General features: G+C 44.5%; 1 protein-coding gene and 1 long non-coding RNA gene across 2 annotated transcripts; one reads left to right on the forward strand and one right to left on the reverse strand.

Moving 5' to 3' along the window:
- The first annotated feature begins 11,029 nt into the window (after positions 1-11,029).
- LIX1 (limb and CNS expressed 1) lies at positions 11,030-315,195 on the forward strand. Its single transcript, XM_088444625.1, has 6 exons — positions 11,030-11,303; positions 86,819-86,982; positions 137,595-137,735; positions 200,955-201,050; positions 270,985-271,062; positions 314,292-315,195. Exons 1-6 carry the CDS (start codon positions 11,222-11,224, stop codon positions 314,574-314,576), a joined length of 846 nt encoding a protein of 281 aa, XP_088300751.1. The 5' UTR covers positions 11,030-11,221; the 3' UTR covers positions 314,577-315,195.
- A 135,267-nt stretch (positions 315,196-450,462) lies between these two features.
- LOC148508354 (uncharacterized) lies at positions 450,463-456,234 on the reverse strand. The gene is made up of 3 exons (XR_015869592.1): positions 455,489-456,234; positions 451,730-451,778; positions 450,463-450,685 (listed from the first exon to the last, which is right to left on the reverse strand). It is a non-coding gene; the product is annotated as an uncharacterized LOC148508354 (long non-coding RNA).
- Between the last annotated feature and the right edge of the window lie 57,332 nt (positions 456,235-513,566).

A 513,566-nucleotide genomic window follows, 5' to 3' on the forward strand; every position in this document is an offset into this window, starting at 1 on the left:
CTGCAATCTCGGATGAGTAATCTCCTGCAAAACGAGATATCTCATTCTGCTTCACCATCGGCAAACTCGTTTAGCCTCAAATCGCCTGTTGGTAAATTTTGTAAAAACAAAAGGAATTAAATCACCCGAGTTTTGGCGAGTTCCAGTGAGATAAATCACTTTGCAAATCGGGACCATCTCGAATCTTAGTAAATTCACCCCAAGCCTCTCTAAAAATAGGAGAACTTCTGGAAAATGCTATTACACCTGTGAGTCCATGCAAATCACTAGGCCTTGTCTATAGCACTACTCAGCCTTCTGCTGACACAGAAGATCCACCTGGAGATTTGGCCTGCTGCAAGTCCCCCAGTGCTAGGCAAACTTTGACAAGTGTTATACTTTTCATAATATGAGGAAGTCAGATAAATGTTTGTAAGTTTAAAATGGGGAACGAATGAGTTGAAAATAATGCCTAAAATAACTCCTTGAAACAATGTTAAATTTAAGGGGTCTATTTATTAAGCCTGTGACATGGAAATTAGGAGCTGATTGGCTTGTACCTTATCACCGTTCACTTTATCTCCTAACAAAGCTTAGTAAATAGACCCCTAAGAGAAGAAGCAGCTTGTCCCACTGCATCCAAACAATGCAGGAGATCTGGAGAGGAGATTGAGTAGCATAAGCATTATACAATGTATAAACGGGATGTAGTCGGCATCCTGTCGTGCAGGATGTCGACGGTCTAAATACCTTCACCAAAATCCTAACATGTTGGGGTCCCGGCACCAGTGTCCGACCACCGGCATCCTGAAGGTAAGCATCGGGGTGTTAGGGTTAGGCATTAGGAGGAGGGTTAGTGTTAGGCACCGAGGAGGGAGTGTTAGGATTAGGGGAGGTTAGGTTTAGGCACTGGGGGGGGAAGGTTAGGGTAGGGGGACGGGAAAATACTTACCATGCTTTCCTATGGGTGTCGCGATTCTGGCTGTCGGGATGCCGCTGACGGTATTTGACCAGCGGCATCCCGACAGCTGGGATTTCATACCCAACCAGTATGAATAGTATAGGCCAGTGGTTCCCAAACTGGGTGCCTCAGGTTGATGTTCCAGTAACAAATAAAATGATTTTTAGTCAGTGTGATAAGCAAAACCTGTGCTGGTGGCTGCCAATCAAAAAATATGTGGACAAAAAGAAGCACAGCCCTGTCAACCACCACGTAACTGAACCTAAGGGTGATATATGATATAAGTACTATTTAGTTCATTTAACTTTTGTTGAATTTATCAATAAGAAAAATTTGGCCCAGGGGTGCTGTAGAAAAAATGCTGATACTCTAGGGTGCCGTGATTCAAAAAAGTTTGGGAACCACTGGTATAGGCAATTGTGAAAAACAGCCTAATGGCATGTCCATAGGAGGAGGATAAAGTGAGGATGGATAGCTAACATGCTGACGTTCTGGCTGCCCCCTCAGTGATGACAGTGATGGGGGTGTGATGGGCAATTTGCAAAATCGCGCCACCACTATACAAGATTTCCAACATTGTAAAGCAGGGGGCGGGGCTAAGATGACGTGATTCAGTGCAAATCGCATCATTGGCCGGCCCCGTCCAGACTGCCCATTTTCGCCAGATAAGTGGGGGAAGTGGGGGTGGCAGTCAGTACAGGAGACTGGCCCTCTTGCAGGCGGCTAGGAGCACCACCCGATTTTTGGGAGCCTCCCGGCCATTGCAGTCGGCAAGTATGGGTCTAGTACAAAAGATAATGAAGTCCCCACAAATCAAAGATTAGACAGTTGGAAGAAGCAAATAAAATGTGTAAAAAGCTGCATATAAGTATAATAAAGTATTGGCATTATTGAGTAGTGACACCGGGGCAGATGTATTATAGCGGCACGCATCGGCCCAGTATAATTCTTCCTGCTTCGCCTCTTTACCGAGGCAAAGCAGGAAGTACTACCGATGAGATGGATCTGGCAGAGTGGGGGAGTAAAAAGTCCCCCTCCAGCGATCCCTTCCTGAGCACACAGGGCATCACCCTAGTTCTGATGTGCTGTGTCTCTCTTCCCACCCAGCTCCAATGGGCACCCTGCTGTGGTGATAAAGCAACGACAGCTGCAGTCAGTGCCACTGACCATTCATACATTACCGAGCATATCAGCGCTGCTCTCTTGTATATAGTAGCCGTGATAATGACAGAGGGAGCATAGCGCCCCTGTCATTTAACATCGAACCTCACTTTAATACATGGGGGAGAAGTGGTATCAGCGCACATAACCACTCCTCCTCCGTATCGCCGGGTAATACATTTACACACTTAGCAATAAGTAGCTCATGCAATGCTTTAGTGGGTAATGTTTCTGTAGAGTTATTAGGGGAAGCCAAACTGTAATGGGACAGAGAATCCAAGGAGAGATAATTGACCTTTCTGTGCAACATGATGCTAAATAAATATTTGCACCGGGATTGTGTTTTCAGGGCCCTATTTACTACAATACACATTTTGAATGCGGTTGTAGTTGATATTTTTGCTTTGCGAATTTAGGAAATATCACAGGAATTTATAAGAAATCCCTTGCAGGGACAGAGCTTGTGATAAAGCTCTGTCCCTGCGAATCCCATTCACACACTTCTCCCTGTATTTTTCAGAAAAAATACAGTGAGAATGTGTCTGCGCATGCATGCCGACAGCTACCCCCTCTCGCGAGCACCCCCCACACCCGCGAACCCCTTCACCCTTAGTTTGCACTTACCTCCTGTCAGAGCCGTAACTAGACTTTTTGGTGCCCTGTGCCAGAAAGAGCTTTGGCGCCCCCCATTTTTCATATAGGGACATAACACACCCAAAAAAGGGCCATGGCTTCATGGGGAAGGGCCGGGCAAGAGATAGGGGAGGCCAGGAGATGCTGAGGATGAAATAAGAGGAAGATACAATTGAGAATGATAATAAACAGAAAATTGACAGGCCCGAACAGCGCCCCCTGCCCAGCAGTGCCCTGTGCCATGGCACAGGCTGCACTATCCTAGTTACGGCCCTGTCTCCTGTGATTGGTGCTCCAGTGATGTCCTCTGGGGCTCCGTCAGCTGGTCTCCCGGTTCTTGCACTGTGACCCTGGTCAGCCATTCTATGTAGCAGCTGACCAGGGTCACAGGTGCTCCAGTGATGTCCTCTGGGGCTCCGGTCAGCTGGTCTCCCGGTTCTTGCACTGTGACCCTGGTCAGCCGTTCTATGTAGCAGCTGACCAGGGTCACAGGAGCCCGGACACCAGCTGACCAGAGCCCCAGAGGACATCACTAGAGCACCAATCACCAGTCCAGCGGCGTATCTATAATGGGTGCAGGGTATGCGGGGCACACGGGCCCCTGGGTCCAGGGGGGCCCCGCACCACACACCCTGCACCCATAGCATTAATTACCTCTCAGGAGTCCCACATCGGAGAGGGGGTCCGGCGCTCTAAAAACAACTAGAAAATGGCCGCCATTTTCCCGTTGTTTACGCATGCTCCAGTACAGGGAAAATGGCCGCCGCAGCCATTTTCCCGGTGATCTGTGCATACTCTATAGACTCTGGGCGCACTCTAGTGCCCAGAGTCTATAACTCCGGCGCTGGCCGCGCACAGCTCAGTGCGCTGCCGGCTGCCGGACAGAGTGGAGGGGGCCCGTGTCGGAGACTGCACACGGGGCCCCTCCTCTCTAGAAACGCCTCTGCACCGGTCCCTGGAATCGGTAAGTGCTTTTTGAAACCACCCTATTGCACTTTATTTTAGTAAAAATTATATTAATAAAACGGCCCCTTATTGACTCTGCTTTGCGTGGAGAGCCTGGCCAGGCCCTGGTTTGTCCACATATTTACAATACATTGACCATAAATAATTTGATTTGGTGCTGGACCACCAACCTGAGACACCCCTGCAAGTGTCCCAAGGCACCCCAGGGTGCCACGGCACACAGTTTGGGAACCACTGCACTATACAATTATCTGTCAGATATCTGTCCAATCTGGCAGAGCGCTCGCAAGTGGTTCGATGGTTCCCTACTGCGCACACGCCATAGCTGGCGTGCACATGCGCGAGCCCCACTGAGTGACTTCGCTTCAGTTGCTTCGGGGCTCGCTACAAAATGGGGCGGCTGTCGATGGTGAGTGATAGCTCGCCCAGTTTTGTAGGCGGGTGGTTACACAAACACAGGTGTTCCCTTAGGAATGCCTGGCGTCTGTGGGAGGACCTACTGACATCACTAGATCAGAGAGTCCACTCAGGCTTGCGGCAGCCGAGACCCTACCCCAGGGTCTCGTCGCAAGCTTGATGGTCGCGATAATCGCAACGGTCTCCAGCCTGCTCGCACAAGCTGTGGGTGGACACCTACAGCTTTGCGAGCGGCCTGGTGGAAAAAAAAAACGCCCATGGACCCTGCGAGCTGCCTGTGGCAGCGAGCTGGTCTGAGGGCCTGATTCAGAGCCGGACGCTCTGACCAGAGCGCTCGCTCTGAATCAGGGCCCTCCTCCATTTAAATGGAGCCTCCTCCTGGATGCTCGTATAGCTGTGGGTCACCAACCACAGCATATACGAGCGTCCAAAAAGATGGTCGCGATGGTCTTGACCATCGCGACCATCGGACTTGCGACGGAGACCCTGTGGTAGGGTCTCCCTGCCACAAGCCCTGGAGTGATTTTGGCTCTATCAGAGCCAAAATCACTCCCACTGACCATGGGAACGCCTCCGTCTGGCAGGCACGCCCACCAAAGGGGGCGTGCTGTCAATCAACATCGACAGCACGCCCCCTTTGGTGCGAGACCCGGAGCGACAGCTTGGCTGTCGCAGTCCGGGTCTCGCGCATGCGCACGACGGAGCTCCCTCCGTCGTGCGCATGCGCAGTGGGGAACATCGACCCACTTGCGAGCGTACTGCCGCTTGCGAGTGGGTCTGAATGACCCCCTGAATCAGGGCCTATATTTATCTGTCAGATATCTGTCCAATCTGGCTGGTTGGAATGAAAACCTGGTAATGTATGGGAGCAAATGACAATCGACCATTTGCTCACAAACACTGGAAAACAGCCAAAAATTGTTGTTCAAACAAATTGGTTAAAACACACGAAATTAACCAATATGAACAATTTTTTTTTGTCCGTTTTACAGTGTTTAAGACCATATGATCGACTGTCATTTGCTCCCATACATTACCAGGTTTTCATTCCAACCAGCCAGATTGGACAGATATCTGACAGATAATTGTATAGTGCAGTGGTTCCCAAGCTGTGCGCCGTGGCACCCTGGGGAGCCTTGGGACACTTGCAGGGGTGTCTCAGATTGGTGGTCCAGCACCAAATCAAATTATTTATGGTTAATGTATTGTAAATATGTGGACAAACAGAAGTGCAAACCTGTCACCGCCACATAACTGAACCTAAGGATAACAGGTAAGCACAATGTACTTCACTTTACTATATTACTACATGTTTTCCTGAATTTCTCAATAACAAACTTAAACTTAGGGGTGCCGTGAAAACAACGCTGATACTCTAGGGCGCCATGATTCAAAAAAGTTTGGGAACCACTTGTATAGTGTATGCCCAGCATTAGATGTGGGAGGGGGTGTCCAAACACAAATCTAAATTGCAGTGTAAACTAAAGTTGTCCAGCATTTGGTGGCTACATACACCAGCAGCCAGTATTTACCCCACATGCAAAAACAATAAATGTATTTGCACCCCTTTGCATTGCATCATGGTTTGTTCCACAGTTACTTGCTCTTTTTTGCTTTAGTCTCTACTCAGAATCAGGCCCCTATATAAAGTGCTGTAACTTTCCACTTAAACAAAGTATTTTCATTATTGCCTCTTATTTTCAAATAGGGAAAACTTTTTTAAAATGTGCTTACTCATTGAAGGATCGGCAATATCAGACATTCCATCTATTGTTATACTAAATCTCCCAGGATGAGGTGATGAGTATCATTGGTAATACATCTGGCCCACCAAACGTACATCCCAGTGCTGAAAAACTAGTGATTCGCTGGATGAGATTGTGCTCAGCCAGTAATACATGCTGTAATGATAACTTCAGATTCCAGATGACACATGCTGGGAAATAATAAAGCAGGGTCAAAGTGTTGAGCAGAAACATCTAGTGTTGTAATGAGAGAAGTTGATGAATTATTAAAACAGTCTGAGACTTGTCAATAAGTTTCATTTCTGGGAATACTTAATGTTAAAATGAATTACAAAGCTAAAAAGTAGTTTGTTAGAACTGGATACAATTTCGCCCTAATGGAGTAACCTGCTTTGATGTAGAAGAAGATTATCTGAAAAGGAAATTTTAGTTTGTGCAATTAAATATACATTATAAATTAAGTAGATTGTGAGATGATTAGCTGTTGTTAGAGTGGTTAGGTTTCATTTCAAAAGCCATACAGTGAGCCGTTAATAAACATGGGTTGGGAATAAGGAATGGTCACTGAGACTGCAGCGGAACAGTCAATGAAGAATTAGCGCTGCTGGGAGGAAATGCTTATGGTAAAACGTGTTCTTTGATGGTTCAGTGAAGCAATTTAACAGATTAAATAAGAACTGTTCCATGATGGGGGGTTTTGAGCTCTAGAAAGTGCTGCACAGACCCTGGGACATAACTGCTCATGTTCCCCTTTCCAGTACTCATTTTAGCCTTAAGCATAACCGCATTTCCTGTGTCCATTGACTCAAGAAATTCACTTGTATCCATTTACGCTACATATACACGACTTGTGTACGGGACAAACGATTCAAAGATAGACTGACAGCTTGCTCCTCTGTCTATGAGCGTAACTCCTGGCGGAGCTGTACTACTGCAGCTTAAAAATACTGTAGTGACTTTATATTTATACATGTCTGTTTTACTGGCTGTCCTGATCAGCTAGCTGGGCCTAATACAGCTCAATCTGATCACTGTACATGTCTATTTCTATACTTGTTATATAGCCTTGTATCTATTATTCTGTGCCAGGGACTTGTTCTCCTGAGTTCCACTACCTTTTGTTTAGACTATGTGCACCTGTTTATGGCCCTGGTTTCTCTACTACATCTGAGGCTATGTATGGTATGCTGTGTTCACGTGTTATAGATAAAATTAAACAAAATATATAAAAATAGAACAAGAAATCAAAGTGTAGACCAACATGAACTTACTGGGTGTGACTTACATGCATTTGATAAATTAAGCGCACCCTGTGGCCGTCATCATCATCATCAACTCTCGACTTGCACCCAGGTTTGAGTACCCGCAAGTCATGTCCCCTCAAACAGACGCATATGTGTGTATTCATCGGTCATCTTAGCCGCTATTTGCGTCACCACTCCCACAACACAGCCTTCCTGTACTTTGGCCGTGTCTACATGCCCCCTCCAACCCCCAAACCAGCACCCTTTTTGTAGGACACCGCAGGAACAAGTTACCTGGGGAAAAAATGCATCACAAAAAGCCGTCATGCGAACAACAAAAACCCATCATGTTATCGCCAAATAGAAACGCAACTTGTGTTCACGTTCGACTGTGAATGAGGCCCATTATGTCCCAGAGACACACTAGACTTCTAATAGAGTACACATATGTGATATCTTTATAAATGTTAAAGGTCACAGAATGAAAATAAGTGTATATTTCATTATTTCAGTTAATATAATGAAAGGGCATGCGCCACAATGCCGACCGCGGCATTCCCGACACCTGTCAGAATCCCGACGCCGGCATCACGACCGCCAGAATCCCAAAGGTAAGTAGCGGGGTTAGGAGGAGAGTTAGGCACTAGGGGGAGGGTTAGGATTAAGCAGTAAGGGGGGAGAGTTATATTTAGTGTTTGGGGAGGGAGAGGTTAGGTTTAGAACCCTCTTATTTTTTAGGGGGTGTGGCCACACCTCTCTGGGATTTGGCCATGCCCCCTCAGTACCCGGGCCCATGGCAGCTCTCGTCGCCTCCAATGCTAATGCAACAATTCATATGGCTTCAAGTGGGACTGTAGTTATTACTGTAATTATTACTATTGCCGAAGCTGGATTATTGGCTTAGACAAGATCAGTTTAAAATTGAATCGCAGCGACGCCATCTTGCGACTGGCCGCAAGATGCCATCTTGGAAATGAAATCGCAAGACGCCATTTTGCGAATGGCCGCCCAAGCTGCATTTTAGATAAACTCACACTTTAGTACATGTGGCGATATTACTATTAGCATCATGCGATTGCATCTTACACCATTTCTCATACACACATTAATACGCACAATTGCGCAGTTAACTAGTCGCATATTAGCGAATACATAAGATCCTGTATGAAAATGCCGAATATTAGCTTCATGCACACGCATCTGCCCCAAGTTAACTAGCGTCTTTACATCAAACCCCACATACTCATACATTACATATTCACATACAAGGTTCCATAAGCTTTAAGGTATAAGATTCAAGTATGCACATTTACTATAATTGCTATGAAATAAAGATTATTTTGTAACTAAGGTTTTATACGTGATAAGTAAGCCATGTTTGCTATTGTACTGATGCGTACTCTCTCAACAGTATTCCGGTAACATCGATGTAGAGATCGCAACATGCATTCTCAACTTATGGACTGCAGAGACTTCAAGCAACAAAATGTACTTTATATGACCAACTGTTAGGATTTGCATGAGGCGGGAAACCAGAGACCACCAGTTGTTAGAGGCTGGACTGTGTCTATTTGAACCAACCTGTTAGATGCCTTGTAACATATGCCCTCTCCTTTAGTACCAATGGTATTAGCAACAAACTTCTCTATTGTGTTGTCTATTTCTGGGGGGTATAAATATGTGTGCTCTGACCCTGGATTTCTAGTCTTCGTGCTGAATGCTGACTGACGGGGGTTTCTTGCTGATGCCTACATCTGGTCCAGAGAGCGCTGCGTATGTATAACTGTACTTGGGTCTGTATAATTCCTTTGCGCTAAAATTGTATTTAAGATCATAGCGTGGAATTGACTGTACTTTTACTTGAATAATACTTTGTGCTTTGGAACCACAGGTTCTAGGTCTGGAGTCTTTATTTACTGTATGACTGCGTACGCAAAATAGCGTCTTCCTTAGAGGTTTATAGGCAGGATATCAGAAAGTATAGGCAGGGGTGTATAGAGGTTCAAAGGCCGTATCGTTACTATCAACATTTGCACCTGACCAATCCTGAGTACAAACATCTATGTGAAACAGGCTTCTATTCATGGTAATCACACCTCAGAATGTCACCAAATAGCTACACCCCCAACTCACTCCCATGACACTCCCACATGTCCTGCGTGCAACCGCAACATTACCACCCAGCTGCTGATTTCAGGCAAAGAGAGTTTTGGCCAAGATCCGTCTGATTCAGATTTGGCCAGAGGCGCACTAAGATGCATAAACTCACTTCTGCACATGCACAGTATGCTGGAATTAGCTAATTGTAGCCGTATAAGGAGCTGAGTCCTAGTCAGGATCAGGCCCATGATCTAATCTGTACAAGGAAAAAAACATTTGTCTCTTTTAATAAAGACCGTTACAATGGGTGTAGTATGAAAAGCTGACAGTCATAATGTCGATACCAGAATGTCGGCAGGCTCTGAATGTCGTCAGACAGAATGTCAGCATGGGCAATAGGTCAATAACCAATATGTCGCCATACAGTTAGGTCAACATGAGTAAAATATCAAAACGCACAGACTGTCAACATTTAATATGTTGACGTATTTTTTTCTTATTTTAGCCTAAACCTTACCCTAAAATCAACAAAAATATATATGTTGACATTCCAAATGTTGACATTTTAACCATGTCAAGCTAATTGTATGTCAACATATTGGTTGTCTACCTACTGTCCATGTGGAGTGCAATGTATTGTGATAAAAATTAAAATAAATAAATAAATAAGGTGTCAAATATTAACCCTGCGTCAGGCGCAGCTGGCCTGACAGGCGCCACAAAGTTGTTCTCGCTCACCTCTCTGCCGCAAGTGGGCGCAGAGGCCGTCCCCTCCTAGTACCTTTCTATCTCTAGGTGCTGTTTGAAACCCCCCTAGTCAGTTGTCCCGCCGCCTGTGTGGAGTGCGGTAGTGACCTTCCTGGCCTCTCAGGCTCATTGCGCCCGAACTAGTCTGACTTTTGAAGGTATGTATTTCTTTTTCTTTTCTCACAATTATGTGTATTTTGCTCATTTTATGAATGAAAATTACAAAGGTATTTTACGGAAATATGTAGGTCTGTCCAAGGTGGCCTCTTAGACCCACTGCGCCTCTTAAAATGTAGTATTTTTTGTATTACTTGCTTTAAGGTTAATAAATGTGGTTTTGTGAATCAGATTTCCATACATTCTCTCTTTGTACATCGTAATGAAGGTCACTGATCACTTTAAGAGCTTTAGAATTTAGTTAATTAAGTGCTAATGACGATTTTATAACAGGCGCCTATCAGGCGCACTGCGCCCGGACCTGGGAGTCCCAGAGATGCGCCTGACGCAGGGTTAAGTAGTACGTGCATAGAAATGAAATGTTGTGCAAAATTTTCTGCTTTTAAGATCAACTAAAAAACTCAGAATGATTGTCTATATCAGATGCACAACTTGCATAAGCACAGTAATTACTCTGCATAGGCATGTACTTATATACAGACTGTGACAGTACTATAGGTGAATACTGTATAGTATAGATGCACTGCGCCATGGAAGTGGACAACATAAGAATCTCCGTTATATTAGTACACTTCAGTATGTCATTACCATCGGTATGTAAACTATTTTAACTTAATTTTTATATTTTTATTAACAAGTAACTCATTTTATAGACAAATTGCAAATTTCAACACAGTATAATTTTTACCTTGTTGCTATTTAAAATACAAGATCATATAATCATGCTTCTGTGTTTCCATCTGAGTTTCCCAAAGTAGTGAAAGTGCTGAGAAGGGAAGAAAGCCTTTCCTGTGGCTGCTTGCACTCTCTGGCCTGTAGGTGGGTGTGTTTCCCAGGGAAAAGCCTTGGAATAGATCTGTCAGCCAGTCATACAGCTAATTAGCTCAGCCTACAACAAAGATAAGCAAGCCAGGGAGGAGGACCCCCGAGGGTCTTTAGATTCTGGCCTTTGCCTGATTGGCAGATGTTAAAAGAGATTTCTCTATAATCCACTGCATCAATGAACTACACACATTCAGCAGCAGAGGAATGGGATAATCCAGGCATGAGGATAGTTGTGCTGCATGCAGCTGTAAGGGGACACAACTAACATGGACAGGACACTGGACTCTCTGCAACTTCTAGTCACCCAGGTGCTGCCTCAGAGTGACCCCAGCATGGTGTTCAGAGACCGTAAGTATGGAAACAGAGATCTCTTTCATCCAAACCTCAGTAACTGGCTGGGAGGTGGAATGTGTGTCATGTTTTTCTGTTTGTAGCATTGTTACTTACTATAGTTATAGTTCCTTTTATGAAACCACATGCACAATATAGTAGAATGTAATGAAGTATATACATAGACAGTGCTGCGTATGTTACTTATTTCCTTATACATAACAAGTCACTTGCTAACTCCAGTTTGTATTTTGTTTTGCTTGTTTTGATACAATCTGTTGCACAATTGAATCATTTTGGAAGTTGTATTTTATTTGGATTCCTTTTGGTTACCCAGCAGTAATTCCAGCTTCATAACATTGTAGGCTCAAGCAACCTGTAGCTCCCCAGCTGTTGTGTAACTACAAGTGTCAGCATGTCCTGTCAGTCAAGACTTGCAGTAGTCCTCAGGAAACCAAAATGTGTAATCCAGTGAATGGTGTGTATATATAACCAATGGATTACTCGCTGTGTTATATTTATATAACAATTCAGTCACTTACTATAAGTGCGGTTTGTGGTACAGTATTTTGTTATGCTTGTTTTGTTTCACTCTGTCACATTAAGTAATCATTGTGGACACTGGGTAATTTGTGGATTGTATGCTTAAAAATGCTATAATGTGCCTGAGAGTTTGATTGAATTTGATGGTCCACTTGTGGCTCTCCAACCACCAACCGGGTATGCTGGTTCTTGTAGTTCCACAGCAGCTTCAGTACTGCTTAAAGTTAAATATTCTTTATTCATATCTTGTATGTGTGAGTATATGTGTGTGTGTGTGTGTGTGTGTATATATATATATATATATATATATATATATATATATATATATATATATATAATATTTGCACATGGAGATCCCCAACATTATGTTCCCCTGCAGTTCAGATATATATAATTTCACTTGTCTATGATTCAGATTTTTGTTACCAAATATCTGTGTTTACTGCCGTTAAGAAAATTGAAAAGTAAGACCCTAATAACAGTATGTTCAGTGAGTAATCATTCTCTTATTGTGCTTATTAAGTACTAATATCCTTATGCCCCCGAGCTCAGAGTGGGAGACTCTTCTCTGCTCAGTAAAAAGTGCATTAGAGTTAATGAGACCAATGTACTTCTCATGAGACTCTCCCAGGATGTGTGCGCTAGTACAGAGCTACACAAGGAAATCCTGGAGGCTTAGTTTTTGTTGGATATGTATTTCATTAATATGCTTAAAGCAAGAAGTGTTTGACAGCAACAGCAATGGTCCGGGAACTTGTGAATGTAAGTGGTGCAGACATTGTGCAACAGGGGAGACTGAGCCCAGTAATAATATATGTACTGCCAGCAGTGGGGACATGTGACTGTAGTTACCAGCATCATGCTTATGTGAAAGTGGCTTGTACAGTACGATGTAAAGCACATGACATACATAGTATATAATAGTAATGTTACACCAACATTTTTCTTATTAGGTGTTTACTGCAGCAATAACGGTCATACAGCAGCATTTTAGGCTTCCGTTTCATATGGTGGAGATGTAAATGCAGCAGATCCCTGGTTCTCTAGGGTACTAGCCAAGCACGATTTTCAGCATTTGGTTGTGTTCTGTGCCCAGATATAACTTCCCTTGCTCTGTATAAGCATCATCTGTATACACACAGAACAGGCATAGGACACACCTGCACAGCACATTCTTCTCCTTCCTTTTATAGTGTAGAATTATTGTAATCTGAGTGATGAATGAGAACGTTGCAGCAGAGGTCCACCTGTTATGTTTTTTTTAAGAATTTACAAGAGCATCAAGGATTGAAATAAATATATTACTTAAGCTGGGTACACACTATGAGATATATTCTTCATACAGCCAACAAACTATACAGTCAGGTGCATAAATATTGGGACATTGACAGAATTTTCAGATTTTGGCCTCTATTCACCACCACAGTGGCTTTGAAATGAAACAAACAAGATGTGCTTTAACTGCAGACTTTCAGATTTAATTTGAGGGTAATTACATCCAAATCAGGTAACTGGTGTAGGAATTACAACTGTTTCTATATGTGCCTCCCACTTTTTAAGGGGCCAAAAGTAATGGGACTATCAACTGAAAAGCTATTTCATGGACAGGTGTGGGCTATTCCCTCATTATTTCATTATCAATTAAGCAGGTAAAAGGTCTGGAGTTGATTCTAGGTGTGACATTTGCATTTGCAATCAGTTGCTGTCAACTCTCAATATGAGATCCAAAGAGCTGTCACTATCAGTGAAGCAAGCCATCATTAGGCTGAAAAATCAAAACAAACCCATCAGAGAGATAGCAAAAACATTAGGTGTGGCCAAATCAACTGTTTGGAACATTCTTAAAAAGAAAGAACGCACCGGAAAGCTCAGCAACACCAAAACACCCGTAAGACCACGGAAAACAACTGTGGTGGATGACAGAAGAATTATTTCACTGGTGAAGAATAACCCCTTCACAACAGTTGGCCAAATCAAGAATACTCTCCAGGAGGTAGGTGTATATGTGTCAAAGTCAACAATCAAGAGAAGACTTCACAAGAGTGAATATAGAGGGTTCGCCACAAGATGTAAACCATTGGTGAGCCACAAAAACAGGAAGACCAGATTAGAGTTTGCCAAACAACATCTAAAAAAGCCATTACAGTTCTGGAACAACATCATATGGACAGATGAGACAAAGATCAACTTGTGATGGGAAGAGAAGAGTATGGAGAAGGAAAGGAAATGCTCATGATCCAAAACATACCACCTCATCAGTGAAGCATGGTGGTGGTAGTGTCATGGCATGGGCATGTTTGGCTGCCAATGGAACTGGTTCCCTTGTATTCATTGATGATGTGATTGCTGACAAAAGCAGCAGAATGAATTCTGAAGTATTTCGGGCAATATTATATGCTCATATTCAGTCAAATGCTTCAGAACTCATTGGACGGTGCTTCACAGTGCAGATGACAATGACCCGAAGCATACTGCAAAAGCAACCAAAGAGTTTTTTAAGGCTTAAAAGTGGAATGTTGTGCAATGGCCAAGTCAATCCCCTGACCCGAATCCGATTGAGCATGCATTTCACTTGATGAAGACAAAACTGAAGGGAAAATACCCCAAGAACAAGCAGGAACTGAAGACATTTGCAGTAGAGGCCTGGCAGAGCATCACCAGGGATGAAACCCAGCGTCTGGTGATGTCTATGCATTCCAGACTTCAGGCTGTAATTGCCTGCAAAGGATTTGCAACAAAGTATTAAAAAGTGAAAGTTAGATTTAGGATTGTTTAGTTTCTCCCATTACTTTTGGCCCCTTTAAAAAGTGGGAGGCACATATAGAAACCGTTGTAATTCCTACACCGTTCACCTGATGTGGATGTTATTACCCTCAAATTAAATCTGAAAGTCTGCAGTTAAAGCACATCTTGTTTGTTTAATTTCAAAGCCATTGTGGTGCTGAATAGAGGCCAAAATATGAAAATTCTGTCAATGTCCCAATATTTATGCACCTGACTGTGTGTATATTATATATATATATATATTTTATTTTATTTATTTATTATTATTATTATTATTATTATTTATTTTTTTTTTTTTATTAGGCACCCATACAATGTGCAATTCAAAGTTGGTAAGATGTGTTGTACGATTGCCCCTGAAATTCTTCCCTTTAAATTCTTCATAAGATGTGGTCAAATGGTGTACGATTGATCGTTACGATCATAGGATAAGATGCATAGAAGTGTATCACATTGTACTCAAAAGATCGTAGATCTCTCTGCAAAACCATCTGATCTGCGATCCAACTAGAGGACGGCGGGGACGCGCATCGGGGTCGCAGAACACACAACAAAAATACCTATTTTCGTACGATTGGTCTGTACAACCCATCAAAACTGTTCATATTAGGTAAAAAAAATTCGTACCATTTAAGGGCACCATAACCATCAGCCGGTGTGTGTAGCCGATATGTCTGTGAACATCGTTCACAGACATCTCAGGTCGGCCCTGCAGCAAGGTATATCAACGTCTACTCTAAGGAATTACACTTGCACACAAGACTGAGTGTGCTCAAATTCAAGGAAAGTATATTGTTTATTATATTATTAGACACTAGCGCACTCTGAATTATCACCATCTTGCATATCTGTAATTTTAAGTCTGCTGCTATTTAGTGTGAGCTGCGCCCCAGGGTGACTGCAACATCTTTCTATAACGTATAAAATATGTCTAATTGGGGAGCATGTGGGTGTGCAGGTGGAGGGAGCATGTGGGTGTGTAGGAAGGGGGCATGTTGGTGTGCAGGAGGTGGGCATGTTGGTGTGCATGAGAGGGGCACATTGGTGTGCAGAAGAGGGTCATGTTGGTGTGCTGGAGGTTGGCACACAATTGCGCAGGAGGTGGCATGTTGGTGTGCAGGAGGGGTGGCATGTTATTGTGCAGGAGAGGGCATGTAAGTATGCAAGGCGGACATGTTCATGTGCAGTGGGAATGTTGGTGTACTGGGGGGATTGTGTGTGTGCAAGAGGGAGAAATGTGAGTGTGCAGGAAGGGAAATGTTGGTGTGCAGGTAAGGGGCATGTGGATGTGCAGGAGGGGGTTTGTTGGTGTGCACACGGAGGTCATGTTGGTGTCCAGGAGGGTAGTTGACAATGTTTGATAAAAGCTGATACTATTAAGAGTCACTATTATCACCTGGATCTGCTGTTACTATCACTGCATCTAGACATACTCCTATATTAAGCACCAGTTATGATGATAGTGAGCATAACATTCACAATGCTGTATTCTGGAACCAATAAATCAGTACCCAGTATTCTAGCACTTACAGACACAGAACTGAGATTCTGAGAACTCTATTCATTGCAGGAGGACAGGATGGAGCACAGATAGGTGACTGCTCTAGTTGCCAGGTCACATTTTCTAGTCCACCAATGATATGAACAGAATTGGAATATGGTAAAAGGAAAAGTTGGAAACTCCTGTGCTTGCTCAAGCAGTGTACAGTAAACGAGTAATATCGCTGTGCTATGCAATATTTATTTAGTATAAGAAGAATAATATACATTACCACTGTAAGACTCCTTTTTAATTCTCTTTTTATTTATAAATCCCATAATCATTTTAGCTCATTAAAAGATACAATGGATTAGATGGAGCCACAGGGAGTATTTCAGGGATGTAATCTTGCTGGAGTCAGAAGCCACAAATCTGCTTCTGACCCTGTGAAATAGAGATCTCTGGTAACCATAACTTATACTGTACTTGCAGTATTTACTCACAAATACAATGCTTGCATGTTTGCAGTGATTAGTAGACAATAAAAGGGGTAGAGAGTACTTACAGAACAGGTGCAAGCTTTGAAAAGTGTAGTCTGAATGGGAACCAAGGGCCCGATTCAGACCTGCTCGCTAGGAAGTGTTTGCCCGCAGCCAGACGATTTTCGCTTTGTGCGTACGTATCGCAGTGCGAGAGATTGGGCAGCGTTTACTCGCTGCACATTGACTGCCCAGCAGAGTGAGTGACAGGAGAAGCCGTTTGTGGGTGGTGACAGGAGCTGGCTGCTAGAAACAGGGGAGTGGAGATGCGAACGCAGGCGTGCCCGAGCGTCTCAACGCCGTTTCAGAGGTGTTCATAAATTAGAGGCAGCGTCATAGTACACGCACCTGGCTGGTTTTTACACTGCAGTGCTTGTGGTAGGGTATAGTCGACCTCAAGAGCTACAATCGCATACGATGGTTGCATACACTTCCTGGAGATGACGTCCGCAAGTGGGCATCTTTAGACTGGCTGGTGGGCGTCTGCATACACAAAACGATCGCACGCCAAGGCATAGTGGGCGTGCTAATGCCTTACCGTGTGTTCTCCTGCCCTTCTGAATTTGCATACGCATTGGCCGAGCATCTGAATCAGGTCCTAAGTACACTTTACAATAACAACATTCCCATTGGTACTTTATATTTTATGCACTTATTTATTTTACTTTAAGAGATTGAACACATGATGATCAAGCTAGAAAAAAATTTTTTTTCATGTTAAGCAGAGCTAGCAGCCATCGCCCATGTTTAATAAAAGTGGAAAATTAATGCAATTAAAATAAAGCTTGCTAATGCTACACACTAGTAGCAATGCTTACTACTAATCTCTATGAGTGAACTTTCCATGTCTGTTCTTTAAATGAATTAGTACTTTACTGCACCTATCAAATTACAAAATGGAAACAATTGTTTTGCTTCTCTTTTACCCTCCATCTGTAACTTACCTGCCCAGTTCTGTAACTGCACACAGTTTATCATGTGTTTATCCACTAGGAGGCGCCAAAGGTTTTCACACAGTCCAATAATATACATTATTTGATAACTTATTCCTGCAAAACTGACCTTTATATGTGGAAGTCATATGTTATTATCACTGCCTTAACCAGAAAATATATGTACAGTATGTACTGATGCACTAAGCAGAGAGCAGTATTATTGTTATACACTACAAGTCCTGTTAGCAAGAGCTTGGAGTGAAGGGATGAAGGTAATTAACTATGATAAATGGATGTAAGACAGTGGGAGTGAACTTTTAAATCACAACTAAACCTACAATGATGACTTTGACAAAAACATCTTGTAACATACACAAATATAAATTTAAAACTCCCCATTTTGATATCTGTGTCAAGTTAAAGGTATATTTACTAAACAGTGGGTTGTTAAAGCCACATATCATCGAAGGCTTTGATGGCTTGGTTTAAAACGGTAGTAGCAATAAGTGTAAAGAAAGTCTGATTTGCCATTTATTACTATTGCCTCTGCTGTCAGTGATTTCAGTCAGACAGACTACAATTAGCATACAGTATATATTGGTTCATGTAATTAGTGTCTTTTCTTTTTGTCATTAAATCTACTCCTTATTGAAATTTTTTTCAGGTAATGTTAACAACAAAAAAATCAATAAATATAACAGGTGTATTCATATAGAAACGGGAATAAATGATTGTACACAATGCTGAGCGAAGATTCCTTCTGATTAGTACCAAAGGAGTAGTTGTGGCTGACTGGAATAATTTCAGTAGATATATAAGCAGCCCTGTGGGTTGATGTAGAGTGGGATATAAGAGCTGGGATCTTTTGCACAATTTGTGTTTGTTTGTACTGTGCATGCATAGTGGGCATACCCATCTGGAAAATAAACCAATGAAAACTATACCGCAGAGGATGGGGGCATTCTTCTCCCTAAAAAGCTGGCCCAGACCCAGTGGCATTGCTTCGGGGGGTGCAGGCCCTACCGGGTGTCACCCTCGGAGGGGGTGACACCAAAATGCCGGCTCCTGCTCAATGACAGGAACCAGGTGCTGCACTGTAACATTCTCCTGCAGCACTCGGCTACTGTCCCAAAGGAGGAGCCGACGTTGCAGGAACAACTAGCCTCTGTCGGCAGCCCAGCATCACCGGGGATGCTGGGCACGGCCCTGTAGAGATTTCCGCTAGGCCATACCCCTATATGGTAGGCTACATCCCCTTTTCATACCCGCGGCTCTTCTGACCGAAGGGCATATGAAGTGCACACCGGATGTCAGCACACCCTGTGACCCCTCTGCCCAGATCCCTGCTAAAAACCTTGGTCCTGAAATTTAGTACCCACCCTCTAGGCGCCTCTTCCCTCAATCACCATGTAATTTCCCACCTAATTCCTGAGGTGTGGAGGGCTCCTCTGTGGACCATCAGACACAGAGGCATAAAGCTTAGGGTTGATGGCGCCCAGGGTAAATAAAATTCTGCCTGAAATATTTTTATTGTACTGTAATAAACAATGAAAACACAAACTAGGGAAACACAAGAGCAAGGCGGAACATCAAAATGACAATGAAGAACACCAATGTGGACGCACACAAACTCTCTGTGAAATTTGAAGTGAATGGCAGAGGCCTGGTGGCCACCTAGGACCCAGAAGCTTTAAGGATTTTGCAAAATTATAACACTCATCTTAAACAAATTCTAACACCAATGTCACCAGCTGAGGCCTCTCCTGCATGTGCTGTGAGCTGCCCATATTGTACTTTGGGGGGGGGGGGGGGGGGGTGTTTGCACTGTTAAAAAAAAAACAAAAGGAAAGCAGCAAGATCACAATGCAGTATATACATTTGTTAAAAAATAGAAAACCAACTAATAAGCGCTAGTGTTCACTAATAATCCTCATGTGATATAATCTCTATAAAGTTTTTATTGTAGGCACACTGGTCTGCAGCTGCTAAAATGTGAGGTGTGGAGCCTCACAAAAAACATACACAGTACTAGAGAAAAAGAACAGCGCTGATCTCAGAGAGCCTATATAAACATAATTTAATTTGACATAAAATCTAAATTAAAAATAAAACTATATCATAAAAGCGATAGATATAACTGAATGAATATATAAAAAATACTGTGAAAACAAAGCTCAAAATAGTAAAAAACAGCACCAGTGATAATGTTAATGCATGGCTGAGACCAATACAATAACCATATACATTCTTCACAATAGTGAAATATACCGCTGATTAAATACACAGTCCAGCAACCACCTAAAGTCCGCCTTATATTCAGGTGGATATAATTGTGTCACCAAGAAGCCTTAACACAGCAGAGTATTTTTTTTTTTTTTAAACGTCATAAGTAGAGATTCAGAAACGTGACCTCATAAATCACAATACACCCAATTCTGTTGGTTTTAGACCAAATGGTAAAGTCACTTGCCCATATGCCTGACGGTCATATAGTCTTCCAGGGCCAGTATTGCCTCTATGTTGATAATATATAGTCTCTGGCCGTGCACGGCACTATCGACTAATATTGTGAGTACTCACGTGCTTCACCATTTAGCTAACGATAGGGAAAGCTGTCCGATCCTACTTCCAGGTTGTTTGCGACACTCTCCCGGCTCTGTGTATCTAAGTGCCCAGCCGCTGTGAATCCATAAAGTGCCTGATGTCACGCTGGCCTGGTGAGTATAATTGCGCTGCAGCGTGGGGCCGGCTGCACAGGCTTAGTGTCCGGACACGTGACTGCACACGTGGCTGCACGTCACTTCGGGATCCCGGAAATCCTAATGACGGGGCTGTGTAATATAAGCAGGGAATCCTGACACTCCGTCACTGGTGCTTGTGAAAAAGGGGGTGTGCTTGACGCGTTTCTCAGCCACATAGGATAGGCTGTTTCTTCAGAAGTAATACACCCTCATATGAACCATCCTTTTATACTTAGTTAATTATAGCCCAATTAATTCCACTCTTGGTATATTAACGAACCAGGGTTACTATTAACCCATTGTTGTATCTTTCCTGGTCAATGGTCATCTTAAAAAAACATATTATTTTCTACTGCTTCAAACACATGAGGTAAGTAAAATCACCATAGCAAAACATGTTTAAATCAACACATTAATAAAAACAATCAATAATCTATACTGTATATTGTTAGAGTCACCAAATAAATTTTCACTCAGTAATGTAATTGTCCAACGGATTTTAATCAAGATTTCATTTATCTCTAACTAACTAAAAACATCTACGCTGGTACTGACTAGTAGCACCAGAGAAGATCCGACAAATTTCAAAAGGACAGAGAGGAAAAAAAAGGGAACAGAAAAACTATGGAGAACAGGCAACATCATATAAAACCAATGGTTACTACCCACTAATTGACAGGTATTACATATGGCAGTGTATCCCTAATTCTCCTATCAATTGAACATAAGGGATATTTTTATATCAATCATACTCTAGACCCTTATGTGGAGAAAAAAGGACCCCACCTATCTATTTCTAGCATCACTCATGTTGTACTTCTTAACACATCCTAACATATCAGAAAACTTAAATATCTGATATGTTTGAACCAGGACAAACAAGGATACGGAAGGGAGAATAAATCAATTTGAGCCAAGAAGCGGCGAGGAGGAAGTGAACTGGAGTTAGCGCATAGATCCTAGAACTCTAATGGGCCTACAGGGGTCTATATGCTGGAATACAGTGTCCGGGTGGCAACATAAAAACCACTAATGAACCTACAGGGACCTGGAGTGTCCATGTCAGTAGCCCCGATGTCTCCCCAAACCTGCAAATACCTCCCAAATCTCAATGACTCATGTTAAATGCCATTCAATTCAATATTGTCATTCAATCCCACGGGCACCAAGGTGTCAAAACTGTGGATCCAAAAAGCTTCTTTCCTACAAAGGGCCCAATATTTGTCCCCTCCTCTGACCATAGGTCTAATATGTTCAATAGCTTTTATCTTCATATTATTAATATTCCCAGGGGGGCATGTCAGATTGTGGTTGGGAAGACTATGTGTTTTTGTATTCTTCAGAACATTTCTTCTATGTTCTAAAAATCTAGTATTCAGGCTCCTAATAGTGCGGCCCACATATTGCATCCCACAGCCACGTGATAACATAAATCACATAACTTGACTGACAGTTCATAAAGGAGTTGATCTGATTAATTTATCCATAAATGATACTACAGTATCACTTTTGTGGCCCGCATATGGACATGTCAGACAGCTGTTGCATCTACATTTATAGAAACCCTTGGGTTTCGGAGCCAACCACATTAGGCTAGATACCCCTCTGGGAGCATTCACCTGTTTTTTCAGTAGGCTGGGTGCTAACTTGGTCTTCAGACTATCTGCCTTCCTGAAAACCACTTTGCTACCCCCCTCGAGTTCCTTAGCTAAAAGTTTATCCCTTTTCAGCAGGGAGGAATTTTTAGTGATGATTTTTCTGATTTCTGGGGCAGACTCATTATACTTTGTAATAAAGGCCATGGACTTATTTTCTACATCTAAGGTCTCATGGTTCTTTATATCATTGATCTTATCCCTCAAAAGTTCAGATCTATCTGTTTCAATTGCTCCTTCCAATGCTCCATCTAACAATTTTTTAGGATATACTTGTTCTAAGAATGTTTTATAAAGAACCTTCGATTGTTCCAAGAACCTCTCAAAGTTTGAACAATTTCTGCGAAGACGCAAAAACAGTCCCTTAGGGATATTTTGTTTTCCAACATTTGTTGTGGCAACTTTTATAGTTCAAGTATTTATTACAATCTACATCTTTAGTGAATGTGGAAGTGCATATTTTCTGATCTTCTATTAAAATAGTGATATCAAGGTAACTGTTATATCGCTCCAAGTGCTCGTGAATTTCAAACCAAAATCATTAGTGTTCAAGTGATTGATGAAATGTGATATCGAAAGTGCGTCACCGTCCCAAATAAAAAATAAATCATCTATATACCTCCCATAGAGAACCAGGGTTGCCCCAAAATCGCCCCCCCAAATGTAATGCTCCTCGAAGCGTCCCATGTATAGGTTGGCGAAGCTCGGGGCGAACCTGGTTCCCATTGCTGTGCCATGTGTCTGTAAATAAAACCATGAATCAAACCGAAAATAATTGTGTTGCAAAATAAACCTAATTGCCAACAAAATAAATTCACATAATGGATCAGAAATTGACAGGTCCTGTCGTATTAAAAATTCCACAGCCGATAAACCCCTGATTGTGTGGGATATTCATATAGAGGGATTCTACACTACAGGTTATCAATTTGTACGAATCTTTCCACTCTATATCTGTCATCTTATGTAAAAAATGCATAGTATCACTTATATACGATCGTAATTTACCTACAGAATCTTGTAGATATGAATCTACAAAGTATGATAAATTGGTCGCCATTGACCCTATCCCCGAAATAATCGGTTGACCTGGAGGTGTGGACATGCATTTGTGGATCTTTGGCAGGTGGTAATATATTGGAATAACCGGGTGCGTGACCCATAAAAATTGCCACGTCTCTTTTAATATCACTCCTTGTTCTAGAGCCGAATCCAAAAGATCCCTTAATTCTTTTTGAAAGTTAAAGGTTGGGTCACTTGATAGATTCTTATAAAATAATTTGTTATTGAGCTGTCTATTCGCTTCATTGATATAATCTTGCCTGTTCTGCAATACAATCCCCCCCCCCTTATCTGCCTGCTTTATAGTTAGATCATTCTCCAAAATTAATTTCTTAAGAGCCACTCTCTCTCTCCTCGACAAATTATCCCTCATTTTATTCTCCCTTTTCTTCCGTTCATTTTTTTTGCACAGATTCTTGAAATCTTCCATCGTAGAGGCGTAAAAACTCTCTACAAACGGCCCCTGATATTGCAGAGGGTAGAATTCTGAGGGATTTTTAAATAATTTGCCCCTTCTCTTCACATCAAAAATCAGCTAATTTTTCTCAGGACTCTCTCCATTTTCTCTTCTTAATGACTCTAGAATATCAAGAGGTACCTGATTGGTGGAGTCCAAAACAATCGGAGAACCACATGTTCCTATTTTCTGTATATTTTTTAGAGCAAAATATCTTTTGCGGCTCAGAGTCCTGACATATTTATTAAGATCCACAAAGAGATCAAATAAATTTGGTTGAACCGAAGGGGCAAATTTTAAAACCTTTGTCAAGGAGAGACAGCTCATCCCTAGAAAGAACCCTATTCGTCACTTCCATTTTAGATTTTTGTTGGGATTAATCAGCGGTATATTTCACTATTGTGAAGAATGTATATGGTTATTGTATTGGTCTCAGCCATGCATTAACATTATCACTGGTGCTGTTTTTTACTATTTTGAGCTGTGTTTTCACAGTATTTTTTTTTTATATTCATTCAGTTATATCTATCGCTTTTATGATATACATTTGTTTCCTGCTTCCTTCTCAACATCATTAATATCAGCTCTGGAAACCTGCTGACCCCTTGCTCACCTGGAGAAAATGTATTTTGAAACTAGCCCTGGAGGATGTAGACTCTGTAATGCACTTTTACTTTTGCATCCTGTATAGCACGATGGCGAAATGTAATGTGTATGAGGGGGAAAGTGAATGCAGTTGCGCTTACTGTTCGCTCTAGGATTTTATGCTGGTCTTGTGCTAGTTTCTGTAGAGAGCAAGTTTTTGAATGTATTGCATCACTAAAACTGAAATACTAGTCCTGGAGGATGTAGACCAGGGGTCTTCAAACTTGGCCCTCCAGCTGCTGTGGAACTACACATCCCAGCATGCACTGCCACCTTTTTGATATAACAGCATGCTAAAACTATGTGCAGTGCATGCTGGGATGTGTAGTTCCACAGCATCTGGAGGGCCAAGTTTGAAGACCCCTGATGTAGACTGTGTAATGCACTTTTTACTTTCGCATCCTGTATAGCACGATGGCGAAATGTAATGTGTATGAGGGGGAAGGTGAATGCAATTGCACTTAATGTTCGCTCTAGGTCTGGATTTTATGGTGGTCTCTGTGGAAGGCAAGATTTTGGATGTATTGTGTCACTAAAACTGAAATATACAGTTATTGGTGATCCCCACCAGAGGGCACTGTCAGAAATAATATGGAACGACAGCAGATGATTGTACTTCATCCTGGTTTCCCAGCACCCTGGTGGCTATCAATGTTAAGCACCCTGTTTATCAGTTCCATAACTCCCCTCCCCCGGCACACATCCCTCTTCTTTTAATGGATTGAACTGATCACTGCCATTGCTCACCTCCTGGCTGGCGGTGTGCTGGTTAAGTTCTGCCACCTGCACTTTATCTTGCTGAGGCCACATCTTCATCAGATTGGAGTTTTTGGTTAATGTGTCCAGATTATGAGCAGCGTTACACATAGGGTCGAGTCATTGTCTATCAGAAGCATCTTCTTGGTGCCCCTTCCATCTAGCTCACCAGCTTGTCAATGGTAAGTAGTGAAAAAGGACAAGCAGCAGATATTCAGCTTTGTCAGCAAAACACATTTATGAAACATTTTCAGTATTAGGCAAATTGTGACAAAATAAATGCATAAATTGCTTAAAGAGAAGAAATTTTTGCTATTTGTTTTTATCCTCCTGCCCAAAACAACTTCTTTTACAAACAAAAAAGTAAATGCCGTTCAACCCTGGCAACTTCCGCTGATTGCTGTGCACAGTCCTGGCTGCAACATTTTATGATCCTATATAAAATATAAATAGAAGATAATTTCAGCCTGGGTGCCATGTTATTGAACTCCAAAAGTATCCTAAATTTATCGAATCGGCTATATGTCAATGTTTTGTTCCTCTAAAAATGGTCCGAAACATGTAACCTAACAAACAAGGCTGTAAGTAGTCGGAGAATATTAAATTGTCATTATTTCCTGTACAAATAAATCCTAAGTACCTGCTCACCATCTGCTTGGTGTGCTTGATAAATTCTGCCACCAACAACAATCTTGCTGCAGCCGATTCTATCAAAATCCTATTTTTCTTTTTCCCCCTTCTATCCAGACCACCATCTTATCAACAGTCAGTGTCCAACACCAAGGGCTCATGGCTGCCATGGTAGCACCCACAGACACGAGGCAGATGTGTCAGGGGAACTCAAGACACCTCAGTCCCAGCTCAGCAGATGATTGAGTCCCAGTGGAGGCAGACATCCCAGGTCAAGGCACACCAGTTAGGTTCAGGGAAGCTGGCAATTGCAGCAAGGAACACTGCTTATTGGCCAGAACCTCCAGAATTGGTCAGTGCCAGGGCAAATTTTTACATAAACCAGGAGGGCATGATGCCCTGTTAAAAAAAAATAATATATATATATATATCCTGGCGAGATCACTAGCACCACTGATACTTGCAAGTGGGGGTAGAGTGGGTGATCGCCGACACACTGCTAGGGTCTGCTATTCAAAATCCATGCCAACACACAAGTGCTTCCCTGTGACAACATCCACCCTGCCATGGTACCCAGTGCACCTGCCTCACCCTAGTTATGTCACTGAGATGCCATAGGTTAAAAATAAAATAAAAACATCCTGGTACAATCAGGGCCGGATTAAGGGCCACATGGGCCTGGGGCTGAAAAGTTTTATGGGCCTATACTGAGAAGGGGAGGAGCTGTAACCAGTGCTGTGTGGGTGGGACCATAGCCAAGTGCATGGATAAACCCCATACACTGCCCCACGGTCTCAATAAATACATTAAAAAAAATTATATATTTGTGCGAGAACTAGGAAAACAATTTAATACTTATGATTTATGGTTGTCTGTGTGACCAGCTAGGCGGCCAGTCACCATCATGCTTATAATGGGCCTATTTTTGTGTCGAGGCCTAGAGCCGTCGTTCCACATGCCCCAACTTAACATGCCACTCCTCCTTGCCTCCTGCTGCTCTGCCTCGCCTCCTCTGCCCGGCCCCAGCCTCACATGCCGCTCCTCCCCTCCATCCTGCCGCTCTGTCCGGCCTCACATGTCACTCTGCTCTGCATTAGTTAGAGTTATTGACACGTGTAACATGGGAAGAAAGGTAACTCTAACATGGCAAAGTGGCCAACTGTGTAACATGGGAAGGGGAATTACTGTTTAACATAGCAATGGGTTTAACTATGACATGAGAAGGGGTTAATAGTGTAACATGGGAAAGGGGATAACTGTAACCTGGTAATATGGATAAATGTAACATGGGAATGGGGGAGTAACTCAGGGTTGCCGGCATTCTGGCTGGGAGGGAGCAACCAGATCAGCATAGCAGGGGGGTGTGACTGGCATTTGTGGACAGAGCATGGGCAATAGCCATGTGATGGCATCATTTTGGCCCTGCCCCTGCTACACAGTGCTGAGATTACCAGCATTGTGAAGCAAGGTGCGGGTCCAAAATGACTCAACTCAGCGTAAATCGCGTCATCTGCCTCCCCCGTTGCGGGGATTAGTCTTATAACCACGGGGGTGGCCGGAGGGGCCAGCAGCTGCCAGGGGGCTTGCCTGCCTTTCCAGGGGGCAGCGAATGGCACCCAATTTTCTGGAGGCTACTGGCCGAATCGGCAGGGTATACAAGTATGGGGTAACTGTAACATGGGATGGGGTTAACTGTCTAAAATGGTAACTGTGTAACATGGGAAAGGGGACAATTGTGTAACTCTCTAAGGGCTCTATTTATTAACATTATTTTTACTAAAATAAAGTGAAAAAGGGTGTTTTCACACCCTTTTCACATTATTTCAGTTTCACCTGTAGTTATTACAGGGCAATTGGAGTAGAATTAGTAAAATTCTACTCCAACCCCTAGTATCAATTATTTTTAGTAAAGCAGATCGCATTTCCCATAATTGTAATGGGAAATGTGATCCGACCAGAGTTACTAAAAATAAATTGTAAAAAAATACCAGGGGAAGCCCTGTGATAATAACGCCTGGAGGTGGCATTATCCAGGGTCTCCCCCGGTTACCGGGCTTTCACTCTGCTCTAACTGGGAGAGCAGAGGCGGGAGCCGGTACCAGTAATCAGCTATGTGGAAAAATATTTTTTTTTTACTTACCTGAATCCAGGGACCGGTGATCGGGCCTCCGGTGATGGCTCCTCTCCGGTCAGCTGGTCTCCCATAGTGCACTGCGGCCCGGTCATCAGGAGATCACGTGATCGGGAAGCCCGGAGAAGATCACCGGAGGCCAGGAGGATGCAGGTAAGTGTAATGAAGGGAGGGGGGGTCGCGGGGGTCTGCTATCACGGGGGGCGGGGCTGAGCGTCGGTGGGGGGTAGCAGCGACGGTGGGTCGGCGCATGCGCGGGCTCTTAGTCGCGGTATTTTTTCCGAAAATACCGCGACTAGAGTGCGGATGGGATCCGCAGGGACAGAGCTTTATCACAAGCTCTGTCCCTGCAAGGGATTTATAGTAAATCCCTGTGATATTGCCTGAATTCACAATGCGAATTCACTCTGTAATATCACACTACAATCCGCATTCAATATGCGGATTGTAGTAAATAGAGCCCTAAGACAGAGGTGGGGAACCATTTTTCTGCCGAGGGCCATTTTGGTATATATAACACTATTCGCGGGCCTGGTAGCCCGCCATGACCCTCCGTGTGACATCACATGGGGGCAGGGCCACAATCGCTGGTGATTACAGCAATGCCTGGAGCATCCTGAGGATGCTCTGGAGAGCTGTAAGGGCAGCGGTGTGACTGTCTGAAGCGTCCTAAGGACGCTCCTGGCGGCACTGCTGCATAGATTCTAGCTGCAGGATGCCATTCTAGGCAACCTGCTGTAAATATATAGGGCCAAATGTAATAGGGTGCGAGTTTAGAAAATGTGAGAGTTTAGCAGTAACTTCTCAAACTTTTTAACCTCGGCCAATGTAATAGAGTCCGAGAAAATGGAAACTCTGTTGTTTTTAGACTAAAAAAACTCTCAAGATTTAAACTCTCATCCAGATGTTTTCCCGTTTTGAAGATCAAACTCGACCAATGTGAGCGTATAGCACTCTCTCACAGTTTAAACTCTCACATTTTCTAAACTCTCGTCCTTTTACATTTGGCTAATAGTTATTGTGTGTATTATGTTATAATTGCAGTAATTGTTAACAGCGGGATATAGACGGCATGCCGACGGACTATATCCCGGCGCCGGAATCCCAACAGCAGTCTGGAACCTGGCTCTAGAATACCATCTGCCGGCATGTCGAAGGTAAGTATCAGGAGGATAGGGTTAGGTCTAGTGGTTAGGCACTGGGGAGGAGGAGGTTAGGTTCAGGCAATAGGGGGGGGAGGTTAGGATTAGGCACCAAAGATGGTGGGCTAGGTTTAGGGTAGGGAGAGCGTGAGAGTTAGCATACCGAGCAACCAGTGTCGGTATGTTAACCTGTCGGGATCCCGGCGTCGGGATTCTAACTACTGGGATTCCGACTGTCTGCATTACATACCCAACCCGTTAATAGGATTCTCTGAGTATGGAAATATTGAGGTATAGATGGCGGTGTTTTCTCTATTGCTGTCCAATGTGACTTTTAATTTAATGAGCCCAATGTCCTCACTACCAGCAAAATGTATAAAATCTCAATATGCTGAAAGTGCTTGTTTTCTACACAATGTGTACTATGTCCATATATTATTTATAGCCATCAAAGCAAAAATAAACACTACTTATAAACAGATTATTACTTTAATGAACCACAATTGGATCAGCTGTAGTGGAACATCTATGAAGCTGTACCGCAAACATTTTTCATGATGACTCAGGAAATATTTCAGCTGTGGTCTACAGAACTTCTTCCCAGTATCTTGCAGTGAGGGAATATGACATGTAATTATTATTGTATGATGTGTAAATGCACGAGCAATGATCATGAACTATAATTGTTCTTTTAAAGCGGCCAGAACATCATCATTAAATACAATACATTCACTGAGTACATCAAAGTCTGGACAATAAGAAACACTGGTACAATAAATTTAATTGAAAGCATCTTTCATATAAAACCCCCCAAATAGTCTTCAAAGGTTTATACTCCATTGTACTCTTATAAACCGAGATACGAATAGCCCATCTGCTATTGATTTTCAGTAGAAAGTTGCATAAATGCAGAGAAGTATAAATGCATTCAGCTATGCACTGTTTAGATTAAACTACCTGTTAAGCAGACGTTTTTTGGGGGGATTCTAAAATGAGTCACTTATTACATGTGATGTGTATTTGTTATATAGGGGAATATTTATCACAATCAGCATTTTTAATATTTTCTGTGTAAATTCCCAACATGAAAATGAATATTTTCACGAGTATTTACGATTTGGCTCTTGCCAGGAGACCGCTCCAATAAGAGCCCGTCTTGTCTGGAAGCAGTGTGATGGCATAATGCTATTACACTGGTTCCTGGTCCAGGACAGGGGATGTAGTTATGATCCCGGCTGTTGGGATTGTTACCCAGTTAGGATGCCCGTGTTGGGATTCTGAGCACCTGGATCCTGAGCACAAGCATCCCATACCCAACCCCAAGGACCCCCGCAGTCAATGCAGATGCATTGGCAGCCGCGTGCTTTACCCTGAGCCAAAGGAAAGGAATCTGGAGGATCTCTCTGTGTGTAGAATTTGCAAAATAGTAGCTCATAGGCTGCTATAGGATGACGCCTTCTGGAGATCACCTATCGGGGCCAAGCTTGGTAAATCCTGCAGCACAGCAGTCCACATAGAAATTGGGGCTGCATTTGTGGACAGAAATGAAGGGACCGTGGCAGATATTGGAGATATCGGCTGCAATCACTCCATAGTACATCTGGCGGATTTTTAATATTTGTGGTGTTTCTTCTTTGAGTTCCATAATCTACCGTTGGGGGTATCTAGTTGGATCGCATCCAGTGCACCAAACAGCAAAGCTTTGGAGCTCCCAGCATACACTGGTCCTCCTCCCTATATACCCCGCCCCCAGCCACAGGCATTCAGTTTTTTTTGTTTGGTGCGCGGCAAGATGCACCTGTTATAACAGCTGGACTGTTAGGCTTTTTTCTTTTTATGTTTTACCTCAAGTTTTTCGAAACTTCAGGAGTTTAGCGATACCAGACACCGTGAAAGACAATGCCGAAACACCAGCAATGCTATATGCTCTGAGGTTCTCGGCAGACCGCAGCGTGGCTTAGTTAGCGGCTTTCACTGAGGTCCGGGATGGCAGTCTGATCACGGAGATGGCAGGTAAGCGATTCCTCTTGGGGAATCATGTGCGAAGTAGTCCCCCGCCTCCGGTGTTGAGACTCATGGAAGGCGTCTGCGCGTGAGGGACTCTAACGTGTGCTCACTAAGGCGGCCAGGGCCAAACCGTCTGTCGCCGGGGACGGGTGGTAAGACGCACTAGAACGCACTAGTCAATGTCTTGCTACTATGAGGTCAGTGTACCTGGCCATCAAAATTGCAGCCTAGGGGAGATAGGCGCTCCAACGGCTGCTCCTCCCCCCAGACGCAAACTTCCGGGTACGGATTCCCGTGTCTGGTTTGCTATAAATGACCACCTCGTGTGTGAGTTGCGCGCAGTTTAGCATTTGTCCGTGCTGGAGCGATTGGTCTCAGAGGTTTGGTCTGTCTCTCTGTATATCTCTCCCTTGGGTTTGGCATATAGCGCACTCTATATCCTACCATTACTCTTCCGTGGCTGGTTAGTTGATTGAGAGTCCATATTGCTTTAGCAAATATGCGTATTTATGCATTGTATGTGACTGTATGCTAGCTGCTGTGTGTACACTGCCTATTTTTTTCAAAACTGTCAAGTACATCGATCACTATGTTTCTCCTCATCCCTCCTGAAGATGTGTGGGATGTTTCATTGATACAAAAGTCACATTGCATTGATACTGTATACCTTATACCATTTATACATTTTGTCATGTCTGAAGGTAAAGGTGAGGATGGGAGCCCTTCAGTGCTTATATCCTGTAAGTCCTGTTCTGCAGGTCTGTCTGACTAGGATGTTAACTGGAATGGGTTCTGTAATAACTGTTGCAAACAGCTATCGAATATATCTGGTACACCTACACCAGCATCAGAGTCATCTGGGATGGCCATCACACCTGAGGTTTTGACCCATCTAATAGGCAAAGCCACGGAGGAATGGGCTCCAGCTGCTCATCTCATGTGTTTACCCCCCATGAATCCCTGTTGGGGTAATTCAGCTGCTCACTTTATTCAGAGTATACTACTGTCTTCAGCCTCTCCGCAGGTGGATAGACCAGTGGTAGTAAAAAAGCAGGGGTATAAAAGAGGTTCTCGTCATGTATTGCCTCAGGAGTCTGACTCGACCTCCTTATCAGACTCTGATACTCAGAGTTCTGGGTCTGTCTCAGTGAAAGAGGACCATCAGTCCCTGGTGGATGTTCCCTCTCTAGTAAGAGCGGTCAGATCTGTCCTCAGTATGGAGCAAGAGGAGGTTTCGTTGGAATCTAAAGAGCCAATCTTCAGACGTCAGGCGATGACTAAGGATTGTTTCCCTCAGTCTGGGCAGCTGTTGAATCTCATGTCTGAAGCATGGGATACACTTCTAGTAAGCATTTTCATGCCACAAGGAATATAACCTCTCGGTACCCATTTGCACCAGGAGTGTGTAATAAATGGGAAGTTTCCCCAACAATAGATGCTCATGTGACACGATTAATCAGGAGCGCTATGTTGCCCATTCCTGCAGCATCCTCTTTAAAAGTGGTTAGAGATAGAAAAGTGGATAATCACTTGAAATCAATGTTTTCACTATCTGGAGCTATTACTAGTCCAGCTACGACTGTAGCTTGGGTGGCCAAAGCTATGGAGGAGTGGATAAAATCTCTGGAGGATACTATAGTTGATCCAACCAGAGAGCAGCAGTCTCTTCTCGGCCAGATGCGGGAAGCAGCTACTGTATGTATATGGGGGAAGCGGGAATTGACGAAGGTACTGTATTCTTTCTTCTAGGGTCTCGCTAGCTCGATTACAGCCTGAAGGACCCTTTGGCTAAAGACCTGAAAAGCAAACCCAAGGTCTAAAAAGGCTCTGGAACCTTTTGCCTTTTGCAGGTAAGGTACTGTTTGGGCCAGGATTGAATTACTTCATTGACAACACTAAAGTCTGCTGAATTGCCATCTACATCTACCTCTAGGAGGCAGTCGTAACCTCATTCCTTTCGTCTACAGGGTAGGCCAAAGAAACAGTCCTCGCCCAGACAGAGTCAGTCCTACAGGAAAACGCAGCCCGAGAAATCTTGGTCTATTAGACGTCCGGCTTCCAAGCCAGATGGTAAGCCTACTGTCCAATGGGGCGGGCCTCCCCCTGAGAATGTCAGAGTTGGAGGCCGACTTCTACAGTTATCCCAGGCCTGGCTGCAGACAACTACAGATGCCTGGGTGCAAGAGCTGATTTCTCAGGGTTATGCCATCACATTCCTGAGGCATCCCCGTCAGAGGTTTGTGGCTACAAACCTTCCAGCAGACCCGGTCAGAGCTTCGGCCTACCAGGAGTCTATTGGGGCACTACTGAGATCAGGAGTCATAGTGCCCGTTCCTGACGCAACAGGGAAGGGGTTATTATTAAAATTTATTTTTGATTCAAAACCCAATGGGTCACACCGCTCTATCCTGAATCTGAAGTCTCTCAACAGATTCATAAAGGTGCCCAAATTCCGTATAGAAACTCTACGGTCAATTATGCTGGCGATGGAGCCTGGAGACTTTATGGTCTCACTGAACATACAGGATGCATATCTGCATGTCCCGATTGCAGGATCCCACCAGGCCTTTCTCAGGTTTGCAGTAGATCAGCAATTTTACTAATTTCAGGGTCTACCCTTCAGTCTGGCCACAGCCCCTCGGGTATTTACCAAGATAATGGCAGTCATGATGGCTTGTCTCAAAAAACAAGGAGTCCGGATACTGCCATATCTAGATTACCTCCTGATATTGGCACAATATCAGGAGATGTTACAATGTCATCTATGGTTGACCATTGTCTGCCTACAGGAGCACGTCTGGGAAATCAATTGGAGAAAGAATTTTCTTTCTCCAATTCAGCAGATGGGTGCACTTGGGGCACTGCTAGACTCTCTGGGGCAGAGGATTCTTCTACCAGAGGACAAGATTGTAGCACTACAGTCTCTGATCCACAATCTACTTTGCAAGCAAACCGTGTCAGTTCACTTGGCTATGCAGATACTGGGCTCCATGGTAACCACATTCGACATGGTGGCTTATGCCCAGTTTCACTCCAGGTCCCTACAGCTGTGGATCCTGGCCTAGTGGGATGGTCAGTATCATTTAGATAAAGCATCAGATGATTCACATCTCACCAGAGGTTCGGCTCTCCCTTGCTTGGTGGCTGGAGACTATCTATTTAGACAAGGGTCGTCCGTTATGGAGCCCGGAATGGGTACTCATCACCATGGACACAAGTTTGCGATGATGGGGAGCAGTGACAGGGCAGCACACCTTTTCAGGGAAAGTGGACAGATCAGGAAAGTCATCTACCAATAAATATATTGGAGCTTCGAGCAGTGCACAAAGCACTCAATCTGGCACAGAACGTTCTTCAGGGCAGGCCTGTCCAGGTTCAGCCTGACAATGCGACAGCAGTGGCCTACATAAATCATCAAGGAGGGAGGTGGCAAAGATTCTGCCGTGGGCAGAGGACCATCTTCCAGTGAGCTCGGCAATATTTATCCCAGGTGTTCTCAACTGGGGGGCAGACTTCCTAAGTCACCAGGACATACACGCCGGAGAATTGGCTCTTCATCCGGAAGTGTTTCAACTCATGGTGGACAGGTGGGGATTACCGGACGTAGATCTCATGGCATCACGTCACACCCACAAGGTCCCTAGGTATGGGTCCAGAACAAGGGACCCCTCAGCCACCTTTATGGATGCTCTGGTGGGGAGATGGAACTTAAAGTTGGCATACCTGTTTCCTCCAATCTCCCTCCTCTCAAGAGTCATCAAAAAGTTCAAGCAGGAGGGGGGCAGGATGATACTAATAGCCCCTGCCTGGCCCAGGAGGCATTGGTTCTCTGATCTGACAAGTCTATCTGTAGACAGTCCACTTCCACTGCCTCTAAGACAGGACTTGCTAGTGCTGGGTCCCTGCCTTTACCAGGATTTACCTTGGCTGGCTTTGACGGCATGGCTCTTGAGTCCTCCGTCTTAAAGGCCAGGGGTTTCACTGCTACTGTGATTCAGATGATGTTGAGAGCAAGGAAACCTGCTTCTGCTCACATCTATCACAGAATTTGGCGTTCATTTTTTTTCTCTGGTGTTCCCACAAAAACTATGACCCTAACATTTTCAAGGTAACGAGAATCCTGTTTTTTGTTTCAGGCTGGATTAGATTTAGGTCTTCGCTGGCTACCTTGTTAGTCCAAATTTCGGCTATGACAGTTTGGTTCCAGCGCAAGATTGATCCTCTGCCTGATGTTAGAACATTTTTACAGGGGGTTTTGCGGCTGCAACCTGCATTTCTCCCACCGGTGGCACAGTGGGATTTGTCGTTGGATTTCAAGGCACTGCAGTCGCATCCCTTTGATCCCTTGGATAAGGTGGCCTTGAGATGGCTGACTGCAAAGGCTCTTTTTCTTCTCGCCATCTCTTCAGTCCACAGAGTTTCTGACTTGGCAGCATTGTCATGTCGTTATCCATATTTGATCTTTCATCCAAATAGAGCGGTCTTCCATACCAAGGTGGTCTCCTATTTCCATATAAATGATGAAATTGTAGTCCCGGCCTTCAAGTCTTCAGACCTGTCTACAGGTGAAGCTTCCTTGGATGTGGTTTGAGCGCTTCAGATTTATGTAGATCGGATCAGTTCCATCAGGAAATCAGATTCTCTTTTTATGCTATATGGTTTTCACATGCAGCTACTTGGTCTTCCGTTAATACGTTTATCAAATTCTATGCTTTTGATATGTATGCCTCCCAGGATGCTTCCGCAGGAGCGTCCCCACCTGTAAGAGAACTGCTTTAGGATGTCCCCAAGGTAGATCCTGTGCACCCTATGGAACCCAAAGAAGAAATACAGAATTATGGTACAACATACCTTGGATAATTATTTTTCTGCAAGGTCCATAGGGTCCACAGGGCACCCACCCTGACGCACCTAACCTCAGTTGGGATCTGTTCTGCAGCCTTTTTTCAAAGATTCTCTCTTCATATGCTGAGTGTTTCTTGTGCAATTTTTCTCCCTTCTCCACTGTCCATCTCTTGCCGTTAGGCTTGGTTACAACTGAATGCCTGTGGATGGGGGCGGGGTATATAGGGAGGAGGACCAGTGCATGCTGGGAGCTCCAACGCTTTGCTGTTTGGTGCATTGGATCCAACTACATACGCCCCCCCCCAAGGTAGATCCTGTGGACCTCGAAGAAAAATAATTATCCAACGTATTTTATACCATAATTCTGTATTTTTGAGGAATATCTTACAAATATTTAATGATAAATAGGCCCCATTATTATTGTGTGAAGTAAATGATGACTGCACAGTGTCCAAGGGTCTGTGTTTTGTCTGTGCTAGATATACTTCACTGTGTACTAGGAAAGAGTAGAATTATGACAAAATGTAAGAATTAATACAGTTTTGCCACATAACACGCAGCTTCTCAATGGTGTAATACAGCGTTTTAGTACTGATTTTGCATCGCCATTCTGCACTGTACTTCTAATTGCATTTTGCTAAATTTACAGACTGATCATATTGGTCAATTCATTCTGCTGCGCAGCGTGGTTGGGTTTCTGCTGGCAAAACATGCAAAATTATGTTGCTGATATGACTAATAAGACAAATATTTTGCAGAACAGGTTTGAAAATGTTGCTCCTTTCTTCTTGAATATGCAAAAATGAAATCTGTTTTCTAGGTGAATAACACATTGTCGCATTGTACTGGTCAGGGAACATTCCCATAAATATGGTTTCTTCACCCATTGTCTCTCTTCTAAATATTTTGGGCTACAGAATAAAATCTAACTTTTGCATGTGGGTTCAATAACAGACGCAATAAAAGAACACGTAATCCATCAGACGATGCTCCTGTGTTTAATCCGATTACTCTAGCTTCTAGAGTTCTAAGTAAGCGTTCAGATAAACTGATCTACACCTGGATGTATAGCTTGCATGAGGAATGAATGTCTAAGGAAATATACCTGTTAACAGTTCATAAAATGTAGAAAAAGGGAAATACTATACACCACTGTACATAATGGGGTGGGAGCAACCACTCAGCAGACAGCAACCCTAGTAAGAGCTACTCTTTCCTTCCAAATAACTGGAAACCAGATGGATAGGTCACATTTCCCCCCACCTGCGGGATTACATGATGCCTAACACTTCTCCTCAACCATGATATTGTTGACAGCTTTTTCTACTTTGAGGGCTAACGCCTTCATCCCAGTGCACTGTATGAACGGTTTAACTCCTCTGGCTCAGAGGCATCCTTGATTTTGACCAGAGGAGCCCAGACACCAACCCATCTCTTCATAAAAACAAGAAGGGAATTCACCAGCATGACATATCAAGAAATAGACACCTGTTGTGGTGTTGAAATCAATGTAAATGAGTACTGCCTTTCAGATGTAAAACATAGTACTATACTCAGGTAGGTTACTTAAGTGACAGATCATGTGCCTGTGGTAGAATTTTTCTCAGCCACACCTCATGTGAGGCCCCGAGTAATAATAATAACTTCCTAATCTTTTGAGAGATCTACCCAGCACCACCTGATGAGGTGTTGGGCCAGGGATCAATAAATTACACAGTCTTGTAGGGGTTGAGTGCGGGATGCCAGCACTCGGGACGTTGGCATCCCGACAGGGTTAGGATACCGACACCTGTCGATCGATATCCTAATGTTCCCCCTCTCCCTACCCTAACCCTCCCTTCTCAGTACCTAAACCTAACCTTCCCTTCTCCGCACCCTAAACACAACCCTCCCCCCTTTAGTGCCTATCCCTAACCTTCCCCCTAACCCTGCTACATACCTTCGGAATTCCGGCAGTTGGGATGCCGGAGCCGGGATTCTAAGTGCCGAAATCTCCCCGGTCTGGGTTATAACCGCACCCCCTTTGTAAATAAATTTTGGTGTGGGGTGGGTGAACCCTGCTTCTCAATGGGCGATAGTGCAATCGAACAGCCACCAGGTTAAATCTTTGGTGGAAGTTGGCGTTTATAGGTTATGTGGAGATGCTTTATGTAGTTAAGCGTGCAATATGTACAAATACAATACATTTGTTTTTTACAAAGGAGACAACTTTTTAAACTGATTGGAAGTGCTGAAGACCCCACCACCCATATGACTAAAACAGCACTCATTGGGCTGGCTTCTATGGTTCTTTAAGCAATATTAAATTTAGAGGGCCCTGTGTCCATTATTACTGGTGTCTGACGACTATTGGTCCCTCAATAACGTGTGCCAGGGCTGTGAATGTTTTTTTTATATTAGTACTTCTGTGCTGCAATACATTAAAAAACATTGTTAGATGTATGGAGAAAGTGCTGACAATACAAGTCTACATTTTTTACTGATACAGTAAATGCATTTTGTTTTATAAAACACCATACAGAAACTGGGATCACAGCCAATAGTGGATTATAATGATAGTTGTCTACTCTCCAGGAATGTCCATAAGAATCCTGAATTAGGACTCCCAAAAGAGACGTTACTTCTTCCACAAGAGTGTTTGCCTGCTTGTAAGATGGGCCACCTTACAAGCAGGCAAACACTCCTGTGGAGGTGGGTGCGGATGTGCTGTGATGTCATAGCTTCTGCGGTATCCATCTCAGCAAACACTGAATGGGCAGTGGCATGATGATATAATACGTGTAATTATACACATTGCTACGCTCACTGAGGTGAATGGCATCATTGAGTCTCGTTCAACTCTAATTTTTCATACCTGACCTCTATATCTCAGTGAAGAGAGAGATATTTTAAGTAGGTAAAGTTATAATAAGATCATCCAGAGGTGTAGCCCCAGGATAGTTAGGGGGTCCCTGGCCTTCCACATGCAAACTCATCGGTGCAATTATGATCTCTATAAGAGTTAAAGTGAGCTTGGGGTGACTGAATTGCTGTACAGCCCATGTCAGCCCTATTTGGGGATAATGTTCTTTCTATTTATTGCACATTCTTGTCAATTTTAACAAATTAATTACATGGACATTGTGCAAACACCTAGGTGCCACCCAAAGAGTGTATCTCCCCCCATGGGCGTAACTCAGAGGCTTGTCCAGAACACACGGGCTTGTGGAATAATAATATTTGCGCCATATTACGTGTCAGATAAATAGTAAGTTGTGTATTTCCAGGTGCTGATAAGAGCAATGTGTTTCTACAGCATGTTGCGAGCACCATTATATTAGTGATATTAATTAAATGCATACTTGCCTACTCTCCCAGAACCTGCGGGAGGTGCTCAATTTTTTGGGTAACCCCTGGAAGAGTATGCACTCCTCTCATATCCTGCCCACTTCCTAGTGAAGTGGGCAGAATAGGGGGAATTTTAGTAGGAGGCGGGGTCTAATGAAGAGATTATATGCAAATGAGCGTTATTTGGCCTCACCCTCTAATTAAATATGTGGGATTAGCTGCCTTTTCCTGTGAGGGGTGGGGCTTAATGAAGCGGGTAGTTTGCACCCGCCCTCATCGCCACCCACCTGCATCTTCTCTCCGGGAATCTCCTGGAGAGGAAAATCTTTATAAAACATCATTATCTCCGTCATGCTTCATTAACGTTAAACATTTGATAATATTTAGTGATATTAGATTAGCGTATAGGATGGAACTGGGGTCTCAACAAAGCTGTCAAACATATACGGCCTGATTCTGAGCTGGACAAAATGTTGATGTCGGGCGCAGTTGAGCGATTTTCTTTTTTCTACTGTGTATGCGTCTAAGTGACTGGGAGGTGAGAGGGAGGTGACTAAGCAGACGCACGGAGATGGTGCATCTTATGGGCATGTTATGGCAGTATGTCGCTGAAAGTGGGTGTCTCAGTCCTTGCACAGTCAGATACATGGCTGTACACCAGGGAAGGGCTTGTAGCAGGTTTAGCATAAAGTCGCAGAAGCACCAGGCGCACACACTGGTGCTGCAGCGTCCGACTCACCAACAGGCCAAATGTGTTTCCCCTCTGAGAGACCTCTGGAGAACATTCAGGTGTGGGGTCTGAGAATGCTGAATTAAGCTCCACCCACTGCTGTGCAGTGCCATGAATTAGACATTAAGAGGCGAAACCTTGTGACTTAATTGACTACAAGATACGTTGCCAATGCCCCAGGGGAGCTGAGAGGGGCGGGTACTATTTACCCGGCCTATGGTTGTTGGATGTGTTGGAGATGGGGGTACAAGTGCACTAATCATTGAATCCGCTCCTGGCAAAGATGCGTGAGGTACTCCCTCTGGAGCGTGTGACAAAGCGTAAAGTATTTTTTTTTAGCCCCAATTTGGTCACGCCCCTACCTGTACCTGGGCCCATTCCCACACTCGACGGCCCTACAAAGACCTGAGGAAGTACGTGGAATCCAGGAGGTTAGTCTACTTATTTACTCATTAGGATTGCCCAAGAATAATCCAAAATCGATGAATAGGCAAGTATCCTTATACTGTAGTGTCTACTTTGTTTGCGTAGAACGTATGCTTTAAAAATTGCTGCCATTATCACACACAAGGGCCTGTTCAGCAACAGTGACGATGTTGCCCAGAATATTATCGGCAACATCGTCGCGAGTTTTTATAAACTATGATTTATTGCTGCTATTCAGCATTATTTTGTGCAGGGACAGCGGTTGCAGTAACACGCTGTCCCTGCGATGTCACAGAAAGCATTGTTATTGGGATTCCGAAAACAATCCCTTCCGTTGTTCCTCTGCTCATGCTCAGTCATGCGCTCGGGAACAGTCTTCGTCCCTGCTTGCGGTGACCGCCGACGGGTAAGTACAGCTCCAGCCTGTCCCAACTGATTGACGTGTATACAGGCTTTATACAGCCTATATACGTGTATATTTATGTGCTTTTATAGTTAACATTTTATAAATAAATGTTAAATATAATCGCACATTAATATACATGTATAAAGCCTGTATACAGCATGTCAATCACTTTCGTCAGGTTTAACATGCTCTAATTGGACTTACCTGTCGGCGATCAACGGTAACCAGGCACGAAGACTGGGTGGAGTTACAAAATGCTGCAGGGACTTATGTGAACATTTCCCTCTGTCCCTGCAGCTTTCGGGAAATTTAAGTATTTTTCTCATATAACGCCATTCTGAGATGGCGTTATATAAAGGAAATATGAGTGATTTAACGCTTTTTGCTTTGCTGAATAGCAAGAAGTGTTAAAGCACTGTAGAGATCAATGGCTGATCCTTACAGTGCATTACTCTGTGAGATGGGAATTAATGGAGAAGATAATTGTGTTATCTTCATTATCCCATTGCTGAATAGGGGATTTACATAAAAAATACGGAAATCATAGTTTCCGTATTATTTATGTACAAAAATCAATGCTGACTAGACCCCACAGTATATCTGTCATATCATACTTATATATTATTTAAATTACTCTCCGTTCTATCACTGTTAGTTATAGGAAAATCAAGCTTTACATACATTTTATACATCTAAAAAAATCAACCTTAGTGTTTGGAATAGAAACATAATATTAAAAACCTCCTGCGGAAAGCTGTGGCTAGCCCTTTGCTCTAACAGTGCTCTCATCTACGCTCTCCTGCAATACGTTTTCTAGACCAAAGTCAACTTTTAACAACTTCATAGGATCTTGCTTCAAGTTACAACTTGTAATGGGATACAGCTGCAGCAGGGTGCATGTATGATTTTTATGTATAAATTATATGGTTTTAGTGATTATGTGCCATAGATTGATTTAAGAAATGTAATCTAGCCTTAGGAGCCCTTTCACAAAAGAATTTCTTTATGTAATAGATTTCATATTGGATTTTCAGCCTCAGATACTTCACTTGTGGTCTTTCCTTTATCACTCTGGTCTCCATTGTACTGTTTTTGGTTGTGGCTTCTTGGAGAGTGACATAAATAATTCTGCTTTCTATGAAGGATAGAATGAGCCAGGTGTTTTATTATGCTAACACTTAATGCATATGAAACCTCTGTGTCATTGATAAGTGTCCACTAGTACATCTCTGACAGTAGAGGATAATGCCTGTCAGTCCAGCTCAGCAAGTTCCTGAGTTCATGTCGACAATTTGGGCCTGATTTAGAGGTGGACGCAAATAAAACATCGGATGTAAGCACCTGATGTTTTACTTATGCGCATTCATCCAAGATACACTATGTATTAGTCCCGATATTAGCCGCTATGGCAGCAGATTGGAACTGCATGGAGAACCTTCATGGGCGGTGACGTTGGTAGCTTGAGTAGGCGGACATGTCGGGGACAGCGTCAACAGATGCAGCTCCACTGACATCAACAGCCAAATACTGTCATTAATTCTGAGATGTTGGAAATAAGTCTGTACAGGTGCAGTGGTATGGCAGAGTTGTGTACACACCAGCAGATGCCTTATCACTACAGACAGCCCAGTTGCTTTACCGGTGGAATTATTTATTTGAGGATATATGATGTACATCTGTACTCACTGGTTGTAGATTGAGAGGAGCGGAGTGTGATACAGCTGACCAGCCAGTAAGTGTAAACTGCAAGCAGGTAGCAGTGCAGGGTGCTGGGACAGTGGTAATAGCAGGTATCATGTTCGCTCTCTCTAGAGCTAAGTGGGAGACGTCCATGGCACTCTTACACAAGATGTGACAAGATGGGACCACGCAGGTGCAGTACTTACCTTGGCTTGGCGGCATTCTTAGAACAGGGTATGAAGCCTCCCTGGAGGTAGAAAATTGAGTCTGCGCAGTAGCGCACTCCACTATCAATACCCTCCTTGCTGCATTCCTTTCCATGTTACACTAACTTTCAATCTCAGCTTCTCTATAGCACTCTGAAACAGGGTGAAACACAAAAAAAAAAATCAACATATTACGTGACTTTTAGTCTGGACCTTCCACTTGTTTTTTTTTTTAACCAGGCTTCAATAAGTGTTATGTTTTTAAGGCAACTGTAGGAGAATGATGTTTGAGATCCACTGCTGTGGTCACAGCTTTCACCCAAAACTGTTTGTCTAGGCCTGCATCCTCCAACATGTATCTTGCTTTTCCACTAGTGTACGGTTTGCTCGTTAACTTACACCATTTTGCTCAGAAGTATAGGCAATGGCCAATTGATGTTCTATTCCATATTTTATAGAGGGTACACACTGGCCGAAGTGTGGACGATGTGTCAGCACAATCCGCCGGATCGGGAGACAATTTGTCTAGTGTGTACCCAGGTTTAAACTCAGGGCTGATTCATCTTTGACATTGATTTTTTTTTCTTGCTTTGTGACCTATCTTGTGACAATTGCTTTTCACTTTTTGTGTGTAATGCAGCAGTCTTAGCACTCAATTCACGTCACTCATTCTTGTGTAACACCTTTAATTAATATAAGATAGGAATGTAGCCTATATAAAGTAAAATGCAAGTGTGTGTGTGTGTGTGTGTGTGTGTGTATATATATATGGGTATATATTGGGTTTCTATTAGAATTAGATTAGAGTATTGATTTAAGTGATTATAAGTGTCAGGGATTTGTTTAACATATATATTTATATTATAAGCTGTGTCAAAAGGTGAAACATGCCCCATTGAAGGTGATGATTAAACACACTTTACACATACACAAAACGGGAGATGGTTCTAGAAAGGGCGGGTGGGACAAGAAGGAAGGTAGCCGCATGGACCTGTGGTGAGGGTATAAGTATCCCTGGAGCCGCAGTGACAGTTGATCTCCCTCGTGAGCTAACTGACGTGGTCACTCGGCTGCTGTCCGGTTGGCAGGCTACAGAGGAGATTAGCGGCGGTGAAGTGACGGGGATAGTTATGCCAGTGTGGGCTTAGCGGAAGGCAGACTCCCCCTGGACATCGCCTGAGTAACAGTGTGAGAAGTCCCGGCCTCAGGTGATGCAAGTGACCCATAATGCCTATTGAGGGGCGGCGCCAGGGGCGTATCTATAATGGGTGCAGGGTGTGTGGGGAACACGGGTCCCTGGGTCCAGGGGGGCCCTGCACCGCACACCCTGCACCCATAATATTACGTCTCTGAAGTCCCACGTCGGCACAGGGGTCCGGCGCTGTAAAACAACTGGACCGCGGTGGCCATTTTCCCATCGTTTGTGCATGCACAGTACAGGGAAAATGGCCACCATGGGAGCTGATTGGCTGGAGCACCATTTATCATACACAGTGAAATTTATCACTCAGTTTGGTGATAAAACTCGTTAGTAAATGGGGGCCAGAGTCAGCCGCCTTCCAATATAATTGCCCATTCAGGGCACTATATATTATATAGACTACATCTAAATACAAATGTTATTAAGGCAGTGGAAGGAGTAGAAACAAAGCGAAGCTCTCATGGGGAAGATGATTATTTGAACTTTATTTGCAATTTGTATAGTGCTCTGCCAACTGTGTTACATACAAAGTACTTGCAGGAAGTAAGGTTAGGGAAGGAATGAGATCTGACTTATACCCCTTTCAGACATCTCGAGATTCCCGGGAATTTGGCCTGCCTCAGCCAAATTCCCGGGAAGCCAAGTCTGTCTGAAAGGTACCTACCCGGGAACACGTTCCCGGGTAGCCGCCCCTGCAATCGACCAGGGTTTTTCCCGGGAAATTACCCTGCCTCTGTCTGAATGGTGCTACCCGGGAATTTACTACTCCCGGGCAGCACCAAGCAGCTTTTACATGGAGTTGGCAGCGCAGAGCGTCCTATAGGACGCTCAGCGCTGCTGCTTTGAGCTGACAGCGCAGAGCGTCCTATAGGACGCTCAGCGCTGCTGCTCACCACCCGTCCACACTCCCGCTGGACCACCACTACTGCCCCTATTGCGAGGGGCAATGCGAGGGGCAGGATGCTAGAAGAGGCGGCTCCGGGTCACTGGGGCGGGGGTTTCCCGGGTAGACTATGTAGTGTGAAAGGGGGGTCTCCACCAAATACCTGGGATTTTACACAGGGAAAATTCCTGGGTCTGAGCAGGAAATTTCCCGGGTCGTATGTCTGAAAGGAGTATAAGGGGCCTATTCATCATACCTTAAAACTCTCTGGAGGTAATTAGGTTTAGAACTCGCATGGAGTTCTACCTAATTACCGGAGGAATTCATCATGCCTCCTCCCCATAACTATCTATTTGAAAAGCTATCATTTTTGCGATGAAAGCTTTTCGGGAAATAGATAGTTATCTCTATTTACACTAACTTACAGCAGCTGGAATCCGTTCTGCGTATGCTCTGTTACATTCGTAAAGCCAGCGCATGCGCAGCACTGCCTACATCGCCGGTAAGTGTGTGCCCCCCCAACCCCCTCCCCACCCTGCTCACCTTCCCCCCGTCCCCACACTTACCTGCCCGCTGCAGCGCCCCATGGCTCCGGTGGCTGTGCTGTCACGTGTTCTCCCAGCAGCCCACAGTACAGTTTAGAAAAAAAATAATTTATTTTTTTTTCTAAATTTGTGTTCTGCTGGGAAAACACGTGACAGCACAGCCCCAGGAGCCAGAGGATGGACCAGAGTGCCAGAGGAAGACGCCGGGGGACCTCACCAGCTGGAAGCAGGTAAGTGTCACCTGCTATTAGCCACCTCACAGTGGCGAATAGTAACTCCATCAAATTCCGAAAATACATAATTTTCGGAATTTGATGAATACCATAATTTCCATATCCCCATACTAATGTATGGGGAGTGTGGAAATTAACGCAGGGGGACTTAGCAAGGAGATATCAGTGATATCTCCTGTGCTAAGTGTGTTCATGAATACTAAAATAACGTTAATTAAGGAAAATGTCCTTTAAAAACGTTATTTTAGTGTTGATGAATAGGCCCCTAAAGCTGCAGAGGATTCCAAGGGCTCTATTTATTAACATTATTTTTACTAAAATAAAGTGAAAAAGGGTGTTTTCACACCATTTTCACATTATTTTAGTTTCACCTAAAGTTACTACAGGGCAATTGGAGTAGAATTCGTAAAATTCTACTCCAACCCCTAATTATCAATTATTTTTAGTAATCAGATCGCATTTCCCATAATTGTAATGGGAAATGTGATCCGACCAAAGTTACTAAAAATAAATTGTAAAAAAATACCGAAGAAAGCCCTGTTATAATAACTACACCTGGAGGTGGCGTTATCCAGGGTCTCCCCCGGTTACCGGACTCCTGCCCTGCTCTAACGGGGAGAGCAGAGCCCGGAGCTGGCCCCAGTAATCAGCTGTGTGGTCTAAACAGACCACACGCTGATACAGTGTAAAAAAAAAAATTAACTTACCTGACTCCAGGGACCGGAGGTCAGGGCTCCGGTGATGCCTCCCCTCCAGTCAACTGGTCTCCCATGCTGCACTGTGGTCCAGTCATCAGGTGATCGGGTCCCAGTTCTGCATGGGATATCACCGGAGCCCGGATTATGCAGGTAAGTGTAATTAAGGGAGTGGAGGGGTCGCGGGGGGGTCTGCGATCGCGGGTGCGGGGCTTAATTATGGGGGGGGCTTAGCGCCCGGGGGTAGCAGCGCCGGCCGGTCGGCGCATGCGCGGGGCACTAGTCACAGTATTTTTTGACGAAAATACCGCAAGCTCTGTCCCTGCAATGGATTTGTAGTGAATCTCTGTGATATTGCCTGAATTCGCAGTGCGAATTCAGTCGGTAATATCACACAACAATCTGCATTACAAATGCGGATTGTAGTAAATAGAGCCCCAAGTGAGAATCATATTGATTCTAGGTCAAGTTTTTCACTTATTATACCTACAAACCTTAGGGAAAATATGTAAATATGTTGCTAACAGTATAGTGGAAAGGGACTATATCTGCCATCAGTGACTGTATTAGTTTACTATTAGGGCACCAATAGATTTATTATGGTACACCAATTCAGATATTGAGCAACAGCATCATTTATTACTGTTGCCTTAAAGCTGTCTCTAATTTATGTGTTACATGTGTGTCTGTCTTTTTGGATCTTGCTCATTGGTTTTTGCTGAATTTTAAGATAATTCAATAAAGTATTTTGAATTTTATGTATCCGATTTCTATATATACCTTACCTTTCTTCTTTGATGTCCGGGATGTGACTCGATAAAGGAGTTCCCTTTCTCTTTACTCTCTTTAACTTTGCGGTGATTGCCTCCAACGCTACAACTAGGAAGTCAAACTTTGATGTTCTATAGCATTGCTGTAGTAACTATTCATCATCTACTTGTACTCCAACAGACGTTAATTGCTGAGAAACAGACATCATTCTGTTACTGTAATCACTCATACTGCTACATTTACATAACTTGGTGTTGTTCAAGACACGTCTTAAATTAATTATTGTCATGACACCTCCATCTTGATACGCTGCCTGTAGTGCTGTCCACTTGGCTTCCCATGTATAATAGAGTGGCTTAATCGCGCTTTTCACAGTGGATCTCAGTGTCATGGCCCCACCTGACTACTGCACATTGCTGCACTGCACAGTGGGGGGCATGAGGACATGAATAGCGACACAATCTTACACCATACTTGCCTACTTTTGAAAAAACTATTCAGAGAGATTGTGAAAGCAACACACAAGTAGACGTGTACTGCTACATCTGAGAAGTGTCATAAAACTTATTTAAATCCACATATAAATGAGCCCCAAAGCTGTTAGGAAGATCTTTTTGTTGATGAAAACACACTGATACTTTTCAGAAAATACATGTAGCCATAGGGATCATTATGCCTTATAACCAATGCAGAGAAATTATACTAATGATTCCTTTTGAATGTACATATCTATGTTTTTTCATTTATATAACAGCTACATAATATGGGTAAGGTACAATCAGGGAGATTGCTACTATTTCAGGGAGTCTCCCTGACAATCAGGGATAGTTGGCAAGTATGCCCTACACTTGTCTCTTGTACCTTTCCAAGGTCTCCTGGAGGTGAGTTTAAAATTGTCAGCAAAGTATAGATGTGTCCTCATACACTATTTCTGCAGTCACACTAAACAGCCCCTCTCGGCACGCCAGGTCCCGTGCGACTCTGCTAGCGCCAGGTGTCTTTTTTGCCCGATCATTTGTTCCCAAACACTGGAAAAAGACAAAAATCATTTAAATCAGACGAATTTGCTTAAATCTGTTTGATTCAACCAATATGTCCGAACGATCGTTAGTGGTGGTTTTCGGGCGTTTGGGAGCAAATGTTTGATTGTCATTTGCTCCCATACATTACTAGATTTTCATTCCAACCAGCCAGATTGGCCAGATAATCTTGCAGTGTGTACCTAACTTTACTTACTCCCGATATGACATTTGCCTGAACCCTGAGTAAAAGCCTCCAATATTCCCATACGTCTTACTGCCCTCATTGACAGGGACATTTCAAGGGAGGAGGGGACCCTTGTGCAGTCTCTGTCCGGGGCCTCCTCCTCTCTCTTCGGCGGCTGGCTGCGCACTGAGCGCAGCGCCGTGACGGTAAGCTCTGGGCACTGGGCATGCACAGGTCACCGGGAAAATGGCGCTGCAGCCTTTTTCGCGGTGTTTTCCCTACTACACATGTGCAAAACACTCGGAAAATTACCATGGCGGCCATTTTCAAGGTGATTTTGACAGCGCTGATACCGGTGCCGACGTGGGACTCCAGCGGCGGAATGGTAAGTATTAAAAATATAGGTACAGGATGAGCGGTGTGGGCAGTGTCGAACTGGGCAATGAGGGGCCCACCGGGGGAATCAGTGGTAAGGGTATGGTCATCCACCAGAGGGGGTGTGGTCAGCCACTACAGACGCCTGGCTAACCATTAGGCAACTCTTGGAGGAATCAAGCCCCCATGTTGATCAGTGGTCCTTCTCTACCAGGTAACTGACTGTCTAATATAGTAACAACCTATAATTTGAGGTCTAAAACCTGCCACCTAGAGGAGGGAGGTGGGCTCACAGGCAGTGGGGCCCACCGGGGATTTCCCCTGTACCCCTGTGGGCCGGTCCAACCCTGGGTGTGGGCCCTCCTGGACCCAGTGGCCCGTGTGCCCTGCACCCATTATAGAAGCGCCCCTGATCATTAACCTGATTGAAATAAACAGCAGTGTTTTTTAATGACTCTTCCCCCAATGGCGTACCTAGAATGGGTGCAGGATGTGCTGTGCACACGGTTCCTTGGGTCTAGGGGGCCCATACCGCACACCCTGCACTCATATATTGTTATACTTACCTCTCTGAAGGCTCCAGAGTGCTGCCCTGCAGCATCAGGCTAGCGCTGCAGAGCAGCAAAATCACTGGTAAAATGGTGGTGGACATTTTCCAAGAGACTTGCATATGCGCAGTAGCGATGTCCCCAGGAATAAGGTGCAGACACCATTTTCTCGGAGACCTGCGCATGCGCAGTAGTTTCTGGCACCAAGCCAGAATCTGCTACGCTGTCAGCAAGGATGGGGCCCATTCTGCAGACAGCTCTTCCCACTATAATTCCAATTTGTATACTCTGCTAGGACAAGCATTGATGACTGGTATTATGGACACTCAGACAGCAGCCCAAATCATAGATGGCTTGGAAAAGACAATCTATAGAGAAAGCACAAGCCTGTATTAATATAATGCAATTAAAGGTGTTTACTCACTAGTTCCCAAATTTGGTCCTCAAGGCATCCTAACAGTCCAGGTTTTAAGAGTATCCATGCTTCACCACAGGTAACTTAGGGCCTGATTCAGCAAGGATCACAACTGCAATTCTGCACGCAATCAGCTGATGCGTATTGCGCATGCATCGCAGTGCACGAACACTCCACTGCGATCACAGACCCATCGCAGAGTGATTGACAGGAAGTACCGTTTGGGGGTTGGTCGACGAAACGCAGGCGTGCCAGTGCATTTGAACGCTGTTAAATGGGCGTGCATAAAGTATCCACTGCCATGGCATATGCAGCTTGTGCACTCACTGAGTGCGATGAGGTTAGTAATTCCTGAGTAAGATCAGAGCTTGTGCAAGTGTGCGTGAGGCTGCGATGGCACTTGATGATACCGATGGTTTCGCAGTCTTGCTAAGTATTACAGATGTGTGTAAGTGTTGCGATCCGTACTGAATCAGGCCCTAAATTGGTACCAAAGTCAATTTGATTTAACCACCTGTTTTCCACCATAGATATCTAAAAAACCTGAACTATGGGGTGCCTTGAGGACCGCGTTTGGAAACCTGTGCACTAGTAGGTTAAACACTAACTCGTAGGCGAGTCAGGAGAGGATGTGTGGTTGTTTATGCACTTGTATCTTTGTGGTAATATTTTACAACTGAAATATACACAAGTGCAGAATGAGTGTCTCAGTAGTCCTATAAAGAAATGTGGCATCCCACACTAGCTATGATAGTACAGTCACAATGCCATACTGGTAAGGTAGTCACGCAGTACGTCTTTGTGCTAAACCAGACACCTACTGTATGCTACACACACAGATGCTGCCACATCTGGAAATGTGCACATCTCTGCATATGGGGGATATACTCATTTTTTCTGTGCACGCTTTTGAGCAATTTACATCAGTCAGGTCCTTCATATAGTGATAAGACGAACTTTTCATGATTAACATGTGTCAAGTGAAGAAGTCATTGAAGGACACTGAGAATGCTCTGCTTTCCTCTTATTCAGTATGGACGTCAGCAGCTGTAACCAGTTATTCTTGGACAGAGCTACAGAAATACACTGATATGACAAATTCTGCATAAACTGTATTTTGTTCATCTATCTCATTATGGAACTTTGTGAGGACAATCTCTCAGTTAGTAATATAGAGAATACTCCCTCGTATACCGTCTTAAAATGTAGCCAATACAAATATATGTATAAAAATGACGTGCCTTCTCATATGCACTACCCTTCTCCGGAGAGGCAAAAGGCAATGGTCTGTGCATGTAACTTTGAATTAACATCTCGCATCTATCAATCCTCTTTGAAAATGATAAATTATATTCCTGATACTGCACTATAGTCTTTTTATGCTGCATAAATAATGAGTAAGAATATTTCATGGTGGAGAACCACACAGCCTGCTTGGCAAAAACATCAAAGCATTGCATTTGTAACATACAGTATATTTACATGTTATAGAGTGGAATCCATACGTTAAACGTTGGGAAGAAAAAAGCAAAAATGTCTGTGGCCAAAACTTGACTACTTAAGAGTTTATCTTTAAGTCAAATATTTTGATTGTTATTGCAAGAAGACATAACATACAACCTAATAAACTGGACTAAAACTGTTTTGGAAGCCAGGTGTCTAAAATGACTGAAGTGTCTCCGATTTGCATAGTCTGATTTTAATAAATTTTTTTAAATGCAGTTCTTTCTGCAAAGTCTTAAAAGTGTAGTCTATTTACAGTATCTTTTTACCTTAAGTAGACTTAAGAGCATTGTAAAATATATATATTTTTTTTTATGTGCACATTTATGGGTTTATTTATCAATGTCTGCCCAATGTTTGCAGTAACAACTATATTTTATTGTTTCTTTTTTTCGGATTTCCCTGCAATTTATCAATGGTAATTTCACAGAGCAACTCCAATGAAATTGTCTGTGCCTTATCATCGTGGTGAAAGATAACTCTTCCAGGGCTGTAATCTATTGACATAACGGAGCTTGCAAGGCAAAGACGGTTATGAATGCTCAGTTGCCTTTTCTCTCCATAGTAAGCTCCTTCTCCCCAAACAGCACAAAATAGATATTATTATTATTATTATTATTATTATATAAGTTTTACCTGAGAGGCAGACGGGCAGCCCTCGCTGCCACCCGCAAACTGATATGCTGTGGCTTTGGTGGCACTGCGAGTAAACTTGCAGCTGGAGGCCTGAACCTGCGCAGTACACATCCTGTGCATGCCCAGTCCTCCCACCATTGGGTTTGCCTACATCTCTGAATAAGGTCCATTGTTGGATTGAGGATATCTTCCAGTGCATGCGCATGGCAAGCAAAATGGCACCTTTGTATGAAGCCTCTCCACTTCTAGGGCCTGATTCAGAACCCGCACACAATGCCGTTGTAATCGTAATTGAGTGATTATTTACAAGTGCGCATACACGAGAACCCCTATGACACATGCGTTACACAGAGTGTAGACACAAAGGCGTTGTTGCAATTGATTCAGACGGTATCAGATGGGTAGAGGAAAACTGATGGGCATTTCTGGGCAGTGACTGAGAGGTGGTTACTAGCAGGGGTTAAAGTAGGGCAGAACTGCGTTCCGTCAGTTCTATTTAGAGGCGTAACTAGTTCCGTCTCCTCCAGCCACCTTACCCGTCCAGTCGCGCAGGGAGGTTCCGGGCGTCCGCTAAGATTTTGTTACCAGCAGGCACTCTGCTCCTTCCCTGGAGACAGAGGCTGGAGCTCACTCCTGAGCTCCGCCTTCCGGCTCCCACATTGGTTGAAGGGAGAGACGTCATGATGTCTCTCCCATAATTCCGAGGAGCACTTGTGCAGTCGGACGGCAGCAGATGCAGGACTTAAGGTAAGTATTGTGTTTTTTTTGTGTAAGGGGCACTACTACTGGGGGCATTGCTACTAGGGGCATTGCATAGGGGGCACCACTCCTGGGGCCACTGCATAAGGGGCACCACTACTGTGGCCTCGGTATTAGGTGCACTACATTAGGAGCACTACTAATGGGGCACTGTATAAAGCGGCACCACTACTGGGGGCACTGCATAAGGTGCACTACTGCTGTGGGCATTATGTGTATTAGGGGCACTACTACTGTGGGTATGGACCTCATTCAGAGTGAATGAGGTTACCACCCACAGCTTTAGCGAGTGACTAGGTGATGGTCGAGACCATTGGGGCTTTCGACGAGACCCTTGGGGTAGGGTCTCGTCTACCGCAAGCCCCAGGTAGCTTCCTGCTCTAACCAAGTAGGAAGCTCCCTACTGACATCACTCGTGATGTCAGTAGGGCCGCCTACAAACTGCAGGCGTTCGTTCAGGAACGCCTCCGTTTGTCCAGCCACCCCCCCCACCCCGCCTACAAAACGGGGCGAGCTGTCAATCAACATCGACAGCCGCCCCTTTTGTAGCGAGCCCCGGAGCGAGTGCAGGCCCTCACCATCGACCAGCTTGAATGAGGTCCCATGTGTATTAGGGGCACTATTGTGTGTCATAACATGAATAAGTCACTACTGTGTGTCATAACATGAATAAGGGACACTACTATGTGGTGTAATGTGAATAAGATTGTGCTTCTTTCACCCCTTTCTTTTGAGACCACGCCCCTTTTTGCGAAGTGCGCTGTCCCTTTATTGAAAAAAACGGGGGGAGAATGCACAAATGTATATATTTTTAATCTGGAGGGGGGTGTATTCCATCACTTCTCTAGGACCATTTTAACCACTGGCTACTAGTGCACACAAAAATGATCCGTACAGGGGGCCTCTTTCAGACTCGCTCACAAGCGGGTCAATGGTGGGGCACTGCGCACGTGCGGTGTGCACGAGCCCCGGAGCGAGTGAGAAATTCACTCCCTCCGGGGCTCTCTACAAACGGGGTGGCTGTCGATGTTGATCGACAGCTCGCCCTGTTTTGTAGGTGGGGAGTAGGGGGGTGGCTGGTCAAAACGCCTGAACGCCTGCTGTTTGAGGGCGGCCCTACTGACATCACTCGTGATGTCAGTAGTGAGATTTCTGCTCTATTAGAGCAGGAAGCTCACTGGGCTTGCGGGAACGAGACCCTACCGCAAGGGTCTCTTCGCAAGCCCGATGGTCGTGACCATCACCTGGCCGCTCGCAAAAGCTGTGGGTGGTCACCCACAGCTTAGCGAGTGGCCAGGAGGCCGGGTCAAAAAAAAGGCCTCTGAATCAGGCCCAGTGGACGTTAAATGGGAGTGGCGCGGGTGTGTCAATGCAAGCGGCTGCATTTTCAGCTGCAAGCATTAGAGGCAATGGTCAGATGGAGAACCTACACCTGCCATAGGGATGGTGCGAGCGATTGTGGCATATAAAGACTCACTAATGGGTATTACAGCGTTTGTGGACGTTAAAAGTGGGCATCTCCGTTTTTGCACATTCGGCCGCGCAGATGTACGCAAGGGAAGGAGTTTGTAGCGGTATTTACATAAACTCACTGCTATATGCGATTCAGTCCCTTAATGTATGTAAATTATTCCTTTTGAAAATGTTATTGAATGTTTCATAGTAATTCTAAAATATATATGGATTCAATTGCAAGATTGTGCAGCAGAAGTGCACAACCTGAGTCAGTACACCAACTGTAGTCTCAGAACAATGGGGTTTTGTGCAGCCTGCTGGTGGTCAAATATGCAGTACACCTCATTGGGAATTACCTTTTGGGGGATTCTAGAATAGTAGCACACTGGCACCTGCAATCCCGGAACAATGGCACACTGGCACCTGCAATCCCGGAACAATGGCACACTGGCACCTGCAATCCCAGAACAATGGCACCATTAATCTCGAAACAATGGCACACTGGCACATGCAATCTCAGAACAATGGCACATTGGCACCTGCAGTCTTAGAACAATGGGACACTGGCACATGCAGTCTCAGAACAATGGCACACTGGCACCTGCAATCCCAGAACAATGGCACACTGGCACCTGCAATTCCAGAACAATTGCACGCTGGCACCTGCAATCCCAGAACAATTGCACGCTGGCACCTGCAATCCCAGAACAATGGCACACTGGCACCTGCAATCCCAGAACAATGGCACACTGGCACCTGCAATCCCAGAACAATGGCACGCTGGCACCTGCAATCCCAGAACAATGGCACACTGGCACCTGCAATCCCAGAACAATGGCACACTGGCACCTGCAATCCCAGAACAATGGCACACTGGCACCTGCAATCCCAGAACAATTGCACGCTGGCACTTGGGGCTCTTTTAATCACAAATCTCTGTTTCACTGCAGCACGTAGCATTCTGTTTCTCTGAATACCACAGATATATAGAATGTAGTATTGCTGCAATGTATCAAACTCAACCATCCTTGCGATTCTGCTTGAAACACAACCTTCATCAGCAGTGTAATACTCTAGTGAAAGACTTCTTTGTTTTTCGTAACATGAATAGAGCATTAAGGCCGTGTATACCAGTAAATGTTCACACAATTAGCCCTTACTGAGCATGTACGAAATGTGTGTTCACACATGAGCAGTATTCTTCAGAGAACTGCGGACTTTGGTGGCCACCTATGTAAGTATATCATCACCTCAAACCTGAGCTTATCTATGCAATTTGGTAAATTGCATAGAGTGTCTGATTCAGATTTGTACTGAAATGCAGATGTTTACGCAGATTGAGTGATTGTTAGCCATTGCGCATGAGCGAAAGCCGCACTGCGCGCACACTGCGATTTATTTGGAATTACATTTGCTAAGTGAGTAACAGGTAGTCAGCGTTTGGGGGGAAGTAACATGGGTTGCTAGGCAAACTGTGTTTCATGAGTTTGCAGAAATTAGCTATTGCAATCTCCTTTGCAACATGAGAGCCCTCAGCCTATCAGGAGAGCCGCAGTGTTTGAGAGAGATCAGACTGACTCGGAAGCGCGTGGCTGCCAGATCTGCGTCGACGTTAGCGATGGTCATGCTATTGCACGTCATGGGATATAGGAAGGCAGCAATGGGCGTCCATATGATCCTGTAAGCTTTGGACACATTAGCATATTTTTGCTATTGCGATCCGTGAGAGATCGCAGCTGCGATCGCATTTCAGTACAATTCTGAATCAGGCACAGAGATTGCAGTCCCCGTAACAGACTATGGGGACACAGTACATTGGAAATTTTAAAGGCCCTGCAAGAGAAATCATTAATTCCTCCGTGATAACATTGGCCCTGATTCAGACCCACTCGCGAGCGGCTGTCCGCTCGCAAGTGGGTCGATGTTCTGCACTGAGCATGCGCACGACGGAGGGAGCTCCGTCGTGCGCATGCGCCAGATGCGACGAGCGAAGGAAAGTCCTTCGCTCGTTGTGTCTGATCAAAGGGGGCGTGCTGTTGATGTTGATTGACAGCACACCCCCTTTGGTGGGCGTGCCGGGGGCGTGCCTCCCTGACGGGGGCGTTCCCACGGGAACGCCTCCCGTCAGAAGCCGGCCCACTGACATCACTAGTGATGTCAGTGGGAGTGATTTTGGCTCTGATAGAGCCAAAATCACTCCGGAGCTTGCGGTTGAAAACCTCAACCGCAGGCTCCGGCTCGCAGTTGCGATGGTCACGACCATCGCGGCCATCAAACTGCACGCTCGTATAGGCTGTGGGTGGTGACCCACAGCTATACGAGCGTCCAGGAGGACGCTCCATTTTTATGGAGGGCGGCCCTAATTCAGAGCGTGCGCTCTGCTCAGAGCGTACGGCTCTGAATGAGGGCCATTGTTCAGAAATTGCAGGAAGCTGTTAAAGCCTCTTTTGTGTAGCAAAAAATGTCAGAGAAAAAGGTTTTCACCTCTTGATAAATAGACCCTTTAGCCATCAGAAGAATAAAAATGATTGTGCACCACTACTGTACAGGATACAGTTTTACACATAGAAACGGTTACAGTCACTCAATTATCTGATAATGATTTTCATTCACTTATTAATAAAATAAGAAAAGTCATATTTTATTCGGAAAGCAATACACATTTTCTTTCTTTTTTGTTACCTTTGGAAATGTCCCAGCTAAGGGGCCATATTAATCAAAAAAGGAAAACTGGGTCAGCTCTGGGGCAAATGGTTCATGTATTTTTTATCACACTGGAAATGTATTTTCTTTCTTCAAATATATTAATCTCTCATTTTGTCCCCGTTTGGCCTTGATAAATACGTCCATGTGTTATTTGGTCCTCGTCTTTCACTGGGCTGTAATGTTAGGTATGTAAATAGTTATGACATTTGGAGATAACAGAACGTAAGGCATGATCTAAGTTACAGACACTGGGGAACATTATGTAAAAAAGGAAAAAAAACATTAACAATGAAAAATTACAAATATGTTTCAGCTGGAAATGAATGGTCAAAAATACTCTGCTATAAAATGGCACTGACAGTTTACATACTGTAAATATCAGCATCTTGCATTTGTTCTTTGCCAGTTTGACCTGTCATTGGAGAAGCCCCATATTAGTGTTACCAGAAGTGCCACATACCTGATACACCACCCCTTTCCCACTAAACAAACAACATTCAGAAGTTCTCACAAATAAATATATAATTATTAGCTACTGTAACACATTTTCTTACTATATAACTACAGTGACGTCTAACCATGGGCCTGATTCATTACGGATCGCAACTGTGATTGCAATAGCGATTATGCACGCAGTCTCACTGATAGTATGCTAATCCTCTGCAATCACTATGCCGTCGCAGCACACCATAAGGACGCCCACTTTACCTTATACACATCCGTAATCCTTAGCAAGACTGCAAACCCATCGGTAACATCGAGTACCATCGCAGCCTCACGCACACTTGCACAAGGCCTGACGTTACTCAGAAATTGCTAACACCATTGCACGCAGAGTACACAAGCTGCGTAGGGCATTGCAGTGGATAATTTATGCACGCCCCTGCAGCAGCGTTAAACACACTGGCACGCCTGCATTTCTCCAACCACCCCCCCGGCACCTCCCACAAACGGCACTTCCTGTCAATCAGTCTGCGATGGGTCTGCATAGTCACTGTGATCGCCGTCCCGATCACAGTGGCTGGTTCGTGCATGTGCACTGCGCTGCCTACGCAGTACACAACAATCTGCGTATTAGCAGTTGCGATCCTTGCTGAACCAGGCGCCATGTTATTTGATGTTATTATGAGTGGATAATTACAATCTACTCTTTTATTAAATTCTTTATATTGCTTGATGTAATATATTATCATTGACTTTTGTATGTAGAAATGCATACCCTCCAACTGCACTGATTTAGATTGGATAGACTCACTGTACTGATTACTACCAGGACATTGTCCCAATTTGGGTGCAGTTGAAAGGTCAAAATCAGGGGTGGGGAACCTTTTTTCTGCCGAGGGCCATTTTGATACATATAACATTATACGAGGGCCCTTGTGCAGGCCATGACCCTCCATGTGACATCACACGGGGCGGGGCCACAATCGCCGGTGACTACAGCGATGCCTAAGGGCGCTCCAGGTGGCACTGCTGCATATATTCTGGCTGTATAAGGCTCCATTCTAGGCACCCTGCTAGCCAGATGAAGCTAGCAGAAAAAAAAGCTCAGAGGGCCAGACCAAATGATTCCAGGGGCCTTATACGGCCCCAGGGCCTGAGGTTTCCCATCCCTGGTCTAAATAATCAATGAAGGTATGTCAGCACTACAGGTTCAAAATATAAAGTACAGCTGGTGATAATAAAAGTAATTATTAAATATGGGAAGCAGTTGGGAAGCCGGCGGTCGCAATACTTACCGCTGGCTTCCCAACTGTCTAATCCCGGCAAGGTACAAATGACAGGCATCGAAATCCCGACGCCTGTCATTAGACCTACGCTGGGAGCCCGACACCCGGCTTACCGATCGAAGGTTATGGACTCCCGGGGGGATTTAGGGTTAGGCATCCCCCGGGAGGTTAGGGTTAGGCTAGGGGAAGGGGGGGTAGGTTTAGGCACTTGGGGCGGAGGTTAGGGTTAAGCACCCCTAAGGGAGGGTTAGGGGGAGGGGGATTAGGTTAGTTATACTCGCCTTAATAGACAATCGGGATTTCCTCCTCTGTCGGGCTGCCGCAGTCAGGAATCATACTGATTCCTTAAATATTCTATATAAAAAATATTGATAAATATAAATAATCAACAGCAATACAAATAAGCATAAAACACATGCATGATTACTTAGGCACTCTGGATATATTACCCCAAATCTTCTTAGTGCTTTAAATATTCAAGCAATTGTCCAAATAAATGTCTCACTGGGAAGCACAAGTGTCATCCAAGCATATTACCAGTCCAAGATCTAGGGGGTAAATTTACTAAGATGAGAGTTTTTAGAAGTGGAGATGTTGCTCATAGCAACCAATCAGATTCTAGCTATTGCCTTCTAGAAGGTGCTAGTTAAATGTTAAGCAGAATCTGATTGGTTGCTATGGGCAAATTTACCCCTAGTTGTGCAGTCTTGTTTAGCAAGGGATCCTCTCAGAAGTAATGGCTGCAGGTGGTCTTTTCACTGGCTGGAATCAATCTGTGATTTGCTTATCCCAGGATAGAAGAGAGTGATGGTTAGGGGCAGTAGTGTCACAACCCCTCCAAGGTGTGACACCAAGGTGCAGACTCACCCTCAGTGACAGGAGCCGGGTGGTGTACTGTATAATTAATAGCAGCACTCTGCTTCTCACACTGTGTGGGAGCTGGCCGGAACTGCACGCACCCCCCCTGCCTCCAGGCTCCCAGTGATAATGGGACCACAGGGGTTCGGCCTTGAGGCCACGCCCCTTCCCATGAGGCCACGCCTAATTTGCAACACAACGTCCCTCCCCACGGTGTCACCTGGTGCGTCCCTCCCCGCACCGGGTGACACCGTGGGGAGGGACGCCACTGGTTAGGGGTATCCAGTAGTCCATTAGTCCAAAGGAGATTCCAATAAAGGGCTTAACACATTTTTCTGAGGTATTATTCTTCAGTTTCCACCTGCTTCCATTACTTCTGTGAGGATCCCTTGCTAAACAAGACTGCACAACTAGGGGTATATTTATTATTTACTAAACTGCTGGTCTTTAGAAGTGGAGATGTTGCCCATAGCAACCAATCAGATTCTAGCTATTATCTTCTAGAATCTGCAAGATAAATATTAAGTAGATTCTGATTGGTTGCTATGGTTGCCACTGTTGGGACTGTATTTTAGGGTACAGAAGGGGCTTGGGGCCAGCCTAGTACTTTGGAGGTGCTATGCATGTACCTAGGGGATGTAGTCATGCACAATGTGATATGAATGTCCCCATATTTGGATGTCCCAACTTTCTAAAAACAATTCGATGTTTGGAGGTATGATAATGTCACAATATATCATATAGTTATCAAATATTACCTTGCATACAGATGTTTTATTTTCATAATATATTACAGCAGCCAAACTTAAAGCAAAAATATGTTAAATATTAAGGCCTCCACACACGTTGCGATGTCACTGTGTGAGGCGACAGGGGATCCTCCATCCCACATAAAGGGCGGTCCGCCCACACGGTGCGATCGGATGGGCGACCGCCCGATATGTCGGCTCCCCCCTCCCTCACCCGCATAGCAATCAATGGGATCGCACATCGCATCCCCTGATCAATTGATCCTGTAGAAGGATCAGGGGGTGCGATGTACGACCCCCTGGGAGCGAGCTCAGCCCGACATCCGGGCCATACACGGTGCGATATAGCAGGCAAATCGCACCAATCAGTCGGATTACCTGCTTTATTGCTCCGTATATGGGGGCCTTTAACATAGCACAGAGCAATGTTGCTACATTGTATTTTTTCTCCAGGCAGCTTTTAATGATTAGAATTCTGTACACTGTCATGGATCAGCATGATCACCATAAAAAAACAGAGGCATGAAATTTCTGACAGCTGTGAGCCTGTGTGTGTAAGTGGCAGACATAGTTTTTGCAACCTCCACAGATGTTTTGAAAAAGAGATAATTATTTGTAGGACAACTGTATACTATGATGCATATTTAAAAGCAACTTGCTATTTACAGATGCATCCAGTTACATTGTGCCTGTTTGCGCCACAAATGTGACCGTGCATCATGCCATGTGACTCCATATGCTATGGTGCATACTGCAATAGCACCATTCATTCCGATGGAGGCGCGTACGCAGTGCGCTTACCCGTTCGCGGGGGTGCGGCTCGCGCTATGCGAAACGCGATTTGCCGCACCATCGGCAACACTATTGCTGGGCATATCTGTACATTTCATAGTCTGATATGTTGCTTTAATGCTTAATTTATATAAGTATACAGCATTTTTTTAAGTTGATATAAAACAAACACAAACTCATAGAGGAAATTCTAAAGCAATAATTTTTTTTTAGGGGTAATTTGAAAGTCAAAGATGTATGAAGGGGTTAACTGTTAGTATACCACTGAAATGACTGGCTATTTAAGTGACAATAGGACCCTCAACACTGCCAGTCAGTGTCGCCGAGCAGCTGATAATTATTTCCTAGTAAACAGTTGTTATGACTCATTTTCTACTGCTGAAAATAGCAGACTTTTATATAACCACAGATTACTAAATAGACCCCTAAATGAATGTTCTTTTAAAGTATCCGTCACTGTTAACTAATTTGTAATTAACACAGGTGCTTAAGTGACTCTGAAGGGTTTGCGCACAAACCCAGCTATATAAGGATTTTTGCATTCCTCAGATTGATCCAGATAGCTTCAGAACTGAAGCGCAGTAACTTGGAATTAAATTACATTCGTAAAATCATTGACAAGACCACCCAGTATAAATACAGTTTCTGTGCGCTACTCAGTTTTTTTTTTATTTAAAAAAAAAGCCATTGTAGTCTCTAAGCCAAAGTACATTCAACCATAAATAAACAATTATCCTTAAATACAGTCCATTCAATCACATATATTATATAGTAGATTTTGCATATGAAATGTCTACAAAACCCATTTTATGAGAGAACATTTTTGTATCTTATTGTTATAGTAGGTCGTCCAGTTTCTCAACTTGTGTAGGATGTTCCTCAAGTACTTCATCAAATACAATCCAGGGGGACTTCAGAAACGTCACATCTGTACTGAAAATGGAGGATTCTGCAGTAAGAAAGAATCAAATATATGCAAAAATAATATGCAGTTATAAGGACTCCACGACCAAGGGAAAATCGGATAAAATGTTTGGATTCATATGAGCACCTAAAAAAGAGCAAGTTGTAGGGATAAAAGATGTAACTTGCATCTACATCCAACTCTGCACAAGCCCATAATGTTTAAGGCACTACAATGTTCAAGTTCTGCTTTTGCTTTGCTATTTCAATTTGTATTTGTTTATTCACATTTCATATAATATATATTAATGGAATACAGCTGTAAAGATAATGATAACTCAATAATAACTCAATTAATTCTGCTGTGTGGCTTGTTCAGGAGGGATGTAGTTATGAGAATGGCGGATGCGATGCCACCGGTCTCAATACCTACATCCAAATCCCGACGAGGGATTTAAGATAGGCATCGAAATACCGACGCCTATCTTAATCACGATGCCGGAATGCAGAAGGATGCCAGCCCAAACGAGGTGTCCAGGACGCCCTTAGCGTTAGAAATGGGGGGGAGGGTTAGGTTTAGAGAGTGTAGCGGGGTTAGGTTTCGTGGGGGTTAAGGTTAGGCACCCCTAGGGGGAGGGGCCCCCTATAGACATGCCCCCTGTAGTAATGCCTTCTGTAGTAATGCCCCTTATAGACATGCCCCCAGTAGTAATGCCCCCTTATAGATATGCCCAAGTAGTAATGCCCCTTATAGACATGCTCCCAGTAGTAATGACCCTTATAGACATGTCCCCAGTAGTAATGCCCCCTTATAGACATGCCCCCAGTAGTAATGCCCCCTTATAGACATGCCCCTAGTAGTAATGCCCCCCTTCTGAAAAATAAAAAATACAAACACAATACTTACCTTAGGCCCCGCTCCTGCATCCTCTGCCGTCCGGGCCGACCACGGCTCCACCACGGATCTATGAGAGAGACGTCATGACATCCCTCCCATAGTGCTCTATGCGGGAGCCGGAGCTCTGGAGTGAGCTTCGGCTGCCTTTGCAGGGAGGAAGCCGGGTGCCTGCTGATGATAAATATCAGCGGGCGGGGGGGACCGGCGCTGTTTTTTTTTTTTTTATGGGATTTTAAAATTTTTTTACCCTCTGGGGACTCAGTGGCGCCCTCTAGGGGCCGTCGCCCTGTTAGCCCACCCCTAGAACCGCCATTGCCCCCAGTAGTAGTATACCCCCCATTAGCAGGCCCCCAGTAGTAATATGCCCCCCACTAGGAGGCCCCCAGTAGTAGTATACCCCCCATTAATGCCCCCTTACACACACGCATAAAAAAAAACTTACCTGAATCCCCGCTCCCGCCGCCGTCCGCTCTGCTCTGCTGTCACGCGCTGATGAGGGAGCCGGAAGACGGAGCTCATGAGTGAGCTCCAACCGGCTCCCTCCGTACAGCAGCCAATGAGAGTCTGCCTGACTCTCATTGGCTGCTATTACAAACATGCAGCTGCCGCTGACGGCTGTGTGTTTGATTTGTGTATGGCAGCGGTCTGCCCTAAACTAGAGGAGCCCTGACATCAGATTCTCTTGTGAGAATCCGACATCAGGGAGCTGCGGCCCGTCCCGGCCGAGTCAGGCGGGAACACCCGAACAGCGTTCGGGTGGACTCTGATCCCCAGTGTTCGGAGCGGTTTGGATTCCACAGAATCCGAATCGCTCATCTCTAGTTTCAGTAGCAGCAGGTCTGAGAAGTTATGTTAACAACGCCACTGCCGCCTTCTCAGATTCGCTGCATGTTTCCTAAGATGCAGCTTAGGATCACCAACGCGATCATCGCCTGGGTCATCGGATATCTGCCAAACCCTCGGGTTGCTCAGATTGTCCAGCTGCTGAGGGCAGGGAAGCTGTATCCGACGACGCAGTCGCTGGATTGCGCATGCCCCAGAAGCAGAAGCGACATGCCTCTGTTTTCTGAAACATGCGTCCTTCCCGCCTCCAAACACCTGCAGCCTGTCAATCAGGCTGCTGCTTGCCCCACACTGCATGCGCATTGCGCAGTACAACAACCATTGGACGACAGCGGCTGAAACGGTCCAGCATCCGAGGTTAATTCAGGCCCTCTGTCAAAATACTATTTTAATCACAACACACATTCACTCATATGTTGAAAACATTTTTAATGCTTAATAATGGATCATTGATGGTTTTTGTAAAGTTTTTATTTTTTTTTATTTTTTATCTAAGTACCCAAAACCATGTAATTGAATTTAATGCCAGGAGCATGTTTTGTATTTTTTACCTTTGTACATGTAATATAATTAATTGTTACTCTAGACCCGAGCCTTTGGCTGCTGCTTCACCTGTAGAATATATATGAGCACAGCCATAGTTTAAAATGTGTTTTAGTGCACAGGGAATATGTTTCCGATCTTGCTTTCCTGTCTAGCGAACTGTTTAAACCTTCATAGAGACTTTTAAGATTCATTTGCCTAGGAGCAGATCCTATGAAGAGAGCATTTTACACTGGGCTTTCAGGCTTTTTGTAGTTAGTGTACCGGAAAATTTAGATCAGCCGTAAAGATCATTTACTAGCGAAAGTTCTGCACCAGCTGTTATGAAATCAAACAATTGCTTTTTTTACGCTCAGGTCTACTATCATTTTGCTGCACATAGATCAAGAAGGCATCTTAGGCACATTTTTCATTTCTTTTGATTCTCTTAGGCAGTCCCTAAGACATTGGTACAGTGACACATTACTGCTGGCTATATTACATATAGGGCAATTTGATGAGAGTTGCAGCCCCATAGAGTAGCCCAGGGAGGTTGATAGCCTTTGCATTAAAAATTCTAATACTTATTATACTGTATATACATGATAGATGACAGTGGTTCAATTGAGTATTTTATTAATGACCTAATAGCAGCTTTATAAAGATACAGGAAATGTAGGAGCCTTTCCCTCCAGAGTACAGTGAGCTAGTCCACAAGAAAGCTAAATAACGAGAATGAATAAAGGCAAATATGGATTTGTCAAGTAAAAATACATAAGTTTGTTTTTCAGTGTTCAGATCAGGGATCTAATGGTGTTTAGCCCTTCTCTTGCCCAAATGTTTAAAGGGTAGGTGACTTGTGCTTTAGATTGTCTACAGGTATCTTTAGTAATAAATGTATCAACCTTCTAAAGAGAGGAGAAGTTACCCATGACAGTAGCATGCTGTACAGTATGTGTTTTTGGTTTTTTTGCCTCTGCTCGCACAGTATGGAGGGTTCACCAGAACTACGTGTGACTGCTGCTAAGTGAATGAGCCTTCAATTTGGAAACCATTGATTTCAGCCAGAGGCATATCATATGGGAGTCGGGACTATAGTTCTTAAATCAACAGCCGTAATGTACTAATATATATATTGTGATAGGATCACTGGTAAAGTGGTCTGTGGCAGGTACATTTGTCCCAGATTCCTGTCTTTTGTGTTTTAAACCCCCAGGAGAAAGTCTGCAGTGTAGCAGGCTTGAGTTTCGGTTTTTTGAAAAGCCGGTTTGGGACCTGGGGGTTGTGGGTGAGAGGAGAGGGAGGGCTCCACCCACGGCCACTCCAGGTTTTGGTTCTCGCAGCCTGGTAACAGGCTTGTTAGTTTTCCACCTGAGAGTTGCCAATATAAGCCTAGTGTATTTAGGGCTGAGTGTCTCACCTGGGAGAGCAGGCAGGGAGTTTGCTCAGAGACACTTGAAAAACCTATCTGTGAGTACTGTGCTGTGCTTTGTTGCTGGCGAGGGCATTAGGCCCTGCCAGGTTCTGGTAGTGAGGGAACTACCTGTGAAGTTAGTGCCCCGACAGGGCTAGGATTTATATTTATGTTTTCTTTATATTTCTGTCATTGTACAATAAAGACTGGCGCCGACCAGCTTGTACTTGCTTCCAGACTGGTGTGCTGCTTCCCTGCTGCTGTGTGTGTGTGTAAGGAAGGAGTCCTCTACCCAGGAGAGGGACCCCCTAACCTAACTGTGTCACAATATGGTGGAGAATGCGGGCACCCACACACACTGAAGTTGCAGCAAGAGGAAAACTTTCCGTTTAAAAATTAAAGGGACAGACACCCAATTTGTGAGTGTGGAAATAACGCTGTGTCCTTGGAGTCCCATAGAGGAGGCGTCAGCCCATGCTCAGAGAGGCAAGGTTCAGCTTCCAACCTACACCCCAGGACAAAATGGAGGACATTATTAAAGCCCTGCTCCAAGCTACAGCAGCTCAGCAGGAATCTACCAGAGCTCAGCAGGAATCCACCAGGGTGCAACTGTCGCCTTGGAGACAGCCCAGGGGCAACAACAGGTTGCCATCGAGGAAACCCGCCGGGCCTTAGCGGAAAACAGCCAGGCCATAAAAGAGGTGTTACAGCACCTGATCGCCCGGCCCAGAGATGTTGGTACTGGTCCTCCCACCACCACTCACTCCGTACGAGCCAGTCACTTCCTCCAGAAGATGACTTCGGGCGATGATGTGGAGGCCTATCTCACCGCATTTGAAAGAACGGCCGAAAGGGAGAGTTGGCCCAAGGAGCAGTGGGCAAGTCTGGTGGCACCTTTTTTGTCTGGGGAGCCACAAAAGGCCTATTTTGACTTATGCCTGGCTGATGCCAAGGACTATAAAAAACTAAAACAGGAGATCCTAACTCGCTTGGGAGTCACCACCTTTGTTCGTGCCCAACGGGTCCACCGCTGGGAGTTCCATATGGACAAGCCTCCACGTTCACAGATGCATGACCTCGTCCATCTGTCCTCAAAATGGCTACAGCCCGAGACGCTGACGGGACCACAGATCATGGAAAGGGTCGTGATGGACCGGTACCTACGATCGTTACCTGCGACTCTGCGCAAGTGGGTGAGCCATGCAGACCCTAAGTCCGCGGACCAGTTGGTCGAGCTGGTGGAGAGGTACGTGGCGGCTGAGGAGCTGATGAGTATGCCCCACCGAGCCCCGATGGCGCACCGGCGAACTCCCACAGACACTGATAAGACTGTTCCAGGGGAGAAGGGTGCTGGGCGGTGGAATGTACCTAAGACTGAGGGTGTAGAACCTGGAGACAGGCCTGCCAGGCCGGGAAGGTTCTTGCCCTGTAAACGACTAGACATTAATATGACTCAGTGTTTCCGATGTGGTGGCTTCAGCCATTTTGCCGCTAATTGTGCACTTACAACTGAACCTATGCAATGTGATACTGCTCATGTCTACCGCAGGGGGTCTTTCTTTGCACAGATAGCCTGTACGGCTGACCAGCAGGCTGTGACTGATCAGCACATGTGTGTACTCACTGTAGATGGCAACCGAGTAGAGGCACTGTTAGACTCTGGTAGCTTGGTGACACTTATAAAAGCTGAGCTGGTGAACCCCTTGCGGCGTGAGGGGAAAACTGTTGGTGTGACCTGCATACATGGGGATACTCGATATTATGTTACTGCCGAGGTGAACATCGAGACACCATGTGGTTCTGCTATAGTTTCTGTAGGTTTGGTACATGGTCTGATGTACGATGCAATATTGGGGAGAGACTTTGCTCACTTCTGGAAGTTGTGGGAAAGCCGTTTTGTTCCAGAAGTGAACAACACCGATCCATTTCAGAAGGTTGTCGATGTAGTGGAGGAGGGAGTTTCTTCTGAGTCAGAGTTATTCCCTTTTTCTACTATGATTGGCGAACTAGAGAATGCGGAGCGTGATGGTGGCCCGCCAACTGATGTGCCTCCCATTGAGGTGGGAAGTGTTGTTGGGCCAGGTGATCATCTGCCTGATTTAGAGGTCAGAAGAGAGGTCTTTGCCGTGGAGCAGTTGAATGACCCTACTTTGGTAAAAGCCAGGGAGAATGTAAAAGTAGTTGATGGTAAACCCGTAGACCCTGATAGTCCTTTGTCCTATCCCCACATGGCAATGTGTCAGGATTGGTTATATCAGGTGACTAAGAAGGGGGAAGATGTTGTGGAACAACTAATAGTTCCCAAAGCCTATAGAAGAACAGTGTTGGATCTGGCCCATGGTCATATAACGGCAGGCCATCTAGGGGTAGAGAAAACCACTGAGCGAATAATGCAGAGGTTTTTCTAGCCCGGGCTTCATAAAGAGGTATCTGACTTTTGCGCATCCTGCCCTGAGTGTCAGTATCATGCTCCCAGGCCACATTTTAAGGGTCCACTAGTTCCATTGCCTATCATAGAGGTGCCGTTTGAAAGAATAGCGGTATTTAACCACTCTTGACCTAACCAAAGGGTATTGGCAAGTACCGTTAACCGAGAGCGCCAAACAAAAGACAGCTTTTTCAGCGCCAGAGGGCTTGTTTCAGTACAAGATGTTGCCCTTCGGGCTACATGGGGCACCTGCTACCTTCCAAAGAATGATGGACAGGATTCTAAGGCCCCATAGACGGTATGCGGCTGCTTATCTGGATGACGTGGTCGTTCATAGTCCTGATTGGCAGTCTCACTTACCCAGGGTACAAGCAGTGTTGGACTCCATCTATAAGGCAGGTTTGACAGCCAACCCAAAAAAGTGTTGTCTAGGCATGGAGGAAGATACACCATTGGCAGAGGCCTGATAAAGCCTCAGCTCAATAAAGCTAATGCCATAGAAAACTGGCCACGGCCTCTGAATAAGAAGCAGGTGAGAGCCTTCTTGGGAATTACGGGGTACTACAGGAGGTTTATACCCAACTTTGCCACCATGGCAGTCCCACTGACTGACCTGACCAAAGGCAAACAAAAAGTCATGGTAGAATGGAGTCCTGAGGCAGAGAAAGCTTTTCAGGAGTTGAAAGTAGCGTTGTGTTCCCAATCAGTCCTGATGACTCCTAATTTTGAAAGGGAATTCATAGTACAAACCGATGCATCAGAAGTAGGTATAGGAGCGGTCCTGTCCCAGAACAAGGAGGGTGAGCTCACCCTATTTTCTATCTTAGCAGAAAGTTGAATGTACATGAGAGAAACTATGCCACAGTGGAGAAGGAGGCGTTGGCCATAAAGTGGGCGTTAGAGGCTCTCAGGTACTACTTGGTCGGAAGAAAGTTCAAATTGATCACTGACCATGCCCCTCTGAAGTGAATGTCTGAAAATAAGGACAGTAATGCGAGAATTACAAGATGGTTCTTGGCAGTACAAACTTTAAAATTTTCAGTGGAACACAGGCCAGGAAGCCAGCTGGCCAATGCTGACGCGTTGTCACGCGTTCATTGTTTGGAGGCTTCAGTTGTTCCGCCCCACAGGTCGAAACAAAGGGGGGGATATGTGATAGGATCACTGGTAAAGTGGTCTGTGGCAGGTACATTTGTCCCAGATTCCTGTCTTTTGTGTTTTAAACCCCCAGGAGAAAGTCTGCAGTGTAGCAGGCTTGAGTTTCGGTTTTTTGAAAAGCCGGTTTGGGACCTGGGGGTTGTGGGTGAGAGGAGAGGGAGGGCTCCACCCACGGCCACTCCAGGTTTTGGTTCTCGCAGCCTGGTAACAGGCTTGTTAGTTTTCCACCTGAGAGTGGCCAATATAAGCCTAGTGTGTTTAGGGCTGAGTGTCTCACCTGGGAGAGCAGGCAGGGAGTTTGCTCAGAGACACTTGAAAAACCTATCTGTGAGTACTGTGCTGTGCTTTGTTGCTGGCGAGGGCATTAGGCCCTGCCAGGTTCTGGTAGTGAGGGAACTACCTGTGAAGTTCGTGCCCCGACAGGGCTAGGATTTATATTTATGTTTTCTTTATATTTCTGTCATTGTACAATAAAGACTGGCGCCGACCAGCTTGTACTTGCTTCCAGACTGGTGTGCTGCTTCCCTGCTGCTGTGTGTGTGTGTAAGGAAGGAGTCCTCTACCCAGGAGAGGGACCCCCTAACCTAACTGTGTCACAAAATATATATATATATATATATATATATATATTATATATATATATATTATAATATACTGTGTATATAACAACTAGCAAAACCAAACTAGTGGCACCCGTTGGTCTTTCATTGGAAAGAAAATTTATTACTCGGTGCGAACCATCAAGTTACAGGACCATATCCTTAGATTGTCAATGTTTCATTTTTATTTAAAAATTTTCGTCAGGACAAAGTCAATAAAAATTACACACTGACTATCAAAGGATATGTTCCTGTAACTTCATGGTTTGCATAGAGTAATAAAAATGTTATTGCAATGCAAGACCAACGAGCACCACTAGTCTTTGCTGGTTGTATGTATGTATGTATGTATGTATGTATATATATATATAAATATATATGTATATATGTGTGTATGTGTGTGTGTGTGTGTGTGTGTATATATATATATATATATATATATATATATATATGTATATATATATTAGGGGTGTGCACCGGCCACTTTTCGTGTTTTGTGTTTTGGTTTTGGATCTGGATCTTTCTTCGTGTTTTGGATCTGGATTGGTTTTGCCAAAACCACCCTTCCGTGTTTTGGGTTCTGGGTTTTGTGTTTTGGATCTGTATTTTTTTGAAAAAAAGCATAAAAACAGCTAAAATCACAGAATTTGTAGGTTTTTCTGCTCCTATGCTATTATTAACCTCAATAACCTTAATTTCCACTCATTTCCAGTCTATTCTGAATACCTCACACCTCACAATAGTGTTTTTATGTCCAAAAGGTTGCACCGAGGTAGCTGGATGACTATGCTAAGCGACACGAGTGGGCGGCACAAACACGTGACCCATCTAGGCGTGAAACTGCAGTGGCAGACAGGATGGCATTGAAAAACTAGGCCCCAAACTGTACATAATGCAAAGAAAAAAAAGAGGTGCAAGATGGAATTGTCCTTGGGCCCTCCCACCCACCCTTATGTTGTATAAACAGGACATGCACACTTTAACAAACCAATCATTTCAGCGCCAGGGTCTGCCACACAACTGTGGCTGAAATGATTGGTTCGTTTGGGCCCCCACAAAACAAGCTGGCAATTAATCTGTCCCTGCACAAACTGGCTCTACGGAGGCAAGAAGTCGTCCTCATCCTCCTCATCCACAGATTCCTCACCCTCTTCAGTGTTATGTACATCCTCATCCTCACAGAGTATTAATTCGTCCCTGCTGGAACCACAGGTCCCTCTGTACGTTCTGGAGGCTGGTCTCCCTGGAAGAGTTGATCATTCATTTTATGAACATCATCTTCTCCACATTTTGTGGAAGCAACCTCCTACGCCTTTCGCTAACAAGGTTCCCGGCTGCACTAAACACTCTTTCGGAGTACACACTGGAGGGGGGGCAACTCAGGTAAAATAGAGCCAGTTTGTACAGGGACCTCCAAATTGCTTCTTTTTCCTGCCAGTACAGGTACGGACTGTCTGACATGCCTACTTGGATGCTGTCACCGATGTAATCCTTTAACAGACAGACGCACGCTTGTCGCTGCTGCTTTGAGGATTCAAGTGCGGCTACAGCCCACACAATTCACAAAGACAGAAAAAAAAAAGAATATTTTTATTGTTTGTGGAGCACACTTTGAGGGTTACACCACCCTCTAACAGACAGACGCACGCTTGTCGCTGCTGCTTTGAGGATGCAAGTGCGGCTACAGCCCACACAATTCACAAAGACAGAAAAAAGAAGAAGAATATTTTTATTCTTTGTGTAGCACACTTTGAGGGTGTCACCACCCTTTAACAGACAGACGCACGCTTGTCGCTGCTGCTTTAAGGATGCAGGTGCGGCTACAGCCCACACATTTCACAAAGACCGAAAAAAAAAGAACAATATTTTAATTGTTTGTGTAGCACACTTTGAGGGTGTCACCACCCTTTAACAGACAGACGCACGCTTGTCGCTGCTGCTTTAAGGATGCAGGTGCGGCTACAGCCCACACAATTCACAAAGACAGAAAAAAGAAGAATATTTTTATTGTTTGTGTAGCACACTTTGAGGGTGTCACCACCCTTTAATAGACAGATGCACGCTTGTCGCTGCTGCTTTGAGGATGCAAGTGCGGCTACATCGCACACAAGTCACAAACACATAAAAAAAATAGTTTTTTATTTTTTGGAGCACTTTGAGAGTTACACCACCCTTTAACAGACAGACGCACGCTTGTCGCTGCTGCTTTAAGGATGCAGGTGCGGCTACAGCCCACACATTTCACAAAGACCGAAAAAAAAGAACAATATTTTAATTGTTTGTGTAGAACACTTTGAGGGTGTCACCACCCTTTAACAGACAGACGCACGCTTGTCGCTGCTGCTTTAAGGATGCAGGTGCGGCTACAGCCCACACAATTCACATAGACAGATAAAAGAAGAAGAATATTTTTATTGTTTGTGTAGCACACTTTGAGGGTGTCACCACCCTTTAACAGACAGACGCACGCTTGTCGCTGCTGCTTTAAGGATGCAGGTGCGGCTACAGCCCACACATTTCACAAAGACCGAAAAAAAAAGAACAATATTTTAATTGTTTGTGTAGCACACTTTGAGGGTGTCACCACCCTTTAACAGACAGACGCACGCTTGTCGCAGCTGCTTTAAGGATGCAGGTGCGGCTACAGCCCACACAATTCACAAAGACAGAAAAAAGAACAATATTTTAATTGTTTGTGTAGCACACTTTGAGGGTGTCACCACCCTTTAACAGACAGACGCACGCTTGTCGCTGCTGCTTTAAGGATGCAGGTGCGGCTACAGCCCACACAATTCACAAAGACAGAAAAAAGAAGAATATTTTTATTGTTTGTGTAGCACACTTTGAGGGTGTCACCACCCTTTAACAGACAGACGCACGCTTGTCGCTGCTGCTTTGAGGATGCAAGTGCGGCTACATCGCACACAAGTCACAAACACATTAAAAAAATAGTTTTTTATTTTTTGGAGCACTTCGTGAGTTACACCACCCTTTAACAGACAGACGCACGCTTGTCGCTGCTGCTTTAAGGATGCAGGTGCGGCTACAGCCCACACAATTCACAAAGACAGAAAAAAGAAGAAGAATATTTTTATTGTTTGTGTAGCACACTTTGAGGGTGTCACCACCCTTTAACAGACAGACGCACGCTTGTCACTGCTGCTTTGAGGATGCAAGTGTGGCTACATCGCACACAAGTCACAAACACATTAAAAAAAATTTTTTGATTTTTTGGAGCACTTTGAGAGTTACAACACCCTTTAACAGACAGACGCACGCTTGTCGCTGCTGCTTTAAGGATGCAGGTGCGGCTACAGCCCACACATTTCACAAAGACCGAAAAAAAAGAACAATATTTTAATTGTTTGTGTAGAACACTTTGAGGGTGTCACCACCCTTTAACAGACAGACGCACGCTTGTCGCTGCTGCTTTAAGGATGCAGGTGCGGCTACAGCCCACACAATTCACATAGACAGATAAAAGAAGAAGAATATTTTTATTGTTTGTGTAGCACACTTTGAGGGTGTCACCACCCTTTAACAGACAGACGCACGCTTGTCGCTGCTGCTTTAAGGATGCAGGTGCGGCTACAGCCCACACATTTCACAAAGACCGAAAAAAAAGAACAATATTTTAATTGTTTGTGTAGCACACTTTGAGGGTGTCACCACCCTTTAACAGACAGACGCACGCTTGTCGCAGCTGCTTTAAGGATGCAGGTGCGGCTACAGCCACACAATTCACAAAGACAGAAAAAAGAACAATATTTTAATTGTTTGTGTAGCACACTTTGAGGGTGTCACCACCCTTTAACAGACAGACGCACGCTTGTCGCTGCTGCTTTAAGGATGCAGGTGCGGCTACAGCCCACACAATTCACAAAGACAGAAAAAAAATAGTTTTTTATTTTTTGGAGCACTTCGTGAGTTACACCACCCTTTAACAGACAGACGCACGCTTGTCGCTGCTGCTTTAAGGATGCAGGTGCGGCTACAGCCCACACATTTCACAAAGACCGAAAAAAAAGAACAATATTTTAATTGTTTGTGTAGAACACTTTGAGGGTGTCACCACCCTTTAACAGACAGATGCACGCTTGTCGCTGCTGCTTTAAGGATGCAGGTGCGGCTACAGCCCACACAATTCACATAGACAGATAAAAGAAGAAGAATATTTTTATTGTTTGTGTAGCACACTTTGAGGGTGTCACCACCCTTTAACAGACAGACGCACGCTTGTCGCTGCTGCTTTAAGGATGCAGGTGCGGCTACAGCCCACACATTTCACAAAGACCGAAAAAAAGAACAATATTTTAATTGTTTGTGTAGCACACTTTGAGGGTGTCACCACCCTTTAACAGACAGACGCACGCTTGTCGCAGCTGCTTTAAGGATGCAGGTGCGGCTACAGCCCACACAATTCACAAAGACAGAAAAAAGAACAATATTTTAATTGTTTGTGTAGCACACTTTGAGGGTGTCACCACCCTTTAACAGACAGACGCACGCTTGTCGCTGCTGCTTTAAGGATGCAGGTGCGGCTACAGCCCACACAATTCACAAAGACAGAAAAAAGAAGAATATTTTTATTGTTTGTGTAGCACACTTTGAGGATGTCACCACCCTTTAACAGACAGACGCACGCTTGTCGCTGCTGCTTTGAGGATGCAGGTGGAATCTAGACGGGATTTGGAACCGAGGACACACTACCTCCATCAATTGTCTAAATCCCACTGCACTAATGTCGGATACCGGACGCACGTCTAACACCAACATAGCAGTCAAGGCCTCAGTTATACGTTTTGCTTCAGGATGACTGCTGTCTTACTTCATCCTCATCGCTAGGGACTGTTGGAGGGTCAATTGTTTAGTAAAAGTAGTGATGTTCCTACTTCCTCTCTGGGATGATGAACAACTCCCAGCAGCAGCAACAGCACTAGTAGGAAGTGGTTCTTGATCTTTCCCTATTTTATTTTTATCAGAGAAAGTTTGGTCCTCCATTTATGTTATATTGATATATATACGTGCGGCTAAAGCGCACACAAACACAGAAAATATTTTTTTATTTTTGCTGGAGAGTAGTGCACTTTGTGGGTTACACCACCCTTTAAGAAATGAGCCAGCCGGCTCTTTACTTATGGGACACAGGCGCACGCTTGGCGCTGCTCCTTTGTTGATGCACGTGCAGCCACAGTGCACACAAGTCACAAACACAGAAAATATATATTTTTTTGGTTTGGAGTGTACTTTGGGGGTTACAGAACCCTTTAACGGTCAAGCCAGCCGGCCCTTTACTTATGACACAGGCGCACGCTTGGCACTACTTTGTTGATGCACGTGCGGCTACTGCGCACACAATTCACAAACACAGAAAATAATTTTTTTTTTGGTTTGGACTGGAGTGTACTTTCGGGGGTTACAGCACCCTTTAACGGTCAAGCCAGCTGGCCCTTTACTTATGACACAGGCGCACGCTTGGCACTACTTTGTTGATGCACATGCGGCTACTGCGCACACAATTCACAAACACAGAAAATAATTTTTTTTTTGGTTTGGACTGGAGTGTACTTTGGGGGGTTACAGCACCCTTTAACGGTCAAGCCAGCCGGCCCTTTACTTATGACACAGGCGCACACTTGGCACTACTTTGTTGATGCACGTGCGGCTACTGCGCACACAATTCACAAACACAGAAAATAATTTTTTTTCGGTTTGGACTGGAGTGTACTTTGGGGGTTACAGCACCCTTTAACGGTCAAGCCAGCCGGCCCTTTACTTATGACACAGGCGCACGCTTGGCACTACTTTGTTGATGCACGTGCGGCTACTGCGCACACAATTCACAAACACAGAAAATAAATTTTTTTTTGGTTTGGACTGGAGTGTACTTTGGGGGTTACAGCACCCTTTAACGGTCAAGCCAGCTGGCCCTTTACTTATGACACAGGCGCACGCTTGGCACTACTTTGTTGATGCACATGCGGCTACTGCGCACACAATTCACAAACACAGAAAATAATTTTTTTTTTGGTTTGGACTGGAGTGTACTTTGGGGGTTACAGCACCCTTTAACGGTCAAGCCAGCCGGCCCTTTACTTATGACACAGGCGCACGCTTGGCACTACTTTGTTGATGCACGTGCGGCTACTGCGCACACAATTCACAAACACAGAAAATAATTTTTTTTGTGGTTTGGACTGGAGTGTACTTTCGGGGGTTACAGCACCCTTAACGGTCAAGCCAGCCGGCCCTTTACTTATGACACAGGCGCACGCTTGGCACTACTTTGTTGATGCACGTGCGGCTACTGCGCACACAATTCACAAACACAGAAAATAATTTTTTTTTTGGTTTGGACTGGAGTGTACTTTCGGGGGTTACAGCACCCTTAACGGTCAAGCCAGCCGGCCCTTTACTTATGACACAGGCGCACGCTTGGCACTACTTTGTTGATGCACGTGCGGCTACTGCGCACACAATTCACAAACACAGAAAATAATTTTTTTTTGGTTTGGACTGGAGTGTACTTTCGGGGGTTACAGCACCCTTTAACGGTCAAGCCAGCCGGCCCTTTACTTATGACACAGGCGCACGCTTGGCACTACTTTGTTGATGCACGTGCGGCTACTGCGCACACAATTCACAAACACAGAAAATATATTATTTTTTTAGCACTTGGGGGGAGCACCCCTGATGGACAGAGCACCCCCTGGACAACACTACAGCACCTCTTTAGGACTGGGACACTGCACAGGACTTTGGAGTGGACACAGCCCCTATGGAGAACTGACTGCACAACACAGTCCAGCCAGCCCCTATGGACTTTGAAGTAGTGGACACAGCCCCTATTAACAACAGCAGCACAGCACAACACAGCCAGCCCCTATGGACTTTGAAGTAGTGGACAACAGCAGCACTACACTACACTACACTACACAGCCCTAACTCCCACCCTCCCTCTTCACTGTCCACAGCCGAGTGAGAAAATGGCGCCGACGTGGGTACCTTATATAGAATCCAAAACCCGCGAGACTCGGAAGGCGGGATGATGACGTTTTGCCTCGATTTCAGATCCGAGTCAGGCGGGAAAAGTCGAGCCTGATTCGGATCGGACTCGGATCAGGGGGGCTCGGATTTCAGAAATCCGAACCCGCTCACCCCTAATATATATATATATATATAGTCCCAATATGACTGTGGCACTGGAGGTCTTTAATCAATAGAAAAACTTTATTCAGCCAACGTTTCAGGACCCGTAGGCCCTTTTGTCAAGGTATCAAACAAAAAACATTCACAACCTTACCTTTAATACACCCGAGTGCAACTGATCCACTCCCCGAGCCGCCCGCGTCTGCACGCTGCAGGGCGCATCTCACTCTGATGACGTGTCCTCAGCCATGTGACTGCTGTTCCCATGGTAACGAGACACAGTCCAGGCTGCTGCACGTCACTAGAACAGGAGTAACAAGACATACACTAAGTGCTCGCTGCCACCACCAATGTATATACACTAAAAAAGCTTAAAATATCGGCTGCATGAATGTGCTCTTTCCTCTTTCCAATGACCAAAACGGTCTAATTCCATATGTATCCATACATAGGTAAACTAATATCGCATAGTTATTAACACTAACCAGTGTATCTGAGCCACATGCAGCAGTAAATATTACAATCAAACATTAAAACCAACTCGAATCTCATATTGACTGTTAGGTAAAACTCTCTATACTATATCAGAGGTTCGACATGATATCAATATTTACAGACACCCCACATTTGTACCCAACATAGCTACATAATACCCAGGGTGTTACTCCTAGTTGAATTGTACTTGTCATTAAGTCCTTTGGGATTAATGGTGTTAAGTTTCATAATCCATTTAGCTTCAAGTCTTAACAACTGTCCAGCTCTGTCCCCTCTCCTCATCATTTGCGGAATGTGGTCAATGATCTTGTGTTGGAATTGAGCAAGACTATGATGTCTCTCTGCATAGTGTCTTGCTACTGGTTGGTCCCTCATGCCTGCCAATGCTGATCTAATGGCCGACCTATGGAGGGCCATCCTTTCCCGCATCGTCCTCACGGTCTTACCTACATAATAGTAGCCACAAGGGCAAATAATTATGTATATAATAAAGGTAGACATGCATGTTAGTACATGATTAATTCTGTATACTTCTCCACTGTGAGGATTTTTGAAAGTCATCCCTGTTAGCATATTGCGGCAGGTAGTACATTTAAGGCATTTGTAACAGCCTGGGGATTTCTGGAGGAAACTTGTTCTCTCTTGTTTGTTTTTATTCATTCCCGTAATGTCCGTTCTGACAATTAAGTCCTTAATGCTGCGACCTCTCAGATAACAAGCCATCGGCCGCTGTCCCTTGAAACACGTTAACTCTTTATCAGATGCAATTGTTGGCCACAATGCTTTACTGGCATGTTGTCCCACTGGGCTAGATGTTGAAAACTTGTTTTTCCAGGGTATCACTGCATCTCTCCTTTTTGGTGTAGTTTGTAACAAAGACGATCTAGACAGTGCCAAGACCTCCTCCTTCTGTTGCTTCAACAACTTCAAACTGTAGCCTCTCTCTCCAAATTTATTGGCTATCTGATCAATAGCTTTTTCTACCGTAGGGTCACTGGTTATTCTAGCCACCCGTAACATCTGTGATTTGGGAAGACCACGTTTTAAGGAAGGTGGATGATGGCTTGTAGCATGTAGAAGATTGTTTTTATCTGTTGGTTTTGAATACACACTGGTAGTGATCTTTCCATCCTGTAGAGTAATCCTCACATCTAAGTAATTCAGAGAGTCTGGACTATATTGGAATGTTAGTCTAATTGGTGATATACGCGTATTGATAGATGACATCAACTCTACAAAAGTCTGCTCACCTCCTGTCCAGAGCATAAACAAATAGTCAATGTAATGACAAAAAAACATTATAACACCATTAATCCCAAAGGACTTAATGACAAGATATGTTGGAACACCTTATGATTGATCTATTTGAGATGACAGTACAATTCAACTTGGAGTAACACCCTGGGTATTATGTAGCTATGTTGGGTACAAATGTGGGGTGTCTGTAAACATTGATATCATGTCGAACCTCTGATATAGTATAGAGAGTTTTACCTAACAGTCAATATGAGATTCGAGTTGGTTTTAATGTTTGATTGTAATATTTACTGCTGCATGTGGCTCAGATACACTGGTTAGTGTTAATAACTATGCGATATTAGTTTACCTATGTATGGATACATATGGAATTAGACCGTTTTGGTCATTGGAAAGAGGAAAGAGCACATTCATGCAGCCGATATTTTAAGCTTTTTTAGTGTATATATATTGGTGGTGGCAGCGAGCACTTAGTGTATGTCTTGTTACTCCTGTTCTAGTGACGTGCAGCAGCCTGGACTGTGTCTCGTTACCATGGGAACAGCAGTCAGATGGCTGAGGACACGTCATCAGAGTGAGATGCGCCCTGCAGCGTGCAGACGCGGGCGGCTCGGGGAGTGGATCAGTTGCACTCGGGTGTATTAAAGGTAAGGTTGTGAATGTTTTTTGTTTGATATCCCGACAAAAGGGCCTACGGGTCCTGAAACGTTGGCTGAATAAAGTTTTTCTATTGATTAAAGACCTCCAGTGCCGCAGTCATATTGGGACTATCTTACATTCTTTCTGAGGGCACGGAGACAGCATCGTTTAACTACTGGTGTAGTGCCGGGCCATTTGGACTCTTTTTATATATATATATATATATTAGTGTGTGTGTGTGTGTGTGTATTATATTTTATTCTATTATACAGTGCACATTAATGTTCTGTCTCTGGCATCTGTGATATACTTTTTATCAGACATATAATAGTCTTCATTTTATGATCACATTGTATGAATTTTGATTACAATGTCATTGTTATACCAATAAGTTCCCTCGTCTATAAACTTTTATATTTCATGTGTTGTATTTAATTAGCAAGCTTTTACTTTTTCATGTTTTGTAGGGTATCATTCTGATGCAATGTACTGTCTTATGTTCTGCTGTTTAGGTGTATAGTATCAGAGGGGCCTGATTCAGACTGGGATGGGATGCAAACCGGAAGTTTTGCAATCTGCGCTGTGCCCACTGAAAATGCGTGCGTCTGACCTATTTTCAAGGCGTGTCGGGGCCAGGGTCTGCATCTTCCATCATATATTTACTGGTCTCTGCAGTATGATTACACCGGACATCCTGAGTAAACTGAAGGATACTCAGATGTCCGATGGTCACGCAGGTCACGATGGCAACAGCGGATCACATAAGCCAGCAGGAGGCGTCTATTTACACAAGACGTTTCGTGTGACTTTTGCATATTGTAGCACAGCCGCTACATACAAAGACACAGTGGCTGTGCTACAGCATACAACCCTGAATCGGGCACAGAGGGAGGTGGCTATTTCTCTTGACTGACAGCTGCTTTGCAATGATTATTTCAATAAAATTATTTTTTATTTAACTAGAATTATTTAGAGTTTTATACACAATTGAAATACAATTGAATAGACCCCTCTCTTCCATGTACTTTGTTGTTTGGACTGGTGGTTCTCAACTCCAATCCTCAAGAACCACCAACAGGTAATTTTTTCTGGATTTCTTTAATCATGCACAGGTTAGTTCATCTATTTTTCAATAGAAAAGACTGAACCCCAAGAACTCACATTTTAGCATCAGATTGAGCAGCGACATAAAATATTTTTTTACAGGCCCATTTGATAAATAGGACTCTCTATAGTTTATACATGAGCAGAGAAACAACGATAGCTGACACTAATCTCCACAGGCTCCAGATGGTGCTTATTTGACATTTTTAACAGATTAACATTTTGATGTTACAGGCGATTAAAAGGCTTTTAAAAAAGGGGTGATTATGTACTGTTCAGGTTCCTTAAGAGATGCTTTATTTATTACACATTTCTTGCTCTACTCCACTGGCTCTAGAACAGCCAAGCCAGAATTATTCCAGCAGGAATTCTGTAAGCTTTTGTTGATATTCTCAATTTAATGTTTCTGTTCGTCATTCATTCCTCTTACATGTCCAAACCAAAACCGTTACACTGTTTATTTGATATCATCAATATGAGATGTTAAATTGCTGTTTTGATATTCCCCTGTCAGCTAATTTCATCATAGAAATATAAACCATTCAGTAAGGCCAGAGGTGAACATGAGGAGACTGGAGAAATCAAGATGTATTAACTTGTCAGGTAAAATAACTATATAGTTAGACAGTGATCTGACCATTTGAATTTTAAAGGACCAAATATACTGTAGCAACTAGTTACCTTTTAGAGATGCCTGGTTCAGATTTTAGGAAATCCAAACCCGCCCGAAAGAGGATCTGAGCTGCTCTGCGTCTTGGCTCTGATCTTCCTGCCAGACTCTGATGCCGGGATCTCTGAGTTTTGGCTCGTTTTTGAATCAGATCTCTGTGTTTTGGTTCGGAAAGCTTCCTCTGTGCTGTCACTGCCCCCCACCTACTGGCCCCGACATCCATTCCGGGCTGCACCCCAGGGGAGAAGGGTGCGAGCGCCGGCCAGGATGTGCGTCCGCCCGAGGACAGCCTGCCAGAGCTGAGCGAGCAGGGGGCGGATTGACAGAAGATATCGGGGATCCTGGCATCAGGGTGGTTCTGTCTCCCCCCAGCCTGAGCCCCTCTCCCCCATCATGTGCCACCTGAGCATCCCCCCCCCTTACCCTGTGTCGTCCTGAGCTCCCCTTCCCCATTCTGTGCACTTTGAGCATCCCCCCCATAACCTGTGCCCCCTTGAGCGTCCGCCCCAACTTTGTGCCCCCTCGAACATCCCCCAACCCTGTGCCTCCTGACTTTCCTCATTCACCCTGAGCTCCCACCCCCATCCCCCCAGCTTTCTACTCCCCTGAGCGCTCCCTTCCCCCCTATAGAGCCCCTGGTGTCAGAGATCCCCTGCTGTGCCCATCTGATTGCTATGTTCTGTGATGACTACTATATAACCCTGTGTGTGTGTGTGTGTGCGCGCGCGCTGGTGCAGAGCGGGGAAGGGAAGGTGGAATGATAATGAGGAGGAGGATGGTGATCTACAATGGTATAATGTGTATGATGGGTTATTCGATGGTGTAATATGTATAAGCGGCTCTACTGTATTGTAGCATGTATAAGGGGTACTACTGTGTGACATAACGTGTATAATGGGCTCTTCTGTGGTGTAATGTGTATAAGCAGCTCTGCTGTAGTGTAACATGTATAAGGGGTACTACTCTGCAGTGTAATGTGAATAATGGACACTATTGTGCGGTGTAATGTGCGGTATATTTGTGCCACTGCTCTGTCACTTAGTTTAACCAGCTGCAGCCTTTGGCCAATATTGGTGAAAAGTTGAAAACAATATTGAGAGCTGCGAGGTGGTCATATTGACTGGAAATGATTGTAAATGGATGTTATTGAGGTTAATAAATACTGTATGAACTAAAATAGGCCCAAAATTATGTGATTTATTTATTTTTTTTAGCTTTTTTTTGTCAATTAAAAAAAAAAAAAAAAAATACAAAACCAAAACCAGTCACTGAATTTTGGCAAAACCAAAACTGGACGACTAATTAGATCCAAAACAGCAAAAATGGTCCAGCGCACATCTCTAGTTACCTTAACTTGGAGTTGAGTAGCAGTTCACAAACTATATGGAGACCACATTGGGAAATTATAATCACTTGAAGGGGCCTCCATAAAACTTTACTTGCGTAAAAGTGTGAAATATGTACTACAGGTAATGGGGAAGCTATTTGCAGACATGTCGTGCTTATTAACATTGTTGAAAAATACCATACAAGGATAAGTTGGAGTATGTCACTGGTTACCGTACTGACGATAGCTATGTTACATAGGGCATGTCATGTTACCCCAGTAAGACCTTTCACCACCCTCACCGGCTCTGTAACAATTATCTGGCATCTCTCTGCTGTAACACAATCCTCTTCCTCCCCATAGTAACACAATTCTTGCCTAACCTGCCCTATAGCACATTCCCCAACATTAACACATCTCTTCCCTATCACTGCAAGGGCAAGATTAAGGGGTCTATTTATCAAGCAGTGAAAAGTGTGGAGAAGTGGAGAATTTGCTCATAACAACCAATCGGCTTTGAAGTAGCATTTATCAAGTACAGTCTATAAAATAGGTAGGAGCTGATTGGTTGCTTGCTATGGGCAACATCTCCACACTTTTCACTGCTTGATAAATAGACCCGTAAGGACCTTTATGGGCTTGGGGCTGAAACTGTTCAAGGGCCTTTAATGGGAAGCATAGGAGCTGTGACCAGTGCTGTGTGGGTGTGACCAGTGCCATGTGGGCGTATACACCCCTGAAGCTATCAGCCCCAATGTCTCCTTAAATATGTATAAATAAATATTGCATCATTTTGTGAGGAAAATAGAAATACAATTTTAATACTTATGAATTGTGGATGACTGTGTGGTTAGCTGGTGGCTGGTCATCATCATGCTGTCATGATTATGGGCCTATATTTCTGTGGAGTCTTGGAGCTGAAGCTTCATCTGCCCCATTGTTAATCTGACCCTGATTACTGCCCTCTGGCACTTTCTCCCCCATAATAACTAATTTAGGGGGTCATTCAGACCCACTCGCGAGCGGCAGTTCGCTCGCAAGTGGGTCGATGTTCCCCACTGCGCATACGCACGACGGAGGGAGTTCCGTCGTGCGCATGCGCGAGACCCGGCGAGCGAAGGACTTTCCATCGCTCCGAGTCTCGCACCAATTAATCAATCAACATCGACAGCACGCCCCCTTTGGTGGGCGTGCCGGGGGCGTGGCAGCCAGACGGAGGCGTTCTCATGGGAACGCCTACCGTCTGAAGCCGGCCCCACTGACATCACTAGTGATGTCAGTGGGAGTGATTTTGGCTCTGATAGAGCCAAAATCACTCCAGGGCTTGTGGTTGAGAAACCCGACCACAGGGTTTCACTCGCAAGTGCGATGGTCAAGACCATCGCGACCATCTTGTTGGACGCTCGTATATGCTGTGGGTGGTGACCCACAGCTATACGAGCGTCCAGGAGGACGCTCTATTTTAATGGAGGAGGGCCCTGATTCAGAGCGAGCGCTCTGGTCAGAGCGTCCGGCTCTGAATCAGGGCCTTAATTCCCATCAATGCCCTGTGGCATAATCCCCTATATAGTAGCATATTTCTTCACTATCGCTGCTGTGTTGCATATTTCCCTCCCCATACTAACACACTTCTTCCCTATAGTGCCCTGTGACACATTCTCCCCAATTGTAACGCACTTCTTCCCTATAGTGCCCTGTGACACATTCTCCCCCATTGTAACACTATTCTTCCCTATAGTGCCCTGTGACACATTCTCCCCCATTGTAACATACTTCTTCCCTATAGTGCCCTGTGACACATTCTCCCCAATTGTAACACACTTCTTCCCTATAGTGCCCTGTGACACATTCTCCCCCATTGTAACACACTTCTTCCCTATAGTGCCCTGTGACACATTCTCCCCAATTGTAACACACTTCTTCCCTATAGTGCCCTGTGACACATTCTCCCCCATTGTAACACACTTCTTCCCTATAGTGCCGTGTGACACATTCTCCCCAATTGTAACACACTTCTTCCCTATAGTGCCCTGTGACACATTCTCCCCCATTGTAACATACTTCTTCCCTATAGTGCCCTGTGACACATTCTCCCCAATTGTAACACACTTCTTCCCTATAGTGCCTTGTGACACATTCTCCCCAATTGTAACACACTTCTTCACTATAGTGCCCTGTGACACATTCTCCCCAATTGTAACACACTTCTTCCCTATAGTGCCCTGTGACACATTCTCCCCCATTGTAACATACTTCTTCCCTATAGTGCCCTGTGACACATTCTCCCCCATTGTAACACTATTCTTCCCTATAGTGCCCTGTGACACATTCTCCCCCATTGTAACACTATTCTTCCCTATAGTGCCCTGTGGCGCATTCTCCCCAATTGTAACACTATTCTTCCCTATAGTGCCCTGTGACACATTCTCCCCCATTGTAACACTATTCTTCCCTATAGTGCCCTGTGACACATTCTCCCCCATTGTAACACTATTCTTCCCTATAGTGCCCTGTGACGCATTCTCCCCCATTGTAACACACTTCTTCCCTATAGTGCTCTGTGGCGCATTCTCCCCCATTGTAACACACTTCTTCCCTATAGTGCCCTGTGACGCATTCTCCCCAATTGTAACACACTTCTTCCCTATAGTGCCCTGTGACACATTCTCCCCAATTGTAACACACTTCTTCCCTATAGTGCCCTGTGACACATTCTCCCCCATTGTAACACACTTCTTCCCTATAGTGCCCTGTGACACATTCTCCCCCATTGTAACACTATTCTTCCCTATAGTGCCCTGTGACACATTCTCCCCCATTGTAACACTATTCTTCCCTATAGTGCCCTGTGGCGCATTCTCCCCAATTGTAACACTATTCTTCCCTATAGTGCCCTGTGACACATTCTCCCCCATTGTAACACTATTCTTCCCTATAGTGCCCTGTGACACATTCTCCCCCATTGTAACACTATTCTTCCCTATAGTGCCCTGTGACACATTCTCCCCCATTGTAACACACTTCTTCCCTATAGTGCCCTGTGACACATTCTCCCCCATTGTAACACTATTCTTCCCTATAGTGCCCTGTGACACATTCTACCCCATTGTAACACTATTCTTCCCTATTGCTGTTCTGTAGCACATTATCTCGCAACAATAGTAAAATAATTCTTCCCTATCGCTGCCCTGTGGTGCATTCCTCCCATAGTAACACATTTCATCCGTATCACTGTACTGTGGCACATCCCTCCCCTCCCCTCCTTCCCATAGTAACACACTTCTTCCCTATGGTTGCTTACTTACGTTTTGTTGTGGTGAGGGGGCTTCCAGACAGCAAAACTTAAGGTGCCCACACACACAGCGACATTTTACACGATTTGGCCGATTTCGACGAATCGTGACGACGAATCGGGTAAAAAAAGTACAAATCGTGAGTTTATACTCACGAGCACGATGCCGATGCGCGTCCCCGCTCGTCGTATATCGCATCTTCTGATCTGCCGTGCTGCAGGGCAGATTAGCCAATCTGGGATACAATGCATTGGCTGCAAGATAGATCTTTAGTCAGATTGGACATTTTTAACTCCAAATCGTGATCACGACGGCAAGGGAGCTCCCGTGAAAGTTCATGAGGAAATTGGCCATAAAATCGTATCGTGAGGACATCGGTATATGTGTGTGGGCACCTTACGTGTCGAGATGAGACTTTGGTTATATCTCTCTCTGAGTCTAAAATCCCCACTAGAACAGTTACAATATGGCAGCGAATAAGAGTGCAGCTTACTCATCTGATTCACTGCCAGATCTCCCTTATGAATGGCCATGCCTAACTCCCAAGGGCAAATGTATCAAACCTACGAGCGATAAAGTGAAGTTGACCAAACCAACCAATTGGCTTCTACCTAAAATATATCTAGCACAGTCTATATAATGACAGTTAAAGCTAATTGGTTACTATGTTCAACCTCTTCAATGTATAACTGGGTACACACTATGCAATATGTCATTTGTACAGCCAATGAACAACATATCGCTAACTACATCTGTCAGTGTGTACAGATGATATGTCTGTGAATGACGTCATTCACAGACATCTCAGGTTGGCCCTGCAGCACTGCCAATGCTTGTGTGTGTGTGTGTGTGTGTACATATATGCATGTGTGTGTGCATTTATGTGTATATATATGTGTGTGTGTGTGTGTGTGTGTGTGTGTGTATATATATATATATATATATATATATATATATATATATATATATATATATATATATAGAACTGGCGGCACTCAGGAGACTTTTGTAGAAATAGTGCAAAACTTTGTGCTTTTAATCGATTAAAAGCACAAAGTTTTGCACTATTTCTACAAAAGTCTCCTGAGTGCCGCCAGTTCTTTATTTCTATATTGTGGGGGATTAGTACCCCAGTGGAGGGCACCAGGAGCAAGCTGTCTGCGGATATTGGAGGGGAGTGCCGGGCTGAATTTGGATATATATATATATTGCCTGTGCATACGGGCGACCTACCGACTGACCCATACTTTGGCTGCAAGACCAGATAACAACATTGACTTTACAACTGGGCAGGCACATTTAAATGCCCGTCCAGTTGTGAGGTCTGTCCAGTCATATCAATCAGACGATTGGTGAGTGTATATAGCTTCCCAAATCGGATGGTTGGCCACTGGGTCGGCAAAGTGTGTACCCAGTATATCTCTCAAATTATGATACATCTGCCCCTTAGTGTCAATTGAATAGCATGATTGAGTACAAGATAAATTTAAGGGGATTCTGGGATCTGTAGCGTCTCCATACTGTTTGCCTAGATTTGCCCGTATCTGTCCTACTTTTTCATTTACTAAATAAAACAATTTAATAAATCGTGACTTACATCATTTTGTTACTATATAACACCTGCCTTACCTTATGTCGTTCATCCAGTGAATGTAGTTGCCTTACTTCAAGAATTTTGGGAGAAAAAAGAGAAGAGAAAGGCGATCTTCCCAAGTGAAAGCTTGGTGGCTTATGAGTCAGTACCGTCCCCTGATCCACCATTTGTCTGCTACGTCACCTTACCTGGAGGAAGTTGTTTTGGAAACTTTCAGGTGAGATGAATTGTTTTGTATCACTGTGATATATCAGTACTTACTTTCTCTATGGGAAGGGTATCAGATATGTACTTCATTTGGTTATAATAATTGTAATGTCCCATTTTTACTAGGGACCAGGTACAAATATATCAGAGAGGCAAGCAATGTAAAATATGTGTTTCCCTTTTTAACAGACACAATGACAGAAACATATTTATAAGGGTACAGCGCAATTTTATTATGCGAGAAAACAATTGACACATAACAACTCTACGTCTAGTACATTGCGACACAATAACCATTTCTTAAAACAACTAGTTTCAGCAAAGATACTACACTTCTGGTAATATCAAATACCATGTAGCATTACAGAAAAAAAATAGGGATTTGCAAACACTTTTGCGGCTTTAGCTTTATCAAACACAGTCCAGCATTAGAGAGAGAATAGGGATTAGCATACACTTTTTAGCTTTACGCAAACACAGCCCAGCATTAGTAAGAAAATAGGGATTTGCATACACCTTTGCGGCTTTAAGCAAACAGTCCAGCATTAGAGAGAAAATAGGAATTGCATTATAACACAATTTTCCTTTTTTGCACTTTTAGCACCTTTATTGTTTGTTTATTATATATGTAATATTTTCACACCTCTATTTTTCACCGTTCTTCTAATATATGCAGCAGCTGCTCCTATCTATCTAACACTCTTTACACTTCACCTTTCTCATTAGGGCGATGCCCTGGGGTGGCTCAGCTGGGCTGGTTTTTGGGGTGTCCTGCACTCTGGATTTTAACTGCAGTATGTTAGGGACCTACTCTTAGAGGTTACCTGGACAAATTGGGTAGGCCCATATGCTAAAACCTCTATTTATTTATTCATTTATTGCAAAATGTTATTGAGATATATATATATAATATTTAGTAATGTTGGAGTTGTGCACTTGTAATTTTTCTTTTTGTGTCTGCAATAATAGTCTCAACAGGTAGCACCTCCCGTTATATATATTTAGGGTGTGCAGTCTAGGGCCCTTTTTCATAGAAAATAGGGATTAGCATACACTTTTGCGGCTTTAAGCATACACACTTCAGCATTAGTGAGAAAATAGGGATTAACATACACTTTTGCGGATTTATGCAAATACACTCCAGCATTAGTGAGAAAATAGGGATTAGCATACACTTTTGTGCATTACCCATTAGCCTAAACTTGCATTTACAATAATTATTCACTTGAAACCATTACAATGAATCTCAGCATAACACAAAAAGTTAAGCATTTAAATATAAAACCTTTACTGAAGTAGTTAGCTCTGCTTTAAAACATGACATGAAGATTCAATGGAAAACACATATGCAGTTTTACAAGTCTAGGTTATGAAGATACAGTAAGTCTCAGGGAAGTTAAATCAAAAGCTGTCAGCACAAAAATGGAGGAGATCCAAGTAAACAGCACTGGGACACAAAATATTATCCTGTACAGCTCTACTGCCTCAAATTAAGTTACATCACTAAATACCACCTGCAGCCCAACCTAAAATAATGATGTAACCGCTATCAATACCCACTAGGCCCAAGGGCAGGGCTAGAGTGAGACTCCTGCTGCGGCCTAATATCTACAAGTTCCGCCCTCACCATAAATCACTGGGCAGACATAAATCTCTTACAGCCACCAATACCACCCCACACTGACCTGGTAACTTGACTGATCACACTAAGTGGAAAACCTCTAATGGGGTCCTTCAACTCTGACCCTGCCACACAACAAGCACTAAGAGGGTTTACCTTCCCTTCCTTCCCCAAGTCTGCTAGCCAACCCCTCCACCAGCTACAAAGAGGTAGTAATAATCATGGTGTCTCGCCATCACCGGCTGGACCAGGAGTCCTCTTTCTTCAGGCCAGACAGCTGGTTCAGAGTTAACACACTGGGGTCAGTATTTGGGGGTTCCCACAAGCTGCCTGCGCTGCTCCTGGATCTTCTGTGGGGGTTTTCTCTTCAGGTCCACTGGCCACCTCTGCATCCTCTGTGCAGGAGTCCACTTCTCCCAGCGCCCACAGCGGGTCCATCCTGATGACGACGTCCTCTGCGGTGCAGCAAGCTTCCTGTTAACCTGGCTCTAGTGACAGTGGCAATATCCAGGTAGTCCGGGTCCTCAGCGCGGGGTCCTCTTGCAGCAGGGGTTATCTCTAGGGGTTGCTGGCCGGAGGGTATAATGTCAGAGAGGGTTCTTAAGAAAATTGGTTCAAATCATTACCATCCCAAAATCATTATACATATCCTCATTCAATGTGGTCACCAAACATCATTTGCCCCTTTCAGCACACGTGTTGAAGAGTTTATACTGTACCAATTCAAATGCTGAAAATTGTGGGGAAAAAAAGGAATTCCCTCCCGCAACCCTGTATTTCCTTTCCTCAGTACACTTGAATTATAGATGCAGGACATAAACATTTTGACCAAGTGTTGATTACAAAGCAGTACATCGCAGTTAGTTTGGATTGTACACTTACATGTGTGAGAATAGAGAGTCCATTGAGAGCTTATCCATAGTCACCAGATTTCTTCGTAATGAATCATGCAGTTACTGTATGACTGTAAAACGTTCATGCTCCAGTTTTTATTGGCAAAAACTATCCACTGCACCAGTAGCGTCTTCATGTATGGGCACACTGGGCACCTGCCCAGGGCCTGGCGATTCTAGGGGCCTTCGAGCAAAGGCAGGCTGGGCCCTCTGCGAAGCATTTTTCTCTGCCTGCCACTCAGCCAGCAGCCCTATACACATAGCGAGTGGCCATCCTACTAAACTTATCTTAGCTACCAAACTGGAGCATCATCAGCTATAAAGATCCTGCTGCAGACTTCTGGGACCCTACATGTGCAGCAGCGATAATCTATGGTATCACAGTGATGGTTTATTTATATGATTGTCACCCAGCATAATCTATTATTAGAAAAGTTTAAATTAAGATTACTAGTACCAGTTTAATGTGAGGGGAAAAGGTTGGAATAGTGGAAATAAAGGAGTGAAGGTCACCTTGTTACATACTGAGTTTAGATATTGAATTATATATGTAACTACTGGCTAGAGTTATAAGAGGTTAGTTGAAGTTCTAATAATTCAATAGAATTGATGACTTTCAAACTGTTCTTAGATTTTCTGGCAAGGCAATTTTCAATTTTCACACAATGAGTTAAGCTAGTACTAAGGATTTTATCCTTATTTAAAAATGTATTTTATTGAAGTCATATGGGACCTATTTACTACAATCCGCATTTAGAATGCAGATTGTATTGTGATATTTCCGACTGAATTTGCATTTCTTGCGATAAACCTCTGTCCCTGCGAATCCCCTCTGCAGCCTTATCACTGTATTTTTTGGAAAAAATATGGTAACAAGGTGCCGCGCATGCGCCTACCGGCCGCAGCTACACCCCGCCCCCTTAATTTCACTCACCTCCGGTCATCGCTGCTATGGTGATTTCCTCTCTCCAGGTTTCCGCTCAGCTGGTCTCCCATCCTGCTCTGTGACCCGGTCAGCTGTTCTATGCAGAAGCTGACCAGCAGTGCAGGACCCGGGAGACCAGCAGACCGGAGCACAGGAGGACATCACCAGAACACCAATCACCAGCCCTGGACTCAGTTAAGTTTTTTTTTTTTTTTAATTCCCTGTTTTTTTTTCCCTTTATTTAGTTTTTTTTAGCAGTGATCAGCTTGTGGTCTATTTAGACCATACAGCTGAACACTGGAGCTCGGCTCCCGGCTCTGCTCTGCCTGTAGATCAGAGCAGGAGTCGGGGAACTGGGGGAGACCCTGGATAACTCCATCTCCAGGTGGCGTTATTATCACAGGGCTTCCCTCGGTAATTTTTCACATTTTATTTTTAGTAAATGTCAGGCAGATCGCATTTCCTATTACAATTATGGGAAATGTGATCTGCTTACTAAAAAATGTGATAATTAGGGCTTGGAGTAGAATTTTACAAATGCTACTCCAATTGCCCTTTAGGTTAAACTAAAATAATGTGAAAAGGATGTGAACACACCCTTTGTGACTTTATTTTAGTAAAAATAATGTTAATAAATAGAGTCCATAGGGAGAAGGTTAACTACTAAAGTGTAAAGGAGTAATTAGTGTATTTGTCATATAACAAATTGTAATAACAAATGTGGACTTTTAATGGATACTTTTAATAGTGTTCAATGTACTATGATACAGCTTATTGTTACTACTAAAACTTACCTTTGAAAGAAGTGTTTGTGGAGATCCGAAGAAAAGGGTATCTGAAAATTAAAAAGTTTTTTTTTATTTACAACTTGTTTCAGTTAATATAGATGATATATATTGTAATAATGTTTTATTTTAGTGCATATCAGTTACCACTAGGGAAAATTACTGTGATAATTAGGGTTTACCCAAGCAAGCCCTAGGTATCTATTAAGGGAGGTATAGCTTGGGTGAAGGCACTGCTGAGATTGAGATAGCAAAATAATACTCAGGGTGAAACTCCTACAGGAGTAGGAATGGAAAATATCACCAATAAAGATCTATTTCTGTCGTGTCAGCAGAGAGGAAAGACTCCCATACATATAGAGGTCAATCCTATAAGGTGTGAATTGCGAGGTGCTATTTTCACTTCGAATTTGCATAGCGAATTAATTTTACAATCCAATTGGCAACTCGCACTGAACGAGTCGGATTGAATTAGCAACTCTCCACTCGCACCTCCCTGAGGGTGAGAGATGGAAAGGAAAATCTTTATTTTAAGGTTAAAATGTCGGGACACTGTGCTGAACCACTTGAACCCCCCTGTAATGACTAATTAGGCATTTGGAAGTTTCCAATTAGCTTAGCCACTTGCCTGGCACGGTCGTATCAGATACGACCACACCAGGCTGGGCTTTCACTGACATGGTCGTATCTGATACGACCAGTCAGAAATGCCCACTAGGCGGCTGTGGGAAGCTAATCTTCCCGCAGCCGCCTACATCCGAGGGTCCTCTTCCGCATTTCCTGATCACTGCTGGCCACAGTGATCGGGCACTGTCGGCAACCCCCTCCCAGCACACTGCCATTGCAGCAGCCACGGCTCGTGTAGCCGCAGCTGTTGCTGTGACCTGATCACTATCTCCAGCAGTGATCAGGCAGCTGGCCCCAGCAGCCGCGGCTCTGGCAGCCGCCGCTGCTGCTCTGTATCCTGGACGCCAGCGGGAGACCCTCCCACTGCGGCTCCGGCACTACAGTGCTGTTTGGTGGAGGAGCAGTAGCAGCGACTCTGGTAGCCGCCGCTGCTGCTATGGATCCGGGCCACTAGCGGGACACCCTCCCACTGTGGCTCTGGAACTACAATGTACAGGAAGCAGCAGCCACGACTCTGGCTGCTGCTTCTTCTATGTACCCAGGCAGCCCAGCAGCGCCCCACACATTCCCTCCTTGGCCTCAGCTCCTCCTCCTCCCCCATGATGCCCGTTATGATAAGGGTCACAATAGATATGTATAATGTCTATATATATATATATATATATATATATATATACATATATATATAATATATATATGTGTGTATATGTATATATATATATATAATATATGTGTGTGTGTATGTATATATATATATATATATGTGTATGTATATATATATATATATATATATATAATGTATGTGTATATATATATATGCGTGTGTGTGTGTATGTATATGTGTATATATATATATATATATATATATATCTATATATATATATATATACATACATACATATGTGTATGTATGTATGTATGTATGTATATATATATCTATATCGCAGAGCCTCTGATTAGGGATGGCAACCGACCAACGATGGTTTGCAAACCATCGATGGTCTAACTGAAAACAAGTGGTTTACCATTGCTGGTGGCCATCAATGTTGCACCATCGATGGCAACCCTCAATCGATGTTTAGGAAACATCGGCAGTTGTGGTCTACACAGATCTCGACCAATCGCTAAACAATTGATGGCTTCTAATGATGGTTGAACCTTCGATGGTTCAGCTGTCAATGGCCATCACTACAGTATAGCATAAAAATTGCTATTTTTATGGTATACTGTGTTTAAAAAAAAAAAAAAAAAAATTTAAAATAAAATAGTGATGGATAAGTTTAAAATTATGTTCTTGACCTAATTCAATAATAAATTAAACTGACAATTTTGAAGCGGTTTTTGGAAAAAGAATTCTTCAGTTAATTGGTTAATTAGTCCAATAATTACATGTCATGTTTGGGGTTAAAAAAAAATGTCCTCAAATTACAGCCGCTGAACGACATCGCTAAGCGCATCTGTCCATATGTATAGACCATATGTCTGTGAACACTGTTATTTGCAGAAATATCAGTTTGGCCCTGTAGCACATCCGATGCTGATATATCTTGCAGATAGATCAGTTCATCTTCCTGTGTGTACAAGCAACCTGTCGACTGACCCATACACTGGCCACAGGAACTGCAGACACTGGGATCACAACTAGGTGGCCTGCCCAGTTGTGATGTGTGGCCTGAAATATCAAGCGGCTAATTGTTAAGTATGTGTGTACAGGTCACCAAATTGATAGCTCAGTCGGGACGGTCAGCCCCGACTGTCAGTCACAGCTTAAGAGTGCTCGTTTCAACCTCCCGTTCAGTCTTCAGTGTGTGCAACCGACTTTCCTCTGACATCTTTCCCAGAAAAGTGTGGATATGTGGAGGATAGTAATTTGTGAGATCCAGCTCTCTGGAGGAATGTTTTGTGGGAGCATTCATGAACACTGGCACTAAAAGCACCAGTAACTTAGTGGCATGTCATAGTTACAGATATTAAATAGATATTGAATTAGGGGCCCCATACTTTTTGTTGAAAGTGCTTGGAGTACAATTTAAGAAGCAGGGTCAGAATTTCAGCTCATATCTTTATATACAGACATTCCTTACTTAACGACCGAGTTACGTTCCTACGACTTGGTCGTTAAACGAATCGGTCATTAAGCGAGGAAGTACAGTGGCCGGGAAGCGGCGGGACCCAGGCTGAGGGTGACATGTGCCTGTGTGTACTCCACCTCCTCAAAGAGCGCGCCACATCCCGTCCATCCATTCCCTCATGGGAGGCAAGGTGTCTTGTGTGTTCCGTGCCACAGCCAGGGCCCCCTCTCGCGGCTGAGTCTGTCTTTTTATTTGTTTTTTATCACTTAAAGTCACAGTTAGCTGGTCGGACCGCCGGTCGTAAGTCCGAACAGTCGCTAAACAAGTAGGTCGCTAAGTTAGGAATGTCTGTAATTTATTAGCAGACAGTAGAATTCTGGAGGCAATGGGTCTTAGCCTTGTATGGGTGCTACTGTAAGTAATTTCTCAAATATGGTGGTAAAAAAAAATAAATCTTAATGCACTTGTTCAAAGGATTGATACAATTTAGGTATAAAGGAGGAGTGTTGCTTTTTGAGCAAAAGTATTGGATTGTCATCTAGGCAGGATGTCCTGTTATTTGGAAACAAGGAAATGGCTAATTCTTTCTCTTCCATAGAGATAGACAGGTGTAACTTCCCTGGCCTTAAAAGAGAACAGGTGGACTGAAGTTGTCCAAAAGGCTCTAATAGGGTGTAGAGGGTGCAACAGACAGGTACAGCTTTTGGTAATAGTTTTGTAGGACAGTGGCAGTTTCTCTCCTCTGCATATTAGATAGGGCACCAGGCTTGGCTTAGCAACACAGAAAACTCCCGATACCTGTATGGTACAGTGCAGGAAAACCTGTCATTTGCTTTAATTTGCCTGATCCAGACAGTTTGCTGTGTTGCTGACTAAACTGTTTTTGAAAGAACTTTTACTGTGTTGAATTCAACAGTTTGATCTTTTTGACTCTTATGTATGTACATAAACACAAGTCTTCCATTCACTGTAAAAGTGCCAAATCTAAATCCTAAAATATTTGCTAAACAGCGGTTATTGCATTCCAGAGCTACTCCATTTTTTTAAACCAGAGATATAAAACAAAAATCATTGTTTTGTTTTAATATTATTTCCGTTTACAATTTCTGGCTTAAACATGCTGAGAAGCAAACTCTCACTAGATGTTTCATTTCATTGCGGAGTTCAACAATATTATTCTTATAATAATAATAATAATAATAATATTATTATTATTATTATTATTATTATTATTATTATTATTATTATTATTATTATTACTGTTTGTGTATTCCATTCTGATTTGTGTGCCATTTCTTTTTTTATCTATGCATTCTTGTATTGTCTTTTTTAATCTATGCATTCTTGCATTGTCCTATAATAATACACTTTGTTAATTAAGAGTGAGAGCTGTAACGGTCCATTGTGTAACCTCATTCTACATTATGTGCAAGCAAAACACCCAGTTCTAAGCAATAACTTAACATTTGGAAAACAAAAATAATTTATATGATTGGTTGCTATGAAGTATCTTATTAGTAAAATGACAATTATAATCTGATTAGTTTATATTGGTTATATGTTGACATTTGATTGTAACATTTGTGCCCACAATGGAATTATGATTTCTAATTAGAAATTATATATTGCTGCAGAGTTGGAGAACACTTTAAAATAACCAGCTGTGTAATTTCAAATTTGACGAGTTTATTCATTCAAGGGCTGTGGTAACACTGCAGTGTTTGAGGGTAACTAATAACCATTCCTGGATCAAGAAATTACATGGTTTCCAGTGTACTCAAGTCCAATGGTATAAGAAAACAATCTGTAGTGTTGTCTGTGATACATCTGCTACCGAGGAGACTTCTTTATTGACCCAAGAAGCACTAGCTGAGCATCTTAGTAGATTTAGTTTTGGAAAAAGTGTAATGCTGTAACATAATGGTTTTCATCTGCCTGGTGTGTGTTCCATCTTTATAGTTGTAGATGGAGGAGGGAGGGATAGTGGCTACAGAGATAGCTTGGAAGGGCACATACAGGTTTCCTCACCTAACACAAGATGAGGCTCTATTGAGGGGGTGGGGTTCAGTGTCAGACTGAGGGCCTGATTCAGAGCCGCTCGTAAGCGGCCGCTCGTTCGCTCCGAGCGATGTTCGCACAACTGCGCATGCGTATGGGTTGTAATACGCATGCGCGAACCAGTCATTGCGGTCGGAAATTGTGTGCTCGCAAAATAGTGAATGCCTGCTAATTTGAGTGACAGAATGAGGCGTTTGTGGGTGGTAACAGGGGAAGGTGCTTGAAAACGGGGAGTGGAGATCCGAACGCAGGCGCGCCAAAAGGTCAAAACGGGCGTTTTAAGGGTGTGCATAATTAACAAAACAGCGTCATTGACCACGTCACTTGGTTGTTTCTTAGCCTGAACTGTTCGCATGATTGCGGTCGGAAAATCCAACCACAAGCACTGCGAGCAGTTCAGACGCCTTTCGATGTACTCGATTAATCTAATAAATAGCGGAGATTACGTAGGATGCGAGCGACCAGGGGGCGTTTTAACAAAAATAGCGAGCGCATGTTTCGTTCGCTCGTTCAGACATAGAGGCGTCAACAGACCGCAAAGAGCGAGCGCTCTATTTAAATAGCCGGTCCCTTTTTCTGAACGAGCGAGCGCAAATAGCGTCCGGCTCTGAATCAGGCCCAGAGGGCCCACCGGGAGATGCAGCGGCCTATGCTTAAAGGGTGTGGTCATCCACCAGAGGGGGTGTGGCCAGACACCACAGTTGCCTTGCTAACCATTAGGCAAATGTTGGTGTAGTTTCTATAGAAGCAAACCAAGAAACAATGTTTATCAGTGGTCCTGCTCCACAAAGTAACTGACCCTCTAATAGAATAACAATGTACAATTCAGTGTACAGTTTGGAACTTTATACGAACATCATTAGGATGCATGATGGGAAGAAAAAAAAAACACATTGACCCCAATAGGAAAAGGCATACATTGGCCCTGGACAGGAAAAAGCAAAACACAAAGGAAAAAACAAACACACATATTGGCTCCTACAAAGGAAAAAACACAGTAGCCCCTACAGAAAAAAGCCCCCAAAAAACAATTACATTGGCCCTCGCAGGAAAAAGAATATGTGGCAATTGGACAGTGGGTTGTGGGAGCAGATGGGAGAAAAAGAAGGGGAACATATAGGATGGGGAGACATTCACACAAAGGGGGGACGCAGAGAAGCTCACATGTGGGACCAGAGAGACAGGTACACATTACATACAGGTTGGTGACAGAAAGACTAACATAATAATGTGACCGGCACATAGGGAGAGCATGATGACTGAGGTTGCCACACATTTCTGGTAGTGCTCATATCCAGGAGGTGACAATCTCCTCCCCCCTACACACACACACACACACACACACACACACACACACACACACACACACACACACACACACACTCTCATAGTAGTGTCCATCTTCTGCATAACCCCTCCCCTCCACAACCTTCACACTCACACACCTTGGTTGCAGTGATTTGTGAAGTTAATGGCTGGAGAGGTACACATATATAAAACACAATTTTTATAGCAAAAATCTGGAGAATGACAGGAGAGGCTATGATGGGGGAGGGAGTATAACAGGAGAGGCTCTGCCTCCCCTGTCTACCCTGACTGCATGTCCCTGCTTGGTAGTGACAATATTCCGCATACCATCTCCCATCCAACACCTTCACACTCGCCTTGGTAGTGACCATGTTTTGCATACCCTGTCTCGTCCAAACCTTCACGCACACTCCTACTGACCTGTTAGCACGATATCACTCATCCACTCATCTGGCAGAGTCCTGTTCTGATCTTGTTACTGCTGCTACACAGTTTAATGCTCCTGCTTTGATACTGCTACCAGGAACCTCTGCAGCAGTTAAATAAAAAGTTTGTCCACCTGCCTAGCCATGCCCCCGCACCAGCGTGCCGGAACCGATGACAACTTAGTTTGTGTTCCACAGTGGAACGCAAATCCTGGACGCACGGCAGCCAGCACTGGCGAAATTATAAATCGGCCCGGCCGACAGCCAGTGTCAGCCAGCCCAGCAGAGGGGAGCATGGAACTGGCCCAGAGGAAACTTTTCCGGTGGCCCAAACTGCTCCTGAGTATATATCTAAATAATAAGCAAGAAAGCGTGTCAGTCTTTGTTTGTCCTTTATGCACGACCAGAGTTTTGGACCTAGCTCCACCAAATTTGGCATGGTGGTGTAGTGTGACCAGGATTAGGCTTTTGCCTAGGTTTGAACTTTGTCAGGGCCACACACTGTCACACAATCCCTAAAAATGGGGACACACTTAAATTACACAGGTTCCAGGGTTGGCTTAAGTGGAAATTGGCAGTCTGTCAAAAACCTGTGTGAAGGCTACAAAAGTATTTGTTTAACCTCAGTCTGAGCAAGTGTCAAACTGTATGACTCATGCAAGTTCATATTAAATCCAGAGTTAGCCCTTTTTAAAGTGAACATATATATTACTCAATCCTCTGTGTTTGCATGCAAGGGCGTAACTAGAACTCTGTGGGCAACATAGCAAGATCTTAAAAGGTAAAAAACACTTTCATTTGCTCCCACACAGAGTCCATTCAGGCTATGTCACACAGTAGTACCCCTTATACCACGCAGTAGTAGTGTCCCTTACACATTATACCACACAGTAATGCTCTTTACAGATTATGTCACATAGTAGTAGTGCCCCATATAACACATTATTCCACACAATAGTAGTGACCTTTACACATTATGCCCCCCCAGCAACTCACCTCCCCGTGTCTCTGCAGCAGCCTCTTGCCTCCCCCTGTGTGCCATCAGCAGCCAGTAGGTGTGTATTTGGTGCCAGGCTGCCAGCTAATCACAGCTGGTGCTATGGCAAACGACAGACCGCGCTGGTGCAATTTTAATCTGGGGTCAATTGGAGTTTGCGGACTGGCAGCCAATCAGAAAATGCCGCTGCTGATACTGCATTAATTGCCTCGCGCCACTGGTCACTGTCTCTCCATATCTGCTTGCCAGTGTGCCAGCTGTAATCAGCTGGTGGGCCGGCAACAAATCAACTCCACTGACACTTGGCCCCCCCTCGGCGGCCCTGACTGGATTTTCCCACCTTGAGTGCATGACTGGTGGCAGGCAGAGCGACGGGCCACAGGGGCAGCTCAGGCACCATAGCAGCCACACCCCTTGCACCCATGATAGTTACACCACTGTTTGAATGCATGTTAGCAAACAGTGGGTCCTTTTCAGGATCAATGGAATGGGGTTATAGGCAAGGACAATGTAAATTAATAAGGCTGCAGGTGTACTTCAGGGTCCAGTCTTCAACACGTGCAATGCCAGGTACCCCAGCTAGTATGAAATGTATGCAGTTAAGTGGAATCTCTTATACAGAAATGTAAAAGTTACACATACAGAGCCTCGTACAGTGTTAGGTTCATTTTACATAAAAAACAGTCACCATGCGGGGCATGAAGTGGTCCTAGAGAGGTGGTGGAACTCCTCTTGAGAGATGTTGACCCATGCCGCCTGGATAGCTTCCTACAGCTACCTGATATTTGTAGGTGCAGGATCTTGGGAGCAAATGGACCTCTACACCATGTCCCATGAATGCTTGATTGGGTTCATGTTGGGTGAACATGGTGGCCACACCATTTGTGAGAACTCTCCAAAATACTACTTGAACCAATTCTGGACAACTTGGGACCGATGAGACGGCGCTTCAATCTGCTGGAATATTCCATTGTTGTGGGGGTACATGGTCCAAGAAGGGTTGCAAATGGTCATCAAGAAATGCAATGAAGCAGTTACCGGTCAATGAAATATTCAGACAGACCAGCGTACCCAACCCATGCCACGTGAATAGACCCCACACCATTATGGAACCCCCACCAGCCTGCATGGTGCCTTGTTAACAATTGGGGTCCATGGTCTCATAGGATCTGCTCCACAGCCGAACCCATCAACCCTAAACAACTGGAACCATGACTCTTTGGACAACGCAAGCCAGTCCTCCAGGGTCTAAGTGACGTCACAAGCCCAGGTGAGACGAAGTGTCCATTGTCATAGAGCTAACAGGGGCACTCCGGTGGGTCATCTGCTCCCATTGAAGCTAAAGAATGCTGCACTGACCTGCTGGATATGTGTCTGGTACCTCCTGCATTGAATGTGAATGTGTTCTGCGCTAGTGTCGCTTGTCTGTTACCACAGACAATTCTGGCCAGCCACTGCTGATCATGTCGTTGTCGACCACTGCACTGTCCAAGGAGGGTGGTAATGCCTACCATGAGTTATTACCGGTACACACGTTACACTGTAGATCGAGGAATGTTGAATGTTTGCTATGAGCAGCCTAGTCGGTGTTCAAACTGACTCACGAGATGTCAGATTACAACTGCTACAGGTCTGGACATATTCAAGATGTCACAGTACAGTGACGCCACCTACCATTACCTTTACAAACTGCTATCCCATGAATTTTTTTACTTCAGTGTATGTCATCTTCATACAACAGAGGTTCAACCAGTTAATACATAGTGATAGAAGTTTTGTGGCAGGGCAAAATGTGAACAATCCTGATCAAACATCTTGGAGAAACACCATCCACCCATATCTTTCCAGCACCAACCACCTGCAACTCTGCAGCGTTATTCCCCTACATCTCTACAGCACCAAAACCCCTGGGTGTCTACAGCATCACTCCCCCTACATCTCTACAGTGCAATACAGCCTGTGTCTGTATAGAACTCCCTGCATTTCTCCAGCACCATCCTCCCTGCATCTCTACGTAATGCGTCCTACATCTCTACATCGTCAACCCCCTGCGTCTCTACAGCACCATTCCCTTTGCGTCTGACTCGCACTATCCCCCCTGCATCTCACCAGAGCCATCCCCCTGTGTTTTTCAGCACTATCCTCCTTGCTTCTATCCAGCACCATCCCTCCCTGCATCTCTCCAGCACCATCGTCCTGCATGTCTTAAGCACCTTCCTGTTGCATTTGCCTAACATTGTCTGCCTGTGTCTCTCCAGTGGCACTCCCCCCTGTGTCTCTTCAGCCCACCCACTGTCCACTGGTTCACCCGCCTCTGTTGCCCCAACTCAGCCCCCTGTGTCCCTGTCTGTTCACCTCATGCCCTCTGTTCCTGTCCAGAGCCAACCCCCCTTGACGTCTCTCCAGCCCCCTCTTATCTTCTTGTCTCCTGCACTGTGCCTGTCAACTGCTCCTGGTTGTGGCAGCAGTGAGACCTCAATACATCATGTACATTATGTATGCCGACAGAAATTAGTGCTGTCCGCATCATCTATTGATGCGGATGGAGGGGCGGCTCTCTGTGGGAATTCTCTGAGAAGAGGTGTCCCTTGCTTAGTGCAGGTACTTACTGTAAAGGGCAATTGCGAAGGCACCTACCAATACAGGTAATGGAAAACTGTTCTGCCCTGTTCAGGCCCCCTTTAATCTCTTGCGCTATCCATATTTCACCAGTCATAACTGTCTGCTGTGTTTAGTTACATACAGTCAGGTCCATAAATATTGGGACATTGACAGAATTTTCAGATTTTGGCCTCTATTCACCACCACAATGGTTTTGAAATGAAACAAACAAGATGTGCTTTAACTGCAGACTTTCAGATTTAATTTGAGGGTAATTACATCCAAATCGGGTGAACGGTGTAGGAATTACAACAGTTTCAATATGTGCCTCCCACTTTTTAAGGGACCAAAAGTAATGGGACTATCAACTCAAAAGCTATTTCATGGACAGGTGTGAGCTATTCCCTCGTTATTTCATTATCAATTAAGCAGGTAAAAGGTCTGGAGTTGATTCTAGGTGTGACATTTGCATTTGGAATCAGTTGCTATCAACTCTCAATATGAGATCCAAAGAGCTGTAACTACCAGTGAAGCAAGCCATCATTAGGCTGAAAAATCAAAACAAACCCATCAGAGAGATAGCAAAAACATTAGGTGTGGCCAAATCAACTGTTTGGAACATTCTTAAAAAGAAAGAACGCACCAGAGAGCTCAGCAACACCAAAAGACCCGGAAGACCACGGAAAACAACTGTGGTGGATGACAGAAGAATTATTTCCCTGGTGAAGAAAAACCCCTTCACAACCGTTGGCCAAATCAAGAACACTCTCCAGGAGGTAGATGTATATGTGTCAAAGTCAACAATCAAGAGAAGACTTCACAAGAGTGAATATAGAGGGTTCACCACAAGATGCAAACCATTGGTGAGCCACAAAAACAGGAAGACCAGATTAGAGTTTGCCAAACAACATCTAAAAAAGCCATTACAATTCTGGAACAACATCCTATGGACAGATGAGACAAAGATCAACTTGTACCAGAGTGATGGGAAGAGAAGAGAAGGAGAGGAACTGCTCATGATCCAAAACATACCACCTCATCAGTGAAGCATGGTGGTGGTAGTGTCATGGCGTGGGCATGTATGGCTGCCAATGGAACTGGTTCCCTTGTATTTATTGATGATGTGACTGCTGACAAAAGCAGCAGAATTAATTCTGAAGTGTTTCGGGCAATATTATATGCTCATATTCAGTCAAATACTTCAGAACTCATTGGACGGCGCTTCACAGTGCAGATGGACAATGACCCGAAGCATACTGCATAAGCAACCAAGGAGTTTTTTAAGGCTAAAAAGTGTAATGTTATGCAATGGCCAAGTCAATCCCCTGACCTGAATCCGATTGAGCATGCATTTCACTTGATGAAGACAAAACTGAAGGGAAAATGCCCCAAGAACAAGCAGGAACTGAAGACATTTGCAGTAGAGGCCTGGCAGAGCATCACCAGGGATGAAACCCAGCGTCTGGTGATGTCTATGCGTTCCAGACTTCAGGCTGTAATTGCCTGCAAAGAATTTGCAACAAAGTATTAAAAAGTGAAAGTTAGATTTAGGATTGTTTAGTTTGTCCCATTACTTTTGACCCCTTAAAAAGTGGGAGGCACATATAGAAACCGTTGTAATTTCTACACCGTTCACCTGATTTGGATGTAATTACCCTCAAATTAAGTCTGCAGTTAAAGCACATCTTGTCTGTTTCATTTCAAAGTCATTGTGGTGGTGAATAGAGGCCAAAATATGAAAATTCTGTCAATGTCCCAATATTTATGGACCTGACTGTGTTTCATTCCTATGCACAAAATGGTAAAATGTGGATGCTGGAGAGACTGGCGGAACTATCACTGTGGCATATATAGGAGGATTTCTGTCTGGCACTATATGGTTTACTGGCTGTGCAGGTCGAGGTTACTCTCAGGAGGAGATGTATCAAACCTTCTAAAGAGGGCAAGTTGAGAAGTTACCCTTAGCAACTAATCCGCTTCTACCTATCATTTCAAGAATGTACAGTACTAGGTAAATGACAGCTAGAAGCTAGTTTCTATGGACAACTTCTCAACTTGCTCTCTTTAGAAGGTTTGATACATCAGTCTGATGAGGCTGGTCAATTGTTTTTGGTGTAAAATCCCTGAATATTGAGAACAGCATAATCTTTATAATAGGATATTACATTGTAATAAAACCATACATAAACCCTTTTCTTCTGCAGTAGCTTCTCTAGTAGCCCTAAGCTGTGTATAAATATATTCAAAATACTCAGCACTGGCTGTATATAAAAGGCTTGATCCCAGTGTTACAATGTGTTGATGTGAAAGGACAAATAAACTAAATATTTATTGTTGGATTATATATGTATAAGCTGTCTTCTTTATGCACTAATACATTAGACATTACCAGAAATTTTCCCATATCATTAGTTATTTTAGCTAGTTAAATTGTTTGTTAAAATGTAAATATATATAGAATTTTTTTTGTTGTTTGTATTACTATGAAATTACTGCAAGCAGTTTTCTTGGAGATGTATATGGTAATTATAGATGAGCAGAGATGAAGTGATATTTCACGTGACCGGAATTTCGCGGCAGAACAGGGCGCATTTTACAGGTCTTACATTTTACATGATATAATCTTTGACATTAAGTTTTCGCTACCCCATTTAACAGGATTTCTGTTTCACGCTATGGGCCTGGTGCAGGGTTGGTTGGAAATCAGGTGAATGTGCTCCTACACTGCATGCATGAAAATAAGCGCGTATATCCACCTGTATGCGGAGTGGTACGCATCTTGCGATGTGCCTGACCCCTTTGTGTACGCAATGCATAGTTCCATTATGGCATACATTGCACCCTTTTATATGAGTGTAGCTAGCAGGATTTAAATGTGAACATCATTGCAACAGATTGCCCACCTGCATCAGCTTTTGTCTTCAGCAAAATAAATATGTTGCTACTATTTAAGTTTACTTAAAATATATATAAAGAAGGGGACAGATATAGATAGCTAAATAATTGTGACTAGTTTTTCAAATGTGTTATGTCTTTTGTTTTTCATTCTAATCTAGACATAATGCTAGTATTCATAGCCACTATTTTTTGAGACAAATCTTTATATTTAATCACAATCCTCCATCGTCAGATGTCACTGCTGAGAGAATAATAAAGACACACTTTTCTTTTCGATAATTTTATAAACAAAGTAACCAATAAATTCTGTAGTGAGTAACGAAACCTTAAACACAGATTTTTTTTTTTAGAACTGCTACATATCTCCTCGAAGGCATTGCAACTTGTAAGTCAGTAAAATATATTCTCATTAAAAATATATTTCCATAATCCTGTAAACCATATATTTTATGGCAAATTTATTAAAGACGGCTTCACTGTAATCATGGTTAAGACATTTTTGCTATTTTTCCTCCTGACCATGTATTGTCTTGGATCCTGGGAAAGTTATGGAAGTACTATGTTGCATTTCAGATAAACTTGATAGGCCTGAAATATATTATATTTAAGAAACTCCCTAGGGTTTTTTTTTCCTCCAGGATAGATGGCGTTTTTGCTGATAATTTTTTTTATGTACATCCTCAAATGAGTTATTAACATACTTGACCGGCATCAAGATATTACTGAAATAGAACTTTTTTTTTTTTTGCAAAACAGATCACTAAACTCTCCACTATAAAGTGTGGGAGCAATAAAAAAACAATATAAACCAAAAGTAGAGCCGTATAAAGGAAATGACCATTATCACAAGATACAGTTTCACTGCTTATAACAAAGCTTGTCTTTCACAACATACAATATGAACTTAGTGTAAAACCTTCAACTACAGTACAAAACATATAAAACTGCACAATTATTACACATGGTGTCTGATAATGAACACTATTGTCACAAATGTATGTAAATAATTATATTTTGTACAGTCAAGATTTAAAGAAATGTAAAATGTGGACCCTGCTCAAATATATGGTATTGTTTTTTTTTTCTTCTTCTATATAGCTAGTTTACTTTTATGTTGCTGAACAAAAAGTGCTTTTATGTTATAGGGTTTGCCTATTTTTTTTTCTTGAGATTGTAGCTTGGTGTTATATGAATATAAAATACTTTAATTGTGGTTAGATTGTGTTGGGTGGGTGTCTTATCCAGTAATCCTTCCATCTTCTACTGACAGCATATATTATATGTCTGTGCTTTTAAAAATAGTTTTGTGCCATTTTTGGCTGTCTAGTAAATCCTCAAAACCACATGGTATGGTCATGAAACTGTACAGCAATTTCCATTTCCCACAGTAAGACCTACGCTAGCCCCAACTGATCTGACATTTGGCTCCCCTCTTTCTGAACCCAGCCACTCAGTGCTTTATGGTTTCAACAGATGTTTTTACTTTTAATAACATTGGGGACTTTCTTTTTTTTCTTTTTGTTAGATTTGTTTTGTATATTTGGGATGATCGCTTGACCTATATTTTATCAGGTTTAGGTCTCTTTAAAAGTGTCGTAAATATTATCCTGCTTTCTTTATTACGAGAAGTAAATGTCTGCAGGATTCTGTTGCATACTGGAGCTGTATATTTTGTAAGGCAATAAAACAATTGACAAATCAAATTATAGTTACACTTACGTAAATGTATTCGCTTTAGGCAGTCTGTGGCTCCAGAGCCTCGCAGCTCTTGCTGGAACCTGTAGACTAACAACAATTGGAGAGCCAGTGGTTCCCTACACCTGCTGTAATGGTTATCCATGGAATATCTGTAGTGCTAAATTTTATAACCTAAAATAACAAGATGAAAAAAATTATTATTAGATTTAAAGGAGGTTTTATATTCATTATTTTTTAATACATTTGCTCCAATAGATAATGATAGATGGACGATTTGTAAATATTTATATACACTTTTCTGCTCACTTATGACTCATAGGGCGGAATTCAATTCTTTCCAACCCCTATCGCGCCCGACGGAGCTATTCTATTCTTGCTCCTGTCGGGCGCGATCAGCTGCCGAGCGCTACATTTCAGCTCGCAGCCCCTGGGGGATGAGAGCTGAAATGTGCGAAAAGTGACATGTTTGGGCGCTCAAACATCACTTTTCGCGATCGCGCCCAGCACTTTGGTCGGGTTTAGCTGCTTTACGCGGCTAAACCTGACCTCTATGGGCGCGATCAGCGTGAAAAGCTGGCACAATTGAATAGCGGCCCGCGATCTCCTGTCACTTTAGACGGGAGATGCGGGTCGCGAAATCAATTGAATTCCGCCCATATGGTGGTTTACTTTACATGTCAATTGTGCATTATAAGGCCAGCTGTACACTGGCGGTAAAAAACAATGCTTTTACTATAGTTTTTTAAACAAGCAAAAGCCAATAATTTTGTATGGAGATGGCAGTGGCATAACTATAAATTTTGCTCCCCCCCTGCCAAAAAAGTTTCAGACACCCCACCTTCCCCGCCCATAAAACAAAAACACCCAAAGATGACGTTTAAGGTGTGTGGTCTCATGCTACAGGAATGTCCCTTACACATTATGACACACTCAGGGGCGTAGGGAGGGTGGTTCCACTGGAGCGTGAGCTCCAGACGCCTTCGTTACCAGAGGGTGCCCTGCAGTCGGCCTCCAGAGCAGCTGTCAAGTAGCTGACAGCCTGTGCCGGGTCTGCAGCAGCAACAGCAGCTCCTGTCCTGCCTTCCTGCTCTAGTGAGAAACTACTGGTCACTAGAAGAGCTAAGCCCTAATTGGTGGAGCTCAGCACATGTTCATCTGACCCTAGCAGGGGGCGGAGCTACAGCAGCATATCGAGGAAGAAGCTGCAGGCTCCACATTAAGGTAAGAGAGGTTATACCCCAGTAGTTATGTCTATCACCCTCCCTGCCTGTATGTATGTATGTATGTATGTATGTATGTATGTATTTGTGACCCTTCCTGCCTGTATGTATTGTATGTGTGACCCTTCCTGCCTGTATGTACGTGTGACCCTTCCTGCCTGTATGTGTGTGTGTGTGTGTGTATGTATGTGACCCTACCTGTATGTGTGTGTATGTATGTATGTATGTATGTATGTATGTGACCCTGCCTGCATGTGTGTATGTATGAATGTGTGACTCTGCCTGCATATGTATGTATGTATGTGACCCTGCCTGTATGTGTGTGACTATGTAAGTATGAATGTGTGACCCAGCTTGCATGTGTATGTATGTATGAATGTGACCCTGCCTGCCTGCATGTGTGTGTATGTATGTATGTATGAATGTGACCCTGCCTGCATGTGTAGGTATGTCTGTGTGTATGTATGTATGTATGTATGTATGTGACCCTGTCTGGACACACTAAGTAATTCCCATTATAACACATAATGCCACACAGTAATGCCCTTTATAACACATTATGCCACACTAAGTAATACCAATACCACTAATAGCACATTGTGCCAGACAGTAATGCCCCTTACGCATTATGCCAGACAGTAATGCCCATTACATTCCACCCTGAAAGATCTATTTCACTAACCCTCCTCTCCGCTCCTGCCAGTCTGTCACCTCAGCTCAAGACAGGTTGCACAGTTTCTATGTCTGTGTAGAACCAGATTATTGGGAACATAGTTTATAACATGTAAACTGTGTGTATCAAGTTAGTGCCCCCTGTAGCAGTGTCCCTTATGCAATGCCCCCTGTAGCAGTGCCCCTTATGTAATGCTCCCTTTAGCAGTACCCCTTATGTAGGGCCTTTGTAGCAGTGCCCCTTATGCAATGCCCCCTGTAGTAGTGCCTCTTATGCAATGCCCCCTGTAGTTGTGCACATATGCAGTGCCCCATGTAGTTGTGCCCATATGCTGTGCCCCCCCAGTACTTACTTGACTACACGTGGCCGTCATCCGGGCTAACTTGATCCAGCAAGCACGGCCGCACAGGTTCCCCACGTCATGATGTCGTGGGTGATGTCCTGACGTCTGCAGGATTCTGTTGCATACTTCCCCGTGCACTGCATCACTGGGAACGCTGGCCTCGTAAGCGATCAGAGGCTTCAGCGTTCACAGTTGCAGTGGGGAAGCAATGACCCCCAAGCCACTGCGAGAGCTGCGGGGGCTGGTGTTACGCCATAAGGAGATGGAACCTGATGAATCCCATATCTACTTTTGCTTGAACTTGTGGTTGGGAGCGGCAGCAAAGCAGCATTTTTTAGGCACTTCCTATTCACTGACCATAAATGCAAAAGCTGGTTGCCCATGGGATGCGGTCAATATCAGTATGTGAAGGCAACTTGCAGTGTCACTGGTATTTTCTCAATGCCAGTGAGTAGCTCCATTAAGGGATTTCTATGGAGAGCTTATTAAGGGACTGACTTAGGGATGGTCACAATTTACAGATGTGTCCTCAGATGCCAAGCGGCCTTCGCAACTGAGACGCTCCCAGAGGTGTAGCCATACATGCCTACCCTCCCGGTTTTCGCGGGAGGCTCCCGATTTTTCGGGTAACCCCCCGCACCCCCGGAAGGGTAGGCATTTCTCCCGCATTCTGCCCACTTCCTAGTGAATTGGGCAGAATTAGGAGAATACCCGCGGCGATCGTGGGTCTCCGTGGAGGGGGCGGGGCTTAAAAGTGATTTGGCGTGAATCACAGCAATTGGCCCCGCCCCCTATGTAAATTGTACCCAAATCGCGACAATTTTACCACGAGGGGGCGGGGCTTAATGACGCGAATTGTCAAGCCCCGCCCCCGTCGGCCCCCTGCTGCATCTCTTACCCGGGCATCTCCCGGGAAGAGAATGTTAAAGGTAGGCAACCCTGGGTGTAGCATTCCGACTATATATATATATATATATATATATATATATATATTTTAGCATCTTATACTGTACGTATCACAGATGCAACGAAAAGCCACTCCATGTACTAGAAACGACCGGTTGCGACGTTAACCGCAATGGAATTGGTTTTACACATTTGCAAAGTCTCATTTGAGGCACAATGTAACTTGATGTGAGAAAAATCTGCTGCCGCTCATATGTGAGCCCTTTTTATACAGATTCAAACTCCGTCACACACAGATGTACAAATGTCCTACATCAGATAGATCAGTGTAATCCAGCCATGTAGTTTTCTCGCCCCCAGGGCATTGTATACAATGTCAATATTTATGTAGTCGAACGATTATCGGTAAACTGCGCTTGCATCCAAGTCGCACTGAGCATACGTGAATGTACATTACTGTAGTCACAGCGACTTTTTACTGGCAGTGTGATTGACAGCCAGGGAGCATTTGTGGGAGGTGACTGGGATTGGCAGCAAAAAACGCAGGCGCGTTGCAGCCGTGTTCGGGGCGTGTCACTGCCTGCATTTGCGATCCCATACACAATAAAAATGTCTCAGTTCCCCCGCGGCCAATCTGAGTATCCATAGGGTTTCTCAGAACTGCAATAATCAAATGATGTGCGACCGATGCTGCGTATTTGTACACAGATGCTTGGATTTGCAGAGCCACAGATGGGCGTCTCAGGACAATCCTTGGCATCTGTGACGTTGGCATATTTTCACACAGCAGCCGTCTTTTGGTCGGCCCTACATGCTGCTCAGTCTGAGGATCTCGTTAACGATTTTTACCACATTGTGCAGTGTGTATGCTCTACCAAACGCCAGGCGATATGATTACTTTATATAGTTAACGATCTAACCATGAAACAATGCAAGATATATCGTCCCATCGTTTGTTAGATTGCACAGTGCGTATGCACTATATCGTTTGTCCGGGAGTTCAAGAGAACTCATTGACGATATTGCATAGTTTGCACATCGTCTAATGTGTACCCAGCTTAAGATGCACATTTTGAGTGAGACAGACGTTCGGTGGCGTCAAGTCACCTGGGACCCGGCGATTAGTTTAGGCTGTTACAGTAATTTACAGAAAATACACAAACAATACACTTTTTTTTTTTTTTTTTTCAGGACACCATTTTAAATCTGCATTTTAGACCTACAGACATGTCCTTATACACTGAGGCTTCAGTCGCACCAGATAGCCCCTATTTAGCGGGACTGAAATCACTGTGTATAAGGACACCTCCATATGTCTAAAATGAAGGGGTAAATTGTGCCCTGAGAAAGCTATACAATGTGTGTATTTTGTAACTTACACTAATAGAAAAGATACTCTGCTAGCATTTCATATGCTAAAAGCATATCACTATCTTTGTATAACAGCAGGATTTCTCATGATCTGACAGTGCTTCTACCTCATGTTACGGCTCCGTAGGGAGCAAATTCTCATCAGGATGGAAATAGCAGAGAACCCTTACAGAAAAAGCCAGACATACTCCTAGTGTAGGGGGAGCCTGAGGGCAGCTGAGCATCTCAGAGAGTACTAGGCACGCCCCCACAATGATGTGAATGGGGTGCTGCAAGCCTCCACCCCCTTTTGAAGAGGCTCCGCCCCTTCTGCACGCACAATGTACCACTTCCAGCAACAGGTAAGTTGGGAGGTACGCTACCGGGAGGAAACCAGCAGTGTAAACTTTTTCCGCAACTACTTAGTGGCCAACGTGTTGATGTTAGGAATCACAGGACAGCTGCATTTCGTAGTAGCTGCTCCAACATCAGAGCACTACTGAATTGCTCCAGTAGATATGGATCTGCTGCCTGAAATCACGACATGTCAGATCCATAATTTTGCACTTGGCCATTGTGTTTATTTCTGAACTTGGCCACTCAGAGAACAGAATGAAAACTAAAATTGTGTTGTGTGAGAATACCTGTTTTACGAAATCATCCCATATTTCATAGTGACTTTTGCCTTTGCACTGTAAACTGTCTCCGGATGTACCTGTTGGATGAAATTCTCGATGCTAAAATATTGTACGTAGCTATTTTGTCCCCTAGGGAGAAATTTTGTTTTGGCTGTTCATTCATTCAAGCTCACTGAATTTCTTATATAGTACATATTTCCTGACCAATAAATCTTTCTAAATGTATCAACAGCTAAACTTTGGGAAACTAATAGTTATAAACCAAGAAACTGTAGTAAATGGGAATATAGATGGCAGTACTTGTGCCATAGAACAATCTATTATATAATTGCCTAACAAATAGAATAGTGCTGTATAAACATCAACACAAACCTTATTGGAAACTTTCATTCCGATTGCTTAGTTGATGTTTATAATAGAGAACAATGGCTGTCTAACTTGGAGACCCTTTCCTGATTATAGAGAATTTTCCCTAATATTAATACAAAGCTTTTATTACAGTCTAGTAAGAATACATGGAGTGCAAACAATATTAATGGCTATATTTACTAAAGGTCGATTTTAAACAATTTAAAATCATGTTTCTGGGGCTAAATCACACATTTCACATTTCCTAACAGTCAATTTTTAATTTCAGTTTTTAAGTGTTAGTAAATGTGTGATTTTAAATAGATTAAAATTGGCCATTAGTAAATATACCCGTAAGTGTAAGTTGAGTAATAGGTCATTCTAGCAGCTGCAAAATGTACTATAATATGAATTGTTTAAATTATTTTAGATGTTTTTTATTTTCCGTTTACAACTAAAAAGACAAATGTTTTGAACCATATGGTCTCATAAGCTTCAAATCCCATCTGTATGTTGAGATTCCTTAGCTCGCTCTTCTTTGTACTGTAGAATTGCCAGACATTGTTCCCTGGTGCTTTCTCTGATCCCCAACTTCACAGAATGCAATGTATCCCATGGCTAGCAAGGAAAAAAACAACCAGTGGTTGTAAACTAAGGGGCCCACATAAATGACCCAGGGTCCGTTGCAATATCGTTCAGGCTGTGGACTGGCAGGTAAATACCATTGGCTGATGGAATCCCTATCTCCAGGTAGGATAACTTTTTTTTATTTTTTATTTTTTTTTGCCACAGCGGTCTGAAAGCTTGTGTGTTGTTGCCACCAAATTTTACTGAGATGTTCCCACTAGCCACCAGATTTGCTCAGTTTAGCAAATTAGTCACCAGATTGGAGTAGTCCGTGCATATTATTCAACAGGTTGGGTTCTAATTGGCAGATTGTATCATGCAATAATGTGTGGAATATAAATATATATATATATATATATATATATAGCTCTCAAGGAAAAGCTGCCAAATCTTACATAGCTTACATTTTCAATACTAAATAACTATTAGACCACATAGCTACAAAGCGACAAATCTTGTATATAGAATGAATTGGTTTGTTTGTTTGTCCGGTTATGCATTCGGACACTCCTCCACCGGTTGTGATGAAACTAACATGAGGTGTTCCATTTGAAACCTGGCCAGGTTATAGGGGACATACTAGAGGGTTGAGGTCCTGGTCAGACCTCCAGTTGGTGTATGCTGGGCAGAACTTTGACCTGAGGAGCCTGTTCTTGGCCTTTCACTGGGTAGATTTGAATGAAAACTTCACAGATGAGTAGCAATTGGTCTAGGATGCCTAATGGAGTGGTTGGGGTCCTGGCCGGACCTCACGGCGGAGTGCACCAGGCAGAACTTTGGCCCAGGGATCCTGTTCTGGGCCTTCCACTGGATGGATTTGGATGACATCACATAATAAAACTTAATAAATTGAAGATTTAAATCTGGGCAACGCTGGGTAATTCAGCTCTCCTTTTATACAAACCATCAGAATAGAATCTGGATTGTTTTCTAACCACCAGAACAAATCTAACAAAGCTCAGATACTGCAGTGTAATAAATAGAGCATTTAGCACTTGATAAAAAAGTTTATTGGGCCAAAATATTTTTTTGGGGGTAATGCTAACTAAACTTTATCTACATAGAACAGTTGTGCTGATGATCTCTATCAAATTATTTTCCCTTCAGGGATTTCAGTAATCTGTTACAAAGAGAGAGGGTAATACTCTAGACATTTCCGGGGGATTTTCGGCACATGAAGCTCTGCTAGAGTTTATGCCACTGGTGATTAATGTACAATGCAGTGTTTATTTTTTCTAGTGGCTAGAATACAATACAGACCCACTGATGTACTCATGTAGGGGACGTGCTTGGAAATGCCAGTAGACCACTCCTAGCTCGAGGAAACTACATTTACTTATGAAGTCTACTCTATAAGTAACCCAGTCATAGAATAAACAAATTAATTTATAGTACTACCAACCCTTGGAAATATTTTTTAAACTGTTTTACTAATAGACAACATTGTCCCTGACAGCGGCATCCTCGTGGTCGGAAGTGACACTCTGTGCAGCTTGCGTTCACTTCCGGCGCAGCGAGTCCTCACCATACAGTTCACACCACCGGAAGTGACCAAAACACTGCCTACCTCGGGCGCAGCGTGTGTGCGCGCGAGTCGGTCAATGTGCCATTTAGATGTGAGTAAAAATATCACCATATATCCTTTTTTACTTACATCTACTGATTGGTTTATTCCTTCCTTCTTTTGAGGAACGAAGGAAGGCGGTTTTCACTAAGAAGAGGCCTTCTATGGATACATTTTAGAAGGTTGCCTATGGACCTTTTCATATGAAGAATTACATTGACTTTTATAATAATGTCACTGATAACTGTTGTGATCAGAAAGGCTCAGCTGCTCACATAGGAGGCCATACTCGGACGGAGATGGTGCGACTGGCCCGTCTAAAGACGCACCAATCAGTATTTCAGCATCAATGGATGCTGACAGTGGGTGTCTCAGTCCTTGCACTTTCGTATGCACGTATATATACAATGGAAAGACTTTGTAACGGCATTTGCATAAAGTCACAGACCTTTACCTGTATTTGTTTTATCAGATGAACCGATGATTATTTGATACTTTTTTAATTATGGTATGTAATATACAGTAGCCTAATTGTATGTTTTACTTAATAGTAAGTTGCTGCTACATTTCCCATGTATAAGCTTCTGTGCTGCCTGGCAGAGTGATGATGAATAGTGTCAGTATGTTACAAAGCAGCACAGCAGGCCTAGCATGGAGAAAGAGGCATGGGGTGATTTAGACCAAAAGCTCTATACAGCTGGAATCCCAGGACATCCTGACACTGCTTGTTCCACCCTGCAGAATGGCTGGGAAACCAAACAACTGTCTCTCAAAGCTACAGTGCAAGACAGGGCTGTTTATGGGAGAAGGAGCCTATTTGTGGTTTTTAAATTGAACTGTAGAAAAAATGTGTTAAAACTGACTTTATAATAAGATAATAAGTTCTTTGTACAGATTCATTCTGTTTATGATGTTGCCAACAATTTCGTCTCAGTCAAATATTATAGCATCTCACACTGACGGACTGCCGGGGGGGGGGGGGTTATTTTAAAAGCGAGTTTCTTTGAATAATTTAAAGTCTCCAAGTTCAGTGAATAAATGCAGACACTATACATGTGTGTGTGTGTGTGTGTGTGTGTACTGTGAGAGGCTTCAGCTGGTACTATAGATCATAAGGATCCTTTACTAACTGCAGAATATGCAGATTCAGACTATTTAATAATGCACCAATGGGCCTATTTGTCTGCCTATAACGCTCTGCATGACCTCTTGCTGATTCTGGATATGATGGAAAAACTGAAAACTTCATTTCAAACCCCTGCCTAAGATTAATTTAGTACCACTCTCTTAATGTATTATTATTATTAATATATTATTATTACTACTGTCATTGGTTTATAAGGTGCCACAGTACCTTTTTAATTCCAGACAGGAAAGCAAGCAAAAAAAGAGAGAAAATTAAATACAGATGTAAGGCTACTGGAATTTCCTCCTTCTTCTAAGATACTATTCATACAAGCCCATTGGTGTGCTAAATAAGACATACGCGTAAGGGGGACATCAGGATGATCTTTGTTACATGTCACTTTAGTATATTTTTATGCTTTTTTATTACATAGATATTTGTGTGTTAAATATGTACTTTACGTTATACAGTGCTGCTGATAGGTGCTCAATGTAGACCAAGACTTCATCTCTGCCTTCTCTTAGCATATGCAAAAATAACGGCATTTTGCCTGGTGAAAGAGAGTTGCACTCGCACTAAAGTGAAAACAACCAATAAGTCATACTTGCCAACTCTCCCTGGAATAGTAGCAATCTCCCCGACTCCCTGAAGAGTCTAGCAATCTCCCTGATTGCATCTTACCACAGGCTGGCTGGCAACATTCTGCCTGGGGGACAAACACAAGCAAGTGGCCTCAGCGCATTGCAATTGAAAAGTGGAAGTGGTTAAAAAAAAAAATACCCTGTAGCTGTGGTTTATATAATGCCAGTGTGGCTTAAATAGGCACTGACATATAAGAAAAACTTATGTCTAACAGCTATAAACAAATAGTGATCAATTTACTTTTACACATCAATGGGACAAGCTCCTACTGAGCCCCTGTCTCTGTGTATGAATATTAATACATTATACTTCATTTATTATTACTGCAATAAGAAATGATAATTATTGGGACCAAGTTCTAATACATAATATACCCTTGAATGTATATATGTACCCCCGTACCCACCCAGATTTGTTGCACCAGTTACACATATCTAACTTGTGCTGGTCATGTTTCACACTCATTGACTTTGGCTGGAAACACATCAATCACCCTCAGTGTGCACATGCATACACCGGCAGAATCAACAGGCAACATTTAAACAAACACATATACACTAAGTGATGAGATCCAGGGCCTGTCAGCGCTGCGCGCCAGGGAGGGGGCGCTGTGAGCCCGGCGCAAAGCCAGGGGAGGCGCGATCAGTGTGATCGCCCCCGCCCTCAGGCATAGGAAGTTGCTGATGGCTAAGTGGCTAAGAGGCAGACAGAGGACCCTGCCTGGCCAGGTAGCATAACTAGAACTTTGTGGGCCCCTTAGCAAATATTTGAAAGGGCTCCTATAGCTTCTAGAGGGGCATCTCTTTCCGCAACGCTCTACCAGAGTGGGTATGCCTAGTGCCAGGTATAAAGTTAGTATATCTTTCGCCCAGGACAAAGTCTCAGCTCAGCCTCTCCTCCCCAAGTAGATAATAGTCATCCTTTGCTTGAATACAGACATCAACATTGTGAAGACTGTTATGTTTGTAAAATTAGAGCACACCCATTACATTAAGGAGCCAGTGCTTGCTAAATTTATTTTGTGGTTCTGGGCTGTCTTCACTTTTAAGTGGTAAGTATCACTACTTGTACTACACTACCTCACCCACCACAGAGTCAAATAATCAGAGATCATTACAGTAACTGCCGTATAATATAGAGAGCATCAATGACCACCAAATAATACAGAAAACATTATGGTGACTGCCATAAAATACAGGGAACATTACCATGACCAACACATGGTGTTGAAGTGGAGAGGGTTGGTGGTTTTAAGTTTCTTGGTATTAATTTTTCGGAGGACTTGTCATGGTCGTCGCATATCTCTTCAGTGGTGTGCAGGCTCAGCAACGCCTGTATTTTCTTAGAAAATTGAAAGCAAGTGGGTTATCTAGGCCATTGTTGGTAAATTTTATTGTGGTATAATTGAGAGCCTTTTGACTTTTTCTATCACTGTTTGGTATGGAAATTCCAATTATTGGTCAGTCTCTACCTAGGTTAGAAGACATTTATACTAAAAGCAGGGTTGCCTACCCTCCCGATTCGGGCGGGAGTCTCCTGATAAACGGGTGCAGCTCCCGCCCCCCCGGAAAGGCAGGCAAGCCTCCCGCCTGCCGCTGATCCCCCGACCCCCCCTCCCCATTACCTGATAAACCCCCGCAGCGGGGGGGGCGCTGACGCGATTCGCGTCATTTTGGCTCCGCCCCCTGCTTCGCAATGCCTTTTTTTCTGCATTGTGTGGCGGGGGCGGGGCTAAAATGACGCGATCGCATGGCCCGCAAATTGACCTCTGCTCGTTTGGACCCGCCCCCTTTTGCCGGCCACGCCCCCTGTTCTGCCGATCTGGCTGCTCCCTCCCGGAAGGAGCAGCCAGATTGTCGGCAAGTATGACTAAAAGGTGTACTTTGAAAGCAAACAAGATTATAGTCGATTATAGTCACCCTTGTCATTCTTTGTTCTTTCTTTTGTCTTCTGGTAAGCGTTTTAGATGTCTTAGGTGTCGCACTAGCAGGATGAGGAATAGTTTCTTCCCTGCTGCAATTATTAGTTTAAAGTTTTAAAATTGTTTTATGTAATTCATTGACTGTGAGTATCTTGCCTTACTTTTTCTCTGACGCATTTTATGTGGATGTGGCAATAAATTGATTTGAATTTGATTTGATATAGTACAAAGAGCATCAATGACCACCGCATACTGTAATGTTGACTGCATCAATGGCCACCTTTATAATACAGAATTAGTGACCACCATATAATACAGAGAGCAAAAGTGTCCACAATATAATGCAGAGAGGATCAATAACCACCATATAATACAGATAGAATCAATAACGACCACATAACACAGACCGCATCAGTTAAAAAAAAAAAAAAAAAAGAAAGAATGAAACCAGTGCAGTGCTGGGTGAAAATAATCCAGGGCCGTATGGGTTTTTTTTTCTATTGCAGCTGCACAGTAGTAGTTTCACTATCAGCCAGCCAACACTGTGGCTGTGTGGTTCACTCAATCACTCTGGGGCTATATACTAAGCCTTGGATGGAGATTTAGTGAACGGAGATAAAATCCCAACCAATCAGCTCCTAACTGCCATGTCACAGGCTGTGTTTGAAAAATGACAGTTAGGAGCTGATTGGTTGGAACGTTATCTCTGTTCAATTTATCTCAATCCAAGGCTTAGTAAATAGACCCCTCTGTGAGCCAGCAACCAGCCCAGCAGCTTGAGTTAAAAGTCTCTGCTGCACTGCTCTGCCACAGTACCAGCCCTCTACTAGTGAATGACAGGCCAGCTCAGCCCAGGCTAGTGTTTCTGTACATAGTTGTGGATCTGCTCATGTCTCGCTCTGATTCCATGGGCATGCACTCCAGTCTGGCATCAGTGGTCTGTGCCAGTGGTGCAGTCTATGATTTGCACATATGCAAAAGAGAGCTCCCCTGGCCCCCCAGTTGACCAGTCCAACACTGCCCATCCTACCAGGCTCCTCTGCTGGTGCACCCTCTATCTATTACCCATGGTACATGCTCCACCTGTCCCCTCTCAAGCTGTGCCCCTGCTTTGTGCTGTCCAGTGCTTGTGCTTACTTCTAGTCGATCTGGTCAGTTTTCATATATATATTATTTAAAAAATGGTTTATTATGCTGTCCATGTAAAAGCAGTCTTTTAAGGGAATCTGCATGAATCACCACCAGACCTAAGCCCAGCGGATGAAATACAGACGCCGGAAGGGCAGGCAGCTGAAGATCCCATCAGGGGAGGTAAGTAGGCTATCCCTACCCCTCTCTACTCGTAACCCTAACCCTCCCTTAGGGGTGCCAACCCTAACCTCTCCCCTAGTCATAGTTGCCGACTTTCTGGCTGCTCCTTCAGGGAGGGAGCAGCCAGATCGGCAGGGCAGCGGTGGGCGTGTCCGGAAAAGAGGGCATGTCTGGACGGTTGCCTGATGTTTGTAGGCATCACGGGGGCGGGGTCATGCGATCGCATAATTTTGGCCCCGCCCCCGCTTCACAATGCCAATAATACAGGCATTGTGAGGCAGGGGGCGGGGCCAAAATGACGTGATTCAGCGCGAATTACGTCACTGGACGCCCTCGCAGCGGGGGGTTACCAGTAAATTGCAGGGGGGGGTTCGGGGGGACCGGCTTGCCTGCCTTTCCGGGGGACTGGGAGCTGCACCCGATTATCGGGAGGCTCCCGGACAAATCGGGAGGGTAGGCATCCCTGCCCCTGGTTCCTAACCCGAACCTCCCCCCAGGGGTGCCTAAACCTTACCATCCCGGGGGGGGGGGCGCCTAAACCCAACCTCCACCCGGTGGTGCCTGACCCTAACCCCCCTTCCCCTAGCCTAAACCTAACTCTTCTTTGTTCAATTATCATTGCATGCACTTGTGCTTAGAAGACTGCTTTTCCTTGGACAGCATAGGAGACGCATTTTCATTCATAATATATGGGAAAATTGTTAAACTGCCCACCTAGTCCCCAGCCTGTGGTGAGGGTGGGATTCGTGGGCATCACACCCAGACTCAGTGTATTGTGTTTATCTGTTAGCTGCAGGTCCAGGCTAGCATGAAACAATGATTTCTGGCTGTGCTGCATTCTGTCACTGCATTGCACCACTCACCTCTACAGCAGCTGGCGCTGTGGGATCATCGGCTTCACTTTAGTTCTGACATGCACTCTTCTAATTTGTCCCATCCAACACAACGACCTGCTCTGGCTCCCCCTGATGCTCTTCCTCTTCTTTGATGCTGGGAGGAATTGGATGTCCGTCCAATCCAGCAGGACAGGTAGCAGGTCTGTCATTCGGCAGTATGACTGGGTGCAGGGCTGGTGTCGGGCCTCTGAGGCCATCTCTGTAGCAACCACACCCTTGGCCTTGGTAAGTAGTCACTGTATATTCATGTTGGGAGGGCTGGCGGCCCCACATTTGTAGAATTGTACCGGCCCGGGGGGTAAATGGCACCCTGCCCCCCAGCCCAGTCTGTCCCTGCATCTTACCTCAATAATGAAGCTGTTATATATTTAAAAAAAACATATATACATTAAAATGGGATCATTAATATAATTTCTCTGCATTGGTTATAAGACACAATGATCCCTATGGCTGCATACATTTTCTGAAAACCTATCAGTATATTTCATCAACATGTAGATCTTACTAACTGCTTTGGGGCTTGTTTACATTTGGATGTAAATCAATTTTATGACACGCTTCTCCAATGTATCAATACACGCCCACTTTAACGCACTCTTATAGGTGTTGCTTTCACCATCTCCCTAAAAATTCTTGTGACACTAAGTGGTAGCGCAGTGTAATATTAAACTTTTCACCTCTTTCCTCAATTATGAATAAATGATTAGTCTACACGCCAACTACAAGACCACAACTAAGTGCTAAATAACATGCGTTATATATAAAACCTAATGACATCACTGTAAGTGGCAGCGCAGTGTTACTCTTTTCTTCATAAAAAAATCTTGTGACACTAAGTGGTAGCGCAGTGTGTTATTCTTTGCTTCATAATAAATCTTGTGACTCTGTAGGTCATTGATACCGCAATGTAATATTTAAAATTGGTACAAATTGATGGGAGTGCTGTACCCCACTATGTTCGTGTTTGTTGATATGGAGAATGATCAGTTGAGAGGAGAGCAGGAACCACATACTAGTGCTGGAGCTGCTGCCAGTGCCACCAGTCATGACGATACTAGTTCATCTACATCATCTACTAATGCCGATACCCAAGGGCATACAGGGCTTAAGTCAGGGCATCTAAAATCAAGAACCAATCTTTTATGTGGTAAAGACAAAAACATCAAAGGGAAAGTTAGCTGCAGAAAGTCATAAAATTGGCAATATGCATTTCACTACATGAGGTGGCAAGAAAGGCCTTTATTTATGACTGGTGGATCTGCCTCTTATGATGATGTAAGCACAAGTGAACATGCTGACATAGAAATCGAGGCTGCTTCTGTGGAAGTGCACCAGGATATGAAGGATATTTGTGTATCTAATAAGGATGATGGGGATGTTGTTTGTGTAAATCAGGCACCTGTGGAAGAAATAGCTGTTGCCTATGATAAGGAAAAGTCCATTGTCATACGTGGGCACAAAACAAAAAAAATCCACTTATGTTTGGAATTATTTCTACCCAAATCCAGACAACAATTGTCAAGCCATCTGTACCCTTTGTAAAGCCAGAGTAAGTAGAGGTAAGAACCTTAACCATCTAGGAATCTCCTCCCTGTTACATCATCTGCAGCACATCCATCCAAAAAGTTTTTTCAAAATTCAGAAACTTTGGCTAAAAAAGTACCAACAAGCAGTCCAGCGTTAGCTTGCTCCCTTCTCTCTGCTAGACCCAAGCACCTGCCATCTTCACCACCAACACCTTCATCAACAATATCAATCATGAAGCGATTGGTTTGTTTGGTTTCAAATCAAGCTACCAATTGGCAGCTGACATTACTGGCAATGATCTCTACATGCACAAACTGTACAGAAGCAAGATGTTGTAACCATCATCATCCAATTCCTCACCCTAATCAGTGTGTACATCATCTTCACACAATATTAATTTGTTCTTGCTGGAATCCACCATTACAGGTGCCTCTGTAATTTTTTGATGTAATTTGCATTGAATTTGTAGTTAATTTTGATGGACATCATCTTCTCCACACTTTGGGGAAGTAGCCTCCTATGCCGATCACTGACAAGGTTCCTGGCTGTGCTGAAAACGTTTTCTGAGTACACACTGGAGGGTGGGCAACTCAAGTAATGCAAAGCCAGTTTGTGCAAGGGCCTCCAAATTACCTTTTTTTTTTTTCCTGCCAGTAGTCAAACGGACTGTCTGACATGTCTTTTTGCCATTGGACGCTATCATTAAAAAATTTGAAATAGTCCTCAACCATGACTGTATCAGATGGAGTCATGGTAGAGGTCTCAGTAATTGTAGGCAATTCCTTTAGACCCGACCAGATGTTAAAACTTGGTTGTGTTGACTCATTTGCATCACCAGTGGGTTTTTGGGAAAGTTTTTAGTTTTTTTTCTTGGGAGATGCACTTCCTGGATCACGTGCCACTTGAGCTGACAATTTGCTTACCAACAGCTCTTTGCATCTCTTCAGATCTGTATCTGTTGGGAAGAAAGACATGTATGACTTAAACCTTGAATCTTAAATCTTGAGTTTGCTCTGTTCAGCTTGTCCACATATCTGTGGTTAAGTGGACAGTGGATACAACGGCATTTTGGAGGCCACTAATTAAGTTTTTTAATGTCCCTGTACAGGTTGGGAATTGATTTTTTAGTGAAGTGGAATCTTGATGGGATTTGGTAGCAGGGACACAGGACCTCAATTAACTATATAATACCCACTGCATTATTGGCAGATATTGGATGCACATCTAATACCAGCATAGATGTTATGGCGTCAGTGATCCGCTATGCAACTGAGTGACTTCTGTCTTACTTGCTCCCCCTTGCAAAGGATTGTTTACCAGTCAGTTTTTTTTTTTAAGTACTACTAGTAGTCTTCCTGGTCCCCTTCTGGGATGAAAATCCACTCCCAGCAGCAGCAGCTGCAGGCATAGCGCTCAAGGATTCTTTTGGGGCAAGGACTGATATTGAATGGTGTTAAATTTACTACTAATCAAATCTTCCTTTCCCTGCCTTCAACTACATACATACTCCAACTCCCACAGGCCTCTTGAATAATAAAAACATTTGTTTCCTGAAGTGCCATGTTGAAAGTTGAACTGCTGCTGCAATCTTTGACATGCGGTTGCTGAATGCCAAAAAGGTCCAGAAATGTTTATGGCCACAGACCACATCTCCTGCATACCCCTTTAATTAAAAAAAATATTCTGAACCACCAAGTTGATTTTGTGGGCAAAGCATAGGACATGGGACATGCTCTCCCCTCCTCCCTCATAAATTTGCTTTGGAATAAAAAAAATTAATTACATTTACTACCAATCAACCCTTCCTGTCCCCTGCCTTCAACTATATACATACTCCAACTCCCTCAGGCCTCATGATTAATGAAAACATATGTTTCCTTATGTGCCATGTTGGAAGTTGAACTGCCACGTGTTTGTGCTGCCCACTGCTGCCGCTTAGCTTAGTCAGCCAGCTAGCTTGGTGCAAATTTTGGGCCTAAACCGGATGAAAAACTTTTTGTGAGGTGGTCAAACTTGACTGGAAGTGAGTGTAAATGAATGTTATTGAGGTTAATAATACTGTAGGAACAAAAAAAAATTGTGATTTTAGCAGTTTTTATAAAAAAATTTAAAAATTGTAATAAAAATACAGATCCAAAACACACAAGGGCGGTTTTGGCAAAGCCAATCCAGTTGCAAGAGATGAAGGAGATACAGATCCAAAAACATAACACAGGGGTCAGCGCACATCCCTACTTAATACATATGTTATATTAGATATATCTGCTTTTTTCACTTACCACTGTTAATAATAATGTTAAATAATGGTAAATAATATGGTTAATAATTTAATATGTCTTAAGAGAACTATGTAAATATGGGTTCATTGTGATCAGAAGCCATGCTTTGATAAAGCATAATTCCAGGTGCAAAACATCTTCTATACTTTCTAATTTTGAATGAATGTCCATGGAACAAATGGATAAAACATACAAGGGCGTATGTTTTATCCATTTGTTAGCCCCATAACTTTTGCACTGAGAACTATTGAACTTTTGTGTTTCCGCAGCGGATTTTTTTTTGTTTGTTTGAAGTATTTGAATAAATACCATCTTATGTAGTCTTACATAGCAGGGGAGCATAGAATCCAGTATTTTATTATTTTTGCAATGCCAAATCCTTTAAGAAAAAAAAAAAATCTCGAATACCAAAACCAAAGTTATTCTAAACCCTAATTAGCATATTAAAATGAAGGGTAATCTTACGCTCTTTGATTCTTTTGTTTTTTGCATGGTTATTTTAAATTCATGATTCATATTTGTTTATTGTATTTGTGCATGACATATTGTACAATGTATCATTCTTTGTGTACATGTGTTTATACTTATTATTGAAAATCTCAATAAAATAATAAAAAAAAAAATTAAGGATATGCAATAGTCATGTCACCAGAAGTTCGACATTGATGATATAAACATGGTTAAAATGTCAGCATCATTAATGTTGACACCCAGGGCTGTTGAGAGATCAATGGGGCCTGGGTACTGGGGTGTGGTGAAATCTTGTAGGGATAGTCAAGACCCCTAAAAAAAAAAAAAAACAATGTACGGGGCACTGCAAAAAAGGAGACTAGTTCCCCTCAGCAGCTGGCCCAGGCCCTCATTGCACCCACCTTCTCCCTCGGCACCACTGTTGACACTTGCAAAAAATGTTGACATTGACAGAATGTCAACACTGGCAATTTCGACATTGCCCTACTGTCGACGTTTCCATTAGGATAAGAGTTAAGTTTAGAGATAGAATAAAAAGGCATTACATCATCTTGACATGCTGAATGTCAACATGGATAATGGTATGAATAAAAACATTAACAGGTTACAGATGAGTTCCAATTTAAAAAAAACACAAAAAAAAAACACACCCTATTCTGTGCTGGCGGCATAGTGGAAATTGATGGTGCAGTTTATCATTTAAATTGATCCCCAAAAGTCTGACACAGAGCTCCTTGCCTCTATACCTTTTATCGGCTGTCCCTCCACCCCATACAAAATGTCGTGATTTATGGTGCATACACACGGTCAGATTTTTCTTCAGATCTGAACGATAACATTAAAAAATCGTTTAATCGTTCATATCTGAAAGAAAAATCTGATGTGGGCAACAATGAACGATGAGCGTTCCCGTTTGTCGGATAACGATATCTGACATCTGATGTGCTTGCAGTCAGTTTTGGACGATTTCCATTCATTTTAATACAGTAAAAAATCGTTCAATCGTTTGCAAATCGTTTAATTGTTCATGTGATGGGATTGCAATTGGAATCACTTGCATATTTCACAGTGGATTTGCGTGTGATTACAGAGCTGCAATAGCGATCCTTACTGAATCAGGCCCAGAGTCCATCCCAGAATTGCCAACGTAACTTTTAAATAATGTACAAATAAACATACATAATGTTTCCTGTGTAATAACTCCATAAAATATGGTATGTTCACCCTTATTTTTATGTTCCATTCCAATTTCCATTATTTAAGCTATATAATCTGTTTGTTTACCCATGCTGTCAGGTTAATTGGTTTACCTGGTCTCCGATTAGAAGAGGTGTAACTTTTAAGGATCACCTCTGGGAGTCCTGAGTGATTGTAACTTCCTTTTTATCTATGTAGACAGAATTATAACACAACCTCGAAAGGACATAGCTAAATCTGCCTTACACTGAATGATTTTGTTAACATCAAAATAGAACATAACTTATCTCAATATACCTACAGTACATTTTTACAAACATGTATACAAAAAACTCAGAAGTTAATATATGACAGAAATTTGAAATAATAAATACGCAATAATACTTATGTCAAAACTGATAGTGTTATGATCGCTAGATTTTGTTATTGACTGACAAGAAATCTTGTTAATCATGGACTGTAAACTTTGTCAGTATTGGCAACCATACTCACTAGCCCTATTGCATATACATAGCATTGCACTGTTCAGGGGCAGCCTCACAACTAATACCCCTTTCACATCGCCAAAATAACCCGGGTTATTCCCGGGTTGCTGCCGGGTCGACCCGGGTCGACATGATTTTAAAATGCACCAAAATGAATAACCCGGGTCGACCGACCCGGTATTTCAACCTGGGTTAAAAGAAGAGTTAAACATGGGTCGGACCCGGGTTATTTGGCTTTTAAATGGTACAGACCCGGGATATTCGACCCGGGTCTGAGAAAAGAGTGCTGATTGCCTTTTTCCAGTCAGCTAACCAGCCTGCACACAGAGCACATGTCTCTGTATTTACATTACTGTCCTGCACTGCACACTTTGGGCCTGATTCAGACCCGGTCGCAAGCGCTGAGCGCTCGCAACCGGGTCGATGTTTGCCCACTGGGCATGCGCACAATGGAGCCGGCTCCATCGTGCACATGCGCGAGACCCGGCTAGCGACGGGCGATCCGTCGCTCCGGGTCTCGCACCAAAGGTGGCGAGCTGTCGATGATGATTGACAGCTCGCCCCGTTTGGTAGGTGAGCTGGGGGTGTGGCTGGCCAAACGGAGGCGTTGCCGAAGGAACGCCTGCCATTTGGGGGCGCCCCCACTGCCGGCTTGCCTACCCTCCCGATTTGGTCGGGAGCCTCCCGAATATCGGGTGCCGCTCCCGACCCCCCGGAAAGGCAGGCAAGCCTCCCGGCTGCCGCCTACCCCCCCCCCCCAGACTACTAGTAAAAAACCTCACTGCCGGGGGGCCCGATGACGCGATTCGCGTCATCGTGGCTCCGCCCCCTGCTTTACAATGCCTTTTTTCCGGCATTGTGAAGAGGGGGCGGGGCCATAATGACGCGATCGGGTGGTCACGCCCCCGGCCCGCCCCCAAAACGGCATCATAGCACGGCCACGCCCCCCACAGAATGCAGGCATTCAGCTCCCTCCCGGAAGGAGGGAGCTGAATGTCGGCAAGTATGCCCCACTGACATCACTAGTGATGTCAGTGGTGAGCTTCCGGCTCTATTTAGAGCCGGAAGCTCACTGGGGCTTGCGGACAACGAGACCCTACCGCAAGGGTCTCGTCGCAAGCCCAATGGTTGCGATGGTCAAGACCATCAACCTGGCCGCTCACAATAGCTATGGGTGGTCACCCACAGCTATGCGAGTGGCCAGGAGGCTGAACAAAAAAAAAACGCCCTGATTCAGAGCGAGCGCTCGTTCAGAGCGTCCGTCTCTGAATCAGGCCCTTTACACACTTTGCATCTGTGACATGTGCTCTGTCGGCCATGATTGCTGCACTGCAAGCATTCCCCAGCCCCTTCTTTTTCTTTACTGAAAACGTCATCATAATTGTGAGCCAATAAAATCCTTTAAAAATTACATCGCACTGTTTTAACATGGGCAACCCGGGTTGAGTTAAAAGGCACCAAATCTGCAATAACTCGGGAATAACCCGGGTTATTATGGCTATGTGAAAGGCCTTGACCCGGGTTGGACCTGGGTTCAAAACCCGGGTCCGACCCGAGTTTGCGATGTGAAAGGGGTATTAAATGGCTGTGCTTGCCGGAATGTCTTTATTTAAATACATCATTTGGAACATGGGAGTTATCCAGGAAATTCCTGATCCCTTTAGCATACATGAATGACATTATAATTTTATGGAGTACTAATTTAAAAACGGGACATCAAAAATGGATAACCAATATCATTGCTCTGTCCCAATATGTCATTTGTAATTAGATTGTCAGTCTTATGATGGGAGATTGAACTGGGTTTTTATGTACATGTGCAGATTTTATTTTTCTTTATACATAGGCCCTCTGGCAATGTCTTCCAGCTAGTATCAAATTACTAACTGACCCCCTAAGACTGTTTGGCTTGGACAAAACTTAGAGAATGGTTTTCATTACAGTAATCTGCGTTGCATCATAAACCAGAATCAATATGTATCAAATAAATCCATCAACATGACACGTTCTACTCAACAAAAGAATCGAAAAATCATAGTTTAGCACCAGATCAAAGAAAAAAAGAGATAACCAAAAAATCTGTCCAGAATTAGGAAATCTACATGCTGACTATAGGTCTTGGGTCAAGTTATTGTATAAAGTGATTAGTATCATGTGTCAGCAGATGGAAAAACTACAGATCTCTTAAGAATATCCTAAGAAATATCTGGAATGTGTCTGTTATGCTGATTTGAAGTGGAATCAGGGAAACAATCTGTGGCATAAAGGTGGAACAGAGAGGGAGGAAATAGGATTGTGCTGTGTGAAGTTCAAAGCTAGGGAGAGGAAACCGAGGTGGGAAAGGGGCTGGTTTAATGGTATAACGCATGTGGCACATATGTTCCTACTCCACATGCCAAAAAGTGCTAATTCCAAACACTTTCCTGTTTGTTTCTCCAATCAAGTAGTGATCTCATGTTATTCTTCTTTTGATCCACATTGGCTCGTTCTATAATGTTAATGTACTGAAGGTTATATTTACAATTGGGAAGATAGACAGGAACCTATGACCAGATGCAAGACAAATTAATTTAGGCTATAAATGAGAGAAACAGTATTGCTGGAGAATTTTTTACCATTGGTCGAGGAATCATTGCTCCCATTTTCTGGCACTCCTTGTGTTGCTAATATAACATCACTATGCAATTTCTTTTTCATATTTTAGTGAGCAGCAACCAACATAAATCAATATAATTTTTGTGTGTGGGGTTGTGTGACACAGTTACAGTTTTTGAATGGGATAGAACCTGTCAATTGCGAGTTCTGCGTCAGATCTTTCTGACTCAAGAAGCAACAACCCCAATCCCAAAAAAGTATAGAACAAGATCTAATTACTCTGCTGTCCTTCTGTGCCTCCCTACTCCTATCCTGTTTACACCACCCATACATCTGATAAACGCAGGCAGTAGCGGCTCCAGAGGAGGCACAGTCCAAAATTCAAATAGGGGAGCCTCACCAACTGCCAGTGAGTCCCAGTCGGTGATGTTTGGCAACATTTGGAGTGGCAGTTGGTGTGGCTCCCCTATTTGAATTTTGCAGCCCCACCTCTGGAGCCATTACTGAACTCTTATTACTACTACTGCCTGCAGTAATAACGTCCCCTTTCTGTAGTCATCTTCTTCCTGGAGTGCTTGTATTTAGCATAACCCAGAGGTGGTGTTGCCATTTGAATTCTCTAGTGCATAAATCAGTGATTCAAAAATAGAGGCAACAGTTTAATAAAATAATTTAAATAAATGAGAAATGCATACTTTGCAGATTTCCTATTTTACTGACCCAGGGCATAGATGCCTCTTTTGTACCCACAGTTACAGCATTCTACAAGTTTGTATGCACTGTGATGTCAGGAATGTTATAAGCATATATTTGTAGAGTTGTGCAGGCAATAACAATTATTACTGTATGTCATAGCAGATAAGATCCTTTCATGTTTTTTTTTCTAATTCTTTAGTTTGAATTTTATTTTGAAAACATAAAATTAAAATACATTTGAAAAGATATTCAGAACATTAATACTTAGTGAAGTTATAACTTTATAACAGATGAAACAAATTACTATTTCAAATTTTAGAAATGAAACTGCTACTGTGTACATGAAATATAAAAATAGATGTGGCAAATGAGTTTGCATTTAGCTTCTATAAAAGCATCTATATGTATGTTGTGCAATTAGAATTGAGAGATAAAGGGGAGATAGATGAAGTACCAACCACTCAGTTCTTAACTGTCATTATTCAAACACATTTGAATTGGGGGCAGGCTTGCCGACATTTAGCTCCCTCCTTCCGGGAGGGAGCTGTCGGGCTTACAGGGCTGGGGCACGTGACTCGGCGTTGGGGGCGGAGCAAAGGCTGCCGGGGTTTTTACTTAACGCGCGGGGGGGGAGGTGCGGACACATCGCCGGGGCCGGGAGGATTGCCTGCCTTCCTGGGAGGTCGGGAGCGGCACCCGATTTTCGGGAGGCTCCCGCCCAAATCGGGAGGGTAGGCAAGTATGATTGGGGGCTAAGGGGTTTTAGGAGACACCTCTGCACTAGGCTTAGTTCTAGGAAGATTATTATATACAATGGCCCCAATTAGACAAACTATAACAAGTATGTTATCTGTGGGGGTGCTACCAAGGACAATAAATAGATATATGCAAAAACAGAAGATCTTCTCTTTTGCATTATTCAAACACCTCCTGTAAAATGACAATTAAATGCTGATTGGTTGGTACTATACTTCTCCCCAATATCACAACACTAGAATCACAGGCTCTAAGAGGTAGATTTACTAAAGCTTCTAAAAATGAAAAGTGATGGTATTGCCCATAGCAACCAGTCAGATTCTGTCATTTTCTAGGATGCAATAGTGAAATGATAGGTAGAATCTTGTTACTATGGGCAACACCACCACTTTTCATTTTTAGAAGCTTTAGTAAATCTACCCCTAAGAGCCATTGGAATAGGTAATGCTGAGAGTCGACTGTACTTCATCTCCAAAGAGGTCTGAGAACAAGGATGTATTATTTGTATATATATATATATATATATATATATATATATATATATATATATATATATATATATATATATATATATTAGGGGTGAGCGGGTTCGGATTTCTGAAATCCGAACCCCCCCGAGCCCCCCCGATCCGAGTCCGATCCGAGTCAGGCTCGACTTTTCCCGCCTGACTCGGATCTGAAATCGAGGCAAAACGTCATCTTCCCGCCTTCCGAGTCTCGCGGGTTTTGGATCCTATATAAGGTACACACGTCGGCGCCATTTTCTCACTCGGCTGTGGACAGTGAAGAGGGAGGGTGGGAGTTAGGGCTGTGTAGTGTAGTGTAGTGTAGTGCTGCTGTTGTCCACTACTTCAAAGTCCATAGGGGCTGGCTGTGTTGTGCTGTGCTGCTGTTGTTAATAGGGGCTGTGTCCACTACTTCAAAGTCCATAGGGGCTGGCTGGACTGTGTTGTGCAGTCAGTTCTCCATAGGGGCTGTGTCCACTCCAAAGTCCTGTGCAGTGTCCCAGTCCTAAAGGAGTGCTGTAGTGTTGTCCAGGGGGTGCTCTGTCCATCAGGGGTGCTCCCCCCAAGTGCTAAAAAAATAATATATTTTCTGTGTTTGTGAATTGTGTGCGCAGTAGCCGCACGTGCATCAACAAAGTAGTGCCAAGCGTGCGCCTGTGTCATAAGTAAAGGGCCGGCTGGCTTGACCGTTAAGGGTGCTGTAACCCCCGAAAGTACACTCCAGTCCAAACCAAAAAAAAAATTATTTTCTGTGTTTGTGAATTGTGTGCGCAGTAGCCGCACGTGCATCAACAAAGTAGTGCCAAGCGTGCGCCTGTGTCATAAGTAAAGGGCCGGCTGGCTTGACCGTTAAGGGTGCTGTAACCCCCGAAAGTACACTCCAGTCCAAACCAAAAAAAAAATTATTTTCTGTGTTTGTGAATTGTGTGCGCAGTAGCCGCACGTGCATCAACAAAGTAGTGCCAAGCGTGCGCCTGTGTCATAAGTAAAGGGCCGGCTGGCTTGACCGTTAAGGGTGCTGTAACCCCCGAAAGTACACTCCAGTCCAAACCAAAAAAAATATTATTTTCTGTGTTTGTGAATTGTGTGCGCAGTAGTCGCACGTGCATCAACAAAGTAGTGCCAAGCGTGCGCCTGTGTCATAAGTAAAGGGCCGGCTGGCTTGACCGTTAAGGGTGCTGTAACCCCCGAAAGTACACTCCAGTCCAAACCAAAAAAAAAATTATTTTCTGTGTTTGTGAATTGTGTGCGCAGTAGCCGCACGTGCATCAACAAAGTAGTGCCAAGCGTGCGCCTGTGTCATAAGTAAAGGGCCGGCTGGCTTGACCGTTAAGGGTGCTGTAACCCCCGAAAGTACACTCCAGTCCAAACCAAAAAAAATATTATTTTCTGTGTTTGTGAATTGTGTGCGCAGTAGTCGCACGTGCATCAACAAAGTAGTGCCAAGCGTGCGCCTGTGTCATAAGTAAAGGGCCGGCTGGCTTGACCGTTAAAGGGTGCTGTAACCCCCAAGTACACTCCAGTCCAAACCAAAAAAAAAATTATTTTCTGTGTTTGTGAATTGTGTGCGCAGTAGCCGCACGTGCATCAACAAAGTAGTGCCAAGCGTGCGCCTGTGTCATAAGTAAAGGGCCGGCTGGCTTGACCGTTAAGGGTGCTGTAACCCCCGAAAGTACACTCCAGTCCAAACCAAAAAAAAATTTATTTTCTGTGTTTGTGAATTGTGTGCGCAGTAGCCGCACGTGCATCAACAAAGTAGTGCCAAGCGTGCGCCTGTGTCATAAGTAAAGGGCCGGCTGGCTTGACCGTTAAAGGGTGCTGTAACCCCCGAAAGTACACTCCAGTCCTAACCAAAAAAAAATTATTTTCTGTGTTTGTGAATTGTGTGCGCAGTAGCCGCACGTGCATCAACAAAGTAGTGCCAAGAGTGCGCCTGTGTCATAAGTAAAGGGCCGGCTGGCTTGACCGTTAAGGGTGCTGTAACCCCCGAAAGTACACTCCAGTCCAAACCAAAAAAAAAATTATTTTCTGTGTTTGTGAATTGTGTGCGCAGTAGCCGCACGTGCATCAACAAAGTAGTGCCAAGCGTGCGCCTGTGTCATAAGTAAAGGGCCGGCTGGCTTGACCGTTAAAGGGTGCTGTAACCCCCGAAAGTACACTCCAGTCCTAACCAAAAAAAAATTATTTTCTGTGTTTGTGAATTGTGTGCGCAGTAGCCGCACGTGCATCAACAAAGTAGTGCCAAGAGTGCGCCTGTGTCATAAGTAAAGGGCCGGCTGGCTTGACCGTTAAGGGTGCTGTAACCCCCGAAAGTACACTCCAGTCCAAACCAAAAAAAAAATTATTTTCTGTGTTTGTGAATTGTGTGCGCAGTAGCCGCACGTGCATCAACAAAGTAGTGCCAAGCGTGCGCCTGTGTCATAAGTAAAGGGCCGGCTGGCTTGACCGTTAAGGGTGCTGTAACCCCCGAAAGTACACTCCAGTCCAAACCAAAAAAAAATTATTTTCTGTGTTTGTGAATTGTGTGCGCAGTAGCCGCACGTGCATCAACAAAGTAGTGCCAAGCGTGCGCCTGTGTCATAAGTAAAGGGCCGGCTGGCTTGACCGTTAAGGGTGCTGTAACCCCCGAAAGTACACTCCAGTCCAAACCAAAAAAAATATTATTTTCTGTGTTTGTGAATTGTGTGCGCAGTAGTCGCACGTGCATCAACAAAGTAGTGCCAAGCGTGCGCCTGTGTCATAAGTAAAGGGCCGGCTGGCTTGACCGTTAAAGGGTGCTGTAACCCCCAAGTACACTCCAGTCCAAACCAAAAAAAAAATTATTTTCTGTGTTTGTGAATTGTGTGCGCAGTAGCCGCACGTGCATCAACAAAGTAGTGCCAAGCGTGCGCCTGTGTCATAAGTAAAGGGCCGGCTGGCTTGACCGTTAAGGGTGCTGTAACCCCCGAAAGTACACTCCAGTCCAAACCAAAAAAAAAATTATTTTCTGTGTTTGTGAATTGTGTGCGCAGTAGCCGCACGTGCATCAACAAAGTAGTGCCAAGCGTGCGCCTGTGTCATAAGTAAAGGGCCGGCTGGCTTGACCGTTAAAGGGTGCTGTAACCCCCGAAAGTACACTCCAGTCCTAACCAAAAAAAAATTATTTTCTGTGTTTGTGAATTGTGTGCGCAGTAGCCGCACGTGCATCAACAAAGTAGTGCCAAGAGTGCGCCTGTGTCATAAGTAAAGGGCCGGCTGGCTTGACCGTTAAGGGTGCTGTAACCCCCGAAAGTACACTCCAGTCCAAACCAAAAAAAAAATTATTTTCTGTGTTTGTGAATTGTGTGCGCAGTAGCCACACGTGCATCAACAAAGTAGTGCCAAGCGTGCGCCTGTGTCATAAGTAAAGGGCCGGCTGGCTTGACCGTTAAGGGTGCTGTAACCCCCGAAAGTACACTCCAGTCCAAACCAAAAAAAAAATTATTTTCTGTGTTTGTGAATTGTGTGCGCAGTAGCCACACGTGCATCAACAAAGTAGTGCCAAGCGTGCGCCTGTGTCATAAGTAAAGGGCCGGCTGGCTTGACCGTTAAGGGTGCTGTAACCCCCGAAAGTACACTCCAGTCCAAACCAAAAAAAAATTATTTTCTGTGTTTGTGAATTGTGTGCGCAGTAGCCGCACGTGCATCAACAAAGTAGTGCCAAGAGTGCGCCTGTGTCATAAGTAAAGGGCCGGCTGGCTTGACCGTTAAAGGGTGCTGTAACCCACAAAGTACACTCCAGTCCAAACCAAAAAAAAAATTATTTTCTGTGTTTAGCCGCACGTATATATCAAATCGATATAACATAAATGGAGGACCAAACTTTCTCCGATAAAAATAAAATAGAGAAAGATCAAGAACCACTTCCTCCTAGTGCTGAAGCTGCTGCCACTAGTCATGACATAGACGATAACATGCCATCAACGTCGTCTGCCAAGGCCGATGCCCAATGTCATAGTAGAGGGCACATACAATCCCAAATGGCAAAGTTCAGGAAAATGACCTTGAAAAAGACATTTAAATCAGCTGAAGAGAAACGTAAACTTGCCAATATGCCATTTACGACACGGAGTGGCAAGGAACGGCTAAGGTCGATCCCTAGTATGTTCATGACTAGTGGTTCAGCTTCACATGACGATGGAAGCCCTCCTCCCACTAAAAAAATCAAAAGAGTTAAGCTGGCAAAAGCACAGCGAAGAACTGTGCTTTCTAAGAAGATATCACAAATCCCCAAGGAGAGTCCAAGTGTGGTGGTGGTTGCGATGCCTGACCTTCCCAGCACTGGACGGGAAGAGGTGGCTCTTTCCACCATTTGCATGCCCCCTGCAAGTGCTGAAAGGAGCACCCACAGTCCACTTGCTGATATGCAAATTGAAGATGTCACTGTTGAAGTACAACAGGATGAGGATACTGGTGTAGCTGGCGCTGAGGAGGAAGTTGGCGAGGAGGATTCTGATGGTGATGTGGTTTGTTTAAATCAGGCTCCGGGGGAGACAGTTGTTGTCCGTGGGATGAAAAAGCCCATCACGGTCATGCCTGGGCAGAAGACCAAACATTCCACCTCTTTGGTCTGGCAATATTTCTATCCAAATCCGGACAACAACTGTCTTGCCATATGTACCATATGTAAAGGTGAAATAAGTAGGGGTAGGGACGTCAACCACCTAGGAACATCCTCCCTTATACGGCACCTGCAGCGCGTTCATAAAAAGTTACTGTCAAGTTCAGAAACTTTGGCTAAGACCGTAAGCAGTCCAGGGACACCTAAATCCCGTTGTCCTGTTGTATCCAAGCGCCTGCAAACCACACCGTCAACTCCCTCCTCGTCAATTTCCTCCTTAGTCAGGATCGGAAGTAGTCCTGCAGGCCATGTCACTGGCATGACTGACTCTCCTATCCGGGATTCCTCTGGAGGATCCTGCATTGCTACGCCTACTGCTGCCGCTGCTGCTGTTGCTGCTGCTGGGAGTCGTTCATCATCCCAGAGAGGAAGTAGGAACACCACTACTTTTACTAAACAATTGACCCTCCAACAGTCCTTAGCGAGGAGGATGAAGTACGACAGCAGTCATCCTGAAGCAAAACGTATAACTGAGGCCTTGACTGCTATGTTGGTGTTAGACGTGCGTCCGGTATCCGCCATTAGTGCAGTGGGATTTAGACAATTGATGGAGGTAGTGTGTCCCCGGTTCCAAATACCGTCTAGATTCCACTTCACTAGGCAGGCGATACCGAGACTGTACAGAAACGTCAGAAAAAGTGTCCTCAGTGTCCTGAAAAATGCCGTTGTACACAATGTCCACTTAACCACGGACATGTGGACAAGTGGAACAGGGCAGACTAAGGACTATATGACTGTGACAGCCCACTGGGTAGATGTATCACCTTACGCAGCAACAGCAGCAGCGTCACCAGTAGCAGCATCTCAGAAACGCCAGCTCGTTACAAGGCAGGCTACGCTGTGTATCACCGGTTTCAGTAAGAGGCACACCGCCGACAACCTCTTAGAGAAACTGAGGGAAATCATCGCCCAGTGGCTTACCCCACTTAGACTCTCCTGGGGATTTGTGATATCTGACAACGCCACCAATATTGTGCGGGCATTACATCTGGGCAAATTCCAGCACGTCCCATGTTTTGCTCACACAATAAACTTGGTGGTGCAGAATTTTCTGAAAAGCGACAGGGGCGTGCAGGAGACGCTTTGGGTGGCCCGAAAAATTTCTGGCCACTTTCGCCATTCAGCGACTGCGTGCCGAAGACTGGAGCGCCAGCAAACACTCTTGAACCTGCCCCGCCATCACCTGAAGCAAGAGGTTGTGACACGGTGGAACTCAACCCTCTATATGCTTCAGAGGATGGAGGAGCAGCAAAAGGCCATACAAGCCTATACATCCACCTATGACATAGGCAAAGGAGGGGGTATGCACCTGACTCAAGCGCAGTGGAGAATGATTTCCGTGTTGTGCAAGGTTCTCCAGCCCTTCGAACTTGCCACACGTGAAGTCAGTTCAGACACTGCCAGCTTGAGTCAGGTCATTCCCCTCATCAGGCTTTTGCAGAAGCAGCTGGAGAAAGTGAAGGAGGAGCTAAGACGGAGCGATTCCGCTCGGCATGTGGGACTTGTGGATGAAGCCCTTCATTCGCTTTGCCAGGATTCCAGGGTGGTCAATCTGTTGAAATCAGACCACTACATTTTGGCCACCGTGCTCGATCCTAGGTTTAAAGCCTATGTGGTGTCTCTCTTTCCGGCCGACACAAGCCTGCAGAGGTGCAAAGACCTGCTGGTGAACACACTGTCAGCTGAAGCGGAACGTGACACGTCAACGGCTCCTTCTTCATTTTCTCCCGCAACTGGGGCTGCCAGGAAAAAACTTAGGTATCCTAAGCAACCCGCTGGCGGTGATGCAGGGCAGGCAGGACCAAGTTTGGACATCTGGTCCGGACTGAAGGACCTGGCAACAATTTCTGACATGTCTACTGTCACTGCATATGATACTGTCACCATTGACAGAATGGTGGAGGATTACATCGGTGACAGCATCCAAGTAGGCATGTCAGACAGTCCATACCTGTACTGGCAGGAAAAAGAGGCAATTTGGAGGCCCCTGTACAAACTGGCTCTATTTTACCTGAGTTGCCCCCCCTCCAGTGTGTACTCCGAAAGAGTGTTTAGTGCAGCCGGGAACCTTGTCAGCGAAAGGCGTAGGAGGTTGCTTCCACAGAATGTGGAGAAGATGATGTTCATCAAAATGAATTATCAGCTCTTCCAGGGAGACCAGCCTCCAGAAGGTACAGAGGGACCTGTGGTGGTGGATTCAAGTGGGGACGAGTTAATACTTTGTGAGGATGAGGATGTACACACTGAAGAGGGTGAGGAATCGGTGGATGAGGAGGATGAGGATGACATCTTGCCTCCGTAGAGCCAGTTTGTGCAGGGACACATTAATTGCCAGCTTGTTTTGTGGGGGCCCAAACGAACCAATCATTTCAGCCACAGTTGTGTGGCAGACCCTGGCGCTGAAATGATTGATTTGTTAAAGTGTGCATGTCCTGTTTATACAACATAAGGGTGGGTGGGAGGGCCCAAGGACAATTCCATCTTGCACCTCTTTTTTTCTTTGCATTATGTACAGTTTGGGGCCTAGTTTTTCTAACTGCCATCCTGTCTGCCACTGCAGTGTCACTCCTAGATGGGTCACGTGTTTGTGCCGCCCACTCGTGTCGCTTAGCATAGTCATCCAGCTACCTCGGTGCAACCTTTTGGACATAAAAACACTATTGTGAGGTGTGAGGTGTTCAGAATAGACTGGAAATGAGTGGAAATTAAGGTTATTGAGGTTAATAATAGCATAGGAGCAGAAAAACCTACAAATTCTGTGATTTTAGCTGTTTTTATGCTTTTTTTTCAAAAAAATACAGATCCAAAACACAAAACCCAGAACCCAAAACACGGAAGGGTGGTTTTGGCAAAACCAATCCAGATCCAAAACACGAAGAAAGATCCAGATCCAAAACCAAAACACAAAACACGAAAAGTGGCCGGTGCACACCCCTAATATATATATATATATATATTGCTGTCATTTTCACCTCTGATAACTGTATTGTTCCCTCAGTGTTGCACAAGCAGAGCAGAAGCCCGAAGAGATGCAGCTAAAGTCGCTTTAATCAACTCCCTCTTCAATGAATTACCCACCCGGAGGATCACACCGGACTTCATCATGAAAAGTGTTCAAGAAGCTGTTGCCTCCACCAGTGTAAGTCTGATGTCAGCTGGTCGTTTGTTCATAAAACAATATAAAATTGCAGTAATGAAAGTAACTGCAGTAATAAAATTGCAGTAATTAAAGTGTGTAGTTATGACCATTTAAATCTTCACTCTATTGAAATACAAAGTACATTTACAAGTCTATTTACTAAGCAGTGTTAGGAGACAGAGTGAAAAGTGATAAGGTGCCAGCCAATCCGCTCCCAACTGTCATTTTTCAACACCTGTGACATGACAGTTGGGAGCTGATTGGCTGGCACCTTATCACTTTCTTATCACTTTTCACTCTGTCTCCTAACGTTGCTTAGTAAATAGACCACTTAGTTAATGTCAAAGTTTACTCAAACTCTGATGAAAGATGATATCCTCTCTATCAATCCCGACTCCCAAACTACCTGTCTCCAACTCTCCAAAATGTAAACAAAGTAAAGCACTGTCTGTAAAAGAGAGAGGCAACATACAGATATGTCCTCACACATCATTGCTGCAGTCGCGCCAAACAGCCCCTCTCGTTGATCCAGGTCCAGGGTGACTCTGCTAGCACTGTGGGCGTCTCTTTCTGCTGAAAATGCGTCTTAGTCGCAATGTGATGTAACTCGGATGCACAAGGAGACTGTGCTGATTAATTTGATATGTGACAATTGTATATGGGCCTGATACAGCTTGGATCGCAGTTGCTTATACGCATGCAATCGGCTGATTGTTGCGTTCTGCACTTGTGTATGCATTGTGCGAACCAGTCATTGCGATCGGGACTGCAATGGCAGTGACCAAGCAGACCAATCGCACAGTGATTGAGAGGAAGTGCCGTTTGTGGGTGGTGACGGGAGGGCGGTCGGCCAAATGTAGCCGTGCCAGTGTGTTTCAACACCGTTGCATGAGCGTGCATAAATTATCCACTGCGATACCATACGCAGACTGAGGCCTCATAGCATGCGCTGAAGTCAGCAATTCCTGAGTGAGTTTTCAAACAATGGACCATGAAACCTGCGCTCCTTCCGTCACAAGAGTCCGAACTCAGGTTCACCACACCATATGATATCCAATACAAAAAATGAGTAAGGCCACCAAGCGCTGGATTCTATTTATGTACTCAAGAAAAGAAAAAAGTTCTTGGTTGATAAATGCTGATTAAAAAAATGCTTCAAAGTCTTTTAGACCTCTAATATGGTTCTCACCTTAAATAGGTGAAAGACGTCCCTTGAAAGTTATCTTTATCGACATATCCTCAATCCTGATTTTATAATAATGGATGGCAGATCCCAATATTCACATGCATAAAAAAGGGAAATCTCTCATAGTGTTTAAAAGTTTAAACAAACAATATTTATTAACATTTAACATGAATACACAAGACAAGATTGCTTCGTACCATATAAAGCCTTCCGAGAAAGGCACACATGTAAAGAGTTTGTGGTGACTGAAAAGCACCCGGGTTTACCACTCATCTCCTCTACGTGAACCTTCACAGGAACTTCTATGGTCTCAAACTGAGCGCACACTTCCTCCACCAACGCGTTTCGGACCCAAGTCCTTTGTCAAGGTGTGTAGGAAGTGTGTGCTGGTAGCCATATTTAAACCTCTGCGAGTTCATGTGACTATCCAATTAGATCAACTCGTTTATTGTTCTCAAGTCCTAAATAATACCCAAAATCACAATCTAACATAAATATTCCAGTTTGTCCTTAATCCCTGTATCTCTCCTCTATTATTCCCGTATTTCATACTTATTTAAAATATTGTATATCCTTAATAGGTCCCTTAATAGAAAACATATGTGTACCTAAAAAAACCCGGACAAATGAGCCGGTAATCATACAAAAACATCTATATTAAACTGCAAGTTATACTTCTAATCCATAACGGGGTTTGTGCTCAACAATAGCTGCGTCTTCATCTCTTAATCCAAGACGAGGTTTGAAACGCTGAAATTATATTCATCCTTTCCGGCTACCTGACAACCGGAAGTTGAGAAGTGCGTCATCTCCTCCTTATTCAGAACGAGGCTTGAAACGCTACAACGGTGTATGGAAGTTCCGGTCCGGATGTTTTACCAGGAACTTCCCGAGCGGTCAATAGAACAGCTTTGATTTGTTCAGTCTGAACCACAGAAACCCCGGAAGTCCGCCATCTTTAATTCGGGAATTTCTTCCATCTATTTGTGGTTTTCGTTTTAACCCCATCCGAGATGCATAAAAAATAAATAAATCAATATATAAAAAATTAGTAACAAATATATTGTAAAACCATTGGTATTGTTATTTGTTACTAATTTTTTATATATTGATTTATTTATTTTTTCTGCATCTCGGATGGGGTTAAAACGAAAACCATAATACATATATATGGAAGAAATTCCCGAATTAAAGATGGCGGACTTCCGGGGTTTCTGCGGTTCAGACTGAACAAATCAACGATGTTCTATTGACCGCTCGGGAAGTTCCTGGTAAAACATCCGGACCGGAACTTCCATAAACCATTGTAGCGTTTCAAGCCTCGTTCTGAATAAGGAGGAGATGACGCACTTCTCAACTTCCAGTTGTCAGGTAGCCGGAAAGGATGAATATAATTTCAGCGTTTCAAACCTCGTCTTGGATTAAGAGATGAAGACGCAGCTATTGTTGAGCACAAACCCCGTTATGGATTAGAAGTATAACTTGCAGTTTAATATAGATGTTTTTGTATGATTACCGGCTCATTTGTCCGGGTTTTTTTTAGGTACACATATGTTTTCTATTAAGGGACCTATTAAGGAATACAATATTTTAAATAAGTATGAAATACGGGAATAATAGAGGAGAGATACAGGGATGAAGGACAAACTGGAATATTTATGTTAGATTGTGATTTTGGGTATTATTAAGGACTTGAGAATAATAAACGAGTTGATCTAATTGGATAGTCACATGATCTCGCAGGGGTTTAAATATGGCTACCAGCACACTCTTCCTACACACCTTGACAAAGGACTTGGGTCTGAAACGCGTTGGTGGAGGAAGTGTGCACTCAGTTTGAGACCATAGAAGTTCCTGTGAAGGTTCACGTGGAGGAGATGAGTGGTAAACCCGGGTGCTTTTCAGTCACCACAAACTCTTTACATGTGTGCCTTTCTCGGAAGGCTTTATATGGTACGAAGCAATCTTGTCTTGTGTATTCATGTTAAATGTTAATAAATATTGTTTGTTTAAACTTTTAAAGACTATGAGAGATTTCCCTTTTTTATGCATGTGAATATTGGGATCTGCCATCCATTATTATAAAATCAGGATTGAGGATATATGTCGATAAAGATAACTTCCAAGGGACGTCTTTCACCTATTTAAGGTGAGAATCATATTAGAGGTCTAAAAGACTTTGAAGCATTTTTTTAATAAGCATTTATCAACCAAGAACTTTTTTCTTTTCTTGAGTACATAAATAGAATCCAGCGCTTGGTGGCCTTACTCATTTTTTGTATTGAATTCCTGAGTGAGGTCTGACCTGCCTTAACTGTGCGTATGGGTCTGATGGTACTCGATTGTACCAATGTTATTGCAGTCTTGCTAACCATTACGAATGTGCGTGTAGGTAAAGTGGGCGTCCTTATGTAGTGGTGGTGCGGAGTCATTGCTATCGCTATGGATTAGCATACTATCACAGTTGCACTGTGTGCGTACGCTATATTGCGATCCATAGTGAATCAGGCCCTATGATAATGATACTGTGAATGCTACTGTTATAAGAAAGCTCCAATATCCTTAAATATGATGTAGAGTTCTAGACTGTATCTAACCCACTATGGTGCTAATAATTTGTGGGAAATATATAATGTGAGGTATGCCACTCTAGGGTGTGGGGTTGCGCTCTGACATAGGCACGCCTTGGTGTGCATTGTGACGCACGAGGCCGAAGGCATGTGACCGCCCAACCAAGAGTGGTATATCTATCTTATAAAATGGCCTCTGTTGTGACAAAATAGTTGATAATGTAGGGTGAAACAGATACAGAATTAGAGTTAAAACAGTACAGATTAGGCTATTAAATTTGAATTATATTTAATGAATAAACATTGAACTAGAGAACAGTGTAAGTGAATAAAACAGATGAATGTTCAGAATAGGCTATTGAAGTGACAGTTATCATTAATGTCAACTGTTTAAAGAGTTGTTCATTTTGGAAAGAAAACATGTTGAACAGTGAATTGTACCGGCAGAAAGTGCTTAATGCTTCTTCAGGGTGAAGGCTGGCATATCTACTCACTGTTTGCTGTGCAAGATTCTTAAGTGGCTGCTCAGGAAAATTCTGTTCAAGTTCTTTGAATAGATCACCATTGTACCAGTCCTCCTTGGTGAGGATTGATGTTAGGACCTTTGAGTTACAGTATGTACTAGTAAATATGAAATTTCTTTACATTTTTCTGTCAGAAATGTGTATTTCTGTTAGTGAGGCAGTGGTGTGATGCTTTTCTGTGAGAGATGTTCTTGTTTACACTTGTGGAGTGATACAGCTGTGGCTTTCTGATAAGATTTTGCTGATTTTGGGAAGCAGATCAGGTGTGTGGTTTTTGGTAAATACTGCATGGTCATGTGATAAAGTGCGTCCAAACATGTTGGTGAGATTACTCTCAGTATACCACGACCGTACATAAATAAATATATATTTATATAGATATATACATATATAGGCACCCATATACAGTATATGGGGTGCCTAATAATAAAAAAAAAATATATATATATATATATATTATACACACAGTCAGGTGCATAAATATTGGGACATTGACAGAATTTTCAAAATTTGGCCTCTATTCACCACCACAATGGCTTTGAAATGGAACAAACAAGATGTGCTTTAACTGCAGACTTTCAGATTTAATTTAAGGGTAATTACATCCAAATCAGGTGAACGGTGTAGGAATTACAATGGTTTCTATATGTGCCTCCCACTTTTTAAGGGGCCAAAAGTAATGGGACAAACTAAACAATCCTAAATCTAACTTTCACTTTTTAATACTTTGTTGCAAATCCTTTGCAGGCAATTACAGCCTGAAGTCTGGAACGCATAGACATCACCAGACGCTGGGTTTCATCCCTGGTGATGCTCTGCCAGGCCTCTACTGCAAATGTCTTCAGTTCCTGCTTGTTCTTGTGGCATTTTCCCTTCAGTTTTGTCTTTATCAAGTGAAATGCATGCTCAATCGGATTCAGGTCAGGGGTTTGACTTGGCCATTGCATAACATTACACTTTTTAGCCTTAAAAAACTCTTTGGTTGCTTTTGCAGTATGCTTCGGGTCATTGTCCATCTGCATTGTGAAGCGCCATCCAATGAGTTCTGAAGCATTTGACTGAATATGAGCATATAATATTGCCCGAAACACTTCAGAATTCATTCTGCTGCTTTAGTCAGCAGTCACATCATCAATAAATACAAGGGAACCAGTTCCATTGGCAGCCATACATGCCCACGCCATGACACTACCACCACCATGCTTCACTGATGAGGTGGTATGTTTTGGATCATGAGCAGTTCCTTTCCTTCTCCATACTCTTCTCTTCCCATCACTCTGGTACAAGTTGATCTTTGTCTCATCTGTCCATAGGATGCTGTTCCAGAACTGTAATGGCTTTTTCAGATGTTGTTTGGCAAACTCTAATCTGGTCTTCCTGTTTTTGTGGCTCACCAATGGTTTACATCTTGTGGTGAACCCTCTATATTCACTCTTGTGAAGTCTCCTCTTGATTGTTGACTTTGACACATATACACCTACCTCCTGGAGAGTATTCTTGATTTGGTCAACTGTTGTGAAGGGGTTTTTCTTCACCAGGGAAATAATTCTTCTGTCATTCAGCACAGTTGTTTTCTGTGGTCTTCCGGGTCTTTTGGTGTTGCTGAGCTCTTCGGTGCGTTTTCTTTTTAAGAATGTTCCAAACAGTTGATTTGGCCACACCTAATGTTTTTGCTATCTCTCTGATGGGTTTGTTTTGATTTTTCAGCCTAATGATGGCTTGCTTCACTGATAGTGACAGCTCTTTGGATCTCATATTGAGAGTCAACAGCAACTGATTCCAAATGCAAATGTCACACCTAGAATCAACTCCAGACCTTTTACCTGCTTAATTGATAATGAAATAACGAGGGAATAGCCCACACCTGTCCATGAAATAGCTTTTGAGTTGATAGTCCCATTACTTTTGGCCCCTTAAAAAGTGGGAGGCACATATAGAAACCGTTGTAATTCCTACACCGTTCACCTGATTTGGATGTAATTACCCTCAAATTAAATCTGAAAGTCTGCAGTTAAAGCACATCTTGTTTGTTTCATTTCAAAGCCATTGTGGTGGTGAATAGAGGCCAAAATATGAAAATTCTGTCAATGTCCCAATATTTCTGCACCTGACTGTATGTATATATCTATATCTCTATCTCTATAGGGACGTGCAGGCCCGGATAGGTTAGAAATTTCCCGCCAAGTTTGGATTTTTCCCGCCAAAAATCAGGTCTCAGAAAGAGGCAAAACGTCATCTTTCATGGACAAACATTATCATTCCTGGACAAAAGTCTATGGAAGATTATGTTTGTCCATGAAAGATAACGTTTTGCCTCTTTCTGAGACCCGACTTTTGACGGGAAAAATTCGAACCTATCCGAGCCTGCACATCCCTTATAAATATATATATATATTAGTGTGATGTGGTTTGAGGAAATTGACAAAGAGTTCAAGGTGGCTTCCAAATTCCCCAGATCCCAATCCGATGGAGCATCTGTGGGATGTGCTGGAAAAAAACAATTCCAAGCTATAGAGGCCCCACCTCTCAACTTACAGGACCTAAAGGATCTTCTGCTAATGTCTTGAGTCCATGCCTCGATCGTTCAAACTCTCTTAGCTATCCCGGTTTCTCCATGAAATATTCAACAAGATAATTGTGTACTTACAAATGCAGAAATTGTGGAAAAAAACTCCATAAATACCAGACTGTAACATCTAAAAAAAATTATGTAACCATTAATTTTCTTCGTAGCTAGTATGTGGCAATTCTATAATAATGTTGATATTGGAGTAGTAAAAATTACTTAAAGTTTAATTAGTTGAAATCAGTCTATAAAAAGTTACACAATTTTATTCTCATATCAACAACAGTACGGTTGAAATTTATGCAAATTAGATACATGGGTTATATTAACACATAATGAATATAATTGACAGAAATTTTAAGTTTACAAAAATATGAACTATGCCAAAAACAATACCCCATAATTAAATGTAATTCACAGTTGAAAATGTTAAGAAAATATTGTACTGACAAAGAAGAAAATGTGAAGTCTTTTGTATTTACCTATATTTTGTCCGATGATTTATGTTTAAAATATATAGTAAACTCTTTGAAAACCATTTTTTTTCAATACAAAAACTATATTGTGTATATAACTAATCTACATTTTTTTTTTTAGTTTACTAAATTCTAAATCCATGACGATTGTTATTCTTTTGTTTTCTTGATTTTATCAAACACTAAACTTAACATTAATGAGACATATACTTAATTTTGCAAAATATATTTTTAATAAAAAATTACATAATTTTTACTACATTTTTGCTCACTAAGTTAATTTTGGGATAAATCGGAGGAAGATAAATTTTGCGTTGGTGTACTTTTTTACTCCATATATGACTTTTTTTCTTTGTCCTTATATTAATGTATGAAGAGTGAGCATTAAGTTAGTACCACTTAAAAGTAAAAATTATATAATGATTAATAATTTGATTAATGAAAAACTGTTATGTATTAAACTAGAATATTATTTGTGAATGTATTACTCGTTTGCCAATTTCTTAGGTGTTCGTCCACCTGTATTTAAATGGCTGTCATGAGATGCCAGATAATGGCAACCTGATCTATGCAGTACATGAACAATGACAATGATAGGCAAATACTGCATATGGTTATACTCATGTGCACATTACCCATTTTATGTTAAGCTGCCTTCCTGGATGCTATCTATTCTGTTCTTAGTACACATACCATTTTTAACTTTAATTGTACTCTGCCTGCCCTTACCTTTGCCCTATTCCTGATATTGCCTGTACCATCTGATTTTCTTCTGCCACTGCTGGACTGCTTTCTGAATTCAGTTTTTATGTAACTTTGTTTTATTTGTGGTTCTCTAACTTCTTTATACCTGGGTTATAAACACAAATAATTCCTTACAGAAGTCCTGGGTACAATAGAGTAATAGTGAAAATATGTGCTGTAAAGAATAAGAGGCTGCTAGACGTGAATAGCACGAGTGGCCTGGATTAATGGCGTAATGAAAGGCTTTGAGGGCTTGATATTAAATTATTAACTGGTTCAGTCTGAAGACTAAAGGGGATGACTATTAGAACATCTGTTTTCCCAAGGAAACACTACAAAAAAAATCATTTTTTAAAGAAATAAAATAGAATTCTTTTTACATAAGATTTTGCACTAAACTTGTACAATTGTCCTATCATAGAGATTTTAAAGAACTAATATATATCTATATAAATCTCTATATATAATGTATTGTGTGTGTATATGTATATATTAGCACCCTAAGGATTTAATTATGATTTGTACATGTATTTACTAACCCAACAAATTGTATTTCTTTTTATATCTGCTGATAGTTCTAGAGTTGAGACAGCTCATACCAATTGGGTATATGTTAAACAATATTGGTTTTGTTCTGCTGTAGCTTGCATGAAAAACAAACATCACATATATGCATTCTTGTGGTTGCTAAGAACTTCTAATTTGGTCATCAGAGAACTGTGAAAATACATTCAGAGATCTTTCCAAGCTTCCCATGCTTGCCAGGACTAACAGCCTCAAGTAACATTATTTGATGTGTTCAGTTGTAGAGGTATATGACATTTAGCAGTTTATTTCTAGGGGTACAGGACAATTTTTGGCTTAAGCTGGAATATAAGTCTTTCAGATCTTGCTGGTTTCTCTCACATATTATTCATCAGAAGGCAACTTTACTCAGTGTCTTATAAACACTTATGTTTTTATACAAACTGAAGACAGAATTATGGCACTAAATAATTTAATTTCTACTCCAACACATAAATTTTTTTACTTTAACTGTACTCTGCCTGCCTAACTTTGTCTGTCAAAAGATCTTGTGAAATTTTAAGTGATTAAAGTCAGTAATTTAATTTTTTCCTGTTGAATACATAAGAATTTTGATAAAGGTACATTATGTCACTGTATGTCCCCCTGAAACATGCTTGCACATTACCCACTTAATTAATTTATCTCTCTCATTTGGCTCCATCCCATCAAGCATGGCCTGGTATCGCGCATCCTTAAGAAGACATCTCTTGACCTCTCCTCCCTCTCTGACTACCGTGCCATCTCTCTTCTCCCCTTTGCCTCCAACTTCCTTGAGTATATAGTTTGTAACTCCCTCCTCGCCTCCTACTTGTCCGAGTTCTTCTTCTCTGTATCTACAGACAATTCCAATTACCCTCCACTTCGCCTTCCCCTTCAAGTTTCTGTCCTTGGCCCCCTCTGTTCTCTCCTATGTCATTTCCTCTCTGTCAACCATCTCATCATGGATGGCACAACACTTCTGAACTGTTCATCTTGCCCTCAATCAAAGCTCTCTCTGCTCCCACCCTCTCCATTTCTGTAGACAAAGTCTGATGTTCTCCCCTTCCCCAAGTCCAATGTCTAGGTGTCGCTCCTGACTGTTTCTCCCCCGCCTTCAATCCCTTTCACAATTCTGGCGTTTCCATCTCCACTAAAACTCTTATTTATGCCCTCATCATTTCTCGCTTTGATTACTGTAATCTGCTCCTCTCTGGCCTTCCTAACTCTCGCTTCGCCTCTTTCCAGTCTCTCCTTAAATCTGCTGCCCACCTAATTTTCCTCTCACCTTTCTTCCTCTGCTGCCCCTCTCTGCCAGTGACTCCACTGACTCCTTATACAATGCAGCATTAAAATCAAACTCCTCTCTCATCTACAAAACTCTCAACCTTACTGTTTCTCCCTAAATCTGTAGCCTCATTCCCTCACACCCTTTAAGTTTCTATAGGGAACTCTCCAAAAGGGTGTGCTGATGTGCAGTTTTAGCTGGTGAAGGGCACTGTGGGAAGGCACAGTAGCAGATAGGAATATTAGCAGTGATATTCTGCAGGAGTGCTGATACCTGCTGTAGTAACTGAGGAGTGCGCACAGTAGATGGAGTGCTGTTATTCACACAGTAGAGATGGTGATATTGATGAGACCGCACAATAGGTGAGATACTGGCGCTTGCTGGATGCAGCACAGAAGCACTGGTGTTCTTTAGAGAAAGCACACAATAGAAGAGATGCAGATGCTTGCTGATTGCTGCACAGGTGTTTTCTGGAGGGAGCGCACAGCAGATCAGATGCTGGCACTTGCTGGATGTAGCTCAGCATTCGTGAATTAGAGAGAGCGCACAATTGATGAGCTGCTGTGGCTTGTTCATTAGAGAAAGCACACAATAGATGAGATACTTGGTGCTTGCACAAGTATTTTCTGAAGAGAGTATACAGCAGGTGGAATGCTAATGATTGCCGAACAATAGCACTGTAGCAAGGTATTCTTCAGTCACAAGTGCAGCTGTTCTGGCCACGTACTGCTGCACCAGAGGAGTTTAATTAGGGCACCCAGAATCCTTATTGACTGCTCAAGTTAGGTGGATGAAAATCAGCCTCTGGTTGGAGAATCTGGAGTCAGCTGACTGTAACCAATATGGCAGCGCCCATGCGGTGTTGGGTCCAGGAAAGTTCAGGAAAGTTTCTAACCTTAGAAAAGATAAGTAAAATACAAGTGTCATGGACCATTGCAGTGATCCATATAGGATACAAATATATTAATCTTTTTGCATTTAAGTTAAATATACTGTATTGAAGCTGTTAGTCATTCAGTGCTTACATTTGATTATCTGTCACTGATTGCAGAACAATCAGTATGGAGGAAGTATTATTCAATACCTTTTCATTTTCCAACAGTTTTCATAAATGTCCTTTCACAGGTTGGGTAACCAAACCAAAAATCCTAAACTGCTTTTTTGCTACTTCATGGCAGCTTCAAAGAACTGCTGAGTAGGAATACTATGCAATTATCACTTTATATTCTTTGTTCAGATAGTCAAATAGGGATGTGATTGATATACCGACGGCCGGGAAGCCATCTGTCTAAATGCTGGTAATCACGACATGGGACTAAAGAGAGGCATCAAAACACCCGTCTAGATCCCGACGCAGGAATCTCCACAGACTGCTTCCTGAATGAAGGTAAGTCGGCCTGTCTTAGCTTTTAGCTTCGGGGACCCCTGGGGGGAATTAGGGCTAGGCACCCTCCTGGGGAGGGTTAGGCTGCAAGGAGGGGGGTTTAGGGTTAGGCACCTCCGGGGGGAGGTTAGAGTTAGGCATCCCCCGGGGAGGGTTAGTATTAGGGTGCGGGGAGAGGGGGTTAGGGTAAGGCACCTCCGGGGGGATGGATAGGGTTAGGCACCCCCAGGGGAGGTTAGGGTTAGGCACCACTAAGAGAGGCTTAGGGGGGGAGAGGAATAGGGTTAATGTACTTACCTGCACCTATTGAGATCTCTTAGCATCGGGTTTCTGGCGTAGATATTTCACTATGTGGCTACTCAGCCTTTGTGATATCATACCCAATCCACCAAATATAATTGTGCAAGTATTTGGAAAACCAAGGAATTTCACAATACATCTGTTGCTCATTTGTAGCTGAAGAGGATCCAACATTTTAGCTGGTTACCAGGCATGTGGGCTGTGTCTTCTGCCTACTTCATGTACCGGTCTTTGCTGCCAGCCTAAATTACTAGGCAGGTGGGCAGTGTCTTCTGTCTACTCCTTGTCTCGCCCCTTGCTGCCAGCCTAAATGACTAAGTACATGGGCTACATCTTCTGTCTACTCTGTGTCCCAGCCCTTGCTTCCAGCCTTAATGACTAGACACATGGGAGGCGGCTCTACGCCAGCCTAAACCTATGCTGCAAAATTATCAAACTAATCTTCTATTTTTAGGATTGACTTACAAAACTGAACAGAACTATTTGTGTACGACTCCATACTTGGAGTTGCACACAGAAATGTAGGTTGGCCTGGTTAAATGGTCGACACACTAAAATGGTTGACATTTAACATGTCTGCACAAAAATGTGGACCTTTTTATTATTTAGGCCTAACCTTACCCCTACCACCTAATGCTAACCCTAAACCAAACCTAAAAATCCTCAAAAAAACATATGTTGAGATTTTTGTATTACCATTGTGAATGCCAACCTTTTGAATGTGTCAACCATTAAACCATGACAACCTAAATACATGTCTACATATTGGTGCGACCTAATTACCATGTCGATCTTCTGACTATCAACATTCAGAATGTGTCGACCTTCTGAATGCCAACCTTCTTAATGTCAACATGTCGACTGGATATTATGTAAACCATATGATGAAAACATAGGGAAAGGGGAGTAAGGGGCATATTTATTATTAATTCCTTATAGCCATAATTTGTGACAATAAGGAATCTTTATTAGTCTGAATGTACCATAGGTAGGTGAGAAGTGATCACATTACTTCCTGCTTTGCTCCCTCAGCTGCACTGCTCTATTTATTATCATTAATTTGACTAAAATAAAGTGAAAAAGGGTGTTTTTTTACACCCTTTTCACATTATTTTAGTATCACCTATAGTTATTACAGGGCAGTTGGAGTAGAATTCATAAAAGTCTACCCAACCCCTAATTATCACTTATTTTTAGTAATCAGATCGAATTTCCCATAATTGTAATGGGAAATGTGATCTGCCTGGTAGTTACTAAAAATAAATAGTGAAAAAAATACCTAGGGAGGCCCTGCGATAATAACGCCACCTGGAGGTGGCGTTATCCAGAGTCTCCCCCGGTTACCGGACTCCTACTCTGCTGTAACAGGGAGAGCAGAGCCCGGAGCCGGTCCCAGTGATCAGCTGTGTGGTCTAAACAAAATTTACTTGCCTGACTCCAGGGACCGGTGATCGGGGCTCCGGTGATGTTCTCCCTCCGGTCAGCTGGTCTCCCATAGTGCACTGCAGCCCAGTCATCAGGTGACCGTGTCCCAGTGCAGTATGGGATGTCAGCTGACCGGTGGCATGGAAGACATCACCAGAGCACCGATGACTGCAGGTAAGTGCTATTGAGGGAGGGGGGGTCGCAGGGGGTACACAATTGTGGGGGCGGGGCTTAGCGCTGGGGGGTTAGCAGCGACGGTTGATTGGCACATGCGTCGGCACTTTGTCATGGTATTTTTTGCGAAAATACCGTGACTAGTGTGCGGAGGGGATTCGCAGGGACAGAGCTATATTGCAAGCTCTGTCCCTGCAAGGGATTTGTAGTAAATCCCTGTGATATTGCCTGAATTCGCAATGCGAATTCAGTCAATAATATCACACTACAATCTGCATTACAAATGCGGATTGTAGTAAATAGAGCCCTAATGCTGGCCATACACGCTACAATTATCGGGACGATCCGCCCGATATCGGCAGATCGCCGCGATAATTGTAGCGTGTGGGGGGGCGACCGAGGGTTAAATATTGCTCGGTCGGGCATGCTGGATCGTCCAGCATGCCCGTCCGATGTGATATTTAGCGGGTAAACTGTCGGCCGCATCGGGCAGTGTATGCCCAGCGCAGCCGACAGACAGACATTTCCTGTGTTCCTTCCTACGGAAGGAACACAGGAAATGTCTCCGCCCCTGGGGGCGGAGCACGGATGTCGGGCTTTACACTGTGAGATTTCTCTCACAGTGTATGCCTGCGACTTCTGCGGCTGGCAGGCTGCCAGATAAAATGTCTGTCAGTCTGACAGACATTTTATCTGGTAGTGTATGCCCAGCATTAGTGAGAACTTTCTGTTCCTCTAGAGCAAGGTCTCTCCATTCCAATCCTTAAGTCCTAAAAGTAATGTTTTCAGGATTTCTGTGGAAACAGGTGGGATAATTACTAACCCAGCAAAATAGATGAATTTACCTGTGCATGATTAAAGAATTTCTGAAATCTGACCTGTTGATGGCACATGGGAAATGCTGTGTGCATTACTGTAAGGTGCACACATTGGGGTGGACATCAGAAACTGACGGTTGGTTCCTATCAATGTTCTTGACTCAATGGAAATGTCTTTTTTTTCTATTCAATACAGAGATTGCAATGGTTGCTATCATTGCGTGCTTTGTTTCTGATGGCCATCTGATGTGTAATGTCATCAGTTCAGACACCTGGAAGCAGTTTCCGCAGCACAGCACCTTGCGCAAGCAGCCAAGGCATGTTACAATGGTGGCATCTCCGACACTATTCGATGGCCATCTTGTGATGGCTATCCGTAGTGCATATAGCTCCCCCTTCACAGTCGGACAGTGCCCCACCTGTACTCTCAAACCAATTCTTGCAGCCTTGACTACCTTCTGCAGCTCATGTCCCAAGCCCTAAGGTTAATATGCAAACAGAGGAAATGTATCCCAATAACGACTACATTTCACAGGATTCAGGGAGAATAAACCAGTAAGTGGAAACAATGTTCCCAGTCATGGTCAAATTTCAAAATGGTGTAAGGAAGCGTACCTGGGAAGGGAGCGTGTGCAAGAGAGGTGGTCAAGGCAAAAATAACAAGGTGAGAAACATTTTATAATGTCCGAAGAATCTCATGCAGTTCAAAAAGAATGGGCAGCACAGACGGTGTAATGGTTAGCATTACTGCCTTACAGCACTAAGGTCGTGGGTTCGATTCTCACCACGGCTCTAACTGTGTGGAGTTTGTATATTCTCCCAGTGCTTGCGTGGGTTTCCTCCGGGTGCTCCGGTTTCCTCCCACATTCCAAAGATATACTGGTAGGTTAATTGGCTCCCTACAAAATTAACCCTAGTGTGTATGTGTGTGTGCATGTGATAGGGACAGTGGCGTATCTATAATGGGTGCAATGTGCCCATTTTTTTTTTAAACTTACCTGTCCATGGTCCCGCGTCTGGTCTCAGCGCTGCTCAGAACACCGGAAAATGGCCGTCGCAGCCATTTTCCCGGTGTTCTGCACATGCGCAGTAGACTCCGGGCACACTCTAGTGCCCGGTTTCTACTAAGCTCCAGTTGCTGGCCAGCCGCATCAGTCAGCTGCCAGCCACCAGGGAGAGAGTAGGGGGCCCCGCACAGTGAGTGCACACGGGCCCCCTCCTCTCTTAAGACTCCCCTGGATAAGGAATATAGATTGTAAGCTCTTCTGGGGCAGGGACTCATGTGAATGGTCAAATATTCTCTGTAAAGCGCTGTGGAATATGTGTGCGCTATTTAAATAACTGGTAATAAATTAAAAAAAGAATGAAAAGTCATAATGTTGTTGTGACATCACTCTCCCTGCCCCTATGAATGAACCAATCAGACATTGTTTCTCTGTATAGTAATGCTGCCAAACTGTCAGTCAATGTGTGTCTGCTACATTAGAGAAGCACCTCCCTCCTAATATGACAGCCTGCTGCAGAAGACTGAGAGCGTGATAGATATGTATTTAAGGAATCATAAACACTCTAGCTATGTCATATATATTTTTCAGCTGAGTAAAGGTCAGCTTTTGATACATGGTAATTTGAAATTGTGGCTTTGCTTAATAATTCATAGGAAATCTATAATTTCATATAAGAAGGTTGTAAGGAATTGAACTGGTTCATATAGGCATTTAAAGCAAATGCAGATCATGCATAGATGATTATTTCTGTATTTCCCAAATGCTTACAGTTCAGGTACAGTTTTCTCTAATAGGTTGCTTCGGACTTAGGGCTTTATTTTGAATGGCACAACATTACTCAAAAAGCTGGCATGATTTACTTTCTGTACGGTGGTGGCAAACAGCCATACAGACTTTCCTGATAGAAAACATTTCTGAGACAGTCATACAATTTAAAACACCAGTCATTGGAATACCATGGTTTATAATCTAATTCTGGGTTGTTGATGGACAGGATGATAAAAGAAACAGCTTTGTTCTTTACGAACAAAAGTTAGAATGAGCTTAATGTGACACAGGTTTATTTTGCTACTTAAAAGGTTTCACAGGCTCATCAATATCATTGTTTATTTGTAAGGCGCAGCACTTGGTATAACAAATCATACAAAAAGCCAATTATTCATGTGCCTGTGAGGCATACTTGCCATCTCTCCCTCTTTGTCAGGAAGACTCCCTCAAGTAGTAGCAACATACATGCTTACCCTCCCAGAAGTAGTGAGAGGCGCATAATTTGGCCCCGCCTTTTAATTAAATATGCACCGTTCGCAAATTGTCACAAATTGTCACGAGGGGGCGGGGCTTAATGATGCAATACAACGGTCCCGCCCCCTACACCTCCCAAATGCTTCTCCTCCCCGGCAGCTATGAGTACATCAGTGTACTATATACATTCAAATGGAATAATTAGTATAATTTCCCTGCATTGGTTATAAGGCACAGTGATCCCTATGGCTACATGCATTTTCTGAAAAGTATCAGTGTTTTTTCATCAACAAGTAAATCTTACTAACTGCTTTTGGGCTCATTTACATTTGGATGCAAGTCAGTTTTATGACACGCCTCTCAGATGTATCAGTACACGGCAATGCAGTCAAAAATCGTTCAATCGTTCAAAACTTTGGTAAAATCGTTCAAATCATTCAAATCGTTCATCTGACAAATCTGACCGTGTGTATGCTCCATATCTTTGGACTTGAGAATGTTTTCTATCAACTAGACTGGTAAGCTTATTCAGCATTAACAATTGAGGCTGAGAAATTTGTTTTATAGTTTTTCCTTATGTTATTATTTACTGGCTCTGTGCTGTTTTTCTATACTATAATTTTTAGTGAATTGTACACTGCTGGCACCATACATAGCTTTTCTGTTTGATCGAAGCAGCTTATTACTTTTAGACAAACACTCCAATTGTTCAAATCTGCCAATAAGCACATTTTCAGAATGCCTCTGTGCAAATATGCTCAACCAGTTAAAGTAGCACAAATGCCATAAAAGTATTTCTAATAATTACACATTGTGAAGGCCATTAATCAATTCACAATTCACTATCAATTCCAAGGAAATAGTGACTTATTTCAGTTACTCATCATTAGCGAAGAGCAAATAGCAGTTGCATTTCACACAAACCAAATTGCAGGATATATGGTCTATAAATAGATCTGGGGTGATGATGGTATCAGTTTATTCTGTTTGCATCATGAGCAGAACTAAAACGATGAATTCCTCACAAAGCACTTAGGTGGAGATGTATCAAACCTTAGAGAGACATAAATGAAGAAGTTGCCCATAGCATCCAATCAGCTTGTAACTGTCATTTTTTAAAATGCTATAGAAATGCTAACTAGAAGCTAATTGGTTGCTATAGGCAACTTGTCATCTTTATCTCTCTTGACGGTTTGATGCATGCCAAAATCTGCCAGATAACTATGTAAAATTACACACATATACTGTAAATATGGGATAGGGTGAACATTCCATGGAATAGTTTAGAAATCTCTCATATTTCTCTACTCAGCTTGTGTAAAAATCCAGGAAAGCCTCCATAGACTTCCTGTCAGCTGTTGTCGGCATACATTTCTATACCAGGTGCATAGAGAAAAACATATCTACAATAAAGACATGGAGACATATTGTCAAAGAAAAGGGTAAGCTTAATTTAATTATTTTTCTACTTCAGGGTCCATAGGGTATCCACAGGATACCTTGGGGTATAGGTATGACGTCAGTCGCAGGGCACCAAAGAGTTAAGCTTTCAGCCTCCCAGGATGCACTAGGTCCCCCTCCTATACCCCGCCCCCGAGCCAAGGCACCTCAGTTTAGTTTGGTGCCCGGCCGGAGTCGGGTGCACCTGTTGGAGTGGGGGCTAGAAGAGCCCCTGAAGCTTATTCTTCATGCAGCTGTGGCTGCACAACTGGATGAACAGCATGGACAGTCAGTCCTGACGTCCATGCTGTCTTCCCTACACCCCGCCGGTACCAGAACGCCGGTACTGATCCGGGGATGCTGGTGGGCGTCTGGGGTCACAGCTAGCGGTGACCCCAGATGCTCCGGACCATGGCCGGATTCAAGGGGGACAGAGGTAAGCAGCGGGGTCCCGCGGTGGGTCCCCGCTGATCACATGGTCCTAAGTCCCCAGGCAGGGGGCTCCCTGGGGACTGGCTGCAGCGTGGAGCCAGGCGACCAACCTGCGCTTCCACTACCCCCTGGGACAGCGGACCGCAGCAGAGCGGTAGCGCTGCGGCGTCCCAGGGGTTAAATGCATGCCAGGGGAGCGCGCCTTCCCTGTCTCACAGCCGGCGCCTCCCCCGCTGCACACAGCCCTCTCTGCATGCTGCCGACTGGTCCTGTGGCAGCGCTCCTCCCCCAGGCCAGCCTCCTCTCTGCTCCTCGGCGGCCATCTTCTCCAGAACGCATGGTGAACGCTGCTGGAAGCGCTGGAAGGAAGCATCGTGGTCTGGGTCCCCCCGCATACCTCTCCTCCGCTGTGGTCAGGTCTGTGTATGCAGCGCTGTGTCCTACCAGGCCCTGTGTCTGTGTAGTTGAGTGATCAGCGCTGTTAGTGCAGGAATTGTTATTTTTCTGCATTGTATGTGACTGTGCTAGCGCTGCTGCCTGTAATCTTTTCTTCTCTAAACTGTCAGCTTTATTACTGTCCCTGTTCTTTCTGCTAAAGCCCTTGCGGTGCGGTGCTGCAGGGTGGTCTCTCGCCTATTTAATACTTAATTGGTGAGAGAGGTCACATACGTGGTGCCATCATGTCTGAAAGTGATTTTCCCCTCCGGCTACAGTGTACCACGTGCAAAGTACCGTTAGCGGAGGGGGAGGGTAGCGCGGAGGGCATTTGCCGGCAGTGTTTGTCCATGGCGCGGCCTATTACGGTTACAGCACCGGTACAGGAGCCGCCCTGGGCTTGTTTCGCTCAGGCGTTAACAGCTTTAGTGGGCCAGTTAGCTCCGCAGCCCGCGTTTACTCCGATGGGTTTGTCCCAGCAGTCTGTGGTGTCGTCACCCATGCAGGGGTTCCCACGACAATTGGTGGTACCCCACAGTCTCCCTATTTCCCCGCTCCCGGGTTCTCAGGAGCCAGCGTGGGTTAACTCCCTGACGAGTTCTGTACAGCACTTGTCGGATGTGTTGCAAGGGGAGTCTGTGATGCGGCCTCATAAAAGGCCGGTGGCGTCTCTGTCCGCTCCTTATGAGGATGACGAAGGGACGTCTGATGATGGGGAGATTCTAGATCCTTACGATCAGGAACCTCTCCATACTAAGGACGCTGATGCTAAGTCCAAAGTATATATTCCTGGACTTATTCGGGCGGTCCGCACAGCCTTGGTGATTGAGGACGAAGTTCCCCCAGCGGCTAAATCTAAGTATGCCTTTTTCAAAGATGTGAAGGGCGATGCCACAGTCTTTCCTCTTTCGGGTCAGTTGGTGGACCATTTAGAGGAGGCGTGGAAACAACCTGGCAAAAGATACCAGCCGCAGAGACGCCTGGCGGTGGCTTATCCGTTCGCGGATAATTATTTTGCGAAGTGGGAATCCCCTCCACAGGTGGATTCTCACGTGACCCGTCTTGTCCGTAGTGCCACATTGCCGATGCCATCCATGTCCTCCCTTAAGGATGCTACGGACCGCAAGGTAGAAATCTGCCTGAAGTCCGCTTATTCCCTTGCAGGGGGGGCAGCACGGCCGGCTATGGCCATTTGCTGGGTTGCCAGAGCGATGGAGCGCTGGGCGGATTCATTAGAGGCTTCTTTTGAATCCGATTGTCCGGCCGATCAGGCGGAGTTGATTGGCAATCTCCGTGATTCGGCCACCTACATCAACGAGGCGGCTCTAGACATTAGTACTCTGGTGTCTAGAATTTCTTCAGCAGCGGTAGCTGCTCGTCGCACCTTGTGGCTGCGATCCTGGAAGGCGGACGCAGATTCCAAGAAAGGTCTGGAAGCGTTGCCGTTTACCGGAGAGGTTCTCTTCGGTCCGGATCTGGATAAGATTGTGGCCACGCTGGCGGCAGCCAAATCTGCCTGTCTCCCGTCGGCCGCTGCTCCTTCTGGTTCGGGACCATCGTCCTTTCGGTCATCTAGGGCCCAGGGCAGGCCCAAACCACAGTCGTTTCCTCGACAGGCTGGCCCTAAGAAATCGGTCAAGCCCCGGAAGCAGGCATGGAGTACCAGACGTCCGGCCCCCAAGCCAGATGACAAGCCTGCGGCCTGACGGTCCGGGCCTCCCTTTGGGGGATCCCAGGGTGGGAGGCCGCCTGCTACAGTTCGCCCAGTGTTGGTCGACCACTACGACAGACACTTGGGTTCTGGAGGTGGTTTCCCACGGATACGCCCTCTCCTTCCGGCACAGACCCCCGGCTCGCTTCTTCACCACGGGTCTCCCATCAGACCGGAACAAGGCTACGGAGCTGCGGAAGGTATTGCACACTATGCTCCAGGCTGGAGTTATAGTGGCGGTTCCATTCTCCCAGAGGGGCCAGGGTTTCTATTCAAATCTATTTTTGGTACAGAAACCCAATGGGTCATATCGTCCGATTCTCAACCTCAAAGCACTCAACAAGTCTTTGCGGGTCCCGAAGTTTCGGATGGAGACCCTACGGTCCATCATTCTGGCGCTGGAACCTGGGGACTACTTGGTGTCATTGGACATACAGGACGCTTACCTGCATGTCCCTATTCTTTGGCGCCATCAACAGTTCCTCAGGTTTGCAATCAGCAGCGACCACTTCCAGTTTCGGGCGTTACCTTTTGGCCTGGCAACAGCACCACGTGTTTTCACCAAGGTGATGGCGGTCATGGCGGCTTCTCTGCGGCTGCAGGGAGTCCGCATGTTGCCGTATTTGGACGACCTGTTATTGGTGGCAGGATCTCCAGAGCTCCTGTTACGCCACTTGGACCTGACCATTGCACTGCTGCAACGGCACGGCTGGCTAATCAACTGGCAGAAGTCCACTCTAATCCCGTCTCGGAGGATTCTGCATCTTGGAGCCTTATTGGACTCGGGACAGCAAAGGATCTTCGTGACGGAGGACAAGATCTCTGCTTTACAGTCAAGGGTGCGCAGTTGTCTGCACAGCCGCCGGGTGTCCTTACACTCGGCGATGAGGTTACTGGGCTCCATGGTGGTGTTCGACATGGTGGAATACGCCCAGTTTCACTCCAGACCTCTGCAGCACCTGATCCTGTCCAAGTGGAACGGGCTGACTCAGTCTCTGAAGTCCCAGACGATTGTGCTCACCCAGGAGGTTCGCCTGTCCCTTACGTGGTGGTTACAGACGACCCACCTCAACAAGGGACGTCCGTTCTGGGTTCCAAATTGGGTCCTGTTGACAACGGACGCCAGTCTTCGGGGCTGGGGAGCAGTTTCGGGTCCACACTTGTTCCAGGGCAGGTGGACGCCGACAGAAGCGGAGCTTCCAATAAATATCTTGGAACTCCGTGCGGTCTTCAATGCTCTCCAGCAGGCACAGCGGTTTCTCCAGGGTCGCCCGGTGCAGGTCCAGTCGGACAACGCTACCACCGTGGCCTACATAAACAGGCAAGGAGGAACTCGCAGTCGGGCGGCTCTCGTAGAGGTCTCTCGGATCCTGGTTTGGGCGGAGCGCAATCTTCCGGCCATATCAGCGGTCTTCATCCCGGGAGTGCTCAATTGGGAGGCGGACTTTCTAAGTCGCCAGGACGTTCATCCGCGGGAATGGTCCCTGCACCCGGACGTTTTTCAACTACTGGTGGACAGGTGGGGTCTTCCAGAAATCGACCTCATGGCGTCCCGGCACAACAACAAGTTGCCGGTGTACGGGTCTCGCACAAGAGACGAAGGGGCGTCTCTGGTGGATGCTCTGTCCGTCCGGTGGACGTTCCGGTTCGCATACCTGTTCCCTCCGGTCTCCCTTCTTCCACGGGTAATCCGGAAATTCAAACAGGAAGGAGGGACGCTCCTGTTGATAGCTCCCGCGTGGCCCAGACGGCACTGGTTCTCAGACCTTCAGGGTCTGTCCGTGGACATTCCTCTGCGGTTGCCGCTACGACCGGACCTTCTGTCTCAGGGTCCTTGCCTTCACCCGGACCTGACTCGGCTGTCTTTGACGGCGTGGCTGTTGAGACGGCCATGCTGAGGTCCCGGGGGTTTTCCAGCTCTGTGGTGCGGACCATGTTACGAGCTCGGAAACCGTCTTCCGCGAGGATATACCATCGCGTGTGGCATACGTTCTTCCAGTGGTGTCGACCGAGAGGTTATGCACCGCGGGAGTTTCGTCTGTCTCGGATTCTCGCCTTCCTGCAAGCGGGACTAGATCATGGGCTTCGCCTTGCTTCTTTGAAGGTACAGGTTTCGGCCCTATCTGTCTGGTTTCACCGTAGGATTGCTACAATCCCGGATGTGCGCACCTTTATGCAGGGTGTTCTCCGCATTCAGCCGCCCTTTGTTCCACCTGTGGCGCCTTGGGATTTGGCTGTGGTCCTGAGGGCTCTCCAAGGACCGCCGTTTGAACCACTGGGCTCAGTGGATCTTAAATGGCTAACAGCTAAGACTGTTTTCCTTCTGGCCATTGCTTCGGCCAGACGTGTTTCTGAGTTAGGGGCTCTTTCTTGTAGACCCCCTTTCTTGGTTTTTTATGGGAACAGGGCAGTGCTCCGCACTCGGCCCGAGTTTCTTCCCAAAGTTGTTTCCCAGTTTCATATTAACGAGGAAATAGTTGTTCCGGCCTTTAACTCACCGGGTCTTTCCGTGGGTGAGGCCTCTTTGGATGTTGTGCGGGCCTTAAGGACTTATGTTGACCGCACTTCTTCGTTTAGGAAGTCGGACGCTTTGTTTGTCCTCTTTGGCTTCCGTAAAAAGGGTTGGCCTGCTTCAAAGCAAACTTTGGCAGCCTGGATCCGTATGGCTATTTCTGAAGCTTATCTTCATGAAGGCCTACCGGTCCCTCCTTCTCTGAAGGCTCATTCCACTAGGTCTGTGGGTCCTTCGTGGGCAGCTCGACGTGGTGCCTCGGCAGTTCAGATCTGCAAGGCTGCTACGTGGTCTTCTGTCCATACCTTCGTGAGGTATTACAGGTTTGACACCTTCGCCTCTCAGGATGCTTCCTTCGGGCGGCGGATTCTCCTTTCTGCACAGGAGCGTCCCCACCCTTAAAGGATACTGCTTTGGGACATCCCCAAGGTATCCTGTGGATACCCTATGGACCCTGAAGTAGAAAATATGAGATATGGTAAGAACTTACCCTTGTTATCTCTATTTCTACGAAGTCCATAGGGTTCCACAGGACTCCCGCCCTGTCGCACCTGTGCTGCAGATGGGCTTTGCTCTGGTCACCGGTTTTCCGTCTCCCTCTGGTGAGAATGTGATTCTTGTATGTGTCCAGATCTTTGTTCTCTCTCTTCCTTCTCCTCCTCCGGCCTATGGCTTGGTAACTAACTGAGGTGCCTTGGCTCGGGGGCGGGGTATAGGAGGGGGACCTAGTGCATCCTGGGAGGCTGAAAGCTTAACTCTTTGGTGCCCTGCGACTGACGTCATACCTATACCCCAAGGTATCCTGTGGAACCCTATGGACTTCGTAGAAATAGAGATAACAAGGGTAAGTTCTTACCATATCTCATATTATTGAAAGGGAAAACATATGGTGGTGAAGAAAGATGGCCCTACACACAGTATCGGCATCTTGCATAAATAATCCAATAAAAGGTGTAGGTGGGACCAACTGCCATTCCATCACCAACAACTCATGGCTTTGATATGGCCCAACTGCCAGCCCATCGGCAATAACTCATGGCTTAAATGAGGGCAAACTGCCAGCCGACCACCAGCAACTCAAGGCTTAGATGGCTGCCAACTGCCAGTCCATCACCAACAACTAAAGTCTTATATATGGGCCAACTGCCAGCCCATTGCCAATAACTCATGACTTAAATGGTGGCAAACTGCCAGCCCATCGCAACAATTCAAGGCATTAGATGGCAGCCAACTGCCAGCCCATCACCATCAAGTCAAGATTAAGATGGTGGTCAACTGCCAGCCCATTGCTAACCACTCTAGGCTTAGATGTAGGCCAACTGTCATTCCATCGCTAACAAATCAAGGTTTAGATGGGGGTCAACTACCAGCCATTCGCCAACAATTTTAAGGTATCCAAACTCCCCTGCCAATGACATACAAACAGACCCACTGGGACGGTAATGTCACTGACCCCAGTAGGGTAGAATCAGCCTAAACCTGTGTAGAGATCACAAGTCCTACAGCAAGACAACCACTGTTCCTGTTCTTTCCTGAAAATAAAACAATAAAGCCGACAATCACAATAAGCGAGTGGGGGTGGGTGAGAACTTCCAAAGAGGGAAGAGACCTCCCAACCAGGAAATCTTTTTTTTAAACTAGCAACTCAATCCCAAACCTCAACCCCTTAACTGTAACAGTACTACACAAATCAGTCTGTAAAAAGGGACACTCCTTTTAAAGTTTTAAGTCTTAAGGGGCCTATCCAGTACACGACCTTGTGAACAATCTGACCAAAACCAGGAGGTTTTGGTCGCATTATTCGCAAAGTCGTGTAATGGATAGCCGGCTATCAGGTTCGGCATGTTCAGAGATAGGAGGTCGGACTCCTGCACTGAATGACGTTCAGTGTGGGTACCGCACCTCGGCGACCTGAAGGTCTGAACGCTAGACATACAGCTTTCAGGTTGCCTAGTGTATAGGCCCCTTTACTCCTAAATGTATTCTCTGATACATGCTGGTAGTTTAAATTCCAAAAGGCATATTAGATACATTCTGTCTTCCTTATGTAAATGGTTGTTTCACATCGTAAAGGGACATAGGTATGTAACATTGTATGAACAGTAAATCCACATCTACAGTATTACGTACTAATATATCATGGGCCCTATGTCTAGGACCCTTCTTTTCAACAGATACTAACACCCCTGGTGTCTAGATATAGAAATTTTTCTCCTGTGCCATTGGCTGCATAATACATCTGACACTCCTGTGTCTATGGCAGCTAATGTAATGTATCCCAAAGCCTTCCTGCCAAATGCTAACATTGTAAGAACAGTTGAAATTGACAATTCTCATGTTAGCACTACGATGAATGGACTGTTACTTAGGGGGATGTGTCTATTCTATTCCAAACAGCAATATCCATTAGATATTGTTCCAGGTTGGAGAGAGAAGCATATGATTAACTGTGAACATTATCTGCCATAGGATTGGTGGCCATGGCTTGCAACATACCACCCACTCTGACTTGGAATGTTACCGTGTCTTTCAGAAAGCTTCATGACGTTTGGATTTTATTTTTTCCTTGTATTAATATCAACAATCAGCTATAAACATCTTGTGAATAGTGTATTTTCCATTAAAAGTGAACCTGGCAAAAATATTTATTTGCAGCTTTAAAATATGGTAAGGATTTGTCTGGATTGATGAATTAGATGTCATTTACTATACTAATAAGTGTGTCATAACCCATAGCAACCAATCAGCAACTGAAATTTATAGTTATTGTTACTTTACACCTAGTATTGAAAACAAACACATACCTTCTAACTGTTCTGATCTAAGTGGGATAGTCACAATTTTGTTGTGGCTGTCACATCGACCTAGAAGCCAGGACGCTTGTCACAAGTTGCTGAGACTTTTGGGAGGCATGTCATATTGTAGTAACCTACATTATTCGACAGTCCGTAAGACTCATGAATTTCGGGAAGCTCTTCACCCTCCTGCATCTTGGCCATTTAGTGAAATGTGCGAGGACATAGCCGTGATGAAATTAATCAGCCCACTGCTCCCATCCCCCTTTTCCTGCACTCGAAAGCTGGACCTCCCATGCAGGGTCTCCTGAAGGCAAGGTACAGGCACCAATTTTGTGGTATCGCCATGGAAGAGGAAGAGTGTTGACCTTGTGCATCTGAAGTGTTAGCTACCCTCATCTGGAATGGTCATGTCTCCAATGTCACATTCAGTGCCTCCGTTTTTTGGAGGGCTGTGACCTGTAACAATTTTATAAACTCAAATAACGTGATATATTCATACATATGACCTGATAATGATTCTTTTCCATTTACCCTAGGTAAAACTAGTCATTGAGTACAGCAATAAAGCTCAGTTTATCATAAACTGTTAGTAGTGATGGGATGACTGACAGTAAATAGGCACTAACTACAAACAAGCATTGTAATTATGGTGAAAACTGAAAGTGTAATTATCTTGCAGATCTCATTAAAATGTGAGGGATTAATGTGGGATCATGGTCAAGTACCTAAGGAAAACAATGCACATTAAACAGATCTATTAGTGAGTTATAGTTTGGCAGCGATTTGTTTGCAGAAATTGCATATAGCAGGCAATGAAAAACAAATAGAATTTATAAAGGGATCATAAATAGAAGTACAAGCTACATTTGTAAACAACTTGCAGATTTTCTTCAATTAAAGTAATATTACATTACAAGCTCAAAGAAGAACTTGCAATACCATGTGGAATCATTTATTCATGTATCAGATAAATGTATTTAACTACTAGGGATAAATTTACTAAGATGGGAGTTCTATTAAGAAGTGGTGTTGCAACTAGAGATGTGCGCCGACCCCCGTGTTTTGGTTTTGGATCTGGATCACCCCTGGTTTTGGATCTGGATTGGTTTTGCCAAAACCTCACCTCCGTGTTTTGTTTTGGTTTTGGATCTGGATTTTTTCTTAAAAATAAATAGCTAAAATCACATAAAATAGGCCTTTTTTTTGTTCCTACAGTATTAATAACCTCAATAACATTTATTTCCACTCGTTTCCAGTAAATTTTGACCACCTCACAGCTCACAATATTGATTTTTCATCTAGATTGGCCAAAAGGTTGCATCCAGCTTGCTGGCTCAAAACTGATTGATATAAATATTAATAGAGTTGAGGACTGTGCAAAAATGATGGTTGGGATACCCTTGAGGATTGAAGAATTGATAGTTGGTGCAGTCCCTGGCTGTAAAATGGATAATAAATTAATTAGAAAACAATTCATTGGTGCAGCCCCGAGCTGAATAATTAATAATTTAATTAAAAAAGTAAAAAACAATTAATTGGGTGCAGCCCCTGGCTGAATAATTAATAAAAACAAATTCATTAGTGCAGCCCCGGCTGTAAAATTGATAATAAATGAATTAAAAACAATTCATTGGATGCAGCCCCTGGCTGAATAATTAATAATAATTTAATTAAAAAAGTAAAAAACAATTAATTGGGTGCAGCCCCTGGCTGAATAATTAATAAAAACAAATTCATTAGTGCAGCCCCGGCTGTAAAATTGATAATAAATGAATTAAAAACAATTCATTGGATGCAGCCCCTGGCTGAATAATTAATAATAATTTAATTAAAAAAGTAAAAAACAATTAATTGGGTGCAGCCCCTGGCTGAATAATTAATAAAAACAAATTCATTAGTGCAGCCCCGGCTGTAAAATTGATAATAAATGAATTAAAAACAATTCATTGGATGCAGCCCCTGGCTGAATAATTAATAAAAAGAAATTAATTGAATAGATAATAAATTAATAAAAAAACAATTCATTGGTGCAGCCCCGGGCTGAATAATTAATAATAATTTAATTAAAAAAGTAAAAACAATTCATTGGGTGCAGCCCCTGGCTGAATAATTAATAATAAAAAGAAATTCATTGGTGCAGCCCCTGGCTGTAAAATTGATAATACAATAACTTAAAAACAAATCATTGGTTTCTAAACCAACCATAACATTAATTTAAAATGTCAGGCAGCAATGCCCCAACCAGCACATAATGGAAAGGAAAAAGGTGCAAGATGGAATAGTCCTTGGGCCCTCCCACCCACCCTTATATTGTATACGAAACAGGACATTCACAGTTTAACAAACCAATCATTTCAGCGACAAGGACTGCCAATTGTGGCTGAAATTATTTGTTTGGACCCCCATAAAACAAGCTGCCAATGTGCATTGGACATGGAAATGAAAATGATCCCATACACAAACTGACTTTACATTACAAGTTGTCATCGTCCTCATCCTCGTCATCCCCATCAGTGTGTACATCCTCTTCTTCACACAATATTAATTTGTCCCCGCTGGAATCCACCATAGGCGCCTCTGTCATTTTTTATGTAATTGTTGGTAGAGGTCTTCCTCGTGGAATTTGTAATTCATTTTAATGAACATCTTTTCCACATTTTGAGGAAGTAACGATCACTGACAAGGTTGCCAGCTGCACTGAAAACTCTTTCGGATTACACACAGGAGGGTGGGCAACTTAAGTAATGCAAGGCCAGTTTGTGTATGGGACTCCAAATTGCCTCTTTTTCCTGCCAGTACTGAAAAGGACTGTCTGACATGCCTATTAGGATGTTATCTCTGAAATAGTCCTCCACCATTCTGTGAATGGAGACCGTATCACACATAGTCACGGTAGAAGACATGACACTAGTAGGCAGTTCTCTCAGGCCCGACCATATGTATTTTTTTAGTGAACGATCTGCATGACCAGCAGGCATTCTGTAAGGAAAACTTAGTTTTTTCCTGGCAGCTGCAGAAACTGAAGGAGGAGATGATGGCGTTTCACGTGCGGCTGCAGCTGACAATTTTTTTACCAACAGCTCTTTGCACAGTTTTAGATTTCGCTCTATTGGAAAAAAACTCACAAGGTAGGACTTAAACCTAGGATCCAGAATGGTCGCCAAAATATATTTTCAGATTTCAATAGATTGACGACTCTTGGATCCTGGTTAAGAGAATCAAGGGCTTGATCCACCAGTCCGACATACTTTGCGCAATCGCTCCGTTTCACCTCCTCCTTCAGTTTCTCCAGCTGTTTTTGCAAATGTTTGATGAGGGGAATGACCTGACTCAAGCTGGCAGTGTCTGAATTAACTTCACGTGTGGCAAGTTCAAAGGGTTTGAGAACCTTGCACAACATGGAAATTATTCTCCACTGCGCTTGAGTAAGGTGCATTCCCCCTCCACGGCCTATGTCATAGGCCGTTGTATAGGGCTGGATGGTCTTTTGCTGTTCCTCCATCCGCTGAAGCATATAGAGGGTAGAATTCCACCGAGTTACTACCTCTTGCTTCAGCTGATGACAGGGCAAATTTAACAGTACCTGCTGGTCATGCAATCTTCGACAAGCAGCCGCCGAATGTCTAAAATGTCTGGCTATTTTGCGCGACCGAGAGCATCTCCTGCACGACCCTGTAATTTTTTTTTTAAATGTTGCACTACCAAATTAATTGTGTGAGCAATACATGGGACATGTTGGAATTCGCCCACATGTAATGCTCTCACAATATTGGTGGCATTGTCCGAAATCACAGATCCCGAGGAGAGTCCAAGTGGGGTAAGCCATTTAGCAATGATTTCCCTGAGTTTTTCTAAGAGGTTCTTAGCAGTATGCCTCTTAGTGAAACCAGTTATACAAAGAGTAGCCTGCCTCTGTATCAGCTGTCTTTTGGTAGATGTTGCTGCTGCTGTTGCTGTTGTAGGCAATGCACCTACTCAGTGGGCTGTCACAGTCATGTAATCCTTAGTTTGCCCTGTCCCACTTGTACACATATCAGTGGTCAAGTGGACAGTGGGTACAACGGCATTTCTGAGGACATTAATAAGGTTTTTTTAATGTCCTTGTACAGACTTGGAATTGCTGTTCTAGCGAAGTGGAATCTAGAAGGGATCTGGTAGCGAGGTTACAGGACCTGAATTAACTATTGAAAATCCACTGCAGTAATGGCAGATACTGGATGCACATCTAATACCAGCATAGCTGTTATGGCGTCAGTAATCCGCTGTGCAAATGGGTGATTGTTGTCATACTTGTTTGCCCTTGCAAATGATTGTTTGACAGTTAATTGGTTTTTGGAGGATATGCTACAAGTAGTATTCATCCTGGTCCACATCTGGGATGAAGGTCCACTCACAGCAACAGCAGTAGTCATCAAGGATCCTTCTGAGGAATCACAGATAGGAGAGGAGTCAATCATGCTTTGAATAACAACATTGGATGCAGCAGGACTACTCCCGATGACGAATGAGGATGTTAATGATTCAGGTGTTGGTGTTGGAGATCGAAGGTGCTTGGATCCCACAGAGAGGGAGCAGGTAGGTGACACTGGACTTGTTACGTTTTGAGATTTGGAACTTGGCGACATACACTTTGATATTTGATGAATGTGCTCCAAGTGACGTAACAAGGAGGAGCTTTCTAAGTAGTTTAGGTCCCTCCCTCTACTCACTCTTGCTTGGCAACGTTTACATATGGCTTGACAACTGTTGTCCGGATTGGGGTGGAAATAATTCCACACGTGAGAAGTGGATTTTTTTGTCTCTTGCCCCAGCATGTCAACAATGGGCTTTGACTTTTTCAATACATGGGCAACAGCTGTTGCCTTACTTACACAAAGGACATCCTCTGCATCAACAGTCTCATCACCAACTTCTTCATCATCAACATCCTCATCATCCTTAGCGCCTTCAACTACCAAAATATCCTTCTCCTCCATGTGCAATTCCACAGAAGCATCCTCAATGACTACGTGTGCAAGATGTTGACTGCCCTTCCCCACATTTTCAGAGGGCACACAAATGTTGGAACTTGAAGGATCCTCCAGTACACTAGTATTTAGGTCTTGCTCACACATGGCAACCGTGGACACACTTGCGCTCTCCTCGGGGATTTGTGATTTCGATTTCTCAGGGCACACAGTTGGTTTTTTCGGAGCTGTCTTACTCATCTTAACTTTCACATTTTTAATGGTACCACCACCACTACTACTACTATTATTATTATTACCCAGTTATTTATATAGCGCACACATATTCCGCAGCACTTTACAGAGAATATCTGGCCATTCACATCAGTCCCTGCCCCAGTGGAGCTTACAATATATATATTCCCTAACAGACGCTCACACACATACGCACTAGGGTTAATTTTTGCTGGGAGCCAATTAACCTACCAGTATATTTTTTGGAGTGTGGGAGGAAACCGGAGTACCCGGAGGAAACCCACGCAAGCACAGGGAGAATATACAAACTCCGCACAGTTAGGGTCATGGTGGGAATTGAACCCACGACCTCAGTGCTGTGAGACAGTAACGCTAACCATTACACCATCTGTGCTGCAGAACGGCTATCAGAATCAGCAGTCTTCATAAAGAAAGGCCAAGGCCTTATCCTTTCCTTGCCACTTTGTGTAGCGAATGGCATATTGCCAATTTTTTGTTTATCTAAAGGCAAATTTGCTTTCAATTTTTTTTCTTTACTTCAGTAAAAGTTGCTTTACCATATCGATGGCGTGACTTAAGCCCTGGGGCATGGGCCTTCATAGAGGATGAGGAAGTTGACGGCCTTGCACTGCTGGCGACAGCTACAACATGTGGTTCTTGGACTTGCTCTCCTGTCATATGACAGCCCTCCATATTTTCTGCGGTCTTGAAGCAGTGTCACAAGCACCAATAGTGTAGCCAAGGTGTGGTTACAAAATTCACACACGTGCAGTCGTAAGCACACAGACAAATATTAGACAAAAAAAGACAATTTATTTTTATTTTTTTTTCAGGTCCAGTTACAACTTGGTCCCAGAGCACAGATTGATGACGACTGGAGTCGGGCAGCACTAGGTTGCGTTGCTGACTTGCTGTATCTTGTGCGGTTAAGTCTAACACGCACACACACACACACAGAAAATAAATTGACTATATATATATATATATATATATATATATATATATATAATTTTTTGGGGGTCCAGAGCTTGGACCCAGATGGATGCAGCAGACAGCACAGCACCAGCCCAAATGGATCAGCACCAGCCCAGAAGGACACAGCACAGCACCAGCCCAGATGGATCTTTAACAGCCCAGATGGACCTAGCAGACAGCACAGCACCAGCCCTGATGGATCAGCCACAGCCCAGATGGACACAGCAGACAGCACAGCACCAGCCCAGAATGGATCAGCACCAGCCCAGGACACCGCACCAGCACCTCTCCCAGCCATAGACTACCCACCCTCCTTGTTCAGTCTCCACATCCGGAGTGAAATGGCGTCCGCCGCCTGGTCCCTATATACTGCATAGATCATAGAGAGGAAAGCTTGATTTCCGTCTCTATGGTTTTGCCTCGGCCTGAGATCCGGTGCCGGCGGAGGAACCGAACGCACGTTCGGTTCTCGCCCCGGATCTCAAAATTCAGGTGGTTTCGGATCTCTGAGATCCGAACCCGCTCATCTCTAATAGCAGCCAATCAGATTCTGCTTATCATTTATCTAGCACCTTCTAGACGATAGTACCTGGAATCTGATTGGTTGCTATGGGCAACATCACTTCTTAATAGAACTCCCATCTTAGTAAATTTGCCCCTAGTGTCTCAATAGTTCAGACATGCTTTCTGACTGGGAACTTCTACAACTCTAGTACTGTTTAGTAGAATGGGGTGGGGTATGTTAAGTTGACAATTCTCATGTTGTCCTGCTTCAAGTCAACGTGGTCAAAACATTGACATGCTTAGCATGTCGTCAGTGACCATGTTGACATTCATTCATACGGATGACATGTTTACATGATAGAATGTTGACCTAATGTCCCTGGTGGCCCAGGGGTCACTTGCCTGTCTCGGCGGTAACAACCTCTCCAGCGTAGTCTTCCAGGGAAGCAGTCGGGAAGCCGGCGGTCACAATGCCGGCAGTCACAAACCCGGGGTTAGGTTTAGGCACTTAGATGGGGGCTTAGGGTTAGGCACTTGGGGGGAGGTTAGGGTTAGGTACCCCTAAGGGAGGGTTAGGGGGGAGAATTAGGCTAGTTTATACTTGCCTTAAGGACGATCAGGATTTCTGCCTCTGTCAGGATTAGAACCGCTGGCCATGAGGCCAGCGGTAAATCATACTGATTCCGTCTTCTAGGTCCCAGCTGCCATGTGATCAGGACTTCCAGTGGAACCGTTTAACATTTTATCCCTATTCCTAATTCCTAACCCTCCCCATAGTGCCTAACGCTAATTCCCCCCTTCCTGCGGCCTAACCCTAACCTCTCCCCACAGCCTAACCCAACCCTCCTTGTGGCATCTAACCCTAACATCAGCATTCTGAGAACTTGACATTTCAGAAGTCGATATTGTGAATGTGGCAACATTCTGAGGACATGTTGAACAGTGTCGGCATTATACAAATTATATGTGACCAGACCCACTGGAGCAAGGGGCATTCGTTCCGATAACGAATACCCTTGAGCAGGGATTGCCATGAACACACTAGAATGAGTTAATGAAAGACGGAACAATCATTGTTACATTTTTCATTAGCATTCTACAGGTCACTAGCGTTATCGCTAGGTTTGATGTGCAGCAAGAGTGCGCATTCACCCGTACACACTGAGCGATGTAGGCGATTTGACGTTACGCAACTGTAAATCGGCACAACATTTCTCCAATGTGTACCAAGCTTTAGTGTCCTCAGATGGCCTTCAACTGGGTACAGTCTCTGAAAGCTTCATTAAGGGGCCTATTCATCATCAGTTAATTTTGACAAAAGCAGGTGAAAAAGCACATTTTCACGTGCAATTGATAAAATTAAGTATTCGGGCCATTCATTAAGAAGGTGAAGCAGGAGATATCACAAATATCTCCTACTTACCTACTGTTTTGGAATGGCCCGCTGTATGGGGACAGAATTCATCAAGCTCCGAAAATATTATATTTTCGGAGCTTGACTGCGGGGGCATTCTCCATCTTCAGATGGCAAATACCCCTGCTTGTTCTTCGCCGCCTGCTCTTCCTTATGGGAAGAGGGTCCGGCTTGCGAGAAGGGATCCTTTCGGATCTCTCCGCCCCTGCCCGGCTCCTTCCGCCGGACGTCGGAGCTCTTGTGCGCATGTGTGACCTGTAGGTCGCGCATGCGCACCACCGTCACTGCTCCGACAGGAGCAGTGAAAAGATTCACTGCTCCGATAAGGAGCAGTGAAGCCGCTCGCGGAGGCAGCTGATTTCACATCAGCTGCCACCGCGCCGGAGCAATGATGAATTGCTCCGGTGAATTAGGTTGTTAATTATCGGGGTCCGTTCGGACCCCGATAATTAACATCATGAATAGGCCCCTAAGGGTGAGATAAAGTATTTTCTAGATAATGTGTACAAATCCCTTGGTTCCAATAGAGCAGGGGTAGCCAACGTCTACTAACAATTCACGTTTTCCAGACCACCTAGCAGCTGCACAGGTGTATTCATTACTCACTAACACATTTAAAAAGATCCACGGGTGGAGCTAATTATTAAACTTGTGTTTCTGTGAGGAGACCTGGAAAACATGCACTGTTGGTAGCTCTCGAGGACCAGGGTTGGCTACCACTGCTATAGAGACACAGCAAGGTGTATGTTAGGTTCACTAACATTTTTGCCATTTATTTGGGAATTCTTGGAACTGTAGTAAAAGCACTGACCAAGAGTACGTCAGATAACCGTTCTACATATATTTGTGGACTTATTGTTGCATGGTAATTAATAATGGTTTCAAGTACAACACATTTACTTGACCTCTCTAAACGATGCTTGTAGGTATCATTAAACCCTAATGAGAAGTAGTGAGCAACAGATTGTGATGTGTACATAAATAGGATGTAGTAGTCATTTTGTCGACAATTGCAATGTCGACAATGAAAAGGTTGACACCATAATGTTGAATGTCATAATTTCGACATGGTTAAAATGTTAACGTTTGCAGAATGACAATACAGTCAAAGTTTTTGAACCATTCGAGTGCAAATTTTGCTTGTGTCTTTGCTCGCTCCCATTTTTCATGCAATACAATTCCAAAAGTCGCAATGTGGCATTCGCGCAAATATTCTTCCTGGTTTTACTTGCTATAAGTAAAGGTGAAAATGGGGAAATCTGCCTGTAACCCAAAAAAAGCCGAAAGTGTATTAGTAGCCCTAAAAAAAAGTTTGGGGTTCTTAAATTGTGTCAAATGGCTGTTTTATGCATATTTCTAAAAAGGCCAAATATTGAGAGAAAGCAGGTGTTTGTTTGCTAATGGGGGTGCATAAAAATGCCTGTAAGTATATATTTGTATCATTTATAGACACTTGTAAAAAAAAACCCCTTCAAAATAAACCTCTTATACCCACCTGCAATCTTAAAAGCACATGTCCCACTCATATAGCCCCCCATATACCTGTCTCACATTAATGAAACCATTTTTTTACACTTTGCACTTTTTCATCACAAAAATGACATGTCATTATTGGCCAAATTAAGCGAATTCAAAAATGATTTTGCCCCTTTAGTCATTAAGGAGGGTGTCCCAGTGGTTCTGAACCAAGGGCCTGATTCAGAGCCGCTCGTAAGCGGCCGCTCGTTCGTTCCGAGCGATGTTCGCACAACTGCGCATGCATACGGCTCGTAATACGCATGCGTGAACCAGTCAGTGCGGTCGAAATTCATGTGCTCGAAAAATAGCGAGTGCCTGCTAATTTGAGTGACACAATGAGGCGTTTGTGGGTGGTAACAGGGGAAGGTGCTTGAAAACGGGGAGTGGAGATCAGAACGCAGGCATGCCAAAAGGTCAAAACGGGCGTTTTAAGGGTGTGCATAATTAACAAAGCAGCGTCATTGACCACGTCACTTGATTGTTTCTTAGCCTGAACTGCTCGCATGATTGCGGTAGAAAAATCCAACCACAAGCACTGCGAGCAGTTCAGACGCCTTTCGATGTACCCGATTAATCAAATAAATAGCGGAGATGACGTAGGATGCGAGCGGCCAGGGGGCGTTTTTATCAAAATAGTGGCCGCAGGTTTTGTTCGCTCGTTCAGACTTAGAGGCGTCAACAGACTGCAAAGAGCGAGCACTTCATTTAAATAGCCAGCCCCTTTTTCAGAACGACCGTCCGCAAATAGCGTACGGCTCTGAATCAGGCCCCAAGTTTCAACATTTTTACCTTTAAAATAGGGAATTTCCCCAACTTTCCACCTACTCCGGAGTCACTGTTTGTGACTTTATGCTATGGACAATTTGCACCTGCGAAAACTGCGGCTAATAGGATTGTGCGATAAGCATTTAGTATAAGTATTTAGTGGGATGCGGTCAATATCACGACAGCGGGGATTCTGGCTGTCAGAATGCAGGTGCTGGAATCCCGTACCTGTCAGACTCTGACACCGGCATCCCAACCGCCGGGATCCCAAAGGTAAGTAGCGGGGTTAGGGGGAAGGTTAGGGTTAAGCACTAGGGGGAGGGTTAGGGTTAGGCGCTGAGGATGGGGAGATTAGGTTAGGGTTCGGGGAGGGAGAAGTTAGGTTTAGGCACTAGGGGGGAGGATAGGTTCAAGCACTGGAAAGGGAGGAGTAGGGTTAGGGTAGGGAGAGGAGGAGGGTTAGGACCCTGTTGGGATCCCGGAGCCGGATTCCCGTACCCATCCCGTATTTAGTCGTGGTATAAGTTTTTTTTTTTTGTGCAACTAATTTCATTCTCCCCTTAGGCTTAAAATTGGGTGTCAGCGTTATGTACCTGTCAACATTTTATCAGCCTCAACACTTTACAAGTCGACGTGTTTGTCAATATTCTGAACAGGTCAACATTTTGTCTTTCATTATAATGACATTGTGATTGCTCACAAAACATACCAAATCCACTTAAACAAGTAGAATGACTGAAATACCAAATATAGGGCCTGATTCAGCAAGGATCGCAATTGCAAAGCTGCTATTATGCAAATGCAGCAGGTGGTGTATGGCACCTTCTGCTGCATTTGCGATCCCAGCACTGCAACGGAGGTTGCAGGCTGGGATCACCATCGTGACCATCAGTGGTTGATGGTCGCGATGGTGGATGGCGCCGGGCCTCCGGCCAGCTGAGTAATACTCAGACTGGCCGGCTTACATGACCAGGACAACGCAGATCCTGCGCTGGACACTCCCAGAAAACGGAGCACACACGCTCCCGTTTACAGGAATGCCACCCGCCCCTGCATTGCCTTTTAAATGCCTCTGCCTGTCAGACAGGCAGAGGCAATCAAGGGTCTGCGTGCAACTACGGAGGACCCATTCTGCACACTCACAGATTCCCGATTATCGGGAATCTGCGATCAGCAGTGCTCTTGCGTGCACTGCTGAATCAGTCCCATAGCCTGCTCACAAGTAATAACACTTACACTGTATAACTAGAGATGAGCGAGTCCGGTTCTCCGAGAACCGGACCCACCCGGAAATTGCAATTCCAAGTCACATCCAAGACCGGTTCAGGTTTTCCTGCGTGACTCTGATCTCAAAACGAGATAAAACGTCATCCTCCCGCTGTCGGATTCTCTCGGTTTTGGATTATATAAAGGTCCCCGCAATCGGCGCCATTTTCACTCTGGCTGTGGAGAGAGAAGCTAGCAGACGTGTAGTCACTGTCAGTCACTCAGTATGTGTGTGTCCAGTCGGGATCTTGGGCTGAAGGCTGCTGCTGTGTTGTCCATAAAGGGGCTTATGCTGCAGTATATAAAGGGGGGCTTCCTTCAGTGGGTGCTGCAGCTGCTGTGTCACTTGTCCTGTCAGTTAACTGTGGCTGCTGCTATGTTGGCTTGTACATCAGGCTAGTGCTGCAGTCCATAAAGGGGAGCTGTGTTGTTCAGGGGGGGTGCTCCAGTCAATTAAGGGTGCTCTTCCCCAATAAGAAAAAAATAAAAGTGCTTTTTTTCTCTTTTTTTTGTGTGTGTGCATTAGCAACTTAGCTGCACTATTATTGTTTGTTGACAATTCCGGCCAGACCGCAGTTTATCATTCACTTATTTGTGACTCTGCAGGTGGTCTGTCCGCACACGACAGGGTTGCTTTGTTGCCCATAGAGAAGGGGTGCTGTCTGTGTTGTTCATCAAGGGGCTGCTGCCTCATTCAGGGGTGCTCTTCCCAGTGTAAAAATATATTGTTCGGTGACACTGCCGGTTAGACCACAGTGTAAGTTTGTTGATATGGAGGACGATCAAATGAGAGGAGAGCAGGAACCACATACCAGTCTTGCAGCTGCTGCCAGCAGTCATGATGATGATACAAGGCCATCAACGTTATCTACGAAGGCCGATGCCCAAGGGCTTAAGTCAGGGCATTTAAAATCAAACTAGCAATGTTTTACAGTGTTAAAGAAAAAATAAATAAAAACTAAGTTAGCTGCAGAGAAACAAAAAATTGGCAATATGCCATTTACTACATGAAGTGATAAGGAAAGGATAAGGCCTTGGCCTTCATTTATGACTGGTGGTTCTGCATCTTATGATGATGTAAGCCCTTCTCTCTGTAGAAGTGTCAAAAAAATTTAAATCGCTAAGGCACATGAACCAACTGTGTGCTCAGAAAAGTCACAGATCCCCAAGGAGAGTGTCCGCGGTTGCCATGTGTGAGCCTGACCTTTCTAATACTGTACTTGAAGAGGATCCTCCTTCTGCCATTTGTGTGCCCTCAGCAAATGTGGGGATGAGCAGCACAGGTCAACATGCTGACTTAGAAATCGAGGATGCTTCTGTGGAATTGCACCAGGAGGATGAGGATATTTCTGTAGTTGGCACTAACAAGGATGATGAGGATGTTGATGCCAAGGATGATGATTGTGTAAATCAGGTAACAGTTGTTGCTCATGGTATGAAAAAGCCCTTTGTCATGCCGGGACAAAAGACAAAAAAAATCAACTTTTCATTTGTGGAATTATTTCCACTCAAATCCGGACAACAGTTGTCAAGCCATCTGTAACGTTTGCCAAGCAAGAGTGAGTAGAGGTAAGGACCTTAACCATCTAGGAACCTCCTCCCTGTTATGTCACTTTCAGCACATTCATCAAATTCCAAAGTGTTTGTAAAATTTAGAAACTTTGGCTAAAAATATAATAATCAGCCCAGTGTCACCTAGCTGCTCCCTTCTCTCTGTTAGATCCAAGCGCCTGCAATCTCCACCACCAACACCTGCATCATCAACATTTTCAATTGTGATCTGAAGTAGTCCTGCTGCATCCAATTTCATAAGCATGACTGACCCGTCTCCTATCCGTGATTCCTAGAAGGATCCTTGAGTGCTATGCCTGCTGCTGGGGGTGGATGTTCATCCCAGAACTGGACAAATAAGACTACTACTAGTAGTCATTAAAAAAAACAATTGACTATGAAACAATCCTTTGGTAGAGGAAGTAAGTATAACAGCTGTCACCCAGTTGCACAGCGGATCACTGACGCCATGACGGCTGTGCTAGTATTAGATGGTGAAATAATAGAAAGTGAGGATGATAATGTGGAGGAAGTGCAAAAGGAGCATGAGGGGAAAATTTGTATCCTATCTGACTCTAATGAGGATGTTGATGATGAAGATGTTGCTTGCGTAAATCAGCCACCAGTGGCAGCAGTTTTTGCTTGTGATAAAAAGAAAGCCAGAAAATCCACGTCTTGGGTGTGGAATTATTTTAATCTAAATTCTGACAACAGTTCTGAAAGCATCTGTACCATTTGTAAAGCTGAAGTTAGCAGAGGAAGGAACGTTAACCATCTAGGCACCTCCTCCCTGTTACATCATTTGCACCGAGTTCATGCAATTTGTTTAACAAAATTATAATAATTTGTAAATTAATAACAAGCAGTCCAGTATCGGCTACCAGCAGTTTGGACCACCAACACCCTCATCATCAACCTTCTTCTTAATGATTAGAGGTAGTCATTCCAAAATATTATTTTGTGAGGGCCCAAACAAACCAAGGACTTCAGCCACAAAAGTGTCAGTCCTTGTCGTTAAAGTGCTTGGTTTGTTAAACTGTGCATGTCCTTTTTAATATCCCACATAAGAGTGTGTGGGAGGGCCAAGGACAATTCCATCTTGCACCTCTTTTCTTTACATTTTGCACAATTTGGGGCATTGCCGACTGACATTATTATAGTTTATTCAACTGCCATCCTGTCTGTTTCATAGATGTCCTTCATCCTCCTCGCAAAGGACTGTTACACGGTCAATTGCTTAGTAAAAGAAGTAGTGGTGTTCCAATTTCCTCTCTGGGATGATGAACGACTCCCAGCAACAACAGCAGCAGTAGGCGTATCAATGCAGGATCCTCCAGAGGAATCCTGTATAGGAGAGTAGTCAGTCATGCCAGTGACAGGACAGGCCTGCTTCCGATCCTGATTGAGGAAGAAATTGATGAGGAGGGAGTTGCTGGTGTGATTTGCAGGCGCTTGGATACAACAGGACAAAGGGATTTAGGTGTCCCTGGACTGCTTACGGTCTTAGCCACAGTTTCTGAACTTGAGTTACTTTTTATGAACGCGCTGCAGGTGACGTATAAGGGAGAATGCTCCTAGGTGGTTAAAGTCCTACCCCTACTTATTACACCTTTACATAAGCTACATATGGCAAGACAGTAGTTGTCCAGATTTGGATACAAATACTTCCAGACCGAAGAGGTGGATTTTTTGGTCTTCTGCCCAGGCATGACTATGGGCTGTCTCCCCCGATGCCTGATTTAAACAAACCACATCACCATCAGAATCCTCCTCGTCAACTTCCTCCTCAGCGCCAGCTACACCAATATTTTCATCCTGTTATACTTCAACAGTGACATCTTCAATTTTAATATCAGCAACTGGACTGTGGGTGCTCCTTCCAACACTTGCAGAGGGCGTACAAATGGTGGAAGGAGCCACCTCTTCCCGTCCAGTGCTGGGAAGGTCAGGCATTACAACAGCAGACACACTTGGACTCTCCTTTGGGATTTGTGATATCTTCTTAGAACGCACAGTTATTTGCTGTGCTTTTGCCAGCTTAACTCTTTTCATTTTTCTAGCGTGAGGAAGAGGGCTTCCATCGTCATGTGAAGCTGAACCACTAGTCATGAACATAGGCCAGGGCCTTAGCCATTCCTTGCTACTCCGTGTCGTCAATGGCATATTGGCAAGTTTACGTTTCTCCTCAGACAATTTAAATTTATTTTTTGGGGTCATTTTACTGAACTTTGGATTTTACATGCCCTCTACTATGACATTGGGCATCGGCCTTGGCAGACAACGTGGATGGCATTTCATCGTCTATTACATGACTAGTGGCAGCAGCTTCTTGATCTTTCCCTATTTTATCCACCAAATTTTTGTCTTTGGATGAATTAAATCACCCCTTTTTTATTTTATTTTTATTTGGAGTGAATATACACAGGGCACAGGGCAGTGTACCCCTACACCACACAGGACAGCCCCTGTAAAAATTATTTGGATGAATTAAATCACCCCTTTTTATTTGGAGTGAATATACACAATTTGGAGTGAATATACACAGGGCCCCTGCACCAGGGCACAGGGCCCCAGTGTACCCCTGCACCACACAGGGCAGCCCCTGTAAAAATTAGTTGGACTGATTTAAATTGCCCCCTTTTTTTTTGGAGTGAATATACACAGGGCACAGGGCAACGTACCCCTACACCACACAGAGCAGCCCCTGTAAAAAATTATTTGGACTGAATATACAGCACAAGACAGCACCACTGGACTGGACTGATACAGGAGAGCAGGTCACCCCCAGACTGATACAGTAGCACTGCACCACTGGACTGGACTGATACAGCAGAGAAGGTCACACCCAGACTGATGCAGCAGTAGCAAAGCACGACTGGACTGGACTGATACAGCAGAGCAGGTCACCCCCAGACTGATACAGCAGCACAGCACCACTGGGCTGGACTGATACAGCAGAGCAGGCACCCCCAGACTGATACAGCAAAGCAGGTTGCCACTCCACGCCACTTTCTCACAGACATGTCCTCTCACTACCCTCTCCAGGACTGTAGTGAAGATGGCAGGGCAGGAGGCGCGAAATGTGCAAAGTCCGGGCCTCGCGAGAATCCGACCCTTGCCTCGTTCCGGGAACCTATTCTGGCGGGAAAACCCGAGCCGGACTCTGGGCCTGATTCAGAGCCGGACACTCTGAAAGAGCGCTCGCTCTGAATCTGGGCGTTTTTTTTTTTTATGTGCGGCCTCCTGGCCGCTTGCATAGCTGTGGGTGACCACCGTCAGCTATTGTGAGTGGCCAGGTGATTGTCGCGATGGTCTCGACCATCGGGGCTTGCGACGAGACCCTTGCGGTAGGGTCTCGACCCCGCAAGCCTTAGTGAGCTTCTGGCTCTTAATAGAGCCGGAAGCTCACCACTGACATCACTAGTAATGTCAGTGGGACCGCCATGGCGATTACAAAAGATAGATTCTAGCATTCTGTTTTCGCTGACTGCCATTAACACATGTGGTGATCTTTGACAGAAAGAACAAAGCCATATTTCTGTCAAAAACACCAGCTTTCGACAGATTGTCTTTTCACACTTTAATAAATAGGCCCTAAATGAGGCTCCATATCTCTTAATTGAGTCTAAGGGGTGTATTTATCATTTGTGGCCCTCCCCATAGCGATAGAGCAGCTAACACCATCTAAAGATGGCAATAGCTAATAGGGCAAAGCTACTATTGTTTCTTAGCTGAACACAGGAGATATCTCCTCCATTCAGCCTTTGGTACATTGCAAGGATACTTACACCATGCGGAAATTGCTGTTTCCACATGGTTTTACCCTGACTAAATAGACCTTTAAGTATGATAATGTCGGAAATAATGAAAAGTGTTGTGGTTTTGAAAGAAACATTCACTACTCCAATGCTATGTTTTCTTTAATTTAACATATTAAATGAAAATCTCTTAGAGTCTTAAGTTATTCACATTCACGCTATCACTGTATCATAATGATCAATATGGTGAGACCGTGAGAGGAGCCATTTTAATAGGTCTCGTTAAACTACTTCCTCTGAGGTTAGAAGCTCATTGAAGACATTGGCAGTGATTTATCTTCCTGCTTCACTGAAGTAATTTGACCTTGCAGTAATAACTATTGGATGCTGAACGGATTGCAGGATTGTATTTAACTTCTGGGTGGCAGGTAAACAACTTTTAGCCACGAGTCTGACTTAAAAATTTGGAGGTTGCACAGAGCTGTTTTGTTCCGGAGATAGTGTTCCTCTGATATGTTAGCACAGTAATTCTTCAAGTATCAAGTACGCTTGCAACACCTTATTAATACATGAGCAATCTAGAAATTTAATGGTTTGACTAACAGGATGCTGCCGTTTAGTAGGCATGATATCCCACTATTACTTAACTTTAACCAATTTAATTTGTGCCACAAACTGTTTTTATTTTCAGTTTCAGACTTCTACCTTTGTGAACAGTGGGACATTCTGAATGTATTCCTATATTTCTATCAGGTTGTTGTGTAGTCACTCCAATATATCTAACAGGTTGTTGTGTAGCCAGGGTCGCCAAGTGCCGCGCCGGGCCCGGGTGACGGGGCGTGGCCTAATCGCGGGAGATGTGGCCACGCCCCCTTAGGAAAAAAAAACACCAGAAAAACCCAACATTTTTAGCAGCCCCGCTTTGGGAGGGGGGCGCTGTGAGCCCCTCATCCCGGCGCACAGCCAACGGGGGGCGTGATCAGCGTGATTGCTCCTCCCATAGGCGTAGGAGACTGCACTGGCTCCCAGCGTGTGCTGGGCTGCTGTGATGTAGGAGGGAGGGGGGTCAGTGCCAGACCTGGGCCCCTAACGGGTCCCTCCAGCAAGCCCGGGCCCGGGTAATTTGTACCTGCTTCCCCTCCCTCTCGGCGCCCCTGTGTGTAGCTAGCCACTCCTATATATCTAACAGGTTGTTGTGTAGCCACTCCGGTATGTCTATGAGGTTGATATATAGCCAATACTGTGTTTCTTTCTGTTAGGTTGTTGTGTAGATACTCATACATACATAGTAGCCCCGGTATTTCTTTGTTGAATAACAAAGCTGAAAAGCTGCTTAAGAAAGGTCCCAAGAATGTGAGTGCATCATTTTTTTTTATTCAAAACTGCCACATAAACACCAGATGCAAATAACATTTTTGGTGGAGAATCTGTTTAATAACCTATGACATTTTAATCTACAAGTATAGCATTTATTTAAGTTTGTGCATTTTTAAACAGATCCGTGAAACTGTGAAATATCAGTTACAGAGGATTGCTGGTACACTTCTATAGTATTAGTGCCTATCTGGAGAATTTCCCTCAACCAGGATTCCTGGTCAGTGGCTTGTGAGATGACTGCCAAATGCAGGAAGCTGCTGCAGCCAATCAGTAAACTCTGATATCCTTCTCTTGGCTATGGTGTGAGAATGAAATGAAGCCAGACATCAGATGAGTGGTTTAAAATCCTCAAATGTTGGAAGTTGCAGGAATGCTACTTGGTGAAGTGCTGGCCTGGCAGACGATTTGTACTTTGGCCACTCTGGAGCTACTGTACCTTTGTTACTACAATTAGTAGACTAAGCAATGCCCATTCATAATATAAGAGTAGTGTGGTTGTCACTAGGTCTCATTGGTCCATATTAGAAATCACTAGTACAGTTTACACACAAGATAACGTAGATGATGGCTACTGTCACAACATATCGTGTTGTTACCTCTACTGTATATTATTCATATACAGACATAGCTACTTACTGTCACAACTGTTAGAAAACAGTGAGCACCTGCACTGTCTCCTCACTGTGTATACATGCTGGGCACAAGGACCCAGAGTCTGCAGGAAGGTCCGACCTTCAACCTCATGTGCTACTGCACATATGACTGCAACAATCTTAGTACTGTCTGTAGAATTGCATGGTGGGAGACAAATCTCCTGCTTAGCTCCATGTGGAGAGACTCAAGTGTATACCTGCATAAAGCTGTTACAGCATCCTGCACCACTACCTACATGCTGCATACACTGGCCGGCTAGTGAGCTGTATAGGACCCCGTTCCACTAAATCTTCGCTCCATTACCAGTGTACATGTAACAGTGAGTACGGCTGTATCTGTTATCTGTCAATAAACTAGAAGTACTGGTTAAGTAACTGGACTGTGATAGTTTGTGTCAACCGCTGGTGTGTGCCTATATAACTCTGCAGCATCAACACCTGCACACACATCATTGCCAACAACAACACTAAGAGGATAGCAATTCAGGTTATGACCCCTTTGGCTAGCATTGGTGACCGAAGTGTTAGTGAAGCTGGATGGCCGAATAATACTACTCATCATGCAGACTAAAGTCTGTACCAGCTTTAAGCAACCAGATACATCCTAGGCTATGCCAGTATGCCACTGTCAGTAGTTTGCACTACGTATATATGTTCTTACTCTGCTGGCTGCAGCTTGATTCATTTCCTAACTGCAGTTTGTTCATAGTATTTCTCTAGCAACATAATCTCATGTATATTATCTGTAGGCCAAATAGGCCAATCTCCAGACTGTACCACAGTGCTAGTATATGTGGTGGCTTCTTATTTGCAGCCTGTGTCTTCAGCGTCTGTTCCTGTTCCTTGCTCCTGTGACTGTCTATGGCTTAGAGGGAGATGAGCTTCTAAAGAGTGGAGAAATGGACAAATGGTGAAGATACCCATAGTAACCAATCAACTTCTCACTAGCTTTTTCTAGAATGTACTTCATAAATACTCGCTAGAAGCTGCTTGGTTGCTATAGGTAACTCCTCCACTTGTCCACTCATTCGAAGCTATGTTACATCTCTAAAATGTTATACTGTAAATATTGTGTTGCAGCTAATACTCGATGATAAAACTCTGTCTGGCTTCTCTATCCATGGCGTTTCTTCTATTCAGTATCAGACCTCTCCCCCGCATATTGAGGCCACTGTTGAGTTGAACGAAGTCACTTTTTCGGAGTGTATCCGGCGTGTGTTTGCGCCGAGCATGTACAGCGCCAAAACACGCAGGATACGCACCGAAAAACAGGCGAAGCAGAGTTGTATGCAACTCACTGTTATCTCTGCTTGGCTAAAGGGGAGTAACAGCGTGGTGATTGGGCATTTGCACATAGGCTAAGTTTATAGATGGTGAGTTATTGGAATTGTGCGCTATGCAGAGTTATGCACATGGGTAAATACACCTGTCCTCAGGCAAATAATTTTCTCCAGGGATAATGTTTGTAAAAGTTCACAGATGATGATGATGTATCAGATTTGGCCACACACATAGTGACTATATTGCACATATCTAATTCAGTGGTGAGCCAAACACACAATTTACAGGAGCACAATATTTCGTTTGGTCCCACACTATACAGATGAGGGTACAAACTCCCTCCCACCCCCCACACATGCACATACACACACACTCTAAGGGGGAGATGTATCATTGGCGACATCGCTGATGCGGTACACCCCCCACCCCGACTTCGCGTACATACCGTGGCTAATTACCGCGGTATGTACCAAGAATATCGCAAAGAACAGCTTTCTCGATGAGAGCTGTCCTTTGCGATGCTGCCAGGCAGAGGGACTTCCGGGTGTAACACCCAGAAGTCCTTCTGCGCATGCGCAGAAGGCCGTGGACCGCGGGGGCTCATGGGAGGGATCCGTCTGGATCCCTCCCAGCCCCGAGCGTTGCGCTAAGAAGCCCATAGGCTTCTATTGGGTAACGCCACCTGAAGGTGGCGTTACCTAGCAACGCGAAGCAGCAGAATGCAGCACATTCTGCTGCTTAATACATACGGGAATGCGGTAAAACCCCAGACAACTGTATTTTCGGGGGTTTTACCGCATTTTTGCCGTTAATACATCTCCCCCCAAATCTAATGCATCTCCCCTTATACTTGCAAAGTCAGTTCATGTTTCCAGAAGCAAAACTGCTGTATAATGTGTGACCATGTAATTTACAATCAGCAACACAACTAAGCTGTAGGTTACAATGTACAGTGACACAGCAGCACCTTGGTGAAAAGTTCCCTTACAAATGATCATGTTATGGAATATACACCCAACAGTTGCAGATATTGTTAGGTCATGCACAGAGTTGCCAGTATTTTCTTAACTCTAAATGCATCGAAAAATTTATAGCATCGCAATCCAGAAACATTAACACGGTGCCGATGAAATATTTATGCTGGCTTTTAGATATCCCAGAGGAAAGTCGCGCCCAGAAGTCTACTCCTTTTTAACCAAAGAAATCTTCATAAAAATGATTAATTACTTGAAATCACCATCCAATATCAAGGAAGAATAAATCAATGGTTAAAGAAACTGTCACTCTGGTGCTGTGATTTAATAGGTAATGTGATGATTTGAAAATATATATATGCTGCAAACAACATTAAATGATGTATAAATGAGTGAGAATAATTGTACCTAAATATAAAATGACTCTATGAAAGAGAACATTATTGCATTCAGAAATTGGTGTTGACTATTATTTATATAGAGCCAGCATATTTCCCAGCTCCATAGAGAGTTCCTTACTAAGTGCTTATTTCTTCAGTACCATTTATAATACAATTTCACCACCACAGTTACACACAAAGGGACTTAAATAAAGCTGGACACATATGCGATCCAATCTTATGTAGGGAAAAGACATATGTAAAGATTATTATTATGCTGAGTCAGAAACATCTTTAGATGCAATCAGCTCAAAAACATAAGCCAGGCATACAAGAGTGTGTACCGTACTTACGCCCCATTATAGAGTAGATGTATACAGATGTGTCCGGCTACATCTTTGCTCATATCGCGCCGAACAGGCTTCTAAGTCGCGGCTTGAGCATGGTGCAGTAAGGCGCAGTGAGACTTAACATCCACAGCTTCACCACTGGGTGGCCAGTGCTTCACTGATTAAAACTACAGTGGCGAATAATACTGTACAGCAGTGGATGGATACAGTATGGCACAACAGAATACAGTACAGTAGAACAGTAAGCCCTGACAGGGGGGCCAATCACATACGGTGACAGTGCCGACAGTGCAGCATAAAACACAGTCAGTTTGAAATCCAGAGACCACTCTTTCACTATGATCCCACTACTAGTTTCTAAGACATGAAATCACTACAGTATGTGAGCGCCACACACCACTTTCTGCAATGCCACAGCGACCGGCACTTACGGCTATGTGTCGAGTAGCGACACAGTAGTGCTGACATTGCCGCAATTGTGCTGCATAAAACGCACAGTCAGTTTGTAATTTAATGATACCTCTTTCTGAGCTGAAACTTGTTGTTCAGTGATGGTTTTATACAGTGCCCTTCAAAACCAACTGTTCATTTCTAAGTCATGTTATCACTATGAGTACCGCACATCCCTGCAAAACAATGTAGCACATCGCATGGACTGGCACTAACTTTTCTAAAATGAGGTGTGTGTGTATCTAGCACTGTAATAATAATGACAGAACATATGTATAAATTGTTTTTCAAAAGTGTAGTCAGGACTCATGCACCAAATTATTTAATCCTTTATTACACACTCAAATACAGCTCTCGATCATTGACCACTACAGCGCACCGAATGACCGGTTCAGTCAGCCAGTGAGCGGGCAGTAATACATATGCGCAGTGCAGTTTAGGAAAAGCGACATCTGGTGGACAGAAACTTGTACTACACTCTCCAGCTTTTCCAGCGCTTCATTACCTTATGATACTCCACAGCATAGCGCAACTAGCAAATGGAGCAAAGATGTAGCAGGACACATCTGTAGCAAAGAAATGGGGCTTGATAGCTTTAGTAGTAAATACTAAAGTTGCATTACCCTATTTGTACACAATATTATAATGTAGTTAAAGTTCATATACACAAGATAGAATATTGTCCTGATAGTTATTAATAGATGCAAAAGTCACTTTTTTGTAATACAAAATGTAATTAAATAAACCCCAAATACAAAATACAAATGAATTGTAATGAAATTAAATTAAATACAAGCATCTAATTTCCCCTTTAAGAAAATCATCTTTCCCGCAGTAGTCCAAATGGAAATATAAAAACAAATCTGTAGACAGACTGCCACAATCACATAATATTTCCGCAATGAATTAAGTTTGATCAAATGGAGGGGTCAACATGCAGGTTGCCAATCGGAAATGTAATTAGATATTGCTGCTGATATTCATCATCATTGGGTATCATTGCACCTGCCTGCCCTCCAACACCTCCTGAAAGGTGTATCTGCAGTTACATCCTCATAGCTTGTGTTGTCATTATGTAAGCACATGGCAACGGTGCTCAACATATGCTTGCCCAACCCACTTCTCCAAATGCAAGGAAATATGGAAATAATACATAAAATACTACATAGGATGTATTTTGACATGTTTTTCATGCACATTACAGAAAATAATTTACATACATCCAACTCTAAATAAGATACAATATTCAGGATATTCCCTTTCTGCTGCAGTAGAGCTTACTATCTAAATTATCTTTTCAAAACAAAACTGGACATTACCAAACACACAAAGAGGTAAGAGGACACTGTTTGCAGACTTACAATTTATAGAAGATTTGCACAGATCTCTGTGTTAGGCCATTAGCACTTTTACTCATGGTGGTGGGGTTTTTTGTCTGTAGCAGTGCTAACAAAGGGACCTAGTGTACCTCTATCACACATGATGGACATATATGGGGAAAAAAATCCCTGGAATAAACATTGCAATGATTTTATCATGTATTTACAACATCTTTAAGTAGACTTTATCCTATGTACTGAGAAAGGAAAAAAGGGCTGTAACATCTCCTAGGAGGAGGTGACAAGGCAATAGACTAGATGTATAGAGTGATGGCAAGAGCGGAGTTGAGGGTGATAGCAAGGCAGCAGGCCTGGGGAACAGGTGGGAGTGCGATGTGATCATCCAGGAGGGATAGTAGAGAATGTTTAATAACACTAGGAGACAATGCTCTATTTTGGAAATGTACAACCAAGATTATGAACTTTACTGTGAATATGTCAGGACTATTCTGGCACAGAGATAACTGGATACACAAGAGAAGCAGGAAGCAGAGAGGAATTTGGTAGATTTAGGTGTCATCAGTATAGAGGTGGCACCGGAGATCAAAATAGTTGATTTGTTCGCCAAAGGAGGGGGTATAAAATAGGAAGAGGGTAAAGATGGATCCTTATGGGACCACCATGGGTAGAGGGAGGGGTAAAAGTAGAAACTGAGAGGGAACAGTTGGAAATATTGGTAGTGAATCAGGAGATGATGAAGCTGCAAATGCCAGTGGAGGGTGTGCAGGGGGAAACGGTGGTCCACACTTTTAATAGCGGCAGAGTGGTCGAGATGAATGAGCAGGGAGAATTGACCCTTAGGGCTAATTTAATCTGCTGGATTTAAAGGGGAAATTATTATTTTCACAGATATCTCAATATCTGCCATGATCCTTCCATTTCCAACAGCAGCCGTTGTCCACCATGCAGCCCCCATATAAACCTATCAAATTTACCAAGCTCTGCAATGCAATGCCGCTGTCGCCTATAGACTATATTATGCAAAAATTACTGGGAGAAGGTACCTCAGGAACCCTTCCTGGCAATGGCCACCAAACATACTGATGCGGGCACTTCACTCCGAACACATAGCAAGGACCAACTCCTCTTTGCTTTTTTGGAGCCCCTGTCCCTGCATGAGCATTTGGACACATCTAGGGGAAACTTAATTTTTTATTGCCGTAAATAGCGGTGATAAGAAATATCAGATTTTAGATATGATAATTAAGTATGCACAAAAGTGAGAGGAGAGGAAGCTTGTGAGCTACTTATATACAAGGCTCTCAAGTAATTTGATGAAAAGGAGGAGAGACTGGGCGGTAATTAGAAAGGGTCAAGAGAAGGTTTATTTGAGGATGTGTGAGACAATGTTGAACTGTATTTAAATACTGTATTCTGCAGAATAGAGAAAATAGTACACAGTAAAATCCATAGGAAAAAACTCTGTGGTTAACTTGAGTTACAAACATGAGTTTTCAAATAATCAGTAGGATATATATATATATATATATATATATATATGAGTCAGGTGCATACATATTGGGACATTGACAGAATTTTCATATTTTGGCCTCTATTCACCACCACAATGGCTTTGAAATGAAACAAACAAGATGTGCTTTAACTGCAGACTTTCAGATTTAATTAGAGGGTAATTACATCCAAATCAGGTGAACGGTGTAGGAATTACAACAGTTTCTATATGTGCCTCGACGGTGTCAGTTTTTATTGTGCAATTTCAACAATCAAATAAACAAAACATAAAATAAACCCTAGCCCGGCTGGGCACTAACTAGACAGCAAGTTCCCTATCTACCAGAACACTAAACAAAATCCCCATCCTCAGAACCTTCTGGTTTACAGCCAACAGTCTCAGAGCAAGCTAACCTGCGGCCTGCTCTCCCATGTATGAGACACTCAGCTACAACTGCACACATCTTAAATCAGCCAGTTCCAGGTGTAAGCCCCAATGAGCCTGCTACCAGGCTGAAAGGCCCAAAATCTGGAGTGGCCTGTGGATGGAGCCCTCCCTCTCCTCACATCCACACCCCCAGGACCCAAAACGGTTTTTCCAAAAAGCCGATACTCTGGTCTATTTACAAAACAGACTTCTCTTGGGGTTTTTTAGAACACATAGGCCAAAAACCTAGGACAAATGTACCTGCCATTGACCACTTTACCAGTGCTTCTATCACATGCCCCCCCTTTGTTTTGACCTGTGGGGCGGAACAACTGCAGCCCCCAAACAATGGACACGTGACAAAGCATCTGCATTGGCCAGCTGGCTTCCTGGCCTGTGTTCTACCATAAATTTAAAGGTTTGTAGTGCCAAGAACCATTTCGTTATTCTCGCATTACTGTCCTTGTTTTCTGACATCAACTTCAGAGGGGCATGGTCAGTGATCAATCTGAACTTCCTTCCCACCAAGTAGTACCTGAGAGTCTCTAACGCCCACTTTATGGCCAATGCTTCTTTCTCAACTGTAGCATTGTTGTACATTTAATTTCCGGCTTAAGAAGAAACTCAGGTGTTCTTCACCCTCTTTGCTTTTGGACAGGACAGCTCCGATGCCTAAATCTGACGCATCGGTTTGTACAACAAACTCTCTCTGTCAAAATCAGGGGTCATCAGAACTGGTTGGGTACATAACGCTAATTTTAACTACTGGAAAGCCTTCTCTGCTTCAGGACCTCATTCCATCATGACTTTCTGTTTGCTTTGGTAAGGTCAGTCAGTGGGACTACAATGGTGGCAGAATTGGGTATAAACCTCCTATAATACCCAGTGATCCCTTAGAAGGCTCTCACCTGCTTCTTATTCAGGTTTTGTATTGCCTCGATCTTATTGAGCTGTGGCTTTATCAAACCTCTGCCAATGGTGTACCTAAGATATTTTACTTCTTCCATCCCCAGACAACACTTTTTTGGGTTGGCTGTCAAACCTGCATTATAGATGGAGTCCAACACTGCTTGTACTCTGGGCAAGTGAGACTGCCAATCAGGACTATGAATGACCACATCATCCAGATAAGCAGCAGCATACTGTCTATGGGGCCTTAGAATCCTATCCATCATTCTTTGAAAGGTAGCAGGTGCCCCATGCTGATAGCCCGGGACTATCCCCGGCACCCCTGGGCGGTGGGTGCCGGGTTGATTCTGTAAACTGTGGTGCAAGTAAAGTTAAATTATTGGCCTTTGCTGTGGGACTACAGTTCCCAGCAAGCCTCCCCCACATGCTGGTACTTAGAGATTCACAAGTATCAGCATGTGGGGCATTACAGGCCTGCTGGTACCTGTAGTTCCACAGCAAAAGCAATATTAAAAAAAACACAGAACACACACACCGTAGAAAAGTATAATTATATTAAAACATACTGTACATGCGCACACACACATGTACTCACACATGCACACACTATCTCACATACTCACCTAGTATCCCTGTAGCCAATCTGTCCTCTTCTCCAAGTAGATAATCCTATGGAGTACCTGTAATAAAAATGTTCTCACCTCCTCCTATGCATGGATCTGTCCTCTTCAGACAATCCAGGGTCTTGGAAAAAAAAACAACAGAAATACGCGGACCCTCGTACATTAGTAGTGCCCTCTAAAGACACTACTACCCGAATGACAACTCCACCCGGGATTTCAGTTCCCTAATCCAGCTGCAGAGCGCTCATTGGCTGAGAGATGCAAGCCTTCCGCCTCTCAGCCAATGAGTTGTTCTCACCATTGACTTCAATGGTGAGAACTGAGTGTGCCCTTTTCAAAAATGGCCGCCGCGAGCCATTCATGGCTCACAATGTCATTGCCCCGCCCCCTCGGCTGGCTTATATACAGCCAGCGCGAGGCGCCGTGCAGTCAGTCGTCGGCCGGGGAGCTGGAGAGAAAACCAGCTGAAGCAAGAAGACGCAGCAGAAGCCCTGGATGGGCGGCGACCATGGAAAAGAGCTTAAAGGCCGCTGTCCTCAGGTGAAGACGCCGTAGAAGTCTTGGGGTAAGCGGCAGCCATGTAAAAGAGCTTAAAGGCTGCTGCCCCCCAGGTGAATGTGTGGCTAAATAAAATACTTTCAAATTTGTCTTTTTTTTTTATTGTAATATTTCTTTTGCAGAGGTACTATAGGTACCAGCAGGCCCTTAATACCCCGCCTGCTGGTACTTGTGGTTCTCCAAGTGCCAGTATGCGGTGATGCCTGCTGGGACCTGTAGTACTACTGCAAAAAACAATATTTATATTTTCATATTCACCACACAACACAATCAACCGAGCAGCCACCGCCCAGAGGTGCTGGGGATAGCCCTGGGCTATCAGCCTGGGCTTCCCTGGAGAGGCAGACCCCTTTAATGGGGGGGTCCCAGCTCCCCAGGGGATGCTTCAGCTGGGGGGCCCGGTGAAAGGGCTCCCTGGCTGTGGCATCACCTCCCTAGAAAGAGTCTGGTGCTGGTTCTGGTAAATGCAGGGGGACCCTATACATTTTTCCCCCTGTATTTCCAGAACCAGGGCCGGCTCACAGCCCAGTGCTGGTTGCGCTGAATATGGGGGACCCCTACATCATTTGTCCACCGTATTTTGGAAAAAAGGACTGGTTCTGAAAAGCCTGGTGCTGGTTGTGCTTCATACGGAGAGGGACCCCTATACCATTTGTCCCCTGTATTTAGCACAACCAGTACTGGCTTTCCAAAGCCCGGTGCTGGTTGTTTTTTTGGGGAGGGGTCCACAACAGTTTTTTTTTTATTAAACAGAAGCACAGACGGGTCTCACTGACATGTCCCTGCTTCTATGTTTATTTAAATACAGGTATCACGGATCATTCAGATCCGAACCTGCATCAGTCTGCTGCTACCTCCCCTGGGTCCTGCCGCCTGCACCACCACCGTCGCTAACACCCATGGGTCCCAGCCGCAGCTAATGCCTGCTATCCCCCAGGTCCGGTCACAGCTTACGGCTGCTTCCTTCCCCCGAGCACACCGCCACTACCACCCACACTGACCTGCCATCTTGGTGCACCCAAGTAAAGCCACAGTGAGTACACCTGATGGAGGCTCCTACTGAGGCTGCACATCAAGTTGAAACTTCCTATTTCTATAATGGTGGATTTGTGAGGTAATAGTTTTAAAACTATAACTTTCACAATTACCTACACCCCAAAAGCACCTACCCTGGAACAATAGCTACCTAATAAAACAAACCCAAAGTGTAATTTTGCCCCCTACCCTGAGTTATGCCTTCCCAAAAATCCCCCTTAGAGAACATTACAAAAGTGGAAATTTAAATTACTCCCAAGTCCTCATTTTTATGCTTTTGCCCTGAAATTTGTCATGCAGCACCGAGCGACAGTTCAACCAGCCCCGTACCTCCAATAGCTTTTGAGGTGTAGCCCCTTAAACACCATGCCCCCTTGGGATTTCTCTATGGAAATTTTTTGAGAGGACCCCTATGTCGCTCATCCCCTGTATTTTTGCAACAAAGACTGGCTCTGATTAGCCTGGTGGTGGTTGTGCTTAATACAGGGAGCCCCTACGTCGTTTGTCCCCTGTGTTTAGCACAACCAGCACTGGGGCTTCAAAGCCCGATGCTGGTAATGCTGTTGAGGCACATAATTTTTTTTTATATTACACATTCATTTTTTAAAACAATACATGGATGGATCTCACTGATACATCCATGCATCTGTGTCTTATTGATTTGATTTTCTCAGGTGCATGCCCAGCACCAGTGAGTCCCTCTGTCGCCCGCTGATGCTTCTGTGCACGCCCGTTGCTGCCACTGCTCCGCACCTCCACTGCTGCCACTGCCCCAAACACCTGCAGCCTGCCCCTGCAGCTCTCTCCCTCTGCACCCTTAAAACACCTCCTGTGTGCTGTCTGCTCCTCCACCCGTGTTAGTGTACCTATTTGTTATCCTTCTGCCCTGCAGGTGGCCCGGTTTTCTTGTGAGAAACCTGATGGTTAATAAATTATAAAAATGCAATGAAATTCCATAGACAAAAACCTTACGGTTTTACATGTCCCATTAAGGCTTCTTAGACATGATCTGAAATTTCACAAAACCTACTGAATTTGTGCCACTCAAACTAAAAAATGCAATGAAATTACGATCATTAAGGCTGATGCCTTAATGGACGTGTTCCTTGCGCAATACAGATATGGTATGCCATCACACCCTGTGGTTAACTGCAAATTCAGCACTCTCACAGAATGAGATTGCTGTCACTCACAAAATGGTGGAGCTGCTAATTCACAGAATTGTGTGCTCATTGGAATACACACATGCAGTTTAAGCAACAGATCTAAGCAGAAAATAGAGCTGTGCAGATGGGATAAAAGTGGTGTGGATTGGGGGCGGAGACAGAGCAGCGTGGATAGGTGAGACAAAAAGGTGTGTAGAAGAGGGAAGATTAAGCAGTACAGATGGGGGGGTTTGCCAAAGTGATGCAGATGGGTGAAAAACAGTGGTGCGGATAGGGTGGAGGAACAAAGTAATGCAGATGGGTGGAAAACAGTGGTGCGGATGGGGGGGAACACATGGGGGACAGCGACGTGGATGGGGTAGAGAGTTGCATGAACATGGGAAGACAGAGCAGTGCAGATGGGTAAAGACAGATTGGTGCGGATAAGGGAATTCAGACTAACACAAATGGGAGAACACATCAGTAGGGATTGGGGAATATAGATTGGTGTGGATGGGTAGGAAGATATAGTAGTGTGGGTGCGGGGAGGAGACAGAGTTGCACAGTTGGGGGGGACAGAGTGGTGCAGATGGAGGACGAAAGAGTGCCACAGAGGAAAGGAAGACAGAGCGGCGTGGCTTAGGGGAAGGCAGTAGTGCAGAAGGAAACAGAGTGGCACGGATGCAGGGCAGTGCAGATGGAGAAAGACAGATTGGCATGGATGAGAGAACACAGACTTGTACAGTTCGGAGACCACATAGCAGTAGGGATTGGGGAAGGCAGATTGGTGTGGATAGGGAGGAAGACAGACTGGTGACGAAGGGGGGGGGGAGACATAGTAGTGTGGGTGGGGGGAGGAGGCAGAGTTGCACAGTTGGGAGGAACAGTGTAGTGCAGATGGACGAAGAAAGAGTGCCACAGATAAGAAAAAGACAGCAACTTGGCTGTGGAGAAAGCACGGATGCAGGGCAGTGCGGCTGGGGAAAAATAGATTGGTGCTGTTGAGGGAATACAGTTGGGAGACCACACAGCAGTAGGGATTGGGGAATATATAGCAGCATGGAGACATATAGGGGAAGAAAGTGTACATTCATAGACAGAGTATGATAGTTTTAAAAATAAGGGAGCTGAACGTGTATTCTAAATGAGATAAATGTATGGAGTGAGAAGGATATTTGAAGCCAGTGAGATTGTTGTGGTGATCGAATGGGAAGATTGTGTGCAATTAGTGGGATGTGGGAGCCACATAACTGCTCAAACCTCAGTTGCATAGACTGCATGTGTGTATTCCAATGAGCACACAATTCTGTGAATTAGCAGCTCCACCATTTTGTGAGTGACAGCAATCTCATTCTGTGAGAGTGTTGAATCTACAGTTAACCACAGGGTGTCATGGCATACCATATCTGTATTGTGCAAGGAACACATCCATTAAGGCGTCAGCCTTAATGATTGTAATTTCATTGCTTTTTTTAGTTTGAGTGGCACAAATTCAGTAGGTTTTGTGAAATTTCAGATCATGTCTAAGAAGCCTTAAAGGAACATGTAAAACCATAAGTTTTTTTCCCTATGGAATATATATATATATATGTATGTGTATATATATATATATATATATATTATACATACATACATACATACAGCGGGTGAAATAAGTATTGAACACATCAACATTTTTCTCAGTAAATGTATTTGTAATGGGGCAATTGTAATGAAATTTTCACCAAATGTTAGCAAAAACCCATGCAATCCACACATGCAAAGAACTCAAACCATAAATGTCCATAAATTAAGTTATGTGTAATAATGTGAAATGACACAGGGAAAAAGTATTGAACACGCTTACTGAAATTTATTTAATACTTCGTACAAAAGCCTTTGTTGGTAATGACTGCTTCAAGACGCCTCCTGTATGGAGAAACTAGTCGCATGCTTTGCTCAGGTGTGATTTTTGGCTCATTCTTCCACACAAACAGTCTTCAAATCTTGAAGGTTCCGTGGGCCTCTTCTATGAACTCTGACCTTTAATTCTTTATTTCCATAGATTTTCAATTGGTTTCAAGGCAGGTGATTGGCTGGGCCATTCTAGCAGTTATACAGTCAGGTGCATAAATATTGGGACATTGACAGAATGTTCATATTTTGGCCTCTATTCACCACCACAATGGCTTTGAAATGAAACAAACAAGATGTGCTTTAACTGCAGACTTTCAGATTTAATTTGAGGGTAATTACATCCAAATCAGGTGAACGGTGTGGGAATTACAACGGTTTCTATATGTGCCTCCCACTTTTTAAGGGGCCAAAAGTAATGGGACTATCAACTCAAAGGCTATTTCATGGACAGGTGTGGGCTATTCCCTCGTTATTTCATTATCAATTAAGCAGGTAAAAGGTCTGGAGTTGATTCTAGGTGTGACATTTGCATTTGGAATCAGTTGCTGTCGACTCTCAATATGAGATCCAAAGAGCTGTCACTATCAGTGAAGCAAGCCATCATTAGGCTGAAAAATCAAAACAAACCCATCAGAGAGATAGCAAAAACATTAGGTGTGGCCAAATCAACTGTTTGGAACATTCTTAAAAAGAAAGAGCGCATCGGAGAGCTCAGCAACACCAAAGGACCCGGAAGACCAGGGAAAACAACTGTGGTGGATGACAGAAGAATTATTTCCCTGGTGAAGAAAAACCCCTTCACAACAAATGGCCAAATCAAGAACACTCTCCAGGAGGTAGGTGTATATGTGTCAAATTCAACAATCAAGAGAAGACTTCACAAGAGTGAATATAGAGGGTTCACCACAAGATGTAAACCATTGGTGAGCCACAAAAACAGGAAGACCAGATTAGAGTTTGCCAAACAACATCTAAAAAAGCCATTACAGTTCTGGAACAACATCCTATGGACAGATGAGACAAAGATCAACTTGTACCAGAAGAGAAGAGAAGAGTATGGAGAAGGAAAGGAACTGCTCATGATCCAAAACATACCACCTCATCAGTGAAGCATGGTGGTGGTAGTGTTATGGCATGGGCATGTATGGCTACCAATGGAACTGGTTCCCTTGTATTTATTAATGATGTGACTGCTGACAAAAGCAGTAGAATGAATTCTGAAGTGTTTTGGGCAATATTATATGCTCATATTCAGTCAAATGCTTCAGAACTCATTGGATGGCGCTTCACAGTGCAGATGAACAATGACCCGAAGCATACTGCTAAAGTAACCAGAGTTTTTTTTAAGGATAAAAAGTGGAATGTTATGCAATGGCCAAGTCAATCCCCTGACCTGAATCCGATTGAGCATGCATTTCACTTGATGAAGACAAAACTGAAGGGAAAATTCCCCAAGAACAAGCAGGAACTGAAGACATTTACAGTAGAGGCCTGGCAGAGCATCACCAGGGATGAAACCCAGCGTCTGGTGATGTCTATGCGTTCCAGACTTCAGGCTGTAATTGCCTGCAAAGGATTTGCAACAAAGTATTAAAAAGTGAAAGTTAGATTTAGGATTGTTTCGTTTGTCCCATTACTTTTGGCCCCTTAAAAAGTGGGAGGCACATATAGAAACCGTTGTAATTCCTACACCGTTCACCTGATTTGGATGTAATTACCCTCAAATTAAATCTGAAAGTCTGCAGTTAAAGCACATCTTGTTTGTTTAATTTCAAAGCCATTGTGGTGGTGAATAGAGGCCAAAATATGAAAATTCTGTCAATGTCCCAATATTTATGCACCTGACTGTATGTTATTTCTCTGAAACCAATTGAGAGTGTCCTTGGCTGTGTGTTTGGGATCATAGTCTTGCTGAAATGCCCACCCTTGTTTCATATTCAGCATCCTGGTAGATGGCAGCAGATTTTTATCAATAATGTCTCGGTACATTTTCCATTCATCCTTCCTTTAATCATATGAAGTATGCCAGTATCATAAGTTACAAAAACAGCCCCACCCAATGATGTTCCCACCTTCAAAGTTCACTGTTGGTATGGTGTTTTTGGGGTATTGTGCAGTGCCATTTCTCTTCCAAACATGGTGTGTATTATGGCATTCAAAGAGATCAATTTTGGTCTCATCTGACCATACTATATTCTCCCAGTATTTCACAGGCTTGTCCAAATGTTGTGCAGCAAACTTTAAACAAGCTTCAGCATGCTTTTTCTTCAGCAATGGAGTCTTGCGTGGTGAGCGTGCATACAGGCCATGACAGTTGAGTACATTACTTATTGTTTTCTTTGAAACAATTGTACCTGCTAATTCTAGGTCTTTCTGAAGTTCTCTACAAGTGGTCCTTGGCTCTTGGACAACTCTTCTGATCATTCTTTTCACTCCTCTGCCAGAAATCTTGCGAGGAGCACCTGGTCATGGCCGGTTTATGGTGAAATTATTTTCTTTCAACTTTTGGATTATGGCCCCAACAGTGCTCACTGGAATATTCAGAAGTTTATAAATCCTTCTGTAACCAACGCCATCAGTATATTTTGCAACAATAAGGTTGTGAAGGACTTGAGAGAGTTCTTTGCTTTTAACCATCATGAGATGTTTCTTGTGTGACACCTTGGTAATGAGACACCTTTTTATTGGCCATCAGTTGTGACTGAACCAATTTATAATAATTTGCACTGACAAGGGAGGGGCAGGATTGCTTTCTAATTACTGATAGATTTCAGCTGGTGTCTTGGCTTTCCATACCATTTTGCACCTCCCTTTCTTAATGTGTTCGATACTTTTTCCCTGTTTCATTTCACATTATTACACATAACTTAATTTATGGACGATCTATGGTTTAATTTCATTGCATGTGTGGATTGCATGGGTTGTTGCTGACATTTGGTGAAAATTTAATTACAATAGCCCCATTACAAATATATTTACTAAGAAATATGTTTGTGTGTTCAATACTTATTTTACCTGCTGTGTGCGGAGAGAGAGAGAGAGAGAGGGGCCCTGATTCAGAGCCGCTCGTAAGCGGCCGCTCGTTCGTTCTGACCGATGTTCGCACATCTGGGCATGCGTACGGATTTTAATACACATGCGCGAACCAGTCAGTGCGGCCGAAAATCGTTTGTTCGCTATATAGCTAATGCCTGCTATTTTGAGTGACAGAAGGAGGCGTATGTGGGTGGTAACAGGGGAAGGTGCTTGAAAACGGGGGTGAGGAATTCGAATGCAGGCGTGCTTAAAGGTCAAAACGGGCGTTTTAAGGGAGTGCATAATTAATACAGCAGCGTCATTGACCACGTCACTTGGTTTTTGTTTTACTCAGAACTGCTCGCAAAATAGCGGTTGAAAAAACCAGCCACAAGAATAGTGAGCAGTTCATATGCTGTTCGATGTACTCGATTAATCTAATAAATAGTGGACATGACGTATGGTGCAAGCGGCAAGGGGGCGTATTTTTCAAAATTGCAACCGCAAGTTTTGCTCGCTCGTTCAGACTTAGAGGCGTGAACAGACCGCAATTAGCGAACGGTTCATTTGAATAGCCACCCCTTGTTTTAGAACGAACGACCGCAAATAGCGAGTGGCTCTGAATGAGGGAGAGGGAGGGGGAGAGGGAGAGGCAGAGAGAAAGAGAGAAATCGGGCATGATACAGTGTAACAGTTTATAAATATAGGCAGTCAACAACATGAGTCCATATAAATGTATCCAAGTAATGGCAGTTTGTATTTTGTTTCCATTTCAATGTAAAATAAAGTATTTTTATAAACAGAGTGTGTTTAACTCTGTCCCAAAAACATTCCTATGAAATCCCATTTGTTGTTTTAGTCATTGGCACTCTTTCTGAAGTATCGAGTCAATACTGGATGACTATGAGAGGCATTATAAAATAATCATGCTGGAACAGTTAGAACTTGAAGCCTCTGTCTCCATATTTTGTATAGTTTAAATTTTATATTGTTCCAAGTTGATTTTATTTCCTCCCTTCACTGCTGCCTAGTTGCTTCAAAGTTTGGCTGATGTTTTATGTAACCTGGCAGAAATAATATTTCTAAATAGGAACATTTAGAGGCCTAAAACCACTGTAACACCAATATTTTTCTGTACAGGTTGAGTCTCCCATATCCAAAATGCTTGGGGCCAGGGGTATTTAGGATATCGGAATATTCCGTATTTTGGAATAATTGCATATTATAATGAAATGTCTTGGAAATGGGACCCAAATATACACACAGAATGCATTTATGTGTTATATACACCTTATACACACAGCCTGCAGGTCATTTTAGACAATATTTTTTATAATTTTGTGCATCAAAAAAAGTTTGTGTACATACATGAAATTCATTTATTTTTCATATACACCTTATACACACAGCCTGAAGGTTATTTTATACAATCTTTTTAATAATTTGTGCCTTAGACAAAGTTTATGTACATTAAACCATCAAAAATCAAAGGTTTCATTATCTCAGTCATGTTGAAAATATTCTGTATTTCGGAATATTCCGTATTTCGGAATATTTGGATATGGGAGACTCAACCTGTATATGTAATTCATAATACTGGACTAAATACAATTTGTGTCGTCATACTGTGTGATTTTCTTTAAACATTACTTGCCATTTTATCAACTTTACAACATCTCGGACAATAAATTTGTCCATAAATTGTTGACTCCATCCTCTCAACCTGATTTTAGTGCCTGGGGTTGGTTGGATTAAGACTGCACACATGGTCTGAATTTTCCCAGCAATCCTGATTGACATCTAGAAATCATAGCTGGCTCTCGGTCAGGATCTGATCTATTTGATCTTATACCCAATGTGACTTAATTTGCCAAAAATAAATGGTCTTTTATTCCATGTGATTTCCTTGGTTTGAAACTCTTGTTTCGCCAAGGTACAATACTTCTAATATTACTCGTTATTGAGGGTGGTTACCTCCTGTACCTGTAGCCGCTCCCATTACAAGAGTGATAGGCCTTTTGAGCACCTGAACACACACAAAAACACTTCATCTATTTGAAACTCTTGTGGAAATTAAAGATAAGCAAATATCGTTTGAAATTGGGGATAAGAAAGCAATGTGTAGTGTACGTGCCATTTTATTTTTTTACATATTTTATTGATTTTTTTTTTTTTTTTTAAATACATTTTTGTACCGATTTCCAGTTGTAGTTCATTCACAAAATGTTTTGCTGCCCAGAAATCATAGAAATTTTAAATGTGTCTAAATATTTCACTCATCTCTAGTTTAATATATCAGTGAAGACCAAATAGTTTTTGTAGATGTCCTGGTGTATCAGTGATGTGTCCATATGTTCAAAGGCATTTAACTCCTAAATGTTACTAAGAGGCCAGAGTGAAATATTTCATACATTTTTTTAAACAAATTAAAGATAAAGGACAGTGTAATCTACAGTAAATCTAAAAGTCACTTATTAGTACTGTATATTATTGGGCTAACAATAATAATTACAGAAATTACAGGTTTAATGTGTGGTCATAAGTAATAAGAAGTTTGATTATGTAACTCTATCTATAGTACAGTATTTCATCATTGGCATTTGTCTTGCATCTTATGAACATACTTAATCATAGTGTTGCATGACCAAGTAGGTATATTTTACACAATCTGCATTATCTGTTAAGAAATCTGTATTAACAATGTTTTATTTTATTTTTATCATTCTCTGCGTAACTTTAAATCATTACAGTTATGTAAACCTAAAAACATATTTTTTTATTTTTGTAGGGGAATGTAAATGATGCAGATGACCCCAGTACAAGTATTGGTGCCTACCATTATATGCTGGAGACAAATATTGGCAAAACAATGCTAGAATTCCAGGTTTGTACCAAGAGTAAAATAATTTGCACTCAGTTCTGGACTCAGCTAATACTTGTAAGGACCAGCTACTAAAGAATAACTGATATAATTGAACAGGTACAATATAGTTGATAACTGGTATAATGTGTGCATGTTTCAGGAACTTTTTGTAACTAAATAGGTTTCAGATAAGGTTTTGATTAAGGGGAAACAGTTTTTACATATATTTGGGATTTTAGTAAAGGGAAAGAAGCTCATCAATATTAATAGTATGATCAATATTCTACACAGAAGACAAACATTTGCCAATATAACACAAGGATTTACTGATTGGATCATGAACATTTAATATTAAAGTTATGAAAAATTATTTATTGAAAATTTCACTTTGAATTTTTTGTTTGTCAGTTGACATAGGGCCTGATTCAGAGCCGCTCGTAGGCGGCCGCTCGTTCGTTCGGAGCGATGTTTTCCCAACTGCGCATGCGTACGGATCGTAATACGCATGCGCGAACCAGTCATTGCGGACGAAAATTGTTTGTTCGCTAAATAGCGAATGCCTGCTAATATGAGTGACAGGAGGAGGCGTATGTGGGTGGTAACAGGGGAAGGTGCTTGAAAACAGGGGAGTGGAGATCCGAACGCAGGCGTGCTTAAAGGTCAAAACGGGCGTTTTATGGGTGTGCATAATTAATACAGCAGCGTCATTGACCACGTCACTGGGTTATTTTATAGTCAGAACTGCTCGCAAAATTGTGGTATGAAAAACCAACCACAAGAATAGCGAGCAGTTCATAGGCTGGTCGATGTACTCGATTAATCTAAGAAATAGCGAACATGACGTAGGATGCGAGCGGCCAGGGGGCGTAGTTATCGAAAAAACGACCGCAAGTTTTGTACGGTCGTTCAGACATAGAGGCGTGAACAGACCGCAAAGAGCGAACGGTTCATTTGAATAGCCACCCCCTTTTCCTGAACGACCGTCCGCAAATTGCGTCCGGCTCTGAATCAGGCCCATAGTTTTTTTGCACTTTTTGCATCTGTCAGCACATGTATCTGATAATGCTATACATTGCATTTTCATATTTAACCCACTTTTATTTTGTGATCAATAGCCACACAATCCTTTCATAGAACTTTTAAACAATAGATTTTGACCAATTTGCTTACATTGTGTTTATTGCAAAATTGCACTAAAACAAAAAACAATCACTCATCAGTTAGCTTTCATCCTATTGATAAATTCTAAAGACAAATATATGATTGGTTGTTATGTTTTCAGCCTTAAATCAGAATATTCTGTTAAATACCAATACTACCAGTATACATCCTTGTAAGAGTTACCTCAGTGTATATACTGACAGTCAGTAAACATTTTATATTTATACTTTTCAGTTTTGAATATACAGTATGTAGCTGTAGTGTTACAGACCATTAACCAGGTTGGATGTATATAATGGTACCTAGCTGTTTTTCAGCCATTGGTTTCAAACTCAGACTGGACTAAAAAAAAATATTATCTCTCAGTGATTGCTTTTCTATGCTGACATAGTCCATATTTTAAGATTGTAGAAGAGGGGTGTCCAACTTGTAGAAAAAGTGACATGCCTACTGCATTACTGGACTCTCAGGAAAGTATTAAAAAAAAAAGGTACAAACATAAACACTGCTTAACTTAGCTGGTGCTGAGACACAGGGCCAGCTCGAGGCATGTTCGACCAGTGTGGTTGAACAGGGGCACAACCCCATAGAGGGCTCACCCCTCCCAGTCATTCCCGATTTCAGTGGGACAGTCCCGTTTTTCGGATACTGCCCCGCTGTTCCACCTGAGGAAGTGCAGGAAGAGGGTTGGGGCAGCCCAGCTACTGACGTAGTACTGGGCTTACCTCCAACCTAATGTTAAGGGGAGGCATGCCATACGGGCACTCCCCCAATTAACGTCATTTAGGGGGCGTGGCCTATAATAATTAGGTCACACCCCCATTTTCGATCGCACGCATCCTCGCCATGCGCAGGTAACGGGCGCATAAATCCCATCCTGCACAGAGCGCGGCTCTCCCTGGAGCCAGCCCTGCAGAGGCAGAAGATAAGAACAACATGCTTGTATGTGGAATTCTAAATGACACTATCTCACACTTTTAAACGAAAAGGGACAGACACACTAGATAATTGGCCCGATTTCGACACATTGGAACGAAAAATCGTGTAAAATTTGTCCAAAACGTGAGTGTCCACTCATGATGCCGATGCGCGTACCCGCGGGTCGTGCATCGCATCTTCAGATCTTGCCTACAGCAGGCAAGATCTGCCAATCTCGTACACGATGCACTGGAAATCGTTAAGGATGCACAATAGATCGTTGGTCAGATTGGACACTTTTTAGCACCAGATCATGTCCTGGAGTGCCGGGAAGAGCTCAAGGGAAATCGCTCACGATATCGCATCGTGAGCAGATCGTCTAGTGCAGTGGTTCTCAAACTCGGTCCTCAGGACCCCACACAGTTCACGTTTTCCAGGTCTCCCAGCAGGTGCACAGGTGTATTCATTACTCACTGACACATTATAAAAGATCTACAGGTGGAGCTAATTATTTCACTTGTGATTCTGTGAGGAGACCTGGAAAATATGCACTGTTTGGGGTGCTGAGGACCGAGTTTGAGAACCTGTGGTCTAGTGTGTATGCACCTTTACACTGGAAACCGCCATTAATACATTCATGCGCAACAAACAATCAAAATGGATCACACAAGAATTGAAGAAAGAGGTGGAAATGTACTCCATGTCATACACCCCATTTCAACACATACAGGGGGGAATTATAAAAAAACTTGTTGTACGTTAAGTTATCACAACCATTGCATGATAATTTCTCTTATCGCACCTATGCACAATCCCGTTTTTCATGCAATTCAACCGCAAAAGCTGCATTGCGGTATTCACGCGATAATTCTTGCTGCTTTTACCCGCAATAAGTTTAGGTGAAAATGGGGAAAGCTGCCAGTACCACAAAAAAAGGCAAAGTGATATAGGATAACAGTATAGAAATGTACTAGTGGCCCTAAAAAAAATTGTTTTGGTTTTTTGTACAGTAAATTGTGTCAGATGGCTGTTATATGAATTTTTCTAAAACCGTCAAATAATGAGAGAAAGCAAGTTTTTTGGGGGATAAAATAAATGTTCTACTTAAATTGTGGGTGCATACAAGTACCTATAAAAATATATTTGTGTCATTTAAATACCCTTTTAAAAAACCTTCAAAATATGCCTCTAACACCCACCTGCAATCTTAAAAACACATGTCCCATTCATACATCACCCCTATATACATGTCCCACATCAATCAACCCATTTTCCTGCACTTTGCACATTTGTACCCCAAAAATGATGTCCTTATTGGCCAAATTAAGCTAATTGAAAAAATATTATTGCCTAATTAGTCATTAAGAAGGGTGTCCCAGTGGTTCTGAACCAAATCCCAACATCTTTAACTGAAAATAATGATTTTCCCCAATTTGTCACCTGCTCAGGGGGTGGTGATAACGAATTGACGTTAAATGCTATGGAGAATTTGCGCCCGTGAAAACCATGGCTAATAGGATTGCACGATAAGTATTTATTCACACGATAAGCCGTTGTTTCCGAGATAAAGTGGCTTATCACGGCTAATTGAATTCCCCTCATAGTGTCCATACTGAAATGTCTTAACTATATAAATGTTCTTTCTTCTGTAAGTGCTACATGCCTGTCCAATTCATGCAGAAAGTGCAACCCTTGTGCTAATTGCTGTAGCTTAAGGCATATCATGGCAAGCATGCTACCTCAAGTATCAGCAATGATCACACCAAAAAACAAACACAGACAAAATTAGGCAACTTTAAACTGAATAAGATCTTACAATACCACCCATACTGTGAAAGTATAGATTTAAACTCAGAAAGTTGAGAAATCTTCACACAACCTTGCCAACCATAACAACAGCAGTCTTATAATAACAATAGAGACTTTTGCAAACTCTTGCTCCATAAATTTGACCGCATACACACATTGAAACAAAGACCCAGGTAACCTTGTGAATATATGGTAGTCAAGTACTGTAATCAAAACAATGGACACGACCAATGTTGCATTCACTTGTGCAAACCTACAATTGCACTCTTAGTCTGGGAGATTAGACAACTGCTAGGTTTCCCTAATGGCATCAGGTCAGACTGGAAGAGGCTGTGGACAGTGGAGAGGGCAGGTGGGAGTTAGGGCTGGCTGGGCTGTGTTGTGCTGTGCTGCTGTTGTCCATAGGGGCTGGCTGGGCTGTGTTGTGCTGCTGTTGTCCATAGGTGCTGGCTGGGCTGTGTTGTGCAGTCAGTTGTCCACTTCAAATTCTATAGGGGCTAGCTGGGCTGTGTTGTGCAGTGTCCCATAAAGGCTGTAGTCCTATAGGGGTACTGTAGTGTTGTCCATGGGGTGATCTGTCCATCAGGGGTGCTCCCCCCAAGTGCAAAAAAAACAATAATTTTTTCTGTGTTTGTGAATTGTGTGCACTGTAGTCACACGTGCTTCAACAAAGTAGCGCCAAGCGTGCGCCTGTGTCATAAATCAAGGGCCAGCTGGCTCATCTGTTAAAGGTTGGTGTAACCCTCAAAGTGCACTCCAAAAAAAATAAAAATATATTTTTTTTCTGTGTTTGAATTGTGTGCGATGTAGCCGCACATGCATCAACAAAGTAGCAGCGCCAAGCGTGCACCTGTGTCATAAATCAAGGGCCGGCTGGCTCATCTGTTAAAGGGTGGTGTAACAAATTCTGTGACTTTAGCTGTTTTTATGCTTTTTTCCAAAAAAATACAGATCCAAAACGCAAAACCCAGAACCCAAAACACGGAAGGGTGGTTTTGGAAAAACCAATCCAGATCCAAAACGCGAAGAAAGATATAGATCCAAAACCAAAACACAAAACACGAAAAGTGACCGGTGCACACCCCTAAATTATAGTAGAAATGTGCGCCGGCCCCCTTTTTTTTTAATTTTTGTTTTGGATCTGTATCTCCCCTGGTTTTGGATCTGGGTTGGTTTTGCCAAAACCTCCCTTCCGTGTTTTTGTTTTTTATGGTTTTGGATCTGGATTTTTCTACAGTATTTTTAACCTCAATAACATTTATTTCCACTCGCTTCCAGACAATTTTGACCACTTCACAGCTCACTATATTGTGTTCATCCAGTTTAGGCCCAAAATTTGTACCAAGCTAGCTGGCTGACTAAGCTAAGCTGCAGCAGTGGGCAGCACAAACACGGGGCAGTTCAACTTCCAACATGGAACATCAGGAAACAAATGTTTTTATTATTAAAGAAAGGGAGTTAGAGTGTGTATGTAGTTGAAGGCAGGTACAAGAAGGGTTGATTGGTGGTAAATTTAATTTAATTTTTTGCTTCCGAAGTAAATTTATGAGGGAGATGAGGAGGGGAGGCATTTACAAAAATATATTTTTCTCATTCACATCAGTCCTTGCCCCAAAAGAATCCTTGAGCGCCATGCCTGCTGCAGCTTGCTGTTGGGAGTGGATTTTCTCATCTCAGAAGGGGACCAGGAAGACTTCTAGTAGTGCTTTCCAAAACAATTGACTGTTAAATAATCCTTTGCAAAGCTTCCACATAAAAAAAACATAGTTGGTTAGTGGCCTCCAAACTGCCACTTAACCAGCACAGATATGTGGACAAGTGCAAGATTTAAGATTAAGCCGGGGTAAATTTAATTTACTAAAGTGAGAGTTTATACAAGTGAGTTTTAAAAGTGACGTTGCCCATAGCGACCAATCAGATTCTACTTAACATTTACCTAGCACTTTCTAGAAGATAGTAGATAGAATCTGATTGGTTGCTATGGGCAAGCAACATCGCTTCTAAAACTCACTTCTAAAAACTCTCACTTTAGTAAATTAAATTTACCCCTTAAGGTCTTACGTTGTGTCTTTCTTGAGAATGGTGCACCTGCTTCTGCTGCTAGGGGTGTATTTTCATCCCAGAAGGGGTCCAGGAAAAGTTCTACTGCTTTCCAAAACAATTGACTGTTAAATAATCCTTTGCAAAGCTTCAACATGAAAAGCATTCCCCAACCTGTACAGGGACATAAAGAAATCCATAGTTATTTATTATTTATTATCAGTTATTTATAAAGCACACACATATTCCGCAGGGCTTTATTTATCCATTCACATCACTCCCTGCCCCAGTGGAGCTTACAATCTATATTCCTTACCACATGCTCACATTTAGTGGCCTTCAAACTGCCGTTGTACCCACTGTCCACTTAACCAGAGCAGATATGTTAACAATCGGAACAGAGCAGCAAATGTAACATTTCAGATTTAAGGTTTTAGTCTTACATTGTGTCTTTCTTGAGAATTCTTGAGCACCATGCCTGCTGCTGGGAGTGGGTTTTCATCCCAAAAGGGAAGGGGCATTTCAAGAGAGGAGGGGGCCCATGTGCAGTCTCCAACATGGGCCCCCTCCTTTCTGTCTGGCGGCCGGCAGCGCACTGAGCTGTGCATGGCTAGCGCCCGGAGTTATAGACTCTGTGCACTTGAGTATGCACTGGTCACGGGGAAAATGGCCACAGCGGCCAAGTTTTCAGTCGTTTTTACAGCGCTGGACCCCCGCATCGAAGAGGTTAAGTATAGTATGGGTGCAGGGTGTGCAGTGCGGAGCCCCCCAGGACCCAGGGGCCCGTGTGCCCTGCACACCCTGCACCCATTATAGATACGCCCCTGCAGAAGGGATGAAGACATTGTTTTGGACAATGGACACAATGGACACAGATCTGCAGAGATGTAAAGAAGGAAAAAAAGGCAATTTGTAGGCCCTTACACAAACTGCCTTTGTTTTACTTGAGCTGCTCAACTTCCAGTATCTACTCAGAAAGAGTTTTCAGCACAGCCGGAAACCTTGTCAGTGATCGAATTGAGACTACTTCCCCAAAATGTGGAAAAGATGATGTCCATCAAAATAAACTACAAATTATACGAGAAAGACCTTTACCGTCAATTACGTGCAAAAATTACAGAGGCACCTGTAATGGTTGATTCCAGTGGGGACAAATTAATACTGTGTGAAGAAGATGATGTATACATCACCCCAGATTATACCATTACCCAAGCCTATATCGTCATCAAATCCTGTGTTGTATATAAATTACAGCTGCGCTCCCTGTTAGATTTGGGATTCATTGTCCACTTTAGTGGATGTGAGCTCCAATTTAGTCTATATCACCACACCCCCTACACATCTTCTGACCTGGGCTACAGGAGGAGCAGCTGCACTCTGGAATACGGTTGCATGGAGTTGCCCCTTTAACTCGCTGAAATTCAGGTAGAGGGGCCATGGGTAGGGAATAGGGACACTATAATCAGAGAACGCAGTTTTAGCTGCTTTATTCAATTTTTTAAGCCATATGCTCTATTTTCACCTTTTAAAAATGTTTATGCAAAGCTCAGCTGAGGAGTTTGTGATGTCATGGCTACCGCGCGCACACACACACAGAAAAAAAACCACATTGATTTAATTTTTGGGGGGAGCACCCTGAGCGAGGCAGCCGCCCCTTGATAAACGACACAGGCAGCACCCCTGTGCAGCTACGTTGCTGGTGAAAAGTGGGGCTAATGTGTGCGCACACAGAAAAAAAACAGATTGATTAATTGATTGGATTTTTTTTTGCAGGGAGGGAGAGCACCCCTGAACGAGGCAGCAGCCCCTTGATAAATGACACAGCAGCACACCTGCGCAGCTATGTTGCTGATAAGTGGGGCTAACGTGCACACACACACAATTCATTAAATATTTTTTTCACACTGGGGGGTGGAGAGCACCCTTGATGGACAGAGCACCCCCTCGACAACACAGCCAGCCAGCTCCTATGGACAGGACAACAGCCAGCCAGCCCCTATGGACAACAGCCAGCTAGCCCCTATGGATATTAAGCAGCCAGCCCCTGACAAATGACAACAGTAGCCAGCCCCTATACACAACAACCACAGCCCCCTCCTTCCTCTTCACTCTCCACAGCAGGAATGAAAATAGCGATCGCGGGACCTTTTATACAATCCAAAACTGCGATAATACGACAATGGGATCATGACGTTTTGAGATTTGTGTCAGGAGGAAAATCCAGAGCCGACTCGGATCTTGGCTCTGATTGCTAAATTTGGGTGGGTTCGGATCTCTGAGATCCGAACCCGTTCATCTCTAATTTATAGATGTAATATTTACATCCTTACATTAGTGCCTTCAATCCCAATGTCAAAGTAACAGTTTCATTGCATTCATGAAACTCAAGACATCAAATTAGAAACTGCCAACAATAGTTACAAATGTGCTGTACATTTGGGGAATATAAGGAAGCAAAAGAATAGCCATGTAGTTAGTATAACAAATTTAATTCAACACAAGTATTTTGCTGTGCACTTTGTCCCAATACTAAACATTTCACCACACACCACATAAAAGAGAAATAAATTGTGCCAACAAAAAGCACAGGCACCAGATGATTGTAAATGAGAACAAAGTTTAATCCAAAAATGCATGGGCCAATTATCAGAGCAGCTTAAGTAAACATTTCCAATGCTCAGGTTCTGATTATTTAGGGTGTGATGAGTGTGTCCCGATAGGGCTTGTTAATGCAAGTAATTTATGCTCGGAGATCTCATGCCCATAAATAAAACATACCACAAAGAAATATAAAATGCCCTCTAAGGTAAACTAACATACCATGTTTTCTTTTTCCCCCAGCAGGAAATTAGTTGTTTCCTCGCCTCCAAACATTAATAGGTGAGACCAGCGAGTGGCCAAAAAATATCATTTGAAAAACGTTACTTAGGGAATAGTTGAAATGAAACTGGGCAGGGGGCATAGTTTGCCCACACCTGTAGTCTATAAAAATATAGTGTATGGATTTTGTGTAGCAGGTTTATAATTTTAGGCATGTATTACTCTACGGAATACTTATCCCTATTCAATATTAAATCAAATTATGTTTGTCAGAATAAACTTATATATTAAGGACTCTTAATATGTTTAAATTGATTTTAATGATATCCTTATAATATTATTGATGTGCCATGTTGATATATTGTGAGTTGGGGATAACCCTGCCTCCTTATTTTGTAGTTCCGCTGTGAGGTCACTGGCCTACCCAGTGACCTTCCGTTGTGTGCACATGCCATGGTGTTTGCGGCATTCAAATGGTGCTTTGGTGAAAGGGGAATAGAACAGGGAGCAGTCTAGTGCGCCAGAAGTTCCAGACACGCACCTGTGATATGTAACTATGCCCCATTCATGTGCAATTGTTAAGATTCCGCGAGCTACAACATTGGGATGTACAAAATAAGGGACGTAGTTAAGAAGTCGGCGGTCGAAATGCCAACCACCGGTTTCCCGACTGTCAAATCCCGGCAGGGGACTAATGATCGAAATCCCGACGCCTATCATTATCCCTACGACGGTATCCCAACGCCCGGCCTACCAAACGAAGGTAAGCCGGGTGGCGGGAGCGGACAGCTGTGGGGGGGAGGGTTAGGTTAGGGGCTCCCGGGGGGGACATAGGGTTAGGCATCCCCCCGGGAAGGTTAGGGTCAGGCTAGGGGAAGGGGGAGTTAGGGTTAGGCACCCCCCCGGGAGGGTTAGGTTTAGGCACTTATGGGGGAGGTTAGGGTTAGGCACTTGGGGGGGGGTTAGGGTTACGCACCCCTAAAGGAGGGTTAGGATTAGGGGGGGGGAGAGGGTTAGGTATAGTCAAAAATACATACCTATCGGGATCTTGTCATGCCGATTTTCCGGCGTCGGGATTCGAACCGCACCGATTCCCAAAATAGTATGCACGACAATATACAAACAGGCCTGATTCTGAGTTGCTTGTAAGTCAGATGTACAGTAGATGCAGCTGCATTGCTGTCATGGAAATAACTGTGTATATTCACCTGTATCGATACAGCTATCAATCCGCTTGTGGAAGTAGCCCTCATCGCTTGCACCCACCTATACTTGGTTCAAGAGACCCATCTGAAATCTCTGCATACCATGTCGGGGATAATAATGTGGCACCTTAAGCAAATATCCTGTCAATTATTACACCGATCAACACTTGTTTTATTGGCAATCATTTTACAGCGATTTTGGGGTAACTTTGTGATGCTGATTGCGAATAGGACATCGGGTTTGCTAGGTTGGCTCCAATTCTTGAGATACTCGGACGGGAAAGAAAAACACAACTGACAACTGAGTGCTGGTTGGGTGGCCAATAACTTATATACTGTATGTAATATATAAAATATATGAGATATTCTAGAATGACTTTCACTGCCCCACTACGACAGACGAAACGCATACTTGCCTACCCTCCCGATTCGTCCTGGAGCCTCCCGAAATTCGGGTTCCACTCCCGGCCCCTGGAAAGGCAGGCAAGCCCTCAGGCGGCCGCCGACCCCTCAGGCCCCCCCGCCTGCAGTTTTCCCCGCAGCGGCGTGGTGGGGGAGCAGTGACGCGATTCACGCTGAATCGCTTCATTTTGGCCCCGTCCCGTTTCACAATGCTGGCATTCTCCTCATTGTGTAGCGGGGATGGAGCCAAAAAGATACAATTGCGTGGCCATTCCAACCCCACTCTGTCCCTCAATGCTGCCCACGCCCACCTGCGATGCTGATCTGGCTGCCCCCTCCCGGAAGGGGCAGCCAGAAAGTCGGCAACCCTGACGAAACATTCGTAAATTTCTTTAGTAGTGCTTCCTGCTTTGCCTCCGTAAAGAGGCAAAGCAGGAAGAGCTCTAGCGGCACGATCTATGCTGCTAAAATATATCTACCCCACATTCTGTGTGATAAAGTACTGTGTTGAGACATGTAGTTTCACAACAGCTGGAGAGCCACAGCCCTTTTAGTGCAAATAACATATTATAGTGCTGATCTGCATAGCAGAAAAATGGGATATGAAGGCTTATCTTTAGCTCCATGATGATCCCTCCAGAGAACTTCTTCTCAGCCCAGCTCATATAATAATAGCCATAGAGATGGCATACATAGTGTAGTATGTTTTATAAAAAGGTTTTAAAGGCACAAAAAGACTAAATATTGCCACCCCCGCCTATTGCTGGCAGCGCCATCTTCCATGTGATATATTCAGAACATGGGTTATGCACAGATGATTGAAAAGGCTCTGGCACAGTGTCAGTGTCTTTACTATCACCTGCACAGGTGCCATGCTCCCGAATATATCACCTCATACTTGCCGACATTCCAAATCCCCTCCCCGGGAGAAGCCCAGGAGAGGAGATTCTGTGGGACGGAGCCATACTGTATACGTCATTAGGCCCCGCCTCACCGCCGGTAAAAGGCCGCAATTTGCGGGGCCACTACCAGGGGGTGGGGCTAAATGACGAGATGCACATCATTTTAGCCCCGCCCCCTACTCGCGGACCTCAAAATTCCCTGTAAAATCTCCTCATCCTGCCCACTTCATTAGGAAGTGGACGGGATGCGGGGAAATATGCCTACTCTTCCGGGGGTGCAGGGGGGTTACCTGAAGACTCGTGAGCCTCCTGCGAGTTTCGGGAGAGTAGGCTTGAATGCATCACATAACAGATGAAGATGACTGCAAAAGGCGGGGTGGACACCCTCTGCAGGCATACTGTTCTGGGTGCAGTGGGGAATGGTGCATTCATTATAGGCACGACAGTGTGTCACACGCAGAGCTATTTTTCAGCAGGAACTCAGGGCCTGATTCAGACCCAGTCACAAGGCTGCGTTCGCACTCAGCTGTCAGCAGCCAAAGTATGCAAATCTTGTGATAGCTAGCAAGACATTAGCACGCCCACTATGTCTTGCCGTGCGATCGTGGTATGAAATTAGATGCCCACCAGCCTGACACAGACTCCCACTTTCCCTTAGTAACATACGTCATCTCCAGGAAGTGTATTAAACAATCGGTAGCATCAGCTGACATCGGACCCATACGCAGCACTTGTGGTTGACCATAACCTACCGCAAGCACTGCGAGTTCTGCTGCGTGTAATTCAGCCATGTGACATGTATGCTGACGATGCGTCTTAATTATGCACACCCCTGAAATGGCGTGTAGATTCACAGACATGCCTGCGTTCGCACTACCACACCCCCATTACCATCGACCACCCCCCTTTCATCACCCACAAATGACACGTCCTGTCACTCATTCTTGCGGACCGTCTGTGTACTGGGTGCGATCGCTTCCCGATCGCATGGACTGGTTCGCGCACGCACACTGCGTCTTGTACGCATGCGCAGATTGCAAATATCGGCAGGCAGCATGCGAATGCAGCCTTGCGACCGGGTCTGAATCAGGCCCTCAGTTCCTGAACCTCTCATTAACAATGACGTAATATCCTGGGCCAAAATGTATTTTTCACAAGATAAGTTTTATTTTAAAGTCCCATTTGAGTGCCTTCTTTTCTAACTACTATGGGCAGGATGTACTAAGGATAAAAATGCAGTAAAACACTCGAAAATGCAGTTTTCGGGGATTTTACTGCATTCTCCGAATGTACTAAGCACCAGAATGCATTGCATTCTGGTGCTTTGCCAAGGAGGCGTTACCCAATAGAAGCCTATGGGCTTCTTATTGGGACGTTCCTGGCTGGGAGGGATCGATCAGATCCCTCCCATGAGCCCCCGCGGCCTTCTGTGCATGCGCAGAATGACTTCTGGGTGTTAAACCCGGAAGTCCCTCTACCTGGCAGCATGGCAAAGGACGGCTCTTCCTTAGTACATACCTCTGTCATTTTTACATAAAAATACCCCTGGTCACACGTATTAGAGTCACCAAAACTATATTGTCTACTTACTAAACTTTGGATGGAGATAAAGTGAACGGATATAATGTACCAGCCTATCAGCTCCTAATTGCCATGTCACAGGTTGTGTTTGAAAAATTACAGTTAGGAGCTGGTTGGCTGGTACTTTCTCCATTCGCTTTATCTCCATCCAAGGCTTATGCTGATTACACCCTAGACAATGTGTACCCAGGGACCCGGCATCGGCAAGTGCATACACACTTGCTGATGTGGGCAGTGACATAGCGACAGCCGGGGCCATTCGGCAGCATAGCCCTCGTTAACAGCATCCTCCAAGGGCCGTGCATGGCAATGCAGAGAAAAACTCATTGGCTAATTCAGCGTGCACTGCAATTATCGGGAATCTGCGCATGCGTAGGACCCATTCTGCGAGTGTGCAGAATGGGTCCGGTCCTGCTAACACACACGCTAGTCCTTGAATGCCTCTGCCTGATTGACAGGCAGAGGCATTTAAGGGGCGGGAATGGGCACCGTTCCCAAAAACGCCCTGTTTTCCTGGGGTGGCAAGCCCAGGATCTGCGTTGATCAACGCAGTATCCTGGGCTCGCAAACCAGCCAGGCTAAGTACGCTGAGGCTTACTCAGCTGGCCGGCCAGCCGCCCAACGCCGTCCACCATCGTGTCCATCGAACACTGATGATCACGATGGTGATCCCAGCACTGCGACCTCCATTGAGGTGCTGGGATCGCAAATCACGCAATCCCCATATGCACAAAACTTTTTCCGGAGCTTGGACCCTATAGGCTTCTTATCAGAGACTTACAAGAGAGAGTTCCCCGCGGCTCTGCATCTGCTTACCGACGGTCACGCATGCGCAGAAGGACTCCCGGGTCATAAACCCAGAAGTCACCACACGGCAAAGGACCTCTCTTATCAGGAGAGCTGTCCTTTGCTTAAATGTACAGGCATACAGCATTACTAAACACTGCTATGCATGCAATCAGTGGCAGGATGCATCACATCCAAAATGCGATGCTTGTTGCATCCTGCCCATTGACTAACTGTAGTCCCACCAATGGTTATACAAGGTAGCAATCTGCAGGTTTACAGTACAAAATGCAGGATAAGGTTGAGGTAGGTGTATATACAAATAAAGGTGAATAGTCTATGAAAAATGAATTATTTATAGTGTATTGTTTCAAATGCCAGTAGTGGCTGCTGCTGTCCCGTGAAGCATGATTGTATTAGAAATGGAAGTGTAGCAGAGCTTTCTGAAAGGCTCTGGATTAAGTGCAGTGGTTAAAATATTTATGTGGTCTCTCCTGATTGGATGTCTGTTGGCATCCGTCCAATCAGGAGCAGTGTGTTACATCAACAGCTATGTCAGACCCAATACAAGTAACTTTAGTTGGAAAAACCTTTTATGGTAAATCTCCCCTCCAATCCTGTATTTGGTTTATAAAAGAAGATCTACATGGCCATTATTCAGCATGAGTTATACGAGCCTGTAAGCTGCACTCCCAGTTTGGAAAAAGGGAGCAGATAAGACCTACCACTTTTGTGCTAGCAATAAAAGAATCATTTTGCAATGTGTTTGTGCTCTCAGCTATAAACTTGTCACTTCCTTCCCCATTTGCAGACCACCCATGATTCCAATAACTTATTTTTATATTCTTTAAACCACAATTGAAGAATGGTAGCTGAGCACATCTGCGAATGGCAGTATTAAACGATCTGCTTTGCATTCCAATATCTAGCATTTGTTACATGTCATTTCAGGATTGTTTACTAGGGGCAAAACAGCATTATTTAAATACCACCATCTGCGCCGAATGTTCTTTAATCGCAAAGTCAGAGATTCACTGCTATCTGAAAGCTGTTGATTATACACTGAGATGGCTGCATGGGCGCTATGTATTATTCATGTTATACAATCCTCACTGGCACTAGTGCTGACAATCTTAAAGAAAACACAATTAGAATAGAAAGAATAACAGACCACCATCTCATCACACAGAAATTCACCATTTGGGCCAACTAAGAGTATTGTTTTCAGGAAAGGCTGTGGTAGGTTTCAGAACCAGAGTTCTGCGGCTAGAATGATTTTATAATGAAATAAGAGAAAAAAAAAAACATTTTCTTTTGAAGAAAATACATACTGAAAAGCATTGGCATTTTATGTTTCTTTTATTGTTATCCAGTATATTAACTGTAATTTGCCATTTTCTCTTTTGCATTTTGTAAAGAAGTAATTAGGCTATCATGAATCCTAGCATTCTTAGAGGACATACTTATGCTGGGAATATTGTATACATATTAAACAACAAGTATATTCATTTTATAGTATGATGAAAAAGTGGTGTATAATTTAAGGAGCCAAAATAAGTGGTGTCCGCTATATTGTTCAATAGTCCAGGATTTATGAGACCACAATGTTTAATAGGTTTTGGTAATGTCCAGGATTGGCAGCATTTTTTTGTGCAGTAGAATGTGGGGTTTATATACTAGGCCTTGGACGGAGATAAGGTACCATCAGGGCCTGCCCTAGCCCAAATTGTTTGGTAAGCGAGTATTTTTTGGTGCCCCCCTATGCAGTGCCCCCGGTAGTGGTCCCCCCTGTGCAGTGCCCCTTGTGCCCCCAGTAGTAGTCCCCCTATGCAGTGCCCCCCAGTAGTGGTACCCCCTATGCAGTGCCCCTTATATAGTGCCCCATATGCAGTGCCCCTTATATAGTGCCCCCAGTAGTAGTGTCCCCCCCATACAGTGCCCAAAAAGTGGTAGCCCTTATGCAGTACCCGTTCTACAGTGGCCCCAATTGTAGTTCCCCCCCCCCCTATGCAGCACCCCCAGTATTGCCCTTTATGTAGTGCCCCCTAGTAGTCCCCCCCCCTTGTAGTGCCCCCACTAGTAATCCCCCCTTGTAGTGCCCCCAGTAGTAATCCCCCCTTGTAGTGCCCCCAGTAGTAATCCCCCTTGTAGTGCCCCCAGTAGTAATCCCCCTTGTAGTGCCCCCAGTAGTAATCCTCCTTCGTAGTTCCCCCAGTAGTAGCCCCCCTTGTAGTGCCCCCAGTAGTAGCCCCCCTTGTAGTGCCCCCAGTAGTAGCCCCCCCTTGTAGTGCCCCCAGTAGTAGCGCCCCTTGTAGTGCCCCCCGTAGTAGCCCCCCTTGTAGTGCCCCCAGTAGTAGTTTCCCTCCCCCCCAGTAGAGACACGTAATAAAAATAAAAAAAACCCACTTACCTGAAACCCCGCTCCCGGTCCCGCCGCCGCTATCAGCTCCTCTGTCCGTCCTCCTGGGCCGCTTTGCATTATGGGAGAGACGTCATGACGTCTCTCCCATTACCAAATGTGGGAGACGGAAGATGGCTCTGGCAGTGGGCGCAGCAGCCGATGAGAGTCTGACAGACTCTCATTGTTTGTTAATTACAACAAACACACAGCTGCCGGCGGCAGCGGCGGCTGTGTGTTTGGCACTGTGTAGTGCTGACCGAACTCTGTCCGGTCAGCGCTACACACGCGGTGCAGCTGTGTCACAGAGACACAGACTCCCCTCGGCCCGCATGGTCACAACTGAGGCGCCCTCCACTATGTGGCGCCCTACTCAGCTGCATACCATGCGTAATGGTAGAACCGGCCCTGGGTACCACCCAATCAGCTCCTAACTGTCATTTTTCAAATACATGGCGGTTAGGAGCTGATTGGTTGGGACTTTATCTTCATTCACTTGATCTCCATCCAAGGCTTAGTAATACCCTTAGTGGTGTAGGCTACCCATTTCAGAAATCATTTATCATATTACGGTAACCTTTTCACTGTGAGCCTTTTTAGGTGGGATTCTGATTTAGCTGGTCTTCTGATCATGCACAGAGCCAATTTGCAGATTTGACACTAAGCAAACTGCCAAATATCTAAGTCAACATCAGTTACAGTGGAATTATATAACATATTTAAAAGTACCAAACAAACAAAAATGGCAGCTGCTCAATCAATATAGCAGTACTAATCAGGTGCATGAAAGGGAGGGGTAATACTAAGTAGAAAAAGGAGGGGGATTTAACCCTCTATTGTTCCTCAGCACACTGAATAGTACTTGCAACAATATATGAAGACTATATGGTCATAGAAATTCAGAGATATTAGTTGCATTTATTTGCAAATACATGGAAAGCTGCTAGACCTCGTCACGGCTTCTCTGTCACTAGCAGTCCCTAACATTAGGAGGTTCACGTCCAGGCCGCAGTGCACCCCAAAAAACGTACAGCCCAGGACCCCCCCAGGGCATCACACGAAAAATGGAAAAAGAGTGACAGTGCAGTGTAAAGTATAGATGTGTAAGACTAATGAGTGTTGAAAAAAGGGGTTAAAATATATGTGAAATATTACATGAAAAAAAATACAAACATAATATGTGATTTAAAAGCAACTATGTGTATTAAGTGGTGATGCCATGAGGGTGCCCAGCCAGACCAGCCCCGGGGGCCCTACGTCCAAACACTCACCCCAAATGTAAAATATACCAATCATAAGGCCTCATGATAAAGGGACTGCTAGTGACAGAGAAGCCGTGACGAGGCCTAGCAGCTTTCCATGTATTTGCAAATGCATGCAACTAATATCTCTGAATTTCTATGACCATATAGTCTTCATATATTGTTGCAAGTACTATTCAGTGTGCTGAGGAACAATAGGGGGTTAAATCCCCCTCCTTTTTCTATATTTAAAAGTACGTGCGTTATTTTAACAAGTCTTGGTAGAAGGTAAGGTCCACACCACTCTGGTTAACAGAGATAATCTAATTCATCTTGCTGCCACTGTGAGTTGTAGGGTGAATCCAGATACCCTTGGGGGTAACAATTTAAAGAAGGAATTAACTCTTGGTTGCATGTTGGCTAGATTAATCCTATGTTAGGACCCAGTGGCGTCACAAAGGGAGTGAGGGCCGCACCCGGGTGTCACCCGCCGAGGGGTGACACGAAGTTCCGACGACTCCTCAGTGACAGGAGCCAGGTGCTGCTGTAGGGGTTTGCAGGGCCAGATTAACAATGGGGCAGATGGAGCTTACAGCTCCAGGCCTCCACATAAAATTAGGCCCATTGTCATGACAACATTATGTTGACTGACCATCTGCTCTCCACAAGCTCAGCCATAGATCATAAGTAGTAAAATTGTATTTCTATTTACCTCACAAAATTAAGCATTTTTTTCTTTTACATATTTAGGGAGACATTGGGGCTGAGAGTATAGGGGTGTACACGCTCACATGGCACTGGCCACACCCACACAGCACTGGCCAGACCTCCTCTGCTCCTCATAATAGGCCCTTGTTAATTTTCAGCTCCAGGCCCATGTGGCCCTCAATCCGGCCCGGGGGTTTGGGATTTGAGGCCTCTCATAGGCTTGTCACTTTCAGTTTTCAAAGTACAGAAACATGCTGATTATAAAAGTGACAGAGCTTGTTTGGTGTCAGAATTAGGTAGACTGCAGTTTTCTTTTTGTTGCAGTGACACAGCATGTGTCCTCTTTGCTCGCAGTCATGCATGTTGGATGAGAAGTTTTCCTGCGCTGCCTCCATCCTCAGTGCAATAGGTTACTTAGCCGGCGGTCTCTAGGACCTGTCAGAGCTCAGCAGGAGGCCTGACCTCCGACAAGCACTACTGCGCAGTCACTCCTTGTTCACGCGTGTTTCCTCCCAGGGTGGGATACTGAGTACCTAGAAACCCCCCTGCACCGATCCATTGCCGCAGCTGCACCGATTTAGTATTATATATTTGTTTTGTCGGTGAGATGGAGAGCTTTGCCTCCATCTCATCAGGCTGCCTTCAGAGCTCCGAATAGGCTCGGCATGCACGACAGCACCTCGTAGCCACACCATGGAGATGAGATGGGCGAGTCTAGGGAACCTGCTGCTACACACAGCTGACTACTCCCAGACAACTAGTTCTCTGCCCAGCCTGAGTGCAGGTGAGCTGGATTCCTCTCCTACTGGCCACGTACCAGCCTCTGCCACCTGCAGGGCCTGTGCTGGCACCAGTGTGCATGGAGCCAGGAGGTGGCACTCACCCCCGGGCACAGCACTGACCTCTCCCCCTAGTGTTTGGGGGCATTGGGTGAGCTGAAGACAATTCAGGACCCCAGGCTGCATGCACAATGTTCCAGCCAGCAGTAAAGCACAGCTTCACCACTGAGTGTGGTCAAGCACAACCAACCTGCCCTCAACTCCACAGCTGCAGCAGCCTTTGCCAATCGGTTCTCCAGCACGGCCGGGAGGTCCCTGTACAATAATCTGGAGCTAGTCTTCCCGGAGGCAGTCAGCCACCCCTCCCTGACTGTGCACCCTCACCAGCTGGAGGCACTCCACCTCCATCACAGTGATCCCCTCATCTTCTACCCATGAATTCTTCAGAACTAGTTCTTCAGCAAAAATTGAGGTACCCAGGGAGGAGGTCATTGTGTGTGGCACTAGTGGCTCTCTGTCCTGTGTGCTTTACCTGTCTCACTCTGACACAATAACATGCTACACAGGGCCGAATTAAGGTCTGTGGGAGCCCCTGGGCAACAAACTTGTGGGGGACCCTATATACCACCGTTTCTTGTCACCCTAGGAATTTTTTTTCCCCTTTTTTTTCACCTTAATGTCCCCAGTAGTAATGCCCCTCTTGCAATGTCCACTGTAGTAATGCCCCTTATGCAATGCCCCAGTAGTGGTCCCCCTATGCAGTGCCCCTTATATAATGCCCCAGTAGTAGTCCCCCTATACAGTGCCCCCATTAGTGGTCCTCTTATATAATGCCCCAGTAGTGATCCCCCTATACAGTGTCCCCAGTAGTGCCCCCAGACCCAGTAGTGGTCCCCCCCTATGCAGTGCCCCTTATATAGTACCCCCAGTAGTTCCCCCCCTTATGCATTGCCCCCAGAAGTAGCCGCCCCTATACACTACCCCCAGTAGTAGTCCACCCCTATTCAGTGCCCCCAGTAGTTGTCCTATGCAATGCCCCCATGAAGCGCCCCCCCTATACAGTGACCCCTGAAGCGCCCCCCCCCCCTATGCAGTGCCCCTCACACACACACACACACACAAAAAACGCAACTTACCTGAATCCCCGCTCCTGACGCGATCACCGCTGTCCTGCTCCGGCTCTTCTCCTGCAGTATGGGAGAGACGTCAGCATCATGACGTCACTCGCATCATCACCCGGGGGGAGCCGGAAGATGGAGCTCATGATTGGGCTCCAGCCGGCTCCCTCCGTTGAAGCAGCCAATGAGAGTCTGTCTGACTCTCATCGGCTGCTGTAACAAACACACAGCTGCCGCCAGCGGCTGTGTGTTTGTTACAGCAGCGGCTGTGTGTTTGTAGCTGTGTAGTGTGGACCATGCTTACTGCGGTCTACACTACACTAGCTGCGGGGACACTAGCGGCGGGTGAAGCCACCAGCTGCACCGCTACTAGTGGGGGCCCCTCCGTGTGTGGGGGCCCAGGGACGACCGCCCCTTTCGCCTCCCCCTTAATCCGGTCCTGGCTACACATATGCACTGACATTCTCAGAATGTGTAGCAGCAGAAAATCAATCACTATATAAACGAAGGATATGGTCAAACAGATAGATAGACAGAAAGACAGACAGATCTATGTCATTTAGATATACATGCCGGGCTTAGAATGAGTACTATGCCTGTAAAATGCTGCATTTGATGCTATTACGGATTACTATGGCTGCTTATGTGTTTCCAATACGCTGGATTTAATGTTTTAAAGGTGATGTGCTGGTCTCCTTGCTCTTTAAAAGACTACAGCACTAACCAATTTGATGCCTTAGGCCAAATTTTGGCTGGTGCTCCCCATCATCGTTGCTACTTCTGCCTCTGCCTCAGCACCCCTCTCCCAGCACAGCATTCATCACCCAGCAGCCAGCAACACCCATCATTCCTCACCCATTGCAATTCACATCCACAGAGCTGTAATTATACTGCTGGCCCTGCAAAGGCCCATGGGAGGAGGAGTTGCTGCGGCTGGCATGCCCAGTAGCCCACCTCCAGCGTATTTGTTACTGCCCGCTGCCCCCACTGTCTGTCTCCTGCTCCCGTTGCTGACAGGTGTATGTGCTGCTGCCACCAGCGCCATCCACCAGTCCCGCCACTGCTCGCTGTCCAGCTGAGCTGGCCTTGGGTTTAGAATGCATGCCCCTAGGCATTTGCCTAGCTTGCCTATGCCTAGGGCCATCTCTGGACAGTTATCATTTTGGAAATGTGTGTGGTTTTGTTTTGGTTTTTTTTATATATATATATATATATATATATATATATAATATACGTCCTGATTTTCCATGTTTGTTTTGGGTTGGTATGTTAAAGTGTAACGTATTAACACCCTACTCCATTGCAGACGGCTGAAGTTCCTCACATGTATTTAGCACAGTGTTTCACTGATATATACAGTATATTTATTAATTAAATTAATGTTTGAAGTACGGGCAGCAGCACGGTGGTCATGGGTTGGATTACAGCCGGAACCTTACCTGTGTAAAGTTTGCATGTTCTCCTTGTGTTTGCGTAGGGTTCCTACAGATGCTCTGGTTTTCTTCTACAATCCAAAAACATCATGGTAGGTTAATTGGCTTCTAACTAGTGATGAGTGGGTTTGGATTTATGGAATCCGAGCCCCCCCCCCCCCGATCCAAGTCGGATGCGAGTCAGGCTCGAGTTTTCCCGCCTGAGTCGGATCTGAAATCGAGGCAAAATTTCATCATCCCGCTGTCGGATCTCGCGGGTTTTGGATTCTATAAAAGATCCCCGCGTCGGCGCCATTTTTCACTCTGGCTGTGGACAGTGAAGAGGGAGGGTGGGAGTTAGGGCTGGCTGGGCTGTGTTGTGCTGCTGTTGTCCATAGGGGCTGGCTGGGCTGTGTTGTGCTGCTGTTATCCATAGGGGCTGGCTGGGCTGTGTTGTGCTGCTGTTGTCCATAGGGGCTGTGTTGTGCTGCTGTTGTCCATAGGGGCTGGCTGGGCTGTGTTGTGCTGCTGTTGTCCATAGGGGCTGGCTGGGCTGTGTTGTGCTGCTGTTGTCCATAGGGGCTGTGTTATGCTGCTGTTGTCCATAGGGGCTGGCTGGGCTGTATTGTGCAGTCAGTTGTCCACTCCAAAGTCTATAGGGGCTGGCTGTGCTGTGTTGTGCAGTGTCCTATAAAGGCTGTAGTCCTAAAGGGGTGCTGTAGTGTTGTCCAGGTGGTGATCTGTCCATCAGGGGTTCTCCCCCCCAAGTGTGCGCCTGTGTCATAAATCAAGGCCGTCTGGCTCGTCTGTTAAAGGGTGGTGTAACCCCCAAAGTGCACTCCAAAAAAAATAAAAGGTAATTTTTTTTCTGTGTTTGTGAATTCTGTGCGCTGTAGCTGCACGTGCATCAACAAAGTAGCAGTGCCAAGCGTGCGCCTGTGGCATAAATCAAGGACCGACTGTCTCGTCTGTTAAAGGGTGGTGTAACCCCCAAAGTGCACTCCATCCAAAAAAAATAATACTCTTTTTCTGTGTTTGTGTGCGCCTTAGCGCACGTATATAGCAATATCACATAAATAGAGGACAGAAATTTGTCCAATAAATATAAAATAGGGAAAAATCAAGAACCACTTCTTCCTAGTGCTGAAGCTGCTGCCACTAGTCATGACATAGACGATAAAATGCCATCAACGTCTGCCAAGGCCGATGCCCAATGTCATAGTAGAGGGCATATAAAATCCCAAATGACAAAGTTCAGGAAAATGACCTTAAAAAATACATTTAAATCGTCTGAGGAGAAACGAAAACTTGCCAATATGCCATTTCTGACACGGAGTGGCAAGGACGGCTAAGGTCTTTCCCTATGTTCATGACTAGTGGTTCAGCTTCACATGACCATGGAAGCCCTCTTCCCATTACAAAAATCAAACGAGTTAAGATGGCAAAAGCACAGCAAAGAACTGTGCGTTCTAAGAAGATATCACAAATCCCCAAGGAGAGTCCAAGTGTGGTGGCAGTTGCTACGCCTGACCTTCCCAACACTGGACGGGAAGAGGTGGCTCTTTCCACCATTTGCATGCTCTCTGCAAGTGCTGGAAGGAGCATCCACAGTCCAGTTGCTGATATTCAAATTAAAGATGTCACTGTTGAAGTACAACAGGATCAGGATATTGGTGTAGCTGGCGCTGAGGAGGAAGTTGACGAGGATTCTGATGGTGATGTGGTTTGTTTAAATCAGGCACCGGGGGAGACAGTTGTTGTCCATGGGATGAAAAAGCCCATCAAGGTCATGCCTGGGCAGAAGACCAAACATTCCACCTCTTTGGTCTGGCAATATTTCTATCCAAATCTGGACAACAACTGTCTTGCCATATGTACCATATGTAAAGGTGGAATAAGTAGGGGTAGGGACGTTAACCACCTAGGAACATCCTCCCTTATACATCACCTGCAGCGCGTTCATAAAAAGTTACTGTCAAGTTCAGAAACTTTGGCTAAGACCGTAAGCAGTCCAGGGACATCTAAATCCCTTTGTCCTGTTCTATCCAAGCGCCTGCAAACCACACCGTCAGCTCCCTCCTCGAAAATTTCCTCCTTAGTCGGCATCGGAAGTAGTCCTGCAGGCCATGTCACTGGCATGACTGACTTCTTTCCTATCTTGGATTCCTGCGGAGGATCCTGCATTGCTACTCCTATTGCTGCCGCTGCTGGGAGTCGTTCATCATCCCAGAGAGGAAGTAGGAACACCACTACTTCTTTTACTAAGCAATTGACCCTCCAACAGTCCTTAGCGAGTAGGATGAAGTACGACAGCAGTCATCCTGAAGCAAAGCAGATAACTGAGGCCTTGACTGCTATGTTGGTGTTAGATGTGCGTCCGGTATCCGCCATTAGTGCAGTGGGATTTAGACAATTGATGGAGGTAGTGTGTCCCCGGTACCAAATCCCGTCTAGATTCCACTTCACTAGGCAGGCGATATCGAGAATGTACAGAGACATCAGAAAAAGTGTCCTTAAAAATGCGGTTGTACCCAATGTCCACTTAACCACGAATATGTGGACAAGTGGAACAGAGCAGACTAAGGACTAAATTACTGTGACAGCCCACTGGGTAGATGTATCGCCTTATGCAGCAACAACAGCAGCGTCACCAGTAGCAGCATTTCAGAAACGCCAGCTCGTTCCAAGGCAGGCTATGCTATGTATCACCACCGACAACCTCTTAGAGGAACTGAGGGAAATCTTCGCCCTGTGGTTTACCCCACTTAGACTCTCCTGGGGATTTGTGATATCTGACAACGCCACCAATATTGTGCGGGCATTACACCTGAGCAAATTCCAGCACTTCCCATGTTTTGCTCACACAATAAATTTGGTGGTGCAGAATTTTCTGAAACACAACAAGGACATGCAGGAGACGCTTTGGGTGGCCCAAAAAATTTCTGGCCACTTTCGCCATTCAGTGACTGCGTGCCGAAGACTGGAGCGTGAGCAAACAGTCTTGAACCTGCCCTGCCATCACCTGAAGCAAGAGGTTGTGACGCGGTGGAACTCAACCCTCTATATGGTTCAGAGGATGGAGGAGCAGCAAAAGGCCATACAAGCCTATACATCCACCTATGACATAGGCAAAGAAGGGGGTATGCACCTGACTCAAGCGCAGTGGAGAATGATTTCTGTGTCGTGCAAGGTTCTCCAGCCCTTTGAACTTGCCACACGTGACGTCAGTTCAGATACTGCCAGCTTGAGTCAGGTCATTCTCCTCCATCATTCTTTTGCAGAAGCAGATGGAGAAAGTGAAGGAGGAGCTAAGACAGAGCGATTCCGCTCGGCATGTGAGACTTGTGGATGAAGCCCTTCATTCGCTTTGCCAGGATTCGAGGGTGGTCAATCTGTTGAAATCAGACCACTACATTTTGACCACCGTGCTCGATCCTAGGTTTAAAGCCTACATGGTGTCTCTCTTTCCGGCCGACACAAGCCTGCAGAGGTGCAAAGACCTGCTGGTGAAAACACTGTCAGCTGATGGGGAACTTGACACGTCAACAGCTCCTTCTTCATTTTCTCCCGCAACTGGGGCTGCCAGGAAACAAGTTGGGTATCCTAAGCAACGCGCTGGCGGTGATGCAGGGCAGGCAGGACCAAGTTTGGACATCTGGTCCGGACTGAAGGACCTGGCAACAATTTCTGACATGTCTACTGTCACTGCATATGATACTGTCACCACTGACAGAATGGTGGAGAATTACTTCCGTGACAGCATCCAAGTAGGCATGTCAAACAGTCCGTACCTGTACTGGCAGGAAAAAGAGGCAATTTGGAGGCCCCTGTACAAACTGGCTCTATTTTACCTGAGTTATCCCCCCCCTCCAGTGTGTACTCCGAAAGAGTGTTTAGTGCAGCCGGGAACCTTGTCAGCGAAAGGCGTAGGAGGTTGCTTCCACAAAATGTGGAGATGATGTTCATAAAAATTAATTATCAATTCTTCCAGGGAGACCAGCCTCCAGAATGTATAGAGGGACATGTGGCGTCGGATTCCAGCGGGGATGAATTAATACTCTGTGAAGATGAGGATGTACACAACACTGAAGAGGGTGAGGAATCGGTGGATGAGGACGACATCTTGCCTCCGTAGAGCCAGTTTGTGCAGGGACAGATTAATTGCAAGCTTGTTTTGTGGGGGCCCAAACGAACCAATCATTTCAGCCACAGTCGTGTGGCAGACCCTGGCGCTGAAGTGATTGGTTTGTTAAAGTGTGCATGTCCTGTTTATACAACATAAGGGTGTGTGGGAGGGCCCAAGGACAATTCCATCTTGCATCTCTTTTTTTTTCTTTGCATTATGTACTATTTGGGGCCTATTTCAAACTGATATCCTGTCTGTCACTGCAGTGTCACTCCTAGATGGGCCACATGTTTGTGCCACCAACTTGTGTTGCTTAGCATAGTCATCCAGCTACCTTGGTGCAACCTTTTGACCTAAAAACAATATTGTGAGGTGTTCAGAATAGACTGGAAATTAGTGGAAATTAATGTTATTGAGGTTAATAATAGCTTAGGAACAGAAAAACCCACAAATTCTGTAATTTTAGCAGTTTTTATGCTTTTTTCCAAAAAATTACAGATCCAAAACACAAAACCCAGAACCCAAAACACGGAAGGGTGGTTTTGGCAAAACCAATCCAGATCCAAAACACGAAGAAACATCCAGATCCAAAACACGAATAGTGGCCGGTGCACACCCCTACTTCTAACACAAATTGACTCTAGTGCGTTGTGTGTGTCCATGTGGTAAGGAATATAGGGCCTGATTCCAATGTGGGCAAGTTTGCACAGCCACAAAGAAGCAGCTGTGCAAATGTAAATGCAGCAGGAGGTGTATGTGGAAAATAGACACCGCCTGCATGCACCTGCAATCTGAGTGCAGCAGCCGTAGACGCTGCTTGGATCACCATTGCGACAATGGTCGCTACCCCTGGCTAGTCTGCGTGAGCCGAAGCTTAGCCTGGCCATGAGAATCCCTCTGCCAGGTAAAGGAAGTCTGCGTCCCATGACTTGTACCCTGACTATGAATTTTATTTAACTGGAACACTGTGTCACGGTACTTTGGTGAATAAAAGGTCAGTTATGCAAATCAACTTACAGCATTGAAATTACTGTTGGCTATAACTGCATTTCAGAGTAAAACAAAGGGCCTGATACAGACCCGCTCGCAAGCGGGTCGATGGTGCCCTAGGGCGCATTCGCACGACGGAGGGGGCTCCGTCGTGCGCATGCACGAGACCCGCATAGCGACTGCCAGCCGTCGTTATGGGTCTCGCACCAAAGGGGGCGTGCTGTCGATGGTGAGTGACAGCACGTCCCCTTTGGTGGGCGTGCTGGGGGCGTTGCTACCCAGACTGGGTCCGGCCCCACTGACATCACTAGTGATGTCAGTGGGAGTGCTTTTGGCTCTGATAGAGCCAAAAGCACTCCTGGGCTTGCGGCAGCGAGACCCTACCGCAGGGTCTCGTCGCAAGCCTGATGGTCTTGACCATCGCGACCATCATTTTGGCCTCTCGCATAAGCTGTGGGTGGTCACCCACAGCTATGCGAGCGGCCAGGAGGCCGCTCCAATTTTAGGTAGGAGGGCCCTGATTCAGAGCGAGCGCTCTGGTCAGCGCGTCAGGCTCTGAATCAGGCCCAGAATTCACAAATGCAACTACAATCTCAGGATCACATTACATGCATTACATTTTCAGATAGCCCTTCAAGACAGTACTCTTAGCCAGGGCTGCCATCAGAAATTGTGGGGCCCGGGACTGGCAATATAGGCAGGGCCCCCCCATGTTTCTGCAACTCCTACCATACAGTGTCTTTCCAGTTTCAGTGAGCCACTCTTCTGTCTCCCCAGCTGCCCCCCCTTCTGTATCTCTCCAGCCAGCCCCCCTTCTCTGTCTCCATCCTGGCCCCCTTTTGCTGTCTCTCCAGCCCCTTGGTCTTGTTGCTCTAAGACCTACTCCTCATGCGACGCGCTCCTCCCTTTCAGAGGCGCGGTGTGATGGGTGGGGATGTGGACAGGTGGCAAAGTGGGCGGGCAGTGGGATTGCAGGGGCAAATGCATGATTTGCAAGAGGGGGTTTCCTATTTATATATATTTATTTTATTTATATATGCGTATATATAAGCAATAACTTGGCTGTATATATATATATATATATGTGTGTGTGCATATATATAATATATATATATAGTATTGGACGGCATCACTCATGGGTACTTTCAGGCAAGACTTCAAACTACAAACAGTGTCTTTGTCCAAAGTTTCATTCCATCTGGACTTTTAGCAACAATGGGCCTGATTCAGAGCCACTCGTAAGCGGCAGTACGCTCGTTCCGAGCGATGTTGGCACTTCTGCGCATGCGTACGGTTTATAATACGCATGCGCGAACCAGTCAGTGCGGCTGAAAAACGTTTGTTCGCTATATAGCGAATGCCTGCTACTTTGAGTGACAGGATGAGGCGCATGTGGGTGGTAACAGGGGAAGGTGCTTGAAAACGGGGAGTGGAGATCAGAACGCAGGCGTGCTTAAAGGTCAAAATGGGCGTTTTATGGGTGTGCATAATTAAAACAGCAGCGTCATTGACCACGTCACCTGGTTGTTTTATAGTCAAAACTGCTCGCAATATAGTGGTAGGAAAAACCAACCACAAGAATAGCGAGCAGTTCATACGCTGATCGATGTACTCGATTAATCTAATAATTAGCGGACATGACGTAGGATGCGAGCGGCCAGGGGGCGTATTTTTCAAATAAACGTCCGCATGTTTTGTTCGCTCGTTCAGACATGGAGGCGTGAACAGACCGCAAAGAGCGAACAGTTCATTTGAATAGCCACCCCCTTTTTCTGAACGAGCGAGCGCTAATTGCGTCCGGCTCTGAATCAGGCCCAATGTTCTTAATGAAAATCTGGATGGACTGAAATGGTGATTGTACCTGTGAATGATGCCGTAGAGATATACTGTATGTATATATATATATATATAATGTGCATCTACAGTATATATATATTTATACATACTGCCCAGATATTGTCATATATATATATATATATATTAGGGATGTGCAGGCTCGGATAGGTTCGAGTTTGCACGTGGAGTTCGGATTTTTCCCTCCAAAAAACGGAACTCAGAAAGAGGCGAAACGTCATCTTGCATGGACGAACATCATCATTCCTGGACAAAAGTCCAGGAATGATGTTCGTCCGTGCAAGATGACGTTTCGCCTCTTTCTGAGTTCCGTTTTTTGGAGGGAAAAATCCGAACTCCACGTGCAAACTCGAACCTATCCGAGCCTGCACATCCCTAATATATATATATATACACACACACACATACTGCCAAGTTATTGCTTACAGATATACACTGTGTGCGTGTATATATTATATACACACTATAGTGTCTCACACACTATAATATAAATATATATATACAGTGTGTGTGTAATATATATATAAATATATATATATATACACATACACATGCTGCCCAGTTATGGTTTCTGAAGATTTCCCCCAACATGTGACAACACACAGCCCAATCTCCCACTGGAAGGTGTAGCAGGTGCCCTACCTGCAGCTGGAGTACAGTAACCACCGATGAAATGACCGCGCGAGTTGCCTAGGAGGAGGCATCGGCTTCCCGCACTCTTGCAATATCATCTAAGTGCGGCTACAAGGAGCTACCGCGCATGCGCGGTAGCTCCCTTCACTGAGAAGCAGCCTGTTCGGAACGCCAGTGAGACGGAGACAAGGTTCTCCGTCTCACAGAAAAAAAACCCCACTCGTTTAGCAGCGCATCGGCAATGGATTGGCAGGCGGAGGCGGGGGGGACACTGGCATTGCGGGCGGGCCCCCTCTCTGTCCGGGCCCGGTACTCTAGTCCCGGCAGTCCCCCCCTGATGGCGGCCCTGCTCTTAGCTAACTGTGAAACAGATATAGCAGTCCTCCCTGCTAGTATTGATAGCAAACAACACAGTTCTCAAAGTATGTGGTAGCAATTATTGCTGTTTTCCCTGTAGCATTAGGATAGCAAGTTATGCAAATCTCCCTGTAGAATTAGTGCAGCAGGTTACACAGATTTCCTTGCAGCATTAGAGTAGTGAGTATGAGTTCAGTTTTCACTTGCTTACAATGGGTAGGGCTGAATACTGCAGCTAGCTTATACTGGCTACCTAGTTACTGAAAGTCCTTTTCCTTGGGTGCAGGGTTGGCTGGATCACTCCTCAGTGAGGAACAAACTAGTGGGCCGACAATTGGGGATGAACACTGAGGGCTCTTGACCTGTCCATTTGTGCTACCTCTGTTTTATCTGGCCACCCCCTTCAGCTGGTCTCCCCTGTGGCTTACATCCAGCTGTCTTGGATGTATGCAGCTCCTGGTTAAAACTGGTGTCCTGGCCACTGCCGTCAGTCCCAGACCCGTGGCAGTATCACAGGCGCGGCTCCTGCCCGTCGTGTGTTCGTTCGCTGCACGCTCCCCTTATCTGAGCGACTGACACCTGCAGCGTGGCTCTCACTCAGCAGCCCCTTCAGCCTCCGCTCTTCGCTGATTCTTGCAGCTCACACTGGATCCGGACAGTCAGCCCAGCTCTCCTCACAGCTCTGTTTTCCCCCCTAACAGGCTCCGCCTCCTCAGTTCACAGGTCAGGCTGCTCTTTTCTCTCAGGACTCTTCCTGCTCCTCACTCACTCTGTTTGAGTCCCCTGGGTCCTAAAGCCCTCCTGCTACCCACTGATGTCACAATGTGAGGGGAATGATTGACCCCCTCAATGCCAGTATTCTTTCACATAAACAAGACCTTCCATTAGGGCCAGACAGTCTATAATGGGGCATCACATTAGCACACTACCAGAGATTAGTAGTACATGCGTTCTCTCCATTATAAGACTACTGATAGCAAACTACAAACCACAACGGCCTGTCTGGCTTACCATGTGGCCACACAAACCTATTTGTTACACTCTATACCCTTACCACAATATTAGGGCCAGCATCCGCATTATGTAACACTCTCATTTGTACAAATGATCATTTGGAAGTTTTATGTATATTAACTGGTGGAGGTGTATGACACATTAACATCACATATCATCATACCTCCCAACATTTGCTGCTCCAGAGTCGGGACCTCCGCGCGTCCGAAAAAGGGGATGGCCTGGCTATAAAGGGGGCGTGGTCCAATGGCACACCGGTTTACATCACTAATGTCTCCAAGATGCTGGGCTGCCCCCGTGTTTCCTCCTGTACTGTGAATAGATGCTGTGCGCATGTGCACAGCATCTATTCTCACTATGCATACCCGCTGCTCTGCTATGCTTGTGGTGGATGCTTCCCCCAACTGCCCCCCTCACTGCGGGACACTGCCGCCCACGGGCGGGACAGTCCCAGAAAAACAGGACTGTCCCGCTGGAAGCGGGACAGTTGGGAGGTATGTATCATCCTGAATTGGGAGCTCTATAAATACCTTCCTCATATCACACCTTCATTGTGGGAAATTGGAACCACCTAAAACACAGGTGTCTGTGACACCTCGTGGTTCTCATTTTTTTTCTCTGTTATTATAAACCATTTTGGGGAACTTGAACTAATTACGACACAGCTTATTCAATGAGCTGACATTAAGACAGTGATTCACAAACTTTCTTGTATCACAGCTCTCTAGAGCATCAGCATTTTTTCACTACCATAAGTCCCAGCATATAAAGAGGGGCCTTGTATTCACACCTTTTTTTTCAGTATCCTCACAGCTTGCTATTACTAAAGGACAAGACAGTGTTTTTGAAATTTGGCAAGTGCCAAATTTTATTACTTTTTCAAGCAATGTAGCAACATTTTTTACCAGCTGGGATCTTCTGCTGCTGAGCGGCTTCGCTCTTCTGCTGCTGAGCGGCTTCGCTCTTCTGCTGCTGAGCGGCTTCGCTCTTCTGCTGCTGAGCGGCTTCGCTGGTCTGCGGCTGAGCGGCTTCGCTGGTCTGCGGCTGAGCGGCTTCGCTGGTCTGCGGCTGAGCGTCTTCGCTGGTCTGCGGCTGAGCGTCTTCGCTGGTCTGCGGCTGAGCGTCTTCGCTGGTCTGCGGCTGAGCGTCTTCGCTCTTCTGCGGATGAGCGGCTCCGCTCTTCTGCGGATGAGCGGCTCCGCTCGTCTGCGGCTTGGCCTCCGGGCCTCTCTGCGGCTTGGCCTCCGGGCCTCTCTGCGGCTTGGCCTCCGGGCCTCTCTGCGGCTTGGCCTCCGGGCCTCTCTGCGGCAGGGCCTCCGGGCCTCTCTGCGGCAGGGCCTCCGGACCTCTCTGTGGCAGGGCCTCCGGGCCTCTCTGCGGCAAGGCCTCCGGGCCTCTCTTTTGCCGGGCCTTCGGACCTCTCTTTTGCCGGGCCTTCGGGTCTCTCTTTTGCCGGGCCTCCGTCCCTCTCTTTGGCCGGGCCTCCGTCCCTCTCTTTGGCCGGGCCTCCGGGCCTCTCTTTGGCCGGGCCTCCGGGCCTCTCTTTGGCCGGGCCTCCGGGCTTCTCTGTGGCTGAGCGTACGGGCTTCTTTGTGGCTGAGCGAATGGGCCTCTCTGCGGCTGAGCCGGCGGGCCCTTCTGCGTCAGAGCCGGCGGGCCCTTCTGCGTCAGAGCCGGCGGGCCCTTCTGCGTCAGAGCCGGCGGGCCCTTCTGCGTCAGCGCCGGCGAGCCCTTCTGCGTCAGCGCCGGCGAGCCCTTCTGCGTCAGCGCCGGCGAGCCCTTCTGCGTCAGCGCCGGCGGGCCCTTCTGCGTCAGTGCCGGCGGGCCTTTCTGCGTCAGCGCCGGCAGGCCTCTCTGCCGCTGAGCCGACGGGCTTCTCTGCCGCTGAACCGACGGGCTTCTCTGCCGCTGAACCCACGGGCTTCTCTGCCGCTGAACCGACGGGCCTCTCTGCCGCTCAGCCGACGGGCTTCTCTGCCGCTCAGCCGACGGGCCTCTCTGCGGCATAGCCAACGGGCCTCTCTGTGGCATTGCCGACGGGCCTCTCTGCGGCATCGCCGCAGGGCTTCTCTGTCGCCGCGGTACTGGGCTTCTCTGCCGCCGCGCTTCTACAACTCTCTGCGGCTGTGCTGCCAGAATGCTCTGCGGCTGTGCTGCCAGAATGCTCTGCGGCAGTGCTGCAGGAACTCTCTTCAGCCGTGCGACTTGGCCTGTCTGCAGCCAAGCTGCTGGGTCTGGCACACGCCTGTAAGGTGGCCAGTGTGGAGGGACCACTGCCACTTTTCTAATTCGTTCCATTTGTTTTTCTTTTTCTTTTCATGGCAGTGGAGATATGGCAGTAAACTGCCTGGAGGTGAGATTATATTGGAATAGTGTCCAGAGGCCCATTGTGATGTCACAGGAGCCAGCTGGCATCACAATGGGGTAGAGATGACCAGTACTTACACAGGTTGACCAGGCCTGGTTTTATGGGTAGATTTACACAATGCCGAGATTTACGACATTGTGGAGCAGGAGGCGTGGTCATGATGACGCGATTCAGCAAGAATCGCGTCATCAGCCCCCCCTTCCCCCCCGCTGCGAGTGTTTGGGTAGGTTTTGCGGGGGGGACTGGAGGGGCCGGGAGTACTTTTCCTGGGAAGCCGGGAGCAGCAACCGATTTTCGGAAGGTTCCCGACCAAATCTTGAGAGTAGGCATGTATGATGTAATGTAAGGTGTCCAAAATTTCTCCCACAGGGTGCTAGTAGACCTAGTGCCCACCCTGACCTGCCATTTATCCAAGCACCCTGCTGGATTTATTTGGTAACAGCACATTGTTATTTGATTTTTGTTCACAGTGTCCCTTATGTACATTGGAGCTACAGTGTTTATATACCACCACATTTGTATTACTTTTTATTGATATTGGTTCTTATGTGAACTTTATATTAAACCTGTATGATATTAACTCCACTCTCGTTGTTTAGAAATGTAATATATGTTTGGGTGGTCTCTAGGCATTGCATTTGTCTATATTGCATCAAAACAAAGTCTGTGTCATTGGAAGCCTTACTACAGCTCAAAGTTGTCTCATCACTCCTGAGGTGTCAGTAACCCATGTGGGCTGAGTGTCACAGAATTCATATAGCTTTTTTATTTTCAGTCAGATACTGTTTTGTAAATTATTAAAATGACTGGACCCTCTTATGATATTTTCCTCTCAGCTCACTTTAAAAATGTAAAGGAGAAAATTGGATAAAGCAATTATAGAGTAAGACCATATTCCTCATTCTGTAAGCTGCAGAACTATTTATGCAGTGGGTAGCCTGTTAGTCGCTTTTTATTTTACCCTTGTATGTTTTATTTTCATGTATTGCTAATCGCACATTGTAACCTATGACATACTTGCCTACCCACCCGGGACTTGTGGGAGGCTCCTGATTTTTCAGATAACCCCCAAAAGAGTAGGCACTTCTCCCGCATTCTACCCACTTCCTAGAGAAGTGGGTGTAATGGGGAGAATTTTCTCGGGATCGGTGGTCCATGAGTAGGGGGAGGGGACTAATGACGCAATAATATGAGAACGGCATCATGATGGGTGGGGCTTCCTGGCACTGATAGTCTTGCCTAGCCCCCATCGCCGCCCACCTGCATCTCCTCTCTGGGAGACTCCCGGAGAAGAAAATCTAAATGTCGGTAAGTATGACCTATGGGGTGCACCCAGGATGGCTGCCTTGCCTGGTACTTTCTTGTGTAGAATAAACAATGCATGGTTCTGATGATTTAGCAAGGATCTCTCCTAGTACAGTGTTTTTTATCTGTAGTGCACCTAAAATGGCTGCCTCACCTGGATCCTTTGTGGATAGGATAAATAATCCTAGGAATTGATAACCCAAAATGGCTGCTCTTTGTATTTTAGTCATGGTTTCTGTATTTTATGAAAATATAAACCTCTGTTTCATGTTTATAGTATATGTGAAGCACTTTGAGTCCTACTGGAGAAAAGTTCTTTATAAATGTAATATTATTATTATTATTTTGTATTTTATAATTATTATTATTACTACTTATCAGGAGTTTATTGCCCGTATATGATATTATTGACTTGCATTAGTCTCTTATATACAAATATAATGTTTCCCTAACAATTCCTGATCACATATTACTCAGAGGTATCAATCCATTCTAATAATTTCTCCATAAACCCCTTTCGTATGTATTGTCACCTCAGTCTTTAGGTTCTAAGCCTGCAGATCTCACATGTTTACCTATACTTTATCTACGATGAACTTATATCCTGTTAGCCTCTCCACCATCGTATTACTTTCCATTACCAAATCTGCTCTCATTTACCTCGACAGGCCTCACTTCAGCCTCTTCACCTTTTGAGAACATTTATTAATAAAAATAAAGACAACTTCAAGCAAAATATATTTGAAACAATAATTTAAGCTTTTATTTCAAGTAAAAGGTAAACTTTTTTTTTTTTAATATATATATTTACTATGCATTATAAAATAGAGAATTCTGGACCAAGATTGATCCAGAATTCTTACACTCACGAAGAATAATCCTTCAGTACTCAGGAGAGGAAAAACCCCCTGTGGAGGAAAACTCTGGGGACCCATGGCTGAAGGACCGCCCATCCCTCTAGGCATTATGAGGCTATGCAGAGTTTGCCTAAATCACCCACCCACCACTAACCTTGCATAACCCGGCCATCCCTTCTGTCACCTCAAATTTGCTATTTTGACCTATTACCTGGCTGGTGAAATACGCATCTGTATGTTGATGATGAGCGCTTGTCCACGCTGAGAGAGACAGAAAGAGAGTGGCAGATAAGGGAAGTGGGCATGGGAGGGGGAGAGACAAGACAGAGAGGGGAAGAGGGGGTTGGGAAGAAAAAAACCTAGCACCCCCTTAGTATTTAGAGCTCCATTTAAGAATGAGTCATAACCCCTTTAGTACTCATTTCTGGTGCTAATAGGGGTGATGACTGCAATGCTATATTTAGCAAACCGCTCTAACGCTGTTTCTGAAGTTTGAGCTCTTTGCGATGTATGTGCATTAGTCAGTGACCCATCGCCGGCAACACAGCAGAGAATACCGCAGAGAAGGGGGACACCGCTGAACCTCGCTGGACAGGTGAGTGATGGTAAATACCAGTGGCATTTTCATATGCATCACAGTGGGGCTTATTAATCATACAATAAATGGCCTGGTAACCATGCAGAAACGCTAGTTTCCACATATTTTGGTTACCGGGCCATTCATCATCAGGAGACCCAAATGGACCACCTGATGTTCAGCAAACTCCGAAAACTGGTAGAGCATAAAGGATTTAGGGCCTGATTCAGAGCCGGACGCTATTTGCGGATGGTCGTTCCAAAAAAGGGGCCAGCTATTTAAATGGAGCGCTCGCTCATTGCGGTTTGTTGACGCCTCTATGTCTGAGCGAGCGAACGAAAAATGCGCTCGCAATTTTGTAAAGACGCCCCTTTGCCGTTCGCATCACACGTCATCTCCGGTATTTATTTGATTAATCGGGTACATCTGAACTGCTCGCAGTGCTTGTGGTAGGTTTTTCCTACCGCAATCACTGCGAGCAGTTCAGGCTAAAAGACAACCAAGTGACGTGGTCGATGATGCTCCTTTACTAATTATGCACTCCCATTAAACGCCCTTTTTAACGTTAGGCACGCCTGTGTTCAGATCTCCATTCCCCCGGTTTCAAGCACCTTCCCCTGTTACCACCCACAAACGGTACATTCTGTCAATCAAATTAGCAGCCCTTCGCTGTTTTGCGAGTGCTCGATTTTCGACCGCAATGACTGGTATGCGCATGCGCATTAAGACCCATACGCATGCGCATTAAGACCCATACGCATGCGCATTAAGACCCATACGCATGCGCAGTTGTGCGAACATCGCTCATAGCGAACAAGCAGCCGCTTACGAGCGGCTCTGAATCAGGCCCTTAGTTAGGAACAGTATAGTCCCATTCAACACCCACTTCCCAGCTAGAGCACTGTGTAAAGGAATTAATTAGGAATAGTACAGTCCCATCCAGACAGTGCCCACCTAACAAAAATAAGCGATGTCCCAGATGCAGCCGCTTTGAGCTGTAATGACACTGTCCCACTAGGTGTGAGATTCTGTTTTTATCCAATACTGCCCTGTCCCCAAGGTCATAAGTCATATTATAGTAGTCACACTGTCTGCCGACGCATGGAACTAAGCCACCCTTATCTTTGTCCAGTCACTAACCTTATGCGAGTATCTCCTGCTGGTGTGTGGTGCAGTGTCAGTTAACTGGTAGTGTATGAGAGAGGAGGCAACAGCAAAGAGCCCTGATACAGGCAGTTACCATTATGACATCACAGCATGACCTCACACACACCACCAGACAGGCCAATACTGGTTATTTCTGGTTTGAGGCCCCTGGTGTCTTTTGTATGACGTAAGGGAAATGTGATGTCACTCCTTATTTACACCTATTACATACACATCAGAATATTATTATTTTTATGGCAGGGTTTCCCTATTAATCTTTAGCTATATAGGGCTTTCTATGAACACAATTTCAATGTGGTTACGTTGTTTTTTAATGTTACAGTGTATCAGTGACCACATCAATTAAGGATTAAACACCATTTATGGCAATGGCCTCCCTCAGAAGTATTGTGATATTTTTAATTAAACATCATATTGGCCATAAAACTCAATTCCCCATCCTCTGGCTTCCACATTAAGATCTGCAGAGCAACTATGGAAAGGGTTGTAGAACGTTATTTAAAAAAATAAAATATTGTTATAATTAATAACAGTTGTCAAAAGGTTAATTGGCTTCCAAAAAAAAACTAACCCTAGTGTGTATGTGTGTGAGCATGTGGCAGGGAATATACACTATGTAGACAAAAGTGATTGGACAGTGACAGTAAATAGATCATTATTGACATCAGTACTTTGTAGGTCCACCATGTGCAGTGATTAGTGCAGACACCCTTCTTGACAAACTGTCCACAAGTTCCTGGACAACAGCAGGCGGTATGTTTTGCCATTCCGCCTTAAGTACAGTGACCAACTGTCACACTGAAGAAGACCTGGCACAATGTAGGAGCACCGAGTTATTGAGAACATCTCTATACTTCTCAGAGTTAATGTGACCATGCATTACACCTAGTGGACCCATGCCAAACCAGCTGAAGCAACCCCACGGCATAACGCCACTACCTCCATGCTTTACTGTAGGTGCTGTACACTCTGGCATCAGACGTTCTCCTAGCAATAGCCAAACACGTCCATCTGATTGCATGGGGATGTCCTATCACTTTTGTCTGCATACTACAGTGTAGGTTGTAAACTCTACTGGGGCAGGGACTGATGTAAATGACTGATATATTCTCTGTAAAGCGCGGCATGATATGTGTGCACTATATAAATTACTGTTGCAAAGAAATATAATACTATAAGGGGGTATATTTACTAAAGGACAATTTGAATCAATTTATAATCGATAAAAAAACGATCAACATCGATGTTGTGTTTCTCTGGCTAAATCCCACATTTACTACTATATAAAAAAAAAATAATAAATTGTGTTAGAAAATGTGCGATTTAGTCCCAGAAACACAACATCGAACTTGATCTATTTTCATCAAAATCAATTAAAATTGAACTTCAATAAATTGACCCCTAAGGGGTCTATTTACTAAGCTTTGTTAGGAGATAAAGTGAACGGTGATAAGGTACCAGCCAATCGGCTCCTAACTGCCATTTTTCAAAAACAGCCTGAAACATGGCAGTTAGAAGCTGATTGGCTGGTACTTTATCTCCTTTCACTTTATCTCCTAACACAGCTTAGTAAATAGACCCCTAAGAGAGAGTCTCAAAAATATATATATTTTAAAAAATGTCAGTGTTGGCATTGTGAGTGTACACAACCCTAATTTTCTCAGGCCAGGGGGTAAATGTAATAGGCTGCGACTTTGGGACATCTGCGACTCCTGTGCGAGACTGCCCAATGTTTTGCCTATTAAAAGACCGCTACTTTAAAATGTAGGCAGTCTCGCACTGGTCTCACTGATGTTTCAAAGCTGCAGCCTATTACATTTACTACCAGGACTGGGGTTTTCTAAAAAAACAAACAGCCCATTTCCTATAGAACACAACCAAACCTAATTTGGTGTAACATTTCAAGGTCACAAACTCATTTCCAAAAGTATAAAATGTTCAAAAACTTTGTGTTTAATATTCGATGTTTTAAGATTGTTCACAGCAAATTTCAAGTTGGGATCACAATGGGATCTTGTATTCTTTGAAATGTTTGTTTTTTTATTAACTTGTGAAAATTTTTGATTTTGCAGTTTGCGTATATTGCAGTCAAATATAAAAAAAAAATAATGTATTGCAATGCGACTTTTGCCCGATGGTCATTATCAGGCTATTCAATGAGAGCCAGTTTTTCTTTCGAGAAAAATTACCCGTTTTCGTCCAAAAATACACAGCGTCTGTGAATCCTGTGTGTTTTCACAACAGCTGCAAAAAAAACTGGGCTGATTTCGGGAAGTTGGTTTCACCTGCATGAGGCAGGTGAAACACAACCCCCGATAAGTGCCAGCTTTCGGGGCTAATTGGATAACCCCTACCAGATCAATTAGCCACGGCAAATACCCGGCTGGCAGTGTTATGTTCATATATTGATTTCTTTGACCACCTTATATAGTAACTTTAAGATGTAACATTGAAGGGTGCATTGTATGATTAGTTACACTTTTTACATGTAAATTATTTGGGTAATATTACAAATCAAGGGTCGAATTAACAATGGGGTGGGTGGAGCTACAGCTCCAGGCCTCTCATGAAAATAGGCCCACCGGATCCCCTGCAGTGTATGCTTTGTTGACAGGAAAAAAAAAGCTTTTTTCCTGTCACCAAAACCAGTCCAGCACATTATCGTCCCGGCCACATTGCCCACTCGGCACCCCCTTCCCCCGGACGCTGACCATGAAAACCGCACCCGAGGCCATCAGAAGCTCCGCCCCTACTCATTCAAAACTCCACCCCCTGCCATCAGAAGCTGTCACCAGTGTGGGAGCCCTCTGTTTGCAATAAACACCGCCCCCTGCAGCGATAATTGCAGCTTCTGCCTTTCCAAAGCTGTGTCCCAAGTGTGGGAGCCTCCTCGTTATACTAAGCTCCGCCCCCGGCTATCCTACAGTGTGGAAGCCCCCTGGTCTAGTTAAGCTCCGGCCCCGATCGCACTAAATCGCCCCTGGTCACCTGAAAATGTGCCAAGAGTGTGGGAGCCCCTGGTCACGCTAAGCTTTATCCCTCCCCCCGGGCATCTGAAGCACCAATGGTTTGGTGACGGGTCTACACCAGGACCCACAACATAGGTGCAGGCAGCTCTTTTTTTTTTACTGGCAAAAACCCTCCTAATACCCATCTGATAGACATCTCTGGGCCTGATTCAGCAAGGGACGCAAGTGAGAGAACGCACACACTCGGCCGCTGAGAGAATATGCTAATGAATTCATATATGCACAGCAACCGCAGCATAGAATGCAGACACCCAGCACTAAATAATGTTGCCCACTCCGTATACTCAAAGGCTGAGTAGTCCGCAATACGGCAGACCACCCCCCCGTCATTACCCACAAGCGGCACTTCCTGTAAGTCAACATTGGAGGGTCTCCATGCACACTACTTATGCCGTGCGAACCCTAACCTGGCCACAGTTACTGGTTCGCGCATTGCGTCTTATACGCATGCGCAGAACAAAAACATCGGCCAAGTGCGTGCGTTCTATCACTTGTGTCCTTTGCTATATCAGGCCCTCAGTACCTGGATACACAGGAGCCTGGACCAAGTGCAGCATTGGAACTCTGCAAACCACAAGGTGAGAGTGGAATAACTGATTTTTCCCTACTTTGTTGTTTTCCTTGTAACTGACTGCAATACAGGCAACATATGGTGATTTAAGAATATCAGGGCCTGATCCTGAGATGCATGTAAATCCAGGGGCGTATATCTATAATGGGTCCAGGAGGAGCCCGCACCGCACAGAACATAATACAGAAATTAAATCATTGAATAGATACAATTTTCTGGACAAATTTGAAATGGCTACACACTTGCAAATGTGGGATTTGACTTGTGCCATCACCAAATGTCCTTCCTTCACCTCCTACAAATCATAAATCACCAATCTCCAAATATGTCTGGCACATATGATGGCAAGATAAAAGGTCAAAACATTGCTTGTATGGTTTCCAGGAACACTAACCAGATCTAATTTTTGGGCACTTCCATAAAGTTTGTGGAGAAATCTGGGGGGAAATAATCCAAGATCTTCAATCTCAGGGCCGGCGCTACCGGTAGGCAAATTTAGGCATTTGCCTAAGAGCGCCGGCCACTGCAGGGCGGTAGCGTGGATGGCATATAAGTGCCGTCCACACTACACTATTAGTATCACAAAAACGCCGGCGCTGGCAGCTGTGAGTTTGTTTTAGCAACCGATGAGAGTCAGATAGACTCTCATCGGCTGCTGCGCCCACTGCCGGAGCCATCTTCCGACTACTGCAGTGGGTAATGGGAGAGACGTCAAGACTTCTCTCCCATAATGCAGAGCAGGCCCGCCCGGGGGACAGAGGAGCGGACGCCGGAGCGGGGATTAAGGTAAGAGGAGTTTTTTTTTTTACGTGTGTGATTGGCTGGGATTACTGCTGGGGGGTGACGATTACTGGGAACACTGCACGACTACTACTGGGGGCACTGCTGGCAGGAGGCTACTACTGGGGGGAGGCTACTACTTGGGACACCGCACGACTACTACTGGGGGCACTGCTGGGGTGGGGGGATCACTGCAGGGGTGAGGGGATCACTACTGGGGGCACGATTATTATGGGGGCATTGCTGGGGGGAGGCTACTACTGTGGGCACGACTACTGCTGGGGGGAGGCTATTACTGGGGGCATTGAAGGGGGGGCTACTATTGAGGGCACTATTAATGGGTGCATTGCTGGGTTAGAGGCTACTACTGGGGGCATGACTACTACTGGGGGCACTGCATGGGGGGGACTAGTACTGGGGGCACTATATAAGGGGCACTCCACAGGGGAGGGGCTACTACTACTGGGGGGTATTATATAAAGGGCACCAAATAAGGGGGACCACTACCTGGGGCAATGCGTAGGTGGGACTTCTACTGGGGGCATTATATAAGTGGCACTGCATAGGGGGACCACTACTGGGGGCACTGTATAAGGGTTTGTGTAGCTATCCAAGGGTGGGGGGCGCAAGGCTGAAGAAATGCCTAGGGTGCCAAGAAACCTTCCACCGACCCTGATCAATCTTTGCGCTTACGCTTTGCAGCCGACTCTGGTGCTTTCATTTTACGGATCCGGATGGACAGTCTTGTACCCTGCTTGGAGCTCGTTCCAGCCACAGCAGGGCACTAGTCCATCTCACCTGGTCTTGGGCCAGTGAGTTATTTCATCTCCCTGACATCTTGGCTAATTATCCTTAGAATAGAGGTTTGCTCCACTATGCTGGCCTGGACTGCCTCTATGGCTGCAGATTGGCGTTCCACTGCCACTCTAAGGCCATTGATGACTTCGCCAAGGGTGGCAGTGCTGGATGGGGGAGGCACAGTTGATGGAGGTTGTGCCCTCACCCCATCTGACTGTAGCCTTTGATCCATGACAGGTCCTTTAAAAAATTAAGTAAAAATTAGTATTTGTACCTTACACATAAATAGACAGATACAGCTGTATGCAAATATTTACCAGACATAGCATGTTGGGCATCTTGTCGAGGCACCAGATGGAGTAAATTGGCCTCCATTCTAAGGACCCCAACATGTGTTGTTCTCTTTGGGTCAAAGCCAAGCTGTCAAGGAGGGGACCCCCTGGCCCATTTGGATGTTGGATCCGTAAATTGATCTTTCTCCGGAGTCTGCTGCAAAGGTCAGTCCATCTTAATTATTTTTGTTTAAAAAATATCTTGCTGTCACAAATTATATATTGAACATTAGGATTACAACATTGGGATTACAAAATAGACTTCATTTGTCTTATTTTTCATGAAACAAATTTCAGATACTATTTTGATTGTTATTCAAATTTTTAAAATACATACCTTCTAAGGTAATACACATCATAATGAGTGGAGTGCTTAAGATTGATGATCTTGGTTATTTCCACCCAGATCTCTCCACGAGCTTCAAAAGGAATGTCATGCCCAAGATATAATCTGGTTAGTGCCTCTTGGAGGAGGGTATCCGTAACCAAACAAGAAATAATTTGACCTTGTATCCTGCCATCTGAAGGGACAGACACATTTTAAGGTGATGTGTTTGTAGGAGGTGGAGGAGGAACAGGTGGAGGTGTTGGCACAGGCATACTTTAAACACCCACATCTGCAAGTGTGTCCTCATCTAGATTTTCAAATGATAGCCCCATTCCAAATTCTTCCAGAAAATCGTGTATCTCCTGCATGCAGTCAGACAAAGCAATACAGAATAAGTGAACTCAATTTCAATCACTTAAGGGTGCGCTTAGTAAAATCATACATTTATTAAAAAGAAAAAAACAAAGCATAACATTAGACATAAAACAGATACAATAATTATTGCAATCCTCATATAATGAAGCATAAATGTTTAAAAAAACTACCCAATCACTGGTAATAAAAATTACACTTCCACTGGTTCTAGATGATTGTGTCTACTTTTAAATTCAAACAGGATAAGAGCTGCAGTTAATGTCCTCAGCCGCATTAGGCCATGCATAAGACTTCTTTTGTGAAGAATTATAGCAATATTGCATATGGCTTATAGCAACAATAAACATTAAACAGTGTTCTTATGAACAATTGTAGCAATGGTACGTAAAGCCTGTATCAGCAATAGGGTTAAAACTTGATACAGTGTCTCTGTAGTCCGAAAGCAGCCATGGCAAAAAGCTTGTTTGTGATTAGCTTATAACAGCAGGATCAAGGAGTGGCAAGATAGGCTAATAAAACATGCCAGTGTTTATATGGAGATCATAGTCCCGGTATAATTGCCCAGCTCACAATTCCCACACAAAACCTGGGGGTTAAGACTGGTCCGGTAACAGCCGTCCGCTGTGTAGCGTCTCCTAACCAGGCGAAAATCAGCAATCCCGCTCCTGGTCCAGCTGCAGATATGAATCATAGGAGCCAGAAAGGATAGTGCCACACACCTTGTAGTGAGGTCGGCTGTGCTGTGATATTCAAAGCAGGAACACAATCCCTCCAGATGGAAACAGTGTTGTGGACAAGCAGTAGATAGGTAATAGTAAAAAGTCCCTGACAAGTTTCTCCGTCATGTGACCATTTTTCAAACGGTTAGTATACCAGAGTCTCAAACAGAGGTGTCTTCAATACCCCTCCTTGCTCCAAGAACCAATCCAAATCTTCATTTTATTTGAATGTGAATTAAATAATCAATCTCACATGATTCTTATGGTTCACCTGAACCAGCAATTAGAGTTGTAGATATGTATCCAATCATAAATGTATTATTAAAATGCACATATAATAATCATATAATAGTTAAAACTTTGTGGACAACTTGAATACAATTATGACAAAGAATGTGTCATTAGAAAACAAAAAAATAAATAAATCCATGGGTTTATTTAATATTAGAAAAGGCATCGCTCACAGATTACTAGGAGATAACCACTACATCTAAATCTCTTATTTGAATCCTAGAGCCTCAATGGCTCAACGAAACAAAGAGCTGCACACAGATCCCTGAGACCCGGGTTCAACTCCCAATATAGACAGCAATATACAATTTTCTTATAAAACCAAACATGACATAAAAATAGTAGAATAGTAAACACCATATTCAAAGGAAATAGATTTGTCTAGAGCTCTTAGTTGGAACAATAGTTGCATTATCTATATATATATATATATATATATATATATTAGATCATTTAAAGGAAATGATTTTGAAATATACTCACAGATAGGGATGAGCGGGTTTGGTTCCCTGAGAACCGAACCCACCCGAACTTCGGGGATCCGCGACGATCTGAGGCGCCCCTCGGATCTCTCCTCCTGCCACGGATCCCTAATCGAGGCAAAACCTCTCGATCCTCTATGTCGGATCTCAAGGTTTTGCCCCGAGCAGCCATTTTTAAAACTGCCTTTGCCTTCAATGGGCAAAGCGCTGATTGGTTGACATAGCCTTCTGTCATGGCTCTCAGCCAAACAGCGTTATGGTGCTCATTTGCATGTAGCACAGACCCGGGAGATCCGTGTTACATGCATCTGTGTGATTGACACAGAGCACGGATGGGTCAGTGAGACCCGTCTGTGCTGCTGTGTATTTCAATGACACAGATGCACGTACGGACTGTGCCACTTGCATCTGTATCATTGACACAGAGCACTGATGGGTCCGTGAGACCTGTCTGTGCTGCCGTGGTAAAAAAAAAAACCTGTGTAAAAAGATGATGTGCCCCCCCCTCCAAAAAAAAAAGAGTAACCAGCCCCGGGCATTAATGACCCAGTGCTGGATGTGCTTAAATACAGGGGACAAACGAAGTAGTGGTTCCCCGGTACTTAAGCACAACCAGCAACGGGCTACTCTGAACCAGCCCTGGTTGCCAAAATACGGGGGACAAACGATGTAGGGGTCCCCTGTATTCTGCGCAACCAGCACTGGGCTCTGATCCAGTCCTGGTTCTGGATATACAGGGGAAAAAATAAGTAGGGTTCCCCTGTATCTTCCAGAACCAGCACCAAACGTTTTCTAGCGGGGGGCTGATGCCATAGTCAGAGGTGCCCTTTCACCGGGCCCCCCCTGCTGGCGGTGGGTGGCGGATTGATTGTGTGGTGTGGTGTAAATAAATAATAGCAAACATTGTCTTTACAAGTAGAACTGCAAGTCCCAGCAAGCCTGCCCCGCATGCTGGTACTTGGAGAACCACAAGTACCAGCATGCAAGGCATTAAGGGCCCACTAGTACCTGTAGTTCACCTGTGAAAAAATGTTTAAAAAAAACACAGGACACACACACCGTGACAGTATAAGTTTATTAAACATGCATGCACTCACACATGTACACACACACACACACATGTACACATACTCACCTATGTATCCCTGTAGCTATCGGTCCATTTTTCCAGTAGAGTATCCATAGGGGACCTGGGAAAAAAACTATACTCACCATCTCCTATGCGAGGGTCTGTCCTCTTCGTTCCAAAGTAGGCATCTCACGGACTTGGCAAAAAAAACCTGAAAATCGTGATCCACGAACTTGTACAATTCTATAGAACAGTACTTTCCCGAATGACAGCTTAGTGACGGAATTTCACCATGGAAACCCCGCCGCTAAACGTTCATTGGCTGAGAGAGGTCATCCCCCATCTCTCAATGAACGGCTCCCTCCATTGTAGTCAATGGTGGGAACCGCAGGGTAAACTTTAATAACCCAGCGGCTCTCCATTGTGAGTGCTTGGGATGCATTTTTGATCCTCTGGACTTGATAAAGGGCCTGGGGCCCGAAACGTTGACCTATTTGTACATACAAATATGTGAGTAATTAAACTCTTATTTTTGGCATTAAAAGAAGACTGGTGAGTGCTGTCTCTACAATTGGATATATATATATATATATATATATATATATATATATACACGCAAGGGTGGTTTTGTAAAACCAAATCCAGATCCAAAACCTTGAAAGAGATAAAAATCCAAGACCAATTTGCACATATATATATATACATATATATATATATATATATATATATATATATATACCTTTCATGTTTTGGTTTTGGATCTGTATATATTTCCAAAAAATGATATAGACCGCTAAAACCACAGAATTTGGACCTGTTTTTGTTCCTACAGTATTATCAACCTTAATATAGTTTCAGGCTTTTCCAGGCATTTTTAACCACCTCACAGCTCACAATATTGATTTCACTATTTTTCACCAGTATAGGCCAAAGGCTACAGCGAGCTGGCTGGCTAAAGTAAGTGGCGGAGCAGCGGCACAAACTCACGGCAGGACATCTATGAAACATTGTATTGTCACACAGCAGTGGCAGACAGAATGGCAGTTTAATAAACTAATAATGTCAGTTGGCAATGGCTCAAATTGTGCAAAATGTAAAGAAAAGAGGTGCAAGGTGGAATAGTCCTCAGGCCCTCCCACACTCTTATGTGGTATATTAAAAAGGACATGCACAGTTTAACAAACCAAGCACTTTAGTGACAAGGACTGAAACTTTTGTGGCTGAAGTCCTTGGTTTGTTTGGGCCCTCAAAAAACATTTTTTGGAAGGACTACCTCCAATCATTAAGAAGAAGGTTGATGATGAGGGTGTTGGTGGTGGAGATTGCATGTGCTGGTCCAAACTGCTAGTAGCTGATACTGGACTGCTTGTTGTTTACAAATTATTATAATTTTGTTAAATTGCATGAACTCGCTCGAAATTACGTAATAGGGAGGAGGTGCCTAGATGAGTAACGTCCCTTCCTCTGGTAACTTTGGCTTTACAAATGGTACAGATGCCTTCACAACTGTTGTCAGAATTTCGATTAAAATAATTCCACAACCAAGACTTGGATTTTCTGGCTTTCTTTTTATCACAAGCAAGAACTGCTGCCACTGGTGGCTGATTTACGCAAACAACATCCTCATTAGCATCAGATAGGACACAAATTTTCCCTCATCCTCCTTTTGCACTTCCTCCACACTATCATCCTCACTTTCTATTATTTCACCATCTAATACTAACACAGCCATCCTGGCATCTTTGATCTGCTGTGCAACTGGGTGACAGCTGTTATACTTACTTCCTCTATCAAAGGATTGTTTAGTAGTCAATTGTTTTTTAAATTACTCATAGTAGTAGTCTTCTTGGGCCCTTTCTGGGATGAAGATCCACCTCCAGCAGCAGCAACAGGCGTAGCACTCAAGGATCCTTCTGAGGAATCACGGATAGTAGAGGAGTCAGTCATGCTTATGAAATTTGATTCAACAGGACTACTTCTGATCACGATTGAGTATGTTGATGATGCAGGTGTTGGTGGTGGAGAGTGCAGGTGCTTGGATCTAACATAGATAAGGGAGCAGCTAAGTGACACTGGACTGATTGTTAAGTTTTTAGCCAAAGTTTCTGAATTTTGCAAACACTTTGGAATTTGATGAATGCACTGCAAGTGACATAACAGGGAGGAGGTTCCTAGATAGTTAAGGTCCTTACCTCTACTCACTTTTGCTTGGAAAACGTTACAGATGGCTTGACAACGGATTTGGGTGGAAATAATTCCACACATAAGAAGTGGATTTTTTTTGTCTTTTGCCCCAGCATGACAAAGGGCTTTTTCATACCATGGACAACTAATGTTACCTGATTTACACAAACAACATCCTCATCATCCTTGTTAGCGCCAATTACAGAAATATCCTCCTCATTCTCCTGGTGCAATTTTACAGGAGAATTCTTGATTTCTACATCAGCATGTTGACTTGTGCTGCTCATCCCCACATTTGCAGAGGGTACACAAATGGTGGAAGGAGGATCCTCTTCAAGTACAGTATTAGAAAGGTCAGGCTCGCACATGGCAACCAAGGACACACTTGGACTCTCCTCGGCGATCTTTGACTTTTCTGCGCACACAGTTGGTTCATGTGCCTTAGTGATTTTAATTTTTTTACACTTCTAAAGGGAGAACTTCTTACACTATCATAAGATGATGTTAATAGATAATTAGGGGTGTGGGTGTATGATGATCAGCACTTTTATTTTTTTTTATTGTGGAAGAGCACCCCTAGTTGACAGAGCACCTCCCCTTGACAACACAGCTCCCCTTTATGGACTGCAGCCCTAGCCTGATGGACAAGCCAACAACACAGCAGCAGCCACAGTTAATTGACAGGACAAGCACCCACTGAAGGAAGCCCCCCTTTATATCCTGCAGCTTAAGACCCTTTATGGACAACACAGCAGCAGCCTTCAGTCCAAAACCGCGACTGGACACACACACTGAGTGACTGACAGTGACTACACATTTGCTAGCTTTTCTTTCTACAGCTGGAGTGAAAATGGCGCAGATCACGGGAACTTTTATATAATCCAAAATCTGTGAGAATTCGACAGTGGGAGGATGACTTTTTACCTCGTTTTGAGATCCGAGTCAGATGGGAAAACCCGAGCTGGTCTTGGATCCGACTTGGAATTGCAATGTTCGGGTGGGTCCGGTTCTCGGAGAACCGGACCCACTCATCTCTAATCTGAATCAGGCCCGTAGACTGTAAGCGCCACTGCAGCCAGGACTGATGTGAATGACTAAATATTCTCTGTAAACTGCTGCATAATATGTTTGCACTATATAAATAACTGATAATAAATGAATAGTACAGTATATTAGCAAAGATGCCGTCACTCATTGTAGTCGCCAGTAAGATGACAATTATAGTAGCAAAAGTAAGATGCCATTGCCAGCAGTAATATTAATGTCAATGAATAGGCCACCAGTATGAGTAGTGCCCTGCCTTATACTAGAATCTACTGCTGCAACCGCCGTCCACCACGACAGTGGAAACGCTAGAGAGAGGAGGGGGCCTGCACTGTCTGCACACGGGGCCCCTCCTCTCTTAATATGCCCCTGCCTGGAGGGGCTTTTTCAAGCCACTGAGGAGAGCAGGACCGGCAACAGAAATCTTGGCGAATGACACACTCTTTTTGGAGTAATCCATCCCTCTGCACTAGGTACAGGCCATTCATTTTGAAAGTCTTTTTTCTTACCTATATGGTGGTTTCTCTGCAATGGGGAACCTCTGAAGAATTTGAGCCTCACTGGGCAGTATCTTCAGCCGGTATTCACTATTCAAGTAGGAGATCTCATTGTCTGGAAGATGCTTGTTAACCTAGAAATATAACCAATGTCATCGCATACTTGCCTACCTTTGTTGTCTCTTCCCCGGGAGATGCCCGGGGAGGAGAGGCAGGTTGTTTGCGATGGGGGTGGGACCTGATGGGTTGCGTCATTAAGCCCCGCCCCCTTTATGGTAAATTACTGTGATTGGCGCTAATTTAAACAGGGGGAATGGCTAAATGACGTGATTCATGGAGAATCATGTCATTAAGCCCCGCCCCCTACACAGGGACCCGCGATCGCCGCGGAAATTCTCCACATTCTGCCCACTTCACTAGGAAGTGGGCAGAATGCGGAAGAAGTGCCTACCCGTGCGGGAGGTTACCCAAAAAATCGTGAGCCTCCCACGAATTCCAGGGGGGCAGGCAAGCATGTGTCATCATCATCACCAGATAATATATAGTAACATATAGTAACATCCTGAATCATTGCAGGGAGCCTTCCTCCAGCAATTGGTGAGGGAGCCCACTCGGAAAGACGCAATATTAGACTTGATACTTACAAATGGAGACAGAATATCTGATGTAAAAGTTAGTGAAAACCTGGGATCCAGTGATCATCAAGCAGTATGGTTCAGAATAAAGGGCCTGATTCAGACCCGGTTGCAAGCACTGAGCGCCCACTGGGCATGCGCACAACGGAGCCGGCTCCGTTGTGCGCATGCGCGAGACTCGGCTAGCGACGGGTGCTGTGTCACTCCGGGTCTCGCACCAAAGGGGGCGAGCTGTCGATGGTGATTGACAGCTCGCCCCGTTTGGTAGGCGTGGCCGGGGGGTGGCTACACAAACGGAGGCGTTCCCAAGCGAACGCTTGCCGTTTGTGGGCGGCCCCACTGACTTCACCAGTGATGTCAGTGGGAGAGCTTCCGGCTCTAATAGAGCCAGAAGCTCTCTGGGGCTTGCGGCCACTAGACCCTACCACAAGGGTCTCGTCGCAAGCCCGATGGTCGCGATTGTCTTGACCATCACGACCATCAACCTGGCCGCTCGCTATAGCTGTGGGTGGTCACCCACAGCCTAGCGAGCGGCCAGGAGGCCATTCCAAAAATAAAAAAAAAACACCCTGATTCAGAGCGAGCACTCTTTCAGCGCGTCCGTCTCTGAATCAGGCCCAAAGTCAGATACTGACTCACCCCATACAAAAACAAAGGTGTTAGATTTTAGGAAGGCTGATTTTGCAGGGATGGCAAGATGTGTAAGCGAATCTTTGGCAGAATGGAGGACTGCAGTAGAGGTGGGAAAATTTAAAAAGTGTAATATTAAAGGCAACAGACCTTTTGTATCAAAAGGGTTAGGAAAACCACAAGGAAAAGGAAGCCAGTGTGGTTTGGGAAAGAGGTAGCAAGGAAATACAAGCAGATGCAAAATAATGAGGACAAAGAGGTGTATCTTGTAAAACAGAGGGAGGCTAAGAAAGTAATCAGATGTGCAAAGGCAAAAGCTGAGGAGAAAATGGCACAGTCAGTGGGTAAAAGGGGCAAAACTTTTTTTTAAGTATATAAGCGAAAGGAGAAAAACAAAAGGTGGAATAAAAAGACTAAAGACAGAAAGAGGGAGTCTTGTTGAGGGAGACAATGTAATAGCTTATCATTGTTCAGTATTCACTACTGAGAGAGAGGTCAAGGAGCCACAGTTAAGTTGCAGGTGTAATAAGGAAAATGAGGTAGGAACAAGCACATTTACAGTGGAGAGGATCCTAACAGAACTCTCAAAAGTGAAAGTGGATAAATCAATGGGGCCAGATGGGATACATCCAAGGATACTAAAAGAGCTTAAAGGGGTGCTGGTAAACAGAATTATTCAACCAGTCACTAGCTACTGGAGTAATTCCAGTACACAAAAGTGAAAGCAAGGAAGAGTCAAGCAGCTACCGACCAGCAGGGCCCGCCCTAGCCCAAATTTTTTGGTAAGCAAGTATATTTTTTGGCGCCCCCCTATGCAGTGCCCCTTTTACAGTGCCCCCTGTTGTAAGCCCCTTATATAGTGCCCCCAGTAGTAGTCCCCCTATGCAATGCCCCCAGTAGTGGTACCCCCTATGCAGTGCTCCTTATATAGTGCCCCTAGTAGTGGTCCCCCCGGTGCAGTGCCCCTTTTACCCCCAGTAGTAAGTCCCTTATATAGTGCCCCCAGTAGTAGTCCCCCCATGCAGTGCCCCCACTAGTGGCACCCCGTATGCAGTGCCCTTTAAACAGTTGCCCCAGTTGTAGTCATCCCCCCTATGCAGTACCCCCAGTATTGCCCTTTATATAGTGCCCCCAGTAGTGGTCCCTCGATGCAGTGCCCCCAGTGGTAACTTGTAGTGCCCCCAGTGGAAGTACCCCCCTTGTAGTGCCCCTAGTAGTAGTCCCCCCTTGTTGTGCCCCCAGTGGAGGTTCCCCCCCTATGCAGTGCCCCAGTATTGTCCTTTATATAGTGCCCCCAGTGGTAGTCCCCTCCTTGTAGTGCCCCCAGTGGTAGCCCCCACCCTTGTAGTGGTCCCCCCTTGTAGTGCCCCTAGTAGTAGCCCCCCCTTGTAGTGGTCCTCCCCTTGTTTTGCCCCCCAGTGGAGGTTTCCCCCCCCTATGCAGTGTCCCAGTAGTAATCCCCCCCCCCAAGTAGACACACATGTAATAAAAATAAAAACACTTACCTGAATCCCCGCTCCGGCCGCCGTCATCCGTTGCTCAGTCCATCCTCCCGGGCTGGGCCGCTCTGCATTATGGGAGAGACGTCATGGCATCTCTCCAATTACCCACTGCAGCAGCCGGAAAGCTCCAGCCCGGCTCCGGCAGTGGGCGCAGCAATAGTCAATGAGAGTCTGACAGACTCTCATTGGCTGCTAATTAAAACAAACACACAGCTGCCGGCGCCGTCGGCTGTGTGTTTGTCACTGTGTAGTGCTGACCGAACTCCGTCCGGTCAGCGCTACACGTGCGGTGCAGCTGTGTCACAGAGACACAGTCTATCCGCGACCCACATGGTCGCAGCTGAGGCGCCCTCAACTATGTGGCACCCTACTCAGCTGCGTACCATGCGTAATGGTAGAACTGGCCCTGGTGGTACCTGGGTATGTAGAGGAGCCTGCTGCCTCAGTGGTAAGGTCTACCTTTGTTATGTTACCCAGTGATAATTGCTACAGGTGTATAAGGATGCCTCTCAGTGGTAAGGGGTACCTGCCTGGGTATGTTGCTGAGCCTGCCTCCATTAGCGAGTGGCACCTGGGTATGTGGATGAGAGGCACACTGGGGTATGTTACAGAGCCTGTTTGCCTCTAATGGGTATGTTGCAGAGCCTGTTGCCCCCATTGTTAAGAGCTATAGGGGTTATGCTGCAGAGCTTGCTGCTCCAGTGGTAAGAGCTATAGAATTATGTTGCTGAGCCTGCTGTCTCAGTGGTAAGGAATACCTGGATATGTTGCGGAGTCTGCCTCCACAAGCAAATGGTACCTGTGTATGTGGAGGAGCCTGCTTCTCATGAGAAGGGGTTTTGTGCGCTGTGGAGCTTGTTGCCAGCAGTGGTACTTGCCTTGATGCCCTCCAGCTGGGGCAGGCAGGTGTAGGGTCTGGCGGCGTCATCATGCCTGAGCCGCGGTCTGTGCTGCAGGGCCGGTGTGGTGGCGGGCCACCAGGGCTGTCAGCCTCGGGCTGGCTGCTGTTAGTGTAGTAGACGTAGAGCAACAGCAAAACCCAAACACCATCACCACCTCCACGAAGCACGCTGTTCCCCTTCTGTATTCCGGCCAGCCTGTCCCGGACCGGCGGGGGCTCCTCCTGGAGTGGCGGGGTGACACTTACATACAGTCCTCTGTACTTACTTACATATAGTCCTCCTTACATACATACAGTCCTCCTATTGAAACCCCTTAATCGCTATACCTAAATGTCGCTATTTAGCACTACGAGTCGCATAAGAAATAATTGCTTTCCAATCCAATTGTGGTACCACAGCACAAAAAGTTATATCATTCAATGAAAAGTATAACGCGCTGTGATCTAGACAATTAGTGCAAAAAGCAAGTAAATACAAAGGTACAAGCCGATAAATACGTGTGCGCACTGGTCCCAGTAACCAGTCATCAATCCAGAAGCCTGTGGTCATCCAAAGAGAATGGCTGCATACTATAATCAGTACTCAGGTTATATACCTTACAGAGTTCAGCTCTAACAAAGAAACTAGTTGACATATTTCCATTGGTTCTTGCTCCTGGACATTCTGGTACGATGCAGGTCATAGGTCAGTTCATACATTGTCACTAGGGGAATGTCCCAGCTCCTCAGATGTTTCTTTGTGTGGTTTTCCTGCCGAAGAACTGTTTTAAACTAGCCTAAAGACTCTACATACAGAGATATACATTCTAATCACTAATTCCCTATAATTCATAACTTGCGGACGCATGATGCGATCTCCTTGCCGATAGAAAACCGGAGATCTGCGAATAAACAGGGATTTAGAATGGTACCAAACATGAGTTGTCTACTAGTTTCTGCACCTTAAATATCATATACATTACATTTCACAACATAAGCATTTGCTAATAAAACCTCTAATATTAAGCTTAATATGAAGGAACCTTTTTATAAGTGCGTGCATGTGTGAGTGTGAGAATATTGTGTATTTTCGCTAGTATGCATTGTGCGTCTTGTATATTTTATATGTATTATCTAATGTGCGTATAGGTTTTGATTGGACTTTCAACAATATGCAGTAGTTAAGCAGACACACGATGCTAATAACCAAGTATAGCGTCCTACCCGATGGTATTGTGCTGACGATGCAAAATGGCGTAGTCAGAGGTGACGCAAAATAGCGTCGACAGCTGTTAATTTAAAAGATTTGGTCTCAGCCAATCATCCGGCTTCGACACTCCTTACATACATACAGTCCTCCTTACATACATACATACATACATACATACATACGGTCCTCCTTACTTACATAAGTCATACATACATACGGTCCTACTTACTTACATAAGTCATACATACATACATACGGTCCTCCTTACTTACATAAGTCATACATACACACGGTCCTCCTTACTTACATAAGTCATACATACATACATACAGTCCTCCTTACTTATATAAGTCATACATACAGTCCTCCTTACATACATACAGTCCTCCTTACATACATACGGTCCTCCTTACTTACATAAGTCATACATACTTACAGTCCTCCTTACCTCTGCCCGTCACTGGCGGTCCGGACGGGCGGTCTCAGCCTGCAGTAGGAATGAGATCCTTCTCAAAGGCGGGCTACAGCTCTCACTCTCCTCCTGCCAGCCCTGTTAGCGCCTGTGGCCTGCGAGCAGAGACTACTAAATGTCGGAGTAGTGTCAGCTGGCAATAGTGTATCCAATGATGAATAGGTCCCGTCTAACGCGTTTCGTCACAGATCATGTGACTTTTTCAAAGGTAATGATGTAAAACACTAGAGACCTAGCTATACCTAGCACCACAGGTGTTTTTTAGAAAGTGAATCCAAAGAACCAATCAGTACTTGATTAGATATCCATTTGATGCATATAAATACCATCCAGGTTACACAAAAAATATATATTCTCTTATCATTTAAAAAATCAGCTCAGATAACACAAAACAAAAAATAAAAATAAAGAATCTATATATATAAAAAGTGTGTATATAAAAAGTACATATAATTAAATGATACATATGAAATTAAAACTCCATGATACATATATTATTAATCACAAAAAAATCTATAGAAAAATGTATACATCTGCTCACCAGTATACAATACCCAAATTAACAGATAATATATATAAATATGTTAATGTACATACAATATACACATAATAATTGCACAAGTTGACCTATATCAACATGGAACAGAATCAGTCACCATAGCTATGACAATATGTGTATAAACAATAATTTCCAATATTTATAACTATATTAATAGTATCTAATAAAATGAACCAAAAAATAGCTAGTAAAATATCAAAGAAATAAAACACTTTAAAAAGATCAAAAAAGATCCCATAACATAGATACTAAGAAGCTATATGTTATAACCATGATATAGAAATATGATCTATATCAGTGAGTAAATAATTAGTATAATGAACATGCATAGAGACAGAAGTGGACCTCAGATCCCTCTGGGCCGGGGGTCCCCGACGTCGAATCCCACCCCTACCCATATTCAAATACAGATGGCAAGTTATAATGCTCTGAAATCATACAGTTCATTTTACAAGTCAACTTCAATCTTTTCATTGAAGCCATCAGGAGACAAATGTGCCCATTTTATGTATCCAGAAGTTCTCACGCAGGCATAATTTAGAATACCTGTCCCCTCCCCTCACTGTCAGTGGGATATGCTCAATACCTACAACCTTGATGTCTCTAGGGTTAGACCGATGGATACATGTAAAATGTCTTGGGACACTATGGCTTCAATGAAAAGATTGAAGTTGACTTGTAAAATGAACTGTATGATTTCAGAGCATTATAACTTGCCATCTGTACTTGAATATGGGTAGGGGTGGGATTCGACGTCGGAGACCCCCGACCCAGAGGGATCTGAGGTCCACTTCCATCTCTATGCATGTTCATTATACTAATTATTTACTCACTGATATAGATCATATTTCTATATCATGGTTACAACATATAGCTTCTTAGTATCTATGTTATGGGATCTTTTTTGATCTTTTTAAAGTGTTTTATTTCTTTGATATTTTACTAGCTATTTTTTGGTTCATTTTATTAGATACTATCAATATAGTTATAAATATGGGAAAATATTGTTTATACACATATTGTCATAGCTATGGTGACTGATTAGTCGCCTGACCATATTCTTATGTAGGTCAACTGTTCTGTTCCATGTTGATATAGGTCAACTTGTGCAATTATTATGTGTATATTGTATGTACATTAACATATTTATATATATTATCTGTTAATTTGGGTATTGTATACTGGTGAGCAGATGTATAGATTTTTCTATAATTTTTTTATGATTAATAATATATGTATCATGGAGTTTTAATTTCATATGTATCATTTAATTATATGTACTTTTTATATACACACTTTTTTATATATATTGATTCTTTATTTTTATTTTTTGTTTTGTATTATCTGAGCAGATTTTTTACATGATAAGAGAATATATATTTTTTGTGTAACCTGGATGGTATTTATATGCATCAAATGGATATCTAGTCAAGTACTGATTGGTTCTTTGGATTCACTTTCTAAAAAACACCTGTGGTGCTAGGTATATCTAGGTCTCTAGTGTTTTACATCTTTACCTTTGAAAAAGTCACATGATCTGTGACGAAACGCGTTAGCGTGGACCTATTCATCATTGGATACACTATTGCCAGCTGACACTACTCCGACATTTGGTAGTCTCTGCTCGGGACCCTGTTAGCGCACCAGCAGGATCCGGCTGGACTGAGCGCATTGCCCGTATATACACAGAGGTACGCCTCAGCATCGTTACACACTGCATCGGAAGCTTTCAACTCGGCCATCAGGAATAACGGACGGCGTCGGGAACCAGAGGACAGAACTGCAAAAGGGGGCCCCCACACTATTCGGTTCATTGGTCCGTGAGTACTCCCAGCGGTGCTGTGATTGTGCAGTACAGCTGATCTGGATCCTTTCACTTTGACCGTCCATGTATGTTAGCAGTTCAGCGGTAATTTATGTGTTTTTAACACAGTAAGATTTGGCTCTCTAATAACATTTGGGTCATCTTGGGCTTATACAATATCTCCTATATATATATATATATATATATATATATATATATATATAAGTCCTTTATCAGAGCTACAATTTACGTCGGAATATTGCATGAGCCTTACAGCTAAACGTGATAAACCTCTTAATTGCTGTTATTCTAAGGAACTGTGACATTATTTCCACTATACCAAATACGCATTCGCTGTATCCACGGGAGATCAACATCAACTGCAATTTTTTATATGCTATAAGTTATACTGACAGTAACAATAATCTTTCTGTGGAAACATTGTAACTCGGTACGACAAGATCGCTTTACAGTACCAGACTTCATCAGTGACATCATTTTCCTTAGTCAGACTGAAAGGGTGTTTAATCACAGTTACTGGCAACAACTTTTACTGTTTATTATTTGATTGGTGACATTTTTCACACAATCCCCTTTTTTATTTTTATTCTTATTTATACTGATATTGTTATGTATGTTAATATGTATTAAATTTATTATCGATTTATGCTCGTACTCACCATCTGCTTGTGTTTTAATTCACTAACTAGTAAATCATTATATATGTTATATAAAGACAGCGCAGATTCCCCATTTTCTTTTTAATATCTTTATTTGTGACATTGCAAATGGTATTGAAGGGAAACTATGTCTTTTTGCGGATGACACAAAGGTATGCCACAGGGTAGACACACCAGGAGGGTAAAACAAATGACTGATGATCTAGGTAGACTAGAGGAATGGTCAAGAACGTGGCAACTACAGTTTAATGCCAAAAAATGTAAGATCATGCACTTGGGTCTCAAAACTCCAAAGGCTAAATATAGTATTAATGGCACTATACTGGAAACTACTGAGAGGAAAAGGATTTAGGAGTCACTATTTCAGGTGACTTAAAGGCAGGGTTGGACTGGCCATCTGGCAGTTCTGGCACATGCCAGAAGGGCCGATGACCAGATGGGCCGGTCCGGCCGTTGAGAAGCCCAGCTGAGCAGATAACGGGCAAAATTTACTAAGCGGTGGTTTGACGGCGGTTTCTATTCTATTCTAAACCCCGGCGGTTTCTATTCTATTCTAAGCCCCGCGGGTTTGGTGGCGGTTTCTATTCTTTTCTAAATCCCGGGGGTTTGGTTTTGCAGCACTTTCTAAATGACAGCCCTGTTCTTTTCTATTCTAAACTGTGTTTTGACTTTGGTTTGGCGGCGGTTTTGCTATCTGCAGATTTACTAAGGTCAAAACCGCTGCAAAACTGCCATCAAAACACATTTTAGAATAGAATAGAACAGGGCTGTCATTTAGAAACTGCTACAAAATCAAACCCTCGGGGTTTAGAATAGAATAGAAACCCCCACCAAACCACTGGGGTTTAGAATAGAATAGAAACCACCGTCAAACTGCCGCTTAGTAAATTTTGCCCAACATGTCTCTCAGAGCTCTGCGTCTGCTCAGCGGCAGGGGCACAGTCAGTCACACAGTGGTTTGCAGTCACTCCCATTGTGTTTATAACACAATCAGAGTGGCTAGTCCTGGCCGTCAGACAGCTCCATGCAGCTTCACTGTTGGCCAAGTTTAATCTTTCGAATCGCCCATTGTAGGCGGAGTCATATAGCACAAGTTCTCCGGCAGGGAAGCAAGCAGAAGCCCTCTCGCCAGAGCAGTAACAGTAAACCCCCCTGCGACCCGATATACCCCTGGCTGGGTCTGTTGGGGCTCCTGTCAACTGTCCTGCCTCTTCACAAATTACCGCAAATCACGGCAATTTGCTGCGAGGGGGCGGGGCCTAATGGTGCGAGGTGCCCGCCCCCATCAGCAACATTCAGCATATACTACAACAAAAAGTGAGTGTGTGAATCTATGCATACTGTGCTAGGGTGTATGTGTGTGCTAGTGTTTGTATGATGTATGCATGTGTTAGTGTAATCAACAGAGTATATAATGTTAGGGTATATACATACATACACACTATATATTTATATATATTTAAATATATATATATACACACACACACAGTGTGTATATATATATATATATATATATATAATATTATAGACACACAGGGGTGGATTGGCCGTTTAATCCATCCTGAGTGGACTGTGGCCAACTTGTTGTATGTGGCCCCCCACCTCAAGTAGTGCATTGCCCTTGTATGACAGGCAGCTCACTGGCTGACAGCGGCCCACCCTTGGAGGAACTGAAATCGCAAGAGAGGAAACCACTGTTCTCTGGCGAGACCGAGGCACCCCGTCCCCACTCCGCCCACAAAGTACTATGTCAGCAACAGTCAGTGCAACACAGTGCAGTTTGGCACAGGGAGAGCAGTCAGCATCTGGCTGCCTGGATAAGTAACAACTTGGTGTGGAGGCCGGCCTGCAGTGGTAAGCGAGGTATGCATTGCAGGACAGTGTTGGGCTGGAGAAGTGACGTCCCCACGCTCTGCTGCGCCAGCCTGATTCTGCCATTAAGTTATGCCCAGCTTTGGCTGTCCCTGGCTCGGCTCTGAGAAGTCTTGCCTGTTTAAACTGCAAAGTGAGCCACAGTCAGGCACAGATTAGCGGTAGACTCCACTGTTGTTTGGGCAGGTGAAATAATTTTTTTGTGTATTTTTTTTTCAATTTAAATATTCTTAAAATTCGTGCCATGGACAGCGCAGATCAGGAGCCAGCCTGGCCTCATCACATGTTTACTAGAGACGGAGCAGGAGAGAGGCCCGCCTCATTTCCTCACAGCTCAGCCTCTTATTGACAGCCATAGACTGACTCCTGGGCTAGCCACAAAACTAGTCTCTTCTCCTTCCACCTACCCGGACCGCACCGCCAGGGAAAGACACACAGTGGGATCTATTTACTAAGCAGTGTTAGGGACAGACTGAAAAGTGATAAGGTGCCAGCCAATCAGCTCCCAACTGTCATCTCACAGGCTGTATTTGAAAAATGACAGTTGGGAGCTGAGTGGCTGGCACCTTATCACTTTTCACTCTGTCTCCTAACACTGCTTAGTAAATAGACCCCGCAATGAGATCCAGTCTCCCAGATCTCAGCAGCAGTCAGAGTTAGGAGAGATCCTCAGGAGGCTGCTGTGTGAGCATGCAGTGCTGCATTGAGTGTGCAGAAATTGTATAGCAGCAGGTCAGTGCTGCCATCCCAGTGTCTACTCCTTCTCCAGCCCAGTGTCCTGTACCATTACTGAACCCCTCATCCTAGTGTCTCCCATGCTGCCTGCCCAGTGTCTCCCCCATCCCTCCCAAACCAGCCCACTGCTCCTCACTGCCCCCACCTAGAACTCCGAGCCAGTCCAGTCATAGAGATCACCCTCATTCATCCCAGTGTTCCCCCCTCCCACCCCTATCTCACTGTCTCCTTCCCATCCTGCCCACTACCACCCATTCACATGATGTCACCCCTATGCAGCCCAGTGTCCCCCACCATCTCACTGACTCCCGATCGCGGTACCTTCCCTCACCAATCAGCCCACTGCTCTTATCTAACTGCCCCCAGCCAGCCACTAGTCCCAGTGTCCTCCCCTCATTCAGCCCAGTGTACCCCCTTCTCTAGCCTAGTGTTCCTCCCTCCCACCCCTTTCTCACTGCCCCACTTCCAATCCAGCCCAGGACCTCCCCATCCGCAATGCCTCCCATCCAGCCCAGTATCCCCACCATCTCACTGATCCCCCATCCCATTGTCTCCCCCCTTTACCTCCCCGTACAGACCACTACCCCATCTAACTGCCCATCAGCAAGAACCCCCAGCCAATTCAATTACAGTGTCCCCCTACATTCTCCCCAGTGCACCCACTGCCTCTCACGGTCACTCTCTCCCGGTCACCCACTGCCTGGGGTCACCCACTGCCTCTCCCCATCACTCTCTCCCTGTCACTTACTGGCTCTCCTGTCACCTTCTCCCTGCCACCTCCTGTCTTTCCCCGGCATCACCATCTCTCCCCTACCACCCTCTCTCTCCTGTTATACTCTGCCTCTCCCAGACATCACCCTCTGCCTATGTTTAGGCCATTTACGTATAGGAATTGTGTGTTTAAGTTTTTCATTTAAGTGTTACTTTTCTTTTTGTTTTAAGAGACTTTGTGAATTAGGGGTCTATTTACTAAGCAGTGTTAGGAGAGAGGGAAAAGTGATAAGGTGCCAGCCAATCAGCTCCTAACTGTCATTTTTCAAACACAGTCTGTGACATGGAAGTTGGGAGCTGATTGGCTGGCACCTTATCACTTTTCCCTCTGTCTCCTAACACTGCTTTGTAACTAGACCCCATAGAGTTGACTACTGAGGAACTGAGTTAAATCCATAAACATAGATCCAAAGAACACCATACCAATAATTTTCTTACAAAAGGACAAAACAGTACGATAAGCTGGGCAACTATTTTTTAACATCTGTTTAGGACATTTTTTATTGGGACGAGATGCCGGAACTCGGGATTCCAGCTGTTAGAATCCCGACACCGGCATCTCGAAAGGGTTAACATACTGTACCGACGCTTGGTCAGTATGCTAACCCTCCCCCTCTCCCTACCCTAACCCCCCCTCTTTAGTGCCTAACCCTAACCTCCCCCTCTACTGCCTGGCCCTAACCCTCCCCCTAGTGCCTAACCCCACACCCTAAACTTAACACCCTGATACTTACCTTTGGCATCCCGATGGGAAAATGAAAGGATTTTTAAGGACAGGACGTCCAGGGACCAAAAATGTCTAGTTAGGGTTCTTTATATGGCAGCTCAACAATGACAAGACGAAGGGCATAACCCATGCTTACCTACTTTTTAATTCTTCTGTCTCAGCGGGTGGAGTTTCTGTACCAAACAGAATCAATCAAATACCAAATGTCTGACTATGGCACATGTATGAATCCCCTGCAGGATGAGCCCTGTTGTGTGTATTTTAATACAGGGAATGATGTACACTTGTATGTTGCTCTAATATAAATTATATTTGTAATAGCATAGACTAAGAAGTGGGAGGAGTCAGGATAGTAAGGGGAGGAGCCTCTGCCAGGAGCCAGGTGGTGACGCGAGGTGGGCCTGTGTGCTTTAAATGCCAGGGCCTATTTTTAGGCCCAGTCCGGCCCTGCTTAAAGCCAGGCCCGGCGACTAAGGGGACATCAGTCCCGGGATCCTCAGGGCCAGGGGGGCCCTGAGGATTCAGGGAAAGAAAAAGCAGTCCAGCAGAAGCTCCCCCACCTTCCCTCCAGCTGCACACTTCCCTCCCTCCCTCCGGCTGCACACTTCCTCACATACCCGGTGGTCAGGAGACAGCCGGGCAGCATCTTCTTCCTCCCGGCAGGCGGCGCATCAGTGACATGGCCTGCCTCCCCCTCCTATGGCAGGCCGGGAATGAGACGCAGTGATGTCATGAGGGGATGTCTAGTCTGTCTCGTTCCCGCGGCGTGCTGAGGTGAGGAGCAGGGCAGAGGCAGAACCACCATTGGCTGACACTGCGCTGGAACACAGACATGAGTGTTCACCTTCCCTGTCGGCTCCTGCTCTCATATACGCTGCAGGACCTGCTCACTGTGTTCTGGGAGGTGGTGGGGCACACAGCAGCCCACATGCGTCCCTAATCCTTATCATCCACAGTAAGTGAAGACACTGGAGGGGGAAGGGGGGTGTATAACTGTTTTATCTGTTTCAGTTTGGTACCTGAGGTTAAGGAGCTGGGGGGGTTGGAAGACAGTGAGGGGTGGGTGAGCTGCTGGGATGTTATTAGATAATTAGGGGTGTGGGTGTAAGTGCTATAGGGGTTGTAGCATTGATAAAAGAATTGATCAAGTTAATAAAAAAAAAAAAAAAACAATGGTGGGATGTGGTGTGTTTGGTCAGGTCAGGGATCACTGGAGCTGGGGCCACTCGGCTGTCAAATTAAAAATAATGCATATAAAGTGGGGGTCAGCAGTGTTTGGGGCAAAAAGTGAGGATCAGTCTGTTCTAGAACCGAACAATCCTAAATCTAACTTTCACTTTTTAATACTTTGTTGCAAATCCTTTGCAAGCAATTACAGCCTGAAGTCTGGAATGCATAGACATCACCAGACGCTGGGTTTCATCCCTAGTGATGCTCTGCCAGGCCTCTACTGCAAATGTCTTCAGTTCCTGCTTGTTCTTGGGGCGTTTTCCCTTCAGTTTTGTCTTCATCAAGTGAAATGCATGCTCAATCGGATTCAGGTCATCTGATTGACTTGGCCATTGCATAACATTCCACTTTTTAGCCTTAAAAAACTCTTTGGTTGCTTTTGCAGTATGCTTCGGGTCATTGTCCATCTGCACTGTGAAGCACCGTCCAATGAGTTCTGAAGCATTTGACTGAATATGAGCATATAATATTGCCCGAAACACTTCAGAATTCATTCTGCTGCTTTTGTCGGCAGTCACATCATCAATAAATACAAGGGAACCAGTTCCATTGGCAGCCATACATGCCCACGACATGACACTACCACCACCATGCTTCACTGATGAGGTGCTATGTTTTGGATCATGAGCAGTTCCTTTCCTTCTCCATAGTCTTCTCTTCCCATCACTCTGGTACAAGTTGATCTTTGTCTTATCTGTCCATAGGATGTTGTTCCAGAACTGTAATGGCTTTTTTAGATGTTGTTTGGCAAACTCTAATCTGGTCTTCCTGTTTTTGAGACTCACCAATGGTTTACATTTTGTGGTGAACCCTCTATATTCACTCTTCTGAAGTCTTCTCTTGATTGTTGACTTTGACACATATACACCTACCTCCTGGAGAGTGTTCTTGATTTGGCCAACTGTTGTGAAGGGGTTTTTCTTCACTAGGGAAATAATTCTTCTGTCATCCACCACAGTTGTTTTCCGTGGTCTTCCGGTTCTTTTGGTGTTGCTGAGCTCTCCGGTGCGTTCTTTCTTTTTAAGAATATTCCAAACAGTTGATTTGGCCACACCTAATGTTTTTGCTATCTCTCCGATGGGTTTGTTTTGATTTTTCAGCCTAATGATAGCTTGCTTCACTGATAGTGACAGCTCTGAGAATCGACAGCAACTGATTCCAAATGCAAATGTCACACCTAGAACAACTCCAGACCTTTTACCTGCTTAATTAATAATGAAATAACGAGGGAATAGCCCATACCTGTCCATGAAATAGCTTTTGAGTTGATAGTCCCATTACTGTTGTAATTCCTACACCGTTCACCTGATTTGGATTTAATTACCCTCAAATTAAATCTGAAAGTCTGCAGTTAAAGCACATCTTGTTTGTTCCATTTCAAAGCCATTGTGGTGGTGAATAGAGGCCAAAATATGAAAATTCTGTCAATGTCCCAATATTTATGCCCCTGACTATATATATATATATATGTTTAAGGGGGTCTGTATGCGGCAGTTTTTCCATGTATATTACTGTATGTATATATGTACCTATGTAATAAGGATGTACAGTATAAATAAACAGGTTGCATATTTCCCACTAGGTATGTATACCTGTGTATGAGTCTGTACATGCTTATCTATATGAGTATATGTAACTATGTATATGTACTGTATTTAAAGACACCCCTAGTCACTGCCCAAGAATACCTATCGGAATTGCATAGATCTCCACACAATTCTGATCCCCCCACATTAACCATCAGGACGCATGCACAGATTTAACGCATCTGGTGCTTGCGCCCAATGTTCTAAATGCGTTCCCCTCTGGATCAGGCCCAGAGTTTTCCACGTATGTAACTTACAGCACTTGCATATGAGTGTTTTATTGCATTAGTGATACCTATGGGAATAATGCACTATTGTGCGTCTCAATTTTTGCTTCCATTTAATGATTTTATACGGAGGACAGTGTGTTAGCATCTATTGATGTGCAGAAGGGGTATGTGGAAAATACCGTTTTATTTTGCCGGGGAGGAGGGGGGATAAAGGGTGCGTGATTACAACACATGCACTGGGGTAAATGGGGGCAGTACAGTGAGGTTTTGCCTAGGGCGCCTAAAAGCCTAGCACCAGCCCTGGTTAGAGGTAGGGAGAAGGGGGAGGGTTAGGATACCGACCAACGCTATCCTAACCCTGTAAGGTTGCAGGTGTCGGGATTCTGACTGCCAGGTTCAGAGGGGTGTGGGTGGGGTTGTGGGCCCCAGAGATATCAGTGTATCGGGCCCCAAGTTTTCTGTTGCCGGCCCTGCTTAAAGGCAAGGAAACATTGTAACAAAGCAATGAGGAAGGCAAGTCAGATTCTTGGTTGCATAGGGAAAGGAATCGGTAGCAGAAAGAAAGAAGTGATAATACCACTGTATAGGTAATTGGTACGTCCTCATCTCGAATACTGTGTTCAGTTCTGGAGGCCATATCTCCAGAAGGATATTAATACATTAGAGACTGTACAAAGAAGGGCAACTAAAATGGTGCAAGGTCTACACAAAACGTTCCAGGAAAGACTAAAAGTTCTTAATATGTATAGTTTGGAGCAGAGAAGGGAAAGGGGGGACATGATAGAAACGTTCAAATATATAAAGAGTTTTAACAAGGTAAAGGAAGGAGACATTCTTCAAAGAAAGAAAAGTATTAGAACAAGAGGACATGTTCTGAAACTGGAGGGTGGTAGGTTCAGGGGAAATTTGAGGAAAAATGTCTTCACAGAAAGGGTAGTGGACAAGTGGAATAGCCTCCCATCAGAGGTGGTAGAGGCTAAGAAAGTAGAGCAATTTAAACATGCATGGGATAGACATAAGGATATCCTTCAGAAGAAGTAAGGATCAATAAGGGTTAAGGTGACAATACATTTAAAAATGGGGCTGACTAGATGGGCCAAGTGGTTCTTATCTGCTGTCAAATTCTATGTTTCTAACAGATGTTTTTGTGCAGGGCAAAATGTGAATTTCCCTTATCAAACAATTTCTGTGTCTCTCCAGGCCCCCTGTGTTACTCCAAGCGATCCGCGGATTTCCAGGCTCCCTGTGTGTCTTCATCTCCAGGACTACATGTTTCTTCATCTCCAGGCCCCCTCTGCCTCTCCCTAGGCCCCCCTGCCTCTCTCTAGGCCCTCTTGTCTCTCTCCAGGACCCCCTGTGTCTCTCTATCCACAGGCCCACCTGTGGCTCTCAGCCTATTTCCCCACAGACCCAGTATATCTCTCAGTCCCATTTCCCCAGACCCAGTGTGTGTCTCTTAACCCCATTCCCCCAACCCCAGTGAGTGTCTCAGCCCCAATGTGTGCCTTAGTCACATGCACCCCAGCCCTGTGTCGTCAGCTCCAACCTCCCCCCAGCCCTGTGTCATCAGCTCCAACCTCCCCCCAGCCCTGTGTCAATAGCTCCAACCTCTCCCCAGCCCTGTGTCATCAGCTCCAACCTCCCCCCTGAGCCCTGTGTCATCAGCTCCAACCCCCCTCAGCCCTGTGTCATCAGCTCCAACCTCCCCCCAGCCCTGTGTCATCAGCTCCAACCTCCCCCCAGCCCTGTGTCATCAGCTCCAACCTCCCCCCAGCCCTGTGTCATCAGCTCCAACCTCCCCCCTGAGCCCTGTATCAGCTCCAACCTCCCCCCAGCCCTGTGTCATCAGCTCCAACCTCCCCCCCAGCCCTGTGTCATCAGCTCCAACCTCCCCCCAGCCCTGTGTCATCAGCTACAACCTCCCCCCCAGCCCTGTGTTATCAGCTCCAACCTCCCCCCCCAGCCCTGTGCCATCAGCTCCAACCTCCCCCCCCAGCCCTGTCATCAGCTCCAACCCCCCCAGCCCTATGTCATCAGCTCACTCCCCCCCAGCCCTGTGTCATCAGCTCCAACCTCCCCCCCAGTCCTGTGTCATCAGCTCCAACCTCCCCCCCAGGTCTGTGTCATCAGCTCCAACCTCCCCCCCAGCCCTGTGTCATCAGCTCCAACCTCCCCCCCAGCCCTGTGTCATCAGCTCCAACCTCCCCCCCAGCCCTGTGTCATCAGCTCCAACCTCCCCCCCCAGCCCTGTGTCATCAGCTCCAACCTCTCCCCCAGCCCTGTGTCATCAGCTCACTCCCCCCCAGCCCTATGTCATCAGCTCCAACCTCCCCCACCCCCAGCCATGTGTTGTCAGCTCCAACCCCCCCAGCCCTGTGTTGTCAGCTCTAACACTCCTCCCATTGTTTTGTCGTCAACTCCAACCTTACAACCCCCTCCCCACTTGCTGCAGCCACCGCCAACAACACTTACTGCTACTCCTCTGTTTGGCTGCCTGCTGCTTGTCTGTGGCTGGCGTCACCGTGCAGACTACTTGTTGTTGCAGCATGCATGGACATTGTCCTGGAGGTGTAGCCTTCAGTTCTGACTGACAGGCTCTGCAAAGGCTTGCCCAACAGCTCCCCCATCGGACATGTTTTTTTACCATTAGTAAGCTTCTGTGCACGCTGATCAGGCAGCGAGTGTGGGTGAGTGGAGGGCGGCCGCCGGTCACTATAGGGACCGGCCCAGCAGAAACCGGGCCGGTGTCCCGGCAGCCATCTCCGCCCCTGGCTGTGTTTACCAATAGGCTAGACACGATGATCTAGAAGTGCTGGTTTAGCAAAAAAAAGTTTGCAGGACTGAACTGAAACAAGATTAGTTGAAGCTTTGTACTCCTTTTTAGAGATGTGCCCAGACCCCCGTGTTTTGGTTTTGGATCTGGATTTATCTTCATGTTTTGGTTTTGCAATATTACTTTCAAGTTTTTGGGATTTGGATAAAAAGCGATAAAAATTTATTAAAAATCAATAAAAACAGCTAAAATGTCCGAATCCAAAGCCTGAGTTTGGTTTTTAAATCCTAATTCCGAACCGGCAAAAGATCCGAACCAGGAGTCGGTTCGAACAGGGTCACAAAGTGAATCTGAACCTTGACCTGGTTCTACTCTGAACCCTTAAATTCGAGTGTGTTCGGATTTCAGAAATCCGGACATGCACATCTCTACTTTTAAAACAATTTAAATTTTAATGGCATTTTTATAAAGTAGTGATGGGTTTTAAAATCTGCACGACCACACAATCAAAGTAGAAGAGTTGAATGAATGAAATGATCATAACAGGCTTTTCTCTATCTTTTCTTGGGCCACGAGTCTCGCAATCTAGACCACTCTAGAGTACATATTATCTTTGCTCTATCTTGACAATGCAACTGCTGTTAACTACAGCTTCCCATTGGAATACTGGTTTTACTGCTGCTACCCCTCAAATCTAAGCGTCATGCTCTCTGTATTTTGTTCATCATATTTAAGGTTGCGTTCCCTTCTCACATAGACTTCCACACCCTGTACCCTGCTAACATTTCTATAATAATCACATTTTATTCCAAAACCATAATCCATCTACCTCCACTATATTCACCCTAGTAACAGCTTTCCATTACAACCCTTAATGGGGTGCATACAGTATCCAGCCTGCTTGTTCTCAGTAAAAGTTCTGTGTCCTCAATAAACCCCATTCTGCTCATTTAGGTGCAGTCTGTTTTGAATTTTTTTTATATGTGGTTTTTAGCTGTGCTGCATGCCAAAAACTCAAATACAATTGCAGACCAGCTAATTTACCCATTCACCTGGTGTATTTTTTTTTGCATAATGATGTCACGCATTTCCACACCTTTGTACATCATAAATGACCTGCAGTAATGAGTCGTGTGAAAAATAGAATACTTTTAAATCTGTGCTTTTCAATATCAAGCTTGATTGATCAACTCTTATAGAAAGTGAGTAAGTCTCCCTCACCTTATATTTGAATCAATCATCTTTTATTAATGTTTGATGGCTTTGTTTATGCATAACTCACTTATGGTTCCACCACAATGTCTCAATGGGGTTATGGTCTAGACATGTCACATAACAATAATTAATAATAGGAAGTTAACGATTATATTGGTGTTATTTATATTGAATGGATTGTTAAAATTATGCTGATGGTATCTCAAAAATACTGTATTATGGTGGTCACTGGGATGCTCTGCGCATTGTATGATGGTCACTTGGATGCTGTGCATTTTGTATAGCAAGCACTGAGATGCACTGCATATAGTAAAGCAGGCTCTGGGATGATCTGAGTAATGAATGATGGTTACTACCATGCTCTACATATTGTATGATGGTCACTGGGATGCTTTGTGTATTGTATAGTGGTCACTGGCATGCTGTGCATATTGTATGGATGTCACTGGCATGTTATGTATTGTATGCAGGTCATTGGGATGCTCAGTATATTGTATGTGGTCACTGGAATACTCAGTGTATTGTATGTTAGTCACTAGGATACTCTGTGTTTTGTATGGTGGACCCTGGGATGCTCTGTGTTTTGTATTGTGGTCACTAGAATGCTCTGTGCTCGGGCCCCCCAAGTCGTAATTCAGCTCTGCTCTCATCCTACGTTATCCCTGTCTTTAGTGCGCCCACTTCAGTCTGCCACTCTAATCCCTTTTGTGCTCCCTTCCCAGGGTCATTAAGTGCTACTTTTAATAACTGTTACTCACTTGGCTGTCTTTATATGTCACTGTTTGATTTTTTATTTTCCCCCTTGAACTGTCTCTTTAATTTTTTTTATGTTATATTGATTTTGTGTACTTTTGTGGTTTTCCAAGTGCGGACACTTGGTGGCAGGGGTATTTCTATAATGGGTTCAGGGTGTGCGGGGCACATGGGTCCAGGGGGCCCACACCACACACCCTGCACCCATATTTTTAATACTTACCACTCTGCCACCGGAGTCCCACATTGGTGCCGGTACCAGCGCTGTCAGAATCACCTGGAAAATGGCCACCGCGGCCATTTTCTCTGCGTTTTGCGCATGCGCAGTAGGGAGAACAGCGGGAAAAGTCTGCGGCGCCATTCTAGTGCTCAGAGTCTACCAATGCGGCACTGCGCTCAGTGTGCATCTGGCCGCCGGACAGAGACTGCATACAGGCCCCCTCCTCTCTTGAAACGCCCCTGTTTGGTGGTCACATATAATTAAAATGTAATAATAATAAGGAATAAGGGTTTTCTGTACAGGCTAACCTACTTATATTTATTTTACAGGACCTTTATCCTAATATAAATAGAGAACACAATCCTACTTATATATAAGCTATATGCTTGCATAGACCATATCAAAAAGTCTTGGTAACTCTTGGCATTATATTCTGCCCCACAGGAACTCATGATAGTCTTTCAACTCCTGCACTGGAACGGAAGTCTTAAAGCTCTCAGAGACACCAAGTGCTCTCGTCAGGTAAGAACTTTCTAAAGCATTATCCAATACACACGTTTAGCCCTAAAGCACTTACCCAGAATGCCTTTATTTATTGATCTGGAATCTTAATAGTTTAATAAGAAACATCTGTGGTTTTTACATTTAGAGTTCTCTCAGATGCCAATTCCTATTTAAAATGATGTCATCAACAATAAGTAAACTGTTGGGCGTATCTTTCAATACAACACTGCATAAAAAAAGTAATGATTCTAAAGAGCTTCAACTAACTCATTTACGTTTTAAATAAATATTATCGGTCATAGTAAGAAACTTTGTCGGGGTTATACAGTATACTGAGGGCCTGATTCACTACCAATCGCAATTGCAATAGCGATTACGCACGCAGTCTCTCTGTGATAGTATGCTAATCCACTTAGATCGCTATGCCATCGCAGCATTACATAAGGACGCCCACCTTACCATACACACACAACCGTAATGTTTAGCAAGACTGCGAAACCATCGGTAACATCGCAACCTCATGCACACTTGCACAAGCTCTGACCATACTCAGAAATTGCTAACGTCATCGCACGCTGTGAGTCCTCAGGCTGCATAGGGCATTGCAGTGGCTAATGCAAGCCCCTGCAATGGCGTTTAAATGCACTGGTTCGCCGACCACCCCCCACAAATGGCACTTCCTGTCAATTACTCTGCGATGGGTCTGCGTAGTCCCATTCGCAGTGACCAGTACGTGCACTGGCAGTACAATAACTCACAGAAACTGATACATGCTTTAGTAATTCTACTGACTTAGGGGTTTATGTATCAAGCAGTGAAAAGTGTGGAGAAATGGACCAGTGGAGAAGTTGCCCATAACAACCAATCAGCTTTGAAGTAGCATTTATCAAGTACAATCTATAAAATAATAGGTAGGAGCTGATAGGTTGTAATGGGCAATTACTCCTATAGCTCCTACCTATTATTTTATAGATTGTACATGATAAATGCTACTTCAAAGTTGATTGATTGTGGGCAACTTCTCCACTGGTCCACTTCTCCACGCTTTTCACTGCTTGATACATAAACATGTAATTTATTATTACAACTGGCCAAACAAAAGATAATTATTGGTTGGTTGATATGCATACCCTCCAATATGCCATACGTCATGAACAAAAAGGGCAACCCCAGAATCTGGAGGTGAAGTCTTCCTTTTGAGCTGCTTTTGCTGGATTGGATGGTGTCTGGATGAATTGGGGACAGGGAATATAAATGACCCAGTGGGGAGATATATTGTTATGGGTTACTGTAAAGAGCTAGGCTCTGCTTTTGTGATTTTTCAATGTATATGTAGTTAATAAACTAATGAATCTAGAAATATTTGACTTAATATGTGCTCAGATTTGCAGAATGCAATGACCCATAAAAACTAGAGATGTGCGCCTACCCCTGTGTTTTGGTTTTGGTTTTAGATCTGGATCTCCCCTGGTTTTGGATCTGGATTAGTTTTGCCAAAACCTCACCTCCATGTTTTGTTTTCGTGTTTTGGTTTTGGATCTGGATTTTTTCTTTAAAAATAAAAAAAAACAGCTAAAATCACATGTAATGGGCCTTTTTTTGTTCCTACATTATTAATAACCTCAATAACATTTATTTCCACTCGTTTCCAGTCAATTTTGACCACCTCACAGCTCACAATATGATTTGTTCATCTTGTTTAGGCCCACAATTTGCACCAAGATAGCTGGCTGACTAAGCTAAGCTGCAGCAGTGGGCGGCACAAACACATAGCAGTTCAACTTCAAACTTGGCACATCAGGAAACACTTTTATTATTCAAGAAAAGCCTGAGGGAGTTGGAGTAAGTATATAGTTGAAGGTATGGCAGGGACAGGAAGGATTGATTGGTAGTAAATTTAATCTTGTTTTTGATTCAAAAGAAAATTTATGAGGGCGAAGGGCAGGGGGTGAGACATTTACAAAAAATGTGGTACAGTACATTTACATCAGTCCTTGCCGCAGAAGAATCCTTGAGCATGGCTGCTGCTGCTGGGAGTTGATTTTCTCATCCCAGAAGGCGACCAGGAAGAGTGCGTTCCAAAAAAATAAACAATTGACTTAAATAATGCTTTGCAAACCTTCTATAAAGGCATTTCCCAACCTGTACAGGGACATAAAAAAAACATACTGGCCTCAAAGTGCCACTTAACCAGCACAGATATGTGGACAAGTGTAAGATCTATGATTTAAGGGCAGGGGTAGCCAACCCTGGTCCTCGAGAGCTTACCAACAGTGCATGTTTTCCAGGTCTCCTCACAGAATAGAATAAAACTGTAATAATTAACTCCACCTGTGGATCTTTCTAAATGTTTTGGTGAGTAATGAATACACCTGTGCACCAGCTAGATCGTCTGGAAACCGTGAGCTCTCGAGGACCGAGGTTGGCTATCCCTATTTTAAGGCCTTACATTGTGTCTTTCTTCAGAATCCTGTGCCTGCTTCTGCGGTTAGGAGTGGATTTTCATCCCAGGAGGGGACAATGAAGAGTGCTTCCAAAAACAATTAACTTAAATAATCCTTTGCAAACCTTCTGTAAAGGCATTTTCCAACCTGTACAGGGACATTGAAAAAAATAGATTTAGTTAGTGGCCTTCAAACTGCCATTGTTCCCACTGTCCACTTAACCATATGAGATATGTGAACAAGCGGAACAGAGCATTAAATGCAACATTTCAGATTCAAGGTATAAGTCTTACGTTGTGTCTTTCTTGGGAATTCTTTCTTAAGCACCATGACTGCTTGCTGGGAGTGGATTTTTTTCATCCCAGAAGGGGACCAGGAAGCGTGCTTTCCAAAAATAAATAAACAATTGACTTAAATAATCCTTTGCAAACCTTCTGTTCTGTGAAGGAATTTCCCAACCTGTACAGGGACGTTAAAAAAAACAGAGTTAGTTAGTGGCCTTCAAATTGCTATTGTTCCCACTGTCCACTTCTTAGATATGTGAATATGATGTTCAAATGTAGAAGGCCAAAAATTGGGTGGACCACACATGGCTTATTGATTAACCATGGCGATTGGATTAGTGTCATAAGGAAGAGGAGGCTGCAAACTGGGTGACATGTTATGAGTTGGCCATATGGGGTATGATGCTGTTAAGGGATCAGGCTGGTTTTCATTAAAATTTATTAGTGGACACATTATTATTATTATTATAGTTGTTGTTATTTTGGGTTGCCATCTCCTGAAGGGTGTTTACCAACAGACAGAGACTATATACCTATCAGCTCAGGCATAGACACTTACTGAGGAACAGAGCTCTGTTCTCTGGAGGAAAGCCAAGTAGGTGGGAGCCTCTGTTCCAACATCTGAAGCTCTTATTTTTTTTCCATCTATAATAGATGATGTGGAGAGATGTCATCGGGGACATCTAGCTCCTCTTTCTGTACCCTGCTCACCCTTTTTAGACAGGAAGTCCAGGAACGATGGTTTGGAAGAAGAAGGCCTAGCAACAGATGGAGATGGTCATTATCAAGACCTGGTCCCCCCAGTGGGTGTAGTCTGGGAGGTATTGGTTGGCATGCAGGCAGCAGAATATTCCATATTGTCTGTGCTTACTATTCCATATTTCAGTTTGTGATTCAGGTAGGAATAAAGTCGGCTACAGAACACAGTGACAGAATCACTGGATGTCTTAGTGCATTCAGGCCAAATACGATCCATGAATTCCCAGACAGATTCCAGACAGATGAATCCTTTGCTTGTAATAATCTTTGGTAATTCCTGGCAAAGGTGGGTGTTATAGCCAGACACTTTGAAGGCTGTAACTTTGAACTGCTTTATAGAAAACATGTGAATGAAACCTTTCCACACTGCAGAACATGATGGAGAAATCCCTTGAAGTTCAGCACCTAGAGCATCTTTTTTCATGTTCTCTGAGGCCTCTCCTGACTATGAAGAAAGATTTTCCACACTGTAGTCTTCCATTGTGACTTTTTAATGGTGATTTCAATGTTGTCCACTGGCTGAGATCCATCTCATCTGAGGGTTGGGTTCTCCCCATGCAAATGAGACAATTCACATCCAGAAGGTGACTCTTATGTTTAGCCATGGTGTCAGTCTTTCTTTTGGCAGAATTTGCACAATCTTGGTCTTGGGGGCACCATGATGAATCAGACAGATCGTCCAGGGTAAACATCTGATCTGGTGTTGTATCTATTTCTATTAAACCTTTTGTGTGTGAGATTAGTCATCTGCCGCTTGTGGTGGAGCTCTTTTTCTGCTTTCTAAATGATCTCCAGACACAACGTAAAACTTAAACCTTGTTGCATTTAATGCTCTGTTACGCTTGTTCTAATAACACACTATAACACAGTAGACTTATAATCTTTGCTTTTGTTTACGTTTTTGAATAGAACAGTTTTAGAATTTAGGATGTCTACTCTATATACAGTAGGTTTGTAAATAAATATAGGCTTTAGTTTTTTAGAGCATATATCTTTATAAGCTGTTAGGATAACATTTCTGCTATGTTTAAGATTTAAAAAAAAACTTTTTGTAACCCAATAACTTAAAAAAAAAAAAAGTTTTAATTGCAATATTCATGCAGCCCCTTGACAGACAGCAGCACAGCACCCCTGCGCAGCTACGCTGATGACAGGTGTGGCTAACATGCCCACAATAAAAATTGTTTATTATTTTGGGCAGCAGCATCTTGACAGACAGGAGCACAGCACCCCTGCGCACCTACGCTGATGACAGTGACAGCCAGGTGTGGCTGACACGCACACAAAAAAAATGTAACAAAAAAAAGACAATATAATTTTATTTTTTTTCAGCTCCAGAACTTGGGCCCAGACCACAGATTGATCACGACTGGAGTCGGGCAGCACTAGGTTGCAACTTGCATTGCTGGCTGGTTCCTGTGCAGTTAAGCCTAACACACGCGCGCACACAGACCGTAAAAGATCAAAAAAAGACAATTGATTTTAATCTATCTTATGCTCAAGAACCTGGGCCCAGAGCAGTGATTGATCACAACTGGAGTGGGGCAGCACTAGGTTGCAACTTGCATTGCTAGCTGGCTACACACACACACACACACACAGTTAAAGTTAAAAATAAAAAAATGCAATTTATTTTTATTTTTTTATGCTCCAGAACCTGGGCCCAGAGCACCGATTGATCACGACTGGAGTCGGGCAGCACTAGGTTGCAACTTGCATTGCTCGCTGGATCTTGTGTAGTTAAGCCTAGCACGCACACACACACACAGAGAAAAATATTACACTAAAAGACCCTTTTATTTTTATTTTTTTTACAATATATATATTTTTTGGGGGGAGTCCAGAACTTGGGCCCAGATGGACGCAGCACCAGCCCAGTTGTATTCTGCACCAGCACAGATGGACACAGCAGACAGCAGAGCGCCAGCCCAGAATGATTCAGCACTGCAGCACCAGCCCAGGACACAGCAGACAGCAGAGCACCAGCCCAGAATGGACCAGCAGTGCACCAACCCAGGACACAGTAGACAGCACCACTCTCCCAGCCCTACACTACCCACCCTCCCTGTTCAGTCTCCACAGCCGGAGTGAAATGGCGTCTGCTGCGTGGTCCCTATATACTACATTGATCATAGAGACGTAAGCTTGCGAACTACGAGATTTCTGACTCGGTTTCGAGATCCGAGTCAGGTGGGAAACTCCGAGCCTGCTTGGATCCGACTCAGAGCTGCAAAATTCTGGTGGGTTCGGTTCTCTGAGAACCGAACCCGTTCATCCCTAATAAAAATCACTGACACACTTCGTTGTATTAGACTACCCAACAATAAACCGTTGAAAGCTAACTGCTTATTGATTGGTATGGGTTAATGCAGTGTGCAAGTTTTGCCCTACAGAATGTTGGAAACTATCCCGTATGGCTACATGCACTGGGAGGTTTTACAGTCTTGTCTCTTTAACACATGTGGCACTTTTACTCTCAGACTAGTATTTCCTAATTGCAAAGTATTTGGTCACTGGCATGGCACGGCCTCTCTTGTGTCCAAGCTGCTGTTTTTCAACATAGACAAAGCTAGAACATATGCTCTTAAGGGAATAATATATGAAATCTGTTCTCAAAACATATGCTAAATTTAAGAACACAAATCATAATAAAAAAAATACAGTTACTGGCACAGTCCGTCAATAAACCTAAACATTTGGCCTAGATCTTACTGAAGCAGATAATGGAAAAAAGTCATCATGTATTATACAATACACTGAGGCACAGCTTTTAGACAATTTAGGGCAAAAAAACCATTTTAACTGCATCCTGTGAAAAGTCAAAACAGTGTAATTCTATATTTTTCTGGGTTCTACAAATAATATTGAAGAGTTTGAAAACAGTGTGTGTGTTTCAGGGTGTTGTTTTTGAACCAGGTTTTAGTTCCTTATGTGGTCTATGTATTAAGGCAATTATGGAGGAAAGAATGGTGCATGTCCACTCTTTCCTCCATGTTTGCTCCCCTTGCCCGCAGTCATACACTGGGGCAAGCCTGGAAGAATAGTTGGGGTGGAGTTGCGGTGCGCATGTATGTAAGAGGCATACTTGCCAACTCTCCCTCATTATCAGGGAGACTCCCTGAAATAGTAGCAATCTCCCTGACTCCCTGAAGAGTCTAGCAATCTCCCTGATTGCACCTTGGCCCCATTATGAAGCTGTTATATAAACAAAAAGACAGAGATATGTACATTAAAATTGGATCATTAGTATAATTTCCCTGCATTGGGTATAAGGCACAATGATCCCTATGGCTACATGAATTTTCTGAAATGCATTTGTGTGGTTTCATCAACAAACAGATCTTGCTAACTGGTTTGGGGCTCATTTACATTTGGATGTAAGTCAGATTTATGACACGCCCCTCAGATGTAGCCGTACACGCCCACTTTACCGCCACACTTAGAGGTTAATCATTATTTTGTTGCATATCAAGCTGCTCTATCTCCTCCTGTATGTGCCAAACTCTTCTGTCACCTCTGAGGGGGCGAAGGCCAGCATTGGGTCTTTGTATACATGGTACATAGAGTCCTCACTTTTTGTTTCTTTGGCGGTTCACTATGTACAGTATTGGGTTTATTTATTAACACACTGCAAGCCAAACAACATAGTAACAGATCTAATCATGGGCTGTTTTCATTGGGACAAGGACTTGTTTTTGCATTACCTTATGCACTAGGGTTGATGACGCTAGCAAGCATCAAAGCTTCCAACCTCGCATGACGTGGCCAGAAAAGAAGCATTGATAAAAATATTTATTATTTTATAAAAATAAGCATTTTATTTATTCTAGTTCGGTTTAAATAATGTTTCAGCTATACAAATTAAATGTAATTATACAGATGACATTGTAACTCGCCAGTGTCTTCCACTTGACCCACTGCTTCAAATCTCCAATGAGTGACATTTTCTCCTCATGCTCTGTGCTTGTGGGCTCCAAGAGGCTCCTCAGCATATGACAGTTCTGGCACCAGAGTGGTCAGGACATATTTATGAAGCTGAGTAATGCTGAATTGTGTGTAGACCACTACATCCATATCGTACCACTCCTCAATCCTCCTTCATCTATTTCCTCGCTGTTACATCATACTTGCCTACTTATGAAAAAGCATTTCAGGGGGATTGTGAAGGCAAAACCTATGAGCGTGGCAATAAAGTGGGCGTGTACTGCTACATCTGAGGGGTGTGTCATAAACCTGACTTACATCCAAATGTAAACAAGCCCCAAAGCAGTTAGTAAGAACTACCTGTTGATGAAAACACACTGATATTTTTACAAACTGTTCCATATAAGTGGCAAAGAGAAACCTTATATGTTAGTGATCATAGGGGGCGATTCAGCAAAGGATGCAGGAACAATCTTAGCAGCTGCGATAGCTGTAATATGGTAATGCAGCAGGACACATCACGCCTCCTGCATGCATTACTGATCCGAGCTGCATCCAAGAACGCAGCATTGGATCATCTGCGATCCCATCGGCCAGCTGAGGGACCATGGGGTCACGCAAGCCGGCCGTCGCAGATGCTCAAAAGAGGTGAGGATATCTCTGTCAGCCAATGGATATCCTGGCTTCTCCACTCTACCCCAAAGGCGGCGTCACGTCTCCATTTTGAGAAACGAAGGCCTTCGATGCCCCCACCCCTCCCAGAAATGGCAGCAGACTGTCAGTCGCTGACAGTCTGCTGCCGAACTCCGTGCGTGATCACAGACCCATTCTGCACATGCACAGAACGGGTCCTGTACAGATTCGCGATCATCTGGAATCTGTGATCAGCAGCTGAATCAGGCCCATTGTCAGTGGCATCACTCACCCTGGTGACACCCGGTGCAGGCCCCGGAGAGGATAGTAGTGTAAGCACTGGTAAACAAAAGGGGCGTGGCCTCACGCATAGGGGCATGGTCTCACGACCCGAACCCTCATTTTAATCACTCCGAGGGTCCAGAGACGCGGACTGCCCCAGGTACCAGCCTGTCTGCAGTACAGGGTTCCTAACTGTGTCAGGAGCCGAGTACTGCATGTAATGCTACAGTGCAGCACCAGGCTCCTGTCACTGAGAGGTGACACACGGGTACGGCCCGCGCCCCCCTTGTGACGCCACCTCCCATTGTGCCTTATAAGCAATGCACGGAAATGGCACTGATTATACCATTTGAATGTATATATCTCTAATTCTTTTTTCCCCAAGTATATAACAACTATATAATAGCGTTAAGATGCAATCAGGTAGATTGCTACACTCTTCAGGGAGTCAGGGAGATTGCTACTATTTCGGGGAGTCTCCCTGACAATCAGGGAGAGTTGGAAAGTATGTCTTTATCTTCAGACTTGCTTCCACCTTTGACACTATTTTCATTAAAACTAATGGTGCGTACACACAGTAATATTAAAATGCACGATATGAATGATATTGATCATATCGTTATCGTTCATAGCGTGCATTTTTCGGTGCCTCCAACTCACCAACGACCTGCGATGCAAGGACACGCATGGCCAATAACTATATCGTCCATCGAAGGTGCATGCAGGCCAACCTGGTCGATATCAAACAGGTTACTATAGGGACCCATGATCGCTGATCACGGGTCGTTGGCCACCGTCAGTGGGTAGGTGGTGTGCTGGATGATCGATATCAATCACGGGTCGTTGGCCACCGTCAGTGGGTAGGTGGTGTGCTGGATGATCGATATCAATCATCCAGCACACCCGGGAGATCGTTCAACGATATAGTTATCGTTGACGATCGTCCCGTGTGTATACATCATTACCTTTTAATCCACATAACTAACCCTATATTATGATCAGTAACCCCCTCCTCAATCAATTCCCTCATCCTAAGTTACTAACCTCCTCACATTCTCATCCTCCTCATAAAAACTTCTTCATCAGCATTAGCCTCCCCATCATCAGTTAACCACCAGCATTATAATTAACCCTATTATCATTAACGCCTACATCATGGCTCACAAAATGAATTTGCCCTTCCTCATAATCATGAAGGGGGAGATGTATCAAAGCTTTAAGAGAGATAAAGTGGAGAGATACTGGACCTCATTCAGAGTCGGTCGTTGCGGCCGCACGGTCGTACGCCACCGATGTTCGCTAAACTGCGCATGCGTAAAATTCGCAATGCGCGTGCGCAAACTAGCTGTTACGATCGGAAATATCTCTCTCCTTGAACTTGGCCAGGTCGTTAGTTTGAGTGACAGGATGAGGCGTTTGTGGGTGGTAACAGGGGAAGGTGCTTGTGAACAGGGGAGTGGAGATCCGAACGCAGGCGTGCCTGACTATGCAAACGGCGTTTTATGGGAGTGCATAATTAACAAAGTAGTGTCATAGCACACGTGACATGGGAGGTTTTTACACTGACTTGATCGTAGAGCTTAAGAGAGGGTATGGTCAACCTTAAGCTCTACGACCAGTTCCGAGGGTTCCCGATGGTCTCGATTAATCCTTATATGCCCGGAGATGACGTGTAATGCGTACGAGAAGGGGGCATATTTTTTGTCTTAAAGCCGCATCCTCCCCTTGGTCGGCCAGCTAACGATCCGATCTTAAGGACGCAACTTGCGAGTGCATCATTTGCATATCCGGCCCCTTTTCCCTTACGACCGTGCAGCTGCAACGACCGACTCTGAATGAGGTCCACAGTACTAAAAATTCAGCTTCTGTCATTTTACAGGCTGTGCTTGAAAAATGACAGGAGCTGATTGGTTGGTACTTTATCTCTCTCCAAGGCTTGATACATTTCTCCCATGCTTTATAAGTAAAGAAGAGCAGTTTATCCTGGATGCCTGTGGGATAGGTAACTGGGGAAGAAGGTTACAGAGGGGGGAGACAAAAGCTGTGCAGCAATACGGGAAAATGAGACTGGCTATTCCCCTGTCTAGTAAAAAGAAGACAAAGGGGAAGGATTGGAATTGTGGTGGTGCTTTTGTTTTCTCTAGGTGGCTGCAGGCCGTGCAGTCTACATATATACCTGGTTCCAGCCCAGGGCATTCAGTATGGGACCAACCAGAGTGGCAGGTGCCCCCCTGCCTGGCACACACCAGGATCTAATGCAAATTATACATTGAAAACAAATGCCTGGTTGGTTGCAATAACCTTTTGTACATTTGTACTTTTTAGTAAATACAGTAGCTCCCGCTGAGTAAGTGTTGTGCTCCCTGAAGACAATGGGCCTGACGCAAATCCAAAACCGGATACTTCTCGCGATTATCAAAAGATTACGCATACGCTGGAAGAAGCAATCGCAGGCTGCGCATTCTCTGTACCATGCATACTCACCTTCACGGCATATAAGAGAGCGGACCATACTCTCCTTGCGTATCCTGATTGTTCTTTCCGTGAAATGGGCGTTTCTGCGTCCGACTCAAGTGCTGACAAAATAGGTGACTGGTTCATCACTTAATGCCGTCAGTTCATCAAAATGATGATTGTTTCTAAAATATTATCAATATAGTCTGAGTATTACTTGAAAATAAAAAAATGTCAGGATTTCTGTGCTGAAAATCTCCTTCCTGTACCACAGTTAGGCGGCCATTTAGATATAACAATGAACAGTGTTTCTTAGCCATACTGAGATTTTTGGGATATTCCAGCACTGACCGCAACATCTAAAACCCTGGGGGCGTATGGCTTCCTGGCGGACAGCACTATTCTATTCATTGTTATCTGTAAATGAGTTTCCTATGGAGGATTTGTTTAAGTGGTGGTGAATCATTTTTAATATAGCACTGTTTATGCTTAGATACTGTTACATGGAAATGCAGCAGCATTACCAGTCTGTCTTACTGTGTAACCCCCTAAACCACTGTCTTTCTGACTACAAAACAGACAAAACCAGTAAGTCTGGTGTGATATTTGGTTCCTGACTCTGAATTGCAGGCAAAAGTGAACGCACCAGCGTCTATTGGTGGTCACTCATCTGAGAACTTATACAAATGGCCTGAAAACTGCTTCCCTTATGCAGGGTTGCTGAGCCTCCCGATAAACAGGTACAGCTCCTGGCCCCCCGAAAAGGCAGGCAAGCCTCCCGACTGCTGCTGATTCCCCCCGCAAATACCTGTTAAACCCCCGCAGTGGGGGGCGGTGACGCTGAATCGTGTTCTTTTGCCCCCCCCCGCTTCACAATGCCTGTTTTATTGGCTTTGTGTAGCGAGGGCAGGGCCAAAATTACGCGATCGTGTGGCCCCTTCCCGTCATGCCCGCAAATGACATCTGCCCGTCCGGCCATGCCCCCTTTTGCCGGCCATGCCCCCTGCCCTGCCAATCTGGCTGCTCCCTCCCGGAAGGAGCAGCCAGACAGTCGGCAAGTATGCCCTTATGTACGAATGTGCAAGGACTGAGGCGACTACTTTTAGCATCCATGCACACTGTAATATCCATTGGTGCCTCCTTATACACCACCATCGGTCGTCCCAGCGAATATTGCACTAACCCTATGGCAGGTGCAGCGTCTTCATCTGACCACGTCCTCCTATGTCTGCAGCAGTGAGTCTGAGAATGCAGCCATTTGCATTGACACACCCACAACACTTCCATAACACATCCAATGATCGGTCCATTTTTTGAGTGCATTATTAGCCACCGCCCAGGTAAGCCCATCACTTTTCCATAACATTTCTAATACTGTCTGTCCGGAACGCAACAGCACCTTTGTGTGTACACTCTGTGTAATGCATCGTAGGGGCTTTCACAACTTTTTGAATTCTGGGCATTGTTAATATGATATACACTTCCAACATACTGTACATGTACATGTTTGTGTTAGAGCAGCAAGATAATGATCCTAGATAATTAATGGAAGAATATTACCTTTCATTGATAACCATGTAACACTGAATGAGTTATTTAATCTAATAATATATTTTATATGGGTTGGGTTTGAAATACCGACGATTTACAAGCCGCCGGTTCAAATCCCGATGAGAGAAGCCCAACAGATGAACATCCCAATGCTGGCTCGTAAGTATCTTTAACCCCCCCCCTAACTCTCCCTTGGGGGTGCCTAACCCTGAGACTCGGGGGGTGGTTCCTAACCCTAAGTCCCCCCTGTGGTACCTAACCCACCCCTCCCCGCACCTGAAACCTAGCCTCCCCCCGGTGGTGCCTAACTCTACCAGGGGGGTTCCTAGCTCTTAGTCCCCCCGGGAGTGCCTAAACCTAATCCCTCCCCCCCGCTCCTAACAAGTCTCGATGCCCGGCTAAACTACATTCGGGATGCCGGGCGTCAGGATTTTGACGTGGGGCTAATGATAGGCATCGGTATTTAGACGCCTATCTTTAGTCCCATGACTGGCTTTCAGTGTCGGGATTCTGGTGGTTGACATTTTGACCGCCGGCATCCTCACTGCGTCCCTTTTATACTTATAGAAAGGTTTGTGTATATTACTGTATATTCTCATTACAAAAATGGACTCTAGTCCATAGTTGCTGCCCAGGAGATCCTGGAGGTGGAAGGCCCAAGTTGCACATCTGTGATTGTGAGGCCACAATGACGCTGGATTGTTACATTACGGCCCTGTCCACCTCAGAAGTGGACAGCATGTAGGAGGTGATCTACTCACAAAAAATGCTGTAGCCTCCTGAACATTCAGTATGAGTTGGGACGTATGCTCTGCAGTCACTCTGTGGTATATTATTGGGATTGAGATTCTATCATACACAAAGGGTCACTGCTAGGTTTAGTGCTTTGTTAATATGTAAATCTGAGTTTCCCAACTCCAGTCCTCAGGGAACTTGAACAGTTTCTTTTCCATCCTCCTTACTGAAGCACAGGTGTAATACCCACAGGTGGCACTAATTATTTAACTGGTGATTCTGTGTGCATAACATGCACTGTTAAGACACACATCCACTTAAAGAAATGAAAACGACTGCACGATTACGACATTGTAATCGTGCAGTTATTTGTCAGTCTGTGATGTGCCTACACTGAATGAGCAGTCGTTCAGTGCAGGCACATCAATCATCCCCTACCATGCTGAACCTGATGTTATCATACCTCCCAACATGACCCTCTCCAGGAGGGACACAATGCTCTGGTCCTGGACTTCCCTGGTAAGAGGTGGGGCTGCAGCGCAGTTCAAAATTCAAATAAGGGAGCCACACCAACTGTCATTTCACACGCTGCCAAACATCACTGGCTGGGACTCACTGGCAGTTGGTGTGACTCCACTATTTGAATGTTGGACTGTACTGCAGCCACACCCCTGGAGCCGCCACCAATCATAAATTACCAGGGAAGTCCAGGACCAGAGCATTGTGTCCCTCCTGGAGAGGGTCATGTTGGGAGGTATGTGTTATCGTCAGGTTATACAACATATTTGCCCGATGATAGATGTCTAAACGACCAGAGGGAGTGCGCATCGCTGGTTGTTTTAGACATTTTTTTTAATGATGTGCAAATTATTTGAAAACTATTATTAAACAATAACGATATTGTTAATGCTTTCTTCACCTTGGATGCCAGTTCTGCCACTGTATGTTCTGTTTGTCTCTCTAACTACACAATGAAGCTGAATATGTTGGTCATAGGCGAGCACATGGAGTCTGCAGGGTGTGTGCCCGCACACCCCTTAGGCAGCCCCAACCTCATCTCATACTATAATGATAGATGTAACTATAGTAACTGTGGGTAGCACAGACGTCTGTGTATATATTTACTGCAACAACTAAGTGTCGGCGGGATCGGCGGACCCTGATCTCAGCAGTGTACCTGGGTGATTATTTGGGCGTCATTATTTGAAGCATAATGATTAATTTAAAGTTGCCATTAGACCAGACACATACTTTCCCTGGCTTTCTAACGCTGAAGAAAATATTTTTCAGTTTTCTCACGGAGTGCACTGATTAATGTCTGACAGACAGTAAAAAGGTCAATAATGTTATAAATTTATTAAATCCTTTCCCTCCTGCTAATTGATAGATGTGACAGTTACTGGGTGGCGTCAGAAGAAGTCTATAGCGTTGCTTCCTTCTCAGTGCTGATGAGCAAAGGCTACTCAGGATGGTGTTAATTGCTTGGGGTCACCATAGAGATTAATAAGAATAAAGTTATTCTCTGAAGAGTGTTGTCATCAGGAAATATTTCACTATAGCATAAAATAATACAGAAGTTGCAAACAATATAATTTATACAGTACATGAGCTAATCCTTATTCCAAATATAAAGATCTCTAATTTTTTTTCTTAAGCATTTTTTTAATGGCCTAAGTAATAGGCATCTGTACCCGTTTTCTCTACCATGTGTACTTAGGCCCTGATTCAGAGCCGGACGCTCTGACCATGAATCAGGGCCCACCTCCATTAATATGGAGCGTCCTCCTGGACGCTCGTATAGCTGTGGGTCACAGAACAGAAGCCTGCGGTTGAGTTTCTCAACCGCAAGGCCAGGAGTGATTTTGGCTCTATCGGAGCCAAAATCACTCCCACTGACATCAATGTCAGTGGGGCCGGCTTCAGACGGTAGGCGTTCCCTTGGGAACGCCTCCGTCTGTCAGGCACGCCCCCGGCACGCCCACCAAAGGGGGCGTACTGTCAGTCAACATCGACAGCACGCCCCCTTTGATGAGACACTACGAGCAAAGGAAAGTCCTTCGCTCGTCGCGTCTCGCGCATGCGCATGACGGAGCTCCCTCCGTCGTGTGCATGCGCAGTGCAGACCATCGACCCACTTGCAAGCGGACAGCCGCTCGCGAGTGGGTCTGAATGAGGGCCTTAGCTTCTTTGTTGTCTGTTAACCAAAGTCTTGGGACTAGCTGGTTACACACTATATGATATTGAACTGTCGAGGATCGGTATAGTGTAGTTCACCATGATTGTTCATCGCCCCATCTGCTGTTCTGCACGCCAAATGGGACGATATAATGAATGTTGCGGTGCTGTTATATGTAGCATGTAACTATATCTGAGGGCTTGTGGGGGTCTAAGGATATGAGTGGTCATTTTTGAACTTTGGAGCATGTGGGAGGTCTGAGTGTCATTGTGGAGGAATTTGGGAGCAAGAAGAGTTTGTGTTTTTAGTTTGGGGTATTTTTTATCCTTTAAAGGAAAATTCTCCCCCACATTAGTAGAACAGCATAGGCAGGATTGCCAAAACCTACAAGATTTGTGATATAATTATAACCACCAGCACCAATTGTTTTAACAGGTACAGGGGCCTGTAGAAGCACACAGTACAGTAGCTAAATTAAACTGTTCTTGATGCAGCTAATTGTCAAGCATAAGCATTGGTAACAATTGCTTCTCCTGGTATAAGGGCCTGTATTTAATAATAATATATACACAATACAAGTAGCTGAATTAAACGGTTCAATGGTAATGGGGATGTTGACTTCAGAACAGTGTAATGGGAGCTGCTTGCAATGGAGATGTCTACTGAATGAAACGGTTGTTGATGCAGTTGACTGGACAAGCATCAGTAAGAGCCAGTAGTAGATTATGATTAGCTATGGTCATGGGCAGTAATCAAGACTTTGGCCCCCTCAGTTTTTTCTACTGAACCTCTTCTCTGTAAGTATAAGTGGGAATACACCACCAAATATGAAGATTCGCAAGTGCATAATAAAAAAAACCACACAAATGATTATTAAACCTCAAAATACTGTAAATTAATATGAAGTAGCAAATATTAACAATTTGTCAATATTAATAAAAAACTTCTAAATTGTTAATTGTACCCCTCAAAACATATGAAGGCTACCTAAATGTATATTTTTTTTTAGTTTAAAGTTATTCTAGTAATGCTATCTTTCTTTACTCCCTCACAGTAACATTAAACACTCTAGTCTACAAAGTATTACTATAGGATCTCCAGACGTCGCTTTCACAACGTCATTCACATGTTGGGCCCTATTTATCAAAATCCACAATTTAATTTTGGTTACCCAATGATGATAATGATTATTATCGCATTGTGATAAAGAAAGTTATCACACCGATGTATCAACATTCGCACGCTGAGACATATGTAGCTTGCGGATCCTCACCGCAGACTTCTCAGAGTGACATATCTCTGCGTATGCGCCCGCTGGCTAGCGCACTTACCTGCCCATTGAGCTCTCTCCTCCAGTCAGCCGTCTCCGGGCTCCTGCACTGCACTGCGACACCGGGCAGCTGATGCAGTAAACTGATATGCCGGTTTACAGCACAGCTGGCTGGGGTCGCAGTGCAGGCAGTGTCGGACTGGGGCATTAAGGGCCCACCAGGGGATTGTAAAACACTAAGCAATCAAATGATCTCGGCGCTTATCAAAAATGTACCAATTAATTCTCTATGTACCAATATGTAAAAAAAAAAATAAGACATTTTTTTGTTAGATTATAGCAGCAAGTCCTTTGACATGGGATTAGTGAATACCCATAGAACAAATTAAATAGAAATATACTTCAGACTGCGCTAATAAATATCTCTTGACTGTGAGATTGCAGAAAACACATGTACATATACTGCAGTCAAGGCTCCGTTAAATATACAGAATATTATCTTTAATCATGAATCAGATCTTATGCATAAAAATATATTCAATAAAAGGCATGAAAAATAATCCAACAATAAGGCATAAAAAATGCTAATTAAAAGTCTTGTTTGTGCACACATCACTTAATTTGAATAATGGATTGAATATATATTTTTTGGCTCCAAATAGCGTTGTGATTGGTCCAATTTAAAGTTCCATATTTATATCCATAGAAATCATTAATAGTGGACAAGCTGAGTGGTTGCAAATGAAATGAGCACAAAGTACCTGCGTTTCAATACAATTGTGTTGCACTTGTATTTTTAGTTCAATATGGGACCAGTTCAGTATCTTTACCAAGTTCCTGCAACTAATAGCTGTTAATATGAAGTGATCTCTAATAATAGGCTGGTTTAGTTATTCAAAAAGAGCTGATTCATGATTAAAGATAATATTCTGTATATTTAACTGAGCCTTGACTGCAGTATATGTACGTGTGTTTTCTGCCATCTCGCAGTCAAGAGATTTTTATTAGCGCAGTCTGAAGTATATTCTCACCAGGGGAATGCAAACACTGAGGCCCACTAAGGGGCGCAACCGGTAGCTGGAAGCTTGTGACCATCTGACCAGCGAGTAGTGGCCAACCTATATAGGAGCGCCATAGTAATGTGCTAGTTCGTTTTAGGAAAATAGTGGTGCTCCTCCTCTCCCCTATCACCCTGCTCCGTCCCTCAAACTCCAGCCTTTTCTTTCCTCCATCACCCTGCTCTGTCCCTCACACTCCGGCCTTTTCTCTCCCCCATCACATTGCTCAGTCCCTCAATCTGCAGCCTTTTATTTCCCCCATCACCGTGCTCTGTCCCTCACACTCTGGCCTTTTCTCTCCCCCATCACCCTGCTCAGTCCCTCACACGCCGGCCTTTTCTCTGCCCCATCACCCTGCTCCATCCCTCACACTCCGGCCTTTTCTCTCCCCCATCACCCTGCTCCGTCCCTCACACTCCGGCCTTTTCTCTCCCCCATCACCCTGCTCCGTCCCTCACACTCTGGCCTTTTCTCTCCTTCATCACCCTGCTCTGTCCCTCACACTCCGGCCTTTTCTCTCCCCCATCACCCTGCTCTGTCCCTCACACGCCGGCCTTTTCTCTCCCCCATCACCCTGCTCCGTCCCTCACACTCTGGCCTTTTCTCTCCTTCATCACCCTGCTCTGTCCCTCACACTGCGGCCTTTTCTCTCCCCCATCACCCTGCTCTGTCCCTCACACGCCGGCCTTTTCTCTGCCCCATCACCCTGCTCCGTCCCTCACACTCCGGCCTTTTCTCTCCTTCATCACCCTGCTCTGTCCCTCACACTCTGGCCTTTTCTCTCCCCCATCACCCTGCTCTGTCCCTCACACTCCGGCCTTTTCTCTCTCCCATCACCCTGCTCCGTCCCTCACACTCCGGCCTATTCTCTCCCCCATCACCCTGCTCCGTCCCTCACACTCCGGCCTATTCTCTCCCCCATCACCCTGCTCAGTCCCTCACACTCCGGCCTTTTCTCTCCCCGTCACCCTGCTCCGTCCCTCACACTCCGGCCTTTTCTCTCCCCCATCACCCTGCTCAATCCCTCACACTCCGGCCTTTTCTCTCCTTCATCACCCTGCTCTGTCCCTCAATCTGCAGCCTTTTATTTCCCCCATCACCCTGCTCCATCTGTTACAAGTCACGGTCATGACTAGTATCCTTCAAGCAGTTTACCCGGTCAGGACGGGGTTACTCCAGTTTCTCCTGTCACTAGGCGATCAGCACGCTTCATGGTGTCGTGTCGTCCACAGTGCTGCATGATTGGTGCTGCCTCCTATTTGTATTCATTGGACTTTTGCTGCCTCGCCGACTATAGCGTATCTGTGAGTCCCATCAGCTTGGCTGCATGTTCAGCATTCTGGTCCTCTTCGTGTCACAGAATTGGATTTCCCCGCAGTGGCTTCCATGCTACCTCTGGCTCTTTAGCTTCTTCTACGGCTTCCAAGCCGCACCGACACCACCATGCTGTCATCTGCTCTCCAAGCCACAGCACCAACCACTCACTCCTCCACCATCGGTTCTTGCCGCACCTCCGACACATTTGCCGCATCTATAGCATCCGAGCTGTCACCGGCTTACCAGCTTCTTCTACGGCTCCCCAGCTGCATCTATATGTCCGTGCTGCCATCGGCTCTTTAAGCCGCAGCATTCACTTTAAACTACCTGTCTATCTACTAACGGCTATTGCTGCACCATCGGCACAGAAGCCGCATCATCGGCACATTTGCCGCATCATCGGCTCTCAAAGCCACAACATACTACCTATCAATCTACTAATGGCTATTGTCGCACCATCGGCACACTAGCCACATCATCGGCACATTTGCCGCACCATCACCTCTCAAAGCTACAATATACTACCCATTAATATACTGACGGCTATTGCTGTACCATCAGCACACAAGCTGCACCATCTGCATGTTTGCCACACCATCCGCTCTCAAAGCCACAAAATATCATCTGACTATCTACTAATGGCTATTACCGCACCATCGGCACACAAGCCGCACCACCAGCACGTTTGCTGTATAACACGGCACATTTGCCGTACCATCGACTCACCACATTATCGGTTTCCAAAGCCGCATCTCTCCTACTATACTAAACTACTTCTTCTCACCTCAGGATTCCAGTTGACACCCCTGTAAGCTGCTACTACTCCGAGCAGTAAGTCCAAGCGGACACCTAAGTACCGGTGGGTTTATTATCTCTAAGGGAACAATGGGCAGTTGTTATTGGTGGAAGACCTCGTTGCCTGAAGTTCTAGTTGGCTTACTAGGGGTGGTCACTAACAATCATAACGAGTAGTCTGCCCAAAAACATAGTGAAGAAAAAGTTGTATCGTACTGCTAGCCTCCGCAAAAATGGAACAGGGGCAGAATGCTGCTCAGGTGCATGCAGCTCAAATTTAAGCTCTTGCCCAGAAGGTCCAGGAACTCTTATTGCGTGTGGAAGAGACCCATCCACCAGTGTATCCAGTTCCTTTCCAGGAACCTAAGATGAATTTGCCAGATCGGTTTTCTGGGGATCGCCGACCGTTAAACTTCTGCGAGAGTTGCAAGCTGTACTTCAGACTACGTCTAGTCTCTTCAGGGATGCAGTTACAATGAGTGGGACTGGTAATCTCTCTCCTTCAGGGGGATCCACAGACTTGGGCCTTCGGATTGCTGTCAACTCATGCTGCATTTCAGACCGATGCCTTCTTTACGGCCTTGGGCCTATTATATGATGACCCGGATCGGACTGCTCTGGCAGAATCTAAGCTACATTCTCTCAGACAAGGTCAGAGGGTGGCAGAGGACTACTCAGAGTTCCGCAGATGGGCAACCGACTCGGGTTGGAACACTCCGGCTCTACGTAGCCAATACCATCTCGGTCTTTCTGAGGCGATCAAGGACATCCTTGTCCAACATTCAACTTCTGAGTCCTTGGATGATCTGATGCAACAGGCCATTAGGATTGACTGGTGTCTATGAGAATGAAAACGAGAGCAGAACCTTCCCACCAGGTCGCCTCGTTCTCTCGCGTGGGTTCCACCGGCGGACGCAGAGGAGCTATTGGAGATTGGGGCATCTCACCTATCACCGGAAGAGAGAAACAGAAGATGGTCTCTAGGCCTCTGTATGTATTGCGGTGACAAGTGGCATACCAAATGGTTGGATATGTTTAGGGATACACAGCTGCGCTGCACTAACGTATGGAAAGCAGCCTATGAGAACGTTCTAGGTCTACCCTGGACCTTAGTGATAAAGCATATAACTTGTAGGGTGAATGTGGTCACTGGGCACTACCTTAGAAACTGATGAACCAATCTTGAAAATAAATCACTTAAAAGTACATATATACCACTCCTATATAGTTATATTAGCATGTAAATGAACCGACCATTAAGTAAGATGTCCTAAAAGTTAAAACAGTCCCCTTTGACCTCCTGGTTACCAGCCACATTTCAGTATAGGACCTCCATGCCTTGAAAAAGGGACAAGGGAGTCCCGAAATGTGTTGGTAACCAGGAGGTCAAAGGGGACAGGCAACTTCATGGATTTTCTCTTCCATACTTTGGCTGTACCAGCTGTCCCTTTGGATCAAAAGATCCCAATCTGTGGTCTGGATAGAGGATTGATTTCTTCAGGTCATATTAAGTTTAGGATGCCTCCTCTCCATTTATCTGTTGGAATATTGCACTCTGAGACTTTTTCCTATTATCTCCTCCATTGTCCCTTGGCTCCAGTCGTTCTTGGTCTTCCGTGACTTAGGGATCATAATCCCGTGATAGATTGGCAGTCTGGAGAGATAGTCAAATGGAGTCATGCCTGTCAAACTCGTTGCTTGGCCGTTCCTGTTCAGTCAGTTCTACTTGTGGTTGCCGAGGTTCCTCCAGCCATGCCACCTCAGTACCGAGATTACGCCGATGTTTTTTCTAAAAACTTGCGGATGTCCTTCCGCCACATAGGCCCTATGACTGTGCCATTAATCTTATCCCAGGTGCCAAATTACCCAAAGGTCAGTTGTATTCCCTTTCTGTACAGCAATGAGAGAATACATCGAGGATGCTTTGGATAAAGGGTTCATCCGTCCCTCTAAGTCAGGGAGCTGTTTTTTTCTTTGTGGGAAAGAAGGATGGATCTCTTCATTCCTGCATAGACTATCGATGGCTTAATAGCATCACAGTCAAAAATTCATACCCCTTACCTCTCATTCCGGTACTATTCGATCAGCTGAAGAAAAGGCTAACATCTTCTCTAAGTCTGACCTCCAATTCGCTTACAACCTGATTCGAATCAGAAGTGGGGATGAGTGGAAGACGGCCTTCAGTACTCACTCAGGGCATTATGAGTATCTGGTCATGCCATTCGACTTATCCAATGCCGGCAGCTTTTCAGGACATGATCAATGACGTCCTTCGAAAGTTTTTGGTGATATTCGTCGTCGTATATATCTGGATGACATTCTCATCTTTTCTCAATCTCTGGATCAACACCATCAGCATGTACGTCAGGTTCTTCAGGAATTACGGGAGAACTACCTGTACGCCAAGTTGGAGATATGTGATTTCCATGTCACTCAGGTTTCTCTTCTGGGATATGCCATCTCATCTCAGGGATTTTTGATGGATCCGGGTAAGGTTGAAGCTATATTAAACTGGGTCCAACCAACTTCCCTTAAGGCTATTCAGTGTTTCCTCTGCTTTTCAAATTATTATCGCTGTTTCATTAAATCTTTCTCCAGCATTGTGGCACTTATTGTGAACCTGACCAAGAAAGGAGCGGGTAAACCAAATTGGTCAGTTGAGGCTATTCAGTCTTTTGAAGCTCTCAAGACTGCATTTACCCAGGCATCGGTTCTCCGACATCCTGATCCTGACCTTCCATTTGTCCTGGAGGTGAATGCCTCTGAAGTAGGAGCAGGAGCCATCTGGTCACAGTTAATATATAGCGTCCCCGGTGGCCCAGCAGTGACTTACTTGCTCCCGATGGCAGCTGCGTCTTCATCTGCATCTTCCAAGTCCCGGCGGTCATGTGACTGTGAGTTGCGAAAGAGCAGTGTTCTGGTGAGTATACCTGCCCTATCCTTAATCCTTACCCTCCCTCTAGTGCCCCCCACCCCCTATGTAGCCAAACCCTAACCTCTCCCTAGTGCCTCCCGTCCCGCAACCTTACCATAATGTCGACATTCTGACAATGTCGACATTTTAACAATGATCAACATCATAACTGTAGACATTATGGTGTTGACATTATGAATGTCAAAATTGTTATTGTCGACCTAATGACTATTTCCCCTCAGGAGAATTTTACATTGACAACAAGGTCATTTTGTAGGGTTATCACACTGCACCAACCTGTCTGCAGCACTCTTTGGAGCTGATTCCACGAAAGTTGGGCTACCGATGTTCAGTTACATTCATTGAACCGCAAGAGGAGAAACAGCTCAGATACGTTTGGCTGATAGGACTATGACGCCTGTTACATGTAAGACCCTGCTATCAGGCTCACAGCTGAACTATTTTATGAGCAGAAAAGGAATAGGAAACACCAAGAACAATACTGATTATATTGCTCACTGAAGGATTTGTACTGGCATTAGCCTCATTCAGTAACTTTTCCATGCCAATAATTCATGTGTCACATTGACAATGCTCCCTGTAGCAGTGCTACTATGTGAAATCACAAACTGGGGCGTCTTATGCTACACAATCACTGAATATATTGGGAATTGTGATAAAGTGGAGATAATTATCAAGCCCTAAGTGCAAAAGCAACTTTGCACGCACTGGACATGGGCCCTGATTCAGACCCACTCGCAAGCGGCTGTCCGCTCGCAAGTGGGTCGATGGTCTGCACTGAGCATGCGCACGACGGAGGGAGCTCCGTCGTGCGCATGCGCCAGACGCGACGAGCGAAGGAAAGTCCTTCGCTCGTTGTGTCTGATCAAAGGGGGCGTGCTGTCGATGTTGATTGACAGCACGCTCCCTTTGGTGGGCGTGCCTCCCTGACGGGGGCGTTCCCAAGGGAACGCCTCCCGTCAGAAGCCGGCCCACTGACATCACTAGTGATGTCAGTGGGAGTGATTTTGGCTCTGATAGAGCCAAAATCACTCCGGGCCTTGCGGTTGAAAACCTCAACCGCAGGCTCCGGCTCGCAGTTTCGATGGTCGCGATGGTCACGACCATCGCGGCCATCAAACTGCACGCTCGTATAGGCTGTGGGTGGTGACCCACAGCTATACGAGCGTCCAGGAGGACGCTCCATTTTTATGGAGGGCGGGCCTCATTCAGAGCGTGCGCTCTGCTCAGAGCGTACGGCTCTGAATGAGGGCCATGGTTCTATGTTCTACACAAAACCAACTGTGGCTGCATCTCATGTTTTTTTCGTTTGTTTTTTAGCAAACTGCGCGTACATTGCTGTCTAAACAACCAGGGCTGCAGCACAGTTCAAAATTCAAATAGGGGAGTCACATCAACTGCCAGTGAGTCCCATCAGTGATGTTTGGCTTTGTTTGAAATGACAGTTGGTGTGACTCCCCTATTTGAATTTTGAACTGCGCTGCAGCCCCACCTCTGGAGCCGCCACTGTACACAACTTATAGCAAAATTACTGGGGTTCCCTGCGCACTGGGATAGTCTAATGGTGCTGCTGATAGTAGAGGTAGCCCATCCTCAATATGGAATGATAGTTAGGTTTTTCTATCACACTTACTGTTGTGGTGTGTCCGCAGCATAGATCACACCACAGCATACAGTAGGGGCTGAGCGCAATATGAAAACCTGCCTATCTATACACAACTTATAGCATCCATGTGCAATTCAGAGTCAATCGCATCTTAGCTGCTTTTCCCAATGGCTGAATGGGCGTTTCTGGGTGGCAACTGGGTGTCAACGGGACATTGCCACGTAAGAGAAGCACTCCATGAGCATGTAGCCTGAGCTATTGCGTATTCTGTGTTGAGTCAATGGAGAGTGCTCTGCTCATCATTTTCAGTGGAATCTTTGGCACCAAGCAGGGGCTAGGTGCAAATGCAGAGGATAGCGGTGCGGGCGTCTCTCGTGGCTGATGATTACAGGTTGATGGAAGTGGAACAACATTAAGAACGTAACAGCAGTTTGCACAGGCAGAGTCCAGGCTGTTTGTTAGGAAGGATAGGGATGACAGGAGCTTGCAGGAGATTGTGATAGGCTTAGTGCTGTTACTGAAGCTGGGTTTGATGCATGCGTAGAGTGATTAGATTATCAACTATGTTATGTTCATATTTAATTGGATTTATTTGGATCTGAGAAGAAAGCTAGGGAAAATTGGAAAGTGATTAAACAGCATATGGCAATGATTATATTTGTTAGAGATCTGCTTTGTAGTTTAAATATTATAAATCCAATTAGTTAGTATTTGGAAGTTAAGACAGTAGAATGTCAAAAACTGTAAAAGTCGAATTTCCAAAGAATTAATGCAACTCCTAATATCACAGCTATAATTTCCTGAAAGACCATGAAATGGGGATTTCGACAAGCGGCTTTGTTAGAACCTTCAAAGAATTATACAACATTTATAATAATTTTAGACACAACATTGATGAACTCATAATTACATAAATGAAATACATTCACCCTTGCAAGTTTGGAATGTATGAGAATGTCTTACCATTAAATGAATAAAGTGTGATGAAGAAACAGCATAAGTTTTGTTACAAATATGCTTATAGCAACATGTTCTGTAGCTCTCCCCAGTACACCACCTTCCAGTCATCAGTAGCGGCATGCAATCTCCTAGATGTGGGATTCCTGTAGAAGTGGTTCCAATATGCAATGGATGAATTGTTACACTGGTTTTTCATTCACTGTTAATTTACTTCTACCGAGATGAACCTGCCTGCTGAATCTGTGATAGTAGGAATTTGAAGGGTTTAGGGGCATATTTATCTCAATCCGCATCAGATGTGGATTGGCTGTGATAAATTAGCCCAATATCGCAATCCAATATTTGAATACATCACAAGGATGTATTAAATACCACATGCAAGGACAAAGCTTGCAAAATATACAGTGAGTATGTGTCCAGGCATGTGCCGCCACCAGGTGCCCCCCCTGCGTAATCTCAGGGCCCGATTCAGACCCGCTCTCTAGATGCGTTCGCACGCAGCCAAAATATGCAAATCCCACGATCGCACAGCAAGGCAGTAGCACGACACTATGGCTTGGCTTGCGATCGCAGGGTGTATTTAGACACACACTAGTCTGTATTAAGACACCCACTTATGCACATAATCTCCAGGAAGTGTATGCAACAATCGGTAACATTGAGTACCATCGGATCGCAGCACTTGTGGTTGCTCATACCCTACCGCAAGCACTGCGAGTGCTTCAGTGTGAAATTCAGCCATGTGACGTGTATTATGATGATGCATCTTAATTATGCATGCCTCTAAAACGGCGTTAAGACACTCAGACACGTCTGTGTTCGCACCACCACATCTCAGTTTTCATCGACCATCCTGTCACCTCCCATAAACTTCTTGTCCTGTCACTCATTCTAGCTAGCTGAGCATGCGCACATTGCGAACCATCAGCAACTACGAGCGAACGCAGCCTAGCAAATGAGTCTGAATCGGGCCTTCAGTTCCCACGCCCATTCTGCCTGACCATTGAGTTATTCAGGACTGCTAACGCCGAATGATCTGTGTGACCGATGCTGTGTACGCAGATGCTTGGATTTGCAAAGATGTCATTGGGTGTCTCAATACATATCCCGAAGGCTACGACATTTGCATACGGGATCACAGCTGCGATGGCGTTATCGTACAATTCTGAACCAGGTCCTTGGACGCTATTATTCTGGGAGAATGCTGGCAAACTCAGTGCCTGATCGTAACCATCGGTCTGAGAGTTGCAGCTGATATACCTCTTAATAATGCTAACAATTACACTAAGGTCAAGAAAAAAACTTTCACTGCATACAGGGGTGTTTTAAGAGAGGAGAGGGCCATGTGCAGGCCCCCTCCTCTCTGGCAGCGCAATAGACTATGCACATGCACAGGTCTTCGGGAACATGGCATCAGTGCTACGTTTCTGGAGACCTCTCTAGTGTACTTGTACAAATCACCGGGAAAATGGTTGCGGCTCCAGTTTTCCGATGATTTCAGTCTGCAGAGCCGGCCGATGCAGTACTCCGGAGAGGTAAGTGTAATAATTGTATGCACCGCACACCCTGCACCCATTGTAGATACGCCAATGACTGTTTACCAACTTTTTATTGTGGTGCTTATTTGGCATGATAGCTGTAGCACTGTATCACTGAGCAGTTTGGCTGGCTACACATAGACAGCTGTTCTAGTAATGTACATTGGACAGCATAGCGGTACAATTGTTAGCTTTGCTGCCTCTCAAGAATTTGCTATACATCCTGTAGCTTTCCTGGTCCTGTCACATAGCAGATAAACTCATATCAGTTTGCTAATCACAGAAATTGATATCTTGTTCTGCTCATACCTCCCAACTGTTGATTTTGATAGGACAATCTTGGATCATAGAATTCAAAAAGAGGTGGGGTACTCAGAAGTAGGCCAAGTTTTTTTTTTTTTTTTTTTTTAGCTGAGCAGGGGAGTGTATAGGTGGCTTGGGGAGGGGTTTATTTTGTCCCAAATTATCGTTTCTAAATGAGGTACAGTATGTGTGCTGACTGTGCAGGGACAGAACTTCCTCTCAGACCTGCTGTAAATATGTCCCTGGCCTTATTATAACATCATTCATGGACAGTGATTGATATACAGTATATCAGACATGCTTTGACTATCATTTGCTCATGTAGAATGATATGAATACTTTATAATCTGCACACAGAACACTCTAACTGATTTCTGAGAATATCTGATATAGAGGAGTAAATACATCTTCAAAGGGCAACTTTGCACCTTGGCAAGGCTCGATGGAATCCAGTTTTCCAGTTTTAAATGCATAAAAATGTTTACAGTTGAGATGGGCAAAACGTACCTGAACTGTAAGGGCCTGATGCAGAGTTGGATGTAACTTGGGCTCCCGTCTGCCTGCATAGAACAAATGGGTACTATATACTTATACACCCATATGCATAGTTGTATGTTTTGTGGTGTGCCAGCTGGCCCTATACTAGGTGCAAATGATGTCTTCACAGAACGTTGCCTACATGTCACTCACCGGGTCCAGCAGCACTGGCCGGCTGGACAGCGGGTAGGGAGACCACGGCCGCTGGCCGCCGCTGTAATCCTTGGCTTCCCCCTCCATCTGGTTATGGTGTACAGGCTGCCACGGATTCCCAACGGGCAGGCACGCCGACCTGTATGAAGATTTAAAGGGACAGACGCACCTAACATGATGTCATGTTCGGTGCAAGGAATTGAACTTGTCCCTATAAAAGTGAGTCTCTGACCACTAGACAGTGCCAGACTATAGGCTCACACCTACTCCAGCATTCCGAGTAAACTAGTATTTACAGGTGATTTTCTGCTCCTTGTTCCTGACTTAGGCTTGCACCTGACCTGATTCTGTCTCCCCACTGGTACTGCACTTAGTGATTCTGGATTGACCTTGGCTATTCTCAGCGACCTGTTTTCGTCTGATCCCTGGTACCATATCGTCTGTTTGATTCTGACCCAGCTTGTCGAGTACGCTTTGTGCGCCTTCAAACATATTTCCCACCACACTCCAGTGTACACCAGCACCTGTATTAGGGAACCAAGTCAGAGGGACGTGACCTGCATGTCGACGCAGCTAAGTCCGTCCCTGGTGAATACTGCCGGCATGTTAGACTCCGCGCCTCTATACTGGGTCTATTCAATCCCGAAGTAGAGAAGCAAGAGTGTGATCAAGCCCAGATCATGCAGTGCTTACAGACCCTCCTGCTGCAAGTTGGCACCAACCAGTCACCTCCAGTACAGCCAGCGCGAACTGCCACAGTGTCCTTTCCAACCGCTGGAGCTTCTGTGCCAGATCATGAACACCTCAAAGTTTGATGGGGATACCAACAGTTGTCGGGGATTTATGAAGCAATGCTTGAACCAGTTTGAGGTTCAGGCTGCAAATTTTTCTTTTGAGAAAACCAAGGTAGCTTACGTCATCTTCCTGCTATCCGGACAGGCTCTAGCATGGGCATACCCATTGTGGGAGAGAAGGGATCTGCTGGTCAACGATAGTGCAAAATTCCAAAGGTTTCCGACAACCCAGCCTCAAATATCCTGCAATTGAAACTGGTTGGGTACGGGATCCCGGCGGTTGGGATGTCAGTGATGAGAATACCAACAGCGGCATCCATACAGTCAGAATCCCGGCGCCTGTAGGTAAGTATCCTAGTCCCTAACCCACCTCTCCCGCAGCCTAACCCTCCCCTGCTGCAGCCTAACCATAACCCCCCCCCCCCGCTGCCTAACCCTCCCCCTAGGGCCTAACCCCAAGCCTAATACCATCAGGATGTCAGCAGTCAGGATTCTGGAGCTGGGATTCCGACTGCTGTTAGGATTCCGGCACTGGGATTATGATCACTGGCATCCCGGTCACTGGGATGCCAACTACATCCCATTGAAGCAAGGCAATCATTCTGCTGGCCAGTATACGAAGCAATTCAGAACCCTTGCCTCTGAGTTGGAATGGAATAATGAAGCTCTGATAGCTGCATTTATGCAAGGACTTTTGGAGCAAAGTAAAGATGTACAGTATTAGCGTCCAGAGACTTGCAAACGTCTTTGAACTACCTAATATCTTTATGTATCCGGGTAGACCTTTGCCATTGAGTAAGAACATGGGAGAAGGAACAGTCCCAGCGCTACAGTTTCAAGCTTGCTCCTCGTTTCATGGCTCCTGTTGATCCTCCTGAAGAGCCCATGCAGACTGGGAAGACAAGTCTTCCTTCCGCAGAAAGGGAAAGGAGGTTCAAAATCAAGCTGTGCCTGTACTGTGGTAAACCAGGTTACCTTCTTACCCGCTGTCCTAAATGCCCGGGAAACAAGAGGGCATAACTGATCGAGGGGTTGTTAGATTATGTGCATTTCAGCACACCCCAAGAGAAAATATTTCTAACCAGTTCTCGATCAATGTGACTCTGCTACTCAAAGTCCCTGGAAACCCTCAAGGCCTTTTTGGATTCTGGAGCCGACGGCAACTTCATCATGGCCCAGAGGGTCCAAGAGACATGCTAAACATGTCAACTTGCTACATGTTGACAGTTCAACCATGTCGACCTGATAACTATCGACCATTCATACCACACCTTAACAAAAGCACTTTTTGCAACCAGTGATGTGTTGTGAAGTCAATGGCTGGGGAGGCACACATGTATAAAAACAGTTTTTATATCAAAACTCTGGAGCATGACAAGGTGTATGATAGGGGAGGGAGTATGACAGGGGAGGCTGCTCCACTGCCTACCCTGACTGCTCGTCCCTGGTTGTAACATATAAAAGCAAGCAGTACATTGTAAGACTGCACCCTTTAGCTGGGTATTCTCATCATTCTAAATGACGCCCCTAGCAGGGGCGTTTCTAGAGAGGAGGGGGCCCGTGTGCAGTCTCCAACACGGGCCCCCTGCTCTCCGCCCGGCAGCGCACTGAGCTGTGCGCGGCCACTGCCGAAGTTATAGACTCTGGGTACTAGAGTGTGCCCAGAGTCTATAGTGTATGCACTGGTCACTGGGAAAATGGCAGCGGCGGCCATTTTCCCTGTACTGTGCATGCGCAAACGACGGAAAAATGGCCGCCGCAGCCATTTTCCAGTCGTTTTACAGAATCGGACGCCCACGCCAACGTGGGACTCCGGAGAGGTAAGTATTATTATGGGTGCATGGTGTGTGGTGCGGGGCCCCCTGGACCCAGGGGTCCGTGCTCCCCGCACACCCTGCACTTATTATAGATACGCCCCTGGCCCCTAGGTAATAGCCATAGAATGATGCTTGATCCCTGTTTTGCACCCTGCAGTGGTTAATGTACACAAATTAATTTATTCCTTACTAGCATTGGGACTTGGTATGTGGTTCAGGTTTGTCAATGACATTTCGGCGTCCATTTAGTGGTTACTAGGGCTTTTTACATAGCAAAACAATATATCTGTCCAGACTCCATGTATTTGTTTGACTGAGCCCAATTTCTTCTGAGAATGTCTTTACATTACCATTTTAGAACAGTAGCAGAAATGGTTCATTCTTTCACATCTAGGGTGGGCTCTTTGATTAAAGAGAATTTATAGTCCCTTTCCTTAATAGCCAATTGCTGCTTCTGACAGCGTTGCCCTGTGAGAAGTTGGAAAAGGAGTTGCCTTCTGTTGCTGCATTGATTTACATGACAATATTTTCCCTGTAGACATAGATATTGTCAGGTCTGGGAGATGAGAATGTTCTGCATTATATTCAATGTCTATACATGACAGCCTACAATTTTATGTCCATTTCACCGCAAATGGCCGTATAAAGTTTTATAAATTATCACAAGAATCCTAATGTTATTTAGGCTGCAACTAACAAATTACACCTTATAAATAGACCCTTTAATTAGAACAGCTCCATATACAAAATAGTCTTATTTTCTAATGTTACATTAGTGAATACTAAAGCATATTAACCAACCAGAAATTAACTTTTATCTGCCTAGTGCAACTTAGACAAGGCAATGAAAGCAAGTGTCTGATACTTCATGTGAGTTTAGTGCTAAGGTGACAGCGAATCTTACAGGGCCTATCCATTACCCGACTTTGTGAACAATCTGACCAAAACCAGGAGGTTTTGGTTGCATTGTTCACAAAGTCGGGTAATGGATAGCTGGCAAGGACCAGCGATGTGCGTGCACGCTGGGTCCTTGCCATCCCCGACTATCTACTGAACATGCCCGTCAACCTGACGACGCTCGTCAGGTTCGGCATTATAGGAGATAGGAGGTCGGGCTCCTTCACAGATTGACGCTCAGTGAACGCCGATCAGTGCGGGCACGCACCTCGGCGACTTGAAGGTCTGAACGCTAGACGTTCAGACTTTCAAGTCTGCTAATGGATAGGCCCCTTTTAGTTTGCTGTGAATAAAGTTTATTTAGAAAAGTGTAGGCCTATTTTATTACCTATTTTGGGTAAATGTATTGACTTGCAAAGCATGCGCACATCTGGGATGTTATTTTCATAGTATGGATGAGGTCACTGAGCCTACTTCTGTATCTCATGCACAAACGAAAATTCATCTTGTGGGAGATCATTAAATGATGTGGTGGAAGTGATGCATTTAGGGCAGGGGGGTGGGGAACCTTTTTTTCTTTTTTCTGATATAATTATTATATATAAATAAATAACACATTTCACAGGCTTGGTGCCGGCCACGCCTCCTCCGTGTGACGTCACTATTACTGGTGATTACAGCAATGCCCGGAGCATCCTGAGGATGTTCGGGGAGCTGTAAGGGCAGTGGTGTGACAGTTTGAAGCGTCCTAAGGATGCTCCAGATGGCACTGCTGTATAGATTCTGGCTGCAGGGTGCCAATTTAGGCACCCTGCTAGCAGTGGCATAAGTTCATCCCAGATGCCTGGAGGCAGGTTAAATTTGGTGCTCCCCCATCACAGCCGCTGACATTGTAATGTAGCATTTTGCATTCAGATACACACGCAGTCACACACAGAATATAGGCATGCAGCATATCATTTTAATCAGCATAAGCTGCTTGTGCATCCTATTTGCATCGCACCGAGTCACTCTGCGCTGACACATTATAGTAGCGCACGGAGAATAGATGTATGGGTACACATCTGCATGCATTAGTCACAGATAAGATAGTGACCTGTATGGTGCAATTAGGATGAGGCTCAGAGTCCTCCTGGCAAAAGCTACCTGATGTGGGGTGGGGAGCCCTCCTGATACCCCTGATTGAGGGGAAAACCACCTGATGTGGGGTAGGGAGCCCTCCTGATACCCCTGATTGAGGGGAAAACCACCTGATGTGGTAGCTTTGAGGACTGAGTTTAAGTCAAGATACTGTAAGACTACCACTGTGGTGGGACTACAAATCACAAAATGCCAAGTCTATTGCCGATTGCATCACATGCCGGGAAGTTGTCCCCCAGACTCAGTTGCTGGTGCCCCAGGCCCCCGCCTCCCATGCCCTCTTACCCGCAGCTCCATCTGATGCATCCTTGTTGACATCCAGCTCCTGGAAGAAGATCTGCAGCTGCACTTATGCTCGGGCCAGCCACTCAGGACTCTGCTGCACAGCTCCGCGGTTAGAGCTGCAGCCAGGGAGGAGTGGAACTCCGGGAGTTGTGGGTGAGGGGGGGCACCGTGACTATTGCATGGGTCCACGGCTAGGGCTGTTGCTAGGGAGGAGTGGGATGAGGATTTGTGGGTGAGGGGATGCACTGGGACTGCTGCACGGATCTTAGGCTAATGCTGTTGCCAGGGAGGAGTGGGATAGGGAGTTGTGAGTGAGCGGGTGTGCTGCGACTGCTGCACGTGTCTGAGCCTAGGGCTGCCGCCAGGGAGGAGTTAGATGGAGAGTTGTGGGTGAGGGGGCACCGGATGTGTCACACTGACATAAGAAGCTGCTGAGGAGCAGCGACACCAAGGACAGGCTACAGATAGACGGAGACGGCAGCTGATGGTTTGACACAGAGCTTTCCACTAGTGTATGGTGGCTTCTCAGGTGCCAGGAAGAGGTGCCATGTATTGGGCGGCTGTGACAGTACACTGTTAGGTACTGTCATTTTTCTAACAGTTGACAGTTGGGAGCTGATTGGCTGGAGCACCATTTATCACACACAATGAAATTGATCACTCGTTTTGGTGACAAAACTCGTTAGTAAATGAGGTCCATAGTTACAGCCCTAAGTGGGATGAATACAGTATATTGTGGGCAATGGAGGAGGTGCCCCTTCAGTGCTGGCGGTAGGCGCCTCCATTGACTCCCATGGTTCTGTCCTTGCCTGCTAGCCAGATGAGACTAGCAGAAAAAAGCACAGAGGGCCAGACCAAATTATTCCGCTGGTCTTATACGGCCCCCAGGCCTGAGGTTCCCCATTCCTGATTTAGGGCAATGCATTGGGGCACATTATAGCTTTCTTTTTGCTAGCAAACAGACTTGATTTTTCAACCACCCCTGATGTGATGAAGATCAGGGGGAATATTTACTAGTGCAGGTTTTTAGAAATGGAGATGTTGCCCATAGCAACTAATAAGATTCTAGCTATTATCTTCTAGAAGGAAGCCAGATAACTGTTAAGTAGAATCTGATTGGTTGCTATGGGCACAAAACATAAATTTACATATCTGCACAAGTACCTTATATTAGTGGTCGTCCTTTCTCTATGATATCAATATTGTGTGTATATATATTTATATTTGTAACACAAGAAGGTGCACCCAGGAATAAAAATGAAGACATACTGTATACAAATACAGAAAAAGTATTCCAAAGCGGGGCACTCTTGGACTGACCTAAATGGCTTTTAAATAATTAGAGAAAACTTATTGTAATGTGATTCAAATTAATAATTATAGAAAACTCTTATTGTAATGTAATTCAAATTAATAATTAGAGAAAACTCTTATTGTAATGTAATTGAAGGTTCCAAGTATATCAACCGTCTATATCTATGTGCATCATAGGGGATGTAGTCATGTGACCGGCGGCCGCAAGACAGTGGAATGCCGGCTAGGGATTTATGATAGGCGTCGAAATACCAACGCCTATCACAATCCCGACACCGGAACACCGAGGATGAGGTCTGGGGCGCCCTTAGCGTAAGCCGTGGGGGGGGGGGGGGGTAGGGTTAGGATTAGGGAGTCTAGCGGGGTTAGGTTTGGAGGGGGGGATTAGGGTTAGGCACGGGTTATGCACCACTTAAGCTGGCCACACACTAGACCAACTTGCATCCAACCAGCCAACTAGATGACTAGAATGAAAATCTGGTAAGGAATACAATCAGCAATTTGCTCATAACGGACCAAAACTGTTGCTTGAACAAATAGTTTAGATCAAACATTTAACAAATTTGTCTGAACGACCATTTACATCTGTTTTCTGACATTTAGGAGCAAATTGCAGATCATCATTTACTCCCATACGTTACCAGATTTTCATTCCAACCAATCAACAAGTTGGCTGGTTGGATGTAAGTTGGTCTAGTGTGTGGCCAGCTTAAGGGTGGGTTAGGATTAGGGGGGGGCAGTGGAGGTTAGGGTACTTACCTGCCTCTGTTGGGATCTTGATCCTGTCAGGCATCTGCTGTCAGGATTTAAAACGCCGTCAGCATTTCAATCCCATTCCGCATCATAGTATCAATAATATAGCAACACTGTTAACACATTTCTAGGCCCCATTTTGACCATTTAATAAACATTCAAACCCTTAGGACTGATACAGGCAAGAAGTCTCCTCACTGCGATTAATGTAAGGCATATCCAATCATTATTTTGGGGGAAAAAATGGAAATATTTTAATTACTGAAGAAGATGGTCCTGCAGTGGTATTAGGTTGCAATTCTGACTGGGTCCATGCGCAGTTACACGGATACACTTGATGGACAAACAGACGTACGCCTCCCTTGGATAAAACAGCTGTGGTCGGCATCTTGTGCGATTAGTATATGAGCCTTACTGTGCCTCATTACCCTTTATTACATTTCTCATCCATATAAATAATATTACTTTTCCAACTTCTCAGAACATTATTCAATTATTTATAACTAAATAGAAATATGTTAGTGCTCATAATTTCTTAGTGTCTAGGCTTAGCTGCACTCTGTGCCATTACCTACATGACCTAATAGCTGAAAGACCATTATTTGTACTAACTTTGTTGAAGGGGATTGACATGTTTAAATGCATTGTACAGTATATGAGGTGACTGGCAGAAAACACTCTGTTATATACTAAATCTATTCTTTCTAAATGCATCATGTAAATTATCAGACTCTCGTGAGCCAATTTTTGTATTTAAAAATGAATCTAAGAGTGTTTATTCATTACCTGCTATTTTCTTAAAATATCATAAACACCAAATAATAATAATAATAATTTCTCAATTTACAATGAAAGGAATGAAAGGCTACATTGACTTATTTATTCTAGACTGTTGTTTTGACATCTGCTCTGTGAATCACAGTACAGTATATTACACCGTGCATGTGTGTGTTGTGCTGTTGGCTCCACAACCTTACAACCAATTTTAAACCGAGAAGTAGCCAAACATGCATTCTTAATTAATTACCAAATCCTCAGCATGCCGTTTTATTCTCATCCTGGATTTATAAAAGAAACCCTTTGCAGCATATCCTGTGTTTCAATCACTGAATCACCATTGTTTTGAGTCTATTTGAAAATCTGAAATAAATTCCATGTGTTATGCGGAAGAATGCCCTATACAGAAACCATGTGTTTGAGAAGGTCCGGTCTCAATTTGCTTCAGTTACATCTGTAGCTAAAAATATATTCACTGTTCACTTTGTTTATTATTCAAACATAAAAGGATAAATGAAGATTTCAGATATATCGGAAGCAAATTCATTTTTTTTTATTACTGGTTGTAGCTTTGCAGATTTTAACTAGATAGTTTTCATTTATATGTGTTAACTAGTAATTTATTATTCACCAATCACAGGCAATGGTTGTAAATAATTTTTTATATAAGTTGCTATATAGTACACATGTGATATCATATACCATCTTTAGTTCTTTTATTAATGCATATGAAAAAAAAACACTATTTTATGGGTTAGCTCAACTGCAGATCATGTTTCATGAAAAGTTTTCATGGCAGGGGATTTTGTGTCATTCGCAAATAAAATTGAAATTTGGCATACATTAAAGGAACAGAAAATAAATGTTATTCTTCCAAGCTGGTAATTTTGCGGTCTATTCACTAAGCCTTTGAGGGAGAGAAAGTCATGGGCGTAACTACCATAGGTGCAAGGGGTACAGCTGCTATGGGGCCCAGAGCTGAGGGGGGAAGGGGGGGGCATCTTTCTTGTCAAAGTTACATGTTTTATAAACATTTTTCACCATTGGGTGGTACATAGGGGTCCTTACTAACTTTTGCTATGGGGCCTTCACATACCTAGTTACGCCCCTGAAAAGCGGAGAAGGAAAAATAACCAACGAATCAGCTCCTGCCACTTTTCAAACACAGCCTGTAGAGTTACAGTTAGGAGCTGATTGGTTGGTCCTTTATTTATTTTATTTATTACCAGTTATTCATATAGCGCACACATATTCCACAGTGCTTTACAGAGAATATCTTACCATTCGTATCTGTCCCTGCCCCAGTGGAGCTTACAATCTATATTCCCTATGATATGCACATACACACTATGGTCAATTTTTTTTTTTTTTGCTGGGAGCCAATTAACCTACCTGTATATTTTTTGGAGTGTGGGAGGAAACCGGGGTACCCGGAGGAAACCCACGCAAGCACAGGGAGAATATACAAACTCCGCACAGTTGGGGCCATGGCGGGAATCGAACCCATGACCTCATTACTGTGAGGCAGTAACGCTAACCATTACACCGTCTGTTCATTTTTTCACTCTCCATGGCTTAGTGAATAAGCCCCTTATATTAAAGGTGATCAAGAAGTAAAACATTTAATTGCAAATAACACCTTTATCTTAATGCACCAAACATCTATAATACAGCACTCAGGGCCTGATACAGAGATGTACACTAATGCCACCGCTGTACAATTGTTACAGCCGCCTGGATTTGTATAGAGACGCCCACAGGTGGCTTCGCAAGTCCAAGTGACTGCGTACAAGGACTCAGTATCGGTTTCAGATTAGTAACACTGTGTGCGTGCAGCATGGCCGCCGGAACTGAGACGCAGACTGAGACACTCCCCGAAAACGGTTGCGACATGCCTGCTTTTGAATACCCACCGCGCCCACAAAGGATCCCTGCCTGTCAGTCACTTTGCAAATAAATCCTTACTGCGAGATACAATGGTAATGGAACTTAATCCACAATGCGCCTCATACGCATGCACAGATCACCGCTAATCGTTCAACTGCGCAAACATTGACATTGCGACCATCTGTGAATCAGGCCCTCACTACCTGTCACCTCCCAGGAAGACTACAGTCTACAATTAAAAAAGTGGACATTCACAGCAAAAATGTAAATGAAAGGAAATTGATCAGATGTTTTAGTGACACTTACTGTAGGTCCTTATGTAATAACCTGCGAGTTGCCGGAACCGGCGTGATTCCAGCGATTTAGCCTGTAGATTTAAAGCTCCAATAATTTAAAAAGCAAAACCAGATTGGTTTTAACTTTTAAATTATTGATACTTTAAATCTACAGCTAAATTGCCAGAATTGTGCCAGTTCCTGCAGCTCGCAGGCTATTATATACAGTAGGGACCTTATTGTTGATAGGGAAGTAGATTATGATTGTCGGCATACAAGGCCGCATTCTCACAGGGAATTAGAGCGGGGCACAGAGCTGAGGGTCACAGGTAGTGTCTTGTAGGGCTGTCTGTTGCCCACCACTGGTCTAGATGAATTGGTTCAAAACCAAGGTATATTGGCTGACTGGGGAGCTGCGGAGCCCGTCAGTCACCACTGACAGCTCCGCCTCCAGGCCCGTTCACCCCTGCCTCCAGGACCTCCAAACCCTGCCTCCAGGACCTCCAGCCATCTCCGCCTGCAGTGCACTGTGACTGTATTGCACTCTGCACCAACAAGCAGCCTGCGCAGCAGGCTAGACAGGAGGACAGAAGGTAGGACACTACTGTATAATATACTGGGAGATGTATATATACAATTTACGCCAGTGTGGTAGATTATCTGTGACTGTGACATACAGTAAACACCTTTATGAAAACAAACAAACAAAACCCTGAGTTTCACAAATTCCTCCAGCACTGAATGGGTTAATATCTTTCCTGCTCTCTACCCCTCACAGCTCCAAACACTTCCCACACCCTATCCCTGCCCCCTCCCCCCCAAACAGGTCCCCTTTCCAGCTCTCTCCTCACAGCTCCAAACAGTCCCACCTATATATATATACTGTGTGTGTGTATGTATGTATATATATATATATATAGATAGATAGATAGATAGATAGATAGATACAGACCCTCCAACATGACATGCTCCACCTGGTATAATCATAGATTGGGTGGGAAGTCCAGGAGCAGAGCAATTTGTACCAGGTGGAATGAGACATGTTGTAGGTAGGGAATCTAGGGATATATAATATATTATTGTATATCGCCCTCCACAGACCCCGCCCCCTCAACAGACCCACCCCATTAGGACTACTATCAGAAATTTTCCAGGCTAATTTTCCATCCCATCCGACCCTGGCGCCAGCTGCAGCAGGTCCTGGTTGCAAGCCAACGTCTCCTATTCCCGATCCACGACCCCACTGTGCCTTTCTTCATACACTGTATAGGCTGCCTGTGACTGAGACTCGGTGACAGGCAGCCCAGGCAGTGTGTGACAGTGAGAGCTCTGCTGTGATACCAATGCAACGCCCATTCCCAGCATTCCTCCCCTGCTCTCTCCTCCCCCCGTCTAGGAGCCAGATGCCAGGCTGTCAGCTTACAATGTGAGTGTGGCATGTACAGCACAGTTATGCAAATTTGTAACTATATATGAACATATATGTATCTATGGATAATATGAGTCTATGTGTGCATATGGGGCATTACAGTGTGGCATAATGCATAAGGGGCATTACTGCATGTGACATATTAAGTGTTATATAGGGCATTACTGCGTGTCGTATAATGTGTTATAAAGGGGCATTACTGTGTGTGGCATAATGTGTTATACAGGGCATTACTGCGTGTGGTATAATGTATTATACAGGGCATTACTGCATGTCATATAATGTGTTATACAGGGCATTACTGCATGTCATATAATGTGTTATACAGGGCATTACTGTGTAAGACATATTGTGTAAGGCGCATTACTGCGCACAGCAATTACTCACCTTGAGGGGAGAGCTTGGGGGAAGCCCAGCACCTCTGTAAGTGCTGGGTATGCCCGAAAGTGTGATGAATTGGGGTGTTCTGCAAGGACACGCCCCCTCCCCGATTAGTCATGCCACCTTTCTGGAGAAGTGTGTGCACCGAAGGTGCACGCAGACAAATGCCCTCTATTAAAACTTTTTTTTTTCCGTGTGGGTTGTGCAACTGGGAACTTTCGCCCTGAGCTCCAAAATGTCTAGAACCGGCCTTGCCAGTGAGGCTAACCCATGGATTTTCCTAGGTGGTGACTTGGAGGAGCCCTGAGTGTGCGCGTAAAAAGACTGTCTCATGGGCGTGTAATGGGAGTGTCACGAGCATGTAATGGGAGTGTCATGGACGTGTAATGGGAGTGTCACGTGTGTGTAAAGGGAGTGTCATGGGTGTGTAATGGGAGTGTCACGAGCATGTAATGGGAGTGTCACGGGCGTGTCAGTTAGGATAATTAATAAACACTGGAAACTGTTTTAGAAACCTAGGTTGCAGAGATGCTTGAACATTTTATCTGGCTTGATATTCAATTGAATTTCACTTGTTCAATGGCCAGGAGAATGTTGATGGCAAATCATTAATAGACTGATTCATATTTATGGTTCCAAATTTGAGATTCGTGTACAACATTCACTAACCGGTTCAAAGTTTGCAATAAACTTAGTGTGTATGTATGTATGTATGTATGTATGTATGTATGTGTGTATATATATATATATATATATATATATGTGTGTGTGTTTATTTGTGTGTACAGTATACATTTGTGTGTGTGTGTATATATATATATGTGTGTATATATATTTGTGTGTATGTATAATATTGTGTGTGTATGTATATGTAATATAGATAGATGTAATGTATGTCATTTTTTTATTTAATTTTTTGAAACGCAGCCAAATAAAATTAAATTTAGCTTGGATGCGCTTAAGACTTGATCTTTTGAACCGATTTGACAATGAATATGCAGCCAGTGTGAGCATTAACATTGGATATGCAGCCGGTTTGTGCATTGATAATGAACATGCCGCCAGTTTGAGCATTGACAATGGACATGCAGCCAGTGTGAGCATTGACAATGAATATGCAGCTGGTCCATAAATATTGGAACATTGACAGAATTTTCATATTTTGTCCTCTATTCACCACCACAATGGCTTTGAAATGAAACAAATTAGATGTGATTTAACTGCAGACTTTCAGATTTAATTTGAGGGTAATTACATCCAAATCAGGTGAACGGTGTAGGAATTACAACGGTTTCTATATGTGCCTCCCACTTTTTAAGAGGCCAAAAGTAATGGGACAAACTAAACAATCCTAAATCTAACTTTCACTTTTTAATACTTTGTTGCAAATCCTTTGCAGACAATTACAGCCTGAAGTCTGGAACGCATAGACATTACCAGACGCTAGGTTTCATCCCTGGTGATGCTCTGCCAGGCCTCTACTGCAAATGTCTTCAGTTCCTGCTTGTTCTTGGGGCATTTTCCCTTCAGTTTTGTCTTCATCAAGTGAAATGCATGCTCAATCGGATTCAGGTCAGGGGATTGACTTGGCCATTGCATAACATTCCACTTTTTAGCCTTACAAAACTCTTTGGTTGCTTTTGCAGTATGCTTCGGGTCATTGTCCATCTGCACTGTGAAGCACTGTCCAATGAGTTCTGAAGCATTTGACTGAATATGAGCATATAATATTGCCCGAAACACTTCAGAATTCATTCTGCTGCTTTTGTCAGCAGTCACATCATCAATAAATACAAGGGAACCAGTTCCATTGGCAGCCATACATGCCCACGCCATGACACTACCACCACCATGCTTCACTGATGAGGTGCTATGTTTTGGATCATGAGCAGTTCCTTTCCTTCTCTTCTCTTCCCATCACTCTGGTACAAGCTGATCTTTGTCTCATCTGTCAATAGGATGTTGTTCCAGAACTGTAATGGCTTTTTTAGATGTTGTTTGGCAAACTCTAATCTGGTCTTCCTGTTTTTGTGGCTCACCAATGGTTTGCATCTTGTGGTGAACCCTCTATATTCACTCTTGTGAAGTCTTCTCTTGATTGTTGACTTTGACACATATACATCTACCTCCTGGAGAGTGTCCTTGATTTGGCCAACTGTTGTGAAGGGGTTGTTCTTCACCAGGGAAATAATTCTTTTGTCATCCACCACAGTTGTTTTCCGTGGTCTTCCGGGTCTTTTGGTGTCGCTGAGCTCTCCGGTGCGTTCTTTCTTTTTAAGAATGTTCCAAACAGTTGATTTGGCCATACCTAATGTTTTTGCTATCTCTCTGATGGGTTTGTTTTGATTTTTAAGCCTAATGATGGCTTGCTTCACTGATAGTGTCAGCTCTTTGGATTTCATATTGAGAGTTGACAGCAACTGATTCCAAATGCAAATGTCACACCTAGAATCAACTCCAGACCTTTTACCTGCTTAATTGATAATGAAATAATGAGGGAATAGCCCACACCTGTCCATGAAATAGCTTTTGAGTTGATAGTCCCATTACTTTTGGCCCCTTAAAAAGTGGGTGGCACATATTGCAACTGTTGTAATTCCTACACCATTCACCTGATTTGGATGTAATTACCCTCAAATTAAATCTGATAGTCTGCAGTTAAAGCCCATCTTGTTTGTTTAATTTCAAAACCATTGTGGTGGTGAATAGAGGCCAAAATCTGAAAATTCTGTCAATGTCCCAATATTTATGGACCTGACTGTATATGCAGCCAGTATTAGCATTGACAATGGACATGCAGCCAGTGTGAGCATTAACATTGGATATGCAGCCGGTTTGTGCATTGATAATGAACATGCAGCCAGTGTGAGCATTGACAATGGACATGCGGCCAGTGTGAGCATTGACAATGAATATGCAGCTGGTTTGTGCATTGATGATGGATATGCAGCCGGTTTGGGCATTGGCGATGAATATGGACCCAGTTTGGGCATTGGCAACATATATGGAGCGGGTTTGGGCATTGACCATGAATATGGAACCGGCTTGGGCATTGACGATGGATATGCAGCGGTTTGGGCATTGACTATGGATATGCAGCAGTTTGGGCATTGGCGAAGGATATGGAGCCGGTTTGGGCATTGACGAAGAATATGGAACCGGTTTGGGCATTGACAATGGATATGCGGCTGGTTTGTGCATTGATAGTTGAATCAACTGCATATCCATTATCGAAGGATTATGATATTTACACCCTCATTTATTTCATACATGCACTGAAAAAAATATGTATTTTGAAAACAATTCAGATATAGGGGCCGATATGATATCAACCATGAATGTGATTGGTAAGCCTTCATATCGAGTATTTGTTTTGCTTTTATGATCATTGTAGTGTTTTAATTCATGCTCTTTTGTGAAATGCAGGTAGGGGCTTCAAAGGTTTGTCTTGTTTCAACAATTTAAATGCCTGTAATGAGTGTTATGAGTGTTAAGTTTCTATTTTTATGGACAATTCTAAATGGGAATATCTTTCCTCTACTTTACGAGTTGAGTGCAGACAGCGTGTTATCCTTATGGACGTAAACAAAATACAATGATACAAACAGAAGGACAGCTTGTGCATATTTCTTCATGTGTCTACATTATTATGTTATTATATTACTAGATGTCTCTTCCTGTTTCCTCTTTTTTTTACGTCTTTATGAGACATTGTTTTTATTAGACTCCACTGGTTACATGGTTACATACTTCACAGAATAACCAATTTCTATCTCTAAAACAGGAGGTGATCGCCTACTACTCCCAGTACTCCTTAGATGAGCGAATGAGAAGCCACATGGCATTGGACTGGATCATGAAGGAAGAAGAGACACCAGGAATCATATCTCAGGAGCTGCAACTTGCCCTGCGAGAACTAGAGGAGTCCAGAAAAGCTGGGAGGGAACTGCGGTTCTACAAAGAAAAAAAGGAAATTCTGAGCTTGGCTCTGAGTCACATCTACAATGCCTGCATTACTTCCCCTACACATGCTGATCATCTGAACCTTACTTTAAACGGTTATCACTAGCAAATAGGTTGCTTTCATGTGATGTTAGGAGAACAGTGAATGGGAACATGGGCTATAAATTCGTGTGCATAAGACCACCCAGGTTAACACCAAGGAATCTTTTATAGATGTTTTTTTCTTAGAGGTATGCATTTCAAAGTGTTTTGCAAGAGTGTGTCTTTATATATATACTTTAGACTTAATACACATTTTTTGATAGAAAAAAATTGCAGTTGCACTTTTATTGTAAAATGTAACTGCTGGCTAATGTGATGCATGCTTCATTTTATAGCATATTCCAATACAGTCTACAGGCTCTTGGGATTAAAGAGTTCTCCAGCTTTAAACGGCTTTAATTTATTAACCCATACATTCCATTCTGCAACTTTTTTTTTTTTACTATATATATATATACAGCTTTATTATTTTGTATTTATATCGGCAAACTGCGTTATTTCTCTTTGTTGCCCTGGCATATGACATATCTCTACTGTGTCCTCTGTATTAGATACAATTGTATCCTGAGCAGTTTTGTGTTAGGTCACCAAAATAATCAAATCTTCCTGATTATATAAAAACATGTATGAAGATCACAGACAATCTAGAAAGAAAAAGCAATGGCATTACATGCTAAAGTAATCTGAGAGTGAAAGATCCCTTTAGGTGTGTTTTGGTTATACAGCATTAACCATACAGAAAGTTTTTACATTTATAAATAACATAAAAAATAAGTAGCCTTTGGATTCTTTTTCATTTAATTCTTGTATCAATGAACTCTTTAATATATAGGACAGTTGTTAATGGATAATGGTACACACACACAAAGCGATAAGCCAGCGATACAATATCCACTAGTGCACGCAGGGGTGCTTCTGAGTACCCAGAAACCCCCCCTGACCAAACCATTTTTTTTTCAGAGACAGAGACAGCCTTGTCTCTGTCTCTGCACTATCAGTGGGCCACACTTGGAGCTGCCCAGCCGCTGCCTGTTCAGCTGTCAGCGCTTCTGAATCAGGTGGCTTTCATAGTACCTGATGCAGAAGCGCTGACAGCTGAACCAGCAGTTGCCGGGCAGCGCGCAGCGATCAGCAGGGCCTGGACGTAGGCCATCAGGAACTGACTGGAGGCCCGCAAGGAGAGGGGGCCCACTCGCTCCGGCGCTGCCGATCCCCGCGCCCGCTATGCTGCAATGCAAAGCACAAGCATCAGTTAAGTGTGGGGTTTGGGCTGTCTGGGGTAGGCTGGCTATCGGGCTTGGGCTGGCTGTGTTGGGCAGGGGATGGATAGCTGTGTAAGGCTGAGGCATACTGGCTGGGGTGGCTACTGTATCTGGTGTAGGGGCTGCCTGGCTGGGGCAGGGGCTGTCTGGCTGGGGACAGCTGCCTGGGGCAGGCTGGCTGGCTGGGGTGGTTATCTGGTGCAGGGTACTGTCTGGCTGGAACAGGGGCTCTCTGGGACTGGTTGTTTGGGGCTGGGGCTATATATATAGAAACACCCCCCCCCTAAAAATCCTGCATTCGCCCCTGATATCCCTGGCTGATCGTCCTGCACCCTCCCTGCCTGGTGTGCTGGATGATTGATATCGATCATCCACGACACCACCAAGTAACCGACGACTATAGCGACCCGCGATCAATGATCAAGTCGACCTGCATGCACGGCTGATGGACGATATTGCTATCGTCCATACGTGGCCGCGCATCGCTGGCCGATGGTGAGTTGGTAGGGACCTAAAAATTAATGATTTTAATGATGACTGTAACGATATCATTATCGTTCAAATCGCTAATTTATATCGCTACGTGTGTACGCACCATAACGGTCACCTGGAAGGATAACTGTCACCTGGAAGTAGTTCATAGGGAATTCATAGGCTGGAAAATAACTGCTACCAATGTGTTGAGGAGACAGATACACTTTGTGTTAAACACAGTAATGAACAGAAAATAAATCCATCACCGAAAAAAATATTTCGTTACAGTTACCTAAGGGTAGGTTTTACAATCCTCAAAATTCAGTCAAACGATTGGCTGAGCAGTTTATTAAAGAAAATAAATAGGTATATGAAATGGCAGGCACTGTCTACATGTTACCTTACAGTGGGCTGTATCACTGTACTGCTATATAACATAAGGTATATGAAATGGCTGTGTGTTGCCTTACAGTAGGCTATATAACACTACTGCCACATTAGATAGTCCTATACGAAATGGCAGGCACCAGCTGCATGTTCCCTTACAGTGGGCCATATCACAGTACTACCATATAAGGTATATGAAATGGCAGCCACCAGCTACGTCTTGCCTTACAGTGGACCACATCACACTAATGCCACATCAGATATATGAAATGGCAGGCACCGGCTGTGTGTTACCTTACTGTGGGCTATATCACAGTACTGTCATGTCAGGTATATGAAATGGCAGCCACAAGCTACGTCTTGCCTTACAGTGGCTATCTCACAGTACTGCCACATCAGATATATGAAATCACAGGCACCGGCTGCATGTGGCTATCTCACAGTACTGCCACATCCGGTAGTCCTATATGAAATCACAGGCACCAGCTGCATGTTACCTTACAGTGGGCTATATCACACTACTGCCACATCATTATAATAATATAGAATTTTCAGATTTTGACAATTGTAGCGAAGAATAATTAAAATAAGTCAATCAAAAGGATATCTATAAATAACGTTTGAGATGTTGTCACTGGTTACAGTTGTCTATTTCAGGCAAATGTTTTCAAACTTTTGAGATGTATCAAGTCAAATAGCGTTTACGTGGCGATTTATCAAATCTTGGAGAAGGATGAAGTGGAGAGAGAGAAAGTACCAACCAATCAGTTCTTATCTGCTATTTTACAGGCTGTGCTAGATAAATGACAGAAGCTGAGTTTCATTGCTTAAAATGATGCAGTACAGTATGTAACTTCAACATTACTCATGTGACGAACATTCTAATTGATGTCATTACCAATTCCGATGTATGGTTTAAAGTAGCCCTAATGTAAATGATAAGGTTATTAAAAGTCGCTAATGGGGTTTGGTGACCATCTGATCAAATACAGTAGGGGGTGTATTATTTATTTATACATAGATTTTCCAAATGAAAACTTACCTGATGACACAGAGCTTGCTGTTTATATAAATATTATACACAGCCGATTAGACATATATACTGTAATTGTCTCACTTGTGCATTATGTTTTAATAAATAAGCTGAATGTATCAGGAGCACCCAGCATATTTCCAGTACATGTCTGATGCAGTGCGTCTCGATCACAGCTACGCCTCTGGGTGTACACACCGCGGGACGCATGCACTGTGCGACTTATTAGCTACTTAGATGCATATATAGTTGTAAAACATCGACCATCTGCGCGAATGTCGCCATTGTGTGACACTGCGAATCTGGCCATTGTACTTCAGCAATTTTACTGCAAAAGCTGGAGCGCCTGCACATGTGTAGTTTAGAATAGGAGACACATGGTCATTATAGACTTAAAATGATTATAATAGGATCCCTTGTATTCTGCACATAATCTAGTTTGGGGGCTGTGTTGATTTAAATTATAAGGATTGAATTTCATATGGAATTGAGTATCAATGGCAGATTTACTTCCTTCAGTGTTGGCCTTAGTTATGAAGACATGTGTGGATACATCTCACTCTTTATCTAATTTCTCTGTGTTTTTGCACTTAGTATATTGCACTCTTTCCGCCTGATTCAGCAAGGATCGCACTCACTGAGATGATATGCTAATCCTCTGTGATCGCTATACCATCACAGCACATCATAAGGCTGTCCACCTTACCTTACATACAGCCGTAAAACTGTGCAAGTCTGCAAAACCATCGGTAACATCGAGTACTATCGGAGCCTCACGCACACTTGCACAAGGTCTGACCTTACTTAGGAATTGCTTCTCTCATCACACGCAGTGACAGCCCAAGCAGCGTATGGCATCGCAATGGCTAATTTATGCACGCCCCTGTAACGGCTTTCAAAAGCACTGACACGTCTGTGTTTCACCAACCACCCCCCGTTACCACCCCGAACGGTACTTCCTGTCACTCGCTCTGCGATGGGTCTGCGTAGTCACTGCGATCACAGTGGAGTGTCTCGCACACTGTGATGCATGTGCAGAAAGCAACAATCGGCCGATTGCGTGCGTAATTGTAGTTGCGATCCTTGCTGGATCAGGCCCTTTATCCTTAGAGAAGTGAACCTTTAAACTTCACCTTTTTAAAAAAAACAAAAATGTAGAATGTGCTTCTTAAACACCTGCGGTTCTTAATTGAACTCTTTCTCTGCAAATAATTTATTACAGGAACTCTACTTCCCTTTTACTGGTGCCACTAAAGCCAACATACATAAACACATCTTGAATCTGTTTTAACAGAAAAGCTGCCTGCTTGCTGGGCTTCCATTAAACCTAAAAAGTAAAATATGTATTTGCACAATCGGATGGAGTAGTCCTGTAGTGTGATCAGCTGCAGTATAGCATATGATCCTCCAGCAGTATAGCATATGGGACCTCGTTCAGAGTCGGTCGTAAGCACCGACTCGATGGTTAGTCCTGCGCACGCGCAGCGGCCGCACTGCGCGTGCGCAAGCCCCGGAGCGCCAGAGAGCTCGCTACCAAAGGGGCGGCTGTCGATGTTGATCGACAGCTGGCCCCGTTTGGTAGGCGGGCCGGGGGGGGTGGTTTCCAAAACCAAGAAGTACGAGTATTACAGTCTCCGCACTGCTGTATACGGAAAGACCTAGTCAGACAAATACATTTAGGCAAGGCGTAGTGTATACTGTAAATCCTTTATGATAACGTCATGTGCCTCAGTTTGTACTACCGTAGTGTACCTAGGTTACCAGTACAGTGTGTGGTGCAAGATATTAGCATTTCCTAAGCAACTGATGGGACAGAAGCGCTGAGCGGAAGCACCACAGTTCCCAGTTTTGCAAAATAGTCCTTTGATTCTGTTTAGCAAGTTTATAAAATTATAAAGGGTTATAGAGGGAGCATTTCTCTGGCCGCTTGTCACAAACCACCTCACTTGTTACATTAACAGAACCAACCTCCATGAGTTCTTCAACTATAGCAACCCCTGTTGAGCAATATGGTCACCAGTGCCTGGTTGTCCCCAGGACTTAATCTCAGGGCGATGATAATATAACAGGTGATAGTTGGCAGGATAGAATACTAGTATAAATGACAGATTTTCCTCGCTGTACCATGACAGCAAGGAGAGATGCTGCAGCAGCAGGAGACCAATGATTGCTGATAGCCTGGACACAGAAGGAGAGACTTTGAGTATGCAGGATATAGTATCTGCAGATGACTGTAGGCAGGTACACACGAGACTATGTCTAGTATGTACCGACCTCGTAAGCGACTGGACCCAGCATGGTGCCAGCATCGGCAAAGAGACGGCGGGGGCCATGCTGCATTCGACAGCTTGACCCTCTCTAACTATGTCGCCCATCGGACCTGTACTCGCGGAAGAGTGCATCTTCGGCAACATAGTGGGTACACACTAGACGATGTGCCCGATATCTCGTCTGATCTGGCCGGATCGGACGAGATAATGTCTAGTGTGTACTGGCCTTAAAAGATTGCACAGCATATAGAAGAAGCAAACTAGAAGTAATAGGAAAAGCAGTACAGCAGACGCAGAAGTAAGCTATTCAGCATGGTTGTAGGCACAGTAGTGGATGAGCAGCAGTCTGTAATAGAAGAATACAGAATAATGTATAGTACGAATAGGTAAATGGTTCAAGTGCCGCAAAGTAGAGGTCAAAGGCAACAAACAGAATCCAATTTGCAGGCAAAAGGTACTGTCCTGGCAGCAATAAAGCCAAGTTAGGATCACACACAAAGGTGCAGTCCTGGAGGCAGTAAGGTAAAGGCAGGCTCAGGCAGCAATCAGGAACCAGGTTACAGATGAGCATAAGGACAGGAGCACAAAAACACTAGCATGTACAATATATAACCAGCAAGATACAGTATTACAGTATGTCTGTAGTAGGTGGCTATTTGAGTCAGCACCAATGAGAATCTGACAGTGGACCCAACCCAGATGACATAAGTAACATGAGACTGCAATACAGCCCTCAGATTAAAACTGCAGCAATATCGGCAACACCAGCAACCAAGATGGGCACCTGAACAGCTACAGTACACAGATAAGAAGTTACCTGCTGTACCTAACACCATTCATTTCTTTACAGTTACAGTTTACATACACAACCATTTTTACGCTGAAAAAACAATTACATTTTGCACCAGCTCTAAACTTTTGGATATTGGGCTTCTTCCTATACTTTTAATGGGGCACATTTTGCACTTTGATAATTTCTAGGCCTACTTTGCCCCTTGTTAAAAGAAACTTCAAACATATAAAAAATGAAAACATGGGATAAATGCAGTCTTGATGTCCTCTTTGTCTCTTCATTAATACTTAAATAAGGCTAAACTTACATTGCCACCATGCAAGCCTAGTGGAGTGGAGAGTAAGCATTGAACCATGAAGTGCCCTGGGTAGACCATTTAGATGCACTGAGGCAAAACCAAGCCAATCTACAGTACGCTTTGTAAATGAGGTCCACAGATAACAATTGTTATCTGGAGGTTAGAGAAGACGGTGCTACTAATTCACATTGCAGCATTCTTTGAATATCTCCAGGTCAGGCATTTTATCAAATCACTCCCAATTTCCAAAACTATATGACACTTGACTCAATTTTACATGTTATCACACATCTTTTTCCAAAAGTATGAGTTCCAAAATGTATAGTCTAATCCTCATAGACAAGCAATTCACTATACTGCAATATGAGAAAAATTGGGAAGCAGATCGGGAGAAGCCATTGGAGAAAGTACCTGGATGAGCAGAAGAATTAAAAAATATCAATCTCCATGCACATAAATAAAACTCATTTAAGGTTGACTACAGGTGATACCTGGTACTACTAATCTAAATCACACTACTCATTATGCTGTTGAGGATGTAGTGGAACACTTGTCTTCCACTGTATATGGTGTACCAAAAAACTCCGAAACGTCTACATTTACTGTACCAGGTGTGTGATTAGACAAACCTTTGGGCAATTTAACTATCCAAATACTAGCTAGAGCCAAATGCCTAATTATCAGTCAATGTAAGTGCCCTGAGGGGCTTCATCTTGGTCCTCAGGACCCCACACAGGTCACATTTTCCAGGTCTCCTGGTAGGTGCACAGGTGTATTCGTTACTCATTGGCACATTTTAAAAGATCCACAGATGGAGCTAATTATTTCACTTCTGATTCTGTGAGACCTGGAAAACATGCCCTGTTTGGGGTCCTGAGGACCGAGTTTGAGAACCTGTGATCTACTGGATTGTACTGTAAAATATGGAACCTAGTGGCCTACTCAAATAATAAGTAAGCTAAGGATGTTGTAAAGATCAGTCCAGTAATGGTACCAAAGTAGCTTCTGACGCGTTTTGTTGTGAAAGTTGTTGGTTATATGACAATGATACGCGTTAACTACACTACTTTGGAAGTATCAATGGATCCATTTATACAATATCCTCAGCTTAATAGTAAGTCATACAAATCTAACCACAAATGTACTGACACTGAGAAATATTATAACAAATATAATTACATTTTGCACCAAGTGCTAACAATATACTGTAACTGCAAAGTTCAAATATATTTACAGTTACAGAACATATATAAAAGTCAAGTATATATAAAATGTCAGTTTGAGTTCTTACAGACCTGTTTTTAATAAAGCAACCAGTTACAGCAAAACAATAACACAGATATGCCATTATGCCATCACAATTCCAGAACTCGGTTTTCATGCCGTAAATACAATTTAATCTGAGTATTTTCTTTTATAGTGCTAAGGCCCGTATTCAGTTTGAAGCGTTAAGTCCGGATCCGCGTTAATTTACCTCCGATGACGTAATTATCGCCTGTTTTGGTTTTGAAGGACTTTCCGCCTAGGTGGAAAGTCAATGCAATGTAATAGAAGGTAAAGTATCGCCTATGAATGGCAGGCAGAAAAAAGTGCAGAATTGGGGTTTTGGGGTGCAACATTTCATTTCAGCCTTCAGACAGTCCCCCAAAGGTAATCTGTCAAAAAAAAAAAAAACTTAAGGACACCCCAAAGATAGACTTAGAAAAAGGGGGGGGAAAAAAATGTTGGGGTACAAACTTAAAAACTAGCGAACTTGACTCTGGGGGGGTCCCCAAGTATGCCCTTGGTGTTTTTTTGATTGCAGGTTTTTGCGGCAGGTTGATTTTTCACGATTTTTTCAAATTCACTTTTTCAACTTTAAATATGCTGACCCCCATTTTCAAGTACCCCAAATTTGCTAGGATAACTTATTTTCTGGAAAAAATACTCCTAAATACTATTCTGCATCAGGTATAGAAAAAAAACGCTATTTAGCAGCTATTGAGCCCATTTAAAAACACCAAATACCTTCAGCGAGCCAAATCGGGGGGTTCCATAGTGAACCCCCATGTAGAGCATAATTTGGGGGGTGACAGGCTGATTTCCCCAAAAATGACAGTACTTTTTGCTAGTTACAGTATCGCCGGGTGCCGTTTACGCGTACTTTGAAATTGAATACGGGGTAAAGCGTGCATGGGCGTGATACTTTAACGCCTACAAAACAGGCGATGTTGGCGTTAAGTCCGGGCCGCGTTAACTTAACGCGGCTTGGCTCAAATTGAATACGGCTCTATGTCTTTTAACAACTGACAAATTTGGTTTTCAGTTGTGTCTTAAGCTGGGTATACACTATAAGACCTATCGTCCAAAATATTGTTCCGACATGGATCGGAATGATATATTTTACAAATCGTATAGTCGGTGTATGTCCATTCCGCCATTCCGGGCCGTCGTTCATTGCATCGTAACTTCTGCTGTGCTACCCATCAGATGGTGCGATGTACCAAGTACAGTAGGACATTTTGTGTAGTGTGTACACACGACCACACAATATATTGGACAATCGTACCTTTAAAGTTTGGCACTATTCTACATGATGATTGCATTAATTAATTAATCCCTGTATCTAATATATCATGCCGTCACTTGGAAGATTGTATTGTGTGTTTTGGGATTTTGTAAAATTGGAATGACTATTGCATAGTTTGTGACATTGTATAGTCTGTACCCATCTTTACACTTGAGACTGTCTGCTATGGTGTAATGTGTGACATTTAAATTGCAAATGCTTCAGAGCAGAGAGGGCCTGATTCAGCATGGATCGCTATTGTGATCGCATCTGTGATTGCGCACGCAGGTCTGCTGTTAATATATGCTAATGTTTGCAACCGCTCAGCCAGCATAGAGACGCCCACCACAGCTTCCTCACATCCGTAATACCTCTCAATCCTACGTATACATCGTTAACATCGGACCCTCACGCAGAATTACAGCAGGTCTGACCTGTCTCAGAAATTGCAACTCTCGTCGCACGCAGTGAGTACACAAGCTGCGTATGCCAGTGCAGTGGCTAATTAATGCACGCCAAAGTAACGGCGTTCAAACGGACAGGCACGCCTGCGTTTCTACAACCACTCCCCCGTCACCACCCCCAAACACTGACGTCACATCACTCGCTCTGCTATGACTTTCTATCTGCGTGCATGATCATAGTCCAATAGCAATGCTGTCCTGCACATGCGCACTGCGGTGCATATGCAGTGCGCACCATCGGCCGATCTGTGTACACGGTTGCCAGTGCGAACTATCTGAATCAGGCCCAGAGTTAATTCTGAATGTTTGGTATCATACTTGGTATTCCCATGAGTCTTGTCTCTTTCTATAGCACTATGCTCACTGTGTGGCAACATATAAAGGTATATATACTTGTTGTAAATCCGCAAATCTTTTATTACTAATTCAAACAAAACAGTAATTTCAAAACTTTTTTTTTTGAGGTTATACAAGTTGTTTATAATGATGAATTAAAGAAAAGATTGCATAATTATAATTACCAATATCCATGTGGTCATTACAGTCTTTTCTTTTTCTTTCTTTTGTTTTTCTTTTTTAAATTGGGAAACACATTAGTTCCCTAATTAGGAGCAGCAGACTATAGGCCCCCTTACACGGTGTGATATAGCAGCCGATCCGACGGATTGGTACGATATCGCTGCTATATCGTACCTTGTGTGAGCATGATATTGGCCAGGGTGCGCTCCTGTGGGATCGTATAGCGCTCCTCCAGATCTTACATGCTGCACATAAGATCTGGTGATGCGATGTACGATCTCATGCAGCGCTATGCAGGGGGGGAGGGGGTGTTTGGCATATCGGACGGGCAGCGGATCGCTCCGTGTGTAGGGACCGCCAAATATGTCGCCCATCGGATTGTCTGTAGCATCGCAAGGTACATATCGCACCGCGTAATGAGGACCTTAAGTCTATTGAGGTGTTTTATATACAGCAGTGTATGCCTGGAATTTTGTGTGTTTGTTTATAAAGTGTATTTGTTAATTTTTTAAAACATGTCAAAACACATTTTCGCTATTACCTCTAAGATCTTTGTTGTGTCTTAGAAAGTTTCAGTGAGTGGGGGTATAATAACCATTAGCTACTGTAGTAAGGTAAGAGCAGCATCACAGCACAGATTATTTCAGGAGATGAGTGTACTGGTCATGTGGGACACAGTGACCATCCAGTTAAGATTGATAACTTAAGTGTGTCTGGACAGGGCTGCATGTGACCGGAGAAATATCATATTAGTAAGTATGGGAAAGTAGGCAAACAGGAAGCAACAGACTGCAGATGTACTAAGCTCTGAAAAGTGATAAAGTGGAGAGTGATAAACCATCAGCCAATCAGCTCCCAACTGTCATTTTTCAAACACAGCCTGTAACATGACAGTTAGGAGCTGATTGGCTGACCAGTTATCACCCTCCACTTTATCACTTTTCAGAGCTTAGTACATCTCCCCCTGAGAGTTATAAAGTAAATTGAGATGGATCCTCTAACTGCAAATAGTAGTGAAGTAAGCCTAAAGTGGGAAATTTCCCCGAGTGTTAAGCGTTTTTTTTACTCGTTATGTGTGTTCATTTTGATTTTACTATTTATCATGTGAGTTTTTTTAACAGCGCTGCCAGCATGATTAGCACTGTCGCTCGCCGACAGGCTGGCCAATGGTAAATTAAGTAAAAATGCCGCTAGACTCTGCGGTAATTATTACTCAATGGTAATAATCAGTAGATATTAGACTCCTTGATAAATGGGCCCCTAGGTTTTTAAATGGAACTTGTTTATATAATTTGTTGTTCAATAACAGCCATTTACATTTTGTCCTGGGCCCCAACATTTTCTTCAGCGCAATATTTGCTCATTTTTTTGGACGATGAAAGACTGTAAAAATGTAAAAAAAAAACAACATGTGAAATATTATTAGGCATGTACAGTAAGTGTAGTATATTTCTAGATAGATATCAACCGGACCTATTCCCCTGGTTGATATTTATCTACTTCCTAATGTAGCGCATACTTTTCTCCTGAATTAACCTGATCTTAATTAATTATTTTCATGTAAAAGTCTTGCACTTAATTGGTTTCAAATATTATAATAATGTGTGATTGTTTTTGTTGTGCAGATTAGAACATATCAAACTGTCAAACACGATATCAGGGCATTTTCATTTAAATATGCTGCATTAAAATGAACTTTTCCTAACTGGTTTATAAGTAACTAAGCTCAGATGTGTGGTATCAGGGTTGTGGTAACTGGTTAATAAGTAACTAATCTCAGATGTGTGGTATCAGGGTTGTGGTAACTGGTTAATAAGTAACTAATCTCAGATGTGTGGTATCAGGGTTGTGGTAACTGGTTAATAAGTAACTAATCTCAGATGTGTGGTATCAGGGTTGTGGTAACTGGTTAATAAGTAACTAATCTCAGATGTGTGGTATCAGGGTTGTGGATGCATGAAAGACCTAGTTATAGAACTGTAAAGAAACTGAAGCATCCAGATCCTAAACTATGTCAGAGAGAAGCATGGCTCAGTGAGCAAGGGAATGATGCAGGGGAAAAATGCTTCAGTTTTATTTTTAAGGACTAATGGTCTACTGCCGATATATAAGGATCAAGATAGTCACCATTGGACTCAGAGGGCCTGGTGCTGAGATGGACATAAGTTGGTCGTACATTTCTTATAACAAGCATGCACATATATTTGCCTATCTGCAGAGCTGTACGCATCTCCAGTCTGTGTCTGTAACATATGCCCCTGGTTTACTACTAGCTATCATCATCATCATTATCAGAGTGCACTTAAAGATACACCTTTAAAAAGGCATAGATTTGCTTATGTCCTGGTCTACATAGTCCCACTGATCTTACATTGGATCTCCCCATCACAATGAAGTTGGTCATAAGTGTAGATGTGAAATGCGTGTAATTCTGCATCACCAATACTGCAGAGCACGTACAGCACATTGTGGGTTCATCCAAGATACGCTCTGCAAATGAGCTTACATACAACTCTGCATCAGCCCCAGAATGTTTATAAAGGGATTCTAGGCTACTCAAAACCCTCATCCAACACATAAAACACTTTATTAAATTAGTTTGATTTTCTTTAATTGTCTAAGTTTGTATGTATTATGAGCAGTACAGGTTGAGTCTCCCATATCCAAATATTCTGAAATACTGAATTTTTTGAGCGTGACTGATATAGTGACACCTTTGCTTTCTGATGGTTCAATGTACACAAACTTTGTTTTATGCACAAAATGATAAAAAATATTGTATAACACCATCTTCAGGCTGTTTGTATAAGGTGTATATGAAACAAAAAAAGCATTCTGTGTTTAGATCTGGGTCCTCAGGATATCTCATTATGATACGCAAATATTCCAAAATATGGAAAAATACAATATCCAAAATGCTTATGTTCCCAAGAATTCTGGATATAGGAGATTCTTCCTGTAATATAATATATTGTCAAAAAGCAACATGGACAGATTTTGTTTGCTTAAATGCACTAATGTCAAGTCTGTTACTTAAAGGGTTATGGTGCGTACACACGGTCAGATTTTTCTTCAGATCTGAACGATAACGATTTAAAAAATTGCTCAATCGTTCATATCTGAAGGAAAATCTGACATATCTGACATGTCTGAACGATGAACGATGCGTGTTCCCGATGGTCAGATAACGATATCTGACATCTGATGTGATTGCAGTCAGATTTGGACGATTCCATTCATTTTAATGCAGTCAAAAATCGTTCATAGTTCAAATCGTTCAAATCGTTGGTCAAATCGTTCATCAAATTGTTCAGATCATTCAAATCGTTCAATCGTTCATCTGACACATCCGACACATCCGACAAATCTGACCGTGTGTATGCTCCATTATACAATGATATCAATGACAGTAGAACTTGTTAGTATATATAGTAATTTTGTAAACTGAAAATATGCTGTTTTTAATTTCTCTATTTTTTTTAAATGATGCATTAATATAGTATAATGTTTTGTATTGGTCTGAATTTGTATTTTTTTACCAGGACAAAATTAATTGATGTCTAAATAAAGATGTATAGTTTTCAAAACCCTAACATGTTTTCTCATCTTATTTTGACTATCAGTTACTTAAAAAATATATACTTACAATGCACCTGTAGCCTACACAGAGAATACAACTCATACATCACCTTTCTGTCCCAGTGGTGTCTCTGCTCTGTATGTTCTGGAATGTTTTAGAGTGTTATTTGGTAACATACAACTAAAAAGTAGAGAATCAGGGGGAGTTTGGAGACATTTCCGCCCATGTCATAAAATCAGACTATTGCCGAGTACAATACAAACTAAAATTAGTGCGCTATGAATTAGCCCCTAAATTACTGTTTTGATCTGCTGCTCTCAAAGTGGATTCTGCTGTCCACTAAAACAGCCAAATACAAATAAAAAATGAGAGCACTTGATCAAATGCAGGTGATGAACCAACAATTTATTCACAATATATTCACAATAGAAATGTATATAATAAACCTATAAGGCATAAAATATACAGTTGGCAATCATCAGATAAAATCCTCCAATACACACACTAAACTTTTAAAGGTAAAGAGTAATAACTTTTCAGACAAGTTTAAATAACCACTTTTTGCAACACTGTTGCCTTGTGTGTTTAAAATAGACACATTGGGCAAAATTTACTAAGCGTCGGTTTCTATTCTATTCTAAACCCCGGCAGTTTGGTGGCGGTTTCTATTCTATTCTAAACCCCAGGGGTTTGGTTGCGGTTTTGCAGTGGTTTCTAAATGACAGCCCTGTTCTATTCTATTCTAAAATGTGTTTTGATAGCAGTTTTGCAGCGGTTTTGGCCTTAGTAAATCTGCAGAAAGCAAAACTGCCGCCAAACCACAGTCAAAACACATTTTAGAATAGAATAGAACAGGGCTGTCATTTAGAAACTGCTGCAAAACTGTCATTTAAAAACTGCAAAACCGCCACCAAAACCCCGGGGTTTAGAATAGAATAGAAACCGCCACCAAACCGCCGGGGTTTAGAATAGAATAGAAACCGCAGTCAAACCGCCACTTAGTAAATTTTGCCCATTATATCATCCGAACGTGCAAAGTGTGTGTAGCCAGTCCGCGGATGAAGTCTCTTAGCACACGCGGTCAAAAATGAATAATCGGGTATATAGAACCAAGTCCAGAAAGAGTCACATAGATGTCACCATAAATCCAAAAGATAATTATAGCTGGCAGAACCGTGGTGCCGATGGTAAATATTGCACCAACTACAGCAAAGATAACCTTCCAATTGGACCTTGGAATTAAAGGTTTTTACGTAACCTGTGAGCAAACTGGGATATACTCACAGGTAAACCAAGAGAGCCCCAAATTGTCCTGTTGATAACACCCGTTGGTGAGCAAGAGGGCTGGATCCACGTACCTCTGTGTTGCGTCGGCTGGGATCTCCCAAGAGACCCGCTGGTGTTGCTGATTAAGGGTATGAATGTCCACTCCTTATACAGCAATTAGCAGGATATCGGGCTTGTAATATTCAGGTTTGGAGCCAGCTAATGACAGCATAGATTGAAGGTAACAGGCTGTAAGATCTATACCACAGGTTCTCAAACTCGGTCCTCAGGACCCCAAACAGTGCATGTTTTCCATGTCTCCTCACAGAATCACAGGTGAAATAATTAGCTCCATCTGTGGATCTTTTAAAATGTGTCAGTGAGTAATGAATACATCTGTGCACCTGCTCGGTGACCTGCAAAACGTGACCTGTGTGGGGTCCTGAGGACCGAGTTTGAGAACCTCTGATCTATACCATACCGTGGTTAGTATAAGATTCTGGCAGCTTGGAGGTTTTAAAGAAGAAGCCAAACAAAAGTCCAGCTCCAGCGGTTGCATGCGACGTCATCATGGTTTGATGTGCTGCACAAACCTGCCAATATCACATGCGGCGCCATGCATGCTAATGAAGGACGGAACAAGTGATCGTTCCGTCCTTCATTAATCACTGCAGTGTGTACCAGCAATCATACTGGTGGTACAAGTGTGTACCCACCTTATGACATCTCTGAAACCCGCAAAAATCCATATGGCCAGGAAGATATTTGCATGCGCCATCCTTTTTCTTAAGCAGCAGGCAGTTCATGATATCCAAGGGAACTTTGCAATGATATATTGTTATTTGTCCATTAACATTGTCACTCAGTGCCCTGCTACCTTCATCATTAGTTTTGCTAAACTTGCTTAACTCCAGTACTGGCTTCTGGTAGCTGTACGTGAATAGGTTCAGCATGTTGTGTCCTGGGTGAGCTTGCTGTTTGCATCTTTACTGTTTGACCATGACTGCCTTCAGCTCCTTGAACTGTATTAGGACAAATCACTAATAACTGTGAAATGCCTGTGATCAGTGTTGGACTGGGGCATGAAGGGCCCACGGGGGAATGCAGTGGTAGGGGCCCATGCTTTATGGGCATGGTCAGCCACCACAGAGGCTTGGCTAATCATTAGAGAGTGAATGGTCTGGGCCTCTTTCTACATATATAGTATATACTGAAGGCAGGGGCGTCTTAAGAGAGGAGGGGGCCCGTGTGCACGCCCTGTGCGGGAGCCCACACCTCTCTCCCCGGTGGCTGGCAGCCGACTGATGTGGCTAGCCAGCCACCGGAGCCTTAGTAAACTCCGGGCACTAGAGTGTGCCCGGAGTCTACTGCGTATGCGCAGAACGCCGTAAAATGGGCGCGGCGGCCATATTCTGATGTTCTGAGCAGCGCAGACACACCGTGGGACCACGGACAGGTAAGTCTAAAATAATATGGGTGCTGTGTGTGCAGTACGGGGCCCCCCTGGACCTGGGGGGCCCGTGTGCCACACACACACTGCACCCATTATAGATACGCCACTGACTGAAGGGGTATGCATGAAAATGTACCAAACTGATAACATAAATGCACTGTAGTGAGTACACCATAGTCCTGGGAATGCAGTGTAAAATAACACATGTATAATAATTAAGCACAATAGAGTAAACATTTATATTTTGTGTACAGTCTGAATCCTGACTTAGAGGAAGGGGTGGGGCCCACCGGGGATTTCCCCTGTACCCCTGTGGGCCAGTCCAACCCTGCTTGTGAGCATTTTATCCTTAGATGCTAAGTAGGTTTTTGGTAGAATATAATATAAAATGAATTTTCCATATATTAAAGGTCCTTAGGACTAAAGACATATTACTAACTGGAGTTACAGCTCTTGATATCTCACCCATAGCTAAAGTAATAGTCTATGACACACCATTCAATCCCAATATCTAATGGGCCTGTCCTCTGTCACATCTGGATTTCACCCTGGCAATAGAACCTCTTGCAGCATTGGTCAGAGGCTCATGTGAATTTTTCCAGATTGATGCTATGGTGAATTACATTATCTCGTGTCTGGGGAGGATAATTGGGATAAAAATAAATATATGAAAACTGTTCCAAATGCATTTTTTAATTGTCTACTTACCTTAGATTCATTTGAATGATAAACACAACACAACCTCTCTATGATTAAAAATAAACAAGGACCATGGGAGGAAGAGTCAAGTTGCTGCAATATTTGTTTCACATATAGTTGTTGTTAGTTTTCATATTAAAATGTAACTTTCTCAAGTAAACTTACTTGCATACGGTATATGTGGGGACTGTCCAAAAATATTGTGTCTTCCCAACTTAACGGTATCTCCTCCCTCAAATTTTGTTGTCACCTGGAATATCCTCTATAATGTCAACCATCAAACCGATTTGGAACAACCAAGATATTATCCCTCTGAGATTTTACACACCTCATTTCAAACAATAGATGCAAGCTGTGGTACGTCTACTTCGTCACCTTAATATTCAAATCAAATGGGCATCTTAACATAACATACAGCAGACATTTTCTTCCTTCAGACCTTTGTTCTTTGAGTTCTCCCAAGTAAAGCTGGGTACACACTTGCTGATGTGTGTACCCTGCAATGCGATGCCTAACCGCGCAATATATCGGGCGATCGTTATACACTGCATGATGCGGTGACCACCCGCCAGATATGTCGTGCACTGGCTACATCCACTATGCCGACGTCGGCATCTGGGTCGTCCATCGGCCCTACATGCAGGCTGATGGAATGACCCCGATGGATGACCCACGGGAGCACGCATAGCAGGTACACACTGGCCGTTGTGGATGATATGTCCGTCGGATCGGGTGACCTATCGTCTAGTGTGTACCCAACTTGAGACACTGGCCCTCATTCAGAGCCGCTCGCAAAAAGCGAGCATTTGCTCTGAATGAGGACGGCCCCTTTTTTTTTAAAGCCGGCCTCCTGGCCGCTCGCTAAGCTGTGGGTGACCACCCACAGCTTTTTCGAGCGGCCAGGTGGTAGGGTCTCGTCTGCTGCAAGCCCCAGTGAGGACCCCGGACCGAGGAGCATGCCGGAGTGGGGATTAATGTAAGTGGAGTTTTTTTTCCTCTTCGTGCGTGCTTGTGTGTGTCTGGCTGGGGGGGTATGGGGGCTACTAATACGACTACTAAGGACACTGCTGGTGGGGGGGACTACTACTACTAAGGGCACTGCTGGGGGAGGACTACTACTACTAAGGGCACTGCTTGGGGGGGACTACTACTACTAATGTTGGCTGTATTTCCCCTTCGTGCTAGGGACCTGGAAGTGACGTGAGTGAGGGCGGAAGTGTAACTCCTGCCCATGACAGCCAGCTAAATAAGTACTTTGGACCTCATTCAGAGGCGGTCGTTAGATGCAAGCGGTCGCACAGAATCAGGGCGGCCACTTGCATCCAGAACGGCCACCTAATTGTCGATCGTTAAGCTGTGGGTTACCACCCACAGCTTAACGACCGACCAGGCTGATGGTCGCGATGGTGGTCACCATCGCGACCATCGGGGCTTACGACCAGATCCTAGGCTAGGGTCTGGGCACTCGTAAGCCCCAGGGGTTTTCTGCTCTGATGGAGCAGGAAGCTCCCCACTGACATCACTGATGATGTCAGTGCGGCCGCCCACAAAACGCCTCCGTTTTGGAAACCACACCCCCGGCCTGCCTACCAAACGGGGGCAGCTGTCGATCAACATCGACAGCCGCCCCTTTGGTAACGAGCTCCGGAGCGACAGAGTTTTTTTGTCGCTCCGGGGCTTGCGCACGCATAGTGTTGTCGCTGCGCTTGCACAGGCCAAACCATCGAATCGGTTACAAGCGCATTGGCGCTCGCGACCGACTCTGAATGAGGTCCTTTGTCCCCACTTAAACAAGTTTGTTGTCCCCTCGCGGGCTCGCTGTTCTCGCCACGCTTCGGGCACAGTGGCACGCTATGCTCGCAACATGGTTATATTCCCTCTCTATGTCCACTTGGATGGCAGGGAATGACGCTGGACACTGGCTGATGAAGTCAGGGTCCTCTCCATGATGGGGCTTTAGACATTACCCTACTACCAAGGGACTGCTGGGTGGCGGACTACTACCACTACTAAGGGCACTGCTGGGGGGGACTACTACTAAGGGCACTGCTGGGGGGGACTACTACTAAAGGCACTGTTGGGGGGTACTACTACTAAGGGCACTACTGGGGGCTCTGCTGGTGGGGCCACTACTGGGGGACACTGCATAGAGGGATTACTACTAGGGGTACTGCTGGGGGCACTGCTACTGGGGGCACTGCTGGGGGTCTACTACTGGGGGCACTTCATGGGGGGATTACTGCTGGGGGGGCTACTACTAGGGGCACTGCTGGGGGGTACTGCTGCTGGGGGCACTGCTGGGGGGACTACTACTACTGGGGGCACTGCACTGGTGGGACCACTACTGGGGGCACTGCATAGGGAGGGATTACTGCTGGGGGGACTACTACTAGAGGCACTGCTGGGGGAGGGCTGCTACTGGGGGGATTACTAATGGGGGCACTGCGGTGGGGAGACTACTACTAGGAGCACTGTATCGGGGGGACCACTACTGGGAGCACTGCAAAGGGATGGTTACTACTGGGGCACTATATAAAGGGCACTGCATAGGTGGGGGACTACTGGCATAGGCAAACGCAGGGGGGGTTTCCGTCTGCCTGGAAACCCCCCTCCTAGGCTCACACCATGACCACAATATAAATAGTAATGTAATAGAATTTTACTAGTGCTGCATGTTCTTCACAGTATCACAAATGAAATAAAAAGCACCACCTGTGAAACTTTTAACATGTATCAGTCAGTAATAAATAACCTGTGCACCAACTAGGAGATCTGGAAAACATTCACTGTTAGGGATGTGCTGCTATAGAGCCCAATATGTACATATATGTCCAGGGCAGTGCTAGGTTATCCTGCTGCTCCCCCAGACTCCCGGACTTGCTCTAATACTCTGGAATTGTGCCCACATCTAAAATAAAAACATTCAGCTCAGGCAGGATGGCCCTGCTGCCGCATTTAATGGGTTACTGTGATTGCTGGTCCTCTATATGCTGAAATTATTACACACAATACACTTTGTATGATGCATATTAAAGCTGGTTAAGTGCTAATTCTACCCTCTTCATGGACTTGCCACACTCACTCTAAAATCAAGCGTTTTGAAACCCCCCTCTAGAAATCCTGCGTTTGCCACTGACTGGGGGCACTATATTGGGGGCACTGCATGAGGGGGACCACTACTGCCGGCACTACTGGGGCACTGTGTAAGGGCTTGTGTAGCTATCGAGGGTGGGAGGGAGGGGGGCGTACGGCTGAAGAAATGCTTAGGGTGCCAAGAAACCTTGCACCGGCCCTGCCTCTGGGGCTCCGGTCAGCTGGTTTCCTGGTTCCTGTACTGTGACCCCAGTCAGCTGCTGCATAAAACACAGTGCAGACCAGCTGACCGGAGCCCCAGAGGACATCACCGGAGCACCGATCACGGGATGTAAGTGTAAGCCAAGTGAAGGGAAGATTGGGGGGGTCACAAAGGGGAGGGGGTAGCGGTAGGTGGTGTTGCAAGTGCAGATACATGGGATTTCGGCATGGGGGTGGTTGCGAGGGAGGGAGGGGGTAGCGATAGGCAGTGGCGCAAGTACAGATACATTATCCTTCTATTTTTTCCTAAATAAAATATTTGGATAAGTGTGCGGATGGGATTCGCAATGCGAATTTACTTGGAAATATCACACTACAACCACATTTTAATTGTGGATTGTAGTAAATAGGGCCCTTAGAGAGAGAGAGAAAGTGGAGAAGTTGCTCAAAGCAACCAATCAGCATCTAACTGTCAATTATCTAGCACAGTCTTTTAAATGACAGAAGCTGATCTTTATCTCTCTCTAAAGTTTGATACATCTCACCCTGTATCTGACATATTGTCTGCATGTAGTATATCACATACTAATTACATAACAATCAATCTAAATTTGATGCCATATGGGCACCCTAGTATTTTAGAGAGAGACAAAGGGGTCAATCCTATTGTCTCGATGATTTGCATCCGCGTATAATTGGATTGAGCCTATTGACTTCTGCTTTCAAGGCTGGTGCACCCTGAACTATGAACCGGAAAACTACTCATTGGACATACTTGTTGCTTTTTGGGTCCAATGTTAATCTCACCAGGTTCTGAAGTTATGGGATCTTCTTTCTCTGTTAGAACTAGTGTTATCCGTTCTACTGATATTTGAATCTGTCTATTGTTAGAATGGATTTTGGAATGTTCTTTTGTTCGATACCTGTAACCCTGCCCCTCCACAACAATCTCTATTTAGGAAGAATAATACAAAAACAATGTAACTGCTTTATTGCACATATCTATACATAGTCCAAAAAACTATTACAAGGTATAAACTATACTTTTGTTTAAGCTTAAATCTAATATTGATGATAATGTCCCTTTAAGTAATATAAATCGTGTGTAGCGAGCATGCAGAAAACTTGCACATGCTACCATAACTGTTATCAAACTTCATTTACAGATATTTAATACAGAACAAAGTAAGCAGGGCTCAGGTTGCCTGCCTCCTCCTCTTAACAAAATTTTTGCAATATGATTTATTGTTGAATTTGATCACATAAAAGAACCTTGTTTTGCGCAGACAGAGACATCAAAATAATTACTTGACAGCTGACATGTTGTTTTCTAGAAATCAAATGTTGGGCAGCAGCCTAAGAAAATAGAAGCTATGGGAAGTAAAACCCACAGACCAGAAAAGAAAAATAAAATAAAGATCTTTTTACTTTTTTAAAAGTAACTGAAACATAAAACATAGCATTACCCTTGGAAGATTGAGCCGATGGGAAAAAATGATTAATAAATTATTAACAATGAAATAAACATACTTTGCACTATTAATATGCAATGAAAATAATTATGTACTGTATCATTCTGTAAAACCTCACTGTGCAAACTAGCAATATTAATGTGACAGTCAGAAAACTGTAACATAATAAAGCAGTGTTTTGTTTTAAGGCACTGAATAAAGTATAATATCCAAAGTGTATAAAAACAAAACATAAATTGTTATATATATATATATAAAATTAATTGGTCTGGTTTTTTTTTTCTTTGTTTGTCCGGTTACCCTTGCACCGATTAGGATAAAACCAACGCGGGGTGGTCCAGTTGGATCCTGGCCAGGTTATAGGGGGTTGGGGTCCCGGTCGGACCTCCCGTGTACGCTGGGTAGAACTTTGACCCAGGAGCCTGTTCTGAGCCTTTTACTGGATGGATTTGGACAAAAACTTCATAGAGTGGTAATATTGGATCCCAGAAGACATACTAGGGGGTTGAAGTCCCGGTCGGACCTCCCGTTGGTGTACGCTGGGCAGAACTGTAACCCGGGGAGGCTGGTCTGGGCCTTTCACTGGAAGGATTTGGATGAAAACGTCACAGAGGGGTGGCAATTGGTCTGGGATGCCTAATAGAGTGGTTGGGGTCCCAGTTGAACCTCATGGTGGAGTGTGCCAGGCCTGAGAGCCTGTTCTGGGCCTTCAACTGGATGGATTTATACGATATCACATAATAAAACTTTATAACTTGAAGATTTAAACCCAGGCAACGCCGGGTACTTCAGATAGTGTATATATAATATATTTGCAAGCAATACATTTCAAACAGTAAAAAAAAACTTTTAGATATATTTTACCTTTATTTATTGTCAGTAAGCTTGCAACGGTTTTACACTTTGTGTTTGCCCAGAATCATAACAAAATCTGCCATCTTCAATTTGTTTACGAGTGACTGGTATTCTAATCAAATTGAAGGAAAATATCTTTGTACTGTAGATCACAATTTTCACTTTATTGGCTTTATTAATACAATTTCTAGTTGCAGATGTGATACTGTAAAGGTGGGTACACACCAGTGATGTGAGGTGAGGTGAGGTGAGCCAGAGCCTTTCCTGTCAAACTTAGCTATACTCCAGAGTTTTGACTATAAAAATTATAAGAAAAATGTAAAGAAAATATTATAAATATCTTTTTTGTATTAATCTAATCATTTTTAGACAGGGGAGGCACTGCCTCCCCTGTCTACCTTTTCCGCACATCCCTGATCAAAACACACCAAATTTCTATATACTGCTGCACCTTTGTACAATGCCCACATGAGTCCTCGGGTTCATATATGTATGTATGTGTAAATCTGGTTCTGATACTGGCCAGTGCCTCCCCAGCCATTTACCTCACGGCACATCACTGGTACACACTAGACGATTTTTTGAACGACAGCAAATCGTGCAGTGTGTACGCTCTACCTAACGACCAGGCGATATGTTTAACATTATATAGTTAGCGATGAAATGATGGAACGGCACACAATATATCGTTTGGTAGATTGCACAGTGTGTATGCACTATATCGTTTGTCCGGGAGTTCGAATGAAATGAAACGACCATTGTGTCATTTGTAAGTCGTCTAGTGTGTACGCACCTTAAATAACATGAAATGTTATCTGGCAAGATGCGGTGTGACCGAAGCAGAGGTGCCTTTGGATCATTTTGCATTGCCAAATATGTGTTATTTTAATCAAACTCTTACAATTTTAATTTCAATCGTGACTAGAAATAACACAATTTTAAAAATGCTCGGAATAAGCGGAAAGCTGTACTGAATCTGGCCCAGAAACTTCAGGGGAACATGACCATCATACAAGTGGCCTGGCTGTCATTTTAGAGAGTGCTAGGCCACTCTCTAAGGGGGATATTTATCAAATCTTGGAGAGAGATAAAACACCAACCAAACAACTTCTAACTGTCAAACACAGTCTGTAAAATGGCAGTTAGGAGCTGATTGGTTGGTACTTTATGTCCGTTCACTCTAACTCCATCCAAGGCTTAGTAAGTAGATTCCTTACATCTCTCACCATTTTATTTCTCATCCAAGATTTGATAAATCTCCCACAAAGTCTTTTATATCACCGTGAAATACACAGTCAGTGCTGTATGCACTAGTGTTAGTTGAACACAGCGCTACTTTCATGAGGAGAGCAGTATGTAGCAGACATACCTGGACCCACAGGAAATATTACCCCCCTTCCTGTGGGTCAGGGGGGACTGATGATCAGCACATAAAGAGAAAAGCATAAAAGTGTACGGGGGGTGGAATATGTAATATTCCCCTCCTCGCACTTTTGGTTTTCGGTGCTCTGAGGAGCGATTTCAGGAGTGATGTCAGCAGTCACAGAACACGACATCACTACCAGGGGCCGGAGGAGGAAGAGGAAATACGTTCTGCACATATGCAGAATATATTTTCTCAGTAACAGACGGGGGAAGCCGTGCGACAGCAAGGTCGCATGGGTTGCGACCGTGTCAGCAAAAGACCAGCTGGCTGTGGTCACATCCAATGCGACCATGCCAAATAAAAGGGTAAACTACACGTTAAACCACATTATTATTTTTATTATTATTATTAGATTTTATTTATAAACCACTCACATATTATGCTCTGCAGTACATTGACATATTGACAACAGCATTAAATGACCTGAAGAGAAGGTAAAGATGGCAGTACCCAGATAAGCATACAATCTAAGAGATGTGAGGAACACATGATACAATAACAAAAAAACATTGTTAGGCAGCAGCATTATCTGCCAGCGATAATAAAGCAGCCGCTGGCGATGGGCATTTCTGTGAAGATCCCGGTGGTTTGTAGTATGTTTAGACTGTGGAGAGACATCTAAATGAGAAATGAAACCAGCCACTGTAAAAATCTTAAAACAATCAGCTGATATAAAACATACATGTCCATCACCATTAGTCATACGTGAGTGTCCTTCCCTGCTGGTGTGTTTTATCTTGTTCTGCACAAGCAGTGCTGTGGATATCTGAATAAACATGAAAGTATATGAATGATAATAAATTAAATTTGAGGTCAAACTACAATTAGACAAGTTCAAAACGTAAAATATACAACAGTTGTATTTTGCAAAACCGTAAGTAAAACTACACGAAAAATTCTAATATTTTATACTTGATTCTAATACGCAATGTAGCTGAAGTCACGTGGCTTAAAGACCGCCACTCGTGTGTTTAAAGTGCCACCACCCTTATATGGGCAAGGAACCTCACAACAACTTTCATTTATTCTTACATCTCATAGTAAGGGTTGCATCATCCAATTTATAATATTTCACATTGAAAATGGTATAAACTATATCTTATAGCTTAAATGAAACTCAAGAATTAAATGGTTGATAGTCTAAAATTTGTGTTGACCATTATATTTTAAAATAGAACTAGAAACAAAAATCATTTTAGGGATTCCAGAAAACATCTCGAGAATTAAGACCGTAATCCATTCAGCACAATATTTATAAACTGTTCAAAATGCATTATTAATCATAAATCATTAAGAAGAGTATTAGAACAGTATTTCTTTATGTTCAAATGAAACAGTCATCTCTTTCATGTTACATTTAAAAAGACTGTGCCAAATTGTCAATGCCACAAGTTGGCAAATTCTTTTAATGGCAAGCATCCAGGCGTACAGGCCAACATGCCTCAAGTCTGAATGTCACTGCATTCAAAGTCATCTGCCGCCTATAAGCCTGTTTTCTATATAGAGACACATATTTACATTTTAACTGCATTAACTAAACAGCATTCAATTCCAAACCTGATTTTAGGATAAAATATCGGTTTCAGCAAATTATGAATTTAGTTTTCACAATGTGGAATTGTTTTGTAGACTTTGATACTGTGCCAGACATACTTTACACCATCTACTGTACTTGCACATACACAGAGGGCAATATTATGTACTAGTTCCATGGGACAATCCAGCCATTATCGCTGACTCCACCTCTCTACTATTGCATTTGGCTTCCACTTGTGTCTTCCCTTTAATTATTGGGTTATACTAATACTAAAGGGTAAAAACATGTACACATATCGTTCACAAGTATATCACATACTTTCCCATAATATCATACAATGCTGTATGTATTACAGATAGCACTGTGTAGAAGACATGTTGTAGATCTTACAGAATTACTTTGTAGCAGATGTTAATATAAGTTGTGTCAGATATTCATAACACCGCTAGTTGTTCATTTCTATAAAGTGTATTTATTTGATTTATGTATAACTTGGATAAATATGAAGCCCACCCATACAGCCTCAGGTGTAGAATTGTGTGAAAGCATTACTCAGGGCTGTGGGAAGGTCTCAATGACGTTAACTTTCACAGTAGGAAATTCTGTCAGGGCTTTTAACATGAGCATAGACCCAAAGTCACTCCATAAGTAAGGGCATTACACACTTCCTGATAAAGTAATTTAGGGGCCTATTCATCATCGATAAATGGTCTATTAACCATACTCATCCTCATACTCATACTCAGGGGTTCAAAATGGACCACCTGATATTCAGCGTACTCCGAAAACTGAAAGTTTTCAGAGTTTGCTTGCGAGAACAAGCGCCATCTTCAGATGTTTACGTGCAGGTTTGCAATTCCGTCCAGTGCTGAATCATCTCCAGTGTACGTTAGCTAGTAGTTTTGTCGCTTCTGGTTGTTTTAGCAGTGCAAATTTGAGTGACTTGGACGTTCTGCACGGCTGAGTCACGCGGACCTGGCACGCTGAGAGGGTTTTTTTAGCGCGACTTGAGACAATGGATTAAATTTAAGATTCAATTCGGTCCTGATTTGTCCCGTTTTTCAACTCGCATAGGATTGATTAAAAACGGCCGTTTTTTTTACTTAAAAAATCTGGAATTTACCAAGGTCCCGGTTTTGATTGATGGTGTATTTGGTCGATCCTGTCCATTTTGAAGCCCCGATTTAACTGGTCGAATTTATCTCCTGAACAAACAGGCTGCACATATCAGTGAAATATGTGCAGGCTGCTTTTTTTTTTAATTTTAAATCATAGTGGTTATTTTTTTTAAATAAATTGATGTGGGGTCCCCCCCTAAAACAGAACCAGCCCCGGACTTTTTATAGCCAGTTTTGGTTGTCTAAGTACAGGGAAAAAAATGCGTAGGGTTCCACTGTACTTAGCACAACCAGTACTGGGCTCTGGGAATCAGTCCTGGTTCTGGAATTACAAGTGAAAAAAATGTGTAGGGTCCCCCTGTAATTCCCAGAACCAACACTGGACCCTTTCTAGGGGGGGTTGATGCCACAGCCAGGGGAGCCTTTCACCGGGCCCCCCAGCCGCAGCATCAGCCCTGACTGCTAGTCAGTCCAGGCCAGGTATCCCTGGGGAGTTGGGGACCCCCCCAATAAAGGGGTCCCCCTCTCCAGGGCACCCCTGGCTTAGGCTGATAGCCCGGGGCTATCCCCGCCACCCCTGGGCGGTGGGTGGCGGGTTGATAGTGTAGGTGTAGTGTAATAATAGTGAAGTTTTCACATTGTCTGTACAGTAGAACTGCAGGTCCCAACAAGCCTCCCCCGCATGCTGGTACTTGGAAAACCACAAGTACCAACATGCGGGACATTAAGTGCCCGCTGGTACCTGTAGTTCACCTGTAAAGAAATGTCTAAAAAAACACAAGACACACACACCGTGAAAGAAAAGTTTTAATACATACATACACACATACTCATTTACATAACCAGGACTGGTCTCCATGCCCAAAGTAGGGCATCCAAGGTCTTCTTAAAACAAAAAAAATTAAATCCCGTTCCACGCAGCAGGTAACAGGCATGAAAGAGTGAAAAGTACTTCTGAATAGAGCCGATGGTGATATCATTTCTATTGCAAAAAACGTCCGAATTAGCAGCATTAAACCACCCGATTTGAAACTCAAAACTAATACAAAACACCCGACTTTAATGATAGTAAATTCTCGGTTTGCAAAAAAGTAATATTTTCACCCAAGAATGCAAATCGGGACCAAAACTAATCTTAGTAAATTTACCCAAATATATGAGAACACATCTGTAGTACAACCTGACAACTTAAGACAAGACTGCACAACACACATACCTATTACAGCTGTAGGAAGCATCCATAAGTTATGTACAAGACTATAATCATGCGTCTAGGCATTTGGCGGTGATTCTATGAGACATTGCAGCAGATAAAATATATATGTTGAATCTTGTGAATTTGGGGCAAGCAGTGATTTTTTTGTAGCGGTACATAGGGGTCTGTACTAAGCCTCGGAGAGAGATAAAGTGGACGGAGTTAAAGAACCAACCAATAAGCTCCTGTTGCTTTACAGGCTGCTTTTGAAAAATGACAATTAGGAGCTGATTGGTTGGTACTTTATCTCCGTGCCCTTTATCACTCTCCAAGGCTTAGTACATAGACGCCTAAGTACCAGCAGGCTGGAAACAGGAAGTAGTTCTTCTGCCATTGCTATCATATTTTAACACTGTATTACCAGACTATAAAAGACAATTTGGGCGCATAAAGTGATCAGATGAACCACTAGTATAAAATAAGTACTGATGCTGCTTCTAATGCAAGGTCAATCTGAATAACCCGCAAAATGAAATATACTTACGTATATTGTCTTTATTCACCACCAAGGAGCACAATAATTTGCTTAAGAAATTACATTTCAAGTGTAAAAAATAAAATTTATTTTACACAATAAAAAATATATCATTACCGCTCACACACAATAAAAAAAAGACAACAGTAATAAAACTAGCTTCATTAAACTATCAGAGTCTAGATTGGCTGGACATGGAACATTTCTGTAAACATTTAATGACCTCTGCAGTAGGTTTTAGTTATATTTTGTATTGCTTCATATGGCAGGTAATAAAGATGAAGTGAATGTTATTCCCACAGTCAGTCCCTGAATAAAATGCCTGGGAATAGATTCCAGTGGTAGGAGGCTGATAGCCTGGTATAATTCAGTGCGACTGTTAAACTACTCATCAGTGTTAATAAAGGGGAATCTTTCAGATTTATAAGCAGATCGCTACAAGTAAAAAAGAGAACAGCGCTTGAGGGAATGAAGTCCCAATTTTCTCAAAAACTTAATAATTAAACATTTACATATATCCAGTAGATTAAAAAAAACAGTATGTAATAATAAATATTAAAATATTTTAAATATCCAGAAACAGTAAGAAGTAAAAAGAAATTAATTCATGCACTCAAAGTATTTCAAATTAAACCAGTTGCAATCATTAATATGGTCACTGTGGACGTATTATGATAAGTAAAATAGAGTCCAAATAATTATCATATAATCTGGACTGTAAAGTCCATAGGTATATAGCTCAGTTAATAGGCACAAATGAAGATGATAATAGGGTGCATTTGAATATAAACAATTCCGTTATAATGTCCAGCCAGTGGATAAATATAGAGCCCTTCTGCTCCACGGGAGGTTTCTGTCCTCCCTTAGCTCGCCTTAGAGTTTATTGCAAACCTCAATAAGCAAAGAGTCCTCGCAGAAGGTAATCGATTAATGGTGAAAATTGGTTATGATAACATCCAACAGGTACTGCTGCTCAGGATTCAGGCAGAGATTTCCCCAAGAGGTACAATAAAATGTTCAACCTGTTCCTGGGTGGAAGAGACCCACACCTTTCTCAGGAGCATGGGAGTATGTTATAAGCAGACTACAGCTTACCATTGCAGTGGACGTCCATCAGCCTCCAGATGTCCCACATATTGACAGTGTTGGAAGCAATATATGTATCTCATGGACCAGGGTCATCAGTGAAGCTTTAGGTGTTTCAACTGCTGGTCTCCAAAACAATGTGAGATCTCTCAAGAGTCAGGTGAAACTTGGCATGTTCTCTACCTTACACGTTTCTGCGCTACCTGAATTGCAGAATTGTCAGAGGAGCTCTTGTACTACCAGACTAGTACATTCCAGATACGTGATAGACAGTGGAGATACTAACCTGGCCATAGGAACTCCAGCACTTCTGGTCAGTACCTTTTTTACATAGTACCAGCATCTTTTTTTCATAGAAAAAATGCATAGGGGTACGTACCTTGGGCAATGTGGGCATCAGCCAGTAAAATGTCAAGCACAAAGCTTGGGGAGAGCTAAAGTACCAACCAGTCAGCACCTAAGCGGCTTTTTAAACACAGCTTGTAAAATGACAAGAGCTGATTGGTTGCAGTTTATCTCCATCCACTTTATCTCTCTCCAAGCTTTGATACATCTCCCCCATAGTCATGAAAAGGATGTCAGTCGGTTAGACTTAATTTGTGAGAAAGTAAATAACATTAGTGGTATGGTGAATATCCATAACATAAACAGCTAGCATGTATAATGTGGTGAAAAATGATATATAGTCTGGGCCCATTGTATGAACTCCATTGCCAATTTACAGTCAAATGGTCACCACAATAAGTTCCACTGCCTGCCATATACATACTATGCCCACCCTCTGCAGTACTGACTCATGCCCAGTACAGTGCTGTCATGTGTCCAAAATACGCAGCAGCCTAGTAGCCTGCACAGCTTCACCCACTTTGCCCCCAACCACCATTTACCCTGTCATCTTCCTACATCAGACCTGGTTGCTAATTAAGTGCAGAGAGAATGACAGTACAGCCATAATGTTTTATACTGGTGCCATGTGGCTTCCACAGAAACATCATTTTCAGCTGATGTAAGTGGTCATTACTGTATTAGGGGAGAATGGAAGGGTCAGTGAGACTGATCGGCTTTATAGTAGGCAGCTGAACTGTGCACAGGAGCTGACCTCACTGGCTGCTTGTGGCCCAGGGTCATCAAGTGGACAACAACAATATAGGGCAGTATTCAATTTGGCTGCGAAAAGCCATTATCGGCGATAATTCATCTGCTATTCTTCACCCCTTCTTCAATGCCACATTTATGCACCTGCCGCGGCTATTACAAGCCCGACTTCCTTCAGCAGGCAAAAATGGGGGTATCCATAGTGTTCCCCCATGTCTATACATCTTCAGGGGGGTTCCAGGAACAATTCCCAAAAATTCACGATTTTTGGCGATACTTACCTTTCCGCCGGCTCCCGTTTTTGCTGATTCCTAATTGAATACGGGGATAAAGCGTGCACGCACCCAATACTTTATCCCCGTTAAACCTCCGATGTGGAGCGAAAAGTCCAGCATGGACTTTTCGCTCCAAAATGAATACCCCCCATAGATGGAAGTTGAGGCAGTGCAGTTATATTGTTATGTGTACATCACATGCATTTCAATATCCTATTTTTAAACAGCAGGACATTGCAGGTTGTGTTTAGTTAGATTGTTATATGCTCATTACATTACTGTTGGGAATACTATTTTTGGATCCCAGCTGGTCCTTATGAACATCTTCATCGCACCATGTCAGCTGCTTTGTATGATTAGATAAACTGCATGTACAATAAACAGACATCCATCATTTACATAACTAGGCACTGACCATATGTAGTTTACATTAATCCACACTATCCCCATTAACAATGTACCTCACACTCATTGTAATAACATGTCTCAAACTTGTCAACATGTTATTTATTATCATGTAGAAAATAGGAAAACGTGTTTGTGTCTATGGCTGTGCCACTAAGAAAACTCACATGACGGACGGCTGCTCTCTTTTTCTTTTCTTTTGGGAAAGAGTCTACTGTGGTTACTTTTTCGGCAGAGATTGTCCCTGAGAATGTACAGGTCGGTGTTCTCTGCATCAACTTAATATTGTAAAATAACTTGTGTAATTCAGAGTTTTATTTTCTTATTGTGACGTTCTAAACGCCAACTAAGACTCAAAGCATAAATGTACAATATTAATAATCATAACTTACTGGAGTTAGTTATCTTTTGCCAAATATTACTTTGGGATTTTTGTTCAGTATGTTCTATGTTTATCTTCATTTAACCACTCTTAAGGGGCCTATCCATTAGCAGATAAATTTGAACGATGAACGATTTATCGTTCAGTCGTTCAATTTATCTGCTAATGGATAGGCTCTGAACGATAAAAATGCGCACTCCCGCGGCCGACAAATTGGGTCTTTTGTCTCTCTGTCACGCTGGGAGGCGGGTCTTTGAAAGCTGAGGCCTGAGGCTGTGGGATGAAACGAAGGTGAGGGGCCTGGATGTACGATCTCCGCCTCCACGGGTCTTGGTCGTTGGCGAGACCTAGTCAAAGGTGCGGAATCTAACCCACGAGGTGGTGTTCGCCAGTGACCCCTCCAATCGGGATGTGGGCTTGAGCTGTACCCCGTGAGCAGGTTGCGGTTCTTTGACTAGGTGACCAAAGCCCGCGGGAAAAGGAGAGACGAACACTCGTGGCCCAATGCGTCGGTGCCAGTAAGAGGCACGTAGGGACTGGGGTGGAACCCCGAGTTCGGGATACTGTACTTGAGGTACAAGAAAATATGCACTGCGGACACACTCTACCAGGTTGCCGGTCAGAAGGAGTGCACCACGGTGTAGTACTGTAAAACGTAGGTAGTAACCACGGAGTCCAGTAACGAGGTGGGTAGTGGTATTGGGCCCGGCCAGAGATGATAACACTGGAGAGGTGGATACGTTTAAGTACTTAGGCTGTGATGGTAAAGCACTGGTGAAATAGATAGTATACTGCACACAGGCGAGGGTGGTAACGCTCTGGTGAAATGCAGGTATACTGCACACAGATGAGGTGGTAACGCACTGGTGAGATGGACGATATAGCTGCACACACTGGGATAGCTCACTGAAAGCAAGGGAACCTGGAACGAGAGACCACTAGTAACACTAGCAGTAACAATGGTTGTTCAGGCAACTACCTGATACACAGGAGCCGGATGTATACCCCTGGAAGCCCGCTCATTGGTCCACAGCGTCAGCTAACCAGCCAGACTGTAAGGGAAGGAAGGCAAGTCAGAGGAGGAAGTGTCATGGCGGCGCCCATGACGGAGACTCTGATCCCCGCGCACTAGGCCGCCTGACACACCAGCATCAGGGAGAATGCTCAGCACCTCCCACGTCGCCGCACCAGCCGCCCGACTGCCCGGGAAGTCAGAGGAAGCCGGCGGGACGGTAAGGGACGGCCGATCCCTGGCTGAACTCTGGCACTCTCCAACATGTTGGTCAATCATCGTTTACCACTAACAGATGTTACAAATATCTGTCGCGGTAAACGACGAACGATTTTTTAATGAAAATGAATAGAAGCAAAAAAAAATCCACTCCCTGAATGATGTCATGCAATATTGTTCGTCGTTCGCAAAAATCTGTCATGTACATGACAGATATCTGTCACAGCAGCCCCAGGAATTTTCAAAAGATAAATCTTTAGTCTTTTGTATTTCAGAAAGATCTGCTAATGGATAGGCCCAATGCGGATGTAATAAATAATTAATATTTTCATGCAAATGTAATAAGCTTCTCTTGTCATCGAAGGGCTCCGATAAAAACCTGTCCAGTGAAAGTGCTGAAAGTAGAGTAATAGCGTAAAGCACACGTGGCCGTCGGAGATGGATTTATCCTATGTGGCCAAGCTCCAGAATGCTCTTGGATATCTGGCAACATGGCAGCCCACATACAGGACCTCATTCAGAGTTGGTCGAACCGTTCGCACGGTCGTACGGAAAAAGGGGCCGGATATGCAAATGATTCCCTCGCAAGTTGCGTCCTTAATTTCGGATCGGTAGTTGACCGACCAAGGGGAGGAAGCGGTCGGAAGACAAAAAAATACGCCCCCTTCTCGTACGCATTGCACGTCATCTCCGGGCATATAAGGATTAATCGAGACCATCGGGAACCATCGGAACTGGTCGTAGAGCTTAAGGTTGACCATACCCTCTCTTAAGCTCTACGATCATGTCAGTGTAAAAACCTCCCATGTCACATGTGCTATGACGCTACTTTGTTAATTATGCACTCCCATAATCCGTATGCACTCCCATAAAACGCCGTTCGCATAATGAGGCACGCCTGCGTTCGGATCTCCACTCCCCCGTTTTCAAGCACCTTCCCCTGTTACCACCCACAAACGCCTCCATCTGTCACTCAAACTACCGACCTGGTTGTGTTCAAGAAGAGAGAAATTTCTGATCGTAGCGGCTAGTTTGCGCACGCGCATTGCGAACTTTACACATGCGCAGTACAGTGAACATCGGTGGCGTACGACCGTGCGGCCGCAACGACCGACTCTGAATGAGGTCCACAGTGCCCTAAGTTGTACTTCAGAGGATCAAACTATTGATTTGGCCATGCTCAGTGCACAAAGCTCTGTAACCTCATCTATAAGCATGCTCTTTATTATAAACTCTGTTACCAGTGGCGGCACCAGAGGTGGGTCTGCAGCACAGTACAAAATTCAAATAGGGGAGTCACACGAACTGTCTGAAGACTGGCGCAAAATCTTTCACTGACGAGGATGATGGTTGGCAGTAATAGTTATCCGCTTCTAATTGGAGGATTGCGGGTTGACTCCTGTTCTGATAGTATTTCATTCATTGCTTGGGCCTATATTATATGAATTAGTCGGTGAATTATGTATATATATATATATATATATATATATATATAATAAAGAATTCCTTATAATCATATATGAATGATATAATACTAATATACATTATAGGCCAAATGTGTAAAGGTAGTGTAATCCACTCACATTCTGCCCACTCAAACAGACCTGATTCAACTTACAATATGAATAATTGTTGCTTTTGTGCTTAAGCATAGAAATTAGAAATGCTAAATAATAATAATAATAATCATTATAAATAATAATAATAGGATCCTTGATCTCGTCTCATGATCTATACCTCTCATTATTGACATCATTCTAAATTAGGAATATTACTGGGATCACTAGCTCAGCTAGATATTATAATTTCATTAATTATATTCAACTAAATACTATAAGTATTATTATAGTTGTAATGATTTGAAGCTAATTTGTCTATGATTTTGTCTTCAATTATTAATATGCAATGTAACAAGTACTGTTTTTCTTTGTAGATCGTATACGGTGTTTCAACAATAAAAAATATTTTTTAAAAAAAAGGGGTGGAGATGTTGCCCGTGGCGGCCAGTCAGATTCTACTTAACATTGATCTAGCACCTTCTAGAAGATAATGGCTGGGGTCTGGTTGGTTGCTGTGGGCAGCGTCTCCACTTCTAAAAACCCATACTTTAGTAAATTTACCCCCAAGAGTCTAACCTGCAGTTAGTGCACCTACCAGTTCTCTCCCTGGGCGTAAGGAATTGATTTTAACTTATCGAGGAGAGAAGACTAAAATGACTAAGAATACTTTCATTATGATCAACCTCTTCATTATTCATTTGGTATGAGTTTAATTTGTACAATTTGCAATACACACTGAGGGGCTCTAAAAAAATAAATAAAAAATGATAATAACAATAATAATAGCAATAATAATTAAGATGTTATAGGGGTCAATCCAATTAGTCGGGATGATTTTGTGGGTGCGAGTCATCGTGGCAACAGCCGCAATTTACAGCAGTCTGAACTCGCACAAAGTGCTCGCAGCCCCATAGGGCTCAGAGCAAAATTATACGAATTTGGGCTTGTGCTGGCCGCGAGGGATGTGAGATGAGGTGCCGTTGCCAATGTTTTAACGCTGTGGCAACGGAAACTCGCACCCTTCAAGGCTAATTGGATTGAGCCCATAGTCCTTTTAACCTTTTTTTCTTTTATTTAAATTGGATGATTTCTTCAAATGAAGTGAAACAATAATTACTAATTATTAAACTGTGTTATAAATGCAAATCTTTAATAGTACAAGATCTGATCTCTGTCATCTTAAATGTTGTAGAAAAATCAAGCATTTTGCAGCAAGTAAAACACTGTGCCCCCTCACTCAAAGTGGGGAACTCGCTTATACATGGTTGACACTACTCAAATTTTGCATGGGAGTGAAAAAGAAAGGCAATAATTGAACTGATCTAGCTGTTTAGGTGTTGAACAACTAAATTGCAATACAGCCTTGGACTCTTGCACTTCCAAGTTAAATCATAACCCCAAAAACCGGTGACTGACACAAATTTTAATATTCCTAATCAAAACTACAACGACTTGGACCATGTTCTGATCGGGTATGGACAGTGAGCACACATAGGATATATTTTGTAGTTTTGTTGAATTGATCAATCTCAACAATCATTTACGCAGTGAGTATGCAGAATTAGAATAACGAATCTACAATTTTTGAAATTATGTTATCACCAGTTAGATTATGCATTGACTCTATTTAAGTAACAAAGCCCACCTTCTCTAATATTTCAAGCCTGCCTTTTTGTGACATTTTACATTACTACATTCTTCCATATTTATATAAACCAATCAATAATCCTCCTATATATTTACTGATGTAATAAGAATTATCACATACTAGATAAAAGTCCTATGCTTTTATCTTGTGAATGGTCTGAAATCTCTTAGAACTACACATGAAATTTAGTGGAGGTCATTTATGAAAAAACATCCCTGGTAGTGTATGATTAACTTTGGACCCACTGTGCACCTTGATTTGAGTCTAGATCTTTTTTTGTCAAAGTGCGTTGCAGGGGTGCACTTATAGGGGGTTTCCTGTTTCACAGCAATCCCAGCTCAACTATTTGTAAAAGCATGTGTTCAGAAGCTGCTGTGATGAATTGCTAGATCTTCTGTGACTCTGCCCAGAGATGTATCTATAATAGGTGCAGGGTGTATAGTGCACACAAGCACATGGGTCCAGGGGCCCTGTGCCGCACACCCTGAACCCATGAGATACCTGCCATATGTGCTCCTGGTGGCACCACAATGTATTTGGAAAGATGGCACCGCACAGCAGATAAAAAAGGCTTTGGCACTAGGCATCTTTTTCTATGTACTGTGCATACACCATCTTTCTGAAAATCTACAGAAAGATGGCACTGCCAACTGGAAGCACTCATAGAACGATCTGCCACATGGACACTGGTTACCGGGCACAGGAACAGGTACGTTGGGGAGTGCTCATCTGTTAAAATGCCCCTGACTCCACACATGCCTCAGTATCTGTTTTGTGGTGAGTGCATCTTTTATAAAATTCTCTCTCGGCTCATTCTTCGAACTACAGAATCATTTTATACTGTATGTAAAAATGAGCCTGCAGCCTATTCCCTAGTGGTTCTGTAGATAGAAGAAGCAGCTGAGAGATACTGTAAATCCTACTTCTTTCCTTACAGCTACAGGTACTGTAAGAATGTTCTGAATGCAAAGCATTCTGGAACTTGGCCCAATAGCTAATGCTATCTTTAGATGGCCTAAGCCATTGTAGCCTATGGGTTACACATCAAAGTTTTTCAGGAGAGGGATCCAAAGCACTGAGCGATTTTCCACAAGCCATTTCAGACGACTGCCTGAACCCAGGGGCTTCTAGGTGCCCATCTGCTGTTTAAATGTGTTTTCATTAAACAATGATAATATTCTGCCATAGGGGTGGGAGGATTTTTTAAATGCCATGCACACCATCACACAGATATTGACAGAGCAGCAAGGGGAGCCCTACCCTGCTCGGCCACACTGTATTTGCAATCCCATTAGGCTGTGCTGCATCCACGGGTAACAGGAGCTGAGCTATGATTGGAACCATATATCGTACATATTGTATAGTGTGTACGCCCGATCCACTGTTCATGGCAGTCATTGATTGCATCGTCCCATCTGCTGTTCTACACAGCAGATGGGACAATACAATGAACACCTTGGTGCTGTAATGACACACTGTGCTGTAATAAACCAGATTGTGTATGATGTACAGTTACATCGCATTGTGCTGTCGCTGGGTAGCACCATCGTATGGTGTGTACCCAGCTTTGGACTATTTAGGATTATATATATTTCATGAACCCCCTGATAAGATGAGTACACACTTCTCCAATCCTCAAGAGATTCAACAGCAGAGCAAACTTTTTATACAATCCTACTGCAGACCCGGTAGCAGATTCTTCATCCAATCTACAGTATGCGTACACCGAGCGCTAATGTGTGTATATTAAAATAGGTAAACTTTAGCATCAGCAGTATATTGATAAAGATAAACAATAAAAATATATATAAATAAATAAACACAATGTTTATAGTCTTTTTAGAGCAGTGTGAGGCAATGGGAGGTCCAGTGCCCACTTGGAGAGAGTCCAGCACCCAGAGCATAGCCGTTCCCAGCCTACTAACACCAGGGGTGTGGGGAATAGCCCTTGGCTATCAGCCTAGGGCTGGTTGTTCTTAGGTAGGGGAGGACCCCATTTTATTTTTGGGGTCCCACTTTCCGAGGAATTCCAGCACTGGGATAACCAGTTTGGGCAGATTAATGTGATGGCAGGAGAACCCCACACTGTCCCCCTGCTGTGGCAGGTATCAGCCTGGTGCTGTTTTTTTGAAAATAGGGGGAACCCCATGCCGTTTTTTCCTGCTATTTTCCAATATCAGACTAGGCTCAGACGTTCAGGACTGGTTATAAATTGGGCATAGTATCACCACGCATTTATTTCTAAACAATTGAACAACTGAACATTAGCTCACACAGGCCCCACCTACCACCATACCAGTAGCTGGTACAGAGGAGAATGGAGCTGTGCAGGAAAGGCAGCTATGCACCGGACATTACTGTGGCTATGCAGTAGGCAGCTTAACCAATAAGAACCACTTCCAGTACTCTCTTCTCTGATTGGTGAATAGTGCCAGACATCCAACAAAGAAAGTGCCAAGGATGTATCTGTCACTACCAGTGATCAGGTGTCTTCACCATGGTACCTCTGTACCTCTGGTAGTGATATAAGGCAGACTACATAATATCACTACCAAAGATCTACATTATAAAGGCACCAGGGGTATGAGGACTATTTTGAATAGTCACTAAGATGCTCTATGATATTGTATGTTGGTCATTAAAATATTGTATATAGGTCACTATAATGCTCCATACTTTGCTTAAGGATTGTTGTAATGTTTTCTGCATTGAATATATAAACAGAGACAGATATTACTATTATTATATTATTGCTTCACATACCCAGACGCACAGAACTCTTTCAATAAAAACGTGCAAAAACACATTTTTGTCTGAAACGTACTTGCTTTCTTACTTGTACATAGATGAATATCTGCTTGCCATGTATGACTGAGTTTTGCCTGCTCCCTAATGTAATTTACATAATTTTAGCTATAGTTTTCCTACTGTATGCTAAAAACATTCTGAATACCTTACCAGCAATTAGGATCAATCCTGAAGCCACAGGGAATGCTGCAAAATATTGATTTCCAAGTCAGCTGCCAGACATGAATGAAACTGAACTTCAGTGTATAGGATGACTGTAGTCTGTGGAGCCTTAAAGAATAGATTTCAAGATTAGCGCACAAGTCCTTGGATGGAATAATTAAAAGTGATGAATATGAAAACATACCTGTCCATTTGGTAACTGAAAACATGCAAAAGCTTTAAGCGAGACTGCTCTCAGTCACTGGCTGCTGTGCCAAGACCACAGAAGGGAACCAGAGCTGACGTTCATGTCGGCTTTAACAGTAAACTGGCTTCATATTTAACCTAAGTCAATGAACCTAAATTAAGGCATAAAAAACTGCAATCTGCACTATGTTAATCCTGAGCTATTAAACAGAAATATGACCATTGTCATACAGCTGCCGCTTGTCACCTGGAATGAACAGGACAGAGTGACAGTTATTACAATTGTTAAGACTAGATTGTATTAAAGGGTTTCTATAATAAACATTAACTATTCCACTGCTTATATGAATGCTACAATATTAGTGCAATAACTGATATTTTAAGCATAAGTATAGCTAGATAGTATTGCTCCATATCCATAGGCAAATTTTGAAGGAGCCGCTGTCTCCTTCTACTCTTCAGCCCCACTCCATGGCTAAAGTCACAGCCACCTAATCAGATCCTTGTCACGGGAATCACTAACACTGCCACATAATGGAGCTATTGCTTCTAATAGAGTATGTCTGAGTTCCTGACCTTTGGCTCATTTCCTGACAATGAACCTGGGGCTGCTGTAGCTGGAAAGCACACTAGCCTGGATACTTCTATTTATTGCCATATATTTCATAGTATTGAAAAAAAGTGACCAGGCTAGTTTCCACATCAGCAACTCCCATTCCTTCTAAGACAGACGGGATTATAGGTAATCGGTGGCCTCCACTACTTGAGCCTAAATCAAATGTTTTACCAAAAACACTACAGGCCTGATTCAGAGTCACACGCATGGCCGCATTGCGTGCTTGGACATAAAGGTGAGTGACCTGTAATCAGAGTTGGCAGCACCTCCCCTATACATCCGCTTGAGAATGTAGTGCATTTGCACCAGCCCTAACCTCTACATGTGCACAACTCTGAATAGCTCACTATTTTGTCTACAAGCCCACAATATACCCAGGGGCGCTGAGAGGGTTGGTGGCTACAAATTACCCAGGCTTGCTGCAGGGGCCAGGCGGGGGCAGATCCGATGCCACCCCCCTCCTTCTGGGATCGGTATGACCTATGTCCGGAAGACCGGCAGCAGTGCAGATCCCGACAGCTAAAAAGGTAAGTATAACTAACCCTACTCCCCCCCTAACCCTCCTTTAGGGGTGCCTAACCCTAACCTCCCACATTTGTGCCTAACCCTAACCCCCCATAAGTGCCTAAACCTAACCCCCCCTAAGTGCCTAAACCTAAGTCTCCCAGAGGGGTGCCTAACCCTAATCCCCTCTTCTCCTAGCCTAACCCTCCTGGGGGGGTGCCTAACCCTAAATCCCTCCCAGGAGACCCTAACATAACCCTTTCCCCCCTCGTTCAGTATGCCGGGAGTCTGGCTCCCGGCGTAGGTATAATGATAGGCATCAGGATTTCGACGCCTATCATTAGACCCCTACTGGGTTTTAATAGTCGGGAAGCCAGTGGTCGTCATTTCGACCGTCGGCTTTCAGACTGCATCCCCTCCTTCTTACCTGTCAGCAGCCCAGCACAAGCTACTGTGTGCTGGTCTGCAGTGGGAGACTGCCCGTGGGGGGAGGGATCCTCTACCTGTGGGGGTGGAGGGTTCACACTGATCATGACCCCCCCTGTATTTGTGCTTGGCTGAGGGGCTCACAGTGCCCCCTCCCAAGCGCACAGCGCCACTCTGCAGCGCTGCAAAAAGTTTTTTTTCTCCCTAAGGGTCTAAGGGGGCATGGCCACACCTTCCGCAATTAGGCCATGCCACCTTCCCTGGTCCCGGGCCGGCTCTCTATGCCCATGAATATACCCAACAGGACACTTATCCTACCTGTGAACGCTGCTCAGTTGCACCCACTCAGCCATAAAAGTTGCAGCTGAGAAGTGTACAAATCTGAATCGGCCATAGTTGCTCAAAGTTGCGTATACAGGCTCTGATGCATGCAACGTTTTTAAAAATTGCAAGATCCATTTGCAATGCGGACTTGCATGCAACTCTCTTAATTAGTCCCTAAGTGTCAGGGGATTACTGGTCTTGCAGGAAATGTACAGTATGTGCAGGGGAGGACTCCAGTAGGTGGAATGGTGAACGTGGTCTTGACATCATCAGGGAAACATTTTCAGTAAGGTCAGAAGTTCAGAGGTCCGACTGTTGCAGGCTGAGGGCCTGATTCAGACCCGTTCGCTAGGATGCGTTTGCATGCAGCCATCAGCAGCCAAAGTATACAGTAGCATCCCCACAATGTTTTGCCGTGCGATCGCGGTATGTAGTTAGACGCCCACCAGCCTGTCACAAGACGCCTATTTTCCCTTAGTAACACACGTCATCACCAGGAAGTGTATTAAACGATCGGTAACATCGAGTAACATCGGACCCATACGCAGCACTTGTGGCTGACCATACCCTACCGCAAGCACTGCGAGTGCTGCTGCGTGTAATTCAGCCATGTGCCGTGTATGCTGATGATGTGTCTTAATTATGCGCGCCCCTGAAACGGCGTTCAGATGCACAGACATGCCTGCCTTTGCACCTCCACATTCCATTTCCATCGACCACCCCGTCACCACCCACAAATGGCACCTCCTGTCACTCATGCTTGCAGTGCTTCTGTCTATAGGGTGCGATCGCTTCGTGGTTGCATGGACTGGTTCGCGCATGCGCACTGCGTCTTTTACGAATGTACAGCTTGCAAACATCGGCAGGCTACGTGCGAATGCAGGATAGTGAACGGGTCTGAATCAGGCCCTGAGTTTGTAGTAGCGGCCAGTGACTGTAAATCTATACACAAAATTCCAATGTGCTAATTATATTAGCATAATCCTGGCTTGTCCTCCACTTGAGCTTTGCTTCCTAACGTTGAGCAATGGAACTTAGATGTGACATTAAATAGGAATCTTTATACAATATATATATTCAGGTTTTGGGTGAAGCTAAGATAGGACACAGCAGCGGTCTGTGCTCGCGAGTTACTACTATTTTTTTTTGTATACTGTATATTAAATAGGAATCGATCAATATAAAGATTGTCATTGTGTCATTCATATGGCCATTTAGAGCAATATGGAGAGTGCACAGCAGAGCATAGACACTTCCTGCACGCACTTTTCCATCTATGCTATGCTGAGCTTTCTCCTTCCATTGCCCTAAGTGGTTTGTTAATATTTAATAGCCCTTGTGATCCTCATAAGAAAATTATCCCTTTTTAACTTCCCACTTGCTCCATTCAATAGATCTGCAGACCACCTGTGTGCCCGTTTCCTTACATATAATATTAGCTTTACAGATATTATACAGCATGGTATAACATGAGAAATGTAATAAAGGGTTAGATTGGTCTTAGTCTGTAAACCCTCAAGGGCAGGGCCTCATCCTTTGTTCTCTACCACTCAGCGCTATCACTGTCACCAGTGCGCATGTCTCCATTCTTCCAACTGTGACTCTGATCCATCCATGTCTGTCTAACAAGTGGCTATAGGCTCAGTAAGTGCAATTTACTCCCTTTGCCACCCACCGTTTGATCCATAATTGATTGTTTCTACAAGCCATAGTGAGTCTCTCTATCCTACTGACTACTACCCCGCACCTCCACTGTCTTTGGTTTATAGTTATGCCTAGTATTTAGGTAATATTCATGTCATTGTGTTCTTACTACTTTATGGTTCTTCAGAGACCTGTGGTACCTTATAATAAAGGATAACATTAAAAATAATAGATTGTAGCTTGGCAGATGCACCTTTTATAGGTTGCAGTGAAACATCCCATTCATGAACATAGAGCTTGTGTAACCCCTATTTGCATACAATATATGTGGGGTCAGTGGTCGAAGTGGGAATTTTGAAGTTGGGGTATGGAAAATGTACTTATGCGCGCTCCAGAAAAGGGGGCATGGCCATTCAAAAGGGGCATGTCCTTAAGACATGCCCCCTCTTCATCAGTGTAGTGCACCAAACCATAGTACCCCTCATACACATTATGCCACACAATACTAGCGCCCCTTATATCACATTATGCCATGCAGTAGTAGTGCCCCTTATACATTATGCCACGCAGTAATGCCCCTACACATTAACACATTATTCACATTGAATTCCCCCCATGGGGTTCACATGAAAAAAAAAAAACACACATTGTTACCGATAAGAAAAAAAAATACACACACATACGCCCCCACAGGAAGAAACCACACACACATATGCCCCCACAGGAAGAAACCACACACATATACGCCCCCACAGGAAGAAACCACACACACATATGCCCCCACAGGAAGAAACCACACACATATACGCCCCCACAGGAAGAAACCACACACATATACGCCCCCACAGGAAGAAACCACACACACATATGCCCCCACAGGAAGAAACCACACACACATATGCCCCCACAGGAAGAAACCACACACACATATGCCCCCACAGGAAGAAACCACACACACATACACCCCCCACAGGAAGAAACCACACACACATATACCCCCCACAGGAAGAAACCACACACACATACGCCCCAAGAGGAAGAAACCACACACACATATACGCCCCCACAGGAAGAAACCACACACATATACGCCCCCACAGGAAGAAACCACACACACATATGCCCCCACAGGAAGAAACCACACACACATATGCCCCCACAGGAAGAAACCACACACACATACACCCCCCACAGGAAGAAACCACACACACATATACCCCCCACAGGAAGAAACCACACACACATACGCCCCAAGAGGAAGAAACCACACACACATATGCCCCCACAGGAAGAAACCACACACACATATGCCCCCACAGGAAGAAACCACACACACATACGCCCCCACAGGAAGAAACCACACACATATACGCCCCCACAGGAAGAAACCACACACACATATGCCCCCACAGGAAGAAACCACACACACATATGCCCCCACAGGAAGAAACCACACACACATACACCCCCCACAGGAAGAAACCACACACACATATACCCCCCACAGGAAGAAACCACACACACATACGCCCCAAGAGGAAGAAACCACACACACATATGCCCCCACAGGAAGAAACCACACACACATATGCCCCCACAGGAAGAAACCACACACACATACACCCCCCACAGGAAGAAACCACACACACACATATACGCCCCAAGAGGAAGAAACCACACACACATATGCCCCCACAGGAAGAAACCACACACACATACGCTCCCACAGGAAGAAACCATACACACACACACACAGGGCCGGCGCTAGGCTGTGCTGCGCCCAGCGCCGTCCTGTGTTGCCGCCCCTTCCCTCCTCCGCTCCCTCCCCCTGAGCTTACATATCTGCAATAGCGCAGGGACTAAGGGTGGGCGTTTCCTGCGACGGACCGGCTTGCCCGTGCCTGGAGCCGCTACTGCACACGCATACGCTCCCACAGGAAGAAACCACACACACGCATACGCTCCCACAGGAAGCAACCATACACACGCATACGCTCCCACAGAAAGCAACCACACACACGCAAATGCTCCCACAAGAAGCAACCACACACACGTTCCCACAGGAAGAAACCACACACACACATACACTCACACAGGAAGAAACCACACACACATACACCCACACAGGAAGAAACCACACACACATATGCCCCCACAGGAAGAAACCACACACACACATATGCCCCCCACAAGAAGAAACCACACACACACACACATAAGCTCCCACAGGAAGAAACCACACACACACATAGGCCCCTATTGGAATTAAGACACACAGATAGGCCCCTACTGGAATAAACACACAGACATAGGCACTACTCACCAGCAGCAGTCAAGGCCCATCCAGCCTTCGGCCCTGAGAGCAGCAGAACTTCCGGCTGCGCATGGTGTTCTACAGGTGAGCGGCACTGCAGGGATCCAGAGTGTGTGGCTGTGTGAATCACACATGCAGCGTTCAAGCCACTCCCTTGCTGTACTGCCGCTCACTGTACAGACTTGCATTGCTCTTTAGCCCTTTGCAGGCCTCAGTAGGCAGCCAGCGACACAGAGGAGGACTGAGAAGGATGGGGACACTGCGAGACCTCGCAGATAGAGTAAGTAATGTTAATTGCCATTATCACCATGATACTAAACTAAATACACAGCTGGGAAAATGTATATGACATGGGTCAGGATCTCTTGCAGTGTATTCCACTTATTATAAAGCTGCATATGTTATATGGCTATGTACACATTATACAAAGGTATAGGATCTTATCCTGAACCCCTTATACAGAAATTTAGGAAAAAGCAGAAGAAAACAATAAACAATCCTTTTTCATACATTACAGGGCTATGTGTTGCATATATTATACTACTCAACTAACACAGTAGCAGCAGTTGCATTTGCTGTGGGTGTAGCAGCAATGGTCTATTAATTTGTTATGTTCCCTACACTTCCTCTTCTGCATGTCCCCCAGGGGCTGGCTGAGCTGATGGTCCAGGAAGGCTGGGCTCTCCAGGTGGGGAAGCAGATGTTTCTGGCAGTAGCAGGCCATTCAGGTCAGACATGTTTTGGAAGCCACGGTCTTCCTGCAGCTGTCACACATCACAGGCACCGGGATCTCCTACTGGTCACTCTCTTCCAACTCGGGCTCCTTCTCATTACGGGCTACCGCCACCTGGCTGACCAGATTGCTGAGCAGTGTGTACTTCCTCACATCCGAATTGTCCAGGAAGCTGCACCTGCACTGGGGGAAGCTGTACACTGACATGATGGATTCCTTCCAGGTGATGCCCAGGCAGCTGTGGCAGAACTTGTGTCCGCACAGGATGGTGACTGGGATGGCTGGAGTACAGATCCTCTGTGCCATGATGAGACAGGTGGCGGCTCTGTTCTGTCTTGTCCCAGAATAGGAGACAGCTACTACTACTATCCAGGGCAAGCTCCCCCTGTACTGCAGCAGCGTCACTGTCAGGCTGACAGGTAGCTACTCTGTTGTGTTTGGAGATGAGGAGGGGCTGAGTTCCGACCATCGGTAACCCGCTACCCCGCGGGAGCCAGGAGCAGAAGCAGTCAAGTGAGGAGGAGCGGTAGCACAGAGAGAGGGGAGCAGGCACCAGAGTTCCATCCGTGGCAACCTAGGAGCAACAGCAGTCTACTGCCATCCAGCCTCCAGCCCTGACAGCAGCAAAACTGCCGGCAAGACGGGCGGTATGGGTGAGCGGCACTGCAGGACTCTGAAGTTTGTGGCTGGGTGTGTGAGTCACACATGCAGCGTTCAAGCCACTCCCCTGCTGTACTGCCGCTCACCGTACAGACTCAGTTTAAATTAATTCAGCAACTTCTGGGTCAGTGCAAATTGAAGTGCCGGTATGTCATACCGCCACATACCGGCACACTTCGACCACTGTGTGGGGTGGTAGCAGTAGCAGCTACAACGCAGTCCAAAATTCAAATAGGGGAGCCACACCAACTGTCCTTCCAAACACTGCCAAACATCACTGGCTGAGACTCACTGGCAGTTGGTGTTGCTCCCCTATTTGAATTTTGGACTGGGCTGCAGCCTCACCTCTGGAGCCGCCAATGGGTGGTAGGATGTCCTTACTGACAATGACCCTTTTGTCAAACACTCTTCTGTCAATGTGGTAATAAAAAAACGCCTACAATTGCAGGTGAGATAAAGAGGAAACATAGATGAGTCGGAGGTAACATTGCACAAACACAGCGGCCGGAAATAGTACCAGGGCTGTTTCTGAATACATATATTGGAATCTATTTACATTAGACATACAGTCCCAAGGTAAATCACAAATTCTCTTAGCATAACATTCACAAGGGCCTATTTATCAATGAATATTTGCGGACTATCCCTTGGAAACATCTATTTTAGGAGGGTACCCACAAATATTAAGTATCTTCCAAATGTATTCATGGGAGACAGCAACAGATATTAGAGATATCTGCTGCAATCCCCCATTTTCAATCACAAAAGCAGCCCCCATAGGTTTCTTGGCCCCAGTAGCCAACTTCACCTGAAAATGGCTTTAACCATTGCAGCCATTTTAGAATACATACCCTGGCACTCTCCACTCGCGCATGCTCAGTAGAGTGGTGGCCCCCGGCAGGGCCGGATTAAGGCTTGTGGGGGCCCAAGGGCAACTAAATTGTGGGGGCCCCCTTCAAGCCACACGGAGCCCCCCCCCTTCTCCGTACCCCTAGCCACCCTGAGCCTCCCACCCCCAAACCACACGGACCCTGACTTACATCAATGACAGCGTGCGGGCGGGACCTCCCGGCACAGCAGCTTCCTAGTCCTCACATCAGCGTCACAGACGTAATGTGTCACGTGACGACGATGAGAGGACATGGGGGCCTCTCTGCGCTGTATGCAGCAGCACCGACTGTGCTGCTACAAACAGTAACACCGGAGCGCGGCAGTGAGCCTCAATCCGGGAACAGGTGTCATTGGACACCTGTTCTCGGCAGGGTTACACTGACCCTGTGTGGAGGCCCCTCCGTGTGTGGGGGAACAGGGACGACCGCCCCTGTTGTCCCCCCCCCCTTAATCCAGCCCTGGGGCCGGTGCTGCTACCAGGCAGCTTTAGGCAACTGCTTCAGAGACATCCTTCCTCTACATGAAGCTGGCAATAGCAGCAGATCTTATAAGCCCCAGTCGCTGCTTAAGTGGGCGTCTCAGTCCTTACACATTCATACGGATGTACGCCAGAGAAGGACAACACAATCATTCATTCGCATGTGTTGTCATCCAGCTCATAGACTATACATTTTAAAACATGCAAATGTACAAAGACTATTCCACAAAATGAAAGTCTTTACAATATATATATAATGCATTCTGCGCCATTCTGTTGGTTCTCAGGTAACGGCTGCCATAATATTTATTTTGGTTCTATTTTGTTTATAATCATTTTCACTTGTAGCTTCCTTTTCTTTGATCCCTGGAATCTCCTGGCCGCCCCTATGTCCTCTTTGACCACCTCCCCAAGCACCGTCAGTCACATCCTCCTTTATTTAACGAACACATTTTAAAATATTGTCATACTCGGCACTCAAACCCACCGCTGATATTTGCTGCATATACACTATAAGCAACAGTCTTTCTATACCTTCAGTCTGTGATCTACGCTGCTGTCTCATCTGCACAGCTGATGGACAAATCCTGCTGCAGGTGCAGCTTCACCAGCGCTCTGCTACATCTATAGCTGGTGAGTAATACTGCATCATTATTGTGTCATCACTGCAGCCATTGGATTCACACTGTATTTGGCACCGACACTCGGATAACAGTGGTACAAAGGGATATGTACCCCTTCATCATCGTATGGGATAAATCAGATTGGTCATGCCCCTTCCCCATGAGACCACTCCCCTTTTTTGGGTGCGCACCTTATGTCCCTATTTGAAAATGGGGGAAGCGGGGGCACAAATGCTCTTTTTGGCCCCGGGCACCAAAAAGTCTAGTTACAGCTCTGGTTCTACGCATCTGAAAGTCATTTACAAAGCAGTTACTGTCCAGCTGGAGTTTCTTTTATGAGGCTGTTCTCTATTACCTGTAGGAATGTTGGCAACACGCAGGAACAAGACTGTACTTATTTATATCAACCTGGACCTGGACATCCTAGGCAGCAAAGTAAAGCAAGTAAAGATGTTTCAAATCATCAGCCCACTTGATCATAACATGCAGAAGGTGAATTGCTGGCACATTATGAATCCTTTTGCAATCAGGTCTGGGTCATATTACTAAAGTAACTTACTAAAGAAGCATACACATAAGGCTATATAGCATTACAGCTTGTTATACAGCTAATAAAGTTTTCAAATAGCCGTACTTAAAATAACACTTACTGTTGCAGATAAATGTACTACATTTTATTAAAAAAATGTAATTCGTTCTTTATATTTAGTGAAATTGTGCAAAACAGGTAGTTTGTGTATTGAAAAGAAATATAGAGACAATCATCATAACATGGATTCCTATTATAAAATTGTGATATCTTACCTCGGGACGTCGCCGAAAGGTCGACACCACAATGTCGACAGTTATGATTTCGATATTGTTAAAATGTTGAGAGGCAATGTGTTCACATTTTCAGAATGTTCACATTAGGATTAGGCAGCAGAGGGAGGTGAGGGTTAGGCTGCGGGGAGGTCAGGGTTAGGCTGCGGGGAGGTTAGGGTTAGGCTGCGGGGGTCAGGGTTAGGCTGCGGGGAGGCTAGGGTTAGGCTGCGGGGCGGGGGTGTCAGAGTCAGGGTTAGGCTGCGGGGGAGGTTAGGGTTAGGCTACGGGGGTCAGGGTTTGGCACTGGAGGCAGGGTTAGTGGTAGTGATTAGGGTTAGGAATAGGGGAGAATTATTAGGCACACAGCTATGACCCGGAAGGCGCAGTCACATGACCGCCAGGAACCCGGAAGCTGCACTGGAGCCACCACAGCCATCAGGAACAGGTAAGTCACTGCTGGGTCACCAGAGACGATATGTCAACATTCTAACATATAACATGGTATATGTTAAGTATATGGACGCCACTATAACTTCCAATGCTGCACTATTGTTTCCTATTGAGTTACTGTTTTCCTATCTTCAGCAGCCTAGCAGATATGATAATTTATTCACTGACAGAGAGGGTGCATAAAAAAAATGTTTTAAGTGTAAGAAGTGGCGCAGTGCTGAGAAGCTACAGGATGTCCATATAATTAACAAGTGCCAAAAGAAAAAAATAAATTATATTCCAAAGGCTGAACATACCCCCTCTAGTGGGTGTCCTTACCTCTCTGGTGACTGACCACATCCCCATTCGCGGCTGACCATGCCTCATCAGCAGGTTGCGATTTCAAACATATAGGGTCCTACCATTGGTTTCCATGGGAGGGGGAGTGGGCATTACTGCTCAGACTGGTACAACCTCTCAAAAGTCCCAAGCTCTCTCTGAGATATACTTGCTCCACTTCTTCAACTAAATATAATAATAATAATAATCAGGGGCGTAGAGAGCCGTGCCGGGCCTGGGGAAGGGGCATGGCTTAATTGGGGGATCACGCCCCCTTAGATACAAAAATAATGTAAAAACAACAATTTTGCCGGGGAAGGGGGTGCTGGGAGCCCCTCAGCCTTGTGCAAAGCCAGTGGGGGCACGATCAGTATGATCGCTCCCCCCCACAGGCATAGGAGACTGCTGCAGCTGCTGCTCAGCAGCCACAAGCAGTCTCCCACTGCAGCCCAGCACACAGCAGTATGTGCTGGGTTGCTGTGAGGTAAGAGGGAGGGGGAGCGCCAGGCCTGGGCCCCCACAAGGCCCGTCCAGAAAACCTGGGCGAGTAATTAGTACCCGCCTCCCCCTCTCGGTGCCTCTGTTTGTGACATATCTCCCCAAAACACCCATTTTAATAAGTATGCCCCTGAATTTATGTAGCATTGGGGGCTGCATTTTAGCCGAATTTACCAATCACCAGAATGTGATGAATTCTGAAGCTTGGCCCTGATAGCTAACGCCATCTGTATTTTCTTTGTGGCTAATGCAAACCTTTATGCTCCAAACCAATCTGCCAAACGTACGGGTGTTAACAATGTCTAATTATCAAGTAATGAGGAGCACTTGATTAGTAACAAATGACTCCAGTTACCTACGTGATGGATATGAATGCAATAAGGGTTTACTTATTCTCTCATTTATGGTTTTTATTTTTTTCTTGCCTCTTCATGCTTTTATTGTTAAATACATATTAATAAAGTCTGTTATATGCAGGGGCGCCGAGAGGAGTGTGGGATGGGTACTAAATACCGAGGCCCAGTCTTGCTGGAGAGGCTCGGCAGGGGCTCAGGTCTACTGCTCTCCCTCCACCCCTCTTAGTCATGTCAGCGGCAGCAGCGCAGTGAGTACAGGGAGGCTGCTGCTGCTGACTGCAGCAGAAGTCTCCTCTGTCTGCACCTGATAGGAGGAGGGAGACCCACTGCCCCGTAACTGCACCTTACTAAGGGGCACAACGCCCCTCCCCCCATGTGGAGTGCGTGAAGTTGCAAATACTGTGTTTTTAATTTTTTTGTTATGGGGTGTGGCCATGCCTCCTTGCCAGTACCATGGCCCCCACCAGACTCGCTATGGTCCTCATTATATGCTATCTGTCCACATGAGATTATATTTATCACATTTAGGTCATGGTGAGGACAAGGGGGCCTATTCATCATGACATAATTATCACTAGTGATTAGGGATGTGCGCTGGACCATTTTTGCTGGATTTGTATTTGGTTCGAATTCGTCGTCTGGCTTTGGATTTGGATTTGGATTTGCCAAACTGCAGTGACTGGCTTTGGATTTGGATTTGGATTTTTTTTTAAAAATTTACAAAAAAAGCTAAAATCACATAAATTGGGCTTTTTCTTTTCTTCCTAGAGTATTATTAACCTCAATAACCTTAATTTCAAGTAATTTACAATCAATTTAGACCACCTTACAGTTTAAATTATAATTTTCACCATTATTGGCCAAAGGTTGCAGTGAGCTGACTGGTTACCAAGCGACAAAGCAGCGGCATAGACACCACAGTTTAAAGCACATCTATGACACATTGCCACACAGCAGTGGCAGAAATGAAAAGTAGTGCACCCACCCAGTGGGGTATGGCCAGCAGAGTCGCAGTACTTGTTGACAAAGTGGGCTACGGCCCTAGGAGTCACAGTGCACAATCTTATTCACATTACACCGCACATAGGGGGTCATGTGCAGTACGCTCGCAAGTGGGTCGATGTTCCCCACTGCGCATGCGCACGACGGAGGGAGCTCCGTCGTGCGCATGCCCGAGACCCGGCGAGCGAAGGACTTTCCTTCGCTCGGAGTCTCGCATCAAAGGGGGCATGCTGTCGATGTTGATTGACAGCACACCCCTTTTGGTGGGTGTGCCGGGGGCATGCCTGACAGACGGAGGCGTTCCTATGGGAACGCCTACCGTCTGAAGCCGGCCCCACTGACATCACTAGTGATGTCAGTGGGAGTGATTTTGGCTCTGATAGAGCCAAAATCACTCCTGGCCTTGCGGTTGAGAAACCCGACCACAGGGTTTCACTCGCAAGTCCGATGGTCGCGATGGTCAAGACCCCCAGTAGTGGTGCCCCCTATGCAGTCCCCTTAGTGGTAGGGCCCCCTATGCAGTGCCCCCAGTAGTGGTATGCCCCCCAGCCCCCAGTAGTAGTGCCCCCATTAGCAGGCCCCCAGTAGTAGTATGCCCCCAGTAGTAGTATTGCCCCCATTAGCATGCCCCCAGTAGTATGCCCATTATAGCAGGCACCCAGTAGTAGTGCCCCCATTAGCATGCCCCCAGTAGTAGTATGCCCCCCAGTAGCAGTGCCCCCATTAGCATGCCCCCCAGTAGTATGCCCCCCAGTAGCAGTGCCCCCACTAGTATGCCCCCCCAGTAGTAGTGCCCCCATTAGCATGCCCCCAGTAGTAGTATGCCCCCCAGTAGCAGTGCCCCTATTAGCATGCCCCCCAGTAGTGTGCTTCCATTAGCATGCCCCCAGTAGTGTGCTCCCATTAGCATTCCCCTAGTAGTAGTGCCCCCAGTAGCATGCCCCCAGTAGTAGTATGCCCCCCAGTAGCAGTGCACCTAGTAGCAGGCCCTCAGTAATTGTGCCCCCATTAGCAGGCCCCCAATAGTAGTATGCCCCCCAGTAGCAGTGTCCCCATTAGCATGCCCTCAGTAGTAGTGCCCCCATTAGCAGGCCCCCAGTAGTAGTGCCCACATTAGCAGGCCCCTAATAGTAGTATGCCCCCCAGTAGCAGTGTCCCTATTAGCATGCCCGCAGTAGCGCCCTCTTACAAACACACATATACAAAAAAAAAACTTACCTGAATCCCTTACCTTACTTCTGCCGCCATCCGCTCTGCTCTGCTGTATTACGCGCGGAGGGAGCCGGAAGACGGAGCTCATGAGTGAGCTCCAACCGACTCCCTCCGTGCAGCAGCCAATGAGAGTCTGCATGACTCTCATTGGCTGCTATTACAAACACACAGCTGCCGCTGGCGGCTGTGTGTTTGTGTCTGTGTAGGGCAGACCGCTATCACAGCGGACTGCCCTACACTAGAGGAGCCCTGATGTCGGATTCTCTTGCGAAAATCCGACATCAGGAGGCCACCGTTCGGCCCCGAACGGGAATCCAAGTCAGGCGGGGAACACCTGAACAGGGTTCGAGTGGACTCGGATCCCCTATGTTCGGAGCGGTTCGGATTCCACAGAATCCGAACCGCTCATCTCTACTAGTGATAATTACGTTTTAAACTCGCGAGTTTAAAAAATCCTTTGGAGGCATTCATCATGCCTCATTCATCATACCTCCCAAACAAAAGTATCACTAACGAAAAGCTGCTCTTTTTGCAGTCAGCTTTTCGGAAAAGTGATACTTTTCTCCCTACAGGTGAGGTATCCATAAGGATTTCCTTATTGCATCTCACTATTCTCCACTGTCTTTCATCCCCTTCTCCCTCTGGTGTCCGATTCAGCCCCCTCTCCCCCTACATCCCCTTGGTGTCCGATCCAGCTCACTCCCACCTCCCCCACGGCCACTGCGACTGTCCGATCTGCTAAGTATGGGGATTGTGGAAATTTTCAATACACAATTGTAACCAGGAGATATCTGTGATATCTCCTGTGTTACATGGATGATGAATGGGTCTGACAATTTATACAAAAGTAGGTGAAAAATTTATTTTTCACCTGCTTTTGTATATATTAAGTGATTGTGAATAGACCCCTATATGATCGTTAATTATGTTTTGATATGTAAACTCACAGATCTGAAAGGGTGTACTGTAATTTTCATGTGGATCTAGAGAGAGAGCTGTATTCAGGGCTGGCGCTTCAATTAGATAGCTTTAGGCAGCTGCCTAGAGCATCGGCACCTGAGGGGGTGGCAGTGAGGCTGCCAACACAGTAATAAGGATGTCTCGGAAAGAGACACCCTTTTACTTTACACTGGTGGCGGCCAAGGATCCTGTAAGCCGCGGCCGCTGCCCTCAGATTTGTTACTTGCTGTTTGGCTGAGACTGCAGTGCAGACATGTCAAGGTCTGACATGTCTATGCAGCACAGCCAGCATTGCCTGGTCCCGCCCTCTTCACTCTCTGCAGTGAATGGTGGCTGTTCCCCTCCCCCCGGGACCAGCCACCAATCAGGAAGTCCCTTCTCCCAGCCCTCCTGTGGCCCCGCCCCTTCCTCGGCTCCACCCATTTCTGTTCCTTTGATTGAAATGCCATTTTCCCGGCATTTTGCGAATGCTCAGTAGACTCTGGGCACATGCTAGTGCCCAGAGTCTACTGCTGCTGCAATCGACAGTCAGCTGTCAGTCTGCTGCCAGCCGCCGTGGAGTGAAGGGAGCCCTGGAGGGGGAAAGCACACGGTCCCCTTCCTATCTTAATACGCCCCTGGGAATAGCGTTATGTTGTGTGGGTGCATGGGGGTGTTTTGTGGAAGATGATGAAGGGGTTATATGTTCACCGTACATTCATGTTTTTTTTATATATATATATATTCCAACAGGAGGTGTTGCAGTGGAGTATGGACAGCATTTGGCATCAGACATCCGTATATCTGGACTCCAGCCACGCCAGTCAGGATCAGGTAAGAATTTTTTTTAAAAAATTAGGGTGAGGCGATAGGCAAAAAAATTGCCTAGGGCGCCATGACACCTTGCACTGGCCCTGGCTGTATTATATTGTATATTTCAAATATATATGTCTGAAGGTGTAAAAAGGAGTAGAATGTACTATACATAATGCATAAGACAGCTCTGCAATATTCATTTATGATAACATTTGCAATAAAGTTAATAAATGATTTTGCTTATATTGTCGGTTTGCAGTACATGGAAAGGTGGTTGCTACTTGCCATGTTGTATGACGTGTGAATGATTTTATAGTTCTTTGTGTACAGAAAAACTGATGTTGATATTTTCAGTCTACAGATTTCCTTGCTTTCAATTTCCATAATATTGCTTGGAATCATTTTGAAGCCTGAGATGCCTAAACAGGAAAGCAATTCTTCCGCTGAGACATACTTTTGGCTACTGGAGTCAGGCACAGAAAAATACATATTTATTTATCACACTGTAAAGTGATCGTTCAGTCAGCAGGTAGACAATGTCTGCTCTTAGGCCTGAATCAGAGTTGTACGCTATTAGCATCGCATGCAGCAGCGTCTGGTTTAAATAGACACCTCTTGTATGTTTGTGTGACCCGCAGCTACGTCCGTGGATGCAGCCATCTCATCACTTGCGAGATCATCGGCCATCTGGGTAACCCTCTGAGTAGCCAAATGGCCGTCTCATAACCAAAGCCAAGGCCAGGAAATCTGCGTCAGAAAATGCAGACCAATGGCCTCGGCACTCCCAGAAAATAGGGGCGACACGCTGCTGAAACAAAGAAACTGGAAGTTTGCGGCCTGCTCAGTGGAGTCCTATCAGACTGGCGTGAAAGGGCAGACTGTTTGAAGGTACTGCTTTTTCAAGACCTTGAAAAAGCAGCCCCTAGGCGAAACGCGCGTCAGCATTTCATTCATGTACCACTGATCACTTTGATTATAATTTGGATGGCTTATTTATAATTATTATAAGTGGCATCCACTGCAGTGTTTCGCTTCCCTCTTCCCTGCATATAGCAGTGGTGACATATAGAGTGTTTGTACCTGAGCTGTCACGGAAACCTGTGTAGAAAGAGGGTAGTGATGACTCTCTAAATAACAGGCATTATACTTAGCATAACAGCTTATTGGAACACAGGATAAATAGAACTGTCTTGCAATATTAGATGTGTATTGTAACTGTTTTAAAAACATGAGGTAACTAAATGTAATGGACTATATGACAAGTTACTAATTATAACAAAGCACACTATATATCGCTGCAACCGCAGAAGAATCATTTCATTATTGATGGACACTGGTTCCAAAACAAATATCAGGCTAACTATAAAATCCATACATGATGATAGGAAATAGGTATATATATATATATATATATATATATATATCTAATAGAAATGAATCAGGATTAACTGTGAAATGAATTGCCTGGAAGGGCAGTTATCATATTGTCCCTGCAGAAAGACAGTAGCTCAACACGCAGATATAATCACAGTAACACTCAAAAGATCATTGAAGTTTTAACAGCAATTTTGTAAACCATTTATATGTGGGCTGTGTGATCTAAATTAAGTGCACAGTACCATATTACATACTCTACTTTTTCTGTTTTTTTCTGATTCCTTTGTTTCTGCCCATAAGTACTCCGATACCCTTTACTAGAGCTTGGAGCATACCTGACCTGCCTCTGCCTCTGCCCGCAGATAATTGGATACCCATTCCCAGACCTGGGAGTGTGCCTGGGCTGCCTTTGACTTGTCCTTTATTATTTCTGTTACCAGACCTTGAATTGTATCTAACCTGCTACCTTTCAGAGACCTCAGTGTACATCTTCTGTTTGGGCCTGCCGTGCAATTGCTGAGGTGTCTGAATTGAGTCTCACTTACAGTTGCTGTGGACTTACTAAATCCAGAAACCCTCTGTGAGCAGGTGAGAGACTTAGGGGCGGATTCAATTAGAGGCGAAAAGCTGCGATCGGTGAAAAGCGCCGATTTGAGGTTTTCCCCGCATTTCTGCGTTTTGCCCTATTAAATTCCAGGACGTTTTCGCATGTGCAAAAACTTCATAGGCAAAAACAGGCAAAAAAGTATCACCACCCAAAGGCAGGAGAAAAGATGTGCAAAATCCCTATTTTTGACTAAAAATGTGGCGATTTGGCTCAGGACCCTTTAGACACCCCCCTATTGACTAATAGGCAAAAAAAAGAAAAAATATATCTTAATTCCCCCTAAAAAAGTCATGTCATTTTTGGAGTGAAAATGTAAAAAAAGTCTTTGAAAATAGGTATAAAGTACTGGGTTTGGTAATTTGGGGTGCTGTGTGGATGGGACAGGTGTTTTTAGGATTGCAGGAGGCTGCAGCAGGTGTTTTTATTTTTTAAGTTTTTAAAAAGGCACTTTAGATACCAAAAATATATACTACCCATTTAAATGTACCCCCAATTTAACTACAGCAATCATTTTTCTCAAAAGTAATTGCTTTAGATCATTATTATTACACACACACACAAATACGCAAATAACAGCACTTTGACTCAATTTAAGAACACAAAATGCTTTTATTAGGTCTATTAATACACTTATATATTGATTTCCAGGGTCACTTAGGCTTTTTGTGGGGTACAAACTGATTTCCCCAAAATATTATTTCCTTTTCACTAGTTTCGCCATTCACTGCATTCGTACATCTGCATTTTTGCCTGTTTTGGAATTGAATAGGGCGAAAAGTGGGTGTGCGCAATGTGGAAGTATGCGAAAATTTTGTGTCCAAACAGGTGAATGAGGGAAAAAGATTGCTTCGGCGAATGCATTTCGCCAGCCGCAACTTTTCCCCTTAGCAGGAGATAAAGTGAAGAGAGTTAAAGTACCAACCAGTCAGCTCCTAACTGTCACTTTACAGTTAGGAGCTGATTGGTTGGTGCTTTATCTATCCACTTTCTCTTTCCAAGCTTTGAAAATATCCCCCTTAATTACCAGTTTAATTGCTGTGTATTTGTATCTTACTATGAAACCTTTCTGCCATTGGAATCCAGTATTTGTAAATACAGAGTATAATCTCTGGTATCCACATTAAAATGAGTCATATTGTTGCAGACAGAAGGCTATATGATTCCAACAGGGCTATGTGATTTTTATTACTCAGCAGACTTGTAATAATCAGTCACATGACTCCACAGTGAGCACAATGTGGCCGGCCAGTCAACGTCATCCTGATGGGCTTATCAATATAGGGAGGCCTGGGGTTGCAGTCTCATCAGCCCATTATTAATGTTAGACAGAGGCAACATCACCACAGTTAAATATTCACACAATAACCATTCAAACGTTTGTTGAGTAGAAAGATGAGGATGTGACAGAATATAGGCCCTGATTCAGAGCCGGACGCTCTAACCAGAGCGCTTGCTCTGAATCAGGGCCCACCTCCATTAATATGGAGCGTCCTCCTGGACGCTCGTATAGCTGTGGGTCACCACCCACAGCATATACGAGCGTGCAGGATGATGGTCGCGATGGTCAAGACCATCGCGACCATCGAAACTGCGAGCAGAAGCCCGCGGTTGAGTTTTTCAACCACAAGGCCAGGAGTGATTTTGGCTCTATCAGAGCCAAAATCACTCCCACTGACATCACTAGTGATGTCAGTGGGGCCGGCTTCAGACGGTAGGCGTTCCCTTTGGTGGGCGCCCCCGGCACGCCCACCAAAGGGGGCGTGCTGTCAGTCAACATCGACAGCACGCCCCCTTTGATGAGACACTCCGAGCGAAGGAAAGTCCTTCGCTCATAGGGTCTCGCGCATGCGCACGACGGAGCTCCCTCCGTCGTGCGCATGCGCAGAGCGGACCATCGACCCACTTGCGAGCGGACAGCCGCTCGCGAGTGGGTCTGAATGAGGGCCATAGTCGTTTAGGTCAATGCTGATGTAATGCCCATTGCAATGTTGTTATTGAAAAATCCAGCAATGATACAGAGCATCGTGGTAGAGCAAAGCATTATGAATAATGTAACTTGCTGCTGGTCTCTCCCACTGGTAATGTATAAATTCTAATCAGACTTTTGACAGAATTTGACAACACATATTAAAAAAACATTATTTTCTCTGTAAGTGCAAAGCTATCCGATATGATGTAAATAGAAAAATGAGCTTAAAACATATTTTGCATTAAGGATTTCACTTTTATTTTTAACCAAGAAATGTGTCTTTCCATCACAGCCGCTTGTATAACTTCTCCCACATGTGTAATTGTGAGCGGGTCACGCTGAGTTTACCACTTTGCACATTTTACTAAAATATCCATCAGAACATGCGCTATGAGATTTAATAAGTCATTTGTTGCAGGGAGAACCTTTTATATTAGGAATTTATCTCTGTTCACTATTATGAAAATTCTCAGTTGAGATTGTCAACCAATGCTTGTGTTATGTGAAATGTAACATTTTGCAAATATATATGCCAAGTACTGTAAGATGTAACCCCCCCAAAAAAAAGAAATATATAGATTACTTTAAGTTCATACACTAAAATAGGTCTAATAAGGTCACACTAATTTAATCTACAGCAGAGGCACCCTTTTAAATCAGAAAGACTGGAATAATAACTTAATGGAAAATACATTAGAACATAGAAGCCAGCCAAACTGAGTAGCCCATCCATCGCAAGCCGTCTCCTGTCTCCAGCAGTGTTCAGCCCTACGAGATTCTTGGCGAAGGACAGACATCTATACAAAGGAACTTTCACGTCAGTCACCTTTTCCTAAATGCTCAAAATCTTTTTTCATTGTTATTAATTTTACTACATGCATGTAAGTACCTGACATACTTCTGGCGTATGTACGTAATGTATGTTATTGGTAATGGTAATTTCATCTGCACATCAGTTAGGTTAATGTGTGAATAGCCTTATGGTGTCTACACACAGTCAGATATTCTGGTCGATATAAACGATAACGTTATCGTTTATCGTTTGATCGTTAATATAGAGATACAGGAATATTGACCCCTTTCAACGACCAAACGTTGGTCGATGCGCAGGCACGGATGGTCGATATCGATATCGACCAATGCCCGTGCATGCAGGTTACCATGGTTACTATAGGGACCCTCGATCGTTGATCGAGGACCGTTATAATAGTTGGGGTAATGGTGCATGTGCTGGATGTTCGATAATGATCATCCATCACATGCTGGTCAATCAGACAACGTTGTCTGATCTGATCATGTGTACAGGCCATTATGCTACAATCTCTCGTGTCTCTTTAATGTAATGGGCGTGTTATGGGTGGTAAGGCTGAACATAAAGAATAGAGATGGAATTGAAAGTACATGACACCATCTTCCTCTTTATTTTTTTCCCCCTTTCTAGATCTTCTGGGCGCTTTGCCATTTAATTACTTTAATTGCCCTTTAATAGTCAGTATTGACAGGGCTGAAAAGAGCCTGGCCGGGCCAGGGCAATGACAAGGGGGCATTGCAAAATGGAGTGGCCACGTTCCCTGACAAAAAAATAAAAATAAAGCTATTAAAGGAGGGCGCTGTTTTGCCCTTCAGCCAGGGGTAGATCCAGGGGGGGTCACAATAAGTCCAGATGCTCTCGCCCATTCTAGTTGGTGCAGGCAGAGGTGACTTCTGCTCTGCTCAGTGTGTGCTGGGCGCTGCTGCAGCTGATAAAAGGGGCAAAAGGAGGTACAACGGATTTTTGCCCCCACCGGGCCCCTCCAGCAAGCCTGGGTAATCAGTGCCTCCCCCCCCTCTCAGCGCCCCTGAGTATTGATGATATATACAGTATATACAGTATAAGAGGGCAGCACCCCTCAGTCTTGGTGAATCATACGATGCTCGTTTCAGTCTATTTAATAAACTGTCTTCAGGGATAAGAAAGCCTGTAACAAAGCTTACCTTATATAATACAGGTATAACACGCCCAGTGTACACGAGCTCCAAGCTGTTGAACCAGTCTGGCTGACATCATGGTTTCAGGTTACGTGCCTGCACTGCCACCTGATGATGCCCACCCTGCTCAGCAAACACTGACCAGTAACCATGGCAGAGGTGGGGGAATGGCCAAGCTTCTCAGCATGTTTTTGAGGGAAACCTGGTGATGCCAGTCCACCCTCCTGAGGCCCCAGATCTGGTCTTCTGAGCTTGTACAGAAGCATGCATAGAGGCTGGGGGGCCTACCGTTTTATGAGGAATTTTTAAGGGCCACTACCCACAAATAGATATAGTTGCCTCACACTGACCAATGTGCAGGTGAATTTCAGTATGGCTCATGTTTTCTGTTTTTTATTATTCATATATTTTACACGGTGCACTGTGCATGGCAACTTTTTAGTGCATGCCAATACAAGTATAGAACAAAACCAAATGACCAAAAGCTCTAAGCTGCAGAATTCAAGTCTTCTAGTAAACTGGGAATAGCCATGCACAGCAAGGAACAACCCTAAGCATGGAACTTTGCTTTGTCTCACCATGCCGAACTGATATCTTCTGCCTGTGCAAACTTGCTTCTCCGCAAATATGGCCATCTTGCACTGCGATGCTGTGCTCCTCAGTAGAAATTTAGGGACATATACACAAACTGAGGCACAGAGTGCTTCTTAAATTACCTTAGGGCTAATATGGAGATGGACAGATCTTATATTAAAAAAACGCAGACGTAAAATGAATAACAAAATGCATAATTACGTAAATATGTGAAATAACGTTGACTATGAAGAGAAACATATTATTCCATTTTGAAATGTTATGAGGATATTTTTCTACAAAAACGTCAGTTGTCTGGAAAGTACATATATCCTCGTGTCAAGGTGGTGGCAACTGCTGATTGTGCAAACTTTTTTATTTTCTAGAAGACGCTGAGTGGACCGGGCTTTTCCAAGCTAAATGCATGCTGGGTGTACTGATAAATCATGAATTGCGGCAACCTGCAAAAAATAAAATGAATTTAATTTTGCAAGAGGCTATGAGCAAATGAGATTCCAGGGGTAGAGATGGTGTATTTATGGGTGCACCCACTGGCCAGCAAGTGTCCTATGGCTGCTTACTGGTTCTCAGGAAATGGCGGGTGCCATAGAATGCACATGCTCCAGGTGCCATGGCTACATGCTACACCTCTGTTCACACACAGGTGTAGTACAATAGAGGTGTACAGGTCAACCACACCCCTTAGAGATGATTTTGACTGACACCTATGCTTAATTAACACCTTTAGGAGGTGTGTTTCTGTGCATCCCATAGGCCTTTTGCAATATTAGGAGTTGGCGACAATGGCACTATTTTTATGACACACATGCCCTAGAATTAAAGTTGCATGCTTCATAATATATGTGCAACTAAATATACAGCCATATAGTCGCTGAAACGTAATCGTACAAAACCATTTTTTTTCGAGGATGCAAAAGCTTCATTGTTACGTTTAACTCCCTATCCAGGCAGACAAAGGGCAAAATTTACTAAGCGGCGGGTTCTAAACCATATGATTATCTGTGCTGTCCATCCCACCTGCTCTTAAACATTGTTTAATTTTCTTTCACATTAAATTATCATTACCTTCAGGAGCAGGAATTCAACACATTATCCATTCCTGGATAGACTTTAAGTTATACTGAGGTGACAGTTAAAGAGTGTTTTATTCAAAAATAAAAAAGTTACCTTTATTTCCTGCCCTCTCCCCAGTGGCGTACCTACGGCCCCCATGGTGGGCAATTGCTTCGCCACTGAAACTGTGAACGCTGCCTCATGAAGTGATCAGAGGCTAAGGAAGCCTCCAATCGCTTCAGACGCCAGCGTTTCCAGTGATGCAGTGTGCGGATGATGTCATGACATCACCCACGACGTGAGGAACCTGCACGGAGCCTGGATCAAGTTAGATCCAGTCAGCACGGCAGCGGGAGCGACAGCCCGGACGACGGCCGTGTGGAGTCTGGTAAGTACTGGAATCAGGTAAGTACTGGTGTGACATTACTTTAAGGGGTACAACTGCTATAGGGGCACTACTTTAAGGGGCACAACTACAAGGGGCATGGCATATGGGCACAACTATGGGGGCACTGCATATAGGCACAACTACAGGGGACACTGCATATGGGCACAGCTACAGGGGGCACTGCATATGGGCTCAAATACAGGGGGCACTACACATGGGCACAGCTACAGGGGCACTACTTATGGGCTCCCAGTGCTTGGCTACACTGGGAGACTGCTCGCAGCTGCTAAGCAGCAAACACAGCAGTCTCCTAAGCCTGTGGGGGGAGCGATCACACTGATTGTGAGCCTCACTGGCTATGTGCTGGGCTGAGAGGCTCACAGCGCCCCCATCCCCAGTGCACAGCACCGTTAAGCGGCGCTGCCACAAAAACAAATTTCTCTCCTAAGGGGGAGTGGCCATGCCTCCCGTGATTAGGCCACGCAACCCTTTACCCGGCCGGGCGTGCATGACAGTGGGCATTGCATAAGGGGCACTGCTATAGGGGGCATTGCATAAGGGGCACTACTACAGGGGGTATTGCATAAGGGGCATTAGTACAGGGGCATTGCATAAGGGGCACAACTACAGGGGGACTACAGAGGGCACTATATAAGGGGCACTAACTTGATACACACAGTTTACAGGTTATAAGATATGTTCCAAAAATGTGGTTCTACACGGGCATAAAAACTATGCACCCTGCTTTGAGCTGAGGTGACAGACTGGCAGGAGCAGAGAGGAGGGTTGGTGAAGTAGATCTGTCAGGGTGGGATGTAATGGGCATTACTGTGTGGCATAATGTGTAAGGGCCATTACTGTGTGGCACAATGTGCTATTAGGAGTATTACTTAGTGTGGCATAATGTGTAATAATAAAGGGCATTACTGTGTGACATTATGTGTTATAAGAGGCATAATGTGTAAGAGGCATTACTGTGTGGCATAATGTGTTGTAAGGGGCATTATGGTGTGGCATAATGTGTTATAGGGGCATTATGGTTTGGCATAATTTGTTATAAGGGCATTACTGTGTATCATTTTGTGTTATACGTGGCATTACTCTGTGGCATAATGCATTGTAAGGGGCATTACGGTGTGGCATAATGTGTTATAGGGGCATTAAGGTGTGACATAATCTGTTATAAGGGCATTACTTACTGTATCATAATGTGTAAGGAACATTACGGTATCATGAAACCACACACCTTAAACATCGTCTTTCGGTGTGTTTGTTTTTGGGTGGGGTGGGCGGGCGCCTGAAACTTTTTTGGCAGGGGAGAGCAAAATTTATAGTTACGCCACTGCCTCTCCCTATACTATTTTTTATTGCATGCTTTTTTTGGAACTCTTTATTTTGCAGAAAAGTCCAGCCAATGTGACACATGAATTATTGGCATGGAAAAGTTACTGAATGAGGCTAATGCCAGTACAAATCCTTCAGTGAGCAATATAATCAGTATTATTCTTGGTGTTTCCTATTCCCTTTCTGCTCATAATTAATTCAGCAGTGAGCCTGATCAGCCAAACGTATCTGAGCCGTTTCTCCTCTTGCGGTTCAATGGATGTAACTGGACATCTGTGGCCCAACTTTCGTGGAATCAGCCCCAAAGAGTGCTGCAGACAGGTTGGTGCAGTGTGATAACCCTACAAAATGACCTTGTTGTCAATGTAAAATTCTCCTGAGGGGAAATAGTCATTAGGTCGACAATAACAATTTTGACATTCATAATGTCAACACCATAATGTCTACAGTTATGATGTTGATCATTGTTAAAATATCTACATTGTCAGAATGTCGACATTATGGTAAGGTTGCGGGATGGGAGGCACTAGGGAGAGGTTAGGGTTAGGCTACATAGGGGGTGGGGGCACTAGAGGGAGGGAAAGGATTAGGGATAGGGCAGGTATATTCACCGGAACACCGCTCTGTCGCAACTCAGTCACATGACCGCCGGGACCTGGAAGATGCAGCTGCCATTGGGAGCAGGTAAGTCACTGCTGGGCCTATATACAGTATTAACATTCTATCATGTCAGCATTTCATCACTGTCTACATGATGAATGTCGACACTATGATCATTTCGATATTATGAATGATGACATATCATGCCACGCCCCTTCTGAAAGCATAGTGAGGGCCTCAAAAGTGTGACCTGCCATTGCTGGGCCACTCTGACACATAAGACCTGTAGCATTCAATCCTCCAGTAGTGGTGATAGTTCCATCAGTGGTACAAATGGAATGTGATGGGGGAAAAATGAAACAGTGACCTAAGGCCCTTTTTTCTTTTCTGTATCGTGCAGCCCTCTGTGGCCACAAGGCCCTCTATGGGTTATCTACTTAAAATAAATATATGTAAATGAACAGTCCATAGTTAGGCATCTATAAAAGGAAAATGGGTAAATGTTTATATGAGTAACTAGCTGAAGTACACAGCGTTGCCCAGGTTTAAACCTTCTAATTATTATGGGGCTTATTTATCAATGAATTTTATCACTCAAAATGAGTGATAAAACTCACCGTGTATGATTAATGGTGCTCCAGCCAATCAGCTCTCAACTGTCATTTTTCAAACAGATGACAGTTGGGAGCTGATTGGCTGGAGCACCATTATCACACACAGCAAGTTTAATCACTCATTTTGAGTGATAAAACTCATTTATAAATAAGGCCCTCAGTTTTATTATGTGATGTCGTCCAAATCAATCCAGTGGAAGGCACAGAACAGGTTCCCTGGGTCAAAAATCTGGCCACCGCACTCCGCAATGAGATGCAAGTGGGACCCCAACCACTCCATTAGTTATCCCAGACCAATTGCTACCCCTCTGTGAAGTTTTCATCCAAATCCATCCAGTGGAAGGCTCAGAACAGGCTCCCTGGTCAAAATTCTGCCCAGCATGCACCAACGGGAGGTCTGACCTGGACCCTAACCCCTCCTAAAACCTGGCCAGGATCCAACTGGACCACCTCACGTTGGTTTCATTCCAATCGGTGCAGGGGTGTCGAATGCATAACTGGATGGACAGACAGACAGACAAACAAACAGACCAATTAATTTTATATAAAAGATCAATTATTATTATTAGGGATGTGCGCCGGACAATTTTTGCCGGATTTGGATTTCGTTCTAATTCGTCGTCCGGCTTTGGATTTGGATTTGGATTTGCCAAACTGTGGTGACTGGCTTTGGATTTGGATTTTTTTGCAAAAATTGACAAAAAAAGCTAAAATCACATAAATTGGTCTCTTCTTTCTTCCTAGAGTATTATTAACCTCAATAACATTAATTTCCAGTCAATTTAGAACACCTCACAGCTTATAATATTGTTTTCAATATTATTTGCCAAAGGTTGCAGTGAGCTGACTGGTTACTAAGCGACAGAGCAGCGGCACAACGACACAGACACCACAGTATAAAGCACATCTATGACACATTGCCACACAGCAGTGGCAGAAATGAAAAGTAGTGCACCCACCCAGTGGGGTACGGACAGCAGAATCAGAGTACTTGTTTACAAAGTAGGCTACGGCCCAAGGAGTCACAGTGCACAATCTTATTCACATTACACCACATATAGGACCTCATTCAGAGTCGGTCGAAGCGGCCGCACGGTCGTACGGGAAAAGGGGCCGGATATGCTAATGATTCCCTCTAAAGTTGCGTCCCTAAGTTCGGATCGGTAGCTGGCCGACCAAGGGGAGGAAGCGGCCGGAATTCAAAAATATACTCCCCCTTCTCGTACGCATTGCACGTCATCTCCGGGCATATAAGGATTAATCGAGACCATCGGAATCCATCGGAACTGGTCATAGAGCTTAAGGTTGACCATACCATCTCTTAAGCTCTACGATCATGTCAGTGTAAAAACCTCCCATGTCACATGTGCCATGACGCTACTTTGTTAATTATGCACTCCCATAAAACCGTATACACTCCCATAAAACGCCGTTCGCATAATTAGGCTCGCCTGCGTTCGCATCTCCACTCCCCCGTTTTCAAGCACCTTCCCTTGTTACCACCCACAAACACCTCAATCTGTCACTCAAACAACCGACCTGGCTGTGTTCAAGGAGAGAGAAATTTCTGATCGTAGCGGCTAGTTTGCGCACGCGCATTGCGAACTTTATGCATGCGCAGTATAGCGAACATCGGTAGCGTACGACCGTGCGGCCTCTTCGACTGACTCTGAATGAGGTACATAGTGCCCCTGATTCACATTACACCATAAAGTAGTGTCTCTTATTTATGTTACGACACACAGTAGTGTCCCTTTTACACAATGCCCACAGTAGTGCCCCTTTTACACAATGCCCACAGTAGTATGCCCACCAGTAGTATGCCCCCCAGTAGTATGCCCCCCCCAGTAGTATGCCCCCCCCAGTAGTATGGCCCCCAAGTAGTATGGCCCCCAGTAGTAGGCCCCCCAGTAGCAGGCCCCCAGTATTATGCCCCCCAGTAGCAGGACCCCCCAGTAGTATGCCCCCCAGTAGTATGCCCCCCCAGTAGTATGCCCCCCCAGTCGCAGGCCCCCCAGTAGTATGGCCCCCAGTATTATGCCCCCCAGTAGCAGGGCCCCCCCAGTAGTATGCCCCCCCCAGTAGCAGGTCCCCCAGTAGAATGGCCCTCCTGTAGTATGCCCCCCCAAGTAGCAAACCCCCCTAGTAGTATACCCCCCAGTAGTTGTGCCCCCAGTGGCTGTGCCCCCCAGTAGCGCCCCCGGCCCTTATACACATAAAAAAAAATAAAAAACTACCTGAATCCCCGCTCCCGCGCCGTCCGCTCTGCGTCCATACGACGAGGAGGGAGCCGGAAGACGGAGCTCCTGAGTGAGCTCCAGCCGGCTCCCTCCGTGCAGCAGCCAATGAGAGTCTGTGTGACTCTCATTGGCTGCTGTAACAAACACACAGCTGCCGCTGGCGGCTGTGTGTTTGATCTGTGTAGGGCAGACCACTATCACAGCGGTCTGCCCTACACTAGAGGAGCCCTGACGTCGGATTCTCTCGTGAGAATCCAACATCAGGCGGCTGCCGTTCGGCCCCAATCCGAGTCAGGCGGGGAACACCGGAACAGCGTTCGGGTGGACTCGGATCCCCTATGTTCGGAGCGGTTCGGATTCCACAGAATCCGAACCGCTCATCTCTAATTATTATTGATGTAGAAAGTGGGATTGCTGCCCCTTTAGCCCTAATCCTGGTATTTTGGGCCATTCCTTGGCCTGAATGTAGTTCAAGAGCAAATGACTCTGGGGTCTAGTCATCATGTTAATTATCGGGGGTCAGACGACCCCCCAATAATTATGTATACAACTCGATGCGAGTAGCAGTGGTGGATACAAATTCACCGCAGCAATTCATCATTGTTCTGGTGCAGAGACATCTGTCTCAGTGATCTCTTTCACTGTTACTTCCGTAGCAGTGAAAGTTAGGACTACCAAGTCTGACTCAGCAGTACTAGTTGTCCTGCGTGTACTGGGCTTCACTGAGGCGCACAAAGCCCTGGCATCTGGAAGGAGCGTGGGTGCACGAGCAAATGCCATCTATAATATATAATAATAATATATTCGGAGATTGATATATTTAGGTCCCCACACTAGTGTATGTGGACAGCGGGACAGATCAGGCTTCCATAATATCTCTTGCAAGACCTTTATATTGAATGACCCCGATACTTAATTTCTACAAAATAGGTGAAAATATGAATTTTCACCTGTTATTGTAGAAATTTTCACCTGCTTTTGTAGAAATATTCACCTGCTTTTCTAGAAATGAAGTGATGATGAATGGCCCACTCTATGAAAGGTGATATTTAAGAATATATCTTTAGGCTAAAAAAAAAGAGGTGCAAAATGGAATTGTCCTTGTGCCCTCCCACCCACCCTTATGTTGTATAAACAGGACATGCACACTTTAACAAACCAATAATTTCAGCACCAGGGTCTGCCACACGACTGTGGCTGAAATGATTGGTTCGTTTGGGCCCCCACAAAACAAGCTGGCAATCTGTCCCTGCACAAACTGGCTCTACGGAGGCAAGATGTCGTCCTCATCCTCCTCATCCACCGATTCCTCACCCTCTTCAGTGTTGTGTACATCCTCATCCTCACAGAGTATTTATGCGTCCCCGCTGGAATCCACCACCACAGGTCCCTCTGCACATTCTGGAGGCTGGTCTCCCTGGAAGAGTTGATAATTCATATTTATGAACATCATCTCCACATTTTGTGGAAGCAACCTCCTACACCTTTTGCTACAAGGTTCCCGGCTGCACTAAACACTTTTTCGGAGAACACACTGGAGGGGGGGTAACTAGAGCCAGTTTGTACAGGGGCCTCCAAATTGCCATTTTTTCCTGCCAGTACAGGTACGGACTGTCTGACATCCCTACTTGGATGCTGTCACCAATGTAATCCTCCACCATTCTGTCAGTGGTGACAGTATCATATGTAGTGACAGTAGACATATCAGAAATTGTTGGCACGTCCTTCAGTCCGGACCAGATGTCCAAACCAGCCCTTGACTTATGACACAGGTGCATGCTTGACGCTGCTACTGCGTTGATGCACGTGCGGCTACAGCGCATACATTTCGCACACAAACACAGAAAAAAAAGAATTGGTTATTTTTTGTGGAGCGCACTTTGGGGGTTACACCACCCTTTAACAGATTTGTGGGACACAGGCGCACACTTGGCGCTGCTCCTTTGTTGATGCACGTGCGGCTACTGCGCATACATTTTGTACACAAACACAGAAAAAAAAGAAGAATTGTTTATTTTTTGTGGAGTGCACTTTGGGGGTTACACCACCCTTTAACAGACTTATGGGACACAGGCGCACGCTTGGCGCTGCTCCTTTGTTGATGCACATGCGGCCACTGTACATACATTTTGCACACAAACCCAGAAAAAAAAGAAGAATTGTTCATTTTTTGTGGAGCGCACTTTGGGGGTTACACCACCCTTTAGCAGACTTATGGGACACAGGCGCACGCTTGGCGCTGCTCCTTTAATGATGCACGTGCGGCTACTGCGCATACATTTCGCACACAAACAGAAAAAAAAGAATTGTTTATTTTTTGTGGAGCGCACTTTGGTGGTTACACCACCCTTTAAGAGATGAGCCAGCCGGCCCTTTACTTATGACACAGGCGCACGCTTGGCGCTGCTCCTTTGTTGATGCACGTGCAGCCACAGTGCACACAATTCACAAACACAGAAAATAATTTTTTATTTTGTTTGGAGTGCACTTTGGGGTTACAGCACCCTTTAACGGTCAAGTCAGCTGGCCCTTTACTTATGACACAGGCGCTCGCTTGGCGCTACTTTGTTGATGCACGTGCGGCTACAGCGCACACAATTCACAAACACAGAAAAGATTATTTTTTTATTTGTTTGGAGTGCACTTTGGGGGTTACACCACCCTTTAACAGATGAGCCAGCCGGCCCTTTACTTATGACACAGGCGCACGCTTGGCGCTTCTTTGTTGATGCACATGCAGCTACTGCGCACATAGAGCCTGATTCAGACCCACTCGCGAGCGGCTGTCCGCTCGCAAGTGGATCGATGGTCTGCACTGAGCATGCGCACGACGGCGGGAGCTCCGTCGTGCGCATGCGCCAGACGCGACGAGCGAAGGACTTTCCTTCGCTCGTTGTGTCTGATCAAAGGGGGCGTGCTGTCGATGTTGATTGACAGCACGTCCCCTTTGGTGGGCGTGCCGTGGGCGTGCCTCCCTGACGGGGGCGTTCCCAAGGGAACGCCTACCATCAGAAGCCGGCCCACTGACATCACTAGTGATGTCAGTGGGAGTGATTTTGGCTCTGATGAAAACCTCAACCGCAGGCTCCGGCTCGCAGTGGCGATGGTCGCGATGGTCAAGACCATCGCGGCCATCAAACTGCACACTCGTATAGGCTGTGGGTGGTGACCCTTTTAGGACTACAGCCTTTCTGGGACACTGCACAACACTGTCCAGCCAGCACCTATAGACTTTGGAGTGGACACAGGGCCTGATTCAGAGCCGGACGCTCTGACAGAGCGATCACTCTGAATCAGGGCCGGCCTTCTGTTTTTTTAGAGTGGCCTACTGGCCGCCCGTATAGCTGTGGGTGACCACCCACAGCTATAGCGTGCAGCCTGGAAGATGGTCGTGATGGTCAAGACCATCACGACCATCGGGCTTGCGACGAGACCCTTGTGGTAGGGTCTCGTTGCCGCAAGCCCCAGAGAGATTTTGGCTCTAACAGAGCCAAAAGCTCTCCCACTGGCATCACGCAACATCGACAGCACGCCCCCTTTGGTACGAGACCTGGAGCGACGGTTTGCCCGTCGCTATCCGGGTCTTGCGCATGCGCACTGGGCCACCATCGACCCGCTTGCAAGCGCATAGCACTCGCGAGCGAGTCTGAATCAGGCCCACAGCCCCTATGGACAACTGACTGCACAACACAGCCCAGCCAGCCCCTATGGACAACAGCAGCACAACACAGCCCAGTCAGCCCCTATGGACTGAGTGGACACAGCCCCTATGGACAACAGCAGCACAGCACAGCCAGCCCTAGCTCCCACCCTCCCTCTTCACTGTCCACAGCCAGAGTGAGAAATGGCGCAGACGCGGGGACCTTTTATAGCATCCAAAACCCGCGAGATCCGGAAGGCAGGATGATGACGTTTTGCCTCGATTTCAGTTCCGAGTCAGGTGTTAAAACTCGAGCCGGACTCGGTTCCCGGCTTGGATCGGGGGGTCTCGGGGGGGTTCGGATTTTAGAAATTGTAGCTTGAGAAAACATAATAATGCTGAAAAACAAAAAACTGCTTTGGCTTTGTATTATATTTGTGTGTCTTGGAACATGGCAAAAGACTGCATTGCATAGCACAACAAGAAAATGTGGGGAGGTTCCCCCATGATGCCTTTCTAGCCAGTGCTATTGAAAGCTGAAAAGGGCAGTGACCAATCATGAGGTCATGGAAATTGTCATTCATGAAAAAATGCTCTACATAGGATGTGTGCACTGCCGTGGGCAGGGCTGTAACTAGGGTGGTGCGAACTGTGCCGTGGCGCAGTTTGGGCCTGTCAGTTTCCTGTTTATTATCATTCTCGCTTGTAGCTTCCTTTTCTTTTATCCCCCGCATCTCCTGGCCGCCCCTATCTCTTCCCTGGCCCTTCCCCATGAGGCCGTCCCTTTTTCAGGTGCGCTATCTTATGTCCCTATTTAAAAAATGGGAGGGGGGCGTGCTGCCAATGCTCGCTCTAGCACAGGGCACCAAAAAGTCTAGTTACGGCTCTGGCCATGGGGCATTGCATCTCCCTGCTGGCTGGCTCGGGCCTTCACCATGTCCTTCTAGACAAGACCCTGCCTGAGTAACCAACTCCCACTCTCTTCTCACCCAGGGCCCCTTTTCCTTAGCATGCATGGTCTGGCACATGCCCTGGCTAAGAAAAGTCTTCCTGTGAGCAAAGTGGGGGCAAGGGAGTCAATCTAGAATTGCAGAGCCTTTTCCCAACTAGAGCTCCAACACCTTGTGGCCTCACTGTGGCAACACGTTTGCACCATCTGCGTCACTTTATTTGTACTGTGTGGCTTCCTGTACTTTTATGCACATCCTTGCTCACATTATACTTCAGCCTTCTCAAGCGCAGTATTCTACTGATTATTCTATGTGGACTGTGACTTATTGAGGGACATTTTCTAAATGTAGGTAGCCATGCAGAAAAGGTGGTAACTGACCATAGCTATTAGATTCTGGGTCTGATTCAGAGTCATACTGCACATGTACCCACTTGGTTACCGCACAAAGACGCAGACCAAAATTGCACGTAGATCCATCCAATTTTGGTGGGCGTTCAGGGAGGGTGGCTAGCCAGATGTGGGCGTGTTGCGGTCAGTGGCTGCATTCAAAGATGCAGTTGCACTGACCCCGGTGACCATGTTCAGACAGAGAAATTGCACCTGTCATAGAGTAGATCCGATCTCCGATGGTGCGACCGATGTGTCCGATGGTGCGTCTTAATACACACATATTTGTTTGGTATAATTCTTGATTATCTTACATTAATCTACATATTATTATTACATATGGGTGTGATACAAAATGTCACCATGGTCTGAATGACAATATTCAGAATGTCGACATGGACGTTATGTTGACATCAGATTAGTTGACACAGACATAGAGGGCCTGATACAGATGTGGATGCTATTTCGATGTTCACGCAGTTGAGCGATTATCGGTGGACTGCGCTTGTGTCTGAGCCACAATGCGCACGTGCGGTAATTGAATTGCGATCAAACATGACTACGGTTGTACTGGGGATTTATTCGCATGTGACTGACAGACAGGCCATTTGTGGGAGGTAACAGAGTATGGCGCAAAATCAAGGACATATTGTGACAGTTTTTGGGGCATGTATTTGCCTACCTCTGCAATCCCATACGCAGAAAATATGGCGTCAGCGTCTCTGCTCCCATGGAAATTCTGCGCTACCATAAGATGGTCAATTATCGAAGTATCTGCGACCACCTTGCCTATTTGTACGCTGTTGCTTGGATCTGCAAGGCCGCCAGTGGGTGTCTTAAAACATTTCCAGCTGGCTGCAGCATTAGTATAATTTTGTAAAGCAGCTACATACAAAATCGCAGCTATTAATGCATTAGTGTCGACATAACATTTTCTGCTGTTAGAGCCCTACATCTAAACCTATCCGCAGCCAAACCCTACACCTAACCCTAAACCTGTAATATTGACATTCACCAGTGGCGTATCTACAATGGGTGCAGGGTATGCATTGCATACGGGCCCCAATGTCCAGGGGGCCCACCCTGCAGTCATTTCGTCAACACTTACCTCTCCGGAGTTCTGCGCCAGCAGTAACCACACTGTACAAATCACTGGCAAAATGGCGCAGCAGTCATTTTCCTGGCATTTTGCACAGTATGGAATTCTCGGGTGACCTGCACATGTGCAGTAGACTCTAGGCACAGCGCTAGACTACTAGTGCCCTGAGTCTACTGCTGCGCTCAGTGCACTGCCGGCCGCCAGGTAGAGAGGAGGGGGCTCAGGTGCAGTCTCCCTCCATCTCTTAATACGTCCCTGACATTCACAATGTCGACATAATGACCATATCGACATTATGTCCATGACGACATTCTGAATGTTGACATAATGTCTACATACCATAGGTGTCTCTTTTTTTTTAATTAAATGTATTGCTCTAATGTTTTACTGAGATTTAGTTTAATCTACGGCTTCTTTAAAGATTAGAGCGACCTCTAAAGTATATTAGGATGCCCATCATTTTCATAACCCTTTAGGTTATGTACAAAAGTAGGTAACTTTTAATACAAATTATTATTATTAAGATAAATTATATTTTTGTTTGAACTCCTAACCATATACTGTATAATAAGCACTTTGAATTCTGTTATGGTGCCCTTATTCTCATAATACAGTCATTCCAATTTTAAACATTTCAAGAACAGAATTCAACTTACTGCACTCTTGGGAGAAAAGAAACACACAGCACAGGGAGATCAGGTTCTATCATGCCCCCAAAAATGAGAAAAACAAAAACCAAAGTAGTGCTCAACTTCTATTTAATTCTCGAATAGAGAATACAAGGCATATTATCACCAGTGTGACATGATACAACCTCGAAAGAATGGATTCCTGCTGAGGACTGTAAATCATGTCAATGGCATATTGCCAAAGCATATTCTGCTGGTATTACTGTATAATGCTACTGTGTAGTGAGTTAATATATAGAAATATAGAAATACAGGAAAGTGTACAATGTAAAAAAAAATGATAACTGCATTGAAATGTGTGTAAATCGAAATTAGAGAATTCATTATTATACTTGTTTTTAAAAGAAATTAACCACTGTCCTCAACTGGAATGACCCATACCTCTCAATACCAGGTTGAATAAGTTTGGCGCCAGGCGATATATTCATTGAAAACAAGCAAACTTTACCTCGGTGACACCCGGTGCGAACTCCGGAGAGGAACGTAAGGCGCTCGGCGAAGCCACACGCCTCTAAAAATGGGGTCGTAGCCTCACTGGTAGGAGCATGGCCACATGGCAGGAACCCCGTTTTAGTCACTCCAGGGGTCCCGTAGATGTGGACTTTCCCTGGGTACCTGTCTGTGTGCAGTGCTGGCTCCCTCACTGTGTCAGGAGCCCAGTGCTGCATGTAATGCTACAGTGCAGCACCCGGCTCCTGTCACTGAGGGGGAGTCTGCACTTTGGCGTCACCCCTCGGCGGGTGACATCCAGGTGCAGCCTGCACCCCCCTTGTGATGCCACTGAACTTTATTATGTGCGCTTTTACTTACTCTAACACTTTAGCTTAGTGGTTATAATTAGGGATGTGCGTCGGACCAGTTTTTGCTGGATTTGGATTTGGCTCTGATTCATCATCCGGCTTTGGATTTGGATTTGCCAAACCTGCCGTGACTGGTTTTGGATTTTTTACAAAATTGCCAAAAAAAGCTAAAATCACATAATTTAGGCTTTTTTTGTTCCTAGAGTATTATTAACCTCAATAACATTAATTTACAGTCGATTTAGACCACATCACAGCTTACAATATTGTTTTCACCATTATTGGCCAAAGGCTGCAGTAAGCTGGCTTTTTACTAAGCGACAGAGCAGCGGCACAGACACCACAGTTTAAAGCACATTTATGAAACATTGCCACACAGCAGTGGCAGAAATGAAAGGTAGTGCAAGATGGAGCTGTCCTTGGGCCCTCCCACCCACCCTTATGTTGGATATTAAAAAGGACATGCACACTTTAACAAACCAAGCATTTCAGCGACAGGGACTGCGACAAAACATGCTACCTATCAGCTTAAGGCAACAGCTCTACAGTGGCAAGATGTCACCGTCATTGCCATCCTCACCCTCATCAGTGAGTACATCATCCTCACACAATATCAATTCATCCACACTGGAATCTACCATTACAGAAGACTTTGTACTGTGACGTGGTTGCCTGGAAAGGTCTTCCTCGTGGAATTTCCAGTTAATTTTGATGAACATCATCTTTTCCACATATTGATGAAGTAGCCTCCTACGCCGTTCGCTCACAAGGTTCCCGGCTGTGCTGTAAACTCTCTCCAAGTACACACTATAGGGTGGGCAGCTTAAGTAATGCAAAGCCAGTTGTCAGGACTGTGACTATCTCAGTACGTAAAGATAAACTACATTTGCCAAAGTTCCATTGTGGTCATTGGAGGAGGTATCCTGGTTGCTGGCGTTCCCCACATACAGGGGATAGAGAGTTAAAATGATCATCTGTCTCAAAGGTGTTGTCAGGTTGTGGGATTTCTGATTGCTTAGTATTCCAAACCTGATTCCATTTGGGTCACATGTTCTGAACTTCCTATTGGATCACAGACCCATAGTATAAAGCCTGTTACTAACTGTGTCTCAGTGTCTGTGCAACATTACTTTCAGGTCTTTCTTGGACTCCTGCCAGATCCCCGCTGTGCCTGTGGTTTGCTGTGGACTTTGCTATATCTCTGCCTGTGTGCCGGTTAAACTTCTGATACTGGTTACCAGCCGCACTACAGAGCTCAGCATTGCCATTGCCTAAGTATTGTTATCCTGCTCCATTGCTGTGGTTGCATCCCCTGCTGGATTATTTACTCTGCCTGTTGTCTTCTACTTCTGTGGACATTGAACTCACCTCTACTACAGTTGTCAACTGCACCGTTACAGTTATTGTCGCTGGACCCTTCGTGCATCACGGGGTTCAACCATGCTCCGGATCCCCATCACGACGCAGGGCTCAACCCTGCTCCAGACCCTCACTACATCGTGAGGCTCAACCCCGCTTCAGATCCTCGTCACGCTGCAGGGCTCAACCCTGCTCTGGACCTTCACCACATCGCGGGGCTCAACCTTGTCCCGGATCTTCACTACATCACAGGGCTCAACCCTGCTCCAGATCTTTACTACATCACAGGGCTCAACCCTGTCACAGATCTTCACTGCATCATAGGGCTCAACCCTGCTTCACATCACAGGGCTTAACCCTGTCTCGGATTTTCACCACGTCTCAGGGCTCAACCCTGTTCCGGAACTTCACTACTTTGCAGGGCTCAACCCTGTTCTGGATTTTCACCACACTACAGGGCTCAACCCTAGTAATGTCCTTTATACCATCCTGAGGTCTTAGCCTCATATTGGACTCGGGGTTCCCAACCACATTAGTATCAGAGACTTTATTTACATATGGGGTTTACTCCTATATTGACTACTGCATATCTGAACTTCTGTGTTGTTGAGACTTTATGTGAAACATTGCTATATATTTGCCTATGAATAAATTCTGTTTACTTTTATTCCGTTTTACTGAGATTCCATGAACAGGTCATTCCTAAAACCACCTCAGTTTATAGTCCCAGTAGGCCTAACTCCTTCCAGGAGTCTCAAATGTCGGCAGCCGTGACACCAGTTCATACAAGGGCCTCCAAATTGCCTTTTTTTTTCCTTCCAGTACTCGAAGGGACTCTGTGACATGTCTATTTGTACAGTGTCATGAAATTAATACTCCACAATTCTTTGGATGGTGATCATATCAGATGGAGTTACGATAGAGGTGTCACTAATGTTGGGCAATACTTTAAGATCTGACCAAATGTCAAAATGTTGGGTTGACTTATCTGCATCACCACTGGTTTTTTTTGGAAAGACTATTTTTTTTCTGGCTGCTGCTGCTGAAGAAATTGAAGGAGGAGACGTTGTAGTAGTGCTAGTGATACTTGCCAACTTGCTGACCTGTAGCTCTTTGCATCTTTTAAGATCTGGGTCCATTGGAAAGAAAGACACAGCATACTACTTAAACCTGGGATCAAGCATGGTGCTAAAATGTAGTGATCAGATATCAATATTATGGCCACCCGTGGATCCTGGCGAAGCGAATAAAGGACTTGATCTACAAGTCCGGCATACTTTGCGGATTCGCTTTGTTTAATCTCCACCTTCAATTTATCCAGCTGATTTTCCAAAAGCCTAATTAGGGGAATCACCATACTCAAGCTAGCAGTGTCAGCACTCACTTCACATGTGGCTACTTCAAATGGTTTGAGCACCTTGCACAAGACAGAAAGTACTCTCCACTGTGTTGGGCTAAGGTACATTCCCCCTCCTCTCCCAATGTCATGGCTTGTTGTATAGCTTTGGATGGCTTTGTGCTGTTCCTCCATCCGCTGAAGCATATAAAGGGTGGAGTTCTACCTTGTTACCACCTCTTGCTTCAGTTGATGGCAGGGCAAATTAAACTGCTTTTGCAGGTGCTGCAATCTCCTGTATGCTGTTGCTGAATGCAAAAAATGTCCCAACATTTTTTGGGCAACAGACAGCATCTCCTGCACGCTCTAGTCATTTTAAAAAAAACCTGCACCACTAAGTTGATCATGTGAGCAAAACAGGGGATGTGTTGAAATTCACCCAGCTGTAATGCTTCTACAATACTTGTGGTGTTATCAAAAATCACAAATCCTGAGGAGAGTCCAAGTGGGGTAAGCCATGTTTCTATGACATCTCTTAGTTTTTCTAAGAGGTCGTCAGTGGTATGCCTCTTATTGAATCCGGTGATACACAGAGTAGCCTGCCTCTGAATGAGCAGGTGTTGTTTGTTAGATACTGCTTCTGCTGCTGCTGAAGGCGATTCACCCACCCAGTGGGCTGTCACAGTCATGTAATCTTTAGCTAGCCCACTACCACTTATCCAAATATCTGTGGTTAAGTGGATAGTTGTTACATTGGCATTTTGTAGGGCAATAATTAGGTTCTTTTTAACATCCTGGTACAGCCGAGGAATGACTTTTCGGGTAAAATGAAACCGAGATGGAATTTGGTAGTGGGGACACAAGACCTCAATTAACTTTGTAAAACCCACTGCATTGATTGCAGATATTGAACGCAGATCTAATACTAGCATAGCTGTCATGGTGTCAGTGATCCGCTGTGCGACTGGGTGAGAGCTGTCATACTTGATTCCCCTTGCAAGAGATTCTTTAACAGTCAATTGTTTTGTTAAACTACTACTAGTAGTCTTCTTGGTACACTTCTGGGATGAAGATCCACCCCCAGCAGCAGCAGCAGGCCTAGTGTGCAAGGATTCTTCTGAGGAGTCCTGGAAAGAGGATGAGTCACCTAGCAAACTGGATGCTGGACTACCACTGATCATTACTGAGGATATTGAGGATGAAGGTGTTGGCAATGGAGATTGCAGATGCTGGGACCTAGTAGAGAGAAGGGAGCTAGCTGATGCTGGACTACTTGTTATTTTTTTAGCACCAGTTTTTGATGTTCTAAAATACTTGTCATGAGCTTGCTGCAGATGACATAATAGCGTGGAGGTTCCTAGATGCTTAACGTCAATACCTCTACTTACCTTGGTTCCACAACAGCTACAGATGGCTTGACAATTGTTGTCAGGATTTGAGTAAAACTCATTCCAAACATAAGAGGTGGATTTGTTGGTCCTATGCCCAGGCATGACAATATCCTTCTTCTTATCATGGCTAAGAGCTGCTTCTACCGGTGCCTGACCTACACAATCAATTATGGGCTGCACAGATGGTGTAATGGTTAGCATTACTGCCTCACAGAACTGAGGTCATGGGTTCGATTCCCACTACGGCCCTAACTGTGTGGAGTTTGTATATTCTCCCTGTGCTTGCGTGGGTTTCCTCCAGGTACTCTGGTTTCCTCCCACACTCCAAAAATATACTGGTAGGTTAATTGGTTCCCAACAACAATTAACCCTAGTGTGTATGTGTGAGCATGTGGTAGGGAATATAGATTGTAAGCTCCACTGGGGCAGGGACTTATGTGAATGGGCAAATATTCTCTGTAAAGCGCTGCAGAATTTGTGTGCGCTATATATATTACTGGTAATAAATAAATAATAATATCCTCATCCTCAATATCCTCATTAGTGCCAGCATCAGCTACATAAATATCCCCCTCATCCTCTTGCAATTCCACGTTGGCATCCTCAATTTCTATGTCATCAGCAATACTTATGCTGCTAATCCCCACAAATACAGAGGGAGCAGAGGGAGCAGAACCTGTGGAAAGCAGCTTCTCTGAAAGGTCAGGCTCACACATAGCACTCGTGGATACACTTAGGGGTAAATTTACTAAGAATTGAGATTGGTCAAGATGACAATCACTGGAAAGTTTAGGCATGATTTTCATCTCGCAAATTTACTAAAGGCAAACTCGGGTGAGATAGAGAGAGATTTCTCTCTTCTCAATCATAAATCTCGGGTAAGATAGCAAACTCGAATCAACTCACCATTGGGCCAACTCGGAAGTACTTTTCACCTACAAGATACATCTCTCAAATTTACCAAGAATCGGGATGACAAGCTTGGGTGACATGACAGCAAACTCTCTGCCAAACTGACTTTTCAAACTCTCAACCTCCTGAGCTGCGAGTTTGGCAGAAACATACACAAATCATTGTGATTTGTGTATGTTTCTGCCTGTAAATAGTTAAAATAGGGTTCATTTTTTTTTAATGACGTAGGGTCCCCCCCCAAAAGCATAACCAGCCCCGGACTTGTCAGCCAGTCCTGGTTCCGATAATTACAGAGAACAAAATGAGTAGGATTCCCCCGTAATTTAAGAACCAGCACCAGGCTACAGGGCCAGTCCTGGTTTTAAATATAGGGGGAAAAAATTGCGTAAGGGTCCCTATAATTAAAACCAGCACCAGACCCAAACCGACTGTGGTGTAATGCCACAGCCAGGAGACCATATTACCGGGTCTCCAGGGCCAAAGCTTTCTCACCCCAAGCCGGAGATCTCAGGGGACGTGGGGACCCCCCCAAAAAAGGGATCCCCCTTCTCCCGACACCCCAGGCTTGGTCTGAAGCCCAGGGCTCTTCGCCGCACCCCTGGGCTGTGGGTACGGGGGTAATAAAGTGTAAAATAGAAGTAAACTATTGCATGCCTGCCCTTTGGCACTTGTAGAACTACAAGCGCCAGCAGGCAGCCGGCACCCGTACCTCCACTGTACCGGATCGACCTGTAAAAATGATCCTATACTCACCTACATCCTGGCGCCACTCTCTGTAGCATCCAGGGTCTTGTCAAAACAACAAACCAACTTACCCGAACCATGCCGAACATGTGTAAGTATACAGTCAAGTGCATAAATATTGGGACATTGACAGAATTTTCATATTTTGGCCTCTATTCACCACCACAATGGCTTTGAAATGAAACAAACAAGATGTGCTTTAACTGCAGACTTTCAGATTTAATTTGAGGGTAATTACATCCAAATCAGGTGAACGGTGTAGGAATTACAACGGTTTCTATATGTGCCTCCCACTTTTTAAGGGGCCAAAAGTAATGGGACAAACAAAACAATCCTAAATCTAACTTTCACTTTTTAATACTTTGCTGCAAATCCTTTGCAGGCAATTACAGCCTGAAGTCTGGAACGCATAGACATCACCAGACGCTGGGTTTCATCCATGGTGATGCTCTGCCAGGCCTCTACTGCAAATGTCTTCAGTTCCTGCTTGTTCTTGGGGCATTTTCCCTTCAGTTTTGTCTTCATCAAGTGAAATGCATGCTCAATCGGATTCAGGTCAGGGAATTGACTTGGCCATTGCATAACATTCCACTTTTTAGCCTTAAAAATCTCTTTGGTTTGCTTTGGGTCATTGTCCATCTGCACTGTGCAGCGCCGTCCAATGAGTTCTGAATCATTTGACTGAATATGAGCATATAATATTACCCGAAACACTTCAGAATTCATTCTGCTGCTTTTGTCAGCAGTCACATCATCAATAAATACAAGGGAACCAGTTCCATTGGTAGCCATACATGCCCACGCCACGACACTACCACCACCATGCTTCACTGACGAGGTGGTATGTTTTGGATCATGAGCAGTTCCTTTCCTTCTCCATAATCTTCTCTTCCCATCACTCTGTACAAGTTGATCTTTGTCTCATCTGTCCATAGGATGTTGTTCCAGAACTGTAATGGCTTTTTTAGATGTTGTTTGGAAAACTCTAATCTGCTCTTCCTGTTTTTGTGGCTCACCAATGGTTTACATCTTGTGGTGAACCCTCTATATCCACTCTTGTGAAGTCTTCTCTTGATTGTTGACTTTGACACATATACACCTACCTCCTGAAGAGTGTTCTTGATTTGGCCAACTGTTGTGAAGGAGTTTTTCTTCACCAGGGAAATAATTCTTCTGTCATCCACCACAGTTGTTTTCCGTGGTCTTCCGGGTCTTTTGGTGTTGCTGAGCTCTCCGGTGCGTTCTCTCTTTTTAAGAATGTCCCAAACAGTTGATTTGGCCACACCTAATGTTTTTGCTATCTCTCTTATGGGTTTGTTTTGATTTTTCAGCCTAATGATGGCTTGCTTCACTGATAGTGACAGCTCTTTTTATCTCATATTGAGAGTCGACAGCAACTGATTCTAAATGCAAATGTCACACCTAGAATCAACTCCAGACCTTTTACCTGCTTAATTGATAATGAAATAACGAGGGAATAGCCCACACCTGTCCATGAAATAGCTTTTGAGTTGATAGTCCCATTACTTTTGGCCCCTTAAAAAGTGGGAGGCACATATAGAAACCGTTGTAATTCCTACACCGTTCACCTGATTTGGGTGTAATTACCCTCAAATTAAATCTGAAAGTCTGCAGTTGTTTCATTTCAAAGCCATTGTGGTGGTGAATAGAGGCCAAAATATGAAAATTCTGTCAATGTTCCAATATTTATGCACCTGACTGAATGCTGTTACATATACTTACACCTCGCAAAATTACAGATGAATAAAATCATCTGTTATTTCTCACGCTTTACATGTAGTGGCCGCTCTTTGGCTGGTTTCACGTGAGTCCATCCACATGGATTTCTACATTGGACAAGTGGACCGACCAGCTGGTACAGGTAAGTATGTAAGATTGAGGTATGTGTGTAATAAATCTATACTATCTATGGTGCATGTGCTGTGTCTTTATTTAACTATTTTACAGTGGAGGTATGGGTGCCAGCCCCTACTGGTACTCGTAGTTCTCAAGTGCCAAAGGGCAGGCATGCTGGTACCTGTAGTTCCACGGTACAGTACAATAGTTTACTTCTATTTTTTAGTTTACTTTATTACCCCCGAACCCACAGCCCAGGGGTGCAGGAAAGATACCCCCCTGTAGCCTGGTGCTGGTTCCTAAATTACAATGGAACCCTACTAGTTTTGTTTCCCGTAATTTTCAAAGCCAGGACTGGCTATGCTTTTGGGGGTGGGGGGACCCTATGTCTTTTTTTTAAAAAAAATTTAACCCTTCTTCTACAGGTTTTTACACACAAGCAGTCTTCACATATCTCACTGAGAGATTTGAAGAGAGAAAACACTGCAATCTCATGTGAGTAATCTCATCTTCACTTGCAACTCGGGGGAGATATCTCGATCTGCATCGCCATCGGAAAACTCTCGAATCTCGAATCTTAGTAAATTTACCCCTTAGACTCTCCTCAGGGATTTATGACATTTGTGTTTCTGAACGCACAGTTTGATCTACTGCCTTAGTGGCTTTCAGTTTTTTTACACTTATTTTACAGTCTGAGTGAAAAGGTCTTTAATTTTGGTGCTGATACACAGAGGGCTATTGCCCAAGGAGTCATTTTGCTTATACACACAGAGGGCTATTGCCCAAGGAGGCACAGTGCATCTTTTCACATGACTGACAGGCTGTGGAGCCATAGTGTGAGGACTGACAGAACATATATAGCGGGATGTAGCAACCTGAGAAATGCAGTCAAACCCCCAGAATGCGGGTTTGACCACAATTCTCATATGCACCAAGCCCCAGAATGCGATGCACTCCGGTGCTTGGTTGCGGTGGGTAACTTCATCTTTCTGATGGCATTACCTACAGAAGCCTATGTGCTTCTATCAGGAGAGTGCTGGGAGGGGGATCCTTCCCAGCACCCACCCACGGCATGTGAGTCCTTCTGCGCATCCGCATGCGCAGAAGGATGCCAGAAGGGCTTACCGAGAGAGCGATCCTTTGCGGTGCTGGTCATGCATTACTAACGCCGGCATGTATGCGGGATGCATCTATTTTTGAAAGCTTTCTTACTTTGTAGCATTTTTTCCGCACATGACTAAAACTTTTGCACATCACTGTGTGTATATATATATATATATATATATATATATATATATATATATATAAAAAGTGGAAATGCCAAGCTAGGTGGCGATAGTGGGCCATAGATTCTGTATAGGACTGGAGGGACCTGTCCACACAGGGAAAAGGAGTTGTGGCCACACCTAATGGCTGCCCAGTAGATTCAGTCCGAGGTAGGACAGGCAGGTAAGTTTGTATACAGTCCAGGTGGGGATGTGGAAGCCCAGTGTGCCAAGTCAGGCCATTGGGAGGCCAGGAGGCTGTGTCCAAACCTGCAGTCAGGTGGAAGGACCACAAATCTCTGTGTTTGTGAAGTTGTAGCTGCCAAGCTACAGGCCAGGAGGCCAGTGTCCATACTTGCATGCGGCACGGGGAGGACCACAAGAGAGACTGTGGGGGGGAATATGACGCATCGCACTCGCAATGCGATGCATTCCGCCAGTCATTGCATGCATGCTGGCGTTGGTAATGCCGGTATGCATGACAATCCCCGCAAAGGACCGCTCTGACGGTAAGAGCGTCCCTTTACTATGGAGGGACTTCTGGGTCTATGACCCAGAAGCCCCTCCGGTGTCCTTTTGTGCAGGCGCAGAAGGAAGCACATGCCCGGGGGTGCTGGGATAGATCCGATTGGATCCCTGTATCAGCATTCAGCAGAGAGAAGCCCATAGGCTTCTATGGGTAATGCTATCAGGAAGATGGAGCTACCCACTGCAACCAAGCTTGGTGCTTATGAAAAATGTGGTCAAACCCGCATTTTCAGGGTTTGACCACATTTTTCCCCTTGATGCATCCCGCCCAGTGTGTGACTTGGTAGAAGTCAAGCCAGGCCTGGAGACCACATCTATACCTGTGAGAAACGGGATGTAGTTAAAATGCCAGCGGACGGGATGCCGGCCTCCAATATACCAACGCCGGAATCCTGATTGCCAGCAAACCGCCAACGCTGCTATCCCGAATGAGATCAGGATACCGGCGTCAGCATACCACATGCCGGAATCCCGAACATGCGGACGCCGGTAAGTAACACAGGTTCCCTTGGGATGGGGGGAGATTAGGGTAAGGAACCCCTCGGGGAGGGCTAGACCACAGGGAGGGGGGGTTAGGCACCACCGGGGGGAGGTTAGGATTAGGCACCTCTAAAGGAGGGTTTGGAGGGGAGAGGGGGAGGGTTAGAGTACTTACCTCTCCTGTTGGGATCTTCACCAGTCGGGCTTCAGGCATTGGGATTTGAACCGGCGGCTATTGAGCTGTCTGGATTTGAACCAGCGGCTATTGAGCCGCTGGTATATAATACCCAACCCATGAGAGACAGGACTCAAGACAGGCAGAGCCGTAACTAGACTTTTTGGTGGCCTGTGCCAGAAAGAGCTTTGGCACCCCTCTATTCTTCAAAAAGGGACATAACGCACTCAAAAAAGGGGCATGGCCTCATGGGGAAGGGTCAGTAAAGTGATAGTGGAGGCCAGAAGATGCTGGGGATAAAATAAGAGGAAGCTACAAGTGAGAATCATAATAAACAGAAAATTGACAGGCCCGAACAGCTCCCCTTGTCCTGCAGTGCCCTGTGCCATGGCACAGGTCGCACTACCCTTGCTATGGCCCTGAAGACAGGTAATCCACAGTAGCAGCTGTCGGAACTCTACTAAAAAAGGCTGGATAGCTCAACAGAAAATGTCCCAATTGGCTGCGGGGTATGGAGTAGATAATCCAAATAGGGGTACAATGTATGGGCAAAAAAACAGGGTATCACCCCTGACCAGTTTTGTCTTGTTCCCGAAGGTGCGCATGACCCCAGTGAATCATCAGACTTCCCACAAGTAATTAGAAGTTAAGTAACCAGGGGGCACTTTGCTGCAGAAGACAAGTGGGACTAGTCATTTACAGTTTTAAGGTATATGCGGATGACAAGTCCTCTTATGCGTAGGGGTTAAAAGCCTTGTTTTTCATTGACAAATGGGTAGTGACAGTTAATGTATATGGCTATTTAAAATTAAAACAATGAGGAAGTGATACAAAAGAACAAACAAATATAAATAATAGCTATATATTTGACATTTATTGGTTATTTTGTATTTCTAATTAATAGCTTTACATTATATTTCATTTGACATTACAGCATATTTTGATTTGATTAGTGGTAAGAATTCATGACTAAACCAGGGATGAATACTTTTCATAGCCAATGTATAAATCTGAGTAGAAATACAGCTTTAGCCAAAAATGAAATACAAGGTTTAGTACCATAATGTTTTTTACTTGATTTGGACCTTTCTCAATTGGAAACATAAATATTAATTTATACAATTTTTTATGTTTAGTGCATTTAGTACGTTTTGTTGAAGTTCCTCCTTAACTACAGTTATGTGGAATTTAGATTTGTAACAGATGCACTGCACTAATAATAATACTACAGTAATGGGTAAAGATGAGCGACATAGACAATTAGAGGGTAACCCCAAAGTTTGGAAAGTGTATTGAGTAGGAAAAAAAATGCATTCAATTTAATAAGTGCTGAAAACCTAATGGACTGACAGGTGTGCTCTCCCTTCCAGCTCAATCCAGCCTGCAGCAGCAATGTAATGTGCATGTTACTGTGTCTCTTCTTTACATTGTTAAAGATACTGAGTGATGTACAATCATTCAGCAAGGCCATTAAGGATAGGTTAGTAAGCAATGGGCTTAAGCTACACAAAGAAAGATTTCAATGACATATGGCAAATCTGTTATAGTTGTTAGGGATTGGAACACATTATCCAGGGACGCTGAGTGGAATCTGCAGGGTTGCTTCAGTTTAGAAATTAGACCAAAATTCATTCTTCATGACATGATTTAGGAATAGGTGGATCTGTATGTAATTGTAAATACCAAAGAGTAGATCCCTGTGGGAACTGGGCTGGACCAGATGATTGATGCTTCTTTCGTCCTTGTTGAAAAACATAACTGTTCCATACAGAGTATAGAGGGGAACATTAAAGGCCAGTCATTCTCTCACCATGCCCGGTAACCCAGTTTCCCATGTAATATTTAACAACCCCAAGAAATTCTTAGTTGGAATCTGATTCACATTAAAGGCAAATTCCAGCACGCAGGCAAACTTATGAACTATTCATGCACAATAATGCTTTACATAACAAATTGACTTTATAGTCGTGCTTGCCCATTAGCTGATGATGGCTGGTATAGTTCTAATTTTTTGTAGCAATGCTGCTAGGTGCATGTGGAGATAAGAGGGAGATGGGGGTGGCAGTGCCAAGTGTCATGCCTCTTACAGAGCTGCTAAGGGTTTGATGTAGAGTTGCTGATAAGTCCATTTATAGGTTATCTCAAGTAATAATGTAAACTGCATAGTATTTGTTGCATTGCTCATGCATACAACTCGAAGCTTGTATTTTAAGTTAAGTATATGCGGACAACACGGTTGGTGTAGTGGTTAGCATTGCTCCCTCACATAACTGTGGTTCGATTTACTCCAAGGTTCCAATTGCATTGAGTTGGCACGTTGTCACCATGTTTACGTGGGTAAATTAATAGGCTTCTGACAAAAAATGAACCCACATTCATCTGCTGATGTAAGCTTTGCAGATGGTTTTATTAGACCAAGGCTATCTTGTTTTAATATGTTGTTCAAATCTGTGCACAGGTTGTTATTGGGGGTAAAAATGTCAATAAAGTGGTTCACAAAACACCCTGGCCTTGGCATATTTCAGTAAGGTAAACACCCCAATTAATATGTATTATTCATGATTGGCGCAATACTGCCCCCTATTGCTGATAAAAGTAGGGTATTAATGTATGTGTTCTGGGTAGGCGCCTCCCCTAATTTCAAGGGAATAAAGGGGATATTCTTGCTACATGTTAGGCCTTTGTGACTGGATCCAACATGGATGGAGACCAGTATTTCCCCAATTTGGGTGTCTATCTTAGACAGAAGGGGCTCCCCAGAGATCATTCTTGAAACCTATTGCTGAATACAACTGATTAAGAGCTTAGTATATCTTTGTATATCTTCTGAGTATATAAACCTTATTCTGTATATAACTTGTTATATATTGTTTATCGATAAACTGCTGTTCAGTTATATAATCTTATAAACCTGATTCTGTGTGTCTTTATTCAATTGCATCATATCTTCGCTGATAGAATGTAGGAACCCACTGATGACAAAGTTTCAACCTATTATGTGTGTGTGTGTGTGTGTGTGTGTGTGTGTGTGTGTGTGTGTGTGTGTGTGTGTGTGTGTGTGTGTGTGACTGTGTGTGTGTGTGTGTGTGTGTGTGTGTGTGTGTGTGTGACTGTGTGTGTGTGTGTGTGTGTGTGTGTGTTTACATGTGGTAGGGAATATAAATTTAAACTCTATTAGGACAAGAACTGATGTGAATAACCAAATTTTCTCTATAAATCACTACAGATTAGGTGTGTGCCATATATAAATAAACAATATGGGGTCTGTAAGCAAAAGCCACAGCCAGCACCAGGCTATGCCAGGCTGGTCACGCTTTGGGCTGACACTGAGTCGGATGCACTGCCAATGTCGGACATGATTATCTTTCGAGGTCGCACAGTGTCACAGTTGCGATTGACATGCAAGGTCTGAGAAATGTCTTGAAAATGCATTGGTGATGCTGATGGAGAATTTGCACCTAGCCTGGGGCTTTTTCAAGTTTTGATGGTGCAAACAATCAGGGCCAGCTCAAGGCCAATTTTTCAGGTAAGCAATTTTTTTTTGGTGCCCCCAGGGGTAACGTTGCACGCGCCGATAGCACACAACCGAAATAGATAGGGGGTGTGGTCTCATAGGAAAAGCCATACACATAACTAAAGCATGTTTATATATGTACATAAATATGCAACTTCATAGCTACACAAATGCCTTGTATTGTTCTCCCCCCACACTGTCTTATATTGTCCTCTTGCCCTCCATGCATTGTATTGTCCCCCCCCCTATGTCTTATGTTGTCCTCCCCCATGTCTCAAATTGTCTTCTCCCCACCAAACCTTTTATTGTACCTCCTATGCATTTTATTGTTCTCCCCCCTCTGTCTTATATTGTATATTGCACTTGACTGTGCTGCTGCCTGGGTAGTGTCCAATGGGCACAGCATATCTGTGCACTGTGGGAGGACCTGGAGAAGGAGGGGTCAGTCCCAGCCACGGCCCTCCTGTCATGTGATGTACAGTATGGGGTCCTCCTGTCATGTGATGTACAGTAGCTAATACCTGTTCATGTTATAAGCCCTAGGGCCTATTCCAACACAATTATACAGAAATTATACAGAGAGAATGAGAATGCACAGGTGAAAGTCCAATTCGAGTTTAGTAAAATAAACAATGTATTTATACAATAACATTATAGAGCTTGAACCACACATTACAATAACATTATATAGAGCTTGAACAACACGGTCGAAAAGTTGAAATTCAACATACACAAGAGGGACAGCTGTATGTCAAACCCGATATGCCGACATGCTAGTGTGAGCGGGGTCATCGGTGCGAGGCCTGGTCCGGCCCGAGATCCAGTGACCGCTGGACGGGCAGGCGTCGGCGGTTCGGGCGGCGCGGTGCGGCGGCGGAGGACGGGGCTGGACGAGCTTGCATCTGGAAAGATTCAAGCTCGTCCAACCACCAGCGCGGATTTTGAATTTGGCGCCGCTGGCGAGCCAGTAATGGCTCGCGGGCGGACAGCCAATCCGAGTCTGGCACGGCGGGCCAATTGTGGCTCGCCGCGTCATGGCTCCGCCCCCTCGCGGCTCCATATATTAGGCGCCGCTGAGCGGGGCGAGTCAGTCCGTCGGCGGAGAGCAAGCCAGAAAGACCGTCCGCGGAGGAGAAGAGTTCCAGAGGCGCAGGAAAACGCCGGAAGACGCCGTGTTCAACAGCTGAAGACGGAGGCGCTGTTGCTGGAGGAGGAAGACGGCGGCGGGCGGCGGTCAGCGGAGCCGAAGCTGAGGACCGGAGAGCTCTGCAGTGGAGGAAAGTTAAAGAGCTTATCGAAGTTCCCCACTGCAGGCTCTCCCAACGAACAGGGTAGGCGGCCGTGGGCCACCTTTACTTATATTTAATAAGTACATCAAGTGTTGTCGGGCTTAAGGCCCGTGGGTATCATCAGGCACTAGGCCTGTGGCCACGTAGGAGGGGGCACAAGGCCCCGGGGATAGCAGGGGGCATTAGGCCCTGTAGGGCAAATCCTTAGGCTCTACAGTCAGCAACCTGGGCATTAGGCCCAGGTTGTTTAGGCTCAAATAGGCGACAGACCTGCATATAAAGTGGTCTGGGCATTAGGCCCAGGTCACTGAAACGACCCTCTGGTAGACCTGCATATAAAGTGGTCTGGGCATTAGACCCAGGTCACTAAAACGACCCTCAGAGGCAGCCCTACATATAAGGTGGTCTGGGCATTAGGCCCAGTTCACTAAAAGACCATTAGGTTCACTAGTGGTGGCCCAGCTCCAAAGTGATCTGGGCGTTAGGCCTAGATTCCTAGGGATCGGCCGAAGGAAGGTGGGTTTAAAGTGAAAGGCATCCTGGTAAGAACCAAAAGCGATCATCCACAGGTCGGCGGACCTGTGCCACAGAGTGACCGGTGCTGGAGGTCTGTACCACTGGGTACAGAGTGCTGATAAGCGGTTCAAGGGATAAAGTAATCCGAGTAATAGGCTCGGATCACTCGCGTTAGCCCCAGCTGGGTGAGGTTGAATACTGGGCATAGATTATTGAGTAAGCCCTCTCGGGAGTCAGTGCAAGGGGCTGTGCGGCTTCGGTTCTGAACCCCTGCAGGGGGAGCTCTGAAGATTTAGCCTAGTAGGTCAAGGCAGCGGTGTGTTCACAGAAGGGCGCAGACAGGGCCGGCCGGCCGGGAAGAGAAAGAGAGGGACAGCTGAGACAAGAGTGTTTCCGCTAGAGGTGTATTGTCCCCAAGCCTAGTTAATATAGTGTGTAAGAAGACGTTTATTTGTTGTTTGCCCTGAATCTTCTCGTTATAGCAGAGAGTTCACGGAGGAAGTTTCTGGAAGTAAGGTTCAAGCTTCCAGGCATACAAAGAGGTAACCCCGTTGGTACAGCATTATTTGCGTGTTTGTCCGTGAAGGAAGGGGGGGATTGTTTTGTTTGATTCTCAGGGGCGGCGGACGACCCGTCAAGGTGACAAGGGGGCTAGTGTGAGTATCTCTCGGTGTCTGTCTGTCTTTCATTGGAGCGTTCGATAGGGGATCTCTCACAACGGTGAGAGATCCAAACATCCTATACTTTCTCTTCCTCTGTCTGTTCTTCCTTTGAACACCGGTTAGGGGATCTTTCACAACGGTGTGAGATCCAAACTACACCTGAGTGTGTGAGCACTGTATAGGTGAAAACTGGGTAGCTGAGGCCCCGTGCCAATGATGACCATTCACCCAACCGGTGAAGGTCGCATTCATCCCTAGCGGTTATTGTGTCACCAAGCATAGGAGGATTGTTATTGAATAACCCATTCTTTTACAGCATTAGGCTGGTTTGAACCTGAAAACACAACGGTGAAGAGGATCCGGATCGTAGATCAGTTGGCAATTTGGGAACGAAGGCTCTAGGACTCTGCCGCGGAAAAGTGGTGAGTGTTGGCTGACGAGACATCGCTAGGGCTCACATTTTGGCGTAGTCGGCAGGATGTCAGACGATGAAGAGAATAGGGGGGCAACTGGACGGGTCAACATAGGCCCTGCACTCGCTCATTTGCCTCGGTACGATGGCCGCAATTTACAGTTGGAGGATTGGAAATCGCGACTGGAGGGAATTGCCCTCCTATATAAGGTGTCTCCGGAGTCAAAACTCCAATTGGCTCTGAATTCCCTCGAAGGGGAAGCCAGACGTACTATCCTCTTGAGACCGGAAGAAGATCGCGATTCCCTGAAAAAGGTACTGAAGATTCTGGGGGATCTCTATGGGAACACGTCATCGGCTGGTACCCTACGACAACGGTTGTTTGCCCGGTTCCAGAGAGAGGATGAGTCCATTCCTCAGTTTGCTAATGCACTTCAAGAATTGATGGGCGAGATTAGAAGGCGCGATCCGGATGGGATGGGTGCACTTCCAAATACCAGCCAGATGTTACGAGATCAATTTGCAATGGGGTTGAGGAATGTCCCGTTGCGACAGATTTTGTTAGATAAAATCACGCAAGACGACAAACTGACTTTTCATCAGATACAGATAGACGCTGTGTCCCGGGACCGAGATGCAAATTTTGGTCCATATGCTGTTACTCCACAGTGGGTACATCCGACGTCTGCTCCCGTGATGGGCCGGGAGGCCAACCCTTTGGAATCATGCGTTCAAGATCTTAAAGCAGCTTTTGCTAAGGCAACCCAGGAAATGAAAGAAGAGGTTTCCCGGCTAAGAGAGGAAGTATACCGGCAAAGAGGCCGCAGAGCTGAAGAAGAGTACCGGCCCAGAGAGTCGGACGGATCCAGAGGAAGAGGTGTTGGAGTTAGACAAGGAGGAGCTAGGGGCCCCCGATGCTACCGTTGCAATCGGTTTGGACACATTGCCCGGAATTGTACCGAGGCAATTTCTGAGCCCCAGTTAATCTAGAATCCCTCGCGGTAAGGGGACCACCCGCGGGGGAGTTACGTGGAGAGATAGCCATTGTCAACTCGGCTGAATTGGTAGGGGAGTGTCCCATTGTTGTTGGATGCCTAGGGGGAAAAGATCAACAGTGTTTGTTGGATACAGGATCTCAGGTGACCACCATGTCCGAGGACTGTTTCTTGAAACATTATTCTCACCTGAAGGAATCTGTTTTGGAGAGTTGGGTCACTCTCACCGCAGCTAACAACCTCCCCATTCCGGTGGTAGGGGTTGTCTGGATGGAAATAGAAGTTTGTGGCCGAAAGTTGGGGAAGAAAGGTATCTTTGTGGTCAGTAGCGCAGGTTTGAGTCATGGACCGGTGATCCTTGGAATGAACGTATTGAAAGACCTGGATCAAATTTTGTTTCAAGAGAATGGTCCTCGGTACTGGAGACATTTGGGGGTCCAACGACCGGTTCAACAAGCCTTTCAACAGGTGGGACAGCGATGTGGGGCCCAGGGAAAAGGAAAGGAATCTTTGGGCCTCATTAAAACCAGCCATCGGCAACGAATAGATCTACACCCTCGTCAGGAGATAGTACTCCCCCTGGAGGTGCGTACCCATCAGCGATTGGACGGGTTTGAGGTAATGATAGAACCCACAGGCTTCTTCGGAATAGAGTCCGGAATAGTTCTGGCTAGAACTTTGTCAGTAGTCAAAGAAGGGAAGGTGTTGGTCCGGATATGTAACTTAGGGGCACAAATTCAGCGTGTCCCAGCAGGAGCTGTAATTGCCCGAGTGGTAGCTATTGATGGTGATGGTGTTCGCAGAGGCCAAAGTATTTTGCTTCAGTCAGAAGCCACTGAATCATGGACCATGTCAGTGCAGGTCGAGCAGGAGGAGGAACCAAGTATAGAGTGGAACGGAGGGATAATAAGGGAGCAGATGGATGTCTCGCTAGCTGACTGTGACTCCGATACGGTGCAGAAATTGGACCAGATGCTGTGGAGACGTCGGAGAGCTTTTTCGAGACATGAGGAAGATTTCGGCTACACGGACGATTTACAACATGAGATTCGCACGGGAGACACCTTACCCATTCGCGAAAGATACCGGCCTATTCCCCCAAAGCTTTACCAGGAGGTCAAGACAATGCTTCGACAGATGCTGGATAACGAAGTGATTCAGGAGAGTAAGAGTCCATGGGCCGCCCCCATAGTGTTGGTTAGGAAGAAGGATGCGAGCATCCGTTTTTGTGTGGACTATCGGAGGCTGAACAGTTGCACCGTACGGGATGCCTACCCTCTACCTCGGATTGAGGAGTCCCTGGCGGCGTTAGGCGAGGCCAAGTTCTTTTCCACCTTAGACTTGGCCAGCGGATATTGGCAAGTACCGGTTGCCACACAAGATCAAGAAAAGACTGCGTTCATTACGCCCATGGGACTTTTCGAGTTTTGCCGCATGCCATTTGGGCTCACCAACGCCCCGGCAACGTTTCAGAGGATGATGGAGCGGTGTCTGGGAGATTTGAATTTCGAAACCCTTCTGATTTATCTAGATGACATTATTGTGTATTCCGCCACGGTGGATGAACATTTAGCTCGTTTGGAGATGGTCTTGCAGCGCCTGGAGGGATATGGGTTGAAGGTCAAACCTCGGAAATGTCACCTACTAAAGACTAGTCTGGAGTATTTAGGGCATGTGGTGTCACGTGATGGGGTGCATCCCACACCAAGTAAACTTGCAGCTGTACAAGAATGGAAGACACCCCGTACAGTGACCGAGTTACGAGCATTCCTAGGGTTGGTCGGTTATTACCGACGTTTCATCAAGGATTTTGCCAAGATTGCTGAGCCACTCCACGCCCTATTGCGGGGGGTGGCCACAACTCAGAAAACTCAAGCGGTGGCGTGGGGCGTATCCCAGGAAGCGGCCTTTGTGTGCTTAAAGCAAGCCCTCACAGAAGCCCCCATATTGGCCTATGCCAATTTTGAGACACCATTTGTTTTGTATACTGATGGGAGCTTGCAAGGCCTAGGGGCCGTACTTGCTCAGGTTCAGGATGGCCAGGAGCGAGTGATTGCCTACGGGAGTCGTAGTTTGAGAGAAACAGAGAGAAACCCAGACAACTACAGTTCCTTCAAGTTGGAATTATTGGCCGTCGTCTGGGCTGTGACCGAAAAATTTGCTGAATATCTGACGGCCACCCATGTAGATATCTTTACCGATAATAACCCTCTAGCCTATTTGGGGACTGCCAAGCTTGGGGCCCTGGAGCAACGCTGGGTAGCCCGGTTAGCTAAGTTTTCCTATACCATTCGTTACCGGCCAGGGAAAAATAACGGAAATGCTGATGCTTTATCTCGGTTTCCTGTAGAAGTCCCTGGGACACAGGGGGATGAAGACTGGGAAGAGGTAGAAGTCCCCGATCTGACCCGTGTGAGGAAATCAGGGGCCAAGGGTGATCGGAATGTCAAGCAGAGTGCCACGATACTCCGGAATAGCGAACAAAACTGGGCACGCGAGCAGCAGGAAGACCCCGGTTTCAGAGCTATTATGCAGTGGAAGGAAGATGGTCACTGGCCCAGCAAATGGGAAAGGAGTAGGCTTACTACTTTCTGTCAGAAGCTGCTGCGTAAGTGGGACCGACTCAAGGTTTGTGCAGGTACTCTCCGGCATCGCACCTACCTTAGTTCGGAGCTTCGGTTTGTAGAGCAGATAGTGGTACCAGAAGCGTTGGTCCGACCACTGATTGAAAATGCACACCAGGAAGGAGCACACTTGGGCAGTGATAAGACCTATCAATGGTTGCGACGTCAGTATTTTGCACCTCAAATGCAGAACATGGTCGTTCGGGTCTGTCGGGAGTGTAGACGCTGTGGAGTGGTCAAACCCTCGGAACAACATGCGCCTATTCAGACCATCTGTACAAATCGACCATTGGAGTTACTAATGATAGATTATGTGCTGATTGGGGAGTCTGTTAGTGGTCATCAATACGCTTTGGTAATGACGGACCACTTCACAAAGTTTACTGTGGTAGTGCCAACCCGTGACCAGACGGCTGAGTCGGCTACAAAAGCGATTGTGGAAAATTTCATACGGCAATATGGGTGTCCCGAAAGGATACATTCAGATCAGGGAGCCTGTTTTCAAGGGCGGCTAATGGAACGTCTGTGCCAACTGTACGGGCTACAGAAGTCCCGTACAACTCCATACCACCCTCAGGGTAATGGGGCCTGTGAAAGGTTCAACCGGACCTTGCTACAGATGCTCCGAACCCTGGAAGAAACAAAAAAACGGAGGTGGCCTGAACATGTGCAGGAATTGGTTTGGGCCTACAATAATAGAGTTCATAGTACTACCGGGTTTTCTCCTTTCTTTTTGTTGTTCGGTCGGCCGGGCCGGGAAGTTCAGGACTTGGTACTAACCGAGTCCGATAGTAGGGAGGGATCGCTTCCTACAGGTTGGGTGGAGGAACATCGGCGGCGTCTGAAAATTGCTCATGATTTGACGGAAAAGATGATAGCCGATCATAGACGTACCCCGGCTGGGGCGCGAGGGGTTGAGCCGTTTTCCGTAGGGCAACGGGTCCTGGTCCGTATGACTCGTCTGGGGGGTAAACTATCTGAGCGTTGGGAAGTTTTACCTTATGTGATCAGATGTCGTTTGTCAGCGGAAGGACCGGTCTATCAGGTGGAATCCACTGATGGTCTGGGGCGATTGCGGACTCTTCATCGGGACATGTTGCGTCCCTGCCTTTTCCCAATTTCAGCAGAAAGGGACCTTATACCTGACGTCATTCAGAATCACTCGCGTAATGAGGAGACCACGTTGTCCACTCCGGCCGGAATGGGCAACCTTGAAGAGGAGTGGTGGGCACCCGCAGAAATTCCCACTGTGAATGAAGTCGACGATGTTCCAGAGGTGGCGGATGTAACACCCTTACCTAGACGTTCTCAACGATTCAATCGTGGCGTGCCTGGGCCTCAATATGCTGATCCCGACTTTGTCTGGTCTCAGACCTCCTTTGTAGGGACTACAAAGGACACAGGGGGTGGAAATGTGAGCGGGGTCATCGGTGCGGGGCCTGGTCCGGCCCGAGATCCAGTGACCGCTGGACGGGCAGGCGTCGGCGGTTCGGGCGGCGCGGTGCGGCGGCGGAGGACGGGGCTGGACGAGCTTGCATCTGGAAAGATTCAAGCTCGTCCAACCACCAGCGCGGATTTTGAATTTGGCGCCGCTGGCGAGCCAGTAATGGCTCGCGGGCGGACAGCCAATCCGAGTCTGGCACGGCGGGCCAATTGTGGCTCGCCGCATCATGGCTCCGCCCCCTCGCGGCTCCATATATTAGGCACCGCTGAGCGGGGCGAGTCAGTCCGTCGGCGGAGAGCAAGCCAGGAAGACCGTCCGCGGAGGAGAAGAGTTCCAGAGGCGCAGGAAAACGCCGGAAGACGCCGTGTTCAACAGCTGAAGACGGAGGTGCTGTTGCTGGAGGAGGAAGACGGCGGCGGGCGGCGGTCAGCGGAGCCGAAGCTGAGGACCGGAGAGCTCTGCAGTGGAGGAAAGTTAAAGAGCTTATCGAAGTTCCCCACTGCAGGCTCTCCCAACGAACAGGGTAGGCGGCCGTGGGCCACCTTTACTTATATTTAATAAGTACATCAAGTGTTGTCGGGCTTAAGGCCCGTGGGTATCATCAGGCACTAGGCCTGTGGCCACGTAGGAGGGGGCACAAGGCCCCGGGGATAGCAGGAGGCATTAGGCCCTGTAGGGCAAATCCTTAGGCTCTACAGTCAGCAACCTGGGCATTAGGCCCAGGTTGTTTAGGCTCAAATAGGCGACAGACCTGCATATAAAGTGGTCTGGGCATTAGGCCCAGGTCACTGAAACGACCCTCTGGTAGACCTGCATATAAAGTGGTCTGGGCATTAGGCCCAGGTCACTAAAACGACCCTCAGAGGCAGCCCTACATATAAGGTGGTCTGGGCATTAGGCCCAGTTCACTAAAAGACCATTAGGTTCACTAGTGGTGGCCCAGCTCCAAAGTGATCTGGGCGTTAGGCCTAGATTCCTAGGGATCGGCCGAAGGAAGTTGGGTTTAAAGTGAAAGGCATCCTGGTAAGAACCAAAAGCGATCATCCACAGGTCGGCGGACCTGTGCCACAGAGTGACCGGTGCTGGAGGTCTGTACCACTGGGTACAGAGTGCTGATAAGCGGTTCAAGGGATAAAGTAATCCGAGTAATAGGCTCGGATCACTCGCGTTAGCCCCAGCTGGGTGAGGTTGAATACTGGGCATAGATTATTGAGTAAGCCCTCTCGGGAGTCAGTGCAAGGGGCTGTGCGGCTTCGGTTCTGAACCCCTGCAGGGGGAGCTCTGAAGATTTAGCCTAGTAGGTCAAGGCAGCGGTGTGTTCATAGAAGGGCGCAGACAGGGCCGGCCGGCCGGGAAGAGAAAGAGAGGGACAGCTGAGACAAGAGTGTTTCCGCTAGAGGTGTATTGTCCCCAAGCCTAGTTAATATAGTGTGTAAGAAGACGTTTATTTGTTGTTTGCCCTGAATCTTCTCGTTATAGCAGAGAGTTCACGGAGGAAGTTTCTGGAAGTAAGGTTCAAGCTTCCAGGCATACAAAGAGGTAACCCCGTTGGTACAGCATTATTTGCGTGTTTGTCCGTGAAGGAAGGGGGGGATTGTTTTGTTTGATTCTCAGGGGCGGCGGACGACCCGTCAAGGTGACAAGGGGGCTAGTGTGAGTATCTCTCGGTGTCTGTCTGTCTTTCATTGGAGCGTTCGATAGGGGATCTCTCACAACGGTGAGAGATCCAAACATCCTATACTTTCTCTTCCTCTGTCTGTTCTTCCTTTGAACACCGGTTAGGGGATCTTTCACAACGGTGTGAGATCCAAACTACACCTGAGTGTGTGAGCACTGTATAGGTGAAAACTGGGTAGCTGAGGCCCCGTGCCAATGATGACCATTCACCCAACCGGTGAAGGTCGCATTCATCCCTAGCGGTTATTGTGTCACCAAGCATAGGAGGATTGTTATTGAATAACCCATTCTTTTACAGCATTAGGCTGGTTTGAACCTGAAAACACAACGGTGAAGAGGATCCGGATCGTAGATCAGTTGGCAATTTGGGAACGAAGGCTCTAGGACTCTGCCGCGGAAAAGTGGTGAGTGTTGGCTGACGAGACATCGCTAGGGCTCACACTAGTACTGCACTGTGTGTGCCACATCGTGTCAGTGTCGGGTTTAGAAGTTTAAACTTGATGGTAAACTATCACGTTTAAACTTGGAAAGCCGACATGATTATGATACAATACGGTGCAGTAGCAGCATGCCAGCATGTCGGGTTCACATACCGCTGTCCCCCTTCTGCTTGTTGACGTTTGAACCTTCTAACTATATCCCCTGCTCTGCATTGTGTCAAACTTTACTTTGTTATTGTATTATCCTTCTGCCTGGTCAGGAGAGCAGAGAGGCAGTGGGCAATAGGGAGTGCAGGAGAGGCGTAACCACTTAGATGCCACTTAAAAATATGTAGCTAATTTGCATCACTAATGCAAGAAAAGTACAATGCAAGGTTTCACTGACAACTGGTGCTGGCATTTTATGTCAAAATAGGCACCCTCCCCCACAGTGTCTCTCCAGCTCCAGTCAGCACCCCTTTTGTCTCTCCAGTCAGCACCCTTTTTGTCTCTCCAGCCAGCACCCCTTCTATCTCTCCAGCCAGCACTTCTTCTGTCTCTCCAGCCAGTACACCTTCTCTCTCTCCAGCCAGCACCCCTTCTGTCTTCCCAGAAAGCAACCCTTCTGTCTTCCCTGCCAACAGCCCTTCTGTCTCTCCAGCCAGCACCACTTCTGTCTCCCCAGCCAACACCCCTTCTGTCTTCCCAGCCAGCACCTCTTCTGACTCCCCAACCAGCACCCCTTCTGTCTCCCCAGCCAGCACCCCTTCTGTCTCCCCAGCTAGCCCAAGCATCCAGGCCCCTGCAGCCCACAGACAGTTACCTTCTCCTGTGTCTTCTGGCTGCTCTTCGGCATGCTGTAACCGGTTCCACTGTCAGTGGTGCAGCGCGCATGCTGTCATGTTCACATGCAGAGGTGGATACAGAACCAAGTGACAGGGGGGGTACCGTGATTGGGGAAGGTGTGGGGAGGGAGGGTACCCACGAGTTCCAGGGAAATTGGGTGTGGCCTCGTAGCAAGGGGCGTTGCACGCTGAGGGCATGGAGTACATACAATAACCAACACCAAGACAATTTATGTCCTACCTGCCAGTTGGTGTTCTAAGCTCCATTGGTAGTTGTCTAAATCTTGGAAAGTTTCAGACCTGTCTGGATAATGATAGGGAATAAATATCTGCATTTAAAAGTGTTAAGTAATTTAGATCTCGCCCCCTGAATCTGCAACTGCTAGCCAACATATAGCATTAGAATGCATGGATCTATCTCATTGCCCTTACCCAATCTATATTACTGCCCCCTCCATTGTTGTCTCCTTGCCCTTGTATATCTCCATGATTCCCCCCTTTATAGCTGTCTCATCTAGTCCTCCCTGCATATATCCCTGATTGCCCCTCCCCCCATAGCAGTCTCTCATTATTCCCTCCTATTCTCTCTCTCACTGCCAGTTCCTTCCATATAACACATCACCCATCGCAGCACACACTGGCCCCCTCACAGCTCACATATTGACTTCCTCACTGCCCCCCTAACATTACCCACTATCCACCTCATAGCACACATTGTCCCTTTCATTGTCCACCACACAGCACTCCCCCTGTCACTGCCACCTCACAGCACTCCCCTCCCTGTTCATCACACTGCACCCCCAGCCCCTATACAACTGTCTCACAGTATCCCCTCGGCCCATCCAATGTCCAACTCACAGCACTCCCTACTCACTAGCACCCTGTGCGAGACATTTTTGCGCGCCCCTTCCAACTATATCCAAACTTTAGTATTTTTAATATTAAAAAAACACACACATTGGCTCCCACAGGGAAAAAAACAATCACATTACCTCTCACAGGAAAAAAAAATGGACCCACAGGAATAAAACACACATTTGCCCCCACAGGAGAAAATAATAATACACCCCAGCCCCCTCACAGATGACTGATCTGACCTGTCAGTAACAGAAGCCATGGGTGGCACAGGTCTGGTGTTTGGCAGAGTGAGAGAGTATTTGGGTACAGATCTGGAGAATGACAGGGAAATGTGTGTGGGGACAGGTATGGTAGGTGACAGGGTGAATGTTTGAGGACAGGTATGGTAGGTGACAGAGTGAGTGTCTGTGGGGCAGATGTTGTGGGTGACAGGGTGAGTCTGTAGGCAGGTCTGGGCACAGCACCCCTTCCCCCACCCTTCAATGTTCTCTACTCTCACAGCACTCCCGTACTTCAATGCATTCTTTCCCTTCTTAATATGACAGCACTTGTCCCACCTTCTTTCAATATTCACCACATCACAGCACCCGAAGCCTTCTTTCGATATGCACCTCACATCGCTCTCCCTTCAATATTCACCACTTCACAGTACTCCTGTATTACACACCTCACCGCATTCCGCCCCACGGGCAGGAGTAGCAAACTGCTTACCTTCAAAGTAATGCCCCTACAGTAGCGCATGCAGCAGCCTGTCCTGACATGACACTGCTAAGGAGGAAGGGAGCTAAGGGAGGTGTAGCTGTTCGGCTATGCCAATTGTGTTATCAGTGTAACAAATGCAGGCCAGCCCCCAGTGTCTCTCCAGTTCCAGTCAGTCCCCCCCTTCTGTCTCTCTAGGCAACCCCCCCTTCTGTCTCCCCAGGCAGTCCTCCCTTCTCTGTCCCAAGCAAGCCTCCCTTTTCTGTCCCCAGCCAGCCCCCCTTCTCTGTCCCTTGCTGTGTCTCCATCCACTGCAGCGTTCCCGGCAGCGGAAGCCCGACAGCGCTGGAAATCCCGATCGTCGCTAAGGTAAGTATAAACTAACCTAACCCCCTAACCCTCCTTAGAGTGCCTAACCCTAACCCCCCCTTCCCCGCTGCCTAAACCTAAGTCCCCCAGGGGGGTGCCTAACCCTAAGTCCCCCCCGGGGTGCCTAACCCAAACCCTCCCAGGGAGGTGCCTAACCCTAAGTCCCCCCCGGGTGCCCTAAATCTAACCCATCCCCCCGTGGCTGTCCTCTCGCGGTACCCGGCATCCCTTCAATCGGGATGCCGGGCACCGGTCTCCTGGCGTCACGGAAATGTCAGGCGTCTACATCTAGATGCCCGGCATTTCACCCTTGCCGGGATATGACAGTCGGGAAGCCGGCTGTTGGTATTCAGGCAGCTGGTTTCCCGACTGTATACCCTGCAGCTCCCTTCTGTGTCCCCTTCTGTGTCTCCATCCACAGCAGCCTCCTTCTGTGTTTCCATTCTCAGCAGTCCTTTTCTGTGTCCCCTGCAGCCCCCCTTCTGTGTCCCCAGCAGCCCCTTCTGTGTTTCCAGCACCAGCAGCCCCCCTTGTATCCCCAGCAGCCCCCCTTGTGTCCCCCACAGCCCCCCTTGTGTCCCCCACAGCCCTCCTTCTGTCTCCATCCTCAGTAGCCCCCTTCTGTGTCCCCAGCAGCCCCTCTTCTGTGTCTCCAACACCCGCAGCCCACCTTGTGTCCCCGCAGCTCTCCTGTGTCTCCATCCTCAGCAGCCCCTTTCCGAGTCCTTAGCAGCCCCCTCCCGGGTCTTTGAAAACAAAAAACTTTAATAGTCCGGCTATGGCATCGGTGAGCATACATATCAATCATAGTAGCTGCACAGCCCGGGGAGCTGCAATAGGAGTAAAAACAATGTCTTCTCCTAAACGACAGAGGGGGAATGTGTCTGGGTGCCCCCCCCCCCTGAATCCACCTATGTTGACACGTGTGTCTTGTCTCAATTAAAAAAAAACTTTATTGTACCAGGCAGCCACCAACAAGTAGCAGCCCGGTCACACACCACTGTAATGGATAGGATAGATCCATCTATAACCGTTGCCTCTGCCACTGCAGTAGTCAGCAGGGCACTGGCATTAGTTGTAGATGGGGATCTCTATGCCCCCTGACAGCTGGCGCCTGAAGGCCAATGCTTCCATGGCCTCCGGGAGTTCCGGCACTGTGTAGCTCTCCAGGTATTGGCTGTAGGTGCCCCCTCTCTGTCCAGCCCATCCTCCCCTGATGGCGGCTCTGCTTCTGCATGTAACTACTGTAAGTAACTAATCCAGGTAAAAAAATAAAACAAAAGGACCTCATTCAGAGCTGCTCGCAAATTGCGAGCGCTCGTTAGGAATGAAGGCGGCCACTTCTATTTTCAGAGCCGGCCTCCTGGTCGCTTGCTAGGCTGAGGGTGACCACCCACAGCTTTAGCGAGAGGCCAGGTTGATGGTCACGATGTTCAAGACCATCGGGGCTTGCGACGAGACCCTTGTGGTAGGGTCTCGTCTACCGCAAGCCCCAGTGAGCTTTCGGCTCTATTAGAGCAGGAAGCTCACCACTGACATCACGAGTGATGTCAGTGGGGCTGCCCCCAAACAGCAGGCGTTCCATCAGTAATGCCTCCGTTTGTGTAGCCCTACCCCACCTACAAAACGGGGCGACAGCCACCCCTTTTGTAGTGAGTCCCATATCGAGAGAATTTCTCTCTCGTTGCGGGGCTTGCGCACGCACAGTGCGGCCGCTGCACGTGTGCAGGGCCTCAACATCGACCCGCTTGCGAGCGCATAGGCACTTGCAAGCTGGTCTGAATGAGACCCAAAGTCCTGATACAAATGACCTGCACCATGCTTTGCACCACATATCATTATTATTAATCTGTGACTATACTAATGCCTTTGCTACAAAAGTACTAATATTGGACCTCATTCAGAGTCGGTCGTACGCATCCGATGTTTCCAAACCACGCATGTGCACGGTTAGTTGTGCGCATGTGTGTACGAGACCTTAGCGATCCAAAATGCTGTCGATCGTACGGCTTACGAGCAGGAAGTGGCTTACGAGAGTTTATTGACATGAAAGGCCATATGTGGGTGGTGACGGTTGTGGTGGTCTGTAAACGCAGGTGTTTCTCACCGTTTTCAGGGCGTTTTAGGGACGTACATAAATTTATTGCTATGACCGACTTAGAAGGTCGTAAGTAGGAGAACGTCACTCTGCGAGCAGGTTTGAGGGCTGACTGATCGTACAGCTTGAGGTAGGGTACGTGCTCCCGCAAGCCACAGAGTACAATCGATACTAGCTAATGTTACTGATGTTACGAGTGATGGCTCTATTTGGAACCACTCAATGCAAGCAGCTAATAATATTTTTTTGTAGCTAATAACACTGCTAATTGGCTTGGAAATGATTCAGGTGCGGTTGCATTAGCGAAAAAGAAAATAATTTATTTGTGGATGGCTTATTATACGCAGATTTTAGTTTTGTTTTCTGCCTGTTGGACGGCTCGGCTGAAGAGGCTTTTTAGGAACAGTCGACTGGCGTGTAACAGGCCGACTGGCCTGGCCAGAGCCGGATGGTATTCTCTCTGGCCTAGGCATAGGGCTCGCCATACTTTGGGGGGTGGCTGTTGGGCTGCCAGAGGTGGTGGTCCTTGCTCGCTCCATCATGGCAATTCTGTTTGCCAACTCCTGGCCATCGGCAATCCGAATCTGGGCCGCAGCACATGTCTCCAGGGCCTCCGCCACCATCAGCAATCTGCCATCTATCCTCACCAGAGTGGTCTCCATCCTCAGGAGAACAGAATTATTCTCCTGAGTTTTGTCGATCAACTCGGTGAGGAGAGACAATGCAGGGAAGACCCAAGAGTGGGCTCCACATGGTCCCCAGATGGAGAAATTGGCTCATCCCCTGCAGAGCCGCCATATGTGCTGGGCCCAGCCATCACCTCAGGAGCAGGCACTTCCTCCTCGGGTTCTGTAAAGAAAGAGAATTATTAAGCATATATTAATGGGATATTTTGACCAAAAAAGATTTTGCTTTGTGCGTGCATTTGTTCTTTAAATTAATTACCTTCTCTGCCATGTGAGGCGTTAAAGTCGGCCATGTCAGTGTCCATATTGGACACACCGACTAACTCCTCTTCCTCCACACACCCCCGAGCCATCTCCTCCAAAGCTGTTAAGGTGAGCTCCTCAGGGATGGGACCACCACCTGACCCCTGGCTTTGTCCGCCCTAATTCCTAGCTTCCTCTTCAGCCGATATTTGAAGTCCATCCATATGTCAAGGTTAGGAGTTAATTTAGTTATGTAAATGCAGCTACATTTTACAGTTTATTTTGTTATCAACATTCACACTAGAAAATCAGTACCTTTTGCGCACTACATCATTGGATCTGTGCGTAGTTCCTACACTATTAACAGCCCTGGCTATCTCATCCCAGATCCTGTCCTTTTGTCCAGCCCCCATATTTCTGGGTGCATGCACAATATTGACCATGTGCATAGTGACCAATGCCTCCATCTCCGCCCTCGAAAAGGGAGGCTTCCATGTCCTCCGTCTTGAGCCAGCCACCTCCTCAGTGTGACTGTGAATATTGGGTCTTGGCTGGCTTGGGCCTGGCTCCTCCTCATTCGTCCTTTCTTGCTGTTGTCCACCTACAACATGTTATTTTGATATTAACATTCTGATGCATGTTTACTTTTTACTTTTTTTTTGCTTTGTAATTGCCCAAATTTGAATATCAAACTTACTTAGTAATTCTGGACTCTCGTTTCCATGCTCCTCTGGCTCCATGATGTGAAACTTTGGGAAAGCATGAGTACTAGTGTGATTTGGAGTCATTTTTATACATGTGAGCGCATCATTGGATTGGTTGTGCATGCATCCATGTTGCATGCATCCATGTTTCATTACGCAAAATGCACACCTATCATTTATTGCCTGGTTTAATGAGATGTGAGTGCATCATTGGATTGGTTGTGCATGCATCCATGTTGCATGCATCCGTGTTTCACTACGCAAAATGCATACCTATCATTAATTGCCTGGTTTAATGAGATGTGAACGCATCATTGGATTGGTTGTGCGTGCATCCATGTTGCGTGCATCCTTGTTTCACTATGCAAAATACACACCTATCCTTCATTAATCCATTTTCCTGTGTTTAGCGTCCCTATTTAAGGGCCTCCTAAATGGACCATTACTTGTGTGTTGTTGGTGGTTGGTTGTTTGCAGTTTGGAGGTTTTTTGGCACAAATCATCGTTGGCCTGAGAGTCAGGTAAGTGTATCTGAGTCATGCAAACAACAGTCCATTGTGGGCCTTTTTTTCTTTTTTTGGGGGGTGGGGGAAATTTGAATTTTAACAGGCCAATCCTAAATTTAATAAAATTTGTTTTGTACTCTTAAGGATTTTTCTAGCCCACTTTATTGTGGTCCTAGGTAAGTGTATCTGAGTCCTGCTGGTGGCCATGACATGTTTCCTCTTTTAATTTTTTTTTACATTTTAATATTTTTTTTTTCCTAATGTAGTTTTGGAGGTTGGTTTTTGGTGTGTGAAGGAATTTTCCTGGCCACTTTATTGTGGACCCAGGTAAGTGTATCTGAGTAATTTTTTATTTTTTATTTACAAATCAATTTCACAACATAAAAACATTTAACACATGTTTGTTTGTTTGTAAATTATTATTTGGCCTATGTGCTTTGCACCTACAGTACTTCATTTAATGCATTTCATTGATATACTGATGGAATTTTTTATTTGTTTTCTTACATACAACACATGTAGGTTTTTTGAAAGATGGCCCTACCCATCCCTGTAAGAATCAGCTACATTCTGACTAAGTTAAGATTTTTTGGGGTTTGTTTGTTTGTCTCATTATCAGTCCAACTAATTGTTATGAACACACATTTCAGAGAGACGTTGGTGAGCTAATCCTCGCCGTGCTACCACACCCTAACGTACCTGGTCCTCCTTCCTTGTCGAAGGCATAGGAGGCGTGCAAGGCCCCAGATATATCGAACACGGGTCACCCTTTTTGGAATGCCAGATGATGTGGTGTTAACGACTTACCACCTCCCACCCACCATTATCCTAGACAATCTTTCAATAATAAAGAGTGATCCAGAAAATCAAATTCACATTCCTACATCAATATCACCACTAACACAGTTGCTGGCGGTGTTACATTTCTACACCTCAGGGTCCTTCCAGACCACTGTGGGTCTGGTGGCTGGCATCACCCAGCCATCATTCTCCAGGATCCTGAGGCGTGTGATGGATGCATTTTTTAAACATATTGCTCAATTTATTAGTATGCCTTTGGATCAGGAAGCCCTTGTTGTGGTAAAGCAGCAGTTTTTAGAGATTGCTGGCTTCCCACACATCATAGGGGTAGTGGATGACACTCACATAGCGCTTCAGCCTCCAGCACGAAATGAACATATTTATTGCAACCATAAACATTTCCATTCCCTGAATGTGATGGTGCTAATGATGCCTCCCTCCAGATCCTATCCCTGAATACCAAATTTCCGGGCAGCTCACATGATGCATATGTGATTCAACATTCAGGAATTTGGCATAAATTAGCCACACTGCAAGCTGGTGACGCGTGACTTCTGGGTAAGTGAAACTTCAGTATGTGTACAGAGTTTAAAGTGAATGTAAGTGTTATCTTTTGTAATTTCTTAATGTCTCTCCTTCCCTACAGGCGAGAGTGGATATCCTTGCATGCCCTGGCTGCTGACTCCTTTTTTGACACCCACACCAGGGCCACAAACACGATTTAATGCCACATTTACTGCCACCAGGCAGGTGGTGGAGCACTGTATTGGTCTGTTGAAGGGTCTATTCAGATGTCTCCACCACTCTGGTGGCAACCTAATGTATTCTCCGGTTATGGTTTCACGTATCATGGTCCTGTTTGGGATATTTCATAACATCGCCATAAGGAGTTGAGTCCCCATTCAGCCAGAGGATGCTTTGCCTGAGGATGGCCCCCATGAGGTAGGTGGTGTGAGACTATCCGGGGGGGCCAGACGCAATGATGTTGTAGCTTGATTCTTCAGGTATGTTTTGCTAGACTTGTTTTTTATGTTTAACGTTATCAGTCTTCTGCTTCATTGTTTTTTGGTTTCACCTTGTTTGAGTTTGTAGTTTTATCAATGTTTCTTACTAACTGTTTTTTTTTTCCCTTCACCCTACCACAATTTACAAATTGAAAAAACAAAAACAACACATTGTCAATGCCCTTGTCTGTGTTTGGATAAACGACAACCCTTTTGCTGGATTCTACCACCATGTGATTCTCCATTTTGAGCAGTTTGTGATTATGTTTAGCTCCAACGTTTTAATTTTTTTGACAAAGTGTTTGTGTTTTTATGTTACTTCTTAATGTTTTTTGGTGCTGTTTTGCTAACCAATAAATACACTTTATAGAAAAACCAAACCAAGTTATTGATATTATAAAAAGTCAATATTATGCTCTACCCATTAACCATGTTGTGGAAACATTTGTGTGGCGTGTTAAATGTTTGCTTTTTAGGACCCTAATGTCTTTTCTGCTACAGTTTAGTTTACACAAATGTAGTAACCTGAATCAAAAAACTTGCACAACATGAAACAAGGTTTTAAATATTTAGTAACTGTATTTCCAAATAATACCCTGATGTATTTTTGTGGTCAAATATGAAAAACTTTATATGCACTACTATTGTGAGTGGCTTACAATGTTGGCTTAAATATGGTAATAATGGAATAGCTCCATCACTATTTTAGGCACACAAATACATACCAAACTAATGTAATAAATTAAAGTATGTGTAATACTGAAATTGCTAAACTACGTGAATTTTTGGCAATAAAACAAGAACCCATTTGTACGCCAGGATTAGGCAGTTAATAATTAAAAAAAAAAAAACGACAAAGGAAGTTTTGTAACTAAATTTATTATAAATACAACACAAACAGAAAAGAAAACAAAATTAGACACCAGCAAGGTCGAAGGCGTCAATTATGCTTTGTATGCTGGTCCCGAGATTGGCCAAGTTTTCCTGGACCACAACAAGCTCCTCCCTGAGGAACCTAAACAGCATCTAGGGATCTATAGAGATGAGATTTAAAATGGTTTAGTAAACCACATAATATGAGTGTCAAACATTACAAAAATAAAGTTTATTATATGCCCTACAAAGTGTGTGGGACATAATGAAGTTGATGGCTACACCAACATTTATACATAATAAAAAACCAGGGACATTTGTAGGCCTATCAAATGATCTAAATCAGGCCAAGGAATTTTTAAAACTGAATTCATGTTTGTTTTTTGGCCCCAAAAAACAAACCATCCAGATATAAACACCAAAAAAATTGGAAAACAATATAACAACTAGCAAAAAACGAAGGCCTCTACTTAAAGGAGCACATAACTAAGGGAACACCAATCTATGTTGCTTAATGAATAATACTTAGGAATATGGTAATATTTGCTAATGTTTCCAACACTATAAGGTACCCAAATCCTGTGTTGTCCTGTGGCATTTTTTAGGGAATTAGTTTTAAACATTATAAAAAATAACGCAACAAACCAATAAAAGTGTCTTTGTTTACACATACAAACAGTGCCTAAAAACACAAGGTATGTCACTTATGTTTTTTTGAAATATTTTTCAAAAAATACATTTTAGGGCCAAAAAACATTGAAGGACATAAAGTACAGACTACTATTTTGAGGATACCACAGGGAATATTGTTGAACATATGATGTTGGTGTTGCTAATATTTTGTGGCTAAAATTTTTAAAATAAAAAATCTACAAAGGGTTAACAGTTATGTACCCTTAATGCCGACTGTGTCGACATTTTGGAACTAGAAATGTTAACTAGATTTTTGACACCACAAAACAAAGATGGAAAAAAATTACCTCCACAGCCACCAATGTAAAAAACAAACAAACATTGTTTTAAACTATTAGCACAGTTGTGCACAGTGCAAGTATATCAACAAAAGAATTAACCTCTAAAAAAAGCTGCCTAATTTGAAACATTAAGACATCCAAATAAAAAAAATTTACAAAAAATGAACCCCAAAACAAGAATTTCAAAAAACCTATTAGATAAAAAGAGGCCAGACTTAACAATTACAAAATCCTTAAAAAAAAAAAAACCACCATGTAGACCTACACACAAACATCCTGTTTGTCTTAAGACTAATACATTTAAAAAAAAACAGTACCATAAATCTGTGCTCGGGAAGGGGATGCCTGCTCTTCCATCGGGGGAGGGTGACCGAAATACCCTTCTGGTGGGGTAATTTGGGATGATGTTTCCGGGTCAAGAGGGTTATTTGGGATGAGTGGGAAGGGGAGGGAGGGTTACTTAGGGAATTTGGGGCAAGGGAGGGAGGGTTACTTGGGGAGTATGGGGGCGGGGAGGGACAGTTGGGTTGAGAAGGGGAGGGGTTAGGAGGGGATTTGGGTGGGCATTGCGCCCGCTTCTACGTAGCCTCCTCCGCCGTCTACGCTGATGTCCTAAGAAGTGACAAATGACATTTCCAAATTAGTTTTAAGCAATAACATTGGAAACAAAAACATATTTTGCAAACATTTTTTAATAAAAAAACCAGTGCATTATATGTAAATATTACAAACTGACATTTAATGAAAGTAGTTTCCACAAACTGTACAATAGGTACAACATACATTACAGCTTGTTTACTTTTTGGTTAAAAATTAGTATTCATGGTTAAAATATAATAAACAAAAACCGCAAATGCATACTTACGCCGGCATATTTGCACCCGCAGACTCGACAAAAGCAGGGGCGAACGCCGCCGGAGATCCGGCCAGCGGCGCTCTAACTGGGCGATATTGCACCTGAAGCCCAACGACCGAAGGCGCCGTCGGACCTCCGCGTAGGTCTGCCTTTTAATCATATTCGAGATAGGGGGGGCAAATTGCCCTGCCGCCTGTCCATCACACTGACAAGTACTAATAGCTCTTGTTGTATAAATGCCGTGGCTCTCATGATGACAATGGCAGGTTTTACAGTAAACAACTAATATAAATGGGTGGCATGAAAAATGTTTGGCTAAAAATTAAAACAAATTTACATATACTAACTTCGATTGGACAATCCATTATTCAAGTGACACAAATTAAAAATTAATAATACCATATCTGATTGGCTCCAGCCCTTTATGTGCGAATGCAAAGTAAACTGGGCAAATTACACTAACTTACATTCCTATTATAAATTTAAACATGTATTTAACAACAACAGAACATTAGTATTCCAAAATCCAGCTTCAAAATCTATTTTAATAACAAATGCACTACCAGTAAAACATCAGCATGAATTAAATTACATTTGAACAATAAAGTTTTTAGACCAATTGAAAGGCAGCAACACTTTAGAACACTAATTAAATAATTCTCAACAAGCTATTAACAAGCTGATCGATAGAGCATGGAAACATGACATGTGGGTATCAACACAACACAAGCAGCCGCAACCATCAGAAGAAAATTAACATACAGCGACTGACAATGATTGACTCGATCGCTAACTGATATCACTCACTAGCTAGAGGAGGTGCATTGGTCACGAATGGGCGTCACTTTGGTTGCGACCGAACGGCCGTGCGATTGCTTCCTTTTTCAGTTTCTCGGTCGTTAGGCATACGACCGAGCGGCCGCTTACGACCGACTCTGAATGAGGTCCATAGTGTGCCTGGAACACCGTGAGCAACTTTGCATGTGGCTATGATGTGAATAAGATGCAAGATTTAGGGAAAGTATGATTCGCTACTTGACAAGTGTCTCGTGCCATATGGACTCATCTCTACATGTTCAATTTTCAAATATAAATATCATAATATATGTGCAACTTGTAACAAACATAAAGGCTCCATTTCTGTGACAAACATAAGTTTGCAGTTTTGGATTTAAATATGTCCACTGTAAATGGCCTCCTGTATACTTAACTCTAAATCAGGTCCTAAGTCTGTCTTTTAACTGGGTTAATGGCTCATTCACTGCATGGCACTCTCTCCTCATCTACTGTACATACATTACTCCCGTGAGAAGTCGCATGTTCATGGAGCAGGACACGTCGCCAATAGAAAAGCAGGTTAAGAAGATCGGACAGACCAGAACCAATGAAAAAGGTTTAGGAAGGAAACATTGAAACTATATTTGTTGATTGCCTTTATAGATGCACAGAGACCAAACAGGTCATATTTTTAAAAGATAATAAGGTGAGGAAAGTACTTCCATGTACGACAGATGCAGAATAACTGTAACATTCCTCCAATAAAGCAATAATTAGGTCCCTGGATATTGAATAAGTCTCTGTAAATTGGGAGCATTTGTTCCAGTCCTTCTCCATATTTGACATCCAATGTCAATTCTTCCAGATGATCCAGGCTTTATATTCTTCCCCATAACCTTTATAATATTTCTTATAGTTATTTCTCCTTCCTTTACCATATAATGATGGAGGAGGCAGGGCTGTCTGCTTTCACTCTTCCTTTTAGTTTTAGTTACAGAACCTCTTTCCATAGTCCTAATAAGCATCTGCAGAGGAACACAGACTGGGTCCTTCTGCATAAAATATCCCAGCATACTCAGGACTTGATGAGTTTTGTCAGAGACTTTGCTGCAGAAATTCCAGCTTTGAAGAGTCGATTGACCTATTGTCTACATTCTCTGTTAATAAAGCATATTATTCAAAATCAAAAGTGCTTTGGGTGACTGGGGGCAGTACCTGTCCCCCTCTTAGCACGCTCACTTCCATACAGTCAGACATCACATCACAAGTACAGTAACAGGGTAATGTGTTCCACAAGGATTTATTTGGGAGACTTGGAAACCTTCATGTTTCAAGTAGGTAGGTGGTAGAGTAATTTATTACATGCTTTCACAATATATACCATATACAGATGCTTCATTTTCTGCTACTTAAGATTGACTTATTCAGAATAGAGCTTAACTTCTCTTGGCTTAATTGATGATGTTATATAACAGGGGATCTAAGAAAACATATATATCTCCTGTATGTTAAAGGCAGACCTGACTTTGCTCATCTACAGTATGCAACTTTAACTTTATGTGCACCACGTGGTCTAAGTACCTTCCCAGAATCCCTATGTCCACTGTATCTTGATTCATAAACAAATCCACTACCCAAACCATGAAACAAATTGGGGCTCACTTAGGAGTTTACGTTTAAATATTTATTTGTGTATGATAAACACTTCCATACAGAACAAACACACCAAAAATGGGTTTACGTACATCGTTATGTAGATATTTGTATATCGATGTACATCTAACCCTTGTAGTGGTAGAACGGGGATAGTCATGGGTGGTCAAGCATTGGTTTGAGCAGTGTAAGGGCAGGTACATGTAATTATAATGTAATTCGACATGGGCGCATTCCCCTGATACACCTATTGGGAGGTGTATTTTAGTGCTGGTGCAATGATACGCAATGATGCTGATCACCATTATCTAAATGCTTCAGATTGGTTGATTACATCTTGACCCCACCAGATGATAGTAATTAAATCAGTAACGATCCAATTATAATACTGTATATCAAGCATGGCCAGATTATACGGCCATATGCAGTGGCAAATGCAGGATTTTGAAAGGGGGGTTTCCAAACCAATGGCAAAAAAAAATCGAAACACCTACAGGTACCACTCCTTGGGTACTCAATAATCCAAGATTGCTAATACATTACTGTGCAAAATTTCAGATGCATTTATTACATATTTCGTCAATGCCGTAATGAAGGAAAATGCATCTGAAATGTTTCACAGTAATGGATTAACGAGCTTGGATTATTGAGTACCCGAGGAGTGCTGCCTGTATCTGACTGAATATATATATTGTGATAGGATCACTGGTAAAGTGGTCTGTGGCAGGGACATTTATCCCAGATTCCTGTCCTATGTGTTTAAAATCCCCAGGAGAAAGTCTGCAGTGTAGCAGGCTTGAGTCTCGGCTTTTTGAAAAGCCGGTTTGGGACCTGGGGGTTGTGGGTGAGAGGAGAGGGAGGGCTCCACCCACGGCCACTCCAGGTTTTGGTTCTCTTAGCCTGATTACAGGCTTGTTAGGGTTTCCACCTGAGAGTGGCCAATATAAGCCTAGTGTGTTGAGGGCTGATTGTCTCACCTGGGAGAGCAGACAGGGAGTTTGCTCAGAGACACTTGAAAACCTAACTGTAAGTGTTGTGCTGTGCTTTTGTTGCTGGTGAGGGCATTAGGCCCTGCCAGGTTCTGGTAGTGAGGGAACTACCTGTGAAGTTAGTGCCCCGACAGGGCTAGGATTTACGTTTATGTTTTCTTTGTGTTATTTCTGACATTGCACAATAAAGACTGGCGCCGACCAGCTTGTACTTGCATCCAGTCTGGCGTACTGTTTCCCAGCTGCTGTGTGTGAAAGGAAGGAGTCCTCTACCCAGGAGAGGGACCCCCTAACCTAACTGTGTCACAATATGGTGGAGAATGCGGGCAATCACACACACTGAAGTTGCAGCGAGGGGAAAACTTTCCATTTAAAAATTAAAGGGACAGACACCCAATTTGTGAGTGTGGAAATAACACTTTGTCCTTGAAGTCCCATAGAGGAGGCGTCAGCCAATGCTCAGAGAGGCAAGGTTCAGCTTCCAACCTACACCCCAGAACAAAATGGAGGAAATTATTAAGGCCTTGCTCCAAGCTACAGGAGCTCAGCAGGAGACGAACAAACTTCAGCAGGAGACGAACCAACTTCAGCAGGAATCTACCAGAGCTCAGCAGGAAGCTACCAGAGCTCAGCAGGAGACTAACAGACTTCAACAGGTTGCCATTGAGGAAACCCGCCAGGCCTTAGCGGAAAACAGCCAGGCCATAAGAGAGGTGGTACAGCACCTGGTCGCCCGGCCCAGACATGTTAATACTAGGCCTCCCACCACCACTCACTCCGTACGAGCCAGTCACTTCCTCCAAAAGATGACTTCGGGCGATGATGTGGAGGCCTATCTTGCCGCATTTGAAAGAACGGCCGAAAGGGAGAGTTGGCCCCAGGAGCAGTGGGCAAGTCTGGTGGCACCTTTTTTGTCTGGGGAGCCACAAAATGCATATTTCGAATTATGCCTGGCTGATGCCAAGGACTATAAAAAACTAAAACAGGAGATCCTAACTCGCTTGGGAGTCACCACCTTTGTTCGTGCCCAATGGGTCCACCGCTGGGAGTTCCATATGGACAAGCCACCACATTCACAGATGCATGACCTCGTCCATCTGTCCTCAAAATGGCTACAGCCTGAGACGCTGACGGGACCACAGATAGTGGAAAGGGTCGTGATGGACCGGTACCTGCGATCATTACCCACGACTCTGCGCAAGTGGGTGAGCCATGCAGACCCTAAGACCGTGGACCAGTTGGTCGAGCTAGTGGAGAGGTATGTGGCGGCTGAGGAGCTGAGGAGTATGCCCCACCAAGCCCCGATGGCGCATCGGTGAACTCCCACAGACACTGGTAAGACTGTTCCAGGGGAGAAGGGTGCTGGGCGGTGGGATGTACCTAAGACTGAGGGTGTAGAACCTGGAGACAGGCCTGCCAGGCCAGGAAGGTTCTTGCCCCGTAAACGACTAGACATTAATATGATTCAGTGTTTCCGGTGTGGTGACTTCGGCCATATTTCCGCTAATTGTTCACTTACAACTGAACCTATGCAATGTGATACTGCTCACGTCTACCGCAGGGGGTCTTTCTTTGCACAGACAGCCTGTACGGCTGACCGGCAGGCTGAGACTGATAAGCACATGTGTGTACTCACTGTAGATGGCAACCGAGTAGAGGCACTGTTAGACTCTGGTAGCTTGGTGACACTTATAAAAGCTGAGCTGGTGAACCCCTTGAGGCATAAGGGGAAAACTGTTGATGTGACCTGCATACATGGGGATAATCAATATTATGTTACTGCCGAGGTGAACATCGAGACACCATGTGGCTCTGCTATAGTTTCTGTGGGTTTGGTGCCTGGTCTGATGTACGATGCAATATTGGGGAGAGACTTTGCTCACTTCTGGAAATTGTGGGAAAGCCGTTTTGTTCCAGAAGTGAACAACCCCGGTCCACTTGAGAAGGTTGTCGATATAGTGGAGGAGGGAGTTTCTTCTGAGTCAGAGTTATTCCCTTTTCCTACTATGGTTGGCGAACTAAAGAATGCGGAGCGTGACGGTGGCCCGCCAACTGATGTGCCTCCCATTGAGGTGGGAAGTGTTGTTGGGCCAGTGGATCATCTGCCTGATTTAGAGGTCAGAAGAGAGGTCTTTGCCGTGGAGCAGTTGAATGACCCTACTTTGGTAAAAGCCAGGGAGAATGTAAAAGTAGTTGATGGTAAACCCATAGACCCTGATAGTCCTTTGTCCTATCCCCACATGGCAATGTGTCAGGATTGGTTATATCAGGTGACTAAGAAGGGGGAAGATGTTGTGGAACAACTAATAGTTCCCAAAGCCTACAGAAGAACAGTGTTGGATCTGGCCCACGGTCGTATAACGGCAGGTCATCTAGGGGTAGAGAAAACCACTGAGCGAATAATGCAGAGGTTTTTCTGGCCCGGGCTTCATAAAGAGGTATCTGACTTTTGCGCATCCTGCCCTGAGTGTCAGTATCATGCTCCCAGACCACGTTTTAAGGGACCACTAGTTCCATTGCCTATTATAGAGGTGCCGATAGTGAGAGAGCACCTGAAACAGGCTTAACAGGCACAGCATAGGGTATACAACCGCAATGCTCGGTTACGCAGCTTTGCTCCTGGGGACAGAGTGTTAGTGTTGGTTCCCACTGTGGAAAATAAACTTTTGGCTAAATGGCAAGGGCCCTTTGAAATCTTACAAAGAGTGGGACAGGTCAATTACAAAGTTTACCAGCCGGGGAAAAGAAAGCCGGAACAGATATACCATATAAATCTGTTAAAGCCCTGGAAAGATAGAACGGTACTGTCGGCCGTCCGAGCCCCTCCAGTAAGTCCAGGGCCCTTAGTTCCCGAAGTGACAGTGGCAAAAACCCTGTCGGCAATTCAAAAACGAGAGGTCAAGGAGTTTCTGGTTAGAAATAGGGTGCTGTTCTCTGACATACCTGGGAAAACCTCGGTCGTTAAACATGACATCATCACTGACCCAGGGGTTAAAGTTAATCTAAAGCCCTATAGGTTACCAGAAGCACCAAGAGCATCGGTGTCAAAAGAAATTAAAAATATGCTAGAGTTAGGGGTTATTGAAGTATCACATAGTGAATGGTCAAGTCCCATTGTGTTGATTCCAAAGCCCGACGGGAGTGTGCGTTTCTGCAATGACTTCCGAAAGTTGAACAGTGTTTCAAAATTCGATGCCTACCCGGTGCCATAGTGGAGAAGGAGGCGTTGGCCATAAAGTGGGCGTTACAAACTTTTAAATTTTCGGTGGAACACAGGCCAGGGGGCCTGTTGTTTAATGCAGATGCGTTGTCACGTGTTCATTGTTTGGGGGCTTCAGTTGTTCCGCCCCATAGGTCGAAACAAAGGGGGGGGATATGTGATAGGATCACTGGTAAAGTGGTCTGTGGCAGGGACATTTATCCCAGATTCCTGTCCTATGTGTTTAAAATCCCCAGGAGAAAGTCTGCAGTGTAGCAGGCTTGAGTCTCGGCTTTTTGAAAAGCCGGTTTGGGACCTGGGGGTTGTGGGTGAGAGGAGAGGGAGGGCTCCACCCACGGCCACTCCAGGTTTTGGTTCTCGCAGCCTGGTAACAGGCTTGTTAGGGTTTCCACCTGAGAGTGGCCAATATAAGCCTAGTGTGTTGAGGGCTGATTGTCTCACCTGGGAGAGCAGACAGGGAGTTTGCTCAGAGACACTTGAAAACCTAACTGTAAGTGTTGTGCTGTGCTTTTGTTGCTGGTGAGGGCATTAGGCCCTGCCAGGTTCTGGTAGTGAGGGAACTACCAGCTTGTACTTGCATCCAATCTGGCGTACTGTTCCCAGCTGCTGTGTGTGAAAGGAAGGAGTCCTTTACCCAGGAGAGGGACCCCCTAACCTAACTGTGTCACAATATATATATATATATATATATATATATATTAACGATACTGCCTTTGATCCTCTATACACCCCTGCCTATACCTTCTGATATCCTGCCTATAAACCTCTAAGTATGACGCTATTTTGCGTGTGCAGTTATACAGTAAATAAAGACTCCAGACCTAGAACTTGTGGTTCCAAAGCACAAAGTATTATTCAAGTAAAAGTACAGTCAGTTACACGCAAGTTATAAGTACAATTTAGCGCAAAGGAATTATACAGACCCAAGTACAGTTATACATACGCAGCGCTCTGGACCAGATGTAGGCATCAGCAAGAAACCCCTCGTCAATCAGCATTCAGCACGAAGACTAGGAACCCAGGGTCAGAGCACACATATTTATACCCCCCAGAAATAAACAACACAATAGAGAAGTTTGTTGCTAATACCATTGGTCCTAAAGGAGAGGGCATATGTTACAAGGCATTTAACAGGTTGGTTCAAATAGACACAGTCCAGCCTCTAACAACTGGTGGTCTCTGGTTTCCCGCCTCATGCAAATCCTAACAGTTGGTCATATAATGTACATTTTGTTGCTTGAAGTCTCTGCGGTCCATAAGTTGAGAATGCATGTTGCGATCTCTCCATCGATATTACCGGAATACTGTTGAGAGAGTACGCATCAGTACAATACCAAACATGGCTTACTTATCACGTATAAAACCTTAGTTACGAAATAATCTTTATTTCCTAGCAATTATAATAAATGTGCATACTTGAATCTTATACCTTAATGCTTATGGAATCTTGTATGTGAATATGTAATGTGTGAGTATGTGGGGTTTGATGTAAAGACGCTAGTTAACTTGGGGCAGATGCATGTGCATGAAGCTAATATTCAGCGTTTTCATACAGGATCTTATGCATTCGCTAATATGCGACTAATTAACAGCACAATTGTGCGTATTAATGTGTGTATAAGAAATGGTGAAAGATGCAATCGCATGATGCTAATAGTAATATCGCCACATGTACTAAAGTGTGAGTTTATCTAAAATGGCGCTTGGGCGGCCATTCACAAAATGGCATCTTGTGATCTCATTTCCAAGATGGCGTCTTGCGGCCAGTCGCAAGATGGTGTCACTGCGATCCAATTTGAAACTGATCTTGTCTCAGCCAATTATCCAGCTTCGACAATATATAAATATATATGGTAAAGTGGTCTGTGGCAGGTACATTTGTCCCAGATTCCTGTCTTTTGTGTTTTAAACCCCCAAGAGAAAGTCTGCAGTGTAGCAGGCTTGAGTCTCGGCTTTTTGAAAAGCCGGTTTGGGACCTGGGGGTTGTGGGTGAGAGGAGAGGGAGGGCTCCACCCACGGCCACTCCAGGTTTTGGTTCTCTTAGCCTGGTTACAGGATTGTTAGTTTTCCACCTGAGAGTGGCCAATATAAGCCTAGTTTGTTTAGGGCTGATTGTCTCACCTGGGAGAGCAGGCAGGGAGTTTGCTCAGAGACACTTGGAAACCTAACCGTGAGTGTTGTGCTGTGCTTTTGTTGCTGGCGAGGGCATTAGGCCCTGCCAGGTTCTGGTAGTGAGGGAACTACCTGTGAAGTTAGTGCCCCGACAGGGCTAGGATTTATATTTATGTTTTCTTTATGTTTCTGACATTGTACAATAAAGACTGGCGCCGACCAGCTTGTACTTGCATCCAGACTGGTGTGCTGCTTCCCTGCTGCTGTGTGTGTGTGTAAGGAAGGAGTCCCCTACCCAGGAGAGGGACCTCCTAATCTGACTGTGTCACAATATATATATATATATATATATATATATATATAGTATACTGTTGCATAATCCCATAGTCCAGCACTCAGGATAAATTGAATAAAGTTTGGTTTAGTTCAATTATAGAGAAAATCCCATGTGGAGCTTTTCAGTCCCTCCAAGAAATAAAAAAGGCGACACCGAGTCCTCCATTGGAAACATAGACACGCTCACTGGCACAGACACACACACACACCGACGAAGACTACACAGACACACACTTACACAGACACACTGACACACATGGACAGACTACAAAAACACACACACTGACACAAACATTGACACACACACACAAACACTGACAGACTACACAGACACACACTGACACAAACATTGACACACACACACAGTCTACGCAGACACACACAATGACACAAAGATTGACACAGACACAAACATTGACATACACACACAGACAGACTACATAGACACACACACTGGCACAAACATTGACACACACACTGACACAAACATTGACACACACACACACACACACACAAAACCTCTCACTTCAAAACACAAATAAATACAGCTCTGGCATCATTTATTAAAGAACACCTCCCACCCTGCCGATACACAGACCTGCGGTGCGGCTCCAGGAGAGAATGCCGACAGCAACTCTCAGCCTCTCACAACGCTGGTGCTCTCATGCGATTGTGAACTGCCTGGGAGGGCTGCGTACTGCCGATGCAGCTCCCCCTACAGCCAGCATAGTATAACAGCAGGCACAGTTGCCTGAGCTTCGGCAGGTGAGGAGACTCTCTTTACTAAAAAAAAAAAAAAAAAAGTTCAGCTGCGCGGCGATGGAGCAGCTAGCAGGGGGGGTTTCTAGGTACTCGGAAACCCCCCCTGCGTGCGCGTGTGATATGAGCCTGGGGATGAAAATTTTAAGGGGCACTGGTCCCGCTACTTTTTTTATCCAGCAGAGTAAAATGACTCTTAATGATTTAAGATTGCTAACGAGTATTTCTTTCTATATAAACACGCACCATATACAATTGCTCTCAGCTGTATATGTAGACTACATACATCATCTAGACTTCTTCAAATCAGAACTGTAAATAACAAAAGCAACATTTATTGACATTATCAATGCAAGAGATTGGGGTGGCACCATGCGTGTGGCTGGTAAGGGGTGGGGGGAGAGGTACTTTAGGCCCGTGTTCACTTGAAAAAGATAGGTTACATTGCAGTCTGTGCACAGGGCACACAGTGACACTGGTGTGAGCGGTGGGTGAAGGCGTTGCTGCCACCAATCTGAATAGCACTGTTGGTCACGTGGACCACTGCTGCGACAGGGCCCCTATGTAAAGCAATACAACCAGAACACCTCAAATAAAACAAATGTTGGCAGAAGTGATTTTATCGTGGGCAAAGCCGCGGGCAGCAGCTAGTATAATATAATCAAATAGTAGAAGCTATCTGTTAAACTGCAAGAATAAATACAATCAGTGCCTAGATCATACATTTGAAAGAAAGAACATGTTTTAAATGAACTAATAAAATGCATGTTTTACTTTAATATAATTAAGACTCATATGCAATAATGCAACACATCAGAGGTATACTGTAAAGACTTCTTTCTTCTGCTTTGAATCAGTCTAGAGAACATTAATTTCATATGTGTTAACAGCTACTTTATATTGTATTATATTACTTATTAACGTGTCACTATTAAGTGCTATTTATAGACTAGACTTATTACATATTTATTTATTTATTTATATTAAACAAAACATATGGGGTTGATGCAGAGTGACCTGCAGATGATAGTTGTTCATTCAAACTGAACAACAATCATCCGTCATCTGTCCGTAGGTCCCGGTGTACAGGCGGTCGGCTGGTCGCCCGTACACACAGCACAATGGACATATATAACTGCAGTTATATCTGCCATCGGCTGTACAGCAGAGCCGACGCGATATGTCTGTGAATGACGTCGTTCACAGACATATCGCTGGTACACACTGGCAGACCGGCACACAATATATTGGCCGATCGATTGGCCAATATATCTGCTACAGGGCCATAACTAGGGGTGTGCAAGCGGTGCGGCCGCACAGATCGCAGAGCTCTGTGGGCGGCATCGCTTCTCACCCATGGTTCCTGCATCTGGCTAGCATGGTGCCTGTAACAGAACCCTGCTGCCAGAATCTCCTTAGGATGCTTCATGCGTGCCCATCACTGCCCTTACAGCACCCCTGAACATCCTCAGGATGCTCCGGGCAATGTTGTATTTACCGGCGAATGTGGCCACGCTTCTTTCATGTGACATCATGCGGAGGGGGCGTGACCTGTACCAGCGTGACCTGAACCAGGCACATATGAAGTTACGACGCTGATCTGCCAGTGTGTACCCAGCATTAGTTTTGCTGATGTATATTATGTGTTTTAATTTTGTGGATGTATTTTATGTGTTTTTGTTTTGCGGACGTATATTATGTTTTTAGTTTTGCGGATGTATTTTATGTGTTTTCATTTTGCGGATGTATATTATGTGTTTTAATTTTCGGATGTATTTTATGTGTTTTCGTTTTGCGGATGTATATTATGTGTTTTAATTTTGCTGATCTATTTTATGTGTTTTCGTTTTGCGGACATATATTATGTTTTTAGTTTTGTGGATGTATTTTATGTGTTTTTGTTTTGTGGACGTATATTATGTTTTTAGTTTTGCGGATGTATTTTATGTGTTTTCGTTTTGCGGATGTACAGTATATTATGTGTTTTCGTTTTGCGGATGTATATTATGTGTTTTAATTTTGCGGATGTATTTTATGTTTTTGTTTTGAGACGTATATTATGTTTTTAGTTTTGCGGATGTATTTTATGTGTTTTTGTTTTGCGGACGTATATTATGTTTTTAGTTTTGCGGATGTATTTTATGTGTTTTCGTTTTGCGGATGTACAGTATATTATGTGTTTTCGCACTGCACAAGTCCATAGATGAGTGTTCTTATCTATAGAAAAATATAGGAATTTTAATGTTCCACGAGTTTGACCAACTCATATACTTTGTTATATTAAACTTTTTATAACTGTAGGCCACAATTGTATGCTATTCCGATGTTTATGCAGTTGAGTGATACTAGACAATCTGCGCATGCGTCTGAGTGGCTCGACGCATGCATCAAGGTACATTACCGTAGTTGTTCACAGTGACTATTTACTCGCAGTGGAATTGACAGTCTGGGAGCATTTGTGGGAGGTAATGGGGAATGCTGTCAAGACCGTAGGCGTGTTATGACCATATTGGAGGCGTGTCACATCCTGAGTGGGATATCCTATACGCAAGAAAAATGTGTCTGATGCGTCAGTTTCCTCAGCCATTCTGCACAACCATAGGGTTATGCAGAAGACCGATAATAAAAGAATCTGCGACTGATGCTGGGTCTTTGTACGCAGATGCTTGGATTTGCCAAGTTGCAGGTGGGCATCTCAATACATTCCTCAGCGACTGCGACATTGGTTATTTTTGCACTGCAGCTGTGGTGTCATTAGCGTACAAATATGAATCAGGCCCTGTGGTATTTGGTTTGGGATGTAACCTATATATAGTAAAAATGGTAACCATAAAACCCTCATAAAATGATGTACTGTAATACATGCTGAGCTGCCGCTACCGGCCTGACAATGTTACACCCAATATTAAATGGATTTGTGTAATGGGTGAAATGAAAAGGAGCTTATTCTTTCTCTGACATACTGCACATTGACCTGGTATATTTTTCATCTTGTCTTTAAATCAAATTAATAGCTGTACTGTAAGTCTGTGTTATGTATTTTGACTACTATTAGATGGCATTGGACATAAATGACAGAAACTGGCAGAATAGACTCAGAGAAGCTGCCTGATGGCAATTGAATAACAGATAGAATTCCTGCTAGTAAAACAATATGACATTGGATGCAAATGAATAAAAACATTGTGGCAGACTCAGAGCATCAGCCACTATGGGCCTGATTCAGAGCCGCTCGTAAGCGCCCGCTCGTTCGTTCCGAGCGATGTTAGCCCAACTGCGCATGCGTACGGATCGTTATACGCATGCGCTAACCAGTCAGTGCAGCCGAAATTCATGTGCTCGCAAAACAGCGAATGCCTGCTATTTTGAGTGACAGAAAGAGGCGTATGTGGGTGGTAACAGGGGAAGGTGCTTGAAAATGGGGAGTGGAAATCAGAACGCAGGCGTGCTTAAAGGTCAAAACGGGCGTTTTATGGGTGTGCATATTTAAAACAGCAGCGTCATTGACCACGTCACTGGGTTATTTTATAGTCAGAACTGCTCGCAAAATTGTGGTAGCAAACACCAACCCCAAGAATAGCGAGCAGTTCATACCCTTGTCGATGTACTCGATTAATCTAATAAATAGCGGACATGACGTAGGATGCGAGCAGCCAGGGGGCGTATTTTTAAAAAAAACGAACGCAAGTTTTGTTTGCTCGTTCAGACATAGAGGCGTGAACAGACCGCAAACAGCGATCGGTTCATTTGAATAGCCACCCCTTGTTTTAGAACGAACGACCGCAAATAGCGAGTGGCTCTGAATGAGGGCCAATGTTTTTATTCAGTTACACCAGTTTAAGCATTTATTTATAGTACAAGATAATGCCATTGGATTTAAATCAAACAGATGGGCACAAAGCCCCAGATAGATAGTAGGATAGCAATTTAATAAAAATATACTAGCGGACAAAGCCCAGCATTTATTTAGATTAGTACAAGAAGATGGCATTGGACATAAATGTAACATCCAAAAAACCAGTCCTGGCTACAAGAGATACAGCAGTGAAAAGTGAGGAGAAGAGAACCAGTGGAGAAGTTTCCCCTAGCACCCAATCAGCTTTCAAATAGCATTTATCAAGTACAGTCTATAAAATAATCGGTAGGAGCTGATTGGTTGCTATGGGCAACTTCTCCACTGGTTTACTTCTCCACACTTTTCACTGCTTGATACATAGACCTCACAGACCCTTCTGTATTAGTCTATTATTTCTTAATGTACACTCAGTATAAAAGATTAGGAATTTTGGACTATGAATTATGGTTCAGGCTTAGAGTTTACGTCTTCTTTAATTTGCTGATCATCCTCATTAGCAGGGGTTAAAGTGGGCAGGAAAAGGGTGGCACTGGGTTCCGTCACCTCTAATGGTAGGTGGAACTAGTTCCACCTCCACCACATCCCTGCACAGAAGTCCCACTGACAAAGAGCCAGTCTGTCTGGCCGTGGCCACCTCCCCCTCCTCAGTTTCCGGCTCCATGTTGCTCCTCCACCTGTGGCCCGCCCCTTTTCCTGGTGGCTTCTTTTGCAGCACGGTGTATGTGACATAATGCCATCACTGCAAAGAAGAGCAGGGGCCAGGGCAGGCACGAAGGTGAGCTGCTGCTAGGTTGAAATGGGAGGGGGGGATAAGCTGCTGGTGGGAGGGGAGACACAGGGGCAGAGAGCTGCTGCTAGAGGGAATTGGGGTATAAGCTGCTGGTGGAAGAGGAGGCACAGGCAGGGAGCTGCTGCTAGAGGGACCTGGGTTAGGGGATGTATAAGTTACCGGTGGGAGAAGAGACACGGGGGCAGCAGGGGCAGGGAGCTGCTAGAAGGCCACAAGGGGATGGTATTGGAATGAAGACACAAGGCTGGCACTGGTGAGAGGCAGGAGGGCTGATGCTTGTGAAACACAGGAAGATGGTGTTGAAGAGACGGTGGAGGGATGGCGCTGGAGAGACGCAGGGGGATGAAGCTGGTGAGACACAGGGGGAAGAAGCTGGTGAGATGCAGGGGGATGGTACTGATGAGTAGCAAGGGGGGAGGCACTGTAGAGATACAGAGAGATGACGTTGGATAGAGGTAGGAGGATGTCTCTCCAGAATGTTAGTTTAAGGAAGTTCACATTTTGCCTTACCCAAAATACTGCTGTATGTATTGTAAAAGATGAAATATTATTCCTACCCAAACCCACGTTCTTTTATATGCATACTGAATACTGGCTCAAGACACACATTGCAGAGAAAGCGAAGTTAGTGGTTGCAAAAAAACATGGGGCACGCAAGTGACATAGACTTGTTTGTAGGGACCCCATTGAAAAGGATATAGAACATGTTTTTTTAATTTTAAGTGACCTAACATTGGAGACTCAAGAGATGGCAGGAGTGCTAAAAAAGCATCTAAAATGTATTTCACACTCTGCCTAGCGTGGGGAGGGGGGGTAAGCGGCGAGGGAGATGAGTTCCACCACCTCTCCAGGACCACTTTAAGCCCTGCTCATTAATGTCAGCTGTATGCTTTCCAATAAAGGGTAAAGCTGGTCCGGCGGAACGGACCAACATATTGTCCACATCGGTCAGTGTGTACCCACGATGAACGACCCTGCGCACTCCCACTGGGTCGTTCATCACATCAAATTGACAGATGCAGCTCAATCTATCAATTTGATAAATGACCCCATGCATTTGTATGCGGTTGGTGAATGTCATATCATGTGAAAGTTCACTAGATCGTGTGGTGTGTACGAACTGCACGATATGTCGTCCGTCACCTCGCGGGTTGGCTGGGTACACACTTCATCTAATGTGTACCCATCTTTAGACTTGACTGACTGGCATTGCTTGAACTCATTTTACTTGTTACCACAGTATATCAAAAGGTACAGTAGGTTGCATAAAATACAACGGATTATACAGTGTGCCGGATTAAGGTAACATGTTCCTACTCTCGGTATCTCATAGCTGTGTAGCTCTTGATGACTTGTTGCTATTTAAGTAGCTGAGGCCTGTAGAGGATTAAATTCCTTCAGTGTATGGTAGGTTATATTTATTTTGCAGCTGTTTCAGTGTTCTGTAGGCAGTAGCAGAATACAGAAAATGGGCAGAAATTTTATAGCCCACAGAACAGATAACTTTCCTACTAGGAGATGACATCGGATGCAAGAGAAAAACACAGGAGGAACAGCCCAACCTGGACAAAAAAAGTGGTCAGTTCCGAGCATTTATAAATAATAGTACAAGCAGGTGCGTCTTAAGAGAGGAGGGGGCCCGTGTGCACTTACCGTGCAGGGCCCCCTCCTCTCTCCCTGGCGGCTGGCAGCTGACTGACGCGGCTGGCCAGCCACCGGAGACTTAGTAGACTCCGGGCACTAGAGCGTGCCCGGAGTCTACTACGCATGCGCAGAACACCAGAAAATGGTCGCGACAGCCATTCTCCGTTGTTCTGCGCATGCGCAGTAGACTCCGGGCACACTCTAGTACCCGGAGTCTACTGCGCATGTGCTGAACACCGGGAAAATGGCCGCGTCTCCCATTTTCCGGTGTTCTGAGCTGCGCTGAGACCCGACATGGGACCACGGACAGGTAAGTTTAAAAAACAAATGGGTGCAGGGTGTGCGGTGCGGGCCGGCACTGCACACACTGCACCCATTATAGATACGCCACTGAGTACAAGATGGCAATGGACATAAATGAAACTAATGAAAAGAGCAGCCCTGGTTAGATAGTAGGAAGGTAGATTTGTAAAAAGATACAGAAGGGTATGTAGTTATGAGACCGGCGGTCGCATGGCTGGCGGTCTCAATCCCAACAGGGTAATCCCGGCAAGGGATTTAACATAGGCATCGAAATACCGACGCCTATGTTAATCCCAACGCCGGAATGCCGAGGATACCGGACCGATCGTCCTCTCTGCCGGGTAAGTATACACTTAGCCCGGGGATGGGGGGGTTAGGTTTAGGGACCCCCAGGGGGAACTTATTGTTAGGCACCCCCCCCCACCCCGGGGAAGGTAAGGGTTAGGCTAGGGGAAGGAGGGGTTAGGGTTAGGCACTAGGGGGGGGAGGTTAGGGTTACGTACCCCCCCCGGGAGGGTTAGGTTTAGGGTGCGGGGAGGGGGGGGTTAGGTTTAGGCATCCATTGGGGGAAGGTTAGGGTTAGGCACTAGGGGGGGAGGTTAGGGTTAGGCACCCCTAAGGGAGGGTTAGGGATAGGGGGGGGAGAGGGGAGGGTTAGCATACATACCACCGGGCGTCGGGATCTTCACCTGTTGGACTGTCACTGTCAGGATTTGAGCCACCGGTATTTCAATCCCATTCGACAGATGGGAGAGAACTGAACAAGGAGACAGCTTGCTGAAGCAGTCACAGGAGTGACTGGGTGGCTGCACCAGGTGAATAACAAGATCGGTGGCTTACAACGGTGTCCACTGGCAGCATAAAGTAGCCTAAGGCAGTTTCTTTTAAATATGTCCTTAATTTTAGTGCTCCCCAAGTCCCAGTGACCTAGGCGACAGACTTCTCAGCCTATTGGTTGGTCAGCTACTGACAATATTGTGTATTAGCTTTTTATGCTCTGTGATTACTTCTCAGAGTGTCATAAAATGTATTTATTTTTGGTAGTTTTGCGTTTGCTTTTTATGTATGTACTCTGCTGTCCATATGCTGTTCTCATCTCTCGCCCACTTTCTGAGGCTTTTTCTGCCTCTCAAGATTGAAATAATACTATATATTTCTCATATTGGGGGAGATGTATCAAATCTTGGAGGGAGATAAAGTGGAGAGAGATGTCATTTTTCTAGCACAACCTGTTAAATGACAGTTAGAAGCTGATTGGTTGGTAGTTTCTCTCTCATCACTTTGTCTCTCTCCAAGATTTGATAAATCTCCTCAATTGGTTTTTAGGAAATTAATTGAAACCAACAATGGTCGTCAATAATGGTCGTGTCACAAATCTGGGTCTTAGCATTTCTGACAAGCTCAGACACTCCTTCATTGCTGTATCCAGGCCTATGCACAAATATTCCATTTCAATTATCGGATACACCTGAACAGCTCAGCGGTGCTCACCTGATCATCTGCTCCAATGGGGATTGGCTAACTCCTATTTAAACTAGTTCCTGTGAGCAACCCATTGACTGAGCAACGTGTTCCTTCCCAGGATAGTTCTAGGGTCCAGACTTACTCCTGTGATTGTGTCCTCTGCTACTTCATGGATTCTCACTATTTACCATCTGCTGCTCAGTATCGTCATCTGCTGGCACCGCAGCTTCCATGCTGTATACAGACCTGCTTTCCATCTGCCACTGTGTTTTGTTACCTGTCAGCGCTGTAGCTCCCACGCTGCATATAGACCTGCTATCCATCTGCCACTGTGTTCTGTTACCTGTCAGCAACCAACCACTTTGTCTCAGCCAGCAAGTATACTGCCTTTCAACTGCCGCTGTGCAGCTTCCACTCTGCATACCAACCTGTTACTCCTCTGTGCAGATCTGGCGAGTACAGCCAAGGTCTCATACCATCATACCACTGGGACAGTGCATGCAAGTTACTTATGCTGTTTTACTCTGTGCTTAGTGGTTGTCCAGGTTATCAAGTTATACTATTGTGCTGACCTTGTATTGGTTTCCCTGCACTGTGTGCTATTGTCTTGGGCTGGTACAGAGAAGCGTGCTGGTTCCAGGGCTAGGGTTCACTGAGGTGTCCAGTAAGCTGTATTACTTATCCTGACTCTCAGGTTCTGAGTTCCTCACTGGTTCCAGTTCCAGGTCTTGTGTCAGAGCAGTACCAGAGTTGCAGCTTCCGTTGTACTCTGACTACATAAGACTCAAATTCCTGACTTTTGAGGTCTGAGTTCCTATCTACCACTACTATACTGGTTCCGGGGGTCACCCTTGTCACTGGAGTATATTCCTGGTCTTGCTGGCCTTCACAGGTCACTCAGCTGGGGGTTGCCCATTGGACCTGGTCTGTTCACTCTGGTTCCAGTCCAGTAGCCATGCATATCACAAGTCTGTGGTTCCTACACTGTCACTAGTGTACCTAAACTCCTGTTCATACCCATGAGCCAAAATATCATCAAGCCACCTTGTTTCCTATGCACAGCCATCATCCTAAGGGTTTCGAGCCAGATCTACAGAATACTCAGGTCATCAACAATGGCATATTTGGTGTGGAGTTGTGAAGTTACATTTGCCCGACATAGGCGTTGGATTTGGTCACCATTTTATTGGATGTAAGCAAAGTTCTTTTACAGAAAAATTATTTTTTAACAAGAATATACAAACTGTTCGGCCATGTTTCAGGTGATTTTTGGTGAGAGGGTCTAATTCCAGGAAATTCCAGCAAACCCATTTATGGAGTATCTTCGGAACTGATTCAAGAAGAACCACTCTTATTGGTCCCAGAAACTACAATTATTCAAAGAAAGACATGTTCACCACAACAAGAAACTAACTGACTAATTGTGTGTCAAAAAAACAGTGTCTACATTTGCCATGTTTACATCTTTTTAACGCCCTCAGATCTTTTTCATTGTATGTTGTTTTTTGGGGCCCACTAAGAGGGGTTCCGATTTGAGGTGCTGCTGCTCAATCAGTCAGTACAAGACAAAGGTATTGTGTATGTATATAAAATATATATATATATATATATATATATATATATATTATAGTATTTAGAAAAGAAGGCACTCAAAAGGGACTTTAAAAATAAAATAATCTTATGGAAAATACACTTTGGCCTAGGACATTACATCATAGTTAATGTGAGGTTCAGGAACTGTGGACTTCATTCAGAGTCGGTCATTGCGTCCGCACGGTCGTACGCCACCGATGTTCGCTAAACTGCACATTCGTAAAATTCGCAATGCGCGTGCGCAAACTAGCTATTATGGTCAGAAATTGCTCTCTCCTTCAACTTGGCCAGGTCGTTAGTTTGAGTGACAGGATGAGGCGTTTGTGGGTGGTAACAGGGGAAGGTGCTTGTGAACGGGGGAGTGGAGATCCGAACGCAGGGGTGCGAGACTATGCAAACGGAGTTTTATGGGAGTGCATAATTAACTAAGTAGTGTCATGGCACATGTGACATGGGAGGTTTTTACACTGACTTGATCGTAGTGCTTAAGAGAGGGTATGGTCAACCTTAAGCTCTACGAGCAGCTCCGATGGTTCCCGATGGTCTCAATTAATCCTTATATGCCCGGAGATGACGTGTAATGGGAACGAGAAGGGGGCGTATTTTTAGTCTTACGGCCGCATCCTCCCCTCGCTCGTCCAGCAAACGATCCCATCTTAACGACGCAACTTGCGAGCGCTTCATTTGCATATCCGGCCCCTTTTACCTTACGACCGTGCTGCCGCAACGACCGACTCTGAATGAGGCCCTGAGTTCCTGCTCGTTCCTGCTGAAAAATAGCCCTGGTAACACCACATATACTGTATTAAAATGTAATACATATGCTCTGAGTGTATAGAATTTTTTTTTTTCTCATTGGATCGCATATTAAGTAATAAAACTATAGTCACCATAGCATATACTTGCTAGATGATAAATAGTTTTCTCATGTACAGTATTGATAGTTGAATAGTTATTTATAGGAACAGTATGGGGGGTGGACTGCAAACTAATTTTAAACATTGGGGGAGATGCACTTGGACAGTGATAAAGTGGAGAGTAATAAAGTACCAACCAATCAGCTCCTAACTGTCAGTATTCAGGCTGTGTTTGTAAAATGACAGGAGCTGATTTGTTGGTACTTTATCACTCTCCAAGGCTTAGTACATCTGTCCCCATAAGAGGTGCTACCATGCTGAGACTTGTAGTGCCATGCAAGGAAAAAATGCAGGTGCAGTTGCACACTAAAAATGCTGATGAGCAAACTAATTATGATAAATTCTACAATTAAAATTGAGTATAAATGGGGTTCTTAGCACATGTTTGGCCAAATATGCTTGTCCAAGTCAGATGGGTCCTTAACATCCCTAATACTAACACATTGGGCCAAATGTAATAGGGTGAGAGTTTAGATTAGAAAATGTGAGAGTTTAGCAGTAAATCCTCATACTGTTTAAACTCGGCCAATGTAATAGGGTGAGAGTTTAGATTAGAAAATGTGAGAGTTTAGCAGTAAGCTCTCACACTGTTTAAACTCGGCCAATGTAATAGAGTCCGAGAACATGGAAACTCGCATGTTTTTCAGACTCAAAAAACTCTCACGATTTAAACTCTCACCCAGATGTTTTCCCATTTTGAAGATACAACTCGACCAATGTAATAGTGTGAGAATTTACTGCTCTAACATTTTCTAAACTCTCACCTTATTACATTTGGCCCATTATATCAGTTTATCAAGTTTTTTTTATAGGGCCATTTATTTTCTTTTTTGCTTTTAATAAATCTGTATCTTAGTAAATGTTGTTCTAATTATTTTCAGTTATTGACCTGGATGTTTAGTGGGCTGCAACTGGGTGTACTGTACACACAGATAAAAACTGTCTACTGTGTGTTTCATAGACACCATTTGCACAGTTACACCCTATTTTGAGTCCTGCGCTTTCCATGGTACGCCTATTTCATTTGTATAATCTAGAATGGGGTAGGTGTAAGTGGCGATAATTGTGATTATGGTTGCTCTAGTGCAGGCCTGGCCAACCAGTGGCTCTCCAGCTGTTATGAAACTACAAGTCCCAGCATACTGTCCCATCAATCAGCTGGTAATGCGTGCAACTCGGAACCAGCTCTTGTTTAAGATTGGATGTTTATTCTCTTATGTTTGTTTTCAAAATATTATGGGAAATATTCATGGGAAGGATGAAAAAGGGCAGTGGTCTGCATTGGGGGAGTCAATATCCTGTAAGCTGCCCTACTTATTATATATGTAAACATAATTAAAAATAAAACAATGTCATAGTTCATGGATTTTACTATATTAAATTGACAACCAAACAATGAAAATAATAAAATTGTGGAGGGGGGTGGGGGGAGATTTCTGTTGTGCCTAGGGGCTCCCTGACCCCTAAAACTGACCCTGGTATGCATTACTATGGTGGTACATTTTTTTAAGTGTAAAAAAAAATGTTGTGGTCTGAAATATTGCAATATATTATATGTGCTCCATTCTTCCATCACAAGTAACAAAATATATCATAAATTCATTGATGAAGTTATACTACCTGGTCAGTGGTGGGTTTTTTTTCATAACCACATAAAACTATGGAATTTAAAGGCAAAAGTTATTAAAACTCAAATACATACGAGCTTATGAAAGGTAAAGTATGTCTGGCTTCATTTTAGTTGTTTTGAAAATCACACCTGCAGAGGTAATCAACAAACAGCACATGCACGCCATACATAAAAATGTCATATGTTCAATAAATTAAGGAGTTTGCCTGTGTGCAAGAATTTACTCGTAACAAAAAGTTTCAACCTTCAGCTTTCAGTAAGTTCAATAAACCCATACAAAACAAATTTATACTTGGAAAAAATCCTTTTAAATATTTTAAGAAGGTGTTTAATTGAACTTCACTCAATCAGATTCCACCGTTGTGCAACCGACTATTATTTGCTACTTAACAACAGAGAAACACAAATTCAGCCAATTTATAACAGATTTTCCTTGGAAAGAACCAGCTCTTTGGTGTACACTGTACAAGGCAGGTGTTGATAAGAACACACAAATGCACAATGACCCATTCTAGAATTAGAACGTAACTGTTGCTGCCAGGAAAATGGATGAAATGCTACAGGTGCAGCCGTAAATCCAAATTACAAGTTCTTTTAGAAACGGACTATTGTGTTCTGTGTTTCCACTTAAACATCATTATAATCTAAGAATGTGAGATGAGTTAACATTTATGGACACTGTAACACTATCATATAGACATTTGAATGAGAATATATACTGGTGTGAAGCAGTGAAACAGCTGTACGTACCTAGGCTTCCAGCATTCACAGAAACAGCTTTTACAGCCAAATGAAATCAAGATGTTTAGAAGCTGAACTTCAAAGTTGACTGTCTGGAAAATTCATCCAGCGATGTTCACAAGTACTCCCTTTACAGAGCACGGGAAGTCTTGCATTCTTTAATTGTCAGCATAAGTAAATTCACAAACCAGAAGAACATTAAGTGATGCCTGTTACCACGTGAGAGGCAGCTCAGGTGCTGGCAGGGAAGGCTGAAAGGCAGATAATTTCACAAAGTCCATTTGTTGTTTTCAAACTACATGTAAATACATCTCACCTTGTGGTGTCTCCTCGGGTTGGGTATAATATGTCAACAGACATAATGACAACATTCATCATGTACAGTAGATAGTGATAAAATGTCGACATGTTAAAGTGTCCCTAGTGGCCCAGCAGTGACTTACCTGCTCCTAACGGCTGCAGCAGTTCCAGCTGCATCTTCCAGGTCCTGGCAGTCCCTACCCCAAAACCTAACCCTCCCTCTAGTGTAGGGGTGGGAAATAAGTGGCCCCCCCAGATGTTGTAAAACTACACATCCCAGCATGCCCTGCCAGTTTTTTCCATGCTAAAAATGATGCAATGCATGGTGGAATTTGTAGTTCAACAGCTGGAAGGCTGCTTATTGCCCACCTCTGCTCTAGTGCCTAACCATAACCTTCCATCCCCCGCAGCCTAACCCTAACCTCCCCCCACAGCCTAACCCTAACCTCCCCCCACAGCCTAACCACCCCCCTCTGCAGCTTAACCCTAACCGCCCCCCACAGCCTAACCCTAATGTCGACATTCTGACATAGTCGACATATCTGGAAACATTGCGGGGATATAGTCGGCATCCCGGCACCGGTATCCCGACCACGGGGATCCCGAAAGTAAGTATCGGGTGTTAGGGGGAGGTTAGGCACTAGTGGGAGGGTTAGAGTTAGGCACCGGGGAGGGGGTGTTAGGTATAGGGTGCGGGGAGGGGGAGGTTAGGTTTAGGCACTAGGAGGGAGGTTAGGTTTAGGGTAAGTTGAGGGGGTGTTAGGTTTAGGGGAGGGGGAGGCTAGGATTAGGCACTAGGGGGGGAGGTTAGGGTTAGGCACCGTGGAGGGAGGGTTAGGGTAGGGGTTAGAAAAGCACTTATCTGTCTTCCCTATGGGTGTTGGGATTCTGACCAGCGGCATCCCGACAGCCAGGATTTCATACCCAACCCACATTATGGTGTCAACATTATAAATGTCAACATTCTCATTGTTGACATTTTGCCTACATCCCGTCTCCTCATTTCTCTGATGTACAGAAAAACATTTTCTCTATTTGGGCACCGAGGCAGGTTGACAACTTGCCCCCCTTATTTACTGTCCTATAAATATATAGGCTTTGTGCCTTTATGGCTTTATTAGCCACAGAATCTGAATAATTTATTATAGGTTATTAATGAGACCAGCTTGTAACTTTGGCACTAGAATTCAGATTAAAGCTCTATACTACTTTGCAGATTTAAATACCCATAAACAGGTAACATACCCCCCAACAGCCCTGATATAGCTGGACAGTCCCATTTGAATGCTCTGTCCCTCTGATCAGGCCGGAAGTCCTGTGGTATAAATTGTAGCTGCAAGTACAGTACAAATGTTCTTCTTGCTAAAGAGTGGACATCGGTGCTCTCTGTCATATGCAGTTTAAAAATATCACTTAAAGATATACTGCAAATGAATATTCAAAGACATAAGGCAGATTATCATAGGTTCTGTTCAACCCATTCTATCTTCTTTTTTGATTATCCACTTTACCACTGATTATTCTCAAATGTCCGATCAGAACAACTTTTGATTGATTAACATTGGAACACACAGTAAGGGGTACATTTACTAAAGTGAGAGTTTTTAGAAGTGGAGAAGTTGCCCATAGCAACCAATCAGATTCTACTTAACATTTAACTAGCACCTTCTAGAAGATAATAGCTAGAATCTGATTGGTTGCAATGGGCAATATCTCCACTTCTAAAAACTCTAATTTACCCCTGGGTGCCAGCTCAGTTTTACTTGACTGAAATTCCTGGGGTTATAATGGCAGCTGTATCTGACATCAATTCAACAGATGATTACTGCAGTTAATGTAACTATGCTGTTACTGTGTACCCAACGTGCTGAGTCTTGTTGATAAAGAAATGTGATCAGGTCCTGCAAAAAATATTTTCAAGGATGATATATAAATATTGGAGCCATGAAGCCAATAACGAAGATACCGCAAAACAGGCGTGTAATTATAATTATTAATAGTAGGAAAATTGGATCCTCCTTTAGATTTTGTTTGTTTCAAGTGAATCAGGCCCAATTAAGGTTAGGCTGCGGTGATTCTAAATGAAACCACTAAAAGCCACATTAATCCTTTTAGTGTTTTCCTGAGTAAGCAAAAGGAGAAGAGATTGAAGAAGATACAATAACTTTTGGGAAGAAGACCATTTCAGTGGCAAACGCAGGATTTCTAGAGAGGGGTTTCCCAATTGATTTTAAAGCAAGTGTGTCCAGTCCATGAAGAGTGCATAATCAGCATTTAACCAGCTATAATATATATAATTTGAAGGTATGTAATAATTAGCATTTTTAAAAGGTATTCCTTTTTATTTCAGATGTAGGCTCCATTCCAGATCATTTGAGCAAGTTTGGGAATTGGGAGGGGGGGGGGTGTTAGAGACTTCTCCTCTGCTGCTCCTCTGTCTCTTCGCAGCATGTCTTCAAGCTGAGCCTGTGTAACAGCCCAAATATTTACTTATCACTTAGTGGAATAGTGGACAAAAGGTTTGTTATAACAGTACAATCCCACTTAACTTAAAAGTTGCCTTTATTCACAAGATACTCTCCAGTTCGATAATTATTCAACAATATATCATAACAATAACACTTAATATTCAGACAATTATAATATTAATAGACACATCTGTAACATTCCTATATGTTTTATTTTACAGGAACGCAACTTCTTTGCTGAATAGCGGGATCAACTGGAGCACTGTGAAAGGTAAGAACATCTTTTTGAACATCAAGTTTAAGATTAAAATTAGCATTTATAAAAGTGTTACTAAATTCCTTAAACTAATAATAACAACTCCCTGCTGGCCAGCAATATCATAAATCAGTTTATATGACTCAGTTCGGGATTAACCACACTGTCGGTGCACTGAATGTTGCCCGGATTGCTGGAGCTTGAACGCAATAGTGAATAGCTACAACTGAGAAAAGTATCCCTGTATTTGGTGGAAGTAATATTTATGGCAACTTAAATATTGTCCTGCCTGTGGTACACTTTGGCTGTTACTTGCCCTCAGGAGCGGCTCTAGGCACGAGCAAGCCAGGCCGTCGCTCCGCCACTGTATCCGGCGGGCGCAAGAAACGCCCACCCTCCCTCCTGGCGCTATAGTGAATATGTAAGCTCAGGGGGAGGGAGCAGAGGAGGGAAGGGGCGGCAACACAGGACGGCGCTGGGCGCAGCAAAGCCTAGCGCTGGCCCTGCTTGCACTGTTAAAATCCTTGAGCTGCTTTGTTATCACTTAAATGGCTACAATAAGTAAAGTTTATATATTGTAACAAGGGGGTAAATTTACTAAAGTGAGAGTTTTTAGAAGTGGAGATGTTGCCCATAGCAACCAATCAGACTCTACTTAACATTTAACTAGCTCATTCTAGAAGTTAATAACTAGAATCTGATTGGTTGCTATGGGCAAAATCTCCACTTCTAAAAACTCTCAAATTTACCCCTAGGTGTCAGCTCAGTTTTACTTGATTGAAATTCCTGGGGTTATAATGGTAGCTGTATCTGACATCAATTCAACAGATGATTACTGCAACTAATGTAACTATGCTGTTACTGTCAATCTCTTCTGAGTATCAACACTGAGTCCTGTAGGTTAGTCTCTGACTGTGTCCTATTGCTTTAACTGACTGGCCAGAGCCGGCCCTAGCCAATTTGGTGCCCCCTCGCAGATAATCCCACCACACTACACTCTACAGACACTCTCCCCCACCTCTTAATACATGATACTCAGTTTTCACCTACCTCTTAGGTGTCTCTTTCTTTTCTTATTTTCTCTTCTTTCTTTAGGAGTCTGGCAGAGGACATAAAATTATGATTCATTTGCCCCCATTTTGACATATTAGTTACATCTCTCTCTCTCTCTCTCTATATATCTACATGTACACACACACCCAAACACATATATATATATATATATATATATATACAGCACACACACTGATCCAGTTGCTGCCCACCTCACAGCACCACATACTACCCTTTCACTGCCCGCCTCACAGAACAGCACCCTTCTCAACACAGCCACCCTGACCTCATCCAGTACCCCTTTCCCAGCACAGAACCCCTGGCTTCATCTAGCACCCCACATCCAGAACAGCACCCCTGGCCTCATTATGCACCCCTTATCAAGCAGTCAGAACCCCTCATTCAGCATGGTAATGGATAGATCCCCTTCAGTATTTGTACCCTGATGTCATCAGTTACTGTCCAAAGTCATTCCCTACTATCCACGTGGACATAAAGGGGTAATATAAACCTGTGGTGAGCAAAGCAAGCCTGCAAGTGGACAAATTTCTTCTTTTTGTAGACTGTATGGGCATGGAACTTCCGCCCTCACTGCATGTCACTTCCAGGTACAAATATTGAAGAGGATCTATACTCTACCCATTCAGCACAGCCCCCCTGTGCTCATTATGCACCCCTTTCCCAGCACAGCACCCGTCAGTCATTCAGCACAGTCAGCATCCCTGGCCAGGATGGCCTCTATGCACCCCTTTCCTAGCAGAGACATCACCTCTCAGTTATCTAACAGCACCCCTCTACCAGCTGAGAGCTCAGCTGACTTACTTAGGGTCCCATTATCAATGATGCACAACCCCTATAGCGCTCACTAAAAGGGTTATGTAATTCTTTCTGTATTTAAGAAACAGCAGTAAGCTAAGATTACTGCTGATTGTCACAGCATTGTTCTTGCCATCTTTAGACGGTGAGAGCGATGCGGTCCCCATTGCCGGCAACAGGGATCCAGCGCTGCCTTTCCGGCTTCAGTGAAGACTTCCAGGCACTACCGGGTCCCCTCTGGGTTAAGTGGCATGCACATGCGCAGACGGACTGTCGCGCATGCGCATTACACAGAAGCCCATCGCTGGCAGCATTAGGCTGCCAGCAGCTGAGCGGAGGATGTGGCCGACAAGGACGACTTTGCTGCAACACGCCGGAGTGGCATTTTCATTTGTGTCACTGCCACTCTAAATAAAAAAATGCTTCTGGTGTTTAGCTCTGTTAATAAATGGGGCCCTTATGCCAGCTACACACTAGATGTTATGTCGTACGATCTGGCAGATCGAACAACATTTGTCCACATCGGCCAGTGTGTACCCGCTATATCACTGAAGATTGTGCACACCAGCAGAATCATCCGTTAGACATGCATGGAGGTCCGACGGGTGATATCGTCAGCGGGGGCTATGCTGCGGAATGCAGCATGGCCCCCGCCATCGCTCCCGGCATCGGCAAGTGTGTATGCGTTTGCCGATACTAGGATCCTTGCCGGGTCCGGCTGTTGCGATATCACACTGGGTACACATCGTTAAGTGTGTACCCAGCTTTAGACTCACTCTCTTCAGGGCCAAGGAGGCAGTCGCGCCCACCCTGCTTGTTTTTCCAGCCTCTGGCCTGTCCCTGCTGGACTTGGTGGGTGCTGGGCTATGGATGGAGGCGGAGCCGTGAGATGTGAGGAGTGGCTGTGGTTGCATGCCTTCTCATGTCCATTTTACTTGGCGCAGCCCAGTGGTGGCCTCACAGCACATACGGTATCAGTAGCGCCATTTAATGCAGAGTGCAATGCAGAGGCACCATATAATGCAGAGAGTTGCAATGAGGGCCATATAATTCAGAGAGTGTCACAGTGAGCGCCATATAATATAGAGAGCTCCGCAGTGAGCGCCGTATAACGCAGAGTTGCAATGAGTGCCATATAACGCAGAGTGTCACAGTGAGCGGCATATAATATAGAGAGCATCGCAGTGAGCGCCATATAACGCAGAGAGTTGCAATGAGGGCCATATAACGCAGAGAGTATCACAGTGAGCGGCATATAATATAGAGAGCGTCGCAGTGAGTGCCATATTACGCAGAGTTGCAATGAGGGTCATATAACGCAGAGAGTGTCACAGTGAGCGTCGCAGTGAGCGCTATATAACGCAGAGAGACCCGCAGTGAGAGCCATATAACAGAGAACATCACTGACCCTTATATAACTTATAGCACAGATAATATGAACACACACCTCACACACACATACACATACACACAGGGCCGGATTAAGGCTTGTGGGGGCCCAAAGGGAACTAGGTTGCGGGGGCCCCCTTCAAGCCACATAGCGCTGAGCCCAGCCCAGCTGTGCCCCCAGTAGCAGTCCCCCCAGGAGTACCCCTAGTAGTGATCCCCCCTCTATACAGTGTCCCCTAGTAGTGGTCCCAGCAGTGTGTGGTGCCCCCAGTAGTACTCCCAGCAGTGCCCTTAGGAGTAGTCCGTCCCTCCCCCCCCAGCAGTACCCTTAGAAATAGTCCCCCCCCAACAGTGCCCTTAGGAATAGTCCCCCCCCCAGCAGTGCCCTTAGGAATAGTCACTCACCCCCCCCAGCAATGCCCTTAGGTATAGTCACTCACCCCCCCAGCAATGCCCTTAGGAATAGTTACTCACCCCCCCCCCAGCAATGCCCTTAGGAATAGCCACTCACCCCCCCCCCAGCAATGCCCTTAGGAATAGTCACTCACCCCCCGCCAGCAATGCCCTTGGGAATAGTCACTCACCCCCCCAAGCAATGCCCTTAGGAATAGTCACTCACCCCCCCCAGCAATGCCCTTAGGAATAGTCACTCACCGCCCCCCCCCACCCCACAGACACACACAGGAAAAGAAACAATCTCCACTTACCTTAATCCCCGTTCCGGCATCTGCTCCTCCATCCAGCGTCCTCCCGGGCCGGCCCTCTCTGCATGATGGGAGAGACGTCGACGTCTCTCCCATCAGCCACTGCGGGAGCCAGAAGACGGACGCTCCGGCAGTGGGCCGCGGCGCAGCAGCCGATGAGAGTCTGTCTGACTCTCATCGGCTGCTAAAACAAACACACAGCTGCCGGCGCCGGCGGCTGTGTGTTTGTGCTGTGTAGTGCGGACGGCACTTATGTGCCGTCCGCACTACCGCCCTGCCCCAAGCTGATGTAGCAGCACTGACCGTGCTGCTGCATGCAGCTGCAGAGCTCCCTCCTCCCGGGAACAGGTGCCACCGGCACCTGTTCTTGGCAGGGTCACATTGACCCTGTGTGGGGGCCCTCTGTGTGTGGGGGCCCAGGGACGACCGCCCCTGTCGCCCCCCCCCCCTTAATCCGGCCCTGCATACACATAGAATGAATACACTCCCTACCCCACACACACTACATTAATACACCCCCCCCACATTACTACATTAATACACCCACCACACTACATTAATACACCCCACACACTACATTAATACACCCCCCCACATTACTACACCCCCCACACTACATTAATATACCCCACACACACACTACATGAATACACCCCCCACACTACATTAATACACCCCTCACACACACATTACATAAATACACCCCTCTGACACACACACTACTACATTAATATACCACCCCACCACAGACATTAAAACACACTCCAACCTCCCTCCCCCCCAGAAATAAGAAAACAATACACACCTGCCCATTGCATACAGATACCACCCCTAAACTGGCACTTACCTGTCCTGGAAGAGGATGTGTGGTCCCTGCTGGGGCTGGTCTCCATGGCACATGATGAAAGGAGAGGAGAGGCTGTGACACAGTGACAGTCGGGCTAGACTGGAAAGGAAGGGGTGGGGACCCGTTGTTAGGGGGCGGAGTCTCAGGCAGGGAAAGGAGGGTGCAGGTAGAATAGACAGAGGAGGGGGCGGGGACTCGGTGGAGGGGCTGTGTCTTAGGCAGTCTAGTGACATCCTGATCATGTACAGTGAAAGTAAGTAGCCCCCCCCTCTCCTCCTCCTTCCTCTGTACTGCCCCCGGCAGCGCAGAGAGGGTACTGTAATAATGAGTCAGTGTGACTCATTATTAGTACTGATGGCTCCAGGCTCTGCTGACGAGCGGCTGGATGCCCCTAAGGCATTGCAAATGCCCTAGGCATTGGTCTGTAATGCCTATACCTAGGGCCAGCTCTGTGACTGGCTGTATAGATGAGGCTAACGATATACTGCAGCTGATGACTACTTAAAGTCTCCTCAATTTATAAGAACTGATATGGCAGAAAACATCCTCATTACATTGGTAGGGGTAAATAAGTCTTTGAAGGCTATGGCAATTATTTAGTGAGCCGGGTATAAAGGCTATCTAACGGAGGTTTGAGGGAAGTGATCTCTGGTCCTGTCACATCTCCGCTCTCTCTCTCTCTCTCCAGAACCGCTGCCAGATCATTCATCCGCTCAGGTAAGCGGTCAGGGTGCAGGTCCGGCGCTCCACAACAGTGGTGGCTCCTACTCTCTGCTGCTGCCATTGAAAACGTCAGGGTCACTCACTGGCTCCTGCCTCCTCCTGGCAGGGTCCCGGCGCCTGCACAATCAATCTGTCAGGCGCCGGGACCGGCACATGCGCACTAGCGGCAGGGAGCTGCCATGTCTCCACCGGCTTCCAAAGGGCTGCATTGTCTGCAGCCCCAAGAAGCCAGTTAGGGCTGGTGGAAAGGCCTCCAGGAAGCCACTCTCTGCTAATAGCAGCCAGACTGGCAGCCCCAGGGGGATGAGACACCTCCCCCTGGGGCTGCCTGTTGTATATGTGACTGGCAGGTGGCACTTCCAATAGGAAGCCACTGCCAGTCACAGTGTAGCCAGTGCAGTGCACAGACTGCACTGACTACACTGAGGTGGTGGATTTTGCTGGAGGGCTGCAGCCTCGCAGCCCCTAGGCAAAATCCACCACTGCTCCACACCATCGCCTCAGAGCTGCAACTGCCAACTGCTGCTCCCTTCCAGCTGACGCCTGCCTGACACTGATCATGTCACCTGCTTCTCACCTTCTAAGCAGCTACTGGGAATTGTCCCCACAGTGTTAGGCATAATACCTTGCATGCCAGGGTATTACATATGTACAGATTCAAGACAGGCTGCAAAGAGACAGTGAAGCTGGAGAAAGTCCCCTTGAATAGACCCCTAAGTATCTATGGAAATTCCATTTCTGCCCTGTCTTGGTTCTGATTGGATGCAATATGCATCTGTTAGAATGAATGAAAAGGAAGAAGTTGACAGCCGGCCTGTCTGTGTTTAGCAAGAATCTGTCCTTTCTCTTTGGCTGTAAAGCTATATTCTTTCAGAATAGACAGTGCCTTTAGAAATGAAGAAAATACCTGTAAAACAATGATAAGATATTTTGGCATTTTCTTGCTTAAACACTCTGCAATTTTCATATTCCACTTTATGAACCATTTTGGAACTTCTTGGAGTAAAACACGAAGACATGTAACACAGGGACTGATTCAGAGCCGGACGCTCTGACAGAGCACTCGCTCTGAAGCAGGGCGTCTTTTTATTTTTATGGAGCGGCCTCCTGGCCGCTCGCATTGCTGTGGGTTGCCACCCACAGCTAATGTGAGCAACCAGGATGATGGTCGCGATGGTCAAGACCATCGCGACCATCGGGCTTGCGACGAGACCCTTGTGGTAGGGTCTCGTGTCCGCAAGCCCGTTTGAGCCGAAAGCTCTCCCACTGACATCACTTGTGATGTCAGTGGGGCCGCCCCCAGACGGTAGGCGTTCTCATGGGAACGCCTCCGTCTGGGCTGCCACCCCCCTGGCCCGCCCACCAAAGGGGGCATGCTGTCACTCAACATCGACAGCACGCCCCCTTTGATGTGAGACCCGGAGCGACGGATTGCCCGTCGCTATCCGGGTCTCGCGCATGCTCACGACGGAGCCGGCTCCGTCGTGCGCATGCGCTTTGGGCCACCATCGACCCGGGTCTGAATCAGGCTCACAGTTTCCCACACATTATCCTCACCATTATCACTTGAATTTATTTGCTTTGTTTACAAACAATTCACACTATATTTCAACTTCCTATTTTTATGGACCACCGTGTGCCGAGGGATTTCTCTACTGATTTGGACAACTGTTTTGAAAGGACCCTTCCCCAATGTCTGCAAACAGGGACTGTGAAATTCAGTAGAACCAGATTACTCCTTTGAGAGGCGGCTCTTGTCTAAGGCTTGTATTCAATTTGGAGTGAAAAGCCAAGATCGGCGAAAAAGTTTCGCCGATGATGTCATTTCGCCAGACAGAAAAGTATCGCCATATTCAATTTGAAAGACTTTCCGCCTAGGCGGAAAGTCAATGCAATGTACAGTAATAGGCAAAACTTTTTCGCCTATGAATAGCAGGCGTAAAAAAGTGCAGAATTGGGGTTTTGGGGTACAACATTGCGGGAACCCCCGTGCAGCCTTAAGACAGTCCCCTAAAGATAAACTGCGTCAAAACATTTTTTACAAAAGACTTAACACCCCAAAAAATCACTTTCAATTTGGGGTCGGCAAAAAAAAAAAGTTGGGGGACAAAGAAAAACTAGCAAACTAGACTCCAGGGGGGTCCCCAAGTATGCCCCAGGTGTTTTTTTCCATTGCAGGTGCTTGCAGGAGGTGGGTTTTTCACAATATTTTAAACTTAACTTTAGCAACTTTAAAATATGCTGACCCCCATTTTCAAGTACCCCAAATTTGCTGGGATAAGTTATTTTCTGCAAAAAAACCCTCCTGAATACTATTCTTCACCACTTATACAAAAATGCTATTTAGCAGCTATTGAACCCGTTTAAAAACGCCACATACCTTCAGCAAGCCAAATCGGGGGTAACCATAGCTAACCCCCATGTCAGAGCATCTTTTGGGGGGTGTCAGGCTGATTCCCCCAAATCTGACAGGACTTTCCGCTTGTTTAATTTTTGCCGGGTCCCGTTTTTGCGTACTTTGGAAATTGAATATGGGGACACGCGGTCACGCGCACGATACTTTTTCGCCTGCAAAATAGGTGAAAAGTCCGGGAGGCGGAAGAGTATCGCAGGTCTGCTCAAATTGAATACGGCTCTATGACTTTCAAATATGTCCACCTAGCTATGCCTGGGTTGTACTATATCTTATATATACTGTAAATTCATTGGTCTGTTTGTTTGTTTGTCAGTCCAGTTATGCATTCGGACACCCCTGCACTGATTGGGATGAATCCAACGTGTGGTGGTCCAGTGGGATCCTGGCCAGGTTTTAGGGGGGTTAGGGTCCCAGTTCGTACCTCCCGTTGGTGTGTGCTGGGCAGAACTTTGACCCGGGAAGCCTGTTCTGAGCCTTCCTCTGGATGTATTTGGACGAAAACTTCACAGAGTGGTAACATTGTATCCAGGGATGGACTGGGGCTGTATTTCAGCCCTGGCAGTCCGCCCTGCTCTCGCGTGTGAAGGTCATGGTTAAATCAAGGGGGAGTACCGCAAGTCACGGGGGCTGGCCTCGTGGCACGCCCCCATCTCTCCCTAGCCCAGCAGAGCAGCTGCCGACCCATACATGCCTCCACCCCTTCCATCTCTGTGATATTATAGTGATTCCGGAAGCCGTGGGGTGGAGGGCGGGGGACTCTTCCTTCCCCCCTCCTCGAGCCGGTCCTTAGGGCATCGGTCCTTCTGGCATATGCCAGAAGTGCCCGATGGCCAGTCTGGCCCTGATTGTATACCAGAAGACATACTAGAGGGTTGAGGTCCCGGTCGAACCTCCATTTGGTGTATGCTGGGCAGAACTTTGACCTATGGATGCTGGGAAGAACTTTGACCAGGGGAGCCTGTTCTGGAGCTTCCACTGGATCATTTTGGATGAAATAGGTCTGGGATGCCTTATGGAGTGGTTGGGGTTCTGGTCGGACCTCATGGTGGAGTGTGCCGGGCAGAACTTTGACCCAGGGAGCTTGTTCTGGGTCATCCACTGAATGGATTTGGATGACATCACATAATTTAGACAAAAACTTCCGACATACTAGGGGGTTGAGGTCCCGGTCGGACCTCCGTTTCGTGTATGCTGGGCAGAACTTTGACCTCAGGAGTCTGTTCTGGGATGGATTTGGATGAAAACTTCACAGAAATTAGAGATGTGCGCTGTTTTGCTTTTGGACCTGGATTTATCTTCCGGTTTTGGTTTTGCAACACCACCCTAAAGTGTTTTGGTTTTGCTTTTGGATCTGGGTTTTTTTTTTTAATTGATAAAAATATTTAAAGAACAGCAAATATCATGTAAACCTGAAATTGAGACTTAAAATCTGGATTCCGAACAATGGGAAGATCAGAACCGCGACTCAGATCTGTCCAGATTCACGAAATTCGGGCGGATTCGGATTTCTGGAGAACTGAACCGCACATCTCCTAATATAAATAAATCATAACAATTCATGTCAACCAACCAGCATGGTCTTACTATGGTAATATTTAGGTAATCAAAGTAAAGATCTTATTGGCTGCTATGGGTTACTGCATAGTTGCACTTTTGGAATTAAATAAATTCTAGTATGTTATATTGTAACAATGCAAAATACTGTATAGCTGTGCCTATGACGTGCATCTGATTTCAATATCCTTAGCTGTTACTGGTTGACACATGCTACAAGTTAGCATGCAGTGTGTCTTTTGATTTAAATCATTAACATATTTTCCCAAGAAGCTGCAGTTTTATATTGATGACATAAACAGAAAGTACATATTGAGCAAATAAATAGCACGTAATTCTGTCTGGAAGAAAAATAGTTGAAAAATCAATCCAGCAAGGTGATGAAAAGGGAAACAGAAGAAAAGCGCAATTGATGTGGATTAGGTAAAACAAATATCTGATTAATATAGGAATGGTACAGTATATGGAATGAAACTTCTCTCTGGAGTAAAGGGTAAAGTGTTATGTCAACGTTAACTATTGGTAGCCCGTTTGATTTAAACTGACGATTATCTTTTAAGCAAAAATGCAATAAGACAATAAATACACCAGGGTATATGATGTGCACTTAACAGTTTTGCTATTTTAAATTCTGCACTTAGCAACGCTGATAATCGGCGGCTTTGAAAAGTTGCTGTTTAGAAAATAAACCCCCTGAATGTTTCTTAACTACTTTATTAACACAGATCTGCTTTCAACAGTTATTATTTTTTACCGTAATCTCCCACCCACCTTAGTGACTCCACTCTCAAGGCCCTCCTTCATATGAGCTGGGTCCCTGGGCAGCACAGACGGTGTAATGGTTAGCATTACTGCCACACAACACTGAGGTTGTGGGTTCGATTCCCACTACGCCCTAACTGTGTGGAGTTTGTATATTCTCCCTATGCTTGCGTGGGTTTCCTACGGGTGCTCTGGTTTCCTCCCACACTTCAAAAATATACTGGTAGGTTAATTGGTTCCCAACAAAAATTAACCCTAGTGCACTGTTTCCCAACCTCGGTCCTCAAGGCACACTAACAGTCCAGGTTTTAGTGATATCCTTGCTTGAGCACAGATGGTTTAACCAAAATAACTGAGGTACTAATTAAGACACCTTTGCTTAAGTATGGCTATCCTTAAAACCTGGACTGTTAGTGTGCCTTGAGGACCGTGGTTGGGAACTCCTGCCCTAGTGTGTATGTGTGTGAGCATGTGGTAGGGAACATAGATTGTAAGCTCCACTGGGGCAGGGACTGATGTGAATGGACAAATATTCTCTGTAAAGCGCTGCGGAATATGTGTGCGCTATATAAATAACTGGTAATAAATAATAATAGTCATATCACTTGGCAGCCTGAATCTGTGTGATAACACCCCTCCCCCGTTTCTTTTCTGTTTCCCACTGAAAAAAGGAAAGACCCCCACAATTCAAGCAAGGTAAATGGAAACTGGGTTATTACTTTTGCAATATAATCATTTAAAGTTGGAGTTTGACAAATGTGTAGTAACACCATAACTAAATTCCGGGAGACTACTCAATTTGGGATTCCTGGGAGAGTAGGAACCTTCCTGCATCCAGCACCATTTTCCAGTGAAGTGGACACGATAGATATGAATCATGTTCTCATGAACCAGCCCTCTGCATCATTATGCCTTGAATATCGGCATTAAGTATTAGAAGGTGGGGCAGCAATGATGTGATTAGCAGGCCACACATACTGCCCTCCAACCTGGTCCTCCCAGGATTTCCTGACGTCAGAAACAAACAGTAAGGAACACATATTTTATTTATATAGCACCAAAATACTGTGTGCAGTGTTGTGCAGAGAATATTTAAATGTTCACGAGTTCCTGTCACCTAGGGGTCTAATCATGAAGTAGTGAAAAGCCCTAAAAACAGGGTTTTTCACTGTTTCGTTCTATTCAGGAAGCGGGTTACCATGGAGAAGTTCATGATTCCTCCAGTTACGCCCCTGCTCCATGTCTGGATTCCCCATACAGTAGTAGAAGAACGGAAAGCTGAGCTGTGTACAAACTCGCCATCTCAGGATGGCGTAATCTGCAACTCAAAACGAAAAGAGCAGGGAAGTTGCATACTTCCCTGCTTTCTGTCCGTCATCTGCACTTGCTCTGTCCCATTTCTAAAGACTTTCTAGAGACCTGCCACTGGCGTCACTAGGGTGGTGCGGGCCGCACCGAGTGAAACCATCTGAGGGAGTGACACCAAAATAGCAGTTCTGCTCTGCTATTTTGGTGTCACCCCGTCGGATGGTGTCACCGAGCAGCCGCAACACAGAGAGAGGCAAGGGAAAGGCTGTGTGCTGCCCCAGCAGCTACCGGAGTGCTGAGTAAGTCCACCGTGTGCCGAGAACGGGGAGCGTGACATGCGCCGAAGGAGCGCAAAAGAAGTCCTACCAACCGCACTGGGTGTCACACAAGTAAGTGACGCCACTGAGGCCTGCTAGTCACTGACTAATAGGGTTTTTACCTCAGTTCCCCTAAAATAACAAATGCAGACTACTGATAATTTTAATATGATAGATAGATAGATAGATAGATAGATAGATAGATAGATAGATAGATAGATAGATAAAACATTTAAAATATCTGTAGTCTGCATTAGTTATTTTGGGAGAACTGAGGTAAAAACCCTATAATTCAGTGACTAGCAAGTCCATCTCTGCATGTGTGTGCACACAGGACCAGCTATCAGACTCCACGCTAAGTCAGAGGACCGCAGCTGAACACTAGTTTTCGGATCGCTTCAGTAAAGGTAATTATACGTGTAAGTATTGCTACTTAACACAGCTATATATCGCATCGAACTAATGTGATATATAGTGAAAGTATAAGTACAAGAATAGATCCCCTAGGAACTCACAGTTTAATTTCTTTGCCACACAGACACAAGCAGCCAATTAAATTACCAGTTTGAAGTTTTAAGTTTGAGGAAACTGGAGCACCAGGATGAATCTCATGAAAACATGGATTTAGCATATAGACTCCACACAGATAGGTACCTGGTTGTATTTGAACCCCTGAGCCCAGCCTTGAAGGTCAGCAAAGAAAATCAGTATGTGTTTCATTAGTGTACTTTGTGTTTAGTGTTATGCTATTGTTTAACATGAAGAAATCCACTCCACAAATGTATGACCCCTATTATATTATACAGCATATTGACCTCTAATGAACAACATATCCCCAATCTAGCTCTTCTGTCCACTATGTAATATAGCTCCAATGAGAAATGTATGAAAGGCAGCTTACCTGATTTTTTTATTGCTAGCATTGTGTGATGATTTCAAACCTGTAAATTGCAATTTATGGGAAATCCCCACCATTATAGGGTGGGCACCTAGGGATGACTAGGGCCAATGCTAAGTGCAAAAAAAATGCAGTTTTTAGTTTTATAAATCCAAAGTGTATCTCCTAAAGTTATTAAAGATTAATTGTACGCCCTTTATATTATAAATGTGCTCCTCTTACAATAGTGTGCCTTTATAATTTGAATTAAAATATGTGCCCTCTTTAAAATATTAATTAAAATGTGTGCCCCTATTTGATATTTATTACAGTATATTTTTTAATCTAAAATATGTGGCCCTTTTATTATATTTTGAATTAAAATATGTACCCCTTAATTACAATTATCTCTCCCATTTGTATTTTTTATATTGCATTGCTTTCTAGCATATGAAATTCTGCCTACATTTTAAATGTTTATGCATCACACAAAAGTCTCAAAATGTAATTACTTTCTGCTTACTCAACAGGGACTAACAGGGAGCAAGTCAGAGCTGGAGCTGTATTTTAAGAAGATAGTTAAGGCTAATTATTAACATGAGTGGTATAGTGGTAAAGCGGCATTTCGGCCTTGCAGTGTTTAGGCCATGGGCTCCATTTTGACTACGGCACTATATGTGTATAGTTCAGTAGGAAAATTGGCTTCTGGAGAAACTGGTCCTAGTATGCATCTTTGGTAGAGAATAGACTGTAATTTCCACTGGAGAAGGGACTGTATTATGCGTTGCTGCTTTGTTCTTAGCATTGCCCAAAGGTGCAAACCTGTATTAAACCCATCGCAACAAATTAGACACTTGTTTTCATTGTCTACTCTAGTTAGTTCTAGCAAAATCAAAATTATTTGCTCGTTAGTCACAACGGTTTCAGTGGAGATTTACAATATTGAGCAATGTTAGTAAATAATAGAGATGAGATCCGAACCCGCCCGAATTTCGGGGATCCGGGGCAATCCGAACACAGCTCGAATCTCCCTGCCTGCCCCAGATCCCTGACCCGAGTCAAAACCTAGCGACCCCTCTGTCGAGTCACAAGGTTTTGCTTTGAGCAGGCTTAGTGCTGATTGGCTGAGAGAGCCGTCAGCACGGCTCTCAGCCAAGCAGCATTAAGCCCATTGAAAACAGCACAAAAGAGGAAAAGAAGATGGCGCCCGCCATCCCCCGCTGCCTGACACCGCTGGCACCCACACTGGCAGCATCCCCGCTGCCGACACCACCGCTGCCGACACTCCTGCACTGCTGCCCAATGTCTTAGGACACCATTAGCGACCCCCACACTGCCGACACTCCCACACTGAGGACACCACCAGCACCCCTGCAATGACGACACAGTCAGCAAACCTGCACCGAGGACACCGTTGGCACCCCCACTCTGCCGACACCACCAGCACCCTGCATTGAGGACACCCCTGCACTGCAGACACAGTCAGCAAACCTGCAATGAGGACACTGCTGGCACCCCCGCTTTGCCAGCAGCGCTGGCACCCTTCACTTAGAACACTGCCGGCACTGCCATTCCATGTATTGAGTGTTGATTTTAAAATGAACCTCTATATACCCCTGCCTGTACTTTCTAAAATCCTTCCTATAAACCTCTAAAGATGACGTTAATTTGCATACGCAGTCATACAATAAATAGAGACTCCAGACTCAGAACATGTGGTTCCGAAGCACAAAGTATTATTCAAGTAAAAGTACAGTCAGTTACACGCTATGATCTGTATACAATAAGCGCAAATAAATACAATGAGAGAGACAGAAAGAGAGACACAGAGAGAGAGAGACACACAGAGAGAGAGAGACACAAAGAGAGAGAGAGGCACACACACAGAGAGAGAGAGGCACACACCCAGAGAGAGAGAGGCACAGAGAGAGAGAGAGGCACACACACAGAGAGACAGAGGCACACAGAGAGAGAGAGACAGAGAGAAAGACACAATTTAGGCGCAAAAGGAAATTATACAGACCCCAAGTACAGTATACATACGCAGGCGCTTCTGGACCCGGAGATTTGCATCAGCAAGAGACCCTTAGTCATACAGCGTTCAGCATGAAGACTGAAGACCAGCATTCGTGCACTCATATTTATACCCCCCCAGAACAAACAGGACAATGGGGAAGTTTCTTGCTGATGTCATTGGTTCCCAGAGGAGAAGCATATGTTACAGCACATTTAAAAGGCTGGTTCAAATAGACTCTCCCTGCCTCTAACAGCTGGGGATCTTTCTAATCATGCCCTCTGTGACATCCTAACAATTGTTCATGAAATAAAACATTTTGTTGCTTGTAGGTTCTGCGATCCATAACTTGCGAATGCACGATGCGATCTCCACACTGATAGTACCGGAATTCTGTTGAAAGAGTACACATCAGTACGGACCCAAACACTGCTTTCTTATCATGTACAGAACCTAAGTTATCAAATATCTTTATTTCACAGCATTTAAACTAACTGAACCAACTTAAATCATATACTTTAAAGCTTATTGAACCTTATGTGTGAATATGTAGTGTGTGGGTATTCAGGGTTTGGTATAAGGACGCTAGTTATTAATGGGTGAGATTTAAGTGCATAATCTCTCATACACGAAGTGAACATCCAGCAGTGTGGATTGCTGAGGGTTGTAGTTCCACATGCCCTCTGTCAGCAGGCCCCCACCTGTTGTGTGTTCAAAGGAAAACAAACCTCTTTTGTTCTAACAGACTCTTGTGTGAAATGCAAATGTATTACCACCTCAAGCTGTGGAGTTTGGGGCCATCCTGTCTAGGATTCAGACAAATCCAATTGTGTAGATCAATGCCTGGATTATATTACAATTGCCACAACTATACTTTATCTGCATCCAGGGATTCCCAATTTGTATGTAAAAATACCCATTGTCTATTCTTATTTACTTTTACTCAGAAAGCTTGTTTTTCCAGTTGCCCTTGGTAGATTAACAAAAACATTGCCATCTGTTCTTAGCATCTGAATTGTAACTTGAAATGGCGTCTTGCAGATTCTTGTTTCTAAAATGGAGTCTAGCTGCCATTTGCAAGATGGCGTCGCGCACGCTTCAATTTTAAACTGATCTTGTCTCAGCCAATAATCCAGTTTTGACAGTCCACCCTTTGATAGCGAACAACATGCTATCACAATCTGCTATTAGAATTTAATTTAGGCTTACATTTACATATTATTTTGTTGTTATTATGGGATGGCACAAGGTGGTTCTTAATCCATCAATAATGTGTATCTGAGTGGGGACATAAAACTACTATCATACGCACACCGCGGATCTTGGAAGATCATGTGAAAGGTGTGGGATTGCACCAGTCTTATAAAAGCAGTCTTGAAGGGGAATTTAGACTTTACATTACCTGAGGTGTTTTAAAAATAACATTTCAATAATACATTCTATGCATGTCTAAATATAATACATTCAATGATGGTATTTCCTAGCTCAGGGTTGTAATGCAGTTCTGTATTTACCTCGGTATTCATACTGGCCACTATCATAATTTCATTCTTTCGTTTTACTCTATTTTTTTTTTTACATTTTCCACACTTCAACACAATAGGAACACACCAGACGCATCATATTTCTTTTGCCTCTGTGTTCATATTGTGTGTGAAGATAGGGTGACGGTGTGTTTTTATGTATACCCAGCATTTCAACATGTGTGAGAGTCATAACTTCTGGAAGTATTTTTCCCAAATAACATAACAATTACAATACTAAAATTGGTCAGAAACTCCCCTGATTGGCATTGCACTCCTCCTCCTGACTCCACTCCATCAGCTCACATCTCCTTTATCGGTCCCCCATCACAGACACTGAGTATCCCCAAACAGATCATCATGACAAAAAAACTCTGGAAAGAAAAAGAACTAGGATGACCACAGCAGACCACTCCATTGCTGGAAGCACTGATCTACACATTTCTTTAGCTCAGATATCTCACCGTCACCTTTTTAATCCTTCCGGCACAAGCTCGCAATCGACAGGTCCACGTTATCGGCCTTGTCTCTGCCTTGTATCTACACCGGTTGGTTAACCTCCCTATAGTGAGTGGAATGGACCCACGTATCTTCCCTGGCCACCCTTTGAGGATGCTGTATCGTCAGATACGGACCTTTCCACCGATCAATCAAACGACCTGAGCTAAAAAAATTTGGATCATAACAAATTCTTTCAGATTTGACATCATGACAGTTTGCATTAGACATGTTAGTTAATAACACTTTCAATTTCGGTTATTCTCATTCATCTTCGTGAGACCCTGCACAGTAACCTCATTATCATATTTTCACATGAGGCTGCCTGTTTGGACAGTATCTCAAAGGGGGGGCAAATAAAGGAAAAGACAGTCTGGGATAATCTTAGTGTTGTTACCCATCATCTTACACATGTTCTTGGAAGCGTCACCTGTAAAACAAGTCCCCCTATCATTTTTAATAATTCTAGGGATATAGTATCTGCATACAGGTTCCTGCAATTAAATCTTGTTATTAATAGCTACTGCTCTACATAATGCCTGTGCCACTGTTTTGGATAGTATTCCGAGTAGTCGACCTCAGCCTGGCATGGCTGCTGTTTATCCTTAGCAACCTTGTGTCCTATGAGTGGGAGATAAAGCACAACAGTTAATATCATTTAAACATGACCTAAAATACAACAATAAATCATCCACATTTTACATTAGAACAGATCCATTGATAGGTTGAAAAGATTGTAAACAGTCATATAAGGCCTGGGAGAAGATTCTGGGGTTACCTATGAACCCATGGGAAACTCGTGTTCCTGTGTGGTGTTCTTCACTTTGCAGTACTTACTTATGTGTCCCACTTGGTGACAGTTAAAACATAACTTTGAACGGGGTGGATGAAAAGATTGTTGAGGGATTTGAGCAAGAGGGAAAGGTGGTGGGTATGGGTAAGGATAGGGAGGGTAAGGATATTGTGGGGGATATGAGTATGGGACCTGTGGTTGTGTATGATATGAGGGGTAAGGATGTGTTTGCTGTGGTGTGGGATTGGTGAGGACGTGTAATTGTTCAGGTGCAGGTGTGTGTGTGGGTGCAGGTGTGTCGGTTGGCTGTGATGTTATTGTCATTCCTTCCAGAGCTTGGCTACTGACAGCCATTAGTTTTTCGCTCTGGGTCTCGCTCTTCTTTGTGATATTTATATCATGTTCTATGGCAGACTCTATGAGGTTATCTATTGTGAGTCCCCTCCAGCCAGGTTGTGAAGTCTGAACCCGAATCTTTAAATCGTCTTTCAGACCGTCCATGAGTACCGTGACTATCATTCCCCTGTGGTGAGTGCTATCTTTAATATCTTCTATCCCAGTGTACTGGGTGATAGCCTGCAGAGCCCGGTCGCAATAGTCTTCTGCAGTTTCACTCTCCTTTTGTTTAATGGTGAAAACTCTGTTCCAGTTAACTACTACTGGAAAATATATACCCAATTGAGTTACAATGCGGGAAATGTTACCTTGGTTTACTTGGTCTGTTATGGGAACGTCACCATCCAATACACAATCCGTGATAAATTTTGTCACGTCGGTATTGCGTGGTAGACAGGCTCTTAACACCACACGCCAATCTTTATTAGTTGGCTCATGAGAACTACCCAAATTTCTCAAAAATCTTTGACATTTGGCTAATTCCTTTTTGGGATCGGGGAAATCATTTATGATGGAATTTAGTTCTGCTCTTGTCCATGGACAATGCATTACTACTTCCCTCGTGGGCACTACACTGTTTGCATCCGCATTTCCATTCGGAACAGTTATTGTCAGAATGGGATGCAGACCGGCAGCGTTGCTACCTCTGACCTGGTTACCTGGCTGAGGGTTTAATCTGCTGCTGCTACGTATGGTATTAACAACTTCCTCTATGAGTGCAGAGTGTGTTAACACTTCCCTTGCTGTTACCGATGGAGATGGCGGCACCACTCGTGATTGTGGTGATGCAGCATCTATCATCTGCACAGCATGGGAAATGGCAGACATTACAATAGGCTCATCATCCACATCACAAACATTTTCTTTATGGTTGCTTAAGAGAGGGTACAAATTGCTTGTTACATTTTTATGGGTATTTTTGGTAACTGTACTTGCACCTCCATCCACATAAGGTGGGGGAGGTGAGCGTGAACTGCTGGCAATACTCTCCACGACGCTACCTTACCGCACGTGCGCGCCATTTTGCGGCTCGCCCGTATTGCAATTTAGCGTCGCGAATGTATTTTCTGGCAATGTGCTCACGACGCTAGTTTGCGTCGTTTGCACATTTTTAAGCCACGCATCCCCTTCATGCTGCCACAGTTTTAAACATTCAAAATATTTAACCTTTTTCTCTCGGGAGTGCATCAAACTGATGTGATCCCGGACACTGTCTAACACATTTTTATCAAAACTACCAATGCTGGGAAACGGTCTAACACTCTTCCTCGTCATATTAAACCATAAATCACAATACCTTATTGCGTAAGTACCGTACTTAGTATGCATAATACGACGGGCCGATCCAATCGGAGCTTTCATTAGCAGCACATCATTGTCTAACATCTTTACTGTTTGCATGGCACTAAAGATTTAGACTGGTGAAAGACAATCAAGATACTCTCACTTACCTACGGAAGAAATTTCTAGATGCCCCCGCTCAGCCAAGGGAAGAAATTGTAGATGCCCGGTTCACCTACGGAAGAAATTCTAGATGTCCCCCGCTCACCTATTATCTCTCAGCTCACAATCACACCTAGTGCGGCTCAACTACAATGCTCAAATATTATTGAACACTGCAGTCACACTGAGAGCCGGTCCCTAACAAAATTAACAAACCATACACCTGCTCTGTGTACTGAATGGTAAGCTGCTTACCGAGCGGCTAGGCTAACCCTTGCACCTAACCCTTAAGGATCATACGATACCCTTAACTTTGTTCAACAAATATTCACTGTTACACACTTTTTCCTGCGCAGAAAAATACACGTTAACCCAGATATTGGTAATAGAAGAAAAAATATATATATATAAACCTCAATGGCTTTGTTCAAACATGTGGCAGCACAACCAGAAGTACGTATACACTATTGTGGGACCAGTCGCATACAAAAAATAATGCAACTAACACACAACCGTATAATGACTTTTTAACTGCGTACGCAAAAGTGCGTCTTTTCTGTGTGCAAAACTGCGACTCAGCCGCATACTCAATACTATGGCACCCCTTTAAACGCTAGGTTCTATCAACAAAGGAAAACAAACTTTTTCCTTTCTTGTCCCTGGATTCTAGTCAGCTTCCGTTGCTCACACGAAAACGGATAGCGACTTTTCAGCACAAAGCGGTTGCAGGAAAACCCTGCATGTGGCCACTCCACCCTTTGCTGAGATATCGCTAGACGTATGTGCCGTGTGAGTAGGTAAGTGACTTCACTCGATGAGCCCCCATCTGTTGATTTTAAAATGAACCTCTATATACCCCTGCCTGTACCTTCTAAAATCCTTCCTATAAACCTCTAAGGATGACATTAATTTGCGTACGCAGTCATACAATAAATAGAGACTCCAGACTCAGAACATGTGGTTCCAAAGCACAAAGTATTATTCAAGTAAAAGTACAGTCAGTTACACGCTATGATATGTGTACTATAAGCGCAAATAAATACAATGAGAGAGACAGAGAGAGACACCCAGAGAGAGAGAGACACAGAGAGAGAGAGAGGCACAGAGAGAGAGAGACACACAAAGAGAGAGAGAGGCACACACACAGAGAGAGAGAGGCACACACAGAGAGAGAGAGAGGCACACACACACAGAGAGAGAGGCACACACACAGAGAGAGAGGCACACACACAGAGAGACAGAGGCACACCGAGAGAGAGAGAGACAGAGAGAGAGACACAATTTAGGCGCAAAAGGAAATTATACAGACCCCAAGTACAGTATACATACGCAGGCGCTTCCGGACCCGGAGATAGGCATCAGCAAGAGACCCTTAGTCATACAGCGTTCAGCATGAAGACTGAAGACCAGCATTCGTGCACTCATATTTATACCCCCCCAGAATAAACAGGACAATGGGGAAGTTTCTTGCTGATGTCATTGGTTCCCAGAGGAGAAGCATATGTTACAGCACATTTAACAGGCTGGTTCAAATAGACTCTCCCTGCCTCTAACAGCTGGGGATCTTTCTAATCATGCCCTCTGTGACATCCTAACAACTGTTCATGAAATAAAACATTTTGTTGCTTGTAGGTTCTGCGATCCATAACTTGCGAATGCACAATGCGATCTCCACACCGATAGTACCGGAATTCTGTTGAAAGAGTACACATCAGTACGGACCCAAACACTGCTTTCTTATCATGTACAGAACCTAAATTTTGACATGAGGACACCGCCAGCAACCCCCACACTGCCGACACAGTCAGCAAACCTGCAATGAGGACTCCGCTGGCACCCTCGCACTGCTGACACAGTCAGCAAACCTGCACTAAAGACACCACTGGCACCCCCGCACTGCCGACACAGAAAACCTGCACTAAAGACACCTCTGGCACCCCCGCACTGCCAACATCACTGGTACCCTTCACTGAGGACACTGCCAGTACCGCAGCATTGCCATTCCATGTACTGAGGACACCGTCAGCAACCCCGCTCTGCCGACACTGCTGTCACAGTAAGTGCACTATTGGTGTATCCAACCCACACTGTATAACATACTGTAACCGTGTTGGAAATTAGAAACTGAACTGCCACATGTTAGTGCCGCCCACTGTGTCACTTAGCTTAGTCAGCCAGCTAGCTGGATGCAACCTTTTGGCATTAACTAGATGAAGCAAATAATATTGTGAGGTGGTCAAAATTGATTGGAAATTACTGGAAATAAATGTTATTGAGGTTAATTATACTGTAGGAACAAAAACAGGCCCATTTTTGTAATTTTAGCTATTTTTATGATTTTTTCAGAAAAAATCCAGATCAAAACCAAAACACGAAAACAAAACACGGAGGTGAGGTTTTGGCAAAACCAATCCAGATCCAAAATCAGGGTAGATCCAAAACCAAAACTAAACCACGGGGGTCGGTGCACATCTCTAGTAAATTACCTATACTTCCTGCAGTGAGGACCTCATAAGAGAACACATCGTACATTATCTAAATTTATTACATAATCCTCTAATGTATAACCATTTATCACAACATATTATTATCCTTTATTTATATGACACCACAAGGTTTCTGCAGCACCTTACAAAGTACATGAACAAATGAGCACACAAGAAAAACAGTTATTAACAGAACATATTAGCCATGGAATGATTACAACAAGGCAACAGTAGTGAACGAAAACAAAATTTATATTATGAAAAATTGTGTCTAATATATATATATATATTAGGGGTGAGCGGGTTCGGATTTCTGAAATCCGAGCCCCCCCGATCCGAGGCCGATCCGAGTCAGGCTCGACTTTTCCCGCCTGACTCGGATCTGAAATCGAGGCAAAACGTCATCATCCCGCTTTCCGGGTCTCGCGGGTTTTGGATCCTATATAAGGTACCCGCGTCGGCACCATTTTCTCACTCAGCTGTGGACAGAGAAGAGGGAGGGTGGGAGTTAGGGCTGGCTGGGCTGTGTAGTGTAGTGTAGTGCAGAGTAGTGTTGTGCTGTGCTGTGCTGTGCTGTGCTGCACTGCGCTGCTGTTGTCCATAGGGGCTGTGTCCACTACTTCAAAGTCCATAGGGGCTGGCTGGACTGTGTTGTGCAGTCAGTTGTCCATAGGGGCTGTGTCCACTCCAAAGTCCTGTGCAGTGTCCCAGTCCTAAAGGGTTGCTGTAGTGTTGTCCAGGGGGTGCTCTGTCCATCAGGGGTGCTCCCCCCAAGTGCAAAAAATATATATATTTTTTCTGTGTTTGTGAATTGTGTGCACTGTGGCTGCACATGCATCAACAAAGGAGCAGCGCCAAGCGTGCGCCTGTGTCCCATAAGTAAAAGGCCAGCTGGCTTGTCCGTTAAAGGGTGCTGTAACCCCCAAAGGGCACTCCAAACAAAATAAAACAATATATTTTTTTGTGTTTGTGAATTGTGTGCGCAGTAGCCGCATGTGCATCAACAAAGTAGTGCCAAGCGTGCGCCTGTGTCCCATAAATACAGGGCCGGCTGGATTGACCGCTAAAGGGTGCTGTAACCCCTAAAGGGCACTCCAAACAAAATTTAATATTTTTTTCTGTGTTTGTGAATTGTGTGCACTGTGGCTGCACGTGCATCAACAAAGGAGCAGCGCCAAGCGTGCGCCTGTGTCCCATAAGTAAAAGGCCGGCTGGCTTGTCCGTTAAAGGGTCCAGTAACCCCCAAAGGGCACTCCAAACAAAATAAGAAAATATATTTTTTTGTGTTTGTGAATTGTGTGCGCAGTAGTCGCACGTGCATCAACAAAGTAGTGCCAAGCGTGCGCCTGTGTCCCATAAATAAAGGGCCGGCTGGATTGACTGCTAAAGGGTGCTGTAACCCCCAAAGGGCACTCCAAACAAAATAAAAATATATTTTCTGTGTTTGTGAATTGTGTGGGCTGTAGCTGCACGTGCATCAACAAAGGAGCAGCGCCAATCGTGCGCCTGTGTCCCATAAGTAAAGGGCCGGCTGGCTCATTTCTTAAAGGGTGTTGTAACCCACAAAGTGCACTACTCTCCAGCAAAAATAAAAAAATATTTTCTGTGTTTGTGTGTGTCTTAGCTGCATGTATATATCAAATCAATATAACATAAATGGAGGACCAAACTTTCTCCGATAAAAATAAAATAGGGAAAGATCAAGAACCACTTCCTCCTAGTGCTGAAGCTGCTGCCACTAGTCATGACATAGACGATAACATGCCATCAACGTCGTCTGCCAAGGCCGATGCCCAATGTCATAGTAGAGGGCACATACAATCTCAAATGACAAAGTTCAAGAAAATTACCTTAAAAAAGACATTTAAATCATCTGAAGAGAAACGTTAACTTGCCAATATGCCATTTATGACACGGAGTGGCAAGGAACGGCTAAGGTCTTTCCCTATGTTCATGACTAGTGGTTCAGCTTCACATGACGATGGAAGCCCTCCTCCCACTAAAAAAATCAAATGAGTTAAGCTGGCAAAAGCACAGCGAAGAACTGTGCGTTCTAAGAAGATATCACAAATCCCCAAGGAGAGTCCAAGTGTGGTGGCGGTTGCGATGCCTGACCTTCCCAGCACTGGACGGGAAGAGGTGGCTCTTTCCACCATTTGCACGCCCCCTGCAAGTGCTGAAAGGAGCACCCACAGTCCACTTGCTGATATGCAAATTGAAGATGTCACTGTTGAAGTACAACAGGATGAGGATACTGGTGTAGCTGGCGCTGAGGAGGAAGTTGGCGAGGAGGATTCTGATGGTGATGTGGTTTGTTTAAATCAGGCTCCGGGGGAGACAGTTGTTGTCCGTGGGATGAAAAAGCCCATCATGGTCATGCCTGGGCAGAAGACCAAACATTCCACCTCTTTGGTCTGGCAATATTTCTATCCAAATCCGGACAACAACTGTCTTGCCATATGTACTATATGTAAAGGTGAAATAAGTAGGGGTAGGGACGTTAACCACCTAGGAACATCCTCCCTTATACGGCACCTGCAGCGCGTTCATAAAAAGTTACTGTCAAGTTCAGAAACTTTGGCTAAGACCGTAAGCATTCCAGGGACACCTAAATCCCTTTTTCCTGTTTTATCCAAGGAATCGGTGGATGAGGAGGATGAGGACGACATCTTGCCTCCGTAGAGCCAGTTTGTGCAGGGACACATTAATTGCCAGCTTGTTTTGTGGGGGCCCAAATGAACCAATCATTTCAGCCACAGTCATGTGGCAGACCCTGGCGCTGAAATGATTGGTTTGTTAAAGTGTGCATGTCCTATTTATACAACCATAAGGGTGGGTGGGAGGGCCCAAGGACAATTCCATCTTGCACCTCTTTTTTTCTTTGCAGTAGGTACTGTTTGGGGCCTAGTTTTTCAAACTGCCATCCTGTCTGCCACTGCAGTGTCACTCCTAGATGGGCCACGTGTTTGTGCCGCCCACTCGTGTCGCTTAGCATAGTCATCCAGCTACCTCGGTGCAACCTTTTGGCCATAAAAACAATATTGTGAGGTGTGAGGTGTTCAGAATAGACTGGAAATGAGTGGAAATTAAGGTTATTGAGGTTAATAATTGAATAGGAGCATAAAAACCCACAAATTCTGTGATTTTAGCTGTTTTTATGCTTTTTTTTTCAAAAAAATACAGATCCAAAACACAAAACCCAGAACCCAAAACACGGAAGAGTGGTTTTGGCAAAACCAATCCAGATCCAAAACACGAAGAAAGATCCAGATCCAAAACCAAAACACAAAAAGTGGCCAGTGCACACCCCTAATATATATATATATATGCTCTTTGCAGTCATAAAGGGTTCTGTATAATAGCAGAGAAAATTTTATGATTATCTCAAACAATAGAGCACTATGGAAATGGCAATGCTAGACATTATCTATGCGGTAGGGAGACTACGTGTGACTGGGAAGCATGTATGGGGTCCAGATGTATTATATTTATGTAAAATCTAAGAATAATGAAACAGCATTTTATAAACTCCAGAGTATAGGTTTAGATAGCATCTGTCACTGCAGAAAAATTCAATCTGCCTGCAACATGGAATTTTTTTCATGTTAACAAGGAATATGTACTGTACTGATGATTATGGGAAACATGTCTTCAGAAAAATAATGAATTAAATGTTTGATAAAGTAAAAATGCACATAGTAACCGTTATTATACATTGACTTCTAAGGAGAATGCCAAGAAAAAGAGTTTAACTAGCAGAACCCACATACAGTATGATATCATTACTGTTGCCATGCAATCAGTAGTATGGACAATGCATTACTATATTGAAATTTCCTTATGGTGCATAAGTTCCCAGCCTAAAGGTGCCTACACATCTGCTACGGATCGTCGCGATGCAGGGATGCGATCGGAAATTTCTGATCGCCCACCATCGATGTTCTGCGATCCGTTGCTGGATCATAGACATTTGCCATGTTAAATGTCGGCGATTTGACAATCGCGATAATTTTTTTGATGGCGATCGTCAAATCAGCAAAATCCAACATGTTGGATTTCTGCGATCCCGCGATGCCAGGTTGCAGCATTGCAGGATTGTGGCAATCCATCGCAGATGGATGGGGCCCATTAGTTATACCAGGTGAGGCGATCATTTGCAAAAAAGTAGGTTCTCGCTCTTTAAAGCTCATGGAAATTTTGCAGCATTAGACTATAAAAAATTAAAGTTATTTGTGTCAAGATCATTTTCTTGTTCTGCTAGTAGTCCTCTGTCATTGATAGAGCCATAGCAGCACATGGAATTCCTATGGGATCTGGCAATGTAGGTGACTTAGCACCCAAAGTGAAATCTACCATTATGTCCCATGGGGTGAAGATAGACGTGTTCTTGGAACATAGGTGCTTACCCAGATCGCACTCATGGCACTTCATGTTGACACGATGAATCCATCAGGTGAATATGCTGCATGCCCCCTCTGCCAGCATGTAACAATTTTAGCGCTTTGAAATTGCCACTTTTCTAAGCGTTTAATTTGATCCAGAAATCTGATGCCACCTATTGTCTGTCTGCAGAAAATGTATTCAGCAACTACTCTGGATACAGGTATTGTGTATAAAGTTCAGGAGCGTGTACATAAATTAAATCTAAATGGAGAGATAAAGGCACCATTGTCAATGTCTTTGATCCAGGTGGCATGATATATATACAACTAAAAGAGACACTGGGCCTCCCAAATACCTAATTAGTTTTATCCAAACTAATAAATACAAGATAAGTTATTTATACTAACATTTAGGGGGGGGGGGATTTTATCAAAGCTTGAAGAGAAAAAGTAAAGAGATTAAAAGTACCAACCAGTCAGCTCCTGTCATTTTTCAAATACAGCCTGTAAAATGGCACTTAGAAGATGATTGGTTAGATTATCTCAAATAAATCTGATTCCAATTGGGTAAAGACATGGCAGCTAGGGTTAAAGATATGAGTGAGCCATAACTACCACTATGAGAAATTAAAATACAGTGAAAGGCCGGGCTCTGCTAGGTTACAGGAGGTACATCTTAGGATAATACTAATGTTAAAACTACCATAATATGTAAACTTCCTGCCAGACTGTCACTAATATAACCCTAATACTATCTGTAGTATAGTATGGTTATTGTTGCAAATTCATTCTTCAACAATGACAGTGTCCCCATCTCTTTTGAGAGTTTTTAAAACAGAATGACTGGATAACATCTGTGTGTACAGGAGACTCAATCTCCCAGATATGGAACACCAGGTTAAGGAATGGCGACCACATATAGAAACAATCGCACGCAGCAGGGTCTATGGGCAGGGTCTATGGGTAGTCACCCAGTTTGGGCTTTAGTAAATCTGCAGGCTGCAATCCTGTCAGTAAAACGCTGAAAAAGCTGCCAAAATTGCTAACCTGCCACATAATATACTATGATAGTACTGTGTAACTACCAATCATACACAATGAAGAAAAGTATCTATGATGGTCTATAGATTTTCATAGTTTGTCTCTTTGTATTCTTCAATAATCTTATATATGAGGGGATGTGATGCCTGTCCCCTACCCCCACCCCCCTTAATCTGGCTCTGTGGCTGCAGGTTGGGTGGCAGGTAGAGAATACTGCCTGGCCGCTATGATAGTGAGTAATTCCCCGGCCCAGCTTGCCCCTGCTCAAATGCCCTAGAACCGTGGGGCCCTGGGCAGCTGCCCAGTGAGCCTATAAGTTCAAATAGCCCTGAGTCCATGTATGTGTTATGACCTTTATTGTTTTCTTTGTCATGCTATATAATAAAATAAAAATATTAATCAAAAGCACATAATTTGCAAATAATGTGTTGTTTCTTTTTGCAAACCAGCAGTGTTTTAATATCACTGTAGACACACAGTACACAAGCGTGTGAGCTACAATTACTTGCTGACTTATGTGTCCATGATCAAATAACTGTCAGTCAATGCAGCAATTTCTAGGTGTAAATAAATAGTAGTAAAATATATTTTGTCAATTCATAAAAAAATCAAGGAACCAATTTCAACTTTATCCAGGGTAATTGATCAACATTAACAATATAAAGAAATAAACAAATTACAAAGTTAGGTTTAGAGGTTAAGGTTAGCGTTAGGGTTAAACTAACCTCAGAAACACATTATCGACATTCTGACCATGTCGACATTCTTGTGTCAACACTATGAAAGCCGACATGACGGATGTCAATGTAATATACCAAACAGTGACATGTATATATATTTTACATCTTAGGAAAATTTGATGTGCTTTTAAGTACATTTATGATATAGTTGTAACTTAGATATGTGTAAAAAATGCTGGTGGCTTAATAATGTGAGCAATGATTTAGAGCAGTTTTGTTTCACATCCATTTCTGATCAAGGACAAAGACTTGTTCTATACCAAATGAAGGACAACCAAATGTCATACCACCAGGAATATTAGATGCGTGTATAGAACACTATAAATTGTCCCTTCCACTCTTTGTGTAACACCCATCTGTTTGTAGAAGCTGAAATCCAGATCTAGCATGTGAACTGGAATTGCCAGGCCTGCTACTGAGACAAAGCATACACGTGTGCTTATAGAGTTGTAAAATGCCATCTTTACAGGGAAATGGTCTGTAGCTGTAATGTGATTGGGTGTTATGAATTACGGCTGTTGTTTGAATTTCAGAATACATGACACCTGTCTTCACTTATACATTAGATTAAGCAGATGTTTTATGTAGCAAGGTAACATTAAAGTATGGAAAACTGTTTAAACTTTGTATTCATAAAATAAAAGTAAATATCAGTGGTATGTATAAACATTATATACACACGCATTTTTTTTACCATATTGTAGAATAAATATTCTTGCAAGCTATATCAGTTAGGGCTATTTAAGATTGTTGGCACAGAGCGTTAAAAACATTATATACAATTCATAGAGCCAAATGTAAGGTTTAATCATATTTCCACTATACAATATAGACATAGTCACAAAAAGTCAATATTGCACTTTACTTAAATTGCTGAGGCACTATATATTTGCATTACATAAGAAATAGAAATAGCATATGAAAGCTGTGTCTAGTAACCATCTTTGAAATCACATATGCAGACCGTCCAACGTGACCAATTCCATTAGGTACAAAATGCTATATCCTGGACTTGCTTCTTAATTTTCATGATTGCAGTCACCTGTGCTGAAACACCTGTCTCTTGAAATAACTAGCTCAACACAGGTGGCTGCAATCATTAATTAGGTGGGAAGTCCAGGAGCAGAGCATTTTGTACCTGATGGAAGGGGTCATGTTGGAGGGTAGGCATATGTTGCTGATGTCTCTGTAAAGATTAGTATAATAAGTGGACCCTTATAATTACCTTCAATGACAGTTTTGCATTCCATCATAGACAGCACTTCTGACAGTCATATGCTGGGCCCAAATTACTAGTATATAATACTGTATATCTGGAATATATAGTGTAAGGGACCCCAGTAGGTATCCCTGAGTTTGCACTCTGATTATGGTCTGAGCTTGTGACTGTATCACCCTGACTGGTACTGCATTAGCATCAGGGCTGCAATTGCGCAGATACCAAGGTCCTGATGTATTGAGGTCAAAGCCGGATATAATACAATGAAAATTTTATCACTTTGCCCGGTCAACAATGCACCTCTTTTCTGCCACCACCCATGGTAAACACACAGGTCCACTAACACTCTATCACGATTGCACAGCAACATAAACTACCATGCAGTTAGTTGGTCTCCCCCTGCTTCTAGCAGTCGATAACAGTTATAGAGTAACTTAGCTTCCTTAAAGACTGGGTTCTGGAGCTTATATGAAAATAGTCTAAAAAAGTAATACTTTATTAGCAAAAAAAATACAATACTTAGTTACAGAAATGGTATAAATAATAAGGGTTACAGATTATATAGACAAACGTGTTGTAGTGTCAAAACAAAAGGGAAAGAATTGCATTATTATTTTTCTGGGCCGGGGGGCATGGTAGGAAAATACAGGTCCATGCTTCAACTTAGAATTGATTCCCCAAGTCTAACACACAATGGGGCCGATTCAAATCAGCGTGCTGTTGATTAGCGCTGGGAGGAAGCTCCCAGAGCTATTCAGTTCAGCGCGCTGTTAGGTTGACTAAATGATTTCTTCTCGCACCTTCCTGAGGGTGCGAGGAGTAATCGACTAAAGTTCTGGCTGCAAGGCTGTTTTGTGGCTTACTGCAGAGCTAACAGCCTCACAGCCGGCACTTTAGTCGAAGAATGACGGTTCTCACAACTAAACACTCAAGTTAAGTTGCGAGAACCTGAATTCCCCAACTTAACTTGTAAGTGTCAGACTAAACAGCATGCTGAATTCAATAACTCTGTGACCAATTTCCCAGCGCTATTCAAATCCTGTTGAATTGAATCACCCCCAATGAAAGGCTCCCATATCTTTTTAGAACTGTTCCCCATCCCATAAGTGATGTCACAACTAAGTCCCTGATGACTGGCTGGCTTGTTAATGAATCCAGGATCCATACAAGAACTGCCCACATAACTTTTTAAGTAAAAAGAACTATACATACTTTTCCTTGCACAATAGCTACATAAAATAAGATATGTTCACATTAATCTTTATTATATAAGCTATAATATGATTGTAAACAAGATGGTTCTGTGATGTGTGATTGGTTAGATACCTCTTGTCTCCCAAACCATACATCTTGGTGATTCCCAAATCACATCAGACCCGCATACAGACTTAAGGTATATTCCTTTGATTTTGGAAGCTCCCAGTTATTATAGAAATATAAATTTTAGTCAAAACCAGATAGAATATGGTGAGGCTTTTGATCTCTGCTTAATGTCTGAATAACTTTTTATTCAGACGGCAGAGTGCTTGCCCCTGCTGTGTTTTCCTGTTCACGGATGTACATTTTAATTGAAACTACACAGGACCATCTGTAATTGTAAAATTACAGAAATATAATTGAAAACTTTTTTTTGCTATGGAGTCTTACACTGCTAGGTTTTTTTTCAGTGTAATCATACACCTGCTAACTACATTTGCAGGAACAAACTTTTGGATTTCCAACTTCTTCTTACCATCCATGTACAGCCTAAAACAGAAACATAAGTACAGTATAAATATACAGTATATTGGTACTCGGTCCTGCTTTATCCTTGTACAATCACTCTCTTTTATACCTCCTCCCAGCAGCTGATAAGCATATATTGTATTTTTTTATATATATAATTTATTGAACAGATCACAATGACATAATAATGGAGACATAACAAAAAACATAAATACAGAATGAATATCTCAAACATATATGGTAATAGGTCTAAATCAATTTCAGCTCAAAAGTGACTCAGTTTTGTAGATTTCAAAGAGAAAGAAGAATATCTTCGTTTATTTAACGGTGTGTCCAACTGTTAGGTAGAGACAAAGAAGATAAAGAAAAAACAGAAAAAAAAACAGGTAAAGTGAAAAGGGGTAAAAAAAGGGGGTTAGCATAGAAGAAGAGAAGACTGGGGGGCGTGGTCTGGCCAACGTCTGGAGCAATCCCATCTCCCTGGGGCTCCCGCTATCAGAGACTCTGCTGTGGTTCTTCTCCGGTAGATTCTCCCCTCGGCTGGTGCTTTCCGAGGGGTCCTCTGACCTGCATCTTTAGAGCGGTGCCTTGTTAGCTCCATTCTGCTGTGATTAACGGCCCCTGACACTGCGGCCTACTACACTGTCGGCAGCCGCAGGCTCGGGTGGAGCTCCGTCCCCGGCACGGGCAAGAGAGCTCTTGTCGGTGCTCTAACCCATGGGACTGTCCACCCCCAGGTCCATCCACTGCTGGCACCCCCTCTCTTTGTCCCCATTGACACATACCTGACTGTAGGGGACGGATTGCAGCTGTTGATAGGGCTGCGTGCTCTGCCTCCGGTGAACCCTGCCATCTTGCCCTCTGGCTCCTGGCTGCTACTACAGCATAGAGTCTTCTCGGATCATCCCTCCTTACACTCATCTTATATGGGAGAAGACTCCAGCCACAGGTACTGGTCTTAAGTGATCCTTCAAGAGGAGACTTCATTTTGTATGTAACACGGCATTAGAGACTGTAACATTATCTCCTCTCCCCCTGCTGGCTCCTCCCACTAGAATTCTTCACACTGATTCTACCTGCCCTGCATTATCTGTCCTGCTGCTCCCGAATTTGGAGATGAGATGCCCTTCTACTAGTTGCTATTTTGTGACCACTGATTGGGCTTGCTGCTGACATGATGTCGATTTAGTCAACACAATGGGGAGACGTGACGAACGACACCCTTTTGATACACAACACCTATATATCAGGATTTTCCCTAAAGTATGTAATTTCTTGACCTTTTGGTCCACCTTTTCAGCTCTTTCATGGGGAAAGATAAAAAACGTGACTCCAAGAGAGATTCTGCACACCCTGTTGACACTCCGATCCGTTCTGGTATGCGACAGTTCTTCCAGCCTTCTAATCCTACTCCCTCTGGTTCTAGTCCCACACCATACTCTTGTCAGCATTCACTGTCCTCTGATACACCCTCTCAAATGGAGGACAGTGCCTCTCTGGCCATGGAGGCTGTTGATATTGCCCAAGTCTTACAGTTGTTGAAGTCTATGCCTACTAAACAAGACTTTGAGCAGTTAGAACACAGTCTCTGGGACACTATACACACGGAACTTGTGTCCCATCTGGGCACTCGGCTATGTTCCCACGAAGAATTTACAGACGCCTTACTGATCTCTCATAATGCACTCAGTGAAGCTGTGATTCGGCAGGTGACTGAATTTGAACAATTACAAAGCCGTTTGGAAGACTTGAATAATAGAGGGAGGAGGAATAACCTGCGGCTTAGAGGTATCTCTGAACACATCACTTCACAAGGTCTTAGTCTTCCTCACTAGAATTTTTAATGAGGTCCTCGAACAAGACTCAAACTCCTCCATCATGTTTGACAGAGCGCATCGTGCCCTTCGGCTGAGAGGTACTTCTACAGACCATCCTAGAGACGTGATTTGCCGCCTGCATTATTATGCCCAGAAAGAGGACATCTTTCACAAGGTTTGCCGTCTTGATGGAATTGATATCGATGGACAGCGGATACAAATCTTCCAGGATCTCTCTTGGGCCACTCTCCAAAATCGCAGAGCCTTACAGCTTCTTATGGTGGAGCTACAGAAACTGGGCATCAAATATAGATGGGGTTTCCCATTTAGCTTGCAGGTTACCCACAACGGTAAAACGTCCATTCTCAAGGAACCAAATGACTTACCTATCTTTTGCTCTGACTTGGGCATCCCATTGGTAACCTTACCTGACTGGCGGGATCATCTTTTAGACTCTATACCTCTGACTCTCTTCAAGGGTGAGAATAATTGGCAGCTTGTTGATAAAGGCATGAAATCTCCCAAGAGTCAGCGAGATCCTCCGAGCTCTGCACCGCCCTGATGGAGACTCATTCTGGTTTTCGACCTCTATCTATATTGCTTATTATATTTGTAACTCAACTTCTATATTTTTGCATGTAGGAACTCTGAATGTCAGCTGCCCATGTTACATCAATCAGGTGAGTCTGCTATTTCCCTGGTTCACATATCATAAAGTCTTCTCATTGATCTCTAGGCTCAGGTTTTCTTGTTTCTATATGTGGTTTCTTTTTCTTCTTAGGAGGTGTTTTTTCCTATAATGACCTGTTGATTTTGATGGTTGTTGTTGTCACTGATCCCCAGTGACCCCCTGATCCACCTATGTTTTTCCTTGGTCTTGGATGTGTTTATCATGTCCATACCTCCAAAGAGCGGATTTTCTTTTTTCACACTCTTCTTTATTTGTTTATCATATTGTATATGTATATTGTCTATTATGTTTTCCCTCCCCCATACTTCCCTCTTGTTGCTCTCCCTTTCTCTTATCCCATCCTACCGCTGATCCACACTCATGATGGCGGTTGATAAATGAGCAACGACAATTCAAATAGTATCCATTAATGCTAAAGTCTTAAATGTACCTGAAAAACACTCTAGAGCCCTCTAAGATTTGTATGCTGCAAGGTCAGACGTGGCCTTTATACAGGAACCACACTTTAAATGTGGTGCTGCTCCCCTACTTAAGGACCATAACTTTCCCTTGACTGTTTTTAGCAACAATAGTAAAGGTAAAACATTAGGGGTTGCCATTTTGTTTTCCAGGCGGCTACCGTTCCAAGATTTAGAAAGATTTAGTATATTGAGGGTAGGGCTCTCTTAATCAAATGCAAATTATATGGTCAATCACATACGTTTGTTAATCACTATGTCCCTAACCAGAATCAACCAGCCTTCATTGACAGTGTATTGGATGAGGTGGACTCTTTGGCTGAAGGTATTCTTGTGGTGGGAGGAGATATGAATTGGACTGTACAGCCAGGACTCGATGTCTCTAGTACTTCTGCCAGATGTTCCTCTAAAATTCACCATAGGGGAAGGCGCACTCTGCATGAACACCAGCTGGTCGACACGTGGAGGCTCCAGAATCCAGATGTTAGGGATCACACTTTGTACTCTACTCCCCAAAACATTTACTCAATACTAGACTATTGTTTCTTGTTTCATCGGTTCCTCCATTTGCTTAGACATACTTCCATAGGCCCAATGACATGGTCTGACCAGGCTCCTGTTTCTCTGACATTGTCAACCTCCTATCCCTACGTCAAGCAGTGTGTGTGGTGACTAAATGAAACTATTCTTACTGATACACGTTGTAAATCACAGGTGTCCAAAACCATTAGTGATTTCTTCTCCCTCAATGAGACCCCAGAGGTCTCAGGGTCATGGTGTGGGAGGCCCACAAATGTGTTTTAAAATGGGTAAACTCATCCAATTAGGTTCCATGTTAAAAAGGGAAAGAGAAGATCAGAAACTTCTAATTTTGAAAAAACTTAAGGACTTAGAAACCTCTCATAAATCATCCTCTTCATCCTGACACAGGACCTTATTCAGACCCGCTTGCAGACGATGTTCGCTAATGTGCGCATGCATCTAGTTCGCAGTGCACATGCGCAAACTAATACGAGCGATAGGAATGTGCTTGCTCACCCTGCCAAGACAGCCCAGTGGAATGATTTGCAGGAGAGACCAGTAGTAATGGGGGAGTGGAGTTGCGGACGCAGGCGTGCCAGAGTGTTTCAATGCCGTTGAGAGGCATTCATAATTGACAGGCAGCGTCATAGTACACATCACCTGGTTGATTTTACACAGAACTGATCGCTGTGCTTGCAGTAGGGTACAGTACAATCAACCACAAGCGCTGCGGTCAAATCCGATGGTTCCCAATGTTCCGATGGTTGTATATACTTCCTGGAGATGGCGTACGCAAGTGGGCGGCTAAAGACAGGCTGATGGGCATCTATACACACAAAGTGACCGCTCGCCAAGACATAGTGGGCGTGCTTATGTCTTGCTGTGCGAGCGGATGCCTTGACGTCACTTTGCTGAATTTCCATACGCTGGAAGCGTGCGGCTGCATCTAGCGAGCGGGTCTGTATCAGGCCCACAGTTCTAGTAGATTTAAAGGAGACAAGAGCAGCTCTGAACAAACTGCTTTTTGACAGAATAAAATGTGACTTCAGGCTATGTAGGAACCGCTTTTATCAGTGGGCAATAAACCCGGCAAATATTTAGCTTGGGCTCTTCGTGCACAGAGGGCCACTTCTTACATTCAGATGATCAAGGACCAAGATATTGCGGCAGCTTTCCACTCTTATTACTCTAAACTATATAACCTCTCTCATCCCCAAACCTCTGAGGAGTCTGCCTCCTTCCTAGGTGTAGTAGCCCAGTATCTCCAGGCATCCGATTTCCCCAAATTGTCTCCAGCTGACCAGACTTGGCTTGATATCCCATTTTCCCTGACAGAATTGAAAGAGGCTCTTAAGTCTACTCCCTCTGGCAAAAGCTCAGGACCTGATGACTTCACAGTTTTCTATTACCTTTGGTGAATTGCACCTTAAATGAGATATCCACAGATAAATGTTTTTCAGCCCAGTCCTTAGAAGCACATATTGCATTCATTCATAAAGTGGGTAAGGACCCTGCTCAGTGCCTCAGTTACTGCCCAATTTCACTTCTCATTGTAGATGTGAAATTATTTGCCAAAATTGATTGCTAATAGAATTAAAACGTTGCTCCCCATGCTCATTCACTCGGATCAAGTGGGGTTTGTCCCTGGTCGAGAGGCTCGTGATAACACCAGCAAGATCATCGACCTCATGCACTTGGCTTCCAGCAGCACTATCCCAGTGGTTCTACTTTCCACCGACGCTGAGAAAGAGAAAGCTTTCGACAGGATTAATTGGCTTTTTATGCAGAGCTTACTGACACACCTGGGCCTGGGTCCTACTTGTTTTCAGAGGATAATGGTATTGTATCGCTACCCTACTGCTCGCATTAAAGTTAACGGTTCTCTTTCCCCCCTTATTTCATACTTTGTATGGAGGCTTTCGCCCGCACTATCTGATGCAACTCCGACATTTCAGGCTTCATAGTTGGGAACAATGAATATAACTTGGTGTTATTCGACGATGATTTATTGGCGATTTTATCAAATCCAGTTGTTTCAATCCCCAACCTTATGGCTGAATTCAATGGATTTGGCTTGCTATCAAATTTTAAAGTGAATTACGCGAAGTCTGTGGCTGTTAATTTGTCAACACCTCCCCACTCTGTTTCCATGCTGAAACAGTTCTTTGATTTCTCCTGGCTCCTGTCTAGTTAAATACCTAGGGGTTGTTCTAAAAACTGACCTATCCCGTCTCTTTACAGATAATTTTTCCTCTCTACTAACTTTAGACTAGAGCTTGGGGTGTGGCGACGTAAAAGTTTTTCATGGTTCGGGGGAATCAGTATAGTGAAAATTAATATTCTCTAGAGGGTGCGCTATCTGTTGCAGGCTCTTCCCATTCATATACCAAAACAGTGGTTTCTTGGCCTCCATAGACTGATGAGGCATTTTGTGTGGGAGGATGGAGGTCCCGTTTTAAACATGGCATTCTGTTTCGACAAAAACATTTAGGGGGGTTCCAATTCCCTCAGTTTCCTACATACTATGATGCCATCATGCTTGGTCAGATCCTTGACTGGTTTAGATTAGAGCATGGCAAGCAGTGGGTTATTTTGGAAAATCATTTCCTTCCAACTTTAATATCTGTATACCCTTGGTTGTCCAAAGTTCCTATTATACCTCATCCCACTATTGACCCTACATTGACACAATGGAATAAGTTACGGAGACAGCTTTGGGTCTCCTCCTTGTTCTCGCCTCTGACCCCACTGTTTGACAACCCCGACTTCCCTCCAGGTACATTGACCGCTACTTTTAGAGTGTGGCTTCAGTTGGGGGTGACGTGTGTGGGCCAGCTGGTTGGAAGTACAGGTGTATTGTCCATCTGTGAATAACAGGTAGCTTGGTCTTTACCAGACTCTGAGGTTTGGTGTTACCTACAGTTAAAACATTTTGCCCAGTGCAGAGACCTACGGGTGGCAGACCTTTGACCGCTTTTGACATGTGTCTTGCGTTTGCTCGCCCGACGCACTTTCTCTCCAGAGGTTATAAACTCCTGATTGAGAATTCTTTCTCAACCCTGCCTAAATTTCCTTGGGATTGGGAATGAGAATTGCAACTCCAATTAAATCCGAAGGACTGGCAGAAAGTTTTTCTCACTACCTTCTCCTGTTCCGTAAGTTACTCCATAATAGAAACCCAATTTAAGGTCCTGTCCCGATGGTATTGCTGCCCCCTAACCCTGGCGAAAATGTTCCCCAACATATCTAACAACTGTTGGAGATGTAGTCAAGAGATAGGTTCCTACATATATGGTGGGATTGCTCAGTTCTACAACCCTTTTGGACGAAAGTTTTCTCCCTGTGTAATATACTTTTGGGCCGACACAAGCCTACTGATCCCTCCTTTTGGTTAATGAACCTAGTTCCTGGTCCTGTAGCGGCCTATAAAAAGTCTCTACAAAAGCGCTTTGATTTTTATATTCTGTTCAGTTATTTCTCATTGTACTGCTACATTCATATATCTTTGTATGTATATGAGGTTATATTTTATTGTATGGTATCTGGTGATCTGTACTGTGCTCCCTTTCTGAGGGTATCTACTCTGTTCACCGCATTACTTGTTCTGTGGTTATATTTTGTACCAAATACAATAAATATATATTGGAAAAAAAAGAAAAGAAGATTGATGGGGTGGGACCCCCAGTGGGGGGGAGAGGGGGTACATTAGCATAGATTGTTTTGTCTAGTAATGGGATAAATGATGAGGGTGAGTTTATAAGCCTGCTGATGCAGTTTGACCAGACGGCAGATTTAGAGTGTGAAATGATTTAGCCAGTCTGTTGGAAGAAAAGTTCAGCACCAGACTAGCCTCTCAAGGGAAAAACAAAATGAGATTTACTAAACATAAACCCATTTATCCATTCATTTGTTATCTATTAACCCTCTCATAATTCACACCCTAATCATATTAGCATCCCATTAATTATGTAATTGTCATTAACTAATGCTCCCATTTAAGCCATTCATTGTCAATCATTAATGTCATAATCATTAATGATGATGCCCTTGTTATAAAGTTTATCATCCTCTTAAAATCCTGCACCATCCACCATACAGTACCTCATTATACTGCTGCTGCAGCTCACCATAGTTACACTGAGAAGAACTGACCACACATCAGCTCCTCTCTGAACAAGAGTTCCAACTCTAATGGGGCCCAAACACTAACAATTAGGGGTCTGTTACTAAGCCTCGGATGGAGAAAAAGTGAACGGAGATAAAGTACCAGCACCAGTAGGGAAATGTTTTTAAAAATACCTTAAGTTATGATGAATAGGCCCCTAAGTGATGATGAATAGACCCCTAATTAGTACTCTGAGAAATAACTTCAACAGACCCAACTGGGATTTAGTATATGACTGTTTATTATCACCTGAAAGATAACTGAACTGTATATGTACAAACCCAGCAAATAAGATACAGTACACCTCTTGTACAATACTCTATTTGTGGTAGAAATAGAAACACTATTCAAACTACACAGTTAAGCTTTTATATTCTTTTACACATTCTCCTATCAGCACCAATTGAATTGTTTCCATTCATTATATCCCAGAGTAGACAGTTTTCTCATTCTGAAATTTTTTTTTTTTATTCCTATAGAGCAGCTTCTGTCCGTTACTGGCCTGCCCCAGAATCATGGTTATATAACCAAATGGTAAAGATAAGAATGTACATATAGTATCAATCATTTCCCAGAAGACCGTTCTGTAAAATATAGCTGGTTTATTTTCATATTATCCGTAAATGGCTTAAATACTTGAAAAACCCTCAAAATGTTTCATGGAGGTCATACTTGGGTACATTTAGACTTCCCTTCTTGGATATGCCAGAGGGGAAGACCAAGGGGCAAATGGAAGAGATGGGATAACCTAATTTCATCATCATGATAATTCTGATCAATATGCGCAGTTGGGGCTGAGCCCAATGACGGAATCACATCATCGGTACCGTGCCCCATCCCCTTCACAAGAAAGAGAAACAGGACCTGGGTAGGTTGCGTACATTCCTGGGATATTGTGAAATCCACGTGTCTACTGGGCTTTTCGTAATAGGGCGAGGACTTAGAGCTTTATGTGCTAACTAGATAATGCTTAATAACATAAAAAAAACACTCAGAGCAAATCAAAACTAAAGAGCCAAGACAGATAAATCATTCCTAGCTGTGTATGTTTCTGTAGGTAACATTTTGTTATTATATAAATGATCTCTTTGCTATGAGAACAGGATTTTGAAAGCTATCCCACATCCCCCATGTTTGGGTGGGGAGGGGGCTTACAGTATATTGGCAGAGATGTACTCTTTCTCTCTGTGGGTTGTGGTGGGTGTGTAACATGAGCAAGTAAATCATTTATATTTGACATAGTGGTATTTTCCTGCAACAAATACTCACTTTGTTCTACCAACAAACTCTTTATAGATATGCACAAAACATAATAATAATGATAATAAAAAATAATCTTGCTATGTGAACCACTGAAATATATTTGCTTTTAAACATGTTGATTAGGCCCTTTGGGGCCTTTATATGGAAATAACTGTGATGTGGCTGCAGTATGAAAAGGGATAATGCTATATGAGCCTGGCAATCAGCACGTCTATGGAACAATTTCTTCCCAAGCTCTTAACGGCTTATTATATTAAAGTTCAGATAAATGGATGATTTTTGTTCACAATGAAAGTTACTCCACCCTGACTGTGGGAATAGAATGTTGTTTAAATAGAGCAAGGTGTAGAAACTGTCCCTGATGATGCTATGCATAGGCATAAGCAGAAGAGGGAATGCACAATGTCCCCCTTAACTTTTGGGGTTCCTCTTCCCCTCCAAAACCTTTGGAAATAGCTGCCGGCAGAACAGGCAGGGTGAGTCCCACATTATGCTGCCTTGGCCTAAAGCCACCTGCACGATTCAAGTGCCCTATGAGCTCTACCAAGAGGCAGACAGGCAAACAACTCCATCTTGTGATTGGCCCTCCTACTCACACACACTGATTTGCCTCCTCTGTATTACAAAACTAATAGAGACCCGAGAAAAATGTCTTCCTGTAGGGGAAGGAGCCCATTATGAGAAATGTTTTGTGGCTGCTACTAACGCTGTAGTGAAGATAGATTGAGGCTAGAGTGAAGGTAGAGTAATTCATGTTTAATTAAACTAATAATCATTATAAAGAAAGTTCAACATTATTGTATTTGCCAATGATATCTATATTGTATAGTTTGATAAATTAAAGGGCAAAATATGAAATGACAAATGTGCCTGTCAGAAGCCTCGCCATACTAATCAATGTTCAAAATACAGGTGGAGTCTCCCATATCCAAAATGCTTGGGACCAGGGGTGTTTTGGATATTGGAATATTCCATATTTTGGAATATTTGCATACCATAATGAGATATCTAGGGAATGGGACCCAAATCTAAACACAGAATGTATTTATGTTTTATATACACATTATACACACAGGCTGCAGGTAATTTTATACAATATTTTCGATAATTTTGTGGCTCAAACAAAGTTTGTGTACATACATGAAATTAATTTATGTTTCATATTCCCCTTATATACACACCCTATAGGTCATTTTATACTCCATCATACTTCATCAGATTTTTATTGACAGATTGACAAAACAATACAATACATAAGCATTACAGAAATATTGCAATGTCAGATAGATCATACATACAAGATATAACAGAAAACGTATTTTAGAACCGTGATACAGTAACAAAAAGGTATCTATACTTATATCTTTCAAATGCACAACCAAACCCATAGTACCCTATTAAAACTATATAAATCTATTAAAATAGCACACCAGTGGACAGTACTTCCCGATTATACCAGGTTGTTAAACCGAAACATTTTCTTAATGCATCCCTTATAACGTCAGAAAGTGTGAGAACATATGGGAGCCAAACAACAAAAAACCTTTCTGTCATTTTCTCTTTATGTAAGGAGGTTTCGGTCCAGTCCATAAAAAATAAAAAGGAAAATTTGGTGTGAAATAAGTGTGCGGTGATAGGTTCCGACGAGATCCAGTGTGACAGGATAGTTTTTTTTGCGGCAGCTGCCAATTTAATCAATATAACACGATTGCCTTTTGTTAATCTACATTCCATAGAGTATGGATATATGCCCCAAAAGACCCATTCTTTAGTTATTGCAAACTCTATTTTCAATATAGAATTGATATAGGTTTGGAGAGATTTCCAAAATGATTGGACTTGAGAACAAGACCACAAACAATGCATAATGGCCCTCATTCAGAGCCGTACGCTCTGAGCAGAGCGCACGCTCTGAATGAGGGCCGGGCTCCATTTTCATGGAGCGTCCTCCTGGACGCTCGTATAGCTGTGGGTCGCCACCCACAGGCTATACGAGCGTGCTTTGTGATGGCCGTGATGGTCGAGACCATCGCGACCATCGAAATTGCGAGCCGGAGCCTGCGGTTGAGGTTTTCAATCGCAAGCTCCGGAGTGATTTTGGCTCTATCTGAGCCAAAATCACTCCCACTGACATCACTAGTGATGTCAGTGGGCCGGCTTCTGACGGGAGGCGTTCCCGTGGGAACGCCCCCGTCAGGGAGGCACGCCCCCGGCACGCCCACCAAAGGGGGCGTGCTGTCAATCAACATTGACAGCACGCCCCCTTTGATCGGACACAACGAGCGAAGGACTCGTCGCGTCTGGCGCATGCGCACGACGGAGCTCCCTCCATCGTGCGCATGCTCAGTGCATAACATCGACCCACTTGCGAGCGGACAGCCGCTCGCGAGTGGGTCTGACTCAGGCCCAATATCTGCATCAGGGGTTTTACATTTGTAGCTTATACTTTACTTTTAATAATTTTGTGCCTTAACAAAGTTTGTGTACATGTAACCATCAAAAAGCAAATGTTTCACTATCTCAGTCATGCTAAAAATATTCCGTATTTTAGAATATTCCGTATTTCGGAATATTTGGATATGGGAGACTCAACCTGTAGTAGAACACATATAAAACATGTTTCACTCAAAAATAGACATTAGTGCTAAAAGACTCTTTTCCTGACTTTGTTGAAAAGGGCGGGTATCCCGTAAGTCAACATTTCAGGCCCAAAACAGGGCCCTTTATCATACTGTACATGTGTACACTCAAATATATCTATACAGAAACATTCCCACTAATAAGAAGCAACATAAAGCATGCGTAAGAAATACATCAATAAACTCCGGTATGATATAGCCACAACCACAATGCAGGAAGGACTGAAGCAAACACCATGACATGCATCCTTGGAACAAAACATGTAAGTCCTGTAATAATGTTTTTTTGATCAGTCAATCACTGTCACTATACATCATTACATATCAGAATCTTAATATAAGAATATTAACAATAACTATCAGTTGTAATCAGATACAAATATGTATAATAATCATAAAAGTTTCTCATAAATGATGAATAACAGTATCCCAGTGTTGTGACAGGAGTATAACATTGACCAGCACAAAAAGGGAAAAGTAATGTGAATAAAAAAATATATATAAAATTTATGCAAAAATTAAAACATATTTTATAACAAATGCTACTAATCATATGACAAAAAAAAAATTCACTAAATATTATAATTAGAGAAGGTAGCAAGCCTACCACATATTATCCTTAATTTTTATAGTAATGACAAATTCCCAGGGGCTCCGGGAGGGGTGGGGAGCAGGTACAGATTACACAGGCCTCTGTGGAGTGCAGAGGATATACTGTGTATGCATGTATAGGCAGACACTACAGTGGCAGCAGTGTATAAATGGAGGTTAGCCCACACAGCAGATAACATAACCAGCAGGTGGTTTATTAGCAAGGTAGAAACAGGTTGCATATAACACAGGGTTAATAGCTGGTATAGGCTGCAGAGATATGCCTATTGCAGCCTGGAGTGTACAGGGTATGTGTCACAAATCGGGGTCTTAGCACTTCTTACAAAACTCAGACATCCATTCATTTCTGTTTCCAAGACATCTCAGGGCCTCCCAGTGATTAACTAATGCACCTGTGTGCTCACCTGGTCAGCCAGGCAAATTTCTACTCATCAGTTCCTGGGTGCAGGGCAGCCATCAGGGGGGGGACACTTGGGACTACTGTCCCGGGCCCGGACACCCTGACAGAGAAGGGGCGCCCAGCCCGCTCCTACCACCTGGCCGTCGCCGCAAGTTCCAGTGCACCGCCACCGCTACTGCCTGTGCAAATGAATGGGGCCCCTGGACTATCCACCCTTAACCCTCCGCTACTGCTACTGGAGCCCGCTGTCCACCGTGAAAGAGGTGCCTGTCAGTCCCTCTCTGTATACTAAAGTTTATTATCCGGCATCCATGGCACTAGATAATAAACTTTATTATACAGAGGCAGAGAGGGACTGACAGGCACCACTTTCAAGATGGAAAGCGGCACTGAAGAGAAGAGAGAGGAGCCGCAGTGACTATGGAGCTCCAACAACTCCACCCACCCAGCGAGTATACCGTTACCTGCTTCCCATCTGCTGCTGTGTATCAGCACCTGTCAGCGCGATAGGTTCCACGCTTCTCCTCCGCGCAGAGCTGATGTGACGTGTGCAGACGTGGTCTTCATTCTATCTACCGCTAGTACATCATATCGCTAGGACAGTGCATGCAGGTTACCTTTACTGTATTACTCTGTGCTTGGTGGTTATTCAGGTTATACAATTTGTGCTGACCTTGTATTGGTTTTCCTGCTGTGTGCTATTGTCTTGGGCTGGTTGAGAGAAGGGTGCTGGTTCCAGGGCTAGGGTCCAGTGTGCATTATACAGTCTGTGCACTGAGGTGTCCAGTAAGCTGTATTACTTATCCTGACTCTAATTTTCTGTGTACCTCACTGGGTTCCAGGTCTTGCGTCAGAGCAGTACCAGAGTTGCAGCTTCCTCAAGCTGTACTCTAACTGCATTAGACTCTGATTCTTGGCCTGAGTTCTGAGTTCCAATCTACCAGTACTATATTGTTCTGAATCAACTTTGTCTCTGGAGTGTATCCCTGGTCTTGCTGTCAGTGCTGCAGCTTCCATGCTGCATAAAGTCCTGCTCCAACAACTCCACCCACCCAGCGAGTATACCGTTACCTGCATTCTATCTGCCCCTGTGTATTGTATCCTGTCAGTGCTGCAGCTTCCATGCTGCATACAGCCCTGCTCCAACAACTCCACCCATCCAGTGAGTATACCGTTACCTGCATTCTATCTGCCCTTGTGTATCAGCACCTGTCAGTGCTGCAGCTTCCATGCTGCATACAGCCCTGCTCCAACAACTCCACCCATCCAGTGAGTATACCGTTACCTGCATTCTATCTGCCCCTGTGTATCATCACCTGTCAGCGCTGCAGCTTCCATGCTGCATACAGCCCTGCTCCAACAACTCCACCCACCCAGCGAGTATACCGTTACCTGCATTCTATCTGCCCTTGTGTATCAGCACCTGTCAGTGCTGCAGCTTCCATGCTGCATACAGCCCTGCTCCAACAACTCCACCCACCCAGCGAGTATACCGTTACCTGCATTCTATCTGCCCCTGTGTATTGTATCCTGTCAGTGCTGCAGCTTCCATGCTGCATAAAGTCCTGCTCCAACAACTCCACCCACCCAGCGAGTATACCGTTACCTGCATTCTATCTGCCCCTGTGTATTGTATCCTGTCAGTGCTGCAGCTTCCATGCTGCATACAGCCCTGCTCCAACAACTCCACCCATCCAGTGAGTATACCGTTACCTGCATTCTATCTGCCCTTGTGTATCAGCACCTGTCAGTGCTGCAGCTTCCATGCTGCATACAGCCCTGCTCCAACAACTCCACCCATCCAGTGAGTATACCGTTACCTGCATTCTATCTGCCCCTGTGTATCATCACCTGTCAGCGCTGCAGCTTCCATGCTGCATACAGCCCTGCTCCAACAACTCCACCCACCCAGCGAGTATACCGTTACCTGCATTCTATCTGCCCTTGTGTATCAGCACCTGTCAGTGCTGCAGCTTCCATGCTGCATACAGCCCTGCTCCAACAACTCCACCCACCCAGCGAGTATACCGTTACCTGCATTCTATCTGCCCCTGTGTATTGTATCCTGTCAGTGCTGCAGCTTCCATGCTGCATACAGCCCTGCTCCAACAACTCCACCCATCCAGTGAGTATACCGTTACCTGCATTCTATCTGCCCTTGTGTATCATCACCTGTCAGCGTTGCAGCTTCCATGCTGCATACAGCCCTGCTCCAACAACTCCACCCACCCAGCGAGTATACCGTTACCTGCATTCTATCTGTCCTTGTGTATCAGCACCTGTCAGTGCTGCAGCTTCCATGCTGCATACAGCCCTGCTCCAACAACTCCACCCACCCAGTGAGTATACCGTTACCTGCATTCTATCTGCCCCTGTGTATTGTATCCTGTCAGTGCTGCAGCTTCCATGCTGCATACAGCCCTGCTCCAACAACTCCACCCATCCAGTGAGTATACCGTTACCTGCATTCTATCTGCCCTTGTGTATCAGCACCTGTCAGTGCTGCAGCTTCCATGCTGCATACAGCCCTGCTCCAACAACTCCACCCACCCAGCGAGTATACCGTTACCTGCATTCTATCTGCCCCTGTGTATTGTATCCTGTCAGTGCTGCAGCTTCCTTGCTGCATACAGCCCTGCTCCAACAACTCCACCCATCCAGTGAGTATACCGTTACCTGCATTCTATCTGCTCCTGTGTATCAGCACCTGTCAGCGCTGCAGCATCCATGCTGCATACAGCCCTGCTCCAACAACTCCACCCACCCAGCGAGTATACCGTTACCTGCATTCTATCTGCCCCTGTGTATTGTATCCTGTCAGTGCTGCAGCTTCCATGCTGCATACAGCCCTGCTCCAACAACTCCACCCATCCAGTGAGTATACCGTTACCTGCATTCTATCTGCCCTTGTGTATCAGCACCTGTCAGTGCTGCAGCTTCCATGCTGCATACAGCCCTGCTCCAACAACTCCACCCATCCAGTGAGGATACCGTTACCTGCATTCTATCTGCCCCTGTGTATCATCACCTGTCAGCGCTGCAGCTTCCATGCTGCATACAGCCCTGCTCCAACAACTCCACCCACCCAGCGAGTATACCGTTACCTGCATTCTATCTGCCCTTGTGTATCAGCACCTGTCAGTGCTGCAGCTTCCATGCTGCATACAGCCCTGCTCCAACAACTCCACCCACCCAGTGAGTATACCGTTACCTGCATTCTATCTGCCCCTGTGTATTGTATCCTGTCAGTGCTGCAGCTTCCATGCTGCATACAGCCCTGCTCCAACAACTCCACCCATCCAGAGAGTATACCGTTATCTGCAATCTATCAGCCCTTGTGTATCAGCACCTGTCAGTGCTGCAGCTTCCATGCTGCATACAGCCCTGCTCCAACAACTCCACCCACCCAGCGAGTATACCGTTACCTGCATTCTATCTGCCCCTGTGTATCATCACCTGTCAGCGCTGCAGCTTCCATGCTGCATACAGCCCTGCTCCAACAACTCCACCCATCCAGAGAGTATACCGTTATCTGCAATCTATCAGCCCTTGTGTATCAGCACCTGTCAGTGCTGCAGCTTCCATGCTGCATACAGCCCTGCTCCAACAACTCCACCCACCCAGCGAGTATACCGTTACCTGCATTCTATCTGCCCCTGTGTATCATCACCTGTCAGTGCTGCAGCTTCCATGCTGCATACAGCCCTGCTCCAACAACTCCACCCACCCAGCGAGTATACCGTTACCTGCATTCTATCTGCCCCTGTGTATCATCACCTGTCAGCGCTGCAGCTTCCATGCTGCATACAGCCCTGCTCCAACAACTCCACCCACCCAGCGAGTATACCGTTACCTGCATTCTATCTGCCCCTGTGTATCATCACCTGTCAGCGCTGCAGCTTCCATGCTGCATACAGCCCTGCTCCAACAACTCCACCCACCCAGCGAGTATACCGTTACCTGCATTCTATCTGCCCCTGTGTATTGTATCCTGTCAGTGCTGCAGCTTCCATGCTGCATACAGCCCTGCTCCAACAACTCCTCCCACCCAGCGAGTATACAGTTACCTGCATTCTATCTGCCCCTGTGTATTGTATCCTGTCAGTGCTGCAGCTTCCATGCTGCATACAGACCTGCTCCAACAACTCCACCCATCCAGCGAGTATACCGTTACCTGCATTCTATCTGCCCCTGTGTATCATCACCTGTCAGCGCTGCAGCTTCCATGCTGCATACAGACCTGCTCCAACAACTCCACCCATCCAGAGAGTATACCGTTATCTGCAATCTATCAGCCCTTGTGTATCAGCACCTGTCAGTGCTGCAGCTTCCATGCTGCATACAGCCCTGCTCCAACAACTCCACCCACCCAGCGAGTATACCGTTACCTGCATTCTATCTGCCCCTGTGTATCATCACCTGTCAGCGCTGCAGCTTCCATGCTGCATACAGCCCTGCTCCAACAACTCCACCCATCCAGAGAGTATACCGTTATCTGCAATCTATCAGCCCTTGTGTATCAGCACCTGTCAGTGCTGCAGCTTCCATGCTGCATACAGCCCTGCTCCAACAACTCCACCCACCCAGCGAGTATACCGTTACCTGCATTCTATCTGCCCCTGTGTATCATCACCTGTCAGTGCTGCAGCTTCCATGCTGCATACAGCCCTGCTCCAACAACTCCACCCACCCAGCGAGTATACCGTTACCTGCATTCTATCTGCCCCTGTGTATCATCACCTGTCAGCGCTGCAGCTTCCATGCTGCATACAGCCCTGCTCCAACAACTCCACCCACCCAGCGAGTATACCGTTACCTGCATTCTATCTGCCCCTGTGTATCATCACCTGTCAGCGCTGCAGCTTCCATGCTGCATACAGCCCTGCTCCAACAACTCCACCCACCCAGCGAGTATACCGTTACCTGCATTCTATCTGCCCCTGTGTATTGTATCCTGTCAGTGCTGCAGCTTCCATGCTGCATACAGCCCTGCTCCAACAACTCCTCCCACCCAGCGAGTATACAGTTACCTGCATTCTATCTGCCCCTGTGTATTGTATCCTGTCAGTGCTGCAGCTTCCATGCTGCATACAGACCTGCTCCAACAACTCCACCCATCCAGCGAGTATACCGTTACCTGCATTCTATCTGCCCCTGTGTATCATCACCTGTCAGCGCTGCAGCTTCCATGCTGCATACAGACCTGCTCCAACAACTCCACCCATCCAGCGAGTATACCGTTACCTGCTTCCCATCTGCTGCTGTGTATCAGCACCTGTCAGCGCGATAGGTTCCACGCTTCTCCTCCGCGCAGAGCTGACGTGACGTGTGCAGACGTGGTCTTCATTCTATCTACCGCTAGTACATCATATCGCTAGGACAGTGCATGCAGGTTACCTTTACTGTATTACTCTGTGCTTGGTGGTTATTCAGGTTATACAATTTGTGCTGACCTTGTATTGGTTTTCCTGCTGTGTGCTATTGTCTTGGGCTGGTTGAGAGAAGGGTGCTGGTTCCAGGGCTAGGGTCCAGTGTGAGGTATACGGTCTGTGCACTGAGGTGTCCAGTAAGCTGTATTACTTATCCTGACTCTAATTTTCTGTGTACCTCACTGGGTTCCAGGTCTTGCGTCAGAGCAGTACCAGAGTTGCAGCTTCCTCAAGCTGTACTCTAACCACATTAGACTCTGATTCTTGGCCCGAGTTCTGAGTTCCAATCTACCAGTACTATATTGTTCTGAATCAACTTTGTCTCTGGAGTGTATCCCTGGTCTTGCTGGCCTTCACGGGTCACTGGACGAGGGGTTGTGCAGTGGATCTGGATTGTTCACTCCGGTTCCAGTCCAGTATCCATGAATATCACAAGTCTGTGGTTCCTACACTGTCACTAGTGTGCCTATACTCCTGTTTATATACCAATGGGCCAAAGTATCATTAAGCCTCCACGTTTCCTATGCACATCTGTCATACCTAAGGGAGCGGAGCCGGATCTACAAAATATCAAAACCGTGACCGTATGCTGAACATTGCAGTGTATATGCACACTGTATTTTGGCTATGCACAGTGGTGACAGTGGCATATATACTGTACATACAGTATGTATGCACCCAGTGGTGGTGATAAAGTAGAGTAGGGTCACAGTAGGGCCTCTCCCTGGTCGGAGATACTCAAGGGTATGTCTGAACACACAGGATGCATAAGGAAGAAGTAGGGCCGTAACAGGGCGTATAAGCACCCTGTGCTGGCCCTATTCCCTTTGCACATGATGTCATGACATCATGCATAGGGGGTGGGGCCGTCAGCACCCGGAAGTACAGCTGTACACATGGCAGGGTGCCCAAGTGACCAAATGATGCTGGGGAGAATATGCGCAGTAGGCGCATGTTGGAGTCATGCCTCTGTGGAGTTGCAGGCCATTAACAGAGACAGAGTGGAGCCCCCTTGTGCATGCATCGCAGCTTCGCAGTTGTGCGTACCATAGTTCTCTATACAAGGTGGCATTGCTGCACTCCTTCTAGCGTCCATTCACCCCTAGTGCCTGCCCACAGTCTCATCGGCTCTGTAAATTACATCTCAAGTCGAACCTGAATATACTGTATGTTTTACAGAACAATGAGAGCCCCTCATATACTATGATACACATAACAGTTGGCATTACAAATAAATAATTTCTATATTAAGCAAGTGGCATTCATGTCAGCTCAAAAGTTATTGCTGTCCTGCTCCTGGCTAAATGTACCCACTGCCCTGTGATGCGTTTCTCTCTACAATAAATAAGGTATCTGCCGCAAACAGGTCTATAAATCGCTATATGTATTACACAAAGTATCTCCTGTTACAACATGAACGGAACATTAAATCACATTTGAAACATAAGGATAATATTCCAACTACATACAGTATATTGGGGTTTTCTGCTCATTACATAAATTCTGATACATCTGAACTACAGTGAGAAAGCAGGATTCAGCCTTCACACAGACACAGTTATGGCTGAATGGCGGCCACAGCTTTATTATACATATTATATCAAAGCATCTTACCGGAAATAAACATATTTATTTAGTACAACTATACTTATTACATGAAAAAATACTATTATGAGCAAGGCTGCATGAAATGCCAATAAACAGACTTGCCACGAAACAACAAAAAATAAACAAGACATCTGGGATCTATACAAACCTACTCTGGCTTCCAACCCTTGAGAATCTGGCCAATAAAGAAAGCATCTACATAATAATTCTCTAAGATGTGTCCCGTCTGCAACATCCCAAAGGCTCCCACTGCTAGGGAGGCAGAACAGACCTAGGAAAGGAGGAGAACCCACAGGGCGTGAAGAACTGGGTAAGTATGGGGGCAAGATAGGGGGGTGGGATGGGACGAAGCAAGTCGGACAGTGCAGCAGAAAGGGTGGCGGATCAGGACAGATGGTGGGACGGGGCAGAGTGGACCACATTCTGAGGTGAACCAGCATATTCTGGGTTCCTTTACTTGTTATATAATAAATGAGTAGTTAGATAATTAAATTCTACCAATTTACTAGGGTCTATGATTATTGCTGACGTGTGGCCCAATTTTTCCAGGACAGGGCCCTCTTTCCCACCATAACTTTAACTCATTATGCTTATTTATACACGATTCAGACTCCTGATGCACCCACATTAGCCTATAACTGATTTACATAATTTGGAAGCTGGTGTATAGGTTACATTATATGACCTGAGCAGTTCCATGGGTGTCCCAGATTATCACTTCAAAATTAAATTAAAGTACACCTAGAAACTACAGTACTGCTTATATAAGGAGTAAACTCATTCATACAAGGTCCTTATAACATCTTTCATTCTTCTCCATTTATACTTCTCAATCCATTACGACTACCTGAAGAACTGCTGTACCATGAAAAATGCTAACCAGTTACTGCTGATTGGTTATTCTGCAAGAGCTCTGGGAGTAGATTTACTAACGCTTCTAAAAATAAAAAAAGTGGAGGTGATGCCCTTAGCAACCAATTGCAATATACTGTAGCTATAATTTCTCTATTGCATCCTAGCAGATGATAGACAAAATCTTCACCACTCTTCATTTTTAGAAGCTTTAGTAAATCTACCTCCTGGAGTCAGTTAATAATAGATATTCAGGGACATATGTGATTTATACAGGTTCTGGGGCTGGGTGAATTCATGTCTGCATTTCACATGGGTTTAATCAGCCACAGAACCTGTGTATTTAAGTCGTCCCCGATTAAAGGGTTATTAAGTATAGCAACCCTACAATCCCTGAAGATAAAGGGAAGAAGTCCGAATTGGATGGTGGGCTGAATAGAAAAAGAGCGAGGAGAAGAGAAGGGCAAAATGGGAGAGGCCTGGAAAAGGGTAAAACTAAATATAGTAGTGTGGCTGGACAGGGGAAGAAAAGAAACCTACAGAGAGAATAGAGGAGATGAGCGGGAGGAACGGACAACAGAAACATGGAAGTGAGCTGGAGTGTAGAAGATAAATCATACCTTAATGTAAAAACTAAATATTATGTAGGAAGAATGAGTTTTGAGAACAGGAGGAACTGGAGCACAACCCATTGTGACAAGTGTGTGGAAACAATAGCATTGGAGAAAGATATTGGGAAACTAAAGGGAAAGGGGTTATTGCTTGGTCTATGGCACTCTGGTGTTCCCAATGTCAGGGTGTCAGAAGTTTCCAAAACAATGGGGACACCTGAACATCACACCCATATACTGTATGCTTATTGAGCATCTAATCCCAAATCCATGGTTATTAATATGGAGTTAGTCCCTTGCTTGTATAACATCCTCCAATCTTCTGGGCAGGGTTTTCACTAGATTTTGGAATATTGCTGTAGGGATTCCTATTCATTCAGCCACAAGAGCAATAGTGAGGTCAGTATTGATGCTGAGCAATAAGGCCTGGCTTGCCGTCAGAGTTCCAATCAATTCCAAACGAGTTTGACGGGGTTGAGGTCCAGAAACTACATAAGTAAGAAAAAGTCTTCTACACCAAACTCTGGAAACCATTTGTTGATGGACTTTATGTTATGCACAAGGGCACTGTCATGCTGAAACAAGAAAGATCCTTCTGCAACTAGTTGCCACAAAGTTGGAGTCACACAATTCTTTAAAATGTCATATTATGCTGTAGTATTAAGATGTCCCTTCAAGGCAGCATACATTCAGGCAGGAAGAGTTCTCCGGAATTCTCCATCAGTCTGTCAAATGGTGAAGTGTGAATTATCACAGCAGAGAACACATTTTTCCACTGTTCCAGAGTGCTATGGCAATGAGCTTTACACAATTCCAGCTGTCATTTGGAATAGCGCCTGGTGATCTAAGATTTGTGTACGGCTGACCGGTCATAGATTACAGACCACTGAGCATGACTACAAGTTATGGTGCAGATTGTTACTTATTAAGCATTTTAGAAATAGGACATTCTCTCATGATAAACTTTCTAGGTCTTTGAATTGCATATTGTTTATTCACAGCTACATTACAAATATAGTTTTGGCCAGTCCCACGGGAGGTTATCCAGCATGATTAGGGGGAAAGCATGTAAACAGCTTCAAATTTATTTTTATTCATTTTTTTTCTCTTCTGCTCTTCCAGTAGCAAGTTATGTACGTACAGGATACCTACAGAGGCTTTGGTCAGATCAGGAATCTCATCAATTATTAAAAAAGGTCATCACAAGATTTTGCATGTGCTTAATGATACTTTAGAAAAAAATAATGACTCTAAATTTACACAGACAATTACCTTTATGCAAGGTGAGATACAGTAGGAGAAATTGCATGGTTATCAGTGTCTGCATCTTCGGACAATTCAAAAATTATTTATTGCAACACAGTAACACATAACACAGTATTGTCTTTCTTATTGATAATATACAGAACAGGACAAATACCTGCCAGTGGTGTCACTGTATATACTGTACCTGTGTCTGACTTGCCCCTTACTAGGCAAACTCCTGAAAAGATTACAGTGACTCCTGCAACACTTTTTTTCCACTGCAAACACACCCAAACAAGTTCCCAGACATCAGTCATGGCTGCAGTGTCCGCAGAGCACTGGACTCTCAGAATATGGCTGAATAACTGTGGTGTCAGTATCAGCCAATAGTCAAGAACTCCAGAGTGTCAATTAACTGGAGCAGGATTGAGTATTAACCAATATCAGTAAAGCAGATTGAGTTAGATTCTGGAGGGGCACTGGACCCGGCCCACCCCTGTATTGAATGGAATGTAATACCTGTTCATGGTTCAGTAATTTCTGTATTTAGATCTGTCAATCAAAAGACATACTACTAATATCAATTTTTATTGCAAAGTTACATTTATAAAAGCAATGGCCCAAAAGCCAACAAGTTGAATAAGGTCATAGTCATGCAATTTGGCATTGCTGATGAAATAAGACAGTGTTTCTCAAAATGGTCCTCATGGAACCCTAACAGTACATGTTTTCCAGATCATCTGGTTCAGGCCTGATCAACCTGTGACTCTCCAGCTGTTGTGAAACTACAAGGCCCAGCATACTCTCCCAATCAGCTGCTAAAGCATGCTGGGACTAGTAGTTGGCCAGGAATGATCTAGTTGGAAAAAAGCAGAAAGGTAGGATGCGCTGATAATGAGAGCTGCTGGTAAAGGGATTTTCAGTCCCAATGAACAATATAAAACACAAGCATGAAAATACCAGCGCTTCAAGATTAAAAATTACATATGATGGATGGTAGAAATAAATTACATTTATTACAGAATATTAAAACATATTTAGCACATTGCACAATAAATGATTTACAGGGGTATATAAAATAAATGGATAAAAATTCCAATATAGCTATTATAATCCACTTGGAAACTCATGTGTTAGTTAGTAGGTGGATTTAGGGCTCCTTCCACATAGTCCCAGATGGACCATGGCAGCCTGCTTACTAGTCTGTGCGGCTGCAGGTGGAAGCCTATCCCGCCCACTGTTCTTATGCCTCATTAGTATTGCGACTTACACCAGCCCCATGCTGGGTGCAAAAGATCCGGCTGAAACAGATGCATACTACAACCAAGCAAGGAAATCGGCTTCCATGCCCACTGCACTCCCATGATCCAGAAGAGTTCTGTGCGATCCCGAGTTTGCTGCCCTGAAACGTCTATGTAACAGAAACTGTGGTACAGATCAATCCGTACACACTAGCAATCATCATCCGTGTGCGGATACCTGATCCCGGGGCATGTGCAGAAACCGGTCTCTTTCTATGGTGCATGAGCATTGTGATAAAATCCCTGTCAAAATCGGAATCAGACCCTTTATTCTTATATCATATAATATTTAGGTGTTGTGTGACAATGTGCTATATTAGTATAGCTGCTTTATTAGTTTCATATTGCAATGTTTTTCATCACAATAATATTTAGCAGAAGATGCCCCAATAGTTTCTCTCTCTTTTCCTGCATCTCTCTTTTTTTGTCAATCTGCTTTGTTCATTTCCTCATCACCTTTTTCACCCGTCTACTCCAGCTCCACTCATGGCTGTCTCTGTGCATTTTGTAATGCTCCTCCTGTCACAGGGGTAACAAGAGGGGGTGATGGGGAGGGGGCTTCTTTGAGAGGCCTGATTTGGCCATGCTCCCTTGGTATCACCCAGGCCCACTGTACAGTAGGTCGGAAGCACAGTAATCAATAAGTGACCACACCCAGTGACCCCCCCCAATACCCATATCATGCCTGCCCGCTGTCTGCTGCTGCCCGGAAGCTGTTACATTTTAATAAAGGCTAAATATTTTTTTTAAAGTCTGCACGGTGCAGTGGGCCCCCTAAGCCTCCGGGCCCCATAGCAAGCGTACCCCTTGCACCCTCTATAGTTATGCCAGTGCCTGCTGGCCATGTTATCTTGGCCAGCTTATACAGGGTGACAGAGCCTTAACCAAGATACTGTATAATGATAAACCCACATAAAAATAGGTTTTTGTAATCCTGGACCTTCTGTGCCCTAGATAGGATCCCAGCTTGCTAGTTTGCCTTATGTACAGTATGATCAGCTTTGGAAGGAGGACAGCCGGAAAATAAGGGAGTTCTGGGGAGGGTGAAAAACACAATATGTATAAAAAGGCAAAGAGGAAATTAAAAAATTCAGTTTGAAAGATGCAAAGTTGAGATTTCAAATATTTGTATCCATAGCCCTAAGGCTCGTCTGTAGGGTATTGCTTTATCAGCTTCTTGAATTATCTTTTTTATTTGTTCTATGAGAAGTACAGGCAGAAAAGACAAAACATGACAAAATAACCTGATATTTGGTCATATTTAAAACTTAAATATACATTTGACATACAAGTCCCTAGCTTAAGGCTCATGATCTATAGCTACTCCGACAAAGGGATTTGTACAGTATTTACAGCTCTGCTCATGTTTTTCCTTTGTCAGAACAATTTACTTCAATGTCACATAAAAAGAGATGCAGACACTTCTCGTTGTACTGCAAGGACCATTTACAGTGCACTATGCCTTGACTCACAACCACATCCAATTTCCTCCTTCCTTACAGACAGCCAGGGAACCGGCAATGCTGCAAGCTAAATGCGCCTGTTCTACTTCAGTTCCTCACTATAAGATACATAAACATTTGTAATAGTATTTACATTTCTGGAATAATATCAAAGTATTCCGTCTTTCTTTTAAGTTGACCCGCAAAGGAACGTCTATGAACAATATAGCCATCAGGGAAATCTGGTTCTTGTTTATTTACCCCGTGTTGCATTTCACATTTCAAGTGATAATCCCCACTAAGAGCAACATTAAGTAATTATATATTTGGGAATTACTGTTTTATGATTCATTTATATTTTTGTTTATTTAACTAAATACAGAATTGGATATTGAATGTACAACATGCAGTGCTAAGAGTCAGAAATGATGCATGAATATATGTTACAATATATGCAGAGAAACATGGCAAGATTTATGCAAGCAGGGTTAATAGTTATTTAATGTAAAGTTTATTTTTATAGTATAAATACATGTAATAAAGTCTGCAAAAATACTAGAACAGGAAAATTTGGAGGATCTGAGCCAGGCAAGGTGAAACAGACTGTGTTACATGAAAATTGGTAGCTTCTGTATGTGCAGCCCTGCACCCTATAAGGCAATGATGGGCAACAGGCAGCCCCGAGTATGCATGCAGACCGGGTGTGGTATGTTATGTCAACAGTTAGAATGTCGACAAGCATATGGTGTCAACACAGTAGCATGTCAATCGTGACCATGTCGACATTCATTATGTCTACACGGATGACATGTCAAAATACTACAATGTCAATATAATGTCCCCGGGTGGCCCAGTGGTCACTTATCTTATCCTGGCAGCAGTGGCATCTCCATGTGACAATAATTTCTGATGCAGACGTCTGACGCGCCATATTACAGTATATACAGCCCCCCTATTCTTAATCCTTATCCCTACCACAACTGTCCCCTAGTGCCATGCAGTACTCAGCTTTGTATATTAGCCACCACATTGGACCGAATGTTTTATACTTGTCACAAGATTGCTCAGCTTTGTAGACTGGCCAACCGATCGGTCTCTGCAGTGCTGGACAAAAAGCTAGTTGTGAAGTTTAATCAGAAAATTGTCTGCATATGTGAAAATGAAAAATGTTGGTGAGCTAGAAAACATGTTAAATCACAGATGTTAAGTAGACACTTTTTTTCTTTGGAGAGGGAAAAAAAATAAAAGTTGTCTACAAAGTTCTTGCTGTAATAAAAGCAAGTGGTTGTGAAGTAATGCAGCAGTGTGCAGTCAGAAAAGGGGTCTATTAGAAGAAACCCAAGTGTATTTCTGCTGAAGAAAACAAGTGTTTTAATCTGCCTTATCAGAGTTGGGTGTGGTGCAGACTAAAATTCCTAATGTCTACCCCTGGAGTTTAAATATTAGCTTGTTATGGGCGGTATGTGCTAAAGCTAAAAATACTACCAAAACTCAGAAAATCATGTTTTCTGAGTTTTGACCGCATTCCCAAATGTTCTTTATCAGAGCCGTAACAAGACTTTTTGGCGCCCCCCCTCCCATTTTTGAAATAAGGACATAAGATAGTGCACTTGAAAAATGGCCATGGCCTCATGGGGAAGAGATAGGGGAGGCCAGGAGATGCTGGGGATAAAAGAAGAGGAAGCTACAAGTGAGAATGATAATAAACAGGAAAATTGACAGGCCCAAACAGCGCCCCCTGCCCTGCGGTGCCCTGTGCCATGGCACTGGTCGCACCACCCTGGTTACGGCCCTGTTCTTTATAAACTCTGCATAATATGTGTGCACTATATAAATAACTGGTAATAAATAATAATAAACTTCCTTCTGAGAGGGATCCAGTCCCTCCCAGTGTCCTCTGCAGCACGCGCATCATTCTGCCTGTGCGCAGAAGGACTCCCGGGTCATAAACCCGGAAGTCCTTCTATCGCAAAGGACAGCTCTTATCAGGAGAGCTGTCCTTTGCAATTTTAAGCACATTTCTAGGTACATACCGGTATTATTATTGCCAGTTTGTACCAAATAAGTGGCGGGATGTATCGCATCCATGATGCAATGCTTAGTACATCCCACCCTATGTATGGAAATTACATTGAAGTAAATCTTCTCATTAAGAAGTTTTTATCTCTTTTCATCCAGCAATTCTAATTTGCAGCACTGGGTGGTCATATCCATGGTTAGCTAATGGCAGCTGCTTGGTGCATAGGTCAATTTCCATTGACTCATCCAATTAACGAATCATGCTGTGAACATTTGTTTCACTCATCCAATTAACAAATCATGATGTGAATATTTCTTTTCTTTGTCATTTTAGATGCCCCTATGATGTTGATGACTTTGTAAAATAGTTTTGCAAGAGAGAATAATCCACACAGGGCCGGACTAACAATGGGGCGAGTGGAGCTGCAGCTCCAGGATCCCCAAGAAAATAGTTCCACAGTATCTGTTACAGGAGTCTGGTGGACTATTATTCCCTGCTGGACAGCACAGCATTACTATCACTAGCATCTCTAGAATCTAACTGGGGTGAGCTGGAGTTTGCTGATAGTGTCAGACAGTGTGCCCACCTCCTGACAGCCCCGCTTCCCGCCTCTAGACCACCCCCTGTGGAGCAATGGGTGAGGTATAACATCGGCTATGTGAGAGGTGACATGGAGGTCAGGTCCCACCTCCAGGGGTGGCACTGGCTGGAGATTCCTGGTTGACTGTGATGCCACTGGTGCTCAGTGTCTGATGCTGTCCCTCCTCAAGGACCAACCACCTGTCGGCTGCTGATACTGAGTAGCCCCTCCCATCCTCAGACTCGCCCACCTTGCTGCTCCTCTACTCAGCTGTAGTGTGGGGATATAGTGTTGGGTGGTAGTGAAGTGATATAGTGTGGAGATGTATCATAGTGAAGAAGTGTGGGGAGGTAGTGCAGTCATGTAGTGTGGGAGGTTGTGCAGTGAATGTATTTGGAGGTAGTGCATTGATTTAGTGTGGGGAGGTTGTGCAATGATTAGTGTGGGGAAGTAGTGCAGTGATATAGTGTGGGGATGTACCATAATGATGTACTGTGGGGAGGTAGTGCAGTCATGTAATGTTTATAGGTAGTGCAGTCATGTAGTGTTTGGAGGTTGTGCATTTATTTAGTGTGGGGAGGTTGTGCAATGATTAGTGTGGGGAGGTAAAGTAGTGATGTAGTGTGGGGATGTACCATAGTGATGTACTGTGGGGAGGTAGTGCAGTCATGTAGTGTTTGGAGGTAGTGCAGTCATGTAGTGTTTGGAGGTAGTGCAATCATGTACTGTTTGGAGGTAGTGCAATCATGTACTGTTTGGAGGTAGTGCAGTGAATGTGTTTGGAGGTAGTGCAGTCATGTAGTGTTTGGAGGTAGTGCAATCATGTACTGTTTGGAGGTAGTGCAGTGAATGTGTTTGGAGGTAGTGCAGTCATGTAGTGTTTGGAGGTAGTGCAATCATGTACTGTTTGGAGGTAGTGCAGTGAATGTGTTTGGAGGTAGTGCAGTCATGTAGTGTTTGGAGGTAGTGCAATCATGTACTGTTTGGAGGTAGTGCAGTGAATGTGTTTGGAGGTAGTGCAGTCATGTAGTGTTTGGAGGTAGTGCAATCATGTACTGTTTGGAGGTAGTGCAGTGAATGTGTTTGGAGGTAGTGCAGTCATGTAGTGTTTGGAGGTAGTGCAGTCATGTAGTGTGGGGAGGTTGTGCAATGATTAGTGTGGGGAGGTAAAGTAGTGATGTAGTGTGAGCAGTTCTATCTAGAAAGTCTTTGTGCGTGCTCAATTTCTATCTTAAATGCTAGACTAGATCAGTTAAAGTGAACATTTGCTTGAGAAATATACCAACCACTCAGAAGCCTGACAAATTCAATTTTCCATTTGGCGCTCAGGGATTTGAAAAAAAACCTTTTTTGCGGAATGTGAATTAGATTGTAATTTTCGCATTATTTGTATCTGGTTGGCATTCCAACTTTAACTCAGCAAAGAGTTACAGCGATAATTCTGGCACTCCCCAAATGCAAGGATAATCTGTTGTGGATACATTAGCCAAAGAAAACAAAAAAAAGAATCTTGAAATTCATGTGTTAACCATTAGCAACGTTTCACCAAATGTTATAGACATAAATTTATTCCAAACCATTTTGTTTCATATGAGGAAATCAGAGAAGACTTTGGACCTAAGACAGAAGAGTTGGGATTGGTGTGACAGTCCCAACAGTTCAGTCAGGAATTGTGTTTAAAATGAAATCTGTGTTCATGAATGTTTCTGTCACTGGTAACATGCAGTATACTGTGAGGTGGTGACATTTGTATGCGCTCTACAAAATCAATGTTAGGTGTAAAGAACAGTAGTCGTGCTCTACAGGACAATTCGGACTTAAAGGTTGACTTAAACTGATGCAGTAAACGAGTGACATTTCCCATGGTTGTAGCTGTTATTTTAACCAAGCCTCATATGGTTTACATTAGTCATGTTCAACAATTCTGTGAAAAATAAGGGTTGCCTTAAAACGCCAATTTTCCCTGTGGAAACAATGGGGGTGATTCAATTGGTTTTTTTTAGGCGTGATAATTAATGAGCGCCCGGTGTTGCAATTCAATTGTTCTGGGCGCTCACTAATTATCGCCCTCTTCACCCCGGGTTTAGCTGTGTAAAACTACTCAACCTGTCTAAAGTTCTGGTTAGGGCGCGCAGACTCTCATTGGCTGCTGCACACATATCGCGCCAGCGGCGATGTGTGTGTTAAACAGCAGCCAATGAGAGTCAGATAGACTCTCATTGACTGCTGCAGCGCCTACTGCAAGAGCCGATTCCTGCAGTGGGTAATGGGAGAGATGTCATGACGTCTCTCCCATAATGCAGAGCGCGCCAGCCCAGGAGGACTGACGTGCGGACTGCGGTGGGAGCCGGAGCATGGATTCAGGTAAGTATTTTTCTTTATTATTTTATTTTCAGTGTGTATTTGTTGGGAAGGGGGGGGGGGGGGGAGGTTGGGGGTTCTATACTGGGGACACATATACTGGCGGCACTAATGGTGGGGACCCTATACTGGGGGCATTAATGGAGGGGACCTATACTGGGGGCACTAATGGGGGGGGGGAGAAAACTACTACTGGGAGCACCACTGGGGGGGACCACTACTGGGGACACCCCATCAGGGACCACTACTGGGGGCACTGCATGGGGGGGGGGACTGCTACTGGGGGCACTATATAAGGGGCTTACTACTGGAGGCACAAGGGACACTGTACTGGGGGCACTGAATAGGGAGGACCACTACAGGGGGCACTGGATAGGGGAGACCACTACTAGGGGCCTGCATAAGGGGGACCACTACTGGGGGCACTGCATAAGGGGGAACACTACTGGGGGCACTGCATAAGAGGGACCACTACTGGGGACATTGCATACTGCGGGTACTGTACAAAGGGCACTACTGGGGGCCTGCATAAGAGGGAACACTACTGGGGGCACTGCATAAGGGGGAACACTACTGGGGGCACTGCATAAGGGGGGAACACTACTAGGGAGATGATCTAGCATTTCTGGTTTCCTCTTATGTTCCAAACTATCTCCTATTGTATGGAACCTTTGGCTTCAAATCAGACTGATAAGTATAGTGAGCGTCAGGATGCAGACTACATCCCCTTTTGTGACGTCAGAATTGTTCAGTGAAAGTGGGTCTGTTATTACCCAGTCTTGTTTTATTACGGTTTGTTGCCAATTGTAAAGCGCAATGGAATATGCTGGCGCTATATATGTAACTGTTAATAAATAAGGCTTTCAACAGTATACAATACCAACATCATTTTTTTGTTTGGTTGTATCACAGTTCTGGAAACCAGTGACAATGTCACATATGAGTACAATTAGGATCTGAAGACTTGTGCACAGTGTGTAAGAAACTACAAATCTTTTATCAACTGGCAACATTAATACGACCTGCTTTCTCTGAGTACCTGTACCACTATTCTGTTCTGTACAGAAAACACTGCATTTGAGTATAATTTATGCTGCTATTTATTTAGGTGCATCTAATGAAGAATACCAACAACTATTCAAACAGCAGCACTGCAAGTTGTAGCACAGCCGAGTTTTACTCGTAAACCTGCATATGTGTAATGCTGGGCATACACTCTACATTTATCGGGCCAATCCGCCCGATATCCACGAATCACCCCGATAATTGTAGTGTGTGTGTGGCCGACCGAGAGTTAAATATCGATCGGTCAGGAATGCCGGATTGCCCACCATGCCAGTCTGATTCGATATCTGCGAGTTAACTTGTCGGCTTCATCGTGCAGTGTATGGCCAGACGCGGCCAACACACAGGCATTTCCCATGGAAGGAACGGGGAAATGTCTCCTCCCCCCGGGGGCGGAGCACAGAAATCGGGGCAATTACACTGAGATGCCCGCAATATACGCAGTGTAAAATGTCTGTCGGTCTGGCCGGCATAAGTGATAAGATCATGGCTTGCATATCTATTCTATCGTATAAAGCTGTTGTAGCTGCCTTTTCATTGGGAAGGAAATTATTCATGAAGAATTACAGTATGCAGGCCTGTCAGGTGAGTGTGACAGAGACGCGGTGTTATCCACAGATCGGACTATGCCTGCCTTTTCCCGTAGTCCGCCTCCCTGCCTGCCTTTTCCCATAGTCCACCTCCCTGCCTGCCTTTTCCCGTAGTCCGCCTCCCTGCCTGCCTTTTCCCGTAGTCCGCCTCCCTGCCTGCCTTTTCCCGTAGTCCGCCTCCCTGCCTGCC

This window comes from Taudactylus pleione, unplaced genomic scaffold, assembly GCF_031769625.1.
Source record: "Taudactylus pleione unplaced genomic scaffold, aTauple2 ptg000370l, whole genome shotgun sequence".
Classification (NCBI taxonomy): Eukaryota; Metazoa; Chordata; class Amphibia; order Anura; family Myobatrachidae; genus Taudactylus; species Taudactylus pleione.

Excerpts from the sequence above, each read along its gene's own strand:
- LIX1 (XM_088444625.1), top strand. The coding sequence starts at position 11,222 with ATGGACAGGACACTGGACTCTCTGCAACTTCTAGTCACCCAGGTGCTG. Across the intron at positions 11,304-86,818 it reads CAGCATGGTGTTCAGAGACC|TGAATGTAGTTGCCTTACTT; the intron begins GTAAGTATGGAA and ends TCGTTCATCCAG. Across the intron at positions 201,051-270,984 it reads AAACAATGCTAGAATTCCAG|GAACTCATGATAGTCTTTCA; the intron begins GTTTGTACCAAG and ends TCTGCCCCACAG.